This window comes from Xyrauchen texanus, chromosome 8 (genome assembly GCF_025860055.1).
Source record: "Xyrauchen texanus isolate HMW12.3.18 chromosome 8, RBS_HiC_50CHRs, whole genome shotgun sequence".
Classification (NCBI taxonomy): domain Eukaryota; kingdom Metazoa; phylum Chordata; class Actinopteri; order Cypriniformes; family Catostomidae; genus Xyrauchen; species Xyrauchen texanus.
This window is the reverse complement of record NC_068283.1, coordinates 41312540-41837539: the sequence shown is the minus strand read 5'-3', so window position 1 is coordinate 41837539 and position 525000 is coordinate 41312540. Positions and strand designations below refer to the sequence as shown.

The following is a 525000-nucleotide window of genomic DNA, read 5'->3' as shown; positions in this document are numbered from 1 at the left end:
ATCTATCTGTGTGTCTGTCTGTCTGTATCTGTGTGTCTGCCTGTCTGTCTCTCTGTCTGTCTGTCTGTCTATCTATCTATCTGTCTGTCTGCATATCTATCTATCTATCTATCTGTCTGTCTGTCTGTCTGTCTGCCTGTCATTTCATCTATCTGTGTGTCTGTCTTTCAGTCTGTATCTATCTATCTATCTATCTATCTATCTATCTATCTATCTATCTATCTGTCTATCTGTCTGTCTGCCTGTCTGCCTGTCATTCCATCTATCTGTGTGTCTGTCTGTCTGTATCTGTGTGTCTGTCTGTCTGTCTGCCTGCCTGTCTGTCTGTCTTTCTTTCTGTCTATCTGTCTGTCTGCATATCTATCTATCTGTCTGTCTGTCTGTCTGCCTGTCATTTCATCTATCTGTGTGTCTGTCTTTCAGTCTGTATCTGTCTATCTGTCTATCTATCTATCTATCTATCTATCTATCTATCTATCTATCTATCTATCTGTCTGTCTGTCTGTCTGTCTGTCTGTCTGTCATGTCTATCTGTCTGTCTCTATCTATCTATCTATCTATCTATCTATCTATCTATCTATCTATCTGTCTGTCTGTCTGTCTGTCTGTCTGTCTGTCTGTCATTCCATCTATCTGTGTGTCTGTCTGTCTGTCTGTCTGCCTGCCTGTCATCTGTCTGTCTGTCTGTCTGTCTAGTCTATCTATCTATCTATCTATCTGTCTGTCTGTCTGTCTGTCTGTCTGTCTATCTATCTATCTATCTATCTATCTATCTATCTATCTATCTATCTATCTATCTGTCTGTCTGTCTGTCTGTCTGTCTGTCTGTCTGTCTGTCTGTCTGTCTGTCTGATCTCATATTGCACTCAGTTGACAGCCGTGTCTTCCCCGTGGCACTACATGTCACATTGATTTGAACCCCCACCTCCTCCACCCATCCTTTTGACAGGTGTCGGTGACGCGCATCAGTACTGGGAACGCGCTCGGACGTGTACACTGCGGGTTTGAGAACAGCCCGCCTCCATCTGAATGCGTGCGCGCCACCTTTGTGCTTTCTTCTCTCTCCGGAGCGTGCGCGCACCCCGTTATTCACACCTCTGATTTATTCTCGCGACTGTCGGACTTGTGCTGACAGCCCTTCGGATCGCCAACACAGAAGCTGGAGATCCGATGAGCAGCGCGCAAATCACACCAGACATTCATGATATGCACAAGACATCTGCATACCTGAGGAGTGCAAAGCTGTGTTATGTTGGGGAACACAGCTCGTAAAGAGATGTTAGGACCTCAAAGCAAAAGCCCTTGGAAATTACTCCCAAAGCGAAACCAAAGAGCCACTTCACAACTGTGAGTACATATGGAGATATTGGAGTTCACTTTTCCATCCTAATATGAGACGAAATGGACACTTAAACGACTTTTGACCAAAAAGGTGATTTAATTCTGCACGTGACGGGATCTAAATGGAATATACTGGACATGCCAAGTAATTTTCTGTGTATTTTTCCTGGCTCTATTTATATGCGTAATGTTCATTTTTTATTATTATTATTATTCCGTTACGCACGTTTAATTTGGAGTAAAAGCGCACGCAAGATCAGGAGTGGGAACTCAGAAACGGTCGGTGCTTAACTCTAGAGAATACTAACACAAAAGGCACTTTTAGAGAGAAAACTAACGGTTCCCACTATTGAAAACCTCCTGCTTTGTTTTTTTTTATCAACAGTGATATACCACACATTTGTGCCATTTATTAAGCACGCACAGTCTCCAATGGATGCGCATTCTGGATTTAAGAAACAAAAGAGGGCGGCAGGTTTATTTTAAGGAGTCTGGATTGAGGATTTTTGGCTTGCAGAGTAGATAATGTAGAAACACATTGGGTTTTTGCAAGAGTTTCAGTTTGGAAACTCTTAAACTGACTTGAAATGCTTATCTTGTGCTGGACGTGTGACTTGTTTAGATGTTTTCTCCATAGATCAATAGCTTTGTGATTGTATTATGCATGGCATAATGCCATGGCATGATCGATAGTAGAAATGCCATACCTAACATCAAGCATGAATGCTGACAAGTCTTGAAATGTCAACACTAATGAGTCATAGAAGCATTTTCATCTAATGGCTCATTTATGGAAAGATTGGGGCATTTGGGTCATATATTGGATTAAAAGGAGTTATGAAGTCCTCTAAGGAATCAAAACAAACAGTCTTCAGCCTGAGTCTCAATCTTTGTGGTGCAATTATGTAATGTTGCTGATTCATCGATGAAAGATTTCAGAAGGTCCCATGCCCTTTGGATAATCTTCTCTGACCCAAGTGAGTCAAGTAAGGATAGAAGAGTAGAGGAATGTGCCATTGACATCATGAGGTGAAATAACCAACCTAAAACGCTGGTTCTGTCAACTGTTGGAACAATTTTAACTTTTCGCCATTTAGACATCAAAGCTAAAATAAGCAGCTTATTTTGCTCATTTTCAAATTCACCCCAGCTCAAGTCTGATTGAAGTATCATGGCTTCTCCTCAACATCAACAACTGCTGCTTCACAACAGCGAAGTGAGCTGCGACTCTAGCGGTGATGGCGCTGTATCCGTGCGCATCAGTGGTACCAAACTACACAAACAACAGCGTGGGAGTTTGGGCACCAGCGCTATGTGCAGCATCCTAGGGGGCTCCAAACACTGCAAATACAGCATCTCTTCCAGCTGTAGCTCAGGCGAGTCTGGCATCTGCAAACCGGTCCTTAAAGGCCTGCGGACGCAAAGGAAAATGCCACAGCTGTTTGAGAGGTCAGCCGGTCACTTTTGGAACCCCAAGTTTGATTCCAACATTCTGGAGGAGGCTTGTCGCGAGCGCTGTTTCCCGCAGATGCAAAGACGTTTTCGCTGCGTGTTGTTTTATCTGGCAGCTGCCAGCCTACTTTGGGGATGTTTCTTCATGGTTAATGCCAATCGATGTGAACAAACCGCCTTCCTATTGCCCACGGCCTCATTCCTACTCCTCTGTTGCCTCCTGTTCATCTTTACTTTTACACGGTTTTACACCCGCTGCTACACTCAAGCCTCGCTGTTACTAATTGTGGTCACTTTCGCCCTAACACTCGCACCACAGATCCAAACATCAGGTTTTAGCGACTTCAGCAATCTTTCGATTATGGATGAAGAAGATTTAGGTGGTTTTGAGAGTGGAAACCTCACTTTTGAGGCTCCCCAAAGTGGAGATTCAAAGGCCCCATGTTTATCTCCAGTTGGCACCTTCTCGCTTGGCATGGAAGTGCTTTCATTGCTCTACAGTTTCCTCCATGTTCGTCTGTATGCATCTGTACTGCTCGGCTTGTTCTACTCCATTCTGTTTGAGACGCTTGGCTGGATGCACTTGATTCAAGGTGATGAATGGAGCCACTCTAAAGAGGAACATTTGGAAACACTTTATTGGCTGATCCCTGGGAGGGTCATTTTACATCTTTGCGCCCACATCATCGGCATACACCTTTTTATTATGTCAGAAGTGCGCTCACGAAGCACATTCCTCAAGGTTGGCCAGGCCATCATGCACGGGAAAGACTTAGAGGTCGAAAAGGCCCTGAAGGAGCGAATGATCCACTCAGTAATGCCTCGTCGGGTGGCAGATGAGCTCATGAAGCAGAGCGATGATGACAACGACAATTCAGTTAAACGCTACTCGACGGGAGAGGCAATAGTCGGTGCCGCAAGCCCTAAAAACACCAAGCACAAAAAGACTTCGATACCACGAGGGCAGATTATTTTCCGACCCTTTAACATGAAACGCATGGAGCCAGTAAGTATCCTATTCGCGGATATTGTTGGTTTCACCAAAATGAGTGCCAACAAGTCCGCGCATGCACTGGTGGGACTCCTCAATGACTTATTTGGCCGTTTCGATCACTTGTGTGAACTCACGTGTTGCGAGAAGATCAGCACGCTCGGGGACTGCTACTATTGCGTCGCCGGTTGTCCTGAGCCGCAAGAAGACCATGCTTATTGTTGTGTGGAGATGGGACTTGGAATGATCCAAGCCATTGAGCAGTTCTGTCAGGAGAAGAAGGAGTTGGTGAACATGCGTGTTGGCGTCCACACAGGCACTGTACTTTGTGGGATTCTTGGCATGAAGCGTTTTAAATTTGATGTCTGGTCCAATGATGTCAATCTAGCCAATCTCATGGAGCAGTTGGGTGTTGCCGGGAAAGTTCACCTGTCTGAGGCCACGGACAAGTTCTTGGATGATCGTTACCTGAGGGAGGACGGGAGGGTCCCAGATAGGATCAGACCAAGTTTGGTTGCAGATCAACTCAAAGGTAAGATATTAATTTATGTAATGGTACTGATAAGGCAAATTCTACGTAATACCGTACCAGTTTCTTGTCACGGAGTGCAACAGTCTGGTTCCGGAAGAAAAAAATCCCATTTTTTTTTTTTCCATAGGGGAACTTATTACCCTTTAAAGACAGACCTACCATGAACTTTGAGGTTTTTAATCAATTGTAGCCTATATCCTTTTGCTGAAGCCATCTGTCCATGTTAGTTCAACTTTAGTTAGTTTAAAAAAAATAGCATTTAATAGTGGAATATGTGGGGAATTACTACAATACCATGATCCAGAAGAGAAAGATCCACTTATGTGTGAATCGCGGCAAACAAACTGCGGGACAAGAGCTCTGCAGTGACCGCCTTTTCCTTGATGCACTGTGAATTATGCAATCGAGTCTACCTACACTTTCAAACTACTTATATACAGTATTTGCATCTACTGTATCTACATCTAGGGGTTGTGCATTATTATAGGATAGTGCTGAGTTTAGCCAACATGAATAAATTATGTCACCAGTTACTTTCATTGTATGGAAATAGATGCAGTGAAAGTGAATGGTGACCAAGACTAGCATACTGCGGATGAAAGAAATTCATATGGATTTGGAACAATATGGGGGTGAATAAATGTTTATTTGGGTGAACTATCCCTTTGAATTCAACTTTTAGTACTGATTCTCTGATAAACGTTTCCTTCTTTAGCACTGTGTTTAATCTATATTGCCAAATGGTCCCACTGACAGTTGAGTGAAATGCTTTTGGGACAAATTACATTTGAAATTTTACTACTTTTAATCTCCCTTTTTCAGCCTGCATGTTGATGATGCACTCAGGGCCAAGATTAATTGTTGTCCCTTGCTAATTCTGTGATGCATTCAGTTATTTGAGCAGGTTTCTTAGTCAATCATATGTTTGCTTTAGCTGCAGCCTTTAGAAAAGGATTCACGTTGGAAATGTGTTCAGTCAGTTTATATTAGAAAAAGGACTTTTTTTTCTTTTTTTTGCATCATTATCATGCCTTACAATAGCGGCCAGCGGCCAGACAAGAACAATTAACATGATTGCTTTTCTGCAGGCTACTGAGGTTAGTGTGCCAGCCAAATGTGCTAAAGGATGTCTTTTGCATATTTAATATATATTCTGCAAGAACTCTCATTTCTTTTTACAGCTGGTCACCTCCAGACAGTCCAGAGCATTTTCCTACTGTTCTCATGCACTTTAAATGCAGATGGTTTCATTTTTTATTGCACTTGAACTCAAGCTAAAGTGCAATAATTAGGGCTTGAGTGATATTTCCCTTGTTAGACAGAATATAAATTTCCCAATGTGTTATTAATCTTTTGGGCCATAATCATGCTTCCATAATAGACCTTATTAATTTAACAAGGAATGCCAGAGCATATAATGGTATTCTCATTTTGAAAGTATTGATAACAGGATTGTTATGACTAAGCCTCTTCAGACTTCTGAGATAAGAAACCTTTACTCATTGACCTAAATATGTGTTTCAGCTTTAGTTATGGAAATACATCAACACTGACACAAGAGTGAATCTCACAAAACATGTCCATGTCAGATTTCAATAATAAAATAACATATACTTTGCTTAAAGAATATAAAGTAGACATTAATATTTTTTTTTGCAATTCTATTTTGTTAACAGTAAAAAATTATGTAACTACAATGTCTTTGTGTCAATCAATCTTTTACTATAGTACAGTATTTTTACCGTAAAAAATATTTTTGCTGTATTGCATTACTTTACTGTATAATATTACAACTTATTTAAATACAGTATTTTTATACAGTAGTTGCAGAAAAACATTGCTGTGAAAATTAAAGTAAATACAATATATGTTTATCATCCATTGTTTTCTGTATTTCAGTATTTTTACTGTTTTACTGTAAAATTGCTTTCTTTACTGTAAATACAATGTCTAACTACCAGCCATATTTACAGTAGTACAGTATTATTACAGTATTTCAGTAAAATTGCTTTCTTTACTGTATTACGGTAACATTTTATGTAAATACAATGTCTAACTACCAGCCATATTTACAGTAGTACAGTTTTATAACAGTATAACAGTAAAATTGCTTTTTTTACTGGGTTACAGTAAAAAATTATGTAAATACTAGTGATGCACCGAAATGAAAATTCTGGGCCGAAACCGAATATTGAGGATGCACTTGGCCGAAAACCGAAAATGTTTTTTTTTTTTTTATACCTTTAAAAAAAAAAAACATTTATAAAATATAATAATACATATACAATATAATAATATTAAATACAATATAATTGTATTAATATTATACTTTTTAATTAATTTCATGAATTTTATTAATATGAATTGAAAAACTTCAAAACAATAAAATAATCACACTTTTATTGAAAGTAATGCACCAAAATTGGACAGAACAATATTAAAACAATATTAAATATATTATTCTTTATTCAGTTCTTTAACATTCAAATTTAACAGATCTTTTTTTTTTGCCAATTATCCAAATAATATAACGTTCACTAAAACTCTAATGATGTGCAAAACAGCAGTCAAGTAATGAACTTAGCAGGATTGTCTTAGCAGGATCCTCAAGAGGATTGTCGCGTTCTCGTGATATGAGCACGAAGCGATTGTCTGTGTTCCACAACTGCTTTCGGGTCCTTGAATAACGTATAACGTGCGAGGAAGATGGGTAAGATGGTGCCCCCCTAGGGAGTTGGTGCCCTACGCAGACTGCGTAGTATGCGTACATTGAGCGGCGGTACTGCTTTGAAATATTTCCGCACCGCTGGCATCGGCCTTATCCTGGTAGCGCCGTGATCATGGCTAGATCGATCGAGAGTGAAACCTGAGCTATTTTCACCCTTTTTTCTTTTTCGGCCAAAACAAAAAATGCAATTTTCGGTGGCCAAAATTTCGGTGCATCCCTAGTAAATACAATGTCTATTTACTTATCCACCTTTCACTTTAGTACAGTATTTTTACCGTATTACAGTACAATTGCTTTATTTGCTTTAATTATAGTAAAAATTTATGTAAATACATTGTCTATCTGTCTATACATCTTTTACTGTAGACTACTTATTGTACAGTATTTAGAGATATTTATCTAGATATCTAGATTTTGTGTGTGTGCCCGTGTTGCATAACGGAAAGGAAAAATTGGGTTGAAAAATGTGCTTAATTGTCATGAAAATAATGTATCAATGGAAAATCAGCTTCATTTCCTTTAAGCCAAGTATAGATTTTTCTTCTTCTGATTTTGTAGTGAAATATGAACAGACATGTTCTTGACAGGTTTTGTGACCTTTACCTCATACTGTACATTTCCAAGCCCTCTTGACATTTCTATCCAACTCTACTGGCGTGCCACAATCTACCACTGAAGAATCCCACGAGCCTGATTGTGAGTGGATATGCTCACTTGGCAGAACAGAAATCGCTGTGGCAATATCACGGCGTGGCAGTGCAGGTGTCTCAGAAGGTGTAGCAGGTCAACTGGAAATGATGCTGCGGCTGTCGCCCTTGAGAATCCCACTCGTTTTTCCAGCATTTCTCACCAACACTCCCCCTCAATCAAAGAGGATTTAAGTCTCTTGGGAAATTGAGTCTCATTTGTTTTACTCTATCTTTCCTTCATTTCTTCTGCCCTCATTTAAAGAGGGTAAAATGGCCTGCTTAAAATGGTCCCATGGTGCCTGTTTCCAAAGATCTGTCAGTTCCCCTCCCATTTTCCTTTCTTCATTTTCCATCTGTGCCTTAAATTGGCGCTCCGTTCCGTAGAGGCTTTTTAATGGGTAGTTTTGCGTTTAGTGCTCTATATATTTTTTTAAATGATTCAGAATGGTACAGCAAGAGCAGACGTATCATTGCATAACATCCTTTCTTTTTCTTACACCCCTAAACCGCTGAATTCACGGCCTCAGTTTAACGTGCGGTGTACTGGTGAGCCCCTTTGCTTGGCGCTTTAAAGGAATAGTGTTTTAAAGAAACATTCCAAAATAGAACGTTCTGTCATCATTTACTTTTTTTATTTGTATAAATGTACATTTATTTACACCCTCATGTGGACTTTCTTCTGCTGAACACAAAAGGAGATTTCAGGCAACATGAGGGTGAGTAAAAGCTGACTGAATTTTCATTTTTGGGTGAACTATTCCCTTAAACATATATTACATACTTTTCGTTAATCGCAAAATATTTAAAGGGGCGACATTCTTTTCCACATATTTTGGAATCGCTTGATTGCCCCTATTCAGGCATTTACTCCCTTTTGTCTTCTCAACAACTAACTGAAAGCTGCATTTTCCATCTCTGACAGCCCTCAGGGGTGATGCATTCAATCCAGTGCCCAGGATTGATCTTCTTCCCTCTGGATTTACAGGCCCACTGAAAGAGAAGTTCAGTTCCAGCATGGCAAATAAATGTTCTAGCTGCTCGCGGTAGCTGCATAAATCACTGAAGTAACGTAACAAACTCTTGGAAAGCTGGCAGACTCTAGGTCCAGATCTCGAGTAAATCACAGCAAGCTGGACACTAACGACAAAACTGCAGCCCGCCGTCAGGCAATGTTCTTTTGAATTGGACGTGTGTTTCAATTAAAGAGACAGGTGCTTTTTCTCTGCTGACTGTAGCAGTCACGTCTTTCAATTTCCTTTCAAGATGAAACTATATATGTATGTGTATATACAGTATATATATATACACACACACACATACACTGTATGGGTGTTTCTTGACCATTGGACACTTCCATGAACCAGTTATGTATGTATGTATGAATGTATATATATATATATATATATATATATATATATATATATATATATATATATATATATATATATATTAAAATGAAATTCTTCTAATTTTTATTTTAAATTATGGCTGTCCTACTGTTTAGGCATCATTTCAACCACAACAAATCATTTTGCCCCTAATAAAGTATTTTTAAAAGTAATGTTTTAAGAAAACAAGGAAAAATCAAGGTAAATATTTTACTTTTGAGCCGAAATTTTTAATTGAGCATTTTCAATAAATTTCCCATCAAGCTGTAATTTTGTCAAATCATAATTGTTTTTTTAAAATAATAATAATTACAATATAATTTACTTGTGTGTACTTTGCATACATAAAGTTTTAGCTACTGTATGAAAGTAGCTTTAGCAAGACAAATGAATTGAACATTTTATTTTTTTTAAACTTAAAAAATGTCATTTCTATCAGTGTCATTTGCCCCAAAGAATTCTATTAAACACATTACAGCATCTGAGATGTGCTGGGAATGCTCATTACTTTCAGATTAATATATATATTTGTTTTACATAAATTACTTAAATCCTATGTGATGCATATACATACATACATACACTGTTGGACATTGTTAGAAGACAAATAAAAACAAATATTGTTTTCAAATATAAAAAACAATAACACACAATATTTGTTTTTATTTGTCTACCATCAATATCCAACAGTGTATGTTGGTTGTTTTCAAACAGGTTTCCAGAAAACTCCCTCTGCTTTTTAAACTTTTTGTTGTTGCTGTTAAAGGAATAGTTCACCCAAAAATGAAGATTTGTTGATAATTTACTCACCCTCTGACCATCCAAGATGTATCTGAGTTTCTTTCTTATTCAAAACAGAATTTAAGATTTTTAGCATTTAATTTCAGTGCACCCCTTTGTGGACATTTCATCTGGAAAATGCTCACATGTGCCCATACACCCAACGACACTTACCGCTTTGACCATTGGGGGCAGTGTTTCACATTTTGGTAAGCGCGGGCTGATTTTAGCTAAAGAAAAGTCAGCCTACTGTTTCTGATTTCACTGTTAGATCAGTCTGCAATCCCTTACTTAGTATGGAAATAAAGAGTTAATGTTTGCCATTGCTGTTATTTTGGCAAGTTATATTGTAAGTGCCTAAGCTTGAGCCTATGAAAGTTTGTTATACACTTTTCTACAAAAACGTACTGAAATTACAACACATGAATGCATAGTAGTACAGCATAACAGGAATGACGCTCCTCCAATCTTTGACACAAATGCTAGGCAAACAGGTTTGCATTGAACAGAGTGAGAATAATAAATGCAACTTATTTAGCCACCTCCAATACACTAGTCAAGAAAAGCACTATCTTGACCTCACAAGCTCTTGCTCTGAAAAAAGTATCGCTTGCAGGCGTTGAACAAATCACTGTCGTTTGCAGTGCTGTCTGAAGCACGGCCCTTCCAGTAAACCACAGTCTGTGTTATAAATAGCAATAAGTAAGAATAATTGTTGCCCTGGAAATTGAGACTGGACAATGTATTGCCCTAGGGTGAAGGTAGCCTATGTGTTTAGCATTTTGGGGCAACTTCATGATGAAAGTTTAATTTATTTAATATATTTATGTCTTGGCACAATTGTTTTTGTGTCACTGTGCCATCTTTTGCCTCGCCCATCTCTGGGCACTTCCGATGTCCAACTGTTTGTGTGTGTGTGTGGCTGCATTTGTGTGTGGAGTGCTCATTTGAGTGGAAATGGAAGCTATTTTTGTCTATTTCCTTTGAAAGTACCTGGCTGTGCCCTAGTGCTCTCACAGTTTCAAAGAATGATGTGACTTCCCTTCACGTCAGGCTATTAAAACATGAATTTTGTCTGGCTATGATATTCCCACTGAAGCAAGAATGTGGGTCATAATATTTTGTGTACCCAGTTTAGAGGATTTATCTGTTGTATACCAGGTAGGCTATTATTTATCATCTAGTCACATCAAGTATTACCCTGCAAAAAACTAAAAGAAAAAAGCTAAACCAGCGTGGGAATAAATTTGGTCTTTTCACCAGGGCAGTCAATACACTTTTAGAAGAAAAGGTTCCATATAGAACCGCAAAGTGTTCTATTGCTGATTTCATATTCTGAAACTCCTAAAAGATTCTATATAGAACCCTTTTTGAGCCAGATGAAAAGGTTCTATATAGAACCCTTTTTGAGCCAGATGAAAAGGTTCTATATAGAACCCCAAAGTTGTCTATCACTCATTTAATATTCAGAACCTCTAAAAGGTTCTATATAGAACCCATTTTAAGGTTTCTATCAAAAGAACCCAAAAAGGGTTCTTTGAGCCAGATGAAAAGGTTCTGTACAGAACTCCAAATATGTCTATTGCTCGCTTCATATTTGGAACCCCTAAAAGGTTCTATATAGAACCCATTTTAATGGTTCTATCAAAACGACCCAAAAAGGGTTCTTTGAGCCAGATGAAAAGTTTCTATACAGAACTCCAAATATGTCTATTGCTCGCTTCATATTCTGAACCCCTAAAAGGTTCTATATAGAAGAATTGTTAAGGGTTCAATCAAAAGAACCCTAAAGGGTTATTTGAGCCAGATGAAAAGGTTCTGTATAGAACCCCAAAGTTGTCTATCACACTTCATATTCTGAACCCCTAAAAGGTTCTATATAGAAGTTGTTTTAAAGGTTCAATCAAAACAACCCAAAAAGGGTTCTTTGAGCCAGGTGAACAGGTTCTATACAGAACTGCTAATGTGTCTATTGCTCGCTTCATATTAGGAACCCCTAAAATGTTCTATATAGAATACTTTTTAAGGGTTCAATCAAAAGGACCCTAAAGAGTTCTTCGAGCCAGATGAAAAGGTTCTATACAGAACTCCAAATGTGTCTATTGCTCGCTTCATATTCGGAACCACTAAAAGGTTCTATATAGAATTCTTTAAGTGTTCAATAAAAAGAGACAGGTAAAAAGGCTCTATTTAGAACCTTTTCGGGATTCCCAACATGGAATCGTAACATTTGTTTTTTTGTTTAGTTTTTAAATGTAATTTTAGTTTTGTTACCAGATAGATACTACAGGTTTATCACTGAGAAAGTGAAATAACCATATAAAAAACATTTAAATATTATTCAGTAAGCATTGTCAATAGTTTGTATTTACCAGAACTTGACCATTAAAGAGCACAATTCATAAAGCGATAGTTATAAGAATTGACTCAATAAATCCACAGGTTTTTAATAATAGGCTAAAAGTCTAAATACTAGTTATTTTTATATAAACATCATTAACATTAAATAATTTATCAGTAACCATAAGTTACAATTATAAACATAATGTCAAATATGTCAAAAATAAAAACAAATGACCCATGACAATCTGTTACTGAATACAGAATAATTTTGTTGCCGCATGGGGGTCTTTCTACAGCGTGGTTATAACGTGAGTGAGGTCTTTTGGATACAACAAATTATACTTCTGGGTCTTGACACCATATGAAAGATGAGGTTGAGGATGGATGTGCTGACCCCTGTTAGTAAGAGAAACATTTAATGGAGGTGCTGTTAGCATGCATAGTAATAAATAATAATAATAATACAAAGAAATATGTATCTCTCTATATTGCATGTTAAAACTTACATGAAGAGGAGGAGTGTTGTGTTTTATCTGTATGAAGATGGTCAAACCAGCACTCCAGAGACAATCCAAACAGAAATGGACAGAATTACCTTGATGCAATGCAAAATAATGAGACGTGGGAAAAGATATACCTATTATGACATTGTTTATGTCATTGTTTTGAAGTCAAATGATTCCTGTGAATTTTTGTCTTCTCATGGCTCTGATAATGTTTATAAATGACAAAAAACATGCAACAAATATGCAGGATGGGTTACGTGCTGAAGTTTATTGCGCTATAGTAATAGAGATGCTTGCTTTAGCAACAAATAATTGTCAGTACAGCAGACTGAATACAAGTTAAGATGCTTGAACTGTCCTGCTTCTCTTGTTTAATGCCATCCTGAAATAGTATTGATTCTAATCTGTCCCACATCCTGAGATTAGCAGTCAATTGCTTTATCTCTCTTCTGTTTGTCTTCTATATCTGTGTTCCAGATCTTCAGTGGAGCTTGTAGAAGAGATACAATTGGTCAGATTCAACCATCAGTATGTTGACGTTAAAGAATTGGTCCTTGGTTTTACCTCTACCATTGCTGATGTTAGTGCACCAGAATCGTTAATCACTGTTAGAGCTCAAACCGCTGATGAATCACTTTCATTCTTCTCAGCTCATCTGTAAATGACTTAATTTTCCATTCATTACCCTTTTATCTGGTTCATCCAATGGAAGTCGGTACACGGTATGTGTTTGCTTCTGCAGCATAAAACCGCAGTGAGGACTGACAGCGTTGCTAGTCATGTTCTTTGCCGGAGGAATGAATGCAAAGTAGGCAGTCCAGTGGGAGTGGGGGTGGAATAATGGGTGATGTGGAGAAGTCTTCAAATGTTAAACTAAAGCTTTAATCGACTTATTTTAGGGTTTTCTTTGAATATTGTCTTAGGCAATGGTGGGACTTGCAGTCAAAAAGGTTGATATCAACTGGTCTAAAGCTACAGTCATAATCGGTACTTAAAATTCAGCTCTCAGAACTTCATGGCTAGTAGAGAACATCGTTCATGTGCTTACAGACCTTTTCGGACAGGATTTGTTTTTCCCTAAGACAGTTAGGCATGTTTAGGTTTGATAAATAAGCCTAGTGAGTATGTCTGCTTTATTTAACCTCAAGTCCCTCAAAGGGGACTGTGATATGTTTGTGGCTCTGTGAAAGTCCTTCTGTGAAATAAATTCAACCAGCTCGGGCTGTGTGGCAATAAAGATGCTGGTTATGTAATTTTGTAGTTGCTGAGAACATTTTAATGTCCTGGAACAGAACGGGGGTGGTGTATGGGGGGGCTGTCAAAGAGTCGAGTAGGAGGAAATAACATGCATTTCTTCTGGCAGCTACAATAATAGTTAATGATACTAAGGTTTACTAGATTCGTAAAGTTTGTCAAAACTGTGATGGATGGATGGATGGATGGATGGATGGATGGATGGATGAATGGATGGATGGATATAAATGGATGGATGATGAATGGATGGATGGATGAATGAATGGATGGATGGAAGGATGAATGGATTGATGGATGGATGGATTGATGGATGGATGGATGAATGGATGGATGGATGAATGGATATAAATGGATGGGATGGATGGATGAATGGATGGATGAACGGATGGATGAATGGATGGATGGAAGGATGAATGGATTGATGGATGGATGGATGGATGAATGGATGGATGGATATAAATGGATGGATGATGAATGCATGGATGGATGAATGGATGGATGAATGGATGGAGGGATGGATGAATGGATGGATGAATGGATATATGGATAAATGGATGAATGGATGGTGGATGAATGGATGGATGATGGATGGATGAGTGGATGGATGGATGGATGAATGGATGGATGATGGATGGATGTATTGATGGATGGATGAATGGATGAATGGATGAATGGATGGATGGATATAAATGGATGGATGATGAATGGATGGATGAATGGATGAATGGATGGATGAATGGATTGATTGATGGATGAATGGATGGATGAATGGATGGATGAATGGATGGATGGATATAAATGGATGGATGATGAATGGATGGATGAATGGATGAATGGATGGATGAATGGATTGATTGATGGATGAATGGATGGATGAATGGATGGATGAATGGATGGATGGATATAAATGGATGGATGATGAATGCATGGATGGATGAATGGATGGATGAATGGATGGATGGATGAATGGATGGAGGGATGGATGAATGGATAGATGGATAAATGGATGAATGGATGGATGTATGGATAAATGGATGTATGGATGTATGGATGGATGAATGGATGGATGAATGGATGGTGGATGAATGGATGGATGAGTGGATGGATGGATGAATGGATAGATGAATGGATGGTGGATGAATGGATGGATGATGGATGGATGAGTGGATGGATGGTTGAATGGATGAATGAATGGATGGTGTATGAATGGATGGATGAGTGGATGGATGGATGGATGGATGAATGGATGGATGGATGAATGGATGAATGTAATTTGTATTGTAATTTGTTACATTGTATCTCTAACTGTTGTAAGGCCATTGTATTTTTTAAGCGTGGCTGTTTAATTGTATTGTTAATGTATTATGTTTTGCATGTTTATTGTATATTTTGTATTTTATGTTAAACTTTTATTGCGGCCTTCTTGGCCAGGGCTCCTTCGTAAAAGAGACTTGTTCTCAAAGGATTTCCCTGGTTAAATAAGGGTTAAATAAAAAAAATAAAAAAAATGGATGAATGGATGGATGTATGTATGGATGAATGGATGGATGAATGGATGATATAAATGGATGATGAATGGATGGATGAATGGATGAATGAATGGATGGATGGATGGATGGATTGATGGATGGATGATGAATGGATGAATATAAATGGATGATGAATGGATGGATGGAAGAATGGATGAATGAATGGATGGATGGATGAATGGATGGATGAATGGATGGATGGATGGATGAATGGATGGATGGATATAAATGTATGGATGATGAATGGATGGATGAATGAATGAATGGGTGGATGAATGGATGGATGGTTGGATGGATGAATGGGTGGATGGATGATGGATGGATGGATGAGTGGATGGATGGATGAATGGATGGATGAATGGATGGATGATGGATGGATGAATGGATGAGTGGATGGATGGATGGTTGGATGGATGGATGAATGGATGGATGAATGAATGGGTGGATGGATGGATGGATGGATGGATGGATGGATGGATGAATGGATGGATGATGGATGGATGAGTGGATGGATGGATGAATGGATGGATGAATGGATGACTGGATGGATGATGGATGGATGAGTGGATGGATGGATGGATGAATGGATGGATGGATGGATTTTCATCCTTGTGTAGTCGCTGTGTCAAGTAAAAAAAAAAACGTATTCTGTTCCAGTTGTTTTATCTGTACATCATTATGCTCTGTTTTTCTGTGTAAACATGTGCTAGAAGGGTGACTGTTGCACCACGTCTCATTGTTTTTTTTTAGCATCTTGTGCAGGAGCTGCACGTGTTTTAGACACCGTGTCAAGTTAAAATGAATGACATTAGACCCATTGCGCCATATCTCAGGGTTTTTCAGTGTCTTGCACAAGAGCACCACTTTGTAATGTTAAAAATAACTTCAACTATTAAAAATGCATCTCAAGACACATTATGATTGATTATTTTTGGCATTATATTTTTATAGGGGTTCACGTGATATGAGCGTGAAGCGATCGTCTGTGTTGCGCAACTGCTTTTGGGTCCTTGCATTTACACAAGTACTTTAACAAGAATACAACCTGCACGTTTTTGCTTTAAACCCTCCCAAATGACCTGCCCCATAGACTGCCACTGTAAGTGCATTGCCCTCCCCAACCCCCGCATCATTTCTTGTCATCTCTGTACAGATTCTTTAAAAAAATATTTGCCCCCACCCTCGAGAATGCATTATGTAGTTGCATGGAATCTACACTGTAGCTTTTTTGTGGTACACAACATAATTGGCTGTCATTGTCTGTTTAATAACCATGGAAAGTTGCATTGTTACAAATTTCCACTCTGGCTGTGTGAAATAATGTGCACAAAAAAGTTACCCAAAAAATGCAGTAAGCCTTGACTCAGCATAACAAGTCACGGCTCTTTTGTCTCTTACGAAACGCCTCATATACCACACTTGCAGTCCAGAGAGATAAGCTGCCCCCCTGCAGTATTAGATGGCCAACCTGTTTTCACTAGTGTTTCTCTCTGGCTCTCTACACAATATGTATTTGATTGCATTTGTTACTGATGTTTGTAAGATTTAGTCTGTCACATGATTAGTAAATCATCTAAAACTACTGTAAATAAAACCAAGCCCTTGGATATACCTGCTGACATAACGGCTTTAAACCAGCCTAAGGTGGTTTGCTAGTGTTAGCTGGTTAACCATCGGATCTGCACATAAAACCCTTTAAAACCAGCATCCTAAACTAGCTTGGACAAACTGGTGCACCACCTAAGACTGGTTTAAGCAGTTTGATCAGCAGGGTGTCCCACCCCAACTTCCTATTTCAACAGGAAATACGTCAACGCAGGACAGAAATCTGCGCTCATCAAGCCATTTCATCGGGTCTTTGAAAGAGAGACTTCCTGTTCAGTTTACTGAGCACTCCTCATGAACTCGCTTATCCTATATTAATCCTTTTTAGACACACAGACACACTCTTCATGCTCTTCAATGGCTCCATGCTGCTGCTAATACCTCGTTAGCACGCTCTGCGGGGGGGTGGGGGGTTGCGTGATAGATGGCGATGTGAATAAAAAATGAGATGCAATGAATGGAAGCCAGTCCACAGGAGAGACCCTTTTAAAATAAATATGAAGCAGCTTAAATGTGTGTGAACGGGCTCATTATAGATTAGAAACACCTGGAGAAAACCAACAGCACAATGGGAACACCTGAAACATGCAGGCAGATTATCACAATAATGGCGAGTCTCGCAGCGCCATGATACTGTCCACCGTTTTCCATTTATGCCCTCCTGTGTTTTCACTGGCATAGGTGTATATTCTTAGCGGGCCATGTCACGTTTAAGGTATTGCATCGAGATGACAGTGCCTCACCTGAGTGTGTAGATGAAATGAAGCGATGGTCCGAGGTTTGCCTAAAATTTATTTTTACTCCAAGAAAACTTAAATGGTTGTTATTCTCCGTCTGGATTGCTTGTTTTGGTAGTTTTTAAATTGTGTCTCGAGACCGTGAAAATATGTTGTCCTATACCATTTTAATGCACAATAGACAACTATACTGTAAGTAAGCCATCAGAGACAACCAAAGAGATGTATTATTCAGCTTATTGCGGCCCATTCGGCCCCGTTTAGTGGCCGGCCCTTCGGGAAAAGTACCTAGGCTCAATCCTGATGGTCAGTCCGCCCCCGTCTGTCCATATTGATTTCATACATGCTTGTAAACATTTGAATAATTACATATTTTGTAATTACATATTTCAACTGGGCATGTGTGAAAAAGTATTTGCCCCCCATTAGTTTCTAAATACCCAAATCTATGAAACTTCATTCATAATGAGGTCCAGCTGGACTAGACACACGCAGACCTGATTACTGCCAGCTGTTCAAACAAATCAACACCTAAATAAAACTTTTTCACCAGCATGAAGTTGGCTAAAAGGTCTCACCCAGTAGCACACTGTGCCAAGGTCGAAAGAAGTTCCAGAAATTATGAGGATAAAGGGGATTGAAATACATCAGACTGGGAAGGGTTACAAAGCTATTTCAAATGCTCTAGGACTCCAAAGAATCCATTATCTCCAAAAGGAGAAAAATTGGCACAGTAGTGAACCTTCCCAGAAGTGGCCGACCTTCCAAAATTCCCCCAAGAGTACAACGACGACTCATCCAGGAAGACACAAAAAAGCCAAGGACAAAATCCAAGGAACTGCAGGCCTCTCTCGCATCAATAAAATTCACTGTTCATGACTCCACTATCAGAAAGACACTGGACAAATATAACCCAGAAGAACATCAAGGCTCGTCTGAATTTTGAATTCAAATGTAAATTAAATAAATCAATCACTGAAACATCAGTGCCACTTTGAGTAACAAATATATATATATATATATAATTTTTCCAAATTTGCCTTTTTTCTTTTGTTACACTATTCAGAAGAGCAAGGTTAAGGACTACTAAAAAGGTGTAGGCACAACTCAAATTAATGGATGAGGTAAAGGGTGTGGAATGGGGTCCTGGATCGGTTTAAGGGTTAAATCTAACAAACCTCTATTTGTTAAAGGTTTTGCTTGAAAAGTATTCTTGAGCTATCTTTCTTAAAAACAAATGCCACTTGGTTTGATATTTTGCTTTCTAATGCAATTGCATTCATGCATTTTTAAGTGTGGTGCAAGTGTCCAAATACCTTGTGATGGCACTTTATATTATATCTTCCTCATTTCTGCATCTCGTGGATTGATGGTGATCATGGGGTATTAAGTGTGCATAAGTCATGATTCCAAGGTGAAACCTTCCATCCAAACACCGTGATATCTCAGTTCGAGGGCGATTTGCATGTGTTCACGTTCCCCTTATATCTCTTCTAGTGCAAACGGGAGCACATGTTAACAATGCTCACATTCACAACAAACCATAAAATGAGCTCACATCCCATATCTACCCTCCGCTGTACTCGATTCTCATTTTCCCTTATCTCCCAAGAGGCCTTGCTGCCTAACAGCCATGGCCATGCAGGAGAGATGGTCGAAGAGGTTCATTCAAGGACAGAGAAGCCGAGATGTGTGTGTTTATGAGCAAAAGTGTTATTATAGGCCTCTTGCGTATAATCGCCATATGTTTACTGGACTCTCAGGAGTAGCAACCTGCTCCTGGATGGAGATCTTTAAGCATATGGCACGGCAGCAGGGGTGAGCTGTGTGGATCAAGAAATGGAGTCTTCTCTGATATGAGGAGTAAAGGAGACCTTGTGGTTACAATAAAAGCCCATCTGTATTTTGAAGGGCGTACAATATCGGTATAGGTTAGCATTTTTTTCTCCCACTACTTAGTAGTGACTCAATCCAGGTGGCGGAGGACGAATCTCAGTTGCCTCAGCGTCTGAGACTGTCAATCCACACATCTTATCACGTGGCTTGTTGAGCATGTTACCATGGAGACGTAGCGCGAGTGGAGGCCCACACTATTCTCCAAGGCATCCCCGCTTAACTCACCACGTGTCCCACCGAGAGCGAGAACCACAGGTTATAGCGACCACGAGGAGGTTACCCCCATGTGACTCTACCCTCCCTAGCAACTGGGCCAATTTGGTTGCTTAGGAGACCTGACTGGAGTCACTCAGCATGACCCTGGATTCAAACTCACGACTCCAGGGGTGGTAGTCCCCGTCAATATTCGCAGAGCTTCCCAAGCCCCCCACATTTGATGTAATAAAACCTCACCTTAACCTCGGCTGATTACAACCTCATTTTGCTTGGCTTTGGCGCCCCCGCTGGACATTTCACTTGAAAACTGCAGCCAAACGTTTAATGAAGCACATTTACATTTATGCATTTGGCAGACTCTTTTATCCAAAGTGACTTACAGTGCCCTTATTACAGGGACAATCCCCCCGGAGCAACCTGGAGTTAAGTGTCTTGCTCAAGGACACAATGGTGCTGGCTGTGGGGATCGAACCAGCAACATAAGCACATAATTTCAATTTTGCTAAAACATTGCTCACGTAAATTTCATGAGACCAGGCTGTAATTAGGGCTGTTGATTTAATGCGTTAATTCAGTATGATAAATTATATAAAAAATAATGCGCTAAAGAAAACAATGCATTTAATCATAACAAGGAGATAACAAGGAGTGTTAGTACCACTTGTTTTCAGCAGGGGGCAGTAAGTGAAACTCCAGCTGTATAGGCAACTATACGCAGCTATACAGAGAACAAACCACACTCAGGCATGCTTGACACTAGTGACAGCACAAGATGAGGACGTGTTATTGTTCTGTTCTTCAAACACAGCTGGACAGAGCACAGTCCCGAATGCAGCAATTTTAAGACGAAGTTTAAAATTGCAGTTCAAACTTGACACAGCGACCTATACTGTAAATGCTGTGTTTATGAAGCGACGCAACCAAAGTGAGATGCTCCAAAATCATTTGTCTGATGCAGAAAAGCCCTTATAATAAGTCTGTCTCTGACAGATTGATTAATTCAATTGTAAAATGGATTGCAGTGGACTGCATGTCAGTGATTATGGATCATTATGGATTATATGATGGCTTATGTTCAGAAATATGAAAACATATGGAGTGGTGGTGGCGTAGTGTGCTAAAGCACATAACTAGTAATCAGAAGGTTGCTGGTTCGATCCCCACAGCCTTGAGCAAGACACTTAACTCCAGGTTGTTCCGGGGATTGTCCCTGTAATAAGGGCTCTGTAAGTCGCTTTGGATAAAAGTGTCTGCTAAATGCATAAATGTAAATGTAAACAAATATATTGCTTTCTAAAGCCACTTTTATCCTTATCAGTGCTTTACTCATCATGCCACATTAATGCAAAGCATTTTATATATATTATATTTATAATAATTTAAATATAACTATTTATATGCTATTTATGATCATTATATATTGAGTTATTTTAATTTGAGGGCCTTTCTCATCAAATATTTATATATGCGATGAATTAAATGAATTAATCGCTATGTCATGTAATTCATTTGATTACACATTTTAATTGATTGACAGCTAAAATAATATAATATTAATTAATCAATTAATTGTCATAATTGTGAAAGCTCTAAAGTAGAAAATTAAGTGCCATAATTGCAATTATTTGTTTGGCAATTGTTCATTAGCTAAACTTCATGATCTTGTCTCATGCAGGGGAGCTGCGCTTTATACATGCTGTGTCACGTTAAAAATAGCTTTTAAAAATGCTTTCAAGACACTTGAGTTCTGACCTATTTGTGGCACTGTCAAGATTTTTTAATGCGATGAACGGCCCCTAACTGAGCACAAACCTGCAGATCAAAAGTGCTCGGAGAGTTTCACAATTTTCAGTGAATAAAGGCTTAAATTGTGGAATATTCATCACACAAAACCATCACATGACTTCTGAACACATAGAATGTAGCGGACAAGTCTTAAGAATTACTGTTCTGGTACTTTCGTGGTGTTTATTTATTTATTTTTTTTTCATTTTCACACCTTAACAGGGACATTCTGCCAAACGTCTCCTTTTGTGTTTCACAACATTGTTCCAGGACAGTTTGGAACAAAATGAGGGTGAGTAAATGATGACAACATTTTCAATTTTAGATGAACTATTCTTTCTAAAATTTCCCCAGCCCGCCCTTGCCGTGGAAAATCTTTGACGAATCTCTCTAAAATGCAAGAAAACTCTCGGAGTCCAGGGTTCCAGATGACAAAGTTGTAGTTTATTGAACACCAACAAACTTGAGACCGGTCAGCTGTCCGTTCTGACTCTCTTAGTCCAAAACCTCCTCTTCTATACAGTTTGTTATCTGGCATGACCTCATTTCTACGCCCCTTCATTATTTTTGTAACCAATAGATGCTGTTTGCCACCATTACCTCACAGAGCCTTTTGATATATTTTTACTGGTAGAAACTTGGCTTTAGTCTATCTTTTTAATTAATTTGGCCACTGGTTGTTTTTACTCCTTATCTTCAACTGTGTTTCAAGGTCCTTAGCCTCATTATTTTGTTACAGCTGGATGCTCTTTGTGGCCTCTGCAGCATCAACACTTTTAGTAACCTCATATGCTCTCTCCTGGGTCACACAAAGGCCAGGAAACTCATATAAGTACTTTGATATAAAAACATACTAGAATATTGAAAAATATACTATACCCTTTAAGGACAACACCTGATATATAAATATATATATATTAGGGCTGTCGATTTAACGTGTTAATTCAGTGTGATTAATTTTACAATTAATAAAATGGTGCAATTAATCGGACCATAATAAGGAAGATTCCTGAGAAATGCAAGCTTGTAGTACCGCCTGTTTACTCCAGAGGGCAGTAAGTGAAGCTTCAGCTGTGTGAGCAACACACAGTTTATACAGTGAAGAAAACAACTCTTCAGCAGCAGAACAACACAGACATGCGTTACGTTCTTGCGTTCAAAACACTTGAAGGAAATCCGAACTAAGGGATCAAGATGTGTTTATAGATTGAATATTAAACTATATTTAACTTGACACAGTGAACTAAACATTTGTTTATGATGCAACACACCTGAAACGTCTGATGCAGGTGTAAATTGACGCGTCCTTAAACAAGCCCTTATAATAAATCTCCAACTGATTGACAGATTCACTTGTGTGATGGATTGCTGTGAACTATACGTCAATGATTGACTTATGATCAATAATATGGTAGTAAACAATACATTGTATTCTAAAGCCGCTTTTATATTGTCTTATTAATGATTAACTCTTCTCCCACAAGAATGTAACGCATTTTAATTATCTGCATATTTTTTATTTTATATATATATATATATATATATATTTTTTTTTTTAAATAAAATTGAGATTGTGCTGAGAGCCATTATTAGCTGCCAATAAATGAACACACAGAGAGAACACTTTTGTCCTTGTGGTTTTAAAGATCCCCCGCTGTTACAGACCAGAATCTCTCTCGCTGCTCTAATGAGAGAGTGGACAAAACCTCCCCTGAATCACACACACACACTTGTCTTGAACATCTGCAGCAGGCCGATATCGACTTGCCCTCCTCCTGCGAGAACTGCAGTCTCTAAATATAACCATTTGTTTAAAGTGACTCACATACTTTTGTGTCCGCTAAAAGCCGCATCAGCAACATAATGCGACGTGTGTGGCATCTGGTAATATTCAATTATTAAAAACAAGACTTTGTTGGAAAATGTCAAGCTTCCCTGTTGAAAAGCACATGAATAGCTTAGCAGGGATTTCTTGCTGGCCGGGGTTGATTCATGCTGGTTGGTGCTGGTTTAGTCACACACACATATATATATATATATTCTTAAAGGGGTAGTTCATGCAAAAATACAAATGATGTCATCTCTTACTATTTCTTTAACACTAGATACATTTACTTGTGTCATTTTATTTTATTCATATGTGTAAATTGAATTGTGTAAGATATGAACCCTTATGCCCCGTTCATCTTTAAATCACGCTCCTGTTGTTCCCGGTCAAAAGTGCCCGGAAAAAATAAACATGTAATGTTTTAATCGTTATGAAAGAAATGTAACAACTCAAAATGAAATAATGTAAAAGTACTAAAGTTGTGCATTTTGGGGACTTTTTTTAAATTATTATTTACTAATTGATTTACTTCTATGAGCTTGAGCTTGAATATTTTCTCAATTACTGAATCAATCCTCATAAATGATGTACCGTTACCATAGCTTAAAGTCTCCAGAATAAATCTGCACTGACCATTTAAAAAAATAAAACCAGATTCAATTCCAAGTATAAATACTAGACGGCTGCAGAGAGATACTTATTCCTCCCTGTTTGAAGAGAAGATGATTTCTAGATTTTGTCACAAGGGTATTATACTATAAATGTGGTTTATGAGGACAGTTCTAGTGGGGTGCTCAGCATTTTTGATGGGTTAAGGTCTCACCAATTCATTTTGGTGTGTGTTTGTGTGTGTGTGCGTGTATGTGTGTGTGTGTGTTTGTTTGTGTGTGTGTTTGTTAGTGTGTGTGTTTGTGTTTGTGTGTGTTTGTGTGTGTGTGTTTGTGTGTGTGTGTGTGTTTTCTGCATCGTGGCTGATTTATTGATTCTTTGGACAAATAAAAAAATAAAAATCTGCTTTATAGTCTGACATGTTCAGTATTGTTTGTGTGTGTTTGTTTGTGTGTGTTTGTGTGTGTGTGTGTGTGTGTTTGTGTGTGTGTGTGTGTTTTCTGCATCGTGGCTGATTTATTGATTCTTTGGACAAATAAAAAAATAAAAATCTGCTTTATAGTCTGACATGTTCAGTATTGTGTGTGTGTGTGTTTGTATGTGTTTGTTTGTGTGTGTGTGTGTTTGTGTGTGTGTGCGTGTTTGTGTGTGTGTTTGTTTGTGTGTGTGTTTGTTAGTGTGTGTGTTTGTGTTTGTGTGTGTGTGCGTGTTTGTGTGTGTGTGTGTGTGTGTGTGTGTTTGTTTGTGTGTGTGTTTGTTAGTGTGTGTGTTTGTGTTTGTGTGTGTTTGTGTTTGTGTGTGTTTGTGTACGTGTGTTTGTGTGTGTGTGTTTTCTGCATCGTGGCTGATTTATTGATTCTTTGGACAAATAAAAAAATAAAAATCTGCTTTATAGTCTGACATGTTCAGTATTGTGTGTGTGTGTGTTTGTATGTGTTTGTTTGTGTGTGTGTGTGTTTGTGTGTGTGTGCGTGTTTGTGTGTGTGTGTGTGTGTTTGTTTGTGTGTGTGTTTGTTAGTGTGTGTGTGTGTGTTTGTGTGTGTGTGCGTGTTTGTGTGTGTGTGTGTGTGTGTGTGTGTTTGTTTGTGTGTGTGTTTGTTAGTGTGTGTGTTTGTGTTTGTGTGTGTGTGTGTGTGTGTGTGTTTGTTTGTGTGTGTGTGTGTTCTGCATTGTGGCTGATTTATTGATTCTTTGGACAAATAAAAAAATAAAAATCTGCTTTATAGTCTGACATGTTCAGTATTGTGTGTGTGTGTGTTTGTATGTGTTTGTATGTGTTTGTTTGTGTGTGTGTGTGTGTGTGTGTGTGTGTGTGTGTTTTGCGCTCTTGATATTTGGTAGTCTCGCCCCTTCATGTCTGTGTGTGTTTTTTCTGCATTGTGGATGTTCTCTTTTTCTTTTATATAATAAATGAAGAAATAAAATCTCAGATTTTGAGTATTTCCCAGTTATTTCCTATGACGGTCACTTTTGACCGGGAACAGTACAAGTGTGACTTTTTATTTTTCTACCACTTCTTGTGTGTGTGTGTGTGTGTGTGTGTTCACATATCAAATGGAAAATTCACCAAGTCTCGTACCCGTCAGATAAAGGAAACCACTTTTATTGAAGAAACTAAATTGATTAAGTTCAGTTTTAAAGGGACAGTTCACCAAAAAATAATTCTCTCATCATTTACTCACCCACATGCTGTTTTAAACTCATATGACTTTCTTTATTCTGTGGAACACAAGCAAAATTATTTTTAAGAATATATTATGTGTCATTGTCCTTATAATGGAAGTCAATGGGGCCCAAAACTTTCAAGCTCCAAAAAGGCAGCACGAAGATAATCCTTATGACTTGAGTGGTTTAATCCGTGTTTTCTGACCTATGATCGATTTTGGGTGAGAACAAATGCGTGCGGATACTGAGTTTGAGACGGCGTAATGGTGAGTAAATGACGAGATAATGATCATTTTTGGGTGAACTATTCCTTTAAAGCTTGTTTTCCAAAAATACATCTTATATATAATGCATTTTAGACAGCCCTTATTTATGTATTATTCTCACCCCAGTGGCAAATCATTTTTACTTGTTCTAAGCATGAACATAACGCAACTTAGTCATTTATGCAATTCACTTTTAGCTGCTCAGCTCATTTATCCAAAGCAGCTACAGTGTGTTTGAAGTATGCAGTTTATCCGATCTTTGACCTCCAGCATTGCTGGTGCCATTCTACCAGCTGAGCTTCATGAACGCTGACAGGCTTGTTGCAGCATTGCCAGACCACTTTCTATGCATGAAATAGATGCGTCCACCAGCACTTCATTTCTGCATTGAAATATAATGTCACCTGTCCAAGCGTCTCACCCTCTCTTTATTTCTTTTGTGATTTGCAGTCAAGACCGAGAGAGAGTGCATCCATTATAAAACTGCAGGTGTCAGCATACTGTTCCTGTTCCTTCCCTCTGTTTTCTGTCTCTCTTTCTCCCTTTCTCTTTGTTCATTTATCCCCAACCCTGTCAGAAACCTTCATTTATAAGGTGTGAAATCTTACTTAACCAAGCAGCCATGCTAATAGGTCGCTTTCAGTCTTAACCACTCCCTCCCCAGTGGGCAATCCGACTGGATGCGTGCCAAGTGTTGGCACTGCCAACTCTGTACGTGAGCCCATCTGTTCCAGCCTTCTCTCTGAGCTCCAGTCGACAGCATTTGTGGCATTTTGTTGATTACCACAACATTTGTTTTTTTACACATTTCCTTTAAAAATATTTTTTTTAAAAAGCAAATAAACGAATGTTACACAGAGACACTTACAATGGAAGTCAATGGGGCCCATTTTTGGAGGGTTTAAAGGGAGAAATGTGAAGCTTATAATGTTATAAAAACACTTTAACACTTCAGTTAAAATAGTTTATTATTTGATCTGTTAAGTTGTTTATTTCATCCATGTAAGGTTGTTTTTAAGGGTTATGTCGTCATGGCAACAAAGTTGTAAAATTGGATTTAACATCAAACGGTTAGTAAGCGATTTTATCATACTAAAATCATGTCAGCACATGTTGTTTATATCTTTTGGCTGTAGTTTTGGAACAGTGCGGGGCGGATTCACTAAACAGTTATGCTACTTTTGGTATTTCAGCGCCAAAAACTGCGTCTTATTCACTAACCGCAATCTATTTTATGCAGGCGCAATAAGCACTGAAATTGCGCTGTGTCGGGAGTATTTAAAGGGAGAACCGCGAGGGGAGAAGGGGCTCCTAGTCGACCACCTGGAGCGGTCAGGACCACTGCCAGGGGCGCAGGAGTCGCCTACCGGCCACGGAAACGCAGCAGTGTTTAAGACCGTCGACCGCGAGCGAGGAGGGGCTCACTGGCGACCGCCTGGAGTGAGAGAACCGCTGCCAGGGGCAGAGGGAGACCCCTTCTGTTCCCCGAGAACGCGGCGGGGTGTTCCGTCCGCCAGGGGCTGGAGGACTGCCTCGGATCCGCCGCGTATCGGAGAACTGGCGAGTAAGAGTTTTTTTTTTTCATCTCTCTCTCCTCTCTCTCTCTCTCTCTCTCTCTCACTGTTGCTCTGCGTTGGCCTTTTCCCTCTTTTAAATTTTACAGTGTTTTTGGGGGGTACTACACTGTTACAGGAAGTACCCACCATTTTAATTATTTCTGTTTCCCTCCCATTGTCCCCTCCCTCGTCCAGGTAGATGGGGATGACCTGCCGGCAGACGGCGCAGAAGGCACGCCCTCCCCCAGGAAAGAGGGGATGTATGTCAGGCCGGGGGCTCGTGATCCTACGCACCCGGTCCCGTATTAGGCTAATTATGCCTCCGTGAGGGTTAAAGGCTGACTGCAGGGGACCGTGCGGGAGAGAGAGATCGTTTACGGACATGTCCATCATGTGTGTGTGTTCGTGTCTTCTTTTAAGTTGATCATTAAAACTATTATTCATATTGTAAAGCCGGTTCTCGCCTCCTCCTTTCCATTGATACCTTTACAACAACTTATTACAATGGCATACTGACTCATAATTGTGTCTGGTATTGTCATTTTGTATAGCCTGATATAACGTCATGCTCAGCAGTTCACAATATGATAGATATTTGTTGTAATTTGAGGGGAAACGCAGTGCTGAAGTCTCTTAGCAGAATTGTAGACATGCAAATTTTAATAAATGATAATTAGACTTGTTCAGATCGTGAATAACTCTGCTTTTGCCTCGTTCAAAGCATAAAAGATGGTCATACTGGCGCAAAAGCATAATTTGCAAAAATGGACAAGGAACGAATCAATGAACTAATCTATGTCAGTGAACAGAGAAAGCATATACAATGATAACGTAGGCTCACTCCGGCCCCCCTTGAAAACATGGCAGAGTGACCTGACCCTTGCAGCATAAACTTTGGGGACCCCTACTGTAGATTCCATCAGGCTGTGTCAAGAACGGTGGTCTGTTGCATCCTCTGATATAAAGTGATCAGAATTGTGTTTTGTGGGTGCGTTTTCACCATTTCCGTTACTAGCGACAAGCTCCAAGTAGGATTTGGCTTAGGGCCTCCATTTGCTCATGGCAAATTTCTTTAGTGAATCGGGCACTAAACCAAGTGCAGAGAGTGTGTGTGAAACAGGAGCCAGCTGGTACATGCTGTGCAGTGTGTGTAAACCTCTTTTGGATTGGTTACATGTGCAAAAAAACAGGAAATACTGTTCATTGCACATTTCATTTTTCACTTGTCTCGAAACTGGTGTTGGACTAATGAAATTCCTCTGTTGTGTAACTGTGTTTGCAAGTCTGATAATTGTTCCTCCTGTCATTATGATAATATGTACGGATCGGGAGCTTGATTAATTGCCTTCATTTCTTTAACACATTCATTCTGTCACGATTTATTCTCTTCTTCTGCTCACATTTCACAGCGAGAGGACAGATGCATGCTGATTGTCACAATTTGGGAGTAGGGAGTGTTGCATTCATACTTCGTGCAGCGTGGTTGAAATTGAGCGACTCTTCCCATTGACCCTTTGATGCTGTCGGTAGGACGGGGTCAGGGTTTTCTATTGTCCAGTGAATTTGGCCAAAGAGTATCAGGGTGGACGGATGGACAGTGAACTGGTGTGATGTGCAACTGTAAACTGGTGGACAAAGCCGTTGATTGGGTGTTGAATGGAAAAGATGACACAAATGGGGTTTGAGCTGATTGGCTATTCATCATGCTGTCACAAAGGTCCTGTGGGAAGAGAACTGTCTACTTCAAACCCACACAGAATATTATGAGCAACCTGAAATGTACTCTATATACCACAATATAACGGATGGGAAACAGAACCTTACCAGAAGTAACTTTTCAACTTAAAGGGATAGTTAACCCCCACATTTTTTTATTTTATTATCATTTACTCGCTTTCATGAGACAAAGTGTTGGAAAGCTGGATTTAGTTTAGACCAAATCAACCACTTTCCGACACACACACACACACACACACACACACACACACACACACACACACACTCTCAAGAGTGTTTAAGGAAGGTTCATTCCCCAGGGACAGACCTAAAAAAGGCCCGTGTGTCAGAACATTCCGACACAATTCCCTCTCAGTCTGAGGATTTTAAAGCACAGATGAGTGATTTATGCGGCTCAGCCAAGACATGTGCCGTAATCAATACGATCGTTCAGCCTGTTACGCTGCTGTCTGGGCCAGGCCACATTAAGCGCCTCAACTGTGTGAGTGAGCAAGCGATATGGAGACATCTACTCGGAATGAATGGCTTGCGTGTTGGAAGCCGCAGAATGCGGTGTGATTCATCTTAGCATCTCTGAAGGTATCACAACAGAATAGTTGTAAAGTCGACATGTAATGCCAATGTCAACCTGTTATCTGCTGTATTTTCTGGTGAAATGGGATATCCATTGAGAAAATGTGTAGGACGGGACTTGTATCCATTGGGAATCGTCTGGTTCATGAAAAGTCAGCGTTATATACCTGAATTGAAGCAGGTGGTTTAATGGTAAAGGCTAAAGCACGAAACATACATTTGCAAGTACACTTATGCAGATGTGAACACTTGGCTAGCATATTCTGGTTAAACATGCTGAACATGTGAAACCGGTCCACTCATAAACCGCTGTTACCCGTTCTGTGTTGTGTATATGTGTATGAAGAACAGGTCGGACAACTGCCACTTCTGATGAACCAAAGGGGGTTTATTGGTCCATTTCACTCTTTCTTCAGCATGCATGCGGCGTTGAGAATGCAACGTGTTCTTGAGTTGTGTTATGAATCGTTGTCTGACACATTTTGGAATGCAACAAGGCACGAAATCAAGCTTGTGCTGCTAGAAGCGTCTGTGTTCCCGTACTTACGTAGAGTATGTTTAGGCCTTTATTTATACTTATTGGCCGAATAGGCTTCCTTTAGTTCACCTAAGAACTATGATGAAATGCACTGATGTTTTTGTTCTGCTAAGGTATTCATTCTGTTATATTTCTCCCATTTGTACACATTTTTGAAATTCTTGATAATGGTGAACTCCAAGTATGGATCTCTGTAGAACAATTATGGACGTTTCCCAATCTGTAGACTTTTTCAAACCAGGATGGGCATTTTTCAATTATCCAATGAAAGTAGGTAATCTCAATGTAGTATTCAGTGGGCGTTTCCAAACCAGGATGGGTGTTTCTGAACTATCCAGTGAAACTTGGGGATCTCAAGGTAGCAGGCAAATCATCTCGGTTTGAAAATGCACACTGAATAGAAAACACACAATTGGGGCGGCTGTGGCTCAATTAGTAGAGCGGGTCGGCCACTAATCGCAGGGTTGGTGGTTTGAATCCTGGCCCACACGACTCCACATGCCGAAGTGTCCTTGGACAAGACACTGAACCCCAAGTTGCTCCCAATGGCAGGATAGCACCTTGCATAGCAGCTCTGCCGACATTGGTGTATGAATGTGTGTGTGAATGGGTGAATGAGTCACAGTGTAAAGCGCTTTGAATACCATTAAGGGTTAAAAAGGTGCTATATAAGTGCAGACCATTTACCATGTTTGCTCTGCAGAGACATAAGTCTCGAGTACTCGGCTGGTCGAAGAGAATTAATGATTGGTTAAAACTAATGGTAGGTGTGGTATGGGCATGCTGTTTTTTTATTTACAATCCCGTGTGCCGGCAGGATTTTATTTACTGGATGGCAAAGGGGGGCAAGAGCAAAATAAGTGGTGGCAACCAGGGTTTAAGGTACCGTTTTGCTGTGATCTGCCAGTCGTCAGACCTGGGGGGTGGTAGGTGGAGGCAGAACGTTGTCACTGTGACCTTGCATGACACAGACGTGTAAAGCAATTGCGCCCCATCTCTGTATTTATATCAGCGTCTCCAGTATGCAAGCTTTGACATTATTACGGTCTGAGTTGGGGTTGCAAGTGGGATGGCAAAGCTCATTTTTGGGTGGTAGCTGCCACCCCATGCCACCTTTTTTTCAGCTCAAACTTCACAAAGATGACAAGGCCATGGCAAAAAAACTGTTTGGATTTCCCATTGTATAAATTAGGCTTAAGAGTGATTTGTGCAAAGAGTCAGAGTTTGGCTGGTTAGCTTTGTCATCTAGCATCAGCATCGTTTTCTATTGACAGCAATTCAAATGTCATATATTATGTGGAAATTTGGACAATATTGCCATTGACACAAACAGGAATGCTAATGCTAATGCTAACAGATATGTCTGACCCGGTGTTATAGCTCCTTGTTGACCCAGCGGGAAAGTAATTTCAGAGGCAGTTACGAATTCTCTTTTTTTGGGGGGGAGGGGGGAGGGGGGGGGGGGGGACGTGCACTAGTGAATCGCACACAATAAGACCAATAATGCATATTTAGAAAGTAACAAGGATCCATTTTGAAAAGTGGCGTTGCAAAACTTTATTGTATACACTAAACTTCTCACTTAAATTGGCTTTGCTGGCTCATTTGTTCTTGAAACCCCAGGCAAAATGTCAGTAGTATTGAAACGATGACTCATAAAACGTCCCATTAAATGATAAAAGATGACCAGAGACAGCCGGCCGTGACAGCAGGGCGTGATTCAGAAACATGCTCATTGCTAATTCATTCTGAGCTGTCACACTGTGTCTTCACAGAAATGATTCTCCAAGTTCTCTGGTGGTTTATTAGTCGGTGCAATGATGGGAAGAGACAATACTGCATGAGTAGAAACAGTAGGAAGTATTTTTAATAGCCAATTTCCAGTGGAAATGAGTAGTTTACTCAAAAATGAGTCATTTAGTCGCCCACATTTAGTTTCAAACCTTACTTTTTCTTCTGTGGAAGACAAAAGGGGTTGTTTGAATGAATGTTTACATTGGTGATGTATGACTTATGTGCTATATTTCAAGTCTTCTGAAGTCAAATGATAGCGTTATGTGAGGAACAAACCAAAATTTAAGTTGTTATTCACTGAAAATCTTGCCTTCTATTAAAGCACAATGGCAAATCACACAAAAAACGAAACATTTGGATGTTTAATTGGCGTTTTTGGAAATTCAGGCTAATTTTGATGTCTGCAGTGTTGTTTACGTTTGCTGCTTTTCGTAGTAAATCTTTACATTTATACAGTCGCCTATAAGTAACCATCCATCCATCCATCCATCGTCAACCGCTTATCCTGTCCTATAAGTAACCAGCGTAGCATAATTGCGTTAGCTTCTTTATAACGTTGTGATATGAGAACACCTTAACCTTGTATGTGTTCTCTGGTAACGCCAATACCAAACGTTTTTCGGCCATTATGGGAAGTATTTAAAGGAATATTTCAGGTTCAGCTCAATCAATAGGATTTGTGGGATAATGTTGCTCATCTAAGTTTTCAAGTTATTTCCAATATAAACTATAAGTGATTTTACCACACTAAAATCATGTTAACAGATATAATGTTTATGTCTCATGGCTATAGTTTTGAAACAGTATGTATTTGAATGTTTATTGACTGGCCCTATACAGACAGACACATTGTAAGCGCCTTCCTGTAACCGCAACTGTTAAATGTCAGTTTTGTAGTAATTAACATTATGCCACCATTGCTGGTGAATGAAGTGGCATTCATCAAGAGTCTTTTTCACGTATAACCTCTAAACAGAGAATATTCTGTTTAAATGTTGCCCTATAGACGCATATTGTGAGTCAGTAACACACCTCAAAAGCCCTTGATGTCTCTCGTTTTCTCTTTGTGCTCTTTTATTGTGTTCTCTCTGAATTGATTCTCTCGCTGGCTCAGGGTTTGGGGTGCAGATGAGGTGTTGCGTCTGGAGAGATGACCCGTTTGTGCTGACGATTTTAATTACATGGCAGATTTTATTGGAGGTGAAACGTAATCGTCTGGTAATTAGGTTGGAGATGGATCCGAGACCTCCATATTCCATGTAACTGCCTACTTCTTCATTTGTGATGGAGTGGTGGAGTAAAGTATGAATAGAGTCCAGAAAGCACTCGTCACATTGCACCCCCAAAATGTAAAAAAGGCTATTAAGATATTTTCATGACAATTAATAAAGGAGTATTCCAGGGTTCAGTGCAGGTTAAGCACAATTAACATGATGTTGCTTTCCACAAACAATAATTTGACTTGTCCCTCTTTAGTAAAAAAAAGCCTTCGACAGTTTTCGAGAGGTTGAAAGCATCTCTTACACACATGTTCAGATGTGTGCGCTGCAGCTAGTGTGACGGCAGCACTGACCTTGTCTTTTATTCAAACAGCTGTACATTTCTGTGTATTGAACACAATATCCTGTCCCAGAGAAAGAGAGAGAGAGTGAGTGAGTGAGAAAGAGAGAGAGATGAGAGAGAGTGAGAGAGAGAGATTGAGAGAGAAAGTGAGAGAGAGAGAGAGAGAGATGGAGAGAGAGAGAGAGAGAGAGAGACTCAAGTTGGACTCAAACTGCAGACCTGTCTCACTCCTCACCCTTGAGTGAAAAATTCTGAGAGAGAGAGAGTGAGGGGGAGAGGGAGAGAGAAAGAGAGAGATGGAGAGAGAGTGAGAGAGAGAGATGGAGAGAGAGAGAGAGAGTGAGAGAGCGCTCACAGATTCTGGTTTGATTTGCTGTGGCCTCAAATTGCTAACTCTGGCTTCTGGTTGCTTTAGATTAATAAATCTGAAAAAAAAATTTCCTACCAGGTTTTTTTCTTCAAGGTCATGGCAAATGTCCGAAACGTTTTCAAGCCTCATTAAACATGCATGGATTTTAAAGAGCACATTATTCAGTGGCCCATATGGAGCTGTAGTGACTTATTCCATGTGTTGTATCTCAGCACTCCCTCCTGATTTCCACACCAGCTCGTGTATCTTCTGCCAGCGTGCCGCTGTTCACTGACAGGTGAATTACGTGCACGAGGACAGAAACACAGATGGACCAGACATTTTAGTTGCTCTGCTGTCAGCCCGAGCCGTCTTGGTGGAACTGGGTGTATTTTGGTGTAAAGGGAATCTTTCCCTGTCTTGCGTTCTCCTTATTGATGTCGCTATAAAACACTTGACCTCTCATTGTCATTTTTCTTGTTTCCATCAAACTGTATTGTGGGGTTTATTTTTTATCTGGCATCTTTTTCAGGGCTCTCCAGACAATAGATGTGGCGTAGTGGCTAAAGCACATAACTGTTAATCATAAGGTTGATGGTTCGATCCCCACAGCCACCACCATTGTGTATTTAATAAACACGTATTAAAATAAGACAAATGTCTTATTTTAATACGTGTTAAACAAAAAGACCATCTCTAGTGTGATGATTTAGAGGAGTTTAGGCTGGAAGAGTAACTGGCCAACCAGTTAAAGCAGCTTAATTCCAGTTTGGCCACGTTAAATTAGTCATAAGGGGCTGGCTACCAACCTAGTTTTCACTGGTCAGGCTGGTCCAGTTTGCTGGTTTAAGAGGGGTTTTGGAAGTCCAGCTGGCTGACCAACTAAACCACTTGAACACCAGCTTGGTTATTCTGGTAGAGCAGTTAAACCAGTCTAAAACCATCTTACCACCAGTACAGTACAGCCATATTATATCTGGCATTAATTGCCATGATTGAAGTGAAAATATTTGATCAAGTCCTAAAAAGATTAAATTAGCATCTAATTTCCTAATTAAATAATGTTTTTTTAAAAGCCCTGTCTTCTTTTTTCACCACAATGTGATTTTTACACAAACTGTAACTTTCATGCATGAACCTGCACTCATCTAACGCAAATCATTTAACCCAATTATTTTAAGATAAAATGATCAAAGAAATATTTTCTTTCACACGGGGGAATTAATGTTTATCAAAAACAACAAACCAAACAAACCAAGATGGATGGATTGCAAGGACAGACAGACAGACAGATAGATAGATAGATAGATAGATAGACAGACAGACAGACATACAGATGGATAGAATGGCAGACAGACAGACAGACAGACCGATAGATAGATAGATAGATAGACAGATAGATAGACAGACAGACAGATAGATAGATAGATAGATAGATAGATAGATAGATAGATAGATAGATAGATCAGGCAGAGAGATAGATAGATAGACAGATAGATAGACAGACAGACAGATAGATAGATAGATAGATCAGGCAGAGAGATAGATAGATAGATAGATAGATAGATAGATAGATAGATAGACAGACAGACAGACCGATAGACAGACAGACAGACAGACAGACAGACAGACAGATAGATAGATAGATAGATAGATAGACAGACAGATGGATAGAATGGCAGACAGACAGACAGACAGACAGACAGACCGATAGATAGATAGATAGACAGACAGACAGACAGACAGACAGACAGATAGATAGATAGATAGATAGATAGACAGACAGATGGATAGAATGGCAGACAGACAGACAGACAGACCGATAGATAGATAGATAGACAGACAGACAGACAGACAGATAGATAGATAGATAGACAGACAGACAGACAGACAGACAGACAGACAGACAGACAGATAGATAGATAGATAGATAGATAGATAGATAGATAGATTGACAGACAGACAGACAGACAGATGGACAGAGAGACAGATAGTTAGATAGACAGACAGACAGACAGAGAGACAGACAGACAGACAGACAGATAGATAGATAGATAGATAGATAGATAGATAGATAGATAGATAGATAGATAGATAGATAGATAGATAGATAGACAGATGGACGGATGCATAGAATGATAGATATGGATAAATAGATGTAGACAGACAGACAGACAGACAGACAGACAGACAGACAGACAGACAGACAGACAGATAGATAGATAGATAGATAGATAGATAGATAGATAGATAGATAGATAGATAGATAGATAGATAGATAGATAGATAGATAGATAGATAGATAGATAGATGGACGGATGCATAGAATGATAGATATGGATAAATAGATGTAGACAGACAGACAGACAGACAGACAGACAGACAGATAGACAGATAGATAGATAGATAGATAGATAGATAGTTAGATAGATAGATAGATAGATAGATAGATGAATGGACAGATGCATAGAATGATGGACAGATGCATAGAATGATGGATATGGATAAATAGATGTACAGACAGATAGACAGACGGATGGATGGATGATGGATGTGTAGGCAGACAGATTGACAGATAGTTAGTTAGACAGAGAGACTGACAGACAGTCAGACAGACAGATAGATAGATAGATAGATAGATAGATAGATAGATAGATAGATAGATAGATAGATAGATAGATAGATAGATAGATAGATAGATAGACAGATGGACGGATGCATAGAATGATAGATATGGATAAATAGATGTAGACAGACAGACAGACAGACAGACAGACAGACAGACAGACAGACAGATAGATAGATAGATAGATAGATAGATAGATAGATAGATAGATAGATAGATAGATAGATAGATAGATAGATAGATAGATAGATAGATAGATAGACGAATGGACAGATGCATAGAATGATGGACAGATGCATAGAATGATGGATATGGATAAATAGATGTACAGACAGATAGACAGACGGATGGATGATGGATGTGTATGCAGACAGATTGACAGATAGTTAGTTAGACAGAGAGACTGACAGACAGTCAGACGGACAGACGGATAGACAGATGGATGATGGATGGATGGACGGGCAGAGAGACAGATAGTTAGTTAGACAGAGAGACTGACAGACAGACAGATGATAGACAGACTGACAGACAGACAGACAGACAGACAGATGATAGATGATAAAGAGATAGCTAGTCTATGTACCTGTATACTGTATTCTTTTTGGTGCTGAAATAGTGGCAACAATTGTAGTGTGTGCATCCGGCTTTACACACACTACTCCGTTGCAGTAACTCTCCCTTCACGTTCACACACCATGTGTTTGCTTAGAGTTGATTGATGAATCCATTTAAGTGCTGTCAACACCGGTCAATGCACAATGAACCAAACTGATCGGAACAAACACAGCTGGGATTTGATGGTCACTGTGTGTAATGTGTGTGTGTGTCTTCTACAGGTCTCAAGACATATCTGATATCGGGGCATAAACTGATGCATGCCCAGCGGAGCTGCCCTCAGGCTGGTCTGGCAAGCGCAGCCACGTCCTGTGGCCACGCTCCTGATCTTATGATCTCAACCTGCGCCCTGACACCGGACAGAGTTAAAGTCAGTACTGCCAAGACTTTGCTCACAGTGTACACAAATCTGAAAATATAACTTCATAAATATTTTCATCAAATAATTATCAATATAAATGAGCATATGAATAAAGATGGTCTCTGCATGTACCTCTGTGATGTATTTGGTTTCATTTTATGTTTTATGTCACCCTGGCACGCTGCTTTCTTTCAAGTGATTTTGAACTGGGATATTCCATTTACTAATGAAAAGAGCTCACTGGAAAGAAACACAGATTGCTCATGTGTTGTATGAAACACTGCCATGATTTGTGACTTCCATGAAAGATCGCAATAAGCAGGTTAATAAGTGACCGTGGCCAGACATGCACTTGTGGTAGATCTTTGTGATAATAACGCACCTGTGAGCCAGATATCCACCTCTTCTTTTTTTTTCTTCCCAATTTGGAATGCCCAATTCTAAAAGTCCTCGTGGTGGCATAGTGACTCACCTCAATCCGTCTAGCGGAGGACGAATCTCAGTTGCCTCCACGTCTGAGACCTCAATCTTATCTTATCACGTGGCTTGTTGTGCTCATTACCATGGAGACCTACCACGTGTGGAGGCTTCACGCTATTCTCCGCGGCATCCACGCACAACTCACGACGTGCCCCACTGAGAGCGAGAACCACATTATAGCGACCACAAGGAGGTCAACCTAAAGTGACTCTACCCTCCCTAGCAACCGGGCCAATTGGTTGCATAGGAAGCCTGACTGGAGTCACTCAGCACGCCCTGGATTGGAACATGCGACTCCTGGTGTGGCTGTCAGCATCTTTATTTGCTGAACTATCCTGGCCCCCAATTCACCTCTTATTTTAAATTTGATCTTATGCAGCTTTCATTCATTCAAGCAAGCCTTTCAAAGGACGCCATTATGCATCAGCCTTTGCAAAGCATACTCTTGTCATTGCATTTAATACTGATGGAACCATAGTTTACAAGTGATAATGGAGGCCAAAATTATGAAATTTAACAAATATTATTTTAAACGAAAAGGATATTAATTTTCAGAATATAATTTTGGCTTTTCTCTTTTGATTTGGGCCAAAGATTTTTCCTTTTTTTTTAATAGTGCTGGCAACGCCCATAACAACCGTACAGAACATCATGATCAAAGTGTTTCTCTCTTCGGATCAATGACTCTTTCCATGTGGAATATTGTTTGTAACTTTGTTTGTCTCTTAACAGTGTTTGTCTTGGCTTTTTCCATCGCATGTAATACTGTTTCACATTTTGTCTGCTTCTCTCCCATCAGTCTGCCTGTCCCTCGTGTAGCGTGTTGACTGAAGACGGAGTGGTTCCTAACAGCTGCACAGATCCAAATCACAAGACAATCAACAGCAAGGTGCGTATCTCACACCTGCCTGATTATAAAACTGAGAAACTGTTCCAGCTTCTTTACACTCAGCATTATTCAAAGCAACATATGAAATATCAGGTTGTTTCAGTAAATAAGATAACAAGAACCTTACTGTAAACAAATGTAGCTATTTATTGTCATTACTGTAATGCAACGTTTTTATATTATTTATACAAATATGAATTATTTGTCGTAATGCCTTTAAATCAAAGTATTTACTGTATACTTTATTATGGTAGTATTTCTTGTAATGCCTTTAAATCAAAGTATTTATACTATATTATGGGAGTATTTGTCGTAATGCCTTTAAATCAAAGTATTTATACTATATTATGGGAGTATTTGTCGTAATGCCTTTAAATCAAAGTATTTATACTTTATTATGGGAGTATTTGTCGTAATGCCTTTAAATCTAAGTATTTATACTTTATTATGGAAGTATTTGTCGTAATGCCTTTAAATCTAAGTATTTATACTTTATTATGGGAGTATTTGTCGTAATGCCTTTAAATCTAAGTATTTATACTTTATTATGGGAGTATTTGTCGTAATGCCTTTAAATCTAAGTATTTATACTTTATTATGGGTAGTATTTGTCGTAATGCCTTTAAATCTAAGTATTTATACTTTATTATGGAAGTATTTGTTGTAATGCCTTTAAATCTAAGTATTTATACTTTATTATGGGAGTATTTGTCGTAATGCCTTTAAATCTAAGTATTTATACTTTATTATGGGAGTATTTGTCGTAATGCCTTTAAATCTAAGTATTTATACTTTATTATGTGGAGTATTTGTCGTAATGCCTTTAAATCTAAGTATTTATACTTTATTATGGGAGTATTTGTCGTAATGCCTTTAAATCAAAGTATTTATACTTTATTATGGGAGTATTTGTCGTAATGCCTTTAAATCAAAGTATTTATACTTTATTATGGGAGTATTTGTCGTAATGCCTTTAAATCAAAGTATTTATACTATATTATGGGAGTATTTGTCGTAATGCCTTTAAATCAAAGTATTTATACTATATTATGGGAGTATTTGTCGTAATGCCTTTAAATCAAAGTATTTATACTATATTATGGGAGTATATGTCGTAATGCCTTTAAATCAAAGTATTTATACTATATTATGGGAGTATTTGTCGTAATGCCTTTAAATCTAAGTATTTATACTTTATTATGGGAGTATTTGTCGTAATGCCTTTAAATCAAAGTATTTATACTATATTATGGGAGTATTTGTCGTAATGCCTTTAAATCAAAGTATTTATACTTTATTATGGGAGTATTTGTCGTAATGCATTTAAATCAAAGTATTTATACTTTATTATGGGAGTATTTGTCGTAATGCCTTTAAATCAAAGTATTTATACTATATTATGGGAGTATTTGTCGTAATGCCTTTAAATCAAAGTATTTATACTATATTATGGGAGTATTTGTCGTAATGCCTTTAAATCAAAGTATTTATACTTTATTATGGGAGTATTTGTCGTAATGCATTTAAATCAAAGTATTTATACTTTATTATGGGAGTATTTGTCATAATGCCTTTAAATCTAAGCATTTATACTTTATTATGGGAGTATTTGTCGTAATGCCTTTAAATCAAAGTATTTATACTATATTATGGGAGTATTTGTCGTAATGCCTTTAAATCAAAGTATTTATACTATATTATGGTAGTATTTGTCGTAATGCCTGTAAATCAAAGTATTTATACTATATTTGTGTAGTATTTGTTGCACTGCCTTTAAATCAAAGTATTTACACAATATTTGGGTAGTATTTGTTGCACTGCCTTTAAATCAAAGTATTTACACAATATTTATGTAGTATTTGTTGCACTGCCTTTAAATCAAAGTATTTACACAATATTTGGGTAGTATTGTTTTACTGTCTTTAAATCAAAGTATTTACACAATATTATGGTAGTATTGTTTTACTGTCTTTAAATCAAAGTATTTACACAATATTATGGTAGTATTGTTTTACTGCCTTTAAACCAAAGTATTTACACAATATTTGGGTAGTATTTGTTTTACTGTCTTTAAATCAAAGTATTAATACAATATTATGGTAGTATTGTTTTACTGTCTTTAAATCAAAGTATTTATACAATATGATGGTAGTATTTGTTGCACTGCCTTTAAATCAAAGTATTTACACAATATTTGGGTAGTATTTGTTGCACTGTCTTTAAATCAAAGTATTAATACAATATTATGGTAGTATTGTTTTACTGTCTTTAAATCAAAGTATTTATACAATATTATGGTAGTATTTGTTGCACTGCCTTTAAATCAAAGTATTTACACAATATTTGTGTAGTATTTGTTGTACTGTCTTTAAATCAAAGTATTTACACAATATTTGTTTAGTATTTGTTGCACTGCCTTTAAATCAAAGTATTTACACAATATTTGTGTAGTATTTGTTGCACTGCCTTTAAATCAAAGTATTTACACAATATTATGGTAGTATTTGTTGCACTGCCTTTAAATCAAAGTATGTACACAATATTTGTGTAGTATTTGTTGTACTGCCTTTAAATCAAAGTATTTACACAATATTATGGTAGTATTTGTTGCACTGCCTTTAAATAAAATATTTACACAATATTTGGGTAGTATTTGTTGTACTGCCTTTAAATCAAAGTATTTATACAATATGATGGTAGTATTTGTTGCACTGCCTTTAAATCAAAGTATTTACACAATATTATGGTAGTATTTGTTGCACTGCCTTTAAATCAAAGTATTTACACAATATTTGTGTAGTATTTGTTGCACTGCCTTTAAATCAAAGTATTTACACAATATTTGTGTAGTATTTGTTGCACTGCCTTTAAATCAAAGTATTTACACAATATTTGTGTAGTATTTGTTGCACTGCCTTTAAATCAAAGTATTTACACAATATTATGGTAGTATTTGTTGCACTGCCTTTAAATCAAAGTATTTACACAATATTATGGTAGTATTTGTTGCACTGCCTTTAAATCAAAGTATTTACACAATATTATGGTAGTATTTGTTGCACTGTCTTTAAATCAAAGTATTTAAACAATATTATGGTAGTATTTGTTGCACTGCCTTTAAATCAAAGTATTTACACAATATTTGTGTAGTATTTGTTGCACTGCCTTTAAATCAATGTATTTACACAATATTATGGTAGTATTTGTTGCACTGCCTTTAAATCAAAGTATTTACACAATATTTGTGTAGTATTTGTTGCACTGCCTTTAAATCAAAGTATTTACACAATATTTGGGTAGTATTTGTTGCACTGCCTTTAAATCAAAGTATTCACACAATATTTGGGTAGTATTTGTTGCACTGCCTTTAAATCAAAGTATTTACACAATATTTGTGTAGTATTTGTTGCACTGCCTTTAAATCAAAGTATTTACACAATATTTATGTAGTATTTGTTGCACTGCCTTTAAATCAAAGTAGTTACACAATATTTGGGTAGTATTTGTTGTACTGCCTTTAAATCAAAGTATTTACACAATATTATGGTAGTATTTGTTGTACTGCCTTTAAATCAAAGTATTTACACAATATTATGGTAGTATTTGTTTTACTCTTTTAATTCAAAATATTTATACAATATTTGGGTAGTATTTGTTTTACTGTCTTTAAATCAAAGTATTTATACAATATTATGGTAGTATTTGTTGCACTGCCTTTAAATCAAAGTATTTACACAATATTTGGGTAGTATTTGTTGCACTGTCTTTAAATCAAAGTATTAATACAATATTATGGTAGTATTGTTTTACTGTCTTTAAATCAAAGTATTTACACAATATTTGGGTAGTATTTGTTGCACTGCCTTTAAATCAAAGTATTAATACAATATTATGGTAGTATTTGTTGCACTGCCTTTAACTCAAAGTATTTACACAATATTTGGGTAGTATTTGTTGCACTGTCTTTAAATCAAAGTATTTATACAATATTATGGTAGTATTGTTTTACTGTCTTTAAATCAAAGTATTTATACAATATTATGGTAGTATTGTTTTACTGTCTTTAAATCAAAGTATTTACACAATATTTGGGTAGTATTTGTTGCACTGCCTTTAAATCAAAGTATTTACACAATATTTGGGTAGTATTTGTTGCACTGTCTTTAAATCAAAGTATTTATACTCTAATATAGTAGCATTTGTTTAGTAGCTGAAACAAAACAAATCTCAATACGAAACTGTCCGGACACATTACAGTAAGGAGAATTTGGAAATAAAATGCACTTAATTGAAATAATGAAAATAGTGTCCCAATCCAAAAAGTCCCAACAGTTATTTAATTAGACTGTTCATTATCCTTATGTAAAATATAATTTCTTATTTTTATCTTTTGATTTTGGCACGAAATGTGACCTGGACATGTTTTTGTGAGATTTACACATAAAGGACACAACACTATTTAAAATTCATCCCCAGTTCTGTAATATTATACCTGATGTACCTATATGTAAATAAATTGACTCACACAGGGGCGTAGATTCCAATAATAAAAACAAGCAAGTACAACCCCCCCAAAAAAATTCTTCACACTGTAATGTGTGAAGTCCAATGTGCAAGCCAAATCTACGCCCTTGGACTCACATAAGAGCTCGTTACTTAATTTTTTAAAATGCCCTCATATTAACAGCATTGTGTGTTCAATCTTCCTCAGGGCCCCAAGGCCAGAGTCCCAAGACCTTTAATGGCTTATTAAGCCCTCACCTGGAGCAGCCGCTGACCCAGAGTCAGACGTCACTGTGCGAGATGCTCCATGAGAAGAAATGGGGTGTAGCCAGTGGCATGGGAGTGATGGACCATTCCGCCCTCATCCCACTGCGCTCCAAAAACTTCCGCGAGAGGAGCGACGCTCACTTCGTGGATGTAATAAAGGAGGACAGGTAAGACAAGGCAGCAGTTTTAAGATCATGAAAGACAGTGTCCGCTGGGACAAAAATGCCACATAAGATGTAATGTTTTTGTTTAAAGGCTGACAACGGAGGTTGACCTCGTCCCGCTGGGACACTGGATGCACTGCAATGTACTGTACAGTGATGTACTGCATGCGTCCGCCCCTCCTAAGCAGTCCATTTGTCCACTTCCTCTCTAAGGCCGCAACTAAATAATTGCACCACTTTTTATATGTATGCTTGGTGATATTTCTTTTGACATTTAATTGCTTGCAGGATATGAATTATAGATACCTATAATTCAATTTGCACTGGAAAAAATGCTAATTCTTGATATCAGTTGAATTACTTCTAATGAACATGCACATTTGTGATATTAGTAATTGGGTTTGCACTTGTAAAAACATAATAACTATTTGCAATTCAGATGTTGATATCAGGAATGGACATTTGCACTAGTAACAATGTCATTATTGATATCAAAAGTTATCATTTTTATTTTTGAATGTTAACACCTAAGAAATGAATTATAGATACATATATTTGTGTTTTGAGCAAGAGTGAATGACAGATCATGTAAAATTCTTCTGCGGAAAATGCAGTTGCAAATATAAAACAAATATGTCTTTTTACTATGACTACTTTTACCCCTTTGTTGATTAAAAACAGGGGTCGGTAAGCTATGGCACTGGCACGCGGAGGGGTAACCAGCAGCACGCCAGCAACGGCTAGAGAGGAGTAGGCTATTTTTTTTTTTTTGTTCCCTTTTCTCCCAAATTTGGAATGCCCAATTCCCACTAATTAGTAGGTCCTCGTGGTGGCGCAGTTACTCGCCTCAATCCGGGTGGTGGAGGACAAGTCTCAGTTGCTTCCATCAATCCGTGCAATCGTTGTGCATGACAACGCGGAGACTCACAGCATGTGGAGGCTCACGCTACTCTCCACAATCCACACACAACTTACCACACGCCACATTGAGAGCGAGAACTACTAATCGCGACAATGAGACGCTACCCTCCCTAGCAACCGGGCCAATTTGGTTGCTTAGGAGACCTGTCTGGAGTCACTCAGCACACCCTGGATTCGAACTCGCGACTCCAGAGGTGGTAGTCAGCGCCGATACTCGCTGAGCTACCTAGGCCCCCAGGAGTAGGCTATTTTATTCATATAAATTCTGCACCTGCATTCCAGTCTACATCTTGATGTAATCCGTCCTCATGATCACGCAGCATGTTTTTATGAGCTGAATGGGAAGCTAAACAAAAAGTTAAACAAATAAGGGCAAAATGTAATGAGGCTGCAATACCCAACAGACCCAGGTGGTAGGGTTTCCGGGACAAAGGAGGAGCGCAACAGCCCTATCCACCTGGAGAATCTCTGTGTAGTTGCTAGAACTGTCTCTTTCCCGATCGGGCCAGTACTGCATTTATAACATCAGTGTAAGCAAACAACAAGCGAGAGAGCACCAAAATTAGACGGAACGAAAAAAGTCTTCTATACGACGAGCGAGCGTGATTCTATTTAGCTCGCAAAGATGCACGAGTGCATAATATACTGGACGTGCCAAAGCACAGTCGCATGGCCTAATGAGGCCTAATGTCTACCTAATGTATATTACACATCACAGCCGATTTAGTACCAATATGCTTCTTACATTCAGCCAAATATCAAATCTTTAACTCAGTGACTAAATCTTTGATCCCATGTGTGAATACACTACACATAGCCAAAAGTTGGGAAATATAGTCCCGGCCCAAATTCATGCCATTGGTTGAGTCACTAGGCTGGTCAGGATGCTAAAACAAACAGAGGAATGTTTTGAAAGTGCCATTGAGCCACAGTGTTAATGCTTTTCATGGAAAACAACTTTGCTTGTAGTTGTCAAAGAAAGATAGAATTTTAGCATGAAAAAATGACTCACTTTACATGTAAAACGAGAATGTAATGTTGGTTTTGTGCTTTGATTTTGCAGTCTAATGAAAGATTACTTTTTCAAACCGCCCATTAACAAGCTGAGCCACACATTCATAGACAAATCTTTAGAGTCGGCTTACAAGACCAGCTACCAGGAGGAGGTAAGTCACTCTTTCCATTTATCTTTTGCTTTTCATTTCTCATCAGTGCGCACAATTTTGCAGTTTCATTCGTAACTCACTTGTCAGTGGAAGACTGCAGCAGAGGAAGATCATTGCAGGACAAATGTGTTGCCATGTCTGTACTGCCCTCTGCTGGTGTGTCTTTTGAAATGCTGAAATAACATGCATGGATGCCATTAGGGTCCAAAATTAATGAATTGAAGCTGACAGTGGAGGGTGAATTGAGAAAATATACAAGCCATAAATATTTCTTACCAGCAATGAAACTGTATTTTGTATTATTTTTAGTAAAGATATAATTTTGTCCCTGTAACAATGGAATTATTCTGCACTTTCTCTCTCTTGCTTATTTGTGACAAACAATTATAAGGCAGTTTCTTGGTTTAGACATTTAGATCTTGTTCCTTATATATTCATATTGGTGGCTCGATGTGAGGAACATTCCACATATGCATCACCACATGGAGTTCTATTGCTTTGAAAAGGGCATTTAAGCATTCTAGATACACTTTTGATGTAAATTGTACTTCTCCACTGAAGTAAAACTTGTTGACTTTAGTACCCAGTTTTCATGTCTTTAATTTGAATAATTTTGTTGCATTTGTAACAGTCCTACTCAACCCGCTCGGTGTCTAAAGGCTAAAGGTTAAAGCCTCTAGCATCAGTCGCTAGTGCACCTCTTGAGGTAAGGAGAGTGAGGTTTACACACTGCACAGCTACCTACCAGCTGGCTACTGTTACACTCACCCCCCTAAACCTCACTCCCATACGGGTTACGGTACCACTGTAACCAGTCCTGCTCAACCCACTCTGAGCGGGATTCAAACCGGTGTCTCTGGCACGGGAGGAGGGCGCGCTAATGAGGAGGCTAAAGGTTACAGCCTCTAGTGTCAGTCGCTAGTGCGCCTCTTGAGGCCAGGGGAGTGAGGTCTAACCACTGCACAGCTACCTGCCAGCTGGCTACTATTACACTCACCCCCCTAAACCTCACTCCCATATGGGATACGGTACCACTGTAACCGGTCCTGCTCGAGCTACTCTGAATGGGATTCGAACCGGCGTCTCTGGCATAGGATGTGGCGGGTGTGCTAACGAGGAGGCTAAAGGCTACAGCCTCTAGCGTCAGTCACTAGTGCACCTCTTGAGGCCAGGGGAGTGAGGTTTATCTACCAGCTGGCTACCGTTACACTTTCATCAGCAAGGTTCAGATTATTGCTCTTACAATTCAATTAAAAAGTTTTTACAGTTCAGTCACTAGCGAGTAACTGTTTTATTTACTCCTTTAAAAGCACCTTTATACATTGCAAAAAACCCTAACTCAATATATTTGTCTTGTTGTCCAGTTTTTTAAGCATGATTATCAAAACATTTATTAGGTTTCTCTGCAACAAGACTTAATATCTAGCATCAGTTGGTTTCTCAAATAAATGTATCTTGTTTTAAAGATGTTTCGCTATTTCTACTCTAAAACAAGCGTTAATTTAGGACCCTCCATGGCATGGTTAAAGGAAAAGTCCTCCAAAATATGTCTTCTGTTGAACAGCCTCCTAAGAGCTCTTCTCTCCTAAGAGTTCTTCTTCTTTTTGTTTTTGCCGATTCGCATTCTTCATGCACATCGCCCCCTACTGGGCAGGGAGGAGAATTCTCTTCTGAAGATATGTATTTAACCACTGGAGATGTATGGGCTACTTTTATGCTGCTTTTATGTACATTTTAGAGCTGTTCACCATTCCCTTGCATTGAATGGACCTACAGAGCTGAAATATTCTTCTAAAAGATGAAAGACATAGACATCATGAATGGAGAAATGCACTTCATGACAGGTTCTTCCTTAGCAATAGTCTTTCAATTAGAGGTCTCATTTAATTGAATTACAAATCCTCCTCTTTCTGTCTTTCTGCTCTTTCTCAGGTGGAGACACAGGCTCCTGTTCAGACCTTTGCCAGTCCCACGTTCAGCTCTTTTCTGGACATGCTGCTGTGTTGTTGTGTTCTTCTGGCTCTCTCATTGGCTTGCTTCCTGCGACCGCTGGTTACCCATCAGCCGGTGCCCACACCGGCCCTCATAGTGGCGGCAGTCGCAGCAGTGCTTGAGTGTTTGGCCCTATTGCTGGCAATCCGGTGTGTATAAAGTTTAAAGGAATAGCTTAACTCGGCCTTCTGTTGTTCCAAACCTATATGATTTATTTTCTGCAAACCATTTTCCATTTTTTTTAATTTGTTCCAATCTTACCACTACTTGAAGAGTCAGGACTATAGCAGCATTATATGTTGCACAAAACACAATAAACATCTGACATCATTTTTTTTATATTTTGCATCTTTTTTGTTTTTTTTGCATCTCAAGTGCACATACTGTAGCTGTTGTTGTACTGCCCTGATGAAATACAATCACATTGTGTACTTTGCAGAAGAGCATTTTACCTGGGCACGGTTGCAAACTGCACCAGAACTCTCCTCTGGGCGATCTCCGGCTGGATTCCCCGTCACATGATCGGAGCCGTGCTGGTGTCTTTACCTGCAGTGGCTGTGTTCTCTCATATCACCTGCAATATGCATCAATCCATACAGGTATACAGAAAACCAAATAGCATTGTATTTTGATTAGAGGTCTGCATGGGCATTAAGTTGAAGCATAAAACCTGCCTGTACCAGAGACCATCTGACCCAACCCAACCAGTACAAACCGCTTACTTACTGTATATATGTATGTACATATTGTATTACACAAATTAAATGTACATATAAAACGTATATATAATATTATGAACATATAATAATAACGTTTTTCTTTAGCTGCATAGGTTCGGACCTATAGTTTTACGATTGAATGAAAAATATGCAATGGTAAGTGTGACGAGGAGGAGGGCAGTCCACGAGTGCGCACGGCCGGCCCCCAATTGGGCTAATCAGCCGAGGAGAGGGATAAAGACAAGCCGGATATGTTAGTTTGGGAGAGAGAGAGAGAGAGAGAGAGAGAGAGAGAGAGAGAGAGAGAGAGCACCACATGCAGCTGCCGCATCTGGCTCGGCCTTATCCCTCTCCTCAGCTGATTAGCCCGATTAGGGGCCGGCTGTGCGCACTCACGGCCCGGCCCGGCCCGGCCCTCCTATTCGTCATAGTATCATGTCCCAAATCTATAGTGATACCATGGTATTTATAGTGCTTATTAAATCTCCTTCCCCTCCTTTATTACACTATAGCCCAGAATAAATATGTTTTTGGAATTTTTGCCATTCATTGACACATAATAGTTTTTAATGCCAAAGGTAGACAAAAAAAAATTTCCATATCTTTCACTGAACCAAAAATAAGTATTTATAAGTATTCTGAGTTAATCTGTGTTGCGTGGAATACAAAGGGAGATGTTAAGCAGGATGACAGCCTCAGTCACCATTCACTTTCCTTGCATAGGAAAAAAATGCAATGAAACTGAATGGTGACTGAGACTTTCAAATGACCTATGATCTCCTTTTGTTTTCCTTGAAAGAAAGGAAGTTATACATGTTTAAAATAAAAAGAGGGTGACTAAATGATGCCACAAATTTTCATTTTTGCATGAACTTTCCTTTTTAGTGTTTAAGTGAGCACAGATCAATAAGGTTCATCTCTATTAGGCCTCGCTACAGCAGTTATAAATATGCCTGGTGTCTATTGGACCAAAAATATGCCATGATTGAAGCAATTTTATGCTACCCTCAGGATGTGAATATTTTCAGGCATTTGCAGATTTCTGCAAACTACAACGCTAACATGAGCATGTTTAATTCATGTCTAAATCTGTTCCCTAGTTCACTATGTTCACCTGCTGTGCTGTCATCATCGCCATCATCCAGTACTGCAATTTCTGTCAGCTCAGTTTCTGGATGCGTTCAAGCTTGGCGACGCTAACAGGACTCACTTTCTTTAGCGTGCTGTGGAGCCCCCCCTGCAGGTTAAATGATTCATGTTTGTGAATTATCATGTCGTTTCTAGAGATGCTTTTGACTGATGTGGTTAGTTTCATTGGTAAACAAATGCTAATGCTAAGTCAGTGCTAATTCTTGTCTCTCATTTTTTATTTAGCACTTGGGAACGTTTATTTTTTAGGTAAGTTTGAGACACACATTGACAATGTGGGTACTTACTTCTGTACCTATATATTGGTTTGATTTTGGCCCTGCAAACCTTGTAAAATCTCCCTTACAAAAAATCTAATGTTCAGATGAACTTGCTAGTAAGTCTAATAAGTCTGTCTAGTCTAAAAGTTTGAAATAACACTTATGAGGCACTGTGCCTCACTTGGTTTACTTGGGGGGACAAATTTAGTATTTGAACAACATGAATACAAGCAAAGTTACATGTAAATCATTGAAAGAACGTTTGAGTAATGTTTTGCATACCGTTTTTATTCAAGGTGTAGCAGCATGTGGAAAACCATTGCATACATTATGGAGTGGTGGTGGCGTAGTGGACTAAAGCACATAACTGGTAATCAGAAGGTTGCTGGTTTCGATCCCCACAGCCACCACCATTGTGTCCTTGAGCAAGGCACTTAACTCCAGGTTGCTCCGAGGGGATTGTCCCTGTAATAAGTGCACTGTAAGTCGCTTTGAATAAAAGCGTCTGCCAAATGCATAAATGTAAATGCTTTGGCCTTTTAGTTGCTAAAGTTGTTTTTTACACAATTCACTTTTAAGCTTGATTCTCTAACATTCTCGTGTAATTCTCGCTTGGCTTTGTCAAATTTGTCAAATATTTTCCTCTCAACCAGATCCAGTGACTTCAACAGCAGCAGTATTGACATCCAGACCTCTACAAAAGATGTGGTCCGAGCCCAGGACCTGCTCGGCCCAGAGGCTTTGGTGGCCTTTTTCCTGTTGATTCTACTCGTCTGGTTTCTCAACCGTGAGTTTGAGGTCAGCTACCGGCTACACTACCATGGCAACAAGGAAGCAGACCAACATCGCATTAAGATCCAAAACATGCGCGACCAGGCGGACTGGCTCTTGCGAAACATCATTCCCATCCACGTGGCCGAGCAGCTCAAGGTAACCCAGAGCTACTCGAAGAACCACGACAATGTGGGTGTCATCTTTGCCAGCATTGTCAACTTCAGCGAGTTCTACGAAGAGAGCTATGAGGGCGGCAAAGAGTGCTACCGTGTCCTGAACGAACTTATCGGGGACTTCGACGAACTCTTGCGCAAATCAGACTTCTCCAACATTGAGAAGATCAAGACGATTGGCGCCAGCTACATGGCAGCATCAGGCCTCAATACGCAACAGTGCCGCGACCAAGCGCACCCTCACGCCCACCTGCGAGCGCTGTTCGAATTTTCCCTGGAAATGATGCGCGTGGTTGACGACTTCAATAAAAACATGTTGGGCTTCAAGTTCAAGTTACGGATCGGGTTCAACCACGGACCTCTTACCGCTGGAGTTATCGGCACAACCAAGCTACTCTACGACATTTGGGGCGACACGGTAAATATCGCGAGTCGGATGGACACTACAGGTGTGGAGTGTCGCGTTCAGGTTAGCGAGGAAAGTTATTGTGTTCTCAGCGGAATGGACTACAAGTTTAACTACCGTGGTACTGTCAACGTGAAGGGTAAGGGACAAATGAAGACCTACCTTTACCCAAAGAGCGCAGACAGACGTCCTGTGCCACAGTACCATCTCTCGGTCTCACCAGAAATACGAGCGCAGGTGGACGGAAGCATTGGTCGCTCACCCACCGATGAGATCGCCAATATGGTGCCTGCCGCCAATGCCGGTAGAGTTGGTCCATCGTTGTCTGTCAGCTCAGGTCTTACTGGACAAGGATACGTCGGGAGAGACTTCACTGAGAAGGTATCTGGCAGTGATCGTACAGCCAAGACCCAGCGATCCGCATCTGCTGTTGGCCTGACTGCTATACCAGAGAGTCCAACTGCATTTGGTAGACCACAAAACCTAATTAGCCAACCAGAAAGCCATGAATCAAAGGCCACGACAAAAGAGAACAAAGACATTGAGTACACTGGTGAACTGACAAAACTTTAACTCTAAACAAACCAACAATGTCGTTCTTGTTGGTTGTCCCTTCTGAAAAAAACAGCTTAAACCAGCCTAAGCTGGTTTGCTGATATTAGCTGGTTTTAGATGGCCTGGCCAAGCTGGTCTTCAGCTGGTTTAATTGGTCGGCCAGCAGGTATCCAAGCTGACCTCCTAATAAAACCAAAAAACAGACCAGCTAAGACCAGTAATCCATCTTGGGCTGGTTTAAGAAAGCTAATTTTGCAGTGTTAACCCTTTTAAAGGGTTCTAACCCTTTCTTTACGTTTTTAAGGATAGGCATGTTTAGGGATGTACGTATGCTAGCATAGATTTGTATCTGTGTATGTGGAGTGGAGAAGTCTCCTGAATTTAAGCATTTAAGCACATAATCTTACAACTAGTGTTTATTCTGCAAGCCCAATATTTCAGCACAAACAGACCTAACGTACCCTTCTTAAAGGGATAGTTCACACAAAAATTAAACATCTGAATTTCTTTTTTCCATGAAACACGGGAGATGTTAAGCAGAACATTAACCTCAGTCACCATTCACTTTCACTGTCTATAAAAAAGAATGTGGATTTTGGAACAACATGAGTATGAGTAAATTAGGACAGTCCCTTTAAATAGGCCACGCATTTTTCCAATAATTTCATACTGAACATTATTTCCCTTTAGCTCTTACTATTTTCTGCCATTTGTGAATTATTTTCTCATAATGAAGTGCCTTTACGATGATAACATTATGTATGAGGCATTTTTTTAAATGGAAAACCGATTCATCAATCCAGTCCTCATGTATATTTGATGTTAGAAAAAGTTGTAGTTTTTTGTGAAAGCAATTGATATATTTTGGAGTTCCCTCTGTTATAAGTTCATCGATCAGTATTTACGAGGCTGCTTTGACAATTTTACAAAGCAAAACTCCATATTGCAATGAGTTTACAGTATATTGCAATTTTTAAAAGAATAGCGCATGCATGGTGAACAGTGTCTGTATTAGCGAAATTGAATAATGTAGAGCAAGCTATGGGCTAAATTCTCCAGAATCCAGAATGTAAAATATTTCTACAGGACATTTTTCATCTTTACTTTAATTAGCTCTACTGTAGGTCCATGTTTGCCTTGTTGACGCTCACGTTTTTGTGTCCTTCTAATATTGTTTCATTTTATTTATCTTTTTGCTATTTTATTTTTCATCCTGCAATAGATTGGAGGGCTGGCCAAATCCTAAATCGCAAACATTGCAGAATTTGTGACTTTTCCATCTGCTGTCAGCCTATAGGTGATGTTAAAATAGGTTGCGAACACCGTATCATGTTGACTTTAACTTCTATAATTGTTGACTTTCATGGCTGCACTGAGATCTTGGAGAAGAAAAGTCAATTAAATTTGTTATATTGTCAAGAAAGTAACTTTATTGAAGAAGATTGGACATTTTTTTGATTGGAAAATAAGTCATTTTTGCCATATAAGTCACTGCAGTGGCAGAATGGTGGCATGATGACTGGCATGAACACTGTAATGATCAAAGTAACGTACATTTTCTGTGCCAGATAAATGTAAAAACTGTGAAAATTAGAATGGGTTAAAATATAGCTTTGCCTGCTTATCAGAGCAATAGTAAAGGGTAAATTATTGTATGGGATATTAGAAAAAGGTTATCGTTCAGTCGTCGCTATGTAAGTAATTTTGCACTAATATTGCATTCATTACATGACTGTCACTGCTTTAAAACTTTGCCTTTCGATAACCATTTGATATATTTCTTTGTCCCCTTTGACTTTGTAACGGGCAACCTGTCTTAGTTTAAAAGGGTTGTGTGCTCAAGGTATTCTCTGGTTGTATTTCATATAAATTCAGATTTAAATGTAGTAAATGGACATAGTAGTGATATCCAAAGAAACCGTAGGTAGATTTTTCTTCAGCCAAAATCGGTCTGTGCTTACCAAAATGCGAAACACTGCCCCCGGTGGCCAAAGCGGTAAGTGTTGTTGGACATATGGGCATGTGTGAGCTCCATTATCAACATGATCACACGGGAAGTCTGCATGTTGTTTTCCGAGAGTTCCGGTACACTATGATTGGCCGCATTATGCCAACTCACAGACAAACGGCATCTCCTATTGAATATTTGTGCATCGGCCCCAGTATGTTTACCTTCCCTTGTTGTGTGACCGGAAGTGTGTTGTGTCAACAGCGTGGGAGACTCGGGTTCAGATCCCACGTTGAAGCCAGCATAATCAGTGACAAGTGCAATTCAGAGGATTAATTTCCCCTCTAACATTACTACATAATTATGTTTACTCCACTGATGGTTACATTTAAGTTTGGGGTTTGGGTTGCGGAGTAAAGTTTATAAATCATGCATTCCTGTTCACTGTATTACAGCTGAAAACGACTCGCTTCGCAACTCGCTTTTGGCGCCCCTCTGTGGACATTTCACTCATAAAATGGCACTCACACGTGCCCATACGCCCAACAGCAGTTATGGCTTTGGCCACCGGGGGCAGTATTTCACATTTCGGTGAGCACATACCGATTTTAGGTAAAGGAAAGTCAACATACTGTTTCCGATTTCACTGTGGGATCAGTCAGGATGTTTATAGGGATTGTGCTCTGATTAAACGATTGAAAGAAAATGGGAAATGTACAAAGTTTTGACATGTTTGTGTGAGTTTGCTATCTGCCAAGAACACATACTAAAAAGGGAATTGTTATAAAAAGGTGATTGATTTGCCAGTATTTCTCATTGTATGCATTAGTGCCTTTTACTCATTTAAAATGCATCTAAATGGTCAAAGGACGTCATCCTGTTTGTTTTCCTACTCAAATACGGTATATTCACTGAATGCTTGTGTATGATAAATGTCATCAGATTTTTAGTGCCGTGCCTTTACTTAATAAGACTTTGCTAGACATGTCCATTCCCACTGTATATTCTTTCTGAATGTGAATTAATACTGTGTTCATTACAGGATGCATATCGTCAGTTTACTCCAAGATGCCAATCTTCTGTGCCGATTTTGATACTTGATATGTTTTTGGCGACACTGTGTATAATAATCAATTTATTTAAATATGATGTTTTATAGGGCATTAATAAAAGTGCCCGTCTTGCGTAGAGAGGATATGAGCACACAACCCTTAGAGGCTCCTCTTTTTCAGTATAGAGCATTACGAAACTTGATTAAAACTAAAAATGCATTATGATTCAGCCTCAGAATAGCTGCTTTGCATCTTGAACTATCGATTTTAGCTTGTTGAAACACATTTATGTTTAATTTTGTTGTTGAAATCGACTACGTATGAACTTTGCATTACGTTTCTGCTGCTCTTGACTTTAAGCGAGGAAATCATGACCGAACTAATGCATGATAACCGAAGAGCCAAATTTGAAAAACTCTTTGTTTGATTTATTACTTAAACTGGACCAATTCATGATTCAGAGCGATTTGACTTTATAGAAATGCGTGTAAGCTACTTGACCTGTAAACTTGAGGCTTTAATTAATTTAGTGTTACTGGGACTTCTTGCCAAAGAGTGTATTTATTCAAGAATGTATGATTTTGACACCGTAATAGGTCATTTATAAACTGTGTCCATTAAGATTTCTTTTAAGTTTGTACATATGCATTGCTCTGTGTCAGCATATCATTTTTTTGAATTATTTATACTGATGCATGTGCCATACTGTTACATCAAAGCCAATGGAGGAAAGGGGAAAGCTAATAACACAGTGGTGAAGTCTGCCATCTGTCTTTTGATTTGTAATGAATCTGAATGAAAAATATCCTGCATTCACACAACATCAGAAACTAATAACTAAGAGTTTTCATGCCACGTTCACAAGTGTAATTTTGTAACACTTCTTTATAAATCCAGTCTGCTTGCTCAAATTAAAAAAACTGTTTCGCTAAAAACACCAAAGTTATTACAAGTATTACTACGGTTAAACAAATTGTTCACCCAAAACTGAAAATTCTCTCATCATTTATTCCTCCTCATGCCATCCCAGATGTGTATGACTCTCTTTCTTCTGCTGAACACAAATGAAGATTTTTAGAAGAATATCTCGGCTCTGTAGGTCCGTACAATGCAAGTGAATGGTGACCAAAACTTTGACGTTCTCATAAAGGCAGCATAAAAGTAATCCGTATGTGGTTTAATCCATATCTTCTAAAGTGATGTGATATGTGTTGGTGAGATTCAGATCAATATACAAGGTCTTTTTTTATCATAAATCTCTACTTTTGCTTTCACATTCTTCTTCTTGTGTTTTTGCTGCCACCTACTGGGCTGGGAGAAGAATTTATTGGAAAAAAGAACTTAAATATTGATCTGTTTCTCACAAACATCTATCATATCACTTCTGAAGAAATGGGTTTAAGAACTGGAGTCATATGGATGACTTTTATGCTGCCTTTATGTGCTTTTGGAGCTTCAAAGTTTTGCTCATCATTCACTATATATATATATATATATATATATATATATATATATATATATATATATATATATATATATATATATATATATATACATATACACATTACTGTGCAAAAGTCTTTGCACATAAGATGTTTCACAAAACCCTGTTTGTCAATTGGAAATATAAATGATGAAAAACTGTGTCCAGGTGTATCTAGAAGAATTGTTGCTGTTTTAAATGCAAAGGTGGTCACACTAAATATTGATTTAGCTTTTTTTATGTTTACTGAACTTTGTATGACATTATGGATAAATAAAAACTATTTATGTCGTTAGTTTTGAAGATATCCTCACTATGCAACATTTTCACAAGTGCCTAAAATTTTGCACAGTACTGTATATATATATATGTGTGTGTGTGTGTGTGTGTGTGTGCGTGCATTTTATTTATTTATTGGTCTAATTATTATATGTCCAGTTTATATGACCTAATAATAATAGAGAGATGTGTGTAATGTGTATTTTTATTTTTTTGCCATTAATTTGCCACAACCCTGGACTATGTAATCGAAATTCCAAAAGGCAATTCTAATGGAGAAATGTAATTGTGATTTGTAACAACATCTAAATATGTGCACCCTCCACTATGCGTTCATAATTAAAATGTATATATATTACACTTACATGAGATCTTCTACAAACAGTACATTCTACTTTCTTAAATCCTAGTTTATTAGTTTTATTGGATGAACAATGGCTGTAGTAACCTACATTATTTAACAATTTAACATACCCTCTCCAGCTTTATTCCAATGTAAACCACGCCCCCTGGCGGTTGTTGTTGTTGTGACCACGTTACGTGCGCGTTTGCGTAAGGGGCGTGTCTGCGCGGCCCCTCCCCCTCCACAGTCTGGCTGGAAAAAGAAAAAAAAACTTTTTTGTATCGGAGGAATCAACAGTCGCCATCTTGTCGCGGACGAGCGTCAGGATTTCGGGAGAGCATTAATTCATTTTTTACGCACCCGGATCCGTCAGAACCGGCCCACCTATCTTCTCTGCGACGACATCGACCAGCTCCGGGCCAAACCGAGGATATTTGTGGGGAATATAAGCGGAATGGAGCCGTTTTTGTGGTCGGATGGAAAGCCCCTGCATGTCTGATTTTCCCCTTCAGCGCGAGCGGCGCTCCTGTGCCACTCGCAGATATTAAAATATAATTATTTCCTCTCGTTTTCCATTCGTATTTACGGACTTCGTTTGTTATTCGATTCGAGTTGGACATGGAGCTCGAAGGTCTTTATTTTTATTCGCAGAAAAAAGCCTTTTTGAAGAGACCCACACGGACCACTTGAAGGAATCGGAGCATCGATGTTTTTTCCTCGTCGTTTGTTTTCGGTTTTAACGATGATATAATTGATTTTTGGGGGGTTTGGGGCGATCATTAAGGTTAATTATGCGGGTTTTGGGTGTTGGATTATCATGGGGTGACTGGCGGTGGCGGAGCGGGGCGCTGTCGAGTCGCTGTTAATTATTGGCTCCTGATCGCTGAATAATAATAGAAAACCCGAGGGTTGATTTGATTTATTTTGCTTTGTCCCCCTCTCCTGCGTTCTGGGAAGACGCATTTATTGCTTTTACGCGTTTTTTGTCAAGTAAGGCAACAGAATGACGGATAATCTACTGAATATGGCCCCCCCGAACGCAAAGCGGCCCAAACTCAACTCACCTGCGCTGTCCTCCTCCGACACTCCAGGTAAGATGCTCACCTGTCCCATATGACACCGTTCAGATCGGGTCCTTTTGAACATCTCCATAACAAATCCGTTAGACCAGGTCTGTCAAACTCACCTGTCCCATAAGAAACCGTTCAGGTCGGGCCCTTTTGAACCTCTCCATAACAAATCAGTTAGACCAGGTCTCTAAAACTCACCTGTCCCATAAGAAACCGTACAGGTTGGGTCCTTTTGAACCTCTCCATCACAGATCGGTTAGTCCAGGTCTCTAAAACTCACCTGTCCCATACAAAACCGTTCAGATCGGGCCCTTTTGAACCTCTCCATCACAAATCAGTTAGACCAGGTCTGTCAAACTTACCTGTCCCATAATAAACCCTTCAGGCCAGGTCCTTTTAAATCTCTCCATCGCAGATCTATTAGACCAGGCCTCTCAAATTCGCCTGTCCCGTGAGTAACCCTTCAGGATGGGTCCTTTTAAAACTCTCCACCACAAATCAGTTAGACCAGGTCTGTCAAACTCACCTGTCCCATAAGAAACCCTCAGGCCAGGTCCTTTTAAATCTATCCATCACAGATCAGTTAGACCAGGTCTCTTGTACTCACCTGTCCCATAAGAAATGTGTAGAAGCTGGTTAGATTTACATATCCCTTTTAAAACCAGGTCCAATTAAGACCATCACCTGTCAGATCCAGTGTTGGATAAGTTACTCTAAAGAAGTAATTAATTACTATCTACTAATTACAGCTACAGTGTAATTAGATTAGTGTACTAATTATGCTGTCTGAGAAGTAATTGCATTACTTATTATTACTAATTACTTTCTAAAACCCTGATCAACCTCGACCAGCTGAAAAATACCTTTTCAGATAAATCATATAAAATCAATAAATTATTCATGATATGGCCAAAGAATTTAAAGGGGCAGCATTAAATTAGACAACACATTTTAACATTAGACGTTACATTTTGGTTTTAAAATTCACTTTTGTTTTATATAGAATTGTTCTAGAGTCTATACAGTATTTAACACAATTACATCAGAAGTAACTTATTAAATTACTGAAAAATTAAGAGTAATCCCTTACTTTTTCAATGGAGTAACATCAGTTCAAAATTGAAGAAAAACACAGAAACATAACAAACACATGCATTCCTTTTCACACGCGAGCCCACATAGACACGCGCGTGCGCGCACACACATTCTCACTTATTCTAGCGGAGCTACGTGTCTAGCGGAGCTCCGCTAGACTAAGAGAGAATGTGTGTGCGCACGCACGCGCGTGTCTTATGTATTTTCAATGGTTCTTGCTTTCAATGGAAAAAGTAATCTAATTACTGTTGTTTATTACTTAGTAATGCATTACACCCAACACTGGTCAGTTCAAAACACAGACCACCTGAGACTCTCACCTGTCCTTCGGAAACCTGGTCCACTTCAGGTTTTGTTCAGCATTATTCGCCAGTTTCGTAGCAGTTCAAGCAAAGGCCCTTATTTCCCCATGCGAGAGGTTTAGTTCACATTCAGGGATGCAGAACTAGTGCATGAATAACCAATAAATGGTATGCATTTCAACCTATATACCTCAGAACATACACCACACACACACACAAATAAATTCTAGTAAGTTTTACTTTTATTTAGCAAGTTTTTCTTAGTAAGTCTTAACTCTTTCCCCGCCAGCGTTTTAAAAAAAAAGTTGCCAGCCACCGCCAGGGTTTTTGACGATTTTCGCTAAACTTTAATGGCCCGCAGAATATTTTCTTCCATGAATGTATGAAGATGCTATATATCACAATAAAGATCTGAGCCTCTGCTTTTAGGCAAAAAAACTGATTTTATTTTATCTTCATTTGTTCTTTTTTTATTGCGACTTGAACAGAGGTCGGTTTTGTCAAAAAAACAACATTTCAGACAAAAAGCTGATAAAAAGGCATGTTTATGTCTGATAATTTGAGCTTCTCATACTCCACTTCTTCATTTTTGAGACGATCACAGTCTGTTTCTTTGATCAAAGAGTTGCGTACTCTTTCAAAACATGCGCAGGGGTCTTCCTTACCGTATAACACCTAAAACACGGAAACCCGGAAAATTCCGTGTTTGGCGGGGAAGCGTTTTTTCATAAAACACGGAAAATTCTGTGTTTGGCGGTGAAAGAGTTAATGGTATAAAATTAAGTAAAACGTACTTAACTTCCAGGGGTGGGAGAAACAAAAATGATTTTGGCGTTGCATCGCGATTCTTTCTCCAACGCATCTGAAGCGGCAAATAAAAGAAATCTATTCCGAATGTTTTTTTCCGATTACCGATTCAAATCGTTTGGGAATTCTTAAATGGATTCTCAAAAATAATCAGAATTGATTTTGAGTGCGGGTTAAACTGAGCTCTGATTTATTTGATCAATTCAACGGTTCTCCAACGATCTGAATCGATTCTCAAAAATATCTATTTATTTGTTTATTTTTCTCCCACCCATATAACACGACATACGATTGATTAAAGCGAGTGAGTTTAACTTAAACATTTTAGGAAATAATGTAACTTTTACTCACAAATACGATATGCATGGTACTTAAATGTAGTAAAGTTTAAATGAATATATTATTAGAAAATGTCACATTTAGATTTTTCTTTAACTCTTTCCCCGCCAAACACGGAATTTTCCGGGTTTCCGTGTTTTAGGTGTTATACGGTAAGGAAGACCCCTGCGCATGTTTTGAAAGAGTACGCAACTCTTTGATCAAAGAAACAGACTGCGATCGTTTCAAACATGAAGAAGTGGAGTATGAGAAGCTCAAAATATCAGACATAAACATGCCTTTTTATCAGCTTTTTGTCTGAAATGTTGTTTTTTGACAAAACCGACCTCTGTTCAAGTCGCAATAAAAAAAGAACAAATGAAGATAAAATAAAATCAGTTTTTTTGCCTAAAAGCAGAGGCTCAGATCTTTATTGTGATATATAGCATCTTCATACATTCATGGAAGAAAATATTCTGCGGGCCATTAAAGTTTAGCGAAAATCGTCAAAAACCCTGGCGGTGGCTGGCAACTTTTTTTTAAAAACGCTGGCGGGGAAAGAGTTAATGTACTTAATCGTTGCTGCGAGATTTAATTCACCACAAAATAAAATGTCAGTACAATTGTTTGCATTGAATAAGGACAAATGTAGTAACTGTTTCAAACATCGCCCTGAGTTTTAAAATGGTATATTAATAATTGAAAATTGTGTCTAATGTCTTAAACTGCTTTGAGAACTGATAGAGACTTTTAGATCAAGATTGCTCTGGTTTTGCTTTGAAACAGCTGGCCGGGCAATAACTGTTGTGGTAAGTAATGATACTGACCAGATCTTATCTGAATAAGATCCTGTTTTTCTAGACAAGCTATTCCCGAAGAGGTGACTTCCAACAGTCTATTCAGGGTGCATATAGATGCTAGGACTGTGAAGTAGAAATTCAAGGACAATTAACGAAATCATTCTTGGAGAACAGCAGAAGTTTCCCTTTATCGTCCAGTTATGAGTTAAAGTTTGCGTGCACCATCTGTTGAGATTTTTAGTCAGTTTTTGCAGGGACGTTAGTGCATGTGCATATCTGTAATCAATATCTGATCCTTCTTTTGCTAGTTTTGTTTATGATGATTGATTAGTTGCATGTGATTTCATTATGAGGGTGCAGAAATGTATAATGTCTGACACTTGCAAATTTGGCTATTAATCACTGACGAAAATGTTGAAAGGAATTGATTACTCAAAGTTCTGTTATTTATTCACACTTAGTTGTTCCAAACATAAATGAATTTCTTCTGTTGAAGCACTAAGCAGAATGTTAACCTCAGTCACCATTGACTTTCATTGTACAAAAAAAGATGTTATGAAAGTGAATGGTGACTGAATGCCAAAGTATACCTGTTCTCACAGGTAGGTTCTTGGATTCAGTCTGTGCTATTTTTATTTGTCCGTCTATGTACATGTGCTGGAATGTGTTGTTCAGTGGGTGGTACACTGGTGAGGAGACTTTAATGTCTAATATAGGAGGTACTTCATTGTGTTGATAAAGTGCTTTTGTGAGGAACAGCTCATCGCTTAACGAATTGACCGGCTGTCTGCTAATCTTCAACATGTTCAAGAGAAGACACTGACAATTTTGCGACAGGTATGTGTCAGTTTACGGCTCTCCCCATTTATTTGTATGGGATCCCCAGATGGTGACTTACTGTCTTAATATGGTAGTTGACCGGTATGTTCTCTCCTATGGTAAAAACTAGTGATGGACCGATATTGTTTTTTTTTTTATGCCGATATCCAGAGAGCAATGTGGCCGATACATCACACAACTTAATATAGCAAATAATATAAACATTTATGCATTTGGCAGACGCTTTTATCCAAAGCGACTAACAGTGCCCTTATTACAGGGACAATCCCCCGGAGCAACCTGGAGTTAAGTGCCTTACTCAAGGACAGAATGGTGTTGACTGTGAGGATCAAACCAGCAACCTTCTGCTTACCAGCCCACTACGCCACCACCACCTTTTAAAAAAAGAAAAAAACAACAATATTGTATTTTAAATGTTAGATGGCAGTTTCTTCTGATTTCTGTTTAGCCATCAAATTTTAGTCATTTATTTACACATGAAGAAATTGTTAATACAGTTGAAGTTTACATACATCTTAGCCAAATACATTTAAACTCAGTTTTTTACAATTCCTGACATTTAATTGTAGAAAACATTCTCTGTCTTAGGTCAGTTCGGATCACTATTTTAAGAATATTTAATGTCAGAATAATAGTGGAGAGAATTATTTATTTCAGCTTTTATTTCTTTCATCACATTCCCAGTGGGTCAGAAGTTCACATACACTTTGTCAGTATTTGGTATCATTGCGTTTAAATTGTTTAACTTGGGTCAAATGTTTTGGGTATTCTTCCACAAGCTTCTCACAATAAGTTTCTGGAGTTGTGTCCCATTCCTCCAGACAGAACTGGTGTAACTGAGTCAGGTTTGTAGGACTCCTGCTCGCACACACTTTCAGTTCTGCCCACATATTTTCTATCGGATTGAGGTCAGGGTTTTGTGATACTCCAATACCTTGACTTTGTTGTCCTTAAACCATTTTGCTACAACTTTGGGGGTATGCTTGGGGTCATTGTCCATTTGGAAGACCCATTTGTGTCTGTACATTATTGTTTGTACAGATGAACGTGGTACCTTCAGGCATTTGGAAATTGCTCCCAAGGATGAACCAGATTGTAAAGGTCCACAATTTTTATTTCTCTGAGGTCTTGGCTGATTTCTTTTGATTTGCCCATGATATCAAGCAGAGGCCCTGAGTTTGAAGGTAACCACTGTTTATCATTGTTGCTACATGCCCATCATGTTCCTACAAAACAAACTGTGACTGGACATTTTCATGTCTCAGTCGCTTCTCATGCAAGCAGGCTTTTCTCAGCGTCCTCAAGAAACATCATCTAAAAGGGACAATTTATCAGCCACTGTTTGTTTTGAGTCGCGCTGACTGCCCCCTGCTGCGGCTTGTAAAAACACAGGTACTTCAACCTTGAATTGCTCTGATGGTAGGAGAATTCAGACTTTTATTACATAATTTAATTTATATATGAGACAAGGGGCATAATAATGTTTTTTTTAGCATGTAATTTTTTTTTTAAATATAGTTAATCACACAATTCTTATTTTGATACAAATTAAGCTCAATAGACCTTATTCAAAGCAGCAACATCTTAGATTTTTATTGGGAATGACAAAGAGGCTGTGAGGGATAAACGTACTGCCTCTTCACTGGGCTTTACTGCAGTTTAAAGCATTTTTGGATCATTCTGCGGACAAAACATTATAAGAATATATCAAATATATATCTTTCTAAGAATATTCAGTAGACAAAAAACTCCAGACAACATGAATTGTGGAAAATCAAATGTGGTCAAGCAGCTTTTTGCAGGTTTATACCGTGTATGCCATTGAAGAGATGGTAAGTCTATCCCTCGTTGTCATTCCATTAAAAATGCGAAAAGATGGCGCTACCGTGAATAAGCTCAATCGACCACATTTGAGGCATAATGTTGATTTAACACCAAAAAAAAAGTAAACATCTGGGGTACAGTGAGGCGCTTACAATGGAAGTGAGTTTTTGGAGGGTTTAAAGGCATAAATGTTAAACTTATAATTTTATAGAAGCACTTGCATTAATTCAGTGAAAAAAAAACGTAATTATTTTAGCTGGAAATTTGCTTGGTCATTTTTGGAGTCGTTTTAGGGTTAACTGCATTATGTTGTCATGGAATGGACATCGTAAAATTGGATGTAACTTTACGATTTTAAGTGATTTTATCACACTTAAATCATGTTAACATGCACATTGTTTACGCCTTGTGTATATACTTTTGAAACGGTGAGTATTTTAACAGTTTGTGATTGGCTCCGTTCACTTCCATTATAAATGCCTCACTTTTTTAAAGAAAAAGTTGAAATTATTTTTACAATATGTTACGTTCAGGCTGCCATCATACCTAAAGCCCATACCAGGCTTTTTTGCCTAATCACATTTTGTTGAAAAGCTCAGAGGAGAATACCAGACTTGCTCGTTAGGCTGAATAAAGGTTGGGCTATTTAATGGATCGCCCTAACGCAAGTCAGTTTCTCACAAAGCAGCATGAGTCAGCCTTCTTTTGTGCCAATAGTTTTGTTAAAGTGCATAACTTAAGACTTGCACCAGGAAATTTCACAGCTCGGCATTTAAGAACTGTTATTTCCTGCCTGTTACTTGCGGAGGAACACTTAACGTCAGTTGTAATTCGCTATTGCTCTTGTGATGGATGAATCTCATGGTTTGAAGACTCAGAGATCACCTGCACAGTGGGGTCATGACATGCTGTTTTCATGTTGATATGTTATTCGCTTAAACATGTGCAACCGATATAACACTTACTTTGAAGAAGATAAACAACACTCTTAATTACATTATATTTTAATTTGAAGTGTTATATCCATTACACAATACACATTCATGTTTGTATTGTACCACATGCATGAATTTAAGAAGTGAAACTTGTGAAATGGCTAATATAGGTCAATTGAAGACGCTTCAATTTCATATTACAATCTACAGCCTCAGTGGAGAATGCAAGTGAACGTGATCCTACATTGGCTGGTCTATGCTCTGCAGACGATAAGACGATAATATACAAATGCAAAACAAGGTTTTAATAATAATGAAATACTTTATTGAACATTAAAATAATATGCATATATATGCAATGTAACAATTACAAAAAGAAATGCTTAATCGTTTATGTGGAAGTTGCAGTAGAGAGATGGTTACATGCTAAGCAAATATACTGTACTATGAAATCGGTACATTATAAACAAATTGAGATGAGCGTACATTCATGGGGATCTACCTTGTACCTATAGTGGCTTTAGATCTGTTTAAACAGGCGATCTGCTTGAAGAATCGAATGGCAAGTGTCCGTACTCCTGATTTATTGCTCCTTAAATACTTTGACTTAGACTTGCTTGCAGCATTCAAATTATTAGGTCTTGGTCATGCAAAAAAAAAACTTATTTCATGTTTCTGCTATAAGCATGAAGGAAAGTTACAACAACTTCTGCATTTCTATAACTGAGTTGAAAAAAATAGCCTAAGACCACAGCGGCACACTATAGAGACACAATATGGGAATCTTAGTTAATTTAATTTTGAATGTTAGTAAACATGTAACAGAAATTTGACTAGAATATAACAACTTATCAGTAGACATCAGTAATATTCGATTAAAATATCACAACAAATATAAGCTTGTCTGAACCATCTATAACTGAAAACATTTGCCATTACACAATCATTTAAAGTGAAACCGGAGTGCTTTGCATTTACGATCAAAGCACATCCAAGCATTACATCAGGTAAACAACTTCGCCAAACAGTTCAATCCATTATGGCTCTTACACACTACATGCATATTACAAAACTGTCCGTCTTGTCACTGAAGTCGTGGCGTTTTCAAATTACACGACGATTCTGCAAAAGGGGTGAAGACATTTCACTATTGACGAATCCCTGATGACTCTGAGTGGTATTACATTTCACAACAGAGTACACGCGAGAAGTGATATGAGATACGTAAACAAATGCATGAATGTTATGCATTTCAGAATATGATGTGTACTGTGTTTGACTGTCCAAGAGAATTGGCAATTTCTCTCCATCTCTTCTCTTTCTCCACCCGGTTGTGGGACAGTTCAGAGGAAACATCAAATAGGCACTGGTGCTCCTGCCAATGTTCCACTAATTCTTTGGTCCAATTCGAGTTTCTTGATCGGAGTCATGCTAGTTGATGTTCTGTTGTAGGTACATCAGGACTCCTCCCACTGAAACTTCCCGTGCCCCGTTTCTTGCTCTCTCATTGGCTGTAGGTCAACGCTGCTGTTGTATTCAGTCAAAACATATTTCAAACTGCACGATTTGGAGTCGCAGACGGGTCCAGATATTTAACATTCTAGATATCTCGCTGACATCGGCGACGTGTCGGCAATTCTCTCAAATCGCGTCTTTGATAGTTCGTACATTGCGATCATTGCTCACTAGAGCGAGCTCCGATTTGCCCATGATTTCAGGCTTTTGTCGGCGATCTCCACAAAACTGTCGGCGAGCGAATATCAGGCTTAAAATCGTGTCGTTTAAACTCAGCATTAGGGGAGTGAATTCACTCCTGAAACCTCGACTCTGAACAGTGAACAGCTGTTGCATTCGATTCACGCGCCACAGCCGGACCTTCTTTCTGAGCTTACGGACATGATGTAAACATGCAAGGACGAATGACGCATGCCTGCGATTTCACTCCAAATACGTCCCGACAGCTCTATATAAAAATCTTCATTGTAGACTTACAGTAGTGAATCGAAGTAAGACGAGGACAGGGTTTTTTAGAATTGAAACAATTTTTTTAAAAACATTTTTTAAATTGTAACCAAAAAATCTTAAATAATTCAGCTTAAACATTTTTTGAATATAATGTGAGTGGTGCTGACTCATGCATACCTTTTCGCGTACAGACGACAATGTTGTCAAAACGATCCCCGTTCGCACGGATCCACGTAAATGACTAAAAACGCTGTATTATGCATGCCAGGTCAGTAGTTGGCGATGTAATTTTGTAAAGAAACAATACGCGCCTGTGCACATAAGCATTCTTCCACAGAGCGGTGAATATAAACAATGAAAATGGCGAAAGCATCAAGCAATTTTAAAGGACTCCAACTGGTGATCTCACGTTGGTCTGTTCGCCCTGAAGGGTTAGGACGAAGTTCTCGAAGTTCATCCTATAGACTGTTCAAATGTTAAAAGTGTGCGCATGACGTAGTCGTTTTCAAAAACTTGCCCCGTGAAACACGTTTTCAAAAGTGTGCGTTTTCAGGCCCCAAAATGCAGTTGTCGTGTAAACGAACAGCCAAAACGCACAAAGTTTTCAGTTTTTTGTTGAAAACGTTGTCGTGTAAAGGGAAACCGAAGTGATTTGCATTTACTATCAAAGTTATATTTCTCATTGTATATAGATCTCATTGTATGACACCTGTGGCTGCTTGTGTGCAATCGTATTTTAGAGCCCCCTATGTGCAGTGATGCGCAAAAAAAACGAAACAATCCCATCTTTGAACCCGCTATGTATTGAGCCACAGTTAACCGTTACACCTAGGGATGTCCCGATGTCGTGCTCGTTTACTGGTACTCATACTAGTAAAAATACTCTGATACCAGAAACCGATACCATCTGATGTACAAATGTCATTACCTAAACATTCAGCCCACAAATTAATATCACGTGTCCTAGTGTGATTATTTAAACTAAAAGCTGCAATTTTATGAGATGAATACACTGTGTATAGTTTGCATGTAATTAAAATGTGAGCGCTTGTGACTGTGTGGAGACAGTGTTGTTCTGATGCCGGTTGCTCACCTTTTTCAAGCTCCTTTTTGGCTCATACAAAGAAAATACTATCATGAGCATTGCGTGCTCTTTAGCAGATCACAGTAAACCGAGTGCAATTTCCTGTTGTAGCGCGAGGCTCATACAAAGTGCATACTTTGGCTACGTCTAAATTTATCCGGATACATTTGAAAATGTCATTTTCGTTTCAAAACGTTCTCCGTCCACACTAGCGTTTTCCAAAAGTTGCTTGTTCACACTGAAACGTATGAAAATGCTTAAATCGTGTCACTGCACATGCAGAAAATCCCCGTTGCATGTACGGTCTGAAACGCAATTGTCCTCGTGCTTCGTCGCCGGACACCAATTCCGAGTGAACTTCCCTTCACCTTTGAAGGAATGCAATGTGATGGATGTACAAAGTAACAACAATGCTATCAAAGTGAGTATCAAGTACAACAGCGCTGCTACAACACGGGCCGCCATCTTGATTGTTTTGGTTGGATAGATCACATGACTGCGTCACTTAACAACAAATACATCATCATTTTCAGATATATCTGTTTTCACAGTCCACACTACAATGCGGAAAACGGCATTTTCAAATGTATCGACTTTGGAGTGCGTTTTCAAAAAGTTCACTTTTCATGGAGGAACGCTTTCCCAGTGTGGACGGAAGGCCAAAATGGAGAGAAAAATACGCATTTTCAAACAAAAATTTATTATTGTTGACAAGGCCTTATTTAATTAAAAAGCAGTCATGCGCGGTTTAATCATCGCATAGTGTCACATAGCGACCGACTTTATTAAAGTCATTGCTCCTTGGTCAAAACAACACAAACACTTCAAAATAAAAGCTCCTTCAAAATAAGTTAATAGGAAAAAAAGTATGACAGAAATGTATCTATATAATGGTGATATTTTCATGGATTCATTTAAACACCATTTTGATAATAAAATTGAAATAAATTGTTAATATGGAGTAAAAAACAAGTATTGGACTATTGGCGAGTAACAAAATTATCGGTGCTCGGACTCGTTCTCAAAAAAAAAAAAAAGTTATTGGGACATCCCTAGTTACACCCCTAATATAAGTGTGTATACATGTATGTCTGTGTGCGTGTGTGTGTAATATATACACTCACCTAAAGGATTATTAGGAACACCATACTAATACTGTGTTTGACCCCCTTTCGCCTTCAGAACTGCCTTAATTCTACGTGGCATTGATTCAACAAGGTGCTGAAAGCATTCTTTAGAAATGTTGGCCCATATTGATAGGACAGCATCTTGCAGTTGATGGAGATTTGTGGGATGCACATCCAGGGCACGAAGCTCCCGTTCCACCACATCCCAAAGATGCTCTATTGGGTTGAGATCTGGTGACTGTGGGGGCCATTTTAGTACAGTGAACTCATTGTCATGTTCAAGAAACCAATTTGAAATGATTCAAGCTTTGTGACATGGTGCATTATCCTGCTGGAAGTAGCCATCAGAGGATGGGTACATGGTGGCCATAAAGGGATGGACATGGTCAGAAACAATGCTCAGGTAGGCCGTGGCATTTAAACGATGCCCAATTGGCACTAAGGGGCCTAAAGTGTGCCAAGAAAACATCCCCACACCATTACACCACCACCACCACCAGCCTGCACAGTGGTAACAAGGCATGATGGATCCATGTTCTCATTCTGTTTACGCCAAATTCTGACTCTACCATCTGAATGTCTCAACAGAAATCGAGACTCATCAGACCAGGCAACATTTTTCCAGTCTCAACTGTCCAATTTTGATGAGCTCTTGCAAATTGTAGCCTCTTTTTCCTATTTGTAGTGGAGATGAGTGGTACCCGGTGGGGTCTTCTGCTGTTGTAGCCCATCCGCCTCAAGGTTGTGCGTGTTGTGGCTTCACAAATGCTTTGCTGCATACCTCAGTTGTAACGAGTGGTTATTTCAGGCAAAGTTGCTCTTCTATCAGCTTGAATCAGTCGGCCCATTCTCCTCTGACCTCTAGCATCAACAAGGCGTTTTACCCACAGGACTGCCGCATACTGGATGTTTTTCCTTTTCACACCATTCTTTGTAAACCCTAGAAATGGTTGTGCGTGAAAATCCCAGTAACTGAGCAGATTGTGAAATACTCAGACCGGCCCGTCTGGCACCAACAACCATGCCACGCTCAAAATTGCTTAAATCACCTTTCTTTCCCATTCTGACATTCAGTTTGGAGTTCAGGAGATTGTCTTGACCAGGACCACACCCCTAAATGCATTGAAGCAACTGCCATGTGATTGGTGGATTAGATAATTGCATTAATGAGAAATTGAACAGGTGTTCCTAATAATCCTTTAGGTGAGTGTGTGTGTGTGTGTGTGTGTGTGTGTATATATATATATATATTATACATTCAAATTTATATAATTATTGTGTATATATACGTGTGTGTATTTATTTGTATTATATTTACAATAAATGCTTTTATATGACTACATATGGCATATTATTATATCAATATTATAATATTTTATGGCTGAGGTCACTCTTCAGTGCAAGTCTGTTAATTTTTTACCCATTCAATCACTAGAAAGTAATGATATAATCCTTTGCCTCAACAAGCCGCATGAATTAAGGTAGCAGCATGTCCGTAGCCCAATCGTATCATATAATACACTTCAGTTTATTTGTCTTGCTTAGTGTTTAGCGAGGCCTTGAGTGATGCCCTTTATCAATAAATGGTCAGTGCATTGGTGTCTTCATTTATGCACTCTCTTGTTGTTCCAAACCTGTATAACGTCTTTCATGGAACATGAGGAGTTGTTAGGTGTTGGGTATTATGTGGTAAGCTGTCCTTAGTCACTGCCATCCACTTTAACTGCAACTTTTTTCTCCATTAAAATGAAAGAGAATTGAGACTGAGGATGTCTTTCTGCCTCACGACTCCTTCCGTTTTCCATCTTGGAAAGTCATACAGGTTACAACATGAGGGTGAGTAAATGATCACAGAATTGTTATTTTTTTGGGTGAACTAATATTGTAGCTGGTTTTTGCGCCACAGTTACCGTAATATTGACTGTTTGTGTGTTTAGTGTGCGAGAACGGCATCATATGCACGTGTCTTCTAGTATGCAAACTAATTTGCGAGTTGTGTTAAGTGTCCGTGTGTTGTTTTTTCTACTGTTGTCGCAGACGGTTCCTGTAGGTGTGTTGTTTGCCAGTTGGGTGTTGCTGCTCTTGTTGTTGTGAGCGTGTGGCAGCCGTGTCTATGCTATTATTCCAGCCGTGTTTGCATTAGTGTACATACAAACACAGCCAAGCGTATAAATGCTGCCCTCCACCAGCTTCAGGCAGGTAGCTGGCTGCACAGTTTAATGTCTCAGCTGAAGCATGACTGATTTGGGGAAGGATGCTTTGGGGAGAGCACCACAGATCTCAAAGAGACACGGAGCAGCTCATCGTCTCCCTCCTCATAGGAGATCGAACACACTCCGAACAACTGCTGACTGGTTTTACGAATGGCACAATGCTTTCAAGAGAACCTCAAGATGCTCTGCAGAAGGAGTGGACTTAAGAATCACTGCGACATCCAACAATCGACTTTAACTTTGTCAGGTGTTTTGATGTCAACATTTCTCTGTTATGTAAGTTAACTATTTTATATTGGCTTATTGAGGAATGCAGTTCCTCCTAAGTGTCTGTTTTGTGGAACTATTTTTATACAGTTGCAGCATTATAAAGTTATAATTGTAAACATTAAGTGCACTTTGCCACACCTTTGCAAGTGTTATTGTGCAGTTATACGTTTATGCACCACACAGATACATTACAGTAACACTTTACAAAAAGGTTCAATTCGTTAACATTATTTAACAACATTACTGTAGTTAACATGAACTAATTAACTTAATGTCAGTTACAATATAAACTAATACATTTTTAAAAGCAAAAGGTGTATAATTAACATTAGTAAATGCACTATGAACTAACAATGAACAATTGTAATTACATTGACTAACATTATAATTAATAAAGGCTGTAGAAATATATTATTCATTGTTTGTTCATGATACCTTATGCATTAACTAATGTTAACGAATGGAACCTTTTTATAAAGTTACCAAAATTACAATAATTGTGAATTACTAACATTTATTTGTTTTGAAGCAGTTATGAATTGTTCTGTTGTCAATATCAAAATGACGTAGTGACCTACTGGTAAGCAGTAAAAACCATGAGAGCATCACACACAGCAGAGATGCGTTCAAAAATATATCAATTACAAGCTCTAAAACTGCTCCAGTGAAAGATCTATCTCTGATTTGTTTACTGTCTTTGGCGTTTTGCTGTAACACAAATCACTAATTATTAAGCAAATTTGTGAAGACGTGGTTCACTTTGGGTTAAATGCAATTGCTTTGATTTAGTGGTAATTAGGGCTGCAACTAACGATTATTTTGATAATCGATTAATCAGACGATTATTAGAACGACTAATCGGCGATTATTGCAATGATTAATCTCTAGCTCTTAACTGATTATTCAGCTTGTGCCAGACTTAAAAGGTTGGATTAAACGTGCTTGCTAACAATTGAAGACAAAATCATCTTTTAAAAATACCCCAATGACATTCACTGAATTAAAGGGGGAATTTTGTTTTAATTAAGTTTAATTCAGTAAAGAAATTCACTGCAAAAAATCCTATTATCAAGTATTTTTGTCTTGTTTTCCATTTAAAATTCTCCTTAAAACAAGATACATATAAGATATTTAGACTTTAAGAAGATGTATCTTCATTAAGATACATCAGTATATATACAGACTATATACAGTATACAGTAAGTGTATTTTGTATTTTAAGTGTATTTTTACTTTGTTACACTTCTGCGAGTGCAGTAAAGATAAATAAAATATCCTTATTCAAGATATATTCTCTAAAAGCAAGTCTAAATATCTCATATGCTGTTTCCCGGGTCAATGCATCTTTTTTTTTTTTTTAAGGATTATTTGATATTTTAAAATATTTGTATTTTTAATATTATATTCAACATTCGCAGTAAAGCTGCTAAAGTAAATGTAAGTTGTTTTAAAGGAGTTTTAGATATTTATATTGGAAAACAAGCCAAAACAAAAACTGATCATAAACGTATTTTGTTGCCGTGTATAATGGGGACAACCTCTCTTATTAACAAAGCTGTTTAATGCCAGTTTTCTTCACGATAAGAAGTGCACAGTGACATATATTGTGATTCAATAGGTCACGAGTCATCACGTTATAATCTAGCTGCAGAAAGTGCGGTCTCGCTGGACGAGGGTCCCCGCGACTGTTCATCAGCCGGATGCAGTTTCAATCTCTCCCCCTCAGATCGGGACATTCGCTCAACTCATAGAAGAGGTGCGGACCACACAGAGAAATGACAGTTTCAGAGTTTGTAGTTACTATAATTACATACTTCTGTGTTATTTGAACTTTAATAAAGCTATAACGCATTAAATATAACTGCATTTAAGATGTTTCCTTTAAAGAGCTCCGGCTCCACTTATTCCACAACGAGAGTGCTTCTGTATTTACTTTACTAGTTGTCGATAACGTTGACTAATCGTTTCAGCCCTAGTGTTAATGTGACCGATATTAATCGGATTTAAATTGGGATCCTCTCAGAATAGTGCTGGGATGAGTGACCGTTATTGAGAGCACCTGGAGAGTGCACATGTTTGATTGACACAGCGAGTGAGCATATTAACGATTGCTCAAACAGTCTGTATCGCTCAACACAACATCTGATTGTCATGACTCGCATTACATCACATGTACTCAAATTTGTATACGCATGTTTAATTGTTGTTTAATTAGTTGTTATACCCGTTTGCAGTCTCTCTATCCTCTCCGTGCTCAGTGCAGCGATTCAGAATTACTACATTATGACTTAAATATTCATAAACGTGTAATTCTTAGATATTGTTAAAAACAATCGTGCATATTCATCTGAACAACAGCATGTCTGAAAGTTTAAATTTGTGAATACTTAGAATTGCCAACAATTCACCCCTGCCACGATTATGTAATTGTGAAAACTGACGATTACAGCGTTAAATTTAAGTCTGCTCCTGTTGCGTCAATGGTTTCTATTTACAATGTGTTTTTGCAGTGGTTGAGTATTGTAACCAATCACTAGCATGTCCGTTGAGCAATGAAATGGCAATGGACAATCAGAGCCGCTTAGATTAGTCCTCCGTCCTATCAGCAATGACAACTGATCCAATGCTCAAGTTTTAAACCGTCTGAATGCCCAGATGCTTGCTTTATGTTCTTGCTCTGTTCATGCAGCACACGAAAATTAATACTGAAGAAACATCACCTGACACTTGAAAAGAAGCTGTAGAACAAGAGCAAAAAGCACTTTTAATGATTTTGGATTCATTGCACATTGCACTGTTGGCTGTGAATGTAGATGTTACATGTACTGCAAATGAGCAACACGACAAAACAAAAATGATCCCGTTCTAATCAAGGCACAGTCGCGGTGTAAATAGCTGATTTATTATGCTGATTAGACAGCTTTGTTTTTATGAGAGCATGAGTGTCACTGTGCTTGTGTCGAAATGCAGGTCTCATACAGTGTAAACCTGCAGTGAGTGACAGCAGTCATTGTAATGGGAGAGTTCATCACGTTGTTCGAACAGTTTTGTTTTGTCATGTTAATAAGTAGGACAATGTGAATTTGATTTGTACAAAATAGCAATAAAGTAATTCAGCTGAACTGTTCCAAGTTTGTTTTGGAGGTGTAGCTAACATAAAGAATATGGCATGAATAGCATATGTCAGAAATCACCATCATTGTTATCGCATCTGATCTAATAAAACCCATTTGCCACGTAGCTGGTATTGGTAGATTTAACATTTTCAAAAAGCAAAATATGTTTTTGATTTGTTTTTGTTTTGGCTTGTTTTTTTACTTTAGCAGCTACACTGCAGAAGAAAAAAATTGTGAATGTGAATGTTGAATAATATAATATACAAATACAAATATTTTAAAATATCTAAAAATCCTTCAAAAAAGAAATAAAGATGCATTGACCTGAGCAGCAGCATATGAGATATTTAGACTTGCTTTTAGAGAATATATCTTGAATATAAGGATATTTTCTCTTTACTGCACTCGCAGAAGTGTAACAAAGTAAAAATACACTTAAAAATAAAAACACTTACTGTATATTTAAGATGCATCCTCTTAAAGCAAGTCTAAATATCTTATACGTTGCTTCTCAAGGAAATGCATCTTGTTTTAAGGACAATTTTAAATGGAAAACAAGACAAAAATACTTGATAATAGGACTTTTTGCAGTGAATTTCTTTACTGAATTAAACTTAATTAAAACAAAATTCCCCCTTTAATTCAGTGAACGTCATTGAGGTATTTTTAAAAGATGATTTTGTCTTCAATTGTTAGTAAGCACGTTTAATGCAACCTTTTAAGTCTGGCACAAGCTGAATAATCGGTTAAGAGCTAGAGATTAATCATTGCAATAATCGCCGATTAGTCGTTCTAATAATCGTCTGATTAATCGATTATCAAAATAATCGTTAGTTGCAGCCCTAATAGTGTTTAGAGTTTGGGTGGGATCCTTTTTTTTTAAAAGTGCAAATAAGGCTTCTTAGAAGACTTCTTATGTATTGCATGAAAATGATTCATATGTGATTTTGTGTAATACTCTTATTATAAATTTGGGTCGCAGTTTTGAGAACTTGATGATTGCATGTTTTGGAACTCTTGACTTGTCTGTTACTTTGGACTTCACTCTTCTTGGAAATGAGTCAGTCCCTCCTCAGACTTGAGCGTAAACCCTGCGCCGAGCCTTTGGTGACATATAAAGCTTTTCTTTAATCCCTCTGAGATGTTAAAATTTATGACATCCTGAATTTTAAGTTAGTTATGTTTAGGGATAGTTCACCCAAAAACGAAAACTCTCATCTTTTGAGATGAGAGTTCCCCCTCATGCTATCCCAGATGTGTTTGACTTTCTTTTGTAGAACACAAAGATGTTTTTGAGAGTATATACTGGCTCTGTATGTCCATACAATGCAAATGAATGGTGTAAAATATAAAGCTCCAAAAAGCACAAGACATCATAAAAGTAATCCACAAGACTCCAGTGGTTTAATCCATGTTTTCTGAAAAGAAACAATCAGTTTTGGGGGAGAACATTACAAAACTTTTATTTCACTATAAATTTTGACATCAGCAGTCAGCTTGGTGATCATGATTTCATGCTCTATTACACTTCCTAGTGCTCTGTGCATGTGTCAAGCACTAGGAAGTGTAATCAAGCTTGAATCAGGATTTCGCCTAGAGACTGCAAAAAAAACAAACACCTTTTCGGAGCTTCAAAATTCTGTTCACCGTTCACTTGCATTGTATGGACCTCTTCTGCAGAACAAAAATGAAGGTTTCAGCTCTATAGAAGTCATTCACATCTGGGATGGCATGAGGGTAAGTAAATTAGAGAAATTGTATTTTTGTTAACCAATTTAATGTTGCTGTGGGGGGCAACAGGCTAGCAGGAATTGCTTAGAGCAAGAATGCTTTTCATTTATTGTCGGTGAGTTCATCACTCTTCGTATATGCAAATCACCATTCTTCATTTGTCTTTAACATTGGTTATATTTGTATCAGTGCAGTGGCCAAACTATTGGCTAGGCAGGGGCTAGTGAGATAAAGAAATGAGCTGCTGGAATTTTCGGGTGTGCTATGTTTTTTTGTTTTTTTAAATCTTTTTTTTATTAGGCTTATTTACTATGATTATTATCTTTAAATGTAATCATTCTCATTCATTTGTTGGTGTGATGGCAAATGGTTGGAGACAGTAAATGTTTGGATTTAGGGAGGTGGTTATATAAGATTGTTTGTTATTTGAATTGCCTTTTTTTGTTTCATTTAAAGTGCATTTTGAATTGGGAAATGTCTTTTATGTTTCAATAAATGAATACAATTTTGAAAGCAAAATCAATATAGCAAAGAAATTCACCAACCCTCGGCAGGGGGGTTGACGATGTAATTGAATATCTAAATTTAAAGCGATTATCGATAAAATATTTTTTTACATATGGCCCAACCCTACCTCGCACACAGTCGAGCGCTCAGCCTTTCAAAGTGTTCTTTAGAGAGAAAAATAACTTTTTTCAAAGTATACTCTTTTAGGACAGTCAACGGCAGGTGCATACGGCGATGATGCATATAGACGAGGACTGTCCGCTTCGTGGGAAATCTTTGCAGGACATGCTGATGATGATGACGAAATTTGCGTCACGCATACTGGCCACATTCCGATAAGCTATGTAGACAACCGACTTTGGCCTTTAATATTCCCCATAGAAATACAGTGACATTACAACAGCATTGACGTCCTCTTGCATCTTTCAAACCAAAAGTGTCTGGATTTGGTGACATTTCTTATTTAACTAAACTTTTGTTGGTATAGGATGGTCAATGATATTTTGATTAGATAATGATATATGATTATATAATGCCGAAAAATATTAAATACATTTAATGATAGCTATTAAGACATGAACAAGTTCTCAAATTAAACACTAAAATGTACTATAACTCAAAAAATTTGCATTATTATTAAGGAGGCTGTTGCAAGGTTTTGGAACTGGCATTCCAAATTCTTGTCGGCCAAGCAGACGCATTATTGGTCAATACCGATAATTTGAAAATGTTCAGATATTGGCCAATTTACTTAACACTCTGAATGGAGAGGAGTCACCCCTTCTTGAACCAAGCTTCAACCTAGCATTATACTAAAACCGACAATACCGAATATTAACAAACTTATTTGCTAAACCATTACATATCGGTGTATCGCTAAAATTGTGCTTGTTGGTTAATCAATTAGATGAGAAACGGTACTAATTCAACTACTTTTTCTCTCTTTCTAGACTTTGTGTCCCTGTTCGACTTGGAAAATGATCTTCCAGATGAGCTGATACCCAATGGAGACCTTGGGCTTATGTCCATGTCCTCTAACGGGGATGGAGGGGTGGGAGGCCGGATGGGGGGCACTGTCCTAGACGCTGCTGCCAAACACAAGCAGCTGTCCCAGCTCCTGCAGGCAGGGAGCGGCCCCAGTCTAGCCGGAAACCTCAGCTCCATCAGCCCTCAACCTGGAATGAATCAACTGGGTGCTTTGGGGAAGAGTCCGATGGGCCAGGGCTCACCTGGTCACCAAACTCAGCCTCCGAAGCCTGTCGGCACTCCTACCGGTCAGGGCAACAATAGTCCGGGGATGGGTCTCAATGCTGGCTTCAACCAAGCCATGCTGAACAACAACAACCAGACTCATGGACTCATGGGGCAGAACATGGCTCCACAGGGGCAGATCATGAATGGCATGATGGGGCCAGCCGGAAGAGGAAGGCCGGCCCCAGGAATGCAGTACCAGGGCCAGGCCATGCAGGGGGCACAAGTCGGAGGCGGTGCCATGCCAGGGGTCAGTGTTTCTGGCAGCGTACTCGCTGAGACGCTTACCCAGGGTGCACCACAGATAGGGTCACTCAACACCATCAACCACCAGCAAGCGGGAAACATGAACAAGGTAAGACGCCATTGCCCTCTTCAAGGCCCATTTGCAACACACCCCTTAAAAGAATATTCTGTCTTCAATGCAATTTAACCTCTATCGACAGCATTTGTGGCATTATGTTGATTACTCGATTGAGCTCAACTTGTATTGAACCCGGAATATTCCTTTAAGTTAAGTTAAGCTTGTAGTGATAATTGTTAGTGTACGATTACTAGGGTTTCTTAACATCCAAAGTGGCTGCTCACATTGGGCACGTTCTTGCGTTCAAAAACAGCTAGATGGAGCACTCCTTTTAACTTGACGATGCGTCTTTAAAATGTGCCATTTGTGTTGTCGTACGGTGAAAGCACAGCAAGATGTGGCACAGCTGCCAAAGTCGTCAATCCGACTTGTGTAAGTGTACACATACCAACAATTTAAAAGTATTACAGATGTGAGAACGCCCTTTTATTCAACAACCTAATGCAAGCTAACACAAATTCAACTATGCTTATTGTTTCAGTTTCGACCTGCACCATGAATGTGAAGTTTCAGTTTCACCCTATAATTTTCACTACGAATGGTACAATAAGAAAACATGGTGTCATTCAGAGAACGTAATGTTCCATGGATTTAAGAATGAAATGGGAATGTTTGCTGCTTGTAGCGTGATAATTAGTTTTGCCGGTTTGCTTTATAAATTAAGAACAAGCCTATGTTTGAAGTGTGTAATTTCTGCGCCACTAGTGTTGCCAAGGAAAATGCATAAATGGTTTTCAAATTGCTTGAATAGTCCCCCGTCTTTCATTGGCTGAACAAACAGATACCCCTGCCCCAAACTATTTATTTGAAATAATGTTGCTGTGTTGTGTTGGGCTGGTACAAATGGCTTTCTTATATTGCTGACTCAGTCTTTTACTACAATTTTATTTAACTTTTACACGTTTAACAGATTGGTGTGCCCATGGTTAACCCTTGTGTGTCCAGGTCATAAAACTGCCATAATATTATATAATAATAATTTCCACTTTCAATTAGTTAATTTTTTTAACCAACATCTGTCCTGATCATAACTTGCAAATATTATTATACATTTTTTTTCTTCAGGATTTTAACCCTTTTTAAATACCAGTGTTTTATATATATATATATATATATATATATATATATATATATATATATATACATATATATATATATATATATATACACACACACACACACACACACACACACACACACACACACACACACACACACACAGTGGGTACGGAAAGTATTCAGACCCCCTTAAAATTTTCACTCTTTGTTATATTGCAGCCATTTGCTAAAATCATTTAAGTTCATTTTTTTCCTCATTATTGTACACACAGCACCCCATATTGACAGAAAAACACAGAATTGTTGACATTTTTGCACATTTATTAAAAAAGAAAAACTGAAATATCACATGGTCCTAAGTATTCAGACCCTTTGATGTGACACTCATATATTTAACTCAGGTGCTGTCCATTTCTTCTGATCATCCTTGAGATGGTTCTACACCTTCAATTGAGTCCAGCTGTGTTTGATTATACTGATTGGACTTGATTAGGAAAGCCACACACCTGTCTATATAAGACCTTACAGCTCACAGTGCATGTCAGAGCAAATGAGAATCATGAGGTCAAAGGAACTGCCTGAAGAGCTCAGAGACAGAATTGTGGCAAGGCACAGATCTGGCCAAGGTTACAAAAACATTTCTGCTGCCCTTAAGGTTCATAAGAGCACAGTGGCCTCCATAATCCTTAAATGGAAGACGTTTGGGACGACCAGAACCCTTCCTAGAGCTGGCCGTCCGGCCAAACTGAGCTATCGGGGGAGAAGAGCCTTGGTGAGAGAGGTAAAGAAGAACCCAAAGATCACTGTGGCTGAGCTCCAGAGATGCAGTCGGGAGATGGGAGAAAGTTGTAGTAAGTCAACCATCACTGCAGCCATCCACCAGTCGGGGCTTTATGGCAGAGTGGCCCGACGGAAGCTTCTCCTCAGTGCAAGACACATGAAAGCCTGCATGGAGTTTGCTAAAAAACACCTGAAGGACTCCAAGATGGTGATAAATAAGATTCTCTGGTCTGATGAGACCAAGATAGAACTTTTTGGTCTTAATTCTAAGCGGTATGTGTGGAGAAAACCAGGCACTGCTCATCACCTGTCCAATACAGTCTCAACAGTGAAGCATGGTGGTGGCAGCATCATGCTGTGGGGGTGTTTTTCAGCTGCAGGGACAGGACGACTGGTTGCAATCGAGGGAAAAATGAATGCGGCCAAGTACAGGGATATCCTGGACGAAAACCTTCTCCAGAGTGCTCTGGACCTCAGACTGGGCCGAAGGTTCACCTTCCAATAAGACAATGACCCTAAGCACGCCGCTAAAATAACGAAGGAGTGGCTTCACAACAACAATTGAGCATCTCTGGAGAGACCTGAAAATGGCTGTCCACCAACGTTTACCATCCAACCTGACAGAACTGGAGAGGATCTGCAAGGAGGAATGGCAGAGGATACCCAAATCCAGATGTGAAAAACTTGTTGCATCTTTCCCAAAAAGACTCATGGCTGTATTAGATCAAAAGCGTGCTTCTACTAAATACTGAACAAAGGGTCTGAATACTTAGGACCATGTGATATTTCAGTTTTTCTTTTTTAATAAATGTGCAAAAATGTCAACAATTCTGTGTTTTTCTGTCAATATGGGGTGCTGTGTGTACAATAATGAGGAAAAAAATGAACTTAAATGATTTTAGCAAATGGCTGCAATATAACAAAGAGTGAAAAATTTAAGGGGGTCTGAATACTTTCCGTACCCACTGTATATATGTATATATATATATATAAAATGCCACTGTTGTTTTTATGGGGAAAATGAATTATATTCCATATACTAAATTCTTTGGATTATCACAGTCTGGGTGAATGATTAGCAACAACATTGATTTTGATGAATTATTATTTTCTGTGCATTTTCAGATTAATTAAAAGCACACAAAAAATGTCCACATCAAAAAACTGCCATAAAAATATTATATATTAATATTATTTTCCACTTTCACTGACTTATATTTTTTAACCAACATCAGTCCTGATCATAGCCACCAAATATTCATTCATTTTCAGGATTTTAACCCTTTAAATGTCAGTTTGTTTATATAATGCCACTGTTATTTTTTACACACACACACACACACATTATACACAATCTTACGTCCAACGCACCCACTCAATTTTAGCTGTATCATTTATTCAAGTGGCCTGCAGTGCGCTGTAATTCAGAAAATAGGAAAAAAGCATGTATTTGCTCCATAGGCTAAACATTATAAAAATGGCACCTGGTGGAAAATATAAAAAATAAACAATCTGAAGCCAGGGCACCGGAGTGAAAGCATAATATCACAGAATTCATGATTTTATGCTTTGGATCAAATATTGCCTTTTTAATGGTTTTCAATGGGGAAATTTTTGCCCTGAAGGTCCTGAGTGTAAAAAAATGTTGTACACTGTGTATTATAGATGTATTACAGGAACTGAAGCAGAAATATCAAAAATCAACCCCTTTGGCAAACTATATGCTGTTGGCATTAACACAGCCAAAATGATCGAAACATTAAAAAGACAAAAATGTCCCGAAGATCGCACAAGGGTTAAGCTTTTCAGACAGTTGCAGAAGGGAAGAGCTGGTAGAAAGGTAGTTGTGGCCATTGCACATGTCTGATTGTTGTGGTTTTACAGGAAACCAATCGGAAACCAGTCTGCTGCTCGCACCACGTCTCTTCACTCATCAAACACTTGCTGGGTTCATATTGAGAAATCAGTCGATCAATCAAAGTCTCCTCACCGTGCAGTCAAACAAATATTTTGAATAACTTTACAGAAGCTGCAAGAGCATTTACAGGTTTCCATGCCAACAGTGTTTGCTTAAAGGTGAATAGACGTGCCATTGGCACTGTTTTGTGTGTTTGCATTGCAAACAGATTATGAGTCACAAGTGCAGCTGAAGTGTGTGAGATGAGTCCACATCAGTGTGTCAGTAACTGTGCTGGCTGTGAAGGTACAGTGTGTATGTACTGCCCATATAAGGTACCGCTACAACCTTTGAAGCAATGCTTTTGTTAGCAAATATATTTCAAGATAATTACAGTCAGACTAAGTATTTAATTGATGGTCTATTGTATGTACACATGCTTTTTATTTGGATGTTCATAGCATCTCGTGTTTTTAGCTAAACACTTCCATTTTATATGACTCCGTTAAAATTTCATCATAATTAAATAATCGTCTGATTGTGATTATTTGATCTTACCATGATTATTTAAGATAACCATGATTATTGTGCGCTTCAAATTCCATTCACATTTTACTATCCAAAAAGGGAATTATAAGCATATATAGACATATCATGTTTTGTGTCTCATTTTCCGGTGTTAAATTGCATTGTGAGTGCTCAAAATGAATTCTGAGCTTCTCCGTGAGCCTCACCGTGGGCCGCACTCAGGGCAGCTCCTGGAGTGCAAAATGAAGATGAACCACTTCTGAAGCACTGTGATGTGCGAGTGCTGTCTGGTGGATATAAAAGAGGATTTTGATAGTGAACAAAGTGCTTTGATTTTACTTTAATTTAATGTTTGTTTAATGGCAAATGTTCGTGGTTATCATGGGTTCATACACACAGTGCTAAACGATAGTCCACCCAAAACAAAATATTCTCTCCTTATTTACTCCATCCCAGAGGTGTATGACTTTCTTCAGCAGAACACAAATGAAGAGTTTTAGAAGAATATCTCCGCTCTGTAGGTCCATGCAAGTGGATGGCAATCAGCATTTAAAGCTCCAAAAAGCAGTGACAATCGTAGTATAAGTAATCCATACTACTCCAGTGGTTAAATGAATGTCTTCAAAGTGATACAATCGGTTTTTGATTAATCGGCTGGAAAAAAAATCCTAGTCCTTCTAGACAGTCCTTCTTAGTCCTTCTAGACTCTAGTCCAAAATGAGTAAATTCCAGATGCAGTTTAATTGATCAATCTAAATAAAAGATTTGGACTTTTGAATATTATCAAGTCCAAAACCCACCAGGGACTCTTATTTTGAAATTATAGAGACTTTATTAAGTCTCTAACAAGTCAGTCCATTGCCGGCCATCTTTGGAACGCTCCCAGGTGGCTGTTTTTCAGTGTAAACGAGCCGCATGCCAGTGCAGCTCCTATCTACTTGAATGGGGAAAGACTGAAATCTCCAAAACAGTTGGTCAAGATTATGATCAAAGAACATATTTCAAATAAGCAGTAAAATCTGACAACACTGGTATCATAAATTGTGCTTCTTTACCTCAGATCACGGAAAAAAAATAAAAAAATCCCGGCTTGTATGGCGCATGCGTTGATGCGTTGTTGATTGACAGTCGATGCCTTTATCAAAAAGGTGATTGGCTCTTTTACCTTTAGGGCGGTACTTCCTTTCCACATCCCTTGACCGTTGGGCATTTCATTTTCTCCCATTCATTTGAATAGAAGTGACTCATCTCTGCTTAATAGTCTGTTACAATGCTCTATATTTAAAGAGAGTTCACCCCCAAAATGTAAATTCTCACATTATTTACAAGTAATTGACCGATATGTGTTTTTTAATGCCCGATGCCAATATCCAGAGAGTACGGTGGCGATAGGCCGATATATCACACATTTTAATATAGTAAATAACATGAACACAAAATTGCTACATTTTTTTATAAACTCTTATTTGCCAATTTCACACTAATCTTAAAAAAATAAAATTATATATATATTAGGGCTGTTAATTGATAAAAAAATGTAATCTAATAAATTACGTGTTGTCCCGATTAATTAATCGCATATACAAATATTTGCTGATAAAGCCCCTCATATAACAATAATTCAATATATAATGATTATACATATTTAGATCAATATATATAATTATACATAGTTATCTTTAAATATTTAAAAATGATATATATATATATTCAGATAATTAAAATGCATTACATTCTTGTAGCAGAAGAGTTAATCATTGATAAGACGATACAAAAAGTGGCTTTAGAATAATACAATGTATTGTTTACTACCATATTATTGATCATAAGCCAATCATTGACACACAGTTCACAGCAATCCATTACACAAGTGAATTTGTCAATCAGCTGGAGATTTATTATAAGGGCTTGTTTAAGGACGCGTCAATTTACACCTGCGTCAGACATACTTGTGTAGCGTCTCGAGTGTGTTGCATCATAAACATAAAATGTTTAGGTCACTGTGTCACATTAAATATAGTTTAATACTCAATCTTTAAACACATCTTGAGATCCCTTAGTTCGCATTTGCGCTCCAAGTGTTTGAACGCAGGCACGTAACCTGTGTTTGTGTTGTTCTTCGTACTGAAGTGTTTTCTTCACTGTATAAACTGTGCGTTGCTCACACACACTGAAATTGCACTTACTGCCCTCTGGAGTGTAAAACAGTTAAAGGATGGGAAAGGAGGAGGCGAGAACCGGCTTGACGATATAAATCATAGTTTAATGGAAAACTTAAAAGACAACACAAACACACATGACGGACATATCCGCTAACGATCTCTCTCTCCCGCACAGCCCTCTGCAGTCAGCCTTTAAACCTCACGGAGGCATAATTAGCCTAATACGGGACCGGGTGTGTAGGATCACGACCCGGCCCCGCCCTCCGCCCTGCCACATGGAGTAAACGGGTGGTACTACAGGCTTACATTTCTCAGGAATCTTCCTTATTATGGTGCGATTAATTGTGTGAATTTTTTTAACACGTAATTTTTTGTCAAATTAACCGCACTGAATTAACGCGTTAAATCGACAGCCCTAATATATATATATATATATATATATATATATATATATATATATATATATATATATATATATATATATATATATATATAAATAAATATTGTTTTTTTAAATGGTAAATAGCGGTTTCTTCTGATTTCTGTTTAGTCATCAAATTTAAGTAATTTTTTGCACATGAAGAAATTATACATATTTTTTTTAAAAAAAGATACATATTTAACTACTTTTCAACTATAATTCCCCCACTACTCGGTGCGGGTTGCTAGCTTGAACAGGGCCATGATAATTCGCTTTTGGGTCAGAACCGGTGGCAACCTGAGATAGGTGCAACAGCAGCACCAATATTACAGTCCTATCAAAAGGGCAACTGCTCCCTTTTGATTGCTATTCCTCCTCTTCTGATTGCATTTATTTGTGAAATTAAAATTGACAGTAAGCTGTTAATTTTATTGAATTGTCTCAATAATCTCCCTATTTTACCAAAACTCTGGGAAATCATCTGGGAGGCAAAAGGTACACACATTTCTGTATGGAAACTGCTTAAGGGCAGATTTCTTTTGCGATAAACCAAAACTTTTGTTTCAAAGTGTTTAAGCATGATGTCATCACACACACCATTTTTTTTCTACAAAAGGCCATTTGAATGGAAACGTAGAAGACGTCAGATTTTGCTAAATAAAAAATGTACGCATTTTCACTTTATTGATAGCAAAACAGCAGGAAAAGTGGATGGAAACTACGTTATTGTGAGTAAAGAAACGGGTAAATACAGATCTAAACCAAAACGAACCATGCTACTGCACAGCATTCCTCACTTGTGAGCAGCGCTGCTCTTCTGGCTATGATGCACATGCCTCAGGTCTTGTGTGTTTCAAACATGTTTCAAATGCCAATGTGATTACATCACACACGCAAACCGCTGCTGAACGGAAGCATGATTTAGAGTAGGGCTGCACGATTTGGGGAAAATGTCATATTGCGATTATTGAGGTCAATATTGCGATATGCGATTGCGACTATAATAAATTGTATCATGAGTCAACTTGATGGGTTTTAAAGGAAAATGCACACACAGATTAGTGATAATGCTAAAATGTGTATTTGTAAAACTAGAAATGTTTTCAAAATAAATACAAAAATGAACATTTGCATTTATGTAAACTTATTTTCTCAAAAGTAAAGCTAAATAAATAAGACAAATAAAAACATACACATTTTCACAAAAATAAGATTTTTTAAACATTTTTGTCCAAACAAACATGGACATTTACTCAGGATGTAACATATACTCTCTGTATAAACTGTTGAAAACCCAAACCACTAAATCTTAAATGACCAACTGGTACTTCCAAATCCTCTTTCTAAACAGTTAATCTTATCGCATTAGAGGTTCTTTGACAAAAACACAAGCATATCGACTTTCTCTGGTTTCAGACAGGCACGATGATTTGTCACAACATTACCACTAGCACTAAAAGCTCTCTCTGATGCAGAGCTTGTTGCTTGTATGCCCAGATATTTCTGTGCTAGTTTGCATAGCCTAGGGAAGCTGACTTTGTGTGTCTTCCACCATTTCAGTGGATCTTCTCCATGGTCTACACATGGCATGTAAATGTAAACATTGAGTTCAGAGGCCACTGCTTCTCTTAACTGTGCCATGGAATCAAATGTGGATGACAATGGTGCTCTTGGTGCTGTGCATGTGGTTTCCTTAAAGAAACTGGCCAGAGTTTTCTTCTTGGCTTTAGCAGCAGGTGGACTTTCCACATCTATGCTATTATTCTCCATCACTGCAGGGCTTTGGGCTACATACTGCTGGCCGTGAATTTCCTGAAACAATAAACAATGCACATGTTTTAGAAATTTGTTACATTGAATAATGTTTTACCAGTAAACTCTGTGGTTTCACTCACGATCAACTCAGATATGGCTCGTTCCTTTAAGGTCTGGGTCTCTTCTTCAGAGATGTGTTGTGTTCTGAACCTTGGGTCTAGGAAAGTGGTGAAGTTTAGCAAGTCCTGAATGCCTTCATATTTGCTGTTGAGGTAGCTAAGAATGTTGGATTTCAGTGACTTGGTCAGGCCAGTGTCTGCTTCGGTCTTCAGCCAGCACTGATGTGTTCAGAAGATGCAGAGCAGGTTTCACACAAGATATGCTCACATAACTTTCACCCGATAAGGCATCCGTGAAGTCCTGTAGAGGGCTGAGTGCCTTGTTTACAGATTCCAAGACCTCCAGGTCCTGCCAAGAAGGGAGTAGGTGTCGCACTTTGCGGTCTGTAGAGAGAACCTTGGACAATGCACTTTGCTGCTCCAGGACTCTTTCTATCATTTTCTGAGTGGAACCCCATCGTGTTGCGCAGTCTGTCACCATGGCATGCTCTGGGAGGTTGAGCTCTCGTTGTGCTTCCCTCAAGGCCACTCTTTTCTTCCAACTATGGGAGAAGTGGCCCACAATCTTCCTGCATATCCCAGTAGCTCTGTTAATGCATTGTGCATTCTTTTTCAGAGCATTTTCTGTGAATGATAGATGAAAAACATTTATTCACTACACATTGCAAAAACGTTTAATATTCACATTCTGATTCCATGCCCAGTTCATATGAATAGCATAAAACACACACACACGCACACACACACACACACGCACACACACAGTTAATATTTGTACTAAATCATGTCACAACTCTAGGCCTAATTAATTATATTGGAGTAGTAGGCAAAAATGGCAATGGCAGATTTGTTCTTTACAATCATCCATCTTTTACAGAGTTATGTTTAATGCTAATTAATAGCCCTAAATGAAATGGGCCACTCCTAGTATCTTTTGTGACACACAGAATTTTACATTGTATTTCAAGTAATTTTATTTAATTAAATAAATGGTACAACTGCCCCTAACCCAAAGTTATTTGCTTATAAAAGTGCAGTAGTTAAAATATTTGCTTTAGTGTAATATTATGAAATATGAAAGCAATTTAACTTACCAATGGCCAAATGAAGTCTATGACCAAAACACTGGATTCTAGTCCACTGATTAAGCTCCACTGCTTTGACCATGTTAGTGCCGTTGTCTGTTGTTATGGCGACCTGACGCTCCTCGCAGAGGTCCCACGCAGCCAGTGCCTCTCTCAAGCCCGAGGCTATGTTTTCTCCTGTGTGGTCGGCGGGGAAATACGATGTTTGCAGGCAGCGGCTTTTCAATTCAAACTCCTCGTCGACAAAGTGCACAGTCAAGCTAATATACGGTTCACTTGTCCTGCTTGACCACAGGTCCGTAGTGGTTGAAAAGAACGTCACCATAGCCATTTCCTTTTGAACTTCATCACGGCGTGAGTTATAACGTTTAGGGATCGCTATTTGAGAGAAATAGTTTCGAGAGGGCAGTTGGTACCTCTTGTCCAGTGTGTGGATCATTTTCTGAAATCCCACTTTACTAACGGCGTGTATGGGCATCATGTCTTTTGCCAAACAGTGCGTTATGGAGTCAGTGATTTCTTTATGTCTAGCCGAAGACTTATCATATGGCGTGATGCTTGCAAACACATCTGTAATTTTGTTTTGTTTTGTTCGGGGGACAGCTTGTGCCATGTTTCCTTCAGTTGTCTCTTTCACTGTCATGCATTCCTCATATTTTTCTCTGTGATGTTTCAGGTGCTGAAATAAATTTGTCGTATTGCCACGTGATGTAGCAACTTTAATTTTGCAAATCTTGCACAGTACCTCTCTCTGCTCAGTGTCAGTAATCCGAAATCCAAAATACCGCCATATAACAGAGGTAGAGTAATATTTAGGTACCAGATCAGTGCCGATCTCCTCGGCATCCATCTTCGCTCTGGTATTTTCGCAGTGCGCACACACACACACACACACACACACACAAGTGACCACGCACGTGACACGGCACGAGACGCAACACGCCTTTACTGAGACTGTCAGATCAGATTTCGGCAAGGAAAATCGGCAAACTGTTCTCAGAAAGTTTGTCTTCACACACACTTATTTATTTAATATAATCGCAACATTTTGCCGTCATATAATCGCAGAGGGCTGACATCGCGATTGCGATGCGATTAATCGTGCAGCCCTAATTTAGAGTAAAAAAAAGTACTTAAATATTTATCTTTTTTTAACCAAATCAATCGTGTTGCTTTAGTAGATGATCTTTATGTTGTCTGTCTATGATTTCTGGAGCTTTAAAAGTGGAATCATCATCCACTTGCATTTTAAGGACCGTCTGAGATATTTTTCTATTCTTCAAGTGTGTTCTGGTGAAGAAAGTAAGTCATACACACCTGTATCCCTTAAAGTATATAACAAATTAAGATTTGATCACCTAAATTTACCAAATTAATTATATCACAATCGTGACAGCCCTAAATAGATCTGATCTGTGTCTGGTGGAAATTACCCTGAACGGGTCTAATTATAGAGTGCTTCAGTGTTTTTAAAGTCTACTGTTTTGACCGTGAGACCATACGGATGTATTCATACTATGACTATGTTTTGTTTGATACTTGATTGCATTGTGCCTGGTTAAAGTGAGAGAGCGAGCAAACGATTGTTCAACGAGGTGTACTGCTCAGGACAGGGACTTACTCAGTCTGGCACGTTCAGCAGCAGTGCACAACGCTAATGGCTGCAGGCTCGCATCAGTGCTGGGGAAATGGGGGATGGGTGCTCGAGCGCTGGAAGAGTTCTGAGAGCAGAACCATGCTATGAAAAGCATCACTGCCTCCTGCATTACTGGCCACTAATCTGTGGATATCTCCAGAATTGTGAAATATTGCTGGTATAAAGTGCATCCAGAAAGTATTCACAGCGCTTCACTTTTTCCACATTTTGTCATGTTACAGCCTTATTCCAAAATGGATTAAATTCATTATTTTCCTCAAAATTATACAAACAATACCCCATAATGACAACGTGAAATCTTTGCAAATTTATGCATGTACAGAAGTATTCACAGCCTTTGCTCAACACTTTGTTGAAGCACCTTTGGCACCAATTACAGCCTCAAGTCTTTTTGTGTATGGTGCTACAATCTTGGCACATCTATCTTTGGGCAGTTTCTCCCATTCTTCTTTGAAGGACCTCTCAAGCTCCATCAAGTTGGATGGGGAGCGTAGGTGCAAAGCCATTTTCAGATCTCTCCAGAGATGTTCAATCGGGTTCAAGTCTGGGCTCTGTCTGGGCCACTTAAGGACATTCACAGAGTTGTCCCGTAGCCACTCCTTTGTTATCTTGGCTGTGTGCTTAGGGTCAATGTCCTGTTGGAAGATGAACCTTCGCCCCAGTCTGAGGTTCAGAGTGCTCTGGAGCAGGTTTTCATCAAGGGTGTCTGTACATTACTGCATTCATCTTTCCCTCTATCCTGACTAGTCTCCCAGTTCCTGCTGCTGAAAAACATCCCCACAGCCTGATGCTGCCACCACCATGCTTCACTGTAGGGATGGTATTGGCCAGGTGATGAGTGGAGCCTGATTTCCTCCAGACATGAAGCTTGCCATACATTTACATTTATGCATTTGTCAGACGCTTTTATCCAAAGCGACTTACAGTGCACTTATTACAGGGACAATCCCCCGGAGCAACCTGGAGTTAAGTGCCTTGCTCAAGGACACAATGGCAATGGCTGTGAGGATCAAACCAGTGACCTTCTGATTAACAGTTATGTGCTTTAGCCCACTACGCCACCACCACTCCATAGAGTGGGCCATAGGCCAAAGAGTTCAATCTTTGTTTCATCAGACAAAATAATTTTGTTTCTCATGGTCTGAGAGTCCTTCAGGTGCCTTTTGGCAAACTCCAGGCGGGCTGTCATGTGCCTTTTACTGAGGAGTGGCTTCCATCTAGCCACTCTACCATACAGACCTGATTGGTGGAGTGCTGCAGAGATGGTTGTTCTTCTGGAAGGTTCTCCTCTCTCCACAGAGAAACACTGGAGCTCTGTCAGAGTGACCATCGGGTTCTTGGTCACCTCCCTGACTAAGGCCCTTCTCCCCCGATCACTCAGTTTGTCCGGGCGGCCAGCTCAGAAGAGTCCTTGTGGTTCCAAACTTCCATTTACGGATGATGGAGGCCACTGTGCTCATTGGGACCTTCAATGCTGCAGAAATGTTTCTGTACTCTTCCCCAGATCTGTGCCTCGATACAGTCCTGTCTTGGAGGTCTACAGACAATTCCTTGGACTTCATGGCTTGGTTTGTGCTCTGACATGCACTGTTAACTGTGGGACCGTATATAGACCAGTGTGTGCCTTTCCAAATCATGTCCAATCAACTGAATTTACCACAGGTGGACTCCAATCAAGTTGTAGAAACATCTCAAGGATGATCAGTGGAAACAGGATGGACCGGATTAAAATTTAATTTTGTATAAATTTGCAAAGATTTCAAACAAACTTCTTTCACGTTGTCATTATGGGGTATTGTTTGTCGAATTTTGAGGAAAATAATGAATTTAATCAATTTTTGAATAAGGCTGTGACATAAAAAAATTTGGAAAAAGTGAAGCGCTGTGAATAAATTCCGGTTGCACTGTACGTACCAACGACTGAAATATTAGTAGTGTGACAACCTTAGCGCAAACACAGTGAAGCAAAGAGTGAAGCATCCCAGTGCTGTTACATCAGAAATATCAGCGATCTTGGAATGCTGTCCAAAACGTTTAGAGGACTGAACTTGCACATGGCAAGGGTATTATTGATTGTACTATTTATTTTTCCATAGATGGGTCTTGCGACCGCTAACGGCCCATTCGGGCAGCAATACGCACAGAGCTCAGTCCAACAGATGACCGGTGCTGGGATGAACGCACAGCTCCAGAACAAGGCAGCTCTCTCCAACAGCCTTCAGCCCACCTTGAAGGGTGCTTCCAGTGTGCCAAATCTGGTGAGTAACCATCCACAACTTGCTCCAGTTCAGTCCAGAACAACTTAAGGCTTGCTTCTCTCGGCAGCACATATCTATTCATTTGCGCGCAACATAATATGACACAAAGGCTGAAAAAATTGATCAAAAAAAATTCTACAAATAGTTTTGGTATTTTTTGTGGTTAAACAGTTATAGTTGAAAATAGACCTATGCAACTGCACTGTATTGTAATTGCTGTAATTAATAGAGGTAGACTTGTACCACAGTGAAACAGCTGTACAGGTTCTTATCTAATGTAAACTCCTCCTTCCAGCTGCAACAACAGGTGCCCTCTGTGGGCATCGTCCCGGGACAGGGGGTGTCGACAGGTCCCACGGCTGACCCGGAGAAGCGCAAACTGATCCAACAGCAGCTGGTTCTGCTGCTTCACGCCCACAAGTGCCAGCGGCGCGAGCAGGCCAACGGCGAGATGCGCGCCTGTGCCTTGCCCCACTGCCGCACCATGAAGAACGTCCTCAATCACATGACCCACTGCCAGGCTGGCAAATCCTGCCAAGGTGAGCAAGAAAGCAAGACACTGGTGTAAATCTATAACAGGACTGCAACACTTTCCCAGTGTGCTGAATTTATATAGAAGTCATCGTCTTGTCATGTGCTGATTCTGAGTTTGATGTGAAAGCATCTGCATATTTCTCCACACGCTTGTTAAGATTTAAGTTGCATTTTTGAAGTTTTACACAGACTTCCCAGCTTCCAAGTGTGTGATTGCGTAATGGGGTAATTTATTTTACAGTCAAGTGAAGGATGACTTTATTTTCCGTTTGTTTTTGCAGTTGCACACTGCGCCTCGTCTAGACAGATCATCTCGCACTGGAAGAACTGCACCCGTCACGACTGTCCCGTCTGTCTGCCTCTGAAAAACGCCAGTGACAAGAGGAACCAACAGCGTGAGTTGGCATACTTTATCTGTAAACACATAAGTTATGGTAGACACCCTCAATGATCCACTCTTCAATGATTTTGCAACATGAAGCGCAATCTATTCCTTAACCTGACAAGTGAAACCAGATATTCTTTGAGAACATTTTGGGCGAGGCTCAATTGTATCCGTTGAGAATTGGCAGGTGGTTGTAGGGAAAATACCGTAAATGTAAAAGGCATTTGTTATGTCAGCTGATAGCAAAGTCATTTCAGAGGTGGAGCAATTTATTATAATTTTTTTAATGAACTGTCTTTTTATATGGGATGCTCTTATGTATCCGCCACCGATATTTATTGGCCAACTATTGATCAATTTGTCATTAACATGAAAATGTAGATATAAAAAAATGAATTAAATTGTATAAAGCTTGTAATATTTTTTTTTTTTGGGGTGTTATGTAAAGGAATATCAAAGTGATTTCAATCAAGAAAATGTAAAGCATGTTGAGAGGGTGTAGCAGTGTTATGCACGGGACATTTGCAGTGAAGATGTGAAATTTAACTTCTAGTTGAAAATAGTCTAGTCATTACCAGTTTATCAAATCATGTGTATGTATAATCATAAACTCCCGCAGATAGAGTCCAGACATCAGAACATGTTCAGTCGAGATCAGGTTAAATCCAGTATAAATGGGAAAAGATCTTGCATTACAGGTGTGGCAAAAATGGACATGCAGACTTTGCAAAAACATTCTAAATTGAAATGCATAATCCAGAGGCAATTGTTGCTTCAGGGTTGGCACTCCTAAGAGCATGTAATGATTCATAGTTATTCTTTGTCATTTACACTGTCATGAGTAAAGAAACGGTGACAGCTGTGAAAGACGCACTTACCGTAATTTCCAGAGTATACGTTGTGTTTTTTTCGAGGGAGTTCATAATTTAAACAATGTCAGCCGGTCAAACTCAGGCACACCAAAACATATACTCGCAAACATCAGTATGAAGGATTATCATCTGTGGAGTGGCATCTGTGTGTCGTGCGCTTTCTCTGGAGGATGCAAGTGCGCGCAGTCCAGAATTCTTGAAATTTACGGGAGCGCAGATTGGGATCAATTGTGCTACTCAGTCATTTTTGTCTCAGGAAAAACCCTGAAAAAACATCTGCACAGAATGGGACGACTCCCAAACAAGTCAAGAAAATGGAGCGGAGCTTGTTTTTAAAAGGAGCAATATTTGTGGTGTAGGTCCTTGAAAGCAAACACAGAGTGGAGAAATGTAATCTGCAAACCGTGTGGCACGACGATAATCACTCGTGATACAAGCGACTTGATAGAACTTAAAATGAAGCACTCAAAAGTATATTATGAAAGCCAAAAGATGCGCTCCGCATTAATTTGGTCAACATTTTTTAATTTAGATTTATTTAATGTTTTCTGCAAGAATTGTTTACATAATTCGGGATATTACGTGTTTATTTTTGTTAGATTTTTGTGATTAAGGCATTATTTTCTTTGTTGCATTGCTTTGGGAAGATTTTGAGTTTTTGGAGGAAAGTTTATAATAATAATAATAATAATAATAATAATATTGGGTCAACAACATATCTGACTGAAATGTGGCATAATGTGAAATTTAGCATTATGGTAAGAATGATTTAAAATGAAGTTGAGTTTATTATTATTATTATATATTAATAAAAAAAATTACTTGGACTATTGCCAATTTCCAAATTGAGAGAAAATGCTTCCTCTTACATAATTTTCTCTCTATTTTGAAATTGTTCATATTTCATTTTCCAGTTTCCAAATAAAGAGAAAATTATACAAGAGGAAGTATTTTGAACAGTTTAGTTCACTGACTGGATTATCCAAGCATAGGCAGTGCAATAAGGTTATTTAATATATCCAAAAAGTTGACTATATCGTGATGTATATCGTTATCGTGATAGAAAATTACTCGTATCATGAGATAACATTTTGGTCAAATCGCCCACCCTTCAGTAAGTGCCAGTTTTGATTTCATGTTGACTTTGATTAATACAAGATATTCTAGAATTGAAAGGCCATGGGAAACGTATGTTCTTTAAACCAAACTACTAGCACAGGTTTGATATTATATGGCAGTTTTTAAGTGTAGAAGCATCAGTCTGTCTTCAGCCTCAGTGAGCCTGTAATGTGGGATCATTTCATTTGAGTGCTGCCACCTGTAGGTGATGCGTTCATTTCTGCTGCGCTCTAAATGTGAAAGCATGAGATGAGCAGCAGATTCCAACAGGCAGCAGAGCTGTAATCTGACACCATGGGGAGGGGCTCCTCTCCGCTTTACAATGGAGGCAGGGTTCAGAGAGCTCCTACACTCTGATTGGAGAGTTGATGACTGACTCGTTTAAATCCCCCTGTAGTGGCAACAGAAGCACGCTCTCCGAGTCTCATGCAATTCTGCTGTCAGCCACTGCTGAAAGTGCTCGGTGCATACAATATTGTGCCTTTCACACTTTAAATGCCCATGCTTCCATTGAAAGTGGCATTACTGCAAAATTGCAACTAGACTTTCCTAAATAGAGATTAAAATGAGTCTTTTTACATTTAAATTAGCATTTACTGAGCAGATGCTTTCAATTGAGACTCACAAATTGGGATAATTTTGTATTGATGAGTGACATGGAGTGTTCAGCGGGAAATAATGATTTGAATTTATCCCACATGATTTGACTTGGATTTTAAAGTATGCAATAATATTTTTGGTTAATATTGTTTTCCCATGCTCAGTAGGATACGTGTGCAAAGTCCTATTAGAGGCAAAAATAAAGAAATGATGTTTTGATTGAATACTACAAAAGCAAACTTTTCTTCAGCCATGAATTGTTCACAATACAATCATGAACATTTGTTTCAAAAGTTGAAATGGGCATTTGAGCGATTTTGTAGTCGAGTATTCTAAGTTTAATAAAAAATAAAACTTGATTACTCCTAAATTAAAATAAAATGCACGTTAACAAGAACATGTACGTGAATTTTGTTTATTCAAAAACGGTTTAAAAATAAGAACCTTCAAACTATGCATTTTTAAAAATTAAATGAACAATAAGCATTAATTAAAAGGGAATAATAACAGTAAAAAAACATTTGCTCTCACCCAGAGCTTACATAGAAACCAATACTGACATTCATGAGGATAATGCACAGATATGAACTCTGAGACTGCAGAAAGGCCATCACATTTTTCATCATTTAACATGTTATTATGCAGAAAACCAAACCGAATACAGAATATTTGTGTAATTTTTGATACTTCTGTATTAATCATTTTTTCTTTTCTTTTTTTTCATCTGCAGCAATGCTGAGCTCCCCTAACACTGGCATGCAGGCTCCTCTGGGCCCCGTTGGCACCAGTCAACCTGCAGTGCCCGCCATCAGCAGCGGCACACATATAGACCCCAGCTCCATGCAGAGGGCTTATGCAGCTCTGGGCCTCCCTTACGGGAACCCGTCAACTACGCAGACACAGGTTGCAGGACAGCAGCCCACGCAGACCCAGCTGCAGCTGCGCACCTTGAATACATTAGGTAGCAACTTCAATTCACAAAATAATCTATAGTGTTACTTCTGTTTCCTAATTGATATTAGGGGAAAGTGGAATTTTGAACAATTCAGTCTTCCACATTTATAAATTAAATGTAATTTTCATTCTATTACCTCATCTTGCATTATTATAAAACAGGCTTGAATAGTTCCGACTTGTTCGGAGATTACTTGTGGTAAAATCACTGATTTGCGTAGACTCGTGACTTATGTGCCATTTAATGAACGTGCACAAAGATTTTCCCTTCCATAATTTCATTGGCTGCATGCAATTTATATTATCTCTTAAATTAGATACATTCAACTATAACAGAAGAACATTGTCACTAAGGAGAAAACCCCTTTACAATTTTAAGTGTTTAAATTCTCCTATAAATTGTCACATATAGTGGGTTGTAGTCTTCAAACAGTGAATTTCATTGCATCAGGTGTCATTACTCATTGAAAGGTCAGGCTTGACTGGTCATCTTACGTGTCATATTCGTGTGTAACCCCTGTCTGGTTTCCCATGACATCTTCAGGCACTAACCAGATGAGCATGGGCGGTAACGGTCTGGGCGATCAGACGAATCTTCACACTGATTCCTCTCTCCCCTCATCCCTCAACAGCAAGTGAGTCTCTTCACCTTTCACCCTTCACCTTTAACCTCCTTGTCAGAGCTGGAAACATTCATCTGTAGAGTACAGCCTCGGACAAGCCCAAACCAGAGTGGTTGTGGGATGATTTTACAGCAGTACTCTAGCTGTAATGTATTATGTCAGAAGAGACTGTGATAAACGTTATCTGGACAATGGCAAATGTCAGATTATAAGAACATTTTAAAAACCTGGGTAGCCTGGGTAGCTCAGCGAATATTGACGCTGACTATCACACCTGAAGTTGCTAGTTCGAATCTAGGGCGTGCTGAGTGACTCTAGTCAGGTCTCCTAAGCATCCAGATTGGCCCGGTTGCTAGGGATGGTAGAGTCATATGGGGTAACCTCCTCGTGGTCGCTATGATGTGGTTCTGGCTCTCGGTGGGGCATGTGGTGAGTGGTGAGTGTTGCGTGGATGCCGTGGAGAATAGTGCGGGCCTCCACATGAGCTGCTTCTCCACGGTAACACGCTCAACAAGCCACGTGATAAGATGTGCGGATTGACGGTCTCAGGCATGGAGGCAACTGAGATTCGTCCTCCGCCACCCAGAATGAGGCGAGTCACTACACCACCACGAGGACTTGGAGAGCATTGGGAGTTGGGTATACCAAATTGAGGCAAAAAAAAAACTCAATTCTAGTTCAAAAAGCATGTGCCTTGTTGATAGAAATGCATCGGTTGTATTTATGGTGGTGAAACCATTAAAAAACTACTTTTGCCAAGTTCTTAGAAATGTAATGTTTGTATTCTTAGTTTAAATCAATTTTTAGGAGGGGAAAAAATATATATTTCAAGCAAAATGTCAAGTATTGTAACCATTAAAAGGAAAAATATAAAAAATCATTAAAAAAAAAAAACATGTTGGTTTTATAATATTTTAAAAGACATTTTGACCAAATTGTCAAGTGGTATAACCATAATAAGGAAAAATCTTTATAATTATCTAGATTGAAAGGCATGTGCCAAATTCTTAGAAATGCTATATTTGTATTCATGGTGGATCATTCATTTTTACATTTCAACCAAAATGTCAAGTGGTGTAACCATAAAAGGAAATCATGAGTATTGTGAAGTTATTTTGTGTTATACCATTTGACATGTCACAGTCTTGACTAACTTGTCAATCATAAATACAGTAGGTTACATTTTCTGATAATTGTATAGATTTACTGATTTTGATACAGATGGCTATGTTTTGACACAGAGGGCTATATTGAGACCGCACTAGGTGTAGCGCAACATCGCTAATCCAAAAAGTGCAATTTTTGTGTGCAAAATGCAAGTAGATGGGATGTTTGCACTGTCTGTGAGTGTTTGCTCACAATCTGTAGGTTTATTATGTTTTAATGAAAGTGTCGCAAAGCGCAATTTTCCAGAGAAATGGGGCTAAGATGTTTCAGGAGCATGTCTATTCTATTGCAAAGTCTAAAATGGGAATTGACTAATATTACGCATTCGGTACGATAACCGGAGAAGAACCTTAGAATTAAATTGCACTTGACCCAGCCCATTTGTGCTTTACACGCACAATTTTGCCATGCCTACTGACTTTGCGCATGATGGCTTGCATAGCGCTGCACTTTAGGCATAGCAGTCTTAAATAAAATAGGCTCTAGAGTCATTGTTTTATATGGTTGCCTTGTCAAAATAAATCAAAATATCTTCCTGCATGTTGGTTACACCGCATTGACTTTGATTTGGCATCCAAAAGTTACAATTAATTGATCAATTGAAGTCCCCAAAAATATAAAAATAGGTTTGATTTTATTAAATTAATAGATAAAGATTTAAAATGTGCATCGTATCATTCATCCTAGTCAACAACAAAAAATGTTGAAAATGTTTTTTTAGCATTTGATTTCATTTGGCGTGACATATGAATTCATAATCCTGCTCACACAGTCTGATGATGCCAGACGGGTCAAGTATGGGCAGCACAGGGAACTTGCCCACTGCGGCGCCGCTGTCCATGCCCGGCATGAAGAAGCCCTGGCACGAACATGTCACTCAGGACCTGAGGAACCATCTAGTGCACAAGCTGTGAGTCTGAGAGGAAGCCATATCGCATTATCTCGACCATCATAAGAGCTGTCGCTGTGTTTAGAGCCATTCTAACAGTCTGTATCCTCTTGAAAATGTATCCAGAGTTCAAGCCATATTCCCCACACCAGACCCTGCAGCACTGAAGGACAGACGCATGGAGAACCTGGTCGCTTATGCCCGTAAGGTTGAAGGGGACATGTACGAGTCTGCCAACAGCAGGGTAAAGTACCTAATGGTCATTGCTACATTTTGTAGCCAAAAGTTTAACATTCAGTGTTGTTCCAAACCATTTTTTCTTTCAAAAGAAAGTTTATACCCATGAACAAAGTGTGTTGTTTCTCATATATCTAAATGCCTTGTTTCAGGATGAGTATTACCACTTCCTGGCTGAGAAGATCTATAAGATTCAGAAGGAGCTGGAGGAGAAGAGGAAGTCCAGGCTGTCAAAGCCGCCCATGGGTCCTCAGGGTCCTCAGCAGCCTGGCCTTCCACAGCCTAACGCTATGGGACCCACACAAGCCATCCGGCCACCAAGTTAGTTTCTCCAAGCCGTTCCTTTAGTTTTTTCTGGGATGTTAATATTTGCATGAAAGTTCTGCAGTCCATATCCATGTTTATGGAGATCTCGTGTTTCCAACTGTTGAAACTGTCCCATTATTTCCACAGATGGACCTGTTCCCATGTCCAATGTGCCAAATTCATTGATGGCCCACATGCAAGTCCCTCAAGGTATCGTCTTTAAATGCGTACACTATTCATCATTGTGCAGGAATAACTCAAAAGCTTTCTCCAAAAGTAAATGGAGAAATAAAAGCTAAAATTGTGTTTTCATCTTTCCCTGCAGGGATGGGTCAATTCAACCCTGTGACGATGCAGAATGTGCAGATGAACCAGTCTCCACGAGCTGCGTCCCCAATGACCCACCCCAATCAGATGGGCATGGGCACAGTTTCAGCGGTGAGCATCACTCTAAAGCCCTGTTCCATAACGTAGTGAGCTGCCTTGTCTCAAATCAAATCCCTTTATTGTCACTCAACCATATACACAAGTGCAACAGCGGGTGAAATTCTTGGGTGCGGTTCCAAGCAACATAGCAGTCATGACAATTACAATAAACGTCACACAGTTTACACATCTGTTACACAACAGAATATACACCTAATAAAATACAATGTACAGTATACACAAAATAAGAAGACCGTATACAATAAAAATAATCAGTGGAAATAAATATGAAGTGTTGTTGACATTCAGCTGTTGGTTGGTAGTCAGTTGCTAGTGTGTTATCAAGTGAAATATAAAACGTGGGTCCAGTCTGAGGCTAATAAAGTGTAGTGCTGATGTATATGTATCGTGAACGATCAAGAGTTCAAAAGTCTGATTGCTTGGGAGAAGAAGCTGTCATGTAGTCGGCTGGTGCGGGTCCTGATGCTGCGATACCCCCTGCCTGATGGTAGCAGTGAGAGCAGCCCATGACTCAGGTGGCTGGAGTCTCTGATGATCCTCCAAGCTTTTTTCACACACCGCCTGTTATATATGTCCTGGAGGGAGGGAAGCTCACCTCCGATGATGTTTCTGACGTGATGATGGCTATTTCCTTCTATGGGGCCATTCTCACTGCATTGTTCCATCCATTATTTTACAATGCTAGCTAGCATGCGCTAGACGGACGTCTTCAATAGCTGCACCTGATCTTGCTCAGGATGCAGCATTTAATAAATGCTGTCAAGTTAAGAAGAACTTCAACTCTGCGTTTTGTTCTGTTTGTTGGGCTGCATCTAGAGCTTTTTCGCACAAAAACATGTTTGGTCTGAATGGCCCCTTGCGTAGCATTCTTACCCAAATGGAACCTCATAAGTGACTGGTCTAGAACAGGACATTGGCTGCAGCTCTGCATGCTTAAAAAATAGTGCTCCTCGTGCGAAGCACACAAGAGTGCTGACTCCGAATTGATTTAGTTAGCATTGGCATGTTGCTGAATTAACAATGTGATTTGCTAATGAGTATCAGCAAAAGAAGGCGGCAGCATAATTATGCTTCCAACCTTTTGGAACGGCCTCAGTGTTGGGAGAATCCTGTCTATGCAGGTGTTTCACTTTGGAACAGTAAATGAGTAAAGTGAAACTTTAACTTAGAACTTGTTGACTCCCATTGCTACAAAAGAAGTTGAGTGGAGTTGCAGTGTTTTCTAATGTACTTCTGTGGCTTTTTTCTGCAGATGAGTATGTCTCCCTCCAGAATGCCACAAGCACAAGGCATGATGGGAGGTCATGCTAACAACATGGTGGGCCAGACGACAAATCAGAACCAGTTCATGAACCAGACAGCATTCCCAGCCTCAGCCGGAGGCATGAATGTAAACCTGTCCCAGCAGTCAGGACAAGGTGTTGTACAGGTGAGGATTCAATAAGTTCACGTGCAGGATATCTCTCGATATATTTCCCCTCCTTAGGGATTTAAGTTTTCTGGGATTTCTGTTCTACACACACATCTTGGTTGCATTTCACCTCAATTGCAAAATATAAAAATATATTCTGCATGAAGAAATTGTTTCATGGAAACCTGGAAACATCAGGCAATTTTAAGATGATGATGGAAATTAATACATTCTCAAAAGTCTTGGAAATGTCTCTAGTGAATGTATTCATTTAATTAGTAGAAACTGCTTACAGTCTGGATTGATTAGCATCTGAATCAATAAATACTAATAATAATTCAAATAAAATTTGCATTGCTGTAATAGGAATTTTTTTTTCCTCCTTTAACATCCCTAATTCAAATGTAAGCGCATTTATTGTCTACTTGTGAAATGCAACTAAATCAAGTGCCAGACGTTTGTGAAGCTTGTTTTATGACTACATAGTTTGAGTGTGTGTGTGTGTGCGCTTTATCTCAGCTAGTATACCCTCCATATCTCCTCTGCAGCAGCAACCAAACGCTAACCTGACCCTGAATGCTGTGGCCTCCCTGGGCCCTCAGTCTGCTCTGTGCTCCACCCCTCCTCCACCCTCTGCTTCCACCCCAGCAGCTGCTGCTAACCTACAGGCACTCCAGGCTCAGCCCTCCACACCGGTCTCCGCTGGTGGACAGTCCACACCTACCCACATCCCAAGCGGCTTACCCCGCACTCCCTCTGCCCTGGGCTCCTCCCCTGCCCCTTCCCAGCCGGTCACGCCCCTGCATTCCCAGCCTGAGCCCCCCATGCAGATGCAGCAGCCCACCTCTGTGCAAGCCCAGCAGCCCAGCACTCCGGTGAGGATAGACTTCAAAATACAGCCTCCGTTTAAACAAATGTGCCTTTCTAGTTGAGAGAGACTGATAATTGGCGTCAACGATATTTTGTACAGATAATCACTAATTTCTGCTTAGTTGGTTTTAAGTTTATATCAGTTTAATATTGGGTCTACTGATAAATGTTGTTATTAGAAAGGGCTAGAAACCCTATTGTTTTGTCAGGATTTGTATTATTATTTTCTGCCCTTAAACTGATCGTGCAGACCAAACTGAAATGCCTAGAGACTTCAAACTTTCAGGGATGGTAGTACTCCGGCTGGCTAGCCAAACGCATGGAATCGGCCCATAGGTGGCGCTATAACGAACAAAATGACATTTTGGGCCATAACTCTAGAACCGTAAGGTTAGAAACAAAATGTTTTCCTTTGATTCCTTGCGTCATGACACATCTTATAACATCACATCTCTAAAGAGCCCATATTATGCTCATTTACAGGTTCATAATTGTATTATTGTGGTCTACTAGAATAGGTTTACATGCTTTAATGTTTAAAAAATGCATTATTTTTCTCATACTGTACATTGCTGCAGCACCTCTTTTCACCCTCTGTCTGAAACACAGTCTGCTCTAATTGGTCAGCTGGCCCAGTCTGTTGTGATTGGTCAACCGCTTGCATGTGTCGGAAATGTAATGCACCTTACCATAACTGAGTTTCGACTTCCTGAGCAGTAACATGTCCTAAGGCCTTTCGCCCGATCGGAACCAAACCAGTGCCGAAAGATTCCCAATATGAAAATGTATTAAAGGGAAAAACATAGCTTTTATACAGGGTTAAATTAGGCTGATCGTAACGAAACCTGGCGCTGTCATGTTTTACATGCGTGTATATCATTGTATATAACGCTGTTTCACAAAGAAACACAATATTATTACCATATTGTAGATGATCTCATTCTTAACAATTTTGCCTCAAGTGTCATTGGTGTGAAACAAAACATTCATTAAATGCTTGAGATTATTGAAAAGTATTATTTAAAAAATCTAATAATCCTAGGCCGTTTGCCCAATTGGAACCAAGTGCAGAAAAATTCTTCAGATTCCCAGTATGACAAGTTACCAAAGGAATTTTTAAGTTGATTCATCAAACGGTGCGTTAAAACGTACATGGTGGATGTGGCCACTTTTACTTAAATGGTTATAACTCTTGAACGGAATAAGATATTGTCAACAGATTTGGTACACAAATGTATGGGGTCATTCTAAGTACACACAAAAAATTATGCATATATGCCTCTTGGTGGTACTATAATATTAAAAACAAAACATCTAAATGGCTCTAACTATGGAACCGTTGGTCTGATCAACTTGAAATTGTGCATGCAGTTTCTGTGTCCAATGTGCTGTCAAGGACTATGAGGACAGTTATCTTGAAAGATGTGACTGCCTTCAACAAAATCAACTTTTTGGAGCTATTTGAACTAGTCCTGGGCCATTTGCCCAATCGCTACCAAACCAGTGCAGAAAGATTCTCTGGAGTCCCATTATTAACAATTATCAAAGTTTTAACTTTCAATTCATCATCGCAAAGCTACACCAAAATGTACACAGTGGGCGTGGCCACTTTTACTTGAACGGTTGTAACTCTTTGAACTAGGGCTGGGACAACGCGTCGACGTAATCGATGACGTTGACGCAAAAAATACGTTGACGCAAAATATGCGCGTCGATTCGTCGGACCCAAAACAAAGATGGCGGCACCGGAGCGTAGTAGCAACACGAGTGGCTCCTCAGACTATCAGAAGTGCAAGGCGGCATGCACTCGTTCCTCTAAAGTATGGGAATTCTTTAATTTAAAAGGAAACAATTCCGTGATATGTCGTCTTTGCAAAATGGAGATGGCCTTCCATTCTAGCACCACGGCAATGCACCAGCATCTGAAGAGGCGCCACCCGGTTGCAGCTGCAGATGACAGAGCACCGTAAGTTTTTTTTCAACTCCCCACTTTGCACTCGATGTTGGAGTAGGCTATAATACGTTGTTGACACCTAAAGTTTTCGCTTATAGCTATTAATAATGCGCTTATAGCTATGAATGTCGTGAAAAATACATAGAGGACACTGACAACGCGCTGACAGACAGGTCCAAGCAGGTAACATTTAATAAAGTCTCAACATTCAAATTTGGTAATTCAAAGAAAATTAAACCATAAATAGGCCTACTATTTTGTGGCTCTTTAATGTGTCATGACAGATTGCCTCAGTTAAAGCTGCACGTGAACCGATCATCTTTTCCTTGGTTAATTTATAGCATCAAATAGGCTAAACATGAATGTAGCCTACATCAGAAGGACTGTTGTTTTAACCGCGGAAAGATGTCAGTACAGTAGCCTACAATCCATTATTCAAATTCAAATCCACCGACGTTAATCTTCTCTCTCCTGACTGCTTTGTCGGACAAAAATGGCGTATTATGATTGATTGATCAGATCGGCAGTCAATCAAACTCCCAGCAAATGTTTTTTTTTTCTTTTTACATTTTATACACCCCCACCCCCGATGAAACCGGTATTGCCGGTGTTGTCACAAGTCGATTAATCGAATCGAAATCGAATCGGACTGAAAAAAATGAATCGTTAGATTAATCTATGCATCGAAAAAATTAATCACTAGATTAATCGTTTAAAAAAGAATCGTTTATCCCAGCCCTACTTTGAACGGAATTTAGATATTTTCAAAAATTGAGACACTTATGGGTGGGATCATTCTGAGGACTGCCATTGCCTCTTGGTGGTGCTATAACAGTGAGGAATGTAACATATGTAACTTACCTGATGTTTCTCAAAATGAAGTGCTATCAGGCTGTCTTATTAATACTTCATATCTGTTGCTTATGTACTTAAATGACCTTAAAGGCTTGAAACCTATTAATCGCTGCTTGCAGCTATATTTAGGATTGTTATTATTATAACGAGTATTACAGTAATGTTATAATAATATTCATAATGTGTCTTGTTGGTAGAGATTGTCTGATTTATTTGTTTGACCAATATTTTGTCCCGATACTCACACTTTTCCACCTAATTTATTCAGTTTTATTTATATTGTATCTACAGATAAAAGCTATTTTTCTTTTTGAGAATGACAATAATAGTAATTATAATTCATATTCATAATGTATCTGTGGTAGAGATTGGCCGATAAATGGTTTGACCGATATTTTGTTCTGATATTCATACTTTCTGATGAAATTATATTATTTTTTTATTGGTTCTATCAATAAATGCTATTATTGTTCTTTTTGAGTGACAATAATTGTAATTATAATTAACATTCATAATGTGTCTTTGTAGTAAAGATTGGACGATAAACGGTTAAACTGATATTTTGTTTAGAAAACAATAATAGTCTATCTCTACTTTGTGGTTTCGCGTTTGTCGCATGATCGCGGTCTGTGTTGACTAGATGACCCCTTATGTTGTTCCTATGTTTTCAACCCATTAGCTCTCTCAGATGGCCGCTAGCATTGATAACAGGGTTCCCACACCTGCGTCTGTGGCTGAGACCCACCCTCAGCAAGCGCTGCCCGACTACACTAGTGCTGATCCCAAATCTGAGCATCAAGAAGACGAGCAGGAATTTGAGTCTGGGAAAAAACAGCCTAATATCAAAATGGAGGTCAGTACTGAAATTAAACTTGATCAGTTTTAAAAATGTACTTTCTTAATATGCTCTCCTGGGTCCAGATTCACAAAACGTTCTGTAGAAGAAAGTTCATCTTAACGTCCCTTTTCTTCTTAATTTCTAACTTAAAGTTAACAATAATTTGTATTCCTGGATAAACTTCTTTAGACAGTTCTTTTCTTTTTGCTTAAGATTGTTCTTATGAAAAAACACAAGCATTCAAATTCTCAAAGTCATCATAAATATCATCATAAAGTCAGGATAAGCTCACAGTTGTCTTAAATTCTAAAAGGTAAGATGTTTAATGAATTTATTATTTTTAATGTGATGCATTCCATCGTGTTGAGTCTGAAGTCACAATGGGCATTTTATGTAGATATGTGATTTGAGACCAAAACACATTTCTGACTGTTTTGTGGTAATTATATTTTTATTTTCAGCTTTCAAACCATGTAAATGTTATCACCAAATTCAAACCATAAATGTTGTTTTGAAGCTTCTTAATGTGGTGACCAATCATGCTAATTCAAACGGATGCGCTGCATATAGCGCTCCCTTTCCGCAATCTTTAGAGTTCATAGAAACATAATAATTATAACATTAGTTGGCTGAGACTTTCTTTTTCACCCACCATCCAGAGTTGGGCACAGTGGAGACAGCCTCCGCCACCCTTTCCCATATACCCGCCTCTTAATTTCCGACATGATATAATTATCAAGCTTACCGAGGAGAACTTTTTCCTTGCATTAATTTCCTCAAGAAAATCTTGTCTACTAAAGTTTTGTTTCTTTTCCTCCATGTAAAATGAAAAGTTATCAAATGGATAGCAGCAAGTAAATTCTCCTGTGATGTTTAATGTCATTAAACTAACACATCTCATGCACTTTACATTCAAAACATTATCGTGAGGTGCTTGCTATTTACAAAATAAATAAAAAAGCATTTAAAAGATACATTTATTGCAACTATTTACTATTCAACTATTTTGTTAAAGTATCAGATTTGTTGTAGGCCAGGGATTTTTTAAGTCAAAGACAGTGGGCCTCCCTTGTGACGCAATGTACACGATGGCAAGAAAATGATGTCAAGCCTTTGGGCAATTAGACAATTAGCTTCTGATCGTAGGTGTACTGAAATTGAGATGTACCTGGGGATGTATTTTAAGGCCTTATTTCAATTCAGTGCCTCTTTGCTTGACAACATGGGAAAATCAAAAGAAATCAGCAAAGACCTCAGAAAAAAAGTCTGGTTCATCCTTGGGAGCAATTTCCAAACAGCTGAAGGTACCACGTTCATCTGTACAAACAATAGTACACGAGTATATACACCATGGGACCACGCATCCACCGTACCACTCAGGAAGGAGACACATTCTGTCTCCTAGAGATGAACATAGTTTGGTGCGAAAAGTGCAAATCCCTGGTGCACTTAACAAAATAGATGACATCATGAGGAAGGAAATGATGTGGATATATTGAAGCAACATCTCAAGACATCAGCCAGGAAGTTAAAGCTCGTCACAAATGGGTCTTCCAAATGGACAATGACCCCAAGCATACCTCCAAAGTTGTGGCAAAATGGCTTAAAGACAACAAAGTCAAGGTATTGGAGTGGCCATCATAAAGCCCTGACCTCAATCCGATAGAAAACTGAAAAAGCATGTTTGAGCAGAAGTCCTACAAACCTGACTCAGTTACTCCAGTTCTGTCTGGAGGAATGGGACACAATTCCAGCTACTCATTGTGAGAAGCTTGTGGAAGGATACCCAAAATGTTTGAACCAAGTTAAACAATTTAAAGGCAATGATACCAAATACTGACAAAGTGTATGTAAACTTCTGACCCACTGGGAAAGTGATGAAAGAAAGAAAAGCTGAAATAAATCATTATTTATGACTATATATCGACTATTATTTTGATATGAAATATTCTTAAAATAAAGTAGTGATCCTAACTGACCTAAGACAGGGAATATTTTCTATGATTAAATGCCAGGAATTGTGAAACACTTCTGACTTCAACTGTATGTTAACAGCTGTGCACAGCTGGCCACATCAGTGGATTCATCGATCTGGAGTGCAAAAAATGGACTGTGCCTGATGCCGTCTAACACTTGTTCCTTCACATCCTTTGCCATGTCAGAGATGCACCGACCCACTGTGTTGTCAGAGAGTAGAATAGACTCCAGCTTAGAAGCCGCTGCCTTTCCTACCATCAAGGAACGCATATCTTTGGCTGCCGGGAGATTCAATGTTTCTCCGATGTTATGTGCTTTGTCCACCTTGGCACTACACAGCACAACGTGAAATGCTGCTTCAGTGGCCTTCACATTTAATTTGACAAATTCTCAGACAACTTTTTTCTGACCTTGGAAGGCTGGAAGGCTTGGAAGTTTTCTTTGGGAAGAAAGGTTTTCCCGATACCTCAGCATGCTTGGTGTCAAGGTGGAGTTTAACAGGTTGCATGCTGTCATTAGCTAAAATATCCTGACAAATGACACACAAAGGTCGTGGTGCATCAACTGATCTTGTCCATGCAAATCCTTACCTTAAATCCTGCTTATCGTATCGTCGTCTTTTGAGTTTGACCCCTGAAACAGGATTCAAATTTGGTGGTCTCAGAAGCCACTCCATTGTAATTACAGACTAATACCTCATGTCTACTTTATTGGTGGCTTGACAAATATCAGAGAATCTTCACAAAGAACTGTTTAAATAAATAATGTATTTAATATAATAGTTCAACTCAATATGTATATATATATATATATATATATATTATACATTTTCCACTCTCTGTGCCTCCCCTGACATGCTCTTGCACCCCTCTGAGGGGGCATGCCCCACTCTATGAAACCCCCTCTTGTAGGCTAGTCGAAAAGGCAACCACGTTTTGGCCTTCCGTCCACACTGAGACAGTGTTTTGTCTAGGAAAAATGGAGCATTACGTAAACACTCTCCCAAGTGGACCAATTTTAAATCGCCATCTTTGCATTTTAGTGTGGACGGAGAAAATAGATATATTTGAAAACGATGATGTATTTGTTGTCATGGGATGCAGTCATATGATACATTCAACCCAAAACTATTAAGATGGTGACCCATGTTGAAGCAGTGTTGTTGTGCATGCTATCCACTTTCAGTGTGGACTGAGAGCTTTTATGTTGGTTTGACTTTTTTCCACAAGTGCTAATGTAAATTTTTGATTAAGTTACAGGATGATGATGATGTCAAACCTCCACAAGTGAAGGAGCACCCAGAGGCTGTAGAACCTAAACAAGAACCGATGGAGACCGAGGAGAAGAAACCAGAGACAAAGACCGAGCCGAAAGAGGAGGAAGTGTCCGGCACCAACAGCACAACGCCAGCCGGTCAATCCGCCCAGTCACGAAAGAAAAGTAAAACGTTTAAACCGCCTCTTTCAATGAAATAACTGTTACTTGATAGTCATATAACATCATGGTGATCCGTTACAGTATTTAAACCAGAGGAGCTCAGACAGGCGTTGATGCCCACATTAGAAGCTCTGTATCGGCAAGACCCAGAGTCCCTGCCCTTCCGACAGCCTGTGGACCCCACTCTACTGGGCATCCCGGTAAATCACATGAATCCATTTATATGTTATGTCAGTAACACTTTACAGTAAGGTTCCATTTGTTAACATTAGTTAGGTATCATGAGCTAACCATTAACAATATATTTGTTACACAACTTATTAATCTTTGTTTATGTTAGTTAATAAAAATACAATTGTTCATTGTTAGTTCATGTAAAGTGTTAGCGTTATGTCTTTATTTTCAGATACCAACATAATGGAATTGGGTCATTCCTGTTATGTAGTACTTTTTAAACTAAATCTTTTATAAAATGTAGGGTACACTAGACTTTCATAAATATTCTGTGGTCAAGATCAAGTACTTTAAGTGTATTATTTATAACTTGATTATTTACACAGTGGAATTCTTATTTAACGTGATGGAAATAAGGAGCTAAAGTTAGCCATGCTCAGTGAGGGATTGAGTTAACTAGCATTAGGGTGAACAGTGAAACGTCAGTGGATGTATAGTACATCAAGACCACTTGTTTGAGGAGGTCATGAGGTATCTGCATTAGTATAACTCACATCTGAAGAAATATAAAGACATCTTTACGAGTCTGAACTCATTAAAGGTATAGTCCAATATCTCAGCAGTCGTAGCGCACATGCGCGCACGGTCAAATTGAGGTATTCTTTGAAAGGCTATCGTTCAACTGTACGCAGATGCTAAGCGTTTTCATCAAAACCTAATTTTGTTATTTCTTTTTTCTTTATGTGCTAACAATTACTAAAATGGGAAGACTAATAGTGTTGTCAAAAGTACCGGTACTTCGGTACCAAGTCGATGCTAAAATAAAAAAGATGTAATGGTACCAGTGTTTCTGCTGTATCGGTAATCCCGATCACCGAATCTATCCTGTACCAGCGCGCAGTATGACTCGCACACGACTGCTTTAAAATGCTCACAGGCTTATTTTGAATGCGTGCTCTGTTACTTCTTGTACTCTGAAATGGACAATTAATCAAATTAAAATCATGACATGCCCTAGTATGATTTATTAAACCGATATAGGCTGCAATCTTACTGTGGAAGAGATGTGTACATTAAATAAATCCAACCTCTCATCCACTAGAAACTCCACAAACATTGAGAATCATTCACATTGTTTGAGATGACAAAGCAGATCACTTATCTATTGTGAATCATGTAAAATATATATATTTATATAATTAAAATCACAGCACCTGTGCTCTAATCTCAGCTCAGCTTTATTTATATCGCATTCAAAACAACAGTTAACCAAAGTGCGTCACAGTAATACAATTTAAAACATAACAACATTTCAAAATGACCACAAACACAAACACCTGTAATGTAAAATACAAACACTCCAATCTACATTTCATTCGTCAGACTTGAAGGCCAGTTTAAAGAGATGAAATATAAGACGTTACTTAAAAGTCTTCAATGATCGCACTGCGCAGTCGCTGTTCCAGAAAAGTGAAGGATACGACAAAAAACACGTCATAATAAAAGCACGATTCAAAATAAAATCTAGATGCCTGAAATTGAAGAAATTTAATAAAAAATATGGTACAACTTTATAGTAAAATATAATATTCTCTGTAATAAAATTTTATGACATGTTAAAAAGTTTTGTTCACTTGTTTAAAGTTTTAAGAATGTATTGATTAGACACCATTTTGATGATGGAATTAAATTAAACTTAAAAAACAATTCTGGAAAATAATAATTAAAAATAACTAAACTGGTGTGTTTAATAGCACATTATAATATTAGCATATTTTTGCTGTGGTATCGAAATTGGTATTGAGAACCTTGAATTTAGCTGGTATCGGTAGACTACTGAAATGTTGGTACCGTGACAACACTAAAGACTACGTAGAAACTGCAATCTAACATTCAAAACTAACACAATCTTATTTTTCAAATCTTTAGGTAAAATTGAGTAAATATAGTGTTAAATAAGTTAATTCATTTTTGCCATGTATGTAAATAAAATGTACTAATAATCAGTTGTGTGATATATGTGCATTGTAGCGGCCATCCTGCTCATCGACCATTAACAACCCATATCGGTGTTTATTCTCAAGACAACATGTTTAAAACGTTGTGATTTAGTTAAATAAACTGGAATATTGAATTTTTGTTTAGTTGGGTCTCATTTGAGATGTTTGCACCCTGCAACATCTGCTCAAACTAAAGGACTGAGATTATTTAAAATTATCTTCTGTTGTGATTATTATATTAATAAAATTATTCCCTGCTATAAAAGTGTACTTCATAGAAGGAATTGCCCTATATTTTTGGGAGGGTATCTTTTCATATAGTCAAAGTATGAGATAATCTCCCATGTATTTTATAATTTCATTTGCGCGTTTTGTGTTTAAGGATTACTTCGACATCGTGAAGAACCCCATTGACCTGTCCACCATCAAGAGGAAGTTGGACACTGGTCAGTACCAGGAGCCCTGGCAGTACGTGGACGACATCTGGCTCATGTTCAACAATGCATGGCTCTACAACCGCAAAACATCTCGCGTTTACAAGTACTGCTCAAAGCTGGCTGAGGTGTTTGAGCTGGAGATTGACCCCGTCATGCAGGGTCTGGGTTACTGCTGTGGACGCAAGGTATGAACTGCGGCCTGAAAACAAATCATGACAGTCAACTCGGAAATGAAGCGCCACTTGTATATGAAACTTGGTCCCATATTAATGAACGATGTATGATTTTACATTTTAAGGATAGGGACAGTAAAAATGAACAGAGTTTCTGTTCTCTTGATTACTTTAAGAGTGCGAAAAGGCCCTAAACATGCAGAATTTTATAAAAAAATGTTTGCATATGAATGCACTGGGGTTTTTTTGTCATTGGAAAAGAAAGCTTCTGTGAATTGTTCTTTAGAGAAATGCCCCTTAAATTTTGTTTCCACTTCTCTTACTCTGCAGTATGAGTTTTCACCTCAGACTCTTTGCTGCTATGGCAAACAGCTTTGCACAATCTCCAGAGACGGCACATACTTCAGCTACCAAAACAGGTAATGAATGGCACGATGCGGGAAATGGGTAGGGAAGGGTTGCTGAATGGGACAGTGATGCACCAAAATAACAGACTCATGATCTAAAGCACTATGTGGGTTTGTTTCGACTGATCACTTGTGGTTTGCATGCTTCCTAAACAGTCACAAGCGTGTTCATAGATAAATGTTGCGGGATTTGAACCTACAACCTTGGAGTTACCCGCCCAGCTCGTAAACTGATAGGTTACACCACCCTGAGTTTGGTACTTGAATTCAAATTCTTCTAGCAGTAAAACTCCCTGCCCCTAGTATTTGTGTAAATCCTGAAGACTTTGTATATGATCATAGTATGACTGAAAAAAATGCATCACTTTTTCCATAACCCAAGACTTTTCTGTGACATTCGTGCATGTACTTGATCATATCACAAGACGTTCAATTAATTATTTTGTGGTTTATAAGAAAAGATCATACCTTACCAAAGAATAGTGTCTACACTCTGCATGACTTAACATCCTGTCAGTATCCATCATTTGTTTTGATATGACAGCGTAGCACATTCATTTGTAACCTGTGCTCTGCTCGGCCTGTCTGCTGTGTGTTGTGTCTGTTCCCGCCCCATTCTGCGCTCTTGTGCTGCGCTGCTGTCCGTGTGCCGGTTTGCCTGTGCTCTTGTGTCCTGCGTCCAGTTCACCCAAATATGGCCTTGTTGCCGACAGGTATCACTTCTGCGAAAAGTGCTTCAACGAGATCCAGGGCGACAGCGTCACCCTGGGAGATGACCCGGCACAGCCGCAGACGTGCGTATCTGCTCTTTATTTCAGTTCAATTGAATGAGTTGTGCTTGTGCACATTTCTGGAGATTAATTAATGTTTTGTGTCTTTCTAGTATGATATCTAAGGAGCAGTTTGAGAAGAAGAAAAATGACATGCTGGACCCTGAACCGTAAGTGTCGCAATTAAATGTCCTTTTTAACCCAGTGTGTTGCGCGATGTGGGTATGTTTGGAATGGCATACTACCATACTGCTAATACTATATCTTTGTATTATGTATACTGTGCACTGTATACTAGTGGCCGATACAATGCTGATATCACACAATTTAATATAGTAAACGTAAAATTGCTAAAAAATAAATAAATGTATAAACTCTTAAGCGCACTATATTTGCTTATCACATTTTTTGCAATTGCAATCGTGCGTACAGTGCATAGCGAATAAGATATTTACTTCTAGCTCACGTGAAGCGCTTTTACTTTGAAGTTGCACTCACATGCTCGTGCGATCTCTTGATAGTTTAAATGGTCTGAATTGACTGCTTGGATAGTCACGGACTAACCATCATGATTTGTGAATCAGAGGAACATTTGATCCTGAAATTTTGATTCTTGCAGATAGAATTTGTGCTTTAGAGGTAGATAAATGAGGGGCAGACTTGTAAACCTGTACGCATTTTGACATCAAAGTAGGCTGGTACGAACTGTCACTCTAAACTATGCAAAAAGCTGCTGATGCCTTTGTGTTCAATTGTGTATGTGCAGTACTCAAGTCTAACAGCAAGAGGCAGCTGCGTCTAGTCTGCCGAAAAGCAAAAGAAGAAGAGTTCGACCAATCATTGCGCATGCAGGGTTCATACCCCCAAAATCAAGCAAGGATGATTAACAAATGCATAATGCCACACGAAATAGGTTTTATCCCTCTCGTTCCCTCTCCTCACTCCGTCTGGCTGATTCCTCAAGTTAGGATGATGCTTTTAACTCCTTTGCAAAGGTAAACCTGGGGTGGATGTGGAAATTTGAAATTGTGAACTGAGTTAACGCATACCTGCCAACCTTCGGAAAATATTTAACGTTAGTAAAGTTAACCTAACGTTATCTAATTTACAAGCTAGCTTGCTTGTTCACAAGGCATTTAAGTTGGCAAACTAACGTTGTTATATGGTCGGTGTGTCCCAGATTGTTAAACGTCACTTTTCATAGTACTGTATTCATAATTATTATTGCAGGCAAACCCATCACTGTAATGAGAGGAGCAGATCATGGCAGGATGAACAAAAAAAAGCAATTGCACATGTCGCATAAATAACGTTACCTAGAAATGTACCGGGAGGTGTGTGTGCTGCGCGTGCGTGTGCGCGTGCGTGTGCGCGTGCGTGTGCGCGTGCGTGCGTGCGTGCGCGTGTGTGTGTGTGTGTGTGTGCCTTGCAGTTAAAATAAACACATCACATTAGGAGGAATTGGCAGGGAGAGAGAGAGAGAGAAGCAGTCCTAAAAAGAAGCGAGTCTATGCCCCCCCTGAAAGTTCCTCACAAAGTATCGGGAACAATGGCTGTGCCTCCGCCCCTCAACTGCCAAATCATGAATTTTGCACATTGTGCAATTATTATGTTGTACATTAACCACCAATTTGCTTAATGTATTAATGTAACTAAACCTCTAGTTTCAAAGGCCTACATTCCTAGCTAATGTTTTAATCGAAATGGCTAAATATTGTTCATTAGGCCCATATGATGTGTGCCTATATAAGCGGATTCAGTTATTTAATTATTATACAGAATATTGAGTTTTATTCATAATTGACAGTGTTTTACATCGCAACATAAGTTTCTTTGACCGTGTGCAAATGTGAACTAAGCGTTGCACTATTGTGGTACTTAAAATATTTTCCTGCGGTTGGCAGGTCTGTGAGCGCTCCACAGGATGCTGTATTTGCTCAAGTTTTGTGAGGTTTGTTTATTACATCTGTGTAAACGAGATATGCGTGTATTTGCAAACGGTATATGATATTAGTTTTATGGGTAATTGCCTTTTTTATCATTAGACAGTTAAAAGTTACAGGGAACTGTTGAGGAGAGAGAGGGAGAATGAAACGGACAAACACTTTAACATTATGAGCTCAACCGCGTCTGCCGCGGCCCTGATATGCGGACCATTTAAATGAGACCGTGTCTATTATTGTAGTAACACCATGGCATGTAATAATGAAATGTGAAAATGAACCGTGACTGGTCGTTTACATGTCTCGGGCGCTTCACATGCAAGCAGACTGTTCTTGGCGCCTTCAAGAAACAAATCAGCCAAAAGGGAAAATTTGTCATCTGATGCTGATAATGAAAAAGCTGCATTATTGATCACCGTCGACCACAACTTTACACAAAAATTCTGTGTGCATGTAATCCTGAGATTGCCCATTATATTTGCCAAAATGTGCAACAGACAACCAGAGTACACCACATGAAATATGCCACAGTGCAATGCACTTAATTTGACTTTCCATTTCTAGTTGATCATTGAACTGGAAGAAATTTCAGCCGCAATTTTGAACATCCTCTTCTTGACTCATTGGATAGGATTGGTCTGGCAAAATACATTTTCACACAAAAGTGCATTAAAAATGCAAAATAGCTAAAACCTCAATTCCCAAAGAAGTTAAGTATACAAAATGCCAATAAAAACTTGTATTGAAAACACTGCAACAACCAGTTATTTTGTTTAACCTTGTGAATTCGAGTTTTATATGTGTGTTTATATACACTACATGGCCAAAAGTTTGTGGACACCCCCTTCTAATTAACAAACTTGTTTACTCCATTAAATCCAGTAAAGAAAAATCTTAATGTTTCTTTATATAATGGCTTGGGATTTGTGTGCTTCCAAATTTGTGGCAACTGTTTGGGGATAGCCCTTTCTGTTCCAGCCTGACAATGCCCCTGTGAACCAAACCCCGACGATTATGATATAATCATGATCCTGCGTGTGCATTTTCATTGAGCATCTTGTGAAAGTGCTTTAATGAAAGAAAACTTGTTCTTTAGTACAAAACGAGTTACGTTCATGTCACAAAAAATGTGCTTATTTGATTACCGATCACGAAATGTGTGGAATCTTAAATATTTCTTCATTATGTCGTACCTTTTTCAAAATCACGCCGAGGGGTAATCACTAGCACGCAAGTACAGCAAGAGAGGAGCAGGCGATTTTATTTGAGGTTTTTGCAGCTGTATTCCAGTCTCTACGTCTTGATGTAATCCTTTCTCATGATCATGCAGCTGAATGGGAAGATCCATTTCACCATTTGAAGTTGGCATGTCGTTAAAAAACATACCAACAGAAATCCTTATCCAGTAATCGCAAATGATGGGGAAAGTTATGGCAAAATCATGGAAACTCATTGGTCAAACAGTGTTGGGACCTTGATAGCTAAATGCCACTTTCTGAAATAAACTTGCAGCGTAGCGTGATCATTTGAGAGTATGCAAAGGAATGCATGAAACGGTAATATGTTACACTTTTTGCAAAATAATGGTATGCAGTAATACAGTGTACACTGTGCACTTTGTGGTTAAGCAGTACGATGGTACCCTTTTTCCAAACATAACCAAAATTGTAATTTTAACTCTTTTCTTTAACAGTTTTGTTGAATGTAAAGACTGTGGCCGTAAGATGCATCAGATCTGTGTGCTGCATTATGACGTCATCTGGCCATCGGGGTAAGAGTGACATCCTTAAACCTCCTGCATTTCACAATTAAATCATACACATTATACGCTCCCTACAGCTGCTGTTTTTCTCTCACAACAGTTTCATCTGTGACAACTGTCTGAAAAAGTCTGGCAAAACAAGAAAGGAGAACAAATTCTGTGCTAAAAGTGAGTGCTTCTAAAGTGTCTACCCGTTTGCCTCCGTTTCTGTTGATTGCATAGTGAAGTTAACCCTGTTTGTGCGTTTCTCATTAGGGTTACAGAGCACCAGACTGGGCTCGTACATTGAAGACCGTGTAAATAAGTACTTGAAAAGGCAGAATCACCCAGAGGCTGGAGAGGTGTTTGTGCGGGTGGTCGCAAGCTCGGAAAAGAATGTAGAGATTAAACCTGGGATGAAATCCAGGTACAGCCTCTCATGAATATAGTTTATTGCCGTTTAATTGCATTTTAATGATTTTGAGACACTGAGTTCTAGTACTGAAATCCATTAGAATACATATTAAAGATTTTGAAATATACATTTTTAAGTTAACGTAGACATGAGGTAGTATTTGCTAATCATTTTACTTTCTTAACATGATGTGTTTGAGTAAAACAGGATAGTAACGGAAGACAAATGTAGGCTTTGTAGGCAAAAATTGTTTTTGTTTTTCTTTGAAGTGATGTGCACTCATGATTCATGCACAATATGGCCAGTAACATATATTAAGAAAATGAACAAAATACCATTTTGATTTTGTACTGACTTGGTACTGTTTTTTGTGTGCCATGTACCTGAACTGAAAAATGCTGATTTTTGTATCGCCTATTTTCTCTGCAGGTTTGTTGACTCGGGAGAGATGTCAGAGACCTTTCCCTACAGAACCAAAGCACTTTTTGCATTTGAGGAAATTGATGGAGTGGATGTGTGTTTCTTTGGAATGCATGTCCAGGAATATGGATCCGAATGTCCCTTTCCTAACACCAGGTAGCATTGTGCAAATACTGATCAGTCAATTCATTAAGTCTTGAAGGGGCTAAATTGATTGATTCCCTATCTTGTGTGTTCCTTCTTTGCAGACGGGTATACATATCATATCTCGACAGTATTCACTTCTTCAAGCCTCGGTTGCTAAGGACTGCAGTTTACCATGAAATTCTCATTGGTTATTTGGAATATGTTAAGAAACTTGGGTAAGTTTTGAACCACTTTCACCAACATACTGAAGTCACTTCAAATGCTGTTTATTATAATATATGCAAGGAAAAGTATGAATGATTTTAAGTTTTATTTTCTGTGGATCTTTAAGTTTATTTACTATACACCAATGCATGTGATTTGTCCCCATATGCAGATATGTGATGGGTCATATTTGGGCCTGCCCACCCAGTGAAGGGGATGACTACATCTTCCACTGTCATCCTCCTGATCAGAAGATCCCCAAGCCTAAGAGACTCCAGGAGTGGTACCGCAAAATGCTAGACAAGGCCTTTGCAGAACGAATCATCCATGACTATAAGGTGTCTTTATTAATGGCTTTTTTTTATTAATGGGTTTTTATCTGTAGGTCTGTTTCAATTCTCAGTAGTTCGAACATCAGACTGTTACAATTACTGACTCTGTGTGTTTTGCAGGACATATTTAAGCAGGCCACAGAGGACCGGCTGACAAGTGCCTACGAGCTGCCCTATTTCGAGGGTGATTTTTGGCCCAATGTTCTGGAGGAGAGCATCAAGGAGCTGGAACAGGAAGAGGAGGAAAGGAAAAAAGAGGAGAATACGGCCTCTTTTGAGACCATAGAGGTAAGTCAGGGAGCAAAGTGGTGTGAATGAATATTTAGAGTAGTGCTAAGACTTTAATTAAAAAAATCTTGGTTTTCCACAGGGAGCTCAAGCCGACAGCAAGAACGCCAAAAAGAAGAACAATAAAAAGACCAACAAAAACAAGAGCAGCATGAGCCGCACCAACAAAAAGAAGCCTGGGATGCCGAATGTAGCTAATGATCTGTCCCAGAAGCTTTATGCAACAATGGAGAAGCACAAAGAGGTCGGGCCTGTTTTATCTAAAAACAAATCTTACCCAGAATGCCATATCTATTGCTCGGAATTCAAGACTGTGGTAAAATACTGACCAGCTCACCTCTTGCTTCCTCAAATCCAGGTATTCTTCGTGATTCACCTGCATGCTGGTCCAGTGGTCAACACCCTTCATTCGATCATGGACTCTGACCCACTGCTGACCTGTGATCTGATGGATGGACGTGATGCCTTCCTGACACTTGCCAGGGACAAGCACTGGGAGTTCAGTTCCCTACGCCGCTGTAAATGGAGCACTATGTGCATGCTGGTGGAGCTACACAATCAGGGCCAAGACCGATTTGTGTACACCTGCAACGAGTGCAAGCACCATGTAGAGACACGCTGGCATTGCACCGTCTGTGATGTTAGTACCTTGTTTATAGCTTTGACTGAGCAACTTGCCATAGTTTACCTTTTTTCCCTCCTTTTTTGTAAATCTTTCATATTTTTTTAATTAGTCAACAGAAATGTTACTTCATTATGGCATGTAATTACTAGACACAGGGTCAAGGGCTATTTATTATCTATTCTTGGGGAGCCACTTTCCTGCAGAGGTTGATCTGAACCAACTAATCATGGTCCTCGGGACTACTTGGGATTACTAAAAAATTACAGCCAGCTGTGTAAGAGCAGGGTTGAAACTAAGCTCTGCAGGAAAGCTCTAAAGATCAGAGCTGGCAACTAGAAGGTTGCAGGTTCAAACCTCTCAAGGGGTGAACATTACGTTATGACCATGGGGCTGAACTTGTAACAAAAAATTAAATGCCTGTCAAAATGAAGTTGCATAAAAACAGTTTAACTGCCAATGTCATGAAGTACAAAATCAAGATTCGTTTAGATGATTATTTCAGGTAAAACAATTTGTAATTAATTTTGTTTCTGATCTTCTTCCAGGACTTTGATCTATGCATTAACTGCTACAATGCCAAGGGCCATGAGCACAAAATGTTAAAGTGGGGTTTGGGCCTGGACGACGACAGCAACAACCAGGGCGGCGAGGCCAACAAGAGCCCACAGGAAAGTCGACGCCTCAGCATCCAACGCTGCATCCAATCTCTGGTGCACGCCTGCCAATGCCGCAACGCAAATTGCTCACTTCCATCCTGCCAGAAGATGAAGCGTGTGGTGCAGCACACCAAGGGCTGCAAGCGCAAGACCAATGGAGGCTGCCCCGTCTGCAAGCAGCTCATCGCATTGTGCTGCTACCACGCCAAGCACTGCCAGGAGAACAAGTGCCCTGTGCCCTTCTGTCTCAATATCAAGCACAAGTTGCGGCAGCAGCAGATTCAGCAGCGGCTGCAGCAGGCGCAGATGATGCGACGACGTATGGCGCTAATGCAGTGCAGAGGAATGCCTCAAAGTCTACCCTCCCCAACTACCTCAGGAGGTCCCGGGACACCCAACTCTCAGCAGCTGCAGCAGCCTAATACAACTCCGACCGCGCAGACATTAGCCAACCAGCCGCAGCAGACACATCAGAATGTGGCAGGAATGGTGCAAGCTTTCCCCAGCCAAACCTCTACACCAGGTTCCCAGGGTAAAACAGGACAGCAGTCCTCACCTCTGCCCCAGCAGCAGTCACCCCTGCCCATGCCCCCTCAACAACAGCCACAGCCCTCGCCACAGCAACACCAGCAGCAGGCTGCAATGACTGTTGCAAGACAAATGATGACCAAAGTTAAGCAGCAGCAGCAGCAGCAGCAACAACAACAGCAACAACAACAGCAGCAACAACAGCAGCAACAACAGCAGCAACAACAACAGCAACAACAACAACAACAACCGCCACCACAGCAAGATTACAGAATGAATATGAATGGCATGCCGATGAATCAACCTCGCATGATGGCTCCCATCCCAATGGGACCACGAGGTCCTCCGATGGTTCAGAACATTCAGCCCGGCCAGTGGACACCTGGCATGCAAGGGCAAATGCAGAATCCGCAGGCACCTCCATTGCAGCAAGTGCCCCAACCGCAGATGGCAATGGCTCCTCAGCAGCCCCAGGTAACGCAGACACCCCAACAACCCCCCATGATGCATCAGCCACGGCATATTCAGGGTGCCATGCCTCCACAGCAGATCCCTCAACAGGCCCCTACGCAAGTCATGCAGCAAAGAGGGGTGGCCAGCAGTATCGCGCCTGGAGCGCTTCAGGACCTGCTGCGCACCTTAAAGTCACCAAGTTCTCCGCAGCAGCAACAGCAGGTCCTCAATATCCTCAAGTCAAACCCCCATCTCATGGCGGCATTCATCAAACAGCGGACGGCGAAATACCAGGCCAGCCAGCCTCAGCAACTGCAGCAGAACCCACAGGCCATGCTCGCAGGTCAGCCGGGACTGCAGAACATGGCCGCCATGCGGGCTGGCGCTGTGCAGCGACCTGGCATGCCGCCTCAGCAACCTCAGCCCGCCGCTACTCAGGCCATGGCTAACCTTGGACCCCAGGGACAAATGATGAACGCCGCGCACAACGGTAACCAGCAGTTGTTTCGCCGGCAGCTCATGCGACAGATGCAACCAGGCATGACTCCAGGACAAGGGAGATTCCCGCAACCTCAAGGAGCGGCAAGTTACTCGCAACTCCGCATGCAGCAACAGATGGCCATGCAAGGAAGCGCTGGGCCCATGGGTCAGATGGCGCCGATGGGCCAGCCTGTCATGAGCATGGACACCCAGCAGAATATGCTGCAGCAGCGCATGCTGCAGCAGCAACAACAACAACAGCAGCAGCAGCAAATGCTAAAGCAGCAGATGGGCTCGCCGGCACAAGCCGCTTCCATGAGCCCGCAACCCCACATGCTTGCAGGACAGCCTCAGGGAGCTCACCTGCCCGGACAGGCCATGGCCAACACGTTGGGCAACCAAGTGAGGTCACCTGCTCCTGTGCAATCACCCCGTCCCTCTTCCCAACAGCCACCACATTCCAGCCCATCCCCGCGCATGCAGCCTCAACCCTCCCCACAGCACGTCGCCATGCACTCTGGCTCCTCCCACCCCGGCCTGGCGGGGCCCATGTCAGGTCCCATGGACCAGGCACACCTGTGCACACCCGAACAGAGCGCAATGCTTCCACAGCTGAACACGCCAAATCGTGGAGGGCTGACTAACGACTTGAGTATGTTTGGCGACACCACGGGAGACACATTAGAAAAGTTTGTAGAGGGATTGTAGCATTAAGAGACATTTTAGGAGAATGGTTTGCGTTTTCTACTCAAGTTGTACTTAAATAAGAACTCGACCTGAAGACGACTAAATAATGGATTGTAAGAGGTTTACACAACTAATGGACCGCTTTTTCTTCCCTAATGGGTGGATTGAAATTACTGTTTAAAGAGCAGAATCACAAAGGGTTGTTTCTGGGAGGGATCCTGTTCAGTCCTGGTCTGTGTTACTTTTTAATTATTTCTATTTAGTTTTTCCTGGGGAGGGGGGGTTATTTTGAGCGATGGACTTTTTAATGGAATTTCTCAAGGCAAAATATTTGATTTTATTATTGAAGACTTTCATTTTGTATGTTTTCAAACTGAGATGCGCTCTTTTGTGTGTGTTTAGGGACTGTAAGATAAGTGGTGTGGAATTTGGATCCAGAGAAATCCTCATTCCCAGCTGATACGTATTCACATTACAAGGTTTGGAAAAGGACACGCAGCCCTTTTCTCTAAACCGTGGAGTTTGTACAGAGGACCTGTGTTCATTTGTACAGAAAGGAGCTTGGTTACTGCTCTCACACAGACACGAACACACAAGAGCAAATTGTGAAAATTGCTCTTTATTTTTCAAGGTGCCCAAATGTGTTTAATTTATTGGCCTGGATTCTGTAGTTGTTGCTTAAGGTGTAGGAAATATGTTCCTCTTGTTTTCTCTGATCTCTGAAACATCAATGAAGTCTCCACTTCACGGATGAGGGCGGAGCTTCGTCTGACTGCTGATTTGTTCAAAGAGTTCTTCGGTTTTTTTCTCCTCCATGAAACTTGAATTGAAGGTGAACGATTCTTTAATGTAAATCATGCAGCTTGATGACCGTGTAAATAAAAGCAAAAAAGATTGAGATCGCTGTATAAACTGGTTAAGATTAAGAACTTGTTTCGTACTTATATACCATATTGTTAAATAAACTGTGTGCAACAGACAATGTGACTTTGTTTTTAATATATGTGGATTGTCAGAGCTCTTATTTCTGATAAATGGGACGAAACTGAAACTAGGGGTGGACGATACTCCAGTTAAAACATTGCACCGCTTGAAATGGATCAAGTTGCATTTTTATGCAAAATGGCGTCACTTTTTTTTAGGGCTTTGTGACCAAAAATACATGTATTTATTTCCCTGTTGTTTTTGCCTTTTGTGTTTATCTTAAGGACAACTCAATGTCCCATTGCAGGCCTATATTTAAATGAACTGAAAGCTGAAATAAGATTATAAATAGTAAAGTTGTGACCACTAAAATATACACGATTTCCATAAAGAATTTTTTTTAACCTATAATTGTTTCATTTAATAGGTTTGTTGACGTGTTATTGGTCAACTAAACAATTGCACTTTCCAAAGTTGTGATGCTATGTGACGTTATTCAGATTTGAGCACAATCATGTCCCAAGAAGCATGTTTTTTTTAACACTCAAACAGAGCCAACTTTTTATAGATCCATTAAAAAGGGTTAGTTCATACAAAAACACCGTCCTGTTGTTCTGAACCCAAATGCATTTCCTCTGTGGTGCACTGCACGTGCTGGGGACCGTCAGTCTCAGTCACCATTCGTGTTCATTGGGACACTAGATCAAATGAGAGAGTGACTAGGGCTTGTCCGGTTGTTAACATTTTGCCTAACATCATTTGTGTGCTACAGAATAAAGTCATTTCCTCGTGCATGATTAAGGTAACTGACTAATATAATGTAAATTTTGGGCGCACTGTCCCTTTAAACCGAGAATGCGCGTGACTGTTAAGTCAAACGCACGTGTGCTTATTCTTGATAAAAATAGGCTTTCGAGAACAGAATTACAAGTACAAATATTTTTGTTTTAATTTGTATTTTATTCAGAAGTAATGAGTTTCACACTGCAAATGGAGTTATTTTGGCACTTAAATGTGTGTCCTAATCTGAGTGAGAATATGAAGTGTTCACCAAACGCTGTAGGATTAAAGTAGGAGTTCTGAAATGTAAAGTTAAATGCTAAATCTGTATGATCGACTGTTTAGTGTCACTTGAACTGAAATGCAGTTTTACTCTTTGAAGCAAACAAAGATCGCAGTACGTGTTCAACACTGGCGCCTTTGCGCCTCCTGCTGTCCGGATCATGGAACTGCAGTTTACTTCCCTTGAGGCATTTATGATCACACTTGATTTTTATTGGGTTGGATACGAAAAAAATTATGGGATGGGCTTCTTTTTTTTTTTTTTTTTTTTTTATGAAAATGAAAAATCTAAGAATTAGAAGGAAACCCATTATGAGCTTATCCATGCATTTCTAAAGACATCAGATAAACATTAAAATGAGAAGTCTTGAATATTTGACAGCTATGAGTGTGCTCTCAATGGACACATTTTAAGTTAAAAGTAGTGAAAGAATTTATGTCCATGTTTATTTGAGATTTGTGACTGATGGCAGTTTACAGCATACGTGGAAAGCAGTGTCCTAATGCACAAGAATGCACTTTAAAGGAATATGATGCATTATTATTTTTTGTGCAGTGTCAGATTAAAAAAATAAATTAAAGAAATAAAAAAAACTCACACTCAGGACCTTAGAGGACAAAAAAAAACTGCCATAAAAATATGATAGATTATTATTATTTTCCACTTTCACTGACTTAACCAACATCAGTCCTATGAATATTAATTCTTTTTCAAGATTTTAACCCTTTAAATATCAGCTTGTTTTCATAATGACACTGTTGTTTTTATACACAAATTTCTCAATACACACATGCAAACACACTCTGACATCCATACCAACACACCCACACAATTTTATTTTATTGTATCATCATTTATTCAGTTGTCCTGCAGTGCTCTATAATACAGCAAACAGAAAATAGGGGAAAAGCTTGTATTTGCTCCATAGGCTAAACATGAGAAAAATGGCGCCATCTGGTGGCAAATATATATAAAAAATTGAAGCTGCGGAATGAAAACATAATATCATAAAATTCATGATTTTATGCTTTAATGGCGCTGGGATCCAATATTGACATTTTAATGGGTTTCAATGGGGACATTTTTGTCCTGAAGGTCCCGAGTGTGACTATTTTGTGTTCACAGTGTATTATAGATGTATTACAGGAACTGAGGTTGAAATATAAAAATTCCCCCAAAAATACACACCTTTAAAAAAATGTATGCCGTTGGCATTAACACAGCCAAAGTTAAAAGGACAAAAATGTCCCGAAGGTCGCACAAGGGTGAAGCTAAAAGTAGTGAAAGAATTTGTGTCCATGTTTATTTGAGATTTATCACATTTCAATTTAACACAAATGGACTTTAAATATTCTGGGTTCGATACAAGTTAAGCTCAATGGACAGTAATGTTGATTAACACAGAAATAATTTGAATTGACAATCAACATCATGCCACAGACGTTGTTGACTGAGCGATAACTTGTATTGAATCCTGAATTTGCCTTTAAAATCTGAATGATAAACAATGTTAAATCCTAAGACAAAATAATGGTACACAAAGTATCAACAGAGATGTAACTGTTCACAGGACACTTCACTGGTATCTCCATCTTGCAAATTACATTTATGTAAAGCAAATCTCCGACCAGTCTCACATCCACACATTAACACAGACAGAGAAATTTCAGAACAAAACAGTCTTATGAGCTGTAAAATTCTTCTCCCACCAAATCCAGAGATGTCACGCCTTCACATAGATGCTCAAGTCTTCATATCAACAGGTTTTGCTTGTGTTTAGTGTCTGCAGCAATGGGTGAGTGAACAGCCCCTCCACACGGCTCTAATGATGCCAAAACAAGAGTCCAGCGGGGTGAATAACAGGATGCTTTTCAGTGTTTCTCAGCACTCGAGTAAAAAGCTGATTCAGATGCAAGATCATTGGACGAGAGTCTTCTCTGAGGCCAGCGGTGATGATCGTGGCGTTGTCAATTTTTAACAACAAGGCTGAATTAATTAACTACATTAGTTAAGATGAGTCTACAATGAACAAAACTTTTCAGCACTTATTTCAACATTTTTAAAAAGTTGTTTATGTTAATATTAGTTAATGCATTATGAGCTAAAACAAACAATTGCATAATGCAAAAGCATAATAAATACTGGAATTCATTGTAAAACGTACATTAAGGGTTGCCATCATTTGCACTCCGACCAAATGTCAGTTGCCTCTTATCACGTGGCTTGTTGAGCGCGTTACCGCGGAGACCTTGTGCGTGTGGAGGCTTCACGCTATTCTCCGCGGCATGCACGCACAACTCGCCCCACAGAGAGCCAGAACCACATTATAGCGACCACGTGGAGGTTACCCCATGTGACTCTACCCTCCCTAGCAACCGAGCCAATTTGGTTGCTTAGGAGTCCTGGCTGGAGTCACTCAGCACGCCCTGGGGTGTATTCCAGAAAGCTGGGTTAATTTACCTTCAGATTAACCCTGAACTATGGGTTGATTAACCCAAAACCTGCTTACTCGGGGTATGTCGGTTCCAAAACACCTGTGTCGAGTTAGTTTAATCAACCTACTGCTAATAACCTCGAAGTTAATGTGACGCACGGCTGAACATATAAAGGCATTTTCAATGGAACGCCGAATTCAGGAGTCACCATGGAAACTAAGGGTGAAAAGTTACGTGCCGCGTACTTCTCCGAAGCGGAGTTAGAAGTTTTAATGTTGGCTTATGAGGAGTTCAAGCCCATTATAATGATAAAAAAGCAATACAGCTGCATATGCGAGGGAAAGACAATTGGCTTGGCAAAAAATGACTGACAGTAAATGCGTACTTTTTTTTTAAATATGCTTGCCTTTCTTTTGTTAATTTGCAAAGTTGAACAATTGTCTTTTTGAGCATGTGGCATGACTTGACAAGCATTTACTTTTCTCTACATCAGTTTCTTAAGAATACAGTGCAATGTATATTGACAAATATTTAGGCCTCTTGTTTTATAAGGTGTAATCCTTCTGGAGCCAAAAGAACTCTTTCCCAAGTCAAAATGAAACACAAAAACATTCTCCAAAAATGTAACATTTTATTTTAACTGTTGTAAGATCAATGTCTTAAGTTACTTTTACAGTATTCTTCCTATATAGCTAATAGAAAGAAGGCTGAGGCCCGTCTAACTGGCGGGGGTCCACCTCCACCTCCTCTCACCCCATCTGAGGATTTGGCTCTTTCACTTAATAAAGGTCGCCCTGTGGTCGATGGTATTCCAGAGGGCACTTCGTCAGACTTTGCTACCTCCCACAACAACTCAAGTGACTTGGTACAATGTAGGTATACCATATTAGTACTTATGATTATTTAGTCATACGTTTGGACAAAACGATCATTAACTCTTGTCATTAGGAAGAAGGCTAAATGCTTCCTAAATGCAGTCATTGTTTCACTTGTGCATTATGCATACATATTCTATTTTACAGCATATGCTGTCTACAGTAATCTGTTTTTTTTATTCTTGCATGTTCCTAATACTTTATTCAGTGTCTGTCATCTTTAGTAATTTACACATTGAGTATCTTTTTTTTCTTGCAGTTGCTGATGGACGCATTGTATTATTGGATCCTCCTGAAACCACACAGTCTGTCACAATTGTTAGTGGTGCATTTTAAGAACCAGTTGCTTTTAGATCTTTCACTTTGTCTGCCTTGCATATTTCCACTCTAGAATGATGAAGAGACCACATCTGCTGTGACTGAATTAGAAAGTGATGGGAGACCCACAGAGGTATGATGCATATACTGGACAATGCATAGCTTTTTAGATGGAGTGAAAAATGTGTCATTTGTCCTGTGACAGAATCTAGCTGGGGATGTACATGCAGATGAGGGTCCATCTACCTCTACACATAATCTTAGCAGTGTAAGAACTTGTCCCTGGTTGTCCTTATTTACATATGTTACTATGTGGCAGATTTTCTTCTTTAACCATCTTATTTAGTTTGCCTTCCTAGTTGTCTGCAAAGGAGGTGTATAAGGTCCATCTATTAAGGCAAATCAAAAAAACTGACATGGACATGGACCTTATACAGCTTCAGCTTGAGGAGAAAAGGCTGGCCATTAAAAAGGCCAAACTTGAAATAGAACTACTGGAGCATCGCCTTAAGGTGAGAAGAATCATATGTGAACATGAATCTGTTATTTTATTGTGTGTGTGTGTATAAAGCAATACATACACATCTGTCATCTCTCTTTTATTTCAGGATGTGAAGAAATAGAACAGATTAAATAAAGTGATTTTGACAAATCATGTCTCTAAGCATTCTGCCATCTCTGTGGTCTGCTAGATTCAATGGATGTTGTTCTAGGTCATCGTCATCAGGACAGGGGGGATGCCTCTCTCCTCTTATTGTGGCAATGTTGTGAAGTACCACACAAGCAACTGTGATGTCACATGCCCTATTTGGAGTGACCCTGAGCCCACGCAGACACTGAAACCTCGCCTTCAGAATGCCTATTGTCATCTCCACCTTGGCCCGTGTTGTGCTGTGAGACGGGTTGAAGCGTGTCTGTGGTCCGGGCTCAGGATCAGGGTAGGGTGTCATCATATAGGGGAGGCAAGTAACCATAGAAGTGTCCTGTAATGTTTGAGGAGTTTTGTAAATGTAATAAAGACTACAAGCATTTGTCTAACAAAACGTACCCTGTTGAAATTTGTTGCACAGAGATGACTCTCTAAATATTCTGGCGTCATGTACAGACCCAGGCCAGTTTGCCTCAACATTAGTGATGAGGTGGGTTGCATCACATATTACCTGTGGAGAACAATAAGTTTATTATTTGTAACACCAATATTAAGGAGCCAAAATATAGCTATTACCTGCACATTGATGCTATGCACAGACTTCCTATTAACATAGTCTCCCTCATTGATAGATGGAGCTTTAATAGGAATGTGGGTGCCATCAATGCACCCAATCACGTTTGGGAACCCTGAAATTAAGATTAATTACAAGTTTAAGAAGTCTGTGTAGCCTTTACGTGTGTGTGCAGTCAAAATAAACCTATTAAGAAATGTCATTTAATTGAAGTAGATGACAGAATTTCTGAGAGCAAACCTGCCACCCTGTGGAATTCTTCTTTAATAAAGCGCACAGGTTTATGGCCAGGGAACTGTACAAAAGTGTGTAGAAACCGTTTCAGTGCCATGCATACTGTACGAACGGCTCTACAAACTGCTGCCTTTCCCACATGCTCTGCATCGCCCACATTGTAGAGAAAACTCCCCGTAGCAAAAAAGCGCAGAGCAATACAAAGAATTTGCTCTCTGACCCGCGGTTTGTTGCATTTGAGATGTGTGGTTTTAGTAGGTTTGTTAAATAAATTAACGACTCTCTAGAAAAACGATAGCGCTCCTGCAAATATTCGTTAGGATAAGAAAAGACATCGATACGTGGTCTTATCACCCTCTCACGGCGAATAAAACCCCGTATAATCTGTGCCTCTACGTCCACAGGATCCTCATCAAAAGGGCACGCCATGCTCGGAAACCTCTCTGAAACAAACTAACCCTGCAACATAACCTGCTCCGGAGCAGGTTATCATCAGAGAGTCAGTTGCTATGGTTACTTACATAACCCGAAAGTTACCTCCGTTTTTGGAACCGAAAGCAGAGGTTATCCGCTTACTTCCTCCTAAACTTACCCGGGTAAGTCACATAACCTGCTTTCGGGAATACACCCCTGGATTCAAACTAACGACTCCAGGGGTGATAGTCAGCATCTTAACCACTGAGCTACCCAGGCCCAAGTTGATTTTCGATTGTTTTGATAGATTAGTTTCGTGGTATGCATGCATTCATTAAAATGGGAACTCACTGTCACATGTTTGATGAAGCTTCATTTGCCATCCAGTTATGATATCCATTACACAAATCAAGATTTCGGGCAAGCTTGCCACTAGTTATTTGCACATGCTAATGAGCTTTGCAGTGACTCTTCGTTGTTGCCATAGGAACTTTTGCTAGTAGCAGCAAATTGCCCATTGTTACCAAAGGGTTACAGCAGGTTCAGCACCACCGTTGAACCGCTGCAAACTCATGGCAATAATTTGTGCCAAATTACAAGCTCATTTGCATGTCAAAATAATGAGTGGAAAATCTGCCTCAACTCGACATTTTGGATAATGGATTATAATGCAGTTTAATGGATTGAATCGTTATGTATTGAATGTATCCTGAATTCCTTGCCGTTACAGCCTTGAGTTGGTTAACCAGTACTTTCAAAGCACATCCGGTTTTAAAAATGAAACTATTAGTTTAGTTGTGGTCTGGTATATAGTGTGACCTCCATATCTTTCTGTGTCATAGCCTCAAAGTACAGAGAGAGTTCAGCCAGGTGGAGATTCGGTAAACACAGGTTCCCGCCTTCATACATGAGGCATATTCCATCAGACTGGTCTGCTGACCCACAGGAAGTGCTGATGACTCAACGCAACAGCTTGGCAATGTCCTCCTGTAATATCATTAAGAAAATGGAATATATAATGGGACGCAGACGGTTCATTAACCAGAGAAGAACCTCCGAATTAAATTGCATTCACGCTTTGCACACACTATTTTGCCAACCCAACTGAGCGTAGAATTAGCGCATGCTTGCACAAAAATACCAAAACTTCATGCCCACGGACTTTGCATGTTGGACATACTGCTTAGCACTGTGCTTAGTGCTCTTAAAATAGGGCCCATAGGCTCCATTTCTCCCCAATTTGGAATGCCCAATTCCCAATGTGCTCTAAGTCCTCGTGGTGGCGTAGTGACTCGACTCAATCCGGGTGGCGGAGGACAAATCTCATTTACCTCTGCATCTGAGACCTTCAATCTGCGCATCTTATCACGTGGCTTGTTGAGCACGTTTCCATGGAGACCTAGCGCGTGTGGAGGCTTCACGCTATTCTCCGCAGCATCCACACACAACTCACCACACGCCCCACTGAGAGCCAGAACCACATTATAGCAACCACGAGGAGGTTACCCCATGTGACTCTACCCTTCCTAGTAACTGGGCCAGTTTGGTTGCTTAGGAGACCTGGCTGAAGTCACTCAGCACACCCTGGATTCGAACTCTTGACTCCAGGTGTGGTAGTCAGCGTCTTTACTCGCTGAGCTACCCAGGTCCCCCAAATGATTAAATATTGTTTACAATCACAACTGTATTTATGCATGTCGTCTAGCTTTTTTATGCACTCTTACAATGTGCAGAAAACACAAACACAATGACCCACAAAAATAAATAGTTGGTTAATAAGCACATCTGTACCCTACAATGTATTTGATGAGATGTCACAGTCTCTATTGATATTTTCATTAAAAAATGTCTGAATATTTTGGCATTTTGCCTAGGATTAAGTATTCTAAGTGAGCCGTCTTGCACATTAACACACTGCTCTGCTGTGGTCACGATGACCTCACACATAAACAGCCCGCAGCCGTCAAAAAAGCGAGCACGTTTCTCTGGATCTTTCTTACGAATGACACACTGCTGTAAAACATCCCTCAGTTTTCTAAGAGAAAATAAATGTTTGTTATTTTTCACTATTAATTAAAATAAATAAATCATTTTAATTAGGGGTGGGCAGTAACATTCTGCTTCTGTATTTTTGTGTAGTTTCAAGACTGCATTAATCTTCTATTGGTGTGGCCATATATCTACATATACATCATGAGGAATGATGAGGTAATAACATGCACTGACAAACAGATGAATGGTCAGCTGTTTATTACACGACACATATTGTCAGTACATGTTATTACCTCATCATTCCTCATGACATACATGTAGATATATATGGGCACACCAATAGAAGATTATAGCTTGAAACTATTTGGGAAAACATGCTTTATTTAACAACATTTGTGCTGATAATTTATAATACATATATAAACCATAAATACATTTATATGCATAAATTAAAATGTTTTATTAGCTTTTTTAGCAGGTTTATTAACTAAAAAGTAAACGGCAATATTTAATGACAAAGCTTCTGCTTTCTCTTAAATAAATGTTTTTTAAATAATGTCATTCTGTTTATTTTATTAATTAATTATTTTTTATTTAACTGTAACGCTTGAGTAACGAGGCAGACGAGGAGATGCGGATCCAAACGCAGTTTGACCTTTATTCGATAAACAAACGCAAAGTAACAACCCACGATGGGGAAAAGAAACATAAAATAGTTAAGCTGACCACGATGAACAAACAGGGGACTAGGGAGGGAAGCACACACCAGGCTAACATCAAACAACGATAGACGAGGATTGAACAAAGAAACAGGGTATAAATACATAAACAAGGGAAAAAGGGGCCAATGAACGAACAGAACTCAAACAAGATAATAAGGTGATTAACAGAAGCAAAAGGCAAACTAATGAGGGCAGGTGAAAACAATGACAGGGAACAGGAACGCTAACAAGAGGACTATGGAGTTACATAAGGGACTAAAGTGAAAACTAAGAAGTGCAAAAGTGACAAACATGGCAAACAAAAGGGCAACAGTGAAACAAGACAGGGTATACATAACAGAGCCCCCCCTAAAGGATCGGCTTCCAGACGATCCTAGAAAACAAACAACAAAAGACAAAAACCCACAAAAACAACATGAGGGCACCAGGGGCAAACAGACAGTCCAAGTGGGCACATGGGCAGACAGGCAGACCAGGGGGGCATAATGGGCAGGCAGGAAGGAGGCTTGAGAGGCTCTGGGGGGCGGAGCCCTGGTAGGTTCGAGAGGCTTGAGGGGCGGAGCCCTGGGAAGCTCGGGAAACTCGGAAGGCAGAGCTCTGGAAAGCTCGGGTAACTCGGAAGGCGGAGCGCTGGAAAGCTCGGGAAACTCGGAAGGCGGAGCTCTGGAAAGCTCGGGAAACTGGGAAGGCGGAGCTCTGGAAAGCTCGGGAAACTGGGAAGGCGGAGCTCTGGAAAGCTCGGGAAACTGGGAAGGCGGAGCTCTGGAAAGCTCGGGAAACTGGGAAGGCGGAGCTCTGGAAAGCTCGGGAAACTGGGAAGGCGGAGCTCTGGAAAGCTCGGGAAACTGGGAAGGCGGAGCTCTGGAAAGCTCGGGAAACTCGGAAGGCGGAGCTCTGGAAAGCTTGGGGGAGGAGCCCTGGAAGACTCGAGAGACTTGAGAGACTTGGGAGGCGGAGCCCTGGTAGGCTCGAGAGGAGGAGCCCTGGAAGGCTCGGGAGGTGCTGGCTCTAGGATGGGCACGACCACTGGCGCTGGCTCTTGGACGGACCTGGCTACTGGCGCTGGCTCTTGGACGGTCACGGCCACTGGCGCTGGCTCCTGGACGGTCACGGCTACTGGCACTGGCTCTTGGACGGTCATGGCTACTGGCACTGGCTCTTGGACGGTCATGGCTTCAGGCACTGGCTCTTGGACGGTCGAGGCTTCTGGTACTGGCTCTTGGACGGTCACGGCTACTGGCACTGGCTCTTGGACGGTCACGGCTACTGGCACTGGCTCTTGGACGGTCACGGCTACTGGCACTGGCTCTTGGACGGTCATGGCTACTGGCACTGGCTCTTGGACAGTCAAGGCTACAGGCGCTGGCTCAGGGACGGTCGAGGCTACAGGCGCGGGCTCAGGGACATCTGAGGCTACAGGCACTGGCTCATTGACGTTTGAGGCTAGCGGCACTGGCTCATTGACGTTTGAGGCTATCAGCACTGGCTCACTGACGTCTGAGGCTACAGGCTCTGGCTCGGGCACGGTCGAGGGCTCAGGCTCGCTCACAGTGACATGCGAGGGCTCTAGCTCACTCACCGTGACATGCGTGGGCTCTGGCTCGCAGACCGGGGCTGGCGCGGGCCGGGAGGCGGAAGCCCGTCTTCTCTCCTCCTCCGGGCAGACGAAGTGGGCCGCGCTGGCTCATGGAAGGCGACTGGCGACGCTGGAACGCTGTTCCTGGTCGGCGTGACTTCAGGCTCGCTGGCAAGGGCAGGCGTAGGCTCTGGCTTGCAGACCGGGGTAGGTGTGACAGGAGGAGCCCCGGACGGCTGAAGGGTCTCCACAGTGGGTGGAGAGGCAAGGTCCTCCTCAACGACGCCCACGGTGAGCTGTGAGCCACAAACTAGTAGGGTCGCCTCCAGGAAGTCGCAGAGCGTCCAGCCGGGCGTTGCCTGTGGCAACCGCTCCCTCAGCTCCGTGTTCAAATTGCCCCTAAAGAAGGCCACCAAGGCTGAGTCCGGGAAGTCTGAGATACTCGGCAGGTTCAGGAAGTCGTGGATGTGGTCTTCTATTGAGCGGTCCTCTTGCCTTAAGCAGAGCAGATTGTAGTTAGCACGCTGAACTGCAGGATCCATTGTTTGCGGTCTATCGTTCTGTAACGCTTGAGTAATGAGGCAGACGAGGAGATGCGGATCCAAACGCAGTTTGACCTTTATTCGATAAACAAACACAAAGTAACAACCCACGATGGGGAAAAGAAACATAAAATAGTTAAGCTGACCACGATGAACAAACAGGGGACTAGGGAGGGAAGCACACACCAGGCTAACATCAAACAACGATAGACGAGGACTGAACAAAGAAACAGGGTATAAATACATAAACAAGGGAAAAAGGGGCCAATGAACGAACAGAACTCAAACAAGATAATAAGGTGATTAACAGAAGCAAAAGGCAAACTAATGAGGGCAGGTGAAAACAATGACAGGGAACAGGAACGCTAACAAGAGGACTATGGAGTTACATAAGGGACTTAAGTGAAAACTAAGAAGTGCAAAAGTGACAAACATGGCAAACAAAAGGGCAACAGTGAAACAAGACAGGGTATACATAACATTAACAAACCATATGTTTACTAACTACACAAAGTAATAAACAATAATAATAATATTTTCCTAAATAGCTTTTGTTTTTCTTAAATAAAATAATATGAATAAAATAAAAATAAATATACCGCAGTTAGTTCTGGTCCTCGAATCTGATTGGACGAGGGAGGTTCCATTAGCACGTATGGTGAGACACCATCAGCACTCAGACGCTTCACTGTGTGTGTATCACTCCGCTTGTGTTCATGCTGTTCTAAACTAAAGTGTAAAGCAGTGCATATCTGTTTGGAGTTACTATCTTTATTTTTGACATTACATATGTTAGTCAGCAGGTGGTGGCAAAAGATCATTTTTGTGTGTAATATGAGCCAGTTGGAGACGTAAAGGGAATCCGTCATTGTTTACATAGAACAGCGCTACGTGATCGCCCGTATTACTAATACATTACCAAAGCTAGGAAATAGCTTTAAACAGCTTTAAATGGACAACTTTGGGATTAAGGCTCATCACAGCTGAGAGACACAACTGATTAATTACAGAACTCAAGTGCTTACCTTTTATCGGAGTTTCCACATTGGATACATACTGTTAAAATGTTTCTACCGGCTACTGCGAAATAGGGAGAAATACCCTCGCTTGGACGTCTATTTTCCACAGAAAGCTGACAGCATCTCTGCTTGGGTGTGGCAACAGGTGATCGCACACGCTCCATCTCTCTCTCTCTCTCTCTCTTCTCTATCTCACACACACACACACACACACACACACACACACATCCATCCATCCATCCTTGTTTATCCAATAACTTGTTAGAACCAGCACAAGCCGTGATAATATTTCTGAAGTTAAATTTTTGAATTACTAACAAAGGTTTGGACGCATCAATTGTTTTGAACCAGTAACGGCAGATTCTGATCCATCGCGTAAGAAAGTAGTTCTCTGCACAAATGCGTTTTTATGACCGTACTTGTTTTTTCCCATTTTTTTAATGTACTTGTTCATTGAACTGTTGTATATAAGCAGTATCACACTCGCAATCGTGCTATATGGCCCTACATCATCACTGCTGTAATTACCAACGGCACTCAACCTGCGGCCGAATCACAGCAGTGCTGATGTAGGGCCATATCGCACTCTTGCTCGTGTGATATTGCTTAAATACATAATGTACATAACATGAATAAATTAACGATTAACGAAAATACTTAATTTTCTTTATTTTGTGAGCCAGAGCTGCCACATTTATTATTATTTTTAAATGTATTATTAATAAGTATGGATTTACGTAAGTATGCAAATATTGGAATAATACTGAGTTTGATCACATTTCTGTCCAACTGAGCAACAGACTACATAACTGCACAAATCTGATGCATCTTTGCAAAGAGAAACACCAAAAGCCTGGTCTAATATAATTAAAACAGTCTCCCACATGTTTGTTCGATCACTATTAGTTCATTAACAGCAGGTCGATAATAAACTGCTGTTGTAGTTTGACATATAATCGTCTGGAAACGATGGCATAAAAGGCGTACAGTGAGCTAAAGGACCCCAGTGGTTGAATGTTTTCTAAAGTGAAATGATTGTTCTGGGTGTGAAACAGGTCAATATTTAAGTCATTTTGTACTCTCGGTCTCCATTTAACTTTCACATTTGGAAAGTGAAAGTGTAACCGGTCCTACCTGACCCACTCCGTGTAGGATTCAACCCAGGGTCGCCAGCATGGGAGTCGGGCGTGCTAACGAGGAGGCTAAAGGCTACAGCCTCTAGCGTCAGTCGCTAGTACGGCTCTCGAGGCCAGGGGGGTTAGGTTTACACTGCACAGCTATCACTTACTAGCTGGCCTCTGTTACACTCACTCCCCTAAACCTCACTTCCTTCCGGGTCACAGCACCACTGTAATCAGTCCTACCCGACCCGCTCCGAGCGGGATTCGAACCAGTGCCTCTGGCATGGGAGGCCAGAGGAGTGAGGTTTTACACTGCACAGCTATTACTTATTTGCTGGCCTCCGCTACAAAAGTAAAGATTTATAGTGAAAAGGGAGTTACATTTTGGTCTGTCCTCACTCAAAACCAACTGGATCACTTCAGAAGACTTTTATTAAACCAATGGAGCAGTTTGATGCTTTTATGTGTTTTTGGAGCTTTTGGTGCCCATTCACCTACATTGTAAGGACCAACAGAGCTGAAATATTCTTAGGCTTTTTTTTAAAGAGGGGAAGGATGACAAGAGGCAGTTAGTAATAGTATTGACAAACACAGAAGGTGGAGCCCAGATGACGACATTCACCTTTGGGGAATAAGAAAGGCGCACATGTGTCGGACAACACGACCGGGGGTTAGAGTGTGGAACTCGACCCGTTGAGAGTGTGAGGATATACGGCTCTATGTGAACCACTCTACCTCTTTCTCTTACGGTGATTATTTCCTGGGGAGGAGTATTACTTTTGTCTTAATATCGCCATAATTTTAAACCTGAACTTTACCGACTGATGTCTGGACTGTACCGGGAAACCGGGCGTGGATTCGTGTCTTAACACTTTGTTAAAATCTGTGTTTAGTTGAATCGTTTAGTCAGCAACGTGATGGCATCAATTAGTTTTTATTCACTTAAGAACAGCTAGTGCAACCCTAACAATGTATTTGGATTAGCGTTTGGATGTACACTTGCATATTGATCCATCTATTAACAGTAATAGATATAGACTAAAAGCAGCAAAACTTTAATTTTGATTTCACATGGACTTTAATGATTGGATCATTTCTGCTGCTGTGGTTTGACCAATAAGAGACAGGGAAGTAAGCTAAAGGACCCTGCTTGATGTCTGTATGCAGTCAGATACACATGTGCATAAACCCCCAAATCCAAACAAATGAATCAAGTAGAAATAAGTGACTTGAAAATGAAAGCTGACATCTTTAAGTTCTCTGAAACCCAGTGCCATCCAACAGAACTGCAAAAATAACCATTGTTCTCAAAACAGCGTTCTGAACAGGCCCCCATCTGCTTTTGGTTGAACAAACATACAGTCCCGATCCCAACTCACGCCATTGCTTGAGTGTTGGCGGGGAGGTCTAGAGGCTCACTCAAAACAAACAGGGGAGGTTTCATAGGGCCACAGTAACAGTGTTTACAGTTTTGGGGAAAATTAACCTACAAATGGTTTACTTCTAGTTGTCTCTGCATATTAATCTAGTGATATTTGAACACAGAAAACATGGCATCTTTCAGCTTTAAATAGGTTATCTGAATTGTTGTTCATGCTTGAAAGAGACACAACAGCAATAAAAATGTCTTCCTTGGGATTTGTGGCTTATTGTAAACTCGGGAGAGTGAAAACAGTTGTTAAATGTGTCATAAACTGATCCCAAGGCTGTTAAGCAACCAACAAACTGAACTTTGATACAGGATTGAGCCAGGAAGACTCTGAAGGTGAAACTATGTTGTTTTAGAGTTGCTTTAGTTTCAATTTCAGAGACATTTCCTTACAAAGTGGAATAGAAAAATACAAGTAATTTAGCAGGACACTGAAAATTAAACACCGCCAGTGTTCAGTTAAAGGTACGTCACGAACTGAGGAAATCAAATGTACCAAGTGTGGCAGGTTTATGTTTCAACACCGATCGAGTGTAAAGACTTCATCTAATCATGTTTTATTAGTTGTGTCTTTCCAGGATGAAGTTCATTTGTGTAACTCTGCTCATTATTTGTGGAATTAAAGATTCAAGATCAGGTAATGACACATTTGTAAAGACCTGAAGTGTGACATGTTTGAAAGAGATGGAGTTAATACTTATTTATCTCTACAGATCTTGCCAAGATGTGATCATTTTGATATTTGCTGAAATGTGTTTTTTCCTGATCTTCTAACAGAGCAGTATAATGTAGTTGGACCCACTGATCCTGTTCTTGCTGTGGCTGGTGAAGATGTGATTCTGCCCTGTTACATCAAACCCAACACCAGTGCTGAGGACATGAGAGTGGAGTGGTTTAGACTTGATTTACAAGACTCAGTTGTGCATCTCTATCAGGAGCATAAAGACACAAACACAGATCAGATTCAGTCCTAGAGGGAGAACACAACTGTTCAAACAAGAACTACAGAAAGGAAACACATCACTCAAACTCTCAACAGTTCAAGTCTCTGATGAAGGACGTTATAAGTGTTTCATTCAGTCTGAATCCTGGTACGATGACATCATTGTTAATGTCACAGTTGAAGGTGAACAAACCATCGAAAACTCATTTTCAGTGTTAACAACGAACGGACCGTTCCTATCCGAGCCTGCTGCTCAACTCTTCTCGGAGTGGTGGTGGCGTAGTGGGCTAAAGCACATAACTGTTAATCAGAAGGTTGCTGGTTTGATCCCCACAGCCACCACCATTGTGTCCTTGAGTAAGGCACTTAACTCCAGGTTGCTCTGGGGGGATTATCCCTGTAATAAGTGCTCTGTATTATGCATAAATGTAAATGTAAATGTTCTCCAGGCTCTCGTAATATCCAGAATGAACTACTGCAATGCTCTTCCAGCTGGCCCTCAGCATGCACAATTAAACCTTCGCAAATGATCCAGAATGCGACACCATTTTGGTCCAATTTTTTGCGCCGGTCTGTTGTCAGTAACAAACTAGCACAAATAACACAATTGCTTCTCATGTTTAGATCTATTTAGTTTCCTGTTACAGGCAGAATGACTTATTGTAATCGTCCTGTAACTGTAAACGGTTCCTGTGAAGACATTTTGCAATTCTTATTCAGTGTTATAGGCAGAGAAAACAAGTTCGCCCAAATGCATGCTCTTAATTCTTGATCTCTGTAGCTGTAGGAACTCCTCCACTGATCACAATAGATGGGTTTGATCATTCTGGAGGGGTTCATCTACACTGTGAAATCAAAGGCTGGTACCCTGAACCTGAGCTTGTGTGGCTGGACCGTGAAGGAGTCACTTTGAAATCTGAAGCTACAGACACACACAGAGACACAGACGGATTCAGAGTGAAACACACCATCACTGTATATAATAGTGACAGCAAATATCACTGCAGAGTCAAACTGAGACATCACATGCTGGAGACAGAGATTATTACCTCCAGTAAGTACTGACATTGAAGGTTAAGTTGATGCAGTCCGACAGATTATATTGGACAGGTACATTTCACTGGATGCAGTGTGATCAGTTGCTAATTCTCTCTTTTGTTTTGCAGGTAAAATGTTTAATTCTATGAAGGTATCTGTCATCTGGACTTCAATCGCCGTCGTGTTTAGTGTGATTGCTATAATTCTGATCACTACTTTGGCTGTATTTGTTAATAAAAACAGAGGTAACGTTCTTGATCGTTTGGTCATATTTAGTATATTTAATGCATGTGGAAGACTCGGCTAGTGTTTACTTGCACTGAACATTGAGCCGGAGATGTGAGTGTTTTATTCATTTCAATGCTTTTTTCTGTTGTCTTCATTCTGACATCTCTTCAGTTTACAATCGACGTTTACAGAGAGAGAGGAGGATAGTGGAAAATGGTGAATTTGTTCATTTGACTATACAAAGTTATTTTTAATTTATCATTTTGTTTTTGATCAGCAAAACATTTCATTCCAATGCACAAACTGCTGAATGTTTTCCTGGTTTTCTGTATTTAATGCATTAAATCTATGATGCAGCATTCAAGACATGATTATATTTCAATGCTCTCTCCTCTTGTCCCGATTGCACATTTTCTTCAGAACGCCATCAACATTTTGAGAATGAGAAGTGCAACATACAAAAGAGTAAGTTTGTTTAATATTATTTATTGATTTATTTCATTAAGTGTGCTTTAATCTCCAAAACAATCATTTAACACATACTGTGTAATTATATGTACAATAAATAGGTTATATTTCAGATATTTCAGTAATTCAGATATAAAAGTGGTTTGAAATGTATTTTCTTATTTGTTGTATAAACTGTATAATGACCTCACAATTGATCTGAAGAAGAACTCTGTTTTGGACTCTATATAACTCTATTTTTCCCATTTGTTTTAGTCATCACACTTTTAAGAAAACATTCAGGTGAGTTTTTCCACTATGCGTTTGTTTATATTTTCCATCTGTGTTGAATCACTTTGTATTGTTTTCATTGGAGTTTATTGTCCTTTAATTACCCTAATTAAATTGATAAGGAATTATAAAATTAATTATTTCTTGAAGTAAAAAAAATTAAAATTATGCACTTTTTATGCTATTTAGCCTCATTTGCATATGCAAATTTATGTTAATTTCACTTCAGTAAAAACCTACACTTCTTTTAAGTTCAAACATGAAGTTTAGAAACTGTGAGAATGTGTATTTGGGGGCAGATTGCCGACATCAGCTGGAAACTAAGAACAATTACATGACTTGAAAATCATGTCATGACAATAATCAGTCCCAAATGGCCCTTTTTTCGGCCCTAACTGACTGAATTTGACTGACTGAATTTGATGAGGCCCCCCCACCCCCTCTAGAACCACCTCTGGTAACACTTCTGTGAGCACAGTGTGTGTGTGTGTGTGTGTGTGTGTGTTCCTCCACCATTATTACTTTATTGTGCAGATCCATACGATAGCTTTTCAAGATATTTAAGGTTTTATTCTGTAAATGTTTTTCAATTATAGTTTATGCAAATGTATTCTTATTAAAGAAAAGTGCATATTTTTTATGCGCATTTTGAAGGTTTTATTTGCATCTTGGTGTTTCTGTCCAGCAGTTTTTATGCAAAATCCCAAAATGTGTATTAAAGGGGTCATGACATGGTTTTTTTTATTGTATTATTATGTTCCCTTAGGTGCAATTATAGTATTAATATATTTTTTTTTAAGAAAAACTTTTAAAATCTAGTGATTTATGACCTTTTCCCACCCTGTTTCTCATCCTCTGATTCAAACAGTCTGATTTGGGGGCGTTTTCCATTTAAGACTTCAGTGTTAACGCCCACTGTTATGATTGGCTAGCGTCAGTGCCTATGTATCAATTATTGACGCCCCCAGCCAGAACAATATGCAAGTAAACTAAGTAAAAACACTGTGATTATTCATAATGAATGAAATTGCGCTTTAAAAGTAGTTTAAAGTTTAAAATAGATTACTTACAGTTTGCGTCGTCGTTGTTCCCAGAATAGTCGGCACGGACTTATCTTTGAGCAACAGTTTTCTGGCAAAGAAAGCATCATATTGAGATTTGTTCTCAAAACAGTCATCCTTAAAATGTACAGAACAAGCGCTTAAGTTAACACTGCCGTGACTGGAACGTCCGCAAAAAATAAACTGCATCCATTTTTCCCTGGCGTCTGGATCTTTCGGCAGCTTATTCAGAGGTTTTGTTTGACCACAGCCAGGAACAGCACATCTGTGTGGCATCGTAATTTTCCTGTGCACAAGTAGTCTCTGTCAGAGCTCGCTGTCCATCGACTGAACACTTGTGAGGCGCGGCGATACTGAAATGAGCGTAGTTGTCTTGCGCTTAAAGCGTAGTTATCTTGTGCTGGAGGCGGTCATATGCAAACGCTGTTACGTCACTTCTAACCGACACGTCACTTCTAACCATGAATCCAGAACGAGCTGTATTTTGAGCTTGATTAAATAAATGATTCGTTTAGAATGGGGAGGACGTCTTAAAATATTAAACTTGCAGGACGTTTTAATGATACAAAGACCTCTTATATACCAAAAGATCAAGGCAAATTTGGTTTCTCATGTCATGACCCCTTTAAAATATGTGGATGCAAACCCAGCTATAGAATAACATTAGCATTTTGTTACCAATAATTTAATAAAAAATAAATGATGAATTCAATAAAGTAAATGATTAATAAAGTCAAGAAATTAAACAGAAATGAACAGTAACGGACTGAGAAAATTACATTTCTATAAAACACAAAAGATTTTGTAATGGCAAACTTTCCGCAGAGGTAAAATCTCTTTTGAACAGCAAAAATGAAGAAATTACAAATGCATCATTTTTGGCACTTTTATAGTCGCACTCCTTATATTTTTTGGTAGGGTTTTGTGGGCTTCTGCAGGTTTGTTTGTTTGGTTTTTGACCACTTAGATTGAGGAAACAAAAATGAAAATCTTTCAAAAATGACCAAATAGTCCAGGAGGGTTAATTGCCTCCATGATGCTCTGAAAAGTGATGTTTGGACCTATAAAACATTATTATATTATTCAATCCTTTTTAACAGTGACTGTGACTCTGGATCATGATTCAGCTCATCCACGTCTCACTGTGTCTGATGATGGGAAACAAGTGAGAGACGGACACACAGAATTTAAAACAGGATGGAGATGAAGAGCAAAGTGACACCTTTGATGAATATCTTGCTGTCCTGGGAAAGGAAGGATTCTCCTCAGGCTGTTTTTACTTTGAGGTGCAGCTGAAGGGGTTAACTGAGTGGGATTTAGGAGTTGCTAAAGAATTAATAAACAGAAAGGGGATGATCGATCTGCTTCCTATAAATGGATTCTGGACTGTGGCTCATAGAAATGGGTTCATGTATGTGGCTTTAGAGTCTAACTTTGCCTCTCTTTTCCGGAGTGGGTGCCCACAGAGGGTGGGTGTGTTTGTGGATTATGAGGAGGGTCTGGTCTCTTTTTTTGATGTGGAGGACAGGTCTCAAATTGTCTCTTTCACTGGCCTGTCTTTCACTGAGAAACTCTACCCATTTTTTGGTTTGGGGTATCTTTGTTCTAAAACCACTGGACAACTGATCATCTGTAATGATTTCTAACAAGATCAACGAATAAATGTGCAATGCCAAAAATAAAAGGGAACACAATTAGAAACATGAGTATAGTAATAGTAATACAATTAAGTTGTTTTATGGAACAACACACACAAAATGTCCCCATTACCTGATGGCATAACACCAAACAGTCCAATTGTCCAGGTGCGTAGACTCAAAAAGGATGATCCAAATGTCAAAAAATGAGTTTCCTCCAAAATAGGAAAAAAGATGTTGCAAAAAGCAGGTTTGGTTATATTGAGCTGATCATTATCACAAGTCTTGCATTCATTGTGGTTAATAGCCTGAACCACACTATTTTATATTCACTAATATACTCATATATTCATATGTACTCATTTTACTCCTCTTTTTCATTTATTAATAATGCATTTTTACATACTGTGGCTGGGAGGAGGGCGGGGCCTGGTCGTGATGCTGCACACCGGCCCCTAATCAGGCTAATCAAGCCCTCGAGAGGTATAAAGCTGACCGGAGGCGGCAGTTCATCAGAGAGAGAGGTACGGGCAGCTGCCCTGTATGTGTTTATGTTTGTGTCTTTTAGTATTATTAAAAGATTATTTCTATTGTCAAGCCGGTCCTCTCCCTTTTACCTTGTTACACAGACTTTGATTGTCTAGTACAAGGAATAGTTCACCTAAAAATGAACGTTGTTGTTAATTACTCACCTTCATGTCATTCCAACCTTTCTTCTGTAAAACCCAAAATAACACAGGCAGGATGGCAGGGCTTCTGTTTTCCATACAAAAAAAAAAGTGATTCATACTGAGCTTCAAAACACACATTAATGCGCCATATAGGTAGTCCATCAAAAGGGCCGTAGCTAGGTATTCGTGGGCCCCCCACCTTTTAAAAAAAATAAACTTTAACCATTGCAATTTTTATTAGTATTTTTAAAGCATATGTTTAATACATGCAAATCCATTTTACTCAGATTTTTTCCTCTTCTATTCATGCCACTCCAAAGGCCCTTCCTCAATAACAGTATAATGCCTTAATAAATAAAACAAAGTCAAAAGAGCCGATTCAATCAGTTTGACAACAAACAATGTAGCAAATTTACAATAGAAACATATAATATATATATATATATATACAGGGTTGGGAGGTTTACTTTTGAAATGTATTCCACTACAAATGTACAGAATACATGCTGTAAAATGTAATCTGTAATGTAGTCCATTAGATTACTCAAGGTCAGTAATGTAATCTAAATACTTTGGATTACTTCTTCAGCACTGGTAGATTTTTTCACTTGTTTTGACTATAAAAACTCTTCCAGTACAGTAAGACAAAATACACATGTTAAAAATATATTCTCTGAAAAAACCCAAATATCTGATGCAGTGTTGTTTCTAAAACAAGATTAATCAAACTGATCTTGTTATAAGGATTTTTAGATATTTTTACAGGAAAACAATACAAAAATGATTATCTTGAATATGATTTTTGCCCTAATATATGTTTAACAACATACAGCTGAGGGAAGGAACGTTATGGTTACTGTCGTAACCTCTGTTCCCTGATGGAGGGAACTAGACTTTGTGTCGATGTGGTGACACTAGGGGTCACTCTTGAGAGCCCCGAAAACCTCCCATTCTTTGAGAAAAAGCCAATGAGAATTGGCAAGTGGAATTTGTATGCCATTCCCCCGGACATACGGGTATAAAAGGAGCTTGAATGCAATTCCATTCAGGTTTTGTGCTGAGGAGCCGAGACAAGGTCCAACCATTTCAGCGGCTAGTACGGTGTGTGGCAAGAGCACAGTAACAATGACGTTCCCCTTCTGTCACTCATTCAACGATTTGTCACGATTTGTAGTGACACTAGGGGTCCCTATGGAAAAATGGCACACCAGCTGAATCGTGTTACGTGAACGAGAGCGTACGTCGTCTTGGCGATTTATATACACTACCGTGTTGTCAGACCAGACCAACACATGCTTGCTCTGGACCAACGGCAATAGCCTCCGCAGGGCAAGTAGTACAACCTGCCACTCTAGGCAGTTGATGTGCCAACCCAGTCACTGTCCTGACCAGGAAACAGGGGCCCCGTTCAAAGAGCAGATGATAATCTTACAGGCTTTTTCTCCCTTTTGCAAGGAGGAAGAGCGCTTGTTAAATACAATCTGCCCAGAGCACCCAGTACCGCCGCTCCCTATAAACAGACTACGCGGTCTGCGTTGGGCATCAACTTCCTATGGGGGCACCATCTTACCCTAGGAGGGCAACCTTAATCAAGTTAGAGTCCTGAAAGGCTCTAATTCCTTCCATCTAAATAATTGTTTCCCTGTTGGTAAACATCTCTGTTTTATAGATATCCCAAACTGTCGTTAGCCATAAAGTATTGATTCTATTCCACCATGTGTGAAAGATTATACTATTGGTAACTGTACAGACTACTGGCGCCCCCTAGTGTCTGTAAAGCATTACGTGTTACATTTTTCATCCTAACATTACATATTTACTCCACTAATGGTTACGGTTAGGTTGGGGCACAGTTGTAAAACAGAGAAATTCTTTATATCTTTAGAAATACATGTTACAGTTTTCTTGTACTGAGTACAACACCTATTAATGAAGCACATATCATTATGTACACTCTTAAAAATAAACGTTCCAAGAAGTTTTTTTTTTTTTTTTGCAGTGATGCCATAGAAGAACCATTAATGGTTCCTCAAAGAACCTTAAGTGAAATATTCTTAAAAGAACCACTTGTGAAGAATGTTTTTATATTTTAAACAACCTTTTCCACAACAAATAACCTGTTGTGCAATGGGAAGGTTTCATGGATGTTAAAGGTTCTCTATGGAACCGTAGATGTCAGTAAAGAACCTTTAATGTTAAGAGTGTAAATCAAACTGTGTTAGGATACAGGTATTATATGCACATTGTTTTTACATTTATGTTGTAAATTAACTTTATCAAACTGTAATATATATGATTAAACACAAATGAGTTCAGTTGTTGACAGTTTTGTTCTGCAGGTAAAATAATGAATTCTTTGAGGATGTCAGTCATCTGGACTTTTGACTTAAACCTGCTGGATATAGCCCAATTTTAACAACATTGTAAATAAAGATTATCTTTAATTTATTACCAGATGTACTCTTACTGTATGTTAACATAATAATATTTACATAATATAATATTTAATTAACACATCCTGTGTACATATAATAATCATGTAACTCCAGAATAATCCACAAGTTGCAGATAAAAGGATTTAAAAGGACATTTCTCATACTGAAACATAAAATGATTTAAATTGTTGGGTTAGGTTGGTAATTATTATTACTCTGTATAATGAACATATGTTTGTTTTTATGACTCCATTTAAAATGTTAATGTCATGATTTGTCTTCTGAATAATTCTTTTATAGAACATTCCAGTTGTCAGTTAATGAGATGACGTTTGTGTTCCTGCAATATTTCTGGTTATTGATCTCATTCATAACAACAGCAGGGGGCGCTGTACTGTCAGACATTCAGGACCAGCACAGTAGTTGTTATTGTTTACATGATTGGGAAGGTCTATAGTCTCTTTATAACTTCAAAATTTCCTGTCTGTGTTTTAAAGAAATGCTTAAAAAGTGAGTTTATGAATGGAAGATATTTTTGAGACATGCACATTTCAAATCTTTCACAATGTAAAAGTAAAACTGATGAAACTGTGGCATTGCCATTAGGCTGGATATCAGGATTTATAGAGAATAAGGACTTAAGTTTTGGTATGTTTCTCACCCAAAGCTATTGTAGTGCTTTCATTTATTTATTTTAGCTTTTGTTTCGAGTTGTTTTTATTTTATTTTGAGTAGCACATAACTTAAGGAAAAGTCTTAATTTGCTCTTTAATCTCTTTGCTGTCCAGGAGACACAATTGAGACATTGAGCCATAGGTGACAGAGATCTCCTTTGTGATGTTTCTGTACTATGTGTTTTATTGAGTCGTGGAGTTGATGGACAGATATCCAGCACTGACGTGTATGACTTTCTTTCTTTTGCTGTGTTTTAAAGCTCAAAATTGTACTCAAAACTCCAGTGGTTAAATCCATGTCTTCAGAAGTGATATGATATGTGTGGGTGAGAAACAGATCAATGTTTAAGTCCTTTTTACTATAAATTGTCCTCCCTGCCCAGCAGAAAGTGGAGATTTATAGGAAAAAGGACTTAAATATTGATCTTTTTGATCACACACACCTATCATATCACTTCTGAAGACATGGATTTAACCACAGGAGTCATTTGGATTACTTTTATGCTCCCTTTGGTAGCTTTTTTTAGCTTAAAAGTTTTGGTACCTGTTGACTTGCATTGTATGGACCAATGCTGATCATGACAAATGTCAAACAAGAGGTAGACAGTTTGCCAGAATTAAAAGGCAGTAAACAGATGCCATGCATTGTATCTACGCTCACCAAATAACTTGTTTTTTAATGTTATGATATTTTCACACTTGGTTTCATTGCTTGGTCTGAACCCGATTCAATTTACAGACAAACAGCTACAAGTAAAAACAAAAAGACATTAGTGTCCATATCTGTGTACAAATTCAATAAAGAGCTTCTTGATTGTAAATAATGATAATGAAGCATGGTTTGGGACAATGATAAATAAGGAGATTTATTTGCAAGTGAATGTCATTCACAATTATGAACACAGTTATAAACACACTGCACAATATTCAATCTAAAATCAATTCTGATGGAGCATGTACAGTATCCTGTAAAATACTGATGTACTCTTCTGCTCAGATTTCACAGAAAAGTGTCATATCTTTATTCATGACTGTTTTAAATCACACACTGGATAGATATTAAATGCACTTTAGATTTGATGTCAGATTATACTGTACATGTATTGCCTAATGTGTACAAATAAGGTACTGTAACAATTTTCATTTTGCACTTCTTAGGGCAATTTAAAACATTAACCTTATCTTGCACTTTTTACTATTGAATTAACTGGTTAAATTGCTAAACTGGAAGAACACATTCTGTGTTTGCCGATTAAACTTGTCATAATAAGTTTATGTTAAGCACAAAATGACTATAGACAACAAGGAAACATTTTATTTTCTAAGGAATGCAAAACAGCAGGTTTTGAATGAAAGATTCATCGTGTTACAAACAAGATCACTTTGGACTTATGTCAACATCCTTTAAACTGTTTCTCAAAAAAATTACAATTACAACAGCCAGTGTTGAGTTGAAGGTAAGTCATGGAAGAATTGAGAAACAAATGTACCTGAACAAGTGTAAGTAAATCTTTAGAGTGTGTAGTAAAGGGTGATTTTAAGGGGAAGGTTTTTTTCAGCATTAAGAGTGAATGTAATACCTAATCTTACATCCTGTATAAACAAACAATTAAATTTGGGTTTTTGAGGTTTTAGAAAAAGGAGGTAAATAAACTTTTCATTTTCACAAATGCCCAAAATGGACAAACAAATAAAATCATCTAGGTTATTGTTGTAACCTCCATTCCCTGATGGAGGGAACGAGACGTTGTGTCGAGTGAAGCGACACTAGGGGACTTTCTTGAAGGCCTTGGTTACCTCTGAACTTGAGAAAAGGCCAATGAGAATTTGGCAGACAGAATGTGCATGTCCCGGGTATAAAGGGAGGGAAGCATGCATCTGTTCATTCAGGTTTTGCACTGAGGACCCGAGACTCCGCCTTCAGAGCAGGCGATAAGGCAGCCCTAAGAACAGCTAGGGCCAAACTGTCCCGGGCAATCAGAGAGGCAAAGCGCGCACTTGCCCAGAGAATCCACAGTCACTTCCAGGACAGCGGTGACACGCGGTGCATGTGGCAGGCCATCACCAACTACAGGATAACATCAGTTGCCTGTGACAAAGATGCCTCCCTTCCAGATGCGCTGAAAGACTTCTATGCTCGGTTTGAAGTGCAGAAGGACGTGGTGGCGAGGAAGACCACCCCTCCTCCCAACGACCAGGTGCTCTGTCTTACCACGGCTGATGTGAGGAAAACTCTACGTAGAGTCAACCCACAGAAGGCTGCTGGACCAGACAACATTCCTGGCAGAGTGCTCAGGGGATGTGCAGACCAGCTAACAGATGTTCTTACCAATATCTTCAACATCTCTCTGAGCAGCGCCGTCATTCCAACGTGCTTCAAGGCCACCACCATCATCCCCATGCCAAATAAGTCTTCAGTGTCCTGCCTCAACGACTACCGTCCCGTCGCACTCACACCCATCATCATGAAGTACTTCGAGAGGCTCGTCATGAGGCACATTAAGACCCAGCTGCCCCCCCTCACTAGACCCACTGCAGTTTGCGTATCGTCCAAACCGTTCAACGGATGACACCATTGCCACAACCCTCCATCTGGCCTCACACGTTCGAATGCTGTTCATAGACTTCAGCTCAGCATTCAACACGACCATTCCTCAGCACCTGATTGAAAAGCTGAACCTGCTGGGCCTGGACACCTCCCTCTGCAACTGGATCCTGGACTTCCTGACTGGGAGACCTCAGTCAGTCCGGATCGGGAACAGCATCTCCACCACCACCACACTGAGCACTGGGGCCCCCCAGGGCTGTGTGCTCAGTCCAGTGCTGTTCACTCTGCTGATTCACGACTTCGCCTTCCACGGCTCCACCACCCGAGCCTCCTACGGCGCCACCACACTCGGCTCCGCCTCCCGAGCCTCCTACGGCTCCGCCTACCGAGCCTCCCTCTGCTACGCCTCCTGAGTCTTCCATGGCTCCGCCTTCCAGGGCTCGGCCTCCTGAGCCTTCCACGGCTCCGCCCCCGGAGTCCTCCGTGGCTCCGCCTTCCACGGCTCCGCCCCCGGAGTCCTCCTTGGCTCCGCCTTCCACGGCTCCGCCCCCGGAAACCCTTCCTCACACGGCTCTGCCAGCTCCCCCAGTAACCATTCCTCTTCCCTGGCCTCCTGTCCTGTGGCCTCTTCCCTGGCCTCCTGACCCTCTCCCTGTCCTGTGGCCTCTTCCCTGGCCTCCTGTCCTGTGGCCTCTTCCCTGGCCTCCTGACCCTCTCCCTGTCCTGTGGCCTCTTCCCTGGCCTCCTGACCCTGTCCTGTGGCCTCTTCCCTGGCCTCCTGACCCTGTCCTGTGGCCACCTCCCTGGCCTCCCGGACCTGGTTCCTGTCCTGTGGCTACCTCCCAGGCCTCCTAAACTAGTCCCTGCCCTGTGGTCACCTCCCAAGCCACCTAGCCCAGTCTCTGTCCTGCGGCCACCTCCCAGGCCGCCTGACCCTGTGCCCATTATATGGCCGCCTGCAGAACTAGTACCTGTCCTGGGGTCACCTTCCAGGCCCCCTGACCCAGTCTCTGCCCTATGGCTGCCTCCCGGTCCTCCCGACCCAGTCCCAACCTTGAAGTAATTCCCTTGGTTTCCCGACTGGTCTGCTCCAGTTCCCTTTGTCTCCTGGCCACCCGCCTTTCTGCTATGTTCCCCCTGACCTTGTCTTGAACTGCCTGTTTGCCCCTGGGACCCTCTTGAACTGCCTGTTTGCCCCCTGTGCCTCCCTGAACCACTTCTGTTCCCCTACACTCTTTGGACATTTTGCCTTTTTTATTTTTATTATTTATGGAGCATCTGGAATCCGCTCCTTAAAGGGCGAGCTCCTGTAATATTCTAATTTGACTTTTGTTTTTGTACTTTTATTTTGAAATTTCTTGTTTTCTAGTCCTTGTCAATTCCTGTTTTCCCTTGTTCATGTGTCCGGTTTTCATTGGTTTATTGTTTGATTACTTTGATTCAGTTCTAGTTTGTCATTGGTTTTAGTTAATTGTCTTGTTATCTTGTTTGAAAGTTCTGTTTGTTTATTGGCCTTTGTTTCCCGTGTCTTGTGTATTTAAACCCTCATGTTTGCCTTTGTAACTTGTCAGGTATTGCACTTGTAACCTTGTTGTTCTGCCATAGTCTAGTCTAGCCTTTGTGTTTGTGTAACCTTGTTGTTTAGCCATAGTTTAGTCTTACCTGTGTACTTGTAACCTTGTTGTCCTGCTATAGTTTAGTCTTGCCTGTGTACATGTAACCTAGTTGTCAAGCCATAGTTTAGTCCAGTTTGTATACATGTACCTTGTAGTGTTGTTCCTGTCCAGCCTTAGCCTTAGCCTTAGTTATTTCATGTCGTGTCTAGTTTTGTCATTATTAGTTTGGTCCTTGGTTTCTTGTTTTGTTTTCTTTCACTTTCATAGTTAGGGATATTGTTTCACGTTATAAGAATAAACTGCACTTGGGTTCATCTTTACTTTATCATCATTGTTTCTGCCTGTTTTGTCAACACCGTTACAATAGGTATATATATATATACATACGTATTTTATATAGGTATTTTATTTAGTTGTGTAGTCTCATGTGGTTCTGTATTTGTACTATGTTGTTTTTATGTAGCACCATCGTCCTGGAAGAACGTTGTCTCGTTTCACTGTGTACTGTACTAACTGTATATGGTTGAAACGACAATAAAAACGACTTGACTTGACCATTGCATTGGCTCGGTTCAGTGTCTCTGTTCGGACGCCGCCAAAAGGAGGCAGGGGCCTGGCGAACTGAATCGCGTAGCTGAGTCGGATGGTCCTGGCTAGCCAGCGTGACGGGTTGGGAAGTGAGAGCCACGCATCCAAGCTCCGTGCGAGAGAAGACTCGAAGCACTTACCTCCGAAGCACCTGGCAGGGGGAAGGTTAGTGACTGAGGAGGAGAAGGTCCCATGTAGGCGTCCTCTAGACTCGTCAGAACCGACCCGCTGGGAGGCAGCAGTCGTGGGTCCGGAGGCGAGGGGTCTGCGTCCGGTACTGCTGGAGTGTGGCACCGGGCTGCCGTGAGAATGGAATTTGTGGGCCAGATGACCCAGGGAATGAAGAAATTGTTCTTTTGAGAATATGGGTACAGAGCACAGCCCGCGCTGGAACGGTGGCGGGGCATGATGTCGGATATGGCCTTCATCTGTCTCTTCACCGCGAGAACTGTTGGATTAAGTCATCGACAGTGTCGCCGAATAGACCGAGTTGGGAGACAGGGTGTTGAGAAAGCGAGCTTTGTCTACCTCCCACATCTTGACCAGGTTCAGCCATAGGTGACGTTCCTGGACCACGAGGGTGGCCATCGTCTGCCCGAGTGTCCGCGCTGTGACCTTCGTGGCCAGCTCGGGGGGATGGAGGGAGTAAACAGACTGGCCGTGAGGCGAGCCGCTCTCACTTCGAGCTCGGACGGAAATCAACGAGCATGCCGGGGGGCGGGTGGTTCATGGGGATCTACCTGGCGAAACCGAGCCAGCTGCCATCCCCAAATTGCTTCAATCACCCACCGGGTCATCCTCAATCTGTGGGAAGAAGGAGTGACACGGGGGGCGGCTGGAGTGGCGTTCCTCATTAAGAAGGAAAGCTGCGACCGCAACGTCGCCATGGTTAATTTCTCGCAGTGAGAACATGAACCATCCACAAACACCGCCTCAGTGTGATCGCGGCCCAGACACACGAGGCAGCATATATGACTGTCAGGAGTGGAGAGAAATTGACCGCATCCAGGAACTACACAGGGGCGGAAGGGCATCTTTACAAAGATGCGTCCTGAAAAGGATGTTCAACGCCAGCTGTGTATTGCTCTTTTAGAGAAAATAAACTCTTATATAAATACTCTCTTTTAGCAGGGCTGTCGATGCGCCCATGGGGCAAAGCTGCACTGTCATGCAGAGAAGGAGAAAGCCGCTGATACAACAGCTGAATCGTGTTACGTGAACGAGAGCGTACGCCGTCTTGGCGATTTATATACGCTACCGTGTTGTCAGACCAGACCAACACATGCTTGCCCTGGACCAACGGCAATAGCCTCCGCAGGGCGAGCAGTACAGCCAGCCACTCTAGGCAGTTGATGTGCCAACCCAGTCACTGTCCTGACCAGGAAACATGGGCCCCGTTCAAACAGCAGATGATAATCTTACAGGCTTTCTCTCCCTTTTGCAAGGAGGAAGAGCGCTTGTTAAATACAATCTGCCCAGAATACCCAGTACCGCCGCTCCCTATAAACAGACTACGCAGTTTGCGTTGGGCATCAACTCCCTATGGGGGCACCATCTTACCCTAGGAGGGCACCAGAAAGTCCTCCGGCTGCCCTTACTCGCACGTTATATATTATTGAAGGACCCGAAAGCAGTTGCGGAACACAAATGATCACTTTGTGCTCATATCACGTGAACCCCCCAATTTGACCAGCGTGATTGAGTGCACCAGTCCATTTAGACTAACAGACCAGCTCTTTGCATACTTTAGAGGCGCTCCAAAGGCATGACAGTCTCTTAACTGAGACAATCCAACTGGATAGTAGAAGCAATTGCATTTGCCTACAATTCACAGGGCATGAGGTGCCCAATTGGAGTTAAAGCCCACTCAAGGTGTAGCTTCCTCTTTGGCATGGGTAAAGGGCCTTTCCTGGTTGGACATCTACCTGGCTGAAGGATGGGCCTCCCATAATACTTTTGCAAGGTGTTATCTGTGAAGGAATAATAATTGTTCACTGGCATTTGGCATGAACATATGGAATAATTGGCTTACTTCCCCTTAATCAAGTTAGAGTCCTGAAAGGCTCTTAATTCCTTCCATCTAAATAATTGTTTCCCTGTTGGTAAACATCTCTGTTTTACAGATATCCCAAACTGTCGTTAGCCATAAAGTATTGATTCTATTTTACCATGTGTGAAAGATTATACTATTGGTAACTGTACAGACTACTGGCGCCCCCTAGTGTCTGTAAAGCATTAAGGGTTAAATTTTTCATAACATTACATATGTACTCCACTAATGGTTAGGGTTAGGGTTGGGGATTGGTTGGTGGGGCACAGTTGTAAAACAGAGAAATTCTTTATATCTTTGGAAATATATGTTACAGTTTTCTTGTATTGAGTACAACACCTATTAATGAAGTACAGATCATTATGTACACTCTTAAAAATAAATGTTCCAAGAAGTTTTTTATTTTTTTTTTTTGCAGTGATGCCATAGAAGAACCATTAATGGTTCCTCAAAGAACCTTAAGCGAAAGATTCTTAAAAGAACCACTTGTGAAGAATGTTTTTATATTTTAAACAATCTTTACCACAACAAATAACCTGTTGTGCAATGGGAAGGTTTCATGGATGTTAAAGGTTCTCTATAGAACCGTAGATGCCAGTAAAGAACATTTAATGTTAAGAGTGTAAATCAAACTGTGTTAGGATACAGGTATTATATGCACATTGTTTTTACATTTATGTTGTAAATTAACTTTATCGTTGTTTTTTTATTGTTATTTGATCAAACTGTAATATATATGATTAAACACAAATGAGTTCAGTTGTTGACAGTTTTGTTCTGCAGGTAAAATGATCAATTATTTGAGGATGTCAGTCATCTGGACTTTACACTTAAACCTGCTGGATATAGCCCAATTTTAACAACATTGTAAATAAAGATTATCTTTAATTTATTACCAGATGTACTCTTACTGTATGTTAACATAATAATATTTACATAATATAATATTTAATTAACACATCCTGTGTACACATAATAATCATGTAATCCCAGAAGAGGATTACACCAAATGATATGTTTGTTTTTATGACTTCATTTAAAATGTTAATGTCATGATTTGTCTTCAGAATAATTCTTTTATAGAACATTCCAGCTGTCAGTTAATGAGATGACGTTTGTGTTCCTGGAATATTTCTGGTTATTGATCTCATTCATAATAACAGCAGGGGGCGCTGTACTGTCAGACATTCAGGACCAGCACAGTAGTTGTTATTGTTTACATGATTGGGAAGGTCTATAGTCTCTTTATAACTTCATACTTTCCTGTCTGTTTTTAAAGAAATGCTTAAAAAGTGAGTTTATGAATGGACGATATTTTTGAGACATGCACATTTCAAATCTTTCACAATGTAAAAGTAAAACTGATGAAACTGTGGCATTGCCATTAGACTGGATATCAGGATTTATAGAGAATAAGGACTTAAGTTTTGGTATGTTTCTCACCCAAAGCTATTGTAGTGCTTTCATTTATTTATTTTAGCTTATGTTTGAGTTGTTTTTATTTTATTTCGAGTAGCACGTAACTTAAGGAAAAGTCTCAATTTGCTCTCCATTTAATCTCATTGCTGTCTAGGAGAAACAATTGAGACATTGAGCCATAAGTGACAGAGATCTCCTTTGTGATGTTTCTGTACTATGTGTTTTATTGAGTCGTGGAGTTGATGGACAGATATCCAGCACTGACCTGTATGACTTTCTTTCTTTTGCTGGACACAAACAAAGGTTTTTAGAAGAATATCTGAGCTGTGTTTTAAAGCTCAAAATTGTACTCAAAACTCCAGTGGTTAAATCCATGTCTTCAGAAGTGATATGATATGTGTGGGTGAGAAACAGATCAATGTTTAAGTCCTTTTTACTATAAATTCTCCTCCCTGCCCAGCAGAAAGTGGAGATTTATAGGAAAAAGGACTTAAATATTGATCTTTTTGATCACCCACACCTATCATATCACTTCTGAAGACATGGATTTAACCACAGGAGTCATTTGGATTACTTTTATGCTCCCTTTGGTAGCTTTTTTTAGCTTAAAAGTTTTGGTACCTGTTGACTTGCATTGTATGGACCAATGCTGATCATGACAAATGTCAAACAAGAGGTAGACAGTTTGCCAGAATTAAAGGTCAGTAGACAGATGCCATGCATTGTATCTACACTCACCAAATAACTTGTTTTTTAATGTTATGATATTTTCACACTTGGTTTCATTGCTTGGTCTGAACCCGATTCAATTTACAGACAAACAGCTACAAGTAAAAACAAAAAGACATTAGTGTCCATATCTGTGTAAAAATTCAATAAAGAGCTTCTTGATTGTAAATAATGATAATGAAGCATGGTTTGGGACAATGATAAATAAGGAGATTTATTTGAAAGTGAATGTCATTCACAATTATGAACACAGTTATAAACACACTGCACAATATTCAATATAAAATCAATTCTGATGGAGCATGTACAGTATCATGTAAAATACTGATGTACTCTTCTGCTCAGATTTCACAGAAAAGTGTCATATCTTTATTCATGACCATTTTAAATCACACACTGGATAGATATTAAATGCACTTTAGATTTGATGTCAGATTATTCTGTACATATATTGCCTAATGTGTACAAATAAGGTACTGTAACAATTTTTATTTTGCACTTCTTAGGGCAATTTAAAACATTAACCTTATCTTGCACGTTTTACTATTGAATTAACTGGTTAAATTGCTAAACTGGAAGAACACATTCTGTGTTTGCCGATTAAACTTGTCATAATAAGTGTATGTTAAGCACAAAATGACTATAGACAACAAGGAAACATTTTATTTTCTAAGGAATGCAAAACAGCAGGTTTTGAATGAAAGATTCATCGTGTTACAAACAAGATCACTTTGGACTTAACATCCTTTAAACTGTTTCTCAAAAAAAATTACAATTACAACAGCCAGTGTTTAGTTGAAGGTAAGTCATGGAAGAATTGAGAAACAAATTTTAGAGTGTGTGGTAAAGGGTGATTTTAAGGGGAAGGTTTTTTCAGCATTAAGAGTGAATGTAATACCTAATCTTACATCCTGTATAAACAAACAATTAAATGAGGGTTTTTGAGGTTTTAGAAAAAGGAGGTAAATAAACTTTTCATTTTCACAAATGCCCAAAATGGACAAACAAATAAAATCATCTAGGTTATTGTTGTAACCTCCATTCCCTGATGGAGGGAACGAGACGTTGTGTCGAGTGAAGCGACACTAGGGGACTTTCTTGAAGGCCTCGGTTACCTCTGAACTTGAGAAAAGGCCAATGAGAATTTGGCAGACAGAATGTGCATGTCCCTCCCCCGGACATACGGGTATAAAGGGAGGGAAGCATGCATCTGTTCATTCAGGTTTTGCAATCAGAGAGGCAAAGCACACGCCCAGAGAATCCACAGTCACTTCCAGGACAACGGTGACACGCGGCGCATGTGGCAGGGCATCCAGGCCATCACCAACTACAGGACAACATCAGTTGCCTGTGACAAAGATGCCTCCCTTCCAGATGCGCTGAACGACTTCTACGCTCGGTTTGAAGTGCAGAACGACGTGGTTGCGAGGAAGACCACCCCTCCTCCCAACAACCAGGTGCTCTGTCTTACCACGGCTGATGTGAGGAAAACTCTACGTAGAGTCAACCCACGGAAGGCTGCTGGACCAGACAACATTCCTGGCAGAGTGCTCAGGGGATGTGCAGACCAGCTAGCAGATGTTCTTACCGACATCTTCAACATCTCTCTGAGCAGCGCCGTCATTCCAACGTGCTTCAAGGCCACCACCATCATCCCCATGCCAAATAAGTCTTCAGTGTCCTGCCTCAACGACTACCGTCCCGTCGCACTCACACCAATCATCATGAAGTGCTTCAAGAGGCTCGTCATGAGGTACATTCTTCCCCCAAGCCATCAGACTCCTCAATACTCAGAGACTGGTTTGACACACACACACACACACACACACACACACACACACACACACACACACACACACACACACACACACACGTGTCCTGAGTGCACTTTAATTACTGTCACTTTATTACTGTCTGCTACCTCAATAACTGCTATCTAGAACACTATCTCATAGTATGTTGTGTTTACGTTTTTAGAAACTGTCATCTTTTTGCACTACTGTGTACTGGTCGGCGCTGCACTGTCTGTCACTGTGTCTATTGTCCTGTTCATTGTCAGAAATTTCTTGTACTGTCCCGTACTTTTGGCACATGTTCGCACGTGCACTTTATATATGTATATAGGTATTTTATTTAGTTGTGTAGTCTCATGTGGTTCTGTATTTGTATTATGTTGTTTTTATGTAGCACCATGGTCCTGGAGGAACGTTGTCTCGTTTCACTGTGTACTGTACTAACTGTATATGGTTGAAACGACAATAAAAACGACTTGACTTGACCATTGCAGTGGCTCGGTTCAGCGTCTCGGTTCGGACACCGCCAAAAGGAGGCAGGGGCCTGGCGAACTGAATCGCGTAGCTGAGTCGGATGGTCCTGGCCAGCCAGCGTGACGGGTTGGGAAGTGAGAGCCACGCATCCAAGCTCCGTGCGAGAGAAGACTCGAAGCACTTACCTCCGAAGCACCTGGCAGGGGGAAGGTTAGTGACTGAGGAGGAGGAGGTCCCGTGTAGGCGTCCTCTAGACTCGTCAGAACCGACCCACCGGGAGGCAGCAGTCGTGGGTCCGGAGGCGAGGGGTCTGCATCAGGTACTGCTGGAGTGTGGCACCGGGCTGCCGTGAGAATGGAATTTGCGGGCCAGATGACCAGGTAATTAAGAAATTGTTCTTTTGAGAATATGGGTACAGAGCACAGCCCGCGCTGGAACGGTGGCCGGGCATGATGTCGGATATGGCCTTCATCTGTCTCTTCACCGCCGAGAACTGTTGGACGAAGTCATCGACAGTGTCGCCGAATAGAGTTGGGAGACAGGGTGTTGAGAAAGCGAGCTTTGTCTACCTCCCACATCTTGACCAGGTTCAGCCATAGGTGACGTTCCTGGACCACTAGGGTGGCCATCGTCTGCCCGAGTGTCCGCGCTGTGACCTTCGTGGCCAGCTCGGGGGGATGGAGGGAGTAAACAGACTGGCCGTGAGGCGAGCCGCTCTCACTTCGAGCTCGGACGGAAATCAACGAGCATGCCGGGGGCGGGTGGTTCATGGGGATCTACCTGGCGAAACCGAGCCTGCTGCCATCCCCAAATTGCTTCAATCACCCACCGGGTCATCCTCAATCTGTGGGAAGAAGGAGTGACGTGGGGGGCGGCTGGAGTGGCGTTCCTCTTTAAGAAGGAAAGCTGCGACCGCAACGTCGCCATGGTTAATTTCTCGCAGTGAGAACATGAACCATCCACAAACACCGCCTCAGTGTGATCGCGGCCCAGACACACGAGGCAGCATATATGACTGTCAGGAGTGGAGAGAAATTGACCGCATCCAGGAACTACACAGGGGCGGAAGGGCATCTTTACAAAGATGCGTCCTGAAAAGGATGTTCAACGCCAGCTGTGTATTGCTCTTTTAGAGAAAATAAACTCTTTTATAAATACTCTCTTTTAGCAGGGCTGTCGATGCGCCCATGGGGCAAAGCTGCACTGTCATGCAGAGAAGGAGAAAGCCGCTGATATGTGCCAACAGCAGAGGTGAGTGGAAAAGTAAGTGATCTCACCTTGCTGATCGCACAACCGGTTGGCTCCGAAGAAGAAATTTGAATGAACAGATGCATGCTTCCCTCCCTTTATACCCGTATGTCCGAGGGAGGGACAGGCAAATTCTGTCTGCTAAATTCTCATTGGCCTTTTCTCAAGTTCAAAGGTAACCGAGGTCTTCAACAAAGTCCCCTTGTGTCACGTCGCTTGACACAATGTTGAAGTGAGCGACAGAAGTGGAACTTGCAATAATGTTGTATTTGACCTGTAATAGTGCACATGTATAAAGTGAGTGAGAGATCTGTTATTAACAATAAGCCACAGACATTTCAAGTAGAGGTGCTAACAGATGTTGGATGTCATCCAGTGGAAAGAGGAAGAGTGATTCCTAAGAAAAGGTGTGTGTCTAATGTTGTATGAAGTCACAAGAGATGTAAAATTGAGAAAATTCTTAAATCAATAATGACTCACATAAAAAGAATCTGGTCATATCAGTAGCAGAGTAAAAGCTGTTTTACAGCGTATTTTCACACAGACTGTGTCTACATGCTGAGATCACATGACCAGCTGAATTTAACTAGCTTTATCTTGCAACTTCTCTATTATTAAATACTTTTGTTCACAGAATAAATTAATCATGACTGACAGCAAAGAGTATATTTTCACAATTGCATTGATAAATGGAGTGGTGGTGGTGTAGTGGGCTAAAGCACTGAACTGGTAAGCAGAAGGTTGCTGGTTCAATCCCCACAGCCACCACCATTGTGTCCTTGAGCAAGGCACTTAACTCCAGGTTGCTCCGGGGGGATTGTCCCTGTAATAAGTGCACTGTAAGTCGCTTTGGATAAAAGCGTCTGCCAAATGCATAAATGTAAATGTAAATAATGGTTAGCAAATGACAAAAATTTGACATATTTTTTTGTTTGAACTTTCCCTTGAAGAACACTATCTGCTGAGGTGAAGACACTAGACCTTTAGGACAAGTTTCAACACGTTTGTCTTTCTCTTCTAACGAACAGTATAATGTAGTTGGACCCACTGATCCTGTTCTTGTTGTAGCTTGTGAAGATGTGATTCTGCCCTGTTACATCAAACTCAACACCAGTGCTGTAGTTATGAGAGAGGAGTTGTTTAGACTTGTGTGACAGCTTCTTTGCTCTCTTTGTGGGAGATGGCGAAATCCAACTCAAAAAGTTATTTTTTTTCAATAAACAAAACTTTCTTTTCGGCTTCATAAATGTGCACACACACAGGCTTTCTCTCTCTCTCTCTCTCTCTCTCTCGCCCCCAATATCTGGAGAGAAAATCCACCCCGTCCTGTGGACCACCTCGATTTTAAAAGCCTGGAGTGCCAGATACCAACAGCTGATACACGCATTGGCATCAGTCATATGATGGAGCCATTGGAGGTGGACATGGTCTGAACAGAGGGTGAAAGTACACCCCAACAGATAGTACCGGAGGGTGAGGACAACCCTCTTGAAGGCCAAACACTCCTCAGTGGTGCTGTCCTTAGTCTCACTCATCCAGAGTTTACGACTAATGTACAGCACAGGACGCTTCTGGCAATCCACCATCTGGGACAGAACCGCTCCCAACCCTCTGTCCCATGCATCCGTCTGCAGATAAAGATAAAGGGGAGAGTGAAGTCAGGAGAGTGCTATATTGGTTCACCACACAGTGCAGCCTTCACTTGCGTGAACGCCATCTGACATGACTCCGTCCACTGAACCGGATCTGGTTCTCCCTATTCAATCAGTGGGCTGGTGATGGTCGAATAGTTAGGCACAAACCTACGATAATAGTAGCCAGCCAGCCTCAGGAACTGTTTCACATTCTTTTTGGTCTTAGGTCTTGGGCAGGCTGCAATCATTGCAGTCTAATCAATTTGCAGCCACACCTGTCCTTAACCCAAGTGGAAGCCCAGATACCATACTTCCACCTGTACAATTGCACACTTCTTAAGGTTAATCCTTGAGTCCCATCCATCTCAACAACTTCAGGACAGCCCTCAGATGCTCCAGGTGCCACTGCCTATCATTACTGTAAATAATTATATCATCCATGTAATGTGTCCCGTGGTGCCATTCTCACTCGAGACTCGAGTCTGGAGCCAGTGATGAAGCAGTCTCATATGCATCAACCCGAGAGGTGTGCATATAAGACCCTGAGTTGAGGACGCAATATGCCCCAGGAGACTCTGAAACAGTTTCAGTGGAACAGCTGTTTTCTGTCTGAACGCCTTCAAGTCCCCAGATCGCCCCCAGTGCTAACTGACACAGCCTTAAACCCGTAGGTAGAAGCACCGAGGCGGAGAGCCGCTGGGGTGGCTTTTCCCTCTGATGAAGGAAAACCCTCGACCGCAACGTTGCCATGGTCACACGCTCTCATAGTGAGAACATGACCCGTTCACGTTCATGGGCAGCACCCAAGGACGTGAGACAGCGATCGTGGCCATGGGAAGTGGAGATAACAATCGCAAACCACAAATTACACACAGACAGAAAGGCATCTTTAAAAAGATCAGTTCCACTCTTTTAGAGGAAATATACTTTTTTATTTGCAAGAATATATACTCTTTTAGACTGCTGAAGAGCCCAGGGGTGTTCTCTGCACTCCACTGGTGCAAGAGGAGGAGAAGCCGCTGTCATGGGCCGTAAATCCAACAGCTTTGCAGAGATGAATGGATCAGCGGAGGAATTCAGCTCCCTGAAACACAACCGCTCAGCTCCGAAGAGAAATCTGAATGAGTGGTTGCGAGCCATCTGCTTTTATACCCATATGTCTGGGGGAGTGGCATGAAAATTCCCCTCGCCAATTCCTATTGGCCTTTTTTCAAAGATCAGAGGCTCCCAAGAGTGACCCGTACTGTCACTACATCGACACAACGTCGAGCAAGTGACAGATAGGGAACCAAATCTGTTGTATACAGATGCAAGGGCATGTAATGGCAGAAGGATATTTTGCATAAATATAAATAGACAGCTGTGTATTGCACATATTAATTGCTCAATGGGGCAGTTTTAACTCTTCATGATATGGATAGCCTGAGGCAAAAAACTGTTCTAGGTTCTGGTGCTCAGTGCTCTGTAGTGCTGGCCAAATGGCAACAGTTCAAGGTGAGTGGCATCCAGAGTGATTTTTCAAGCCCTTTTCCCTCATTTTGAAAGTGTACAGTTCTTGAAGGTATGACAGGGGACAACCAATAATCCGCTCAGTCTTCTGATGTCCGATTTGGTAGCTGAACCAAACCAGACAGATACTGAAGTGCAGAGAACAGACTCAGTGACTGCTGAGTATAGATCTGGATTAGCAGCGCCTGTGGCAGGTTGAAATTCCTTTAACTGGCAAAGGAAGTACAACCTCTGCTGGGCCCTTTTCACAATGGAGTCAATGTGGGTCTCCCACTTCAGGGCCTGTGAGATGGTAGTGTCCAGGAACCTGAGTGACTCAATTGCTGCCACAGTGTTGTTAATTAATTAAACATGAGTAGTGCCATAAAATATATTTAAGTGCAGGTACTGTAGGCTCCTTTATCAATGTAACATTAAAAATGCTTCATTCTGTTTTGTGTAATTTGTAAAACCTGGTCAGCGTTAGAGAACGGCCAATGTACTTATAAATCAAATTCACGTGGGACATTTAACAAAAGTCTGCAATAGTTGTATTGTGAGATTTACCATTGAAGCTCAATAGATATGAAATATCAACAGTGCACTGCTGCAGGTTAAGTGTATTTGATCTGTTGTTCAGGAGCTGAGACAATCGGAAAGGGAAAAAATATATTATTAAGGGGCAAATTATTACATTGAAATCAGTCCCATTAATGCCAAAAACACGATTTATTGTTTTAATCAGCTGACAGACTATATAATGTAGAAATAAATGCCTTCCCATGAATAAATCTCTGCATGTAGATACACTGAACGCTGTTACTGGAAACACCTGAGCCACTCAGCAGAATGTGGAAGCAGTTGTGCAAGTTAAATAATACTTTAATCTGCCCAACTCTGACGTCCACAGCACACAGAGAATGTTTCAGCCCACTGTTTATCATCTAGAAGGGAGGAGCTGTGACATCACTTCAAGTGAAATGAGAATGTAAATCTAAACAGGAAGGTCTAATGCTGGATTCATACAATGTTCTTGCAAGAACGTAATATTAACAGAATTTATTCAGAGACTCACAATTATTAACACTTAATACTGAGTTTAAGGTAAGTTTTGGACTAATTGAGAAGTTGAGAGAATTTTTCCTGAACAGTGTACGTCAGACATGAATGTCATTTGAGGGCAGGTAGATGTTTTCAACATTTAGATTGAATGTAATTGTTTTTTAATGTTAAATAATTTAAACACCAGACTAACCAGTGATTGAAGTTGACTGTGTGAAAAAGTCAAAGGTAACATTGTAATATATTGTTTTGTCTTTATAGCATTTGTGTCCTTCAGAGATGAAGATCATTTATATGACTCTACTGATCATCTCTGGAATAACAGATTCAAGATCAGGTAATTTATTTTTTGCATTTCATATAGAGATGTTTACAGTAGTTGGATATAGAAGAGCTGATGTGCTCATGATGTACTCGAGAGTGTTTTCAGGAAGTTGTCTCTAGTGCAGGGTTATGAAAAATACATGAAAGAAATTTAGCATAATGAAGGGAAAAATGATAATTATTTAATGTTCTTCTGTTATAAATCTCCAGAATAGATCGTCTCTGTCTGATTTAAAAGAATAGTTCACCCACACATGAAATCTCTCTCCATTTACTCATCCTCATGTTGTTCCAAGCCAGTATTTCTTTCATGAAACACAAAAGGAGATGTTAGGTAGCAAGTTTATGCTGCTCTTTTCAATACAATCAAAGCATAGTGACAGCATTGGTGTGTCCAGACGTTATTCATTGGCCGATGTGGGGCAATTTTCAGGAATTTCACATATGTCATCATTTAAGTGAATAATCATCAACCGCAAAAAGCATGTGGAAGATTATGAATAACATGCACTTTCAATTATATTTTGTAATATATTTTGTGATTAGTCTATTTTGCAAATAAACTTAGTGAATGTGAGTACTAGAATTTTCCTCTTTCAATACATTTTCAATCACTGTATTTTAATGCATTTTTGTTTAGTATCTACCATTAATTTATTCATGTGACCCTTTCTCTAATTAAAGTTTATTGTATGGATTGTAAAATATTAAACACTAAAACTACTACCTCAACTAAATTTATCAGACCTGCTTAATTGTTTACAAGTAAAGGGTGCACTTCTGTGTCACGTAACTGACATGCATGTTCATTATGCTCCATTTTCAAGGGCTCACCTATTCCCTAATCCCTTCGAAGGCTTTACGCTCCAGAGTGAGAGCTTTGGCAGGTTGAAGGGTGTAGGGCTCAAAAATACTGAATATTTTAAATGCACTTTAACTAAACACATGAAAGCAGAATAAAAGTAATTAAAATAGTGGTTTAATAAATGTCTTATGAAGTGATACATTTGGTTTTGGGTGAGAACAGTCCTTTTTTAATATAAATCTCCACTTTCACTTTCTCCTTCCTATGTTTTTGGCTATTTGCATTCTCAGTGAATATCGCCACCTACTGGGCTTTGAGAAGCATTTTAGGAAAAAGGACGTAAATATTGATCTGTTTCTCTCCCACACCTATCATATTTCTTCTGAAGACATGAATTTAACCACTGAAGTAAGGCTTCAAAGTTTTGGTACCTAAAATCAAGTTGTAGAACTCTTAAATTTTCCATTTTCATTAAAAATCATCACTGGAAATCATAAAATAAAGTTATTAGTCTTTAGGCCCACAGTGAGCAAGCCAAAGGTGACTGTTGTCAGGAACCTAAAACTCCATGAGATGTTGGTTAATGGAGATGAAATGGGGAAAACAAATTAATAAATTAAAATGTGCATGTCTGCAATTCTACTAAAGACCTTTTCAGACATTATTAGATTTCTGGACTTATGTCTGTAAAGTAATTCTTTCTGAGGATGTTTGTTGATTACCGTAGATTTGTTTGGGATGAGCAATATCTGTAAAAATCATTGCAGAGATGGGTGTGTTTACTGTATTTACTGCATGAATTTAATGACACGGCTTTTCATAGCGCCTTTACGACAAGTTTTGACAATTTTGTCTTTCTCTTCTAACAGAGCAGTATAATGTTGTTGGACCCACTGATCCTGTTCTTGCTGTGGCTGGTGAAGATGTGATTCTGCCCTGTTACATCAAACCCAACAGCAGTGCTGTGGACATGAGAGTGGAGTGGTATAGACTTGATTTACAAGACTCAGTTGTGCATCTCTATCAGGATCATAAAGACACAAATACAGATCAGATTCAGTCTTACAGAGGGAGAACAAAACTGTTCAAACAAGAACTACAGAGAGGAAACACATCACTCAAACTCTCAACAGTTCAACTCTCTGATGAAGGACTTTATAAGTGTTTCATTCAGTCTGAATCCTGGTATGATGACATCACTGTTAATGTCACAGTTGAAGGTGAGCAAACCAGCATTGAGAGTTGTGATACAGTACATGTTTTGTATTTGATGCTGTTCTATAATATTTTTGGTGCTGGTCAGTAACAAATTAACACAAAGAGACAGAACAAAAACAACTTTATCTGTTTTTTCAATGTTGATCTCTGTAGCTGTAGGAACTCCTCCACTGATCACAATAGATGGGTTTGATCATTCTGGAGGGGTTCATCTACACTGTGAAATCAAAGGCTGGTACCCTGAACCTGAGCTTGTGTGGCTGGACCGTGAAGGAGTCACTTTGAAATCTGAAGCTACAGACACACACAGAGACACAGACGGATTCAGAGTGAAACACACCATCACTGTATATAATAGTGACAGCAAATATCACTGCAGAGTCAAACTGAGACATCACATGCTGGAGACAGAGATTATTACCTCCAGTAAGTACTGAAACTGCTTTTGCATTTATTCAGGATCTGAATTATATTTCTGTTTGTGTTCTGGCTGGAAGTCTATTGTAGACTTACAATCTCATCAGATCATCCCTAAATTAATGTCAATCTTCAAACCATGCTGGTCTAAAGTTATGAAAACATTTTGACAAATCAAATGATTTGTCATTTTACACAACAATAAATGTAATGCTGAAAATTCAGAAAAACAGAAACTACTTGTCACAATGTATTGGTGTATTGAAATCACACTTGGGAGATGTCTTTGCCATCCTGCTTTGAGGAGACATTGGTATTTTGGGTACAGAACCTCTACTGATCAAGAAATATAAATAAATAAATAATGATATTTATACTTTTTGTACATTTTGTATAATTTGGCCTTGAGTCCAGAAGCATCACCAGTAACTGAGTTTCTGAGTGGGTGGCCCAAGATAAATGATCAATTGCATGAGATCTGTACACTTATTTATTTACAACTTCAACTTTTCGCTAATTGTTTCCATGTTTTTAGGACATTTACTCATTTTAAAAGATAAATCAACAATATTCCAGTTTGAGTACATTTGAGCTCTGGAAAGAATTAAGAGACCGTTTCAAATGTTCAGTTTCTCTGGATTTACTATTTATAGGTGTAGGTTTGAGTAAAATTAAAAATACTTGTTTTTTTACTACTGAAAACATTTCTTTCAAGTTACAAATAAAAATAGTGTCATTTAGAGCATTTATTTGCAGAAAATGTGTCTGGTCAAAATAACAAAAATGCCGTGTTTTCACACCTCGAATAATGCAAAGAAAACAAATTCATATTCATTTATAAACAACACAATACTAATGTTTTAAATTAGGAAGAGTTCATAAATCAATATTTGGAGGAATAACCCTGATGTTCAATCACAGCATGCATTAATGCTTTGCATCAGTATCGGTAAATACCACTGTACAATCTTGGCATTCTCTTCAGCAGTCTTTCACATTGCTGTTGGGTGACTTTATGCCACTCCTGGCGCAAAATTTCAAGCAGGAATTCAACAGACACTTGAATGGCTGCCATACATGTAGAGATGCTGATTTAAGAAACATTTGGAGTGGTATCTAAATTTTTTCCAGAGCCTTATATACAGTATATATATATTTAATTTGACATGCATAACATATGAAACGTTAGGAGGTCTTGTGGCTGGGAACTTTCAAATGAACGGAGGAGTATATTCAAAATTAATAACTCTATAATCCAGAACATTACATTTGAGAAATGAAAACTTTTTTTTCCTTAAAAAAAAAAAATCATCCAAATCTACTGGACAATTCTTTTCATTTTAAATAATGGGAATTGGGTAACTAACAACAATACAAACAGCTCAGCATTTATTTCTGCATTAAATAACACATATTGCATGACTTGTTTTGTGTATTTGTGGATGGCATTGTGAGCAAAGAAAACAGTATGTGTGTGCATTCTTTTGGTGGGTGGATTTGTGAATTGAGATAAAAAAAAATCCAGCCTTTGAACGTTACATTTATATAGCGCTTTTCTGACACTACACTCAAAGCGCTTTACACAGTGAACAGGGACTCCTCAACCACCACCAGTGTGCAGCATCCACCTGGAAGATGTGACGGCAGCCATAGTGCACCAGTAACTGTGTCAGTATGCTCACCACACACCAGCTATAAGTGGAGAGGAAATAGTAGAGTTATAAAGCCAATTAATGGATGAAGTTTATTAGGAAGCCATGATTGAGATGAGCCAATGGGGGAATTTAGCCAGGACACCGGGGTTACACCCCTACTCTTCACGAGAAGTGCTCTAGGATTTTTAATGACCACAGCGAGTCAGGACCTCGGTTTAACGTCTCATCCGACAGACGGTGCATTTTTACAGTATAGTGCTCCGTCACACTTTTCCAATTATCTGTTGTCCAATGTCTGTGTTTCTTTGACCACTCAAACCTTTTCTTTTTGTTTTTCTGTTTCAAAAGTGGCTTTTTCATTGCAATTCTTCCCATAAGGCCTCCTGAGTCATCTCTATACTGTTGTACATGAAACTGGTGTTGAGCGGGTAGAATTCAATGAAGCTGTCAGCGGAGGACATGTGAGGCGTCTATTTCTCAAACTAGAGACTCTGATGTACTTATCCTCTTGTTTAGATGTACATCTGGCCTTCCACATCTCTTTCTGTCCTTGTTAGAGGCAGTTGTGCTTTGACTTTGAAGACTGTAATTACACCTCAGTATGAAATCTTCAGTTTTTTGGCAATTTCAAGCATTGTACAACCTTCATTCCTCAAAACAATTTTTGACTGATGAGTTTATAGAGAAAGTTGTTTCTTTTTTGCCATTTTGACCTAATATTGACCTTAAGACATGTCTAGATTTGATCAAAAATTACTTTTAAAATAGTGATGGTGCTGTTTTTTACCTCAGTAATGTCCCGACTATAATTTGTGATCAGTTGAATTCCACTTGTGTGAATTAAAGCGAAAAATCCCTTCTTTATATAATTTTTATTTGAAAGAATGAAAACAGTTTCATGTCTATCCTTGCATTTTTCATGTGGTCGAGGTTGATCAGGGTTTTAGAAGGTAATTAGTAATAAGTAATACAATTACTTTTCAGATAGAGTAATTAGTACAGTGATCTAATTACACTGTCGAAGATGTAATTAGACCCCTTCCAGGACCAAGAAAGCTCCAAAGCACTCCTGAGGTTCCTGAAAGGCACCCGGAGACTGAACCCTCCCCTCTCGGGCCTTCAGAGACCCCCCTTCGAGCCGCTTGATTCAGTTTAGCTCAAGGCCCTCTCCCTGAAGACGACCCTCCTGATCACGTTAGCCTCCATCAAGAGGGTTGGGGACCTGCAAGAATTCTCTGTCAGCGACACCCACCTGGAGTTCGGTCTGGCACATTCTCACGTTATCCTCAGGCCGTGACCGGGCTATGTGCCCAAGGTTCCTTCGACCCCCTTAAGGGACCAGGTCATGAACCGGCAAGCACTGCACCGGGAGGAGGCAGACCCAGCCCTTTCGTTGCTGTGTCCGGTACGTGCTTTGCGTATCTATTTGGACCGCACGCAGAGCTTTAGATGTTCTGAGCAGCTCTTTGTCTGCTTCAGCAGATGGCGGAAAGGGAACACCATCTCTAAACAGAGGTTAGCTCACTGGGTTGTTGATGCTATTTCTTTAGCTTTTCACACTTAGGCCATGCCCGTCCCCTTGCGGGTTCGAGCACACTCTATGAGAAGTGTGGCATCCTTGTGGGCACTGGCCCATGGCACCTCCTTAGCAGACATCTGCAGAGCAGCGGGCTAGGCAACACTCAATACCTTAGCCAAATTCCCTTTTCAAGCAAACTCCCCGTGATGTATTTCCCGCGGTACGGTCCCCCTGTCGGCTGACCCGCGTTTCACTTGGGCAGCCCCGCTGCCTCGGTCACCGTGCTTTTAGAGTCCCCCCTCATTAGGCTGGACCTACCACTGCACCATTTCCCACATTTGGCTTTACAACCCTCGTGGTGTATTTGCCACATGATTGAATCTGGTGTCTTTTAGATTAATTGGCTCATACAGATTTGAAGGATATTCAGTGTTCAATGTCAGCCATATTGCCCATCAGATATTCCTTAAATAATGTATTGTACTCATTAAGTGTATTAATTTAAAACCTGTTAAGTGCTATTATGAGCCTTGGGTTAACATAACAGTGTTTGGACAGCCCCACAGTGGTTGGGGAAAAGTTAAAAACGTTTTTTTAAATGTTTTTTTAATTAAATTAAATTTTGCTCTCTTTAGATTTCTTGGATGATATACTGAGCACATTTACACCTGTCCTGTCAATTTAGAACAATATATTTGAAAAACAAAAAAATACAAATAAAAAAACATTACACGTAGGTAAAAATTCAACTTTATATATATTTTTTTGCATTTTAATCAAATGTTTGACTGGACATAAAGTGCTCAAAGTGCTGAATCACAGTTTTTGTTTTCCAGGTAAAATGTTAAATTCTTTGAGGCTGTTTGTCATCTGGACTTCAGTTGCAGTTGTGTTCAGTGTGATTGCTGTAATACTGATTGCAGCTCTTATTCATAAACACAGAGGTAAAATTTTTGTATGTTTCCCATATAACATGTAATGAATGTAAGTAGGGGAGATCTTGGCTAGTTGCAACAGTTTTTACTGCAGTGAATTTATCTACAAGATTTAACCACCTTGACCTTTTGTCATAGCAGAGCATGTTGTTGATGGGCAACTTGCCACAATGAAAACACATGAAAACACATGATGCTGATTTAAAGTAAACAAATATTTTCCACAGATTATATATATATATACACAGTATCTCACAAAAGTGAGTACACCCTTAAGTGAAAATGTCCATATTGGGCCCAATTAGCCATTTTCCCTCCCCGATGTCATGTGACTCGTTAGTGTTACATGGTCTCAGGTGTGAATGGGGAACAGGTGTGTTAAATTTGGTGTCATCGCGCTCACAGTCCCTCAAACTGGTCACTGGAAGTTCAACATGGCACCTCATGGCAAAACTCTCTGAGGATCTGAAAAAAATAATTGTTGCTCTACATAAAGATGGCCTAGGCTATAAGAAGATTGCCAAGACCCTGACACTGAGCTGCAGCACGGTGGCCAAGACCATACATATTTGGGAAATAGACGTAAGAGTGCTGCCAGCATTGCTGCAGAGGTTGAAGGGGTTCAGCTTGTCAGTGCTCAGACCATACTCCACACACTGCATCAAATTTGTCTGCATGGCTGTCGTCCCAGAAGGAAGCCTCTTCTAAAGATGATGCACAAGAAAGCCTGCAAACAGTTTGATGAAGACAAGCAGGCTAAGGACATGATTACTGGAACCATGTCCTGTGGTCTGATGAGACCAAGATAAACTTATTTGGTTCAGATGGTGTCAAACGTGTGTGGCAGAAACCAGGTGAGGAGTACAAAGACAAGTGTGTCTTGCCTACAGTCAAGCATGGTGGTGGGAGTGTCATGGTCTGGGGCTGCATGAGTGCTGCCGGCACTGGGGAGCTACAGTTCATTGAGGGAACCATGAATGCCAACATGTGCTGTGACATACTGAAGCAGAGCATGATCCTCCTTTCGGAGACTGGGCAGTATTCCAGCATAATAATGACCCCAAACACACCTCCAAGATGACCAATGCCTTGCTAAAGAAGCTGAGGGTGAAGGTGATGGACTGGCCAAGCATGTCTCCAGACCTAAACCCTATTGAGCATCTGTGGGGCATCCTCAAACGGAAGGTGGAGGAGCACAAGGTCTCTAACATCCACCAGCTCCGTGATGTCGTCATGGAGGAGTGGAAGAGGACTCCAGTGGCAACCTGTGAAGCTCTGGTGAACTCCACGCCCAAGAGGGTTAAAGCAGTGCTGGAAAATAATGGTGGACACACAAAATATTGACACTTTGGACCCAAATTGGACATTTTCACTTAGGGCTGTTCTCACTTTTGTTGCCAGCGGTTTAGACATTAATGTCTGTGTGTTGAGTTATTTTGAGGGGACAGCAAATTGACACTTATACAAGCTGTACACTCACTACTTTACATTGTAGCAAAGTGTCATTTCTTCAGTGTTGTCACATGAAAAGTTATAATCAAATATTTACAAAAATGTGAGGGGTGTACTCACTTTTGTGAGATACTGTGTGTATATATATATATATATATATAAAATCAAACCATTGTATTGACAATGACATTTTTTTATTAATAAATTGTTTAAAATTGCAGCATGTAAAACTGCAACAAATAAGAGTGTATATGATAAATCAATGACGTCTTACCCCAATATTGCTGTAACAACTTCCCAATGCTCCAGCCTGACATTTATGACAAATGCACGTGTGTTAAGAGTCAAGTCAAGTCAAGTGGTTTTTATTGTTGTTTCAACCATATACAGTTAGTACAGTACACAGCAAAATGAGACAACGTTCCTCCAGGACGATGGTGCTACATAAAAACAACAAAGGAACAAAGGACCAACACAGGACCACATGAGACTACACAACGAAATAAAATACCTATATATACCTACACTCACCTAGAACTTTATTAGGAACACCTGTACACCTACTTATTCATTTGATTATCTAATCAGCCAATCATGTGGCAGCAATGCACTGCATAAAATCATGCAAATATGGGTCAGGAGCTTCAGTTAATGTTCACATCAACCATCACAATAGGGAAAATTGGTGGCATGATTGTTGGTGCCAGACAGGCTAGTTTGACTGGTATAACTGCTGATCTCCTTGGATTTTCATGCACAACAGACACTATAGTCTCAAGAGTTTACTCAGAATGGTGCCAAAAACAAAAAACATTCAGTCAGCGGCAGTTGTGTGGACAGAAACACATTGATGATGAAAAAGGTCAACGGAGAATGGCCAGACAGGTTTGAGCTGACAGAAAGGCTACAGTAACTCAGATAACCACTCTGTACATTTGTAGTGTGCAGAATAGCATCTAAGAATGCAAACACATCGAACCTTGAGGCGAATGGGCTATGACAGCAGAAGACCATATTGGGAACTATTTTTAGGACCATACTGTTCCTAATAAAGTTCTAGGTGAGTGTATATAAAGTGCACGTGCAAAAAGTACAGGACGGTACAACAAATTTCTGACAATGAACAGGACAATAGAGACAGTGCAGCGCCGACCAGTACACAGTAGTGCAAAAGAACACAGTTTAACCTTTTAGTTAAAATCAATTCTGTCATGTGACTATAGATTTGCATTAATACCAATTTCAAGATTGATCTTAACACAGATCCGATGCTGCAAACACATCTGTGCCATGACACTTCCAGGAGTGCCAACACAAATGTCTTGTATCATGCAGCTGTCATCGACAAGTGCACAGAGAACTAATGAATGTTCACTCTGTGTGATTAATTTAATCGCGGTAGACATCCGATTATTTATTAAAGTTGCTTTTCCACATTATTCCAATTAAAAGACGGCAGTAATGAAAGAAGCCCACAATACAAAAAACATCATTTCTGTGCAAAAAGATGTTTTAAATTAAAAATAAATAAACAATACTAGGAGAAAAACATCAATGTGCTTTTTTAGAACAATAACAGCCCAATTCTGTCAAATTATTGTTTAGTTTACTTTTGAAAAAATGACGGCAAAATTCCCTGTATGAAATTAATAAATTACCAAATGAAAAACACAATTATTACTAAAATGAAAAAATGATATTTTTAGACCTATATATGCCTTTTCTTTACACTAACTTAAATTAGTCGTACCCTGTTCTCTAGATGAATAAAGTCTTCTGAATGACTCTCAGAATCTTCTGCACTTTTCTCAAGACTATAAACTATCAGAAATATTTGTACAATGATGAGTTCACTTTCAGAAAACGAGCTTTTGAACATTTTAAAACTTTGAAATATTTTAAATCTGACCCTCTTTACCTCGGATCGCATTTGCAGCTTCTTCAGACAATGGAAATTGCATTATGATATTAAATTAATTTCAGATGACAATCAAGTTCAGTTGCTCTTAAAAGTTGCTGGACAAATACGCGGGACATAATGCAGCTGTGATGGCGATGCTTTAGATGATTGATCAAAATAGTTTATTTAATATAAGGAATGTATTTGACAGGCGCAACATCAGGACCAATATTACAGTCCTATCAAAAGGGCAACTGTTCACTTTTGATTGCTATTCCTCCTCTTCTGATTGCATTTATTTGTGAAATTAAAATAAAAGAGAGATGCGACACACAAAACTGAGGCAACAGTCGAAGCGTCGCCGCTTTACAAGCGCGTTCTTGAGAATCCTGCTGCTCTGTTGTGCACGACATTAAACAAATATTTTATATCGTCATTGATGAATCAGAGCTGAATGTATTAACGATCAATCAAACCACATTTCACTTTTATGTGCTCAAACACAAAATGGGGAAGAATAAACTCGCTGTTGCTGAATTTCGAAGAAATAATCGAAGATTAATCAATTATCAAAATAATCGTTACAGCAACTGAGTTACACACACTGTCTAACAATACATTAGATTTACAATATGAGAACAGGAGAATGCAAGAGGGTCAATTTTAACTTACTATTAACATTATATAACTTTAAGTTATTCATTCATTAAATTATAAAGTCTGTTTGATCAATAAAATATTTAATTAAAAACACACTGTGTATATTTATAATGAAGCAGAATTTATATATTTATAATGAAGAAGAATTTATTTATTTATAATGAAGAAGAATTTATATATTTATAATGAAGCATAATTTATATATTTATTATGTAGCAGAATTTATAGATTTATAATGAAGCAGAATTTATATATTTATAATGAAGTAGAATTTATATATTTATTATGTAGCAGAATTTATAGATTTATAATGAAGCAGAATTTATATATTTATAATGAAGAAGAATTTATATATTTATAATGAAGCAGAATTTATATATTTATAATGAAGTAGAATTTATATATTTATAATGAAGCATAATTTATATATTTATTATGTAGCAGAATTTATAGATTTATAATGAAGCAGAATTTATATATTTATTATGTAGCAGAATTTATAGATTTATAATGAAGTAGAATTTATATATTTATAATGAAGCAGAATTTATATATTTATAATGAAGAAGAATTTATATATTTATTATGTAGCAGAATTTATATATTTATAATGAAGTAGAATTTATATATTTATAATGAAGCATAAGTTATATATTTATAATGAAGTAGAATTTATATATTTATAATGAAGCAGTATTTATATATTTATAATGAAGCAGAATTTATATATTTATAATGAAGTAGAATATATATATTTATAATGAAGTAGAATTTATATATTTATAATGAAGAAGAATTTATATATTTATAATGAAGTAGAATGTATATATTTATAATGAAGTAGAATTTATATATTTATAATGAAGTAGAATTTATATATTTATAATGAATAAGAATGTATATATTTATAATGAAGTAGAATTTATATATTTATAATGAAGCATAATTTATAGATTTATAATGAAGTAGAATTTATATATTTATAATGAAGTAGAATATATATATTTATAATGAAGTAGAATTTATAGATTTATAATGAAGAAGAATTTATATATTTATAATGAAGTAGAATGTATATATTTATAATGAAGTAGAATTTATAAATTTATAATGAAGTAGAATTTATATATTTATAATGAATAAGAATGTATATATTTATAATAAGTAGAATTTATATATTTATAATGAAGCATAATTTATAGATTTATAATGAAGTAGAATTTATATATTTATAATGAAGTAGAATATATATATTTATAATGAAGTAGAATTTATATATTTATAATGAAGCAGAATATATATATTTATAATGAAGCAGAATTTATAGATTTATAATGAAGTAGAATTTATATATTTATAATGAAGTAGAATTTATATATTTATAATCAAGTAGAATTTATTTATTTATAATGAAGTAGAATTTATATATTTATAATGAAGCAGAATTTATATATTTATAATGAAGTAGAATTTATTTATTTATAATGAAGTAGAATTTATATATTTATAATGAAGCAGAATTTATATATTTATAATGAAGTAGAATTTATATATTTATAATGAAGCAGAATTTATATATTTATAATGAAGAAGAATTTACATATTTATAATGAAGTAGAATTTATATATTTATAATGAAGCAGAATTTATTTATTTATAATGAAGTAGAATTTATATATTTATAATGAAGCAGAATTTATATATTTATAATGAAGTAGAATTTATTTATTTATAATGAAGTAGAATTTATATATTTATAATGAAGCAGAATTTATATATTTATAATGAAGAAGAATTTACATATTTATAATGAAGTAGAATTTATATATTTATAATGAAGTAGAATTTATATATTTATAATGAAGTAGAATTTATTTATTTATAATGAAGTAGAATTTATATATTTATAATGAATAAGAATTGATATATTTATAATGAAGTAGAATTTATATATTTATAATGAAGCAGAATTTATATATTTATAATGAAGAAGAATTTATATATTTATAATGAAGAATTTATTTATTTATAATGAAGTAGAATTTATATATTTATAATGAATAAGAATTGATATATTTATAATGAAGTAGAATTTATATATTTATAATGAAGTAGAATTTATTTATTTATAATGAAGTAGAATTTATATATTTATAATGAATAAGAATTGATATATTTATAATGAAGTAGAATTTATATATTTATAATGAAGAAGAATTGATATATTTATAATGAAGTAGAATTTATATATTTATAATGAAGCAGAATTTATATATTTATAATGAAGAAGAATTTATATATTTATAATGAAGTAGAATTTATTTATTTATAATGAAGAATAATTTATAGATTTATAATGAAGAATTTATTTATTTATAATGAAGAATAATTTATAGATTTATAATGAAGAATAATTTATAGATTTATAATGAAGAAGAATTTATAGATTTATAATGAAGTAGAATTTATATATTTATAATGAAGAAGAATTTATATATTTATAATGAAGTAGAATTTATTTATTTATAATGAAGAATAATTTATAGATTTATAATGAAGAATAATTTATAGATTTATAATGAAGAAGAATTTATAGATTTATAATGAAGTAGAATTTATATATTTATAATGAAGTAGAATTGATCATATTTGATTTCACTGATTTTCAGATGTATAAACTGTCTGATGTCTTCTTGTTTTTTATATTTCCTTCATTAGATTTAAACAGAGAGAAGATGAAAAATCAAGAAGGTGATTTTTATATGACTATTAATTGATTAATCATGAATTCTGAAGTCTGTTATAATCCACAAAATATTTAATTAACACACACTGAATGTATTTATAATGAAGTGGAATTTATATATTTATAATGAAGCAGAATTTATAGATTTATAATGAAGTAGAATTTATATATTTATAATGAAGCAGAATTTATAGATTTATAATGAAGTAGAATTTATATATTTATAATGAAGTAGAATTTATATATTTATAATGAAGTGGAATTTATATATTTATAATGAAGTAGAATTTATATATTTATAATGAAGCAGAATTTATAGATTTATAATGAAGTAGAATTTATATATTTATAATGAAGTAGAATTTATATATTTATAATGAAGTGGAATTTATATATTTATAATGAAGTAGAATTTATATATTTATAATGAAGTAGAATTTCTATATTTATAATGAAGTAGAATTTCTATATTTATAATGAAGTAGAATTGATCATATTTGATTTCACTGATTTTCAGATGTATAAACTGTCTGATGTCTTCTTGTTTTTTATATTTCCTTCATTAGATTTAAACAGAGAGAAGATGAAAAATCAAGAAGGTGATTTTTATATGACTATTAATTGATTAATCATAAATTCTGAAGTCTGTTGTAATCTACAAAATATTTAATTAACACACACTGAATGTATTTATAATGAAGTGGAATTTATATATTTATAATGAAGTAGAATTTATATATTTATAATGAAGTAGAATATATATATATATATATTTATAATAAAGTAGAATTTATAGATTTATAATGAAGTAGAATTTATATATTTATAATGAAGTAGAATTTATATATTTATAATGAAGAATTTATATATTTATAATGAAGTAGAATTATATATATTTATAATTAAGTAGAATTTATATATTTATAATGAAGTAGAATTTATAGATTTATAATGAAGTAAGAATATATATATATATATATATATATGTATAATGAAGTAGAATTTATATATTTATAATAGAGTAGAATTTATATATTTATAATGAAGTAGAATTTATATATTTATAATAGAGTAGAATTTATATATTTATAATGAAGTAGAATATATATATATATTTATAATGAAGTAGAATTTATATATTTATAATGAAGTAGAATTTATAGATTTATAATAGAGTAGAATTTATATATTTATAATGAAGTAGAATATATATATATATTTATAATGAAGTAGAATTTATATATTTATAATGAAGTAGAATTTATAGATTTATAATGAAGTAGAATTTATATCTTTATAATGAAGTAGAATTTATATATTTATAATGAAGTAAAATGGATCATATTTGATTTCACTGATTTTCAGATGTATAAACTGTCTGATGTCTTCTTGTTTTTTATATTTCCTTCATTAGATTTAAACAGAGAAAACAGGAGAATTCAAGAAGGTGATTTTTATATGACTATTAATTGATGAATCATGAATTCTAAAGTCTGTTATAATCCACAAAATATTTAATTAACATACACTGAATGTAATTATAATGAAGTGGAATTTATATATTTATAATGAAGTAGAATATATATATATTTATAATGAAGTAGAATTTATAGATTTATAATGAAGCAGAATTTATATATTTATAATGAAGTAGAATTTATTTATTTATAATGAAGAATAATTTATATATTTATAATGAAGTAGAATATATATATATTTATAATGAAGTAGAATTTATTTATTTATAATGAAGAATAATTTATAGATTTATAATGAAGAATTTATATATTTATAATGAAGTAGAATTTATATATTTATAATGAAGAAGAATTTATATATTTATAATGAAGTAGAATTGATCATATTTGATTTAATTGATTTTCAGATGTATAAACTGTCTGATGTCTTCTTGTTTTTTATATTTCCTTCATTAGATTTATACAGAGAGAAGATGAAAAATCAAAAAGGTGATTTTTATATGACTATTAATTGATTAATCATGAATTCTAAAGTCTGTTATAATCCACAAAATATTTAATTAACATACACTGAATGTAATTATAATGAAGTGGAATTTATATATTTATAATGAAGTAGAATATATATATATATTTATAATGAAGTAGAATTTATAGATTTATAATGAAGCAGAATTTATAGATTTATAATGAAGAAGAATATATTTATAATGAAGTAGAATTTATTTATTTATAATGAAGAATAATTTATAGATTTATAATGAAGAATTTATATATTTATAATGAAGTAGAATTTATATATTTATAATGAAGTAGAATTGATCATATTTGATTTCACTGATTTTCAGATGTATAAACTGTCTGATGTCTTCTTGTTTTTATATTTCCTTCATTAGATTTAAACAGAGAGAAGATGAAAATTCAAGAAGGTGATTTTTATATGACTATTAATTGATGAATCATGAATTCTAAAGTCTGTTATAATCCACAAAATATTTAATTAACACACACTGAATGTAATTATAATGAAGTAGAATTTATATATTTATAATGAAGAAGAATTTATATATTTATAATGAAGAATAATTTATATATTTATAATGAAGCAGAATTTATATATTTATAATGAAGAAGAATTTATTTATTTATAATGAAGTAGAATTTATATATTTATAATGAAGCAGAATTTATAGATTTATAATGAAGTAGAATTTATATATTTATAATGAAGTAGAATTTATATATTTATAATGAAGAATTTATATATTTATAATGAAGTAGAATATATATATATTTATAATTAAGTAGAATTTATATATTTATAATGAAGTAGAATTTATAGATTTATAATGAAGTAGAATATATATATATATATATATATATATATATATATATATGTATAATGCAGTAGAATTTATATATTTATAATAGAGTAGAATTTATATATTTATAATGAAGTAGAATTTATATATTTATAATAGAGTAGAATTTATATATTTATAATGAAGTAGAATATATATATATATTTATAATGAAGTAGAATTTATATATTTATAATGAAGTAGAATTTATAGATTTATAATAGAGTAGAATTTATATATTTATAATGAAGTAGAATATATATATATATTTATAATGAAGTAGAATTTATATATTTATAATGAAGCAGAATTTATATATTTATAATGAAGCAGAATTGATATATTTATAATGAAGCAGAATTTATATATTTATAATGAAGTAAAATGGATCATATTTGATTTCACTGATTTTCAGATGTATAAACTGTCTGATGTCTTCTTGTTTTTTATATTTCCTTCATTAGATTTAAACAGAGAAAACAGGAGAATTCAAGAAGGTGATTTTTATATGACTATTAATTGATGAATCATGAATTCTAAAGTCTGTTATAATCCACAAAATATTTAATTAACATACACTGAATGTAATTATAATGAAGTAGAATTTATATATTTATAATGAAGTAGAATATATATATATTTATAATGAAGTAGAATTTATAGATTTATAATGAAGCAGAATTTATATATTTATAATGAAGTAGAATTTATTTATTTATAATGAAGAATAATTTATATATTTATAATGAAGTAGAATATATATATATTTATAATGAAGTAGAATTTATTTATTTATAATGAAGAATAATTTATAGATTTATAATGAAGAATTTATATATTTATAATGAAGTAGAATTTATATATTTATAATGAAGAAGAATTTATATATTTATAATGAAGTAGAATTGATCATATTTGATTTAATTGATTTTCAGATGTATAAACTGTCTGATGTCTTCTTGTTTTTTATATTTCCTTCATTAGATTTATACAGAGAGAAGATGAAAATTCAAGAAGGTGATTTTTATATGACTATTAATTGATTAATCATGAATTCTAAAGTCTGTTATAATCCACAAAATATTTAATTAACACACACTGAATGTAATTATAATGAAGTGGAATTTATATATTTATAATGAAGTAGAATTTATAGATTTATAATGAAGTAGAATTTATAGATTTATAATGAAGCAGAATTTATAGATTTATAATGAAGCAGAATTTATAGATTTATAATGAAGAAGAATATATTTATAATGAAGTAGAATTTATAGATTTATAATGAAGCAGAATTTATAGATTTATAATGAAGCAGAATTTATAGATTTATAATGAAGAAGAATTTATAGATTTATAATGAAGCAGAATTTATAGATTTATAATGAAGCAGAATTTATAGATTTATAATGAAGCAGAATTTATAGATTTATAATGAAGAAGAATATATTTATAATGAAGTAGAATTTATTTATTTATAATGAAGAATAATTTATAGATTTATAATGAAGAATTTATATATTTATAATGAAGTAGAATTTATAGATTTATAATGAAGTAGAATTGATCATATTTGATTTCACTGATTTTCAGATGTATAAACTGTCTGATGTCTTCTTGTTTTTTATATTTCCTTCATCAGATTTAAACAGAGAGAAGATGAAAATTCAAGAAGGTGATTTTTATATGACTATTAATTGATGAATCATGAATTCTAAAGTCTGTTATAATCCACAAAATATTTAATTAACACACACTGAATGTAATTATAATGAAGTGGAATTTATATATTTATAATGAAGAAGAATTTATATATTTATAATGAAGAATAATTTATATATTTATAATGAAGCAGAATTTATAGATTTATAATGAAGAAGAATTTATATATTTATAATGAAGCAGAATTTATAGATTTATAATGAAGTAGAATTTATAGATTTATAATGAAGTAGAATTTATATATTTATAATGAAGTAAAATGGATCATATTTGATTTCACTGATTTTAGATTTATAAAATCTAATATAATCTTGTATGTAATTATATAATCTTTAATAATTGATTCATTAGATTTAAACAACGAGAAAAGGAGAAATCAAGAAGGTGATTTTTTTATTTTATTTCACTACATTATTAACATTAAAGTGTTTTTATTCACACAATATTTAATTAAAACAAACTGTGTATCATATAAATTAAGGGCTTGAAGATGTTGCCATTTGGGTTTTAATTTGTCTTTTATGTTTGAAGCTGTTGTTACTTTGTGCAGTGAAACAAAGATGTAATTTAATGTTGTTTTCTCCTTATTCTGAACTTCCTTCAGAACACAGTCGACTTTTACAGAGACAGAAGATCATTCTCCCATATGGTGAATTTGTTTTAATGACTCTATATTTAATTATTAATCTCATTATTGATCTGAAGAGGAATTCTGTCATGATCTCTGTTTAACTCCAAAATTTCTGTCTGTATTTAGTGTTCACACATTTCAGAAAACATGCAGGTGAGTAAACATGCAGGTGATTAAACAGTAAACATGCAGATGAGTAAACAGTAAACGTGCAGGTGAGTAAACAGTAAACGTACAGATAAGTAAACAGTAAACATGCAGATGAGTAAACAGTAAACTTGCAGGTGAGTAAACAGTAAACATGCAGGTGATTAAACAGTAATCGTGCAGATGAGTAAACAGTAAACGTGCAGGTGAGTAAACAGTAAACGTACAGATAAGTAAACAGTAAACATGCAGATGAGTAAACAGTAAACTTGCAGGTGAGTAAACAGTAAACATGCAGGTGATTAAACAGTAATCGTGCAGATGAGTAAACAGTAAACGTGCAGGTGAGTAAACAGTAAACGTACAGATAAGTAAACAGTAAACGTACAGATAAGTAAACAGTAAACGTACAGATAAGTAAACAGTAAACATGCAGATGAGTAAACAGTAAACGTGCAGGTGAGTAAACAGTAAACATGCAGGTGAGTAAACAGTAAACATGCAGGTGAGTAAACAGTAAACGTGCAGGTGAGTAAACAGTAAACATGCAGGTGAGTAAACAGTAAACATGCAGGTGAGTAAACAGTAAACGTGCAGGTGAGTAAACAGTAAACATGCAGATGAGTAAACAGTAAACGTACAGATAAGTAAACAGTAAACATGCAGATGAGTAAACAGTAAACATGCAGGTGAGTAAACAGTAAACGTACAGATAAGTAAACAGTAAACATGCAGATAAGTAAACAGTAAACGTACAGATAAGTAAACAGTAAACATGCAGATGAGTAAACAGTAAACATGCAGGTGAGTAAACAGTAAACGTACAGATAAGTAAACAGTAAACATGCAGATAAGTAAACAGTAAACGTACAGATAAGTAAACAGTAAACGTACAGATAAGTAAACAGTAAACATGCAGGTGAGTAAACAGTAAACGTGCAGGTGAGTAAACAGTAAACATGCAGGTGAGTAAACAGTAAACTTGCAGATGAGTAAACAGTAAACGTGCAGGTGAGTAAACAGTAAACATGCAGGTGATTAAACAGTAAACTTGCAGATGAGTAAACAGTAAACGTGCAGGTGAGTAAACAGTAAACATGCAGGTGAGTAAACAGTAAACATGATGAAATGATATAAAATAAATAACTGATCTCAGATTAAACATAAATGATTGTAACAGCTGTTCAGTATATAAGGATCTCAATATCAATGGAATGGTTATGGGTGATCATACACCATCAATAGTTCAATGTTCTGTAAAATACTGATCAGTGTCTTTAATTATTTGTGAAATCTCTCAAGGGAAGAAATTAATTAGTTTTCCAATTTGTAAATTTAATGAAGCAGGACTGAGAAAGAAAGGAAATGATCCTCTTCTTTATGAGTTGTTGTTCCAGTGTAGGGTTTGTGTGTCTCGCCATCAAATGTGAAATTTCAGCTCACAGAAGAAACACAAACCGTAAAACCAAGAAAAAACCTGAACACAGACCAGAGCAATCATTTAGTGGATTCAAGAATAATTTCACATAAAGTCATTTAGGTAGAAATAACCAAATTAAACTATTATATACAGATTAAAATGGCATTTTTACATTATAATCATGTACCTCTATATTAATCGTTGTTCTCTGACACGTGTCAACTGCAATGAAGGTTCACTACGACCACATTTATAACCACTTGGATTAATCGAAATACAATAATGAAAAGGGAATAAACACTATGTTTACTTTGTAATGGGGTATTTAGCCCGTCTTGTAGGGGAAATTTGTTAGTGCTGCCCTGGAAGACTGAATAACGAAAGGATCTTAGTCCCCGCTTTCAGTGCTTTTAGTCTCGTTACACACTAAATGCATGTATGTTGTGTCCTACCTTATTGTGAAGTGACACTACAGACTGGAAAGGGTAGGCTTCGGGTAGTGTAATGTCATACAGTGGCTTCCTGAAGTGTAAACGTATATGTGAGACACAGTCTAATATACTCCTCCCTCCCTGAGCCTAATAAAGTAGGTGAGACGCCCCCACTCCCTGACACCCCTCAACAAAAGATACACTGTAGACAAGTACAAAATTATAACAATATTTATTTTCCTTTAAATATTCTATTTTCTTAAATCAAGTATTATTCTAGTCTGAATAATCAATTAAATAAAAACTAATACAAATTAAATTACAGTCTTTGTGTTTTCTTTTAAACCCAATAAACACAATCTTCACCTTCAATGTAAAAGTTATAAACTTTTCACTAACAAAATAACAAATCCTAAATGTTACCTCAAAAATGAAAACACTGGATTCTCAATGTAAACACAACCTAGGATAAATCCTCACTGTTCAAATGATCACTTACAAACACATCACATTTGAAACAAACATACACAATGAAATCTCACTTCAAAATGAGCAGTTGGATGAAATGTTGTTAAATGTTCAATCACAGTTCACTTGACCTCTCACAGTTCACTTCACCTTCTGTAGTTCACTTGAACTCTCACAGTTCACTTCACCTTCTGTAGTTCACTTGAACTCTCACAGTTCACTTCACCTTCTGTAGTTCACTTGAACTCTCACAGTTCACTTCACCTTCTGTAGTTCACTTGAACTCTCACAGTTCACTTCACCTTCTGTAGTTCACTTGAACTCTCACAGTTCACTTCACCTTCTGTAGTTCACTTGAACTCTCACAGTTCACTTCACCTCCTGTAGTTCACTTGAACTCTCACAGTTCACTTCACCTTCTGTAGTTCACTTGAACTCTCACAGTTCACTTCACCTTCTGTAGTTCACTTGAACTCTCACAGTTCACTTCACCTTCTGTAGTTCACTTGAACTCTCACAGTTCACTTCACCTTCTGTAGTTCACTTGAACTCACAGTTCACTTCACCTCCTGTAGTTCACTTGAACTCTCACAGTTCACTTCACCTCCTGTAGTTCACTTGAACTCTCACAGTTCACTTCACCTCCTGTAGTTCACTTGAACTCTCACAGTTCACTTCACCTTCTGTAGTTCACTTGAACTCTCACAGTTCACTTCACCTTCTGTAGTTCACTTGAACACTCACAGTTCACTTCACCTTCTGTAGTTCACTTGAACTCTCACAGTTCACTTCACCTTCTGTAGTTCACTTGAACTCTCACAGTTCACTTCACCTCCTGTAGTTCACTTGAACTCTCACAGTTCACTTCACCTCCTGTAGTTCACTTGAACTCTCACAGTTCACTTCACCTCCTGTAGTTCACTTGAACTCTCACAGTTCACTTCACCTTCTGTAGTTCACTTGAACTCTCACAGTTCACTTCACCTTCTGTAGTTCACTTGAACACTCACAGTTCACTTCACCTTCTGTAGTTCACTTGAACTCTCACAGTTCACTTCACCTCCTGTAGTTCACTTGAACTCTCACAGTTCACTTCACCTTCTGTAGTTCACTTGAACTCTCAGTTCACTTCACCTTCTGTAGTTCACTTGAACTCTCACAGTTCACTTCACCTCCTGTAGTTCACTTGAATTCTCACAGTTCACTTCACCATCTGTAGTTCACTTGAACTCACAGTTCACTTCACCTTCTGTAGTTCACTTCACCTTCTGTAGTTCACTTGAACACTCACAGTTCACTTCACCTTCTGTAGTTCACTTGAACTCTCAGTTCACTTCACCTTCTGTAGTTCACTTGAACTCTCAGTTCACTTCACCTCCTGTAGTTCACTTGAATTCTCACAGTTCACTTCACCTTCTGTAGTTCACTTGAACTCACAGTTCACTTCACCTCCTGTAGTTCACTTGAACTCTCACAGTTCACTTCACCTCCTGTAGTTCACTTGAACTCTCACAGTTCACTTCACCTTCTGTAGTTCACTTGAACTCTCACAGTTCACTTCACCTTCTGTAGTTCACTTGAACTCTCACAGTTCACTTCACCTTCTGTAGTTCACTTGAACACTCACAGTTCACTTCACCTCCTGTAGTTCACTTGAACTCTCACAGTTCACTTCACCTCCTGTAGTTCACTTGAACTCTCAGTTCACTTCACCTCCTGTAGTTCACTTGAACTCTCACAGTTCACTTCACCTTCTGTAGTTCACTTGAACTCTCACAGTTCACTTCACCTTCTGTAGTTCACTTGAACTCTCACAGTTCACTTCACCTTCTGTAGTTCACTTGAACTCTCAGTTCACTTCACCTCCTGTAGTTCACTTGAACACTCACAGTTCACTTCACCTCCTGTAGTTCACTTCACCTCCTGTAGTTCACTTGAACTCTCACAGTTCACTTCACCTTCTGTAGTTCACTTGAACTCTCACAGTTCACTTCACCTTCTGTAGTTCACTTGAACTCTCAGTTCACTTCACCTCCTGTAGTTCACTTGAACACTCACAGTTCACTTCACCTCCTGTAGTTCACTTCACCTCCTGTAGTTCACTTGAACTCTCACAGTTCACTTCACCTCCTGTAGTTCACTTGAACTCTCACAGTTCACTTCACCTTCTGTAGTTCACTTGAACTCTCAGTTCACTTCACCTCCTGTAGTTCACTTGAACTCTCACAGTTCACTTCACCTCCTGTAGTTCACTTGAACTCTCACAGTTCAATTCACCTTCTGTAGTTCACTTGAACACTCACAGTTCACTTCACCTTCTGTAGTTCACTTGAACACTCACAGTTCACTTCACCTCCTGTAGTTCACTTGAACTCTCACAGTTCACTTCACCTCCTGTAGATCGCTTGAACTCTCACAGTTCACTTCACCTCCTGTAGTTCACTTGAACTCTCACAGTTCACTTCACCTTCTGTAGTTCACTTGAACTCTCACAGTTCACTTCACCTCCTGTAGTTCACTTGAACTCTCAGTTCAATTCACCTTCTGTAGTTCACTTGAACACTCACAGTTCACTTCACCTTCTGTAGTTCACTTGAACTCTCAGTTCACTTCACCTCCTGTAGTTCACTTGAACACTCACAGTTCACTTCACCTTCTGTAGTTCACTTGAACTCTCAGTTCACTTCACCTCCTGTAGTTCACTTGAACACTCACAGTTCAATTCACCTTCTGTAGTTCACTTGAACACTCACTCCTGTAGTTCACTTGAACTCTCACAGTTCACTTCACCTTCTGTAGTTCACTTGAACTCTCAGTTCACTTCACCTCCTGTAGTTCACTTGAACTCTCACAGTTCACTTCACCTCCTGTAGTTCACTTGAACTCTCACAGTTCACTTCACCTTCTGTAGTTCACTTGAACTCTCAGTTCACTTCACCTCCTGTAGTTCACTTGAACTCTCACAGTTCACTTCACCTCCTGTAGTTCACTTGAACTCTCACAGTTCACTTCACCTCCTGTAGTTCACTTGAACTCTCACAGTTCACTTCACCTCCTGTAGTTCACTTGAACTCTCACAGTTCACTTCACCTTCTGTAGTTCACTTGAACTCTCACAGTTCACTTCACCTCCTGTAGTTCACTTGAACTCTCACAGTTCAATTCACCTTCTGTAGTTCACTTGAACACTCACAGTTCACTTCACCTTCTGTAGTTCACTTGAACACTCACAGTTCACTTCACCTTCTGTAGTTCACTTGAACTCTCACAGTTCACTTCACCTTCTGTAGTTCACTTGAACTCTCACAGTTCACTTCACCTCCTGTAGTTCACTTGAACTCTCACAGTTCACTTCACCTCCTGTAGTTCACTTGAACTCTCACAGTTCACTTCACCTCCTGTAGTTCACTTGAACTCTCACAGTTCACTTCACCTCCTGTAGATCGCTTGAACTCTCACAGTTCACTTCACCTCCTGTAGTTCACTTGAACTCTCACAGTTCACTTCACCTCCTGTAGTTCACTTGAACTCTCACAGTTCACTTCACCTCCTGTAGTTCACTTGAACTCTCACAGTTCACTTCACCTCCTGTAGTTCACTTGAACTCTCACAGTTCACTTCACCTCCTGTAGATCGCTTGAACTCTCACAGTTCACTTCACCTCCTGTAGTTCACTTGAACTCTCACAGTTCACTTCACCTCCTGTAGTTCACTTGAACTCTCACAGTTCACTTCACCTTCTGTAGTTCACTTGAACTCTCACAGTTCACTTCACCTCCTGTAGTTCACTTGAACTCTCACAGTTCACTTCACCTCCTGTAGTTCACTTGAACTCTCACAGTTCACTTCACCTTCTGTAGTTCACTTGAACTCTCACAGTTCACTTCACCTTCTGTAGTTCACTTGAACTCTCACAGTTCACTTCACCTTCTGTAGTTCACTTGAACTCTCACAGTTCACCTTTTATCAGTTCAATAATCAAAAATGAATAAATTGGAAAAAATACCAGTCTGCAGAACGATGAGTACTGATGAGTTGTCTTGACGTAGCGTGCATTGAAATAAACTTGAAATAGGATTGGGGAAGAGGCTAACTAAAGTTCACTCAACTTCAAAGAAATGTCCAAAAATAAAATATATATTAAAATGAAATCAAACTGGAACTTCACCACCAAGGAGATTAATCAAACCGGAGATGTCGTGTGGATGGCAGGGAAATAATAATAATAATAATAATAATAATAATAATATATATATATATTCTGAAAACTTGAATCTCTTCAAGATGACGTCTCTGCCGCAACTGCGTCACGCAGCAGTTTCAATCTCACGTGCGGCGACACATGTGGAAAACTCAAATACGTGTGATCATTCTCAGCAGTTATTTCTTCTTGTTGCTTCTCAATCAAAAACCGTTTGAAGTATAAAACACCGCAAAAACTTTTCAATTGTCACTAATAAAGCAAACTTGTACTTTATATGCACTCCCAGTTCTCATGGCATTCACAGTATATCACTGTCACTTAGCTCCAGCAGCTAATGCAATCCACGGGGAAATTATCCCAAAACTTTAAACAACTGCGAAACACTTAGTGCTGTCGTCTTTTGTCCGAATTAAGCCTCGATAATCTTCCGTTGAAGTAACCTTATCAAACGAGCTTTTCAAACACGACACTAACTTCTGCCTACAACACACACACACACACACACACACACAGACACACACACACAGAGCTCTCTTCGTCTCTCCTCGGAATGCGCAAAAACACTCGTCAAAATAAAAGTACCCCAAAAATAATTACTTTTCAGAATAATATTTATATACACATATATATATACCCGTTACAACTGCAACTAAATAACCCTTATTGACTAAATCATCGCTTTATGGCGTTTTTGTACACTTTTACCATTAACTATATTATATTAACTCACCGAGAGAAAATGTGACACAAAAATAATCAATCGGCTTTTTCAGATACTGGATGGCACAAAATGCCTGAACTTCAAACACTTTTCAGAGTTTTTAAACAATATTTGATCAGCTCACATCTTTCTCTGTCATGCTTAGCTCTCTTTTTTTTTTTTTATTAATGCCACGAACCAGAACAATACAATGAGACATAATCCTTCAAAATGAAACAAAAAAAAACCAAGTAAATAAAGTAAAATAAAAAAAAAGAACAGTGCCAGAGGACAAGAAAAAAGTATTACAAACAGAAAAGGGGTGTTACATTATATATCCTGCTTACAATGCTATAAGCTCTAATTGCCTTTTTACTTGTGCACTTACACAAAAGAGAACAATAAAGCTTAAAATCATTTTTAAAGCAAGAAAAGTTAGGTTTGGAGCCAGACCATTTCATTTTATGAATGTGGAACTTCCCCATCAGTATTAACAATTGTATAAAGTATGCCTTATCTTTCTCAATCCCATGATCACTAAAGTGTATCATAATGTCAAATCCACTCAGCTGTAAGTCAATGGTCAATTTTTCCTTAATTAAACGCTCCACATCAATCCAAAATATTTTTGTATGTATACAATGGAAAAATAAATGAAAAATTGTTTCCTTTTCACCTTTACAGAAATTACAAGAGTAATCAATATCTAATTTAAAACGTTCCAATACATGTTTTACTGGATATATTCTATGCATTATTTTAAAAGAGACTTCTTTTACTTTGTTATTAATGTAGAATTTATCCACTGTTCGCCAAGCATTACACCAATTTACATCTCCAAACACAGATGACCAGAAAAAACGAGCTGGAGGGTAAACAATATTATTAAGTATATTCCTAACATAGTTATTTGAGACTTTATTTTGTAAAATGTCTGTATTACCCAGAAATATTTTACCCATAATGTCTGTAAAATTTAGATCTTCCTCTTGTGGTGCATTTTTAAGAAGGATCAATACTTTCCTGGGAATCGCATCCATTACAACTGCAAAGTCTTTAGGTCTAACTGGTATTTTAAATTTATTCAAAAATTCTCTATATGTTAATAAATTTCCATCATTATTCAAAAGCTGGCTAACTAATATAATATTGTTTTCAAACCAGTAATCAAAAAAAAGAGATTTATTTTTGTAAAGGATGTCTTTGTTGTTCCAAATGTAATATCTCCTAGGTGAAAAGTTATGTTTGTAGGCCAGTGTCCATGCCATGAGAGCTTGTTTATGAAATTTTGCAAGCTTAAATGGTATTTTGTCAATCGAAAAGTTACACTTCAGTAAAAATGAGAGGTCGCCCAATTGTTTAAACAGATAATTGGGAAAGGAATTCCAAATGCATTCCTTATTTTTTAAATACTGAATAAGCCAATTTATTTTAAATACATTGTTCAAAGCATCATAACTCAAAACCTCTAAACCACCATGATCTTTAGGATTGCATAAAATTTCTTTTCTCAAATAATGTGGCTTGTTTTTCCAAATAAAATCAAAAAGCATTTTATCTAGTTGTTTGGTAACTTTAGTGGGAATATCCAATGATAACGAAACATAGACTGATCTGGAGATTCCTTCAGCTTTTGACAAAAGTACCCGCCCCAGAATTGATAGATCCCTTTGTAGCCATGCATTAAACCTCTTACTAGTTTTGTTAATAATTGGGTTGAAGTTTAAATTATTACGCAAATTCTCATCTTTACATATAACAACTCCCAGATATGTAACTTGATTTGCAATTGGAATATTACATAAATTAGTTAAACTACATTCTTTAAGAGGAAACAGAACAGACTTATTCATATTCATTCCTAGCCCTGATACATCTGAAAACTCATTTATGCATTTTACTGCTTTGATGATTTCATTTCTATCCTTCAAAAATAAAGCAGTGTCGTCTGCAAACTGACACAACTTAAATGTTTTCCCTAATGCTGTAATTCCTTGAATATGTCCTTTTTTAACGTGAAGGGCCATTATTTGCGTTGCTAACAAAAACAAAAATGGGGAGATTGGACACCCTTGTCTGATCCCTCTATTTCAAATCTGCCAGAAGTCCCCTTGCTAATTTTACAGAACTAGTACATCCTTTATATAGAGTTTTGATAGCCCTTTGAAAATAATTGCCAAACCCAAAAAAATAAATTGCTTTAAATAAAAAATTATGTTCTATGGTATCAAATGCCTTGTGAAAATCAATAAATAAAATAAAACTATCATCTAAAACATAATCACTGTAATCTACCATATCAAGTATCAATCTAATATTATTACTAATGTGCCTTCCTTGAATAAATCCAGTCTGTTCCTCGTCAATAATATTTCCTAATCCTTTTTTCAATCTTTTGGCAAAGATTAAAGCAAATAATTTGGCATCATTATTTAATAGACTAATGGGTCTCCAATTCTCTAAATAAAGAATATTTTTGTTTGGCTTCGAATTAATGTAATAACACCTTGTTTTAAAGAGGAAGGCAGTTCTCCCTTTTCAATAGATTCTATAAATACGGCCAGCAAAAAAGGAGCTAACTTATCTCGAAACACTTTATAAAATTCACTGACAAGTCCATCATTACCTGGAGAACGATTATCTTTAAGGCTGCCAATACACTCTTTAACTTCCTCTAGCCTTAAATCACCATCACAAAACAATTTAAAATCATCCTCAATAACTTTGGCATTATCTAAAACATTATCTAGAAAGTCACTCAGATCAGAAGACACAGAGTTGGGAGAGTACAGACCTTTGTAAAACTGAGTAACAAACTGTGATATCTTTTTTTCATCCTCTGTAGCTGTATTATTAATTAACAATTTGTTTATAGAGGTCAATTCACCATTTCTTTTTTCCAGATTAAAAAAGTACTTAGTATTTCTTTCCCCCTTTTCCAACCATTTATATCTAGATCTGATAAATGCACCCTCTGCTTTTTCTTGATAAATGTTATCCAGTTGTACTTGTAATGATGATAAATCTATTAGTTCCTGCATGTTCAAATTTTCTTTACTTGATAGGCGCATTATTTCTTTAATAACAATATGTTCTTTTTGTCTTTTAACTGAAGCAATCGATTTCCCCATTGAAATAGCTAGGTTCCTAATTTTGTATTTCATTATTTCCCAATGTTCTCCATAAACATTTGTTATTTTAGCCTGAGACCAGTGCTTATCAATTAACTCTGATACCATCAATTTAAATTTGTGATTATCTAATAACTTTTTATTCAATTTCCAATAACCCCTTTTTAATTTAGATTTATCTGGACCATGAGTATTTATCAAGAGCTGATACACCCTTATGGTCAGTCAAAACTGACGGCTCTATAGAAACCATCTGGACACACTGCTCCAGTTCATTTGATATTAGAAAAAAATCAATGCGTGATTGTTTGGAATAATCTTTGTTGCTCCATGTGTAGATTCTTTTGTCTGGATTTTTGAGTCGCCAGATATCAACTAAACCAACACGGGTACATACATTTCTGATTTCACAATGAGTTCCATTGCTTCTTGATGGCCATCTATCCAAATCCTCATCAAATACACTATTGAAATCACCTCCCCATATTATTTTTGCTAAGGGAAATTTAGTTATAACTTGTTTCAATTTAATTTCTATATTTTTGAAAAATGTTTCATTAAGCTGTTTATTATTGGTGGCATATGAATTCACAAGAGAGTAATGAGTTTGATCAATGTTAACATGCAATATTACCATTCTTCCCAAACTATCTATTTCATGGCTAAGAACCTGACCTCTGAAGTTTCCTTTCAGTATAGCGACCCCTGCAGATCTATTACTGAAATGTGAGAACCATATGTCATTTCCCCATTGACTTCTCCAGAACTTTTCATCTTCCTTACAAGCATGCGTTTCTTGCACAAAAGAAAAATCAACACCCTTTCCTTTACAATATAAAAATAAGGATTTCCTTTTCAAATTATCTCGTAAACCTCTGGCATTAATTGAAAAAACTGATATAGACATCGTTTACACTTTTTTTTTTTTTTTAAATCGAATTTTTGAACTAGGGTCTTTTAAAGCTATTGTTTGTTGCATAAATATCTTCCATATGCTCTGCAATATGCCTTGAAGAAAAAAAAAATTAATAACCTATAAATACAAATATTGTACTTATAATTGCATATGAACACAAAACACAATTTTAAATGTAATTGTATAAGTATACCATTTCTAACATAACTTGTTACCTATACAGCCTACATGTGGGCTACTCAAAAGTAAGAAAGTTAGTTGCTCCAAGTAGCCTAGCTACTCAACATGTCAGTTTCTGAGACATTAGCTAACTCGAACTTCTTTCTTATCTATGTAAGCCTTGTTACCTACAAAGTACGCTCTCTTTCCCTCTTTGCGTGCTTTTTCAACAAGAGGCCATAATTTTGTGCGTGCTTCTTTGTCTGCAGCGGTCAGATCCTCTTTAAAACGAAGATGCTTTCTTTGCAGATATTCATTTGCTTTGGCATTTCTCCATACCAAGTCTCTTGCCGTCCGTGAAAGAAACCTGATGATCACTGGCCGCGGTGTGACGTTGCTCTTCATCTCTGGATGTTTGCCAATCCTGTGAACTACATCAATGGCACCTGTCACAAAGGTGCATTCAGCTTCTGGAAGGATCTCTTTGCATATTTCTTTCACAACCGCTTTAACGTCTTCTTCTGGTCTCTCAGGGGTCCATAGAGACGCAAGTTCCATCGTCTGTTATATCGCTCAGCGTCGTTTAGCTTCTGCTCCATTTCATGAATCTTCTTTTGAGATTCCACGCTCTGTTTTTTAAGACATGCACTTTCCTTCTTTAAATCAGCAATGTCTAGGTAACAGTTATCGAGTGATTTTTTGAGTCCTTCAATTTGTAGAGTGTTTTGCTTGACTGCCATGTCAATTTGATCGGATCGTTCGTCGATTTTCGCCGTCAGAACGCGAATGATGTTCTCTTGCATCTCAGTCAAAGAAAGTTCATTTCCTCCATCATTCTTAGCTTTCTTTGTTGGACGTTTCACTGGCGTATTAGGATTTGTATTACAGGTACCTCCCTCAACCACTTTACAACTATAAGAATGGACATCATCAATACACCTTTTTTCGTTCGCAGATTCAATCTCCATCTCCAAAGAAAGTTCCATCTTTGATCTTTTCGAAATGTCCGTCTACCAAGCGGCCGAGAGAGTACCGTTTATACACAACAATGTTGTTAAAATTCTCCAAAAGTGTCTTTACAAAAGCATAACTAGCAATACTAAGCAACCATACGATTTAAATCGTATTAAATTAAGTGGACCCTATGTTTCTGTCTCAGCTCAAAATACCACAACCGCTCACGTCGCCATCTTGAGCCGAACCATGCTCAGCTCTCTCTCTAACATGGGTACGGAAAAAAATACGCACCGCAAACGGAGTATGTGTGAACCGGGCGTTAAAATTACTTTATCTCTCTCCCGCTGTATCGCGTGCACGCGGACACGCGGGGCGCGTGATGATCGAGAGCTCTCATTGGTCAAATCGATAATCAACGAAATATCTTAAATTGACTTCATTTTAATTTTCTTTAATAACTTTTACATTTCTTTTCACCTTTATTAGGGAAATATGATGTTAATAAATAATGAATTAATGAAACTTAATTCCTTTCAATTACCCATTATTTAACCAGGGTTACACATGCAGGTGAGTAAACAGTAAACATGCAGATGAGTAAACAGTAAACATGCAGGTGAGTAAACAGTAAACATGCAGATGAGTAAACAGTAAATATGCAGGTGAGTAAACAGTAAACATGCAGGTGAGTAAACAGTAAACATGCAGGTGAGTAAACAGTAAACATGCAGGTGAGTAAACAGTAAACATGCAGGTGAGTGAACAGTAAACATGCAGGTGAGTGAACAGTAAATATGCAGGTGAGTAAACAGTAAACATGCAGGTGAGTAAACAGTAAACATGCAGGTGAGTAAACAGTAAACATGCAGATGAGTAAACAGTAAACATGCAGGTGAGTAAACAGTAAACATGCAGATGAGTAAACAGTAAACATGCAGGTGAGTAAACAGTAAACATGCAGGTGATTAAACAGTAAACATGCAGATGAGTAAACAGTAAACATGCAGATGAGTAAACAGTAAACGTGCAGATGAGTAAACAGTAAACATGCAGTTGAGTAAACAGTAAACATGCAGGTGATTAAACAGTAAACATGCAGATGAGTAAACAGTAAACGTGCAGATGAGTAAACAGTAAACATGCAGATGAGTAAACAGTAAACGTGCAGATGAGTAAACAGTAAACGTGCAGATGAGTAAACAGTAAACATGCAGGTGAGTAAACAGTAAACATGCAGGTGAGTAAACAGTAAACATGCAGGTGAGTAAACAGTAAACATGCAGATGAGTAAACAGTAAACGTACAGATGAGTAAACAGTAAACGTGCAGATGAGTAAACAGTAAACATGCAGGTGAGTAAACAGTAAACATGCAGGTGAGTAAACAGTAAACATGCAGGTGAGTAAACAGTAAACATGCAGATGAGTAAACAGTAAACGTACAGATGAGTAAACAGTAAACATGCAGTTGAGTAAACAGTAAACATGCAGATGAGTAAACAGTAAACGTGCAGATGAGTAAACAGTAAACGTGCAGATGAGTAAACAGTAAACATGCAGTTGAGTAAACAGTAAACATGCAGGTGATTAAACAGTAAACATGCAGATGAGTAAACAGTAAACATGCAGATGAGTAAACAGTAAACGTGCAGATGAGTAAACAGTAAACATGCAGATGAGTAAACAGTAAACGTGCAGATGAGTAAACAGTAAACGTGCAGATGAGTAAACAGTAAACATGCAGGTGAGTAAACAGTAAACATGCAGGTGAGTAAACAGTAAACATGCAGGTGAGTAAACAGTAAACATGCAGATGAGTAAACAGTAAACGTACAGATGAGTAAACAGTAAACATGCAGTTGAGTAAACAGTAAACGTGCAGATGAGTAAACAGTAAACGTGCAGATGAGTAAACAGTAAACATGCAGTTGAGTAAACAGTAAACATGCAGATGAGTAAACAGTAAACATACAGATGAGTAAACAGTAAACATGCATGTGAGTAAACAGTAAACATGTCATAATGTGTGACAGAGCTGCAGGTTTCTGAATTTATCCTGATGTTTGATCACTGCGATGAAAATCTTTTACAGAAAAACATTTTTTGAATCAGTTTGGTAGAAAGGGAACAGAAATATCTGCAACACAATATAAATCTACACAAACATGTCTAACTGTAAATACAAATACAAACAAAAGAAACTTAAAACAATGCATTTATTCTCACATGTTCAGTTGTGATCTCTCTGATATCTGCAATGTTTTGATTGTTGTGTTCATGTTTATCCTTTATGTCTGTCACCTGTGTTAAGTTATTCTCTTGTTGTTGTAACTCTTAGTGTTGTTTTGATTTAGTGATTTATCTAATTAATGTCTCCATGAGGTGTTTTATTATTGTTGTTGTTACACATCATTAAAGCAGAATAATCTTTTTAACAGTGAACGTGACTCTGGATCCTGATTCAGCTCATCCACGTCTCACTGTGTCTGATGACGGGAAACAAGTGAGAGACGGAAACACACGATCAACAAAAGTGAACAACAGAGGAAAAGAGCAAAGTGACACGTTTGATAAATATCTTGCCATCCTGGGAAAGGAAGGATTCTCCTCAGGGTGTTTTTACTTTGAGGTGCAGGTGACGGGGCAAACTGAGTGGCATTTAGGAGTCGTCAGAGAATCCATTGACAGGAAGGGGAGGATTAATCTGAAACCTGAGATCAGATACTGGACTGTGCAGAGATATGGGGAATATTGGGCTTGTGATTCTCAACGTGTCTCTCTTTCCCTGAGTGTGGAGCCACAGAGGGTGGGTGTGTTTGTGGATTATGAGGAGGGTCTGGTCTCCTTTTATGATGTGGAGGACAGGTCTCATATCTACTCTTTCACTGGTCAGTCTTTCACTGGGAAACTCTATCCATTTGTTGGTTTAGGTTATTATCGGAATGAAAACTCTGCACCACTGATCATCTGTAATGATTTCTAATGAGATTAATTTACAGATGAATGTATTTACAACAGCAAAGATGACAAAATAAAATAATTATTCACTCTCAGACATAAATACACTGTTTAAAGTACAAATCTGCCATTGGATTATTTACCCTTATTTTGGTGCCATTTGTGTTTGAACAAAACAAAAAGGTAATTTTTACCCCCTCAGAGGAACAAAAATATAATTGTACATTTAAAGGTACACAAAAGATATTTAGGGCACAATTTTGTACCCAAAATGAGTAATCCATTTTATCAATCATGATATTGATTGGACATGAATAACAAATCTTTAAAATGCAAAACAAACGAATACATTAAATAAAGCAAATAAAAAGAAATAGAATAAATGTTGAATGTTATAGTAAATATCTTGTATTAACCGAAACGAAGATTAAGTCTAATGCTAAAATCTCAATCAAGACGAAGTAAAATAAACTGTGGAGAGGTCACGAGGTCTGAGAGTGAAGCAGAAAGCCCAAGAGAGAGTTGAGCAGATATTATATTATAATTTATAGCCCAAAACATGCATGTCATATTCCCTTAAACAGATCAGATGTTTTGTCTGGATTCCACTGATGTTAGTAATTATCTCTTATCACAAAATAATGATTAAAAATGTCCGTTTGTTTCTTCAAGGTGCAACAATAGACCTTACACATATAGAAGAACTGTTATGACCCTGTGGTGTTTTGTGTGTGTAACATTGTAGTTTTCTATCTGTGTTTGTGTGTTGTGAGCTACTTCCTGATTGGCTGCTATTCAAGTATAGAAAATGATCTGCAAGTATGTGCAGAATTAGCAGCAATAATAAAAGGCATTTTGTTGTGGCTTGCTTGTGTTTCACTAATGTGTTCAGTTTCATTGACTATTTCAGTGAACACTTCTGGAGATGCCACTAGGTGGCGACAAATGAGCGTCTTAAGTGCAATGAGCCAGTCATTGAATCATTTTGATGGTCATGACCAAAATCTGGCAAGAGACTTTATAGTATTTAAGCATTATAAGAACAAAGCAGATCTTTAATTTCCGTTCAGTTTTGTGAACTGTTGTGAAATGAGTATCAATAATTTCCATGCCTTCTCCATTCTTAAAAATTGCATGTCAAATCTACTGACTTCATTAGACAAGCACAAAGCAGATCTACTGTATCATTTTCTTACAGTATTCAGAAAGACTGCAGGATTTAATCTCAGGGCACGCACAGAAATCAAACAATGTTACATTTTCTCTTCACAGCTTACAGTTCATTGAGTTGCAGTTGTTTGTATCGTGATAAATACATGAAGTGTGACAATAAAATATATTTTAATATCATAAGCATTAAAGTCAGAGCACAAATGATGAGGAGACAGATGTTCACCTTAATCACTGTGTATTGATGGTAGGTGAATGGACCACAGATGTAAATTCAGTGATGTACATAAGGATGGTTTTATAGTCTGAAAACAAGAAATACAATAAAGGCAATGAATAAACTGAATATATACACAATAACAGGCATTCATTGTTACATAAGGAAACCAAAATATTCTTAATTCACTTGAGGGACATTTCTGTACCAAATATATCGTCCAATAAATAGAAACAAGGTATTTCACAGGATAACATGAGCGATTAGTGGGTGTTAATAACATACAATTGACATGTATGAATAACATCATAGCTAACATGAAAAACATTCCAGCAAACATGAATCTAATCACTCGTTTGGGGTGATAACAGTTTAACAAATTAACATTGTATCATCAAGATGTAGTGGGGAATTTCACTACAATGTAGGGGTAAGTATCTATTCTGAATATCTTGGACGCCTAGAGAAATGACAGGATCTAAGTCCCCACTCCTCGGACAATTAACTCCTGTACTTATTATAAATAAGTATGTTTTAGTCTGTCTTAATCAACTGTGCTTTTTTAGCAATGGCTGGTGAGGAGGCGACCCCAGGATTAAAGTGTACACGGCAGCTTTCCCAGAGTGTAATAAAATGAATTAACCCCTTTTTCTACTACCAGCCAACAAGACAGGAGGAATGCTCCTACTCCAAGATGACAGAGATTGTAGATGTATTTATTCTAAATAAAATAAAGAAAATGATTGCAAGTGCCAAAAATAAACTTTTGTTTCACATCACTTATGAATGAAAAATAAACAATCACAGAATTAAAGCTTCACTTCGCTTCAAGCTTGTGTTCAGTCTCTTTCCTTTCTGCAGGAATACTCAAGTCAAACTAAATAAACAACAGCTCAACAGAATATTCAAGAGAGAACCAGTTCAGTCAGCAGTACATAATGAATATTACATTTCACATCAAATACTTCTCTCACGTCAATCATCATACCTGAGTAATATTCACAACTCAAGGTTTAAATTTGACTTCACCGCAGAACTGGTCTGGAGTTGGACTGTCCAGGTATGGCAGGGTAGTCAGAACAGCTATACAGACTTGTTTAAAGATAGCAAGTCTCTTCTTTTTTCAAACACAGGAAAATTAATGTTTTTTTGTTTTTTTTAAATAAAAGAAAGAAGAGACAGTCTCTGGGAAAAAACCCCAGAAATGCGGATTCACTCACTTGTGCAAACTAAATTGTCCGTACACAAGTCCATGCAAGTGTTAAACAAAGTTGAATTACAAGGAATTGTTGTAGAATTACAAAGTTGTTAAACAAAAATACTGCAAAGCGTCCAAACATTTATTATAGAGAAAATATAGAAAGATGAAAAGCAAATTCTCAGGGAAGAGGCTATATACTCAAAATAGGGAGGGAAAAATGAAATCAAAAGAATTTCAAAGAGTCTGTAATGCCGCTTGCGTCCACAGAGCGGCGCTAATGTGTCAAAATGGATAGCGAGGATTTTTCTCGAAACAACAGTAGCAAAAACCACTCGTTCTGAATCGGCTTTATTCTACATCATCAACAACAACAACAAATTATGTCCGTGTTTTTCTTCCGGATGTCAACTGTGGTGAAACAACAATGAAGAAAACTCACAGTACCTCAGCTCCCTTAAATCGGAGAAAAACACGACGAGCAATGTCACTCTACTTCAGCTGCGATCACACTTGTAACTCGTGACAGCACAAGCTCGGTACAGCTTCTCGTCAGCTCACCTCGACACTTGTCAACTGCTGTTCACGTAAAAGAAAATAAATCACTAGAAAACTGTTTCTTTCGTCTTTCACTCAGCTTTACTCGTGCTCTCCGAATTATTTTCCTTCGCGCTCTCTCTCGCGGTTGCGTATCTTCCGAGAAAACTTTCAAAATAAAAGTCCTTGAATACCTCCACAAAGACCTCATGAATAACCAGTAACAATGATTTCCATATTAATAAAGAATTAATCATCACACTCTAACATGGAAATATGACACGGATTCATATAACACTGTTCAGATTACTGTTAACACAAATATGATAAAAAAAAAGACTTACTTTGAGGTCAATTAATAACATCTGGATGTTACATTTGCATCAATCATCACGAACAAACAGGAATAAACATCTTTTCAGATAACAGCTCACACAGATCACACAGACACAGCCGATAGCAGCTGTGGAGCCTTTATAACAATTCATTATTTTCATCCTTTTAATAAAGGAAGTGTTTACAAGATATTTAAATAGTCCTCTTATATTTATGTGAATTGCTTCAAAATTGTTTAGAATAATTTCCAGACACGGCTGGTCCACAATAATCAAAGTATATTTGATATTTTATTAGTGTTGCCCTTTTAGTGTCACATGGCATCACTCAATCTGGATTGGTGGCATATGATTTGTGGCCAATGTGTATTTTAATAATAATAATCTGTATACTTTATATACTCTAGGGGTGTAACAGTATGAGATGTTCACGGGATGATAACGTCACAAAAAATACCCCAGTGTTACTAATATTATTTACAGTTTCATATTTAGTTATACAATTAGTTACATTTTGACTTTGAACTACTAAAATACTTGAATATGAAAATCAGTTCTGTTCCTCAGGTCGAGGTTCAGAGTTGTTTTGAGTGACAGGCATCAATCATTTGGACATACAGTATGATGCTGACATTTACACGTTTACATTTATGAGAGAGAAAATAAACGTACTTTTAAGCATCTCTTCAGCATGAAACAGTTCAAATGGGGCAGTTTTCAGGCTGCGTTGCCCAGTGTCAAGATTCAACACATTCAAAATATAAAGTATAAAGGATATTAAAATCAATAAATGTATATTTTTCCAGTCTGTTGTATTAGTATTTATTTATCTATCACCCCTTATTTACTTTAGATACCAGTTTCTATATATTGTTATTTACACAAATATACGATTTATCAAATCTTGTTTTATTATGTATCGTATTTTAATGGAGATTTAATTTATTACAGCTGAGAGTTACACGAGCAAACAAGGTTTGAACATCAACCGTAACAAGATCAAACTGTTGGCTGACCGCCGTGCTTTCCCAGGCCACCGCGAGTGTGGGGCTAGAGTGGAAACCTCCGCCCGCCCCAGAACACTCGCGGCTTGACGACTGGTATCTAGGTTCGGCGCGCCGCTTGTGGCCATGCCCCCCTCCAGTCCCTTTATTCCCGGTAGTGGATGATGAGCTGACGCGGTCGTGGAGGGCACCTTTTACTGCCCAGACATGATCCTTCAGCTCTATTGTAAAACATTTATTGGAGTGAAAATAATCATTTACAACAACCATTAGCACTGGATCCCCCCAGGTCTGCGTTCTTTCTCCTCTGCTCTTCTCCCTGTACACTAACAGCTGCACCTCCAGTCACCAGTCCGTCAAGCTTCTGAAGTTCACGGAGGACACCTCCCTCATCGGACTCATCTCTGATGGTGACGAGTCCGCCTACAGGTGGGAGGTTGACCACCTGGTGACCTGATGCAATCAAAACAACCTTGAGCTCAATGCTCTAAAGACAGTGGAGATGGTTGTGGACTTCAGGAAGAACTCACCCTCACCTGCACCTGCCCCCATCACCCTCTGTGACTCCACAATCGACACTGGGGTAGTATAGCAAATACTAGCTGCCAACTTCTCATTGGCCTTTTTTCATAGATCAGAGATATATTCGGTGCTCAAGAGAGACCCCTAGTGTCGCTTCTCCGACACAATGTCTCGTTCCCTCCATCAGGGAATGGAGGTTACATCCATAACCTAGACGTTCTTTACTGAAAATGTAAACAGGACGGACACTGAGTTAAGTTTCTGTTTATTTCCACCAAGGACAATTGATTGAAAGGAACTCTGATTCGGTGTGTCATTGGACATTTGACCTGAAATTCACTCTCCCAATAGTTTTTTTTGTTTTCTTTATTGTAATCGTTCTGAAAAGAGAGAATACAGAGGTTATTGAGTTAAATAATTGTAATTTGGGTTTTGAGTGTGAGCTGAGTATATCATTTACATAAAAGAAAGAATCAAAGTAATTAAGAGTAAATAGCTATAACTAAAACAAGCTACAAATTAAATTAAACAGGATAAACAAAGAGTTAACTACATAACTATTGAGCACAAGGAGTCAATTATCTGAAACAAATTGGTTATTTCGAAAAGTTCATTTAAAGGTTTTTATGAATTGTTTTATTGAAGCTGTCATTTTTTCCCTTTCCCAAACTGAAAACTAACACAGAGGTTTATAAAATAAAAATACTTTAAGCTAAAATCCTGTCTTGTGTGATTATTTCCCTTGTCTCGCAGCAATATTGGCTCAAGAGTGAATGTGGTCTTCTGATCTGGTCCAAGACATTAGAAAGTGGTTCACATTTAAACTGTAGGACGCGTGCTACAGATGCATTTTACATACTGTGGCAGGGAGGAGGGCTGGGCCTGGTCATGATGCTGCACACCGGCCCCTAATCAGGCTAATCAAGCCCTCGAGAGGTATAAAGCTGACCGGAGGCGGCAGTTCATCAGAGAGAGAGTTACGGGCAGCTGCCCTGTATGTGTTTATGTTTGTGTCTTTTTGTATTATTAAAAGATTATTTCTATTGTCAAGCCGGTTCTCGCCTCCTCTCCCTTTTACCCTGTTATACAGACTTTGATTGTCTAGTATAAGGAATAGTTCACCTAAAAATGAACGTTGTTGTTATTTACTCACCTTCATGTCATTCCAACCTTTCTTCTGTAAAACCCAAAATGACACAGGCAGGATGGAAGGGCTTCTGTTTTCCATACAAAAAAGTGGATGGTGATTCATACTGAGCTTCAAAACACACATTAATGCACCATATAGGTAGTCCATCAAAAGGGCCGTAGCTAGGTATTCGTGGGCCCCCCACTTTATGAACCATTGCAATACATCCCAAGCCATTTCATTTTTCCTGCATCTACAATTAGAGGTTGCTGCAGTCGGATGGCTAAATGTCATCTTCTCATTTGCTCACCACAAAGGATTGTAAAGCAGCACAAATAGTGGGATTATTGTCTTGTGTGTGCACTCATCTCAATGAGCAACAGACAGGGGCGGAGTGGCCATAGGGAGAACAGAGACTTTTCCCGGTGGGCCAGCTGCGAAACAGGTCGAATGGGCCGGGATAATCTAAAGCTGGCCACTAAACGGCACCGCGATATGCCGAAGGGGGCCCCGTTCAAAGAGCAGATGATAATCTTACAGGCTTTCTCTCCCTTTTGCAAGGAGGAAGAGCGCTTGTTAAATACAATCTGCCCAGAGCACTCAGTACCGCCGTTCCCTATAAACAGACTACGCTAGTCTGCGTTGGGCATCAACTCCCTATGGGGGCACCATCTTACCCTAGGAGGGCACCAGAAAGTCCACCTTACTCGCACGTTATACGTTGTTGAAGGACCCGAAAGCAGTTGCGGAACACAAATGATCACTTTGTGCTCTTATCACGTGAACCCCCCAATTTGACCAGCGTGATTGAGTGCACCAGTACATTTAGACTAACAGACCAGCTCTTTGCATATTTTAGAGGCGCTCCAAAGGTATGACAGTCTCTAAACTGAGACTATCCCACTGGATCGTAGAAGCAATTACATTTGCCTACAATTCACTGGGCATGAGGTGCCCAATTGGGGTTAAAGCCCACTCAAGGTGTAGCTTCATCTTTGGCATGGGTAAAGGGCCTTTCCTGGTTGGACATCTGCCTGGCTGAAGGATGGGCCTCCCCTAATACTTTTGCAAGGTGTTATCTGTGAAGGAATAATAATTGTTCACTGGCATTTGGCATGATGGAATAATTGGCTTACTTCCCCTTAATCAAGTTAGAGTCCTGAAAGGCTCTTAATTCCTTCCATCTAAATAATTGTTTCCCTGTTGGTAAACATCTCTGTTTTATAGATATCCCAAACTGTCATTAGCCATAAAGTATTGATTCTATTTTACCATGTGTGAAAGATTATACTATTGGTAACTGTACAGACTACTGGCGCCCCCTAGTGTCTGTAAAGCATTAAGGGTTACATTTTTCATCCTAACATTACATATGTACTCCACTAATGGTTACGGTTAGGTTGGGGCACAGTTGTAAAACAGAGAAATTCTTTATATCTTTGGAAATACATGTTACAGTTTTCTTGTACTGAGTACAACACCTATTAATGAAGCACATATCATTATGTACACTCTTAAAAATAAAGGCTCTTTTTTTTTTTTTGCACTGATGCCATAGAAGAACCATTAATGGTTCCTCAAAGAACCTTAAGCGAAAGATTCTTAAAAGAACCACTTGTGAAGAATGTTTTTATATTTTAAACAATCTTTTCCACAACAAATAACCTGTTGTGCAATGGGAAGGTTTCATGGATGTTAAAGGTTCTCTATGGAACCGTAGATGCATGTAAAGAACCTTTAATGTTAAGAGTGTAAATCAAACTGTGTTAGGATACAGGTATTATATGCACATTGTTTTTACATTTATGTTGTAAATTAACTTTATCGTTGTTTTTATCAAACTGTAATATATATGATTAAACACAAATGAGTTCATTTGATGACAGTTTTGTTCTGCAGGTAAAATGATGAATTATTTGAGGATGTCAGTCATCTGGACTTCAGTTGCAGTTGTGTTCAGTGTGATTGCGGGACTACTGATGCTCGTTTTTGGTTATAAACACAGAGGTCAAATTCTTATTTATTTTTACATTAAATACATATTATGTTAAAACATATGGGAGACTGGGTTAGAAATTATTGAATTAAAAATATATATTTACATATGTAAGAAGAGTTTGAATTGAAGATGACCACTTCTAGAGAAAACAAAATATGTAATTGGACATTAGAATTAAACCTGCTGGATAAGCCCAATATTAACAACATAGTAAATAAAGATTATCTTTCGTTTACTCCATAAACAGATGTACTCTTACTGTATGTTAACATACACATACATCAAAATTATTTATTTCTGTTATATATTGATTTATAAAGGTATTGATTTATTATTAAATTAATTTAGATTATATTTTAAAGCAAATCAGAAACATGAACTGTCAACTTGGTATTCTCATATTTACTTTACATTTACTAAATGAGAAGAGAGCAGTACAAGAAGGTGATTTTGCTGATATGATTATATTACACAACGTATTAATTTGTTATTGTTTTCTATTTTGATCTAAAAATTTTGAGCGCATTTTCTTTGTTTTTTGTAAATTGGGTTATGTTTGATTTTACAGCAGTCCAGATATGTAAACAGTCTAACATGATTTTGGTTGTCTCACATTTAATTTACAATAGATTTACAGAATGAGAGGAGGAGAATTTATTTATATAGTTATTAATTCATTATTAATTATTGAAGTCTGTTTTGACCCACATAATATTTAATTAACACATCCTGTGTACACATAATAATCACGTAATTCAGAATAATCCACAAGTTGCAGACAGACATTTTGACCTTTAAAAAAAATAGTTTACTAATTCTTTCTCATATTGAAACATAAAATGATTTAAATTGATGTGTTATGTTGGTAATTGTTATTAATCTGTGTAATGAAACAAAGATAAAATTGTTTTCTGACCTTCCGTAAGTTCACTATCAACTTTTACAGAGTCAGAAGAGGATTACACCAAATGATATGTTTGTTTTTATGACTTCATTTAAAATGTTAATGTCATGATTTGTCTTCTGAATAATTCTTTTATAGAACATTCCAGTTGTCAGTTAATGAGATGACGTTTGTGTTCCTGGAATATTTCTGGTTATTGATCTCATTCATAACAACAGCAGGGGGCGCTGTACTGTCAGACATTCAGGACCAGCACAGTAGTTGTTATTGTTTACATGATTGGGAAGGTCTATAGTCTCTTTATAACTTCAAAATTTCCTGTCTGTTTTTTAAAGAAATGCTTAAAAAGTGAGTTTATGAATGGACGATATTTTTGAGACATGCACATTTCAAATCTTTCACAATGTAAAAGTAAAACTGATGAAACTGTGGCATTGCCATTAGGCTGGATATCAGGATTTATAGAGAATAAGGACTTAAGTTTTGGTGTGTTTCTCACCCAAAGCTATTGTAGTGCTTTCATTTATTTATTTTAGCTTTTGTTTCGAGTTGTTTTTATTTTATTTTATTTTGAGTAGCTCGTAACTTGTCGTGGAGTTGATGGACAGATATCCAGCACTGACCTGTATACTTTCTTTCTTTTGCTGGACACAAACAAAGTTTTTTAGAAGAATATCTGAGCTGTGTTTTAAAGCTCAAAATTGTACTCAAAACTCCAGTGGTTTAATCCATGTCTTCAGAAGTGATATGATATGTGTGGGTGAGAAACAGATCAATGTTTAAGTCCTTTTAACTATACATTCTCCTCCCTGGCCAGCAGAAAGTGGAGATTTATAGGAAAAAAGGACTTAAATATTGATCTTTTTGATCACCCACACCTATCATATTTCTTCTGAAGACATGGATTTAACCACAGGAGTCATTTGGATTACTTTTATGCTGCCTTTAGTAGCTTTTTTGAGCTTAAAAGTTTTGGTACCTGTTGACTTGCATTGTATGGACCACCATAGCTGAGATATTCTTCTATTTTCGTTTGTGTTCAACAGATGAGAAAAAGTCATTCACATCTGGGATGGCATGAGGGTGAATTATAATGAGAAAATTGGAAATATTTTGTGCATCTGAGTATGTGTAAGAACTTCCTGTTTTCTGTCTGTCCTCTCACAGGTTATACAAGTTTCAGGCACCTCAGTAAAGGCTCCATGCTCACCTCATTGCTCTGCCAGATGCTGATCAGGACAAATGTCAAACAAGAGGTAGACAGTTTGCCAGAATTAAAGGGCAGTAAACAGATGCCATGCATTGTATCTATGCTCACCAAATAACTCTGAACTCTTGTTTTTTAACGTTATGATATTTTCACACTTGGTTTCATTGCTTGGTCTGAACCCGATTCAATTTACAGACAAACAGCTACAAGTTAAAAAACAAAACAAAAAGACATTAGTGTCCATATCTGTGTACAAATTCAATAAAGAGCTTCTTGATTGTAAATAATGATAATGAAGCATGGTTTGGGACAATGATAAATAAGGAGATTTATTTGAATGTGAATGTCATTCACAGTTATAAACACAGTTATAAACACACTGCACAATATTCAATCTAATCCGTGAGACAGGGTGCGTCTACTTCCTGTGGGCGGCTTTCTTTGGTAACGAGCAGACGGATTGCGGGATCTCATCGGACTGCGACGGGGCGACCGCACCCAGGGGTGTTCTCTGCACTCTCAAAGATCAGAGGCCCCCAAGAGTGACCCCTACTGTCACTACATCAACACAACGTCGAGCGAGTGACAGATAGGGAACCAAATCTGTTGTATACAGATGCAAGGGCATGTAATGGCAGAAGAGGTAGGATATTTTGCATGAATATAAATAGACAGCTGTGTATTGCACATATTAATTGCTCAATGGGGCAGTTTTAACTCTTCAGGATATGGATAGCCTGAGGCAAAAAACTGTTCTCTGTAGCGCTGGCCAGAAGGCAACAGTTCAAAAAGGTAGTGGTCCAGGTGAGTGGCAAACAGAGTGATTTTTCAAGCCCTTTTCCCTCATTTTGGAAGTGTACAGTTCTTGAAGGTATGACAGGGGACAACCAGTAATCCACTCAGTCTTCTGATGTCCGATTTGGTAGCTGAACCAAACCAGACAGATACTGAAGTGCAGAGAACAGACTCAGTGACTGTTGAGTATAGAACTGGATTAGCAGCGCCTGTGGCAGGTTGAAATTCCTTTAACTGGCAAAGGAAGTACAACCTCTGCTGGGCCCTTTTCACAATGGAGTCAATGTGGGTCTCCCACTTCAGGTCCTGTGAGATGGTAGTGCCCAGGAACCTGAATGACTCAATTGCTGCCACAGTGTTGTTAATTAATTAAACATGAGTAGTGCCATAAAATATATTTAAGTGCAGGTACTGTAGGCTGCTTTTTCAATGTAACATTAAAAATGCTTCATTCTGTTTTGTGTAATTTGTAAAACCTGGTCAGCGTTAGAGAACGGCCAATGTACTTATAAATCAAATTCACGTGGGACATTTAACAAAAGTAAAGTCTGCAATAGTTGTATTGTGAGATTTATCATTGAAGCTCAATAGATATGAAATATCAACAGTGCACTGCTGCAGGTTAAGTGTATTTGATCTGTTGTTCAGGAGCTGAGACAATCGAAAGGGGAAAAAATATTATTAAGGGGCAAATTATTACGTTGAAATCAGTCCCAATAATGCCAAAAACACGATTTATTGTTTTAATCAGCTGACAGCCATATAATGTAGAAATAAATGCCTTCCCATGAATAAATCTCTGCATGTAGATACACTGAACGCTGTTACTGGAAACACCTGAGCCACTCAGCAGAATGTGGAAGCAGTTGTGCAAGTTAAATAATACTTTCTTTAATCTGCCCAACTCTGACGTCCACAGCACACAGAGAATGTTTCAGCCCACTGTTTCTCATCTAGAAGGGAGGAGCTGTGACATCACTTCAAGTGAAAAGAGAAAGTAAATCTAAACAGGAAGGTCTAATGCTGGATTCTTACAATGTTCTTGCAAGAACGTAATATTAACAGAATTTATTCAGAGACTCACAATTATTAACACTTAATACTGAGTTTAAGGTAAGTTTTGGACTAATTGAGAAGTTGAGAGAATTTTTCCTGAACAGTGTACGTCAGACATGAATGTCATTTGAGGGCAGGTAGATGTTTTCAACATTTAGATTGAATGTAATTATTTTTTAAACACTAGACTAACTTAAGTTTACTACTTAAACTAACCAGTGATTGAAGTTGACTGTGTGAAAAAGGCAAAGGTAATATTGTAATATATATATATTTTTTCTTTATAGCATTTGTGTCCTTCAGAGATGAAGATCATTTATATGACTCTACTGATCATCTCTGGAATAACAGATTCAAGATCAGGTAATTTATTTTTTGCATTTCATATAGAGATGTTTACAGTAGTTGGATATAGAAGAGCTGATGTGGGGGAGAACAGAGCTTACATAGATAAAAGTGAAACAAGGAAGTGTTTTTCAGGAAGTTGTCTCTAGTGCAGCGTTATGAAAAATACATGAAAGAAATGTAGCATAATGAAGGGAAAAATTATAATTATTTAATGTTCTTCTGTTATAAATCTCCAGAACAGATCGACTCAGTCTGATTTAAAGTTCACCAACACATTTCCATTTACTCATCCTCATGTTGTTCCAATCCAGTATTTCTTTCATGAAACACAAAAGGAGATGTTAGGTAGCAAGTTTATGCTGCTCTTTTCAATACAATCAAAGCATTGAACCTCATTTGGAAGGTTGAAGGGCTCAAAAATACTGATTATTTGAAATGCACTTTTAACTAAACACATGAAAGCAGAATAAAAGTAATTAAAATAGTGGTTTAATAAATGTCTTATGAAGTGATCCATTTGGTTTTGGGTGAGAACAGTCCTTTTTAATATAAATCTCCACTTTCACTTTCTCCTTCCTATGTTTTTGGCTATTTGCATTCTCAGTGAATATCGCCACCTACTGGGCATTGAGAAGCATTTTAGGAAAAAGGACGTAAATATTGATCTGTTTCTCTCCTACACCTATCATATTTCTTCTGAAGACATGAAATTAACCACTGAAGTAAGGCTTCAAAGTTTTGGTACCTAAAATCAAGTTGTAGAACTCTTAAATTTTCCATTTTCATTAAAAATCATCACTGGAAATCATAAAATAAAGTTATTAGTCTTGAGGCCCACAGTGAGCAAGCCAAAGGTGACTGTTGTCAGGAACCTAAAACTCCATGAGATGTTGGTTAATGGAGATGAAATGGGGAAAACCAATTAATAAATTAAAATGTGCATGTCTGCAATTCTACTAAAGACCTTATTCAGACTTATGTATTAGAATTTCTGGGACTTCAGATCAGCCTTTTGCACTGACAAGTTTTGACAATTTTGTCTTTCTCTTCTAACAGAGCAGTATAATGTAGTTGGACCCACTGATCCTGTTCTTGCTGTGGCTGGTGAAGATGTGATTCTGCCCTGTTACATCAAACCCAACAGCAGTGCTGTGGACATGAGAGTGGAGTGGTATAGACTTGATTTACAAGACTCAGTTGTGCATCTCTATCAGGATCATAAAGACACAAACACAGATCAGATTCAGTCTTACAGAGGGAGAACACAACTGTTCAAACAAGAACTACAGAAAGGAAACACATCACTCAAACTCTCAACAGTTCAACTCTCTGATGAAGGACGTTACAAGTGTTTCATTCAGTCTGAATCCTGGTATGATGACATCACTGTTAATGTCACAGTTGAAGGTGAGCAAACCAGCATTGAGAGTTATGATACAGTACATGTTTTGTATTTGATGCTGTTCTATAATATTTTTGGTGCTGGTCAGTAACAAATTAACACAAAGAGACAGAACAAAAACAACTTTATGTTTTTTCAATGTGGATCTCTGCAGCTGTAGGAACTCCTCCACTGATCACAATAGATGGGTTTGATCATTCTGGAGGGGTTCATCTACACTGTGAAATCAAAGGCTGGTACCCTGAACCTGAGCTTGTGTGGCTGGACCGTGAAGGAGTCACTTTGAAATCTGAAGCTACAGACACACACAGAGACACAGACGGATTCAGAGTGAAACACACCATCACTGTATATAATAGTGACAGCAAATATCACTGCAGAGTCAAACTGAGACATCACATGCTGGAGACAGAGATTATTACCTCCAGTAAGTACTGAAACTGCTTTTGCATTTATTCAGGATCTGAATTATATTTCTGTTTGTGTTCTGGCTGGAAGTCTATTGTAGACTTACAATCTCATCAGATCATCCCTAAATTAATGTCAATCTTCAAACCATGCAGGTCCAAAGTTATGAAAACATTTTGACAAATCAAATGATTTGGCATTTTACACAACAATAAATGTAATGCTGAAAATACCAAACAGAAACTACTTGTCACAATGTATTGGTGTATTGAAATCACACTTGGGAGATGTCTTTGCCATCCTGCTTTGAGGAGACATTGGTATTTTAGGTACAGAACCTCTATTGATCAAGAAATATAAATAAATATATAATAATATTTATACTTTTTGTGAATTTTGTATAATTTGGCCTTGAGTTCAGAAGCATCAGCAGTAACTGAGTTTCTGAGTGGGTGTCCCAAGATAAATGATCATTTGCATGAGATCTGTACACTTATTTATTTACAACTTTAACTTTTTGCTAATTGTTTCCATGTTTTAAGGACATTTACTCATTTTAAAAGATAAATCAACAATATTCCAGTTTGAGTACATTTGAGCTCTGGAAAGAATTAAGAGACCGTTTCAAATGTTCAGTTTCTTTGGATTTAATATTTATAGGTGTAGGTTTGAGTAAAATTAACATTATTATTTTATTCTATAAACTACTGACAACATTTCTTCCAAATTAAAAATAAAAATTTGCTGAAAATGACAACTGGTCAAAATAACAAAAGGATTCGACATTGTGTTGCTCTGTGTTGTTCCTGGATGCGGTCGATTTCTCTCCAAGAATGACGGCCACAGACGCTGCCTCCTGTGCCTGGGCGATCACACTGAGGCGGCGTTTGTGGATGGTTCATGTACTCTCTGCGAGAACATGACCATAGCAGCATTGCAGTCGCGACTCTCCTTCCTGAAGGTGAATGCCACTTCAGCCGCCCCCCGCGTCGCTCCTTCTTCCCATGGGATTGAGGACGACCCGGCTGGTGATGAAGGCGATCCGGCTTCACAACCCTTGTGGTGTATTTGCCGCACATTAGCTACCCCTAGACTGGGCAGGGTGTGGGTCTTCCCCTCCTGAAAGAATAGGAAATTAGAGGACCCCCGGGCGCAGTTCCCTCACCTCCGGCCCCGCCTCAGCCCCGGCACGCCAGAGCTTGTTGTATATTACAACAAATAAACTTCATTGTAATATATGATATTTGGATATTTGGTTATAACATCATTTTATTTAAAAAAAAAAACAGTAATATAAAGAGGCTGGAGTTTAAAAGTATTAGGAGTTTTGAGAAAAAACTTTATCATCCAAATTATTTATTTCAGTGTAGATTATTTTTTTTTTTCAATTCAATTTTATTTGTATAGCGCCTTTCACAACACACATCGTTTCAAAGCAGCTTTACAGAATATCAGCATTAACAGACGATAAAACTGTAATGTCTATAAAGTCGATTAATCATCATTGTGCAACTTAGATAAAATACGATCTTCTAACAGTGTTTAAAAATAATTAAATGATAATTGGATTAATAACCCCAGTGAGCAAGCCGTAGGCTGACTGTGGCAAGGAACACAAAACTCCATAAGATGTAGATTAATGGAGAAAAATAACCTTGGGAGAAACCAGACTCACTGTGGGGGCCAGTTCCCTCTGGCTAACATTATGAATGTAATGTAATATATTATGTATAGGTAAAATCATGGTTTAAAATGATTAAACTAAGTGTTAAGGGTCAGTGATTAAACATCGATTGTGTTTGAACTGTAAGATTAATGACCAAAGTCTTTGAAGTCCATCTTGATTAATTTCAGAAGTTCACATAGATGCAATTGTCCTTGTTAATTGGCTGATGAAGGCTTTTGTTGGCAATAGTTAGTCTAAGCATTTCATTTCAAGATCGTAGTCCATAAATAGACTGAGGTGATGCAGGTTGGAGTTGGCATCATGTCATCCTCTGAAGTCCGTCATAATAGATTGAAGTGATGTTTGGCTGGCACCGGCTGTATTTAGTCATCATCATTCAGTGACATGTAGCAGTGGAGTCCAACATGATGCAGTAATGGTGCTGGATCCAGCCGGTTCTGGTGACCTCAGGATAGGAGTCCCGAGGTTGAGACAGGGAAACAAATAAAAAGATGTAAGCGTAGATGCCATTTAATTTATTGCAGAGTTAGAGATCATGCTCAATGTTTCTGGTTTCTGGTTCCGGCAGACCCAACTAAAGCAGCCTAATTGTGGGTTGGAGGATAAATTAGGTGTATGCCTGGCTAAATAGATGAGTCTTTAGTCTAGACTTAAACTGAGAGAGTGTGTCTGCATCTCAAACAGTGTTTGGGAGACCATTCCATAGTTTAGGAGCCAAATATGAAAAGGATCTTCCTCCTTTAGTGGATTTTGATATTCTAGGAACTATTAATAGGCCAGAATTTTGCGATCTTAATGAACGTGTTGGAATATAGCGTGGTAGAAGATCACTTAAGTACTGTGGAGCTAGACCATTCAAAGCTTTGTATGTAGTTAACAGAATTTTAAAATCAATACTGAATTTAACAGGTAGCCAATGTAACGATGATAAAATGGGGCTAATATGATCATATTTCTTGGTTCTCGCCAGCACTCTGGCTGCTGCATTTTGAACCAATTGAAGTTTATTTATTGATCTTGCTGGACATCCTCCCAGTAATGCATTACAATAATCTAGTCTTGAGGTCATGAACGATGAATTAGTTTTTCGGCATCAGCAACCTAGAGCATATGCCTTAATTTAGCAATATTTCTTAGGTGGAAGAATGCTGTTCTACAAACATTTGTAATTTGATTTTCAAAGGACAGATTGGTATCAAATATAACACCTAAGTTCTTCACTGTTGAAGATGATGTAACAGTACATCCATCTAGAGTCAAATTATATTTTAGTGGCTTATTTTTAGAGTTTTTTGGTCCAATAATTAGAACCTCTGTTTTGTCAGAATTGAGTAGAAGGAAATTTCTGGCCATCCAATCTTTTATTTCATTAATACACTCTGCTAATTTTGAGAATTGTGAAATCTCATCAGGTTTTGAAGAAATATAAAGTTGTGTATCGTCAGCATAGCAGTGGAAACTTATTCCACGATTCCTGATAATATCTCCCAGGGGAAGCATATACATGGAGAAAAGCAGAGGCCCTAAAACTGATCCCTGTGGCACTCCATATTTTACTTTTGTTTGGTTTGACAATTCCTCATTTACATAGACAAAGTGGTAGCGGTCTGCTAAATATGACCTAAACCATGCTAATGCCACTCCACAAATTCCAACATAATTCTCCAGCCTATTCAAGAGAATGTCGTGATCTATCGTGTCTAATGCAGCACTAAGATCTAAAAGCACTAGAAGAGAAATGCAGCCGCGATCAGATGATAAGAGCAAGTCATTTGTAACTCTGATAAGTGCAGTCTCTGTACTGTGATGAGGCCTAAATCCTGATTGAAATTCTTCATATATACTATTTCTCTGTAGAAATGAACATATTTGGGAGGATACTACCTTTTCTAGTATTTTTGACATAAACGGCAGATTTGAAATTGGTCTATAATTAGCAAGTTCTCCAGGATTAAGTTGTGGCTTCTTAATTAGCGGTTTGATAATTGCCATTTTAAAGTTTCTTGGGACATGTCCTAAGCATAGCAGGAGTTAATGATATTAAGAAGAGGTTCTGATATTACAGGAGATACCTCTTTTAAGAGCTTAGTTGGTATAGGATCTAACAAACAAGTTGTGGCTTTTGATGTTTCGATAAGTTTTGTTAGCTCTTCATGACCTATGATAGCTAAGGATTGAAGTTGCACATGAGGGAAATTATTCGACACTGTTTTCTGAGGTGCTATGACAGATGATTGCATAATTCCAATTTTATTTCTGATTATTTCAATTTTATCTGTAAAGAAATTCATGAAGTCATTACTCTTGAGCTGTGACGTAATATCTGGTTCGGTTGAGGCTTTATTCCTAACCAATTTAGCCACAGTACTGAATAAACATCTAGGATTGTTGTGGTTATTTTCTATGAGTTTACTAAAATATGCTGACCTGGCAGCTTTGAGTGCGTGTTTGTAGCTACAGACACTATCCTTCCATGCACCCTGAAATACTTCTAATTTTGTATTTTTCCACATGCTCCATTTTCCGAGCTGCTCTCTTGAGAGCATGAGTGTGATCATTGTACCATGGTGCAGGGCTTATTTCTTTAATTTTCTTTTAATCGAGTGGGGCGACAACATCAAGGGTGCTAGAGAAGACTGCATTTAAATTTTTTGTTATTTCATCAAGTTCTTCTGGGCTTTGGGGTTTATTGAGTATATGAGATAGATCTGAAGAGTATTAGTGAAGCTATCTTTAGTGGTCGAAAGAATAGTTCTACCTGAACGATAGCGTGGTGTAGATTGAGTAACATTAGCTGATTGCAGCATGCAAGAGACGAGGTAATGATCCGAGATGTCATCGCTCTGCTGCAGAATTTCTATATTATCAACATCAACTCCATATGAAAGAATTAAATCTAGCTGTATGATTATGGCTGATGAGTTGGTCCTGTTACATTTTGTCTGACTCCAAGAGAGTTGAGAATATCGATAAATGCTAATCCCAAAGTATCATTTTCATTATCTATGTGAATGTTGAAGTCACCAACAATTAAGGCTCTATCTACAGTAACTACAAGATCTGATAAAAAATTTGCAAATTCACTAAGGAAATCTGAATAAGGCCCGGTGATCTATACACTGTAGCAAGGGTAAAGGATCTACAGAGAATTTTATTTATATTTGTATTTGACGGTGTCACCTTAAGCATTATTAGTTCAAAAGACTTACATTTATATCCTGTCCTCTGAGTAACACCAAAAACTTCACTGTAAATTGTAGCAACACCTCCTCCTCGACTCCTTCAGACGAGGCTCATGTTTATAACAATAACCTGGGGAGTAGATTCATTTAAACTAATATATTCATCCGGTTTAAGCCAGGTTTCAGTCAAACAGAGCGCATCCAATCTATGATCTGTAATCATTTCATTGACAATTAGTGCTTTGGTAGAAAGAGATCTAATGTTTAGTAGCCCTATTTTTATATGATGTTTATTTTTAATTTGTTTGTTTTGTTCAAGTTTGACCTTAATCAAATTTTTTCTAAATGATTTAGTGAGGGTATTGTGTTTGGTAGTTCGGGAACAGACACAGTCTCTATGAGATATCTAGGTGATACAGTCTCTATGTGTTGTAGTTTATGTGACCTGTGTGACGCCTCAAGGCAGCTAGCAGACGCTCGGATTAACCAGTTTGTCTGCTTCCTGACCTGGGCCCCATTTAGTCAATTAATATCATTATTAAGTCTATGAGCCAAATTACTAGAGAGGAGAGCGGCACCTTCCCTGGAGGGATGGAGTCCGCCTCTCTTTAGCAGGTCAGGTCTACCCCAAAAACTTTTCCAATTGTCTATAAATCCTATTTTATTCTGCAGACACCACTCAGACATCCAGCCATTCAGTGACACTAATCTACTATAAACCTCGCCACCACGACGAGCAGGGAGGGACCAGAGCATATTACAGTGTCTGACATCGCTTTTGCAAATTTGCACACCTCTTTAACATTATCTTTAGTGATCTCCGACTGGCTAAGCCGGACATCATTAGTGCCGACATGGATAACAATTTTAGAAAATCTACGCTTAGCATTAGCCAGCACTTGTAAATTTGATTTGATGTCAGACGCTCTGGCCCCCGAAATGCAATTAACAATAGTGGCTGGAGTCTCTATTTCCACATTCCTTACAATAGAATCACCGATAACAAGGGCTCTTTCAATATGATTCTCAGTGGGTGTATCACTGAGTGGGGAGAATTTATTGGAAACCCTAACAGGAGCGGGAGAGTGGTGTCTCTTTGCTGAACGAGTATGCCGCCGAGACGTCACCCAAATGCCCTGCTGCAGGGGCTCTATAACCGGAACCAAAGTGTGTGTGTTGCTCTCTGTACTGCCCGCATCCGAAACAGTATCTAACGGCTTCTCTTTCTCACTGACCTCCACTAGCGTTCGGATGCGAGTCTCTAACTCATTAACCTTCTCCGTCAGCCTGACTAATTCCTTACATTTATCACAAGTGAATCCCTCACTGCTGACGGAGGAGGCTATTTTAAACATGTGACATGCAATGCATGAACAAATAACATGAGCCGATGCCATGACTTACTGCAAATTGTTCGTTGTTCCTGAGCGTATTTGCAGTGTAATGCATTACTAAGTAATGAATTACTGTATTTGAATTACTTTTTCATTGGAAAAAAGTAAAGTATGGTATTACTCTTAATTTTTCAGTAATTTAATTAGTTCTGATACTTTATTGTGTTAAATATTTGACAGACTCTAGAACAATTCTTTTATAAAACAAAAGTTAAATTAAAGTAGAAATTTAACGTCCATCCATCTTCAACCGCTTATCCGAAGTCGGGTTGCGGGGGCAGCTGCCGAGCCACATTAACCAGCTCTGACTGGGGGACCCCGAGGAGTTCCCAGGCCAGTGTGGAGATGTAATCTCTCCACCTAATCCTGGGTCTTCCCCGAGGCCTCCTCCCAGCTGGACGTGCCTGAAACACCTCCCTAGGGAGGCGGCCAGGGGGCACCCTTACCAAAACCAAACCACCTCAACTGACTCCTTTCGACGCAAAGGAGCAGCGGCTCTACTCCGAGCTCCTCACGGATGACTGAGCTCCTCACCCTATCTCTAAGGGAGAAGCCCGCCACCCTTCTGAGGAAGCCCATTTCGGCCACTTGTACTCGCGACCTAGCTCTTTCGGTCATGACCCATGGTGAGGGTAGGAAAAAAAATTGACCGGTATATCGAGAGCTTTGCCTTCCGGCTCTGCTCTCTTTTCGTGACAACGGTGCGATAGAGCGAGTGCAATACCGCCCCCGCTGCCCCGATTCTCCGGCCAACCTCCCGCTCCATTGTCCCCTCACTTGTGAACAAGACCCCGAGGTACTTGAACTCCTTCACTTGGGGCAATACCTCCTCCCCTACCTGGAGTTCACACTTCATCGGTTTCCTGCTGAGAACCATGGCCTCAGATTTAGAGGTGCTAATCCTCATCCCAGCCGCTTCACAATCGACTGCCAAGCAATCCAGTGAGAGCTGAAAAAGCTTTCAGCATTTCTGGTCGGATCTCATCAATCCCCGGGGCTTTGCCACTGCGGAGTTGTTTGACTACCTCAGTGACCCCCCAGGGAAATAGAATCTGATCCCCTATCAGCCTCCGGCTCTGCCTCTAGCATAGAGGGCGTGTTGCGATTTAGGAGTTCTTCAAAGTGTTCCTTCCACCACCCAATAACCTCCTTGGTTGAGGTCAACAGCATCCCATCTTTGCTGTATACAGCTTGGATGGTTCCCCGTTTCCCCCTCCTAAGGTGGCTGACGGTTTTTCAGAAGCACTTTGGTGCGGACCGAAAGTCCTTCTCCATGGTTTCTCCAAACTTTTCCCACACCCACTGCTTTGCCTCCCTCACGGCCGAGGCCACAGCCCTTCGGGCCTGTCGGTACCTTGCAACTGCCTCCGGAGAGCTCCGGGACAACAAATCGAAATTAGTTACTCTTCAAATAGAAGAGGAGGTGAGAACCGGCTTGACAATATAAATAATATTTTAATATAAAACTGAAGCAAAAGACACAAAAACACACATGATGGACATGTCCGTAAACGATCAACTCTCTGTCGCACCACCGTCCGCAGTCGGCCCTTATCCCTCTCGGAGGTTTGATTAGCCTGATAAGGGACCGGGTGTGTAGAATCACAATCCGGTCCCGCCCTCCGCCCTGTCACAGTAATTAATTACTTTTAGAGTAACTGACTCAACACTTCTTATTTTGTGCCATCCTGAGCTGCTTTTGATGCAACAAAATAGTTCAAATGAATAAAATTAATAATCAATTCATTATTTTTTTATCTTAGAAAATAAAGTGGATGAGTCTTAAAGCATTTTAACATAATTTAATTCAGCATCTTATGTCAGCTCAATCTATTTTTGATATGTTTTACAGTGTAAATATCTTATACAGTTATAATGAGAGTGGTCTGGTTTTGCTTTTTGAGCTTTTGTTGTTTTGAAAGCTTTGGTGCTGACATTAACTCGCCCGACAGTTCCTGGTTCAAGGCCAGTGAGCTTTTGACTATTGGTGGAACAGGGGCATACAACAATAATTGGGTGGACCTGAATGTTAAATGGGTGGCACCGGCCCACCCAGCCACACCCGTGGCTCTGCCAGTGCTTGAGTCTGGTGTCTTTTAGATTAATTGGCTCATACAGATTTGAAGGATGTTCAGTGTTCAATGTCAGCCATATTGCCCATCAGATATTCCTTAAATAATGTATTGTACTCATTTAGTGTATTGATTTAAAACCTGTTAAGTGCTATTATGAGCCTTGGGTTAACATGAACAGTGTTTGGACAGCCCCACAGTGGTTGGGGAAAAGATAAAAAAGTTTTTAAAATGTTTATTTTATTTATTCATTTAAATGTACTCAGTATAGCATCCAAGGAATCTAAAGAGAGCAAAATTAAATTTCCTAAAAAAAATAAATAAATAAAATAAATATTTTAAAAACTTTTCAACCAATATATATAAATATTTTTACTTTAATCAAATTGAATGTTTGACTGGACATAAAGTGCTCAAAGTGCTGAATCACAGTTTTTGTTTTCCAGGTAAAATGTTAAATTCTTTGAGGCTGTTTGTCATCTGGACTTCAGTTGCAGTTGTGTTCAGTGTGATTGCTGTAATACTGATCGCAGCTTTTATTCATAAACACAGAGGTAAAATTATTGTTTGTTTCACATATAACATGTAATGAATGTAAGTAGGGGAGAGCTTGGCTCGTTGCAACAGTTTTTACTGCAGTGAATTTATCTACAAGATTTAACCACCTTGACCTTTTTTCAAGTCAAGTGGTTTTTATTGTCGTTCAACCATATACAGTTAGTACAGTACAGAGTTTAACGAGACAGCGTTCCTCCAGGACCATGGTGCTACATAAAACAACATAGTGCAAACACAGAACCACATGAGATTACACAGACTAAATAACATACCTATATAAAGTGCACGTGCAAACGGGTGCAACAAGTACAGGACAGTACAATACATTACTAACAGTGAACAGGACAATAGACACAGTGAGAGACAGAGCAGCGCCGACCAGTACACAGCAGTGCAAAAGATGACAGTTCCTAAAAATGCCAAATGTAAACATAACAGACTATGAGATAGTGATGCACATAGCAGTTATTGAGGTAACAGACAGTTATAAAGTGACAGTAATTAAAGTGCAACTCAAGACATGTGTGTGTGTGTGTTAGTCCAGTCTTGAGGAGTCTGATGGCTTGGGGGAAGAAGTTGTTACACAGTCTGGCTGTGAGGGCCGAATGCTTCGGTACCTCTTGCCAGGCGGCAGGAGGGTGAAGAGTTTGTGTGAGGGGTGTGTGGGGTCGTCCACAATGCTGGTTGTATTGACAAGAGCACTGAGAACAAATGAATGGCCACTGTTTGTGATTAATTTAATCCCAGTAGCCATCTGTTTATTTCAAGTCAAGTCAAGTGGTTTTTATTGTCGTTTCATCCATATACAATATTTATTAAAGCTGCTTTAACACATGCTTTGAAATTAATAGACGGCAGTCATGAAATTAGCCCACAATACAAAAAACATAATTTCTGTGCACAAAGATGTTTTAAATTAAAAATAAATACACATATATGTGTTTTGTGCGTAGTTTTGCATGCAGCTAGTGTCATCTTGCCTCTTATATATATACAGTGGGTACGGAAAGTATTCAGACCCCCTTACATTTTTCACTCTTTGTTATATTGCAGCCATTTGCTAAAATCATTTAAGTTCATTTTTTTCCTCATTATTGTACACACAGCACCCCATATTGACAGAAAAACACAGAATTGTTGACATTTTTGCACATTTATTAAAAAGAAAAACTGAAATATCACATGGTCCTAAGTATTCAGACCCTTTGATGTGACACTCATATATTTAACTCAGGTGCTGTCCATTTCTTCTGATCATCCTTGAGATGGTTCTACACCTTCAATTGAGTCCAGCTGTGTTTGATTATACTGATTGGACTTGATTAGGAAAGCCACACACCTGTCTATATAAGACCTTACAGCTCACAGTGCATGTCAGAGCAAATGAGAATCATGAGGTCAAAGGAACTGCCTGAAGAGCTCAGAGACAGAGTTGTGGCAAGGCACAGATCTGGCCAAGGTTACAAAAAGATTTCTGCTGCCCTTAAGGTTCATAAGTGCACAGTGGCCTCCATAATCCTTAAATGGAAGACGTTTGGGACGACCAGAACCCTTCCTAGAGCTGGCCGTCCGGCCAAACTGAGCTATCGGGGGAGAAGAGCCTTGGCCAGTCAGTCGGGAGATGGGAGAAAGTTGTAGTAAGTCAACCAGCACTGCAGCCATCCACCAGTCGGGGCTTTATGGCAGAGTGGCCTGACGGAAGCCTCTCCTCAGTGCAAGACACATGAAAGCCCGCATGGAGTTTGCTAAAATACACCTGAAGGACTCCAAGATGGTGATAAATAAGATTCTCTGGTCTGATGAGACCAAGATAGAACTTTTTAGCCTTAATTCTAAGCGGTATGTGTGGAGAAAACCAGGCACTGCTCATCACCTGTCCAATACAGTCTCAACAGTGAAGCATGGTGGTGGCAGCATCATGCTGTGGGAGTGTTTTTCAGCTGCAGGGACAGGACGACTGGTTGCAATCAAGGGAAAGATGAATGCGGCCAAGTACAGGGATATCCTGGACAAAAACCTTCTCCAGAGTGCTCTGGACCTCAAACTGGGCCGAAGGTTCACCTTCCAACAAGACAAAGACCCTAAGCACACCGCTAAAATAAGGAAGGAGTGGCTTCACGACAACTCTGTGACTGTTCTTGAATGGCCCAGCCAGAGCCCTGACTTAAACCCAATTGAGCATCTCTGGAGAGACCTGAAAATGGCTGTCCACCAACGTTTACCATCCAACCTGACAGAACTGGAGAGGATCTGCGAGGAGGAATGGCAGAGGATACCCAAATCCAGATGTGAAAAACTTGTTGCATGTTTCCCAAAAAGACTCATGGCTGTATTAGATCAAAAGGGTGCTTCTACTAAATACTGAACAAAGGGTCTGAATACTTAGGACCATGTGATATTTCAGTTTTTCTTTTTTAATAAATGTGCAAAAATGTCAACAATTCTGTGTTTTTCTGTCAATATGGGGTGCTGTGTGTACAATAATGAGGAAAAAAAATGAACTTAAATGATTTTAGCAAATGGCTGCAATATAACAAAGAGTGAAAAATGTAAGGGGGTCTGAATACTTTCCGTACCCACTGTATATATAAATGTGTGTGTGTGTGTGTGTGTGTTCTGTCTTTGATAATAACTGAAAATAGGTGGAATTACAGAACGCAGCAAGGCGTTTAGTGAACCTGTTGAGAGGTACCCTGAAAAAAGGTCCATCTAACGTTAATGTTGAAGGGAACGTTAGTGTTTCACAAAATGTTAAGTGTAGATATCTAGATGTCAGATAGTTCCCAGCTTGTTAGTGTGGTACTGCAAGGGCCATCCACTACTCATCAGCCTCTACATGAATTCATTAATGTAGATGAAATGCGGCTTAGCGAGGAAGCCAGTCAGGCCCTGGGACTCTTGGGGATAGGAAAGCACAGCAGGTGCAGCAGAATAAGGCCAGATTAGGAAATTAAGTGTACATTATTAAATTATTACATAAATGTATTATTACACGCTCTCTGAAATGTTTGATTCTGAACACGGGGAAAGAATAAATTAGCTGTTGCTGAAGTTCAAAGAAATAATCGAAGATTAATCAAATATCAAAATAATAATTAGTTACAGCCCTAATTATATTAGATTTTACAGCAACTGACAAAAACACTGTCTAACAATACATTAGATTTACAATATGAGAACAGGAGAACGCAAGAGAGTCCATTTTAACTTATTATTAACTTTATTAAGTTATTCATTCTTTATGAATTTAATTAACATACACTGAATGTAATTATAATGAAGTAGAATTTATATATTTATAATGAAGCAGAATTTATATATTTATTGTTACGAATGAGGCAGCAAGGAGAGAGGATCTAAATGCAGGTACTTTATTATGCAAAATAAAACAAACACAAAGGAAACACCCTCGATGGGGAAACAAACATAAACAAAGAACTCGGGCAGGGAAACACAGACCAGGCTAACAACGTTCAACGATCGACAAGGGAATGGAGAACAAACAGGGTTTATATACACTGGAGACATGATGAAGACAAACTACAATCAGGTGAGCACAATGACACAGGGCTGGCAGTGATGAGTGCTGGGGATCATGGGAGGTGTAGTTTTGAGGCAGGAGACTAGTGAAACACAGGGCGGACAACAAAACGTGACATGGAATATGAATAGTGACGAGTGAAACAGAAAACACGGAACAGACAACCAGGGATCGTGACATAACCCCCCCCCCCCCCTCAAAGGAGCGGCTTCCAGACGCTCCTAAGAAACAAAAAGAAAAAGGGAATACTCAAAAAAAACAAAAATCGTCCAAGGAGTGGGGAGGGGGCAAACAGACAGACCAAGGGAGTACAAGGGCAAACAGACAGACCAAGGGAGTACAAGGGCAAACAGACAGACCAAGGGAGCACAAGGGGCAAACAGTCAGACCAAGGGAGCACAAGGGGCAAACAGTCAGACCAAGGGATCACAAGGGGCAAACAGTCAGACCAAGGGGAGCACAGAGAGCAGACAGGCAGTCCAGGGGGGGGGCACAGAGGGCAGACAGGCAGTCCAGGGGGGCACAGAGGGCAGACAGGCAGTCCAAGGAGGCACAGGGGGCAGACAGGCAGTCCAAGGGGGCCACAAGAGGACTGGATCAGGTGGCCTGGGAGGCGGCCTCAGAACCACAGTCATGGGGAACTCAGAGGCTGGAGCCGAGGTAGGCGGAGCCGTGGGCTGCTCAAGCGACCACATCGTAGAAGGCTCCGGAGGCGGAACTGAGGGAGGCTCCGGAGGCGGAGCTGAGGGAGGCTCAGGAGGTGGAACTGTAAGAGGTTCTGGAGGCTCAGGAGGCGGAGCTGAGGGAGGCCCTGGAGGCGGAGCCGAGGTAGGTGGAGCCGTGGACTGCTCAGGAGACCACATCGTAGAAGGCTCCGGAGGCAGAGCTGAGGGAGACTCAGGAGACCACATCGTAGAAGACTCCGGAGGCGGAGCTGAGGGAGGTTCTGGAGGCTCAGGAGGAGCCGAGGAAGGCCTAGGAGACGGAGCCGAGGGATACTCAGGAGGCGGAGCCAAGGGAGGCTCTGGAGGCTGGGCCGAAGGAGGCTCCGGAGGCGGAGCAGAGGAAGGCGGCGCCGTAGGAGGCTTTAGAGGCGGAGCTCTGGAAGGCTCAGGGGGCGGAGCCAAGTGAGGCTCAGGAGGCTGAGCAGAGTGAGGCTCGGTAGGCGGAGACCTGGAAGGCTCAGGAGGCGGAGCCGTAGGAGACTCGGGAGGCGGAGGTCTGGAAGGTTCTGGAGGTGGAGCCGAGGGAGGTGGCGCCGTAGGAGCCTCTAGAGGCGAGGCCCTAGGAGTCTCTGGGGGCGGAGCCGCGGGAGGCTGAGCCGTGGGAGGCTGAGCCGTAGGAGGCTCGGGAGGCAGAGCCGTGGGAGGCTGAGCCGTAGGAGGCTCAGGAGGCGGAGCCGTGGAAGGCTCGAGAGTCTCAGGAGGCGGAGCCCTGGAAGGCTCCAGAGCCCTGGGAGGCTCGAGAGACGGAGCTCTGGGAAGCTCGGGAGGCGGAGCTCTGGGAAGCTCGGGAGGCGGAGCTCTGGGAAGCTCGGGAGGCGGAGCTCTGGAAAGCGGAGCTCTGGAAAGCTCGGGTACTGGCACTGGCTCTTGGATGGTCATGGCTACTGGTGCTGGCTCGCTGACATCGGAGGCTACAGGCGCTGACATCGGAGGCTACAGGCGCTGGCTCGCTGACGTCGGAGGCTACAGGCGCTGGCATCGGAGGCTACAGGCGCTGGCATCGGAGGCTACAGGCGCTGGCATCGGAGGCTACAGGCGCTGGCATCGGAGGCTACAGGCGCTGGCATCGGAGGCTACAGGCGCTGGCTCGCTGACATCGGAGGCTACAGGCGCTGGCATCGGAGGCTACAGGCGCTGGCATCGGAGGCTACAGGCGCTGGCTCGCTGACATCGGAGGCTACAGGCGCTGGCTCGCTGACATCGGAGGCTACAGGCGCTGGCTGGTTGGCCGAGGTTAGCGGAGGCTGGAGAGCAGAGGCCTTTGTTCTCCTCCTCCTCCGGGCGGATGAAGTTAACAGCGCTGGTTCATTGACCACGGCAAGCGTGGGGGTTGACTCACTCACCGTGGCTGGCGAGGAAAGCCCAGAGGCGGGAGCTGGGATCTGGAGAGGTGGTTCCCTGGCAGCGAACTCCTCGAGGATGAGTCCCACGTACTCCCGCCAGGTGCAGTCTCCGGGAGTTCCCACCATCGGTGTTTGGGGACACCGAACCGGTACGCCACCTTCAAAGCGTGGTCATCCCAGCCGGTGTAACTGGCCACGCTGGTGAAGTGGGAGAACTCCCGGACAGACAAGTCCGCCTGTGTCAGCTCCGTGAGGAACCCTGCTAGATCCATTGTGGGTCGATCGTTCTGTTAAGAATGAAGCAGCGAGGATCTAAATGCAGGTACTTTATTATGCAAAATAAAACAAACACAAAGGAAACACCCTCGATGGGGAAACAAACATAAAACAAGGAACTCGGGCAGGGAAACACAGACCAGGCTAACAACGTTCAACGATCGACAAGGGAATGGAGAACAAACAGGGTTTATATACACTGGAGACATGATGAAGACAAACTACAATCAGGTGAGCACAATGACACAGGGCTGGCAGTGATGAGTGCTGGGGATCATGGGAGGTGTAGTTTTGAGGCAGGAGACTAGTGAAACACAGGGCGGACAACAAAACGTGACATGGAATATGAATAGTGACGAGTGAAACAGAAAACACGGAACAGACAACCAGGGATCGTGACATTTATAATGAAGCAGAATTTATATATTTATAATGAAGAAGAATTTATATATTTATAATGAAGTAGAATTGATATATTTATAATGAAGTAAAATGGATCATATTTGATTTCACTGATTTTCAGATGTATAAACTGTCTGATGTCTTCTTGTTTTTTATATTTCCTTCATTAGATTTAAACAGAGAGAAGATGAAAAATCAAGCAGGTGATTTTTATATGACTATTAATTAATTAATCATGAATTCTGAAGTCTGTTGTAATCTACAAAATATTTAATTAACACACACTGAATGTATTTATAATGAAGTAGAATTTATATATTTATAATGAAGTAGAATTTATATATTTATAATGAAGTAGAATTTATATATTTATAATGAAGTAGAATTTATATATTTATAATGAAGCAGAATTTATATATTTATAATGAAGTAGAATTTATATATTTATAATGAAGTAGAATTGATATATTTATATTGAAGAAGAATTTATATATTTATAATGAAGTAGAATTTATACATTTATAATGAAGCAGAATTTATATATTTATAATGAAGTAGAATTTATATATTTATAATGAAGCAGAATTTATATATTTATAATGAAGTAGAATTGATATATTTATATTGAAGAAGAATTTATACATTTATAATGAAGTAGAATTTATATATTTATAATGAAGTAGAATTTATATATTTATAATGAAGCAGAATTTATATATTTATAATGAAGAAGAATATATATATTTATAATGAAGTAGAATTTATATATTTATAATGAAGTAAAATGGATCATATTTGATTTCACTGATTTTCAGATCTATAAACTGTCTGATGTCTTCTTGTTTTTTATATTTCCTTCATTAGATTTAAACAGAGAGAAGATGAAAAATCAAGAAGGTGATTTTTATATGACTATTAATTAATTAATCATGAATTCTGAAGTCTGTTGTAATCTACAAAATATTTAATTAACACACACCGAATGTATTTATAATGAAGTAGAATTTATATATTTATAATGAAGTAGAATTTATATATTTATAATGAAGTAGAATATATATATTTATAATGAAGTAGAATTTACATATTTATAATGAAGTAGAATATATATATTTATAATGAAGTAGAATTGATATATTTATAATGAAGCAGAATTTATATATTTATAATGAAGTAGAATTTATAGATTTATAATGAAGTAGAATTTATATATTTATAATGAAGTAGAATTTATATATTTATAATGAAGAAGAATTTATATATTTATAATGAAGTAGAATATATATATTTATAATGAAGTAGAATTTATATATTTATAATGAAGTAGAATTTATATATTTATAATGAAGTAGAATGGATCATATTTGATTTCACTGATTTTCAGATGTATAAACTGTCTGATGTCTTCTTGTTTTTTATATTTCCTTCATTAGATTTAAACAGAGAGAAGATGAAAAATCAAGCAGGTGATTTTTATATGACTATTAATTAATTAATCATGAATTCTGAAGTCTGTTGTAATCTACAAAATATTTAATTAACACACACTGAATGTATTTATAATGAAGTAGAATTTATATATTTATAATTAACTAGAATGGATCATTTTTGATTTCACTGATTTTCAGATGTATAAAATCTAATATAATCTTGTATGTAATGTATATAATCTTTTATAATTGATTCATTCGATTTAAACAACGAGAAAAGGAGAAATCAAGAAAGTGTTTTTATTCACACAATATTTAATTAAAACAAACTGTGTATCATATAAACACATGACTCAAAATTAAGGGCTTGAAGATGTTGCCATTTGGGTTTTAATTTGTCTTTTATGTTTGCAGCTGTTGTTACTTTGTGCAGTGAAACAAAGATGTAATTTAATGTTGTTTTCTCCTTATTCTGAACTTCCTCCAGAACACAGTCGACTTTTACAGAGACAGAAGATCATTGTCCCATATGGTGAATTTGTTTTAATGACTCTATATTTAATTATTCATCTCATTATTGATCTGAAGAGGAATTCTGTCATGATCTCTGTTTAACTCCAAACTTTCTGTCTGTATTTAGTGTCCACACATTTCAGAAAACATGCAGGTGAGTAAACAGTAAACATGCATATGAGTAAACAGTAAACATGCATATGAGTAAACAGTAAACATGCAGGTGAGTAAACAGTAAACATGCAGCTGAGTAAACAGTAAACATGCAGATGAGTAAACAGTAAACATGCAGGTGAGTAAACAGTAAACATGCAGATGAGTAAACAGTAAACATGCAGATGAGTAAACAGTAAACATGCAGCTGAGTAAACAGTAAACATGCAGGTGAGTAAACAGTAAACATGCAGGTGAGTAAACAGTAAACATGCAGATGAGTAAACAGTAAACATGCAGATGATTAAACAGTAAACATGCAGGTGAGTAAACAGTAAACATGCAGATGAGTAAACAGTAAACATGCAGATGAGTAAACAGTAAACATGCAGCTGAGTAAACAGTAAACATGCAGGTGAGTAAACAGTAAACATGCAGGTGAGTAAACAGTAAACATGCAGATGAGTAAACAGTAAACATGCAGATGATTAAACAGTAAACATGCAGGTGAGTAAACAGTAAACAGTAAACATGCAGATGAGTAAACAGTAAACGTGCAGGTGAGTAAACAGTAAACATAATGAAATTAAATAAAATAAATAAATGATCTCAGATTAAACATAAATGATTGTAACAGCTGTTCAGTATATAAGGATCTCAATATCAATGGAATGGTTATGGTGATCATACACCATCAATAGTTCAATGTTCTGTAAAATACTGATCAGTGTCTTTTATTATTTGTCAAAACTCTCCAGGGAAAAAAATAATTAGTTATCTAATTTGTAAATTTAATGAAGCAGGACTGGTGGATGAAAGAAAGGAAATGATCCTCTTCTTTATGAGTTGTTGTACCAGTGTAGGGTTTGGGTGTCTCACCATCAAATGTGAAATTTCAGCTCACAGAAGAAACACAAACCGTAAAACCAAGAGAAAACCTGAACACAGACCAGAGCAATCATTTAGTGGATTCAAGAATAATTTCACATAAAGTCATTTAGGTAGAAATAACCAAATTAAACTATTATATATACAGATTAAAATGGCATTTTTACATTATAATCATGTACCTCTATATTAATCGTTGTTCTCTGACACGTGTCAACTGCAATGAACAAGGTTCACTACGACCACATTTATAACCACTTGGATTAATCGAAATACAATAATGAAAAGGGAATAAACACTATGTTTACTTTGTAACGGGGTATTTAGCCCGTCTTGTAGGGGAAATTTGTTAGTGCTGCCCTGGAAGACTGAATAACGAAAGGATCTTAGTCCCCGCTTTCAGTGCTTTTTAGGGATGCACCGAAATAAAAATTCTGGGCGAAACCGAAAATCCAGGATGCACTTGGCCGAAAACCGAAACTTACTTTTTTTTGTACCTATTTTTTTTTTTTGTGTATAATTGTATTAATTTTATACTTTTTCATAAATTTCATGAATTTAATGAATCTGAATTGAAAAACTACAAACCAATAAAATAAATCGCACTTTTATTGAAAGTAACGCACCAAAATCGGACAAAAATATATTGAAACTATATTAAATATTATTCTTCATTCAGTTCTGTAAAAATCTAATTTTAAAGATTTTATTAACAATTATCCAAATAATGTAAAGTTTTAGAAAACTATTATATGCAAAAAAACAGTCAAGTAATGAACTTAGCTAGCATCTTTCAAAAAGTTTAAATATGCAACAGTCATTTTAATTAAAACAAAAGGCAGAACGCAGAATGGCAGAGGGCCTCTATTCCACTGATCTATATACACTCACCTAAAGGATTATTAGGAACACCTGTTCAATTTCTCATTAATGCAATTATCTAATCAACCAATCACATGGCAGTTGCTTTAATGCATTTAGGGGTGTGGTCCTGGTCAAGACAATCTCCTGAACTCCAAACTGAATGTCAGAATGGGAAAGAATTTTGAGCGTGGCATGGTTGTTGGTGCCAGACGGGCCGGTCTGAGTATTTCACAATCTGCTCAGTTACTGGGATTTTCACGCACAACCATTTCTAGGGTTTACAAAGAATGGTGTGAAAAGGGAAAAACATCCAGTATCGCGGCAGTCCTGTGGGTGAAAATGCCTTGTTGATGCTAGAGGTCAGAGGAGAATGGGCCGACTGATTCAAGCTGATAGAAGAGCAACTTTGACTGAAATAACCACTCGTTACAACCGAGGTATGCAGCAAAGCATTTGTGAAGCCACAACACGCACAACCTTGAGGCGGATGGGCTACAACAGCAGAAGACCCCACCGGGTACCACTCATCTCCACTACAAATAGGAAAAAGAGGCTACAATTTGCAAGAGCTCACCAAAATTGGACAGTTGAAGACTGGAAAAATGTTGTCTGGTCTGATGAGTCTCGATTTCTGTTGAGACATTCAGATGGTAGAGTCAGAATTTGGCGTAAACAGAATGAGAACATGTACGCATCCTCTGATGGCTACTTCCAGCAGGATAATGCAGCATGTCACAAAGCTCAAATCATTTCAAATTGGTTTCTTGAACATGACAATGAGTTCACTGTACTAAAATGGCCCCCACAGTCACCAGATCTCAACCCAATAGAGCATCTTTGGGATGTGGTGGAACAGGAGCTTCGTGCCCTGGATGTGCATCCCACAAATCTCCATCAACTGCAAGATGCTATCCTATCAATATGGGCCAACATTTCTAAAGAATGCTTTCAGCACCTTGTTGAATCAATGCCACGTAGAATTAAGGGAGTTCTGAAGGCAAAAGGGGGTCAAACACAGTATTAGTATGGTGTTCCTAATAATCCTTTAGGTGAGTGTATAACTATAATATATAATTATATATATATAGATCAGTGCTCTATTCTGTTTATGTAAACGTATTGTACACTTTAAGTGAACATTACTGTGCAAAACAGCAGTAATTGAACTAAATCCAAAGGCAACTTTTATTTAAGTACAAGTGACCGGTTTCTCTTCAAGAACAAAAGTTGCTAAACTTTCTGACAGTCTCTCCTGTCAGAAAGCTCATCAAGAACATGAGATGCTGCACTGAACAGTCTCTCACTCTCTGTGCTGGTGCAGATAAATACCTGTGCACAATCCGCACAAGCAAAGGAAAGGAAAGCAGTCTTTGTTTATGCGACCGTAGTCAAACTGCGGTCAAGCCAGCCGCCACTTCGAAATGAGCGGTCAAACTAGCCGCACCTATATTTCGCGGTGCGCGTATACACTGGTTATTGCGGTATGACCGTCAGAACTAAAACAGGTTAAATTCCTGCGAAGGCAATTTCACATTCATTCATTTATTATGTCTGTCAGAAAGAAAGAAAGATTTTAGCACACCTCACAATCTGTCACTGCATGATATATTGAATTCCAAAATAAGAGCCCCCCCCAAAACTCATATATTACCTTTTTTGTCCAAACATTCAGAAAATCATAAAAATAAAAGTCCTAGCTTCCACAGACCAATTTCACCTCAGATGGGGGAGGTGTGGGTCTTCTCAAGGTGTGGGTCCCCAGTCAGAGCTGGTTAATGTGGCTCGGGATAGGGAAGTTTGGGGCCCCTGCTGGAGCAGCTGCCCCCCAACCCCCAACCCCGACCCGACTTCGGATAATCGGTTGGATGGATGGATGGATGGATAAAATATTATCCATCACAAAACTGATGGGGAGAAACACAAGAATCAGAATAACGAACACATGCAAAAATAAATTGAGTAGCTACTTCAGCACCACGGACAGCATAATTGATTTGTATAGAGCACTTTTGAGGCTTCAAAGTTATTAGGCATGGTCAAGGATACCAATATGTGTTTATTATATGTGATGTTTTGTGAGTAAAAGTCAGAAAGAGAGAAGAAAGCTTCCAATAGGGACACAGAGAAATACATTTGCATAATGATCTTCCCACCCTCATCCGAATGCAGAATCCCTGACAGCATTCAAAAGACAACTGAAGACTCATCTCTTCCATGAGTAAAAAACTTTCCTTCTCCTTTAAATCCTCCCTTTTCTGGTTTTTGCTACTCTGAGCAATGTCTGAACTTTGTATTTTGAGCACTTCTTGCATTGTTCTTGCCTCTTCACGATGACTCGCTTGCTTTAGTCCTCAGTTGTAAGTCACTTTGGATAAAAGCGTCTGCTAAATGACTAAATGTAAATGTAAATGTAAATAAGGAAGAAACATTGAAAGCAGTGTTACACCGATCTTCGACAGACAAACAGTCCTTGAGGCAACATGGGCGATTACAATACTTGTTTAAAGTACATAATTTTATGTGAGTCAAAAAAGATGTAAATGTATTCACATGCCAGTTACATATCACAATGACATCTATATTGCCCAAATTAATGTCCACCACAGAGAGATTTGTGTCGACTAATATTTTCAATGGATAGACACAAGCACAAAGGGAATAGGAATAAAAGTCTCTTCTGGGCATTGTTCACAACTGAGAGGTAATAATTGTCCAACTTGAGATCATGAAAGACACTGCGACGGTGCAGTTTACATCATCTGCACTGGCTTGGGCACTGTTGTGACTGAAACAGAAAAACAGGGAAATTAATGTTATTACTCATCAATTACAGAAAACAGAAGTCTTTAAAGGCAATTTATTTTGTAAAACAACATCAGAATGTCCTGAAACATTGTAGTTGACACCGTGAGAAGGTGTCCTCTCCATCTGAGTTGAAATTGGTCTGTGGTAAAAGGTAATGAGTTTTGGGGGGGCTCTTATTTTGGAAGACAACATCAGAATGTCCTGAAACATTGTAGTTCACACCTTGAGAAGGTGTCCTCCCCATATGAGGTGAAATTGGTCTGTGGAAGCTAGGACTTTTATTTTTATGATTTTCTGAATGTATGGACAAAAAATGAAATATATGAGTTTTGGGGGGGGCTCTTATTTTGGAATTCAATATATCATGCAGTGACAGGTTGTAAGGTGTGCTAAAATCTTTCTTTCGTTCTGTCTTTCTTTCTGACAGACAGACAGACAGAATAAATGAATGAATGTGAAATTGCCTTCACAGAAATTTAACCGGTTTTTAGTTCTGACGGTCATACCGCAATAAACAGTGTATACGCGCACCGCGAAATATATGTGCGGCTAGTTTGACTGCTCATTTCGAAGTGGCGGCTGGCTTGACCGCAGTGTAGTCAAGGGGATTGTCGCTTCTGGCAATGGGTAGTTCAGCTAGATACGTCTCAGGTTGTGTTGTAGCAGCGCTAGTTGTGGCACTGCTGTGGATCGGGGCGCTTTCCTGTAGAATCTCTTGCTGTACTCTGTGTGTATATATAGATCTAGAAAGTTCTGCTGAACAAACACTGCAGATCGCAAATGTGATGTCCTTATCAGAAACTTTGAAGAATTTCCACAACGCTGACATGATCGGCCTTTTTTTGGTAGCGCCGTGATGAGAGCTAGATCGATCCAGAGTGAAATCTGAGCACTGAGGGGCGGGGCGAGGAGGTATATATTTTCGGCTCATATTTTCGGCCTTTTTTCTCTTTCGGCCAAAAACCGAAAGTGCCATTTTCGGCGGCCGAAATTTCGGTGCATTCCTAGTGCTTTTAGTCTCGTTACACACTAAATGTATGTATGTTGTGTCCTACCTTATTGTGATGTGACACTACAGACCGGAAAGGGTAGGCTTCGGGTAGTGTAATGTCATACAGTGGCTCCCTGAAGTGTAAAAGTATATGTGAGACACAGTCTAATATACTCCTCCCTCCCTGAGCCTAATAAAGTAGGTGAGACGCCCCCACTCCCTGACAGCTCTCAACAAAAGATACACTGTAGAAAAGTACAAAATTATAACAATATTTATTTTCCTTTAAATATTCTATTTTCTTAAATCAAGTATTATTCTAGTCTGAATAATCAATTAAATAAAATAAAAAAACTAATACAAATTAAAGGGATACTCCAGCTGTGGGAAGATGAATGTGTATTTAATAGTGGTCATTTATGTAGTAGAAATGTGAAATTATTTTTGAATTTGAAGCATTCTAGACTGAGAAAAGGCAAAAAAATTATTTTTTACTCATGTGGCTGAAAGACAACAACTCCCAGAATGCACTTGCTTTGCCGCACTTACGAGGCCACTCCCAAACCATGCCTGTGCGCATACATGAAAATATAACAATAGCTCAGCTGACTACGCGGGAACAACATTGTGATTATGCCAGGTGTCCAAACTCTGTACATTACGTCTTAGTAACAAAAAGAAATACAAAACAAATACTCACTTTACACTAAGCCGTCCATTTGTCCCTGCAGGCTTTGGCTGGCGTTTCCAATTTATCTTTGGGATCCTGAAATAAATTTCCAGGACCCTCTGTCCATGTGTGGTACAAAACTTGGGTGCTCAGTTACACATGCTAGTGGTGCAGTTTCATCAGCAGATTCAGCGATCTCATGCAGAAGAAAATGGCATCAGCTGAAATTCAGCGACAGCAATAGGACTCTCTATCTGTTTGCATAGACGCACAGTGAGAGCACTGACACCACCAGTTCGCCCCAGCTCGAGTCTGGCCGGGCTCTCCCCTGCTGCTTGGCCGCCTCTTGTTCCTCCATCTCCCGCAACTGTTCGTCTTACAAACACATCACATTTGAAAACAACATACACAATGAAATCTCACTTCAAAATGAGCAGTTGGATGAAATGTTGTTAAATGTTCAATCACAGTTCACTTCACCTTCTGTAGTTCACTTGAACTCTCACAGTTCACTTCACCTTCTGTAGTTCACTTGAACTCTCACAGTTCACTTCACCTTCTGTAGTTCACTTGAACTCTCACAGTTCACTTCACCTTCTGTAGTTCACTTGAACTCTCACAGTTCACTTCACCTTCTGTAGTTCACTTGAACTCTCACAGTTCACTTCACCTTCTGTAGTTCACTTGAACTCTCACAGTTCACTTCACCTTCTGTAGTTCCCTTGAACTCTCACAGTTCACTTCACCTCCTGTAGTTCGCTTGAACTCTCACAGTTCACTTCATCTCCTGTAGTTCACTTGAACTCTCACAGTTCACTTCACCTCCTGTAGTTCACTTGAACTCTCACAGTTCACTTCATCTCCTGTAGTTCACTTGAACTCTCACAGTTCACTTCACCTTCTGTAGTTCACTTGAACTCTCACAGTTCACTTCACCTTCAGTAGTTCACTTGAACTCTCACAGTTCACTTCACCTTCTGTAGTTCACTTGAACTCTCACAGTTCACTTCACCTTCTGTAGTTCACTTGAACTCTCACAGTTCACTTCACCTTCAGTAGTTCACTTGAACTCTCACAGTTCACTTCACCTTCTGTAGTTCACTTGAACTCTCACAGTTTACTTCACCTTCTGTAGTTCGCTTGAACTCTCACAGTTCACTTCACCTCCTGTAGTTCACTTGAACTCTCACAGTTCACTTCACCTCCTGTAGTTCGCTTGAACACTCACAGTTCACTTCACCTTCTGTAGTTTGCTTGAACTCTCACAGTTCACTTCACCTTCTGTAGTTCGCTTGAACTGTCACAGTTCACTTCACCTCCTGTAGTTTGCTTGAACTCTCACAGTTCACTTCACCTCCTGTAGTTCGCTTGAACTCTCACAGTTCACTTCACCTCCTGTAGTTCGCTTGAACTCTCACAGTTCACTTCATCTCCTGTAGTTCGCTTGAACTCTCACAGTTCACTTCACCTCCTGTAGTTCGCTTGAACTCTCACAGTTCACTTCACCTTCTGTAGTTCGCTTGAACTCTCACAGTTCACTTCACCTTCTGCAGTTCACTTGAACTCTCACAGTTCACTTCACCTTCTGCAGTTCACTTGAACTCTCACAGTTCACTTCACCTTCTGCAGTTCACTTGAACTCTCACAGTTCACTTCACCTTCTGTAGTTCACTTCACCTTCTGTAGTTCACTTGAACACTCACAGTTCACTTCACCTTCTGTAGTTCACTTGAACTCTCACAGTTCACTTCACCTTCTGCAGTTCACTTGAACTCTCACAGTTCACTTCACCTTCTGTAGTTCACTTGAACTCTCACAGTTCACTTCACCTTCTGCAGTTCACTTGAACTCTCACAGTTCACTTCACCTTCTGTAGTTCACTTGAACTCTCACAGTTCACTTCACCTTCTGTAGTTCACTTGAACTCTCACAGTTCACTTCACCTTCTGTAGTTCACTTGAACTCTCACAGTTCACTTCACCTTCTGTAGTTCACTTGAACTCTCACAGTTCACTTCACCTTCTGTAGTTCACTTGAACTCTCACAGTTCACTTCACCTCCTGTAGTTCACTTGAACTCTCACAGTTCACTTCACCTTCTGTAGTTCACTTGAACTCTCACAGTTCACTTCACCTTCTGTAGTTCACTTGAACTCACACAGTTCACTTCACCTTCTGTAGTTCACTTGAACTCACACAGTTCACTTCACCTTCTGTAGTTCACTTGAACACTCACAGTTCACTTCACCTTCTGTAGTTCACTTGAACTCACACAGTTCACTTCACCTTCTGTAGTTCACTTGAACTCTCACAGTTCACTTCACCTTCTGTAGTTCACTTGAACTCTCACAGTTCACTTCACCTTCTGTAGTTCACTTGAACTCTCACAGTTCACTTCACCTTCTGTAGTTCACTTGAACACTCACAGTTCACTTCACCTTCTGTAGTTCACTTGAACTCTCACAGTTCACTTCACCTCCTGTAGTTCACTTCACCTTCTGTAGTTCACTTGAACTCTCACAGTTCACTTCACCTTCTGTAGTTCACTTGAACACTCACAGTTCACTTCACCTTCTGTAGTTCACTTGAACACTCACAGTTCACTTCACCTTCTGTAGTTCACTTGAACTCTCACAGTTCACTTCACCTCCTGTAGTTCACTTCACCTTCTGTAGTTCACTTGAACCCTCACAGTTCACTTCACCTCCTGTAGTTCACTTCACCTTCTGTAGTTCACTTGAACCCTCACAGTTCACTTCACCTTCTGTAGTTCACTTGAACACTCACAGTTCACTTCACCTTCTGTAGTTCACTTGAACTCTCACAGTTCACTTCACCTCCTGTAGTTCACTTCACCTTCTGTAGTTCACTTGAACCCTCACAGTTCACTTCACCTCCTGTAGTTCACTTCACCTTCTGTAGTTCGCTTGAACTCTCACAGTTCACTTCACCTTCTGTAGTTCACTTCACCTTCTGTAGTTCACTTGAACTCTCACTGTTCACTTCACCTCCTGTAGTTCACTTCACCTTCTGTAGTTCACTTGAACTCTCACAGTTCACTTCACCTTCTGTAGTTCACTTGAACCCTCACAGTTCACTTCACCTTCTGTAGTTCACTTCACCTTCTGTAGTTCACTTGAACTCTCACAGTTCACTTCACCTCCTGTAGTTCACTTCAACTTCTGTAGTTCACTTGAACTCTCACAGTTCACTTCACCTCCTGTAGTTCACTTGAACTCTCACAGTTCACTTCACCTCCTGTAGTTCACTTCACCTTCTGTAGTTCACTTGAACTCTCACAGTTCACTTCACCTCCTGTAGTTCACTTCACCTTCTGTAGTTCACTTGAACCCTCACAGTTCACTTCACCTCCTGTAGTTCACTTCACCTTCTGTAGTTCACTTGAACTCTCACAGTTCACTTCACCTCCTGTAGTTCACTTCACCTTCTGTAGTTCACTTGAACCCTCACAGTTCACTTCACCTTCTGTAGTTCACTTGAACTCTCACAGTTCACTTCACCTTCTGTAGTTCACTTGAACCCTCACAGTTCACTTCACCTTCTGTAGTTCGCTTGAACTCTCACAGTTCACTTCACCTTCTGTAGTTCACTTCACCTTCTGTAGTTCACTTGAACCCTCACAGTTCACTTCACCTCCTGTAGTTCACTTCACCTTCTGTAGTTCACTTGAACCCTCACAGTTCACTTCACCTCCTGTAGTTCACTTCACCTTCTGTAGTTCACTTGAACTCTCACAGTTCACTTCACCTCCTGTAGTTCACTTCACCTTCTGTAGTTCACTTGAACCCTCACAGTTCACTTCACCTCCTGTAGTTCACTTCACCTTCTGTAGTTCACTGGAACTCTCACAGTTCACTTCACCTTCTGTAGTTCGCTTGAACTCTCACAGTTCACTTCATCTTCTGTAGTTTACTTGAACTCTCACAGTTCACTTCACCTTCTGTAGTTCGCTTGAACTCTCACAGTTCACTTCACCTCCTGTAGTTCACTTGAACACTCACAGTTCACTTCACCTTCTGTAGTTCGCTTGAACTCTCACAGTTCACTTCACCTCCTGTAGTTCACTTGAACACTCACAGTTCACTTCACCTTCTGTAGTACCCTTGAACACTCACAGTTCACTTCATCTTCTGTAGTTTACTTGAACTCTCACAGTTCACTTCATCTTCTGTAGTTTACTTGAACTCTCACAGTTCACTTCACCTCCTGTAGTTCACTTGAACTCTCAGTTCACTTCACCTTCTGTAGTTCACTTGAACTCTCACAGTTCACTTCACCTTCTGCAGTTCGCTTGAACTCTCACAGTTCACTTCACCTTCTGCAGTTCGCTTGAACTCTCACAGTTCACTTCACCTCCTGTAGTTCACTTGAACACTCACAGTTCACTTCATCTTCTGTAGTTCACTTGAACTCTCACAGTTCACTTCACCTCCTGTAGTTCGCTTGAACTCTCACAGTTCACTTCACCTCCTGTAGTTCACTTGAACACTCACAGTTCACTTCACCTCCTGTAGTTCACTTGAACACTCACAGTTCACTTCATCTTCTGTAGTTCACTTGAACTCTCACAGTTCACTTCACCTTCTGTAGTTCACTTGAACTCTCACAGTTCACTTCACCTCCTGTAGTTCACTTGAACACTCACAGTTCACTTCACCTTCTGTAGTTCACTTGAACACTCACAGTTCACTTCACCTCCTGTAGTTCACTTGAACACTCACAGTTCACTTCACCTTCTGTAGTTCACTTGAACACTCACAGTTCACTTCATCTTCTGTAGTTTACTTGAACTCTCACAGTTCACTTCACCTTCTGTAGTTCACTTGAACTCTCACAGTTCACTTCACCTTCTGTAGTTCACTTGAAGTCTCACAGTTCACTTCACCTCCTGTAGTTCACTTCACCTTCTGTAGTTCACTTGAACTCTCACAGTTCACCTTTTATCAGTTCAATAATCAAAAATGAATAAATTGGAAAAAATACCAGTCTGCAGAACGATGAGTAGTGATGAGTTGTCTTGACGTAGCGTGCATTGAAATAAACTTGAAATAGCATTGGGGAAGAGGCTAACTTTAAAGTTCACTCAACTTCATAGAAATGTCCAAAAATAAAATATATATTAAAATGAAATCAAACTGGAACTTCACCATCAAGGAGATGAATCAAACCGGAGATGTCGTGTGGATGGCAGGGAAATAATAATAATAATATATATATATATATTCTGAAAACTTGAATCTCCTCAAGATGACGTCTCTGCCGCAACTGCGTCACGCAGCAGTTTCAATCTCACGTGCGACGACACATGTGGAAAACTAAAATACATGTGATAATTCTCAGCAGTTATTTCTTCTTGTTGCTTCTCAATCAAAAACCGTTTTAAGTATAAAACACCGCAAAAACTTTTCATTTGTCACTAATAAAGCAAACTTGTACTTTATATGCATTCACATTTCTCATGGCATTCACAGTATATCACTGTCACTTAGCTCCAGCAGCTAATGCAATCCACGGGGAAATTATCCCAAAACTTTAAACAACTGCGAAACACTTAGTGCTGTCGTCTTTTGTCCGAATTAAGCCTCGATAATCTTCCGTTGAAGTAACCTTATCGAACGAGCTTTTCAAACACGACACTAACTTCTGCCTACAACACACACACACACACACACACACACACACCTCTCCTTCGGCTCTCCTCGGAATGCGCAAAAAACACTGTTCAAAATAAAAGTACCCCAAAAATAATTACTTTACTTTTCAGAATAATATTTATATACACATATATATACCCGTTACAACTGCAACTAAATAACCCTTATTGACTAAATCATCGCTTTATGGCGTTTTTGTACATTTGTACACTCTGCCAAAAAATATGAGGTACAGTTTCTGGTTGCAAAAAACAAAATGAACAATTTACATTTTACATTTATGCATTTGGCAGACGCTTTTATCCAAAGCGACTTACAGTGCACTTATTACAGGGACAATCCCCCGGAGCAACCTGGAGTTAAGTGTCTTGCTCAAGGGCCCAATGGTGGTGGCTGTGGGGATCGAACCAACGACCTTCTGATTAACAGCCCTGTGCTTTAACCACTACACCACCACCACTCAATTTACATCTATATCTTTGTTAAATTTGGATAGAAAATGTTTAGCGGGGTAAAATTTGTGCAATATCTTAAATGAAATTTCCTTGACCTTATTTGTAATGATATATTTATTAGGCAACAGCCATATCTTATTCCAATTCCTAGTTCCAATACACCTTGACCAAGAGGAAATGGCATGTGGTTTAATAACTAGTTCTTTCTGAAAAAGTGAACGTATAACCTTATTGTTTTTGCTTGTCGAAAAACAAACTTTACCACAAAACGTATCAGCTAGATGCAGTACAGGCACACTTTTAAAGTATGTAATACCTCTACATAAAGAGACAACACCTGGAGAAATAGCACCAATTACAGAGGCAAATTCTTTAGGTGAAACAGGGAAATTGAAATATGAAAGGAATTCATCATAAGTCATCAAATACCCTTGACAATTCAACAACTGTCCCACCAAAAGGATACCCCTGTCAAACCAAGTTTTCAAAAATATGCTCTTATGTTTGTACAAAATATTACAATTATTCCATATGTAATAATGATGTGGTGAAAAATTATGCTTGTAAATTAACTTCCAAGCCAAAAGTGCTTGCCTGTGAAAAGCTGACAGCTTAACTGGGAGTTTTTCAGTTTTATAATCACACATAAGCAAAAACGGAAGGCCACCAAGTTTGTCAAAAACCGAATTAGAAATCATATTCCACATAGAATTAGTGTTTTTTAGAAAATATTTCAACCAGTTAATTTTAAAGGTGTTATTTAAGATAGAAAAATTCAAATAATCAAGTCCCCATTTTTATAAGAATTAACAATTACAGATTTTCTAATATAATTTATACGGTTTTTCCACAAAAAGTTCAGCATAATTTGATCAGTTATCTTAGTTAATTTATTATCTGTATGTATCGAGGTAGCTACATAAGTAAGCCTAGAAATACCTTCTGCTTTAGCCAATAAAACACGACCTTTGAGTGACAAGTCTCTCTGTAACCAAATATTAAATCTGTTCTTTACTTTTTTAATCACTGGATCAAAATTTTGTGAGATTCTCTCCTTCTCATTTTTAATAATAACCATACCCAAATAAGTTGGAGCATCCTTAACAGGAATATTACAAATTGTTCTGTCTTGGCAGCTTTTTAAGGCAAACAGTTCACATTTATGTAAATTAAGGCATAGACCTGAGGCACTGGAAAAAATTCCAATGAACTCGACAGCTGACTGGATTTGATCAACATTTTTCAGGAAAAGAGCTGTGTCATCAGCCAACTGACTTATCAGGACACTTCTCTCTTCAACTTGAATTCCCTTTATCTGACTTGATTTAATGAAGTGACAAAACGCCTGAGCAACAACGAGAAAGAGGTAAACAGAAACTGGGCAACCTTGCCTAACTCCTCTTTCCAGATTAAATCTTGTGTAGTGCCATTATTCAATTTCACAGAACTATTTCCACCTGCATAAAGAGTTTTCATGGCATTACAGAAATAAGCCCCAAAACCAAAGTGTTCTAAACAATAAAACATAAAAGGATGCTCAACAGAATCAAAGGCTTTGAACCGCGCGTTAAAATGACTTTATCTCTCTCCCGCTGTATCGCGTGCACGCGGACACGCGGGGCGCGTGATGATCGAGAGCTCTCATTGGTCAAATCGATAATCAACGAAATATCTTAAATCGACTTCATTTTAATTTTCTTTAATAACTTTTACATTTCTTTTCACCTTTATTAGGGAAATATGATGTTAATAAATAATGAATTAATGAAACTTAATTCCTTTCATTTACCCATTATTTAACCAGGGTTACACATGCAGATGAGTAAACAGTAAACATGCAGATGAGTAAACAGTAAACATGGAGATGAGTAAACAGTAAACATGCAGATGAGTAAACAGTAAACATGCAGATGAGTAAACAGTAAACATGCAGCTGAGTAAACAGTAAACATGCAGGTGAGTAAACAGTAAACATGCCGGTGAGTAAACAGTAAACATGGAGATGAGTAAACAGTAAACATGCAGGTGAGTAAACAGTAAACATGCAGGTGAGTAAACAGTAAACATGGAGATGAGTAAACAGTAAACATGCAGGTGAGTAAACAGTAAACATGCAGGTGAGTAAACAGTAAACATGGAGATGAGTAAACAGTAAACATGCATGTGAGTAAACAGTAAACATGCAGATGAGTAAGCAGTAAACATGCAGGTGAGTAAACAGTAAACATGCATGTGAGTAAACAGTAAACATGCAGATGAGTAAACAGTAAACATGCATGTGAGTAAACAGTAAACATGCAGGTGAGTAAACAGTAAACATGGAGATGAGTAAACAGTAAACATGCAGATGAGTAAACAGTAAACATGCAGATGAGTAAACAGTAAACATGCATGTGAGTAAACAGTAAACATGCAGGTGAGTAAACAGTAAACATGGAGATGAGTAAACAGTAAACATGCATGTGAGTAAACATTAAACATGCAGATGAGTAAACAGTAAACATGCATGTGAGTAAACAGTAAACATGCAGATGAGTAAACAGTAAACATGCAGATGAGTAAACAGTAAACATGCATGTGAGTAAACAGTAAACATGCATGTGAGTAAACAGTAAACATGCAGATGAGTAAACAGTAAACATGCTAGTGAGTAAACAGTAAACATGCAGATGAGTAAACAGTAAACATGCAGATGAGTAAACAGTAAACATGCATGTGAGTAAACAGTAAACATGCAGATGAGTAAACAGTAAACATGCAGATGAGTAAACAGTAAACATGCATTTGAGTAAACAGTAAACATGCAGATGAGTAAACAGTAAACATGCAGATGAGTAAACAGTAAACATGGAGATGAGTAAACAGTAAACATGCAGATGAGTAAACAGTAAACATGCATGTGAGTAAACAGTAAACATGCATGTGAGTAAACAGTAAACATGCAGATGAGTAAACAGTAAACATGCATGTGAGTAAACAGTAAACATGCAGATGAGTAAACAGTAAACATGCATGTGAGTAAACAGTAAACATGCAGATGAGTAAACAGTAAACATGCAGATGAGTAAACAGTAAACATGCATGTGAGTAAACAGTAAACATGCAGATGAGTAAACAGTAAACATGCAGATGAGTAAACAGTAAACATGCAGATGAGTAAACAGTAAACATGCATGTGAGTAAACAGTAAACATGCAGATGAGTAAACAGTAAACATGCAGATGAGTAAACAGTAAACATGGAGATGAGTAAACAGTAAACATGGAGATGAGTAAACAGTAAACATGCAGATGAGTAAACAGTCCTCATGTCATAAAGTGTTTCAGAGCTGCAGGTTTCTGAATTTATCCTGATGTTTGATCACTGCGATGAAAATCTTTTACAGAAAATCATTTTTTGAATCAGTTTGGTAGAAAGGCAACAGAAATATCTGCAACACAATATAAATCTACACAAACATGTCTAACTGTAAATACAAACGAAAGAAACTTAAAACAATGCATTTATTCTCACATGTTCAGTTGTGATCTCTCTGATATCTGCAATGTTTTGATTGTTGTGTTCATGTTTATCCTTTATGTCTGTCACCTGTGTTAAGTTATTCTCTTGTTGTTGTAACTCTTAGTGTTGTTTTGATTTAGTGATTTATCTAATTAATGTCTCCATGAGGTGTTTTATTATTATTGTTGTTACACATCATTAAAGCAGAATAATCTTTTTAACAGTGACTGTGACTCTGAATCCTGATTCAGCTCATCCACGTCTCACTGTGTCTGATGACGGGAAACAAGTGAGAGACGGAAACACACGATCAACAGAAGTGAACGACAGAGAAAAAGAGCAAAGTGACACGTTTGATGAATATCTTGCTGTCCTGGGAAAGGAAGGATTCTCCTCAGGGTGTTTTTACTTTGAGGTGCAGGTGACGGGGCAAACTAGGTGGGATTTAGGAGTCACCAGAGAATCCATTGACAGGAAGGGGTATTATTATCTGAAACCTGAGATGGGATACTGGACTGTGAAGAGATATGGGATATATTGGGCTTGTGATTCTCAACATGTCTCTCTTTCCCTGCGTAAGAAGCCACAGAGGGTGGGTGTGTTTGTGGATTATGAGGAGGGTCTGGTCTCCTTTTATGATGTGGAGGACAGGTCTCATATCTACTCTTTCACTGGTCAGTCTTTCACTGAGACACTCTATCCATTTGTTGGTTTAGGTTATTATCGGAATGTAAACCCTGCACCACTGATCATCTGTAATGATTTCTAATGAGATTAATTTACAGATGAATGTATTTACAACAGCAAAGATGACAAAATAAAATAATGATTCACTCTCAGACAAAAATACACAGTTTAAAGTACAAATCTGCCATTGGATTATTTACCCTTATTTTGGTGCCATATGTGTTTGATCAAAACAAAAACGTATTTTTTTCTTCTTCCCCCTCAGAGCAACAAAAATATAATTGTACATTTAAAAGTACACAAAAGATATTTAGGGTGCAATTTTGTACCCAAAATGAGTAATACATTTTATCAATCATGATGTTGATTGGACATGAATAACAAATCTTTAAAATGCAAAACAAATGAATACATTAAATAAAGCAAATAAAATGAAATAGAATAAATGTTGAATGTTATAGTAAATATCTTGTATTAACTGAAACTAAGATTAAGTCTAATGCTAAAATCTCAATCAACACGAAGTAAAATAAACTGTGGAGAGGTCACGAGGTCTGAGAGTGAAGCAGAAAGCCCAAGAGAGAGTTGAGCAGATATTATATTATAATTTATAGCCCAAAACATGCATGTCATATTCCCTTAAACAGATCAGATGTTTTGTCTGGATTCCACTGATGTTAGTAATTATCTCTTATTACAAAATAATGATTAAAAATGTCCGTTTGTTTCTTCAAGGTGCAACAATAGACCTTACACATATAGCAGAACTGTTATGACCCTGTGGTGTTTTGTGTGTGTAACATTGTAGTTTTCTATCTGTGTTTGTGTGTTGTGAGATACTTCCTGATTGGCTGCTATTCAAGTATAGAAGATGATCTGCAAGTATGTGCAGAATTAGCAGCAATAATAAAAGTATATTTGATATTTTATTAGTGTTGCCCTTTTAGTGTCACATGGCATCACTCAATCTGGATTGGTGGCATATGATTTGTGGCCAATGTGTATTTTAATAATAATAATCTGTATACTTTATATACTCTAGGGGTGTAACAGCATGAGTATGATAACGTCACAAAAAATACCTCAGTATTACTAATATTATTTACAGTTTCATATTTAGTTATACAATTAGTTACATTTTGACTTTTAACTACTAATATACTTGAAAATGAAAATGAGTTCTGTTCCTCAGGTCGAGTTTCAGAGTTGTTTTGAGTGACAGGCATCAATCATTTGGACATACAGTATGATGCTGACATTTACACGTTTACATTTATGAGAGAGAAAATAAACATACTTTTAAGCATCTCTTCAGCATGAAACAGTTCAAATGGGGCAGTTTTCAGGCTGTGTTGCCCAGTGTCAAGTTTCAACACATTCAAAATATACAGTATAAAGGATATTAAAATGAATAAATGTATATTTTTTACAGTCGGTTGTATTAGTATTTATTTATCTATCACCCCTTATTTACTTTAGATACCAGTTTCTATATATTGTTATTTACACAGGGCAAATATACGATTTATCAAATCTTGTTTTATTACGTTTCGATTTAATTTATTATAGCTGACAGATACACGAGCAAACAAGGTTTAACATCAACCGTAACAAGATCAAACTGAAACTGAACTGAAAAATTTTGTGAAATTTGAAGGCTGTTTATTGGATAAATAAAGGTAAACGTCATATAATGCGACTATGCATTACTTTACAAAGATCTTAAGACCTACTAGTTAAGACTTGGATTAAGAACAGGTGGAGTCCCGAGGTTGAAACAGGGAAACATATAAAATAATGTAAGCATAGATGCCATTAAATGTATTGCAGAGTTATAGATCATGATCAATGTTTCTGGTTCTGGCAGACTAAACTAAAGCAGCCTAATTGTGTGTTGGAGGTGTTGGAAACTTTTTATCCTTCTACAGAGTGGGAAACTCAGAAGGTAAGACCAGGAGACTCGGTTGTATCTTCAAGCAGGATTCTTTATTGAGAAACTCGTGCTGTCAGCAGCTGCAGGGACCAACATCTAACTAAGGGAACTTTACATTGTAATTTATACATGCATTTAGAGGGCAGTGCTTAGAGATAGACACAAAGCACCCAGGTGATAACTTTAAAGCATGCAAATGATGTATACAGGCATAGGAAACCCACCCTAGACTCTAGATTGTTACCGGTCCTAATCCAATCAGCATAACTATTCAGATACAGAGATGCTAATCCAATCAGCCTAACTATTTAGACAACTGGGGCTGGGGCTCCAATAGCCATTAAAAGACAGAGGATGAGATTGTCAGTAGTCTGACTAATTTAATTTACAATAGAGGGAACAGAACTGGAAGGAAATCTCTTGCTGGAATACTCTTTCTAACAGCTGATATATTTATCATCTATACCTTAAATGCTAAATGCAGTCTACTCTACTTTCCCAGTTTATATATATGATTGTGTTTAACATTTTATAAATTTGTAATACAACAATTCCCCTTTGAGAGTTCTAATAACTCTCACAAAATAAAAATTTAGACACTTAAAAGTTCATTCTTGTAACTTGTGATCGTTACAGGCACATAGCACTTGCTCTGTGTTGTTTTTTTCTGTGATTGCATGCTGACACAGAACAAACATGCAATTAGGGTCCGTGAATTTCTTATGGGTAATAATCTTTTCTGGTTGGAACTGTTATTTTCTCGTGAGGTGCTTGAGTCATTTGTTGAATGAAACACTTGATACTGTGGACGCATAAATAGTACACCAGTAGGAAAAAGAACAGCAGAATTGCTATTTTCTTTATCCACAGCCAGGGTTTACCTAGCAAGTTTCCAAACCATGAAGAATTATTTTCAGTCATCTGATGTAAATTTGCTGCAAGATCAAGAATGTCTTGTTGGATTTTGTTCAAGTTCTCTGTTGGATCCATTAAACCGGTGCAGCACTCGGGGCCGATAATGGTGCAGGCTCCCCCTTGCGTTGCTAGAATGTAATCCAAGGCCACTCTGTTCTGTAAGATCATTATCTTGTGTGAAGCGAGAGTGTCCTTGATGTTACCAAGGGCCAAAGCCGTATCATTGGCCAATTTCTGTACAGAATTTGATAAGCTTCTGACTTGATCAAGGGCCTGCATGACACCATAAAACGGGATTATTGCTCCAAGAGTTCTCGACCACCATGTTTGTGCACAAGTGAGTCCTGGAATGCAGCCATCTTCTTTGTTTGTGGAAGGTGGTGAATTTTGTAAATGTGTAGAGCTTGGGGTGGAGTGTGTATTTTCTCTGATAGCCGGTAAAACATAAACCAGGGTGCACCTGCCATTGAATCGACTGGGTAGAATATTGTAGACAGAAGTTCCACATAACCAAAAAATGCCAGTCGGTGGAGGAATCATACACCACTGATTTATTGCCAAGAGTTTTGGAAGGGATGGTGTCCTGTGGAGACACTCTTCTAAGTCTTTGTCCTCTTTTCCTGCTGATGGAGTAATGTCTACATGGGATTTTGTTCTCACTTCGACCACAAAGCTGCAAAGTTCACGAGGAATTTCACCCAAGGGAGTCGAGGCTGGAGCATAATATTCCATACACCAAGGAAAAGTCATTGTCAAAAGTAGATCTGTCATAATGGGAGGAGCTGAAGTTAGGTTGCAGGATGGTAATCCAGGAATGCAATATGGAGAGGGTGGAGGAATTGTTACATTGTGACATGTATCCTTGTTGTATAATCCACTGGTATGATGATCAAAGAAGGTACACGTGTCACATTTGGAGATAGGGTGTGCCACCCATGGGATTCCTGCTCCTACTGAGGGTGCGTGTGGCATGCAAACGTCCTTTCCTGCAAACAAGGCACTTCTTGACATATTCATCAGCTCTAAGAATATGTTGTTTCTGGAGTCCACACTTTGTGCGATGTCCATGATGGTTAGAAATGTGACAATCTTGATCATGTTGATGGATGACTGAAGATTCCGTATGTGATTCTCTGTGTTGTGTATTTTTTTTCGTTCTTCTTGTGATACAGGGCTTGGCAGTGGGTCTAGTTGTTTTCTGGAAGTTGTGGCCTCATACACAGGTGAGGAGGTCGATGCCCATGGGTCTCGGGACAGCCATCAAGTGGTATCTGCAAAGAGGGTAGAAAGAAAAACAAAAGACAGTAGAGCAGTATTTGTTCAAACACCAGGGTTGTGTCCTGAGTCTGCTAATGTTGTTCCTTCTTTCCCTATTTCATAATTCCTTTGACACCTAAAGAACAGTGAGGTAAGGATGGACTAGTGGATGGGGAAGGCCTATGAGGGAGTCTTCACCACAGGGTTTGTCCCCCGATGCATATTGCATTCGGTTCTTCCCTGGGCTCCTCACTGGTCTGTGTCCTATCCTATCCCTGTAGGTGGGGGAACAACTTTGCAGTGTGACACATGAGTCCAGGTTTTCTTTCCCTGACACAATACTGCAGCTGCTGTAATCAACATCACTTGATGTGGTCCGTGCCACTTAGGCTCTAATGGCTTATTTCTTAATGTCTTTATCATGACCCATTGACCTGGGATGATTGTGTGTCCACCTTCTGGTGGAGTTTGCCAACACGACTCAACTCACTCTTTGGCACTCTGTACTGCCTTTGTGAGGTTTTCACAGGAAGCGATCAGGGCATCTGAGGCAATGTGTACATCAGCATTTCTAAGATCAATCACACCTGGCATTTGCATTGGGCGTCCAGTAATAATCTCATGAGGGCTCAGTCCTACTGATCTGTTAGGTGACGCTCTCATACTACACAGTACTGCTGGCAGCGCTTCTACCCATGGTACTCCTTCCTGATGCATTTTGCTTAGCCTGGTTTTAATTGTTCTGTTACATCGTTCAACCTGTCCTGATGCTTGTGGTCTGTATGGGCAGTGAAGATTCCACTTAATCTTCAACATTCTAGACACTTCCTTGACTACCTGTCCTGTGAAGTGTGTACCTTGATCTGAGTCAATGCAATCTGGTAATCCCCATCTGGGTATGAAATCAGTGACAAGACATTTAGCAGTATGTGCAGCTGTAGCACGCCCTGTTGCATAAGCTTCTACCCATCTAGAGAACTTATCTATTACTACCAAAACGTCAGTTTTTCCCTTACACGGAGGCAATGATATGTAGTCAACTTGCAGGTGATGAAATGGTCCTGGTGGAGCTGGGGTATGTATTGCTGGTGTAGTAGCTGCTGGTACCTCATTATTTTTCTGACATGTAACACACCTCTTTGCTGTTTCAGTGGCTACATTTCTGAATTTTGGATTCCACCATTGATTAGAGAACCTGTGATTCATTGTTGCTGGACCACTGTGACCCAAATTGTGTATTTGTTGAGCCAAATATGGCAGCAGTGATTCGGGAGCAACATACTTTCCCCTTTGGTCCAGCAGCCAGATGAATCCACTGTGGCTCCTTTGTCTAACCATGTCCATGCTTCATACAGAGGAACGTCTTTGTACAGATCAATTATTGATTCAGGAGGCAGAATTGTCTTCTGTGCTATACTACCTGAACACACTTGTACAGTTGCATAGGAACAAGCTTGTTTAGCTGCTACATCAGCAAGAGCATTACCTTTAGCTTCCATTGTATTAGTGGTGAGATGTGCTTTCACTTTGATTACTGCCAATTTCTTTGGAAGTTTCATGGCAAACATTAGATCTTTCACTAATCCAGCATGCTTAATGGGGGATCCAGCAGAAGTTAGAAACTGTCTGGTTTGCCAAATGATACCAAAATCATGAATGACCCCAAAAGCATACCTGTTTATTGGCTACTCTGTAGTCTATTGTAAGTCTCCATGTTGCATTGGACTTCTTGATAGGCCATATGGGTGAATTACATGGACTGTTGATTTTAACTAGCACTCCTTGCGTCAGCAACTTTTCTACAATAGGTTTGATCCCCTGTATAGCTTCCTTATTGATTGGATATTGTTTGGTGACCGGAGGTGGAGTTCCTGTCAATTTGACTGGTTCTACACCTGTCAACAAACCACAATCATCCTTGTCTTTAGCCCAAATTGGATGATTCTGTAAGAAAGCATACTCTGGAGGGATTGCATTATTGGTAGAAACTTGTGCTGAGCAAATTTTAATGCTAGCAGATACTGAGGACATGTCTAAAGTTAGATGTACTTGTCTCAGGAGATCCATGCCTAAAATTGCACCTGTATTTAATGGAGCACATAGCAGTTTTGTAGTCAGAGTTTTCGGGCCAAATTGTACCTCTATGGGCGGGGTTTCATACAAAACAGAATCTTCACCTATTACGCCAGTTAAAGAAAGTTTGGTTTTCTTGTACGGGATGTCTAAACTTTTAGCCAATTTTGTAGGAATTACTGTAATTTCTGCACCTGTATCAAGCAAAAAATCAATCTCTTTCTCTCGTATGCTACCTTTCACAAAAATTATTTTGTCATTATGATGGATTACAGGGAAAGGTAGCTACTCACAGCCCCAACAATTAGTTTTTTCCTGGTCTTGTTGTGCTCTTAGAAGAGCCTGAACGAGCTGTCCTAAAGTTTCAGTGGACACTTGCTGAACTGCTTCAGGGTTGTAAGCAGGCGGGGAGGAGCAGAATTATGCATAGCATTTCTATTTGCATCTTGTAACTTCTTCCTACACTCTTTCTCCCAATGTCCTAATTTTCCACAGTAGTGGCATTTGCCTTCTTTTTAGACCACCTGTTTTTTTGTTTTTCTGTGCTAAATGTAGCTGCTGCTGCTACTCTCACTTTGGCTTTAACATCAGCATCTCTTTCCCATGTAGCCAACCTGTCTAGGTTACTTCTAAGAGTTCTGTTAGACCAAGTGAGATCTAGGAATGGCAAGGCTCTTCTGTACTCAGCTAAAAGGCCATCTGACCAGATGCGGACTAGGGGTCCCTTGTCATCTAACACACTTTCAGAATTATCAACAATTCCACTGTAAGTTACAGCTGACTGACAAAACCTTTCAGTGTATTCACTCACAGTTTCTTCTTTCTTTTGTACACAGCTAGTGATTCTTGACCAGTCTATTTTGGGTCCCATGATATTCTTTAGAATTTTCAAAACACCTTCTCTTATATCGCTTCTACTGGCATGCTGTAGTTCAGAAGTCACTGCAGATTCAAAACTGTTGAATTCAGATTCAGTCAAAATTTGTGACATTAACTGTGTGACTTCTGTTAACGACATGTCATATAGACGCATTTTGCTGATCAATGCTCTTCTAAATTCAGAAAACTGTGTGCGTGCCGAGGGTAAGCTCTGGGATAGTCTCTCTATATCTTTAGGTCCAAGCGCTTTTGTGACTGTTTGTATTTGGACAACAGAAGAGTTGGTAGAAACACTTTCAGTTCCCTCAATTCCCTGAGATCGTCTCCTAGCACCACACACATTGACTGAATTTACAGGCCCAGCAGTTACTGATTGGAGAGCTACATCTGTTTCAAAGAAATTTTGTAAGTCAGGGAAAATGTTATCCGGCTGATTAACTTCTTCTACAACAGTTTTTTCTGCAGCTTTGTTGTGGTTCAATTTCTTGGTTAAAGAGGATACTCTAGCACGGAGCTCTTTGTTCTCTTTCTCTAGCTCTGAGTTATGCTTAGACTGTTGTGTAGCAAGTGCTAAACAAAATTCTCTGTGGCAGCAGATAATGCCTTTCACATTGTTCTTGCGAATACTTGCTCCTAGTACCTTTTTACACTCATCTACTGACCAAGTCTTGTCTGGATGAATCTCATATTTCTTAGTTATTTCTTGTCTAACATTCTCAGTGACAATTAGGTTCAGTTGTTCTCCTAACAGTGTTTTGAAATCACTATCTGACCACAAAGGAGTCGCAAGACCACCTTTTTCAGTTGTGGGGATTAGTCTAGCACTTTTCTTAAACATTTTGTGGATTTTCTTTGTTCTGTTATCACACAAACAAACACTAAAACGTCTCTGATCAACAGAGGGTACACTTGTTAACACAGTTCAACTATTGTTAACCTTCTTTGACCTAAGCAAAGGATAACACAAATTACTAGCACTTTATGCTAATCTTCTCTGTCTAAAAACAGAGGGTAACAAATATTCTTCTCTGCAGATACAGAGGATAAACAAAATATTAGCCTTTTATGCTAATCTTCCCTGCCTGAAAACAACAGAGGGTAACCAATATTAACACGTAATGCTAATCTTCTCTAAAAAGACAATTTTAGAGGATAACTTAGTTAACCAAACCTACAGCTGTCTGTTAACCCTTCTCTGACGGCGCAGAGGATTTGTACTGGTCTTAAAGGTTCTTTTGGATAGAGTAGCACTCACCAAACTTTGGTTGTAAGAAAGATTCAGGCTGGAATGCAGTCAGATCTTTGTTGAGCTTGAAGTTTCAATCTGGATTCAGGTGAGAAGCTCTATCCGGGCCACGGCACCAAAACTGTTGGAAACTTTTTATCCTTCTAGAGAGTGGGAAACTCAGAAGGTAAGACCAGGAGACTCGGTTGTATCTTCAAGCAGGATTCTTTATTGAGAAACTCGTGCTGTCAGCAGCTGCAGGGACCAACATCTAACTAAGGGAACTTTACATTGTAATTTATACATGCATTTAGAGGGCAGTGCTTAGAGATAGACACAAAGCACCCAGGTGATAACTTTAAAGCATGCAAATGATGTATACAGGCATAGGAAACCCACCCTAGACTCTAGATTGTTACCAGTCCTAATCCAATCAGCCTAACTATTTAGACAACTGGGGCTGGGGCTCCAATAGCCATTAAAAGACAGAGGATGAGATTGTCAGTAGTCTGACTAATTTAATTTACAATAGAGAGAACAGAACTGGAAGGAAATCTCTTGCTGGAATACTCTTTCTAACAGCTGATATATTTATCATCTATACCTTAAATGCTAAATGCAGTCTACTCTACTTTCCCAGTTTATATATATGATTGTGTTTAACATTTTATAAATTTGTAATACAACAGAGGATAAATTAGGTTTATGTCTGGCTAAATAGAGTCTTTAGTCTAGACTTAAACTGAGAGAGTGTGTCTGCATCTCAAACAGTGTTAGGGAGACTATTCCATAGTTTAGGAGCCAAATATGAAAAGGATCTTCCTACTTTTGTGGATTTTGATATTCTAGGAACAATTAACAGGCCAGAATTTTGCAATCGTAATGAACGTGATGGAATAGAGCGTTGTAGAAGATCACTTAAGTACTGCGGAGCTAGACCATTCAAAGCTTTGTATGTAGTTAAACAGAATTTTAAAACGAATACGAAATTTATCAGGTAGCCAATGTAACGATGATAAAATGGGGCTAATATGATCATATTTCTTTCATTAGCACTCTGGCTGCTGCATTTTGAACCAACTGAAGTTTATTTATTGATCTCGCTGGACATCCTCCCAGTAATGCATTACAATAATCTAGTCTTGAGGTCATGAACGCATTAGTTAGTTTTTCGGCATCAGCAACAGAGAGCATGTGTCGTAACTTATCAATATTTCTCAGGTGGAAGAATGCTGTTCTACAAACATTGGTAATTAGATTTTTAAAGGACAGATTGGTATCAAATATAACACCTCAGTTCTTCACTGTTGAAGATGACGTAACAGTACATCCATCGAGAGTCAAATTATACTGTAGTGGCTTATTTTTAGAGTTTTTTGGTCCAATAATTAGTACCTCTGTTTTGTCAGAAATGAGTAGAAGGAAATTTCTGGCCATCCAATCTTTTATTTCATTGATACACTCTGCTAATTTGGAGAATTGTGAAATCTCATCAGGTTTTGAATAAATATACATTTGGGTATCCTCGGCATAGCAGTGGAAAGTTATTCCATGATTCCTGATAATATCTCCCAGGGGAAGCATATACATGAAGAAAAGACACTATTTATCTGTAGAAATTAAACTTTTTGGGAGGATACTACCTTTTCTAGTATTTTCAACATAAACAGGAGATTTGAAATCGGTCTATAATTAGCCAATTCTCCAGGATCAAGTTGTGGCTGCTTAATAAGTGGTTTGATAACTACCATTTTAAAGTTTCTTGAGACATGTCCTAAGGATAGCGAGGAATTAATAATATTAAGAAGAGGTTCTGAAAATAAAGGAGATTTATATTTTTTAAATTGATGTTTTTTGTTTTTTCATCAAGTTCTTCTGGGTTTTGGGGTTTATTGAGTGTATGAGATAGATCTGGATGATTATTAGTGAAGCTATCTTTAGTGGTCAAAATAATAGTTCTACCTGAACGATAGCGTGATGTAGATTGAGTTACATTAGCTGATCGCAGCATACTAGAGACGAGGTAATGATCCATGATATCATCACTATATGTTTCTATATTATTAACATCAAGTCCATGTGACAGAATTAAATCTAGCGTATGATTATGGCGATGAGTTGGTCCCGTTACATTTTGTCTGACTCCAAGAGAGTTGAGAATATTGATAAATGCTAATCCCAATGTGTCATTTTCATTATCTATGTGAATGTTGAAGTCACCAACAATTAAAGCTCTATCTACGTTAACTACAAGATCTGATAAAAAATTAGCAAATTCACCAAGGAAATCAGAATAAGGCCCGGGTGATCTATATACTGTAGTAAAATTAAAAAAAATATATTTTCTACCGGCTGTGCAGTGTCACGTGCTTAAATAACCTACTCTGTGGGGCACTGCAGGGGAATTTAGTAGGGATGGGCAGATCGATACTAAAGTATTGATACTTTCGATACTGATTTGGTATCAAGAATATTGATCCTCACAAAAATATCGTTTCTGAAGTTCCCCTTCTGTCACTCACTCGACGTTGTGTCGATGAAGTGACACTAGGGGTCGCTCTTGAGAGCATGAGACACCTTCAGACCTTTGAGAAAAGTCCAATGAGATGTAGGCGATTTGGCGAGTTAAATTTGCATGCCACTCCCCTACATACGGGTAAACAGGAGGTCTGGGCAGTGGATTTAGTCTTCTTCGGAGCCGAGCGGTCGTATTTCAGCGAGCTGAATACTACTGCCGTTCCATTCACCTTGTTGGAAATAGGGCGCACTACCAGCGGTTCCTCTTCATTCTGCACTTCGCTGCAGATTACACCCCTTGGTGCTTCGACAGCGCTTTAAGAGCTATTTCCCTTAAAAAAAAGAGTATATTTTCTCTGAAAGAGTAGATACAGTGATGTTGAATGTCTTTTTCAAGACACGTCTTTTTAAAGATGACCTTCCGTTGCTGTGTCGTTCCTGGGTGTGATTGTTACCTCTCCGCTCTCGACGGCCACAATCGCTGCCTCACATGTCTGGGCCCTCACGTTGAGAAAGCGTTTGTGGATGGTTCATGTTCTCACTGCAAGAACATCACCAAGGCAACGTTGCGGTCACAGCTTTCTTTCTGCCGGAAGAAAGCCAATGCGGAGCTGACCGCCATGCTTGCCCAGGCCACCGCGAGTGTGGGCCTAGAGTGGAAACCTCCGCCCGCCCCGAACACATGGCTTGACGACAGGTATCTGGGTTCGGCGCGCTTCTCGTGGCCAGGCCCCCCTCCAGTCCCCTTCTTCCCAGTAGAGGATGATGAGCTGAGGCAGTCATGGAGGGCACTTTTTACTGCCCAGACATGATCCTTCAGCTCGTCCGCTCTCACTACCCTCGGGAGTGGGGCAGCTGAGGGGTATGCCACAATACCCCAGGTAGATAAGGTGATCGCGGCACACCTGTGCCCACTGAGACCACTCCGTCCCACGTTTGGACGCGTGGTTTTCGGTTTCCAACCCATCGCGCTGGCTGGCCAGAACCATCCAACTCGGCTATGCGATTAGATTTGCCTCGGTTCAGTGGCATCCTCTTCACCTTGGAATCACGCGATAAAGCCTGTCTCTCCCGCCGAGGTGAGACAGGGGTTTTACAGCCCCTACTTCATCGTTCCCAAGAAGGGTGTTGGCCACAACATAAAAAAAAATTTGTTTGCTCCCAAATAGGAAAAAAGTCTTACATTTTTGTATTCAGAAGCCACAACAGAGTAAAAAATGTGCAAAAGTGCCAAGTGCACATTTGTTTACTCTGATGTGGCTTCTGAATAAAAAAAATTATAATTTCAGACTTTTTTACCATTTGAGTGCAAACTCATTTTATAACATTCCTATACCTACCAGACACGACTAAATTAAGTGTACACATTGTACACTTCCATGAGACGTCTCTGGGAGATGTTGCAAAAAGCAGGTTTGGTCATATTGAGCTGATCATTATCACAAGGCTTGCATTCATTCTGGTTAATAGCCTGAACCACACTATTTTATATTCATTAATTTACTCATATATTCATATGTACTCATTTTACTCATCTTTTGTCATGTAATCTTCATATACATTTTGATATATAATTTTTTACATATGCATTTTTACATACTGTGGCAGGGAGGAGGGCGGGGCTGGGTCGTGATGCTGCACACCGGCCCCTAATCAGGCTAATCAAGCCCTCGAGAGGTATAAAGCTGACCGGAGGCAGCAGTTTGTCAGAGAGAGAGAGTTACGGGCAGCTGCCCTATATGTGTTTATGTTTGTGTCTTTTTGTATTATTAAAAGATTATTTCTATTGTCAAGCCGGTTCTCGCCGCCTCCTCTCCCTTTTACCCTGTTACACATACATTGATTGTCTAGTACAAGGAATAGTTCACCTAAAAATGAACGTTGTTGTTATTTACTCACCTTCATGTCATTCCAACCTTTCTTCTGTAAAACCCAAAATGACACAGGCAGGATGGCAGGGCTTCTGTTTTCCATACAAAAAGTGGATGGTGATTCATACTGAGCTTCAAAACATACATGAATGCGCCATATAGGTAGTCCATCAAAAGGGCCGTAGCTAGGTATTCGTGGGACCCCAACTTTAAAAAAAATAATAATTTAACCATTGCAATTTTTATTAGTATTTTTAAAGCATATGTTTAATACATGCAAATCCATTTTACTCCTATTTCTCCTTGTATTCATGCCACTCCAAAGGCCCTTCCTCAATAACAGTATCATGCCTTAATAAATAAAACAAAGTCAAAAGCCGATTCAGTCAGTTTGTGACCAACAATGTAGCAAATTCACAAAAGAAACATATAATATATAAATATATATATACAGGGTTGGGAGGGTTACTTTTGAAATGTATTCCACTACAAATGTACAGATTACATGCTGTAAAATGTAATCTGTAATTTATTCCATTAGATTACTCAAGGTCAGTAATGTATTCTGAATACTTTGGATTACTTCTTCAGCACTGGTCGATTTTTTCACTTGTTTTGACTATAAAAACTCAGTAAGACAAAATACACATGTTAAAAATACATTCTCTGAAAAAAATAAATATCTTATGCAGTGTTGTTTCTAAAACAAGATTAATCAAATTTATCTTGTTTTAAGGATTTTTAGATATTTTTACAGGAAAACAATAAAAATAAATTATTATCAAGAATATGATTTTTGCCCTAATATCAAAGATCTTACTAGAAAAAAATAAATTATAAATTAAGATGTTCATGTGTGTGTTCTAATAGAGAAAATATATCCTAGGAATATACACTCTTTTAGTGCTTTTGAAGCACCCAGGGGTGAAATCTGCAGTCTCCACTCAATGTGCAGAAGGAGAGAAAGCCGCTGGAAATGCGCCGTATATCCAACAGCATACGCTTCTTAAGAGGTGAATGGAACAGCATGGTATTCAGCTCGCTGATGGAAAAAAATCTGAATGGAATTGGAAAAACTTGTTGAATCATTAAAACTAGCAAGATGCATCGCATCGGGCATGCATTATGGATTAAATATTTTATATTGTGCCAAAATACATACAAATAATTATACTTGATCTCAGCTGAATGAAAATGCACATACACAAAACTGTTATAAACACTGCACATTATTTAGTCTAACATCAATTAATTACAATACAGCATGTATTAATTACACAATTATTTTGGTAGCATGTACTGACATATATTGACATACTCTTCTACTCTAAGAACAGATAGAAATGTGTCATATGTTTATTAATCACAGCGTTAAATCATGCATTGATAGATATTACAGCCATTATGGGTTTTATGTTGTTTGGTAATATACATGCATTGCCTTATGTGTACAAATACAGTACCGTAAAAATTTTCATTTTGCTCTTCAAAGGACAATGTATCTTGTAGGGGTGGGAATCTTTGGGCATCTCACGATTCGACTGAATTCTGATTCTGGAAGTCACGATCTGATTCCAAAACGATATTTGATACATTCACATTTTATTTGATTGACAATTCTGTTGTGCAAAGAAGAAAACATTTTATTTCCATTAAAACATTTCAATTAAATAAACTTGCACAAGGACTTTATAAAGTGCCATTATGCCATTCCGCCCCTGTGTAGTTCCTTGATGCGGTAGGGTGCTCTCCACTTCAGATGGCCACAGGCGTTGTCTCGTGTGTCTGGGTTGCGATCACACCGAGGCAGCGTTTGCGAGAACATGACCATGGCAACGTTGCAGTCGCGGTTCTCTTTCAAAGGAAAGCACGCCACTCCAGCCGCCCCCTGCATCGCTCCTTCTTCCCACGGGAATGAGGACGATGCCGCTGGCGTTGGAGGCGATCTGGGGACAGCAGCGGGTGCAGCTCCGCCGGGTGCGCCCCCTCGGACCACCCGCCCCCTAGCATGCTCGTTGACTCCTGTCCGTGCTCGAGGCAAAAGCGGCTCACCTCAAGGCCAGCCTGCCTATCCTCTAGAGCTAGAAGTGGATGAGCTCGCCACTGAATCAGAGAGTGCGGCGTCTGATGCAGACGACTCCCCTGGGCTGCTGCCTTCGGGCCAGCACGCCCAGGCTGAGGCGGACGTGCAGATGTCCGATATGCTTGCCTGGGTCGCTGCTAGCGTGGGGCTGGACTGGAAACCTCCGTCCTCCCCACAGCCATCGTGGCTGGATGATTGGTTCCTGGGAACACCACGCCGCTCACAGCCACGCACAACCCCGGTCCCATTTTTCCCGGAAGAGCATGATGAGCTGACATCTACGTGGAGGACGCCGCTCTCCTCTCGTCATGCCACCCACTCATCCACTCTCGCTACCTTCGACGGCGGAGCGGCCCACGGGTACACGGCAATTCCCCAGGTGAATAGGGCTGTTGCGCTCCACCTGTGCCCCGGAAACCCGACCACCTGACACAACCTGTACTCCCCTCCAAGGCCTGTAGGACGACATCTACACTGACTGCTAAAGCGTACAGCGCTGCTGGGCATGCCGCTTCCGCCCTGCAAGCCATGGCCCTCCTGCAAGTCCACCAGGCCAAGGCGCTTAAAGATCTGCACGTGGGTAGCCCTGATCCCGATGTGCTGCAGGAACTGCACTCAGTGACTGACCTCGCCCTCAGGGCCACGAAGGTCACAGCACAGTCTCTCGGGCAGGCGATGGTCACGCTCGTGGTCCAGGAACATCATCAATGGCTGAACTTGGTCAAACCGACAAGACTCACTTTCTCAATGCCCCTGTCTCCCAGTTCGACCTTTTTGGCGTCACCGTCGAGGACTTTACCTAGCAGTTCTCCGCGGTGAAGAAACAGACGGAGGCAATCTCTCACATCCTGCCCCGCCGCAAGCCTGCCGCCATGGGCCATGCCCTGTCTGCTCGCCGAGGGCATCCCCCTGTGAAGAAACACCAGGCTGCTCCGCCTCAACCTGGGCCCAGCTCTCAGTGTCAAGCGCCCCAAAGAATGCGGACGCCCCCCTGTCGCAAGGACCCCCTCGAGGACTCGGAAGGCTCCCAGGCATTCCTGAGACTGATGACCCAGGGAACAAGACATTAGCTCCGGAGCTGGTAAGCAGACCACTCAGTTCCCTGGTGGAGGGCCGGGAGGAGAATTCTTTGTTGAATTTATTTAATTTGCCACATTCTCAATAACAGAGCTATTTCCTTTGTCTCTGGGTCACCTGGCCCACCAATGCTGTTCTCACGGCACTCTGCTGCCACACCTCAACAGTCCCGGCACGCTGGACGCGGACCCTCAGCCCCACGACTGTTCCCTGGCTCGCCGGTTTGGACACCTCTACCAGCCCTCCTCCTCTGTCCTGAACCCGCCCCCTGCCGGGTGCGCAGAGCAAGGTAAGTGCTTCGAGTCTTTTCTCAGCACCAGAGCCTCGGGACGCATCATCGCCTCCAAGCATCGCAGCATGCCAAATCCCTGCGCGCGGAGATCGCTACCCTTTTACTCAAAGACGCGATAGAGCCTGTCCCTCCAACCGAATTGAAGAAGGGTCTCTACAGCCCTTACTTCATTGTACCCAAGGGGCGGGCGGCTTACGACCGATCTTGGACTTGAGAGTTTTCAACTGGGCTTTGCACAAACTCCCATTCAAAATGCTCACGCAAAAACACATCTTAACTTATGTCCAGCATCTAGATTGGTTTGCCGCGGTAGACCTGAAGGATGCATACTTCCACGTCTCAATATTGCATCGACACCGACCCTTCCTTCGGTTTGCGTTCGAAGGCCAGGCGTATCAGTACAAGGTTCTCCCCTTCGGCATGTCTCTGTCCCCTCGCGTCTTCACCAAAGTCGCAGAGGCAGCCCTTGCCCCGCTCCGAGAAGCCAGCATCTGCATACTCAATTACCTCGACGACTGGCTCATCCTGGCCCACTTCCGAGAGTTATTATACGCTCACAGAGACCAGGTGCTCAGGCACCTCAGCCATTTGGGGCTTCAGGTCAACTGGGAAAAGAGCAAGCTCACCCCGGTTCAGAGCATCACAATGTCGGCACGACTCACCAATGAGCGTGCTCAGTCAGTGTTGAAATGCCTCGCCTCCTTCAGGCTGGGTGCAGCCGTTCCTTTAAAACATTTCCAGAGGCTCCTGAGGCATATGGCATCCTCCGCGGCGGTCGCGCCGCTGGGGTTGATGCATATGAGACCGCTTCAGCACTGGCTTCAGACTCGAGTCAACAGACGAGCATGGCTCCGCGGTACTCACCGTGTGATAGTCACCCCCGCCTGCCGCCGAACACTCAAACCCTGGACAGACCTCTGCTTTCTTCGGGCAGGAGTACCCTTGCAGCAGGTGTCCAGACGCGTCCTGGTCACGATGGACGCCTCCAAATTGGGTTGGGGCGCCATGGAAAGGGGCCCCGCTGCACTGGCATATCAATTGCCTAGAGTTGCTGACTGTTTTCTTTTTCCTGCGGAAGTTTCTCCCATTAGTTCAGGACAAACAAGCCTGTTCCCCTCCTGGGATCTCTCGGTTTCCCTCGCCGGTCTTCAGAGATCCCCCTTCGAGCCGCTAGAATCAGCCGGACTCAGGGCCCTCTCCCTAAAGATGGCCCTGCTGATCGCGCTCTCCTCCATCAAGAGGACCTTCGTTGCTGTGCCCGGTACGTGCCTTACGCACCTACGTGGACCGAACGCATGACTTCAGGCATTCTGAGCAGCTCTTTGTCTGCTTTGGCAGACAGCGGAAAGGGAACGCTGTCTCCAAACAGAGGCTCTCCCACTGGCTGGTGGACACCATCCTGTTGGCCTACCACACCCAGGACGTGCCCCCCCCCCTTGCGTGTCCGAACACACTCAACAAGGAGTGTTGCGTCCTCGTGGGCACTGGCTAGGGGCGCTTCTCTGGCAGACATATGCAGAGCTGCGGGTTGGGCAACACCCAATACCTTTGCAAGGTTTTACAACCTCAGGGTTGAGTCAGTCTAGTCCCGTCTTTTCTCATGTCCGAGCCTGGTGAATCGCTTACGCCCAGCGCCCTTTCCCTCGGCCGAGGTAAAACAGTGCACTTTTCCCTCCAAGGAGATCCCATTCACTCGGCTCCCTGTATGACTCCTCCCTAGCCCTCCCTAGAATAGGAAAATGGGTAAGACCCCCTTCCCACGATGCGGTAAGGGCCCCAGCCATTTGTCTCTATGAGAGAAACCTCCCAGGTTGGCAAACGTCGCCTTGTTCATCTGCTTAGGTAACTAGAAGGATTCCGACGTCTTTCCGGCGTTGGGGAAGGGTACGTGCAGTCTGACACAGCTGGTCGTCCTGGCACATGAAATATCTGCCCACTACTGTGTCAGCAGTACACGTACACAGCTCAACACATGGCGTGATTTGAAGTGGACCCCTAGTGTCGCTTCTTCGACACGACGTTGAAGTGAGCAAGAGAAGTCTGCCAACTTCTCATTGGCCTTTTTTCATGCATCATGCATATTCGGCGCTCAAGAGAGACCCCTAGTGTCGCTTCTTCGACACGACGTCTCGGCCCCTCCATCAGGGAACGGAGGTTACATACGTAACCTAGACGTTTCTTTCTTTAAAACCTTTTATCAACAAAATCTCTTTAAAACACTAGAAAATTTATATTGTTTCAATTGTGTTATTGGATCAAATCTCTCAATACAATGAAATAAAACAATTTAACTGATTATAATAAAATATTTTTTACATGTTTAAAGCATCATTAATACATTTTATGTAATAGCATTAAATGAATATACCCCAAGCCATTAAATTTTTCCTGCAACTACAATTAGAGGTTGCTGCAGTCGGATGGCTACTTGTCATCTTCTCATTTGCTCACCACAAAGGATTGTAAAGCGGCACAAACTGTGGGATCATTGTCTGGTGTGTGCACTCATCTCAATGAGCAACAGACAGGGGTGGAGTGGCCATAGGGAGAACAGAGACTTTTCCTGGTGGGCCAGGTGCGAAACAGGTCGAATGGGCCAGGATAATCAAAAGCGGCCACTAAACGGCACTGTGACATGCCGAAGGGGGCCCGTTCAAAGAGCAGATGATAATCTTACAGGCTTTCTCTCCCTTTTGCAAGGAGGAAGAGCACTTGTTAAATACAATCTCCCCAGAGCACCCAGTACCGCCGCTCCCTATAAACAGACTACGCTAGTCTGCGTTGGGCACCAACTCCCTATGGGGGCACCATCTTACCCAAGGAGGGCACCAGAAAGTCCTCCGGCTGCCCTTACTCGCACGTTATAAGTTATTGAAGGACCCGAAAGCAGTTGCGGAAACACAAATGATCACTTTGTGCTCATATCACGTGAACCCCCCAATTTGACCAGCGTGATTGAGTGCACCAGTCCATTTAGACTAACAGACCAGCTCTTTGCATATTTTAGAGGCGCTCCAAAGGTATGACAGTCTCTAAACTGAGACTATCCCACTGGATCGTAGAAGCAATTGCATTTGCCTACAATTCACAGGGCATGAGGTGCCCAATTGGGGTTAAAGCCCACTCAAGGCGTAGCTTCCTCTTTGGCATGGGTAAAGGGCCTTTCCTGGTTGGACATCTACCTGGCTGAAGGATGGGCCTCCCCTAATAATTTTGCTAGGTGTTATCTGTGAAGGAATAATAATTGTTCACTGGCATTTGGCATGAAGATATGGAATAATTGGCTTAATTCCCCTTAATCAAGTTAGAATCCTGAAAGGCTCTAATTCCTTCCATCTAAATAATTGTTTCCCTGTTGGAAACATCTCTGTTTTACAGATATCCCAAACTGTCAGTAGCCATAAGGTATTGATTCTATTTTGCCATGTGTGAAAGATTATACTATTGGTAATTGTACAGACTACTGGCGCCCCCTAGTGTCTTTTAAAACATTAAGGGTTACATTTTTCATCCTAACCTTACATATGTACTCCACTAATGTTTAGGGTTAGGTTTGGGGGTATAGTTGTAAAACAGAGAAATTCTTTATATCTTTGGAAATACATGTTACAGTTTTCTTGTACTGAGTACAACACCTATTAATGAAGTACATATCATTATGTACACTCTTAAAAATAAAGGCTCCAAGAAGGTTTTTTTTTTTTTGCACTGATGCCATAGAATAATTATTAACCTTAAGTGAAAGATTCTTAAAAAAACCACTTGCGAAGAATGTTTTTATATTTTAAACGATCTTTTCCACAAAAAATAACGTGTTGTGCAATGGGAAGGTTTCATGGATGTTGAAGGTTCTCTATGGAACCATAAAGAACCTTTAATTTTAAGAGTGTAAATCAAACTGTTAGGATACAGGTATTATATGCACATTGTTTTTACATTTATGTTGTAAATTAACTTTATCGTAGTTTTTTTATTTTTATTTGATCAAACTGTAATATATATGATTAAACACAAATGAGTTCAGTTGCTGACAGTTTTGTTCTGCAGGTAAAATGATCAATTATTTGAGGATGTCAGTCATCTGGACTTTTGACTTAAACCTACTGGATATAGCCCAATTTTAACAACATTGTAAATAAAGATTATCTTTCATTTACACCATTACCAGATGTACACTTACTGTATGTTAACATAATAATATTTACATAATATAATATTTAATTAACACATCCTGTGTACATATAATAATCACGTAATTCCAGAATAATCCACAAGTTGCAAACAGACATTTTGACCTTTAAAAAAATAGTTTACTAATGCTTTCTCACATTGAAACATAAAATTATTTAAATTGATGGGTTATGTTGGTAATTGTTATTACTCTGTATAATGAAACAAAGATAAAATTGTATTCTGACCTTCCTTCAGTTCACTATCAACTTTTACAGTCAGAAGAGGATTACACCAAATGATATGTTCCCTTTACAAAAAGCTTCACTACGATGCTGCGCTGCTAAGCGCTATGGGGAACAACTCTAGCTGTGAACCGAGCTGAAATAGTGTGTGTAACACGTCGATGAACATTGACCGGAATTTATAGCCTCGGCTGATGTAATCATTAGATGCACCTGCGGCCAGGCTATAAATGGATACGTCACCAGGTGTCGTCAGAAACTCTTTTTTCAGAACGATTCTGTTTCTGTGTGTTTCACAAACCCTGTCAAAACGTTCTTTCCTCTGTTAGGAGTTAGAATCAGTTAGGCAGTGTGCAGTGAACGTTGTTCTCTTTTCTCTTCTGTTTAGAAAATATTATATATATATATATATATTTCTAAAAAGAAAGAAAAAATAGAGAATGACTGAAAGCCATAAGCGGTGCGTGTTCCCTCTTCTCGCTCTATAGCTGAAGACGACACACATCAGTTTTGCTGTTTGTTTGGGGGTAAGAGCACGCTGCTCTCGCGTTGCAGCAGGGCGGGTGCGAGCACTGCGATTTGCTTTAACAGGCAGAGTGCGTCGTGCTTGCCTCGCTTGCTTCCGGGAGTCAACCCTCACGAAAAAAAAAAAAGATAGTTCACCAAATTAGGGGATAGATTTTATCTTCCAGTCTAAGAAAGGGAACGCCTCATGGGTCCCTTCCCTTCTTTGATAACCTCCATGAAGAGCTTTTTCGCTCATGGAGAACCCCTAAAAAAAAAATATATATATATATTTTCTTCCCGTGTTCACATACCCTCGACGTCATTATATTCGACTATCGTGGGTGCTGAGGCACGGGGTATTCAGTGATGCCGCCGGTCGAAGAGACGCTTGCGGGCTATCTCTCGCCGGGCTCGGCATCGTCACTTAGAAGCCCTCTCTCCCCTCAAAGCCTTGTAGGACAACCTCCACTTTAGTGGGAAGGGTTTATCAAGCAGCAGGTCAGGCTGGTGCTGCTCTGCACACTATGCTGTTTTACAGGCGTACCAGGCTGACCTCCTGGATGACCTGAGTGTGGGTTCTGTGCTTGACGAGCAAGCCTCAGACCCGCCTCGGTCCTGACTGAAGGGAGGCTCAAAAGCAAAGCGTGGTGAGTCGTGCTCCTCCTCCCAGGGATTGGGGACAGTCTCGCCGCCCTCGCCAGCCCCCGAAGCAAGACCTCAGGACTATTAATTCTAGTAAGAGAAAACCCTGACAGTCTTGCGCCTAGATTAGGGGGTAGCTCCCCTCGGGGCGAGGCGCGTGCTTCACTTCACCCCTCCGGTACCCCTCGAAGCCCCTCCATTCCCGCCACCTCTTGGTGTTTCGGGTTGCAGAGGCTTCCGTCAAAATTGGGTGTTTTCGCTGTTCCTGCATTTTATTCAGGACGCGAAACACTTGACAACCCCTCAACAGGAAGTGTTCAAATATAATACCCATCTCAGAGATCCTGGCAGCGTGGAAACTTCTGCCGGACATATTCTTTTCTGTGGGTCTTATAAGGGCGTCAGGATTTAATTCACTCGCCGCTTTTCCGTGTTTCAACGGCGTGTTCTCACTACCGTAAACCGGATTTATTATTTTTTTTTAAAAAAACAACTCAATCTCCTGGTTAAAGGGGCCATGGTATGTGTTTCCCTTCCAGAGAGAGAGTTAGGTTATTACACTAAATACTTCCCGTTTCCCATGGAGGGTGAGGGGTGGCATCTGGCTTAGATCTTAACGACCTGTCAAGACGGTCGTGTCTCAAGCCTAGGAGTGGTGGTGGCGTAGTGGCTAAAGCACAGGGCTATTAATCAGAAGGTTGCAGGTTCTAACCCCACGGCCACCACCATTGTATCCTTGAGTAAGACACTTAACTCCAGGTCGCTCCGGGGGGATTGTCCCTGTAATAATTGCACTGTAAGTCGCTTTGGATAAAAGCGTCTGCCAAATGCGTAAATGTAAACGTAAATGTAAGCCATACAACTTGTTTGGCTGGTCACCATTGATCTTATGATGCACTTCTATACTTCATTTAGAAGTTTTGCCACAACATGGAAAGTTCCTGAGGTTCACTTCCGGAGGCGAAGTCTTCCAGGGTCAGGTTCTTTCACTCAGCCTAGCCCTTTTTACCCGCACATTCACAATGCATGATGTAGCGCTGGCTCCTTGCGACTCCGGGGCATCTGCATTCTGAATTATGTAGGCGACTGGCTGATCCTAAGCGCAGTTCCAGAAACTGGCAGTTCAGCACAGGGACATCGTCTTAGCTCATCTGTTTCTCTGGGGTTGAGGCTCAACGCCAAGAAAAGCGTCCTCTCTCCCACTCAGAACACTGTCTATCGGGGCAACGTATGGAGTTAAATCACAATGCGGGCACAACTGTCTCCCGCTAGGATTGAGTCCATTCAGATCACCCTGAGCAAAGTCAGGCTAGGTCAAGGTTGCACTGTTATCAGTATCAACGATTTCCAGGTCTCAGGGCGACCGCGTCCACGGTGATCCCTCTGGACCTTCTGCTCATGAGACCGTTTTTGTTGTGGCCAAAAGCCAGGGGACTTCTTCAAAGGGCAAAAACCCCTAGGCTAAAAAGGGTTACGCGCCTCAGGCTTCGTTCCCTTTCTATGTGGTTCAGACCCCGGTTTTCTGCCTTGGGTCCCACTCTAGGTGCGTCTTGTTTTCGCAGACTGCTAACGACCAATGCCTCCCTGGCGGGCGGGGTAGCGGCCTTAAGTGGTCGTCCAGCTTAAGGGGATAGGAGGGTCATCAGCTCAGTTGTCACAGTCACTGTCTCGGGTTGATGGCTGTATTTCTGGCCCTGAAATACCTCCTCCTGAGGCTGCCATGTCTTGGTGCGGGTGGACAATACAGCGGTAGCCTCTTACATAAATCATCAAGGAGACCCACGTTCTTGTCAGCTGTATTTCTGACACGTCGGATTCTCCTTAGGGCCCAGGGTAAGTTCCTGTCACTCAGGTCAGTTATATCCCTGGATGCCGTATACGGGAGCAGATTTATGGTCCAGACAGAAAATACCAACGGGGGAGTTAAGAACTCCACCCTAAGGTAGTAGTTGCCCAGAGTTAAGCTAGCAAGGGTTTTTGCCTCTTACTGATAGCACCACGCTGGCCGAACAGGGCTAGGTTCTCGGAGCTAATCTCTTCCCTCGACGGCTTGCCTTGGGCGATTCCGAACAGGAAGGATCTTCTATCTCAGGCACAGGGCAATATTTCATCCCTGCCCCGAATTGTGAAATCTTTCATGTTTGGCCCCTAAGGGTACCAACTGAGGGACACAGGGCTTTCTCCTGAGGTTATCGAGATCTTTTTAAATGCCGGGCTTTTACAACTTGGAACAAGTTTGAGTGAGATCTTAGGGCAGAAGAGGACCTCTTCGCCTCTATGAATAGCGCAATGTCTCCTCTACTTCTCCCTGAAATCACCCAGCCCCCTTGGGTCTGGATGTTAAGACACATACATGACCCAGAATGCGTCTGTATGCATTTCTTTCCACGGTTTCTCTGCTCCCGGGAGTCTTGGCGATGTTCACCAGCAAGGGTCTTGCCTCCTATTAATGGGCTGCGCTGGCCGAACAGGATATGTTTCTCGGAGCTAATTCCTCTCCTCGACGGCTCGCCTTGGGCGATTCCGAAAAGGGAGGACCTTCTCATCCTTGGCCCGAATTGTGAAACCTTTCATGTCTGGCCCCTAAGGGTACCAAATGAGGTTCACAGGGTTTTCTCTTGAGGTTATCGAGACAATTTCAAGTGCTAGGGCTCCCTCCACTTGGAACTGATCTGGGTAGATTTTACAGGGCAGAAGAGGACCTCTTCGCCTCTGTTGATAGCGCAATGTCTCCTCTACTCCTCCCCGAGTCGCCCAGTCCCCCCTCGGGAGGGGCTGATCGTAGTAACGCATACATAGCACAAATGCGCCTGCATGCGTTTCCTTCTACTAAAGTTCTTATTACAGAACCAGCTTACTGCCAGTTTGCTTCAGTTCTGGATTTTCTGTAGAGAGAACTGTCAGCGGGCACTTGCCTCGCCACTGCCAGGTTCTATGTGGCCACTGCGGTTTGCCACAGCTTGGTGGGCGGGGTGCCCTCAAAGAGGCATCCTCATTATTGCCCGGGCCTACGAGGCGCGCGGTCAAGCTTCGCTAGTAGGTTTTAGGGCGCACTCTACCAGAGGGCTCTCGTCCTCTAAAACCTTGGCTAGAGGTCTCCCTCTGCAGCAAGTTTGTGATGCGGCAGGTTGTCCTCTCCGCACACATTCATTAGATTTTTATAGTTTGGATGTTTTGCCACTCCGGGCTCTTATGCCCTTGAGTCAACATCTCAAGCTCATGTCTGGACAAGTTTGTGATGCGGCAGGCTGGTCCTCTCCGCTCACATTCATCAGTTTTTATGACAAGTTTGTGTTGCGATAGGGTTCTCTTCGCACACATTCATCGAACTTTATGGGTTAGATGCTTTGCTACTCCGGACTCTTATGTCCTTGAGTCGACATCTCAGCCCATGCCTAAACAAGTTTGTGATGCGGCAGTTTGTCCTCTCCGCACACATTCATTGGACTTTTTTAGTTTGGATGTTCTGCACTCCGGGCTCTTATGCCCTTGAGTCGACATCTCAGCTCATACCTGAACAAGTTTGTGATGCGGCAGGCTGGTCCTCTCCGCTCACATTCATCAGTTTTTATGACAAGTTTGTGTTGCGATAGGGTTCTCTTCGCACACATTCATCAAACTTTATGGGTTAGATGCTTTGCTACTCCGGGCTCTTATGCCCTTGAGTCGACATCTCAGCTCATGCCTGAACAAGTTTGTGATGCGGCAGGCTGGTCCTCTCCGCACACATTCATCAAAATTGAATGGTTTAGATGTTTATGCTACTCCGGTCTCGTTCCCCGTAGCGCTTAGCAGCGCAGCATCATAGTGAAGCTTTTTGTAAAGGGAACGTCTCGGGTTACATGTGTAACCCTTGTTCCCTGAAAAAAGCGGAACGAGATGCTGCGCTGCTTTGCCGCACTGGGACGTCCCAGGACTGCTCTTCAAAACGAAGTATCTGACGACACCTGGTGACATATCCATTTATAGCCTGGCCGCAGGTGCATCTAATGATTACATCAGCCGAGGCTATAAATTCCGGTCAATGTTCATTGACGTGTTACACACACTATTTCAGCTCGGTTCACAGCTAGACTTTTTCCCCGTAGCGCTTAGCAGCGCAGCATCTCGTTCAGCTTTTTTCAGGGAACAAGGGTTACACATGTAACCCGAGACATTTGTTCCCCTTCTGTCGCTCTCTCCACGTTGTGTCAGAGAAGCGACACTAGGGGTCTCTCTTGAGCGCCGATATTCACCTCTGATCTATGAAAAAAGGCCAATGAGAAGTTGGCAGCCGGTATTTGCATGTCCCGCCCCCGGACATACGGGTATTTAGGCTGCACAAATACAGAAGTTCATTCAGAAAATTTCTTCGGAGCCGATGGTCGTGCATGCAGTCTGCTGCGAGTTACACACCAAGTTCCTGTTTATTCCTCTGACGCTCTGCATGCTGTTGGATTTGACGGCGCATAACAGCGGCTTTCTCCTTCGTACACGGCTGTGCATTCTTGCCCCTGGGCGCTTCGACAGCGCAGACAACTCGAAAGAGTTATTCTAAAAGAGTAATTTCGCTCTAAAGAGCAAAACACAGCGGCGTTGAACGTCCTTCTCATTACGCGTCTTTTTAAAGACGATATTTCCGCCCCTGTGTAGTTTCTGGATGTGGTTGATTTCTCCCCACCTCTGATGGTCATAAAAACTGCCTTGCATTCCTGGGTTGCGATCACACGCAGGCAGCGTTTTTATGAATGGTCTATGTTTTCAGTGCGAGAACATAGCCATGACAGCATTAGCGGTCGTAGGCTTTCTCTTGTAGTGAGAAAGCCGGTTCAGCCGCCCGCACCTCGCCTCCTTCCCACGGGATTGAGGCAGGCGCCGCGGGCGATGAAAACGATCTGGGGACAATGACGGGCTCCGTTTCGCCGGGTGAACCCCCTCGAAACCCCCCACCTCCCTGGCATGCTTGCTTGTTTCCGTCCGAGCTCGGGATGAGCATTCCCTCCAATGGGTTATGTTTTCAGCGTGAGAACATAACCGCGGCAGCGTTGCGATCTCTGCTTTCTCTTGTAGTGAGAGAGAGCCATTTCAGCCGCCCCCCGCGCCTCGCCTCCTTCCTATGGGATTGAGGCAGGCGCCGCGGGCGATGAAAGATGATCTGGGGAGAATAACGGGACGCTTTCGCTGGGTAAATCCCCTTGAAACCTCCCGCCTCCACGGCACGCTTGCCTGCTTCCCCCGAGCTCGGGATTAGTGCGGTCCGCTTAACGGCCTACCGTCCGGTTCCTCGAGCTCCCCGGCATTGGATGATGACATCACCGCTGCATTGGAGAGCGTAACAGCGGCGTCGGATGCGGATAACTCACCTGGGCCGCCACCTTCGGGTCTGCGCCCAGTCTGAGCCTGAGCACGGAGGTCCGCTATGCTTCCCCGGACTTAATTGGTTCAGCGGGCATGTGCGCCGCGCACCCCCCCGGTTCCTTTCCCTGACGTGCATGACGAGCTGAGCAAGCCCAGCTTCCTCGCTCCTCCGCTCTCGCTACCCTCGGTGGTAGAACGGTCCCTGACCGCTCCCCCCTGCACGCCATGGCCCCCTCCTGCAAGTCCACCGGGCCAGGGCACTTCAAATCTGCACTTGGGTAGTCCTGTTCTTGACGTGCTGCAGGAACTGCACTCAAACAGGCGATGACCACCCCCCGTGGTCCAGAAACGCAACGATGGACAGGACCTGGTCACAGTACAGGAGGCAGACAAAGCACGCTTTCTCAAAAAACGCCCCCGTCTCCCAGCTCCGTCCATTCGGCGACAACACTTGACGACTCCGCCCAGCAGTCCTCAGTGGTGAAGAAACAGACGGAGGCTATTTCACACATCTTGCCCTGCCACAAACCTGCCGCCAGGGGCCATGCCCTGTCTGCTCGCCGAGGGCGTCCTCCTGCGGCTTTCAAGAAAGAAAGTGGTGCTGCGCCTCAACTAATGAAGAGAGTGGGCCCAGCTCTCAGCCCCAGCGTCGAGCTCCCCGCAGAAGTTGGACGCCCCTCATCTCACGGACCCCCTCGAGGACCCGGAAGGCTCCCAGGCGCTCCTGAGATGACCGACCCAGAGACCGAGACGATAGGGTCTGCGGGGAGCCTATGCCGTTCTCACAGCACTATGCTTTCAGGCCTCAACAGTCCCGGTTCCTGGATGCGGTGTCCCCGCCTTCAGCCCACGACTGTTCCCCGGCTGGCCGGTTCAGACGAGTACAGAGGACGCCAACATCAGACCTCCTCCTCAGTCACGAACCCGCCCCCTGCCGGGTGCGCGGAGCAAGGTAAGTGCTTTGAGTCTATTCTCAGCACCGGAGCCTCAGGCCACTTCACTGCCTCCCGACACCGCATTACCTGCTCCGCACCGCTGCGAAGCCCCGCCGGGTACGTCCAAAATACTCGTCCCCTTGGTGCCCCTAGCACGGAGCTTAAACGCGTGGCTTTCACTGCCCAGCCCGTCACCGGACCATTCGACTCGGTTAGCAATTCAGTTTGCCAGGCCTCCGCCCCCCTTCGTGGGCGTTCATTTTTCCGCAGTACACGGCGAACATGCCCATTCCCTGCGCGAAGAAATCGCCTCCCTTCTAATCAAGGACACGATAGAGCCTGTCCCTCCAACCGAAACGAAGAAGGGTTTCTACAGCCCTTACTTCGTTGTACCCAAGAAAGGCGGCGGCTTACGACCGATCTTGGACCTACGAGTTTTCAATCGGACCCTGTCCAAACTCCCGTTCAAATTGCTCACCCAGAAACAAATTCTATCTGGCGTCCGGCATCTAGATTGGTTCGCAGCGGTAGACCTGAAGGACGCGTACTTCCATGTCTCAATTCGCCCTCGACACCGCCCCTTCCTAAGGTTCGCGTTCGACGGCCAGGCGTATCAGTACAAAGTCCTCCCCTTCGGCCTGTCTCTGTCCCCTCGTGTCTTCACGAAAGTCGCAGAGGCAGCTCTTGCCCCACTCCGAGAAGCCGGCATACGCATACTCAATTACCTTGACGACTGGCTCATACTGGCCCACTCCCGAGAGTTACTATGCGCACACAGAGACCAGGTGCTCAGCCACCTCAGCCGTTTGGGGTTTCAGGTCAACTGGGAAAAGAGCAAGCTCTCCCGGTCCAGAGCATCTCTTTTCTCGGTCTGGAGTTAGACTCAGTCCCAATGACAGCACGTCTCTCCAACGAGCGTGCTCAGTCAGTGCTGAAATGCCTCGCTTCCTTCAAGCCAGGCGCCATGGTCCCGCTAAAACGTTTCCAACAGCTCCTGGGGCATATGGCATCCTCCAGGCGGCAGCGCGCTGGGGTTGATGCATATGAGACCACTTCAGCACTGGCTCCGGACTCGAGTCCCGAGACGAGCATGGCACAACATAAAAGTTACCTCTGCCTGCCGCCAAACCTTCAAACCCTGGACAGACCTCTGCTTCCTAAGGGCAGGAGTACCCTTGCAGCAGGTGTCCCGACGCGTTCTGGTCACAACCGACGCCTCCAAATTGGGTTGGGGCGCCGTATGCAACAGACTCAAGTCACTGCACACCACTCACATCCCCGGCAACCTCAATGTGATAGCGGACGCGCTGTCAAGACAAAGCTTGCCCGGCGGAGAGTGGAGGCTCCACCCCCAGTCGGTCCAGCTGATTTGGGACCGGTTCGGCAAGGCTCAGGTAGACCTATTTTCCTCCCAAGAAACCTCCCACTGCCCGCTCTGGTATGCCCGGACAGAGGCTCCCCTCGGGGCAGACGCGTTGGCACACAGCTGGCCTGCGGGGCTGCGCAAGTACGCATTCCCCCAGTGAGCCTTCTTGCACAGGTGCTATGCAAGGTCAGGGAGGACGAGGAGCAAGTCATTCTGGTAGCCCCTTACTGGCCTACCCGGACTTGGTTTTCGGACCTCACGCTCCTCACGACAGCCCCTCCCTGGCGAATTCCCCTGAGGAAGGACCTTCTTTCTCAGGGGCCGGGGCACGCTCTGGCACCCGCACCCAGACCTCTGGAACCTCCACGTCTGGCCCTTGGGCCGGGATCGCGGAAGATCTAGCCGGCCTACCACCGACCGCCATAGATACAATCAATCAAGCCAGAGCTCCCTCTACCAGGCATCTCTACGCTCTAAAGTGGCGTCTGTTTGCGGACTGGTGTTCTTCCTGAGCCGAAGACCGCAGAAGTGCGCAGTTAGGTCAGTGCTCGTGTTTCTTCAGGAGAGGCTGGAGAGGAGGCTGTCCCCCTCCACCCTCAAGGTGTATGTCGCCGCTATCATGGCCCACCACTGACTACGGTAGACGGCAAGTCTCTTGGTAAGCACGACTTAATCGTCAGGTTCCTAAAAGGTGCCCGGAGGATAACTCCTCCCGGCCTAACCTGTTCCCCTCCTGGGATCTCTCGGTCGTCCTTACAGGCCTCCAGAGACCCCCCTTCGAGCCGCTTGACTCAGCTGGACTCAGGGCCCTCTCTCTCAAGACTGCCCTGCTGATCGCACTCGCTTCCATCAAGAGGGTCGGGGACCTGCATGCGTTCTCTGTTAGCAACGCATGCATGGAATTCGGTCGGCAGATACTTTCGTGATTCTAAGACCGCGACCGGGCTATGTGCCCAAGGTTCCTACCACGCCCTTCAGGGATCAGGTAGTGAACCTGCAAGCGCTGCCCCGGGAGGAGGCAGACCCAGCCCTTTCACTGCTGTGTCCAGTACGTGCTTTACGTATTTTTCTGGACCGCACACAGAGCACCAAACGCTCTGAGCAGCTCTTTGTCTGCTTTGGGGGACAGCAGAAAGGGAATGCTGTCTCCAAGCAGAGACTCGCCCACTGAGTTGTCGACGCCATTTCCCTGGCTTATCACACCCAGGCCGTGCCCCCCCCCCCCACTTGCGGGTCTGAGCACACTCCACCAGGAGTGTTGCGTCCTCATGGGCACTGGCAAGGGGCACTGCCCTAGCAGACATTTGTAGAGCAGCGGGCTGGGCAACACCTAACACTTTTGCGAGATTCTACAATCTCTGAGTTGAGTCAGTATCGTCCCGTGTTTTCTCAGGTACCGAGCCCGTGAGAACTTCGGTGGCACGCCCACGATCTGACCGGGTGAATCGCTTGCACCTAGGCCCTTCCCCTAACCAGGGAAACAGTGCGCCTTCATTCCCAGGAGATCTCAGGTTTGGGACACTGGTCGATTCCTCCTAGCCCTCGTGGGTCGCAGTTCAGCAGAGGAACTCGCTGACCCAAGCCACTGCTGGTACCGCAAGCTACCCTGTACTGGTATAGGTGCTCCACAGGTAAGGCCTCCTTCGGACTCCCCTGTGTGTAACACCACGGTTCTGTCCCCTCTGGCGAGCTGACTCCGTGTTTCCCTTAGGCAGTCATGGCTGCCTCAGCTGCCGTGCTGTATGTTCCCCCCTCTATGAGGCTGGATCCACCACCGCACCGACTTTTCCACATAGGCCCTAAGCAGGCCTCTGATGGTTTTGCCACTTAAACTTGCCTCCCCTCTCGGGTAGGCGTGGCCTCTGCAGGGTCTTCTCCGCCCTGAATAAGGGCTAAGACCCCCTTCCCTCAATGCGTGTAAGGGCCCGGCCTTAGTTGCTCTATCGCGAGAAACATAGAGAGAAAGAGGCCCGGCCAGGCTTGGCCCGTTCCCAGGTTGGCGGCCAGCACCTTGTTCCCCTCCAGGGTAACGATAAGGAATCCTGATGGCTTAAATGGGGCATTGGGGAAGAGTGCGTGCAGCCTGATACAGTTGGTCGTCCTGCACGTAAGAATACCTGCTCGCTCCTGTATCAGCAGTTCACGCATTACCGCGCTCAGCGCATGGCACTTTTATAAGTGGACCCCTAGTGTCGCTTCTCTGACACAACGTGGAGAGAGCGACAGAAGGAACGTCTAGGTTACGTATGTAACCTCCGTTCCCCGATGGAGGGAACGAGACGTTGTGTCTCCCCTGCCACGTCGCTGAGCCGAGCCACTGTTGTGGCCGGACCATTTCCGGGGAACGGAGGTTACATACGTAACCTAGACGTTATTGATCTCATTCATAAAAACAGCAGGGGGCGCTGTACTATCAGACATTCTTCTGGACCAGCACAGTAGTTGTTATTGTTTACATGATTGGGAAGGTCTATAGTCTCTTTATAACTCCAAACTTTCCTGTCTGTTTTTTAAAGAAATGCTTAAAAAGTGAGTTATGAATGGACAATATATTTTAAAACATGCACCTTTCAAATCTTTCACATTGTAAAAGTAAAACTGATGAAACTGTGGCATAGCCATTAGGCTGGATATCAAGATTTATAGAGAATAAGGACTTAAGTTTTGGTATGTTTCTCACCCAAAGCTATTGTAGTGCGTTAATTGATTTATTTTAGCTTTTGTTTCGAGTTGTTTTTATTTTATTTTGAGTAGCACATAACTTAAGGAAACGTCTCAATTTGCTCTCCATTTAATCTCATTGCTGTCTAGGAGAAACAATTGAGACATTGAGCCATAGGTGACAGAGATCTCCTTTGTGATACTTTCTGTACTATGTGTTTTATTGAGTCGTGGAGTTGATGGACAGATATCCAGCACTGACGTGTAAGACTTTCTTTATTTTGCTGGACACAAACAAAGTTTTTTAGAAGAATATCTGAGCTGTGATTTAAAGTTCAAAATTGTACTCAAAACTCCAGTGGTTAAATCCATGTCTTCAGAAGTGATATGATATGTGTGGGTGAGAAACAGATCAATGTTTAAGTCCTTTTTACTATAAATTCTCCTCCCTGGCCAGTAGGTGGAGAAATGCAGGAAGAATGCGAAAGTGGCGATTTATAGGAAAAAGGACTTAAATATTTATATTTTTGATCACCCACACCTATCATATCACTTCTGAAGACATGGATTTAACCACAGGAGTCATTTGGATTACTTTTATGCTGCATTTATTAGCTTTTTTGAGCTTAAAAGTTTTGGCACCTGTTGACTTGCATTGTATGGACCAATGCTGATCATGACAAATGTCAAACAAGAGGTAGCCAGTTTGCCAGAATTAAAGGTCAGTAAACAGATGCCATGCATTGTATCTACGCTCACCAAATAACTTGTTTTTTAACGTTATGATATTTTCACACTTGGTTTCATTGCTTGGTCTGAACCCGAGGTGGATTCAATTTACAGACAAACAGCTACAAGTAAAAACAAAAAGACATTAGTGTCCCTATCTGTGCACAAATTCAATAAAGAGCTTCTTGATTGTAAATAATGATAATGAAGCATGGTTTGGGACAATGATAAATAAGGAGATTTATTTGAATGTGAATGTCATTCACAATTATGAACACAGTTATAAACACACTGCACAATATTCAATATAAAATCTATTCTGATAGAGCATGTACAGTATCATGTAAAATACTGATGTACTCTTCTACTCAGATTTCACAGAAAAGTGTCATATCTTTATTCATGACCGTTTTAAATCACACACTGGATAGATATTAAATGCACTTTAGATTTGATGTCAGATTATACTGTACATGTATTGCCTAATGTGTACAAATAAGGTACTGTAACAATTTTCATTTTGCACTTCTTAGGGTACTGATGTACTCTTCTACTCAGATTTCACAGAAAAGTGTCATATCTTTATTCATGACCGTTTTAAATCACACACTGGATAGATATTAAATGCACTTTAGATTTGATGTCAGATTATACTGTACATGTATTGCCTAATGTGTACAAATAAGGTACTGTAACAATTTTCATTTTGCACTTCTTAGGGTAATTTAAAACATTAACCTTATCTTGCACTTTTTACTATTGAATTAACTGGTTAAATTGCTAAACTGGAAGAACACATTCTGTGTTTGCAGATTAAACTTGTCATAATAAGTGTATGTTAAGCACAAAATGACTTCAGACAACAAGGAAACATTTTCTCTTCTAAGGAATGCAAAACAGCAGGTTTTGAATGAAAGATTAATCGTGTTACAAACAAGATCACTTTGGACTTATGTCAACATCCTTTAAACTGTTTCTCAAAAATATTACAATTACAACAGTGTTGAGTTGAAGGTAAGTCATGGAAGAATTGAGAAACAAATGTACCTGAACAAGTGTAAGTCAAACTTTAGAGTGTGTGGTAAAGGGTGATTTTAAGGGGAAGATTTTTTCAGCATTAAGAGTGAATGTAATACCTAATCTTACATCCTGTATAAACAAACAATTAAATTAGGGTTTTTGAGGTTTTAGAAAAAGGAGGTAAATAAACTTAAAATTTTCATAAATGCCCAAAATGGACAAACAAATAAAATCATCTAGGTTACTGTTGTAACCTCCATTCCCTGATGGAGGGAATGAGACGTTGTGTCGAGTGAAGCGACACTAGGGGACTTTCTTGAAGGTCTCGTTACCTCTGAACTTGAGAAAAGGCCAATGAGAATTTGGCAGACAGAATGTGCATGTCCCTCCCCCGGACATACGGGTATAAAGGGAGGGAAGCATGCATCTGTTCATTCAGGTTTTGCACTGAGAATTCAAGTTTAAGGTTCGGCCACTGCAGTGGCTCGGTTCAGCGTCTCAGTTCGGACGCCGCCAAAAGGAGGCAGGGGCCTGGTGAACTGAATCACGTAGCTGAGTCGGATGGTCCTGGCCAGCCAGCGTGATGGGTTGGGAAGTGAGAGCCACACATCCAAGCTCCATGCGAGGGGCACTAATGGGAAGATCCCGCGGCTTTGGTACTGAGAGAAGATTCGAAGCACTTACCTCCCTCCACGCGTCTGGCAGGGGGAAGGTTAGTGACTGAGGAGGAGGTCCTGTGTAGGCGTCCTCTAGACTTGTCAGAACCGGCCCGCCGGGAGGCAGCAGTCGTGGGTCCGGAGGCGATGGTCTGCGTCCGGGGTGCCAGTACTGCTGAAGTGTGGCACCGGGCTGCCGTGAGAACGGAATTTGCAGGCCAGATGACCCAGGGAATGAAGAAATTGTTCTTTTGAGAATATGGGTACAGAGCACAGCCCGCTCTGGAACGGTGGCGGGGCATGATGTTGGAAATGGCCTCCATCTGTTTCTTCACCGCCAAGAACTGTTGGACGAAGAGCTGGGAGACGGGGTGTTGAGAAAGCAAGCTGCTGAAGAAGTCTCATATGCATTAACCCGAGCGGTGTGCATATGAGACCCTGAGCTGAGGACGCAATATGCCCCAGGAGCCTCTGAAACAGTTTCAGTGGAACAGCTGTTTTCTGTCTGAACACTGTGACTCTCATTGAAGTCCCCAGATCGCCCCCAGTGCTAACTGACACGGCCTTAAACCCGTAGGTAGAAGCACCGAGGCAGAGAGCCGCTGGGGTGGCTTTTCCCTCTAATGAGGGAAAAGCCGTGTCCGCAACGTTGCCATGGTCACACACTCTCACAGTGAGAACATGACCCATTCACGAGTGCTGTCTCCGCGTGGGCAGCACCCAAGAACGTGAGACAGTGATCATGGCCATGGGAAACGGAGATAACGATCGCAACCACGAATTACACACAGACAGAAAGGCATCTTTAAAAAGACGCTCTCCATCAGTGCCACACTTTTAGAGGAAATATACTTTATTTACAAGAATATATACTCTTTTAGACTGCTGAAGCACCCAGGGGGGTTCTCTGCACTCCCAAAGATCAGAGGCTCCCTAGAGTGACCCCTACTGTCACTACATCAACACAACGTTGAGCGAGTGACAGATAGGGAACCAAATCTGTTGTATACAGATGCAAGGGCATGTAATGGCAGAAGGCTATTTTGCATAAATATAAATAGAGAGCTGTGTATTGCACATATTAATTGCTCAATGGGGCAGTTTTAACTCTTCATGATATGGATAGCTTGAGGCAAAAAACTGTTCTAGGTTCTGGTGCTCAGTGCTCTGTAGCGCTGTCCAGAAGGCAATAGTTCAAAAAGGTAGTGGCCCGGGTGAATGGCATCCAGAGTCATTTTTCAAGCCCTTTTCCCTCATTTTGGAAGTGTACAGTTCTTGAAGGTATGACAGGGGACAACCAATAATCCGCTCAGCAGTCCGAACTGTCCTTTGTAGTCTTCTGATGTCCGATTTGGTAGCTGAACCAAACCAGACAGATACTGAAGTGCAGAGAACAGACTCAGTGACTGCTGAGTATAGATCTGGATTAGCAGCGCCTGTGGCAGGTTGAAATTCCTTTAACTGGCAAAGGAAGTACAACCTCTGCTGGGCCCTTTTCACAATGGAGTCAATGTGGGTCTCCCACTTCAGGTCCTGTGAGATGGTAGTGTCCAGGAACCTGAATGACTCAATTGCTGCCACAGTGTTGTTAATTAATTAAACATGAGTCGTGCCATAAAATATATTTAAGTGCAGGTACTGTAGGCTGCTTTATCAATGTAACATTAAAAATGCTTCATTCTGTTTTGTGTAATTTGTAAAACCTGGTCAGTGTTAGAGAACGGCCAATGTACTTATAAATCAAATTCACGTGGGACATTTAACAAAAGTAAAGTCTGCAATAGTTGTATTGTGAGATTTATCATTGAAGCTCAATAGATATGAAATATCAACACTGCACTGCTGCAGGTTAAGTGTATTTGATCTGTTGTTCAGGAGCTGAGACAATCGGAAGGGAAAAAATAATAATAAGGGACAAATTATTAAGTTGAAATCAGTCCCATTAATGCCAAAAACACGATTTATTGTTTTAATCAGCTGACAGCCATATAATGTAGAAATAAATGCCTTCCCATGAATAAATCTCTGCATGTAGATACACTGAACGCTGTTACTGGAAACACCTGAGCCACTCAGCAGAATGTGGAAGCAGTTGTGCAAGTTAAATAATACTTCAATCTGCCAACTCTGACGTCCACAGCACACAGAGAATGTTTCAGCCCACTGTTTATCATCTAGAAGGGAGGAGCTGTGACATCACTTCAAGTGAAAAGAGAAAGTAAATCTAAACAGGAAGGTCTAATGCTGGATTCTTACAATGTTCTTGCAAGAACGTAATATTAACAGAATTTATTCAGAGACTCACAATTATTAACACTTAATACTGAGTTTAAGGTAAGTTGTGGACTAATTGAGATTGAGTTGTTGAGAGAATTTTTCCTGAACAGTGTACGTCAGACATGAATGTCATTTGAGGGCAGGTAGATGTTTTAAACATTTAGATTGAATGTAATAGTTTTTTAAACACTAGACTAACTTAAGTTTACTACTTAACTAACCAGTGATTGAAGTTGACTGTGTGAAAAAGGCAAAGGTAATATTGTAATATATATATATTTTGTCTTTATAGCATTTGTGTCCTTCAGAGATGAAGATCATTTATATGACTCTACTGATCATCTCTGAAATAACAGATTCAAGATCAGGTAATTTATTTTTTGCATTTCATATAGAGATGTTTACAGTAGTTGGATATGGAAGAGCTGATGTGGGGGAGAACAGAGCTTACACAGGTAAAAGTGAAACAAGGAAGTGTTTTTCAGGAAGTTGTCTCTAGTGCAGGTTTATGAAAAATACATGAAAGAAATGTAGCATAATGAAGGGAAAAATGATAATTATTTAATGTTCTTCTGTTATAAATCTCCAGAACAGATCGACTCAGTCTGATTTAAAAGAATAGTTCACCCACACATGAAATCTCTCTCCATTTACTCATCCTCATGTTGTTCCAAGCCAGTATTTCTTTCATGAAACACAAAAGGAGATGTTAGGTAGCAAGTTTATGCTGCTCTTTTCAATACAATCAACGCATTGAACCTCATTTGGAAGGATGAAGGGCTCAAAAATATTGATTATTTTAAATGCACTTTAACTAAACACATGAAAGCAGAATAAAAGTAATTAAAATAGTGGTTTAATAAATGTCTTATGAAGTGATCATTTGGTTTTGGGTGAGAACAGTCCTTTTTTAATATAAATCTCCACTTTCACTTTCTCCTTCCTGTGTTTTTGGCTATTTGCATTCTCAGTGAATATCGCCACCTACTGGGCTTTGAGAAGCATTTTAGGAAAAAGGACTTAAATATTGATCTGTTTCTCTCCCACACCTATCATATTTCTTCTGAAGACATGAATTTTACCACTGAAGTATGGCTTCAAAGTTGTAGAACTCTTAAATTTTCCATTTTCATTAAAAATCATCATTGGAAATCATAAAATAAAGTTATTAGTCTTGAGGCCCACAGTGAGCAAGCCAAAGGTGACTGTTGTCAGGAACCTGAAACTCCATGAGATGTTGGTTAATGGAGATGAAATGGGGAAAACAAATTAATACATTAAAATGTGCATGTCTGCAATTCTACTAAAGACCTTTTCAGACATGATTAGATTTCTGGACTTCAGGCGCCTTTACGACAAGTTTTGACAATTTTGTCTTTCTCTTCTAACAGAGCAGTATAATGTAGTTGGACCCACTGATCCTGTTCTTGCTGTGGCTGGTGAAGATGTGATTCTGCCCTGTTACATCAAACCCAACAGCAGTGCTGAGGACATGAGAGTGGAGTGGTATAGACTTGATTTACAAGACTCAGTTGTGCATCTCTATCAGGATCATAAAGACAGAAATACAGATCAGATTCAGTCTTACAGTGGGAGAACAAAACTGTTCAAACAAGAACTACAGACAGGAAACACATCACTCAAACTCTCAACAGTTCAAGTCTCTGATGAAGGACTTTATAAGTGTTTCGTTCAGTCTGAATCCTGGTACATTGTTAATGTCAGAGTTGAAGGTGAGCAAACCAGCATTGAGAGTTGTGATACAGTACATGTTTTGTATTTGATGCTGTTCTATAATATTTTTGGTGCTGGTCAGTAACAAATGAACACAAAGAGACTTTGTGTGTTTTTTATCTGTTTTTTTATTTTTTGTTCTTGATCTCTGTAGTTGTAGGAACTCCTCCACTGATCACAATAGATGGGTTTGATCATTCTGGAGGGGTTCATCTACACTGTGAAATCAAAGGCTGGTACCCTGAACCTGAGCTTGTGTGGCTGGACCGTGAAGGAGTCACTTTGAAATCTGAAGCTACAGACACACACAGAGACACAGACGGATTCAGAGTGAAACACACCATCACTGTATATAATAGTGACAGCAAATATCACTGCAGAGTCAAACTGAGACATCACATGCTGGAGACAGAGATTATTACCTCCAGTAAGTACTGAAACTGCTTTTGCATTTATTCAGGATCTGAATTATATTTCTGTTTGTGTTCTGGCTGGAAGTCTATTGTAGACTTACAATCTCATCAGATCATCCCTAAATTAATGTCAATCTTCAAACCATGCTGGTCCAAAGTTATGAAAACATTTTGACAAATCAAATGATTTTTCATTTTACACAACAATAAATGTAATGCTGAAAATACCAAACAGAAACTACTTGTCACAATGTATTGGTGTCTTGAAATCACACTTGGGAGATGTCTTTGCCATCCTGCTTTGAGGAGACATTGGTATTTCGGGTACAGAATCTCTATTGATCAAGAAATATAAATAAATAAATAATGATATTTATACTTTTTGTATATTTTGTATAATTTGGCCTTGAGTTCAGTGGCATCAACAGTAACTTACAGTTTCTGAGTGGGTGGCCCAAGATAAATGATCAATTGCATGAGATCTGTACACTTATTTATTTACAACTTTAACGTTTCGCTAATTGTTTCCATGTTTTAGGACATTTACTCATTTTGAAAGATAAATCAACAATATTCAAGTTTGAGTACATTTGAGCTCTGGAAAGAATTAAGAGACCGCTTCAAATGTTCAGTTTCTCTGTTTTTACTATTTATATTAAGGTGAATGCCACTTCAGCCGCCCCCCGCGTCGCTCCTTCTTCCCATGGGATTGAGGACGACCCGGCTGGCGATGAAGGCGATCCGGCTTCACAACCCTTGTGGTGTATTTGCCGCACATTACCTCCCCCTAGACTGGGCAGGGTGTGGGTCTTCCCCTCCTGAAAGAATAGGAAATTAGAGGACCCCCGGGCGCAGTTCCCTCACCTCCGGCCCCGCCTCAGCCCCGGCACGCCAGAGCTTGTTGTATATTACAACAAATAAACTTCATTGTAATATATGATATTTGGATATTTGGTTATAACATCATTTTATTTAAAAAAAAAAAAAACAGTAATGTAAAGAGGCTGGAGTGTAAAAGTATTAGGAGTTTTGAGAAAAAACTTTATCATCCAAAATTATTTATTTCAGTGTAGATTATTTGCAGTGTAATGCATTACTGAGTAATGAATTACTGTATTTGAATTACTTTTTCATTGGAAAAAAGTAAAGTATGGTATTACTCTTAATTTTTCAGTAATTTAATTAGTTCTGATACTTTGTGTTAAATATTTGACAGACTCTAGAACAATTCTATATAAAACAAAAGTGAAATTAAAATAGAAATTTAACGTCCATCCATCTTCAACCGCTTATCCGAAGTCGGGTCGCGGGGGCAGCTGCCGAGCCACATTAACCAGCTCTGACTGGGGGACCCCGAGGTGTTCCCAGGCCAGTGTGGAGATGTAATCTCTCCACCTAATCCTGGGTCTTCCCCGAGGCCTCCTCCCAGCTGGACGTGCCTGAAACACCTCCCTAGGGAAGCGGCCAGGGGGCATCCTTACCAGATGCCCAAACCACTTCAACTGACTCCTTTCGACGCAAAGGAGCAGCGGCTCTACTCCGAGCTCCCTACGGATGTTGACGCTGTCCCATAAATTCTTTGACCAGTTCATGAATAATTTATTTGACTTTATATGATTTATTTGAAAGAATTAAAAGAACAGTTTAATCTCCATCCTTGTATTTTTCATCTGGTCGAGGTTGATCAGGGTTTTAGAAAGTAATTAGTAGTAATAAGTAATGCAGTTACATTTCAGATAGAGTAATTAGTACAGTGATCTAATTACACTGTAGAAGATGTAATTAGTAGTTAGTAATTCTAAAGGGGGTTCAAGGGAAAAGAGGAGGCGAGAACCGGCTTGACAATATAAATAATATTTTAATGAGGAACTTAAGCAAAAGACACAAAAACACAGATGATGGACATGTCCGTAAACGATCTCTCTCTGTCGCACCACCGTCCGCAGTCGGCCCTTATCCCTCTCGGAGGTTTGATTAGCCTGATAAGGGACCGGGTGTGTAGAATCACAATCCGGCCCCGCCCTCCGCCCTGTCACAGTAATGAATTACTTTTTAGAGTAACTGACTCAACACTGCTTATTTGTGCCATCCTGAGCTGCTTTTGATGCAACAAAATAGTTAAAATGAATAAAATTAATAATAAATAATAAATATAAATTAATAATCAATTCATTATTTTTTGAGTCTTAAGTCTTAAAGCATTTTAACATTATTTAATTCAGCATCTTATGCCAGCTCAATCTATTTTTGATATGTTTTACAGTGTAAATATCTTATACAGTTATAATGAGAGTGGTCTGGTTTTGCTTTTTGAGCTTTTGTTGTTTTGAAAGCTTTGGTGCTGACATTAACTCGCCCGACAGTTCCTGGTTCAAGGCCAGTGAGCTTTTGACTATTGGTGGAACAGGGGCATACAACAATAATTGTGTGGACCCGAATGCTAAATAGGTGGCACCGGCCCACCCAGCCCCACCCGTGGCTCTGCCAGTGATTGAGTCTGGTGTCTTTTAGATTAATTGGTTCATACAGATTTGAAGGATATTCAGTGTTCAATGTCAGCCATATTGCCCATCAGATATTCCTTAAATAATGTATTGTACTCATTTAGTGTATTGATTTAAAACCTGTTAAGTGCTATTATGAGCCTTGGGTTAACATGAACAGTGTTTGGACAACCCCACAGTGGTTGGGGAAAACATAAAAAAAGTTTTTAAAATGTTTATTTTATTTATTAATTTAAATGTACTCAGTATAGCATCCAAGGAATCTAAAGAGAGCAAAATTAAATTTCTTAAAAAATAAATAAAATAAATATTTTAAAAACTTTTCAACCAATATATATAAATATTTTTACTTAAATCAAATTGAATGTTTGACTGGACATAAAGTGCTCAAAGTGCTGAATCACAGTTTTTGTTTTCCAGGTAAAATGTTAAATTCTTTGAGGCTGTTTGTCATCTGGACTTCAGTTGCAGTTGTGTTCAGTGTGATTGCTGTAATATTGATCGCAGCTTTTATTCATAAACACAGAGGTAAAATTATTGTATGTTTCACATATAACATGTAATGAATGTAAGTAGGGGAGATCTTGGCTAGTTGCAGCAGTTTTTACTGCAGTGAATTTATCTACAAGATTTAACCACCTTGACCTTTTTTCAAGTCAATTGTTTTTATTGTCGTTTCATCCATATACAGTATTTATTAAAGTTGCTTTAACACAAGCTTTGAAATAATAAACGGCAGTCATGAAATAAGCCCACAATACAAAAAACATAATTTCTGTGCACAAAGATGTTTTAAATTAAAAATAAATACACATATATGTGTTTTGTGCGTAGTTCTGCACGCAGCTAGTGTCATCTTGCCTCTTTTATATATATATGTGTGTGTGTGTGTTCTGTCTTTGATAATAACTGAAAATAGGTGGAATAACAGAACGCAGCAAGGCGTTTAGTGAACCTGTTGAGAGGTACCCTGAAAAAAGGTCCATCTAACGTTAATGTTGAAGGGAACGTTAGTGTTTCACAAAATGGTAAGTGTAGATATCTAGATGTCAGATAGTTCCCAGCTTGTTAGTGTGGTACTGCAAGGGCCATCCACTACTCATCAGCCTCTACATGAATTCATTAATGTAGATGAAATGCGGCTCAGAGAGGAAGCCAGTCAGGCCCTGGGACTCTTGGGGATAGGAAAGCACAGCAGGTGCAGCAGAATAAGGCCAGATTAGGAAATTAAGTGTACATTAAAATTATTATTACACGGCTCTCTGAAATGTTTGATTCTGAAAACAGGGAAAGAATAAATTTGCTGTTGCTGAAGTTCAAAGAAATAATCGAAGATTAATCAAATATCAAAATAATAATTAGTAGCAGCCCTAATTATATTTGATTTTAAAGCAACTGACAAAAACACTGTCTAACAATACATTAGATTTACAATATGAGAACAGGAGAACGCAAGAGAGTCAATTTGAACTTATTATTAACTTTATATAACTTTATTAAGTTATTCATTCTTTATGAATTTAATTAACATACACTGAATGTAATTATAATGAAGTAGAATTTATATATTTATAATGAAGCAGAATTTATATATTTATAATTAATTAGAATTTATATATTTATAATGAAGAATTTATATATTTATAATGAAGAATTTATAGATTTATAATGAAGTAGAATTGATATATTTATAATGAAGTAGAATTTATATATTTATAATGAAGTAGAATTTATATATTTAAAATGAAGAAGAATTTATAGATTTATAATTAATTAGAATTTATATATTTATAATGTAGAATTTATAGATTTATAATGAAGAATTTATAGATTTATAATTAATTAGAATTTATATATTTATAATGTAGAATTTATATATTTATAATGAAGAAGAATTTATATATTTATAATGAAGCAGAATTTGTATATTTATAATGAAGAAGAATTTATATATTTATAATGAAGTAGAATTTATATATTTATAATGAAGTAAAATGGATCATATTTGATTTCACTGATTTTCAGATGTATAAACTGTCTGATGTCTTCTTGTTTTTTATATTTCCTTCATTAGATTTAAACAGAGAGAAGATGAAAAATCAAGAAGGTGATTTTTATATGACAATTAATTGATTAATCATGAATTCTGAAGTCTGTTGTAATCTACAAAATATTTAATTAACACACACTGAATGTATTTATAATGAAGTAGAATTTATATATTTATAATGAAGTAGAATTTATATATTTATAATTAAGAAGAATTTATTATTTTATAATGAAGTAGAATTTATTATTTTATAATTAAGAAGAATTTATATATTTATAATGAAGAAGAATTTATATATTTATAATGAAGCAGAATTTATATATTTATAATGAAGCAGAATTTATATATTTATAATGAAGTAGAATTTATATATTTATAATGAAGAATAATTTATATAATGAAGTAGAATTTATATATTTATAATGAAGTAGAATTTATATATTTATAATAAAGTAGAATTTATATATTTATAATGAAGTAGAATTTATAGATTTATAATGAAGTAGAATTTATATATTTATAATGAAGTAGAATTTATATATTTATAATAAAGTAGAATTTATATATTTATAATAAAGTAGAATTTATATATTTATAATGAAGTAGAATTTATAGATTTATAATGAAGTAGAATTTATATATTTATAATAAAGTAGAATTTATATATTTATAATGAAGTAGAATTTATAGATTTATAATGAAGTAGAATTTATATATTTATAATAAAGTAGAATTTATATATTTATAATGAAGTAGAATTTATAGATTTATAATGAAGTAGAATTGATTTATTTATAATTAACTAGAATGGATCATATTTAATTTCACTGATTTTCAGATGTATAAAATCTAATATAATCTTGTATGCAATGTATATAATCTTTTATAATTGATTCATTAGATTTAAACGGAGAAATCAAGAAGGTGATTTTTTTATTTTATTTGACTACATTATTAACTTTAAAGTGTTTTTATTCACACAATATTTAATTAAAACAAACTGTGTATCATATAAACACATGACTCAAAATTAAGGGCTTGAAGATGTTGCCATTTGGGTTTTAATTTGTCTTTTATGTTTGAATCTGTTGTTACTTTGTGCAGTGAAACAAAGATGTAATTTAATGTTGTTTTCTCCTTATTCTGAACTTCCTCCAGAACACAGTCTACTTTTACAGAGACAGAAGATCATTATCCCATATGGTGAATTTGTTTTAATGACTCTATATTTAATTATTCATCTCATTATTGATCTGAAGAGGAATTCTGTCATGATCTCTGTTTAACTCCAAACTTTCTGTCTGTATTTAGTGTTAGCACGTTTCAGAAAACATGCAGGTGAGTAAACAGTAAACATGCAGGTGAGTAAACAGTAAACATGCAGGTGAGTAAACAGTAAACATGCAGATGAGTAAACAGTAAACATGCAGGTGAGTAAACAGTAAACGTGCAGATGAGTAAACAGTAAACATGCAGATGAGTAAACAGTAAACGTGCAGATGAGTAAACAGTAAACATGCAGGTGAGTAAACAGTAAACATGCAGGTGAGTAAACAGTAAACGTGCAGATGAGTAAACAGTAAACATGGAGATGAGTAAATAGTAAACATGCAGATGAGTAAACAGTAAACGTGCAGATGAGTAAACAGTAAACATGCAGACGAGTAAACAGTAAACATGCAGGTGAGTAAACAATAAACATGCAGATGAGTAAACAGTAAACATGCAGGTGAGTAAACAATAAACATGCAGATGAGTAAACAGTAAATATGCAGATGAGTAAACAATAAACATGCAGATGAGTAAACAGTAAATATGCAGATGAGTAAACAGTAAACATGCAGATGAGTAAACAATAAACATGCAGGTGAGTAAACAATAAACATGCAGATGAGTAAACAGTAAACATGCAGGTGAGTAAACAATAAACATGCAGATGAGTAAACAGTAAATATGCAGATGAGTAAACAGTAAACATGCAGATGAGTAACTGTAAATACAAACAAAAGAAACTTAAAACAATGTATTTATTCTCACATGTTCAGTTGTGATCTCTCTGATATCTGCAATGTTTTGATTGTTGTGTTCATGTTGCTTTTATTATCCTTTATGTCCGTCACCTGTGTTAAGTTATTCTCTTGTTGTTGTAACTCTTAGTGTTGTTTTGATTTAGTGATTTATCTAATTAATGTCTCCATGAGGTGTTTTATTATTGTTGTTGTTACACATCATTAAAGCAGAATAATCTTTTTAACAGTGACCGTGACTCTGAATCCTTATTCAGCTCATCCACGTCTCACTGTGTCTGATGACGGGAAACAAGTGAGAGACGGAAACACACGATCAACAGAAGTGAACAATAGAGAAAAAGAGCAAAGTGACACGTTTGATGAATATCTTGCCGTCCTGGGAAAGGAAGGATTCTCCTCAGGGTGTTTTTACTTTGAGGTGCAGGTGACGGGGCAAACTGAGTGGGATTTAGGAGTCACCAGAGAATCCATTAACAGGAAGGGAAGGATTAATCTGAATCCTGTGATCGGATACTGGACTGTGCAGCTGAGAGATGGGGAATATTGGGCTTGTGATTCTCAACCTGTCTCTCTTTCTCTGAGTGTGGATCCACAGAGGGTGGGTGTGTTTGTGGATTATGAGGAGGGTCTGGTCTCCTTTTATGATGTGGAGGACAGGTCTCATATCTACTCTTTCACTGGTCAGTATTTCAGTGAGAAACTCTGTCCATTTTTTGGTTTAGGTTATGATTGGAATGAAAACTCTGCACCACTGATCATCTGTAATGATTTCTAATGAGATTAATTTACAGATGAATGTATTTACAACAGCAAAGATGACAAAATAAAATAATTATTCACTCTCAGACATAAATACACAGTTTAAAGTACAAACCTGCCATTGGATTATTTACCCTTATTTTGGTGCCATATGTGTTTGATCAAAACAAAAAGGTAATTTTTCCCCCCTCAGTGGAACAAAAATATAATTGTACATTTAAAGGTACACAAAAGATATTTAGGGTACAATTTTGTACACAAAATGAGTAATACATTTTATCAATCATGATATTTATTGGACATGAATAACAAATCTTTAAAATGCAAAACAAATGAAATACATTAAATAAAGCAAATAAAATGAAATAGAATAAATGTTGAATGTTATAGTAAATATCTTGTATTAACTGAAACTAAGATTAAGTCTAATGCTAAAATCTCAATCAAGACGAAGTAAAATAAACTGTGGAGAGGTCACGAGGTCTGAGAGTGAAGCAGAAAGCCCAAGAGAGAGTTGAGCAGATATTATATTATAATTTATAGCCCAAAACATGCATGTCATATTCCCTTAAACAGATCAGATGTTTTGTCTGGATTCCCCTGATGTTAGTAATTATCTCTTATCACAAAATAATGATTAAAAATGTCCGTTTGTTTCTTCAAGGTGCAACAATAGACCTTACACATATAGAAGAACTGTTATGACCCTGTGGTGTTTTGTGTGTGTAACATTGTAGTTTTCTATCTGTGTTTGTGTGTTGTGAGCTGCTTCCTGATTGGCTGCTATTCAAGTATAGAAGATGATCTGCAAGTATGTTCAGAATTAGCAGCAATAATAAAAGACATTTTGTTGTGGCTTGCTTGTGTTTCACAAATGTGTTCAGTTTCATTGACTATTTCAGTGAACACTTCTGGAGATGCCACTAGGTGGCGACAAATGAGCGTCTTAAGTGTAATGAGCGAGTCATTGAATCATTTTGATGGTCATGACCAAAATCTGGCAAGAGACTTTATAGTATTTAAGCATCATAAGAACAAAGCAGATCTTTAATTTCCGTTCAGTTTTGTGAAATGTTGTGAAATGAGTATCAATAATTTCCATGCCTTCTCCATTCTTAAAAATTGCATGTCAAATCTACTGACTTCATTAGACAAGAACAAAGCAGATCTACTGTATCATTTTCTTACAGTATTCAGAAAGACTGCAGGATTTAATCTCAGGGCATGCACAGAAATCAAACAATGTTACATTTTCTCTTCACAGCTTACAGTTCATTGAGTTGCAGTTGTTTGTATCAGTGATAAATACATGAAGTGTGACAATAAAATATATTTTAATATCATAAGCATTAAAGTCAGAGCACAAATGATGAGGAGACAGATGTTCACCTTAATCACTGTGTATTGATGGTAGGTGAATGGACCACAGATGTAAATTCAGTGATGTACATAAGGATGGTTTTGGAGTCTGAAAACAAGAAATACAATAAAGGCAATGAATAAACTGAATATATACACAATAACAGGCATTCATTGTTACATAAGGAAACCAAAATATTCTTAATTCACTTTAGGGACATTTCTGTGCCAAATATATCGTCCAATAAACAGAAACAAGGTATTTTACAGGATAACATGAGCGATTAGTGGGTGTTAATAACATACAATTGCCATTGTAGCGGCACATATAAACAATCCTAAAACCGCTAAGGAGCTGAGTGGAGGAATAACTTCTGTGACACGTTTATCCTTGAAGCTTGCATGTTGTTTTATTTTGTACAGGTTTCACAGTCAACAAAATATGTGCTCCAGCACTCACCCCCATTCTTCCATGAACACACACCCACACAACAGGTGTTTTAACCCCACTTAATTAATGACACTCCCATTATCGTTTGGTCACGTGACTTTCCCATTACATGGCTCCTACATACCAGCCCCTAATTATTATAAATCAATAATTATATTAAATACACATAGGAGACATTTATAAATACAAGATCTCAAAATACAAAAACATTTTTACGTCAATCAAATGTTTGCACATTTACAATACATCAATTATTCAGTACGGAGTCCTTGTAAAGTCCATAACACAGTGTCAGCACAGAGTGAATTTACAATCAATGTAAAGTGAAAAATATATGGTGTGTCAATGTGATAAGTCAATGTCTGTGTTCTCTTTTAAAGAAAAATGTCAAATATCCACCTCTTGCAGAAGGCAGATTTTTGTCACTGGTCTAATCAAACAGTTTGTCTTGGTCTTAAGTCTCACTTGACGAACAAAGCCTTGATTATCTGGGAATGTCTGAATCACTTTTCCAGTTATCCATGAATTACGTGGTGCTAAGTCATCAACCAAAAGCACGATATCACCTGGAACGAAGTTGCGAGATGGAGCTGACCATTTTTGCCGCTCTTGCAGTTGAGGCAAGTACTCCTTTGTCCATCGTTTCCAGAATAGGTCTGATATATATTGCACCCGTTTCCATCGACGACGAGCATATATATCCTCCTTTTGAAAGACCCCTGGTGGCAATGATGGGGTAGTCTTTAACAGCAGCAAATGATTGGGTGTCAGTGCTTCCAAATCATTGGTGTCAGTAGATTCCTTAGTAATGGGACGTCCATTAATAATGGCTTCAGCTTCACATAGAACTGTATGAAGACCTTCTTCATCAAGGTTTTGTGTTCTTAAGGTGGCATTAAGTACTTTTCTTACAGACCTAATCATTCTTTCCCATATGCCTCCGTGATGTGAACTGGTTGGGGGATTAAAAATCCACTTTATTCCCTTCTGCAGAAGCATGTTGTTGATCTGAGATTGGTTCCAGCATTCAATAGCTTGCCTTAACTCGCGTTCCGCTCCATGAAAATTTGTACCATTGTCAGATTGTATTTCCAAGACTTGTCCACATCTTGCGATAAATCGTCGCAGTGCGTTAATAAAGGAATCAGTATCCAATGATTGTACCACTTCAATATGAATAGCACGAATGGCTAGACATGTGAAGATAACTCCGTATCTCTTCACAATACTTCTCCTGCTCTTAATTTCAAAGGGTCCAAAACAGTCGACTCCGACGTATGTAAATAGAGGTTTATCTGGAGAAACTCTATTCAGTGGTAGGTTTGCCATCTGTTGATGCCCTGGAGCTGCTTGCAAACGCTTGCAGGTCACACACTTGGACAATATCGTCCTTATGGCTCCACTGGCGCCAGGTATCCAGTACCTCTGATGCAACCTTGATAGCATATAGTTTCGACCACCATGACCCACCTCTTGATGTATATGTTTAAGAATGAGGTCTGAGATGTGAAAATCCTTAGCAAGTATAGCGGGATGTTTTGTCTCTTCAGGCATAACTGCCCTACTCAAACGTACCGACTCTTAAAACACCTTCTTCAAGGATGGGATTGAGCTTATAAATGTGACTGTTCTTTTTCACATTTTCTCCCTTTTGCAAGCTTGAGATTTCATCGGAGTATCTTTTTCTTTGGCAGTAACGAATTACCTCCAATTCAGCTTTCTTTAGCTCTATCACAGAAAGCTCACTTTTGACACATTGTGCCTTGATTTTCTCCATTTCCTCTTTCAAATGTTGCGTTTGTTGGTTTTTGTTCATGCCAGATTGTATTAAAGACGTACTCAGTAATTTCCTCTTCTGGCTTAGATTGAGGTGTAATTGCTTAAATCTGAGGATCCAAGCCACTGACTGCTTCAAAAAGGTCCAAGAGGAGAAATACTGGATGAAGTATTTTGTAACATCATATTCTCTTCTATTTGTACAGCGTTGACTGTGACACTTGATTTTATCTCTGGATCATCTAGTGAACATTCCCCCAGGTCAATAGGATTAACTGGCCACTCCTGTTCAGGCAAAAGAAGAAACTGAGGTCCAAACACCCAATTCTTGTTCTTCAGGAATGATTCCACTCTCAACCCTCTAGAAGCTATATCTGCTGGATTAATTGCAGTGTTCACATACCGCCATTGTGATGATCGAGACACCTTTAGGATTTCCGAAACTCTGTTGGCGACAAATGTTTTGTACCTAGAGACTTCGTTTTTGATATATTTAAGTACAGAAGTGCTGTCAGTCCAGAAGACAGAGTCTTGAAAGTCCATGCACAGTTCCAATCTCCACATTGAATCCATTCGACTTGCCAGTGTTGCAGCAGTAAGTTCCATTCGAGGGATAGACACCAACTTCAAAGGAGCTACTCTAGCTTTCCCCATTACAAAGGCGACGTGCGATTGTGAGTCAACATTATGCAAAAGCAGATACTGAAACTACTCCATAACCATCTTCACTTGCGTCGGAAAAGTGGTGTAATTGTGCTGTGCTCACTTCTCCGAAACCCGTTGGTTTGAAGCATCTATCGATTTTGAAGTTTTCCAATTCACGCTAATCCGTCCAACCACTTGATCCACTCCTGAGCATTTGAAGCAGGAATAATTTCGTCCCAGCCTAGTTTCTTCCTGCACAAATCTTGCAAGATCTTTTTGCATACAAAATTACAGGAGACAGGATTCCTAAAGGATCATAGACAGAACTCATGGTAGCCAGGATCCCTCTTTTGGTCAAAGGTCTTTGCTGCAACACAATCTTGAACTTGAAGGCATCAGATTGTATGCACCATTGTACTCCCAGCACTCTTTCCACTGGAAGTAAATCTCGGTCCAAATCCAAATCCTTCACATTGTTTGCTCTTAATTCCTCTGGAATTTTTGCCAGAACATCTCGATTGTTACTTATCCATTTTGTCAGTGAAAAACCTCCTTTCGCACAAATAGCAACAAGGTCGTGATACAGTGAAACAGCCTTTTCATCTGAATTTACTGACAACAGACAGTCATCCACATAAAAACAATGCAAGATTGCTTCAAATACGTCCTTGCTGAAGTCTTTGTTGTCTTCAGCACACCTTCTGAGGGCAAAATTTGCACAACTGGGTGATGAAGTAGCTCCGAAGAGATGCACAACCATGCGGTGCTCGACCATATTTTGAGTAAGGTCACCATCAGGCCACCAAAGAAATCTCAGCATATCTGCATCATTTTTTGGCACCCTCACCTGATGAAACATGGCTTCAATATCTGCTGTGATTACAACTCTTTCCTTCCTGAATCTGGATATCACTCCAATCAATGAACTGGTGAGATCTGGACCCTGTAACAGTTGGGTATTCAAAGATATCCCTCGAAATGTAGCACCACAATCAAATACAACCCGGAGCTTTCCTTTTCGTGGGTGATGGACACCGTGATGGGGCATGTACCATACCTTCCCGTCGCTACGTCCTAAGTCCTCCGTTGGCACTCTCTCTGCATAACCTTTAGAAATAAGGTCTTTCATGAAAACAGAGTATTCAGAATGAAATGAAACATCCTTTTTCAACCTTTTCTTTAGGTTCAGAGCACGCTGTTCCGCAATTGTCCTGTTGTCTGGCATACAAACATTTTTCTTCCTCAAAGGTAAGCCAATAGAATAATGACCATCTACAAGCTTTAATGAGTCTGTTACCATCTCGATGAACTTGTGATCTTCTCTTGAAAACCCAACTTGTTCATTTTTGTTACACTCAGGAAAATCAACCTTGAATTGTTGTTGCCAAAGCTCTCCCAAGTTTGAAACTGAAATCCTGTTAACTGTAACATCAGGATACTCAAAAGCAGACTGGTCACCACTATCTCCTCTTAGTGGACCATTTACGGTCCATCCCAACCTGGTTTTAATTGCATATGGTCCATTATTGACACTGCAGATCACTTGAATTGGCTCCATAACCCTTGGGGCATTGATTCCTATAAGCAATTCAACTTCAGAGTCAATTTCAGGTAGAGTCACATGTTTCAGATGTGGCCATCTCTTTAGATCCTTTTGTCTTGGGATGTTTCCACTATGCACAGGCATGGTATTTTGTGTATAGGCATCAGGCAATTCCCAAAAGTCATCTTTATTCAAACCAGCCACCTCTAATCCAGAAACAACATGGGTAGTTGTAACTTTCTCCTGTCCCATAGTACGCAAGAGAATATTAGTCTTTTTACCTGAAAGACCAAGTCTGTTCATCAGTGCAGGTGTACAAAATACTGCAGTGCTACCTTGATCCAGAAAAGCATAAGTAATCACAATCTTATTTCCTTTTTAGATTTCACTTGTACAGGAACTATGGAAAGTTTACATTCAAATTCACCAGCCCCAATAAATCCACTGGACTCAACAGATTCCAGAGCACTGCCCATTACAGTGTCCATTTGTCTCCTGATGGGTTTTGAATCGGTCTCCTTTTCTCTTGGGTAGATGTGAAGTATACTTGGGTGCCTAAGATTACACACTTTACATGAAAGGCGATTTCTACAATCTCTACTGATGTGCCCTGTGCACATACAGCCAAAACAAACGCCATTCTCTTTTAAGAACGTAATCTTCTCACCATGACTCCTCTTTTCCAATAGAGGGCACAATTCCAGAGCATGTACACGTCTACAAAACAAACAACTCTTGTTGCCGGGTGAAACGATTTCTTTTTTGCAGGTTCCAATTTCTGATTTATTCTCCATTGCTGTAACGGTAGTAGCAAAACTGCTTCTTTTAGATTTACGATAAGACTGAGACTTGCCTTTGTTAAACAATTTATTTCCTGTTAATGCTGGACCATCCTGTATGTCTCCGAAAACTGGATCAGTCATTATTTTTACTTGTCTTTCAACAAAGTTAACAATGTCGCTGAAGGTAGCTCTTTGATTGACAGCTTCCTGCAATTCACAGACTTCAGATCTCCATTTTTCCCTCAATTTGTATGGTAATTTCTTCACTACAGTCAACATATTAGAGGGTGTATCCAACTCATGAAAATACTGAATATCTTCCATGGAGTTACAACAGCTTCTTAGGAACAGACTATAATCCTGTAAAGCTCTGACATCTTCACTTTTGATATTTGCCCATAAGAGAGCCTTTTCCATATAGGTAGATGCAATTATATACTGGTCACCAAAATGCTCTTGTAGTAAACCTTTGGCCCTTAAATACCCACGGTCAGCAGGCATATGCTGGCAACTTTTTATAATCTCTTTTGGGTGACCCCTAGTATACTGTTCAAGAAAGTATAAGCGATCACTAGGGCTTTCAGTTTTACGCTCCACACCACTTTCAAAGGATTTCATGAAGGCATGATATTGCAGAGGGTTTCCATCAAACACTTGAATTTCCCTTTTAGGCAAAGATGACAAACACTGTTGTAGAATCAGTAAAGATGTAATTTCATTTTGTTTATCCATAATATGGAGTACTTGATCAGTATTTCCTGGACCAGCATTCACATAACCACTCAGAATTGTTTTACTTAACTTTGAGATGTTCTGGGAATAAATTGTCTGAGAAACATTCCCCTTGTTTGCCTTGGCACCTGCATTGCCACCATCCTTAGAAGAAACAATTTGTTGCGTCTTGGCTCAAGGAGTAAATGAATTTGCATCAGCGTTGAGTGTCTGTGTTGCCTGTTGTCCTTTATCAAAGTAGGAATTCATTCTATCGGACCGATGAGTCACATCACTTTTAACATAATGCACACTAGAACCTCTAAGCACTTTCACTTTTGCCATAGTTACAGCAATCTCCATTTGCAACTCAAAATCCTCTGTTTCCTTAAGTTCTGTACCTTTTCTTCAATTGCATGTTTTTCCTTCATTAACTTTTGGCGTACCAACAAAGCTGCAATATCAGCCTCTGCCTTAATGCGGGTTGAAGAAGTTATTGATGTAGTTGAACGTCTTGTGGCAGAGCTGTGTTGACTTGATCCTTTACTTCCAACATTAGAAATACTGTCACTTGGGTTTATATCATCTTGATTATGCATGGAAATTTGAGACATATTCTGGTTTTTTGAATAATTCGAAGGGCATTCAACTGTTTTCAACTGTTGTTGCTGGTTATCATCACTTGACTTCTCAATTCCATTTATCCATTGCTTTGTCTCCTTTATAAATGCATCACAGCATTTATAAATGCTTGAGAACCACTCATTTTGTTTGATTTGTTCGTCTGTAGGCAACAATGGGATCACTGAATCATGAAGCTTGACTGTTTCTTTAAAAGTATGCACCAAAGTTTCAAGTTCAAACTGTATAGCTGAAACGTTCTCATTTTTCAGCGTGAGTTCTTTGATGGCTGGTATAGAACATTTAATCACATTTACTTTTCTTTTTCGTTCTTTCTGAAGTTGCTTTTGCTGTGAGTTGAACTTTTCTTTTACACGTGTCCTGTTCAGGTTCAACATCCGCACCCGTTTCAATCTCACTCATGATTGAAGCACGCACACCTCAGCGCGTCTGAATACGGTACATTTAGACGCTTCCCAAAACAACGCATATCATCAGATATGTCTCACAACTCCAATAGATTCGCAAAAGACCAACAGTCTAAACAACGATTCATCAAACACACCAACAGCGCTGCATCAATCGTAAACAAACCGCAAACAGCCAGACCATTTCAAATCATACGCGAACACAAGCAAAGACACGTAAAAACCCAATGTCCTACCAGTTCAACAGCAGCAAACGTATCCGAAGACGTCGGTCCTGTTGCTTTGAACGTCCAATTGTGCGATGATTGTTAGCAGCAAACGTATCCAAAGACGTCTGTCCTGTTGCGTTGAAGGTTCAATGTGCAATAATCCTCATTAAAACAAGCGAGAGCTGGGCAAATCTCCATCAGTCAGCGCTGCGCTTCCTTTCCGTCCAATAAAAGCGCGAGGGCCTCTTCCCTGAATCCAAAGTAGACGCGTTCACGTCCTCAAACAAACAATTTTGTTGACTAACTTGTAGCCAGGGCCGGCGCTACCTACAGGCGAACTAGGCAGTTGCCTAGGGCCTCGGCCTTGGAGGCGGGGCCTCCAAAACATACACATGCTTATCCACCAATCAAGAGCAGCAAAATACTATGCTGTTTGTCCATTGGATATAACAATTGTCATTCACCTGTAGTTAAACCAATTAATATCACCGTTTACATGCAAGTCACTCCCAACCTCTGAATTTATGAATGAAGAGATTGTGGATGAATAAAATCCAACTTTTCCGCAAATGTATCTGATGGCGCCGAAATGAACTCATCCTTCAGGGGCTGCTAAGCGAAAGGCTAAGCAGGCACGCAAAGAAAGTGCAGCTCGTGATTCAGGTATCATCTATTTTTGAGTGATTGTAATGTATTGTAAAAAATAAACTGATTCTAACGATCAGCGTCATTTTGAGATAGATCATTTGACGGTTATTTCCAGTTCAAAAGAGCGCGAGCACCGTTGATGGACTGAATTCGCTTCTGACACTTTGAATCCGAGCGTATGTAGCTACAATGCAGACTTTTGTTAGAAAAAGAAATACATTCTAAATGAACCGTCCGAAAGAGTCTGATTCGCGGAAATGAATCGGACTTCCAGTAACTGTTGGAGAGATAGAGGCGAATTCATGATTAACTGTTGAACTGAATCTTACAAAGGAGTCGATTCTCCTCGATGGAATCGATTACAACCTGTGGAATAGAATCTTGATTCCTAACGCCTCTGAATCAAGGAATCGATTCTTTTAGAATCGATTTCCAGCCCTAGTCAGGAGCTGACTCGCAAAATACTACAGAAAAAGTAAAGTTTGTCAGTCAAAGAGCAAACGCACTATACTAAAGCATTGTTTATTATGTTTTAAAACAGTCTGTATATCTTCTAAAACGCAGATGTTTAGCCTACATTAACTGCTCTAGTCTATCATAATAGACTATAGACCATAATAGACTTCATTTTTTCGTTTTCCAATCATAAATACTGTTGCAATATTTATTGAAAATAAGTATGCAATCTTAAGCATATGAATAAGCACACAATTACAGTTGACGAAATTAACTTGTCTTTTCACTTCCACTAGCAGCTGATTTGTGTATCATAAGGTATTTCTCTAATATGACTATATTTAGTCTATCAAAAACAAAACTGTTCATTATCCCAAATAGTGGGTTAGTGTGTTACCATAAATAAATTACTGAACAAATTACTGCAAAAAAACTTCCTGACTGCTAAAAAAAAAAAATGACTTTTCAGATGATTTTTTTTTGTTTACCTTAATTAAAGTTACATTAATATGCACGTTTAAGTAAAAATATAAAAATACTGATAACAGGTTTTGTATAAATAAAATGGTTGGGAATCATATTTGTTTTCAAGTCTTTTGTATTAAATGATATTTTATTATCAAAGTTCGGGAGGAGCACATTCAGATAATCAACGAGATAAGAGGTATATATACTGCAGACTTACCTCTGTTCATTGACAGTTTATCAGCATCCCTCCACCGCCCCCATCTCCTCACTTTGATTTTTAATAATCTCTTATTGGATGTAAACAACACAATCCAAAATACAATGCAATCCAATGTAATACTGTGTAAATTTGGCCAAAATTCAGAGCCTGGAGCTGTCATGTTCATTGGTGTCTTTTGTCTTCGTGCTTTTATGTTGAAGTTCAGTTTAGTCCCTGTTTCCTGGTTCCTGTTTCCTGTTTGGATTCTGTCATGTTCATTGGTGTCTTTTGTTTTCGTGCTTTTATTGAAGTTCAGTTCAATAAAAGCTGTTTCCTGTTTCCTGTGTGTGTGTTGTTTCCTGTGTGCTGTTTCCTGTTTGGTTTCTGTCATGTTCATTGGTGTCTTTTGTTGTTGTGCTCTTATGTTGAAGTTTAGTTTAGCCCCTGTTTCCTGGTTCCTGTTTGGTTTTTGTAGTCCTTTGTAGTTTGTTATTATGATTGGTGTTCCCTTGATTGTTTCTTCCAGGTGTCCCTCATTCTCTTGTTTGTTCCTTGCTGTATTTAAACCCTGTTTTTTTGTTCAGTCATTGTCAATCGTTGTTGATGTTTGTTCTTTGCCTTTCCACCTGTTCTCCCCTTTCGTGGTCCCTTGACTTCTTCGTGCTTTTTTTTGTTTATTTTTCCCCATCGTGGATGTTTGGTTTGTTCCTGTTCAGTCTGTTTTACTTTAAATAAATACGTGCTGCATTTAGATCCTTGCCCCTCGTCTCCTTCATCTACTCAGCGTAATTAATGGATCTAGCGGTACTTCAGGCGAGCTGTCGCTTGTTGAATCTGAGGCAAGAAAACCGACCGGTGGGGAAACAGGGACTAAACTGAACTTCAACATAAAAGCACGAAGACAAACATGACAGGAGCCCTCCACTGGACAGCATGCCAAATACGCATAATCTTTACTCTATTTACTTTGATGTAAGTGTGAACTCGTGAATTCTGAAAGGTGGAGGGAGGAGGGCATGGAGGGGGCCTCCAACATACATTTTGCCTAGGGCCTCCAAATGTCTAGAACCGGCCCTGCTTGTAGCGGCACATATAAACAATCCTAAAACTGCTAAGGAGCTGAGTGGAGGAATAACTTCTGTGACGCGTTTATCCTTGAAGCTTGCATGTTGTTTTATTTTGTACAGGTTTCACGGTCAACAAAATATGTGCTCCAGCACTCACCCCCATTCTTCCATGAACACACACCCACACAACAGGTGTTTTAACCCCACTTAATTAATGACACTCCCATTATCGTTTGGTCACGTGACTTTTCCCATTACATGGCTCCTACAGCCATGTATGAATAACATCATATCTAACATGAAAAACATTCCAACAAACATGAATCTAATCACTCGTTTGGGGTGATAACAGTTTAACAAATTAACATTGTATCATCAAGACATCATGAATAACCAGTAACAATGATTTGCATATTAATAAAGAATGAATCATCACACTTTAAACATTATTAGCGATCTATTTACTGATAGATTACTGATTACTGTTAACACAAATATGATAAATAGACTTACTTTGAGGTAAATTACTAACATCTGGATGTTACATTCGCATCAATCATCAGAACAAACAGGAATAAACATCTTTTCAGATGCTCACACAGACACAGCCGATAGCAGCTGCTCAACTAACTATAAAGCTCACTGCGGGACTGTTACCATGGCTACAGTTTCAGAATAAAAGTCCATATCAAAGGAGCCTTTATAACAATTCATTATTTTCATCTATTTAATAAAGGAAGTTTTTACAAGATATTTAAAATAGTCCTCTTATATTTATGTGAATTGCTTCAAAATTGTTTAGAATAATTTCCAGACACGGCTGGTCCACAATAATCAAAGTATATTTGATATTTTATTAGTGTTGCCCTTTTAGTGTCACATGGCATCACTCAATCTGGATTGGTGGCATATGATTTGTGGCCAATGTGTATTTTAATAATAACTAGATAGGTACATTTCCTGAAGAAAATGTGAGTGGTGCTTGCCGTGGCAAAACTCGTCAAACAGCATGTTGTAACTTGAAAAGAAAAAAAATTATGGTCATAAATAAATCAGCCCAGAAGTCTGTACGATTTTCTGGTGCAGAAATATGTGATTTTTTACTCGGTTACTAGGGTAAGCCCATGTGGTTGCTATGCAGTTACCAAGGTAATACAATACATGGCTCCTTTCCATCCTGAGTGAAATAAGTCAACCCGGAAGTCTGTAGTGTTTTCTGGTGCAGAGATATGTGATTTGTTACTCGGTTGCTAGGGTAACCCCATCTGGTTGCTAGGCAGTTACCATATTGATACTAATGAAGTGTCCTTGCCATCCTGGTTGAAATAAATCAACCCGGAAGTCTGTACTCTTTTCTGGTGCCGAGATATGTGATTTGTTTCTCGGTTGCTAGGGTAACCCCATCTGGTTGCTAGGCAGTTACCATAGTGATAGTAATCAAGTGTCCTTGCGATCCTGAGTGAAATAAATCAACCCGGAAGTCTGTACTCTTTTCTGGTGCCGAGATATGTGATTTGTTTCTCGGTTGCTAGGGTAACCCCATCTGGTTGCTAGGCAGTTACCATAGTGATAGTAATCAAGTGTCCTTGCGATCCTGAGTGAAATAAATCAACCCGGAAGTCAGTACTATTTTCTGGTGCAGAGATATGTGATTTGTTACTCGGTTGCTAGGGTAACCCCATCTGGTTGCTAGGCAGTTACCATAGTGATAGTAATCAAGTGTCCTTGCCATCCTGATTGAAATAAGTCAACCCAGAAGTATCTACGTTTTTCTGATGCAGAGATATGTGATTTGTTACTCGGTTGCTAGGGTAACCCCATGTGGTTGCTAGGCAGTTACCATATTGATACTAATGAAGTGTCCTTGCCATCCTGGTTGAAATAAATCAACCTGGAAGTCTGTACTCTTTTCTGGTGCCGAGATATGTGATTTGTTTCTCGGTTGCTAGGGTAACCCCATCTGGTTGCTAGGCAGTTACCATAGTGATAGTAATGAAGTGTCCTTGCCATCCTGAGTGAAATAAATCAACCCGGAAGTCAGTACTATTTTCTGGTGCAGAGATATGTGATTTGTTACTCGGTTGCTAGGGTAACCCCATCTGGTTGCTAGGCAGTAATCATAGTGATACTAATCAAGTGTCCTTGCCATCCTGATTGAAATAAGTCAACCCGGAAGTCTCTACGTTTTTCTGATGCAGAGATATGTGATTTGTTACTCGGTTGCTAGGGTAAGCTCATGTGGTTGCTAGGCAGTTACCATAGTGATACTAATGAAGTGTCCTTGCCATCCTGATTGAAATAAGTCAACCCGGAAGTCTCTACGTTTTTCTGATGCAGAGATATGTGATTTGTTACTCGGTTGCTAGGGTAACCCCATCTGGTTGCTAGGCAGTTAACATAGTGATACTTATCAAGTCTCCTTGCCATCCTGATTGAAATAAGTCAACCCGGAAGTCTCTATGTTTTTGTGATGCAGAGATATGTGATTTGTTACTCGGTTGCTAGGGTAAGCCCATCTGGTTGCTAGGCAGATACCATAGTGATACTAATCAAGTGTCCTTGCCATCCTGATTGAAATAAGTCAACCCGGAAGTCTCTACGTTTTTCTGATGCAGAGATATGTGATTTGTTACTCGGTTGCTAGGGTAACCCCATCTGGTTGCTAGGCAGTTAAAATAGTGATACTTATCAAGTCTCCTTGCCATCCTGATTGAAATAAATCAACCCAGAAGTCTCTCTGATTTTCTGGTGCAGAGATATAGTTACTGCTAAACGGTTGCTAGGGTACTCTGTTTAGTTGCTAGGGAGTGGCTTGGCAGCTGCCAATCATGAATCTCCAAAGGCTGCTTGTCAGTATGAATGATATAAACCAACTCCCATGCCTCTGTGACATTCAGAATAGAAGATATCCCTCTATGGATTTTTGTTGTTAAGGTTCTCAACAATGGTTGCTAGGGAGGGGCTAGGAAGTGTTGAGGTGATGCATGATTGGCTGTTTGCTGTCCCGAGTCAAACGAGACCACCCTTGTGTTTCTATGACACTTCTATCCGGAGATATCCCTTTGATCTGTTTCAATAGAAGTCTATGGGACTTGTTGCTAAGGTGCTCTTAATGGTTGCTAGGGCGTGGCTTGATAGCTTCACAATGATCCTGAGAGACCGATTGGTCGTCTGAGTAAAATGAGCCCACCCCTCGTCTCTATGACACTGTGATCCAGAGCTATGTTCAATACAAATCCCTATGCCTTTTCATTTCATGGGCCGTCCTACACCATTATAAGTCAATTGGGGCATTTTTGGGCAGCTCCTGCCCCCCAGGGGTGCAACTTTTACCCCATATTGAGGTATGCTTTTACAGAGCCTGCCAGCCTCTTCAAATGTGGCAAATCACACGTTTCTACGAAATCCTCGCTTGGAGCTGTGACGCGTCAAAGTTTGTCTCAATGTTAAGTCTATGGGATTTTTCGGCCGCTTTTTTGCCCCTGGGGCAAATACCGTACCTCGATCGCTTATAAAAGTCATAGCACACGTGTCCTCAATAGGCCGTTCGATTTGACACCTCATTCGTGGGTCTACGCCAAACGGTGCGGGACGAGTTAGGTGCCGAAGTTTTGTTAAGAGATATAATAAAATAAAAATAACTAGATAGGTACATTTCCTGAAGAAAATGTGAGTGGTGCTTGCCGTGGCAAAACTCGTCAAACAGCATGTTGTAACTTGAAAAGAACAAAAATTATGGTCATAAATAAATCAACCCAGAAGTCTGTACGATTTTCTGGTGCAGAAATATGTGATTTGTTACTCGGTTGCTAGGGTAAGCCCATGTGGTTGCTATGCAGTTACCAAGGTAATACAATACATGGCTCCTTTCCATCCTGAGTGAAATAAGTCAACCCGGAAGTCTGTAGTGTTTTCTGGTGCAGAGATATGTGATTTGTTACTCGGTTGCTAGGGTAACCCCATCTGGTTGCTAGGCAGTTACCATAGTGATACTAATCAAGTCTCCTTGCCATCCTGATTGAAATAAATCAACCCAGAAGTCTCTACGTTTTTCTGATGCAGAGATATGTGATTTGTTACTCGGTTGCTAGGGTAACCCCATCTGGTTGCTAGGCAGTTACCATAGTGATACTAATCAAGTGTCCTTGCCATCCTGATTGAAATAAATCAACCCGGAAGTCTGTACTCTTTCTGGTGCCGAGATATGTGATTTGTTTCTCGGTTGCTAGGGTAACCCCATCTGGTTGCTAGGCAGTTACCATAGTGATAGTAATCAAGTGTCCTTGCCATCCTGAGTGAAATAAATCAACCCGGAAGTCAGTACTATTTTCTGGTGCAGAGATATGTGATTTGTTACTCGGTTGCTAGGGTAACCCCATCTGGTTGCTAGGCAGTTACCATAGTGATACTAATCAAGTGTCCTTGCCATCCTGATTGAAATAAGTCAACCCGGAAGTCTCTACGTTTTTCTGATGCAGAGATATGTGATTTGTTACTCGGTTGCTAGGGTAACCCCATCTGGTTGCTAGGCAGTTACCATAGTGATACTAATGAAGTGTCCTTGCCATCCTGATTGAAATAAGTCAACCCGGAAGTCTGTACGCTTTTCTGATGCAGAGATATGTGATTTGTTACTCGGTTGCTAGGGTAACCCCATCTGGTTGCTAGGCAGTTACCATAGTGATACTAATCAAGTGTCCTTGCCATCCTGATTGAAATAAGTCAACCCGGAAGTCGTACTATGTTTTTGTGATGCAGAGATATGTGATTTGTTACTCGGTTGCTAGGGTAACCCCATCTGGTTGCTAGGCAGTTACCATAGTGATACTAATCAAGTGTCCTTGCCATCCTGATTGAAATAAGTCAACCCGGAAGTCTCTACGCTTTTCTGATGCAGAGATATGTGATTTGTTACTCGGTTGCTAGGGTAACCCCATCTGGTTGCTAGGCAGTTACCATAGTGATACTAATCAAGTCTCCTTGCCATCCTGATTGAAATAAATCAACCCAGAAGTCTCTCTGATTTTCTGGTGCAGAGATATAGTTACTGCTAAACGGTTGCTAGGGTACTCTGTTTAGTTGCTAGGAGTGGCTTGGCAGCTGCCAATCATGAATCTCCAAAGGCTGCTTGTCAGTATGAATGATATAAACCAACTCCCATGCCTCTGTGACATTCAGAATGGAAGATATCCCTCTATGGATTTTGGTTGTTAAGGTGCTCGACAATGGTTGCTAGGGAGGGGCTAGGAAGTGTTGAAGTGATGCATGATTGGCTGTTTGCTGTCCCGAGTCAAACGAGACCACCCTTGTGTTTCTATGACACTTCTATCCGGAGATATCCCTTTGATCTGTTTCAATAGAAGTCTATGGGACTTGTTGCTAAGGTGCTCTTAATGGTTGCTAGGGCGTGGCTTGATAGCTTCACAATGATCCTGAGAGACTGATTGGTCGTCTGAGTAAAATGAGCCCACCCCCTCGTCTCTATGACACTGTGATCCAGAGCTATGTTCAATACAAATCCCTATGCCTTTTCATTTCATGGGCCGTCCTACACCATTATAAGTCAATTGGGGCATTTTTGGGCAGCTCCTGCCCCCAGGGGTGCAACTTTTACCCCATATTGAGGTATGCTCTTACAGAGCCTGCCAGCCTCTTCAAATGTGGCAAATCACACGTTTCTACGAAATCCTCGCTGGAGCTGTGACGCGTCAAAGTTTGTCTCAATGTTAAGTCTATGGGATTTTTCGGCCGCTTTTTTGCCCCTGGGGCAAATACCGCACTCCGATCGCTTATAAAAGTCATAGCACACGTGTCCTCAATAGGCCGTTCGATTTGACACCTCATTCGTGGGTCTACGCCAAACGGTGCGGGACGAGTTAGGTGCCGAAGTTTTGTTACGGAGATAGAATAATAATAAAAAAAGAAAAATAAAAATAAAAATAAGTATGTGAGATTACAATAGTGATGCTTTGCAAGCACCACTAACTAGATAGGTACATTTCCTGAAGAAAATGTGAGTGGTGCTTGCCGTGGCAAAACTCGTCAAACAGCATGTTGTAACTTGAAAAGAACAAAAATTATGGTCATAAATAAATCAACCCAGAAGTCTGTACGATTTTCTGGTGCAGAAATATGTGATTTGTTACTCGGTTGCTAGGGTAAGCCCATGTGGTTGCTATGCAGTTACCAAGGTAATACAATACATGGCTCCTTTCCATCCTGAGTGAAATAAGTCAACCCGGAAGTCTGTAGTGTTTTCTGGTGCAGAGATATGTGATTTGTTACTCGGTTGCTAGGGTAACCCCATCTGGTTGCTAGGCAGTTACCATAGTGATACTAATCAAGTCTCCTTGCCATCCTGATTGAAATAAGTCAACCCGGAAGTCTCTACGTTTTTGTGATGCAGAGATATGTGATTTGTTACTCGGTTGCTAGGGTAACCCCATCTGGTTGCTAGGCAGTTACCATAGTGATACTAATCAAGTGTCCTTGCCATCCTGATTGAAATAAGTCAACCCGGAAGTCTCTACTGTTTTCTGGTGCAGAGATATGTGATTTGTTACTCGGTTGCTAGGGTAACCCCATCTGGTTGCTAGGCAGTTACCATAGTGATACTAATGAAGTGTCCTTGCCATCCTGATTGAAATAAGTCAACCCGGAAGTCTCGTACTGCTTTTTGTGATGCAGAGATATGTGATTTGTTACTCGGTTGCTAGGGTAACCCCATCTGGTTGCTAGGCAGATACCATAGTGATACTAATCAAGTGTCCTTGCCATCCTGATTGAAATAAGTCAACCCGAAGTCTCTACGTTTTCTGATGCAGAGATATGTGATTTGTTACTCGGTTGCTAGGGTAAGCCCCATCTGGTTGCTAGGCAGTTACCATAGTGATACTAATGAAGTGTCCTTGCCATCCTGATTGAAATAAGTCAACCCGGAAGTCTCTATGTTTTTGTGATGCAGAGATATGTGATTTGTTACTCGGTTGCTAGGGTAAGCCCATCTGGTTGCTAGGCAGTTACCATAGTGATACTAATGAAGTGTCCTTGCCATCCTGATTGAAATAAGTCAACCCGGAAGTCTCTACGTTTTTCTGATGCAGAGATATGTGATTTGTTACTCGGTTGCTAGGGTAACCCCATCTGGTTGCTAGGCAGTTACCATAGTGATACTAATCAAGTCTCCTTGCCATCCTGATTGAAATAAATCAACCCAGAAGTCTCTCTGATTTTCTGGTGCAGAGATATAGTTACTGCTAAACGGTTGCTAGGGTACTCTGTGTAGTTGCTAGGGAGTGGCTTGGCAGCTGCCAATCATGAATCTCCAAAGGCTGCTTGTCAGTATGAATGATATAAACCAACTCCCATGCCTCTGTGACATTCAGAATGGAAGATATCCCTCTATGGATTTTGGTTGTTAAGGTGCTCGACAATGGTTGCTAGGGAGGGGCTAGGAAGTGTTGAGGTGATGCATGATTGGCTGTTTGCTGTCCCGAGTCAAACGAGACCACCCTTGTGTTTCTATGACACTTCTATCCGGAGATATCCCTTTGATCTTTTTCAATAGAAGTCTATGGGACTTGTTGCTAAGGTGCTCTTAATGGTTGCTAGGGCGTGGCTTGATAGCTTCACAATGATCCTGAGAGACTGATTGGTCGTCTGAGTAAAATGAGCCCACCCCCTCGTCTCTATGACACTGTGATCCAGAGCTATGTTCAATACAAATCCCTATGCCTTTTCATTTCATGGGCCGTCCTACACCATTATAAGTCAATTGGGGCATTTTTGGGCAGCTCCTGCCCCCAGGGGTGCAACTTTTACCCCATATTGAGGTATGCTCTTACAGAGCCTGCCAGCCTCTTCAAATGTGGCAAATCACACGCTTCTGCTGAAATCCTCGCTCGGAGCTGTGACGCGTCAAAGTTTGTCTCAATGTTAAGTCTATGGGATTTTTCGGCCGCTTTTTTGCCCCTGGGGCAAATACCGCACTCCGATCGCTTATAAAAGTCATAGCACACGTGTCCTCAATAGGCCGTTCGATTTGACACCTCATTCGTGGGTCTACGCCAAACGGTGCGGGACGAGTTAGGTGCCGAAGTTTTGTTAAGAGATATAATAAAAAAAGAAAAATAAAAATAAAAATAATAACTAGATAGGTACATTTCCTGAAGAAAATGTGAGTGGTGCTTGCCGTGGCAAAACTCGTCAAACAGCATGTTATAACTTGAAAAGAACAAAAATTATGGTCATGAATAAATCAACCCAGAAGTCTGTATGATTTTCTGGTGCAGAAATATGTGATTTGTTACTCGGTTGCTAGGGTAAGCCCATGTGGTTGCTATGCAGTTACCAAGGTAATACAATACATGGCTCCTTTCCATCCTGAGTGAAATAAGTCAACCCGGAAGTCTCTACGTTTTTGTGATGCAGAGATATGTTATTTGTTAGTCGGTTGCTAGGGTAACCCCATCTGGTTGCTAGGCAGTTACCATAGTGATACTTATGAAGTCTCCTTGCCATCCTGATTGAAATAAGTCAACCCGAACTCTCTACTGTTATTGTGATTCAGAGATATGTGATTTGCTAGTCGGTTGCTAGGGTAACCCCATCTGGTTGCTAGGCAGTTACCATAGTGATACTAATGAAGTCTCCTTGCCATCCTGATTGAAATAAGTCAACCCGAAGTCTCTATGTTTTTGTGATGCAGAGATATGTGATTTGTTACTCGGTTGCTAGGGTAAGCCCATCTGGTTGCTAGGCAGTTACCATAGTGATACTAATGAAGTCTCCTTGCCATCCTGATTGAAATAAGTCAACCCGGAAGTCACTACTGTTTTCTGGTGCAGAGATATGTGATTTGTTACTCGGTTGCTAGGGTAACCCCATCTGGTTGCTAGGCAGTTACCATATTGATACTAATGAAGTGTCCTTGCCATCCTGGTTGAAATAAATCAACCCGGAAGTCTGTACTCTTTTCTGGTGCCGAGATATGTGATTTGTTTCTCGGTTGCTAGGGTAACCCCATCTGGTTGCTAGGCAGTTACCATAGTGATAGTAATCAAGTGTCCTTGCGATCCTGAGTGAAATAAATCAACCCGAAGTCAGTACTATTTTCTGGTGCAGAGATATGTGATTTGTTACTCGGTTGCTAGGGTAACCCCATCTGGTTGCTAGGCAGTTACCATAGTGATAGTAATCAAGTGTCCTTGCCATCCTGATTGAAATAAGTCAACCCAGAAGTATCTACGCTTTTCTGATGCAGAGATATGTGATTTGTTACTCGGTTGCTAGGGTAAACCCATGTGGTTGCTAGGCAGTTACCATATTGATACTAATGAAGTGTCCTTGCCATCCTGGTTGAAATAAATCAACCTGGAAGTCTGTACTCTTTTCTGGTGCCGAGATATGTGATTTGTTTCTCGGTTGCTAGGGTAACCCCATCTGGTTGCTAGGCAGTTACCATAGTGATAGTAATCAAGTGTCCTTGCCATCCTGAGTGAAATAAATCAACCCGAAGTCAGTACTATTTTCTGGTGCAGAGATATGTGATTTGTTACTCGGTTGCTAGGGTAACCCCATCTGGTTGCTAGGCAGTAATCATAGTGATAGTAATCAAGTGTCCTTGCCATCCTGATTGAAATAAGTCAACCCGAAGTCTCTACGCTTTTCTGATGCAGAGATATGTGATTTGTTACTCGGTTGCTAGGGTAACCCCATCTGGTTGCTAGGCAGTTACCTTAGTGATACTAATGAAGTCTCCTTGCCATCCTGATTGAAATAAATCAACCCAGAAGTTTCTCTGATTTTCTGGTGCAGAGATATAGTTACTGCTAAATGGTTGCTAGGGTACTCTGTTTAGTTGCTAGGAGTGGCTTGGCAGCTGCCAATCATTAATCTCCAAAGGCTGCTTGTCAGTATGAATGATATAAACCAACTCCCATGCCTCTGTGACATTCAGAATGGAAGATATCCTCTATGGATTTTGGTTGCTAAGGTGCTCGACAATGGTTGCTAGGGAGGGGCTAGGAAGTGTTGAGGTGATTCATGATTGGCTGTTTGCTGTCCCGAGTGAAACGAGACCACCCTTGTGTTTCTATGACACTTCTATCCGGAGATATCCCTTTGATGTCTTTCATTAGAAGTCTATGGGACTTGTTGCTAAGGTGCTCTAAATTGTTGCTAGGGCGTGGCTTGATAGATTCAAAATGATCCTGAGATACTGATTGGTCGTCTGAGTAAAATGAGCCCACCCCATTGTCTCTATGACACTGTGATCCAGAGCTATGTTGAATACAAATCCCAATGCCTTTTCATTTCATGGGCCGCCCTACACCATTGTAAGTCAATTGGGGCATTTTTGGGCAGCTCCTGCCCCCAGGGGTGCAACTTTTACCCCATTTTGAGGTATGCTCTTACAGAGCCTGCCAGCCTCTTCAAATGTGGCAAATCACACGCTTTCTGCGAAATCCTCGCTCGGAGCTGTGACGCGTCAAAGTTTGTCGCAATGTTAAGTCTATGGGATTTTTCGGCCGCTTTTTGCCCCTGGGGCAATTACCGCACTCGATCGCTTATAAAAGTCATAGCACACGTGTCCTCAATAGGCCGCTCGATTTGACACCTCATTCGTGGGTCTACGCCAAACGGTGCGGGACGAAGTTAGGTGCCAAGTTTTGTACGGAGATAGAATAATAATAAAAAAGAAAAATAAAAATAAGTATGTGAGATTACAATAGTGATGCTTTGCAAGCACCACTAACTAGATAGGTACATTTCCTGAAGAAAATGTGAGTGGTGCTTGCCGTGGCAAAACTCGTGAAACAGCATGTTATAACTTGAAAAGAGCAAAAATTATGGTCATGAATAAATCAACCCAGAAGTCTGTATGATTTTCTGGTGCAGAAATATGTGATTTGTTACTCGGTTGCTAGGGTAAGCCCATGTGGTTGCTATGCAGTTACCAAGGTAATACAATACATGGCTCCTTTCCATCCTGAGTGAAATAAGTCAACCCGGAAGTCTCTACGTTTTTGTGATGCAGAGATATGTTATTTGTTAGTCGGTTGCTAGGGTAACCCCATCTGGTTGCTAGGCAGTTACCATAGTGATACTTATGAAGTCTCCTTGCCATCCTGATTGAAATAAGTCAACCCGAACTCTCTACGTTATTGTGATTCAGAGATATGTGATTTGCTAGTCGGTTGCTAGGGTAACCCCATCTGGTTGCTAGGCAGTTACCATAGTGATACTAATGAAGTCTCCTTGCCATCCTGATTGAAATAAGTCAACCCGGAAGTCTCTACGTTTTTGTGATGCAGAGATATGTGATTTGTTACTCGGTTGCTAGGGTAACCCCATATGGTTGCTAGGCAGTTACCATAGTGATACTAATGAAGTCTCCTTGCCATCCTGAGTGAAATAAGTCAACCCGGAAGTCACTACTGTTTTCTGGTGCAGAGATATGTGATTTGTTACTCGGTTGCTAGGGTAACCCCATCTGGTTGCTAGGCAGTTACCATATTGATACTAATGAAGTGTCCTTGCCATCCTGGTTGAAATAAATCAACCCGAAGTCTGTACTCTTTTCTGGTGCCGAGATATGTGATTTGTTTCTCGGTTGCTAGGGTAACCCCATCTGGTTGCTAGGCAGTTACCATAGTGATAGTAATCAAGTGTCCTTGCGATCCTGAGTGAAATAAATCAACCCGGAAGTCAGTACTATTTTCTGGTGCAGAGATATGTGATTTGTTACTCGGTTGCTAGGGTAACCCCATCTGGTTGCTAGGCAGTTACCATAGTGATAGTAATCAAGTGTCCTTGCCATCCTGATTGAAATAAGTCAACCCAGAAGTATCTACGCTTTTCTGATGCAGAGATATGTGATTTGTTACTCGGTTGCTAGGGTAACCCCATGTGGTTGCTAGGCAGTTACCATATTGATACTAATGAAGTGTCCTTGCCATCCTGGTTGAAATAAATCAACCTGGAAGTCTGTACTCTTTTCTGGTGCCGAGATATGTGATTTGTTTCTCGGTTGCTAGGGTAACCCCATCTGGTTGCTAGGCAGTTACCATAGTGATAGTAATCAAGTGTCCTTGCCATCCTGAGTGAAATAAATCAACCCGAAGTCAGTACTATTTTCTGGTGCAGAGATATGTGATTTGTTACTCGGTTGCTAGGGTAACCCCATCTGGTTGCTAGGCAGTAATCATAGTGATAGTAATCAAGTGTCCTTGCCATCCTGATTGAAATAAGTCAACCCGAAGTCTCTACGCTTTTCTGATGCAGAGATATGTGATTTGTTACTCGGTTGCTAGGGTAACCCCATCTGGTTGCTAGGCAGTTACCTTAGTGATACTAATGAAGTCTCCTTGCCATCCTGATTGAAATAAATCAACCCAGAAGTTTCTCTGATTTTCTGGTGCAGAGATATAGTTACTGCTAAATGGTTGCTAGGGTACTCTGTTTAGTTGCTAGGGAGTGGCTTGGCAGCTGCCAATCATTAATCTCCAAAGGCTGCTTGTCAGTATGAATGATATAAACCAACTCCCATGCCTCTGTGACATTCAGAATGGAAGATATCCTCTATGGATTTTGGTTGCTAAGGTGCTCGACAATGGTTGCTAGGGAGGGGCTAGGAAGTGTTGAGGTGATTCATGATTGGCTGTTTGCTGCCCCGAGTGAAACGAGACCACCCTTGTGTTTCTATGACACTTCTATCCGGAGATATCCCTTTGATGTCTTTCATTAGAAGTCTATGGGACTTGTTGCTAAGGTGCTCTAAATTGTTGCTAGGGCGTGGCTTGATAGATTCAAAATGATCCTGAGATACTGATTGGTCGTCTGAGTAAAATGAGCCCGCCCCATTGTCTCTATGACACTGTGATCCAGAGCTATGTTGAATACAAATCCCAATGCCATTTCATTTCATGGGCCGTCCTACACCATTGTAAGTCAATTGGGGCATTTTTGGGCAGCTCCTGCCCCCAGGGGTGCAACTTTTACCCCATTTTGAGGTATGCTCTTACAGAGCCTGCCAGCCTCTTCAAATATGGCAAATCACACGTTTCTGCGAAATCCTCGCTCGGAGCTGTGACGCGTCAAAGTTTGTCGCAATGTTAAGTCTATGGGATTTTTCGGCCGCTTTTTTGCCCCTGGGGCAATTACCGCACTCCGATCGCTTATAAAAGTCATAGCACACGTGTCCTCAATAGGCCGTTCGATTTGACACCTCATTCGTGGGTCTACGCCAAACGGTGCGGGACGAGTTAGGTGCCGAAGTTTTGTACGGAGATAGAATAATAATAAAAAAAGAAAAATAAAAAATAAGTATGTGAGATTACAATAGTGATGCTTTGCAAGCACCACTAACTAGATAGGTACATTTCCTGAAGAAAATGTGAGTGGTGCTTGCCGTGGCAAAACTCGTCAAACAGCATGTTGTAACTTGAAAAGAACAAAAATTATGGTCATAAATAAATCAACCCAGAAGTCTGTACGATTTTCTGGTGCAGAAATATGTGATTTGTTACTCGGTTGCTAGGGTAAGCCCATGTGGTTGCTATGCAGTTACCAAGGTAATACAATACATGGCTCCTTTCCATCCTGAGTGAAATAAGTCAACCCGGAAGTCTGTAGTGTTTTCTGGTGCAGAGATATGTGATTTGTTACTCGGTTGCTAGGGTAACCCCATCTGGTTGCTAGGCAGTTACCATATTGATACTAATGAAGTGTCCTTGCCATCCTGGTTGAAATAAATCAACCCGGAAGTCTGTACTCTTTTCTGGTGCCGAGATATGTGATTTGTTTCTCGGTTGCTAGGGTAACCCCATCTGGTTGCTAGGCAGTTACCATAGTGATAGTAATCAAGTGTCCTTGCCATCCTGAGTGAAATAAATCAACCCGGAAGTCTGTACTCTTTTCTGGTGCCGAGATATGTGATTTGTTTCTCGGTTGCTAGGGTAACCCCATCTGGTTGCTAGGCAGTTACCATAGTGATAGTAATCAAGTGTCCTTGCGATCCTGAGTGAAATAAATCAACCCGGAAGTCAGTACTATTTTCTGGTGCAGAGATATGTGATTTGTTACTCGGTTGCTAGGGTAACCCCATCTGGTTGCTAGGCAGTTACCATAGTGATAGTAATCAAGTGTCCTTGCCATCCTGATTGAAATAAGTCAACCCAGAAGTATCTACGCTTTTCTGATGCAGAGATATGTGATTTGTTACTCGGTTGCTAGGGTAACCCCATGTGGTTGCTAGGCAGTTACCATATTGATACTAATGAAGTGTCCTTGCCATCCTGGTTGAAATAAATCAACCTGGAAGTCTGTACTCTTTTCTGGTGCCGAGATATGTGATTTGTTTCTCGGTTGCTAGGGTAACCCCATCTGGTTGCTAGGCAGTTACCATAGTGATAGTAATGAAGTGTCCTTGCCATCCTGAGTGAAATAAATCAACCCGAAGTCAGTACTATTTTCTGGTGCAGAGATATGTGATTTGTTACTCGGTTGCTAGGGTAACCCCATCTGGTTGCTAGGCAGTAATCATAGTGATACTAATCAAGTGTCCTTGCCATCCTGATTGAAATAAGTCAACCCGGAAGTCTCTACGTTTTTCTGATGCAGAGATATGTGATTTGTTACTCGGTTGCTAGGGTAAGCCCATGTGGTTGCTAGGCAGTTACCATAGTGATACTAATGAAGTGTCCTTGCCATCCTGATTGAAATAAGTCAACCCGGAAGTCTCTACGCTTTTCTGATGCAGAGATATGTGATTTGTTACTCGGTTGCTAGGGTAACCCCATCTGGTTGCTAGGCAGTTACCATAGTGATACTAATCAAGTCTCCTTGCCATCCTGATTGAAATAAGTCAACCCGAAGTCTCTATGTTTTTGTGATGCAGAGATATGTGATTTGTTACTCGGTTGCTAGGGTAAGCCCATCTGGTTGCTAGGCAGTTACCATAGTGATACTAATGAAGTGTCCTTGCCATCCTGATTGAAATAAGTCAACCCGGAAGTCTCTACGCTTTTCTGATGCAGAGATATGTGATTTGTTACTCGGTTGCTAGGGTAACCCCATCTGGTTGCTAGGCAGTTAACATAGTGATACTAATCAAGTCTCCTTGCCATCCTGATTGAAATAAATCAACCCAGAAGTCTCTCTGATTTTCTGGTGCAGAGATATAGTTACTGCTAAACGGTTGCTAGGGTACTCTGTTTAGTTGCTAGGGAGTGGCTTGGCAGCTGCCAATCATGAATCTCCAAAGGCTGCTTGTCAGTATGAATGATATAAACCAACTCCCATGCCTCTGTGACATTCAGAATGGAAGATATCCCTCTATGGATTTTGGTTGTTAAGGTGCTCGACAATGGTTGCTAGGGAGGGGCTAGGAAGTGTTGAGGTGATGCATGATTGGCTGTTTGCTGTCCCGAGTCAAACGAGACCACCCTTGTGTTTCTATGACACTTCTATCCGGAGATATCCCTTTGATCTGTTTCAATAGAAGTCTATGGGACTTGTTGCTAAGGTGCTCTTAATGGTTGCTAGGGCGTGGCTTGATAGCTTCACAATGATCCTGAGAGACTGATTGGTTGTCTGAGTAAAATGAGCCCACCCCTCGTCTCTATGACACTGTGATCCAGAGCTATGTTCAATACAAATCCCTATGCCTTTTCATTTCATGGGCCGTCCTACACCATTATAAGTCAATTGGGGCATTTTTGGGCAGCTCCTGCCCCCAGGGGTGCAACTTTTACCCCATATTGAGGTATGCTCTTACAGAGCCTGCCAGCCTCTTCAAATGTGGCAAATCACACGTTTCTACGAAATCCTCGCTTGGAGCTGTGACGCGTCAAAGTTTGTCTCAATGTTAAGTCTATGGGATTTTTCGGCCGCTTTTTTGCCCCTGGGGCAAATACCGTACCCCCGATCGCTTATAAAAGTCATAGCACACGTGTCCTCAATAGGCCGTTCGATTTGATACCTCATTCGTGGGTCTACGCCAAACGGTGCGGGACGAGTTAGGTGCCGAAGTTTTGTTAAGAGATATAATAAAAATAAAAATAAAAATAAAAATAAAGATAGGTACATTTCCTGAAGAAAATGTGAGTGGTGCTTGCCGTGGCAAAACTCGTGAAACAGCATGTTATAACTTGAAAAGAGCAAAAATTATGGTCATGAATAAATCAACCCAGAAGTCTGTATGATTTTCTGGTGCAGAAATATGTGATTTGTTACTCGGTTGCTAGGGTAAGCCCATGTGGTTGCTATGCAGTTACCAAGGTAATACAATACATGGCTCCTTTCCATCCTGAGTGAAATAAGTCAACCCGGAAGTCTCTACGTTTTTGTGATGCAGAGATATGTTATTTGTTAGTCGGTTGCTAGGGTAACCCCATCTGGTTGCTAGGCAGTTACCATAGTGATACTTATGAAGTCTCCTTGCCATCCTGATTGAAATAAGTCAACCCGAACTCTCACGCTATTGTGATTAGAGATATGTGATTTGCTAGTCGGTTGCTAGGGTAACCCCATCTGGTTGCTAGGCAGTTACCATAGTGATACTAATGAAGTCTCCTTGCCATCCTGATTGAAATAAGTCAACCCGAAGTCTCTACGTTTTGTGATGCAGAGATATGTGATTTGTTACTCGGTTGCTAGGGTAACCCCATCTGGTTGCTAGGCAGTTACCATATTGATACTAATGAAGTGTCCTTGCCATCCTGGTTGAAATAAATCAACCCGGAAGTCTGTACTCTTTTCTGGTGCCGAGATATGTGATTTGTTTCTCGGTTGCTAGGGTAACCCCATCTGGTTGCTAGGCAGTTACCATAGTGATAGTAATCAAGTGTCCTTGCCATCCTGAGTGAAATAAATCAACCCGAAGTCAGTACTATTTTCTGGTGCAGAGATATGTGATTTGTTACTCGGTTGCTAGGGTAACCCCATCTGGTTGCTAGGCAGTTACCATAGTGATAGTAATCAAGTGTCCTTGCCATCCTGATTGAAATAAGTCAACCCAGAAGTCTCTACGTTTTTCTGATGCAGAGATATGTGATTTGTTACTCGGTTGCTAGGGTAACCCCATCTGGTTGCTAGGCAGTTACCATAGTGATACTAATGAAGTGTCCTTGCCATCCTGATTGAAATAAATCAACCTGGAAGTCTGTACTCTTTTCTGGTGCGAGATATGTGATTTGTTTCTCGGTTGCTAGGGTAACCCCATCTGGTTGCTAGGCAGTTACCATAGTGATAGTAATCAAGTGTCCTTGCCATCCTGAGTGAAATAAATCAACCCGGAAGTCAGTACTATTTTCTGGTGCAGAGATATGTGATTTGTTACTCGGTTGCTAGGGTAACCCCATCTGGTTGCTAGGCAGTAATCATAGTGATAGTAATCAAGTGTCCTTGCCATCCTGATTGAAATAAGTCAACCCGGAAGTCTCTACGTTTTTCTGATGCAGAGATATGTGATTTGTTACTCGGTTGCTAGGGTAACCCCATCTGGTTGCTAGGCAGTTACCTTAGTGATACTAATGAAGTCTCCTTGCCATCCTGATTGAAATAAATCAACCCAGAAGTTTCTCTGATTTTCTGGTGCAGAGATATAGTTACTGCTAAATGGTTGCTAGGGTACTCTGTTTAGTTGCTAGGGAGTGGCTTGGCAGCTGCCAATCATTAATCTCCAAAGGCTGCTTGTCAGTATGAATGATATAAACCAACTCCCATGCCTCTGTGACATTCAGAATGGAAGATATCCTCTATGGATTTTGGTTGCTAAGGTGCTCGACAATGGTTGCTAGGGAGGGGCTAGGAAGTGTTGAGGTGATTCATGATTGGCTGTTTGCTGTCCCGAGTGAAACGAGACCACCCTTGTGTTTCTATGACACTTCTATCCGGAGATATCCCTTTGATGTCTTTCATTAGAAGTCTATGGGACTTGTTGCTAAGGTGCTCTAAATTGTTGCTAGGGCGTGGCTTGATAGATTCAAAATGATCCTGAGATACTGATTGGTCGTCTGAGTAAAATGAGCCCGCCCCATTGTCTCTATGACACTGTGATCCAGAGCTATGTTGAATACAAATCCCAATGCCATTTCATTTCATGGGCCGTCCTACACCATTGTAAGTCAATTGGGGCATTTTTGGGCAGCTCCTGCCCCCAGGGGTGCAACTTTTACCCCATTTTGAGGTATGCTCTTACAGAGCCTGCCAGCCTCTTCAAATATGGCAAATCACACGTTTCTGCGAAATCCTCGCTCGGAGCTGTGACGCGTCAAAGTTTGTCGCAATGTTAAGTCTATGGGATTTTTCGGCCGCTTTTTTGCCCCTGGGGCAATTACCGTACCCCCGATCGCTTATAAAAGTCATAGCACACGTGTCCTCAATAGGCCGTTCGATTTGACACCTCATTCGTGGGTCTACGCCAAACGGTGCGGGACGAGTTAGGTGCCGAAGTTTTGTACGGAGATAGAATAATAATAAAAAAAAGAAAAATAAAAATAAAAACTAGATAGGTACATTTCCTGAAGAAAATGTGAGTGGTGCTTGCCGTGGCAAAACTCGTCAAACAGCATGTTGTAACTTGAAAAGAACAAAAATTATGGTCATAAATAAATCAACCCAGAAGTCTGTATGATTTTCTGGTGCAGAAATATGTGATTTGTTACTAGGTTGCTAGGGTAAGCCCATGTGGTTGCTATGCAGTTACCAAGGTAATACAATACATGGCTCCTTTCCATCCTGAGTGAAATAAGTCAACCCAGAAGTCTGTACTGTTTTCTGGTGCAGAGATATGTGATTTGTTACTCGGTTGCTAGGGTAACCCCATCTGGTTGCTAGGCAGTTACCATAGTGATACTTATCAAGTCTCCTTGCCATCCTGATTGAAATAAGTCAACCCGGAAGTCTCTACGTTGTTCTGATGCAGAGATATGTGATTTGTTACTCGGTTGCTAGGGTAACCCCATCTGGTTGCTAGGCAGTTACCATAGTGATACTAATCAAGTCTCCTTGCCATCCTGATTGAAATAAATCAACCCAGAAGTCTCTACGTTTTTCTGATGCAGAGATATGTGATTTGTTACTCGGTTGCTAGGGTAACCCCATATGGTTGCTAGGCAGTTACCATAGTGATACTAATGAAGTCTCCTTGCCATCCTGAGTGAAATAAGTCAACCCAGAAGTCACTACTGTTTTCTGGTGCAGAGATATGTGATTTGTTACTCGGTTGCTAGGGTAACCCCATCTGGTTGCTAGGCAGTTACCATATTGATACTAATGAAGTGTCCTTGCCATCCTGGTTGAAATAAATCAACCCGGAAGTCTGTACTCTTTTCTGGTGCCGAGATATGTGATTTGTTTCTCGGTTGCTAGGGTAACCCCATCTGGTTGCTAGGCAGTTACCATAGTGATAGTAATCAAGTGTCCTTGCGATCCTGAGTGAAATAAATCAACCCGGAAGTCAGTACTATTTTCTGGTGCAGAGATATGTGATTTGTTACTCGGTTGCTAGGGTAACCCCATCTGGTTGCTAGGCAGTTACCATAGTGATAGTAATCAAGTGTCCTTGCCATCCTGATTGAAATAAGTCAACCCAGAAGTCTCTACGTTTTTCTGATGCAGAGATATGTGATTTGTTACTCGGTTGCTAGGGTAACCCCATGTGGTTGCTAGGCAGTTACCATATTGATACTAATGAAGTGTCCTTGCCATCCTGGTTGAAATAAATCAACCTGGAAGTCTGTACTCTTTTCTGGTGCCGAGATATGTGATTTGTTTCTCGGTTGCTAGGGTAACCCCATCTGGTTGCTAGGCAGTTACCATAGTGATAGTAATCAAGTGTCCTTGCCATCCTGAGTGAAATAAATCAACCCGAAGTCAGTACTATTTTCTGGTGCAGAGATATGTGATTTGTTACTCGGTTGCTAGGGTAACCCCATCTGGTTGCTAGGCAGTAATCATAGTGATAGTAATCAAGTGTCCTTGCCATCCTGATTGAAATAAGTCAACCCGGAAGTCTCTACGCTTTTCTGATGCAGAGATATGTGATTTGTTACTCGGTTGCTAGGGTAACCCCATCTGGTTGCTAGGCAGTTACCTTAGTGATACTAATGAAGTGTCCTTGCCATCCTGATTGAAATAAATCAACCCAGAAGTTTCTCTGATTTTCTGGTGCAGAGATATAGTTACTGCTAAAGGGTTGCTAGGGTACTCTGTTTAGTTGCTAGGGAGTGGCTTGGCAGCTGCCAATCATTAATCTCCAAAGGCTGCTTGTCAGTATGAATGATATAAACCAACTCCCATGCCTCTGTGACATTCAGAATGGAAGATATCCTCTATGGATTTTGGTTGCTAAGGTGCTCGACAATGGTTGCTAGGGAGGGGCTAGGAAGTGTTGAGGTGATTCATGATTGGCTGTTTGCTGTCCCGAGTGAAACGAGACCACCCTTGTGTTTCTATGACACTTCTATCCGGAGATATCCCTTTGATGTCTTTCATTAGAAGTCTATGGGACTTGTTGCTAAGGTGCTCTAAATTGTTGCTAGGGCGTGGCTTGATAGATTCAAAATGATCCTGAGATACTGATTGGTCGTCTGAGTAAAATGAGCCCGCCCCATTGTCTCTATGACACTGTGATCCAGAGCTATGTTGAATACAAATCCCAATGCCATTTCATTTCATGGGCCGTCCTACACCATTGTAAGTCAATTGGGGCATTTTTGGGCAGCTCCTGCCCCCAGGGGTGCAACTTTTACCCCATTTTGAGGTATGCTCTTACAGAGCCTGCCAGCCTCTTCAAATATGGCAAATCACACGTTTCTGCGAAATCCTCGCTCGGAGCTGTGACGCGTCAAAGTTTGTCGCAATGTTAAGTCTATGGGATTTTTCGGCCGCTTTTTTGCCCCTGGGGCAATTACCGTACTCCGATCGCTTATAAAAGTCATAGCACACGTGTCCTCAATAGGCCGTTCGATTTGACACCTCATTCGTGGGTCTACGCCAAACGGTGCGGGACGAGTTAGGTGCCGAAGTTTTGTACGGAGATAGAATAATAATAAAAAGAAAAATAAAAATAAGTATGTGAGATTACAATAGTGATGCTTTGCAAGCACCACTAATAAGTATGTGAGATTACAATAGTGATGCTTTGCAAGCACCACTAACTAGATAGGTACATTTCCTGAAGAAAATGTGAGTGGTGCTTGCCGTGGCAAAACTCGTGAAACAGCATGTTATAACTTGAAAAGAGCAAAAATTATGGTCATGAATAAATCAACCCAGAAGTCTGTATGATTTTCTGGTGCAGAAATATGTGATTTGTTACTCGGTTGCTAGGGTAAGCCCATGTGGTTGCTATGCAGTTACCAAGGTAATACAATACATGGCTCCTTTCCATCCTGAGTGAAATAAGTCAACCCGGAAGTCTCTACGCTTTTGTGATGCAGAGATATGTTATTTGTTAGTCGGTTGCTAGGGTAACCCCATCTGGTTGCTAGGCAGTTACCATAGTGATACTTATGAAGTCTCCTTGCCATCCTGATTGAAATAAGTCAACCCGGAACTCTCTACGTTATTGTGATTCAGAGATATGTGATTTGCTAGTCGGTTGCTAGGGTAACCCCATCTGGTTGCTAGGCAGTTACCATAGTGATACTAATGAAGTCTCCTTGCCATCCTGATTGAAATAAGTCAACCCGAAGTCTCTACGTTTTTGTGATGCAGAGATATGTGATTTGTTACTCGGTTGCTAGGGTAACCCCATATGGTTGCTAGGCAGTTACCATAGTGATACTAATGAAGTCTCCTTGCCATCCTGAGTGAAATAAGTCAACCCGGAAGTCACTACTGTTTTCTGGTGCAGAGATATGTGATTTGTTACTCGGTTGCTAGGGTAACCCCATCTGGTTGCTAGGCAGTTACCATATTGATACTAATGAAGTGTCCTTGCCATCCTGGTTGAAATAAATCAACCCGGAAGTCTGTACTCTTTTCTGGTGCCGAGATATGTGATTTGTTTCTCGGTTGCTAGGGTAACCCCATCTGGTTGCTAGGCAGTTACCATAGTGATAGTAATCAAGTGTCCTTGCGATCCTGAGTGAAATAAATCAACCCGGAAGTCAGTACTATTTTCTGGTGCAGAGATATGTGATTTGTTACTCGGTTGCTAGGGTAACCCCATCTGGTTGCTAGGCAGTTACCATAGTGATAGTAATCAAGTGTCCTTGCCATCCTGATTGAAATAAGTCAACCCAGAAGTATCTACGTTTTTCTGATGCAGAGATATGTGATTTGTTACTCGGTTGCTAGGGTAACCCCATGTGGTTGCTAGGCAGTTACCATATTGATACTAATGAAGTGTCCTTGCCATCCTGGTTGAAATAAATCAACCTGGAAGTCTGTACTCTTTTCTGGTGCCGAGATATGTGATTTGTTTCTCGGTTGCTAGGGTAACCCCATCTGGTTGCTAGGCAGTTACCATAGTGATAGTAATCAAGTGTCCTTGCCATCCTGAGTGAAATAAATCAACCCGGAAGTCAGTACTATTTTCTGGTGCAGAGATATGTGATTTGTTACTCGGTTGCTAGGGTAACCCCATCTGGTTGCTAGGCAGTAATCATAGTGATAGTAATCAAGTGTCCTTGCCATCCTGATTGAAATAAGTCAACCCGGAAGTCTCTACGTTTTTCTGATGCAGAGATATGTGATTTGTTACTCGGTTGCTAGGGTAACCCCATCTGGTTGCTAGGCAGTTACCTTAGTGATACTAATGAAGTCTCCTTGCCATCCTGATTGAAATAAATCAACCCAGAAGTTTCTCTGATTTTCTGGTGCAGAGATATAGTTACTGCTAAATGGTTGCTAGGGTACTCTGTTTAGTTGCTAGGGAGTGGCTTGGCAGCTGCCAATCATTAATCTCCAAAGGCTGCTTGTCAGTATGAATGATATAAACCAACTCCCATGCCTCTGTGACATTCAGAATGGAAGATATCCTCTATGGATTTTGGTTGCTAAGGTGCTCGACAATGGTTGCTAGGGAGGGGCTAGGAAGTGTTGAGGTGATTCATGATTGGCTGTTTGCTGCCCCGAGTGAAACGAGACCACCCTTGTGTTTCTATGACACTTCTATCCGGAGATATCCCTTTGATGTCTTTCATTAGAAGTCTATGGGACTTGTTGCTAAGGTGCTCTAAATTGTTGCTAGGGCGTGGCTTGATAGATTCAAAATGATCCTGAGATACTGATTGGTCGTCTGAGTAAAATGAGCCCGCCCCATTGTCTCTATGACACTGTGATCCAGAGCTATGTTGAATACAAATCCCAATGCCTTTTCATTTCATGGGCCGTCCTACACCATTGTAAGTCAATTGGGGCATTTTTGGGCAGCTCCTGCCCCCAGGGGTGCAACTTTTACCCCATTTTGAGGTATGCTCTTACAGAGCCTGCCAGCCTCTTCAAATATGGCAAATCACACGTTTCTGCGAAATCCTCGCTCGGAGCTGTGACGCGTCAAAGTTTGTCGCAATGTTAAGTCTATGGGATTTTTCGGCCGCTTTTTGCCCCTGGGGCAATTACCGTACTCCGATCGCTTATAAAAGTCATAGCACACGTGTCCTCAATAGGCCGTTCGATTTGACACCTCATTCGTGGGTCTACGCCAAACGGTGCGGGACGAGTTAGGTGCCGAAGTTTTGTACGGAGATAGAATAATAATAAAAAAAGAAAAATAAAAATAAGTATGTGAGATTACAATAGTGATGCTTTGCAAGCACCACTAACTAGATAGGTACATTTCCTGAAGAAAATGTGAGTGGTGCTTGCCGTGGCAAAACTCGTGAAACAGCATGTTATAACTTGAAAAGAGCAAAAATTATGGTCATGAATAAATCAACCCAGAAGTCTGTATGATTTTCTGGTGCAGAAATATGTGATTTGTTACTCGGTTGCTAGGGTAAGCCCATGTGGTTGCTATGCAGTTACCAAGGTAATACAATACATGGCTCCTTTCCATCCTGAGTGAAATAAGTCAACCCGGAAGTCTCTACGTTTTTGTGATGCAGAGATATGTTATTTGTTAGTCGGTTGCTAGGGTAACCCCATCTGGTTGCTAGGCAGTTACCATAGTGATACTTATGAAGTCTCCTTGCCATCCTGATTGAAATAAGTCAACCCGGAAGTCTCTACGTTTTTGTGATGCAGAGATATGTGATTTGTTACTCGGTTGCTAGGGTAACCCCATATGGTTGCTAGGCAGTTACCATAGTGATACTAATGAAGTCTCCTTGCCATCCTGAGTGAAATAAGTCAACCCGGAAGTCACTACTGTTTTCTGGTGCAGAGATATGTGATTTGTTACTCGGTTGCTAGGGTAACCCCATCTGGTTGCTAGGCAGTTACCATATTGATACTAATGAAGTGTCCTTGCCATCCTGGTTGAAATAAATCAACCCGGAAGTCTGTACTCTTTTCTGGTGCCGAGATATGTGATTTGTTTCTCGGTTGCTAGGGTAACCCCATCTGGTTGCTAGGCAGTTACCATAGTGATAGTAATCAAGTGTCCTTGCGATCCTGAGTGAAATAAATCAACCCGAAGTCAGTACTATTTTCTGGTGCAGAGATATGTGATTTGTTACTCGGTTGCTAGGGTAACCCCATCTGGTTGCTAGGCAGTTACCATAGTGATAGTAATCAAGTGTCCTTGCCATCCTGATTGAAATAAGTCAACCCAGAAGTATCTACGCTTTTCTGATGCAGAGATATGTGATTTGTTACTCGGTTGCTAGGGTAACCCCATGTGGTTGCTAGGCAGTTACCATATTGATACTAATGAAGTGTCCTTGCCATCCTGGTTGAAATAAATCAACCTGGAAGTCTGTACTCTTTTCTGGTGCCGAGATATGTGATTTGTTTCTCGGTTGCTAGGGTAACCCCATCTGGTTGCTAGGCAGTTACCATAGTGATAGTAATCAAGTGTCCTTGCCATCCTGAGTGAAATAAATCAACCCGAAGTCAGTACTATTTTCTGGTGCAGAGATATGTGATTTGTTACTCGGTTGCTAGGGTAACCCCATCTGGTTGCTAGGCAGTAATCATAGTGATAGTAATCAAGTGTCCTTGCCATCCTGATTGAAATAAGTCAACCCGGAAGTCTCTATGTTTTTCTGATGCAGAGATATGTGATTTGTTACTCGGTTGCTAGGGTAACCCCATCTGGTTGCTAGGCAGTTACCTTAGTGATACTAATGAAGTGTCCTTGCCATCCTGATTGAAATAAATCAACCCAGAATTTTCTCTGATTTTCTGGTGCAGAGATATAGTTACTGCTAAATGGTTGCTAGGGTACTCTGTTTAGTTGCTAGGGAGTGGCTTGGCAGCTGCCAATCATTAATCTCCAAAGGCTGCTTGTCAGTATGAATGATATAAACCAACTCCCATGCCTCTGTGACATTCAGAATGGAAGATATCCTCTATGGATTTTGGTTGCTAAGGTGCTCGACAATGGTTGCTAGGGAGGGGCTAGGAAGTGTTGAGGTGATTCATGATTGGCTGTTTGCTGCCCCGAGTGAAACGAGACCACCCTTGTGTTTCTATGACACTTCTATCCGGAGATATCCCTTTGATGTCTTTCATTAGAAGTCTATGGGACTTGTTGCTAAGGTGCTCTAAATTGTTGCTAGGGCGTGGCTTGATAGATTCAAAATGATCCTGAGATACTGATTGGTCGTCTGAGTAAAATGAGCCCGCCCCATTGTCTCTATGACACTGTGATCCAGAGCTATGTTGAATACAAATCCCAATGCCTTTTCATTTCATGGGCCGTCCTACACCATTGTAAGTCAATTGGGGCATTTTTGGGCAGCTCCTGCCCCCAGGGGTGCAACTTTTACCCCATTTTGAGGTATGCTCTTACAGAGCCTGCCAGCCTCTTCAAATATGGCAAATCACACGTTTCTGCGAAATCCTCGCTCGGAGCTGTGACGCGTCAAAGTTTGTCGCAATGTTAAGTCTATGGGATTTTTCGGCCGCTTTTTTGCCCCTGGGGCAATTACCGTACCCCGATCAGCTTATAAAAGTCATAGCACACGTGTCCTCAATAGGCCGTTCGATTTGACACCTCATTCGTGGGTCTACGCCAAACGGTGCGGGACGAGTTAGGTGCCGAAGTTTTGTACGGAGATAGAATAATAATAAAAAAAAGAAAAATAAAAATAAGTATGTGAGATTACAATAGTGATGCTTTGCAAGCACCACTAATAAAAAAAAGAAAAATAAAAATAAAAATAAGTATGTGAGATTACAATAGTGATGCTTTGCAAGCACCACTAATAAGTATGTGAGATTACAATAGTGATGCTTTGCAAGCACCACTAATAATAATCTGTATACTTTATATACTCTAGGGGTGTAACAGTATGAGATGTTCACGGTATGATAACGTCACAAAAAATACCCCAGTATTACTAATATTATTTACAGTTTCATATTTAGTTATACAATTAGTTACATTTTGACTTTGAACTACTAAAATACTTGAATATGAAAATCAGTTCTGTTCCTCAGGTCGAGGTTCAGAGTTGTTTTGAGTGACAGGCATCAATCATTTGGACATACAGTATGATGCTGACATTTACACGTTTACATTTATGAGAGAGAAAATAAACATACTTTTAAGCATCTCTTCAGCATGAAACAGTTCAAATGGGGCAGTTTTCAGGCTGCGTTGCCCAGTGTCAAGTTTCAACACATTCAAAATATACAGTATAAAGGATATTAAAATCAATAAATGTATATTTTTTACAGTCGGTTGTATTAGTATTTATTTATCTATCACCCCTTATTTACTTTAGATACCAGTTTCTATATATTGTTATTTACACAGAGCAAATATACTATTTATCAAATCTTGTTTTATTACGTTTCGATTTAATTTATTACAGCTGACAGATACACGAGCAAACCAGGTTTGAACATCAACCGTAACAAGATCAAACTGAAACTGAACTGAAAAATTTTGTGAAATTTGAAGGCTGTTTATTGGATAAATAAAGGTAAACGTCATATAATGCGACTATGCATTACTTTACAAAGATCTTAAGACCTACTAGTTAAGACTTGCATTAAGAACAGGTGGAGTCCCGAGGTTGAGACAGGGAAACATATAAAATAATGTAAGCATAGATGCCATTAAATGTATTACAGAGTTATAGATCATGATCAATGTTTCTGGTTCTGGCAGACTAAACTAAATCAGCCTAATTGTGTGTTGGAGGATAAATTAGGTGTATGTCTGGCTAAATAGAGTCTTTAGTCTAGACTTAAACTGAGAGAGTGTTTTTGCATCCCGAACAGTGTTTGGGAGACTATTCCATAGTTTAGGAGCCAAATATAAAAAGGATCTTCCTCCTTTAGTGGATTTTGATATTCTAGGAACTATTAATAGGCCAGAATTTTGCAAACATAATGAACATGATGTAGTGTGGTAGAAGGTCACTTAAGTACTGCGGAGACCATTCAAAGCTTTGTATGTAGTTAACAGAATTTTAAAACGAATACGAAATTTATCAGGTAGCCGATGTAACGATGATAAAATGGGGCTAATATGATCATATTTCTTTCATTAGCACTCTGGCTGCTGCATTTTGAACCAATTGAAGTTTATTTATTGATCTTGCTGGACATCCTCCCAGTAATGCATTACAATAATCTAGTCTTGAGGTCATGAACGCATGAATTAGTTTTTCAGCATCAGCAACAGAGAGCATGTGTCGTAACTTATCAATATTTCTCAGGTGGAAGAATGCTGTTCTTCATACATTGGTAATTAGATTTTTAAAGGACAGATTGGTATCAAATATAACACCTCAGTTCTTCGCTGTTGAAGATGATGTAACAGTACATCCATCTAGAGTCAAATTATACTGTAGTGGCTTATTTTTAGAGTTTTTTGTCCAATAATTTGTAGCTCTGTTTTGTCAGAATTGAGTAGAAGGAAATTTCTGGCCATCCAATCTTTGATTTCATTAATACACTCTGCTAATTTAGAGAATTGTGAAATCTCATCAGGTTTTGAAGAAATATAAAGTTGTGTATCGTCGGCATAGCAGTGGAAACTTATTCCACGATTCCTGATAATATCTCCCAGGGGAAGCATATATAAGGAGAAAGAGTCCCTAAAACTGATCAATGTGGCAGTACATACTTTACTTTTGTTTGGTTTGACAATTCCTCAATTATATAGGCAAAGTGGTAGCGGTCTGCTAAATAAAGATGGACAAGCCAGGTTTTTTTTTTTTTTTTTTTCAAAAAGAGTGGAAATCGTTCAGCTGGGGGCCATAAGTGCCTGCGTTGGGCAGGTGTCTCTTCCTAAGGGGAAGACACTGTGGAGACCACACCCAACCCTTTAACAACATTTTTCCAATGTATTTTTTTTTTTACAAAAAACAAACAAACCAAAAAAGTAAATATCTAAATATTTTGGTAAAACTCAAGAAGTATTATTATGTTTCTTATGTTCATTTAATAAAAAATTTAGGAAAACATGCTTTATTTAACAACATTTGTACTGATAATTTATAATACATACATAAACCATAAATACATTTATATGCATAAATTAAAATGTTTTATTAGCTTTTTTAGCAGGTTTATTAACTAAAAAGTAAACGGCAATATTTAATGACAAAGCTTCTGCTTTCTCTTAAATAAATGTTTTTTAAATAATGTCATTCTGTTTATTTTATTAATTAATTATTTTTATTTAACACACCATATGTTTACTAACTACACAAAGTAATAAACAATAATAATAATATTTTCCTAAATAGCTTTTGTTTTTCTAAAATAAAATAATATGAATAAAATATAAATAAATATACCGCAGTTAGTTCTGGTCCTCGAATCTGATTGGACAAGGGAGGTTCCATTAGCACGTATGGTGAGACACCATCAGCACTCAGACGCTTCACTGTGTGTGTATCACTCCGCTTGTGTTCCTGCTGTTCTAAACTAAAGTGTAAAGCAGTGCATATCTGTTTGGAGTTACTATCTTTATTTTTGACATTACATATGTTAGTCAGCAGGTGGTGGCAAAAGATCATTTTTGTGTGTAACATGAGCCAGTTGGAGACGTAAAGGGAATCCGTTAGTCATTGTTTACTTCGTGATCGCCCGAATTACTAATACATTACCAAAGCTAGAAAATAGCTTTAAACAGCTTTAAATGGACAACTTTGGGATTAAGGCTCATCACAGCTGAGAGACACAACTGATTAATTACAGAACTCAAGTGCTTACCTTTTATCCGAGTTTCCACATTGGATACATACTGTTTAAAATGTTTCTACCGGCTACTGCGAAATAGGGAGAAATACCCTCGCTTGGATGTCTATTTTCCACAGAAAGCTGACAGCATCTCTGCATGGGTGTGGCACAGCTCATCTCTCTCTCTATCTCTCTCTCTCTCTCTACTCTACTCATCCACTACACACTCTCACCTCGCACACACTCCACTCACCACTCACACACACACACTACACACACACACACACACACACACACACACACACACACACACATCCATCAGTCTATACTTGTTTATCCAATAACTTGTTAGAACCAGCACAAGCCGTGATAATATTTCTGAAGTGAAATTTTTGAATTACTAACTGAAGGTTTGGACGCATCAATTGTTTTGAACCAGTAACGGCAGATTCTGATCCATCGCGTAAGAAAGTAGTTCTCAGCACAAATGCGTTTTTATGACCGTACTTGTTTTTTCCCATTTTTTTTTTATGTATTTGTTCATTGAACTATTGTATATAAGCTGATGCATCTTTGCAAAGAGAAACACCAAAAGCCTGGTCTAATATAATTAAAACAGTCTCCCACATGTTTGTTCGATCACTATTAGTTCATTAACAGCAGGTCGATAATAAACTGCTGTTGTAGTTTGACATATAATCGTCTGGAAACGATGGTGTAAAAGGCGTACAGTGAGCTAAAGGACCCCAGGGGTTGAATGTTTTCTAAAGTGATATGATTGTTCTGGGTGTGAAACAGGTCAATATTTAAGTAATTTTTTACTCTCGGTCTCCATTTGACTTTCATATTTGGAAAGTGAAAGTGTAACTGGTCCTACCTGACCCACTCCGAGTAGGATTCAACCCAGGGTCGCCAGCATGGGAGTCGGGCGTGCTAACGAGGAAGCTAAAGGCTACATCCTCTAGCGTCAGTCGCTAGTACGGCTCTCGAGGCCAGGGGGGTTAGGTTTACACTGCACAGCTATCACTTACTCGCTGGCCTCTGTTACACTCACTCCCCTAAACCTCACTTCCTTCCGGGTCACAGCACCACTGTAGTCAGTCCTACCCTACCCGCTCCAAGCGGGATTCGAACCGGTGTCTCTGGCATGGGAGGCCAGAGGAGTGAGGTTTTACACTGCACAGCTATTACTTATTTGCTGGCCTCTGCTACAAAAGTAAAGATTTATAGAGAAAAGGGAGTTACATTTTGGTCTGTCCTCACTCAAAACCAACTGGATCACTTCAGAAGACTTTTATTAAACCAATGGAGCAGTTTGATGCTTTTATGTGTTTTTGGAGCTTTTGGTGCCCATTCACCTACATTGTAAGGACCAACAGAGCTGAAATATTCTTAGGCTTTTTTTAAAGAGGGGAAGGATGACAAGAGGCAGTTAGTAATAGTATTGTCAAACACAGAAGGTGGAGCCCAGATGACGACATTCACCTTTGGGGAATAAGAAAGGCGCACAAGTGTCGGACAACGCGGCCGGGGATTTGAGTGTGGAACTCGACCCGTCGAGAGTGTGAGGATATACGGCTCTATGTGAACCACTCTACCTCTTTCTCTTACGGTGATTATTTCCAGGGGAGGAGAATTACTTTTGTCTTAATATCACCATAATTTTAAACCTGAACTTTACCGACTGATGTCTGGACTGGACCGGGAAACCCGATCTCAACACCGCACGCCAGAGCCAGAGCGACGCCAAGCCATTGGGTGAGTGGCCTCTCTCTGGGTGACCCCTAGCTGACACACACACACACACACACACACACACACACACACACACACACACACACACACACACACACACACACACACACATATCCATCCATACATTTGAGAAGACTCACACGTTACATTGCATCACGTAGGGATAGTTGAATTTGCAGTTTAAACTTTTCATAAACTTTTGTAGCGGGTTTGCGGGGCGGGGATTTGTGTCTTAACACTTCGTTAAAATCTGTGTTTAGTTGAATCGTTTAGTCAGCAACGTGATGGCATCAATTAGTTTTTATTCACTTAAGAACAGCTAGTGCAACCCTAACAATGTATTTGGATTACACTTGCATATTGATCCATCTATTAACAGTAATAGATATAGACTAAAACTTTAATTTTGATTTCACATGGACTTTAATGATTGGATCATTTCTGCTGCTGTGGTTTGACCAATAAGAGACAGGGAAGTAAGCTAAAGGACCCTGCTTGATGTCTGTATGCAGTCAGATACACATGTGCATAAACCCCCAAATCCAAACAAATGAATCAAGTAGAAATAAGTGACTTGAAAATAAAAGCTGACATCTTTAAGTTCTGTGAAACCCAGAGCCATCCAACAGAACTGCAAAAATAACCATTGTTTTCAAAACAGCGTTCTGAATGGGCCCCCATCTGCTTTTGGTTGAACAAACAGACAGTCCCGCTCCCAACTCACGCCATTGCTTGAGTGTTGGCGGGAGGTCTAGAGGCTCACTCAAAACAAACAGGGGAGGTTTCATAGGGCCACAGTAACAGTGTTTACAGTTTTGGGGAAAATTAACCTACAAATGGTTTACTTCTAGTTGTCTCTACATATTAATCTAGTGATATTTGATCACAGAAAACATGGCATCTTTCAGCTTTAAATAGGTTATCTGAATTGTTGTTCATGCTTGAAAGAGACACAACAGCAATAAAAATGTCTTCCTTGGGATTTGTGGCTTATTGTAAACTCGGGAGAGTGAAAAGAGTTGTTAAATGTGTCATAAACTGATCCCAAGGCTGTTAAGCAACCAACAAACTGAACTTTGATACAGGATTGAGCCAGGAAGACTCTGAAGGTGAAACTATGAAATTGAAACTCAAGCAACTCTAAAACAACAGAGACATTTCCTTACGAAGTGGAATAGCAAATACAAGTAATTTAGCAGGACACTGAAAATTAAACATCGCCAGTGTTCAGTTAAAGGTACGTCACGAACTGAGGAAATCAAATGTACCAAGTGTGGCAGGTTTATGTTTCAACACCGATCGAGTGTAAAGACTTCATCTAATCATGTTTTATTAGTTTTGTCTTTCCAGGATGAAGTTCATTTGTGTAACTCTGCTCATTATTTGTGGAATTAAAGATTCAAGATCAGGTAATGACACATTTTTAAGAGATGGAGTTAATAATTACTTATATATCTCTACAGATCTTTCCAAGATGTGATCATTTTGATGTTTGCTGAAATGTGTTTTTTCCTGATCTTCTAACAGAGCAGTATAATGTAGTTGGACCCACTGATCCTGTTCTTGCTGTGGCTGGTGAAGATGTGATTCTGCCCTGTTACATCAAACCCAACAGCAGTGCTGTGGACATGAGATTGGAGTGGTATAGACTTGATTTACAAGACTCAGTGGTGCATCTCTATCAGGATCATAAAGACACAAACACAGATCAGATTCAGTCTTACAGAGGGAGAACAAAACTGTTCAAACAAGAACTACAGAAAGGAAACACATCACTCAAACTCTCAACAGTTCAACTCTCTGATGAAGGACTTTATAAGTGTTTCGTTCAGTCTGAATCCTGGTATGATGACATCACTGTTAATGTCACAGTTGAAGGTGAGCAAACCAGCATTGAGAGTTGTGATACAGTACATGTTTTGTATTTGATGCTGTTCTATAATATTTTTGGTGCTGGTCAGTAACAAATGAACACAAAGAGACAGAACAAAAACAACTTTATGTTTTTTCAATGTGGATCTCTGCAGCTGTAGGATCTCCTCCACTGATCACAATAGATGGGTTTGATCATTCTGGAGGGGTTCATCTACACTGTGAAATCAAAGGCTGGTACCCTGAACCTGAGCTTGTGTGGCTGGACCGTGAAGGAGTCACTTTGAAATCTGAAGCTACAGACACACACAGAGACACAGACGGATTCAGAGTGAAACACACCATCACTGTATATAATAGTGACAGCAAATATCACTGCAGAGTCAAACTGAGACATCACATGCTGGAGACAGAGATTATTACCTCCAGTAAGTACTGAAACTGCTTTTGCATTTATTCAGGATCTGAATTATATTTCTGTTTGTGTTCTGGCTGGAAGTCTATTGTAGACTTACAATCTCATCAGATCATCCCTAAATTAATGTCAATCTTCAAACCATGCAGGTCCAAAGTTATGAAAACATTTTGACAAAACAAATGATTTGTCATTTTACACAACAATAAATGTAATGCTGAAAATACCGAACAGAAACTACTTGTCACAATGTATTGGCGTATTGAAATCACACTTGGGAGATGTCTTTGCCATCCTGCTTTGAGGAGACATTGGTATTTTGGGTACAGAACCTCTATTGATCAAGAAATCTAAATAAATAAATAATGATATTTATACTTTTTGTAAATTTTGTATAATTTGGCCTTGAGTCCAGTAGCATCAGCAGTAACTTACAGTTTCTGAGTGGGTGGCCCAAGATAAATGATCAATTGAATTGAGATCTGTACACTTATTTATTTACAACTTTAACTTTTCGCTAATTGTTTCCATGTTTTTTGGACATTTACACATTTTCAACAATATTCCAGTTTGAGTACATTTGAGCTCTGGAAATAATTAACTCCAAATGTTCAGTTTCTTTGTTTTTACTATTTATAGGTGTATGTCTGAGTAAAATTAATATTTTTATTTTATTCTATAAACTACTGACAACATTTCTTCTAAATTACAAATAAAAATGTTGTAATTTAGAGCATTTATTTGCAGAAAATGCCTACTGGTCAAAATAACCAAAAAGGATGGCGTGTTTTCACACCTTGAATAATGCAAAGAAGTTCATATTCATTTTTAAACAACACAATATTAATGTTTTAACTTAGGAAGAGTTCATAAATCAATATTTGGTGGAATAACCCTGATGTTCAATCACAGCATTCATGCATCTTGGCATTCTCTTCAGCAGTCTTTCACATTGCTGTTGGGAGACTTTATGCCACTCCTGCTGCAAAACTTCAAGCAGAAATTCAACAGACACTTGAATGGCTGCCATACATGTAGAGATGCTGATTTAAGAAACATTTGGAGTGGTATCTTAATTTTTTCCAGAGCCTTATATACAGTATATATATATATATATATATATATATATATATATATATCCATCCATCCATCCATCAGTCAACCGCTTATCCTGTGTACAGGGTCGCGGGGGCTGGAGCCTATCCCAGCTAACATTGGGCTGAAAGCGGGGGACACCCTGGACAGGTCGCCAGTCCATCGCAGATATATATATATATATATTTAATTTGACATGCATAACATATGAAACGTTAGGAGGCCTTGTGGCTGGGAACTTTCAGATGAACGGAGGAGTCTATACAAAATTAATAACTTGATAATCCAGAACATTACATTTGAGAAATTAAAACTTTTTTTTTTTCTTAAAAAAATACACACATATACAAATCTACTGGACATCTCCTTTCATTTTAAATAATGGGAATTGGGTAACTTCCCAGCATTTGCTGTCAGCCATGCAAGGTGGTAGGACAGATATTCTCAAAGAACAACAACAACACAAACAGCTCAGCATTTATTCCTGCATTAAATAACACATATTGCATGACTTGTTTTGTGTATTTGTGGATGGCATTGTGAGCAAAGAAAACAGTATGTGTGTTCATTCTTTTGATGGGTGGATTTGTGAATTGAGTTCTCATCAAAGAAATCCTCCACGTGCAGCAATGACAGCCTTTGAACGTTACATTTATATAGCGCTTTTCTGACACTACACTCAAAGCGCTTTACACAGTGAATGGGGACTCCTCGTTAAATACTTAACTGTGCCAGTATGCTCACCACACACCAGCTATAAGTGGAGAAGAAAGAGTAGAGTTATAAAGCCAATTAATGGATGGGGATTATTAGGAAGCCATGATTGAGGACACCGGGGTTACACCCCTACTCTTCACGAGAAGTGCTCTAGGATTTTTAATGACCACACAGAGTCAGGACCTCGGTTTAACGTCTCATCCGACAGACGGTGCCTTTTTACAGTATAGTGCCCCGTCACACTTTTCTGTTTCAAAAGTGGCTTTTTCTTTGCAGTTCTTCCCATAAGTCCTCCTGAGTGTTCTCTTTACTGTTGTACATGAAACTGGTGTTGAGCGGGTAGAATTCAATGAAGCTGTCAGCGGAGGACATGTGAGGCGTCTATTTCTCAAACTAGAGACTCTGATGTACTTATCCTCTTGTTTAGTTGCACATCTGGTCTTCCACATCTCTTTCTGTCCTTGTTAGAGCGAGTTGTGCTTTGTCTTTGAAGACTGTAGTTACACCTTTGGATGAAATCTGCAGTTTTTTGGCAATTTCAAGCATTGTACAACCTTCATTCCTCAAAACAATGATTGACTGATGCGTTTCTAGAGAAAGTTGTTTCTTTTTTGCCATTTTGACCAAATATTGACCTTAAGACATGCCAGTCTATTACATACTGTAGCAACTCAAAAACAAACACTAAGACAATGTTAAGCTTCATTTAATGAACCAAATAACCTTCAGCTGTGTTTGATATAATGGAAAGTGATTTTCTAGTCCCAAATGATCAATTTAGCATGATTACTCAAGGATAAGGTGTTGGAATGATGGCTGCTGGAAATAGGGCCTGTCTAGATTTGAGCAAAAATTACTTTTAAAATAGTGATGGTGCTGTTTTTTACATCAGTAATGTCCGGACTATACTTTGTGATCAGTTGAATGCCACTTTGGTGAATTAAAGTGAAAAATCCCTTCTTTATATAATTTATTTGAAAGAATGAAAACAGTTTCATGTCTATCCTTGCATTTTTCATGTGGTCGAGGTTGATCAGGGTTTTAGAAGGTAATATGTAATAAGTAATGCAAAGTAATACTTTTCAGATAGAGTAATTAGTACAGTGATCTACTTATACTGTCGAAGATGTAATTAGACCCCTACCAGGACCAGGAAAGCTCCAAACTGCTTCCTGAGGTGCCTTAAAGGCGCCCGGAGACTGAACCCTCCCCTCTCGGGCCTTCAGAGACCCCCCTTCGAGCCGCTTGATTCAGTTTAGCTCAAGGCCCTCTCCCTGAAGACGGCCCTCCTGATCGCTTTAGCCTCCATCAAGAGGGTTGGGGACCTGCAAGCATTCTCTGTCAGCGACACCCACCTGGAGTTCGGTCTGGCACATTCTCACGTTATCCTCAGGCCGTGACCGGGCTATGTGCCCAAGATTCCTTCGACCCCCTTCAGGGACCAGGTCATGAACCTGCAAGCACTGCCCCGGGAGGAGGCAGACCCAGCCCTTTCGTTGCTGTGTCCAGTACGCAGGGCTGGACTGGGACAAAAAATCGGCCCGGGCATTTTGACTAGAGACCGGCCCACCAGGTATTATTGGCAAAGCCATAAAGCCTTTGAATGAAAACAAACGCTGTTCTGACAGCGATGTACACTGTCTTGTTGGTATATATATGTATCAATCTAATAAACTTAAACCTACACCATCCTCCCTATTCTGGTATTCTAAATAGTAATGAAACTTTTTCACTTGTGCTCTGTGAGCTGACAACTGACTGCCAGCAAACAAGCTGCTGATGTTGCCTTTTGAGCACCTTAAGAAAAAAGCTTCAGCACAGGTCTGGTGTGTAGTGTTCTTTTCATGCTCCTCTGTGCGCAGATGTACATGTCGCCAGTCACTCATGCCTGTTATAAATGCGCTGGTGTCAGTCCGCCTTGTAAATGCCAGACACACAAAGCAGAACAATAAATGGCGTTCTTTGCAATAAGTAAGCCACTTCCTGCTGGTGCCATCTTTACGGCTGAACACCCTCATCACAACTGCATTGCTGGAGTTCTGCTGTGGGTGGTAATCTTAGAATGCCTGTAATATGGCGGGTTCAGGGCGAGCAAAGTAATCTATGCCCTGGCTCTCACTCTCCTGGTCTTCCAACTCTCTCTCTTGCTCAATCTCTTTCTCTTGCTCCATCTCTCTCTCCTGCTCTTGCATTTCTCTCTCCTGCTCCATCTCTCTCTCCTGCTCTTGCATTTCTCTCTCCTGCTCTTGCATTTCTCTCTCCTGCTCCATCTCTCTCTCCTGCTCTTGCATTTCTCTCTCCTGCTCCATCTCTCTCTCCTGCTCTTGCATTTCTCTCTCCTGCTCCATCTCTCTCTCCTGCTCTTGCATTTCTCTCTCCTGCTCTTCTGTCTCCTCTGTCACAGACTTCTCCACTTGTGATGATGGATCAACCTGGTGTAACATGTAAGGATTGGCACAATTTGTTGAGATTTTGGGGAGTTCCTCAATAACAAGGTGACCAAAGACTACAATAATCAGTGATAAAATTGCCTAATTACTGTTTAATAATATCAAACATAAATTAAATAGAATTATTATTATCAATATAACAATAATGTACCAAATGCAATATGTTTATTTTTAACCTTTAATTATTAAAGGTCACAAGTAGGGTGGCCCCATACCATACCATAGTTATAACATCAAGGTCCAAAAATATTTAAAATTGTTTGGAAAAACGCAGACACTAAATAATAACATGGCGGCACACAACAGTGCAGCAGTAGTGGTCAGTTAACTATTTTTGTGAGCTCATCTAAAGTGAGGACTATTTATGCCTTGTAAAGCATTTACAAAGGAGATTTAAATGCTGTTAATAATTTCTCTGTTCTGTATCACTGTGTTGTGTTTGTTTCATTTTTCTGTTTAGAAGATAACTGAGTCTTTAAATCTCCTTTATAAATGCTTTACAAGGCATGAGTAGTCCTCACTTTAGATGAGCTCACAAAAATAGTTAACTGACCACTACTAAATGCTTTATAACTACCTGAATTTACTCCATTTACTTACACTTTCTAAGTGATCTTATGAACCACTGACAACTCTTAAATAACTGGTTTGTAAATAATGCTATACTTCATTTAGAAATTATTAATTAATCATTAACAAAGTATGAAAATACAATTATTAAACACATTATAGATATGCTTATAAATCAACAAAAAAGCATTTATAGCTGTATTTACAAACTGCTTATTAATGTCTATAAATGCTTTTATAAATGATGAATTAACTGTTTACTCATGCTGCTTCCTTAATGATTAATAGCGTGCAGTTATTATAAAGTGTTACCAAAATATCTACCACTAGACCATTTAAGAAGTCAGACAAAACTTTCGGATCATCGATGGATGCATTTATTTACGGGTTGAGAGAGGCTGCACAGTTTGACCAGAGGGCAGCGGGCGCACACCAGGCTGCCGGATGGTGTTGCTAAGACTTGCAATGTATAACTATTATCAGACCTAGCCTCGAGTCACGGACCCGACTCTCCCGATTGCCACTCCGCCCTTGCTTAGTTATAATAATTTTCATTCCTCCTCGTCCCTCGTCTCGTCAACGAAAACTCGAAAATGTCTCGTCATGTTTTAGTCACCTTAGAGCCAGCCAGCCAGCCAGCCATTTTTAGCTAGTCATCGTCGCGTTATCGTCATTAAAAAAAGTGTGTCAACTTACCTCAAGTTCAGTTCTGCCACTTGGACCAGCGGCCGCCTCGGGTCTCTCCTCCTCCTGCCTCCCCTTTCCCTCTTCAACCTGCTGCTGGCCTCCATCACTTGCTAATTTTACTGAAGTGGAAGCTCCACTATAGCCACCACCAAACAAATGTGATATTTTAGCACATTTGGCAGCATCTGCCTGAAGGGCTAGTTTCTTTTTTGCCCTAATTTTTTTGGCTCCTCCTTTACGTTTTTTGTTCTCCATTTTTGTTCAGCAGCAATGATATGTGATTGCTGATCCGTTGAAGGGGGAGGGTGCATCTGACCTCCTCGGCTGTAATTGGTCCAGCCCAGAGTCGATCACGACCAATTGGCCAATCCACCACCTTTACTAGTTTATACCGTTGCAAAAAAAAAAAAAAAAACATCGGCCCACAAAAGAAGAAAAATCACCATCGGTATGCCCGATGTGCGAGTTTTATAGGCCGTTCAGACAAAAAAAAAAAAAAAAAAAATGTAAGTATGTAGGCTACCGGCCCACAAAGCACGTCGGCCCACTGGGCAAATGCCCGAAATGCCCGATGGCCAGTCCAGCCCTGCCAGTATGTGCTTTGCGTATCTATTTGGACCGCACGCAGAGCTTTAGATGTTCTGAGCAGCTCTTTGTCTGCTTCAGTAGACGGCAGAAAGGGAACACCGTCTACAAACAGAGGTTAGCTCACTGGGTTGTTGTTGCTATTTCTTTAGCTTATCACACCCAGGCCTTGCCCACCCCCTTGCGGGTTCAAGCACACTCTACGAGAAGTGTGGCATCCTTGTGGGCACTGGCCCATGGCACCTCCTTAGCAGACATCTGCAGAGAAGCGGGCTAGGCAACACCCAATACCTTTGCCAAATTTTACAATCTCAGGGTTGAGTCGGTCTTGTCCCGTGTTTTGTCAGGTCCGAGCCGGTAGATCTCGGTAATGCGGCACAACCGACCAGGTGTTCCGCTTGCACACAGCGCCCTTCACCAAGTTGATTCAGTGCGCTTTCTATCCCAGGTTAGCCACTAAGCGTCGCTCCATGGATGTTCTCCTCCCTAGCCTTCTGGTCTGCGATCTCAGCGGAGCAATTCGTGTCCAGACCCACTACGAGTCACAGGTGCTCTGTACTGTGATCGGGCTCCACGGGTTTAGTTCCCTTTTCAGGCAAACTCCCTGTGATGTATTTCCCGCGGTACGGTCCCCCTGTCGGCAGACCCACGTTTCACTTGGGCAGCCCCACTGCCTCGGTCGCCGTGCTTGTAGAGTCCCCCTTCATTAGGCTGGACCTACCACCGCACCATTTCCCACATTTGGCTTTACAACCCTCGTGGTGTATTTGCCACATGTTACCTCCCCCTAGACTGGGCAGGAATTTGCCTCTTCAGGGTCTTTTCCCCCTGAAAGAATAGGACCGGGAAAGACCGTCTTCCCTGACGCATTTCATAGCTTTTGACTATTGGTGGAACAGGGGCATACAACAATAACTGGGTGGTCCTGAATGTCAAATGGGTGGCACCGGCACACCCAGCCCCACCCGTGGATCTGCCAGTGCTTGAGTCTGGTGTCTTTTAGATTAATTGGTTCATACAGATTTGAAGGATGTTCAGTGTTCAATGTCATATTGCCCATCAGATATTCCTTAAATAATGTATTGTACTCATTTAGTGTATTGATTTAAAACCTGTTAAGTGCTATTATGAGCCTTGGGTTAACATGAACAGTGTTTGGACAGCCCCACAGTGGTTGGGGAAAACATAAAAAACATTTTAAATGTTTTATTTATTTTTTTATTAAATAAAATTTTGCTCTCTTTAGATTTCTTGGATGCTATACTGAGCACATTTACACCTGTCCTGTCAATTTAGAACATTATATTTGCAAAACAAAAAAATACAAATAAAAAAACATTACACGTAGGTAAAAATTCAACTTTATATATATTTTTTTTGCATTTTAATCAAATGTTTGACTGGACATAAAGTGCTCAAAGTGCTGAATCACAGTTTTTGTTTTCCAGGTAAAATGTTTAATTCATGGAGGCTGTCAGTCATCTGGACTTCAGTTGCAGTTGTGTTCAGTGTGATTGCTGTAATACTGATTGCAGCTTTTATTCATAAACACAGAGGTAAAATTATTGTATGTTTCACATATAACATGTAATGAATGTAAGTAGGGGAGAGCTTGGCTAGTTGCAACAGTTTTTACTGCAGTGAATTTATCTACAAGATTTACCCACCTTGACCTTTTGTCATAGCAGAGCATGTTGTTGATCGGCAACTTGCCACAATGAAAACACATGATGCTGATTTAAAGTAAACAAACATTTTCCACAGATTATTTATATATATATACATATATATACACAGTATCTCACTAAAGTGAGTACACCCCTAAGTGAAAATGTCCATATTGGGCCCAATTAGCTATTTTCCCTCCTCGGTGTCATGTGACTCGTTAGTGTTACATGGTCTCAGGTGTGAATGGGGAGCAGGTGTGTTAAATTTGGTGTCATCGCGCTCACACTCCCTCAAACTGGTCACTGGAAGTTCAACATGGCACCTCATGGCAAAGAACTCTCTGAGGATCTGAAAAAAATAATTGTTGCTCTAGATAAAGATGGCCTAGGCTGTAAGATTACCAAGACTCTGACACTGAGCTGCAGCACGGTGGCCAAGACCATACATATTTGGGAAATAGACGTATGAGTGCTGCCAGCATTGCTGCAGAGGTTGAAGGGGTTCAGCCTGTCAGTGCTCAGACCATACTCCACACACTGCATCAAATTGGTCTGCATGGCTGTTGTACCAGATGGAAGCCTCTCTTAAAGATGATGCACAAGAATGCCCGAAAACAGTTTACTGAAGACAAGCAGGCTAAGGACATGATTACTGGAACCATGTCCTGTGGTCTGATGAGACCAAGATAAACTTATTTGGTTCAGATGGTGTCAAGCGTATGTGGCAGAAACCAGGTGAGGAGTACAAAGACAAGTGTGTCTTGCCTACAGTCAAACATGGTGGTGGGAGTGTCATGGTCTGGGGCTGCATGAGTGCTGCCAGCACTGGGGAGCTACAGTTCATTGAGGCATCCATGAATGCCAACATGTACTGTGACATACAGAAGCAGAGCATGATCCCCTCCATTCTGAGACTGGGCCGCAGGGCAGTATTCAGCAAGATAACGACCCCAAACACACTTCCAAGATGACCACTGCCTTGCTAAAGAAGCTGAGGGTGAAGGTGATGGACTGGCCAAGCATGTCTCCAGACCTAAACCCCATTGAGCATCTGTTGGGCATCCTCAAACGGAAGGTGGAGGAGCACAAGGTCTCTAACATCCACCAGCTCCGTGATGTCATCATGGAGGAGTGGAAGAGGACTCCAGTGGCAACCTGCGAAGCTCTGGTGAACTCCATGCCCAAGAGGGTTAAAGCAGTGCTGGAAAATAATGGTGGCCACACAAAGTATTGACACTTTGGACCCAAATTGGACATTTTCACTTAGGGCTGTTCTCACTTTTGTTGCCAGCGGTTTAGACATTAATGTCTGTGTGTTGAGTTATTTTGAGGGAACAGCAAATTTACACTGTTATACAAGCTATAAACTCACTACTTTACATTGTAGCAAAGTGTCATTTCTTCAGTGTTGTCACATGAAAAGATATAATCAAATATTTACAAAAATGTGAGGGGTGTACTCACTTTTGTGAGATACTGTGTGTGTATATATATATATATATATATATAAAATCAAACCATTGTATTGACAATGACATTTTTTTATTAATAAATTGTTTAAAATTGCAGCATGTAAAACAGCAACAAATAAGCGTGCATATATGAGAAATCAATGACGTCTTACCCCAATATTGCTGTAACAACTTCCCAATGCTCCAGCCTGACATTTATGACAAATGCACGTGTGTTAAGAACACAGTTTAACCTTTTAGTTAAAATCAATTCTATCATGTGACTACAGATTTGCATTAATACCAATTTCAAGATTGATCTTAACACAGATCCGATGCTGCAAACACATCTGTGCCATGACACTTCCAGGAGTGCCAACACAAATATCTTGTATCATGCAGCTGTCATCGACAAGTGCACGGAGAACTAATGAATGGCCGCTCTGTGTGATTAATTTAATCGCGGTAGACATCCGTTTATTTATTAAAGTTGCTTTTCCACATTATTCCAATTAAAAGACGGCAGTCATGAAATTAACCCACAAAACAAAAAACATAATTTCTGTGCACAAAGATGTTTTAAATTACAAATAAAGAAACAATACTAGGAGAAAAACATTAATGTGCTTTTTTAGAACAATAACAGCCCAATTCTGTAAAATTATTGTTTAGTTTACTTTTGAAAAAATGTCGGCAAAATTCCCTGTATGAAATTAAATAAATTACCAAATGAAAAACAAATTACTAAAATGAAAAAATCATATTTTTAGACCTATATATGCCTTTTCTTTATACAAACTTAAATTAGCCGTACCCTGTTCTCTAGATGAATAAAGTCTTCTGAATGACTCACAGAATGTTCTGCACTTTTCTCAAGACTATAAACTATCAGAAATATTTGTACAATGATGAGTTCACTTTCAGAAAACGAGCTTTTGAACATTTTAAAACTTTGAAATATTTTAAATCTGACCCTCTTTACCTCGGATCGCATTTGCAGCTTCTTCAGACAATGGAAATTGCATTATGATATTAAATTCATTTTAGATGACAATCAAGTTCAGTTGCTCGATAAAAGTTGCTGGACAAATATGCGGGACAATAATATATTTATACTATATATATATATATATATATATACACTCACCTAAAGGATTATTAGGAACACCATACTAATACTGTGTTTGACCCCCTTTCGCCTTCAGAACTGCCTTAATTCTACGTGGCATTGATTCAACAAGGTGCTGAAAGCATTCTTTAGAAATGTTGGCCCATATTGATAGGATAGCATCTTGCAGTTGATGGAGATTTGTGGGATGCACATCCAGGGCACGAAGCTCCGTTCCACCACATCCCAAAGATGCTCTACTGAGTTGAGATCTGGTGACTGTGGGGGCCATTTTAGTACAGTGAACTCATTGTCATGTTCAAGAAACCAATTTGAAATGATTCGAGCTTTGTGACATGGTGCATTATCCTGCTGGAAGTAGCCATCAGAGGATGGGTACATGGTGGCCATAAAGGGATGGACATGGTCAGAAACAATGCTCAGGTAGGCCGTGGCATTTAAACGATGCCCAATTGGCACTAAGGGGCCTAAAGTGTGCCAAGAAAACATCCCCCACACCATTACACCACCACCACCAGCCTGCACAGTGGTAACAAGGCATGATGGATCCATGTTCTCATTCTGTTTACGCCAAATTCTGACTCTACCATCTGAATGTCTCAACAGAAATCGAGACTCATCAGACCAGGCAACATTTTTCCAGTCTTCAACTGTCCATTTTTGGTGAGCTCTTGCAAATTGTAGCCTCTTTTTCCTATTTGTAGTGGAGATGAGTGGTACCCGGTGGGGTCTTGTTGTAGCCCATCCGCCTCAAGGTTGTGCGTGTTGTGGCTTCACAAATGCTTTGCTGCATACCTCGGTTGTAACGAGTGGTTATTTCAGGCAAAGTTGCTCTTCTATCATCTTGAATCAGTCGGCCCATTCTCCTCTGACCTCTAGCATCAACAAGGCATTTTCGCCCACAGGACTGCCGCGATACTGGATGTTTTTCCTTTTCACACCATTCTTTGTAAACCCTAGAAATGGTTGTGCGTGAAAATCCCAGTAACTGAGCAGATTGTGAAATACTCAGACCGGCCCGTCTGGCACCAACAACCATGCCATGCTCAAAATTGCTTAAATCACCTTTCTTTTCCATTCTGACATTCAGTTTGGAGTTCAGGAGATTGTCTTGACCAGGACCACACCCCTAAATGTATTGAAGCAACTGCCATGTGATTGGTGGATTAGATAATTGCATTAATGAGAAATTGAACAGGTGTTCCTAATAATCCTTTAGGTGAGTGTATAAGGAATGTATTTGACAGGAACAACATCAGGACCAATATTACAGTCCTATCAGAAGGGCAACTGTTCACTTTTGATTCCTCCTCTTCTGATTGCATTTATTTGTGAAATTAAAATAAAAGAGAGATGCGACACACAAAACTGAGGCAACAGTCGAAGCGTCGCCGCTTTACAAGCGCGTTCTTGAGAATCCTGCTGCTCTGTTGTGCACGACTGCTTGCGGCACACATTAAACAAATATTTTCTCTTGTCATTAATGAATCAGAGCTGAATGTATTAATGATCAATCAAACCACATTTCACTTTTATGTGCTCAAACACAAAATGGGGAAGAAAAAACTCGCTGTTGCTGAATTTCGTACAAATAATCGAAGATTAATCAATTATCAAAATAATCGTTACAGCAACTGAGTTACAAACACTGTCTAACAATACATTAGATTCACAATATGAGAACAGGAGAATGCAAGAGGGTCAATTTTAACTTATTATTAACTTTATATAACTTTAAGTTATTCATTCATTGTAAATTATAAAGTCTGTTTGATCAAAAAAATATTTAATTAAAAACATGCTGTGTATTTATAATGAAGTAGAATTTATATATTTATAATGAAGAATAATTTATATATTTATAATGAAGAATAATTTATATATTTATAATGAAGAATAATTTATATATTTATAATGAAGAAGAATTTATATATTTATAATGAAGAAGAATTTACATATTTATAATGAAGAAGAATTTATATATTTATAATGAAGAAGAATTTATATATTTATAATGAAGTAGAATTTATATATTTATAATGAAGAATAATTTATATATTTATAATGAAGAAGAATTTACATATTTATAATGAAGAAGAATTTATATATTTATAATGAAGAAGAATTTATATATTTATAATGAAGAAGAATTTATATATTTATAATGAAGAATAATTTATATATTTATAATGAATTAGAATTTATATATTTATAATGAAGAATAATTTATATATTTATAATGAAGTAGAATTTATATATATTTATAATGAAGTAGAATTTATATATTTATAATGAAGAATAATTTATATATTTATAATGAAGAATAATTTATATATTTATAATGAAGTAGAATTTATATATTTATAATGAAGAATAATTTATATATTTATAACGAAGAATAATTTATATATTTATAATGAAGTAGAATTTATATATTTATAATGAAGAATAATTTATTTATTTATAATGAAGCAGAATTTATATATTTATAATGAAGAATTTATATATTTATAATGAAGAATTTATATATTTATAATGAAGTAGAATTTATAGATTTATAATGAAGTAGAATTTATATATTTATAATGAAGTAGAATTTATAGATTTACAATGAAGTAGAATTTATATATTTATAATGAAGAATAATTTATATATTTATAATGAAGAATAATTTATATGTTTATAATGAAGTAGAATTTATATATTTATAATGAAGAATAATTTATATATTTATAATGAAGAAGAATTTACATATTTATAATGAAGAAGAATTTATATATTTATAATGAAGAAGAATTTATATATTTATAATGAAGAAGAATTTATATATTTATAATTAAGTAAAATGGATCATATTTGATTTAATTGATTTTCAGATGTATAAACTGTCTGATGTCTTTTTGTTTTTTATATTTCCTTCATTAGATTTAAACAGAGAAAAGATGAAAAATCAAGAAGGTGATTTTTATATGACTATTAATTGATTAATCATGAATTCTGAAGTCTGTTGTAATCCACAAAATATTTATTTAACACACACTGAATATATTTATAATGAAGTAGAATTTATATATTTATAATGAAGAATAATTTATTTATTTATAATGAAGCAGAATTTATATATTTATAATGAAGAATTTATATATTTATAATGAAGAATTTATATATTTATAATGAAGAAGAATTTATAGATTTATAATGAAGTAGAATTTATAGATTTATAATGAAGTAGAATTTATATATTTATAATGAAGTAGAATTTATATATTTATAATGAAGAATAATTTATAGATTTATAATGAAGAAGAATTTATATATTTATAATGAAGTAGAATTTATAGATTTATAATGAAGAATAATTTATAGATTTATAATGAAGAAGAATTTATATATTTATAATGAAGTAGAATTTACATATTTATAATGAAGAAGAATTTATATATTTATAATGAAGTAGAATTTATAGATTTATAATGAAGTAGAATTTATATATTTATAATGAAGTAGAATTTATATATTTATAATGAAGTAGAATTTATAGATTTATAATGAAGTAGAATTTATATATTTATAATGAAGAATAATTTATAGATTTATAATGAAGAAGAATTTATATATTTATAATGAAGTAGAATTTATATATTTATAATGAAGAATAATTTATAGATTTATAATGAAGAAGAATTTATATATTTATAATGAAGTAGAATTTATATATTTATAATGAAGAAGAATTTATATATTTATAATGAAGTAGAATTTATAGATTTATAATGAAGTAGAATTTATATATTTATAATGAAGTAGAATTTATATATTTATAATGAAGTAGAATTTATAGATTTATAATGAAGAAGAATTTATATATTTATAATGAAGTAGAATTTATAGATTTATAATGAAGTAGAATTTATATATTTATAATGAAGTAGAATTTATATATTTATAATGAAGTAGAATTTATATATTTATAATGAAGAAGAATTTATATATTTATAATGAAGTCGAATTTATAGATTTATAATGAAGTAGAATTTATATATTTATAATTAAGAAGAATTTATTTATTTATAATGAAGTAGAATTTATATATTTATAATGAAGTAGAATTTATATATTTATAATGAAGAAGAATTTATATATTTATAATGAAGAATAATTTATATATTTATAATGAAGTAGAATTTATATATTTATAATGAAGTAGAATTTATAGATTTATAATGAAGAAGAATTTATAGATTTATAATGAAGAATTTATAGATTTATAATGAAGAAGAATTTATATATTTATAATGAAGAAGAATTTATAGATTTATAATGAAGAAGAATTTATATATTTATAATTAAGTAAAATGGATCATATTTGATTTAATTGATTTTCAGATGTATAAACTGTCTGATGTCTTGTTTTTTATATTTCCTTCATTAGATTTAAACAGAGAGAAGATGAAAAATCAAGAAGGTGATTTTTATATGACTATTAATTGATTAATCATGAATTCTGAAGTCTGTTGTAATCTACAAAATATTTAATTAACACACAATGAATGTAATTATAATGAAGTAGAATTTATATATTTATAATGAAGTAGAATTTATAGATTTATAATGAAGTAGAATTTATAGATTTATAATGAAGAATTTATATATTTATAATGAAGAAGAATTTGTATATTTATAATGAAGTAGAATTTATAGATTTATAATGAAGTAGAATTTATATATTTATAATGAAGTAGAATTTATAGATTTATAATGAAGTAGAATTTATAGATTTATAATGAAGTAGAATTGATTTATTTATAATTAAATAGAATGGATCATATTTGATTTCACTGATTTTCAGATGTATAAAATCTACTTTGTGCAGTGAAACAAAGATGTAATTTAATGTTGTTTTCTCCTTATTCTGAACTTCCTTCAGAACACAGTCGACTTTTACAGAGTCAGAAGAGGATTATCCCATATGGTGAATTTGTTTTAATGACTCTATATTTAATTATTAATCTCATTATTGATCTGAAGAGGAATTCTGTCATGATCTCTGTTTAACTCCAAACTTTCTGTCTGTATTTAGTGTTCACACATTTCAGAAAACATGCAGGTGAGTAAACAGTAAACATGCAGGTGATTAAACAGTAAACATGCAGGTGAGTAAACAGTAAACATGCAGGTGAGTAAACAGTAAACATGCAGGTGAGTAAACAGTAAACGTGCAGATGAGTAAACATGCAGGTGAGTAAACAGTAAACATGCAGGTGAGTAAACAGTAAACGTGCAGATGAGTAAACGGTAAACGTGCAGATGAGTAAACGTGCAGGTGAGTAAACAGTAAACGTGCAGATGAGTAAACAGTAAACATGCAGATGAGTAAACAGTAAACATGCAGGTGAGTAAACAGTAAACGTGCAGATGAGTAAACAGTAAACATGCAGATGAGTAAATAATAAACATGCAGGTGAGTAAACAGTAAACATGCAGATGAGTAAACAGTACACATGCAGGTGAGTAAACAGTAAACATGCAGATGAGTAAACAGTAAACATGCAGATGAGTAAACAATAAACATGCAGGTGAGTAAACAGTAAACATGCAGATGAGTAAACAGTACACATGCAGATGAGTAAACCGTAAACATGCAGATGAGTAAACAATAAACATGCAGGTGAGTAAACAGTAAACATGCAGATGAGTAAACAGTAAACATGCAGATGAGTAAACAGTAAACTTGCAGGTATTGGCAATAATTAATTGCTTGTTATGGGTGATCATACACCATCAGTAGTTCAATGTTCTGTAAAATACTGATCAGTGTCTTTTATTATTTATCAAATCTCTCAAATACTAATTCGTTCTCCAATTTGGAATTGTCTTACTTTAATGAAGCAGGACTGGTGGATGAAAGAAAGGAAATGATCCTCTTCTTTATGAGTTGTTGTACCAGTGTAGGGTTTGTGTGTCTCGCCATCAAATGTGAAATTTCAGCTCACAGAAGAAACACAAACCGTAAAACCAAGAGAAAACCTGAACACAGACCAGAGCAATCATTTAGTGGATTCAAGAACAATTTCACATAAAGTCATTTAGGTAGAAATAACCAAATTAAACTATTATATATACAGATTCAAATGGCATTTTTACATTATAATCATGTCCCTCTATATTAATCGTTTTTCTCTGACACGTGTCAACTGCAATGAACAAGTTTCACTACGACCACATTTATAACCACTTGGATTAATCGAAATACAATAATGAAAAGGGAATAAACACTATGTTTACTTTGTAACGGGGTATTTAGCCCGTCTTGTAGGGGAAATTTGTTAGTGCTGCCCTGGAAGACTGAATAACGAAAGGATCTTAGTCCCCGCTTTCAGTGCTTTCAGTCTCGTTACACACTAAATGTATGTATGTTGTGTCCTACCTTATTGTGAAGTGACACTACAGACCGGAAAGGGTAGGCTTCGGGTAGTGTAACGTCATACAGTGGCTTCCTGAAGTGTAAACGTATATGTGAGACACAGTCTAATATACTCCTCCCTCCCCGAGCCTAATAAAGTAGGTGAGACGCCCCCACTCCCGGACACCCCTCAACAAAAGATACACTGTAGACAAGTACAAAATTATAACAATATTTATTTTCTTTTAAATATTCTATTTTCTTAAATCAAGTATTATTCTAGTCTGAATAATCAATTAAATAAAAACTAATACAAATTAAATTAGTTTTTGTGTTTTCTTTTAAACCCAATAAACACAATCTTCACCTTCAATGTAAAAGTTATAAACTTTTCACTAATAAAATAACAAATCCTAAATGTTACCTCAAAAATGAAAACACTGGATTCTCAATGTAAACACAACCTAGGATAAATCCTCACTGTTCAAATGATCACTTACAAACACATCACATTTGAAACAAACATACACAATGAAATCTCATTCAAAATGAGCAGTTGGATGAAATGTTCTGTTAAATGTTCACTCACAGTTCACTTCACCTCCTGTAGTTCACTTCACCTTCTGTAGTTCACTTGAACTCTCACAGTTCACTTCACCTTCTGTAGTTCACTTGAACTCTCACAGTTCACTTCACCTTCTGTAGTTCACTTGAACTCTCACAGTTCACTTCACCTTCTGTAGTTCACTTGAACTCTCACAGTTCACTTCACCTTCTGTAGTTCACTTGAAAACTCACAGTTCACTTCACCTTCTGTAGTTCACTTGAACTCTCACAGTTCACTTCACCTTCTGTAGTTCACTTGAACTCTCACAGTTCACTTCACCTTCTGTAGTTCACTTGAAAACTCACAGTTCACTTCACCTCCTGTAGTTCACTTGAACTCTCACAGTTCACTTCACCTCCTGTAGTTCACTTGAACTCTCACAGTTCACTTCACCTCCTGTAGTTCACTTGAACTCTCACAGTTCACTTCACCTCCTGTAGTTCACTTGAACTCTCACAGTTCACTTCACCTCCTGTAGTTCACTTGAACTCTCACAGTTCACTTCACCTCCTGTAGTTCACTTGAACTCTCACAGTTCACTTCACCTCCTGTAGTTCACTTCACCTCCTGTAGTTCACTTGACCTCTCACAGTTCACTTCACCTCCTGTAGTTCACTTGAACACTCACAGTTCACTTCACCTCCTGTAGTTCACTTGAACTCTCACAGTTCACTTCACCTCCTGTAGTTCACTTGAACTCTCACAGTTCACTTCACCTCCTGTAGTTCACTTCACCTCCTGTAGTTCACTTGACCTCTCACAGTTCACTTCACCTCCTGTAGTTCACTTGAACTCTCACAGTTCACTTCACCTTCTGTAGTTCACTTGAACTCTCACAGTTCACTTCACCTTCTGTAGTTCACTTGAACTCTCACAGTTCACTTCACCTCCTGTAGTTCACTTGAACACTCACAGTTCACTTCACCTCCTGTAGTTCACTTGAACTCTCACAGTTCACTTCACCTCCTGTAGTTCACTTGAACTCTCACAGTTCACTTCACCTCCTGTAGTTCACTTCACCTCCTGTAGTTCACTTGACCTCTCACAGTTCACTTCACCTCCTGTAGTTCACTTGAACACTCACAGTTCACTTCACCTCCTGTAGTTCACTTGAACTCTCACAGTTCACTTCACCTCCTGTAGTTCACTTGAACACTCACAGTTCACTTCACCTCCTGTAGTTCACTTGAACTCTCACAGTTCACTTCACCTCCTGTAGTTCACTTGAACTCTCACAGTTCACTTCACCTCCTGTAGTTCACTTCACCTCCTGTAGTTCACTTGACCTCTCACAGTTCACTTCACCTCCTGTAGTTCACTTGAACACTCACAGTTCACTTCACCTCCTGTAGTTCACTTCACCTCCTGTAGTTCACTTGACCTCTCACAGTTCACTTCACCTCCTGTAGTTCACTTGAACACTCACAGTTCACTTCACCTCCTGTAGTTCACTTGACCTCTCACAGTTCACTTCACCTCCTGTAGTTCACTTGAACACTCACAGTTCACTTCACCTCCTGTAGTTCACTTGAACTCTCACAGTTCACTTCACCTCCTGTAGTTCACTTCACCTCCTGTAGTTCACTTGAACACTCACAGTTCACTTCACCTCCTGTAGTTCACTTGAACTCTCACAGTTCACTTCACCTCCTGTAGTTCACTTGAACTCTCACAGTTCACTTCACCTTCTGTAGTTCACTTGAACTCTCACAGTTCACTTCACCTTCTGTAGTTCACTTGAACTCTCACAGTTCACTTCACCTCCTGTAGTTCACTTGAACTCTCACAGTTCACTTCACCTCCTGTAGTTCACTTGAACACTCACAGTTCACTTCACCTCCTGTAGTTCACTTGAACTCTCACAGTTCACTTCACCTCCTGTAGTTCACTTGAACTCTCACAGTTCACTTCACCTCCTGTAGTTCACTTCACCTCCTGTAGTTCACTTGACCTCTCACAGTTCACTTCACCTCCTGTAGTTCACTTGACCTCTCACAGTTCACTTCACCTTCTGTAGTTCACTTGAACTCTCACAGTTCACTTCACCTTCTGTAGTTCACTTGAACTCTCACAGTTCACCTTTTATCAGTTCAATAATCAAAAATGAATAAATTGGAAAAAATACCAGTCTGCAGAACGATGAGTAGTGATGAGTTGTCTTGACGTAGCGTGCGTTGAAATAAACTTGAAATAGCATTGGGGTAGAGGCTAACTTTAAAGTTCACTCCACTTCAAAGAAATGTCCAAAAATGAAACATATATTAACATGAAATCAAACTGGAACTTCACCACTAAGGAGATGAATCAAACCGGAGATGTCGTGTGGATGGCAGGAAATAATAATAAAAATATATATATATATATATATATTGTGAAAACTTGAATCTCCTCAAGATGACGTCTCTGCCGCAACTGCGTCACGCAGCAGTTTCAATCTCACGTGCGGCGACACATGTGGAAAACTCAAATACATGTGATAATTCTCAGCAGTTATTTCTTCTTGTTGCTTCTCAATCAAAAAACGTTTGAAGTATAAAACACCGCAAAAACTTTTCAATTGTCACTAATAAAGCAAACTTGTATGTGGGATATTCTGCGCGCAGTGGGATGGTTGGAACTCAACTGGCCTAATTCTTCGGTTAGAAAGAACTGCAGCTACTCCAGAGTGAACTTGTCCCTTCTCAATATTTATTAAGCCACGAAAGTGCAAGTCGTAGACAGGTTTGCGTGGATATACATATAAAAGTGGTTTGTAGTTATGAACGCACAGCAATACCACACAAAGAAGAAAGATTTTAGAAACGAAACAATGCCAGGAAAACTCCGTGCGCTGGATGCTGCCGAATGAAGTTTTTTGCGCATACATCAGACAAGTCTGAACAAGTTCGACTCGCGCATGCGTGCGGTGGGGAATTTTGTACAGCCGCCCCACAAATTTACCCAGGAAATTTGTAAGTCCACAAAATGTCTGAGATTAACTACTGGTGCTAAGAACTAAAACTTAGGCATTTCAGGTAACACAATGTGTTTAGCAACAGGGCGGACATATATATTGCCCTTGATGTCAACTTCGACGGCTCTTATTGCACCGTCGTCGCTTGGTAGGACTCGGGTCACCCTACCGACAGGCCATTTTGCTCTGGGAAGTTGAAAGTCCGCAATCAATACAACCTGATCGACTGCTAGGTTTGGTGTGACGTTCTGCCACTTCTGTCGAAGCTGAAGACTGGGTAGGTAGTCTCTGAGGAACTGGGTCCAGAAGTGATCGGCGATCACTTGACTGTGTCTGTAGCGGCGCCGTCCAAGTAGATTGCTGGGTCCATACACAGCCTGAGGTAAGGAAGCGTCCCGCCGCCCCATGAGCAGCAAATTGGGGGTAATAGGGTCAGGATCTGCTATATCAGATGATACGTACCCCAGGGGTTTTGAATTTACGATGCCTTCCACTTCAATCAATACTGTGGTAAGGACTTCCGTTGTGAATCAGACGGTGTGATCTTTCAGGACAACTTGGAGGGCAGCCTTGACTGATTTAATTTCCCTCTCCCATACGCCGCCGAAATGAGGTGCGTGAGGTGGGTTGAATTGGAAGGAAATTTTTTGTTTGGCTAGTTGCTCTTGGAGTGATGGTTCCATTTCGGTAAAGGCTTCAGAGAGCTTGCGCTCTCCCCCCCTGAAGTTGGTGCCTCTGTCGCAGATGATTTCAAAGGGCTTTCCTCTCCTTGCTATGAAACGTCTGAGGGCTAGTAAAAATGAATCTGCATCCATGCTGCATAACAAGTCGAGATGTATGCATCTTGTAGTGAGACATTTAAATATTATGCCCCATCTCTTTTCTTGCCGTCTGCCAATTTTGATTACATAGGGACCAAAACAATCAACTCCTGCGGACCAGAATGGAGGTTGATGAATTCTTAGACGGGAAGCAGGCAGGTCAGCCATTTTAGGTACAATGGGCTTGCCACGCCATTTGCGACACTCAGCGCATTGTCTCTGGTACTTTTTTACCACCTGGCGGCCTCTGAGAACCCAATAGGTTCGTCTTAGCTCGGCGAAGACTCTTTCTGAACCTGCGTGCATCAGGCGGTTATCAAAGTCTTGGATTAGCAGTTTTGTTATGGTGTGTTCTGGGGCCAACACAATAGGGTGAAGTGCATCCTCTGGCAGTGTTACAGCTTTGCGTAATCTACCACCCACTCTTATCAGATTAAGATGAGGATCCAAAGTTGGAGCAAGGGAGTGTAATCGACTGTTTGAATGCACCGATTATTGGCTTTAAGGGCATGCACTTCCTTAGGAAAACTTTCAGTCTGTGCACGTCTGAGTACAGCAGTTTCAGTCTCTATGCGTTCTGTGGCAGACATAGGGGGTGCTGCCGAACCATGCAGAGACTGATATGTGGTCGTGATGAGATCGTCCCATGATTCGCAGTTATCTATATCAGGTAAAGAGGCATGAATGATTGTGACATTACCGCAGAATGTGGAGTTACGGCGTTCTTCTGACTCATCAACTGACACTGACGGGTGGATTGGCCAGTGGTCTGGAGATTGGTGCAGAAATTCTGGACCTTGCTTCCATCTGCAGGTTTGGGACAGATCTATGAGGGTCTTACCCTGGGTTATATCGTCGGCAGGGTTGTTATTCGAGTCCACGTATTTCCAGTTCTCGTATCCAACGAGGTCTTGAATCTCTGCGATTCGCGTGCCCACAAACACTTTGTAGTTGCATGACTCAGATTGTATCCAGTGTAATACGGTTGTTGAATCGGACCACATAATTGTCTCTCTGAGATTAAGTGTAAGTTCTGTGTTCAGTGTTTTGGCTAGCTGAGCTCCAGACAATGCTGCACAGAGTTCAAGGCGTGGAATGGAGAGTTGCTTCTTGGGTGCCACTCGTGACCTCGCCATGATGAATGCGTCTGAACAAGTTCGACTCGCGCATGCGTGCGGTGGGGAATTTTGTACATGTACTTTATATGCACTCACAGTTCTCATGGCATTCACAGTATATCACTGTCACTTAGCTCCAGCAGCTAATGCAATCCACGGGAAAATTATCCCAAAACTTTAAACAACTGCGAAACACTTAGTGCTGTCGTCTTTTGTCCGAATTAAGCCTCGATAATCTTCCGTTGAAGTAACCTTATCGAACGAGCTTTTCAAACATGACACGACACTAACTTCTGCCTACAACACACACACACACACACACACACACACACACACACACACACACACCGCCCTCTCCTTTATCTCTCCTCGGAATGCGCAAAAACACTCGTCAAAATAAAAGTACCCCAAAAATAATTACTTTTCAGAATAATATTTATATACACATATATATATCCGTTACAACTGCACCTAAATAACCCTTATTGACTAAATCATCGCTTTATGGTGTTTTTGTTCACTTTTACCATTAACTATATTATATTAACTCACCGAGAGAAAATGTGACACAAAAATAATCAATCGGCTTTTTCAGATACTGGATGGCACAAAATGCCTGAACTTCAAACACTTTTCAGAGTTTTTAAACAATATTTGATCAGCTCACATCTTTCTCTGTCATGCTCAGCTCTGTCTCTAACATGGGTACGGAAAAAAAATACGCACCGCAAACGGAGTATGTGTGAACCGGGCGTTAAAATTACTTTATCTCTCTCCCGCTGTATCGCGTGCACGCGGACACGCGGGGCGCGTGATGATCGAGAGCTCTCATTGGTCAAATCGATAATCAACGAAATATCTTAAATCGACTTCATTTTAATTTTCTTTAATAACTTTTACATTTCTTTTCACCTTTATTAGGGAAATATGATGTTAATAAATAATGAATTAATGAAACTTAACTCAATTACCCATTATTTAACCAGAGTTACACATGCAGATGAGTAAACAGTAAACATGCAGGTGAGTAAACAGTAAACATGCAGATGAGTAAACCGTAAACATGCAGATGATTAAACAGTAAACATGCAGATGAGTAAACAGTAAACATGCAGATGAGTAAACAGTAAACATGCAGGTGAGTAAACAGTAAACATGCAGGTGAGTAAATAGTAAACATGCAGATGAGTAAACAGTAAACATGCAGATGAGTAAACAGTACACATGCAGATGAGTAAACAGTAAACATGCAGGTGAGTAAACAGTAAACATGCAGATGAGTAAACAGTAAACATGCAGGTGAGTAAACAGTAAACATGCAGGTGAGTAAACAGTAAACATGCAGGTGAGTAAACAGTAATCATGCAGATGAGTAAACAGTAAACATGCAGGTGAGTAAACAGTAAACATGCAGATGAGTAAACAGTAATCATGCAGATGAGTAAACAGTAAACATGCAGATGAGTAAACAGTAAACATGCAGATGAGTAAACAGTAAACATGCAGATGAGTAAACAGTAATCATGCAGATGAGTAAACAGTAAACATGCAGATGAGTAAACAGTAAACATGCAGATGAGTAAACAGTAAACATGCAGATGAGTAAACAGTAAACATGCAGATGAGTAAACAGTAAACATGCAGGTGAGTAAACAGTAAACATGCAGATGAGTAAACAGTAAACATGCAGATGAGTAAACAGTAAACATGCAGATGAGTAAACAGTAAACATGCAGATGAGTAAACAGTAAACATGCAGATGAGTAAACAGTAAACATGCAGGTGAGTAAATAGTAAACATGCAGATGAGTAAACAGTAAACATGCAGATGAGTAAACAGTACACATGCAGATGAGTAAACAGTAAACATGCAGGTGAGTAAACAGTAAACATGCAGATGAGTAAACAGTAAACATGCAGATGAGTAAACAGTAAACATGCAGGTGAGTAAACAGTAAACATGCAGGTGAGTAAACAGTAATCATGCAGATGAGTAAACAGTAAACATGCAGGTGAGTAAACAGTAAACATGCAGATGAGTAAACAGTAATCATGCAGATGAGTAAACAGTAAACATGCAGATGAGTAAACAGTAAACATGCAGATGAGTAAACAGTAAACATGCAGATGAGTAAACAGTAAACATGCAGGTGAGTAAACAGTAAACATGCAGATGAGTAAACAGTAATCATGCAGATGAGTAAACAGTAAACATGCAGATGAGTAAACAGTAAACATGCAGATGAGTAAACAGTAAACATGCAGATGAGTAAACAGTAAACATGCAGATGAGTAAACAGTAAACACGCAGGTGAGTAAACAGTAAACATGCAGATGAGTAAACAGTCCTCATGTCATAAAGTGTGACAGAGCTGCAGGTTTCTGAATTTATCTTGATGTTTGATCACTGCGATGAAAATCTTTTACAGAAAATCATTTTTTGAATCAGTTTGGTAGAAAGGGAACAGAAATATCTGCAACACAATATAAATCTATACACAAACATGTCTAACTGTAAATACAAACAAAAGAAACTTAAAACAATGTATTTATTCTCACATGTTCAGTTGTGATCTCTCTGATATCTGCAATGTTTTGATTGTTGTGTTCATGTTTATCCTTTATGTCTGTCACCTGTGTTAAGTTATTCTCTTGTTGTTGTAACTCTTAGTGTTGTTTTGATTTAGTGATTTATCTAATTAATGTCTCCATGAGGTGTTTTATTATTGTTGTTGTTACACATCATTAAAGCAGAATAATCTTTTTAACAGTGACTGTGACTATGAATCCTGATTCAGCTCATCCACGTCTCACTGTGTCTGATGACGGGAAACAAGTGAGAGACGGAAACACACGATCAACAAAAGAGAACAACAGAGGAAAAGAGCAAAGTGACACGTTTGATGAATATCTTGCCATCCTGGGAAAGGAAGGATTCTCCTCAGGATGTTTTTACTTTGAGGTGCAGGTGACGGGGCAAACTGAGTGGGATTTAGGAGTCGTCAGAGAATCCATTAACAGGAAGGTGAGGATTAATCTGAAACCTGAGATCGGATACTGGACTGTGCAGAGATATGGGGAATATCGGGCTTGTGATTCTCAACCTGTCTCTCTTTCTCTGAGTGTGGATCCACAGAGGGTGGGTGTGTTTGTGGATTATGAGGAGGGTCTGGTCTCCTTTTATGATGTGGAGGACAGGTCTCATATCTACTCTTTCACTGGTCAGTATTTCACTGAGAAACTCTATCCATTTGTTTGTTTAGGTTATTATCGGAATGTAAACCCTGCACCACTGATCATCTGTAATGATTTCTAATGAGATTAATTTACAGATGAATGTATTTACAACAGTAAAGATGACAAAATAAAATAATTATTCACTCTCAGACATAAATACACTGTTTAAAGTACAAATCTGCCATTGGATTATTTACCCTTATTTTGGTGCCATATGTGTTTGATCAAAAACAAAAAGGTAATTTTTCCCCCCTCAGAGCAACAAAAATATAATTGTACATTTAAAGGTACACAAAAGATATTTAGGGTGCAATTTTGTACCCAAAATGAGTAATACATTTTATCCATCATGATATTGATTGGACATGAATAACAAATCTTTAAAATGCAAAACAAATGAATACATTAAATAAAGCAAATAAAATGAAATAGAATAAATGTTGAATGTTATAGTAAATATCTTGTATTAACTGAAACTAAGATTAAGTTTAATGCTAAAATCTCAATCAAGACGAAGTAAAATAAACTGTGGAGAGGTCACGAGGTCTGAGAGTGAAGCAGAAAGCCCAAGAGAGAGTTCAGCAGATATTATATTATAATTTATAGCCCAAAACATGCATGTCATATTCCCTTAAACAGATCAGATGTTTTGTCTGGATTCCCCTGATGTTAGTAATTATCTCTTATCACAAAATAATGATTAAAAATGTCCGTTTGTTTCTTCAAGGTGCAACAATAGACCTTACACATATAGCAGAACTGTTATGACCCTGTGGTGTTTTGTGTGTGTAACATTGTAGTTTTCTATCTGTGTTTGTGTGTTGTGAGCTGCTTCCTGATTGGCTGCTATTCAAGTATAGAAGATGATCTGCAAGTATGTGCAGAATTAGCAGCAATAATAAAAGACATTTTTTTGTGGCTTGTTTGTGTTTCACAAATGTGTTCAGTTTCATTGACTATTTCAGTGAACACTTCTGGAGATGCCACTAGGTGGCGACAAATGAGGGTCTTAAGTGTAATGAGCGAGTCATTGAATCATTTTGATGGTCATGACCAAAATCTGGCAAGAGACTTTATAGTATTTAATCATTATAAGAACAAAGCAGATCTTTAATTTCCGTTCAGTTTTGTGAAATGAGTATCAATAATTTCCATGCCTTCTCCATTCTTAAAAATTGCATGTCAAATCTACTGACTTCATTAGACAAGAACAAAGCAGATCTACTGTATCATTTTCTTACAGTATTCAGAAAGACTGCAGGATTTAATCTCAGGGCACGCACAGAAATCAAACAATGTTACATTTTCTCTTCACAGCTTACAGTTCATTGAGTTGCAGTTGTTTGTATCGTGATAAATACATGAAGTGTGACAATAAAATATATTTTAATATCATAAGCATTAAAGTCAGAGCACAAATGATGAGGAGACAGATGTTCACCTTAATCACTGTGTATTGATGGTAGGTGAATGGACCACAGATGTAAATTCAGTGATGTACATAAGGATGGTTTTGGAGTCTGAAAACAAGAAATACAATAAAGGCAATGAATAAACTGAATATATACACAACAACAGGCATTCATTGTTACATAAGGAAACCAAAATATTCTTAATTCACTTGAGGGACATTTCTGTGCCAAATATAGGCTATCGTCCAATAAACAGAAACAAGGTATTTCACAGGATAACATGAGCGATTGTCACGAACCCCGTTCCTCTGCCCCATCTCTGCTTCCTCACACACGCACACTATCTCCCTTCTCACACACGCGCACTCCCTTGTGCTTACTCGCTCGTTCCGCCCCCTTCGAGTTCGGACGCTCGCATTGCTCGCTCGAGCCCTCACGCCCACTATGCTTCCCCGGGCTCTCTTGTTCGTAAAATATCTCCTCCCTCTGGCGCACTCGCCTCAATCAGCCTGAACATTATGACCACTTGCACTCACGCGCTTCTTGTCCCCACACATTAGTTACACCTGCACTCGTCTCGTCACCTGTCATTGTCTACACCTGCACTTGCCCCTATAAATACACTATCCCTCCGTTTGAATCCCGTTGGTTATTGTATTTAGATTCCCGTGTTTTGACCCCCGCTAGTCGCGTCTAGTTTTGACTTCCCCACTCTTGATTATCCCCTTAGTTTACCAACTCCCTATTCCTCTCGTTTCCCTGTCTTTCGCTCCCGCTTATCCCGTCTTGTCTTGTCCATAGTTGTTAACTGTTTTCCCCACTTCGACCCCCGCTATCGTTCACCTCCCTCACTAGATCTGCCCCCTTGTTCATCTCTTTGATTCCCCGGCTCTTGACCCTACGCTTCCCACGACTACTCTTCATTGGATTTGCCCCTTGTATGTACTTTGCCTGCCTGCAATAAAACGCAGTTTTTGACTTACATTGTGACTGTCTCAACTTGTGTGCGTTACAGCGATTAGTGGGTGTTAATAACATACAATTTCCATGTATGAATAACATCATATCTAACATGAAAAACATTCCAGCAAACATGAATCTAATCACTCGTTTGGGGTGATAACAGTTTAACAAATTAACATTGTATCATCAAGACATCATGAATAACCAGTAACAATGATTTGCATATTAATAAAGAATGAATCATCACACTTTAACATGGAAATATGACACAGATTCATATAACACTGTTCAGATTACTGTTAACACAAATATGATAAAAAAGACTTACTTTGAGGTCAATTAATAATATCTGGATGTTACATTTGCATCAATCATCAGAACAAACAGGAATAAACATCTTTTCAGATAACAGCTCACACAGATCACACAGACACAGCCGATAGCAGCTGTGGAGCCTTCATAACAATTCATTATTTTCATCTATTTAATAAAGGAAGTTTTTACAAGATATTTAAAATAGTCCTCTTATATTTTCCTGAATTGCTTCAAAATTGTTTAGAATAATTTCCAGACACGGCTGGTCCACAATAATCAAAGTATATTTGATATTTTATTAGTGTTGCCCTTTTAGTGTCACATGGCATCACTCAATCTGGATTGGTGGCATATGATTTGTGGCCAATGTGTATTTTAATAATAATAATCTGTATACTTTATATACTCTAGGGGTGTAACAGTATGAGATGTTCACGGTATGATGACATCACAAAAAATACCCCAGTATTACTAATATTATTTACAGTTTCATATTTAGTTATACAATTAGTAACATTTTGACTTTTAACAACTAAAATACTTGAATATGAAAATCAGTTCTGTTCCTCAGGTCGAGGTTCAGAGTTGTTTTGAGTGACAGGCATCAATCATTTGGACATACAGTATGATGCTGACATTTACACGTTTACATTTATGAGAGAGAAAATAAACGTACTTTTAAGCATCTCTTCAGCATGAAACAGTTCAAATGGGGCAGTTTTCAGGCTGTGTTGCCCAGTGTCAAGTTTCAACACATTCAAAATATAAAGTATAAAGGATATTAAAATCAATAAATGTATATTTTTTCCAGTCTGTTGTATTAGTATTTATTTATCTATCACCCCTTATTTACTTTAGATACAAGTTTCTATATATTGTTATTTACACAGGGCAAATATACGATTTATCAAATCTTGTTTTATTATGTATCGTATTTTAATGGAGATTTAATTTATTACAGCTGACAGTTACACGAGCAAACAAGGTTTGAACATCAAACGTAACAAGATCAAATGATACTGAAGGCTTTTTAACACTTTTGTGAAATTTGAAGGCTGTTGATCAGATAAATAAAGGTAAACGTCATATAATGCGACTACGCATTACTTTACAAAGATCTTAAGACCTACTAGTTAAGACTTGCATTAAGAACAGGTGGAGTCCCGAGGTTGAGACAGGGAAACATATAAAATAATGTAAGCATAGATGCCATTAAATGTATTGCAGAGTTATAGATCATGATCAATGTTTCTGTTTCTGGCAGACTAAACTAAATCAGCCTAATTGTGTGTTGGAGGATAAATTAGGTGTATGTCTGGCTAAATAGAGTCTTTAGTCTAGACTTAAACTGAGAGAGTGTTTCTGCATCCCGAACAGTGTTTGGGAGACTATTCCATAGTTTAGGAGCCAAATATAAAAAGGATCTTCCTCCTTTAGTGGATTTTGATATTCTAGGATATTAACAGGCCAGAATTTTGCGATCTTAATGAACGTGTTGGAATATAGCGTGGTAGAAGGTCACTTAAGTACTGCGGAGATCATTCAAAGCTTTGTATGCAGTTAACAGAATTTTAAAACGAATACGAAATTTATCAGGTAGCCGATGTAACGATGATAAAATGGGGCTAATATGATCATATTTCTTTCATTAGCACTCTGGCTGCTGCATTTTGAACCAATTGAAGTTTATTTATTGATCTTGCTGGACATCCTCCCAGTAATGCATTACAATAATCTAGTCTTGAGGTCATGAACGCATGAATTAGTTTTTCAGCATCAGTAACAGAGAGCATGTGTCGTAACTTATCAATATTTCTCAGGTGGAAGAATGCTGTTCTACAAACATTGGTAATATGATTTTTAAAGGACAGACTGGTATCAAATATAACACCTCAGTTCTTCACTGTTGAAGATGATGTAACAGTACATCCATCTAGAGTCAAATTATATTTTAGCGACTTGTTTTTAGAGTTTTTTGTCCAATAATTTGTACCTCTGTTTTGTCAGAATTGAGTAGAAGGAAATTTCTGGCCATCCAATCTTTGATTTCATTGATACACTCTGCTAATTTAGAGAATTGTGAAATCTCATCAGGTTTTGAAGAAATATAAAGTTGTGTATCGTCGGCATAGCAGTGGAAACTTATTCCATGATTCCTGATAATATCTCCCAGGGGAAGCATATATAAGGAGAAAGAGTCCCTAAAACTGATCAATGTGGCACTACATACTTTACTTTTGTTTGGTTTGACAATTCCTCAATTATATAGGCAAAGTGGTAGCGGTCTGCTAAATAAAGATGGACAAGCCAGGTTTTTTTTTTTTTTCAAAAAGAGTGGAAATCGTTCAGCTGGGGGCCATAAGTGCCTGCGTTGGGCAGGTGTCCCTTCCTAAGGGGAAGACACTGTGGAGACCACACCCAACCCTTTAACAACATTTTTCCAATGTATTTTTTTTTTTACAAAAAACAAACAAACCAAAAAAGTAAATATCTAAATATTTTGGTAAAACTCAAGAAGTATTATTATGTTTCTTATGTTCATTTAATAAAAAATTGAGGAAAACATGCTTTATTTAACAACATTTGTACTGATAATTTATAATACATATATAAACCATAAATACATTTATATGCATAAATTAAAATGTTTTATTAGCTTTTTTAGCAGGTTTATTAACTAAAAAGTAAACGGCAATATTTAATGACAAAGCTTCTGCTTTCTCTTAAATAAATGTTTTTTAAATAATGTCATTCTGTTTATTTTATTAATTAATTATTTTTTATTTAACACACCATGTTTACTAACTACACAAAGTAATAAACAATAATAATAATATTTTCCTAAATAGCTTTTGTTTTTCTTAAATAAAATAATATGAATAAAATATAAATAAATATACCGCAGTTAGTTCTGGTCCTCGAATCTGATTGGACAAGGGAGGTTCCATTAGCACGTATGGTGAGACACCATCAGCACTCAGACGCTTCACTGTGTGTGTATCACTCCGCTTGTGTTCATGCTGTTCTAAACTAAAGTGTAAAGCAGTGCATATCTGTTAGGAGTTACTATCTTTATTTTTGACATTACATATGTTAGTCAGCAGGTGGTGGCAAAAGATCATTTTTGTGTGTAACATGAGCCAGTTGGAGACGTAAAGGGAATCCGTTAGTCATTGTTTACATAGAACAGCGCTACGTGATCGCCCGTATTACTAATACATTACTAATACATTACCAAAGCTAGGAAATAGCTTTAAACAGCTTTAAATGGACAACTTGGGGATTAAGGCTCATCACAGCTGAGAGACACACCTGATTAATTACAGAACTCAAGTGCTTACCTTTTATCAGAGTTTCCACATTGGATACATACTGTTAAAATGTTTCTACCGGCTACTGCGAAATAGGGAGAAATACCCTCGCTTGGACGTCTATTTTCCACAGAAAGCTGACAGCATCTCTGCTTGGGTGTGGCACACGCTCCATCTCTCTCTCTCTTTCTCTCTCTCTCTCTCTCTCTCTCTCTCTCTATCTATCTCACACAGACACACACACACACACACACACACATCCATCAGTCTATACTTGTTTATCCAATAACTTGTTAGAACCAGCACAAGCCGTGATAATATTTCTGAAGTAAAATTTTTGAATTACTAATGAAGGTTTGGACGCATCAATTGTTTTGAACCAGTAACGGCAGATTCTGATCCATCGCGTAAGAAAGTAGTTCTCAGCACAAATGCGTTTTTATGACCGTACTTGTTTTTTCCCATTTTTTTATGTATTTGTTCATTGAACTGTTGTATATAAGCTGATGCATCTTTGCAAAGAGAAACACCAAAAGCCTGGTCTAATATAATTAAAACAGTCTCCCACATGTTTGTTCGATCACTATTAGTTCATTAACAGCAGGTCGATAATAAACTGCTGTTGTAGTTTGACATATAATTGTCTGGAAACGATGGTGTAAAAGGCGTACAGTGAGCTAAAGGATCCCAGTGGTTGAATGTTTTCTAAAGTGAAATGATTGTTCTGGGTGTGAAACAGGTCAATATTTAAGTCATTTTGTACTCTCGGTCTCCATTTAACTTTCACATTTGGAAAGTGAAAGTGTAACCGGTCCTACCTGACCCACTCCGTGTAGGATTCAACCCAGGGTCACCAGCATCGAGTCTCGTACGGAGCGGGTAGAACAGGAGCGTCACACAAACGAGGAGGCTAAAGGCTACAGCCTCTAGCGTCAGTCGCTAGTACGGCTCTCGAGGCCAGGGGGGTTAGGTTTACACTGCACAGCTATCACTTACTAGCTGGCCTCTGTTACACTCACTCCCCTAAACCTCACTTCCTTCCAGGTCACAGCACCACTGTAATCAGTCCTACCCGACCCGCTCCAAGCGGGATTCGAACCGGTGTCTCTGGCATGGGAGGCCAGAGGAGTGAGGTTTTACACTGCACAGCTATTACTTATTTGCTGGCCTCCACTGGAAAAGTAAAGATTTATAGTGAAAAGGGAGTTACATTTTGGTCTGTCCTCACTCAAAACCAACTGGATCACTTCAGAAGACTTTTATTAAACCAATGGAGCAGTTTGATGCTTTTATATGTTTTTGGAGCTTTTGGTGCCCATTCACCTACATTGTAAGGACCAACAGAGCTGAAATATTCTTAGGCTTTTTTTTAAAGAGGGGAAGGATTACAAGAGGCAGTTAGTAATAGTATTGACAAACACAGAAGGTGGAGCCCAGATGACGACATTCACCTTTGGGGAATAAGAAAGGCGCACATGTCGGACAACGCGGCCAGTGGTTTGAGTGTGGAACTCGACCCATCGAGAGTGTGAGGATATACGGCTCTATGTGAACCACTCTACCTCTTTCTCTTACGGTGATTATTTCCAGGGGAGGATTACTTTTGTCTTAATATCGCCATAATTTTAAACCTGAACTTTACCGACTGATGTCTGGACTGGACCTTGAAACCCGATCTCAACACCGCACGCCAGAGCCAGAGCGACACCAAGCCATTGGGTGAGTGGCCTCTCTCTGGGTGACCCCTAGCTCACACACACACACACACACACACACACACACACACACACACATATATCCATCCATACATTTGAGAAGGACTGACTCACACGTTACATTGCATCACGTAGGGATAGTTGAATTTGCAGATTAAACTTTTGTAGCGGGTTTGCAGGGCGGGGATTTGTGTCTTAACACTTCGTTAAAATCTGTGTTTAGTTGAATCGTTTAGTCAGCACCGTGATGGCATCAATTAGTTTTTATTCACTTAAGAACAGCTAGTGCAACCCTAACAATGTATTTGGATTAGCGTTTGGATGTACACTTGCATATTGATCCATCTATTAACAGTAATAGATATAGACTAAAAGCAGCAAAACTTTAATTTTGATTTCACATGGACTTTAATGATTGGATCATTTCTGCTGCTGTGGTTTGACCAATAAGAGACAGGGAAGTAAGCTAAAGGACCCTGCTTGATGTCAGTATGCAGTCAGATACACATGTGCATAAACCCCCAAATCCAAACAAATGAATCAAGTAGAAATAAGTGACTTGAAAATGAAAGCTGACATATTTAAGTTCTGTGAAATCCAGTGCCATCCAACAGAACTGCAAAAATAACCATTGTTCTCAAAACAGCGTTCTGAATGGGCCCCCATCTGCTTTTGGTTGAACAAACAGACAGTCCCGCTCCCAACTCACGCCATTGCTTGAGTGTTGGCGGGGAGGTCTAGAGGCTCACTCAAAACAAACAGGGGAGGTTTCATAGGGCCACAGTAACAGTGTTTACAGTTTTGGGGAAAACTAACCTACAAATGGTTTACTTCTAGTTGTCTCTGCATATTAAGCTAGTGTAGTAATATTTGATCACAGAAAACATGGCATCTTTCAGCTTTAAATAGGTTATCTGAATTGTTGTTCATGCTTGAAAGAGACACAACAGCAATAAAAATGTCTTCCTTGGGATTTGTGGCTTATTGTAAACTCGGGAGAGTGAAAAGAGTTGTTAAATGTGTCATAAACTGATCCCAAGGCTGTTAAGCAACCAACAAACTGAACTTTGATACAGGATTGAGCCAGGAAGACTCTGAAGGTGAAACTATGAATTTGAAACTAAAGCAACTCTAAAACAACAGAGACATTTCCTTACGAAGTGGAATAGCAAATACAAGTAATTTAGAAGGACACTGAAAATTAAACACCGCCAGTGTTCAGTTGAAGGTACCGATCGAGTGTAAAGACTTCATCTAATCATATTTTATTAGTTTTGTCTTTCCAGGATGAAGTTAATTTGTGTAACTCTGCTCATTATTTGTGGAATTAAAGATTCAAGATCAGGTAATGACACATTTTTAAGAGATGGAGTTAATAATTACTTATTTATCTCTACAGATCTTGCCAAGATGTGATCATTTTGATATTTGCTGAAATGTGTTTTTTCCTGATCTTCTAACAGAGCAGTATAATGTAGTTGGACCCACTGATCCTGTTCTTGCTGTGGCTGGTGAAGATGTGATTCTGCCCTGTTACATCAAACCCAACAGCAGTGCTGAGGACATGAGAGTGGAGTGGTTTAGACTTGATTTACAAGACTCAGTTGTGCATCTCTATCAGGATCATAAAGACACAAACACAGATCAGAGTCAGGCCTACAGAGGGAGAACACAACTGTTCAAACAAGAACTACAGACAGGAAACACATCACTCAAACTCTCAACAGTTCAAGTCTCTGATGAAGGACGTTACAAGTGTTTCGTTCAGTCTGAATCCTGGTATGATGACATCACTGTTAATGTCAGAGTTGAAGGTGAGAAAACCAGCATTGAGAATTATGATACATGTTTTGTATTTGATGCTGTTCTATAATATTTTTGGTGCTGGTCAGTAACAAATTAACACAAAGAGACAGAACAAAAACAACTTTATTCGTTTTTTCTTTTTCATTCTTGATCTCTGTAGCTGTAGGAACTCCTCCACTGATCACAATAGATGGGTTTGATCATTCTGGAGGGGTTCATCTACACTGTGAAATCAAAGGCTGGAACCCTGAACCTGAGCTTGTGTGGCTGGACCATGAAGGAGTCACTTTGAAATCTGAAGCTACAGACACACACAGAGACACAGACGGATTCAGAGTGAAACACACCATCACTGTATATAATAGTGACAGCAAATATCACTGCAGAGTCAAACTGAGACATCACATGCTGGAGACAGAGATTATTACCTCCAGTAAGTACTGAAACTGCTTTTGCATTTATTCAGGATCTGAATTATATTTCTGTTTGTGTTCTGGCAGAATACTGGAAGTCTATTGTAGACTTACAATCTCATCAGATCATCCCTAAATTAATGTCAATCTTCAAACCATGCAGGTCTAAAGTTATGAAAACATTTTGACAAAACAAATGATTTTTCATTTTACACAACAATAAATGTAATGCTGAAAATGACAAACAGAAACTACTTGCCACAATGTATTGGTGTATTGAAATCACACTTGGGAGATGTCTTTGCCATCCTGCTTTGAGGAGACATTGGTATTTTGGGTACAGAACCTCTATTGATCAAGAAATATAAATAAATATATAATAATATTTATACTTTTTGTGAATTTTGTATAATTTGGCCTTGAGTCCAGAAGCATCAGCAGTAACTTACAGTTTCTGAGTGGGTGGCCCAAGATAAATGATCATTTGAATTGAGATCTGTAAACTTATTTACAACTTTAACTTTTCGTTAATTGTTTCCATGTTTTAGGACATTTACTCATTTTAAAAGATAAATCAACAATATTCCAGTTTGAGTACATTTGAGCTCTGGAAAGAATTAAGAGACCGTTTCAAATGTTCAGTTTCTCTGGATTTACTATTTATAGGTGTATGTTTGAGTAAAATTAAAAATTTTGTTTTCTATAAACTACTGACAACATTTCTTTCAAGTTACAAATAAAAAAAAAGTGTCATTTAGAGCATTTATTTGCAGAAAATGTGTCTGGTCAAAATAACAAAAATGCAGTGTTTTCACACCTTGAATAATGCAAAGAAAACAAGTTCATATTCATTTTTAAACAACACAATACTAATGCTTTAAATTAGGAAGAGTTCATAAATCAATATTTGGAGGAATAACCCTGATGTTCAATCACAGCATGCATTAATGCTTTGCATCAGTATCGGTAAATACCACTGTACAATCTCGGCATTCTCTTCAGCAGTCTTTCACATTGCTGTTGGGTGACTTTATGCCACTCCTGGCGCAAAACTTCAAGCAGAAATTCAACAGACACTTGAATGGCTGCCATACATGTAGAGATGCTGATTTAAGAAACATTTGGAGTGGTCTCTTAATTTTTTCCACAGCCTTATATACAGTATATATATATTTAATTTGACATGCATAACATATGAAACGTTAGGAGGCCTTGTGGCTGGGTACTTTCAGATGAAAGGAGGAGTCTATTCAAAATTAATAACTCTATAATCCAGAACATTACATTTGAGAAATTAAAACTTTTTTTTCCCTTAAAAAAAAATAAATAATCCAAATCTACTGGACATCTCTTTTCATTTTAAATAATGGGAATTGGGTAACTAACACCAATACAAACATCTCAGTATTTATTTCTGCATTAAATAACACATATTGCATGACTTGTTTTGTGTATTTGTGGATGGCATTGTGAGCAAAGGAAACAGTATGTGTGTGCGTTCTTTTGATGGGTGGATTTTTGAATTGAGTTCTCATCAAAAAAATCCTCCACATGCAGCAATGAAAGCCTTTGAACGTTACATTTATATAGCGCTTTTCTGACACTACACTCAAAGCGCTTTACACAGTGAACAGGGACTCCTCAACCACCACCAGTGTGCAGCATCCACCTGGAAGATGCAACGGTAGCCGTAGTGTGCCTGTACGCTCACCACACACCAGCTGTTGAGAGGAAAGAATAGAGTTATAAAGCCAATTAATGGATGAAGTTTATTAGGAAGCCATGATTGAGATGAGCCAATGGGGGAATTTAGCCAGGACACCGGGGTTACACCCCTACTCTTCACGAGAAGTGCTCTAGGATTTTTAATGACCACAGCGAGTCAGGACCTCGGTTTAACGTCTCATCCGACAGACGGTGCCTTTTTACAGTATAGTGCCCCGTCACACTTTTGCAATTATCTGTTGTACATGTCTGTGTTTCTTTACACACTCTAATCTTTTCTTTTTGTTTTTCTGTTTCAAAAGTGGCTTTTTCATTGCAGTTCTTCCCATAAGTCCTCCTGAGTCTTCTCTTTACTGTTGTACATGAAACTGGTGTTGAGCGGGTAGAATTCAATGAAGCTGTCATCGGAGGACATGTGAGGCGTCTATTTCTCAAACTAGAGACTCTGATGTACTTATCCTCTTGTTTAGTTGTACATCTGGTCATCCACATCTCTTTCTGTCCTTGTTAGAGACAGTTGTGCTTTGTCTTTGAAGACTGTAATTACACCTCAGTATGAAATCTTCAGTTTTTTGGCAATTTCAATCATTGTAAATCCTTTATTCCTCAAAACAATTATTGACTGACGAGTTTCTAGAGAAAGCTGTTTCTTTTTTGCCATTTTGACCTAATATTGCCCTTAAGACATGTCTAGATTTGATCAAAAATTACTTTTAAAATAGTGATGGTGCTGTTTTTTACATCAGTAATGTCCTGACTATACTTTGTGATCAGTTGAACGCCACTTCAGTGAATTAAAGAAAAAAATCCCTTTATATAATTTATTTGAAAGAATGAAAACAGTTTCATGTCTATCCTTGCATTTTTCATCTGGTCGAGGTTGATCGGGGTTTTAGAAGGTAATTAGTAATAAGTAATGCAATTACTTTTCAGATAGAGTAATTAGTACAGTGATCTACTTACACTGTCGAAGATGTAATTAGACCCCTTCCAGGACCAGGAAAGCTCCAAAGCACTCCTGAGATTCCTGAAAGGCACCCGGAGACTGAACCCTCCCCTCTCTGGCCTTCAGAGACCCCCCTTCGAGCCGCTTGATTCAGTTGAGCTCAAGGCCCTCTCCCTGAAGACGACCCTCCTGATCGCGTTAGCCTCCATCAAGAGGGTTGGGGACCTGCAAGCATTCTCTGTCAGCGACACCCACCTGGAGTTCGGTCTGGCACATTCTCACGTTATCCTCAGGCTGCGACCGGGCTATGTGCCCAAGGTTCCTTCGACCCCCTTCAGGGACCTGCAAGCACTGCCCCGGGAGGAGGCAGACCCAGCCCTTTCGTTGCTGTGTTCGGTACATGCTTTGCTTATCTATTTGGACCGCACGCAGAGCTTTAGATGTTCTGAGCAGCTCTTTGTCTGCTTCAGCAGATGGTGGAAAGGGAACACCGTCTCTAAACAGAGGTTAGCTCACTGGGTTGTTGATGCTATTTCTTTAGCTTATCACACCCAGGCCGTGCCCGTCCCCTTGCGAGTTCAAGCACACTCTACGAGAAGTGTGGCATCCTTGTGGGCACTGGCCCATGGCACCTCCTTAGCAGACATCTGCAGAGCAGCGGGCTAGGCAACACCCAATACCTTTGCCAAATTTTACAATGTCCGGGTTGAGTCGGTCTTGTCCCGTGTTTTGTCAGGTCCGAGCCGGTAGATCTCGGTAATGCGGCACAACCGACCAGGTGTTCCGCTTGCACACAGCGCCCTTCACCAAGTTGATTCAGTGCGCTTTCTATCCCAGGTTAGCCACTAAGCGTCGCTCCCTGGATGTTCTCCTCCCTAGCCTTCTGGCCTGCGATCTCAGTGGAGCAATTCGTGTCCAGACCCACTACGAGTCACAGGTTCTCTGTACTGTGATCGGGCTCCACGGGTTTAGTTCCCTTTTCAGGCAAACTCCCCGTGATGTATTTCCCGCGGTACTGTCCCCCTGTCGGCAGACCCACGTTTCACTTGGGCAGCCCCGCTGCCTCGGTCGCCGTGCTTGTAGAGTCCCCCTTCATTAGGCTGGACCTACCACCGCACCATTTCCCACATTTGGCTTTACAACCCTCGTGGTGTATTTGCCACATGTTACCTCCCCCTAGACTGGGCAGGAATTTGCCTCTTCAGGGTCTTTTCCCCATGAAAGAATAGGACCGGGAAAGACCGCCTTCCCTGACGCATTTCATAGCTTTTGACTATTGGTGGAACAGGGGCATACAACAATAATTGGGTGGACCTGAATGTCAAATGGGTGGCACCGGCACACCCAGCCCCACCCGTGGATCTGCCAGTGCTTGAATCTGGTGTCTTTTAGATTAATTGGAACATACAGATTTGAAGGATATTCAGTGTTCAATGTCAGCCATATTGCCCATCAGATATTCCTTAAATAATGTATTGTACTCATTTAGTGTATTGATTTAAAACCTGTTAAGTGCTATTATGAGCCTTGGGTTAACATGAACAGTGTTTTGGACAGCCCCACAGTGGTTGGGGAAAACATAAACTTTTTAAATGTTTTATTTATTTTTTTATTAAATTAAATTTTGCTCTCTTTAGATTTCTTGGATGCTATACTGAATACATTTACACCTGTCCTGTCAATTTAGAACATTATATTTGCAAAACAAAAAAATACAAATAAAAAAACATTACACGTAGGTAAAAATTCAACTTTATATATATTTTTTTGCATTTTAATCAAATGTTTGACTGGACATAAAGTGCTCAAAGTGCTGAATCACAGTTTTTGTTTTCCAGGTAAAATGTTAAATTCTTTGAGGCTGTTTGTCATCTGGACTTCAGTTGCAGTTGGGTTCAGTGTGATTGCTGTAATACTGATTGCAGCTTTTATTCATAAACACAGAGGTAAAATTATTGTATGTTTCCCATATAACATGTAATGAATGTAAGTAGGGGAGAGCTTGGCTAGTTGCAACAGTTTTTACTGCAGTGAATTTATCTACAAGATTTAACCACCTTGACCTTTTGTCATAGCAGAGCATGTTGTTGATGGGCAACTTGCCACAATGAAAACACATGATGCTGATTTAAAGTAAACAAACATTTTCCACAGATTATATATATATACAGTATCTCACAAAAGTGAGTACACCCTTAAGTGAAAATGTCCATATTAGGCCCAATTAGCCATTTTCCCTCCCCGGTGTCATGTGACTCGTTAGTGTTACATGGTCTCAGGTGTGAATGGGGAGCAGGTGTGTTAAATTTGGTGTCATCGCGCTCACACTCCCTCAAACTGGTCACTGGAAGTTCAACATGGCACCTCATGGCAAAGAACTATCTGAGGATCTGAAAAAAATAATTGTTGCTCTAGATAAAGATGGCCTAGGCTATAAGAAGATTGCCAAGACCCTGACACTGAGCTGCAGCACGGTGGCCAAGACCATACATATTTGGGAAATAGACGTATGAGTGCTGCCAGCATTGCTGCAGAGGTTGAAGGGGTTCAGCCTGTCAGTGCTCAGACCATACTCCACACACTGCATCAAATTGGTCTGCATGGCTGTCGTCCCAGAAGGAAGCCTCTTCTAAAGATGATGCACAAGAATGCCCGCAAACAGTTTACTGAAGACAAGCAGGCTAAGGACATGATTACTGGAACCATGTCCTGTGGTCTGATGAGACCAAGATAAACTTATTTGGTTCAGATGGTGTCAAGCGTGTGTGGCAGAAACCATACAGAAGCAGAGCATGATCCCCTCCCTTCGGAGACTGGGCCGCAGGGCAGTATTCCAGCATAATAACGACCCCAAACACACCTCCAAGATGACCACTGCCTTGCTAGAGAAGCTGAGGGTGAAGGTGATGGACTGGCCAAGCATGTCTCCAGACCTAAACCCCATTGAGCATCTGTGGGGCATCCTCAAACGGAAGGTGGAGGAGCACAAGGTCTCTAACATCCACCAGCTCCGTGATGTCATCATGGAGGAGTGGAAGAGGACTCCAGTGGCAACCTGCGAAGCTCTGGTGAACTCCATGCCCAAGAGGGTTAAAGCAGTGCTGGAAAATAATGGTGGCCACACAAAGTATTGACACTTTGGACCCAAATTGGACATTTTCACTTAGGGCTGTTCTCACTTTTGTTGCCAGCGGTTTAGACATTAATGTCTGTGTGTTGAGTTATTTTGAGGGAACAGCAAATGTACACTGTTATACAAGCTGTACACTCACTACTTTACATTGTAGCAAAGTGTCATTTCTTCAGTGTTGTCACATGAAAAGATATAATCAAATATTTACAAAAATGTGAGGGGTGTACTCACTTTTGTGAGATACTGTGTATATATATTTATATATAAATCAAACCATTGTATTGACAATGACATTTTTTTATTAATAAATTGTTTAAAATTGCAGCATGTAAAACAGCAACAAATAAGCCTGCATATATGAGAAATCAATGACGTCTTACCCCAATATTGCTGTAACAACTTCCCAATGCTCCAGCCTGACATTTATGACAAATGCACGTGTGTTAAGAACACAGTTTAACCTTTTAGTTAAAATCAATTCTGTCATGTGACTACAGATTTGCATTAATACCAATTTCAAGATTGATCTTAACACAGATCTGATGCTGCAAACACATCTGTGTCATGACACTTCCAGGAGTGCCAACACAAATATCTTGTATCATGCAGCTGTCATCGACAAGTGCACAGAGAACTAACGAATGGCCACTCTGTGTGATTAATTTAATCGCGGTAGACATCCGTTTATTTATTAAAGTTGCTTTTCCACATTATTCCAATTAAAAGACGGCAGTCATGAAATTAGCCCACAATACAAAAAACATCATTTCTGTGCACAAAGATGTTTTAAATTAAAAATAAATAAACAATAGAGGAGAAAAGGAGAAAAACATTAATGTGCTTTTTTAGAACAATAACAGCCCGATTCTGTAAAATTATTGTTTAGTTTACTTTTGAAAAAATGTCGGCAAAATTCCCTGTATGAAATTAAATAAAATACCAAATGAAAAACACAATATTTACTAAAATGAAAAAATGATATTTTTAGACCTATATATGCCTTTTCTTTACACAAACTGAAATTAGTACCCTGTTCTGTAGATGAATAAAGTCTTCTGAATGACTCTCAGAATGTTCTGCACTTTTCTCAAGACTATAAACTATCAGAACTATTTGTACAATGATGAGTTCACTTTCAGAAAATGAGCTTTTGAAAATTTTAAAACTTTTAAATATTTTAAATCTGACCCTCTTTACCTCGGATCGCATTTGCTGAGCTTCTTCATACAATGGAAATTGCATTATTATATTAAATTAATTTTAGATGATAATTAAGTTCAGTTGCTCGTTAAAAGTTGCTGGACAAATATGTGGGACATAATGCATGTGATGGTGATGCTTTAGATGATTGCTCAAAATATTGAATATCAGGAATGTATTTGACAGGCACAACATCAGGACCAATATTACAGTCCTATCAAAAGGGCAACTGTTCACTTTTGATTGCTATTCCTCCTCTTCTGATTGCATTTATTTGTGAAATTAAAATAAAAGAGAGATGCGACACACAAAACTGAGGCGACAGTCGAATCACCGCCGCTTTACAAGCGCGTTCACGAGAATCCTGATGCTTTGTTGTGCACGACTGCTTGCGGCGCACATTAAACAAATATTTTATATCGTCATTGATGAATCAGAGCTGAATGTATTAATGATCAATCAAACCACATTTCACTTTTATGTGCTCAAACACAAAATGGGGAAGAAAAAACTCGCTGTTGCTGAATTTTGAAGAAATAATCGAAGATTAATCAATTATCAAAATAATCGTTACAGCAACTGAGTTACAAACACTGTCTAACAATACATTAGATTCACAATATGAGAACAGGAGAATGCAAGAGGGTCAATTTTAACTTATTAACTTTATATAACTTTATTAAGTTATTCATTCATTATGAATTATAAATCTGTTTGATCAATAAAATATTTAATTAAAAACACACTGTGTATATTTATAATGAAGTAGAATTTATATATTTATAATGAAGCAGAATTTATATATTTATAATGAAGTAGAATTTATATATTTATAATGAAGTAGAATTTATAATGAAGCAGAATTTATATATTTATAATGAAGCAGAATTTTTATATTTATAATGAAGCAGAATTTTTATATTTATAATGAAGCAGAATTTATATATTTATAATGAAGCAGAATTTATATATTTATAATGAAGCAGAATTTATATATTTATAATGAAGCAGAATTTATATATTTATAATGAAGCAGAATTTATATATTTATAATGAAGCAGAATTTATTTATAATGAAGCAGAATGTATAGATTTATAATGAAGCAGAATGTATAGATTTATAATGAAGCAGAATGTATAGATTTATAATGAAGCAGAATGTATAGATTTATAATGAAGAAGAATTTATTTATAATGAAGCAGAATTTATATATTTATAATGAAGCAGAATTTATATATTTATAATGAAGTAGAATTTATATATTTATAATGAAGAAGAATTTATATATTTATAATGAAGCAGAATTTATATATTTATAATGAAGAAGAATTTATATATTTATAATGAAGAAGGCTCGTCGGCGAAGCCTGGTGGCCGGGCTTGTCACGGAGCCCGGCCGGGCACAGCCCGAAGAAGCAACGTGGAACCCCCTCTACATCCCTTGGGCCCACCACCCATTGGAGGAACCGCAGGAGTCGGGTGCGCTGCCACATGGAGGCAGTGAAGGCCGTGGGCCTCGGCGGACCAGACCGGGCAGCAAAGGCTTGCTCTGGGGGCGTGGAATGTCACCTCACTGGGGAAGGAGCGGAACTAGTGAGGGAGGTGGAGCGTTACCAGTTGGATCTGGTGGGGCTTACATCGGCCTTACAGTTTTGGCTCTGGATCCGTACTCCTGGATAGGGGATGGACTCTATTCTTCTCTGGAGTTTCCCAGGGTGTGAGGCGACGGCGGTGTGGGGATACTCACGAGTCCCGGCTGGCGCCACTACGTTGGAGTTTACCCGGTGGACGAGAGGGTCAGCCTCCCTACGCCCTACGGGTTGTGGGGAAAACTCTGACTGTTGTCTGTGCATATGCACCGAACAGCAGTTCAGAGTATTCGGCCTTCTTGGAGACCCTGAATGGAGTCCTGAATAGGGCTCCAGTAGGGGACTCCATAGTGATGCTGGGTGACTTCAACGCACTGCGTGGGAAATGACAGGGACACCTGGAAAGGCGTGATTGGGAGGAGCGGCCTCCTGATCTGAACTCAAGTGGATGTTTGTTATTAGATTTCTGTGCTAGTCATGGATTATCTATAACAAACACCATGTTCGAACATAAGGATGCTCATAAGTGTGCGTGGTACCAGAGCACCCTAGGCGAAGGTCGATGATCGATTTTGTAATCGTGTGCAGTCGGATCTGAGGCCATATGTTTGGACACTTCGGGTAAAGAGAGGGGCAGAGCTGTCAACCGATCACCATCTGGTGGTGAGTTGGGTCAGGGGATGGGGAAAGACTCTGGACAGACCTGGGAAGCCCAAGCGAGTAGTCTTGGGTGAACTGGGAGCGTTTGGAGGAGGTCCTGTCCGTGAGATCTTCAACTCACACCTCCGGCGGAGCTTTTCAGGCATCCCTCGCGGAGGTTGGGGACATTGAACGGAGTGGGCAATGTTCAAAGCTTCCATTGCCGAAGCAGCGGTGGAGAGCTGCGGCCTCAAGGTTTTAGGTGCCGCAAGGGGTGGTAACCCTCGAACACCGTGGTGGACACTGGTGGTCAGGGAAGCCGTCCGACTGAAGAAAGAGGCCTTCGGGATTTGTTGTCCCGGAGGTCTCCGGAGGCAGTTGCAAGGTACCGACAGGCCAGAAGGGCTCGCGGCCTCGGCCGTGAGGGAGGCAAAGCAGTGGGTGTGGGAAAAGTTGGAGAAGCCATGGAGAAGGACTTTCAGGTCCGCACCAAAGTGCTTCTGGAAAACCGATCCGCCACCTTAGGAGGGAAGCGGGGAACCATTCAAGCTGTATACAGCAAAGATGGGGCGCTGTTGACCTCAACCGAGGAGGTTATTGGTGAGTGGAAGGAACACTTTGAAGAACTCCTAAATCCCAACACGCCCTCTATGGTAGAGGCAGAGCAGGAGGATGATGGGGGATCAGATTCTATTTCCCTGGGGGAGGTCACTGAGGTAGTCAAACAACTCCGCAGTGGCAAAGCCCGAGGATTGATGAGATCCGACCAGAAATGCTGAAAGCTCTGGATGTGGAGGGGTGTCATGGATGACACGCCTCTTCAACATTGCGTGGAAATCTGGGACAGTGCCTAAGGAGTGGCAGAGCGGGGTGGTGGTTCCCCTCTTCAAAAGGGGGATCAGAGAGTGTGTGCCAACTACAGGGGTATCACACTTCTCAGCCTCCCTGGTAAAGTTTACTCCAAGGTGCTGGAGAGGAGGGTTAGGCCGATTGTCGAACCTCAGATTGAAGAAGGAACAATGCGGTTTTAGGTCCTGGCCGTGGAGCAGCCGGACCAGATCTTTACTCTCGCAAGGATCCTGGAGGGGGCCTGGGAGTATGCCCATCCGGTCTACATGTGTTTTGTGGATCTGGAGAAGGTATGACCGGGTCCCCGGGAGAACTGTGGGAGGTGCTCTTGAGAGTGCAGGGGTGGGGGTCCCTTCTTAGAGGCGATCCAATCCCTGTACGTCCAAAGCGAGGGCTGTGTCGGGTCCTCGGCACAAAGTCGAGTTCATTCCATGTGGGGGTTGGTCTCCGCCAAGGCTGCGCTTTGTCACCAATCCTGTTTGTGATATTCATGGACAGGATATCGAGCGTAGTCGAGGTGGGGAAGGTGTCTTGATTCGGTGGGCTGGGGATCTCATCGCTGCTTTTTGCAGATGATGTTGTCTTCATGTCATCATCGGTCCGTGACCTTCAGCTCTCACTGGATAAGCTGGCAGTCGAGTGTGAAGCAGCTGGGATGAGGATTAGCACCTCTAAATCTGAGGCCATGGTTCTCAGCAGGAAACCGATGGAGTCGTACTCCAGGTAGGGAATGAGGTTTTGCCCCAAGTGAAGGAGTTCAAGTACCTCGGGGTCTTGTTCACAGTGAGGGGACAATGGAGCGGGAGGTTGGCGGAGAATCGGGGCAGCAGGGGCGGTATTGCACTCAGCTCTATCGCACCGTTGTCCGCGAAAGAGAGCTGAGCGAAGGCAAAGCTCTCGATCTACCGATCAATTTTGTTCCTACCCTCACCTATGGTCATGAAGGTTGGGTCATGACCCGAAAGAACTAGGTCGCTGAGTACAAGCGGCGAAATGGGCTTCCTCAGAAGGGTGGCGGGCTTCTCCCTTAGAGATAGGGTGAGGAGCTCAGTCATCCGTGAGGAGCTTCGGAGTAGAGCAGCTGCTCGCTTTGCGTTGAAAGGAGTCAGTTGAGGTGGTTTGGGCATCTGGTAAGGATGCCCCTGGCCGCCTCCCTAGGGAGGTGTTTCAGGCACGTCCAGCTGGGAGGAGGCCTCGGGGAAGACCCAGGACTAGGTGGAGAGATTACATCTCCACACTGGCCTGGGAGCACCTCAGGGTTGCCCAGTCAGAGCTGGTTAATGTGGCTCGGGATAGGGAAGTTTGGGGCCCCCTGCTGGAGCAGCTGCCCCTGACCCGACTCGGATAAGCGGTTGAAGATGGATGGATGGATAATGAAGAAGAATTTATATATTTATAATGAAGTAGTACTTATATATTTATAATGAAGAATTTATATATTTATAATGAAGTAGAATTTATATATTTATAATGAAGCAGAATTTATACATTTATAATGAAGCAGAATTTATACATTTATAATGAAGCAGAATTTTTATATTTATAATGAAGCAGAATTTATATATTTATAATGAAGCAGAATTTATATATTTATAATGAAGCAGAATTTATATATTTATAATGAAGAATAATTTTTATATTTATAATGAAGCAGAATTTATATATTTATAATGAAGAAGAATTTATTTATAATGAAGCAGAATTTATATATTTATAATGAAGCAGAATTTATAGATTTATAATGAAGCAGAATTTATATATTTATAATGAAGTAGAATTTATTTATTTATAATGAAGTAGAATTTATATACAGTGAGGAAAATAAGTATTTGAACACCCTACTATTTTGCAAGTTCTCCCACTTAGAAATCATGGAGGGGTCTGAAATTGTCATCGTAGGTGCATGTCCACTGTGAGAGACATAATCTAAAAAAAAAAAATCCAGAAATCACAATGTATGATTTTTTAACTATTTATTTGTATGATACAGCTGCAAATAAGTATTTGAACACCTGAGAAAATCCATGTTAATATTTGGTACAGTAGCCTTTGTTTGCAATTACAGAGGTCAAACGTTTCCTGTAGTTTTTCACCAGGTTTGCACACACTGCAGGAGGGATTTTGGCCCACTCCTCCACACAGATCTTCTCTAGATCAGTCAGGTTTCTGGGCTGTCGCTGAGAAACACGGAGTTTGAGCTCCCTCCAAAGATTCTCTATTGGGTTTAGGTCTGGAGACTGGCTAGGCCACGCCAGAACCTTGATATGCTTCTTACAGAGCCACTCCTTGGTTATCCTGGCTGTGTGCTTCGGGTCATTGTCATGTTGGAAGACCCAGCCTCGACCCATCTTCAATGCTCTAACTGAGGGAAGGAGGTTGTTCCCCAAAATCTCGCAATACATGGCCCCGGTCATCCTCTCCTTAATACAGTGCAGTCAGCCCTGTCCCATGTGCAGAAAAACACCCCCAAAGCATGATGCTACCACCCCCATGCTTCACAGTAGGGATGGTGTTCTTGGGATGGTACTCATCATTCTTCTTCCTCCAAACACGGTCAGTGGAATTATGACCAAAAAGTTCTATTTTGGTCTCATCTGACCACATGACTTTCTCCCATGACTCCTCTGGATCATCCAAATGGTCATTGGCAAACTTAAGGCGGGCCTTGACATGTGCTGGTTTAAGCAGGGGAACCTTCCGTGCCATGCATGATTTCAAACCATGGCGTCTTAGTGTATTACCAACAGTAACCTTGGAAGCGGTGGTCCCAGCTCTTTTCAGGTCATTGACCAGCTCCTCCCGTGTAGTTCTGGGCTGATTTCTCACCTTTCTTAGGATCATTGAGACCCCACGAGGTGAGATCTTGCATGGAGCCCCAGTCCGAGGGAGATTGACAGTCATGTTTAGCTTCTTCCATTTTCTAATGATTGCTCCAGCAGTGGACCTTTTTTCACCAAGCTGCTTGGCAATTTCCCGTAGCCCTTTCCAGCCTTGTGGAGGTGTACAATTTTGTCTCTAGTGTCTTTGGACAGCTCTTTGGTCTTGGCCATGTTAGTAGTTGGATTCTTACTGATTGTATTGGGTGGACAGGTGTCTTTATGACCTCAAACAGGTGCATCTAATTTAGGATAATAAATGGAGTGGAGGTGGACATTTTAAAGGCAGACTAACAGGTCTTTGAGGGTCAGAATTCTAGCTGATAGACAGGTGTTCAAATACTTATTTGCAGCTGTATCATACAAATAAATAGTTAAAAAATCATACATTGTGATTTCTGGATTTTTTTTATTTAGATTATGTCTCTCACAATGGACATGCACCTACGATGACAATTTCAGACCCCTCCATGATTTCCAAGTGGGAGAACTTGCAAAATAGCAGGGTGTTCAAATACTTATTTTCCTCACTGTATTTATAATGAAGTAAAATGGATCATTTGATTTCACTGATTTTCAGATGTATAAACTGTCTGATGTCTTTTTGTTTTTTATATTTCCTTCATTAGATTTAAACAGAGAGAAGATGAAAAATCAAGAAGGTGATTTTTATATGACTATTAATTGATTAATCATGAATTCTAAAGTCTGTTGTAATCCACAAAATATTTAATTAACAAACACTGAATGTAATTATAACGAAGTAGAATTTATAGATTTATAATGAAGTAGAATTTATATATTTATAATGAAGAATAATTTATATATTTATAATGAAGTAGAATTTATAGATTTATAACGAAGTAGAATTTATTTATTTATAATGAAGTAGAATTTATATATTTATAATGAAGTAAAATGGATCATATTTGATTTCACTGATTTTCAGATGTATAAACTGTCTGATGTCTTCTTGTTTTTTATATTTCCTTCATTAGATTTAAACAGAGAGAAGATGAAAAATCAAGAAGGTGATTTTTATGTGACTATTAATTGATTAATCATGAATTCTAAAGTCTGTAGTAATCTAAAAATATTTAATTAACAAACACTGAATGTAATTATAACGAAGAAGAATTTATATATTTATAATGAAGTAGAATTTATATATTTATAATGAAGCAGAATTTATATATTTATAATGAAGCAGAATTTATAGATTTATAATGAAGAAGAATTTATATATTTATAATGAAGAATAATTTATTTATAATGAAGCAGAATTTATATATTTATAATGAAGAAGAATTTATATATTTATAATGAAGTAAAATGGATCATTTGATTTCACTGATTTTCAGATGTATAAACTGTCTGATGTCTTTTTGTTTTTTATATTTCCTTCATTAGATTTAAACAGAGATAAGATGAAAAATCAAGAAGGTGATTTTTATATGACTATTAATTGATTAATCATGAATTCTAAAGTCTGTAGTAATCCACAAAATATTTAATTAACAAACACTGAATGTAATTATAACGAAGTAGAATTTATAGATTTATAATGAAGTAGAATTTATAGATTTATAACGAAGTAGAATTTATTTATTTATAATGAAGTAGAATTTATATATTTATAATGAAGTAGAATTTATAGATTTATAACGAAGTACAATTTATTTATTTATAATGAAGTAGAATTTATATATTTGATTTCACTGATTTTCAGATGTATAAAATCTAATATAATCTTGTATGTAATGTATATAATCTTTTATAATTGATTCATTAGATTTAAACAACGAGAAAAGGAGAAATCAAGAAAGTGTTTTTATTCACACAATATTTAATTAAAACAAACTGTGTATCATATAAACACATGACTCAAAATTAAGGGCTTGAAGATGTTGCCATTTGGGTTTTAATTTGTCTTTTATGTTTGCAGCTGTTGTTACTTTGTGCAGTGAAACAAAGATGTAATTTAATGTTGTTTTCTCCTTATTCTGAACTTCCTTCAGAACACAGTCGACTTTTACAGAGTCAGAAGAGGATTATCCCATATGGTGAATTTGTTTTAATGACTCTATATTTAATTATTCATCTCATTATTGATCTGAAGAGGAATTCTGTCATGATCTCTGTTTAACTCCAAACTTTCTGTCTGTATTTAGTGTTCACACATTTCAGAAATCATGCAGGTGAGTAAACAGTAAACGTGCAGGTGAGTAAACAGTAAACGTGCAGGTGAGTAAACAGTAAACGTGCAGGTGAGTAAACAGTAAACGTGCAGGTGAGTAAACAGTAAACATAATGAAATGAAATAAATAACTGATCTCAGATTAAACATAAACGATTGTAACAGCTGTTCAGTATATAAGGATCTCAATATCAATGGAATGGTTATGGGTGATCATACACCATCAATAGTTCAATGTTCTGTAAAATACTGATCAGTGTCTTTTATTATTTATTATTTATCAAATCTCTCAAATACTAATTCGTTCTCCAATTTGGAATTGTCTTACTTTAATGAAGCAGGACTGGTGGATGAAAGAAAGGAAATGATCCTCTTCTTTATGAGTTGTTGTTCCAGTGTAGGGTTTGTGTGTCTCGCCATCAAATGTGAAATTTCAGCTCACAGAAGAAACACAAACCGTAAAACCAAGAAAAAACCTGAACACAGACCAGAGCAATCATTAAGTGGATTCAAGAATAATTTCACATAAAGTCATTTAGGTAGAAATAACCAAATTAAACTATTATATATACAGATTAAAATGGCATTTTTACATTATAATCATGTACCTCTATATTAATCGTTTTTCTCTGACACGTGTCAACTGCAATGAACAAGGTTCACTACGACCACATTTATAACCACTTGGATTAATCGAAATACAATAATGAAAAGGGAATAAACACTATGTTTACTTTGTAACGGGGTATTTAGCCCGTCTTGTAGGGGAAATTTGTTAGTGCTGCCCTGGAAGACTGAATAACGAAAGGATCTTAGTCCCCGCTTTCAGTGCTTTTAGTCTCGTTACACACTAAATGTATGTTGTGTCCGACCTTATTGTGAAGTGACACTACAGACCGGAAAGGGTAGGCTTCGGGTACTGTAACGTCATACAGTGGCTTCCTGAAGTGTAAACGTATATGTGAGACACAGTCTAATATACTCCTCCCTCCCCGAGCCTAATAAAGTAGGTGAGACGCCCCCACTCCCTGACAGCTCTCAACAAAAGATACACTGTAGACAAGTACAAAATTATAACAAAATGTATTTTACTTTAAATATTCTATTTTCTTAAATCAAGTATTATTCTAGTCTGAATAATCAATTAAATAAAAACTAATACAAATTAAATTACAGTCTTTGTGTTTTCTTTTAAACCCAATAAACACAATCTTCACCTTCAATGTAAAAGTTATAAACTTTTCACTAACAAAATAACAAATCCTAAATGTTACCTCAAAAATGAAAACACTGGATTCTCAATGTAAACACAACCTAGGATAAATCCTCACTGTTCAAATGATCACTTACAAACACATCACATTTGAAAACAACATACACAATCTCACTTCAAAATGAGCAGTTGGATGAAATGTTGTTAAATGTTCACTCACAGTTCACTTCACCTCCTGTAGTTCACTTGAACTCTCACAGTTCACTTCACCTTCTGTAGTTCCCTTGAACTCTCACAGTTCACTTCACCTTCTGTAGTTCCCTTGAACCCTCACAGTTCACTTCACCTTCTGTAGTTCCCTTGAACCCTCACAGTTCACTTCACCTTCTGTAGTTCCCTTGAACCCTCACAGTTCACTTCACCTTCTGTAGTTCCCTTGAACTCTCACAGTTCACTTCACCTTCTGTAGTTCCCTTGAACCCTCACAGTTCACTTCACCTTCTGTAGTTCCCTTGAACCCTCACAGTTCACTTCACCTTCTGTAGTTCCCTTGAACCCTCACAGTTCACTTCACCTTCTGTAGTTCCCTTGAACCCTCACAGTTCACTTCACCTTCTGTAGTTCACTTGAACTCTCACAGTTCACTTCACCTTCTGTAGTTCCCTTGAACCCTCACAGTTCACTTCACCTTCTGTAGTTCCCTTGAACCCTCACAGTTCACTTCACCTTCCGTAGTTCCCTTGAACCCTCACAGTTCACTTCACCTTCCGTAGTTCACTTGAACTCTCACAGTTCACTTCACCTTCCGTAGTTCACTTGAACTCTCACAGTTCACTTCACCTTCTGTAGTTCACTTGAACACTCACAGTTCACTTCACCTTCTGTAGTTCACTTGAACACTCACAGTTCACTTCACCTTCTGTAGTTCACTTGAACACTCACAGTTCACTTCACCTTCTGTAGTTCACTTGAACACTCACAGTTCACTTCACCTTCTGTAGTTCACTTGAACACTCACAGTTCACTTCACCTCCTGTAGTTCACTTCACCTTCTGTAGTTCACTTGAACTCTCACAGTTCACTTCACCTTCTGTAGTTCCCTTGAACTCTCACATTTCACTTCACCTTCTGTAGTTCACTTGAACACTCACAGTTCACTTCACCTTCTGTAGTTCACTTCACCTTCTGTAGTTCCCTTGAACTCTCACAGTTCACTTCACCTTCTGTAGTTCCCTTGAACACTCACAGTTCACTTCACCTTCTGTAGTTCACTTGAACACTCACAGTTCACTTCACCTTCTGTAGTTCACTTGAACTCTCACAGTTCACTTCACCTTCTGTAGTTCCCTTGAACTCTCACAGTTCACTTCACCTTCTGTAGTTCACTTCACCTTCTGTAGTTCACTTGAACACTCACAGTTCACTTCACCTTCTGTAGTTCACTTGAACTCTCACAGTTCACTTCACCTTCTGTAGTTCACTTGAACACTCACAGTTCACTTCACCTTCTGTAGTTCACTTGAACTCTCACAGTTCACTTCACCTTCTGTAGTTCACTTGAACTCTCACAGTTCACTTCACCTTCTGTAGTTCACTTGAACTCTCACAGTTCACTTCACCTTCTGTAGTTCACTTGAACACTCACAGTTCACTTCACCTTCTGTAGTTCACTTGAACACTCACAGTTCACTTCACCTTCTGTAGTTCACTTGAACACTCACAGTTCACTTCACCTTCTGTAGTTCACTTGAACACTCACAGTTCACTTCACCTTCTGTAGTTCACTTGAACACTCACAGTTCACTTCACCTTCTGTAGTTCACTTGAACTCTCACAGTTCACTTCACCTTCTGTAGTTCACTTGAACACTCACAGTTCACTTCACCTTCTGTAGTTCACTTGAACTCTCACAGTTCACTTCACCTTCTGTAGTTCCCTTGAACTCTCACAGTTCACTTCACCTTCTGTAGTTCACTTCACCTTCTGTAGTTCACTTGAACACTCACAGTTCACTTCACCTTCTGTAGTTCACTTGAACTCTCACAGTTCACTTCACCTTCTGTAGTTCACTTGAACACTCACAGTTCACTTCACCTTCTGTAGTTCACTTGAACTCTCACAGTTCACTTCACCTTCTGTAGTTCACTTGAACTCTCACAGTTCACTTCACCTTCTGTAGTTCACTTGAACTCTCACAGTTCACTTCACCTTCTGTAGTTCACTTGAACACTCACAGTTCACTTCACCTTCTGTAGTTCACTTGAACACTCACAGTTCACTTCACCTCCTGTAGTTCACTTCACCTTCTGTAGTTCACTTGAACTCTCACAGTTCACTTCACCTTCTGTAGTTCACTTGAACACTCACAGTTCACTTCACCTTCTGTAGTTCACTTGAACACTCACAGTTCACTTCACCTTCTGTAGTTCCCTTGAACTCTCACAGTTCACTTCACCTCCTGTAGTTCACTTCACCTTCTGTAGTTCACTTGAACTCTCACAGTTCACTTCACCTTCTGTAGTTCACTTGAACACTCACAGTTCACTTCACCTCCTGTAGTTCACTTCACCTTCTGTAGTTCACTTGAACACTCACAGTTCACTTCACCTCCTGTAGTTCACTTGAACACTCACAGTTCACTTCACCTCCTGTAGTTCACTTGAACTCTCACAGTTCACTTCACCTTCTGTAGTTCCCTTGAACTCTCACAGTTCACTTCACCTTCTGTAGTTCACTTGAACTCTCACAGTTCACCTTTTATCAGTTCAATAATCAAAAATGAATAAATTGGAAAAAACACCAGTCTGCAGAACGATGAGTACTGATGAGTTGTCTTGACGTAGCGTGCGTTGAAATAAACTTGAAATAGCATTGGGGAAGAGGCTAACTTTAAAGTTCACTCAACTTCAAAGAAATGTCCAAAAATGAAACATATTAAAATGAAATCAAACTGGAACTTCACCACCAAGGAGATGAATCAAACTGGAGATGTCGTGTGGATGGCAGGGAAAAAATAATAATAAAAAAATATATATATATACTAATATATATATATATATATATATATATATATATATATATATATATATATATATTCTGATAACTTAAATCTCCTCAAGATGACGTCTCTGCCGCAACTGCGTCACGCAGCAGTTTCAATCTCACGTGCGACGACACATGTGGAAAACTCAAATACGTGTGATAATTCTCAGCAGTTATTTCTTCTTGTTGCTTCTCAATCAAAAACCGCAAAAACTTTTCAATTGTCACTAATAAAGCAAACTTGTACTTTATATGCAGTCACAGTTCTCATGGCATTCACAGTATATCACTGTCACTTAGCTCCAGCAGCTAATGCAATCCACGGGGAAATTATCCCAAAACTTTAAACAACTGCGAAACACTTAGTGCTGTCGTCTTTTGTCCGAATTAAGCCTCGATAATCTTCCGTCGACACTAACCTTTGCCTACAACACACACACCGCGCTCTCCTTCGTCTCTCCACGGAATGCGCAAAAACACTCGTCAAAATAAAAGTACCCCAAAAATAATTACTTTTCAGAATAATATTTATATACACATATATATACCCGTTACAACTGCAACTAACTAACCCTTATTGACTAAATCATCGCTTTAAGGCATTTTTGTACATTTTTACCATTAACTATATTATATTAACTCACCGAGATCAAATGCGACACAAAAATAATCAATCGGCCTCTTCAGATACTGGATGGCACAAAATGCCTGAACTTCAAACACTTTTCAGAGTTTTTAAACAATATTTGATCAGCTCACATCTTTCTCTGTCATGCTCAGCTCTCTCTCTAACATGGGTACGGAAAAAAGAGTATGTGTGAACCGGGCGTTAAAATTACAGGTGAAACTCGAAAAATTAGAATATTGTGCAAAAGTTCATTAATTTCAGTAATTCAACTTTAAAGGTGAAACTAATCTATTATATAGACTCATTACAAGCAAAGTAAGATATTTCAAGCCTTTATTTGATATAATTTTTATGATTATGGCTTACAGCTTATGAAAACCCCAAATTCAGAATCTCAGAAAATTAGAATATTGTGAAAAGGTTCAGTATTGTAGCTCAAAGTGTCACACTCTAATCAGCTAAACACCTGCAAAGGGTTCCTGAGCCTTTAAATGGTCTCTCAGTCTGGTTCAGTTGAATTCACAATCATGGGGAAGACTGCTGACCTGACAGTTGTGCAGAAAACCATCATTGACACCCTCCACAAGGAGGGAAAGCCTCAAAAGGTAATTGCAAAAGAAGTTGGATGTTCTCAAAGTGCTGTATCAAAGCACATTAATAGAAAGTTAAGTGGAAGGGAAAAGTGTGGAAGAAAAAGGTGCACAAGCAGCAGGGATGACCGTAGCCTGGAGAGGATTGTCAGGAAAAGGCCATTCAAATGTGTGGGGGAGCTTCACAAGGAGTGGACTGAGGCTGGAGTTACTGCATCAAGAGCCACCACACACAGACGGGTCCTGGACATGGGCTTCAAATGTCAAACGTCTTACCTGGGCTAAAGAAAAAAGAACTGGTCTGTTGCTCAGTGGTCCAAAGTCCTCTTTTCTGATGAGAGCAAATTTTGCATCTCATTTGGAAACCAAGGTCCCAGAGTCTGGAGGAAGAATGGAGAGGCACACAATCCAAGATGCTTGAAGTCCAGTGTGAAGTTTCCACAGTCTGTGTTGGTTTGGGGAGCCATGTCATCGGCTGGTGTTGGTCCACTGTGCTTTATTAAGTCCAGAGTCAACGCAGCCGCCTACCGGGACATTTTAGAGCACTTCATGCTTCCTTCAGCAGACAAGCTTTATGGAGATGCTGACTTCATTTTCCAGCAGGACTTGGCACCTGCCCACACTGCCAAAAGTACCAAAACCTGGTTCAATGACCATGGTATTACTGTGCTTGATTGGCCAGCAAACTCGCCTGACCTGAACCCCATAGAGAATCTATGGGGCATTGCCAAGAGAAAGATGAGAGGCATGAGACCAAACAATGCAGAAGAGCTGAAGGTCACTATTGAAGCATCTTGGTCTTCCATAACACCTTAGCAGTGCCACAGGCTGATAGCATCCGTGCCACGCCGCATTGAGGCAGTAATTAATGCAAAAGGGGCCCAAACCAAGTACTGAGTACATATGCATGATTATACTTTTCAGAGGGCCGACATTTCTGTATTTAAAATCCTTTTTTTTATTGATTTCATGTAATATTCTAATTTTCTGAGATTCTGAATTTGGGGTTTTCATAAGCTGTAAGCCATAATCATCAAAATTATATCAAATAAAGGCTTGAAATATCTTACTTTGCTTGTAATGAGTCTATATAATATATTAGTTTCACATTTTAAGTTGAATTACTGAAATTAATGAACTTTTGCACGATATTCTAATTTTTCGAGTTTGACCTGTACTTTATCTCTCTCCCGCTGTATCGCGTGCACGCGGACACGCGGGGCGCGTGATGATCGAGAGCTCTCATTGGTCTAATCGCTAATCAACGAAATATCTTAAATCGACTTCATTTTAATTGTCTTTAATAACTTTTATTATAGGGAAATATGATGTTAATAAATAATGAATTAATGAAACTTAACTCAATTACCCATTATTTACACATGCAGATGAGTAAACAGTAAACATGCAGATGAGTAAACAGTAAACACGCATGTGAGTAAACAGTAAACATGCAGATGAGTAAACAGTAAACATGCAGATGAGTAAACAGTAAACATGCAGATGAGTAAACGGTAAACATGCAGATGAGTAAACAGTAAACATGCAGGTGAGTAAACAGTAAATATGTCATAATGTGTGACAGAGCTGCAGGTTTCTGAATTTATCTTGATGTTTGATCACTGCGATGAAAATCTTTTACAGAAAAACATTTTTTGAATCAGTTTGGTAGAAAGGGAACAGAAATATCTGCAACACAATATAAATCTACACACAAACATGTCTAACTGTAAATACAAATACAAATACAAACAAAAGAAACTTAAAACAATGCATTTATTCTCACATGTTCAGTTGTGATCTCTCTGATATCTGCAATGTTTTGATTGTTGTGTTCATGTTTATCCTGCTTTTATTATCCTTTATGTCTGTCACCTGTGTTAAGTTATTCTCTTGTTGTTGTAACTCTTAGTGTTGTTTTGATTTAGTGATTTATCTAATTAATGTCTCCATGAGGTGTTTTATTATTGTTGTTGTTACACATCATTAAAGCAGAATAATCTTTTTAACAGTGAACGTGACTCTGAATCCTGATTCAGCTCATCCACGTCTCACTGTGTCTGATGACGGGAAACAAGTGAGACACGAAAAGACACAATCAACAAAAGTGAACGACATTGAAATAGAGGAAAGTGACACGTTTGATAAATATCTTGCCGTCCTGGGAAAGGAAGGATTCTCCTCAGGGTGTTTTTACTTTGAGGTGCAGGTGACGGGGAATACTGAGTGGTATTTAGGAGTCACCAGAGAATCCATTATCAGGAAGGTGTGGATTTATCTGAATCCTGAGATGGGATACTGGACTGTGCAGCGGAGAGATGGGAAATATTGGGCTTGTGATTCTCAACCTGTCTCTCTTTCCCTGAGTGTGGATCCACAGAGGGTGGGTGTGTTTGTGGATTATGAGGGGGGTCTGGTCTCCTTTTATGATGTGGAGGACAGGTCTCATATCTACTCTTTCACTGGTCAGTCTTTCACTGAGAAACTCTACCCATTTTTTTGTTTAGGTTATTATTGGAATGAAATCACTGCACCACTGATAATCTGTAATGATTTCTAATGAGATTAATTTACAGATGAATGTATTTACAACAGCAAAGATGACAAAATAAAAAGATTATTCACTCAGACATAAATACACAGTTTAAAGTACAAATCTGTCATTGGATTATTTACCCTTATTTTGGTGCCATATGTGTTTGATCAAAACAAAAAGGTAATTTTCCTCCCTCAGAGGAACAAAAATATAATTGTACATTTAAAGGTACACAAAAGATATTTAGGGTGCAATTTTGTACCCAAAATGAGTAATACATTTTATCAATCATGATGTTGATTGGACATGAATAACAAATCTTTAAAATGCAAAACAAATGAATACATTAAATAAAGCAAATAAAATAAAATAGAATAAATGTTGAATGTTATAGTAAATATCTTGTATTAACTGAAACTAAGATTAAGTCTAATGCTAAAATCTCAATCAAGACGAAGTAAAATAAACTGTGGAGAGGTCACGAGGTCTGAGAGTGAAGCAGAAAGCCCAAGAGAGAGTTGAGCAGATATTATATTATAATTTATAGCCCAAAACATGCATGTCATATTCCCTTAAACAGATCAGATGTTTTGTCTGGATTCCCCTGATGTTAGTAATTATCTCTTATCACAAAATAATGATTAAAAATGTCTGTTTGTTTCTTCAAGGTGCAACAATAGACCTTACACATATAGAAGAACTGTAATGACCCTGTGGTGTTTTGTGTGTGTAACATTGTAGTTTTCTATCTGTGTTTGTGTGTTGTGAGCTGCTTCCTGATTGGCTGCTATTCAAGTATAGAAAATGATCTGCAAGTATGTGCAGAATTAGCAGCAATAATAAAAGACATTTTGTTGTGGCTTGCTTGTGTTTCACAAATGTGTTCAGTTTAATTGACTATTTCAGTGAACACTTCTGGAGATGCCACTAGGTGGCGACAAATGAGCGTCTTAAGTGTAATGAGCGAGTCATTGAATCATTTTGATGGTCATGACCAAAATCTGGCAAGAGACTTTATAGTATTTAAGCATTATAAGAACAAAGCAGATCTTTAATTTCCGTTCAGTTTTGTGAAATGTTGTGAAATGAGTATCAATGATTTCCATGCCTTCTCCATTCTTAAAAATTGCATGTCAAATCTACTGACTTCATTAGACAAGAACAAAGCAGATCTACTGTATCATTTTCTTACAGTATTCAGAAAGACTGCAGGATTTAATCTCAGGGCACGCACAGAAATCAAACAATGTTACATTTTCTCTTCACAGCTTACAGTTCATTGAGTTGCAGTTGTTTGTATCGTGATAAATACATGAAGTGTGACAATAAAATATATTTTAATATCATAAGCATTAAAGTCAGAGCACAAATGATGAGGAGACAGATGTTCACCTTAATCACTGTGTATTGATGGTAGGTGAATGGACCACAGATGTAAATTCAGTGATGTACATAAGGATGGTTTTGTAGTCTGAAAACAAGAAATACAATAAAGGAAATGAATAAACTGAATATATACACAATAACAGGCATTCATTGTTACATAAGGAAACCAAAATATTCTTAATTCATTTGAGGGACATTTCTGTACCAAATATATCGTCCAATAAACAGAAACAAGGTATTTCACAGGATAACATGAGCGATTAGTGGGTGTTAATAACATACAATTGCCATGTATGAATAACATCATATCTAACATGAAAAACATTCCAGCAAACATGAATCTAATCACTCGTTTGGGGTGATAACAGTTTAACAAATTAACATTGTATCATCAAGACATCATGAATAACCAGTAACAATGATTTGCATATTAATAAAGAATGAATCATCACACTTTAAACATTATTAGCGATCTATTTACTATTTATTGATAGATTACTGTTAACACAAATATGATAAAAAAGACTTACTTTGAGGTCAATTACTAACATCTGGATGTTACATTTGCATCAATCATCAGAACAAACAGGAATAAACATCTTTTCAGACGCTCACACAGACACAGCCGATAGCAGCTGCTCAACTAACTATAAAGCTCACTGCGGGACTGTTACCATGGCTACGATTTCAGAATAAAAGTCCATATCAAAGGAGCCTTTATAACAATTCATTATTTTCATCTATTTAATAAAGGAAGTTTTTACAAGATATTTAAAATAGTCCTCTTATATTTACCTGAATTGCTTCAAAATTGTTTAGAATAATTTCCAGACACGGCTGGTCCACAATAATCAAAGTATATTTGATATTTTATTAGTGTTGCCCTTTTAGTGTCACATGGCATCACTCAATCTGGATTGGTGGCATATGATTTGTGGCCAATGTGTATTTTAATAATAATAATCTGTATACTTTATATACTCTAGGGGTGTAACAGTATGAGATGTTCACGGTATGATAACGTCACAAAAAATACCCCAGTATTACTAATATTATTTACAGTTTCATATTTAGTTATACAATTAGTTACATTTTGACTTTTGAACTACTAAAATACTTGAAAATGAAAATCAGTTCTGTTCCTCAGGTCGAGGTTCAGAGTTGTTTTGAGTGACAGGCATCAATCATTTGGACATACAGTATGATGCTGACATTTACACGTTTACATTTATGAGAGAGAAAATAAACGTACATTTAAGCATCTCTTCAGCATGAAACAGTTCAAATGGGGCAGTTTTCAGGCTGCGTTGCCCAGTGTCAAGTTTCAACACATTAAAAATATAAAGTATAAAGGATATTAAAATCAATAAATGTATATTTTTTACAGTCGGTTGTATTAGTATTTATTTATCTATCACCCCTTATTTACTTTAGATACCAGTTTCTATATATTGTTATTTACACAGGGCAAATATACGATTTATCAAATCTTGTTTTATTACGTTTCGATTTAATTTATTACAGCTGACAGTTACACGAGCAAACCAGGTTTGAACATCAACCGTAACAAGATCAAACTGAAACTGAACTGAAACACTTTTGTGAAATTTGAAGGCTGTTGATCAGATAAATAAAGGTAAACGTCATATAATGCGACTATGCATTACTTTACAAAGATCTTAAGACCTACTAGTTAAGACTTGCATTAAGAACAGGTGGAGTCCCGAGGTTGAGACAGGGAAACATATAAAATAATGTAAGCATAGATGCCATTAAATGTATTGCAGAGTTATAGATCATGATCAATATTTCTGGTTCTGGCAGACTAAACTAAAGCAGCCTAATTGTGTGTTGGAGGATAAATTAGGTGTATGTCTGGCTAAATAGAGTCTTTAGTCTAGACTTAAACTGAGAGAGTGTGTCTGCATCTTGAACAGTGTTTGGGAGACTTTTCCATAGTTTAGGAGCCAAATATGAAAAGGATCTCCCTCCTTTTTTGGATTTTGATATTATAGGATATTAACAGGCCAGAATTTTGCGATCTTAATGAACGTGAAGGAATATAGCGTGGTAGAAGGTCACTTAAGTACTGCAGAGCAAGACCATTCAAAGCTTTGTACGTAGTTAACAGAATTTTAAAACGAATACGAAATTTATCAGGTAGCCGATGTAACGATGATAAAATGGGGCTAATATGATCATATTTCTTGGTTCTCGTCAGCACTCTGGCTGCTGCATTGAAGTTTATTTATTGATCTCGCTGGACATCCTCCCAGTAATGCATTACAATAATCTAGTCTTGAGGTCATGAACGCATGAATTCATTTTTCAGCATCAGCAACAGAGAGCATGTGCCGTAACTTATCAATATTTCTCAGGTGGAAGAATGCTGTTCTTCATACATTGGTAATTAGATTTTTAAAGGACAGATTGGTATCAAATATAACACCTCAGTTCTTCGCTGTTGAAGATGATGTAACAGTACATCCATCTAGAGTCAAATTATACTGTAGTGGCTTATTTTTAGAGTTTTTTGGTCCAATAATTAGTACCTCTGTTTTGTCAGAATTGAGTAGAAGGAAATTTCTGGCCATCCAATCTTTGATTTCATTGATACACTCTGCTAATTTAGAGAATTGTGAAATCTCATCAGGTTTTGAAGAAATATACATTTGTGTATCCTCGGCATAGCAGTGGAAACTTATTCCACGATTCCTGATAATATCTCCCAGGGGAAGCATATATAAGGAGAAAGAGTCCCTAAAACTGATCAATGTGGCACTACATACTTTACTTTTGTTTGGTTTGACAATTCCTCAATTATATAGGCAAAGTGGTAGCGGTCTGCTAAATAAAGATGGACAAGCTCAGGTTTTTTTTTTTCAAAAAGAGTGGAAATCGTTCAGCTGGGGGCCATAAGTGCTTGCGTTGGGCAGGTGTCCCTTCCTAAGGGGAAGACACTGTGGAGGCCACACCCAACCCTTTAACAACATTTTTCCAATGTATTTTTTTTTTTTTACAAAAAACAAACAAACCAAAAAAGTAAATATTTAAATATTTTGGTAAATCTCAAGAAGTATCATTGTGTTTCTTATGTTCATTTAATAAAAAATTGAGGAAAACATGCTTTATTTAACAACATTTGTACTGATAATTTATAATACATACATAAACCATGAATACATTTATATGCATAAATTAAAATGTTTTATTAGCTTTTTTAGCAGGTTTATTAACTAAAAAGTAAACGGCAATATTTAATGACAAAGCTTCTGCTTTCTCTTAAATAAATGTTTTTTAAATAATGTCATTCTGTTTATTTTATTAATTAATTATTTTTTATTTAACACACCATGTTTACTAACTACACAAAGTAATAAACAATAATAATAATATTTTCCTAAATAGCTTTTTGTTTTTCTTAAATAAAATAATATGAATAAAATAAAAATAAATATACCGCAGTTAGTTCTGGTCCTCGAATCTGATTGGACGAGGGAGGTTCCATTAGCACGTATGGTGAGACACCATCAGCACTCGGACGCTTCACTGTGTGTGTATCACTCCGCTTGTGTTCATGCTGTTCTAAACTAAAGTGTAAAGCAGTGCATATCTGTTTGGAGTTACTATCTTTATTTTTGACATTACATATGTTAGTCAGCAGGTGGTGGCAAAAGATCATTTTTGTGTGTAATATGAGCCAGTTGGAGACGTAAAGGGAATCCGTTAGTCATTGTTTACTACATGATCGCCTGTATTACTAATACATTACCAAAGCTTGGAAATAGCTTTAAACAGCTTTAAATGGACAACTTTGGGATTAAGGCTCATCACAGCTGAGAGACAAAACTGATTAATTACAGAACTCAAGTGCTTACCTTTTATCAGAGTTTCCACATTGGATACATACTGTTTAAAATGTTTCTACCGGCTACTGCGAAATAGGGAGAAATACCCTCGCTTGGATGTCTATTTTCCACAGAAAGCTGACAGCATCTCTGCATGGGTGTGGCACACGCTCCATATCTCTCTCTCTCTCTCTCTCTCTCTCTCTCTCTCTCTCTCTATCTATCTCACACAGACACACACACACACACACACACACATCCATCCATCTATACTTGTTTATCCAATAACTTGTTAGAACCAGCACAAGCCGTGATAATATTTCTGAAGTGAAATTTCTGAATTACTAACGAAGGTTTGGACGCATCAATTGTTTTGAACCAGCAACGGCAGATTCTGATCCATCGCGTAAGAAAGTAGTTCTCTGCACAAATGCGTTTTTATGACCGTACTTGTTTTTTCCCATTTTTTTTATATTCTTGTTCTTTGAACTGTTGTATATAAGCAATATCACAATCGCAATCATGCTATATGGCCCTACATCATCACTGCTGTAATTACCAACGGCACTCAACCTGCGGCCGAATCACAGCAGTGCTGATGTAGGGCCATATCGCACTCTTGCTCGTGTGATATTGCTTAAATACATAATGTACATAACATGAATAAATTAACGATTAACGAAAATACTTAATTTTCTTTATTTTGTGAGCCAGGGCTGCCACATTAATAATACATTTAAAAATAATAATAAATAAGTATGTATTTACGTAAGTATGCAAATATTGGAATAATTCTGAGTTTGATCACATTTCTGGAGATGTCCAACTGAGCAACAGATTACATAACTGCACAAATCTGATGCATCTTTGCAAAGAGAAACACCAAAAGCCTGGTCTAATATAATTAAAACAGTCTCCCACATGTTTGTTCGATCACTATTAGTTCATTAACAGCAGGTCGATAATAAACTGCTGTTGTAGTTTGACATATAATCGTCTGGAAACGATGGTGTAAAAGGCGTACAGTGAGCTAAAGGACCCCAGAGGGCGCTCACTGAAGATCCCCCAAATCATGCACTGATTTAAAGATCATGAATCAACTTGAAATAAATACTTGAAAGATTAATCAGTAATATGAGATGTTGTAGCATCATCTAGTATATCCATATACAAATGAATGGGGAGAGCAGTAATCTGACACCTGCTTGACGTAAATGTCAATTTAAAAGTAATGTAAATGCAACTTGAGTGGTTAAATGTTTTCTAAAGTGATATGATTGTTCTGGGTGTGAAACAGGTCAATATTTAAGTCATTTTTTTTACTCTCAGTCTCCATTTGACTTTTACATTTGGAAAGTGAAAGTGTAACTGGTCCTACCTGACCCACTCCGAGTAGGATTCAACCCAGGGTCGCCAGCATGGGAGTCGGGCGTGCTAGTGTAATCGGAGCCAGCTGGTAGATAGCTGTGCAATGTGTGTAAACCTCACTCTCCTGACCTCAAGAGGTGCACTAGCGACTGACGCTAGAGGCTGTAGCCTTTAGCCTCCTTGTTAGTGCACCCGCCTCCCACGCCGGAGATGTTGGTTCGAGTCACGTACGGAGCGGGTAGAACAGGAGTGTACGGCTCTCGAGGCCAGGGGGGTTAGGTTTACACTGCACAGCTATCACTTACTCGCTGGCCTCCGTTACACTCACTCCCCTAAACATCACTTCCTTCCGGGTCACAGCACCACTGTAATCAGTCCTACCCGACCCGTTCCGAGCGGGATTCGAACCGGTGTCTCTGGCACGGGAGGCCAGAGGAGTGAGGTTTTACACTGCACAGCTATCACTTATTTGTTGGCCTCCGCTACAAAAGTAAAGATTTATAGAGAAAAGGGAGTTACATTTTGGTCTGTCCTCACTCAAAACCAACTGGATCACTTCAGAAGACTTTTATTAAACCGATGGAGCAGTTTGATGCTTTTATGTGTTTTTGGAGCTTTTGGTGCCCATTCACCTACATTGTAAGGACCAACAGAGCTGAAATATTCTTAGGCTTTTTTTAAAGAGGGAAGGATGACAAGAGGCAGTTAGTAATAGTATTGACAAACACAGAAGGTGGAGCCCAGATGACGACATTCACCTTTGGGGAATAAGAAAGGCGCACATGTGTCGGACAACGCGGCCGGGGTTTGAGTGTGGAACTCGACCCGTCGAGAGTGTGAGGATATACGGCTCTATGTGAACCACTCTACCTCTTTCTCTTACGGGGATTATTTCCAGGGGAGGAGAATTACTTTTGTCTTAATATCGCCATCATTTTAAACATGAACTTTACCGACTGACGTCTGGACTGGACCGGGAAACCCGATCTCAACACCGCATGCCACTGGGCCAGAGTAACGCCAAGCCATTGGGTGAGTGGCCTCTCTCTGGGTGACCCCTAGCTGCACACACACACACACACACACACACACACACACACACACACACACACACACACACACACACACACACACACACACACACACACACATATCCATCCATACATTTGAGAAGACTCACACGTTACATTGCATCACGTAGGGATAGTTGAATTTGCAGTTTAAACTTTTCATAAACTTTTGTAGCGGGTTTGTGGGGCGGGGATTCGTGTCTTAACACTTCGTTAAAATCTGTGTTTAGTTGAATCGTTTAGTCAGCAACGTGATGGCATCAATTAGTTTTTATTCACTTAAGAACAGCTAGTGCAACCCTAACAATGTATTTGGATTAGCGTTTGGATGTACACTTGCATACTGATCAATCTATTAACAGTAATAGATATAGACTAAAACTTTAATTTTGATTTCACATGGACTTTAATGATTGGATCATTTCTGCTGCTGTGGTTTGACCAATAAGAGACAGGAAGTAAGCTAAAGGACCCTGCTTGATGTCTGTATGCAGTCAGATACACATGTGCATAAACCCCCAAATCCAAACAAATGAATCAAGTAGAAATAAGTGACTTGAAAATGAAAGCTGACATCTTTAAGTTCTGTGAAACCCAGTGCCATCCAACAGAACTGCAAAAATAACCATTGTTTTCAAAACAGCGTTCTGAATGGGCCCCCATCTGCTTTTGGTTGAACAAACAGACAGTCCCGCTCCCAACTCACGCCATTGCTTGAGTGTTGGCGGGGAGGTCTAGAGGCTCACTCAAAACAAACAGGGGAGGTTTCATAGGGCCACAGAGACAGTGTTTACAGTTTTGGGGAAAATTAACCTACAAATGGTTTACTTCTAGTTGTCTCTGCATATTAAGCTAGTGATATTTAAACACAGAAAACATGGCATCTTTCAGCTTTAAATAGGTTATCTGAATTGTTGTTCATGCTTGAAAGAGACACAACAGCAATAAAAATGTCTTCCTTGGGATTTGTGGCTTATTGTAAACTCGGGAGAGTGAAAAGAGTTGTTAAATGTGTCATAAACTGATCCCAAGGCTGTTAAGCAACCAACAAACTGAACTTTGATACAGGATTGAGCCAGGAAGACTCTGAAGGTGAAACTATGAAATTGAAACTAAAGCAACTCTAAAACAACAGAGACATTTCCTTACGAAGTGGAATAGCAAATACAAGTAATTTAGCAGGACACTGAAAATTAAACATCGCCAGTGTTCAGTTAAAGGTACGTCACGAACTGAGGAAATCAAATGTACCAAGTGTGGCAGGTTTATGTTTCAACACCGATCGAGTGTAAAGACTTCATCTAATCATGTTTTATTAGTTTTGTCTTTCCAGGATGAAGTTCATTTGTGTAACTCTGCTCATTATTTGTGGAATTAAAGATTCAAGATCAGGTAATGACACATTTTTTAAGAGATGGAGTTAATACTTATTTATCTCTACAGATCTTGCCAAGATGTGATCATTTTGATATTTGCTGAAATGTGTTTTTTCCTGATCTTCTAACAGAGCAGTATAATGTAGTTGGACCCACTGATCCTGTTCTTGCTGTGGGTGGTGAAGATGTGATTCTGCCCTGTTACATCAAACCCAACAGCAGTGCTGTGGACATGAGAGTGGAGTGGTTTAGACTTGATTTACAAGACTCAGTTGTGCATCTCTATCAGGATCATAAAGACAGAAACACAGATCAGATTCAGTCCTATAGAGGGAGAACACAACTGTTCAAACAAGAACTACAGAAAGGAAACACATCACTCAAACTCTCAACAGTTCAACTCTCTGATGAAGGACTTTATAAGTGTTTCGTTCAGTCTGAATCCTGGCATGATGACATCACTGTTAATGTCACATTTGAAGGTGAGCAAACCAGCATTGAGAGTTGTGATACAGTACATGTTTTGTATTTGATGCTGTTCTATAATATTTTTGGTGCTGGTCAGTAACTAATTAACACAAAGAGACAGAACAAAAAAAACTTTAACTGTTTTTTTCAATGTGGATCTCTGTAGCTGTAGGAACTCCTCCACTGATCACAATAGATGGGTTTGATCATTCTGGAGGGGTTCATCTACACTGTGAAATCAAAGGCTGGTACCCTGAACCTGAGCTTGTGTGGCTGGACCGTGAAGGAGTCACTTTGAAATCTGAAGCTACAGACACACACAGAGACACAGACGGATTCAGAGTGAAACACACCATCACTGTATATAATAGTGACAGCAAATATCACTGCAGAGTCAAACTGAGACATCACATGCTGGAGACAGATATTATTACCTCGAGTAAGTACTGAAACTGCTTTTGCATTTATTCAGGATCTGAATTATATTTCTGTTTGTGTTCTGGCTGGAAGTCTATTGTAGACTTACAATCTCATCAGTTCATCCCTAAATTAATGTCATCTTCAAACCATGCAGGTCCAAAGTTATGAAAACCTTTTTGACAAATCAAATGATTTGTCATTTTACACAACAATAAATGTAATGCTGAAAATACCAAACAGAAACTACTTGTCACAATGTATTGGTGTATTGAAATCACACTTGGGAGATGTCTTTGCCATCCTGCTTTGAGGAGACATTGGTATTACGGGTACAGAACCTCTATTGATCAAGAAATATAAATAAATAAATAATGATATTTATACTTTTTGTGAATTTTGTATAATTTGGCCTTGAGTCCAGAAGCATCACCAGTAACTTACAGTTTCTGAGTGGGTGGCCCAAGATAAATGATCATTTGCATGAGATCTGTACACTTATTTATTTACAACTTTAACTTTTTGCTAATTGTTTCCATGTTTTAGGACATTTACTCATTTTAAAAGATAAATCAACAATATTCCAGTTTGAGTACATTTGAGCTCTGGAAAGAATTAAGAGACCGCTTCAAATGTTCAGTTTCTCTGTTTTTACTATTTATATTAAGGTGAATGCCACTTCAGCCGCCCCACGCGTCGCTCCTTCTTCCCATGGGATTGAGGACGACCCGGCTGGCGATGAAGGCGATCCGGCTTCACAACCCTTGTGGTGTATTTGCCGCACATTACCTCCCCTAGACTGGGCAGGGTGTGGGTCTTCCCTCCTGAAAGAATAGGAAATTAGAGGACCCCCGGCGCAGTTCCCTCAGCCTCCGGCCCCGCCTCAGCCCCGGCATGCCAGAGCTTGTTGTATATTACAACAAATAAACTTCATTGTAATATATGATATTTGGATATTTGGTTATAACATCATTTTATTTAAAAAAAAAAAAAACAGTAATGTAAAGAGGCTGGAGTTTAAAAGTATTAGTATCATCCAAAATGATTTATTTCAGTGTAGATTATTTGCAGTGTAATGCATTACTAAGTAATGAATTACTGTATTTGAATTACTTTTTCATTGGAAAAAAGTAAAGTATGGTATTACTCTTAATTTTTCAGTAATTTAATTAGTTCTGATACTTTATTGTGTTAAATATTTGACAGACTCTAGAACAATTCTATATAAAACAAAAGTGAAACTAAAATAGAAATTTAACGTCCGTCCATCTTCAACCGCTTGTCCGAAGTTGGGTTGCGGGGGCAGCTGCTGAGCCACATTAACCAGCTCTGACTGGGGGACCCTGAGGTGTTCCCAGGCCAGTGTGGAGATGTAATCTCTCCACCTAATCCTGGGTCTTCCCCGAGGCCTCCTCCCAGCTGGACGTGCCTGAAACACCTCCCTAGGGAGGCGGCCAGGGGGCATCCTTACCAGATGCCCAAACCACTTCAACTGACTCCTTTCGACGCAAAGGAGCAGCGGCTCTACTCCGAGCTCCCTACGGATGTTGACGCTGCCCCATAAATTCTTTGACCAGTTCATGAATAATTTATTTGACTTTATATGATTTATTTGAAAGAATTAAAAGAACAGTTTAATCTCCATCCTTGTATTTTTCATCTGGTCGAGGTTGATCAGGGTTTTAGAAAGTAATTAGTAATAATAAGTAATGCTAGATAAAGTTACTTTTCAGATAGAGTAATTAGTACAGTGATCTAATTACACTGTAGAAGATGTAAATAGTAGTTAGTAATTCTAAAGGGGGTTCAAGGGAAAAGAGGAGGCGAGAACCGGCTTGACAATATAAATAATATTTTAATGAGGAACTTAAGCAAAAGACACAAAAACACAGATGATGGACATGTCCGTAAACGATCTCTCTCTGTCGCACCACCGTCCGCAGTCGGCCCTTATCCCTCTCGGAGGTTTGATTAGCCTGATAAGGGACCGGGTGTGTAGAATCACAATCCGGCCCCGCCCTCCGCCCTGTCACAGTAATTAATTACTTTTTAGAGTAACTGACTCAACACTTCTTATTTGTGCCATCCTGAGCTGCTTTTGATGCAACAAAATAGTTCAAATGAATAAAATTCATAATCAATTCATTATTTTTTTATCTTAGAAAATAAAGTGGATGAGTCTTAAAGCATTTTAACATTATTTAATTCAGCATATTTTGTCAGCTCAATCTATTTTTGATATGTTTTACAGTGTAAATATCTTATACAGTTATAATGAGAGTGGTCTGGTTTTGCTTTCCAAGGAATCTAAAGAGAGCTAAATGTAATTTCCTAAAAAATACATATTTTAAAAACTTTTCAACCAATATATATAAATATTTTTACTTGAATCAAATTGAATGTTTGACTGGACATAAAGTGTTCAAAGTTCTGAATCACAGTTTTTGTTTTCCAGGTAAAATGTTTAATTCATGGAGGCTGTTTGTCATCTGGACTTCAGTTGCAGTTGTGTTCAGTGTGATTGCTGTAATACTGATCGCAGCTCTTATTCATAAACACAGAGGTAAAATTATTGTATGTGTCCCATATAACATGTAATGAATGTAAGTAGGGGAGAGCTTGGCTAGTTGCAACAGTTTTTACTGCAGTGAATTTATCTACAAGATTTAACCACCTTGACCTTTGTTCAAGTCAAGTGGTTTTTATTGTCGTTCAACCATATACAGTTAGTACAGTACAGAGCGAGACGAAACAGCGTTCCTCCAGGACCATGGTGCTACATAAAACAACATAGTGCAAACACAGAACCACATGAGACTACACAGACTAAATAACATACCTATATAAAGTGCACGTGCAAACGGGTGCAACAAGTACGGGACAGTACAATACATTACTAACAGTGAACAGGACAATAGACACAGTGAGAGACAGAACAGCGCCGACCAGTACACAGCAGTGCAAAAAGATGACAGTTTCTAAAAATGCCAAATGTAAACATAACATACTATAAGATAGTGTTCTATGCACATAGCAGTTATTGAGGTAGCAGACAGTTATAAAGTGACAGTAATTAAAGTGCAACTCAGGACACGTGTGTGTGTGTGTGTGTGTGTGTGTGTGTGCGTGTGTGTGTGTTAGTCCAGTCTCTGAGTATTGAGGAGTCTGATGGCTTGGGGGAAGAAGCTGTTACACAGTCTGGCTGTGAGGGCCGAATGCTTCGGTACCTTTTGCCAGGCGGCAGGAGGGTGAAGAGTTTGTGTGAGGGGTGTGTGGGGTCATCCACAATGCTGGTTGTATTGACAAGAGCACTGAGAACAAATGAATGGCCACTGTTTGTGATTAATTTAATCCCAGTACCCATCTGTTTATTTCAAGTCAAGTAAAGGGGTTTATTGTCGTTTCAACCATATACAGTATTTATTAAAGTTGCTTTAACACATGCTTTGAAATAATAAACGGCAGTCATGAAATAAGCCCACAATACAAAAAACATAATTTCTGTGCACAAAGATGTTTTAAATTAAAAATAAATACACATATATGTGTTTTGTGCGTAGTTTTGCACGCAGCTAGTGTCATCTTGCCTCTTTTATATATATATATATATGTGTGTGTGTGTGTGTGTGTTCTGTCTTTGATAATAACTGAAAATAGGTGGAAATACAGAACGCAGCAAGGCGTTTAGTGAACCTGTACCCTGAAAAAAGGTCCATCTAACGTTAATGTTGAAGGGAACGTTAGTGTTTCACAAAATGGTAAGTGTAGATATCTAGATGTCAGATAGTTCCCAGCTTGTTAGTGTGGTACTGCAAGGGCCATCCACTACTCATCATCCTCTACATGAATTCATTAAAGTAGATGAAATGCGGCTCAGAGAGGAAGCCAGTCAGGCCCTGGGACTCTTACATTTACATTTATGCATTTGGCAGACGCTTTTATCCAAAGCAGTGCAATTGACTTACAGTGCAATTATTACAGGGACAATCCCCCCGGAGCAACCCGGAGTTAAGTGCCTTACTCAAGGACACAATGGTTGTGACTGTGGGGTTAGAACCCGTGACCTTCTGATTAACAGCCCTGTGCTTTAGCCACTACGCCACCACCACTGGGACTCTTGGGAATGGGAAAGCACAGCAGGTGCAGCAGAATAAGGCCAGATTAGGAAATTAAGTGTACATTAAAATTATTATTACACGGCTCTCTGAAATGTTTGATTCTGAACATGGGGAAAGAATAAATTTGCTGTTGCTGAAGTTCAAAGAAATAATTGAAGATTAATCAAATATCAAAATAATAATTAGTTGCAGCCCTAATTATATTTGATTTACAGCAACTGACAAAAACACTGTCTAACAATACATTAGATTTACAATATGAGAACAGGAGAACGCAAGAGGGTCAATTTGAACTTATTATTAACTTTATATAACTTTATCAAGTTATTCATTCTTTATGAATTTAATTAACATACACTGAATGTAATTATAATGAAGTAGAATTTATATATTTATAATGAAGTAGAATTTATATCTTTATAATGAAGAAGAATTTATATATTTATAATGAAGTAGAATTTATATATTTATAATGAAGAATCATTTATATATTTATAATGAAGAAGAATTTATATATTTATAATGAAGTAAAATTGATCATATTTGATTTCACTGATTTTCAGATGTATAAACTGTCTGATGTCTTCTTGTTTTTTATATTTCCTTCATTAGATTTAAACAGAGAGAAGATGAAAAATCAAGAAGGTGATTTTTATGACTATTAATTGATTAATCATGAATTCTGAAGTCTGTTGTAATCCACAAAATATTTAATTAACACACACTGAATGTATTTATAATGAAGTAGAATTTATATATTTATAATGAAGTAGAATTTATATATTTATAATGAAGAAGAATTTATATATTTATAATGAAGTAGAATATATATATTTATAATGAAGTAGAATTTATATATTTATAATGAAGTAGAATTTATATATTTATAATGAAGTAGAATTTATATATTTATAATGAAGAATAATTTATATATTTATAATGAAGTAGAATTTATATATTTATAATGAAGTAGAATTTATATATTTATAATGAAGTAGAATATATATATTTATAATGAAGTAGATTTTTTTTCTTTATAATGAAGAATAATTTATATATTTATAATGAAGTAGAATATATATATTTATAATGAAGTAGAATTTATATATTTATAATGAAGAATAATTTATATATTTATAATGAAGAAGAATTTATATATTTATAATGAAGTAGAATTTATAGATTTATAATGAAGTAGAATATATATATTTATAATGAAGTAGAATTTATATATTTATAATGAAGAATAATTTATATATTTATAATGAAGAATAATTTATATATTTATAATGAAGTAGAATTTATATATTTATAATGAAGAAGAATTTATATATTTATAATGAAGTAGAATTTATAGATTTATAATGAAGTAGAATTTATAGATTTATAATGTAGAATATATATATTTATTATTGTAACCCGGACACACACACACAAGATGAGACAGTCACAATGTTGGATGAAAACTGCTTTATTAGTGAATAAAGCAGTGCAGGCAAAAGTACAGCACGGGAAATCCAGAGGGAGTTGTCGAGGGAAGTGTAGGGTCAAAAGCCGGGGAATCAAAGAGAGTAAAGGGGCAGATCTAATGAGGGAGGTGAACGATAGCGGGGAAAACAGTTAACAACTAGGGGCGAGGAACAAGACGAGACTAGCGGGAACGAAGACAGGGCGACGAGAGGAATGGGGCTGGAAAGCTAACACGAAGAATAGTGGGGAGGTCAAAACTAGACGAGACTAGCGTGGGGGCAAAACTAGGCGAGACTAGCGGGGCAACGATACGGGGAACTAAATACAATAACCAACAACCGTGAGATGAAAGGGTAGTGATATATATAGGGGCGAGTGCAGGTGTAAACAATGACAGGTGACGAGACGAGTGCAGGTGAAACTAATGTGTGGGGATTGGAAGCGCGTGAGTGCAGGACTAATGTGTGGTGATAGGAAGTGCGTGAGTGTAAGTGGTCATAATGTTCAGGCTGATGAGCCGAAGTCGCCAGAGGGGGAGATAGTTTACTGAGCGAGAGTTAGTTTGTTGAGGCTCTAGACCATCACCTGGAGTCTCTAAGCTTCGAGCATACAGACGCTGAGGCAGACTGGACTGCTCTCAAGACCGTGCTGCATTCTACAGCCCTTGAATCACTTGGTGTTCCATTACGTACACCAAGATTGGTTTGATGAGAACGATGCAGAAATCAGAGCACTCCTTGACAAAAAACACCACCTGCATAAAGCATATCTGAATGACAGCAGCTCAAGTTTAAAGAAAACTGCCTACCTCAACATTCGCAGGATTGTCCAGCAGAGACTCAGAGTCATGCAAGACGCCTGGCTGTGCGCAAAAGCTGAGGAGATTCAATCCTACGCTGACAGTAACAACACCAAGTGCCTCTATTATGCACTCAAGCAGGTCTATGGTCCGCAACACTCAGGAACTTCACCTCTCCTGAATTCAGATGGAACAACACTCCTCACGGAGAAGGACAAAATACTTGCAAGGTGGGTCGAACACTACAGCCGGTCCTCAACCGGCCATCATGCATAAATGAGGAGGCAATTGCGAGACTGCCTCAAGTTGAAATAAACCAGTCTCTGGCTGTTCTACCATCTATTGAGGAAACCAGCAAAGCCATAACACTCCTCTCATCAGGCAAAGCTCCAGGGTCCGATGCCATTCCAGCAGAAATCTACAAGGCTGGAGGGCCTCGCTTAGTCGAGAAACTGACCGACCTCTTCCAGTCTCTGTGGAAATTAGAAGCCGCTCCCAAGGAGTTCAAGGATACTATTATAATAAATCTATATAAAAGGAAAGGCAATCGGCAGGACTGTGACAACCATAGAGGCATCTCCATACTATCAGTCGCTGGCAAAATCTTGGCAAGAATCCTTCTGAACCGCCTAATTGTCCACCTAGACCAGGGTCTGCTACCTGAGAGTCAGTGTGGTTTCAGAAAAGATCGCGGAACCACTGACATGGTATTTACTGCCCGGCAGTTACAGGAGAAATGCCAAGAACAAAATGTTGATCTATATATGGCTTTCGTTGATCTAACAAAAGCATTCGACACAGTCAGCCGGGAGGGCCTATGGAAAATCATGGCCAAGTATGGGTGTCCAGAAAAGTTCATTGGCATCGTGCGCAATCTCCATGATGGCATGATGGCCAGCGTCAGAGACAAGCAAGAACTCTCTGATCCGTTCCCAATCACAAACGGGGTGAAGCAAGGCTGCGTTTTAGCACCAACGCTCTTCAGCATGGTGTTTTCTGCCATGCTGCAAGACTCATTCCAGAATCACAACACTGGGGTTAACTTCATCTACCGTTTTGACGGTGGGCTATTCAACCTCGCGGAGGATGCAAGCCAAAACTAGAGTGGAGGAAGTCACTGTTCGAGAACTTTTGTTTGCTGATGACTGTGCTCTGGCTGCTGGCTCAAATAAAGATCTACAGGACAGTATGGACCACCTCTCCTCAGCTTGCAACAACTTTGGCCTATCAATCAGCACAAAGAAGACTGAAGTCCTATACCAACCTGCTCCTGGGAAACCCTACACTGAGCCAACCATCTTTGTGAATGGGCAAAAGCTTTCAGCCGTTGACAAGTTTATTTACCTCGGTAGTACACTGTCTCGCTGTGCACATAGACGATGAAGTTAACATCAGGATTGTCAAGGCCAGTGCAGCCTTTGGACGTCTACATGACTCGGTATGGGAAAGGACTGGCATCAAGCAGGAGACAAAACTGAAGGTCTACCGGGCTGTTGTCTTACCAACCCTTCTGTATGGGTGCGAAGCCTGGACAGTTTACCAGCCCATGCCAAGAAATTGAATCATCTCCACTTGAGCTGTCTGAGGAAACCGCTGAGGATCAAGTGGCAAGACAGAATCCCTGACACGGAAGTCCTCAGCAAGGCAAATATTCCCAGCATCTACACCTTACTTGCGAAGGAACAGCTTAGATGGACTGGCCACGTGACTAGAATGTCTTACGTGAGACTTCCAAAACAAGTCTTTTTGGCGAGCTGAAGAATGGCAAGCGAGCACAAGGTGGCCCCAAAAAGCGCTACAAGGACACCTTTAAAGCTTCCTTGAAGAGCTTTGGATTCTACCTGAAAAGCTGGGAATCCCTAGCACAGGACCGACCCTGCCTGGAGAAGAAAAGTACAGGACGGTGCAGTCCTCTGTGAGAGTAGGAGAATCTCCTGTGCTATCTTGAAGAGGCAGCAGCGCAAATCTACCAAGGAAGGGTGTGTGGCTGCATCTCAGAGCTCTACATCCTCCCTGACCTGTCCAGTGTGCCACAGAGAATTCCGGGCTCAGACTGGCCTCTTCAGCCATCTGCGCACTCATCAAATCCCAACAAAATGACAAACGTGCCATGGTCATCATCAACTTTGATGGACGAACAAGGAGAAGAAGAAGAAGAAGATAGGAAGCGCGTGAGTGTAAGTGGTCATAATGTTCAGGCTGATGAGCCGAGTGCGCCAGAGGGGGGAGATAGTTTACGAGCGAGAGCTTGTAAAAGCAAAACCGGGCGTGGAAGCCCGATGGAGGAAAAAGAGCGTACGCGCTCAGGGGGGCGGAGCGAGGGAGCGGGAAGCGAGCACGCTCGCGGAGTGCCTGTGTGCAAGAAGGGAGATAGTGTGTGTGTGTGAGGAAGCTGAGATGGGGCAGAGGAAAGGGGTTCGTGACAATAATCAAGTAGAATTTATAGATTTATAATGAAGTATAATTTATAGATTTATAATGTAGAAGAATTTATAGATTTATAATGTAGAATTTATATTTTTAAAATGAAGAATTTATATATTTATAATCAAGTAGAATTTATGTCTTCTTGTTTTTTATATTTCCTTCATTAGATTTAAACAGAGAGAAGATGAAAAATCAAGAAGGTGATTTTTATATGACTATTAATTGATGAATCATGAATTCTAAAGTCTGTTATAATCTACAAAATATTTAATTAACACACACTGAATGTATTTATAATGAAGTAAAATTTATATATTTATAATGAAGAATAATTTATATAATGAAGTAGAATTTATATATTTATAATGAAGTAGAATTTATAGATTTATAATGTAGAATTTATAGATTTATAATGAATTAGAATTTATATATTGATAATGTAGAATTTATATATTTATAATGAAGAAGAATTTATATATTTATAATGAAGAAGAATTTATATATTTATAATGAAGTAGAAAATATATATTTATAATGAAGTAGAATTTATAGTTTTATAATGAAGAAGAATTTATATATTTATAATGAAGAAGAATTTATAGATTTATAATGAAGTAGAATTTATATATTTATAATGAAGAAGAATTTATATATTTATAATGAAGAATTTATAGATTTATAATGAAGTAGAATTTATATATTTATAATGAAGAAGAATTTATAGATTTATAATGAAGTAGAATTTATATATTTATAATGAAGAAGAATTTATAGATTTATAATGAAGTAGAATTTATATATTTATAATGAAGAAGAATTTATAGATTTATAATGAAGTAGAATTTATATATTTATAATGAAGTAGAATTTATAGATTCATAATGAAGTAGAAAATATATATATTGTTAATGAAGAAGAATTTATAGATTTATAATGAAGAAGAATTTATATATTTATAATGAAGTAGAATATATATATTTATAATGAAGTAGAATTTATATATTTATAATCAAGTAGAATTTATATATTTATAATGAAGTAGAATTTATAAATTTATAATGAAGTAGAAAATATATATATTGTTAATGAATTTTAATTTATATATTTATAATGAATAAGAATTTATAGATTTATAATGAATTAGAATTTATATATTTATAATGTAGAATTTATATATTTATAATCAAGTAGAATTTATAGATTTATAATGTAGAATATATATATTTATAATGAAGTCGAAAATATATATATTGTTAATGAAGTTTAATTTATATATTTATAATGAAGCAGAATTTATATATTTATAATGAATTAGAATTTATATATTTATAATGAAGTAGAATTTATATATTTATAATGAAGAATCATTTATATATTTATAATGAAGTAGAATTTATATATTTATAATGAAGTAGAATTTATATATTTATAATGAAGAATCATTTATATATTTATAATGAAGTAGAATTTATATATTTATAATGAAGAATAATTTATATCTTTATAATGAAGTAGAATTTATTTATTTATAATGAAGAAGAATTTATTTATTTATAATGAAGTTTAATGGATCATATTTGATTTCACTGATTTTCAGATGTATAAACTGTCTGATGTCTTCTTGTTTTTTATATTTCCTTCATTAGATTTAAACAGAGAGAAGATGAAAAATCAAGAAGGTGATTTTTATGACTATTAATTGATTAATCATGAATTCTAAAGTCTGTTATAATCCACAAAATATTTCATTAACACACACTGAATGTATTTATAATGAAGCAGAATTTATATATTTATAATGAAGTAGAATTTATAGATTTATAATGAAGTAGAATTTATAGATTTATAATGAAGTAGAATTTATAGATTTATAATGAAGTAGAATTTATATATTTATAATGCAGAATTTATATATTTATAATGAAGTAGAATTTATATATTTATAATCAAGTAGAATTTATATATTTATAATGAAGTAGAATTTATATATTTATAATGAAGAAGAATTTATAGATTTATAATCAAGTAGAATTTATATATTTATAATCAAGTAGAATTTATATATTTATAATGAAGAAGAATTTATAGATTTATAATGAAGTAGAATGTATATATTTATAATCAAGTAGAAAATATATATTTATAATGAAGAAGAATTTATAGATTTATAATGAAGTAGAATTTATATATTTATAATCAAGTAGAATTTATAGATTTATAATGAAGCAGAATTTATAGATTTATAATGGAGTAGAATTTATATATTTATAATGAAGCAGAATTTATATATTTATAATGAAGCAGAATTTATAGATTTATAATGGAGTAGAATTTATATATTTATAATGAAGTAGAATTTATATATTTATAATGAAGTAAGAATTTATATATTTATAATGAAGTAGAATTTATATATTTATAATGAAGTAGAATTTATATATTTATAATGAAGTAGAATTTATAGATTTATAATGAAGAAGAATTTATAGATTTATAATCAAGTAGAATTTATATATTTATAATGAAGCAGAATTTATAGATTTATAATGGAGTAGAATTTATATATTTATTATGAAGAAGAATTTATATATTTATAATGAAGAAGAATTTATATATTTATAATGAAGTAGAAAATATATATTTATAATGAAGTAGAATTTATATATTTATAATGAAGTAGAATTTATATATTTATAATGAAGAAGAATTTATAGATTTATAATCAAGTAGAATTTATATATTTATAATGAAGCAGAATTTATAGATTTATAATGGAGTAGAATTTATATATTTATTATGAAGAAGAATTTATATATTTATAATGAAGAAGAATTTATATATTTATAATGAAGTAGAAAATATATATTTATAATGAAGTAGAATTTATAGATTTATAATGAAGTAGAATTTATATATTTATAATCAAGTAGAAAATATATATTTATAATGAAGTAGAATTTATAGATTTATAATGAAGTAGAATTTATATATTTATAATGAAGTAGAATTTATAGATTTATAATGAAGAAGAATTTATAGATTTATAATCAAGTAGAATTTATATATTTATAATGAAGCAGAATTTATAGATTTATAATGGAGTAGAATTTATATATTTATTATGAAGAAGAATTTATATATTTATAATGAAGAAGAATTTATATATTTATAATGAAGTAGAAAATATATATTTATAATGAAGTAGAATTTATAGATTTATAATGAAGTAGAATTTATATATTTATAATGAAGAATTATTTATAGATTTATAATGAAGTAGAATGTATATATTTATAATCAAGTAGAATTTATATATTTATAATGAAGAAGAGTTTATAGATTTATAATCAAGTAGAATTTATATATTTATAATCAAGTAGAATTTATATATTTATAATGAAGAAGAATTTATAGATTTATAATGAAGTAGAATGTATATATTTATAATCAAGTAGAATTTATAGATTTATAATGAAGCAGAATTTATAGATTTATAATGAAGTAGAATTTATATATTTATAATCAAGTAGAATTTATAGATTTATAATGAAGAAGAATTTATAGATTTATAATGAAGTAGAATTTATATATTTATAATCAAGTAGAATTTATAGATTTATAATGAAGAAGAATTTATAGATTTATAATGAAGTAGAATGTATATATTTATAATCAAGTAGAATTTATAGATTTATAATGAAGCAGAATTTATAGATTTATAATGAAGTAGAATTTATATATTTATAATCAAGTAGAAAATATATATTTATAATGAAGAAGAATTTATAGATTTATAATGAAGTAGAATTTATATATTTATAATCAAGTAGAATTTATAGATTTATAATGAAGCAGAATTTATAGATTTATAATGGAGTAGAATTTATATATTTATAATGAAGCAGAATTTATATATTTATAATGAAGCAGAATTTATAGATTTATAATGGAGTAGAATTTATATATTTATAATGAAGCAGAATTTATATATTTATAATGAAGAAGAATTTATAGATTTATAATGAAGAAGAATTTATAGATTTATAATGAAGTAGAATTTATATATTTATAATGAAGAATTTATAGATTTATAATGAAGTAGAATTTATATATTTATAATGAAGTAAAATGGATCATATTTGATTTCACTGATTTTCAGATGTATAATCTGTCTGATGTCTTCTTGTTTTTTATATTTCCTTCATTAGATTTAAACAGAGAGAAGATGAAAAATCAAGAAGGTGATTTTTATATGACTATTAATTGATGAATCATGAATTCTAAAGTCTTTTGTAATCTACAAAATATTTAATTAACACACACTGAATGTATTTATAATGAAGTAGAATTTATATATTTATAATGAAGAATAATTTATATAATGAAGTAGAATTTATATATTTATAATGAAGAATAATTTATATAATGAAGTAGAATTTATAGATTTATAATGAAGTAGAATTTATAGATTTATAATGAAGTAGAATGTATATATTTACAGAGAAGTAGAATTTATAGATTTATAATGAAGTAGAATATATATATTGTTAATGAAGAAGAATTTATAGATTTATAATGAAGTAGAATTTATAGATTTACAATGAAGTAGAATTTATAGATTTATAATGAAGTAGAATTTATATATTTATAATCAAGTAGAAAATATATATTTATAATGAAGTAGAATTTATAGATTTATAATGAAGTAGAATTTATATATTTATAATGAAGTAGAATTTATATATTTATAATGAAGTAGAATTTATAGATTTATAATGAAGAAGAATTTATAGATTTATAATCAAGTAGAATTTATATATTTATAATGAAGCAGAATTTATAGATTTATAATGGAGTAGAATTTATATATTTATTATGAAGAAGAATTTATATATTTATAATGAAGTAGAAAATATATATTTATAATGAAGTAGAATTTATATATTTATAATGAAGTAGAATTTATATATTTATAATGAAGTAGAATTTATATATTTATAATGAAGAAGAATTTATATATTTATAATGAAGTAGAAAATATATATTTATAATGAAGTAGAATTTATAGATTTATAATGAAGTAGAATTTATATATTTATAATGAAGAATTATTTATAGATTTATAATGAAGTAGAATGTATATATTTATAATCAAGTAGAATTTATATATTTATAATGAAGAAGAGTTTATAGATTTATAATCAAGTAGAATTTATATATTTATAATCAAGTAGAATTTATATATTTATAATGAAGAAGAATTTATAGATTTATAATGAAGTAGAATGTATATATTTATAATCAAGTAGAAAATATATATTTATAATGAAGAAGAATTTATAGATTTATAATGAAGTAGAATTTATATATTTATAATCAAGTAGAATTTATAGATTTATAATGAAGCAGAATTTATAGATTTATAATGGAGTAGAATTTATATATTTATAATGAAGCAGAATTTATATATTTATAATGAAGCAGAATTTATAGATTTATAATGGAGTAGAATTTATATATTTATAATGAAGCAGAATTTATATATTTATAATGAAGAAGAATTTATAGATTTATAATGAAGAAGAATTTATAGATTTATAATGAAGTAGAATTTATATATTTATAATGAAGAAGAATTTATAGATTTATAATGAAGTAGAATTTATATATTTATAATGAAGTAAAATGGATCATATTTGATTTCACTGATTTTCAGATGTATAAACTGTCTGATGTCTTCTTGTTTTTTATATTTCCTTCATTAGATTTAAACAGAGAGAAGATGAAAAATCAAGAAGGTGATTTTTATATGACTATTAATTGATGAATCATGAATTCTAAAGTCTTTTGTAATCTACAAAATATTTAATTAACACACACTGAATGTATTTATAAAGAAGTAGAATTTATATATTTATAATGAAGTAGAATATATATATTGTTAATGAAGAAGAATTTATAGATTTATAATGAAGTAGAATTTATAGATTTACAATGAAGTAGAATTTATAGATTTATAATGAAGTAGAATTTATATATTTATAATCAAGTAGAAAATATATATTTATAATGAAGTAGAATTTATAGATTTATAATGAAGTAGAATTTATATATTTATAATGAAGTAGAATTTATATATTTATAATGAAGTAGAATTTATAGATTTATAATGAAGAAGAATTTATAGATTTATAATCAAGTAGAATTTATATATTTATAATGAAGAAGAATTTATATATTTATAATGAAGTAGAAAATATATATTTATAATGAAGTAGAATTTATATATTTATAATGAAGTAGAATTTATATATTTATAATGAAGTAGAAAATATATATTTATAATGAAGAAGAATTTATATATTTATAATGAAGTAGAATTTATAGATTTATAATTTTTTATTTTTTATTTTTTTTATTTAACCTTTATTTAACCAGGAAAGTCCCATTGAGGTTAAAAACCTCTTTTTCAAGGGAGTCCTGGCCAAGAGGCAGCAAAAACACAATCAATTACATTTATAAAGGTTATACAACACAAATAATTAAAAACATTTACAATATAAACAGGTCAATTCAGGTTCTCTCAATCTGGACTTAAAAGCATTTAAGGAAATGAGTTCAGATAATTTCAAGTCTTTTTGCAAAAAGTTCCATGCAGAAGGAGCGGAGTAGACAAAAGCCCTTTTCCCCAGTTCTGTTTGGGCAAATGGAACAAAGAGCAGCAAGTGATCATTTGATCGCAATGAATAAGAACCAACACTTCTCCATGTGATTAAACTACTGATGTAGGATGGCAACAGACCAAGCATGGCCTTATAGATAAAAAATATGCCAATGCCCTGATCTCCTGTTGGACAACGATGGCCATCCCACTCTGGAATATAATTCACAATGATGGGTCAAATTTTTACAATTAGTAATAAATCTCAGAGACGCATGATAAACAGTGTCAATCTTATGCAGACATTGTGCTGAAGCAGTCCTATACACCAGGTCACCATAATCTAAGACAGATAAAAATGTTGCAGTGACTAGCTGCTTTTTTGCTTTAAAAGAAAAACAAAATTTATTTCGAAAGAAAAAAGACAGTTTAAGTTTGAGTTTCTTCACAAGGTTGTCTATATGAGGTTTAAAAGTGAGAGCATCATCAAGCCAAATGCCAAGGTACTTATAAAAATGAACCACCTCTATGACACTTCCAGTCAAAGTGAACACAGAAGGAGGAACTTTATAAACCTTCTTAGTATTACTAAACAGCATCAGCTTGGTCTTATCAGCATTGAGAACCAGTTTAAGCTGCATAAGCGTGTGTTGAACCACATCAAAAGCTTTCTGCAAAGACTCAACCGCTTTAGCTGGGGACGATCCAAAACAATAAATAATCGTGTCATCAGCATAGAAATGCATATTAGCATCCGACACATTTTGGCCCAATTCATTTATATACATAATAAACAGGAGAGGACCCAATATTGAGCCTTGTGGCACCCCCTTGTGGACCTTCACTAATGCAGAACATAGACCATCACATTTAATACACTGAGTCCTGTCACTCAGATAATTCATGAACCAGGAAGCTGCACAATCAGACAATCCCAAACAAAGAAGCCTATGCTTTAAAACCGCATGGTCCACTGTGTCAGAAGCTTTCGACAGATCAAGAAAAAGTGATGCACAGAATTGCTTTCTATCAAGGGCTTACAAGTATGTCATTAATTACTTTTGTAACAGCAGTGATGGTACTGTGCTTTTTCCTGAAGCCTGATTGCAGTTTAGAGAGAAGTTCATTTGAGTATAAAAACTCTTTTATTTGGTCTGAAACAAGGGATTCTAAAATTTTTGACAAAACACATAAATTAGATATAGGCCGATAGTTAGTTAAAACTGCTGGATCACCTCCTTTAAACAAGGGAGTAACAAAAGCTGACTTCCAAACTGATGGTATTTCATTATTTTGAATTGACAAATTAAAAAGAATTGTAAGGGGCTCAGCAACAAAATCAGCCGCCTTATTCAAAAAATAAGGCTCTATTAAATCTGGTCCAGGAGGTTTTCTGAGATCTAACGCTTTAAGAGCTCCATGCACCTGCTGCACAGTAAAAGAAACAAAATTAAAAAGCTCTCCAGAAAACACTGGGGAGTATGTGCATGGAGTGACAGCGACTACTCCTGTCGACTCGGACAGAGAACCAACTGATACAAAATGCTCATTAAAGCAATTTAAAACATCAACTCTGTCGTAGACTGGGAGAGAGTTTTTAAGACAAATTTTGGGAGGGCTTCATTACTTTTATTCACAGATAGAGACTTGATGACTTTCCAAAATTTCTGTGGATTATTGAGATTTTCACTTGTGACTGATAAATAATATTCTGATTTAGCCTTTTTAATAAGAGAGGTACATTTGTTTCTTAGTTGTCTGAAAATGGACCAGTCAGTGGCAGAATCACCATTTCTAGCTTTAGCCCATGCCACATTTCGCTGATGGATAATGTCTGATAACTCTGGAGAAAACCAAGGGTTTTCCCGTCCCTTCACTCTGTGCTTTGTCCAAGGAGCATGTTTATTTACAATATTCTCAAAATTCTCCTTAAAAAGTGTCCAGGCAAGTTCAACATCAGGCAACAGGCCAAGCTGTCCCCAGTTAATCAAAGATAAATCATGATGATAGGCTTGTTCATTAAAATTTTTCAAATTTCTCTTTCTAATAATTTGCGATTTACATTTGGGTATTTTACTGCCTCTCAAGTAGCAATAACACAATGATCACTCAGATCATTACAAAAGACACCCATAGATAAAAATTTATGAGGGACATTTGTTAAAATCAAGTCAATTAAAGTAGATTTGTCAGGATTTTTGAGATTAGGCCTTGTAGGTACATTTACCAACTGGCTAAGACTGATAGAATCACAGAAAGATTTAAATTCATCAGAAACAACATTTAGCCAGTCCCAATTCAAGTCCCCGACCAATAAAAGTTCCCTATAGTTTAGTCTGGACAAAAGAAGCTTTAAAGATGATAAAGCCTCCCTGGAGGCCGATGGAGGTCTATAACACCCCACAACAGTTATTGAAAGGGACTTAAATATTTCAACATTTAAGGCCAAAAACTCCATTTGCCTACAGAGAGACTCAGACAAAACAACTGATGCACCAAATCTTGACTTAACATAGATAGCTACGCCACCACCTTTCTTCAGCCTGTCACTGCGAAAAACATTATACCCATGTACTTTTATATCTTCATTTGTAATTGATTTCTTCAACCATGTTTCCGAAATTATCGCTATGTCTGCATCTGTAGATTCAATCCATATTCTAACCATGTCCATTTTGGGTAGTAAACTGCGAACATTTAGATGAACAAATTTAAGTCCAGGCATTGATTTAAATTCAGCAGGGGTCGAAACACATTGCAAACAGGGGCCAGGATTGGGCTGCACATTTCCAGATAGAAGTAGGAGTAGTGTAATAATCAATCTGCACCTCACAGCATATTTTAAAGCTGGCCTATCATATGCTGAAACCAGGTAATGCCTGTCATTAATTGAGAAAGACAAATTATACAAAGCAAAAAAATTTTGCAATTTAGGCAAATCCCAATACAAATCCATCCAGAAGTCCAGGTTCCAACAAAAGTGTAATGGTTCCTGGTGCATGTCAATACTGGTTTTTGTGCCACTATAGTAGGTTTCCTGTATGCCCACCATATTATTAAAACAACTCACCCTAGGATCAGTGCCCGGTTTCAAGTTCCAAGTGACCAACAGGGATAATAAAATTAGAATTAAAAAGATGCCATCATCATTAATTTACTAATAGTAAAGATGACTAATAACAGTACCAGTTTATCTTGTCGAGTATGGCCCAGCTTCCAAAATGATGTTTCTGGCTTAGGCTTGTTAACCCAAGCTCCAGGAGAATGTAGTAGGCCAGGCCCGTTAGCCTAGCCTCCAGGAAGATGGGTGAGACCCAGGCTGGTTTGCCCAAGCTCCAGAAAAATTAAGCAAGCTAGGCCCGCTAGCCTAACTCCAGGAGTATGTAGCAGGCTCAGGCTGGTTAGCCCAGGCTCCAAAAGAATGTAACAAGCTCAGGCTGGTTTGACCAAGCTCCAATGAGGATGTAGCAAGCTCAAGCTGGTTAGCCCAAGCTCCAAGAAGATGTAGCAGGCTCAGGCTGGTTAGCCCAAGCTCCAAGAAGATGTAGCAGGCTCAGGCTGATTAGCCCAAGCTCCAAGAGGATATAGCAGGCTCAAGCTGGTTAGCCCAAGCTCCAGGAAGATGTAGCAGGCTCAGGCTGGTTAGCCCAAGCTCCAGGAAGATGTAGCAGGCTCAAGCCCGTTTGCCTAGCTCTGTTTAGCCTGGGCTAATAGGATTAGTAAGATCAGGCTCAGGTTAGCAAAGTTAGCTCAGAGCAAAGGTGTAGTGTCATTTTTAAACTCATAGTAGTCCACAATCTTCTTAAAAGTTCAAGATGAAATTTCCATATAAATTACTTGTACAACTTGAAAACTACAACTTAAAAGGAATAAAGTACTACAAAATCCATTTAAATGAAATCAATCCAGAGAGAGACACTGAGCAGACCTTAGACTAGCTGCCATCTTGGATTTTTGGGGTAGAATAATGAAGTAGAATTTATATATTTATAATGAAGAAGAATTTATAGATTTATAATGAAGTAGAATTTATATATTTATAATGAAGAATTTATAGATTTATAATGGAGTAGAATTTATATATTTATAATGAAGAAGAATTTATATATTTATAATGAAGAATTTATATATTTATAATGAAGTAGAATATATATATTTATAATGAAGTAGAATTTATATATTTATAATCAAGTAGAATTTATATATTTATAATGAAGTAGAAAATATATATATTGTTAATGAAGAAGAATTTATAGATTTATAATGAAGAAGAATTTATAGATTTACAATGAAGTAGAATTTATATATTTATAATGAAGTAGAATTTATATATTTATAATGAAGAAGAATTTATAGATTTATAATGAAGTAGAATTTATATATTTATAATCAAGTAGAAAATATATATTTATAATGAAGTAGAATTTATATATTTATAATGAAGTAGAATTTATATATTTATAATGAAGTAGAATTTATATATTTATAATGAAGAAGAATTTATAGATTTATAATGAAGTAGAATGTATATATTTATAATCAAGTAGAAAATATATATTTATAATGAAGAAGAATTTATAGATTTATAATGAAGTAGAATTTATATATTTATAATCAAGTAGAATTTATATATTTATAATGAAGCAGAATTTATAGATTTATAATGGAGTAGAATTTATATATTTATAACTGAAGAAGAATTTATATATTTATAATGAAGAAGAATTTATATATTTATAATGAAGTAGAAAATATATATTTATAATGAAGAAGAATTTATAGATTTATTATGAAGTAGAATTTATAGATTTATCATGAAGAAGAATTTATAGATTTATAATGAAGTAGAATTTATATATTTATAATGAAGAATTTATAGATTTATAATCAAGTAGAATTTATATATTTATAATGAAGTAGAATTTATATATTTATAATGAAGAAGAATTTATAGATTTATAATCAAGTAGAATTTATATATTTATAATGAAGTAGAAAGTATATAATGAAGTTTAATTTATATATTTATAATGAAGAAGAATTTATAGATTTACAATGAAGTAGAATTTATATATTTATAATGAAGTAGAATTTATATATTTATAATGAAGAAGAATTTATAGATTTATAATGAAGTAGAATTTATATATTTATAATCAAGTAGAAAATATATATTTATAATGAAGAAGAATTTATAGATTTATAATGAAGTAGAATTTATATATTTATAATGAAGTAGAATTTATAGATTTATAATCAAGTAGAATTTATATATTTATAATGAAGTAGAATTTATAGATTTATAATCAAGTAAAATTTATATATTTATAATGAAGTAGAATTTATAGATTTATAATCAAGTAGAATTTATATATTTATAATGAAGTAGAATTTATATATTTATAATGAAGTAGAATTTATATATTTATAATGAAGAAGAATTTATAGATTTATAATGAAGTAGAATGTATATATTTCTAATCAAGTAGAAAATATATATTTATAATGAAGAAGAATTTATAGATTTATAATGAAGTAGAATTTATATATTTATAATCAAGTAGAATTTATATATTTATAATGAAGCAGAATTTATAGATTTATAATGGAGTAGAATTTATATATTTATAATGAAGTAGAATTTATATATTTATAATGAAGTAGAATTTATAGATTTATAATGAAGAAGAATTTATAGATTTATAATGAAGTAGAATGTATATATTTATAATCAAGTAGAAAATATATATTTATAATGAAGTAGAATTTATATATTTATAATGAAGAAGAATTTATAGATTTATAATGAAGTAGAATTTATATATTTATAATGAAGAAGAATTTATAGATTTATAATCAAGTAGAATTTATATATTTATAATGAAGTAGAATTTATATATTTATAATGAAGAAGAATTTATAGATTTATAATGAAGTAGAATGTATATATTTATAATCAAGTAGAAAATATATATTTATAATGAAGAAGAATTTATAGATTTATAATGAAGTAGAATTTATATATTTATAATCAAGTAGAATTTATATATTTATAATGAAGCAGAATTTATAGATTTATAATGGAGTAGAATTTATAGATTTATAATGGAGTAGAATTTATATATTTATAATGAAGAAGAATTTATAAATTTATAATGAGGAAGAATTTATATATTTATAATGAAGTAGAATTTATATATTTATAATGAAGAAGAATTTATAGATTTATAATGAAGTAGAATTTATATATTTATAATCAAGTAGAATTTATATATTTATAATGAAGCAGAATTTATAGATTTATAATGGAGTAGAATTTATAGATTTATAATGGAGTAGAATTTATATATTTATAATGAAGAAGAATTTATAAATTTATAATGAGGAAGAATTTATATATTTATAATGAAGTAGAATTTATATATTTATAATGAAGAAGAATTTATAGATTTATAATGAAGTAGAATTTATATATTTATAATCAAGTAGAAAATATATATTTATAATGAAGAAGAATTTATAGATTTATAATGAAGTAGAATTTATATATTTATAATGAAGTAGAATTTATATATTTATAATGAAGTAGAATTTATAGATTTATAATCAAGTAGAATTTATATATTTATAATGAAGTAGAATTTATAGATTTATAATCAAGTAGAATTTATATATTTATAATGAAGTAGAATTTATAGATTTATAATCAAGTAGAATTTATATATTTATAATGAAGTAGAATTTATATATTTATAATGAAGTAGAATTTATATATTTATAATGAAGAAGAATTTATAGATTTATAATGAAGTAGTATGTATATATTTCTAATCAAGTAGAAAATATATATTTATAATGAAGAAGAATTTATAGATTTATAATGAAGTAGAATTTATATATTTATAATCAAGTAGAATTTATATATTTATAATGAAGCAGAATTTATAGATTTATAATGGAGTAGAATTTATATATTTATAATGAAGTAGAATTTATATATTTATAATGAAGTAGAATTTATAGATTTATAATGAAGAAGAATTTATAGATTTATAATGAAGTAGAATGTATATATTTATAATCAAGTAGAAAATATATATTTATAATGAAGTAGAATTTATATATTTATAATGAAGAAGAATTTATAGATTTATAATGAAGTAGAATTTATATATTTATAATGAAGAAGAATTTATAGATTTATAATCAAGTAGAATTTATATATTTATAATGAAGTAGAATTTATATATTTATAATGAAGAAGAATTTATAGATTTATAATGAAGTAGAATGTATATATTTATAATCAAGTAGAAAATATATATTTATAATGAAGAAGAATTTATAGATTTATAATGAAGTAGAATTTATATATTTATAATCAAGTAGAATTTATATATTTATAATGAAGCAGAATTTATAGATTTATAATGGAGTAGAATTTATAGATTTATAATGGAGTAGAATTTATATATTTATAATGAAGAAGAATTTATAAATTTATAATGAGGAAGAATTTATATATTTATAATGAAGAATTTATAGATTTATAATGAAGTAGAATTTATATATTTATAATGAAGTAGAATTTATATATTTATAATGAAGAAGAATTTATAGATTTATAATCAAGTAGAATTTATATATTTATAATCAAGTAGAAAATATATATTTATAATGAGGAAGAATTTATAGATTTATAATGAAGTAGAATTTATATATTTATAATCAAGTAGAAAATATATATTTATAATGAGGAAGAATTTATAGATTTATAATGAAGTAGAATTTATATATTTATAATCAAGTAGAATTTATGTATTTATAATGAAGCAGAATTTATAGATTTATAATGGAGTAGAATTTATATATTTATAATGAAGAAGAATTTATATATTTATAATGAAGAAGAATTTATATATTTATAATGAAGTAGAAAATATATATTTATAATGAAGTAGAATTTATATATTTATAATGAAGAATAATTTATATAATGAAGTAGAATTTATATATTTATAATGAAGTAGAATTTATATATTTATAATGAAGAATAATTTATATAATGAAGTAGAATTTATATATTTATAATGAAGAAGAATTTATATATTTATAATGAAGAAGAATTTATATATTTTTAATGAAATAGAATTTCTATATTTATAATGAAGTAGAATTTATATATTTATAATGAAGTAGAATTTATAGATTTATAATGAAATTTAATGAAGTAGAATTTATATCTTTATAATGAAGTTGAATATATATATTTATAATGAAGTAGAATTGATCATATTTGATTTCACTGATTTTCAGATCTATAAACTGTCTGATGTCTTCTTGTTTTTTATATTTCCTTCATTAGATTTAAACAGAGATAAGATGAAAAATCAAGAAGGTGATTTTTATGACTATTAATTGATTAATCATGAATTCTGAAGTCTGTTGTAATCTACAAAATATTTAATTAACACACACTGAATGTATTTATAATGAAGTAGAATTTATATATTTATAATGAAGCAGAATTTATATATTTATAATGAAGCATAATTTATATATTTTAATGAAGTAGAATTTATATATTTCTAATGAAGTAGAATTTATATATTTATAATGAAGCAGAATTTATATATTTATAATGAAGTAGAATTTATATATTTATAATGAAGTAGAATTGATTTATTTATAATGAAGTAGAATTTATATATTTATAATTAACTAGAATGGATCATATTTGATTTCACTGATTTTCAGATGTATAAAATCTAATATAATCTTGTATGTAATGTATATAATCTTTTATAATTGATTCATTAGATTTAAACAACGAGAAAAGGAGAAATCAAGAAAGTGTTTTTATTCACACAATATTTAATTAAAACAAACTGTGTATCATATAAACACATGACTCAAAATTAAGGGCTTGAAGATGTTGCCATTTGGGTTTTAATTTGTCTTTTATGTTTGCAGCTGTTGTTACTTTGTGCAGTGAAACAAAGATGTAATTTAATGTTGTTTTCTCCTTATTCTGAACTTCCTTCAGAACACAGTCTACTTTTACAGAGTCAGAAGAGGATTATCCCATATGGTGAATTTGTTTTAATGACTCTATATTTAATTATTAATCTCATTATTGATCTGAAGAGGAATTCTGTCATGATCTCTGTTTAACTCCAAACTTTCTGTCTGTATTTAGTGTTCACACATTTCAGAAAACATGCAGGTGAGTAAACAGTAAACATGCAGGTGAGTAAACAGTAAACGTGCAGGTGAGTAAACAGTAAACATGCAGATGAGTAAACAGTAAACATGTAGGTGAGTAAACAGTAAACATGCAGATGAGTAAACAGTAAACATGCAGATGAGTAAACAGTAAACATGTAGGTGACTAAACAGTAAACATGCAGATGAGTAAACAGTAAACATGCAGATGAGTAAACAGTAAACATGCAGGAGTAAACAGTAAACATGCAGAGGAGTAAACAGTAAACATGCAGAGGAGTAAACAGTAAACATGCAGATGAGTAAACAGTAAACGTTTGGTTACGTATGTAACCTCCGTTCCCCGAGGGAGGGAACGACACGTTGTGTCGGAGAAGCGACACTAGGGGTCTCTCTTGAGAGCCGATATTCACCTCTGATCTTATTGAAAAGGGCCAATGGGAGTTGGCAGTCAGTATTTGCATACCCCAACCCCGGACATACGGGTATTTAAGCGGGGCAAATACGGGAGTTCATTCAGGATTTTTCTGAGGAGCCGAAATGGTCCGGCCACAACAGTGGCTCGGTTCAGCGACATGGCGGAGGAAAGACACAACGTGTCGTTCCTCCCTCGGGAACGGAGGTTACATACGTAACCAAACGTTCCCTTCTGTCGCTCTCTCCACGTTGTGTCGGAGAAGCGACACTAGGGGACCCATTCCAATCTTGCCATGTGCTGAACCGTGTACGTGAACTGCCGATACAGAGGCAGGCAGGGATTCATCCAGTGCCACGCATCGTCTGTACCCGGCTGCAGGTACCCTTCCCCAATGCCCCATACTGAACATCGGGATCCTTCTAGTTACCCTGGGAGGGAACAAGGCGATATTTGCCAACATGGGAACGGGCCAGCCTGGCTGGGCCTCTTTTCTCTATGTTTCTCGCATAGAGCAATCACGGCCGGGCCCTTACACGCATATAGGGAAGGGGGTCTTACCCAGACCCTGCGGAGACCACACCTGCCCTTTTTCTTGGGGAGGAAAAGTGGTAGACAAGTCACACGGCCGTCTTAGGGCTCGTGTGGAAAGTATGGTGCGGTGGTAGATCCCAGCCTCGAAGGGGAGAGTTGCTACAGCACGGCGACCGGGGCAGCTGTAGCTGCCTAAGGGAGACACGGGGGTCCGCTCGTAAGGGGACAGAACCGTGGAAATACACACAGGGGGCGTCCACGCAGGAGGCCTTCTATTTTACCTGTGGAGCACCTATACCAGTATAGGGTAGCCATCAGGATAACCGCAGTGGCTTGGGTCGGCGAGTTCCTCCGCTGAACCGCGGACCCGGAGGGCTGGGGAGGAATCGACCAGGGTCCCGACTCGGAGTGGGGCACCTGGGAAAAGGGCGCACTACTTAACCTTGACGTCAGGAAAAGGGCGCTGGGCGCAAGCGATCCACCCGGCCGGTCGGTCTACGTGTTACCGAGTTCTACGGGCTCGGACCTGAGAAAACACAAGATGCAACCGACTCAACGCGGAGGTTGTAAAACCTCGCGAAGGTGTTGGGTGTTGCCCAACCCGCGGCTCTACAGATGTCTGCTAGGGAGGTGCCCTTGGCCAGTGCCCACGAGGACGCAACACCCCTTGTTGAGTGAGCTCGGACCCGTAAGGGTAGGGGCACGGCCTGGGTGTGATAAGCCAGTGTGATGGCATCGACAACCCAGTGGGCGAGCCTCTGTTTGGAGACGGCATTCCTTTCTGCCGCCCCCAAAGCAGACAAAGAGCTGCTCAGAGCGCCTGGTGCTCTGTGTGCGGTCCAGGTAAATGCGCAGGGCGCGCGACTGGACACAGCAACGGAAGGGCTGGGTCTGCCTCCTTCACTCTTGCAGGTTCACTACCTGATCTCGGAATGGTGTGGTAGGAACCTTGGGCACATAGCCCGGTCGCGTCTTAGGATCACAGACGTATCTGCCGGACCGAACTCCAGGCAAGTGTCGCTGACAGAGAACGCTTGCAGGTCCCCGACCCTCTTGATAGAGGCGAAGCGATCAGCAGGGCCGTCTTAAGAGAGAGGGCCCTGAGTCCAATTGATTCAAGCTGCTCGAAGGGGGTCTCTGGAGTCCTGCCAAGACTACCGAGAGATCCCAGGAGGGAACTAGGCCTGGCCGGGAGGGATTTAACCTCCGGCGCCTTTCAGGAACCTGAGGATCAGGTCGTGCTTGCCCAAAGACTTGCCGCCTACAGGATCGTGGTGGGCGGCAATGGCGGCAACATACACCTTGAGGGTGGACGGGGACAGCCTCCTGTCCAGCCTCTCCTGTAGGAATAGGAGCACAGACTTGATAGCGCACCTCTGCGGTCTTCAGTTCGGAAGAACACTAATCTCATGAACAAGCGCCACTTTAGGGCGTAAAGGTGCCTGGTAGAGGGAGCTCTGGCTTGGTTGATGGTATTCACAACGGTCGCGGTAAGCCGGCTAGCTCTTCCGCGTCCCGGCCCAGGGACCAGACGTGGAGGTTCCAGAGATCTGGGCGCTGGTGCCAGAGCGTGCCCCGTCCCTGAGAGAGGAGGTCCTTTCTCAGGGAATTCGCCAGGGAGGAGCTGTCGCGAGGAGTCTGAGTTCCGAGAACCAAGTCCGAGTGGGCCAGTAGGGGGCCACTAACGTGACTTGCTCCTCGCCCTCCCTGACCTTGCACAGCACCGTGCAAGAAGCCTCACTGGGGAAATGCGTACTTGCGCAGCCCCGGGGCCAGCTGTGTGCCAGCTGCCTGTCCCGAGGGGAGCCTCTGTTAGGGCGCACCAGAGCGGGCAGTGGGAGGTTTCCTGGGCGGCTAACAGGTCTACCTGGGCCTTGCCAAACCGCTCCCAAATCAGCTGGACCGACTGGGGTGAAGCCTCCACTCCCGCCGGGCAGGCGTTGTCGTGATAGCGCGTCCGCCACGACGCTGAGCTTGCCGGGATGTGAGTGGCACGCAGCTACTTGAGCCGCTGCTGGCTCCATAGGAGGAGACGGCGGGCGAAGTTGTGACATGTGGCGGAGCGCACGCGCCTTGGCGATTTATGTACGCCACCACCGTGGTGCTGTCCGATCTCACGAGGACATGTTTGTCCCGAACTAACGGGAGGAACTTCCTGAGAGCAAGAAGGACGGTCAGCAACTCCAGGCAATTGATGTGCCAACGCAGCGGGCCCCTTTCCAACAGCCCGCTGCTGCGTGCCCGCTGCACACGGCACCCCACCCGACCGGAGGCGCCGGTTGTGACCAGGACGCGTCGGGACACCTGCTGCAGGGGCACTCCTGCCCGTAAAAAGCAGAGGTCTGTCCAGGGTCGGGGTGTTTTGAGGCAGGCGGGGTGATCCTTACCCGATGCGCGCCGCGGTGCCATGCTTGTCTCGGGACTCGAGTCTGGAGCCAGTGCTGGAGTGGTCTCATATGCATCAACCCCAGCGCGCGACCGCATGGAGGACTCCATATGCCCCAGGAGCATCTGGAAAAGTTTTAGAGGGACCACTGTGCCTGGCTTGAAGGAAGCGAGGCAGTCCAGCACCGACTGAGCACGCTTGCTCGTGAGACGTGCTGTCATTGAGACTGAGTCTAACTCCAACCCGAGAAAAGAGATGCTCTGAACCGGAGTGAGCTTGCTCTTTTCCCAGTTGACCTGAAGCCCCAAGCGGCTGAGGTGCCAGAGCACCTGGTCTCTGTGTGTGCATAGTAACTCTCGAGAGTGTGCTAGGATGAGCCAGTCCTCGAGGTAGTTGAGAATGCGGATGCCGGCTACTCGTAGCGGGCAAGGGCCGCCTCTGCGACTTTCGTGAAGACGCCGAGGGACAGAGACAGGCCGAAGGGGAGGACTTTGTACTGAAACGCCTGGCCGTCGAACGCGAACCGTAGGAAGGGTCGGTGTCGTGGCAGAATTGAGACGTGGAAGTACGCTGCCCTTCAGGTCTACCGCTGTAACCAATCTAGATGCTGAACGCCAGCCAGAATATTTCTCTGCATGAGCATTTTGAACGGGAGTTTTAACAAGGCCCGATTGAAAACTCGCAAGTCCAGGATTGGTCATAAGCCACGCCTTTCTTGGGTACAATGAAGTAAGGGCTGTAGAAACCCTTCCTCATTTCGGTTGGAGGGACGGGCTCTACCGCGCCTTGGCTAAGAGGGGTGGGAGCCGGGCAAACTGAATTGCGTAACCGAAGTCGAATGGTCCGGTGCAGCCAGCGTGATGCGTTGGGAAGCTAAAGCCACGCTTCCCAGCTCTGCGCTTAGGGGCACCAAAGGGACGAAGTATTTTGGACATACCGGCGGGCCTCGCGAGCGGGCGGAACAGGTAATGCAGCGCCGGGCGGCTTCGCTGCGCCCGAGGCTGAGGTGCTGAGAATAGACTCAAAGCACTTACCTTGCTCACGCGCACCGCAGGGGCGGGTTCGTGACTGAGGAGGAGGTCTGATGCTGGCGCCCTCTGGACTCGCCTGAACCGGCCGGCCGGGGACAGTCGTGGGCAGGCGGAAGGCGGATCGCCGCGTCCGTGTACCAGGACTGTTGTGATCTGAAAGCAGATTGCCGTGAGAACGGCATTTGCGGGCCAGGTGACCCAGAGGCAAAGGAAATAGCTCTGTTAATGAGAATGTGGGTACCACAGCCCCCGACAGGGGTGTGGAAACATGAAAAAACAAAGGATTCTCTTCCCGCCCTCCACCGGGGACGGAGCAGTCTTACCACCTCGAGCTAACATCTTCGGCTCTGGGTCGGCTGTCTCAGGAACGCTTGGGAGCCTTCCGGTCCTGGAGGGGTTCGTGGAGACAGGGGCGCGCGCCGCCTGCGGGTGCTCGACGCTGGGGCTGAGAGCTGGGCCCGGGTTGAGGCGGAGCAGGAGCTGGTTTCTTCGCGAGGGGACGCCTCGGCGGGCAGACGGGCAGGGCCCATAGCGGCAGGTCTCGCGGCGGGCATCATGTGAGAGATGGCCTCCGCCTGCTTCTCCACCGCAGAGAACTGTTGGGCGAAGTCCTCGACGGTGTCGCCGAAAAGGCCAATCTGGGAGACAGGTGCGTCCAGGAAGCAGTTCTTATCAGCCTCACGCATCTCGACCAGATTGAGCCAAAGATGGCGCTCCTGGACCACTAGGGTGGCCATCGCCTGTCCGAAGTGCCTGCGCTTGTGGCCTTCGCCGCCTCAGGGCGAGGTCGGTCGCTGAGCGCAGTTCCTGCGGCACATCAGGATCAGGTCCACCCCGTGCATGTTGAGTGCTTTGGCCTGGTGGACTTGCAGGAGGGCCATCGCATGCAGGGCGGAGGCATCGCGTCCAGCCATACTGTAGGCCTTCGCTGAGCGAGGATGTTGTCCTACAGGGCTTGGATGGGAGTACGGGCGCCAGGCCGTAGGGCTACCGGGCATAGATGGTACGCAACTGCCCTGTCGACCTGGGGAATCGCCCAGTATCCGCGGGCGCCTCCACCGCCGAGGGTGGTGAGAGTGGAGCGGGTGGCACCTAGACGAGCGGAGAGCGGGCTCTCCACGTAGACGCCAGCTCATCATGCACCTCCAGGAAGAAAGGAACCGGGGATGCGAGGCCGCAAACGGCGCCGCCCCAGGAACCAATCATCCAACCGTGAAGGCTGTGGGGAGGATGGAGGGTTCCAATCCAACCCCACGCCATGGCGGCCCGGCAAGCATGTCGGACATCTGAGCTGCCGGCCTCAGCCTGGGCCTGCTGGCCCGGCGGCAGTCCAGGGAGTCCTCGGCATCAGACGCCGCGACTCTCCGATGCAGCGGCGAGCTCATCTGCTTCGACTCGGAGGATAGACAGCCAGGCCGTGAGGCGAGCTGCTATCGGCGGGTATGCAAATACTGACTGCCAACTCCCATTGGCCCTTTTCAATAAGATCAGAGGTGAATATCGGGCTCAAGAGAGACTCCTAGTGTCGCTTCTCCGACACAACGTGGAGAGAGCAACAGAAGGGGAACATGCAGATGAGTAAACAGTAAACATGCAGATGAGTAAACAGTCCTCATGTCATAAAGTGTGACAGAGCTGCAGGTTTCTGAATTTATCCTGATGTTTGATCACTGCGATGAAAATCTTTTACAGAAAAACATTTTTTGAATCAGTTTGGTAGAAAGGGAACAGAAATATCTGCAACACAATATAAATCTATACACAAACATGTCTAACTGTAAATACAAATACAAACAAAAGAAACTTAAAACAATGTATTTATTCTCACATGTTAAGTTGTGATCTCTCTGATATCTGCAATGTTTTGATTGTTGTGTTCATGTTTATCCTGCTTTTATTATCCTTTATGTCTGTCACCTGTGTTAAGTTATTCTCTTGTTGTTGTAACTCTTAGTGTTGTTTTGATTTAGTGATTTATCTAATTAATGTCTCCATGAGGTGTTTTATTATTGTTGTTGTTACACATCATTAAAGCAGAATAATCTTTTTAACAGTGACTGTGACTCTGAATCCTGATTCAGCTCATCCACGTCTCACTGTGTCTGATGACGGGAAACAAGTGAGAGACGGAAACACACGATCAACAGAAGTGAACAACAGAGGAAAAGAGCAAAGTGACAAGTTTGATAAATATCTTGCCGTCCTGGGAAAGGAAGGATTCTCCTCAGGGTGTTTTTACTTTGAGGTGCAGGTGATGGGGAATACTAAGTGGGATTTAGGAGTCGCCAGAGAATCCATTAACAGGAAGGGGAGTATTTATCTGAATCCTGAGATGGGATACTGGACTGTGCAGCTGAGATATGGGATATATTGGGCTTGTGATTCTCAACCTGTCTCTCTTTCCCTGAGTGTGGAGCCGCAGAGGGTGGGTGTGTTTGTGGATTATGAGGAGGGTCTGGTCTCCTTTTATGATGTGGAGGACAGGTCTCATATCTACTCTTTCACTGGTCAGTCTTTCACTGAGAAACTCTATCCATTTGTTTGTTTAGGTTATTATCGGAATGTAAACTCTGCACCACTGATCATCTGTAATGATTTCTAATGAGATTAATTTACAGATGAATGTATTTACAACAGCAAAGATGACAAAATAAAAAGATTATTCACTCTCAGACATAAATACACTGTTTAAAGTACAAATCTGCCATTGGATTATTTACCCTTATTTTGGTGCCATATGTGTTTGAACAAAAACAAAAAGGTAATTTTTCTTCCCCTCAGAGGAACAAAAATATAATTGTACATTTAAAGGTACACAAAAGATATTTAGGGTACAATTTTGTACCCAAAATGAGTAATACATTTTATCAATCATGATATTGATTGACATGAATAACAAGATTTGAATGAATAACAAATCTTTAAAATGCAAAACAAATGAATACATTAAATAAAGCAAATAAAATGAGTACATCAGAATAAAAATAGAAAAATGTTGATAGTAAATATCTTGTATTAACTGAAACTAAGATTAAGTCTAATGCTAAAATCTCAATCAAGACGAAGTAAAATAAACTGTGGAGAGGTCACGAGGTCTGAGAGTGAAGCAGAAAGCCCAAGAGAGAGTTGAGCAGATATTATATTATAATTTATAGCCCAAAACATGCATGTCATATTCCCTTAAACAGATCAGATGTTTTGTCTGGATTCCCCTGATGTTAGTAATTATCTCTTATCACAAAATAGTGATTAAAAATGTCTGTTTGTTTCTTCAAGGTGCAACAATAGACCTTACACATATAGAAGAACTGTAATGACCCTGTGGTGTTTTGTGTGTGTAACATTGTAGTTTTCTATCTGTGTTTGTGTGTTGTGAGCTGCTTCCTGATTGGCTGCTATTCAAGTATAGAAGATGATCTGCAAGTATGTGCAGAATTAGCAGCAATAATAAAAGACATTTTGATGTGGCTTGCTTGTGTTTCACAAATGTGTTCAGTTTCATTGACTATTTCAGTGAACACTTCTGGAGATGCCACTAGGTGGCGACAAATGAGGGTCTTAAGTGTAATGAGCGAGTCATTGAATCATTTTGATGGTCATGACCAAAATCTGGCAAGAGACTTTATAGTATTTAAGCATTATAAGAACAAAGCAGATCTTTAAAGGGGGGGGTATGTGATTTTCTTTTTTGACCATTTTTTCAAAATAACTTGAAATCCTATTCCTAACCCACTTACTGGCTGTAAATTAGAAGCACTGAAATGAAAATTAAGCAATTTAATCATCTGTGGAACGGGCAGGACTCGAAAAACTCCAGCCAATCATTTTCAAGACCATCAAGAATCATTGGACAGAAAATGTGTCAATCAAACGGTCGTACCATGCCCCCCTCCCCCCACCACCCTGGCTGCGCGTGTCCCGCTCGATGCGCATACTCAAAGCTCGTGACCCAGTAACAGGAAGCGATTGTATTTATGTATGGAGAATAGAGCTTTTATAGTGCTAGTGGGGTTGTTCCACATTTCTATGAATCCTGTTTTGAATAGAAGACCGCTGTACAGACGCTAGGGCTGGCGATGTTCTTTTTTTACAGTTATGAGAAAATCAGCTCTACACCTTTCAAGAGTGGTATGCGAACCCCTCCTCCTGCTGTGTCAACAATTTGCTCTGAAAAATTGTCTGACAGGTGAATGCACTGTTTGACTAGTGAGTCTAGAACACTGCTAGAACACTGCGCATCTGAGTTTTCGCTCGTGCAAGATTGCGCGTCCATGTTTTTCGAATGGGTGGAGTCAGGGCCAGCGTTGGAGGAGAGAAGGTAGGACCTTAGAGTTGTGTATTTTCAAAATCTGCCGGCCGTTTTGCAAATCACATACCCCACCTTTAATTTCCGTTCAGTTTTGTGAACTGTTGTGAAATGAGTATCAATAATTTCCATGCCTTCTCCATTCTTAAAAATTGCATGTCAAATCTACTGACTTCATCAGACAAGAACAAAGCAGATCTACTGTATCATTTTCTTACAGTATTCAGAAAGACTGCAGGATTTAATCTCAGGGCACGCACAGAAATCAAACAATGTTACATTTTCTCTTCACAGCTTACAGTTCATTGAGTTGCAGTTGTTTGTATCGTGATAAATACATGAAGTGTGACAATAAAATATATTTTAATATCATAAGCATTAAAGTCAGAGCACAAATGATGAGGAGACAGATGTTCACCTTAATCACTGTGTATTGATGGTAGGTGAATGGACCACAGATGTAAATTCAGTGATGTACATAAGGATGGTTTTGTAGTCTGAAAACAAGAAATACAATAAAGGCAATGAATAAACTGAATATATACACAATAACAGGCATTCATTGTTACATAAGGAAACCAAAATATTCTTAATTCACTTGAGGGACATTTCTGTACCAAATATATCGTCCAATAAACAGAAACAAGGTGTTTTACAGGATAACATGAGCGATTAGTGGGTGTTAATAACATACAATTGCCATGTATGAATAACATCATATCTAACATGAAAAACATTCCAGCAAACATGAATCTAATCACTCGTTTGGGGTGATAACAGTTTAACAAATTAACATTGTATCATCAAGATGTAGTGGGGAATTTCACTACAATGTAGGGGTCAGTATCTATTCTGAATATCTTGGACGCCTAGGGAAATGACAGGATCTAAGTCCCCACTCCTCGGACAATTAACTCCTGTACTTATTATAAATAAATAAGTATGTTTTAATCTCTCTTAATCAACTGTGCTTTTTTAGCAATGGCTGGTGAGGAGGCGACCCCAGGACTTAAAGTGTACACGGCAGCTTTCCCAGAGTGTAATAAAATGAATTAACCCCTTTTTCTACTACCAGCCAACAAGACAGGAGGAATGCTCCTACTCCAAGATGACAGAGATTGTAGATGTATTTATTCTAAATAAAATAAAGAAAATGATTGCAAGTGCCAAAAATAAACTTTTGTTTCACATCACTTATGAATGAAAAATAAACAATCACAGAATTAAAGCTTCACTTAGCTTCAAGCTTGTGTTCAGTCTCTTTCCTTTCTGCAGGAATACTCAAGTCAAACTAAATAAACAACAGCTCCAACAGAATATTCAAGAGAGAACCAGTTCAGTCAGCAGTACATAATGAATATTACATTTCACATCAAATACTTTTCTCACGTCAATCATCATACCTGAGTAATATTCACAACGCAAGGTTTAAATTTGTACCTCACCGCAGAACTGGTCTGGAGTTGGACTGTCCAGGTATGGCAGGGTAGTCAGAACAGCTATACAGACTTGTTTAAAGATAGCAAGTCTCTTCTTTTTTCAAACACAGGAAATGAATGTTTTTATGTTTTTTTTAAATAAAAGAAAAAAAATATTATTTTCCACAAATGTTCCTGGTAGAAGAGACAGTCTCTGGGGAAAAAAACCCCGAAATGCGGATTCACTCACTTGTGCAAACAAAATTGTCTGTAGGCTACACAAGTCCATGCAAGTGTTAAACAAAGTTGAATTACAAGGAATTGTTGTAGAATTACAAAGTTGTTAAACAAAAATACTGCAAAGCGTCCAAAAATGTATTATAGAGAAAATATAGAAAGATGAAAAGCAAATTCTCAGGGAAGAGGCCATAGACATTATATAGATAGACGCACTATTGACCGCTACTGCCTACTGGCGCGGACGAGCCGTGGCGCCGCCATCTTAGACCGGTCACCCGCTCCACTCAGTGTAATCTGTATGGCAGGTGCAATGAACTGTCAGCGCATTTAATTAATCATACCTCACTGAATACCGAACTGATTTTCACGCGGAGTTTCCTCTCTCTCTCTCTCTCTCTCTCTCTCTCTCTCTCTCTCTCTCTCTCTCTCTCACAAACAAACAAACAAACAAGCGCACACACACAAGCGAACAGACACAAACACGAACACACTCTCTCTAGCGCGCACACACACACTGTCTCTCTCACACACACACTCTCTCTCTCACACACACTCTCTCTCACACACACACTCTCTCTCTCTCACACACACACACACACACACTCTCTCTCACACACACACTCTGCTCTCACACACACTCTCTCTCACACACACACACTCTCTCTCTCTCACACACACACACACACACACTCTCACTCTCTCACTCTACTATATTTTGCGTTGTTGTGATCTGTGGTTACTCTCTCCAAAAACACTTGTTACACACCTAGACCAAGGAAGGTGTGTCGTCGTGACAATTTGGGGGGGGGGCTCTTCCATCCAAAACAAAAATTGATGCGGTGAGTACAATTTCTCTTTTCTCTCTTAACCTCTGTTTTTCGCTGTTTTCGCTCTTGTGAGGGGAGAGAAGTGTCTGTGGTGATAGAAATGGAGTTTGATTTGATAATTTTTACTCTTTCTCCCACCACAGAGGTTTTTCATAAGTGTTGAAAAAAGGATTTGCTCTTGATTGCAGATTTCTTTAAATTTTAGGTACCGAGAGAAGCGACCAAACGAGTAATTAAAGAGGCTTTTTACGAACAACTGGTGCGCACTGGAATTTTACCAGTTGGTGACGAAGTAGAGTGACCTGTAGTTGCAGCAGAGTCTGTGGCTGAGGAAGTCTTTTCTGGTATAGACGCTATTGAAAAAGCAAGGTTCGATCCTGCGTTAGCTATTCGTTTAAAAGAGATAGACATCTCGATTAAACAGCAGGAGAATGAAAATGTACGCTAAAAATTAAGAGTTGTGGAGGTGGAAGCAGATCAAGACATTAAACTCAGCAGTATAAAGTTGCGAACTGAGGAGATGAGCAGGAAACCAGTTCCCGCTCCACGCTCTAGGCTCTCCTCTGTTGCTGGTTCTCCTGAATTCGATGTTAGTAAGTATATCAAGCTTGTGCCTCCCTTTCGAGAGTCAGAGGTTGATGCTTACTTTGTTGCTTTCGAGCGTGTGGCGGGGAAGCTTAGATGGCCGAAGGATATGTGGGCATTGCTGCTGCAATGCAGTTTCACAAGTAAGGCTCAAGAGATTTGCGCGTTGTTACCAATTGTTCAATTGAGCTATGATGCAGTCAAACCTGTTGTTCTCAGAGCGTATGAACTGGTTCCCGAAGCGTACCGCCAAAGGTTTAGAGCACAGTTGAAATCAGTGAAACAGATGTATGTAGAGTTTACACTGACGTATGTAGAGCACTGTTTGAAAAATGGTGTTTCTCCAGCAAGACCGCTACCTTTGAGCAGTTACAGGAATTGCTCTTGCTGGAGGACTTCAAAAGTTGTCTGCCTGAAGGTGTCATTGTTCATCTTAATGAAAAAAAAGTAAATTCACTGCTGGATGCTGCAGTGTTGGCAGATGTGTTTGTCTTGACACACCAAAATGTATTTCCATCTGTCCGGCCATCGAATGTGTCATTTTCAAATAAAAACACTGTGACACGAGATGCAACACGTGTGTTTTCACGTATGTCAAAAGACAATGTTCATTCAGACAGTAAGTCTGCCTCATGTGGAAGAGACAGACGTGTCTGTTTTTACTGCCTCGAACCAGATCATCTGATTGCTGAGTGTCAGGCTTGGAAACGGAAAGGTGCTGATGCGAAAACTAAGAAAGTTGCGCTTGTCCAGACTGTGCTTAGTTTATGTGGGGTAGAGGATGCATCAATTCAGCCTTTTCTCCTGTCTGGAACAGTTTCCTTTTCTGACACTGATCACAGAACTGTCGTAATTCTTAGGGACACTGGTTCAGCTCAGTCTTTCATTTTAGGGGAACTCCTGCCCTTTTCTACAAAATCATACACTGGCACCAATGTTTTGATACGTGGAATTGAAATGGGATCTGATAGTGTACCACTTCATAATGTTTATCTAAATTCTGACCATGTGACTGGTCCAGTTAAGCTTGGAGTGCGTTCACAGTTACCTATTAATGGTGTTGGCCTTATATTAGGTAATGATCTTGCAGGTGGCAAGGTTTTCCGCCGACCAATAGTAACAAGTGAGCTTGATGCAGACGAACCGCATAAACTTTTGCATCAGTTTCCTTTAGCATTCCCTGCATGTGCAGTGACACGTGCACAGTCTTTGAAGTTTAGAGATGTTGTTGACCTCTCTGACACGTTTTAAGCATACCGTCAGAACCTCTTGAGTGCAAGTTAACGATAGAACCTGAAGTGCTTGCTGGCTCTGGTAAGTCATCAGTAGAACCAGAGTTGTTTCTTAAAGTTGGAAGAGAGCAGCTGGCTGCCGCACAAATGGCAGACCCTTCCTTGGCCGGGTGCATCAAGCAGAGTCTAGACTAGACATTACTCATGTGCCTGAGGCTAGAGTAGCTTATTTCTGGGAAGATGGCATACTCCTGCGTAGATGGAAACCTCAGCTCTCTGACTCCGAGGGACAAGACGTATGACAAATTGTCTTACCCTCTGGTTACCATTCACATGTCCTAAAATTGGCTCATGAGCATGTACTCTCTGGTCATTTGGGGGTCAGGAAATCATCTCAATATGTCTCCAGATATTTCTTCTGGCCCGGTTTCAAATCATCTATTTCAGAGTTCTGTAGAACTTGGACGTTATGCCAACTAGCCGGTAAACCAAATCAAAAGGTTCCAGTTGCCCCTTTACAACCTATACCGGTAATGAATTAACCATTTGAAAGGTTAATTCTAGACTGTGTGGGACCGTTGCCTAACTCTAAATCAGGGTATCAACACATATTAACAATCATGTGCACCGCAACTAGGTTCCCCTGAAGCAGTTCCGTTACGAACAATCAAAACACCAGCTGTAATTAAAGAACTGGTCAAGTTTTGTACTATGTTTGGGTTGCCGAGAGAAATCCAAATGGACCAGGGTTCGAACAGACTTTGGAGGCATTTGGGGTGTCACATCGGTTGTCGAGTGCTTACCATCCTGAGTCGCAGGGTGCGCTTGAGTGATTCCACCAAACCTTAAAGTCCATGCTTCGTGCTTATTGTGTTGAGACTGGAGGAGATTGGGATGTGGGTCTCCCTTTACTCATGTTCGCTGCCCGAGAGACTGTGCAGGACGCTGTGGGATTTAGTCCTGCCGAACTCGTGTTTGGTCACACAGTTCGAGGACCCTTGAAAGTGTTGAGTGAACATATGCTGGCTAAAAACTCCTCACCCATGTCTATTTTGGACTATGTCAGCTCCTTCCGAGAACGACTTCATAAGGCCTGGGAGGTTGCTAAATTACATTTGACTAATTCCCAATCCAAGATGAATAAAACAGCACCCCTACAGAGTGAATCCCAGAAAGAGAGAAGTTATGAAAGCAGAAGTTGAATATATGTCGCGTCATGACCTTGCAGTGCCCAGCCAAAGCCTGTGGAGTTCCCCCTGTCTGCTCGTTCCCAAACCAGACTCCTCTTTTCGTTTCTGTACTGATTACCGTAAGGTAAATAAAATAACTAAGGCAGATTCATTTCCCTTGCCACGGATGGAGGATTGTATTGATAGGGTAGGATCCTCAAGGTTTGTTACCAAGCTTCACCTTCTTAAAGGATATTGGCAAGTGCCTCTTACCTGCCGTGCTTCTGAAATTTCTGCGTTTGTAACACCCGATCACTTCATGCAGTATAAGGTACTCTCTTTCGGAATGCGTAACGCACCCGCAACGTTTCAGAGACTTATGCAAAAAGTCCTGGCTGGGGTACAAAATTGTGAAATTTATTTAGATGATGTAGTCATCTATTCAAAAAAGTGTAAAGAGCATGTGCAAACCCTTAGGTTAGTATTTAGCCGCTTGGCTGAAGCCTTGCTAACACTGAATCTCACTAAGTGTGAGTTCGGTAAGGCTGTAGTCACATATCTGGACAAGCAAGTTGGTCAGGGGTGTGTGAAACCTGTTGCTGCCAAGGTAGAAGCCATCCTTATGTTCCCGGCCCCACATAATAAGTGTGAGTTACGTCGATTCCTGGAATGACTGGGTACTACAGAGGTTTTTGCAAAAATTTCTCCGTGGTAGTCTCCCCCCTTACTGACCTACTGAGTTCCAACAAAATCTTCACATGGAGTGATGAATGTACCAGGACATTTGAAGCTTCGAAAGATCTGCTTTGTAATGCTCCTGTGCTTTCTGCTCCTAATTATGAATTGCCGTTTAAACTGCATATAGATGCAAGCGCTTCAGGTGCCGGTGCCGTGTTGTTGCAAGAGGACTGCCAAGGTGTTGATCATCCAGTCTCCTACTTCTCTAAGAAGTTCACTAAATGTCAACAGCACTATAGTACCTCTTGCTCTTCTGTTGGCGTTGCAGCATTTTGATGTGTATGTGGGAGGTAGCTCTGTTCCCATTGTTATTTATACAGACCATAACCCCTTAATATTTTTATCCCACATATCTAGCTCAAACCAACGGCTGATGCGTTGGGCGCTCATTGTTCAGGAGTATGACCTCGACATCCGTCATATTAAAGGTTCTGAAAATGTGATTTGCTGATGCGCTTTCCAGAGTAGACCATGTTGAAAGTTAAGGTGGATATATCTGCACATATTTTCTTTTACTCTTTGTGGTACATTTGTACTTGTAAAATTTAAAACCTATGCTTGTAAACTTAATGGTGGGGGTGTTACGTCCTGAGGGACGTATGTTATATCATTGTGATAGTGATATGTTTAATGTGGTTTATTGTGTGTTGTGTCTCCCTGTGTATTTCCTTGTCTCTTTTCACTCTCCATTTAAGCAGGATAATGAGCCCCACCTGTTGCTCATCACCCATGATTGTCTCAGCCCAGGAATGGAGACTATAAGAGGCCCCCAACTCTCTTCACCAGGGAGAGAGAGACATACACAGAGAATATTTTCTCCTGCACTGGTCATGCTGCCTCTTGATCCCAGCCCATTGTTGTTTACTAGTGTGAGTAAGACAACAGTCTTGTCAGTTGAGTTGCTTGGCATAATTGTCATATGTAGTCGCTTGATGTTTATATTCCTTTGGGTAATGCCTTACAGTTGAATTACCCCAGTTTTATCTTAAAATGGAATCTATTTAACTTGTTTGTGTTGTGGGACTATTTAGTAGGGAGGTGGACGCCATTTACTTTGAAGCATTCTGTTTTCTCTTGGTTATTTATAGAGAGGGAGTTAGGGAAGTGATTTGTGTTTTCTTTTCCTTTTTGGTAGGTAAGTTACTCTCTAAACCCCTTTAGGAAGAATGTCTTTTGTTTGTTATTTTGGCCTGCTCCACTCCTGAAGTTCTCCATTTCTCCCACTGTTTTTCTTTAATAAAATTGTTGACCTGGAGACAGGATCACTTTTGCACTCTCTCCAAAAACACTTGTTACACACCTAGACCAAGGAAGGTGTGCCGTAACAGTATTCAGAAGCCACAACAGAGTAAAAAAATACAAACTCTGATGTGGCATCTGAATAAAAAAAGAGACTTTTTTTTTTTTTTTTTACCATTTGAGTGAAAACTCATTTTATAACCTTCCTATACCTGCCACACACAACTAAATTAAGTGTACACATTGTACACTTCCATGAGATGTTAAAAAAAGTAGGTTTGGTCATATTGAGCTGATCATTATCACAAGGCTTGCATTGCGGTAAATAGCCTGAACCACACTATTTTATATTCACTAATTTACTCATATATTCATATGTACTCATTTTACTCCTCTTTTGTCATGTAATGTGTGTAACCAAGGTTACTAATGCTCATATCAAACCTATGAGGAAAATAAAAGAAAAAAAGATTTACATATAATTATTTTATTACTTTTATTTTAATGTTTAAGGTATTAAATATTGCTGAAGAAATAACAGTAAATGTAACTAACTAGAAAAATAAATAATTTGAACAATTAGGATTAACTCCGCCCCTTAGTGGGTTGCATCTCATCACCGAAAAAAGCTGAGAAGTTGAGCTGATTCATCCGTTGAAAACAATAGGTTACTCACGTAACCCCGGTTCTCTGAAACATCAAGTGGAGAGATCCACCTATGGGAAGGGCATCCGTACCTGACCTCTGCCGAAGCATCCAATTGCGCCAAGTCTGGCTAGACAGACGGAAGCGCGTGACCTATGCTCGGTAAGGACCCTCCCGCTTATCTAAGAGCATATAAAACCTGCCGGTGCTGCTGCTCCTCAGTAAGTATATTCGCTTCTCGTGCAGCAACCCCGGTTCTCTGAAACATCGAGTGGAGAGATCCACCAAGTGTTACGTGAGTAACCTATTGTTCTCTTTCATCATCTCGTGTTTGAGATCCACCTATGGGAGACATGGACAGCTCCCCGATTACACAATACACTCGCAGTGAGGTCCTGCAAGCCAGTTAAGGGAACGGTCGCCCCAAGGAGGCGGTGCTTGACACGTCTCATAATCAAACACATGGCAACCCTGAAGCACACAAGTGAGAACTGTGTACAAGTAGAGCATAAGTAACATGTTAGTGGCACAAACATAAAAATCAGCGCAGCAGCATACAGTAAAGGCAACACCCAGGCAGGAATGTTAATGCATGCTTGGTGACATGAATGTGCACAGCCAACCGGCCCATTACCCGTTTTTCTTACACATATATATATAAGAAAAGGATCTAACAGGGGAGGGGCTATGAAGAACCCACCCCCAAGACAGAATGAGCTACTGGGTTCCTGGTTACATCCAGCTGGTAGTTACGTACAAAAGTATGGGGAGAAGCCCAGCTGGCAGCAGAACAGTCCTGCAATGAAACTCCCCTGAACAGAGCCGAAGAGGTGGCCATGCCCCTCGTGGAGTGGGCTCTGATGCCTTCTGGAGGCAGCACTCCCCTAGATTCATAAGCCAAAATTATAGCTTCCACAAGCCAATGCGAGAGGCGTTGCTTAGAAATGGGATTCCCCGAGTGAGGGGGGCCCAAGAGATAAAGAGCTGATTACTCTTCCGAAAAGTACTGGTCCTTTCCAAGTAAGCCCACAGGGCACGGACCGGACACAGACCATTTAGCCTCTGATCCTCCACAGATGAAAAAGGATGAGGGTGAAAAGCGGAAAGCTCCATTACCTCACACAAGAATGCTGGGAAGCATTTTGGCATAAAGGCCGGGTTAGGCTTAAGGAAAACCTTATCTCCACTAAGAGAGAATTTAGTGCATGAGGAATGAACAGAGAGTGCATGCAAGTCACTGACACATTTAGCTGATGCTAAGGCCAGGAGCAATGCTGTCTTGAAAGACAGCAATTTTAGGGAAATGCTTCCCAGGGGCTCAAAAGGCGGCTGACATAAAGCCTCCAGCACCATGGAGAGGTCCCACTCAGGAACAGTTCTCCTAGTAACTGGGAGAGAACGGTGGGCACCCTTCATAAATCTATGAATGAGGGTGTGCTGCCCTGCCGTTGAGCCGTCAAACCCAAAATGACAAGTGGAAATAGTCGCCAGGTAGACCTTAATAGTGGAAAAAGACCTGCCTTTATCCATAAGGTTTTGTAAAAAACACAAAATATCAGAGACTGAACCACACCCATCACACCACCCTTCAAACACTTGCCACTTACAGTCATATAGGGACCTGGTGGAGGAGGCCCTAGTGTTCTGTATAGTGGCAACCACCCATGGGGAAGCCCCATTGAGCTTAAATTCGTCCTCTCACGGGCCAAGCCCAAAGAGCCACCCTGTCCGTGTGTGGGTGATATATCTCCCCATTCACCTGAGACAACAGAGGGAGGTGTGCGTAGAGGGAGGGGCCATGGTTGGGCATGCAGAAGAGGAATTATCTCTGCCAGCCATGGTGCCTTGGGCCACCTGGGTGCTATCAAAATGAGGGACAGGCCCTGTTCTCTCACCCTGGCCAGGGTAGGTATTAACAGGCAGAGGGGCGGAAATGCGTAGAGCAGCACTTTGGGCCATGGGTGGGCTAGTGCGTCCACGCCGAGGGGCACGTCCTCGTCCTTTAGCGAGAAGAACATAGGATAATGGGAGTTTTCGAGCAAGGCGAAGATATCTATGTTCGCCTGTCCGAATCTTTCCCACAACATGCCCACTATCTGGGGGTGGAGTCGCCAGTCTCCGTAGAGCGGGTTCCCCCTCAACAGAAGGTCCGCGCCCCTGTTCAAAATGCCTGGAACATGGGTCGCGCGTAACGACAGGAAGTGCTGCCTGCTCCACAATAAAAGCCTGTGAGCTAGGGCATGAAGCTTAGCCGCCCTGGCGATTGATGTGTGCCACTGCTGTGGTATTGTCACAGCGAACGAGCACGTGATGCCCCTGATGCCCAGAAAATTATTCTGAGCTTTCCATACAGTCATGAGCTCCAAATAATTTATGTGGGCTGAACGAAGTTTACTCGGCCACGAACCGTTCACCATCCTGCCCTCCTGAGTGGCTCCCCACCCTGTTAAGGACGCGTCTGTCGTTACCACTTTTCATAACATAACAGCCCCGAGAGGGGTCCCATGTGCGTAAATGTCTGCGCTCCTCCAGTGGCGCAAGACTGCTGTGCATGAGCGCGTCACTGTGACAGAGCGACAGAGGTCGCGTAATGGGCTGAAGTGGATGGATAAAACCCACTTCATGAATGCCCTCATTCACAGAAGGCCCAAAGGCAAAACCTGAATAGCTGATGCCATAAGACCCTGTAATCTGAGACATGTGCGATATGGCACTTTCGTCCCCTCCTTGAATTGTGATAGACAATTCATTAGAGAGCGAACGCGTTCTTGTGAAAGGCGCGCGCATGGAGATTGAATTCAGCTCCAGACCCAGGAATATAACACTCTGGGCAGGTGTAAAATTGCTCTTGTTCACATTCACTCTGAACCCGAGTGATGTGATGTGCGTGAGCACACGGCGAGTGTCTTGCACCACTTTCTCCCTGGAATTGGCTATGATTAACCAATCGTCTATGTATGATAGGATCCTTAGACCCGTTATTCTCAGCGGCGCTAAGCCCGCCTCCGCACATAGACAGAACACCCTCGGACTCAGTAAGAGGCCGAAAGGGAGGACTGAATTCGTAGCATATGCCCTGATTTCCTGTGCGGGGGGTAGATACTGATGTGGAAAAAAGCATCTTTCAGATCAACTGATGTGAACCAGTCGTTCTGATGAATTGAGCGCGCGAATGTGCCGTGTGTTAACATTCTGAAATTGGATTTCCTCAAATGATTGTTTAACACTCTGCGATCCATAATAGGATGGAGAGAGCCGTCTTTCTTAGGAACTTGGAAATAATGGGAGTAAAACCCTTGATTGCATTGATCTAGAGGTACTACGTGAATCGCCCCCTTCGCGAGGAGGGAGGAGATTTCTTCTTTCAGAATGTGAGCAGCACTCTTCTCTGTGTGAGAAAAGATAACGCCGCTGAAAGGCGGGGGTTTCCTGGCAAACTGGAGTCTGTACCCGTTCATTATGGTTCGAATCACCCACTCGGGAGCCGGCACAGCCTGCCAAGCTGTTGTGTGGCTCGCAAGTGACCGCACCTGAGCCTTTATTGAATGCGTGGGAGAGATGTAATAGGGGCTGTGTGGTGACACTGCTCTCATACTTTGTCCCACTGTAAACACTTCCAGCATGTGGAGGTTCCCCGACATGAGCTGGACAGGGGAAAACACATTGTTCTGAACTGAACACACAGGGTGGGCACCTACTGGTGGGGGGGGGCTGACCCCACCTAGTGAAAACCTCCTTTTTTTTGTGAACTAGAAAAGAGTCTGGGGGGGTGGTGGCCCGAGAATCCCCTGAGGCCATGCATCAGGCCGGCCGCTTACGTTTAGAGTCAGAAGGGGTAGAGTTGGGGGGTTTCTTGGCCGCAGCTGCGACGAAAGACTTGTGGACCAGTAGTTCAGCCTTGTATGCAGAGAGAAGGGAGGAGACGTTGAGGGCCCTGACAGCCAAGGCCGAGGCTTTGAAAGAGGCCTGGTGTATGGAGGCAGAAAATCAGAAAAATGTTGTTGGGGAGAACAGGCTTGGGTGGGGCAAGTAGGCCACCTTGAGAGGGATTAAGGTTTCTGGCGAAAGAGGGCTCGATGGCCATCATATACTTCACTTCGAGGCCCGTGAGACCGTGTTTGAGGTCGAGCGGGTCCCCCCAAAAATACCTCGGGGAGGACGGGGTGAAGTTGTTTTCTCGTGCCGGGAGGGGGTCCCAGGAGTTTCCCGTCGTACACATCCCTCTCTTGGTCAGTGGTACTTTGTAGGGCTAGCCATTCGATATTGAAGCGAGCGGTCGCTCGCTCACAAACCTCAAAGAGGACGGACTGGGGTAGGGCTGCGGGGGCGTTAGCCTGGGGAGTCATAGAAGATGGGATGTATCCTCGTCCTCCGAACCCTCGAGAAGGCCTGTATCTTCTTCGTCACCAGAACCAGCTGGCTCATTAAATAACCTGTTGTGCAATGGGAAGGTTTCATGGATGTTAAAGGTTCTCTATGGAACCATAGATGCATGTAAAGAACCTTTAATTTTAAGAGTGTAAATCAAACTGTGTTAGGATACAGGTATTGTATGCACATTGTTTTTACATTTATGTTGTAAATTTACTTTATCGTTGTTTTTATCAAACTGTAATAAATATGATTAAACACAAATGAGTTCAGTTGCTGACAGTTTTGTTCTGCGGGTAAAATGATCAATTATTTGAGGATGTCAGTCATCTGGACTTTAGTTGCAGTTGTGTTCAGTGTGATTGTGGGACTACTTATGGCTGTTTTTGGCTATAAACACAGAAGTAAAATTCGTATTTATTTTTACATATTAAATACATATTATGTTAAAACATATGGGAGACTGGGTTAGAAATTATTGAATTAAAAAATATATTTACAAATGTTATAAGAGTTTGAATTCAATATGACCACTTCTAGAGAAAACAAAATATGTAATTGGACATTTAACTTACTGGATATAGCCCAATATTAACAACATAGTAAATAAAGATTATCTTTCATTTACTCCATAAACAGATGTACTCTTACTGTATGTTAACATACAGATACATCAAAATTATTTATTTCTGTTATATATTGATTTATAAAGGTATTGATTTATTATTAAATGAATTTAGATTATATTTTACAGCAAATCAGAAACATGAACTGTCAACTTCTTGGTATTCTCATATTTACATTACATTTACAGAATGAGAAGAGAGCAGTTCAAGAAGGTGATTTTGCTTATATGATTATATTACACAACGTATTAATTTGTTGTTGTTTTCTATTTTGATTACATTTTTTAGGGCATTTTCTTTGTTTTTTGTAAATTGTGTTATGTTTGATTTTACAGCAGTCCAGATATGTAAACAGTCTAACATGATTTTGGTTGTCCATCCATCCATCCATCTTCAAACGCTTATCCGAAGTTGGGTCACGGGGGCAGCTGCTCCAGCAGGGGGCCCCAAACTTCCCTATCCCGAGCCACATTAACCAGCTCTGACTGGGGGACCCCGAGGCGTTCCCAGGCCAGTGTGGAGATGTAATCTCTCCACCTAATCCTGGGTCTTCCCAGAGGCCTCCTCCCAGCTGGACGTGCCTGAAACACCTCCCTAGGGAGGCGGCCAGGGGGCATCCTTACCAGATGCCCAAACCACCTCAACTGACTCCTTTCGACGCAAAGGAGCAGCGGCTCTACTCCAAGCTCCTCACATATGACTGAGCTCCTCACCCTATCTCTAAGGGTGAAGGGGCAGGCAGATCAAGGAGGGCACAAGGGGCAAACAGACAGTCCAAGGGGGGCACAAAGGGCAAACCGGCAGTCCAAGGGAGGCACAAAGGCTAGTTGTGGGCACTGGTTAGGGACGCCTCTCTGGCAGACATATGCAGAGCTGCGGGTTGGGCAACACCCAATACCTTTGCAAGGTTTTACAACCTCATTTTTGAATCAGTATAGTCCCATGTTTTCTCAGGTCCGAGCCGGTAGAACTCTGTACATGCTGACGGTCTGACCAGGTGAATTGCTTGCGCCCAGCGCCCTTTCCCTCAGCCGAGGTAAAACAAATCTACCCTGCACTGGGAAAGGTGCTCCACAGATCAGGCCTCCTACGCAGACTCCTCCTGTGTGTATTATCCGCGGTACAGTCCCCTTACGAGCGGACCCGCTTCTCCCGTAGGCAGTTCCCGCTGCCTTCCAGTCGCCGTGTTGTAGCAACTCCCCCCTCCTCGAGGCTGGATCTACCACTGCGCCATTCTTTCCCACATGTGACTGAAGAGGCCCATGTGATGTATTTTGCACGTTACCTCCCCCTTCCTGGGCAGGTGTGTTCTCCGCAGGGTCTTTTTCCCCTGAAAGAATAGGAAAATGGGTAAGACCCCCTTCCCACGATGCGGTAAGGGCCCCAGCCGTTTGGCTCTATGAGAGAATCATAGAGAAAACTGAGACTATCCCACTGGATCGTAGAAGCAATTGCATTTGCCTACATTTCACAGGGCAATGCCCAATTGTGTTAAAGCCCACTCAAGGTGTAGCTTCCTCTTTGGCATGGGTAAAGGGACATTTCTGTATGGACATCTGCCTGGCTGAAGGATGGGCCTCCCCTAATACTTTTGCTAGGTGTTATCTGTGAAGGAATAATAATTGTTCACTGGCATTTGGCATGAACATATGGAATAATTGGCTTACTTCCCCTTAATCAATTTAAGAGTCCTGAAAGGCTCTTAATTCCTTCCAACTAAATAATTGTTTCCCTGTTGGTAAACATCTCTGTTTTACAGATATCCCAAACTGTCGTTAGCCATAAAGTATTGATTCTATTCCACCATGTGTGAAAGATTATACTATTGGTAATTGTACAGACTACTGGCACCCCCTAGCTTTTGTAAAGCATTAAGGGTTACATTTTTCATCGTAACATTACATATTTACTCCACTAATGGTTACGGTTAGGTTTGGGGGGTACAGATGTAAAAGAGAGAAATTCTTTATATCTTTGGAAATACATGTTACAGTTTTCTTGTACTGAGTACAACACCTATTAATGAAGTACATATCATTATGTACACTCTTAAAAATAAAGGCTCTTTTTTTTTTTTTTTGCAGCGATGCCATAGAAGAACCATTAATGGTTCCTCAAAGAACCTTAATTGAAAGATTCTTAAAAGAACCACTTGTGAAGAATGTTTTTATATTTTAAACAATCTTTTCCACAACAAATAACCTGTTGTGCAATGGGAAGGTTTCATGGATGTTAAAGGTTCTCTATGGAACCGTAGATGTCAGTAAAGAACCTTTAATTTTAAGAGTGTAAATCAAACTGTGTTAGGATACAGGTATTATATGCACATTGTTTTTACATTTATGTTGTAAATTAACTTTATCGTTGTTTTTATCAAACTGTAATAATATGATTAAACACAAATGAGTTCAGTTGCTGACAGTTTTGTTCTGCGGGTAAAATGATCAATTATTTGAGGATGTCAGTCATCTGGACTTCAGTTGCAGTTGTGTTCAGTGTGATTGCGGGACTACTGATGGTCATTTTTGGTTATAAACACAGAGGTCAAATTCTTATTTATTTTTACATATTAAATACATATTATGTTAAAACATATGGGAGACTGGGTTAGAAATTATTGAATTAAAAATATATATTTACAAATGTAAGAAGAGTCTGAATTCAAGATGACCACTTCTAGAGAATACAAAATATGTAATTGGACATTTAACTTACTGGATATAGCCCAATATTAACAACATAGTAAATAAAGATTATCTTTCATTTACTCCATAAACAGATGTACTCTTACTGTATGTTAACATACAGATACATCAAAATTATTTATTTCTATTATATATTGATTTATAAAAGGTATTGATTTTATTATTAAATGAATTTAGATTATATTTTACAGAAAATCAGAAACATGAACTGTCAACTTCTTGGTATTCTCATATTTACATTACATTTACAGAATGAGAAGAGAGCAGTTCAAGAAGGTGATTTTGCTTATATGATTATATTACACAATGTATTAATTTGTTGTCGTTTTCTATTTTGATCTACATTTTTTTAGCGCATTTTCTTTGTTTTTTGTAAATTGGGTTATGTTTGATTTTACAGCAGTCCAGATATGTAAACAGTCTAACATGATTTTGGTTGTCTCACATTTAATTTAAAATAGATTTACAGAATGAGAGGAGGAGAATACAAGGTGAATTTATTTATATAGTTATTAATTCATTATTGAAGTCTGTTTTGATCCACATAATATTTAATTAACACATCCCATGTTATGCTTCCCTCCGACATGCAAATTCTGTCTGCCAAATTCTCATTGGCCTTTTCTCAAGTTTAGAGGTAACCGAGGCTTTCAAGAAAGTCCCCTTGTGTCGCTTCGCTCGACACAACGTTGAAGTGAGCGACAGAAGGGGAACTTGCAATAATGTTGTTGTTACGAAGGCAGACGAGGGCAGACGAGGAGTGGGGATCTAGATGCGGTTTATTGAAAATAACGAAGACAAACAAGACTGGAACAAACAAAACATCCACGAGGGGAAACAAAAGATATACACAAGAGAAAACATCCACGACAGGCTCAGGCAGGAACACATACCAGAATCTACAAGATTTTAACATAGCATTTAAACATTTAACGACCGACTACGAATGGGGCATCAGGGGGGCATCCTTACCAGATGCCCAAACCACCTCAACTGACTCCTTTCGACGCAAAAGAGCAGCGGCTCTACTCCGAGCTCCTCACGGATGACTGAGCTCCTCACCCTATCTCTAAGGCAGAAGGGGTAGGCAGACCAAGGAAGGCACAAGGGGCAAACAGACAGTCCAAGGGGGGCACAAAGGGCAAACAGGCAGTCCAAGGGGGGGGCACAAAGGGCAAACAGGCAGTCCAAGGGGGGGCACAAAGGGCAGACAGGCAGTCCAAAAGGGTCACAAGACGGGGACTGGGTCAGGAGGCCTGGGAGGTGGCCACAGGACAGGGACTGGATCAGGAGGCCTGGGAGGTGGCCACAGGACAGGGACAGGTTCAGGAGGCCTGGGAGCCGGCCACATGGTAGGGTCTGGGTCTGGATGCCTGGGAGTCGGCCACAGGACAAGTTCAGGAGGCCTGGGAGTCGGCCACAGGACAAGCCGTGGAAGGCTCAGGAGGCAGAGCCGTAGAAGGTTCCGGAGACCGGGCCGTGGTAGGCGGAGTCATGGAGAACTCTGGGAGCCGAGCCGTGGAAGGTGGAGGCATGGAAGGCTCAGGAGGCGGGGCCGTGGGAGGCGGTGTCGTAGAAGGCTATGGAGGCGGAGCCGAGGGAGGCTCAGGAGGTGGAGCCGTGGAAGGCTCTGGAGGAAGAGCCGGGGGAGGCTCAGGAGGCAGAGCCCTGGAAGGCTCTGGAGGCGGAGCCCTGGGAGGCAGAGCCCTGGGACGGTCGAGGCTACAGGCGCTGGCTCTGGGACGGTCGAGGCTACAGGCGCTGGCTCGCTGACCGTGGCAGGTGTGGACTCTGGCTCGCTGACCGTGGCAGGCGGAGACTTGGGAGCAGAAGCCTTTCCTCTTCTCCTCCTCCTCCGGGTGGACGAAGCTGGCAACCCTGGCTCTGGGACGGGTGAGACTTCCAGCTCATCGGCCATGGCAGGCATGGGCGTTGGCTCGTTGGCCGTGGCAGGCGTGAAGGGACGAGCCACGGAAGGCTGGGGGAGGAGAGGTTAAGCCCTATTCTACGCCCACAGTGAACGGCAAGCCGCAAACTTGCAGTGTCTCTTCCACAAAGTTGAGGAGCGTCCAGCGAGGAGTCACCGGTGGCAACAGCTTCCTTAGCGAACTGTGGAGACCTGCCCAGAAGAACACCACCAGGGAGAATTCTGGGAAGTCCACTTCATTTTCCAGCTCCAGAAAGTCGTGAATGTGATCCTCCACTGGACAGTCCTCTTGCTTGAGGCAGAGAAGTCTATAGTTCGCCTGTTGAACCGCTAGATCCATTATGGTCGGTCGTTCTGTCATGGAGGCAGACAAGGGCAGAGGAGGAGTGGGAATCTAGATGTGGTTTATTGAAAATAATGAAGACAAACAAGACTGGAACAAACAAAACATCCACGACGGGCTCAGGCAAGAACACATACCAGAATCGACAAGATTTTAACATAGCATTTAAACATTTAATGACCTACTACGAATGGAGAAACAACAGGGTTTAAATACACAAGGATAATGATGATTAAACGACATACAGGTGAGAACAATGACTGACTGCCGGCAGTGATGAGGGCAGGGAATTATGGGAGGTGTAGTTTATAACAGGTGACAAGTGAAACACAGGGCAGACAACAGGGGATCGTGACAGTTGTATTTGACCTGTAATAGTGTGCACATTTTCTGAGACATTTTTTTTCTTTCTTTTTAGAAACTGAGTTCTGGAGAGATTAAGTTCATTTTTATGACTCTAATGATTTTCAGCAGAATTAAAGATTCTAGATCAGGAAATGAATCCCACTCAAAGAGTTCAAGCATATGAACATGTATAAAGTGAGTGAGAGATCTGTTATTAACAATAAGCCACAGACATTTCAAGTAGAGGTGCTAACAGATGTTGGATGTCGTCCAGTGGAAAGAAGTAGAAAGAGGAAGAGTGATTGTTGCGAATTTGGCCCTTTCTTTAATTTGTTTCCTTTTTTTTTCCCATATATATATTTGTACTCCATATCCCACAATTCCAAGCAAACTACACTACATAATTTAGTGCACTACATTACCCATGCACCCCTTGGTCGAGGTCTATAAGTAGACCTCACTTCCTTCCTTTGTTTCTTTGGCATTGGTGAGGTGTGGGTGTTCCCGATGTTACTGGGGACTCGGCTAAGGTTATTCATGTTTAATGTAACTCAAATCAAATGAAAACAGTTATTGTTGGCAGGTAAGTTTCCCTAGCTGGTCCCCTCTGTGTAAAATGCGTTCTTATTCAAGTTTTCAACTCAGTCATTCATTTAAGATGCAATCTTGTGTTATAAGTATTAGGCTATCATGATTATACAGTGAGCAAGCTATATAAATAAGTATTTAATATAATAAAAGTGTAGAGCAACAACCGAGGTTGTAAGGTAAAGGCTGAATATTGTAGATTTATTACAATATGTTGCATGTTTGAATTAAAATACCTGTGGATATGCAACTTCCCACTCATGAAAGTGTTATTCAAAGGAGCAAACTCTCTACAAAGGCCTGACTGGAGATTTGCCTGATCTATCCGTCCTTCAGGTGAGTAGGGATATAACAATAGCAAATTTCACTGTACAGTATGATATATCAACCAAAATCTGTATACCAATATTTCATTATTTTCTTTTCCCTCCCCTTTTACAAACAAATATTCTGCTTCAAAGAAAAAAAAAATGAAAGTGATGTTATCATAAGGGTTCTTCATTATGAACTTGTATGCCATGCATAACATACTGTGGATAGAAATTACAGGGAAAGTTACTGGTATGATAATTGTGGTTATATTATATTACTATTATATTTAGTGTATTGCTAATCAATATATTGTTACTTCCCAGGTGACAGCGGCTCACTTCAAGAGCAGGTGAAGCAAGTTGGGACAATGTTGAAGACATTTGCTCAGCACTGGGCAATCAGGTACAACTTGAAAACAACACCTGTGGTTGTTGGTTTAATTCCCACTGGGGCCACCTGTACATGTAGTAGACCTAGATATAAATGTCATAGTTTAGTAGTTGAAGGACCAGGACTGACTACTTTATTCTTTTATTCTGGGAACCCCTGTAGGTGCAGATCAAACCCTAATGCTGCGACGTCTTGGAGTTTGCCGATGTTGTGCGTAGCATGGACAACAAAATGCTATGCTGCAACATTTCAGTGCCAATGTGTCTGTTGGAGAGTTATCCCTGCCAGGGGATCTGTTACTCCCCCCTAGACACCCAGAAAGATTTGGCATTGCTTGACAACAGTTTGAGGCAGGATAAAGAGCTCCAGCAAAGATTTGTAAGTGTGCCGATTTCGTTTATAACGCCATAGGGTAATCTAAAAAGTAAAATTAAGATTGTACACTGCATATTCTACAGTCTGAATCCACAGCCTGTCACATTTTAACTTTATGAGAAGCTTCAGAGAAATGTAATTTGTAACACGTTTTTTTTGTATTTTCAGCTTCGGTTTTTGGCAATCAAATGTGGGAGGGACCTAAAGACAACCGTGTGGCGAATGCTTCAGAGTATCTTCTCTAATCACCTTTCCATCAATACAACCTGGACTGTTGTAGGGGATAAAGCATGTTTTAGAGACATGTTCCTGAAGACCATTGTTCAAAGTAAGTTGGATATTTTTTTATATTTAAGTAGATGTGTATGACCTTATGCCATTCAGATGGAATGACAGATCTTTATTTTCTACAGGAGCCATCTGGAAGAACCCGGCAACCCAGGATGCCACTGATGAGGCGATCCAGGTTAACGTTACGCATTACCTGAAAGGAGCATCTGAACGTGAAGGTGGAAAAAGGCGCTGCACAGCTTAGAGGGACCCACAGCCTACCCCTTAAACCTAGGCTGACTACTGACACCCCAGCATCACTGACAACTGGAACCCTTTCTTTATCCTGCAGTCAGTAACATCAAGACACCTAAAAAAGCCTACTAAAAGTGTCAGACTACACTCACCCAATCCACACTGTTCACTGTGGAAATTGCTCTTTTGTTTGTTTTTTTTGTTTTTTTTCTTCTTGCTCCTTGGATGAATATGGGATGGTTTGTCCTTTTATACAGGCGCACACGGAATCACTGAAGATATGCCAATTTGCACTGCCTCATTGTGGAGGTTGGGGAAAACCGGTGATTCTTAGCCCACTACGCCACACAGTCCCCAACCACTCCAGACATTCTGATTGGCTGTGTTCTCTACAGCCAGATTTTCTGCTGTTAATTATATTTTGAAGTTGAATGTCAAAATTTATATTATACCTGTTATCCTGCACATTCTTTGATACCAAAGATCTCAATTATTTCATATACAATTTTCTGCTTATTTCATTGTTACAGTGCTTAACTATTCTATTTTTAAATATAGCTTATAAATCCTAGATTATATATCTGGTATCAAATATTCTACTTACCGTGACTTTAGTATTGGCTTATTTCATTCCGTCAGTGCTTAACGATTCTATTATAGTTTGTAAATCCTATTTCATACCTCTGATACTTGATATTGCACATTAACTAGTACCTAAAAGTCTACTTTCATTCCATCAGTGTGCTTAACTGTTATTCTATTGTTAAATATAGCTTGTAAATCCTTGTGCCACAGGTCAGCATTGCAGTTATAATGGTATATTCTACTCCAGAGCTTTACTCTAAATTATTACCACTTAACCTATTGTTAGAAATGACTTGTAAATATGATGTTATACATCAATTTATTTGATATCCTGCACTTTATTTGGTACCAAATATCCTCATTGCTTATGTTTACTGGTAATTCTTTTCATCCCAGAGCTGACCTCTTTATATTATTTACAATTGTTGTAAGTGTTACAATAGTGTTTTTTACAAAAGTGTTTTTTTTATTTATTTTTTTTACCAAAATTTAATTGGAAACCTGCATTTTCTTTGTGTGTGTATATATGTTTGTATTTTTCTGTTATTTATATTTCAGTGATCTGACATATTGTTTCAATGACAGTTACTGTACTTTGAAATGTGGAATAAAAATGCCAAATGGAAATTTGTCTGCTTTGATCAATCATTATTCTTGATAAACTGCATGCTATAAATATATATATATATAAAAAAACTATATATATATATATATATATATATATATATATATATATATACAATAAGCGCAGCAGATCGCTCAAAAATAGCGTTTGCCTCCGACGCCCCTCGGAAGGTCCGCCTTCGATATAACGGCGGCGGGACGGCGGATGGCCAGTGGGCCAGCCGCGGAACGAAGGCGGTAGGAAGGCGGCTGGCTGCCGTCGGCGGTGCGCCGTCAAACGTGTTTGCGGTATCGCCATTCTGCCGCTTCTACTGCCGCCGGAGCACCGCCAGCGGCCCGCCGACTTATTGCTATCTGGGTATTGTTCCATTGGTTCCTGAGCCTTCTAATTGTCATTCCCCTCAAGTGCAAACATCACCGGTGTTGGTACAACCAACTGGTTCACCACAGCCAGGTTTACCATGTAGCCCTATTTCCCCTTCCATGGTTCATACTCCGTTATCCTCACAAGTAACATCAGCACAGTTACCTCCTCAGCCTCTGTATGCTGTTTCTCAGTATTCACAGCCATTAGGACCATTTTCTAACTTGTTGATTCCTCATGTATCCTCAACTAATGTAGGTCCTTATATTCAACCACAGTCTGTAGGTCAGGTAGGGAACCTTGTTGTACAACATCCTGCTCCGTATATTCAACCAATTGTTCCCACTACCCAGACAACCGCAATTCCATTCCTTCATCCTTATACATATTCCCAGCCATATTATGCTCCATATCCTGTTCCTTCCTATCCTACTTCTCGTGTTCAGGGACCTTCCTTTCCTTTCTTGGCTTATGATGACCCCCAAGAATTTGCAATGTTGCAGTTAGCCTTGACAAATTTGTTGTCACCCCATGAGCCAGAACATTACAAATTCCATATCTTGCTGGATCATTTAAAATTTTCTCCAGCTCGTGATCTAGCTTTAGCTTATGCTAACGATCCTAGGCCTTACAGTATTGCTCTTTTTGCACTACAGCAGAAATATGGGCAACCTCACCAACTAGTTCTCAGAGAAATCAAAGCCATTCTAGCTCTCCCCAAGGTGAGACCTGGTGACAGCAGAGCATTTAGTAGCTTTGCATAAAAAGGTTCGAGCTTTGGTTGGCATGCTCCAATCTTTGGGCCAAGACCAAAGATTGGAGCATGCCAAATCCGAATTATCCTGCGCTTCACATGTACAGCAACTACTCAGTAAACTGCCCACATAGCATGTGACCAACTTTGCCCGTTATGCCCGTACGATCCTAAAAGGTCAAAACTACAACCTGATTAACTTTTCTGCTTGGCTCCAAGAAGAAGCTGAGTGTCAAGCAATAGCTGACCAGGTTAGTGACTTTCCAAACCCACTCCTGAGTAAACCTCAATCAAAGATCTACGTTAACACTCGAACAGTCTTGTATGGAGTCAACGGTAATTCTGTTGTTCCAAGATCCACAAATAAGCAACCCCAGAATTTGAGAGATTGAGAACGGAGTTCCAAGTATTCATGTGCATATTGTTCCAGTAGAGATCATTTCATTGGCCTGTGCACCTCTTTTAGATCTCTAGAAGACATCAGGAAGGATGCATGGATTAGAGAGAACAATATATGTTGGAGATGCGGGCTTAATCATCTAGTTGTCAACTGTGACTTGAAAAAACCCTGTCCACAGTGCAAAGGCAGACATCTTGGTATCCTTCATGGAGTCAATTGTCGTGATCAGGATAATGGTACATTCTATCTTAGTCACCTTGGAGGTTCTGGCAAGGTACTGCTTAAAGTTGTTGAAGTACTTCTCCATAATAAAGGCAGATCCTTGCAAACTTATGCCATCCTGGATGATGGATCAGAACGTACCATGTTGCTACCTCAAACATCTGATTCTTTGGGCCTTAATGGGGTAACTGAGTCTCTAATGGTTAGAACTTTACGTCAAGATACTCTTGCACTTGAAGGCTCTTCTGTAACCTTTGAAATATCCTCCATGGCCAATCCAGAAAAGAAGTATTCCATTTCCAATGCCTTTTCTGCTGCCAGATTGGGACTGGCAGAACAGACGTATCCTGTTGAGATCTTGCAGAGACGTTTCAGACATCTGCGAGACTTACCCCTTCCAGGCTTCGCTAATGTCCAACCACTTATTCTTATAGGTGCAGACTACCCACACCTGATAAATCCAATTGATCAGGTGTATTTTGGGCTTCCTAAATACCCAGCTGCAATGCAGACCAGGCTAGGCTGGGTACTTCAAGGCACAATACCGATTCCCAACACTGATGAGATGCAGTGTCTTTTTACCATCGCTAATCCACTAGAAGTACTTCGCCATGATGTGGAGAAATTATGGCAAGTAGACATCCTTCCTTTCAGAAATGAGAAAGTCATTACTAGGTCCAAGCAGGACCAAGAAGCTATGGACCTGTTGGCCTCCAAGTCTAAAAGATTTGATGTGGATGGTGTTGAAAGATATGCCAACCGTTATTGCGTGCTGCTTCTGCCATAGGGTTACGAGCTTCACCAAATGCAGTTATGTCTTCTCTCAGATGTATCGAGCGACGCCTCCAAAGAAATCCTAAAACTGCTGCTGTGTATGACCAAGAAATTGCTAAGTTGGAGTAGTCCGGTTATGTTTCCAAAGTGGAACTTCCTCATGACTCATCTAAAGAATCATGGTATATTCCTCATCATATTTTGGAGCATAATGGAAAAAAAAGAATAGTCTTCAATTGCTCCTATCAATATAACGGTGTGTCACTTAACAGTCAACTTCTTCCTGGTCCACAATTGGGCCCTTCCTTACTTGGTGTCTTACTCCGGTTTCATCAGTGCCCAGTGGCAATTAGTGGGGATATAAAATCTATGTTACATCAAGTTAGGCTACTACCAGAAGACCGTTCTCTTCTATGCTTCCTGTGGCGCAATATGAAAAGGTCAAATCCATCTACGAATGGCAAGTTTTGCCTTTTGGCACAGTATGTAGTCCATGTTGTGCAACATATGCTCTACAAAGGCATATCCATGATCACAAAGAAGGATATGAAGATATAGTGAGTTCTGTACTTCAGTCATTCTATGTGGACAACTGTTTAGAGAGTTTCCCAAATGTGCAACTGCTAAGAACTTCCTAGACCGAATGTGTTCTTTACGGATGAGTGGAGGATTTGAAATCAGACAGTGGGCAAGTAACCAGACTGATGTTGTCAAACATCTTCCCCCTGAAGCCAGGTCTGAGAGTGCTGAACTGTGGATCAATCAAGACCGTTTGGATCCTAAAGAAGGAGCTCTGGGTCTGAGTTGACACTGTCCTTCTGATTCATTAGGGTATCGATCCCGAACTGTGGAGTATAAAACAACAACCCTGCGCAATATACATAAAGTCCTCGCTAGTCAGTATGACCCCTTGGGTTACATAACCCCCTTTACAATGCAAGCTAAAGTCATCATACAACAATGCTGCATGATCCCCTTATGCCAAATCCTATTCAACAGGCCTGGAAGGCTTGGGAAACCGAGCTCCCTGACCTGTCATTAATACAGCTTCCTCGTTGTTATCTAACTTTTCCTTCCAACCAAATCACATCCAGAGAGTTGCATATTTTTTGCGACGCCTCAGAGAGCGCATATGGGTCAGTAGCCTATTTGTGAATGGAAACTGACAAGGGTGTGGTACATAATTCCTTCGTCATGGCAAGATCTCGAGTTGCCCCAAAAGGCAAAATATCCATCCTTCGTCTTGAACTTTGTGCTGCTCTAACAGGTGCACAGCTTTGTAAACTCCTGCAGAATGAATTGACTCATCCTTTGACAAATATTGTCCTATGGTCCAATTCGACAACTGTCTTGTCTTGGCTGCATTCCCTCCCCTGCCGTTACAAAGTTTTTGTAGCTAATAGAGTCACTGAAATCCTGGAACTCACTGATCCCTCCTCTTGGATGTATATTCCTTCTGCACAGAATCCAGCAGATGACATTACGAGAGGCTTAACTCTTATTGAGCTAGCCAAACCTGATCATAGATGGCGACAAGGGCCAATGTTTCTGAAATTTCTTCCACATGAATGGCCCAAAAATCTAGTATCTAGATCTGCTAGTCCTTATCCTGAGCTCCGCAAACAACTCTTTTGTGGGTTAACACAATTGGATGATATTGTACTCCCAGATCCTTCCTGTTTCAAATCATGGTTAGAGTTACAGTTCGCAACAAATGAGTTACTGCGACAACATAGGGAGGACCCCTGTGATGCCTCTTCAGTCCAAAACCTCCTTTTGAGACAAGCCCAGCAACAAAGTTTTCCCTCTGAGTACCAGTGTTTAAAGGAAGGAAAGCCCATTGAACCTCAAAGTTGTCTCCTTACACTTTCTCCCGAATTCAATGAAGAAACAGGACTTATTGTAGTGGGCGGTAAGCTCAGACGTGTAGAGGATATGGAACCTGGAATGGTTCATCCAATTGTCCTCAACCCAAAACACCCATTATCCCATTTAATTATCAAGGACTGTGACGATGGACTTTTCCATCCTGGTCCAGAGAGAGTTTTCTCGGAACTTCGGCGCAATTACTGGATAATTAGAGGGAGACAAGCCATAAAAAACATCAGTGGTCTTGTTTGCAATGTAGGAAGTGGAGAGCTAAGCCATCTATCCCTCAAATGTCAGATCTTCCACTCTCCAAGCTCCGGTTGTTCAAACCTCCCTTTTGGTCCCTTCCATGTCAATATTGGCCTTAGAACGGAGAAGAGATGGGGCATTCTGTTTAAGTGTCAGACCACTCGATGTCTGCATCTTGATTTGTTGAGCAGTTTAGATGTGGACAGCTTTCTAATGGCCCTACACCGCTTCATATCCAGGAGAGGTAGGCCGTATGAGATTCTTTGTGATCAAGGAAGTAATTTCCGTGGAGCTGCAAGAGAGTTAAAGGAAGCTTTCCAGAATCTTACCACTGAGTTACAAGGCAAGTTGGAAAATCAGCGATTAAATTTAAGTTTAATCCACCGCAAGCATGGGAAAGAGAGGTCCGTTCGGTTAAAACAGCTCTGCGGGTGGTACTTGGCAGTCAAACAGTATCATAGGAAGTCCTACGGACAGTTTTGACAGAAGTTGGAGTGTTAAATTCGAAGCCACGTGGTTACGCCTCTTCAAACATTTCAGACCTCGACCCGATCACTCCAAATCTCCTCCTCATGGGGCGGCGAGATTCTTCTCTACCTCAGGTGATTTATGCCAATACTAAGGTCCTTGGCCGCAGATCTTGGCGCCACAGCCAGGTCCTCGTTGACCAGTTTTGGACATCCTTTATCCGATATTATTTACCAGGTCAACAGCTCCGTCAAAAATGGAATAGAGAACAACCTAATCTGCTGTCGTGTTAGTTATTGATTCTCAACTTCCAAGAGCATCATGGCCCATTGGCAGGGTAGTACGTCTCTTACCTAGTCAGGATGGGCGGGTCAGAGTAGCTGAGATTGTTATTAATGGAAAGATGTATGTACGTCCAGTTGCTAAGTTGATTCCATTACCTGAAATAGATGAGTAATAGCAAATACATGACTGTATTTGGGGGTGGCTGTTGCGAATTTGGCCCTTTTTAATTTTTTTCCTTTAATTGTTTTCCATATATATATTTGTACTCCATATCCCACAATTCCAAGCAAACTACACTACTTAATTTAGTGCACTACATTAACCATACACCCCTTGGTCGAGGTCTATAAGTAGACCTCACTTCCTTCCTTTGTTTCTTTGGCATTGGTGAGGTGTGGGTGTTTGAATGGACAAAGTTTGTTTTACCAATTGTATTGTTTGAATTTGTTTATTCGAATTGTTTGGATTGAGTATATGAGTTTGATTTCCTTTTATTGTATTGTTTGTAGTGACTTAAGACCATCTTGTACATCCTGTTCATCCTATCCATCCATTAACACCTGTCCATTTACATCGTGTGAATCAGCTCCATGTGAATGTATGAACTTTGTCATGTGAATTACCCAAGGCTTAATCATCCTGAACTTAAAATAAAAGAGAGCAAAGGACTGGTATTTGTCCCGTGTTTTAATCAGACACGCCATCAAGTTTCTGCAACTTCGATGAAATTTGGATATATTTAACATCTGATATCCTACAGTGATTCCTAAGAAAAGGTGTGTGTCTAATGTTGTATGAAGTCACAAGAGATGTAAAATGGAGAAAATTCTTAAATCAATAATGACAGACATAAAAATAATCTGGTCATATCAGTAGCAGAGTAAAAGGCGTTTTACAGCGTATTTTCACACAGACTGTGTCTACATGCTGAGATCACATGACCAGCTGAATGTAACTAGCTTTATCTTGCAACTTCACTATTATTAAACACTTTTGTTCACAGAATAAATTAATCATGACTGACTGCAAAGAGTAGATTTTCACAATTGCATTGATAAATGGTGGTGGTGTCGTAGTGGGCTAAAGCACTGAACTGGTAAGCAGAAGGTTGTTGGTTCGATCCCCACAGCCACCACCATTGTGTCCTTGAGCAAGACACTTAACTCCAGGTTGCTCCAGGGGGATTGTCCCTGTAATATGTGCACTGTAAGTCGCTTTGGATTAAAGTGTCTGCCAAATAAATAAATGTAAATGATAAATGAAAAACGGTAACTGTCAGCAGAAGTCCAAGAGTACTGCCATATCAGCCAGTGCAACATAAAAATACTGAGTGCACCAAAAGAATAGTTTACCCCAAAAGGAAATTTTGAGATGACAATGTTTAGCAAATGACAAAAATTTGACACATTTTTTTTGTTTGAACTTTCCCTTGGAGAACAATATCTACATGCTGAGGTGAAGACACTAAACCTTTAGGACAAGTTTCAACACGTTTGTCTTTCTCTTCTAACGAACAGTATAATGTAGTTGGACCCACTGATCCTGTTCTTGTTGTAGCTTGTGAAGATGTGATTCTGCCCTGTTACATCAAACTCAACACCAGTGCTGTGGGTATGAGAGTGGAGTTGTTTAGACTTGTGTGACAGCTTCTTTGCTCTCTTTTTTGGAGATGGCGAAATCCAACTCAAATTGTGTTTTTTTTTTCAATAAACAAAACTAGCTTTTCGGCTTCATAATTGTGCACACACCCAGGCTTTGTCTCTCTCTCTCTCTCTCTCTCTCTCTCTCTCTCTCTCTCCAGCATTCTGGATCGCCCTATAAATCACACTCAACACAAAATTGCTGTTAGAGGTGATTTCCCACCCTTACCACACTCAATCTCTTGGCCTCGCTCTTCACAGATGTCACTCGGTCACGCCCCAATCATCACATTCCGGCCCACCCCATATCTGGAGAGAAAATCCACCCCGGCTTCTGGCAATCCTCCATCTGGGACAGAACCGATCCCAACCCTCTGTCCCATGCATCCGTCTGCAGATAAAGATAAAAGGGAGAGTGAAGTCAGGAGAGTGCTATATTGGTCCACCACACAGTGCAGCCTTCATTTGCGTGAACGCCATCTGACATCACTCCGTCCACTGAACCAGATCTGGTTCTCCCTATTCAGTCAGTGGGCTGGTGATGGTCGAATAGTTAGGCACAAACCTACGATAACATCAGCCAGCCAGCCTCAGGAACTGTCTCACCTCCTTTTTGGTCTTAGGTCTTGGGCAGGCTGCAATCGTTACAGTCTAATCAATTTGCAGCCGCACCTGTCCTTAACCCAAGTGGAAGCCCAGATACCATACTTCCACCTGTACAACTGCACACTTCTTAAGGTTATCTGTGAGTCCCACCCATCTCATCAACTTCAGGACAGCCCTCAGATGCTGCAGGTGCCACTGCCTATCATTAATGTAAATAATTATATCATCCACGTAATTTGTCCCGTGGCGCCATGCCCATCTCGGGACTCGAGTCTGGAGCCAGTGCTGAAACAGTCTCATATGCATCAACCCAAGCGGTGCATATGACACCCTACGCTGAAGACGCGATATGCCCCAGGAGCTTCTGAAACAGTTTCAGTGGAACAGCTGTTTTCTGTCTGGTCAGGTCAACACCGACTGTGCACGTTCTGTGCACGCTCATTCGTGAGGCATGCCATCATCGAGACTGAGTCCAACACCAAGCTGAGAAAACAGATGCTCTGAACTGGGAGGAGGTTGCTCTTTTCCCCGTTGACCCGAAGCTCTAGCTTACCAGCTGATTTGCGTGAGCACCAGGTCCCTGTGGGCACACAACACATCCCGAGAGTGAGCTAGGATTAGCCAGTCATCGAGATAGTTGAGGATGCGAATGCCCTCTTCCCTTAGCGGGGAAACGCTGCCTCTGCGACCTTCATGAAGACGTGAGGGAACAGGGACAGGCTTAAAGGGAGGACCATGTACTGGTTCGTCTGACCCTCAAACTCAAACGGCAGGAAGTCGGTCGAAGTGGAATCGAGATGTAGAAGTACGCATCCTTTAGGTCTACCACCGCAAACCAATCTTGATTTTGGATGCTTGCTAGAATGCATCTTGAACAGGAGTCTGTTTAATGCCCAGTTCAGTACTCGCAGGTTCAAGATTGTCTGCAACCCACCGCCTTTCTTCGGTACAATGAAGCAAAAACTCTTTCTCTGTAAAACTCTTTCTTCATCTCGGCCAGAGGGGCAGGCTCTGTCGCATCCCTCTGTAAGAGGGTAGCAATTTCCGCATGCAAGGTAGCACCATTCTCGGTCTTCATCGAGGTGAAGTGGACGCTGCTGAACCTGGGCGGACGCCTGGCGAACTGAATTGGGTAGCCCTGTCAGACGGTCCAGGTCGGCCATTGCGATGGGTTGGAGAGTGAAAGCCATGCATCCAAGCTCCGGGTGAAGGGGACCAAGGGGACAATCTAGTCGCAGGTGGGGCCTCACAGCAGGGCAGAGCCTGAGGCACCACGTTGAAGGGATTTGAGCTGCGTGGCCATGCTGAGTCGAGGGACATCGAAGCAGTTACCTGGCTCCGTCAAGGTGTGGGTGGGCTTGTTTTTCATTCCTCCTAGATATAAGGGTTATATAAGTCCTTTAAAGAATGTCTTTCCTCAGGGGAATTTTTCAGGGAGGTGCTGCTGCGAGGAGCGTGAGGTCCGAGAACCAGGTCTGTGTGGGCCAATATGGAGCCACGAGAATGACCTGGGGGAGGAGGGAACCCCTTCTCGTTGTCCGTCACAACCTCCCTGGCATGGGTGGGTTTGTGCCACAGCTGGGCATGCAGGGGTGGGGGATCCACTTCTGCAGCACCATATCAGCCAAAAAGAACACCGGATATGTGACCCAGGGAGTGAGGAAACCACTCTTTTTTCCTGAAAATGTGTGTACCGCAGCCCGTCAGGCATGCAGCAAAATCCAAATGAAAAGCAACAAAAGATTCTCCTCCCGGCCCTCCGCCAGGGAATGGAGTTGTCTAACCACCACGGGTCTCCATGTCCCTGTGTTTCCCATCTCAGGGGTGCTTCTAAGCATTCCGTGGGTTCTTGGCAGCGGTCCGTGAGACAGGGTGCGTCTACTTACTGTGGGCGGCTCTACACCGGGGCCACAGGGGTCTTTATTTGGTGACGAGCAGACGGGTTGCGGAATCTCATCGGACTGCGACGGGGCGACCGCATCCGAAGATGGGAGTCCCCTGGAGTCCTCGCTGTCAGAATGAGGCAGCCCACTCTCCGATGCTGCAATCAAGAGATCATCTGCTTTGCGAGCTCCTAATGAGATTGCGAACTCACCCGTAGATGAGACGGCGGTCTCATCAAACAACTCGCTGGGGCAAATGAGTGTCCTGGGGAATGGAAGGTCTATGAAGGGTTTACCCATTGTGACTTCCATTGAAGTCCCCTGATTGCCCACAGTGCTAACTGATACGGCCTTAAACCTGTAGGTAGAAGCACCGAGGCAGAGAGCCGCTGGGGTGGCTTTTCCCTTTGATGAAGTAAAAGCCGTGACCGCAACATTGCCATGGTCACACGCTCTCACAGTGAGAACATGACCCGTTCACGAGCGTTGTCTCCGCGTGGGCAGCACCCAAGGACGTGAGACAGCGATCATGGCCATGGGAAGCGGAGATAATGATCGCAACCACGAATTACACACAGACAGAAAGACATCTTTAAAAAGACGCTCTCCATCAGTCCACTCTTTTAGAGGAAATATACTTTTTTATTTGCAAGAATATATAATCTTTTAGACTGCTGAATCACCCAGGGGGGTTCTCTGCACTCCCAAAGATCAGAGGCTCCCTAGAGTGACCCCTACTGTCACTACATCAACACAACGTCGAGCGAGTGACCGATAGGGAACCAAATCTGTTGTATACAGATGCAAGGGCATGTAATGGCAGAAGAGGTAGGATATTTTGCATATAAATATAAATAGACATCTGTGTATTGCACATATTAATTGCTCAATGGGGCAGTTTTAACTCTTCAGGATATGGATAGCCTGATGCAAAAAACTGTTCTAGGTTCTGGTGCTCAGTGCTCTGTAGCGCTGGTCAAAAGGCAACAGTTCAAAAAGGTAGTGGTCCAGGTGAGTGGCATCCAGAGTGATTTTTCAAGCCCTTTTCCCTCATTTTGAAAGTGTACAGTTCTTGAAGGTATGACAGGGGACAACCAATAATCCACTCAGTCTTCTGATGTCCGATTTGGTAGCTGAACCAAACCAGACAGATACTGAAGTGCAGAGAACAGACTCAGCGACTGCTGAGTATAGAACTGGATTAGTAGCGCCTGTGGCAGGTTGAAATTCCTTTAACTGGCAAAAGAAGTACAACCTCTGCTGGGCCCTTTTCACAATGGAGTCAATGTGGGTCTCCCACTTCAGGTCCTGTGAGATGGTAGTGTCCAGGAACCTGAATGACTCAATTGCTGCCACAGTGTTGTTAATTAATTAAACATGAGTAGTGCCATAAAATATATTTAAGTGCAGGTACTGTAGGCTGCTTTTACAATGTAACATTAAAAATGCTTCATTCTGTTTTGTGTAAGTTGTAAAACCTGGTCAGTGTTAGAGAACGGCCAATGTACTTATAAATCAAATTCACGTGGGACATTTAACAAAAGTAAAGTCTGCAATAGTTGTATTGTGAGATTTATCATTGAAGCTCAATAGATATGAAATATCAACAGTGCACTGCTGCAGGTTAAGTGTGTTTGATCTGTTGTTCAGGAGCTGAGACAATCGAAAGGGAAAAACATATTATTAAGGGGCAAATTATTACGTTGAAATCAGTCCCAATAATGCCAAAAACACGATTTATTGTTTTAATCAGCTGACAGCCATATAATGTAGAAATAAATGCCTTCCCATGAATAAATCTCTGCATGTAGATACGCTGAACGCTGTTACTGGAAACACCTGAGCCACTCAGCAGAATGTGGAAGCAGTTGTGCAAGTAAATAATACTTTCTTTAATCTGCCCAACTCTGACGTCCACAGCACACAGAGAATGTTTCAGCCCACTGTTTCTCATCTAGAAGGGAGGAGCTGTGACATCACTTCAAGTGAAAAGAGAAAGTAAATCTAAACAGGAAGGTCTAATGCTGGATTCTTACAATGTTCTTGCAAGAACGTAATATTAACAGAGTTTATTCAGAGACTCACAATTATTAACACTTAATACTGAGTTTAAGGTAAGTTGTGGACTAATTGAGATTGAGAAGTTGAGAAAGATTTTTCCTGAACAGTGTACGTCAGACATGAATGTCATTTGAGGGCAGGTAGATGTTTTCAACATTTAGATTGAATGTAATTGTTTTTTAATGTTAAATAATTTAAACACTAGACTAACCAGTTTTCTTTTAAAAGAAAGTGATTGAAGTTGACTGTGTGAAAAAGGCAAAGGTAATATTGTAATATATATATATATATTTTTGTCTTTATAGCATTTGTATCTTCAGAGATGAAGATAATTTATATGACTCTACTGATCATCTGTGGAATAACAGATTCAAGATCAGGTAATTTATTTTTTGCATTTCATATAGAGATGTTTACAGTAGTTGGATATGGAAGAGCTGATGTGGGGGAGAACAGAGCTTACATAGATAAAAGTGAAACAAGGAAGTGTTTTTCAGGAAGGATATGTCTCTAGTGCAGGGTTATGAAAAATACATTAAAGAAATGTAGCATAATGAAGGGAAAAATGATAATTATTTAATGTTCTTTTGTCATAAATCTCCAGAACAGATTGAATTTGACAGATTGAATTCACCCACACATGAAATCTCTCTCCATTTACTCATCCTCATATTGTTCCAATCCCGTATTTCTTTCATGAAACACAAAAGGAGATGTTAGGTAGCAACTTTATTCTGCTCTTTTCAATACAATCAAAGCATATAGTGACCTGGAGCTGTTAAGCTCTAAAAAGTTTAGTTAAAAAAGTACCATAAGATGAAACAGCATTGGTGTGTCCAGACGTTATTCATTGGGGTGGCCGATGTGGGGCATGAAGAATAATCAAATATTTCACATACATCATAATTTAAGTGAATAATCAACAACCGCAAAAAACATGTGGCAGATTACGAATAACATGCACTTTCAATTATATTTTGTAATATATTTTGTGATTAGTCTATTTTGTACATAAATTTAGTGAATGTGAGAACTAGAATTTTCCTCTTTCAATACATTTTCAATCACTGTATTTTAATGCATTTTTGTTTAGTATCTACCATTAATTTATTCATGTGACCCTTTCTCTAATTAAAGTTTTTTGTATGGATTGTAAAATATTAGTGATATTCTACCTTATCTAAAACTACTACCTCAACTAAATTTATCAGACCTGCTTAATTGTTTACAAGTAAAGGGTGCACTTCTGTGTCACGTAACTGACACGCATGTTCATTATGCTCCATTTTCAAGGGCTCATCTATTCCCTAATCCCTTCGAAGGCTTTACCCTGCAGAGTGAGAGCTTTGGAAGGTTGAAGGGCTCAAACATACTGATTATTTTAAATGCACTTTAACTAAACACATGAAAGCAGAATAAAAGTCATTCAAATGACTCCAGTGGTTTAATAAATGTCTTATGAAGTGATCCATTTAGTTTTGGGTGAGAACAGTCCTTTTTTAATATAAATCTCCACTTTCACATTCTCCTTCCTGTGTTTTTGGCTATTTGCATTCTTAGTGAATATCGCCACCTACTGGGCTTTGAGAAGCATTTTAGGAAAAAGGACGTAAATATTGATCTGTTTCTCTCCCACACCTATCATATTTCTTCTGAAGACATGAATTTAACCACTGAAGTATGGCTTCAAAGTTTTGGTACCTAAAATCAAGATGTAGAACTCTTAAATTTTCCATTTTCATTAAAAATCATCATTGGAAATCATAAAATAAAGTTATTAGTCTTGAGGCCCACAGTGAGCAAGCCAAAGGTGACTGTTGTCAGGAACCTAAAACTCCATGAGATGTTGGTTAATGGAGATGAAATGGGGAAAACCAATTAATAAATTAAAATGTGCATGTCTGCAATTCTACTAAAGACCTATTCAGGTCTTTAGTAGAATTGATTTTAATATTAGATTTCTGGACTTCAGGCGCCTTTACGATAAGTTTTGACAATTTTGTCTTTCTCTTCTAACAGAGCAGTATAATGTAGTTGGACCCACTGATCCTGTTCTTGCTGTGGCTGGTGAAGATGTGATTCTGCCCTGTTACATCAAACCCAACAGCAGTGCTGTGGACATGAGAGTGGAGTGGTTTAGACTTGATTTACAAGACTCAGTTGTGCATCTCTATCAGGAGCATAAAGACACAAACACATATCAAAGTCAGTCTTACAGAGGGAGAACACAACTGTTCAAACAAGAACTACAGAGAGGAAACACATCACTCAAACTCTCAACAGTTCAACTCTCTGATGAAGGACTTTATAAGTGTTTCATTCAGTCTGAATCCTGGCATGATGACATCACTGTTAATGTCACATTTGAAGGTGAGCAAACCAGCATTGAGAGTTATGATACATGTTTTGTATTTGATGCTGTTCTATAATGTTTTTGGTGCTGGTCAGTAAAAAATGAACACAAAGAGACAGAACAAAAACAACGTTATCTGTTTTTCAATGTTGATCTCTGTAGCTGTTGGATCTCCTCCACTGATCACAATAGATGGGTTTGATCATTCTGGAGGGGTTCATCTACAGTGTGAATCCAAAGGCTGGTCCCTTGAACCTGAGCTTGTGTGGCTGGACCGTGAAGGAGTCACTTTGAAATCTGAAGCTACAGACACACACAGAGACACAGACGGATTCAGAGTGAAACACACCATCACTGTATATAATAGTGACAGCAAATATCACTGCAGAGTCAAACTGAGACATCACATGCTGGAGACAGAGATTATTACCTCCAGTAAGTACTGAAACTGCTTTTGCATTTATTCAGGATCTGAATTATATTTCTGTTTGTGTTCTGGCTGGAAGTCTATTGTAGACTTACAATCTCATCAGATCATCCCTAAATTAATGTCAATCTTCAAACCATGCAGGTCTAAAGTTATGAAAACATTTTGACAAATCAAATGATTTGTCATTTTACACAACAATAAATGTAATGCTGAAAATACCAAACAGAAACTACTTGTCACAATGTATTGGTGTATTGAAATCACACTTGGGAGATGTCTTTGCCATCCTGCTTTGAGGAGACATTGGTATTACGGGTACAGAACCTCTATTGATCAAGAAATATAAATAAATAAATAATGCTATTTATACTTTTTGTGAATTTTGTATAATTTGGCCTTGAGTCCAGAAGCATCACCACTGAGTTTCTGAGTGGGTGGCCCAAGATAAATGATCATTTGCATGAGATCTGTAAACTTATTTATTTACAACTTTAACTTTTTGCTAATTGTTTCCATGTTTTAGGACATTTACTCATTTTAAAAGATAAATCAACAATATTCCAGTTTGAGTACATTTGAGCTCTAGAAAGAATTAAGAGACCGTTTCAAATGTTCAGTTTCTCTGTTTTTACTATTTATATTAAGGTGAATGCCACTTCAGCCGCCTCAGCGTCGCTCCTTCTTCCCATGGGATTGAGGACGACCGGCTGGCGATGAAGGCGATCCGGCTTCACAACCCTTGTGGTGTATTTGCCGCACATTACCTCCCCTAGACTGGGCAGGGTGTGGGTCTTCCCTCCTGAAAGAATAGGAAATTAGAGGACCCCCGGCGCAGTTCCTCAGCCTCCGGCCCGCCTCAGCCCCGGCATGCCAGAGCTTGTTGTATATTACAACAAATAAACTTCATTGTAATATATGATATTTGGATATTTGGTTATAACATCATTTTATTTAAAAAAAAAAACAGTAATGTAAAGAGGCTGGAGTGTAAAAGTATTAGGAGTTTTGAGAAAAAACTTTATCATCCAAAATGATTTATTTCAGTGTAGATTATTTGCAGTGTAATGCATTACTGAGTAATGAATTACTGTATTTGAATTACTTTTTCATTGGAAAAAAGTAAAGTATGGTATTACTCTTAATTTTTCAGTAATTTAATTAGTTCTGATACTTTATTGTGTTAAATATTTGACAGACTCTAGAACAATTCTATATAAAACAAAAGTGAAATTAAAATAGAAATTTAACGTCCATCCATCTTCAACCGCTTGTCCGAAGTCGGGTCGCGGGGGCAGCTGCCGAGCCACATTAACCAGCTCTGACTGGGGGACCCCGAGGTGTTCCCAGGCCAGTGTGGAGATGTAATCTCTCCACCTAATCCTGGGTCTTCCCGAGGCCTCCTCCCAGCTGGATGTGCCTGAAACACCTCCCTAGGGAGGCGGCCAGGGGGCATCCTTACCAGATGCCCAAACCACCTCAACTGACTCCTTTCGACGCAAAGGAGCAGCGGCTCTACTCCAAGCTCCCCACGGATGTTGACGCTGCCCCATAAATTCTTTGACCAGTTTATTAATAATTTATTTGACTTTATATGATTTATTTGAAAGAATTAAAAGAACAGTTTAATGTCCATCCTTGTATTTTTCATCTGGTCGAGGTTGATCAGGGTTTTAGAAAGTAATTATAATAAGTAATGCTAGATAAAGTTACTTTTCAGATAGAGTAATTAGTACAGTGATCTAATTACACTGTAAAAGATGTAAATAGTAGTTAGTAATTCTAAAGGGGGTTCAAGGGAAAAGAGGAGGCGAGAACCGGCTTGACAATATAAATAATATTTTAATGAGGAACTTAAGCAAAAGACACAAAAACACAGATGATGGACATGTCCGTAAACGATCTCTCTGTCACACCACCGTCCGCAGTCGGCCCTTATCCCTCTCGGAGGTTTGATTAGCCTGATAAGGGACCGGGTGTGTAGAATCACAATCCGGCCCCGCCCTCCGCCGTGCCACAGTAATTAATTACTTTTAGAGTAACTGACTCAACACTTCTTATTTGTGCCATCCTGAGCTGCTTTTGATGCAACAAAATAGTTCAAATGAATAAAATTAATAATCAATTCATTATTTTTTTATCTTAGAAAATAAAGTGGATGAGTCTTAAAGCATTTTAACATTATTTAATTCAGCATATTTTGTCAGCTCAATCTATTTTTGATATGTTTTACAGTGTAAATATCTTATACAGTTATAATGAGAGTGGTCTGGTTTTGCTTTTTGAGCTTTTGTTGTTTTGAAAGCTTTGGTGCTGACATTACCTCGCCCAACAGTTCCTGGTTCAAGGCCAGTGAGCTTTTGATTATTGGTGGAACAGGGACATACAACAATAATTGGGTGGACTCGAATGCTAAATGGGTGGCACCGGCCCACCCAGCCACACCCGTGGCTCTGCCAGTGATTGAATCTGGTGTCTTTTAGATTAATTGGCTCATACAGATTTGAAGGATATTCAGTGTTCAATGTCAGCCATATTGCCCATCAGATATTCCTTAAATAATGTATTGTACTCATTTAGTGTATTGATTTAAAACCTGTTAAGTGCTATTATGAGCCTTGGGTTAACATGAACAGTGTTTGGACAGCCCCACAGTGGTTGGGGAAAACATAAAGTTTTTAAAATGTTTATTTTATTTATTCATTTAAATGTACTCAGTATAGCATCCAAGGCATCTAAAGAGAGCAAAATTAAATTTCCTAAAAAATAAATATTTTAAAAAATTTTCAACCAATATATATAAATATTTTTACTTGAATCAAATTGAATGTTTGACTGGACATAAAGTGCTCAAAGTTCTGAATCACAGTTTTTGTTTTCCAGGTAAAATGTTAAATTCTTTGAGGCTGTTTGTCATCTGGACTTCAGTTGCAGTTGTGTTCAGTGTGATTGCTGTAATACTGATTGCAGCTCTTATTCATAAACACAGAGGTAAAATTTTTGTATGTTTCCCATATAACATGTAATGAATGTAAGTAGGGGAGAGCTTGGCTAGTTGCAACAGTTTTTACTGCAGTGAATTTATCTACAAGGTTTAACCACCTTGACCTTTTTTCAAGTCAAGTGGTTTTTATTGTCGTTCAACCATATACAGTTAGTACAGTACAGAGTTTGACGAGACAACGTTCCTCCAGGACCATGGTGCTACATAAAACAACATAGTGCAAATACAGAACCACATGAGATTACACAGACTAAATAACATACCTATATAAAGTGCACGTGCAAACGGGTGCAACAAGTACAGGACAGTACAATAAATTACTAACAGTGAACAGGACAATAGACACAGTGAGAGACAGTGCAGCGCCGACCAGTACACAGCAGTGCAAAAGATGACAGTTTCTAAAAATGCCAAATGTAAACATAACATACTATAAGATAGTGTTCTATGCACATAGCAGTTATTGAGGTAACAGACAGATATAAAGTGACAGTAATTAAAGTGCAACTCAAGACACGTGTGTGTGTGTTAGTCCAGTCTTGAGGAGTCTGATGGCTTTGGGGAAGAAGTTGTTACACAGTCAGTCTTCAGTACTTTTTGCCAGGCGGCAGGAGGGTGAAGAGTTTGTGTGAGGGGTGTGTGGGGTCATCCACAATGCTGTTTCTATTGACAAGAGCACTGAGAACAAATGAATGGCCACTGTTTGTGATTAATTTAATCCCAGTAGCCATCTGTTTATTTCAAGTCAAGTAAAGGGGTTTTTATTGTCGTTTCATCCATATACAGTATTTATTAAAGTTGCTTTACCACATGCTTTGAAATTAATAGACGGCAGTCATGAAATAAGCCCACAATACAAAAAACATAATTTCTGTGCACAAAGATGTTTTAAATTAAAAATAAATACACATATATGTGTTTTGTGCGTAGTTTTGCACGCAGCTAGTGTCATCTTGCCTCTTATATATATACAGTGGGTACGGAAAGTATTCAGACCCCCTTACATTTTTCACTCTTTGTTATATTGCAGCCATTTGCTAAAATCATTTAAGTTCATTTTTTTTCCTCATTATTATACACACAGCACCCCATATTGACAGAAAAACACAGAATTGTTGACATTTTTGCACATTTATTAAAAAAGAAAAACTGAAATATCACATGGTCCTAAGTATTCAGACCCTTTGCTGTGACACTCATATATTTAACTCAGGTGCTGTCCATTTCTTCTGATCATCCTTGAGATGGTTCTACACCTTCAATTGAGTCCAGCTGTGTTTGATTATACTGATTGGACTTGATTAGGAAAGCCAAACACCTGTCTATATAAGACTTTACAGCTCACAGTGCATGTCAGAGCAAATGAGAATCATGAGGTCAAAGGAACTGCCTGAATCGCTCAGAGACAGAATTGTGGCAAGGCACAGATCTGGCCAAGGTTACAAAAACATTTCTGCTGCCCTTAAGGTTCATAAGAGCACAGTGGCCTCCATAATCCTTAAATGGAAGACGTTTGGGACGACCAGAACCCTTCCTAGAGCAAACTGAGCTATCGGGGGAGAAGAGCCTTGGCCAGTCAGTCGGGAGATGGGAGAAAGTTGTAGTAAGTCAACCATCACTGCAGCCATCCACCAGTCGGGGCTTTATGGCAGAGTGGCCCGACGGAAGCCTCTCCTCAGTGCAAGACACATGAAAGCCCACATGGAGTTTGCTAAAATACACCTGAAGGACTCCAAGATGGTGATAAATAAGATTCTGTGGTCTGATGAGACCAAGATAGAACTTTTTGGCCTTAATTCTAAGCGGTATGTGTGGAGAAAACCAGGCACTGCTCATCACCTGTCCAATACAGTCTCAACAGTGAAGCATGGTGGTGGCAGCATCATGCTGTGGGGGTGTTTTTCAGCTGCAGGGACAGGACGACTGGTTGCAATCAAGGGAAAGATGAATGCGGCCAAGTACAGGGATATCCTGGACGAAAACCTTCTCCAGAGTGCTCTGGACCTCAGACTGGGCCGAATGTTCACCTTCCAACAAGACAAAGACCCTAAGCACACCGCTAAAATAAGGAAGGAGTGGCTTCACAACAACTCCGTCACTGTTCTTGAATGGCCAGCCAGAGCCCTGACCCAATTGAGCATCTCTGGAGAGACCTGAAAATGACTGTCCACAAACGTTTACCATCCAACCTGACAGAACTGGAGAGGATCTGCGAGGAGGAATGGCAGAGCATACCCAAATCCAGATGTGAAAAACTTGTTGCATCTTTCCCAAAAAGATTAGATCAAAAGGGTGCTTCTACTAAATACTGAACAAAGGGTCTGAATACTTAGGACCATGTGATATTTCAGTTTTTCTTTTTTAATAAATGTGCAAAAATGTCAACAATTCTGTGTTTTTCTGTCAATATGGGGTGCTGTGTGTACAATAATGAGGAAAAAAAATGAACTTAAATGATTTTAGCAAATGGCTGCAATATAACAAAGAGTGAAAAATGTAAGGGGTCTGAATACTTTCCGTACCCACTGTATATATAAATGTGTGTGTGTGTGTGTGTGTGTGTTCTGTCTTTGATAATAACTGAAAATAGGTGGAATTACAGAACGCAGCAAGGCATTTAGTGAACCTGTTGAGAGGTACCCTGAAAAAAGGTCCATCTAACGTTAATGTTGAAGGGAACGTTAGTGTTTCACAAAATGTTAAGTGTAGATATCTAGATGTCAGATAGTTCCCAGCTTGTTAGTGTGGTACTGCAAGGGCCATCCACTACTCATCAGCCTCTACATGAATTCATTAATGTAGATGAAATGCGGCTTAGCGAGGAAGCCAGTCAGGCCCTGGGACTCTTGGGGATAGGAAAGCACAGCAGGTGCAGCAGAATAAGGCCAGATTAGGAAATTAAGTGTACATTATTAAATTATTACATAAGTGTATTATTACACGCCTCTCTGAAATGTTTGATTCTGAACACGGGGAAAGAATAAATTCGCTGTTGCTGAAGTTCAAAGAAATAATCGAAGATTAATCAAATATCAAAATAATAATTAGTTGCAGCCCTAATTATATTAGATTTTACAGCAACTGACAAAAACACTGTCTAACAATACATTAGATTTACAATATGAGAACAGGAGAACGCAAGAGAGTCCATTTTAACTTATTAACTTTATTAAGTTATTCATTCTTTATGAATTTAATTAACATACACTGAATGTAATTATAATGAAGTAGAATTTATATATTTATAATGAAGCAGAATTTATATATTTATTGTTACGAATGAGGCAGCGAGGAGAGAGGATCTATATGCAGGTACTTTATTATGCAAAATAAAACAAACACAAAAGGAAACACCCTCGATGGGGAAACAAACATAAACAAAGAACTCGGGCAGGGAAACACAGACCAGGCTAACAACGTTCAACGTTCAACAAGGGAATGGAGAACAAACAGGGTTTATATACACTGGAGACATGAAGACAAACTACAATCAGGTGAGCACAATGACACAGGGCTGGCAGTGATGAGTGCTGGGGATCATGGGAGGTGTAGTCTTGAGGCAGGAGACTAGTGAAACACAGGGCGGACAACAAAACGTGACATGGAATATGAATAGTGACGAGTGAAACAGAAAACACGGAACAGACAACCAGGGATCGTGATATTTATAATGAAGCAGAATTTATATATTTATAATGAAGAAGAATTTATATATTTATAATGAAGTAGAATTTATATATTTATAATGAAGAAGAATTTATATATTTATAATGAAGTAGAATTTATTGATTTATAATGAAGTAGAATTTATATATTTATAATGAAGAAGAATTTATATATTTATAATGAAGAAGAATTTATATATTTATAATGAAGTAGAATTTATATATTTATAATGAAGAAGAATTTATATATTTATAATGAAGTAGAATTTATTGATTTATAATTAAGTAGAATTTATATATTTATAATAAAGTAGAATTTATAGATTTATAATGAAGTTTAATGGATCATATTTGATTTCACTGATTTTCAGATGTATAAACTGTCTGATGTCTTCTTGTTTTTTATATTTCCTTCATTAGATTTAAACAGAGAGAAGATGAAAAATCAAGAAGGTGATTTTTATATGACTATTAATTAATTAATCATGAATTCTAAAGTCTGTTGTAATCCACAAAATATTTAATTAACACACACTGAATGTAATTATAATGAAGTAGAATTTATATATTTATAATGAAGTAGAATTTATATATTTATAATGAAGAAGAATTTATATATTTATAATGAAGTAGAATTTATATATTTATAATGAAGAAGAATTTATAGATTTATAATGAAGTAGAATTTATATATTTATAATGAAGAAGAATTTATAGATTTATAATGAAGTAGAATTTATATATTTATAATGAAGTAGAATTTATTGATTTATAATGAAGTAGAATTTATATATTTATAATGAAGTAGAATTTATATATTTATAATGAAGAAGAATTTATAGATTTATAATGAAGTAGAATTTATATATTTATAATGAAGTAGAATTTATAGATTTATAATGAAGTAGAATTTATATATTTATAATGAAGTAGAATTTATTGATTTATAATGAAGTAGAATTTATATATTTATAATGAAGTAGAATTTATATATTTATAATGAAGTAGAATTTATATATTTATAATGAAGTAGAATTTATTGATTTATAATGAAGTAGAATTTATATATTTATAATGAAGTAGAATTTATAGATTTATAATGAAGAAGAATTTATATATTTATAATGAAGTAGAATTTATATATTTATAATGAAGAAGAATTTATAGATTTATAATGAAGTAGAATATATATATTTATAATGAAGTAGAATTTATAGATTTATAATGAAGTAGAATTTATATATTTATAATGAAGCAGAATTTATATATTTATAATGAAGCAGAATTTATATATTTATAATGAAGTAGAATTTATATATTTATAATTAACTAGAATGGATCATATTTGATTTCACTGATTTTCAGATGTATAAAATCTAATATAATCTTGTATGTAATGTATATAATCTTTTATAATTGATTCATTAGATTTAAACAACGAGAAAAGGAGAAATCAAGAAAGTGTTTTTATTCACACAATATTTAAATAAAAAAAAAAAACTGTGTATCATATAAACACATGACTCAAAATTAAGGGCTTGAAGATGTTGCCATTTGGGTTTTAATTTGTCTTTTATGTTTGAATCTGTTGTTACTTTGTGCAGTGAAACAAAGATGTAATTTAATGTTGTTTTCTCCTTATTCTGAACTTCCTCCAGAACACAGTCGACTTTTACAGAGACAGAAGATCATTGTCCCATATGGTGAATTTGTTTTAATGACTCTATATTTAATTATTCATCTCATTATTGATCTGAAGAGGAATTCTGTCATGATCTCTGTTTAACTCCAAACTTTCTGTCTGTATTTAGTGTTCACACTTTTCAGAAAACATGCAGGTGAGTAAACAGTAAACATGCAGGTGAGTAAACAGTAAACATGCAGCTGAGTAAACAGTAAACATGCAGGTGAGTAAACAGTAAACATGCAGGTGAGTAAACAGTAAACATGCAGGTGAGTAAACAGTAAACATGCAGATGAGTAAACAGTAAACATGCAGATGATTAAACAGTAAACATGCAGGTGATTAAACAGTAAACATGCAGATGAGTAAACAGTAAACATGCAGATGAGTAAACAGTAAACATGCAGGTGATTAAACAGTGAACATGCAGATGAGTAAACAGTAAACATGCAGATGATTAAACAGTAAACATGCAGGTGAGTAAACAGTAAACATGCAGATGAGTAAACAGTAAACATGCAGATGATTAAACAGTAAACATGCAGGTGATTAAACAGTAAACATGCAGATGAGTAAACAGTAAACATGCAGATGAGTAAACAGTAAACATGCAGGTGATTAAACAGTAAACATGCAGATGAGTAAACAGTAAACATGCAGATGATTAAACAGTAAACATGCAGGTGAGTAAACAGTAAACATGCAGATGATTAAACAGTAAACATAATGAAATGATATAAAATAAATAACTGATCTCAGATTAAACATAAATGATTGTAACAGCTGTTCAGTATATAAGGATCTCAATATCAATGGAATGGTTATGGGTAATCATACACCATCAATAGTTCAATGTTCTGTAAAATACTGATCAGTGTCTTTTATTATTTGTCAAATCTCTCCAGGGAAAAAAATAATTAGTTATCCAATTTGTAAATTTAATGAAGCAGGACTGGTGGATGAAAGAAAGGAAATGATCCTCTTCTTTATGAGTTGTTGTTCCAGTGTAGGGTTTGTGTGTCTCGCCATCAAATGTGAAATTTCAGCTCACAGAAGTAACACAAACCGTAAAACCAAGAAAAAACCTGAACACAGACCAGAGCAATCATTTAGTGGATTCAAGAATAATTTCACATAAAGTCATTTAGGTAGAAATAACCAAATTAAACTATTATATATACAGATTAAAATGGCATTTTTACATTATAATCATGTACCTCTATATTAATCGTTGTTCTCTGACACGTGTCAACTGCAATGAACAAGGTTCACTACGACCACATTTATAACCACTTGGATTAATCGAAATACAATAATGAAAAGGGAATAAACACTATGTTTACTTTGTAACGGGTATTTAGCCCGTCTTGTAGGGAAATTTGTTAGTGCTGCCCTGGAAGACTGAATAACGAAAGGATCTTAGTCCCGCTTTCAGTGCTTTTTAGGGATGCACCGAAATAAAAATTCTGGGCTGAAACCGAAAATCCAGGATGCACTTGGCCGAAAACCGAAACTTACTTTTTTTGTACCTATTTTTTTTTTTTTGTGTATAATTGTATTCATTTTATACTTTTTCATAAATTTCATGAATTTAATGAATCTGAATTGAAAAACTACAAACCAATAAAATAAACACTTTTATTGAAAGTAACGCACCAAAATCGGACAAAAATATATTAAAACTATATTAAATATTATTCTTCATTCAGTTCTGTAAAAATCTAATTTTAAAGATTTTATTAACAATTATCCAAATAATGTAAAGTTTTAGAAAACTATTATATGCAAAAAAACAGTCAAGTAATGAACTTAGCTAGCATCTTTCAAAAAGTTTAAATATGCAACAGTAATTTTTATTAAAACAAAAGGCAGAACGCAGAATGGCAGAGGGCCTCTATTCCACTGATCTATATACACTCACCTAAAGGATTATTAGGAACACCTGTTCAATTTCTCATTAATGCAATTATCTAATCATCCAATCACATGGCAGTTGCTTCAATGCATTTAGGGGTGTGGTCCTGGTCAAGACAATCTCCTGAACTCCAAACTGAATGTCAGAATGGGAAAGAAAGGTGATTTAAGCAATTTTGAGCGTGGCATGGTTGTTGGTGCCAGACGGGCCGGTCTGAGTATTTCACAATCTGCTCAGTTACTGGGATTTTCACGCACAACCATTTCTAGGGTTTACAAAGAATGGTGTGAAAAGGGAAAAACATCCAGTATGCGGCAGTCCTGTGGGTGAAAATGCCTTGTTGATGCTAGAGGTCAGAGGAGAATGGGCCGACTGATTCAAGCTGATAGAAGAGCAACTTTGACTGAAATAACCACTCGTTACAACCGAGGTATGCAGCAAAGCATTTGTGAAGCCACAACACGCACAACCTTGAGGCGGATGGGCTACAACAGCAGAAGACCCCACCGGGTACCACTCATCTCCACTACAAATAGGAAAAAGAGGCTACAATTTGCAAGAGCTCACCAAAATTGGACAGTTGAAGACTGGAAAAATGTTGTCTGGTCTGATGAGTCTCGATTTCTGTTGAGACATTCAGATGGTAGAGTCAGAATTTGGCGTAAACAGAATGAGAACATGTACGCATCCTCTGATGGCTACTTCCAGCAGGATAATGCAGCATGTCACAAAGCTCAAATCATTTCAAATTGGTTTCTTGAACATGACAATGAGTTCACTGTACTAAAATGGCCCCCACAGTCACCAGATCTCAACCCAATAGAGCATCTTTGGGATGTGGTGGAACGGAGCTTCGTGCCCTGGATGTGCATCCCACAAATCTCCATCAACTGCAAGATGCTATCCTATCAATATGGGCCAACATTTCTAAAGAATGCTTTCAGCACCTTGTTGAATCAATGCCACGTAGAATTAAGGCAGTTCTGAAGGCAAAAGGGGTCAAACACAGTATTAGTATGGTGTTCCTAATAATCCTTTAGGTGAGTGTATAACTATAATATATAATTATATATATATAGATCAGTGCTCTATTCTGTTTATGTAAACGTATTGTACACTTTAAGTGAACATTACTGTGCAAAACAGCAGTAATTGAACTAAATCCAAAGGCAACTTTTATTTAAGTACAAGTGACCGGTTTCTCTTCAAGAACAAAAGTTGCTAAACTTTCTGACAGTCTCTCCTGTCAGAAAGCTCATCAAGAACATGAGATGCTGCACTGAACAGTCTCTCACTCTCTGTGCTGGTGCAGATAAATACCTGTGCACAATCCGCACAAGCAAAGGAAAGGAAAGCAGTCTTTGTTTATGCGACCGTAGTCAAACTGCGGTCAAGCCAGCCGCCACTTCGAAATGAGCGGTCAAACTAGCCGCACCTATATTTCGCGGTGCGCGTATACACTGGTTATTGCGGTATGACCGTCAGAACTAAAACAGGTTAAATTCCTGCGAAGGCAATTTCACATTCATTCATTTATTATGTCTGTCAGAAAGAAAGAAAGATTTTAGCACACCTCACAACCTGTCACTGCATGATATATTGAATTCCAAAATAAGAGCCCCCCCCCAAAACTCATATATTACCTTTTTTGTCCAAACATTCAGAAAATCATAAAAATAAAAGTCCTAGCTTCCACAGACCAATTTCACCTCAGATGGGGGAGGTGTGGGTCTTCTCAAGGTGTGGGTCCCCCAGTCAGAGCTGGTTAATGTGGCTCGGGATAGGGAAGTTTGGGGCCCCCTGCTGGAGCAGCTGCCCCCCAACCCCCGACCCGACTTCGGATAAGCGGTTGGATGGATGGATGGATGGAGAAAATAATATCCATCACAAAACTGATGGGGAGAAACACAAGAATCAGAATAACGAACACATGCAAAAATAAATTGAGTAGCTACTTCAGCACCACGGACAGCATAATTGATTTGTATAGAGCACTTTTGAGGCTTCAAAGTTATTAGGCATGGTCAAGGATACCAATATGTGTTTATTATATGTGATGTTTTGTGAGTAAAAGTCAGAAAGAGAGAAGAAAGCTTCCAATAGGGACACAGAGAAATACATTTGCATAATGATCTTCCCACCCTCATCCGAATGCAGAATCCCTGACAGCATTCAAAAGACAACTGAAGACTCATCTCTTCCATGAGTAAAAAACTTTCCTTCTCCTTTAAATCCTCCCTTTTCTGGTTTTTGCTACTCTGAGCAATGTCTGAACTTTGTATTTTGAGCACTTCTTGCATTGTTCTTGCCTCTTCACGATGACTCGCTTGCTTTAGTCCTCAGTTGTAAGTCACTTTGGATAAAAGCGTCTGCTAAATGACTAAATGTAAATGTAAATGTAAATAAGGAAGAAACATTGAAAGCAGTGTTACACCGATCTTCGACAGACAAACAGTCCTTGAGGCAACATGGGCGATTACAATACTTGTTTAAAGTACATAATTTTATGTGAGTCAAAAAGATGTAAATGTATTCACATGCCAGTTACATATCACAATGACATCTATATTGCCCAAATTAATGTCCACCACAGAGAGATTTGTGTCAACTAATATTTTCAATGGATAGACACAAGCACAAAGGGAATAGGAATAAAAGTCTCTTCTGGGCATTGTTCACAACTGAGAGGTAATAATTGTCCAACTTGAGATCATGAAAGACACTGCGACGGTGCAGTTTACATCATCTGCACTGGCTTGGGCACTGTTGTGACTGAAACAGAAAAACAGGGAAATTAATGTTATTACTCATCAATTACAGAAAACAGAAGTCTTTAAAGGCAATTTATTTTGTAAAACAACATCAGAATGTCCTGAAACATTGTAGTTGACACCGTGAGAAGGTGTCCTCTCCATCTGAGTTGAAATTGGTCTGTGGTAAAAGGTAATGAGTTTTGGGGGGCTCTTATTTTGGAAGACAACATCAGAATGTCCTGAAACATTGTAGTTCACACCTTGAGAAGGTGTCCTCCCCATATGAGGTGAAATTGGTCTGTGGAAGCTAGGACTTTTATTTTTATGATTTTCTGAATGTATGGACAAAAAATGAAATATATGAGTTTTGGGGGGGCTCTTATTTTGGAATTCAATATATCATGCAGTGACAGGTTGTAAGGTGTGCTAAAATCTTTCTTTTCGTTCTGTCTTTCTTTCTGACAGACAGACAGACAGAATAAATGAATGAATGTGAAATTGCCTTCACAGAAATTTAACCGGTTTTTAGTTCTGACGGTCATACCGCAATAAACAGTGTATACGCGCACCGCGAAATATATGTGCGGCTAGTTTGACTGCTCATTTCGAAGTGGCGGCTGGCTTGACCGCAGTGTAGTCAAGGGGATTGTCGCTTCTGGCAATGGGTAGTTCAGCTAGATACGTCTCAGGTTGTGTTGTAGCAGCGCTAGTTGTGGCACTGCTGTGGATCGGGGCGCTTTCCTGTAGAATCTCTTGCTGTACTCTGTGTGTATATATAGATCTTGAAAGTTCTGCTGAACAAACACTGCAGATCGCAAATGTGATGTCCTTATCAGAAACTTTGAAGAATTTCCACAACGCTGACATGATCGGCCTTTGTTTGGTAGCGCCGTGATGAGAGCTAGATGGATCCAGAGTGAAATCTGAGCACTGAGGGGCGGGGCGAGGAGGTATATATTTTCGGCTCATATTTTCGGCCTTTTTTCTCTTTCGGCCAAAAACCGAAAGTGCCATTTTCGGCGGCCGAAATTTCGGTGCATTCCTAGTGCTTTTAGTCTCGTTACACACTAAATGTATGTTGTGTCCTACCTTATTGTGAAGTGACACTACAGACCGGAAAGGGTAGGCTTCGGGTAGTGTAATGTCATACAGTGGCTCCCTGAAGTGTAAACGTATAGTGAGACACAGTCTAATATACTCCTCCCTCCCCGAGCCTAATAAAGTAGGTGAGACGCCCCCACTCCCTGACACCCCTCAACAAAAGATACACTGTAGACAAGTACAAAATTATAACAATATTTATTTTCCTTTAAATATTCTATTTTCTTAAATCAAGTATTATTCTAGTCTGAATAATCAATTAAATAAAATAAAAAAACTAATACAAATTAAAGGGATACTCCAGCTGTGGGAAGATGAATGTGTATTTAATAGTGGTCATTTATGTAGTAGAAATGTGAAATTATTTTTGAATTTGAAGCATTCTAGACTGAGAAAAGGCAAAAAATGTATTTTTTACTCATGTGGCTGAAAGACAACAACTCCCAGAATGCACTTGCTTTGCCGCACTTACGAGGCCACTCCCAAACCATGCCTGTCGCATACATGAAAATATAACAATAGCTCAGCTGACTACTGCGGGAACAACATTGTGATTATGCCAGGTGTCCAAACTCTGTACATTACGTCTTAGTAACAAAAAGAAATACAAAACAAATACTCACTTTACACTAAGCCGTCCATTTGTCCCTGCAGGCTTTGGCTGGCGTTTCCAATTTATCTTTGGGATCCTGAAATAAGTTTCCAGGACCCCTCTGTCCATGTGTGGTACAAAACTTGGGTGCTCAGTTACACATGCTAGTGGTGCAGTTTCATCAGCGGATTCAGCGATCTCATGCAGAAGAAAATGGCATCGCTGAAATTCGCGACAGCAATAGGACTCTCTATCTGTTTGCATAGACGCACAGTGAGAGCACTGACACCACCAGTTCGCCCCAGCTCGAGTCTGGCCGGGCTCTCCCCTGCTGCTTGGCCGCCTCTTGTTCCTCCATCTCCCGCAACTGTTCGTCTTACAAACACATCACATTTGAAAACAACATACACAATGAAATCTCACTTCAAAATGAGCAGTTGGATGAAATGTTGTTAAATGTTCTCTCACAGTTCACTTCACCTTCTGTAGTTCACTTGACCTCTCACAGTTCACTTCACCTTCTGTAGTTCGCTTGAACACTCACAGTTCACTTCACCTCCTGTAGTTCACTTGAACTCTCACAGTTCACTTCACCTCCTGTAGTTCACTTGAACTCTCACAGTTCACTTCACCTTCTGTAGTTCACTGAACACTCACAGTTCACTTCACCTCCTGTAGTTCACTTGAACTCTCACAGTTCACTTCACCTCCTGTAGTTCACTTGACCTCTCACAGTTCACTTCACCTTCTGTAGTTCGCTTGAACACTCACAGTTCACTTCACCTCCTGTAGTTCACTTGAACTCTCACAGTTCACTTCACCTCCTGTAGTTCACTTGAACTCTCACAGTTCACTTCACCTCCTGTAGTTCACTTGAACTCTCACAGTTCACTTCACCTTCTGTAGTTCACTTGAACTCTCACAGTTCACTTCACCTCCTGTAGTTCACTTCACCTCCTGTAGTTCACTTGAACTCTCACAGTTCACTTCACCTTCTGTAGTTCACTTGAACTCTCACAGTTCACTTCACCTCCTGTAGTTCACTTGAACTCTCACAGTTCACTTCACCTCCTGTAGTTCACTTGAACTCTCACAGTTCACTTCACCTTCTGTAGTTCACTTGAACTCTCACAGTTCACTTCACCTTCTGTAGTTCACTTGAACTCTCACAGTTCACTTCACCTCCTGTAGTTCACTTGAACTCTCACAGTTCACTTCACCTTCTGTAGTTCACTTGAACTCTCACAGTTCACTTCACCTTCTGTAGTTCACTTGAACTCTCACAGTTCACTTCACCTTCTGTAGTTCACTTGAACTCTCACAGTTCACTTCACCTTCTGTAGTTCACTTGAACTCTCACAGTTCACTTCACCTCCTGTAGTTCACTTGAACTCTCACAGTTCACTTCACCTTCTGTAGTTCACTTGAACACTCACAGTTCACTTCACCTTCTGTAGTTCACTTGAACTCTCACAGTTCAATTCACCTTCTGTAGTTCACTTCACCTCCTGTAGTTCACTTGAACTCTCACAGTTCACTTCACCTCCTGTAGTTCACTTGAACTCTCACAGTTCACTTCACCTCCTGTAGTTCACTTGAACACTCACAGTTCACTTCACCTTCTGTAGTTCACTTGAACGCTCACAGTTCACTTCACCTCCTGTAGTTCACATGAACGCTCACAGTTCACTTCACCTTCTGTAGTTCACTTGAACTCTCACAGTTCACTTCACCTCCTGTAGTTCACTTGACCTCTCACAGTTCACTTCACCTCCTGTAGTTCACTTGACCTCTCACAGTTCACTTCACCTCCTGTAGTTCACTTGAACACTCACAGTTCACTTCACCTTCTGTAGTTCACTTGAACTCTCACAGTTCACTTCACCTCCTGTAGTTCACTTGAACACTCACAGTTCACTTCACCTTCTGTAGTTCACTTGAACACTCACAGTTCACTTCACCTTCTGTAGTTCACTTGAACTCTCACAGTTCACTTCACCTCCTGTAGTTCACTTGAACACTCACAGTTCACTTCACCTTCTGTAGTTCACTTGAACTCTCACAGTTCACTTCACCTTCTGTAGTTCACTTGAACTCTCACAGTTCACTTCACCTTCTGTAGTTCACTTGAACTCTCACAGTTCACTTCACCTCCTGTAGTTCACTTGACCTCTCACAGTTCACTTCACCTTCTGTAGTTCACTTGAACTCTCACAGTTCACTTCACCTCCTGTAGTTCACTTGAACACTCACAGTTCACTTCACCTTCTGTAGTTCACTTGAACTCTCACAGTTCACTTCACCTCCTGTAGTTCACTTGAACTCTCACAGTTCACTTCACCTTCTGTAGTTCACTTGAACTCTCACAGTTCACTTCACCTTCTGTAGTTCGCTTGAACTCTCACAGTTCACTTCACCTCCTGTAGTTCCCTTGAACACTCACAGTTCACTTCACCTTCTGTAGTTCACTTGACCTCTCACAGTTCACTTCACCTCCTGTAGTTCACTTGAACTCTCACAGTTCACTTCACCTTCTGTAGTTCACTTGAACACTCACAGTTCACTTCACCTTCTGTAGTTCACTTGACCTCTCACAGTTCACTTCACCTCCTGTAGTTCACTTGAACTCTCACAGTTCACTTCACCTTCTGTAGTTCACTTGAACTCTCACAGTTCACTTCACCTTCTGTAGTTCACTTGAACTCTCACAGTTCACTTCACCTCCTGTAGTTCACTTGAACTCTCACAGTTCACTTCACCTCCTGTAGTTCACTTGAACTCTCACAGTTCACTTCACCTTCTGTAGTTCACTTGAACTCTCACAGTTCACTTCACCTTCTGTAGTTCACTTGACCTCTCACAGTTCACTTCACCTCCTGTAGTTCACTTGAACTCTCACAGTTCACTTCACCTCCTGTAGTTCACTTGAACTCTCACAGTTCACTTCACCTTCTGTAGTTCACTTGAACTCTCACAGTTCACTTCACCTTCTGTATTTCACTTGAACACTCACAGTTCACTTCAACTTCTGTAGTTCACTTGAACTCTCACAGTTCACTTCACCTTCTGTAGTTCACTTGAACACTCACAGTTCACTTCAACTTCTGTAGTTCACTTGAACCCTCACAGTTCACTTCACCTTCTGTAGTTCACTTGAACTCTCACAGTTCACTTCACCTTCTGTAGTTCACTTGAACTCTCACAGTTCACTTCACCTCCTGTAGTTCACTTGAACACTCACAGTTCACTTCACCTTCTGTAGTTCACTTGAACTCTCACAGTTCACCTTTTATCAGTTCAATAATCAAAAATGAATAAATTGGAAAAAATACCAGTCTGCAGAACGATGAGTAGTGATGAGTTGTCTTGATGTAGCGTGCATTGAAATAAACTTGAAATAGCATTGGGGAAGAGGCTAACTTTAAAGTTCACTCAACTTCATAGAAATGTCCAAAAATAAAATATATATTAAAATGAAATCAAACTGGAACTTCACCACCAAGGAGATTAATCAAACCGGAGATGTCAGTGTGGATGGTAGGGAAAAATAATAATAATAAAAAAAATATATATATATATATATATATATATATATATATATATATATATATATATATATATATATATATCAGAGTTTCCGCTAGAAAATGGTGCCGGTCAGAGGTTTCGTTTTACGGACATTTTGATGATATGCCGGTCAAATATATCGCCTCTTAATTAGTCAAGTTGAGGAAAACTGAGGCAGTCTATGTAACTTAAAAAATGACATAATCAGGCCGTATAGAATGCAACATATTATTATTAGCTTAACTTTCAAATAGACGGAAAAAAAACATGAACGTCCGATTGGCATCAATCAACGCCAATTGTTTTTTACTGTGGTTTCACACACATTCACTTTTTGAAACATTGAGGCACGGATGTACCTAATACAAATAAATAAAACATCTCCATTTAACTAGCAGATCATTCATTTAGTCCGTTATTAAATAAGAGATCTAGCGCTAAATCTGTTGTTCTGTTGTTTTTGAAATCAAGCTGAGCGCTCGTGTCCGCTGCTATCAGTTGCATGGACGACGCGCTTCGCGAGTTGCGCAATCTTCACGGACGCGCGTTTCAATCTATCGCCGTTGCGGAGACTCTCTATTAATTCCGGTGAAATCACAAAATAAAATGCACACAAACGTGTCCCTGCTTGATATAGACTGTAACCATGCACTGATGAACATAGGCTATTCAGTTTTGATGATAGAGAAAAAAAACTGCACGAATGCGCGGATTAGAAGCACTGATCTATCTATAATGAGATGTTCCTGATTCACCATCGTCTGGCCTCTGAAAAAAGCTTTTAAAGCTAGTCTGCCTGGGCCTGGCCATATTTGAAACGTCTCACTCAATCGTTATATATAACCCTTTGCAGGTGTTTAGCTGATTAGAGTGTGACACTTTGAGCTACAATACTGAACCTTTTCACAATATTCTAATTTTCTGAGATTCTGAATTTGGGGTTTTCATAAGCTGTAAGCCATAATCATCAAAATTATATCAAATAAAGGCTTGAAATATCTTACTTTGCTTGTAATGAGTCTATATAATATATTAGTTTCACCTTTTAAGTTGAATTACTGAAATTAATGAACTTTTGCACGATATTCTAATTTTTCGAGTTTGACCTGTACTTTATCTCTCTCCCGCTGTATCGCGGGGCGCGTGATGATCAAGAGCTCTCATTGGTCAAATCGCTAATCAACGAAATATCTTAAATCGACTTCATTTTAATTTTCTTTAATAACTTTTACATTTCTTTTCACCTTTATGAGGGAAATATGATGTTAATAAATAATGAATTAATGAAACTTAATTCCTTTCAATTACCCATTATTTAACCAGGGTTACACATGCAGATGAGTAAACAGTAAACATGCAGATGAGTAAACAGTAAACATGCAGATGAGTAAACAGTAAACATGCAGATGAGTAAACAGTAAACATGCAGATGAGTAAACAGTAAATATGTCATAAAGTGTTTCAGAGCTGCAGGTTTCTGAATTTATCTTGATGTTTGATCACTGCGATGAAAATTTTTACAGAAAATCATTTTTTGTATCAGTTTGGTAGAAAGGGAACAGAAATATCTGCAACACAATATAAATCTACACAAACATGTCTAACTGTAAATACAAATACAAACAAAAGAAACTTAGAACAATGTATTTATTCTCACATGTTCAGTTGTGATCTCTCTGATATCTGCAATGTTTTGATTGTTGTGTTCATGTTTATCCTTTATGTCTGTCACCTGTGTTAAGTTATTCTCTTGTTGTTGTAACTCTTAGTGTTGTTTTGATTTAGTGATTTATCTAATTAATGTCTCCATGAGGTGTTTTATTATTGTTGTTGTTACACATCATTAAAGCAGAATAATCTTTTTAACAGTGACTGTGACTCTGAATCCTGATTCAGCTCATCCACGTCTCACTGTGTCTGATGACGGGAAACAAGTGAGAGACGGAAACACACGATCAACAGAAGTGAACGACAGAGAAAAAGAGCAAAGTGACACATTTGATGAATATCTTGCTGTCCTGGGAAAGGAAGGATTCTCCTCAGGGTGTTTTTACTTTGAGGTGCAGGTGACGGGGCAAACTGACTGGTTTTTAGGAGTCATCAGAGAATCCATTAACAGGAAGGGGTTTTATTATCTGAATCCTGAGAACGGATACTGGACTGTGCAGATGAGATATGGGGAATATTGGGCTTGTGATTCTCAGCATGACTCTCTTTCCCTGAGTGTGGAGCCGCAGAGGGTGGGTGTGTTTGTGGATTATGAGGGGGGTCTGGTCTCCTTTTATGATGTGGAGGACAGGTCTCATATCTACTCTTTCACTGGTCAGTCTTTCACTGAGAAACTCTACCCAGTTGTTGGTTTAGGTTATTATCAGAATGTAAACTCTGCACCACTGATCATCTGTAATGATTTCTAATGAGATTAATTTACAGATGAATGTATTTACAACAGCAAAGATGACAAAATAAAATAATTATTCACTCTCAGACATAAATACACAGTTTAAAGTACAAACCTGCCATTAGATTATTTACCCTTATTTTGGTGCCATATGTGTTTGAACAAAAACAAAAAGGTAATTTTTTTCTTCTTCCCCCTCAGAGGAACAAAAATATAATTGTACATTTAAAGGTACACAAAAGATATTTAGGGTAGAATTTTGTACCCAAAATGAGTAATACATTTTATCAATCATGATGTTGATTGGACATGAATAACAAATCTTTAAAATGCAAAACAAATGAATACATTAAATAAAGCAAATAAAATGAGTACATCAAATAAAAATAGAATAAATGTTGAATGTTATAAGTAAATATCTTGTATTAACTGAAACTAAGATTAAGTTTAATGCTAAAATCTCAATCAAGACGAAGTAAAATAAACTGTGGAGAGGTCACGAGGTCTGAGAGTGAAGCAGAAAGCCCAAGAGAGAGTTGAGCAGATATTATATTATAATTTATAGCCCAAAACATGCATGTCATATTCCCTTAAACAGATCAGATGTTTTGTCTGGATTCCCCTGATGTTAGTAATTATCTCTTATCACAAAATAGTGATTAAAAATGTCTGTTTGTTTCTTCAAGGTGCAACAATAGACCTTACACATATAGCAGAACTGTAATGACCCTGTGGTGTTTTGTGTGTGTAACATTGTAGTTTTCTATCTGTGTTTGTGTGTTGTGAGATACTTCCTGATTGGCTGCTATTCAAGTATAGAAAATGATCTGCAAGTATGTGCAGAATTAGCAGCAATAATAAAAGGCATTTTGATGTGGCTTGCTTGTGTTTCACAAATGTGTTCAGTTTCATTGACTATTTCAGTGAACACTTCTGGAGATGCCACTAGGTGGCGACAAATGAGCGTCTTAAGTGTAATGAGTGAGTCATTGAATCATTTTGATGGTCATGACCAAAATCTGGCAAGAGACTTTATAGTATTTAACCATTATAAGAACAAAGCAGATCTTTAATTTCCGTTCAGTTTTGTGAAATGAGTATCAATAATTTCCATGCCTTCTCCATTCTTAAAAATTGCATGTCAAATCTACTGACTTCATCAGACAAGAACAAAGCAGATCTACTGTATCATTTTCTTACAGTATTCAGAAAGACTGCAGGATTTAATCTCAGGGCACGCACAGAAATCAAACAATGTTACATTTTCTCTTCACAGCTTACAGTTCATTGAGTTGCAGTTGTTTGTATCGTGATAAATACATGAAGTGTGACAATAAAATATATTTTAATATCATAAGCATTAAAGTCAGAGCACAAATGATGAGGAGACAGATGTTCACCTTAATCACTGTGTATTGATGGTAGATGAATGGACCACAGATGTAAATTCAGTGATGTACATAAGGATGGTTTTGTAGTCTGAAAACAAGAAATACAATAAAGGAAATGAATAAACTGAATATATACACAATAACAGGCATTCATTGTTACATAAGGAAACCAAAATATTCTTAATTCATTTGAGGGACATTTCTGTGCCAAATATATCGTCCAATAAACAGAAACAAGGTATTTCACAGGATAACATGAGCGATTAGTGGGTGTTAATAACACACAATTGCCATGTATGAATAACATCATATCTAACATGAAAAACATTCCAGCAAACATGAATCTAATCACTCGTTTGGGGTGATAACAGTTTAACAAATTAAAATTGTATCATCAAGACATCATGAATAACCAGTAACAATGATTTGCATATTAATAAAGAATGAATCATCACACTTTAAACATTATTAGCGATCTATTTACTATTTATTGATAGATTACTGTTAACACAAATATGATAAAAAAGACTTACTTTGAGGTCAATTACTAACATCTGGATGTTACATTTGCATCAATCATCAGAACAAACAGAAATAAACATCTTTTCAGACGCTCACACAGACACAGCCGATAGCAGCTGCTCAACTAACTATAAAGCTCACTGCGGGACTGTTACCATGGCTACGGTTTCAGAATAAAAGTCCATATCAAAGGAGCCTTCATAACAATTCATTATTTTCATCTATTTAATAAAGGAAGTTTTTACAAGATATTTAAAATAGTCCTCTTATATTTACCTGAATTGCTTCAAAATTGTTTAGAATAATTTCCAGACACGGCTGGTCCAAAATAATCAAAGTATATTTGATATTTTATTAGTGTTGCCCTTTTAGTGTCACATGGCATCACTCAATCTGGATTGGTGGCATATGATTTGTGGCCAATGTGTATTTTAATAATAATAATCTGTATACTTTATATACTCTAGGGGTGTAACAGCATGAGTATGATAACGTCACAAAAAATACCCCAGTATTACTAATATTATTAACAGTTTCATATTTAGTGATACAATTAGTTACATTTTGACTTTGAACTACTAAAATACTTGAAAATGAAAATCAGTTCTGTTCCTCAGGTCGAGGTTCAGAGTTGTTTTGAGTGACAGGCATCAATCATTTGGACATGCAGTACGATGCTGACATTTACACGTTTACATTTATGAGAGAGAAAATAAACGTACTTTTAAGCATCTCTTCAGCATGAAACAGTTCAAATGGGGCAGTTTTCAGGGTGCGTTCCCCAGTGTCAAGTTTCAACACATTCAAAATATACAGTATAAAGGATATTAAAATGAATAAATGTATATGTTTTACAGTCTGTTGTATTAGTATTTATTTATCTATCACCCCTTATTTACTTTAGATACAAGTTTCTATATATTGTTATTTACACAGGGCAAATATACGATTTATCAAATCTTGTTTTATTACGTTTCGATTTACTTTATTACAGCTGACAGTTACACGAGCAAACAAGGTTTGAACATCAACCGTAACAAGATCAAACTGAAACTTAAGGCTTTATAACACTTCTGTGAAATTTGAAGGCTGTTTATTGGATAAATAAAGGTAAACGTCATATAATGCGACTATGCATTATTTTACAAAGATCTTAAGACCTACTAGTTAAGACTTGCATTAAGAACAGGTGGAGTCCCGAGGTTGAAACAGGGAAACATATAAAATAATGTAAGCATAGATGCCATTAAATGTATTGCAGAGTTATAGATCATGATCAATGTTTCTGTTTCTGGCAGACTAAACTAAAGCAGCCTAATTGTGTGTTGGAGGATAAATTAGGTGTATGTCTGGCTAAATAGAGTCTTTAGTCTAGACTTAAACTGAGAGAGTGTGTCTGCATCTCAAACAGAGTTAGGGAGACTATTCCATAGTTTAGGAGCCAAATATGAAAAGGATCTTCCTCCTTTAGTGGATTTTGATATTCTAAGAACAATTAACAGGCCAGAATTTTGTGATCTTAATGAACGTGAAGGAATATAGCGTGTTAGAAGGTCACTTAAGTACTGCGGAGACCATTCAAAGCTTTGTACGTAGTTAACAGAATTTTAAAACGAATACAAAATTTATCAGGTAGCCAATGTAACGATGATAAAATGGGGCTAATATGATCATATTTCTTGGTTCTCATCAGCACTCTGGCTGCTGCATTTTGAACCAATTGAAGTTTATTTATTGATCTTGCTGGACATCCTCCCAGTAATGCATTACAATAATCTAGTCTTGAGGTCATGAACGCATGAATTAGTTTTTCAGCATCAGTAACAGAGAGCATGTGCCGTAATTTAGCAATATTTCTCAGGTGGAAGAATGCTGTTCTTCAAACATTGGTAATTAGATTTTTAAAGGACAGATTGGTATCAAATATAACACCTCAGTTCTTCGCTGTTGAAGATGATGTAACAGTACATCCATCTAGAGTCAAATTATATTGTAGTGGCTTATTTTTAGAGTTTTTTGGTCCAATAATTAGTACCTCTGTTTTGTCAGAATTGAGTAGAAGGAAATTTCTGGCCATTCAATCTTTGATTTCATTGATACACTCTGCTAATTTAGAGAATTGTGAAATCTCATCAGGTTTTGAAGAAATATAAAGTTGTGTATCCTCGGCATAGCAGTGGAAACTTATTCCATGATTCCTGATAATATCTCCCAGGGGAAGCATATACATGGAGAAAAGACACTATTTCTCTGTAGAAATCAACATATTTGGGAGGATATTATCTTTTCTAGTATTTTCAACATAAACAGGAGATATGAAATCAGTCTATAATTAGCCAATTCTCCAGGATCAAGTTGTGGCTTCTTAATAAGTGGTTTGATAACTGCCATTTTAAAGTTTCTTGAGACATGTCCTAAGGATAGAGAGGAATGAATAATATTAAGAAGAGGTTCTGAAAATGTATATTTAGATGTATATTTTTAAATTGATGTTTTTTGTTTTTTCATCAAGTTCTTCTGGGCTTTGGGTTATATTGAGTGTATGAGATAGATCTGGATGATTAATAGTGAAGCTATCTTTAGTGGTCAAAATAATAGTTCTACCTGAACGATAGCGTGGTGTAGATTGAGTTACATTAGCTGATCGGAGCATACAAGAGACGAGGTAATGATCCATGATGTCATCGCTATATGTTTCTATATCATTAACATCAACTCCATGTGACAGAATTAAATCTAGCGTATGATTATGGCGATGAGTTGGTCCCGTTACATTTTGTCTGACTCCAAGAGAGTTGAGAATATCGATAAATGATAATCCCAATGTGTCATTTTCATTATCTATGTGAATGTTGAAGTCACCAACAATTAAAGCTCTATCTACGTTAACTACAAGATCTGATAAAAAATTAGCAAATTCACCAAGGAAATCAGAATAAGGCCCGGGTGATCTATATACTGTAGTAAAATTAAAAAAATACCTTTTCTACCGGCTGTGCAGTGTCACGTGCGTAAATAACCTACTCTGTGGGGCACTGCAGGGGAATTTAGTAGGGATGGGCAGATCGATACTAAAGTATCGATACTTCCGATACTGATTTGGTATCAAGAATATCGATCCTCACAAAAATATCGATTCTGAAGTTCCCCATCTGTCACTCACTTGACGTTGTTTCGATGAAGTGACACTAGGGGTCGCTCTTGAGAGCCCGAGACACCTTCAGACCTTTGAGAAAAGGCCAATGAGATGTAGGCGATTTGGCGAGTTGAGAGGCCTGGGCAGTGGATTTAGTCAGATTTTTTTTTGTCAGAATACCACTGCCGTTCCATTCACCTTGAATGTTGGAAATAGGGCTGTTGGAAATAGGGCGCACTACCAGCGGTTCCTCTCCACTCTGCACTTCACTGCAGATTACACCCCTTGGTGCTTCGACAGCACTTTAGGAGCTATTTCCCTTCTAAAAAAAAAGAGTATATTTTCTTAGAAAGAGTAGACACGTTTTCAAGACACGTTTTTTTAAAGATGACCTTCCGTTGCTGTGTCGTTCCTGGGTGCAATTGTTACCTCTCCGCTCTCTACGGCCACAATCGCTGCCTCACATGTCTGGGTCGGATCACATTGATGGTGATGTTCTTCTCACTGCAAGAACATTACCATGGCAACGTTGCGGTCACAGCTTTCTTTCTGCCAGAAGAAAGCCAAAGCGGAGCTGACCGCCATGCTTGCCCAGGCCACCGCGAGTGTGGGGCTAGAGTGGAAACCTCCGCCCGCCCCCGAACACTCGCGGCTTGACGAGTGGTATCTGGGTTCGGCGCGCCACTTGTGGCCATGCCCCCCTCCAGTCCCCTTCTACCCGGAAGTGGATGATGAGCTGACGCTGTCGTGGAGGGCACCTTTTACTGTCCAGACATGATCTTTCAGCTCGTCTGCTCTCACTACCCTCGGGAGTGGGGCGGCTGAGGGGTATGCCACAATACCCAGGTGGATAAGGCGATCTCGGCACACCTGTGCCCGCTGAGACCACTCAATCCCCCGTTTGGACGCGTGATTGTCGGTTTACAACACGTCGTGCTGGCTGGCCAGAACCATCCAACTCGGCTATGCGATTAGATTTGCCTCGGTTCCTTGGCGTCCTCTTCACCTTGGTGAGCGCTGCCGTCCTGTAGGCGGAGATCGCCGTCCTCCTACGGAAGGGCGCAATAAAGCCTGTCCCTCCAGCCGAAGTGAGATAGGGGTTTTACAGCCCCTACTTCATCGTTCCCAAGAAGGGGCATTGGCCACAACATCAAAAAATTTGTTTGCTCCCAAATAGGAAAAAAGTCTTACATTTTTGTATTCAGATGCCACAACAGAGTAAAAAATGTGCAAAAGTGCCAATTGCACATTTGTTTACTCTGATGTGGCCACTGAATTAAATTCTGAATTTTTTACATTTTATAACCTTCCTATACCTGCCAGACAAGACTAATTTAAGTTTACACATTGTACACTTCCATGAGACGTCTCTGGGAGATGTTACAAAAAGCAGGTTTGGTCATATTGAGCTGATCATTATCACAAGGCTTGCATTCATTCTGGTTAATAGCCTGAACCACACTATTTTATATTCACTAATATACTCATATATTCATATGTACTCATTTTATTCATCTTTTGTCATGTAATCTTCATATACATTTTGATAAATAATTTTTTACATATGCATTTTTACATACTGTGGCAGGGAGGAGGGCGGGGCCTGGTTGTGATGCTGCACACCGGCCCCTAATCAGGCTAATCAAGCCCTCGAGAGGTATAAAGCTGACCGGAGGCGGCAGTTCATCAGAGAGAGAGTTACGGTAATCATAATCCTTTTGCAAGGAGGAAAAGCACCTGTTAAATACAATCTGCCCAGAGCACCCAGTACCGCCGCTCCCTATAAACAGACTATGCAGTCTGCGTAGGGCATCAACTCCCTAGGGGGAAGGGCGCAGATGGCACTAGGGAGGGGGGGGACATGACCCCCCCAGATTCATAGTGACCCAATTCGTCCCCCGCCCTCACTATCCCTACGAAAGGCGACAAAAATCGCAACACATTGTCACACCCAACTCGTCACATATGGACGCGTGGCGAGGACCCCTTGGCGTCACTTGTTGACGCACTGGGTATACCTTTGGCGTCATTTTTCAACGTGCAGGGTAGTCCGATAGAACCGGAGCCTGTAGCGTTGAAATTTGACGTCTTGGGCTGCGAATGGGTCGAGAGTCGAGACTGCAATAAATAAAAATAAAAAGGAATAGGCTACAATAAATGATATATGCCAGGGCTAGTATAATGGTGGCCTCCAGATCATCTTTATCTGGCCCTCCAACTGTTTTTTTATGTTTAAAAACCCTCACAATCTGATATCAAAGTGCCCTCTCAGCAAAGGTTTAGCGCGTTCATAGGCAACCGCATTCATCGGTGAGTTTAACCGCATTCATCGGTGAGTTTAACAATTTAGAAGTCTATCAGACTACCCTGCACGTTGAAAAATGACGCCAAAGGTATACCCAGTGCGTCAATAAGTGATGCCAAGGGGTCCTGGCGAAGCGTCCATATGTGAGGAGTTGGGTGTGAGAATGTGTTGGTAAAACAGAGGATTACGGTCCGCCGCTGCTTCAGAATCGGGTCGGGACAGTCGGCGGTCACCATTACTTATATATATTTATATTTATGCATTTGGCAGACGCTTTTATCCAAAGCGACTTACAGTACAGTGTAATAATACAGGGACAATCCCCCCGGAGCAACCTGGAGTTAAGGGCCTTGCTCAAGGGCCCAACAGTGGCATCTTGGTGGTGCTGGGGCTTGAACCCCCAACCTTCTGGTCAGTAACCCTGAGCCTCAACCACTGAGCCACCACTGCCCACCAGTGTACTTTGTACCCACATTCTCTCTACATGCTGTTCTGTTGTCAATAAACACACGATGCCATCATGCCACCGACCGACGTTTACACTCTCTCTGTGTGTGTGTGTGCTACGACTCCTGAGTGACGTTGCCGGGGTCCTATGAGGAGGTAGCTGCCTCAGTCGTGCCTGTAGGAGCGGACCGGTAACCATAGTGATCATATACCCTCTATGACTGAGCTGAGTCGGTGATTTTCTGAACTGAGAAAAATTGACTGTAAATGCCACATAAAGGCAATGAAGAGACAAAAAACAATCACCTCGTTTTTTCAAAAACCAAACAATGTAAGTATCCTATGGCTGCTGACTTTCGCAGATGTGGCAGATTAGATTTGTTAAGGGGAATAGCTAGTCTTACAACAATGGCAAAAAGGCTTTTGCACTTAGCAAACACAGCAAAATGTGGAGACCATAACTATGCATTTAGGTGAGTGGACAGAGGCAAATAATGAATGAACATAAAAAGAATGGTTGGATAAATCAAACAATTTATCGTCGTCAGGAAATAATATTTTATCTTATCATTTAACCCATTGTACTGTATAAATTGACTGAGGTATGTTCACTGTCGTGTAAGCCACTATAAAAATAATTATAAGTAAATTTTTGTGTTGCAAGGTTTATGCAAACAACAAATAAAGGCCTACATAAACTTTTGACATCCTCTTCTAGCAGGAAATCATGTTTTTTTTTTATTGTACAGAGCAACGGAGGATATAGATTCTTAAATTATGGGCTATGAAAAACATTTCTTAATATGTCATACATCATTTGAAAGATATTTCTAATCTATAAATTGCAAAAACTTGTAATTAACACTTAAATTTAAAATTCTGAGTTATTCTTAGACATTTGAAATAGTAGTTTTAGCCATTAATTCTCAGGAATATGTTGTATTTCACATTGTTGTGAAATTCTATAGAGGTATAGAGGGTTAACTGAAATTATAAGATTTAAAATGTTGTCCGTATACTTACTTATTTTTATTTATGTAAATATGTTGTTGTTATTTTATTTTATTATTATTATAATTTTTTGCACATAGGTTCTTTGCTTTTTTGTTCATAATGATGGACTTTGTATGCTGAGATAAGCAAATGTTTAAATAAAACATACTTTGCTGAAGACATGAAGTTTTGGTAGGTGATTGGCATACTAGTCAAATAACAGTCTGATCATGCATTGCTAGTGGTGATCAGGTAGGCCTTAGTTTACCTTTGTTCATTGTTGTTTATCCATGATTTCAAATAAGAATCCCCCAATGGATTTTTAGTGCAAATCATTAGCCCAAATTAGGCAAAGTAACTACTTGAGCACTAATTAAAGCCCAAATTACACAAAATAACGAATTGAGTTTAAATCATTTGCTGACAGCTTGGTCCCCCCCAGTTAAAAAATCCTATCTGCGCCACTGCCTAGGGAGGCACCATCTTACCCTAGGAGGGCATCAGAAAGTCCACCGGCTGCCCTTACTTGCACGTTATACGTTATTCAAGGACCCGAAAGCAGTTCATATCACTCGAACCAATTTGGCCAGCTATGGCCCTGAGTGCACCAGTCAATTTAGATTAACAGACCAGCTCTTTGTATACTTTGGAGGTGCTCCAAAGGCATGACAGTCTCTTAACTGAGACTATCTCACTGGATCGTAGAAGCAATTGCATTTGCCTATGATTTACATGGCATGAGGTGCCCAATTAGGGTTAAAGCCCACTCATCCAGAGGCGTAGCTTCCTCTTTGGCATGGGTAAAGGGCCTTTCCTTGTTTGACATCTGCTTGGCTGCAACATGGGCCTCCCCTAATACTTTTCTCTTTCATATCTTATTAGGTGTTATATGTGGAAGAATAATTGTTCACTGGCATTTTGCATGAACATATGCAATAATTGGCTTACTTCCCCTTAATCGGGTTAGTTACAATGAATGGTCCTGAAAGGCTCTTAATTCCTTCCATCTAATAAAGAGAATTGTTTCCCTGTTGGTAAACATCTCTGTTTTACAGATATCCCAAATTGACCTTAGCCATAAAGTATTGATTCTATTCCACCATGTGTGAAAGATCATTCTATTGGTAATTGTACAGACTACTGGCGCCCCCTAGTGTCTGTAAAGCATTACGGGTTGCATTTTTCATCCTAACATTACATATTTACTCTACTAATGGTTAGGGTTAGGTTTGGGGATTGGTTGGTGGGGCACAGTTGTAAAATAGAGAAATTCTTTATATCTTTGGAAATATATGTTACAGTTTTCTTGTACTGAGTACAACACCTATTAATGAAGTACAGATCATTATGTACACTCTTAAAAATAAACGTTCCAAGAAGGTTTTTTTTTGCAGCGATGCCATAGAAGAACCATTAATGGTTCTCTGAAGAACCTTTTGTGAAGAATGTTTTTATATATTAAACAATCTTTTCCACAACAAATAACCTGTTGTGCAATGGGAAGGTTTCATGGATGTTAAAGGTTCTCTATGGAACCGTAGATGCCAGTAAAGAACCTTTAATGTTAAGAGTGTAAATCAAACTGTGTTAGGATACAGGTATTATATGCACATTGTTTTTACATTTATGTTGTAAATTAACTTCATCATTGTTTTTATCAAACTGTAAAATATATGATTCAACACAAATGAGTTCAGTTGCTGACAGTTTTGTTCTGCGGGTAAAATGATCAATTATTTGAGGATGTCAGTCATCTGGACTTCAGTTGCAGTTGTGTTCAGTGTGATTGCGGGACAACTGATGCTCGTTTTTGGTTATAAACACAGAGGTCAAATTCTTATTTATTTTTACATATTAAATACATATTATGTTAAAACATATGGGAGACTGGGTTAGAAATTATTGAATTAAAAAATATATTTACAAATGTAAGAAGAGTTTGAATTGAAGATGACCACTTCTAGAGAAAACAAACATGTGTAATTGGACATTTAACTTACTGGATATAGCCCAATATTAACAACATAGTAAATAAGATTATCTTTCATTTACTCCATTAACAGATGTACTCTTACTGTATGTTAACATACAGATACATCAAAATTATTTATTTCTGTTATATATTGATTTATAAAAGTATTGATTTATTATTAAATTAATTTAGATTATATTTTACAGCAAATCAGAAACATGAACTGTCAACTTGGTATTCTCATATTTACTTTACATTTACAGAATCAGAAGAGAGCAGTTCAAGAAGGTGATTTTGCTGATATGATTTTATTACATAACTTGTTAATTTGTTGTTTTTGTTGTTTTTTGTCTAATTTGTTCCACAATTTTTTAGCGCATTTTCTTTGTTTTTTGTAAATTGGGTTATGTTTGATTTTACAGCAATCCAGATATGTAAACAGTCTGACATGATTTTGGTTGTCTCACATTTAATTTACAATAGATTTACAGAATGAGAGGAGGAGAATTTATTTATATAGTTATTAATTCATTATTAATTATTGAAGTCTGTTTTGACCCACATAATATTTAATTAACATATCCTGTGTACACATAATAATCACATAACTCCAGAATAATCCACAAGTTGCAGACAGACATTTTGACCTTTAAAAAAAATAGTTTACTAATTCTTTCTCATATTGAAACATAAAATGATTTAAATTGATGGGTTATGTTGGTAATTGTTATTACTCTGTATAATGAAACAAAGATAAAATTGTATTCTGACCTTCCTTCAGTTCACTATCAACTTTTACAGAGTCAGAAGAGGATTACACCAAATGATATGTTTGTTTTTATGACTTCATTTAAAATGTTAATGTCATGATTTGTCTTCAGAATAATTCTTTTATAGAACATTCCAGTTGTCAGTTAATGAGATGACGTTTGTGTTCCTGGAATATTTCTGGTTATTGATCTCATTCATAACAACAGCAGGGGGCGCTGTACTATCAGACATTCAGGACCAGCACAGTAGTTGTTATTGTTTACATGATTGGGAAGGTCTATAGACTCTTTATAACTCCAAACTTTCCTGTGTTTTTTTTTTTTTTTTGTGATCACACATTTAAGATTATTTAGTTTTCTTACTCTACAGAATTTGAACCAAATTTGTTTTCAGTACTACGGTATTTTTATTCTTCTTCTTCCAGCTGCTCCCCATGTTTGATGAAGTTAAAATAATTCATAATTTAGTATGGCCCCTTTAAATATTAAATGAGATAAATGAAATTTATAGTATTTACATTGAGTTAACATTATGTATGACAATCGTTAAAATGGTACTGTCTCTTTAAGAACAGTGTCCGGTCAGTGGAAAGGTTTCTTTGCCACATCCATGCTGTGCGTTTTAATTAATCTGACTCTAAATAATAGAACAGGTATTAAAAGAGACTTAAATAAATGAAAATCGATTGCGTAGATCTCAACTTTAAATTAAATGGGCAATAAGGGCCCTTGCTAGTCATAATCCGCCCCTGACTACAGTACATCAACACATTTGTATAGGCACAGGCTAATTTGATTGATTGATTGATTGATTGATTACATAAATCCTTTAGGAAGTTCTTATACATTGCTGGAATCAGTTTGCAACATGCAGTTTGCAGCCTTATTTGATTTTTTTGTGTCCCAGTAGATGCCACGTCTATGGAGCCCCCGAAGTGACCTGTGCAAAACAAAAAATCAAAGAGACTTTCGAGTGAGCACGAGAAACTTTCAAGCCACACTTAAACTTTCAAGCCACACTTAAACTTTCAAGCCACACTTAAACTTTCAAGCCACACTTAAACTTTTAAGCCACACTTAAAAAAAGTATGCATATATTTGATACATTATTCACGATTGTCTATACATAAACTATGTTTGTATTTGGAAGTCTTGCTATGACTGTTAAAATGTTGCCAAAATAAACACGTGCCAAAGACGCAGTATGGAAACCAGCCTAACAAAAGCGAAGCTCTGTTGTTGCTAGAAAGCACAACTTTTATTTTGCGACAGGTAGGTGTCTCACTCCTCATAGGTAGAGTACGGCTCTCCTCGTTTATTTGTAAGACATCCATAAACAGTGATTTACTCTCGTAACAATCTGAATGATTGATGTCAGGGCCATTATATGATTGACTTAGAAGAATCGCATCTTTGGTTGTTACTATTGTATTGGGTACAAATAATGTCAGAAGAGACAGTCAACACTAGATTACATCACTGCGGGTTTCGAAGGTTTGGTTCCTTACACCAAAACCAGTTGCTTAAAGGAATAGTTCACTCAAGATGATAATTCACCCTCATGTCATTCTAAACCTGTATGACTTACTTCTGCGGATCACAAATGATTATATTTTAAGGAATGCATGATATGTTTTTCTCCATACAATTCAAGTCAATGGGGATCAAAATGTTCAAGCTTTAAGAAAGCACATTCAGGTAGCCTAAATTAAATCCATTCGAATGATGGATACACAGAATGCTATAAACAAACCAGTTGGGCTATTTTGAAAAGGAGGGTTAAGTTTTTCTGGGATACCTTTCAAATGTGCCACGGTTGCAAAAGGTTAATGATAAATACTAGAAAATGCAAATGCAATGTCTTATTAATGTATAATACACTGGGACTGAGAACCTAGCCACCTAGTGCAGCATCACCTTATTTCAAATAAAGAAATACTTAAAAAGTGAGTTATTAATGGATGATATTTTTGAGACATGCACCTTTCAAAGCTTTCACAATGGAAGGTAAAAGTAAAACTGATGATACTGTGGCACTGACATTTGGGATGGATATCAAGATTTATAGAGAATGTGTATTTAAGTTTTGGTATGTTTCTCACCAAAAGATATTGTATTGGTTTAGAAGATTTGGATTACATTTACATGCATTTGGCAGACGCTTTTATCCAAAGCGACTTACAGAGCCCTTATTACAGGGACAATCCCCCTGGAGTAACCTGGAGTTAAGTGCCTTGATCAAGGACACAATGGTGGTGGCTGTGGGGAGAGAATCATAATTACCCCTTTTAATTGAAAATAAAGTGATGTTAGTTCTGTGAAAATCTCAAAGATCATTTGTTTGCAGCATGGTTTGATTTTTCATATCTAATGCAATGACATTCAGACATTTTTATGTGCAACAGTTGTGTCCAAAAATGTCCAAAATCTATTTGAGGCCACTGTATAGTGGGATGTTTGTGTTATTCAAGACCATAAGACGCCCTTCACAGATTCAATGGGGGCATTAATTAATTAAGAATGTAATTATCAGTGGGTAAATTTTTCAGGGATGCTGAAATTGATCAGGCAGTTGCCAAAACACTTTTATACACTGTTCAATACAACATGAACTAGCACAGGACAATACATCATCATCAGCAACAAGAATTTCCATGAAACTACAGGTATAAACTGACGGGTTAAGCAGTTTAATTTGGAGGAACAATCAAAAAAAGTCTCACAGGGTGTTGAGTGGCTCATCGGTACTGTAGCTCTTATTTAAGGCTCAATCAAATGTAGAAAGAAAAACATATTATTTTAGCTTTTTATTTTGAGTAGCACGTAACTTAAGGAAAAGTCTCAATTTGCGCTTCATTTAATCTCATTGCTGTCTAGGAGAAACAATCGAGACATTACAGAGATCTCCTTTGTGATCTTTCTGTACTATGGGAATGCAACACATATTACATGTTATATTTAATTTTAGGGCCAAATGCTGTTCTTTATTGATAAACAATTGTTTCATTTATGTAAGCTAGATCTGTGTCTGTCAAGAAGAGATGCTTAAATGAGAACACTAGTGTACTATTTATGAAGGCTATATCTTTAACACAAGTATATCTACTGACTCTGTTGATTTTCTCCTTGATTCTTTTAACTCAAAAGTTAAAAGTGTAATTGATGATATTGCTCCTGTGAAAGTCAGGAAGAAGAGTGGCAGACAAAAAGCACCTTGGAGAAACTCAACAGCAGTGCAAAATATGAAAAGACAATCCAGAAAAGCAGAGCGCATGTGGCGGAAGACAAAACTTGTAGTCCTTTATAACATCTACAAACACAGCATCCATGCTTTTAATATGGAACTAGGCAAAGCTAGACAGACTTTCTTCTCGAATATTATAAACAGCAACTTAAACAACACACGCACTCTTTTTGTGACTGTAGAGAGACTGACAAACCCCCCAAGCCAGATTCCCAGTGCAATGCTCTCAGTTTGCTTCTTTCTTCTCTGAAAAAATCAATGTAACACAATTAAGGATGGGCAAGGAGGAGGCGAGAACCGGCTTGTCAACATAAATAATAATTTAATAAGAAACTGAAAACACAACATAAACAAACACACATGCGGACATGCCCGTAATTCATTCATTCTCTCTCTCTCTCTCTCTCTCTCTCTCTCTCTCTCTCTCTCTCTCTCGGGGCTCTGTGACTGCTGCTATTTATGCCACTCTCCTCATGATTACTGTAATTAAAGACAGGTGTTAGACATAATTTAGCTCAGGTGTAAGGGCCCTTACCGCTTTTCTCTCCCAGATGGGCGCTTGACCACGCCCCCGCTGCCACAATCAATAATATCAGAAAGGTGATCAGCAGATCCTTGAGTTGTGCTGGGGTCAGACAAATCAAACCACAACCTGAGAAAGTAGTTACTATGTCTGATTTCAAAGAAATAGAAATTGGAAGAAACCGTACAGCACCTTAAAACATCAACCTGCGCCCTTGATGCACTTCCCACATCTTTTTTCAAAAGTGTGTTCAACTGTTTAGAAGCAGATCTCCTAGAAGTGATAAACTCTTCACTTCTCTCTGGGAGTTTTCCAAACTCCCTGAAAACTGCAGTTGTCAAGCCCCTCTTGAAAAAGAGCAATCTGGATAAGACCATATATTAAGCAACTATAGACCGATCTCAAATCTTCCTTTCAGAGGCAAGATCATTGAAAAAGTTGTCTTCAATCAACTGAACAAATTCTTGAACTCAAATGGATACTTTGACAATTTTCAATCTGGTTTTCCGATCGCATCACAGCACAGAGACAGCGCTCATAAAGATAATAAACGATATTCGCTTAAATACTGATACAGGCAAATTATCGGTACTGGTACTACTCGACCTCAGTGCTGCATTTGACACTGTTGATCACAACATACTTCTTGACAGGCTGGAAAACTCGGTGGGGCTTTCTGGGATGGTCCTAAAATGGTTCAGCTCATACTTAGAAGGGAGAGGTTATTATGTGAGTATAGGAGACCATAAGTCTGAGTGGACATCCATGACATGCGGAGTCCCTCAAGGCTCAATTCTTGCGCCACTCCTGTTCAACCTGTATATGCTCCCAATGAGCCAAATAATGAGAAAGAACCAAATTGCTTACCACAGCTATGCAGACGACACACAGATCTACTTAGCCCTATCACCTAACGATTACAGCCCCTTTGACTCCCTGTGCCAACGCATTGATGAAGTTAACAGTTGGATGTGCCAAAACTTTCTTCAGTTAAACAAAGACAAAACTGAAGTCATTGTGTTTGGAAACAAAGATGACGTTCTCAAGGTGAATGCATACATTGACGCTAGGGGTCAAACAACTAAAAATCAAGTCAGGAATCTTGGTGTGTCTCTACAGTCAGACCTTAGTTTCAGTAGTTATGTCAAATCAATAACTAAATCAGCATACTATCATCTGAAAAATATTGCAAGAATTAGATGGTTTGTTTCCAGTCAAGACCTAGAGAAACTTGTGCATGCTTTCATCACCAGCAGGGTGGATTATTGTAATGGACTCCTCACTGGCCTTCCCAAAAAGACCATAAGACAGTTGCAGCTCATACAGAACGCTGCTGCCAGGATTCTGAGCAGAACCAGAAAATATGAACATATCACACCAGTCCTCAGGTCTTACACTGGCTCCCAGTTACATTTAGGATTGATTTTAAAGTATTATTACTGGTATATAAATCACTCAATGGGTTAGGACCTCAATATATTGCAGATATGCTCACTGAATATAAACCCAACAGATCACTCAGATCATTAGGATCACATCAGCTAGAAATACCAAGGGTTCACTCTAAGCAAGGAGAGTCTGCTTTTAGCTATTATGCCAGCCGCAGCTGGAACCAGCTTCCAGAAGAGATCAGATGTGCTCCTACTAGACCCCGAAGCCGCCGCCAGGCGCCGCCATTTACGCCATTTAGAATTTCAGCCGCCGCCAGCCAATAATTTCGTAAGCCAAATTGAGCCGCCATCTGATAAAGTTTGGCTGAGCCGGCTAGAATTATTTGCATCAAATAATAATTCTATCACATAGTGACATACACACACGAAATATATAAACAATACACAAGATCTATTTTCCCACTGGATTCATAACAGCGCAGTCTTGTGCTCGTTGCTCTCGATACACAGACTCACAGTGAATTGGCGACCAATTAAAATTGCTCGTTTTCCGTACAGAAGAAGCGATGCATGTTTTCTCGCACTGAGGTGAAATGGCGAGAAAGAAGCAAGCAAGGTAATTTCGATCTCACTTCTCACATACTTTCCTAATTCCTACTTACTTTTTTCTTAACTTAGGCCTACCCAGACTTTTGTTAAATCTTCAGGGCACGGTTGCACAAACACCTGAATCAAAGATTGATGTTATGAACCAAATATTCTGGAGCGGAGAGATTTATAGCACTGAGCGTGATATTACTGCAGTAACAAACCACCGTTTCCACATTGCTAATTCACGGCGCATGCTTCAGTGTACATTGAAGTGAAATGTGCAAAACTTTGTCCAAAATAATAGGCTACTGATAACAGTGTGTGTTTATATTAAGTGCGAGACACGGCGAGGCAAAAACATAGTTTTTTTTTACTGGTCAATTTTGAGATTTTTGGATATTTGTCTTCAATAACATGTCTTCTTTCAGACTTGTGGTGAAAAAAGTCTGAAATACACATTTAGGTCTTTATTTTACTACACTTCGTCTGTTTAGCGTCTGTAGATTTCTCATAAAATTCAACAAAAGTTTGCATTCTTAATCAAGGTGTAATATGATAAGCTTCATCCATGATAATGCCAAGTTATTGTATACAACTTAGCCTACATACATTTAGCCTAAACACAACACATTGTAGGCTATTTGAAAATGTTTAGTAGCATACAGACTACAAAATAAATATGTACAAACGTTGTGAAAGTAAAATCTGGTGTTTTCTTTATTACATTGTATTGCATTTTGTAGAAATATAGTGTAAGCCATGCATTGCTTGGAAATATTGAGATCTAGTAAATCAGTATAACATAGACAGTGGTGGACTGAAGTACACATACCATGTACTTGAGTTAAAGTAAAGATACTCAAGGTAAAATATTACTTAAGTAAAAGTAGAAGTGCTGCCTTTAAAAATTCACTTGAGTAAAAGTACAAAAGTATTTGCCTTCAAATGTACTTAAGTATCCAAGTACTATGATTTTTTATGGCCATAATGTCCTATTATAATTTGTCACAAGACTCTTGCTTAACTCAGTCTACATGAAGACTAATGTCACTCTTGGCACACCAATCTATTAATAATATGACATTAATTAGTCAGATGTGTGTATATATATATATATATACTACTAATATATATATATATATGTATATATATATATATATATATATATATATATATATATATATATATATATATTTGAATTGAATACATTTTTTGTGTGTTTAATTTTGGAGGAAGGGACTGTTCCCATAAGGTATAATACATTTACAGTATTTACTGTATATATTTTTCTCAGCGTCTATGGTCATAATTATTAACATCCTAATGTTATGATACATTCACATAAACCTGCACAATGCCATTAAATATAAATATATATATATATATATATATATATATATATATACACACACACACACACACACACACACATACATAGAATATATATATATATATATATATATATATATTCTATGTTATGAGAGCAACCAATTTCCCTCAAAATTAAACACAAAAGCGTATTAATGCAGTGTTTCTGCTACTCTCCAGAAAAACAATGCTATTATATGCAAGTCATTTTAGTGTCAACATAATAAGCAATGTACATTATCGTCAATATTTACCGATAATTGCTGCAATAATAGCTGCTGCTCTCTGCCCGCTTAAAATCATTGGCAGCGCAATTTGTTTTGGAACTATTGAGAGCTACACGAATCACGTGACCGCTGGCGGCGAGATCACTGTCGCAACCGTCTATGTTAGCAACTCTCATATTTAATGGCTCTGGGGTGCGTTTCCCGTACAACAACGTAACTTGCTGCTCCACTACCGTAGTACGATGCACTGTTGAAGAAATCAACTTGCTAGTCCACGACTGTTTCCCAAAACCGTATTGTCACAAATTGGTTGTTCAACCACGTTGGTTAATGATGTCACACATGTGGTGGATTAAAAACTACTTTTAATGAATCTGTTCGAATTAATGATCGAATTAATGCTAGATGTTTTGCTATAAATTACGGACATGTCATCTGAGGACTCTCTCATATTTTTCTCAGTTATTTGCTTTATTTCCAGATTCAATCATAGGCTCGTTCTTATGCACTAGAACACGTTCACACATCGCACTCTTCAAAAGCGGTGCTTTAAATCTATTGACAAACTAAAAGACATAAAGGACATTTGTATGTCTTCTAAATAAAAGATACTGATTGTACTGAATGTCATCTTGCTTATTTGGCTCAAGATAATAATTTATTAAGCCCACATGTTATAATAACAAGAAACTCTGCTTCTAACCACAGGTCGAGAGCTGTCGTTCCAACCACACAACTCTGCGATGCTGTTTGCGAATGTTCGTTGGAGCGATGGTTTGGGAAACACCGACTTCGTTGAACTATGATGATAGCGGCGGAACTTGCTACCATAGTTGGCTAACGATGCTTTTGGGAAGCGCACCCCTGGTTCAGCTTAGCAGATGCCGCCAAGGCAAGTTCAAGACAAAGCGCGGCTGTACTGTGATTGGTGGCTCGTTTGACCAGTTACATTTTATCCACTCATAAATAAAAGGAGCGACTGATTTTGAAAATGTAGTAGAGTAAAAAGATATTTGACTTTGAAATGTAGTGGAGTTAAAGTAAAAGTCTCCCCAAATTTAAATACTTCAGTAAAGTACAGATACACAAAAAGCTACTTAAGTACAGTAGCGAATTACATTTACTTCGTTACTGTCCACCACTGAACATAGACATCTGTAGACATGAAGTGGCAGCTTCAGCCATTTGCAGCTATGAAAAGTTTGGCGGCTGCAGCAGCCATTTAGGTTTTGGCTGAGCTGGCTAGCCAGCCAATAACTTCATCAGCCAGCCATTATTCTCAAAACAAATGGCTTCGGGCTCTAGCTCCTACAGTAGTCACATTCAAATCCAGACTCAAAACACATCTGTTTAGCTGTGCATTTACTGAATGAGCACTGTGCCACTCTGTGTCCGACTGTTTGTACTGTATTTTATTTTTTACTCTAAACTGTTTCAATTATTCTTATTTTTTTTTTTTATTCTTATTTTAAACTCTTCTATGTGAAGCACTTTGAATTACCATTGTGTATGAAATGTGCTATATAAATAAACTTGCCTTGCCTATTGAATCCTTTCAAACTCAGTTGCTCAAGATGATCACAGTAGTTCGGCCATGTTTGCCTGTGTTTTATTGAGTCATGGAGTTTATGGACAGATATCCAGCACTGACCTGTATGACTTTCTTTCTTTTGCTGGACACAAACAAAGGTTTTTAGAAGAATATCTGAGCTGTGTTTTAAAGCTCAAAACTCCAGTGGTTAAATCCATGTCTTCAGAAGTGATATGATATGTGTGGGTGAGAAACAGGTCAATGTTTAAGTCCTTTTTACTATAAATTCTCCTCCCTGCCCAATAGTTGGAGAGATGCAGGAACAATGCGAAAGTGGAGATTTATAGGAAAAAGGACTTAAATATTGATCATATTGATTCTGAAAACATGGATTTAACCACAGGAGTCATTTGGATTACTTTTATGCTGCCTTTATTAGCTTTTTTGAGCTTAAATGTTTTGGTACCTGTTGACTTGCATTGTATGGACCAACAGAGCTGAGATATTCTTCTAAGCATTTTCGTTTGTGTTCAACAGATGAGAAAAAGTCATTCACATCTGGGATGGCATGAGGGTGAATTATAATGAGAAAATTGGAAGTATTTTGTGCATCTGAGTATGTGTAAGCACTTCCTGTTTTCTGTCTGTCCTCTCACAGGTTATACAAGTTTCAGTCACCTCAGTAAAGGCTCCATGCTCACCTCATTGCTGTGCCAGATGCTGATCAGGACAAATGTCAAACAAGAGGTAGCCAGTTTGCCAGAATTAAAGGGCAGTAAACAGATGCCATGCATTGTATCTACGCTCACAAAAGAACTCTGAACTCTTGTTTTTTAACGTTATGATACTTTCACACTTGGTTTCATTGCTTGGTCTGAACCCGATTCAATTTACAGACAAACAGCTACAAGTAAAAACAAAAAGACATTAGTGTCCCTATCTGTGTACAAATTCAATAGAGAGCTTCTTGATTGTAAATAATGATAATGAAGCATGGTTTGGGACAATGATAAATAAGGAGATTTATTTGAAAGTAAATGTCATTCACAATTATGAACACAGTTATAAACAAACTGCACAATATTCAATCTAAAATCAATTCTAATAGAGCATGTACAGTATCATGTAAAATACTGATGTACTCTTCTGCTCAGATTTCACAGAAAAGTGTCATATCTTTATTCATGACCGTTTTAAATCACACACTGGATAGATATTAAATGCACTTTAGATTTGATGTCAGATTATACTGTACATGTATTGCCTAATGTGTACAAATAAGGTACTGTAACAATTTTCATTTTGCACTTCTTAGGGCAATTTAAAACATTAACCTTATCTTGCACTTTTTACTATTGAATTAACTGGTTAAATTGCTAAACTGAAAGAACACATTCTGTGTTTGCAGATTAAACTTGTCATAATAAGTGTATGTTAAGCACAAAATGACTATAGACAACAAGGAAACATTTGCTTTTCTAAGGAATGCAAACAGCAGGTTTTGATTGAAAGATTCATCGTGATACAAACAAGATCACTTTGGACTTATGTCAACATCCTTTAAACTGTTTCTCAAAAAAATTACAATTACAACAGCCAGTGTTGAGTTGAAGGTAAGTCATGGAAGAATTGAGAAACAATCTTTAGAGTGTGTGGTAAAGAGTGATTTTAAGGGGTAGGTTTTTTTCAGCATTAAGAGTGAATGTAATACCTAATCTTACATCCTGTATAAACAAACAATTAAATTAGGGTTTTTGAGGTTTTAGAAAAAGGAGGTAAATAAACTTTTCATTTTCACAAATGCCCAAAATGGACAAACAAATAAAATCGTCTAGGTTACTGTTGTAACCTCCATTCCCTGATGGAGGGAACGAGACGTTGTGTCGAGTGAAGCGAAACTAGGGACTTTCTTGAAGGCCTCAATTACCTCTGAACTTGAGAAAAGGCCAATAAGAATTTGGCAGACAGAATGTGCATGTCCCTCCCCCAGACATATGGGTATAAAGGGAGGGAAGCATGCATATGTTCATTCATGTTAAGCCGAGTTTACGGTTGCAGTGGCTCGGTTCAGCGTCTCGGTTCGGACGCCGCCAAAAGGAGGCAGGGGCCTGGCGAACTGAATCACGTAGCTGAGTCGGATGGTCCTGGCAAGCCAGCGTGACGGGTTGGGAAGTGAGAGCCACGCATCCAAGCTCCGTGCGAGGGGCACTAATGGGAAGATCTCACGGCGTTGGAACTGAGAGAAGACTCGAAGCACTTACCTCCCTCCACGCACCTGGCAGGGGGAAGGTTAGTGACTGAGGAGGAGGTCCTGTGTAGGCTTCCTCTAGACTCGTCAGAACCGGCCCGCCGGGAGGCAGCAATCGTGGGTCTCAAGGCGAGGGGTCTGCATCCGGGGTGCCAGTACTGCTGGAGTGTGGCACCGGGCTGCTGTGAGAATGGAATTTCCAGGCCAGATGACCCAGGGAATGAAGAAATTGTTCTTTTGAGAATATGGGTACAGAGCACAGCCCGCACTGGAACGGTGGTGGGGCACGATGTGGGAAATGGCCTTCATCTGTCTCTTCATCGCCGAGAACTGTTGGACGAAGTCATCGACAGTGTCGCCGAATAGACCGAGCTAGGAGACGGGGTGTTGATAAAGCGAGCTTTGTCTACCTCCCACATCTCTACCAGGTTCAGCCATAGGTGACGTTCCTTTACCACGAGGGTGGCCATCGCCTGCCCGAGTGTCCACGCTGTGACCTCGTGGCCAGCTCGGGGGGCTGGAGGGAGTAAACAGACTGGCCGTGAGGCGAACCGCTTTCACTTCGAGCTCGGATGGAAGTCAACGAACATGCCGGGGGTCAGGTGGTTCATGGGGATCTACCCAGCGAAACCGAGCCTGCTGCTGGGTCGTCCTCAATCCCGTGGGAAGGAGTGATGTGGGGGCGGCTGGAGTGGCGTTCCTCTTTAAGAAGGAAAGCTGCGACCGCAACGTTGCCATGGTTAAGGTCTTGCAGTGAGAACATGAACAATCCACAAACATCGCCACAGTGTGATTGCAGCCCAGACACACGAGGCAGCGTATATGACTGTCAGGAGTGGAGATAAATTGACCGTCCAGGAACTATACAGGGGCAGAAAGGCATCTTTGACAAAGATGCGTCCTGAAAAGGATGTTCAAAGCCAGCTGTGTATTGTTCTTTTAGAGAAAATAAACAATTTTATAAATACTCTCTTTTAGCAGGGCTGCCGAAGCTCCCATGGGGCAAAGCTGCACTGCCATGCAGAGAAGGAGAATGCCGCTGATATGTGCCGACAGCAGCGGTGAGTGGAACAGTAAGTGTTCTCACCTTGCTGATCGCACAACCGGTCGGCTCCAAAGAAGAAATCTGAATGAACAGATGCATGCTTCCCTCCCTTTATACCCGTATGTCCAAGGGAGGGACATGCAAATTTTGTCTGCCAAATTCTCATTGACCTTTTCTCAAGTTCAGAGGCAACCGAGGCCTTCAAGAAAGTCCCTTTGTGACGCTTCGCTCAGCATAACATTGAAGTGAGCGACAGAAGGGGAACTTGCATTAATGTTGTATTTGACTGGTAATAGTGTGTACATTTTCTGAGACAAAAAAAAATATATATTTTTTTTCTTTTTAGAAACTGAGTTCTGGAGAGATTAAGTTTATTTATATGACTCTAATGATTTTCAGTGGAATTAAAGATTCTAGATCAGGAAATTAATCCCACTCAAAGAGTTCAAGCATATGAACATGTATAAAGTGAGTGAGAGATCTGTTTTTAACAATAAGCCACAGACATTTCAAGTAGAGTTTCTAACAAATGTTGGATGTCGTCCAGTGGAAAGAAGTAGAAAGAGGGAGAGTGATTCCTAAGAAAAGGGGTGTGTCTAATGTTGTATGAAGTCACAAGAGATGTAAAATGGAAATTCTTAAATCAATTATGACTCACATAAAAAGAATCAGGTCATATCAGTAGCAGAGTAAAAGCTGTTTTACAGCGTATTTTCACACAGACTGTTTCTACATGCTGAGATCACATGACCAGCTGAATGTAACTAGCTTTGTCTTGCAACTTCGCTATTATTAAATACTTTTGTTCACAGAATAAATTAATCATGACTGACTGCAAAGAGTATATTTTCACAATTGCATTGATAAATGGAGTGGTGGTGTCATAGTGGGCTAAAGCACTGAACTGGAAAGCAGAAGGTTGTTGGTTCGATCCCCACAGCCACCACCATTGTGTCCTTGAGTAAGACACTTAACTCCAGGTTGCTCCGGGGGGGATTGTCCCTGTAATAAGTGCACTGTAAGTCGCTTTGGATAAAAGCATCTGCCAAATACATAAATGTAAATGGTAAATGAAAACGGGTAACTGTCAGCAGAAGTCCAAGAGTACTGGCATACCAGCCAGTGCAACATAAAAATACCGAGTGCACCAAAAAGAATAGTTTACCCCAAAAGGAAATTTTGTAATGACATAATGGTTAGCAAATGACAAAAATTTGACATAATTTTTTGTTTGAACTTTCCCTTGAAGAACAATATCTACATGCTGAGATGAAGACACTAGACCTTTAGGACAAGTTTCAACAAGTTTGTCTTTCTCTTCTAACAAACAGTATAATGTAGTTGGACCCACTGATCCTGTTCTTGTTGTAGCTTGTGAAGATGTGATTCTGCCCTGTTACATCAAACTCAACACCAGTGCTGTGGGTATGAGAGTGGAGTTGTTTAGACTTGTGTGACAGGTTGTTTGCTCTCTTTGTGGGAGATGGCGAAATCCAACTACATTTTTTTTTTTTTCAATAAACAAAACTTGCTTTTCGGCTTCATAAATGTGCACACACAAAGGCTTTGTGTGTGTCTCTCTCTCTCGCTCTCTCTCTCCAGTTGTCTGGATCGCCCTATAAATCACTGCAAACACAAAATTTCTGTTAGAGGTGATTTCCCACCCTTACCACACTCACTCTCTTGGCCTCGCTCTTCACAGATGTCACTCGGTCACGCCCCCATCATCACATTCTGCCACCTGGCCTGTGGACCACCTCGAATTTAAAAGCCTGGAGTGCCAGATACCAACAGCTGATACGTGCACTGGCATCATTCATATGATGGAGCCATTGGAGGTGGACATGGTCTGAACAGAGGGTGAAAGTACACCCCAACAGATAGTACCGGAGGGTGAGGACAGCCCTCTTGAAGGCCAAACACTCCTCAGTGGTGCTGTACTTATTCTCACTCATCGAGAGTTTACGACTAATGTACAGCACAAGACGCAATCCACCATCTGGGACAGAACTGCTCCCAACCCTCTGTCCCATGCATCCGTCTGCAGATAAAGATAAAGGGGAGAGTGAAATCAGGAGAGTGCTATATTGGTCCACCACACAGTGCAGCCTTCACATGCGTGAACGCCATCTGACATGACTCTGTCCACTGAATCGGATCTGGTTCTCCCTATTCAGTCAGTGGGCTGGTGATGGTCAAATAGTTAGGCACAAACCTATGATAATAGCCAGCCAGCCAGCCTCAGGAAATGTCTCACCTCATTTTTGGTCTTCGGTCTTGGGCAGGCTGCAATCATTGCAATCTAATCAATTTGCAGCTGCACCTGTCCTTAACCCAAGTGGAAGCCCAGATACCATACTTCCACCTGTACAGTTGCACACTTCTTAAGGTTATCCGTGAGTCCCACCCATCTCAACAACTTCAGGACAGCCCTCAGATGCTGCAGGTGCCACTGTCTATTATTAATGTAAATAATTATATCATCCATGTAATGTGTCCCGTGGCGCCATGCCCATCTCGGGACTCGAGTCTGGAGCCAGTGCTCCAGTCTCATATGCATCAACCAAGCGGTGCACATGACCTCCCTGCGCTGAGGATGCGATATGGCCCAGGATCCTCTGAAACAGTTTCAGTGGAACAGCTGTTTTCTGTCTGGTCAGGTCAGCACCGACTGTGCACTTTCTGTGCATGCTCGTTCGTGAGGCGTGCCATCATCGAGACTGAGTACCAACTCCAAGCCGTGAAAACAGATGCTCTTAACTGGGAGGAGCTTGTTCTTTTCCCCTTTGACCCAAAGCCCAAGCTTACCAGCTGATTTGCGTGAGCACTAGGTCCCTGTGGGCACACAACACATCCCGAGAGTGAGCTAGGATTAGCCAGTCATCGAGATAGTTGAGGATGCGAATGCCCTCTTCCCTTAGCGGGGAAATGCTGCCTCTACGACCTTCATGAAGACGCGAGGGAACAGGGACAGGCTGAAAGGGAGGACCATGTACTGGTTCGTCTGACCCAGTACTAACCAGTACATGGTACAATGAAACAGGGGCTGTAAAACCCTTTCTTCATCTCGGCCAGAGGGGCAGGCTCTGTCGCATCCCTCCGTAAGAGGGTAGCGATTTTCACGTGCAAGGTAGCACCGTTCTCGACCTTCTCGGCCTTCATCAAGGTGAAGTTGATGCCACTGAACATGGGCGGACACCTGGCGAACTGAATCGCGTAGACCTGTCAGACGGTCCAGGTCGGCCATCGCGATGGGTTGGAGAGCCTGAAGTACCACGTTGAAGGGGTTTGAGCTGCATGGCCATGCTGAGTCGAGGGACATCAAAGCAGTTACCTGGCTCCATGAAGGTGTGGGCAGGCTTGTTTTTCATTCCTCCTAGATATAAGGTTTATATAAGGCCTTTAAAGAATGTCTTTCCTCAGGAGAATTTGCCAGGGAGGTGCTGCTGCGAGGAGCATGAGGTCCGAGAACCAGGTCTGTGTGGGCTAATACGGAGCCACGAGAATAACCTGCTCCTCGTCCTCCCTGACCTTGCACAGAACCTGTGCTAGTAGACTCAATATGGGAAATGTGTGTTTGCGCAGCCCCCGGGGCTAGCTGTGTGCCAGCGCATCTGTACTGACTGGATCTCCCATCAGGGCATACCACAGCGGGCAATGGGAGGATTCCCAGGAGGCAAACAAGTCTACCTGTATCTTGCCGAAACTACTCCATATCAGCTGCACCAGCTGGGGGTGGAGTCTCCACTTTCCCATGAGCGTCACCTTCCACGACAGAGCATCTGCTGTGATGTTGAGGTTGCCAGGGATACGAGTGGCCCGCAGCAACCTGAGTTGCTGCTGACTCCAGAGGAGGAGGTGATGGGCGAGTTGCAACATGCGACATGAGCGTAAACTGTCTTGGTGGTTTATATAAGCCACCGCCGTCTTCTTGCCGTTGGCTCCATCCGGACCAACACGTGCTTGCCCTGGATCAACGGCAGTAGCCTCCGCAGGGCGAGCAGTACTGTCAGCAACTCGACGCAGTTGATGTGCCAATGCAGGCGAGATCCTGTCCAGGAGCCAGTGGCTGAGTTCCCATTGCAAACCATGCCCCAGCAAGTCTTGGAAGTATCTGTCATAACCATGACACACCTTGGACACTTGCTGTATTGGGATTCCAACTGTAGGAACGCATGGTCTGTCCAAGGGCTGAAAAGGTGGCACCAGTCATCGAGGTAATTGAGTATGTGATTTCCCACTTCCCTTAGCAGGGCAAGGGCTGCCTCTGCGATCTTCGTGTAGACACGAGGGGACAGGGACAAGCCGAAGGGGAGGACCTTGTACTGATTCGCCTACTGTCGAATG

General features: G+C 39.1%; 6 protein-coding genes, 2 long non-coding RNA genes and 2 pseudogenes across 16 annotated transcripts; 8 read left to right on the top strand and 2 right to left on the bottom strand.

Annotated features, from left to right (window-relative positions):
- Positions 1-2512: 2512 nt before the first annotated feature.
- LOC127648183 (adenylate cyclase type 9-like) lies at positions 2513-56699 on the top strand. Its single transcript, XM_052132764.1, has 10 exons — positions 2513-4316; positions 37713-37861; positions 39132-39225; positions 43933-44158; positions 46140-46242; positions 48175-48383; positions 48674-48833; positions 50054-50196; positions 50328-50351; positions 51016-56699. Exons 1-10 carry the CDS (start codon positions 2513-2515, stop codon positions 52286-52288), a joined length of 4185 nt encoding a protein of 1394 aa, XP_051988724.1. The 3' UTR covers positions 52289-56699.
- A 970-nt stretch (positions 56700-57669) lies between these two features.
- Positions 57670-124046, top strand: LOC127647451 (histone lysine acetyltransferase CREBBP-like). 7 transcript variants are annotated; one of them, XM_052131703.1, is made up of 32 exons: positions 57670-58466; positions 78330-78985; positions 92554-92715; positions 93011-93254; positions 93531-93644; positions 96956-97186; positions 97724-97814; positions 99742-99879; positions 99985-100102; positions 100248-100416; positions 100549-100611; positions 100727-100839; positions 102101-102277; positions 102808-103134; positions 106618-106791; positions 110007-110193; positions 110272-110390; positions 112747-112986; positions 113305-113393; positions 114065-114175; positions 114265-114321; positions 117788-117865; positions 117957-118024; positions 118112-118262; positions 118680-118826; positions 118919-119032; positions 119194-119359; positions 119474-119641; positions 119724-119885; positions 120000-120281; positions 120812-123035; positions 123473-124046. In XM_052131703.1, exons 1-32 carry the CDS (start codon positions 58379-58381, stop codon positions 123484-123486), a joined length of 7242 nt encoding a protein of 2413 aa, XP_051987663.1. In that variant the 5' UTR covers positions 57670-58378; the 3' UTR covers positions 123487-124046. The 7 variants fall into 7 exon arrangements, with proteins under 7 accessions (XP_051987663.1, XP_051987659.1, XP_051987662.1 ...); XM_052131699.1 differs by having other exon boundaries at positions 102811-103134; positions 120812-124046; XM_052131702.1 differs by having other exon boundaries at positions 110013-110193; positions 114095-114175; positions 120812-124046.
- A 5268-nt stretch (positions 124047-129314) lies between these two features.
- LOC127648182 (putative nuclease HARBI1) lies at positions 129315-130571 on the bottom strand (annotated as a pseudogene).
- Positions 130572-139536: 8965 nt separating this feature from the next.
- On the top strand, positions 139537-144611 carry LOC127648181 (butyrophilin subfamily 1 member A1-like; annotated as a pseudogene).
- Positions 144612-165005: 20394 nt separating this feature from the next.
- On the top strand, positions 165006-200952 carry LOC127647262 (butyrophilin subfamily 1 member A1-like). 3 transcript variants are annotated; one of them, XM_052131407.1, is made up of 17 exons: positions 165006-165153; positions 165293-165368; positions 167030-167380; positions 167532-167804; positions 171806-171913; positions 178635-178667; positions 179229-179261; positions 180077-180109; positions 180597-180629; positions 181037-181069; positions 181966-181998; positions 182486-182518; positions 183144-183176; positions 183575-183607; positions 183828-183872; positions 183981-184007; positions 198824-200952. In XM_052131407.1, the coding sequence occupies exons 2-17, from the start codon at positions 165311-165313 to the stop codon at positions 199366-199368; spliced, it is 1704 nt and encodes a 567-aa protein (XP_051987367.1). In that variant the 5' UTR covers positions 165006-165153; positions 165293-165310; the 3' UTR covers positions 199369-200952. The 3 variants fall into 3 exon arrangements, with proteins under 3 accessions (XP_051987367.1, XP_051987368.1, XP_051987369.1); XM_052131408.1 differs by lacking the exon at positions 178635-178667; XM_052131409.1 differs by lacking the exons at positions 178635-178667; positions 179229-179261; positions 180077-180109; positions 180597-180629.
- A 10402-nt stretch (positions 200953-211354) lies between these two features.
- On the top strand, positions 211355-248780 carry LOC127647263 (butyrophilin subfamily 1 member A1-like). Its single transcript, XM_052131411.1, has 11 exons — positions 211355-211476; positions 211707-211782; positions 212824-213174; positions 213324-213596; positions 222359-222466; positions 228928-228960; positions 229622-229654; positions 230191-230223; positions 230675-230719; positions 230828-230854; positions 246926-248780. Exons 2-11 carry the CDS (start codon positions 211725-211727, stop codon positions 247468-247470), a joined length of 1506 nt encoding a protein of 501 aa, XP_051987371.1. The 5' UTR covers positions 211355-211476; positions 211707-211724; the 3' UTR covers positions 247471-248780.
- LOC127647267 (uncharacterized) lies at positions 238118-493957 on the bottom strand. The gene is made up of 3 exons (XR_007971032.1): positions 493551-493957; positions 491974-492049; positions 238118-238159 (listed from the first exon to the last, which is right to left on the bottom strand). It is a non-coding gene; the product is annotated as an uncharacterized LOC127647267 (long non-coding RNA).
- LOC127647266 (butyrophilin subfamily 1 member A1-like) lies at positions 283973-294762 on the top strand. Its single transcript, XM_052131414.1, has 9 exons — positions 283973-284112; positions 284348-284423; positions 285447-285788; positions 285944-286216; positions 289127-289234; positions 290781-290813; positions 291915-291959; positions 292068-292094; positions 293014-294762. The coding sequence occupies exons 2-9, from the start codon at positions 284366-284368 to the stop codon at positions 293559-293561; spliced, it is 1434 nt and encodes a 477-aa protein (XP_051987374.1). The 5' UTR covers positions 283973-284112; positions 284348-284365; the 3' UTR covers positions 293562-294762.
- Positions 363954-497826, top strand: LOC127647268 (uncharacterized). The gene is made up of 2 exons (XR_007971033.1): positions 363954-364243; positions 497453-497826. It is a non-coding gene; the product is annotated as an uncharacterized LOC127647268 (long non-coding RNA).
- LOC127647264 (butyrophilin subfamily 1 member A1-like) lies at positions 473412-497826 on the top strand. Its single transcript, XM_052131412.1, has 9 exons — positions 473412-473540; positions 473793-473867; positions 475507-475857; positions 476003-476275; positions 479151-479258; positions 483357-483389; positions 484595-484639; positions 484748-484774; positions 496418-497826. Exons 2-9 carry the CDS (start codon positions 473810-473812, stop codon positions 496963-496965), a joined length of 1443 nt encoding a protein of 480 aa, XP_051987372.1. The 5' UTR covers positions 473412-473540; positions 473793-473809; the 3' UTR covers positions 496966-497826.
- Positions 497827-525000: the final 27174 nt, after the last annotated feature.

Coding starts and splice junctions, on each gene's coding strand:
- LOC127648183 (XM_052132764.1), top strand. CDS start 2,513: ATGGCTTCTCCTCAACATCAACAACTGCTGCTTCACAACAGCGAAGTG. Junction 44,159..46,139: donor GATGTAATAAAGGAGGACAG/GTAAGACAAGGC, acceptor TTGATTTTGCAG/TCTAATGAAAGATTACTTTT. Junction 46,243..48,174: donor AGACCAGCTACCAGGAGGAG/GTAAGTCACTCT, acceptor GCTCTTTCTCAG/GTGGAGACACAGGCTCCTGT.
- LOC127647451 (XM_052131698.1), top strand. CDS start 58,379: ATGACGGATAATCTACTGAATATGGCCCCCCCGAACGCAAAGCGGCCC. Junction 93,645..96,955: donor TGACAAGAGGAACCAACAGC/GTGAGTTGGCAT, acceptor TTTCATCTGCAG/CAATGCTGAGCTCCCCTAAC. Junction 119,886..119,999: donor CAATGGAGAAGCACAAAGAG/GTCGGGCCTGTT, acceptor CCTCAAATCCAG/GTATTCTTCGTGATTCACCT.
- LOC127647262 (XM_052131407.1), top strand. CDS start 165,311: ATGAAGATCATTTATATGACTCTACTGATCATCTCTGGAATAACAGAT. Junction 171,914..178,634: donor TCTTATTCATAAACACAGAG/GTAAAATTTTTG, acceptor TTCCTTCATTAG/ATTTAAACAGAGAGAAGATG. Junction 180,630..181,036: donor GAAGATGAAAAATCAAAAAG/GTGATTTTTATA, acceptor TTCCTTCATTAG/ATTTAAACAGAGAGAAGATG.
- LOC127647263 (XM_052131411.1), top strand. CDS start 211,725: ATGAAGATCATTTATATGACTCTACTGATCATCTCTGGAATAACAGAT. Junction 228,961..229,621: donor GAAGATGAAAAATCAAGCAG/GTGATTTTTATA, acceptor TTCCTTCATTAG/ATTTAAACAGAGAGAAGATG. Junction 230,224..230,674: donor GAAGATGAAAAATCAAGCAG/GTGATTTTTATA, acceptor AACTTCCTCCAG/AACACAGTCGACTTTTACAG.
- LOC127647266 (XM_052131414.1), top strand. CDS start 284,366: ATGAAGATCATTTATATGACTCTACTGATCATCTCTGAAATAACAGAT. Junction 290,814..291,914: donor GAAGATGAAAAATCAAGAAG/GTGATTTTTATA, acceptor AACTTCCTCCAG/AACACAGTCTACTTTTACAG. Junction 291,960..292,067: donor GAAGATCATTATCCCATATG/GTGAATTTGTTT, acceptor GTCTGTATTTAG/TGTTAGCACGTTTCAGAAAA.
- LOC127647264 (XM_052131412.1), top strand. CDS start 473,810: ATGAAGATAATTTATATGACTCTACTGATCATCTGTGGAATAACAGAT. Junction 475,858..476,002: donor TGTTAATGTCACATTTGAAG/GTGAGCAAACCA, acceptor TGATCTCTGTAG/CTGTTGGATCTCCTCCACTG. Junction 476,276..479,150: donor GACAGAGATTATTACCTCCA/GTAAGTACTGAA, acceptor TTTGTTTTCCAG/GTAAAATGTTAAATTCTTTG.